This window comes from Chelmon rostratus, chromosome 18, assembly GCF_017976325.1.
Source record: "Chelmon rostratus isolate fCheRos1 chromosome 18, fCheRos1.pri, whole genome shotgun sequence".
Lineage (NCBI taxonomy): Eukaryota > Metazoa > Chordata > Actinopteri > Chaetodontiformes > Chaetodontidae > Chelmon > Chelmon rostratus.
Genome location: NC_055675.1, coordinates 20,681,358 through 21,257,420, shown reverse-complemented (window position 1 = coordinate 21,257,420; position 576,063 = coordinate 20,681,358). Strand labels below are relative to the sequence as shown.

At 41.9% G+C, this 576,063-nt stretch overlaps 7 protein-coding genes across 13 annotated transcripts; 2 read left to right on the top strand and 5 right to left on the bottom strand.

The window, feature by feature from the left end:
- Window positions 1-92,287: 92,287 nt before the first annotated feature.
- col12a1b (collagen, type XII, alpha 1b) lies at window positions 92,288-222,944 on the bottom strand. Its single transcript, XM_041958233.1, has 78 exons — window positions 222,887-222,944; window positions 222,052-222,163; window positions 218,286-218,402; window positions 215,671-215,814; window positions 214,043-214,105; window positions 212,928-213,191; window positions 212,133-212,297; window positions 210,249-210,422; window positions 209,361-209,651; window positions 208,100-208,702; window positions 205,140-205,418; window positions 204,780-205,055; window positions 201,530-201,802; window positions 192,138-192,407; window positions 189,300-189,566; window positions 187,702-187,894; window positions 186,724-186,848; window positions 184,058-184,207; window positions 183,444-183,563; window positions 182,952-183,116; window positions 182,713-182,859; window positions 181,083-181,225; window positions 178,296-178,425; window positions 176,212-176,357; window positions 173,867-173,996; window positions 172,050-172,186; window positions 168,930-169,059; window positions 166,904-167,043; window positions 164,899-165,031; window positions 164,756-164,773; window positions 163,028-163,167; window positions 158,700-158,829; window positions 158,177-158,316; window positions 157,660-157,789; window positions 157,372-157,511; window positions 157,136-157,265; window positions 156,914-157,053; window positions 154,493-154,622; window positions 153,611-153,750; window positions 151,828-151,957; window positions 150,689-150,828; window positions 150,369-150,498; window positions 148,395-148,534; window positions 147,307-147,436; window positions 146,845-146,984; window positions 145,983-146,112; window positions 142,449-142,591; window positions 138,570-138,699; window positions 137,721-137,863; window positions 135,959-136,088; window positions 134,189-134,308; window positions 133,411-133,563; window positions 132,771-132,887; window positions 129,857-130,009; window positions 129,008-129,082; window positions 127,701-127,840; window positions 126,861-126,984; window positions 126,633-126,776; window positions 126,340-126,504; window positions 126,218-126,256; window positions 125,962-126,100; window positions 123,585-123,727; window positions 121,725-121,834; window positions 115,037-115,195; window positions 113,400-113,477; window positions 109,690-109,776; window positions 108,134-108,187; window positions 107,676-107,771; window positions 106,226-106,279; window positions 103,511-103,564; window positions 103,355-103,408; window positions 102,850-102,921; window positions 102,720-102,755; window positions 101,588-101,654; window positions 101,260-101,445; window positions 99,913-99,981; window positions 96,768-96,938; window positions 92,288-93,208 (listed from the first exon to the last, which is right to left on the bottom strand). The coding sequence occupies exons 2-78, from the start codon at window positions 222,125-222,127 to the stop codon at window positions 93,087-93,089; spliced, it is 10,956 nt and encodes a 3,651-aa protein (XP_041814167.1). The 5' UTR covers window positions 222,128-222,163; window positions 222,887-222,944; the 3' UTR covers window positions 92,288-93,086.
- Window positions 222,945-225,135: 2,191 nt separating this feature from the next.
- LOC121622008 (cytochrome c oxidase subunit 7A2, mitochondrial) lies at window positions 225,136-228,248 on the bottom strand. The gene is made up of 4 exons (XM_041958776.1): window positions 228,163-228,248; window positions 227,728-227,817; window positions 226,514-226,598; window positions 225,136-225,400 (listed from the first exon to the last, which is right to left on the bottom strand). The coding sequence occupies exons 1-4, from the start codon at window positions 228,178-228,180 to the stop codon at window positions 225,342-225,344; spliced, it is 252 nt and encodes an 83-aa protein (XP_041814710.1). The 5' UTR covers window positions 228,181-228,248; the 3' UTR covers window positions 225,136-225,341.
- Window positions 228,249-228,723: 475 nt separating this feature from the next.
- On the bottom strand, window positions 228,724-234,854 carry LOC121621751 (cell cycle control protein 50A-like). Its single transcript, XM_041958356.1, has 7 exons — window positions 234,368-234,854; window positions 233,515-233,634; window positions 233,317-233,424; window positions 232,449-232,536; window positions 232,209-232,355; window positions 231,629-231,835; window positions 228,724-231,098 (listed from the first exon to the last, which is right to left on the bottom strand). Exons 1-7 carry the CDS (start codon window positions 234,608-234,610, stop codon window positions 230,905-230,907), a joined length of 1,107 nt encoding a protein of 368 aa, XP_041814290.1. The 5' UTR covers window positions 234,611-234,854; the 3' UTR covers window positions 228,724-230,904.
- A 995-nt stretch (window positions 234,855-235,849) lies between these two features.
- Window positions 235,850-272,262, bottom strand: LOC121621803 (filamin-A-interacting protein 1). Of its 3 annotated transcripts, XM_041958438.1 has the most exons (7): window positions 272,001-272,262; window positions 255,477-255,751; window positions 252,635-252,808; window positions 251,321-251,499; window positions 239,874-242,652; window positions 238,636-238,693; window positions 235,850-236,122 (listed from the first exon to the last, which is right to left on the bottom strand). In XM_041958438.1, the coding sequence occupies exons 2-7, from the start codon at window positions 255,741-255,743 to the stop codon at window positions 236,082-236,084; spliced, it is 3,498 nt and encodes a 1,165-aa protein (XP_041814372.1). In that variant the 5' UTR covers window positions 255,744-255,751; window positions 272,001-272,262; the 3' UTR covers window positions 235,850-236,081. The 3 variants fall into 3 exon arrangements, with proteins under 3 accessions (XP_041814372.1, XP_041814370.1, XP_041814373.1); XM_041958436.1 differs by lacking the exon at window positions 235,850-236,122 and having other exon boundaries at window positions 238,037-238,693; window positions 272,001-272,260; XM_041958439.1 differs by lacking the exons at window positions 235,850-236,122; window positions 251,321-251,499; window positions 252,635-252,808; window positions 255,477-255,751; window positions 272,001-272,262 and adding an exon at window positions 244,441-244,592 and having other exon boundaries at window positions 238,037-238,693.
- A 5,505-nt stretch (window positions 272,263-277,767) lies between these two features.
- Window positions 277,768-312,397, top strand: senp6a (SUMO specific peptidase 6a). Of its 2 annotated transcripts, XM_041958354.1 has the most exons (24): window positions 277,768-277,814; window positions 278,257-278,465; window positions 285,584-285,677; window positions 287,577-287,640; window positions 289,179-289,282; window positions 290,148-290,300; window positions 294,829-294,899; window positions 295,672-295,766; window positions 295,919-296,309; window positions 299,178-299,416; window positions 300,148-300,288; window positions 300,868-300,901; window positions 301,370-301,558; window positions 303,607-303,800; window positions 306,563-306,777; window positions 306,992-307,108; window positions 307,224-307,346; window positions 307,445-307,537; window positions 307,624-307,961; window positions 309,136-309,224; window positions 309,367-309,449; window positions 309,579-309,647; window positions 310,493-310,643; window positions 310,823-312,397. In XM_041958354.1, the coding sequence occupies exons 2-24, from the start codon at window positions 278,435-278,437 to the stop codon at window positions 311,057-311,059; spliced, it is 3,315 nt and encodes a 1,104-aa protein (XP_041814288.1). In that variant the 5' UTR covers window positions 277,768-277,814; window positions 278,257-278,434; the 3' UTR covers window positions 311,060-312,397. The 2 variants fall into 2 exon arrangements, with proteins under 2 accessions (XP_041814288.1, XP_041814289.1); XM_041958355.1 differs by lacking the exon at window positions 285,584-285,677 and having other exon boundaries at window positions 277,770-277,814.
- A 3,933-nt stretch (window positions 312,398-316,330) lies between these two features.
- Window positions 316,331-450,421, top strand: myo6a (myosin VIa). Of its 4 annotated transcripts, XM_041958167.1 has the most exons (34): window positions 316,331-316,486; window positions 339,786-339,920; window positions 345,443-345,512; window positions 346,499-346,572; window positions 348,339-348,468; window positions 349,363-349,468; window positions 349,848-349,903; window positions 349,990-350,087; window positions 350,799-350,963; window positions 356,354-356,434; window positions 364,486-364,666; window positions 372,757-372,901; window positions 390,417-390,574; window positions 391,757-391,848; window positions 393,210-393,282; window positions 396,810-396,937; window positions 400,032-400,127; window positions 400,542-400,712; window positions 406,615-406,653; window positions 406,950-407,043; window positions 411,365-411,495; window positions 411,601-411,678; window positions 412,866-412,995; window positions 416,695-416,785; window positions 419,440-419,590; window positions 422,285-422,493; window positions 425,112-425,190; window positions 431,306-431,466; window positions 432,635-432,673; window positions 438,078-438,181; window positions 441,187-441,318; window positions 443,175-443,201; window positions 446,711-446,929; window positions 450,064-450,421. In XM_041958167.1, the coding sequence occupies exons 2-34, from the start codon at window positions 339,804-339,806 to the stop codon at window positions 450,261-450,263; spliced, it is 3,825 nt and encodes a 1,274-aa protein (XP_041814101.1). In that variant the 5' UTR covers window positions 316,331-316,486; window positions 339,786-339,803; the 3' UTR covers window positions 450,264-450,421. The 4 variants fall into 4 exon arrangements, with proteins under 4 accessions (XP_041814101.1, XP_041814103.1, XP_041814102.1 ...); XM_041958169.1 differs by lacking the exon at window positions 432,635-432,673; XM_041958168.1 differs by lacking the exon at window positions 443,175-443,201.
- A 118,215-nt stretch (window positions 450,422-568,636) lies between these two features.
- Window positions 568,637-569,788, bottom strand: LOC121622142 (5-hydroxytryptamine receptor 1B-like). Its single transcript, XM_041959005.1, has one exon. It carries the CDS (start codon window positions 569,786-569,788, stop codon window positions 568,637-568,639), a length of 1,152 nt encoding a protein of 383 aa, XP_041814939.1.
- Between the last annotated feature and the right edge of the window lie 6,275 nt (window positions 569,789-576,063).

Sequence of the window (576,063 nt, the reverse complement as noted above, 5' to 3'; positions counted from 1 at the left end):
CAAGACACACACATCTTTAGATATTATCTCTGATGTCATAAATCTGCTTAAAATCAGAGAGAAAATGTTCCTTTACCTCCAGAACTTGCCTGAGAATCATCACGTCAGTCTAAAAGTAATGCAGTGATATTTGTGTGTACATTTGTGAGTGCACTGCAAACAGGAACTGCTAATAGCTACTTCGGCAAACTTTTAATGGTGCCAGTTTGACAAAATGTGAACATAATCAGGGTTCAAGCCTTAGCCCACAGCTGACTAACCGACTCCGTGGAAACATTATACTCACTGGTTACATCCCCATAGCCCTCAATTTATGGGAACTGCAGTCCTACAACTTCAAGCATGATTATGCCCTAAATCAAAGTAAGACAAAAGATAATTATAGTAATTACAAAATCCACTAATATTAACGTTTTGAAATTGCATTAATAACATATATTTAGTTGTCTCAGTTTTGTCTGGGCGGCAGCGCAGTGTCCGACATTCAAAACCCCTGAATTAGATGATCCAGAAGATCAGACTATGGCCTGACTGGGTTATGTGATATCACATCATCAGAATTAATGTTGCTCCAGCACCATCGCTGCATGGTGGATGAATGGGTCAAACCCGGACACTAGGGCGCATGTCCTGTGTGGAACTTATTGCTATGTCGTTGACGTGCTATTTTCAGACTCAGTTCACTTATTATTTGTCGTTAGTCATTCAAGATCACAGTTTGGGTTAAAATTGACCCTTTCGGGACGTTAGCCACGTGTTGGGAAGGCTAACTTCTCTCTGGTCAGCGTGATTGGTCAATTGATGGTCCTGGAGCAACATCGTTATGATGTTGTAGGAACGACACCAGCACATTTCATATCACTCGTATTCAGACATTCAGCAAAATGAACTGTTTGCTGTTTTTGTGCAGATTTTTCAAAGCTCTGATTTCTGTGTTTCAGTGTCTACATGTAAAACAGATGTTTGGGAAAAGATGATACCCGAATGCCTGTGTCAACCACTACCGGTTAGCACAGCTAAATGGTCTAAAGCTATGCTAAGCTGTCTACGTTAGTGATTCAAGGTTGTTTTCATAGAGATCGCAGCTCTTCTTTTTAGTTAAACTACATCACAGCCACATCTGAGGAGGACCTGGTCAACCACAACCCTCCACTCAGTCACGACCTTCTCTCTGTCATCACTGTGTTTGCAGCAACAGAATCTGTTTCTGTCGTCAGACGAATGAATGAGGATGTGATTTAATCAGGGCTCATAATTACTACCTGTTCACCTCCTGTCATTCTCAACTTGTAGCGGCGCAGTGATAAAATCCTTACTTTATAATTGTGATCAATAATGAATGAATGATCACAGGGAAAGTTAGAGGTATGTTTCTTTTGATCTTTTATTAGAGTGAAGTCACTCCAGCTGAAGCCTGTTGTGGGCTTTTGGGTCTTTTATGAATATTTCAAGGTTCGAGGTTCAGTTTAATTACAGGATTGCATAATAAAAAGCAGCTTTCTCAGCACTACACACACAAAAAATATGTAAACAGGGATTCAAATATTTCAAGTAGAACAGAATAAAACACTAAACGTGGTGAAGTGAGGTAGCACTAATGGACTAATGGAATATATACAGTATATATGTTCCCAAAAATATGTATGATATGTGTAAAATCAGTGCAACATGTAGACTTGAGTGGAAAGAAGGAGGGTAATGCAAAGATAATGGTGTAATAGTAAATTGTTTCACAAAAAGCTTTAATATACATTAATATATGAACACTTTATTTCAGAAGTCATGGCTTCATTGAGACTAATTTGTGTCTAACCTCCATCTGTATGTCTGCGTGGGTGGAATGTGGTTGTATTTCAACGGTTTTGAACAAGTTATATATGAAATGAGACGTTTAGCTTTTAAAAGGTGTCTCAGAGCACTGGAGCTCATTTAAGGTCACTGTCAAAAAAAAAAAAAAAAAAGGCCAAAAATTCCCATTTTCCCCTCTGGTAGACCCTGACACCAACCCCTCGGCTGTTCCCTGCTCGACCAGTAGGTGGCAGGCTTGCTCAGGGAAAAAAAAAACACCCTGGTATGAACTTCTCCAAACGACAACTTTCCATGACACAAAGGTAACAACGGGAAACTTTTTATAGAGGCTTTCACATGGGCTGTGTGAGAGTCGAGCCTCTCTGGCTGCCACTGTTAATGGGAGGCAGATGGACCTGGCCCGCACGCTGCAGACTAATGAGGGAAATATGGAATCAGTGGAGGTTTCACACAAGCAGGCAGACGAGATGCTGATTGTATATTTTGCTCTGTCGCCGTCAACCAGGGGGGAGGGGCGGATGCAGGAATAATGCAGCCTGGCGTTTAGATGCAGCGAAAAAGAAGGTTTCACGTTGATTAACAGCAGTTTAACATGTCACAAATAAAATCCAAAGTAATATTCCAGCACATTAAAAGGTGATAATCTTATGTTTGAGCACCACAAGCGCATTATAAGCCTCTATTTTATGGCAAAATGTTAAACAAATGTGCTTCCAAGAAAACCAGCCTTCACGCGGCCCACAGTAATATGGAAACAAGCTGATGTTGCCTGTAAAGCGAGCTGCTTTTTTACAGCCTGCTTGATTCTGCGTGGATTAAAGTGAGCCACATTCAAAAGGCAGAGCTGCGTGAAGTGGCCCCCAGGAGAGGATGAGGTCAAAGCTCAGAGGCTCGGTACAAACCTGAAAGCTTCGGTCTGAGAAGGCGACACAGACAAGTGTTTTCTCTTCAGTGTGTACAGGTAAAGCACACACACACACACACACACACACACACACTCAGTATGCAGACTACACTGTGGTTAATCAGAGGAGGGCTGACTCAGTCCTGCTTCTCTTTCATACAGTGTGACAAAGTTCAAACTGTGCAGGAACATTTTATTTGTCATGCTGATGAGAAGTAAATCCTGCTGCCAGATAAATGGATGGTAGTTTGAGTAAAACGTAAAATATTTCCCTCTGAAACACTTTCAACATGTCACCAAACCTTTAAACTGTTTGTTGAAATGATGTGCATTCTGGACGACATCTTCTTTTAAACCAGCAACAACTGACTTGTTTTTTGTTTGTTTGGGGGTTTTTTGGCCACTTGGGGGCAGCAACAACACACTGATCCACATCCATCAGACAAGTTCGTTTATGTCCAGCTGATGAATCACACTCCAGTTTTTGCTCTCTTTGAGCTCTGTTTTTGGTCTCTACCAACGCCTGAAGGAAATATCTGGCTCCTCGTAGCACCTGATGTATACGGATAATTCCAGCCTCTTAAGAAAAAATTCTGTCCACACGATGTTTGTTTTATGAAATATCTCCAGACACACAAAAACAAGCACGCGTCCATCATTTTCTGGCCCCATTTAGACGAAACCACGGCCGGCGGATCCAGAGTCGACATCTTCCCTGATCTGCTCTCAAAATACACTGCAGCCAAAACCAAGTAATGTTAGTCTGGCTGTTGTTTTTCCATGGAAGCGCCACCGTTGAGTTGTTCGTTATACAGACGTGACCATAGTTTAATCTTAACTGGGTTGGGAAAATGACAAACACTGCCAGGACAGTAGGTGGCGATAAAGTCTTCATCAGCAGTGCGCCAAACACCAGAGAAGAATATCTATTGATTTGTAAACGTAAACCGCCAAGTTGTTTTCACTTCATCATTTTAAACTTCGCAAGTATTTAAAAATCGATCACAGCTGCTGCAAACAGCTGTGATTTCTCGTCATTGACTTTCCTCAGAATAAAACGGCCGCCGACAAACCGCCCTCTGTGATTCAGTGAAGATCAGTTCAGTAACTGAGAAGTGGTCGAATATGTCACCGCCCGGCTGCCTCTGGTGCTCAGAAGGCGCTTCAGGTGGTTAAAAACGAACGTATCTGCTCTTTAAAAGCTTTGTGATCGAACACAGGACAAGTGGAGAACATTCTGGATGTTTTCTGAGTCCTTTTACACTCAAACTTTGGGATCTCCACTAGGACTTGAAATAAAGTTCTGCGGTTTTGTCCACAGCATGAGCTTGTAAAGCAGGAGCCACCCGACTTCTCCCGCAGGAATGTAGATGTGAGTCAAAAACTTGACACCGACTGGACGACTTAGCGGTGCAGCGCTGCTAATCTGAGTCTGGCGTCTGTCTCTGAAAGTGACCTCGTTCATCATCTCTCGAACAGACGGAACAAACCTGCGAGGCCAAGTCAAGTCTGACGATCAGTCCAGCTGACAGTTTGGTGTTTGTAACTGTTGGCTTCGTGTTTTGGAGTAAATCTGCAACCCGAGACCCCCGAGTGGCTCTTTATTCGTCAGCGCCGCGTTTCGCCGCTGGACCCCGGCAGCCAACAGAAACTCCAATCAGCCGGCTGTGATGTCATCTCCGAGGGACGGCCAGCAGATCAGCGCTGCTCGGCCGCCTGGTGTCAGCGGTTTGAATGAGACCTGGATCCGACCGACACCGTGAAGATCCCCGGGATGTGATCGACCCTCCGGCTTGTTTTCTTTGGTCTGAATCACAGCGGAAAGTTACATTCCTTGTTTGGCTCTTTCAGCTTTGCACTGACCAATTAGACGCGGAGCAGGGCTTGTAAACCAAAGTTATATTTTATTTATTGGACAGAGTTTTGGTCATACATCATCCTGCCCGCTTGGAGCTTTTGGTGGATTTTTGAAGCCAAAGCAAATGTGATTCCTGTCAGTTAAGCTCAGGGTGATGGGCCTGTCTGTCTCCACATGAAGAAACAGCTGAATGCTTTTGGTCTGCTCGGCCTTGGCCCGATGACTCGCCCCTGTAAGACCTGCAGGGCGATTCTTTAGCAGGATCTGGGCCGAGTCCAGCACTCCCACATTTAATGAGCAGTGGAAGTTCTGCTTCGGATATACCGATTGAAGGGAACTTTTCAATTCAGGACGCCTCAGTAGGAGGCCGGAGAGTTATTTAATATGTTGTGATGTCAATATAGCACAAAACATTTCCTGGAAAAACAATCAGAAATATTAGTTCTGCTTCCTGCAGACAAACCAGTGCACGTAAAGTCTAATTTTGAAAGCGGTCCTGCCTCTTACATTAACAGCAGTATAGGTTGGAGTAGAATAAAACAATAAAATAGGCAAAAATACAAGAAAAATATAGTAATTAATTAAATTAATTAATGAAAAATCTTGAAAACTAGCATTATAAAAAAGGAAAACTACATCATATTTACAAGCAGATAACTTTTCCTTCCTTGCCTCTTCCTTTCTCATCCCGGCTGGGAGGAACTGAGACGGGAAAAGAAGAGAATGAAGTGGTGAAAGTGAGGAATCAATAAACTCTGCTGGGCACCTTTAGCCGATCAGAATCTGCACTCGTGGCAGGTTGTGTTAACGACCTCTGACCTGTTTCTGAAACTTGAGAATCAGCTAACTGATTCAGGCCGTGAGCATCGGACGCCGCGGCGAGCTGCGAGCTCAGCTCCACTCGTCCAGCAGCTGAGGTGACAACAACATACCTGACAGGTATTTACAGACCGTTTGTGGTCTGTTCTGCTCGCTGATCCGGCCGCGTTGATAAGTCCTGTTAAAGCGTTATGAGCCGGGCTTTATTGGTCGCTTTGGCAGCTCTCTGTTAACTAAAGAGCTAATTATCAATTATCAGCATTTGCTGCATGAGCTGTTTGAGCCAGCGCGCACGCACTGAAAACCGCTCGAGTCAAAGTGAAAACTTGGCCGACCCGAGCGTTCATTGCATCACCGTAGAGCTCGTAACCACAGCAAAGAGTCTTATTTCCCTCCTGTTCATGTCACAGTGATGTAAAGTAGGCTGCAGTCGCTCTTTTCATTGACAGAACATGAAACATTTATGACTTGGGAGCGACTCCTGAAGGTTTCTTATATTTAAATAAAACAGCACAGAGGCTTTCCAGAGAACATCTGAACAAAGAGCATCGAGGATCTGACGTAACACGATGGAGAAGATGTGACCATCAGAGGACGGGCTACAGCTCAGACACGAACTGAGACTCTCAGGTTTCTTTTTGTTTAATTACTTCATTGTTCAATCAAATTATTTGACACATTTTCCACATAAAACATCTTCAACATAAAGTTCTTGTCTGGAAGAGCAGAGCTGTGCAGCTCAAATCAAAACCACGTATCTCCAGTGGTGGAATGTAACTAAGTATATTTACTGACTAAGTACTGTACTTAAATACACATGGAGTATTTTCCACTTTCCACTCTTCTACTCTTCTCTTTTTACTTCACTACCTTTATCTGACAGATTTAGTTACTTTACCTTTTAAGACTTTTGCACACAAAACACATGAAGATCTTATAAAATGTGATATTTGTTATAAACAGTAGAGCTGAAACAATTAGTCGATTAACTGGAAACTATACTGATAATCCTTTAAGTCATTTTTCATGGAAAAACTTGAAGATTTGCTGCTTCTATCTATTAACATCTAATCTAATTAAATCTAATCATATAACAGTTACAGGGAATATGTTTCTGCACTGAAGTACATTTTCCTACATGCAGTTTTATTTAAGTAACATTTTCAATGCAGGACTCTCACTTGTAGTGAAGTATTTTTACAGTGTGACAGTACTTTTACTTGAGTAAAGGCTCTGAATACTCTGCATGTTCCTTTAAATGTATTTCAGACCAGAGCTCATATGGAGGAGCTTAACGTGTGTCTGTGAAGTTTATTCTGAAAATCTAAAGCTTTTGACTTGCGGCCAGAAACTAAACAGTCCAAACACATTTTCTTTCCATGCGGGCCACAATTCCTTCACATTAACACTTCTTTGCTTCAAAACAACTCAGTTTCCATCGTCGTGTGAGGAGACATTAAAGCGATAACATCTACTAAACCTCACGCGGAAAGATCTTTACTTTGGCCGGAGACCAGCTACGACCGGGCCGACTCGGGAGGAGGCCGACTCGTCCAGATGCCGTTCCGATCCGGCAGGAAGCGCTCGTGTCACCGTGGAAAGTCTGCCTGGTCGCTGTCCCGCAGACGAACGCAGTGTGGGGGCAATGATTCAAACTATACTCCTACATTGTGTTGTAGTGGAAGAAGATGCTAAACAACAGTTCTGCATTGATGATGATCATGATCTGATTGATGCAAAAGCAGGAGTTTCTGTGGAAACTGTACAGAGAAGTGTTGATTCGAGCTCTTTGTGGTGCTAGTGAACTGTACTACGTCATACAGAGAGGTGTTTATGTTGTTCAGCCTGCCCTCACTGATATAAATGGAATTTGCACAGACATTCGTGGTCCTCAGAGGATGAATCCTAAAGTTAAATTATCCCGTTTCATCTGGCACCAGCAGCCAAAGGTTTTGCTGATCCTGAGAAATGTCTCAGCATCTACTACATCGATTGGCACCGATGAATCCGGATGAATCCCAACAACTTCTGTGAGTCTCTAATTTCTCCTCTAGCGCCACCCACAGGTCGACATTTGTGTTGTTGACTGAATTAACTTGATACCTGTCAGGTGCATTTCCATGAAACATGTTCATGTTGCCTTCAGGGAGATTCAGAATGGCTTGTCTGCGTCGTAGACTGCAAAGTGAGCTAGGATAAATACAATAAAAGCCACCACCTGATTGTTATATATTTCATGGGTTTATATCACCTTGAATGTAAACTGTAGCTGTTTCTGGAACAAACCTTCCCTATCAGTTAGAGTTTAAAGCCTCTCCCAGCATGACCCCCACTTCAGTGGAAAAGCTGTACGAGCAGCTGCTGGCCGAGCTGCAGGGGGAAGAGGCTGGCATCCATCAGTCTCCGAGCAGATGGATACCAGCGTCGAGATGGAAGAATATTTTGGTGCATGTTGCATTGTGCAATATTCCCGGTGTGGATTCATCTGGCTGTGACGCTGCAGTTTGATGCCCAAGACAAATTTCTCCCACCGGAGACAATAAAGGCTAATCTGGCTCGAACTCGCATAAACATTTTTAAACGGGGGGACGTCATCTCCCCCTGCAATGTGCACTGATTGCAGTTAACCGTGATGCTAGAAGAGAGCTTAGCAGTGATTTATGAATGAAGCAATAAAAGACAGAGAGGATCAAACCGCCAGTGAAGGGAGAAAAGAAGCTCTGACAGAAAGGGTGAAAGGTCAGGCTGTGTGGTTCCTGTTAGCATCGGCTAGCAGACCGATGCTTGGCAGCAGCCTGTTGGAGGTCATCTTCCTCCTCCTCCGTGTTACAGGAGGACAGTTTACAGTGTCAGTGTGAGGACGTCTCAGGAGCTGATTCCAGGTCAGAGAAGAGACGTGCGAGTGTTACAGTCAATAAATTAAGACATTTAATGTGTTGCCTTTGTACTTTAATGGAAACACTATACTTCACATCCAAAACAGCACCTGTTCCACCCACGAGTCCAGTATTCTGTCTGTCTGGAGCCTCAAAACTGCCAAATTATCGTTATTAATTAACACAAAGGTTTATCCAACGAGCCAGCAGCAGCAACGTCAGCTAGCTAACAGTGCTACTCTGAAGTTCACAGACGGATGCTGCTATCATGTGTCACCACGATGGACAGAAGTCTTCCGTATTATCTTTTCTGATACAACCAGCCGTGGAAAAGTTATTCAGGTATTTACTCTTAAAAGTAGGAATACCAGCCTGCAAAATACTCCCGTCAAAGTAAAATTCCTGCATTCAAACTGTACTGAGGAGAAGTTTTATTGGCAAAATTTTCTTAAAATATGGCAAAGTGGCTGTTTTATTGTTATGTATTATACGATTTGATAATCGCTGCATCGCCTGACTATGTAAACAGCATTTAAATATTGCAGTTGACCCAAGCAGAGCTGCCTAGGTACTTCATTCACTATGGGGTGGTTTAACATGCTGTATAGTAATGGATCATTTTAATATGCTCATTATAGGTGTTGAAAATTGGAATCGGTAAGGTAACAGCAACAATGGCTGTCAAAATATATGTAGTGGAGTAGAAATAGAAAGTAAACTTAAAATAATTAAAGTACAAGTACCTCAGAGTTGTACTAAGTGCAGTACTTGATTAAATGTCTGGTCAAGCTGCATCTTTTGTTTAAGTTAGAACATTATTTCAGTGATTTTCTTGTAATAAATAGAGCAGTTACATAACAAAACAGAAATGGCCAAAAGAGGACAAAGAGACTGCTACATTAAAAAGGGCAAAAGTGACTTTGACCACATAAACGCGACCTATGAATACTAAATGTCATCATGAAAGTTGTATTTTATCAGAGTGGTTTACCAGACAGGAGTCATCAGATGAACCTGGCTGATACCAAATGGATCAAACAGAAAACATTAGTCAGCATCACAGTAAATGATGGCTGCATCTTAATCAACACACACTTTCTGTTGGAGGGAATTCACACACATGTCAGCTATTTAGAGATTTAATGATTAACACATGTTTGCAGTTTGCAAATTTACAATTTTACAGTCCAGTGCAAGAGAAAAAAAAACTTGCATTAACCCAAAATGCTGTTAATACGTGAGTACCTGCAGGCAGCAGTGGGCTGCATACAGCTTCGCTGGGCATTTATGGTTTAAGTCAATGAATGCAGCATCGTGAATGTGCATTTCCGTTACTGGAGGGGTCGAGTGTGTTTATCAGAGTTTACTCAGACGTTTGCACGTACAACAGCACATTAACGATATTTGATGTGCAAAGATTTTAGTTCTCTAAAAATCTGTGATCATTTACTTTTGTTCTTTTCCCTGCAAAAGCACAGAAAATATTTTTTAAATTGTCAGAGGCTATTTTCTTCAAGCCGGTTTAAAAGGACTTGGAAATTAGTGCTGCATCTTAACTGGATAATATTTATGGTCTCGAGTGCAGCGCATGAAAGTTTCCATGGCCTGTTTATGTCGTCTGTAGGGGTGTTCCAAACCAATGCTTGGCCTCGCTATCAGGGCCAATCCGGTCATATTTTAATGGATCAATATCAGATAAAATACCTGATCAAATGCCATTCCTGTCTTTACTCCTGCCCAAACTGTTAGAAAACTGCTCTCCCATACGAGAGCCAGATTCTACAACATGTTATCATGCCCATATGGTGCTTTTTATATACTACAGGACATGCTGTAAACGAAATAAGCCGTCAACATGACTGAGCATGTCCAGCTTGGAACTGACCGATGACGTATACGTATTCTAAGTATCCATACAGCCAGAGTTTCATACATAGTAATCCAGTCACCATAAACAAGTTGTTTTTTTATAAAGGTTTAAATCTAAATGAGCTGTCCATTTGTGGTCGAAACAATGTCATAATGCAGAACTAAAGACGAAATGGGGACAAGATAGCAGCGCTAGTTTCGTTTTCTTGTGCAACTTCTTGCGATCCAGCACCTGCAAGAAATCTAACAATGTGTGCATGCCTCCCGATGATTGTTTAGTCTGAGACTTTAAATCAGTTAAATATAGGAAATGAAAGACTAAGTAAATATTGTGATATTGCACCGCCAGCGTTCCCAGTACCCGTGTGTCTGAGCATTTGTTGATCATTTTAAAAAGTAAAATAGTAAAAAAAAAAACAAAAAAAAAACTACTGCAGCAATTTCCAAACTGCCCTTCAGGCTTTTTTAAACAGGACAAAGGACAGTTACATCAGATCCTGTGCATCGGTAAAAGGCAGAACTGTGTTTATGACATTACTTCAGGACAGATTATCTCTCCTATTTGTCAAAATCTTGATCGCTGCCAGACAACGGAAACTGCAGGAGAGTCCCAGTTAAAGCCAGATTCCTATTAGCGGAAGAGCTGGCGTTTATTTTCTGCTTGAGCCCGGCAAGGTTTTATATGTAGGCAGCTGCCACAGACTCACTAAATCACCAATTAGAGTAATGAGAAGCAGGCAGCAATGTTTATTTTCAGTCACGTGTCACCAGCATACATGTGAGTGTTAAAACAAATGGACAAACACGGAAAAAGTGAATCGCGCAAATTCTGTTGAATTAAGCTCATTTCGCCCAGCTCAGTGTCATCTAATGAGGAAATATAGAGAAAGTGTAGTAACGTAGTAAAGCTGAACGGCTGCAGACGGGCCTGAATCAGAGCAGACGTTAAAAACCAATGCAGGATTTTTCCAAGGTGACACAATATTAGCTACTGGTTTCCCAGAACTAGTATTAAAAGATAAATGCTTCCATTTATCATGACTACCTCACAGGTGTTTGCACAGAGGGTCATTTAAAGTCCAAGAAGTGAAAGTGAAATGCCTGGTTTGGTTCTCCAGGCAGTGATAACCACACAGACCTGAGGCAGGAAATCACATTTGACTGTAGTTTCATCATGTCGAAAAAATGTCTGTAGACGTTAAAAGGGACCAGTTTACTTCACAGAAGTGGAGGAAAAGAGGTGGACCATTGGCAGCACAAACTACAGATCAGGCCTTCTCAAAGTCCGGACTCCACAACTGGACCCAGCCCATAACATCAAATGGCAGCCTGCGGGTCACATCCAGCCCACCACATTCCCATCCGGCCTGCAGAGTATTACTGAATTCAGAAAATGCACGAAAAACGTTACTCACCAGTGGAAGAGGTGCAGTGGGTCCAGAGACTGACTCCAGATCATTTTTCCAACCCCTGGCAACGAGCAGAAAAGCCCGTATTTCACAGCTGATCCATTCTATGGATGGTCACAGAGAAAAACAAAGCTTGTGATGGCTGTAGTAGTGATTTTTGTTTGCTTCCTGGGATCCTGAAGAGGAGTTTTTGCTGAGATCAGGACTCATTCACTGGTAGCTGAACTGTGGGGTTCGTACCGAGCTCTGACTGCCTCCTCTTTGGAGGTCTCAGAGCATTTTCTAGTTCAGCATTTAATTATCATTATAGATTTTCCATACTGCTATAGATTCATAAAAATAACATTCATTTTGTAAGAAAGTGAAAACATTAATAAAAGGTTAATTAGGCCTGAATAAATGTACATTTTTTTGTGAAAATCCAGCGATTTGACAGATGCTGTCAAATAAAAGTAGAATGTAGCAGAAAACTAGAAATACTCAAGTACAAATACTTCCAAATAGTCACAGTATTTGAGTAAATGTACGCAGTTTCTTTCCACCCCTGAGACGATATGTGTTTACCTCGAACCTGTTTTAGTAGCCTGAATGTTGCCACATGCTCAGTGTCCACCATCCACCCAAAACCTGTACAACGTCTTTGTGGCCCAAGAAGGCTGTGCTTGGCAGGCGTATATAACCGTAACTTCTAGGAGACGGGTTCTGCACAGTTGTGCTGGACAGCTCGTGGTCTGAACATGTGGCACCGTGTACATGATGTTAAAAAGCTAAAAAAAACATGCTCCATGACGAGCTTTTCCGGTGTGTCAGAGGTCACATATTTTCATGATGTCACACTCGGCGTCATGATCAGTTATCAGACTGTGTTAATGTTCAGCTGACTCATAACCATCAGATGGTAGCGACACAAGGTCAGCACAGAAATGCTGCAGCTTTTATATTAATTACATCAATTTAGTCAAATTATCATCAAATTAGTCTTTTACAAAGTAACACAAATGAGTTCTTTTCAAGGAGCACAATCAGCGCTGTGGCTACATCACATTCATCAAATTAACTGATTAGCTGCCAGCATATACATGAGTTATCACATTCAAGTGGTTTTAATTCTATTATTTTCAGGTAAGTATAACGTGACCTCCTGACTGCTAACTGCTGCCAGAAACGGAAATCTTATTCGACGACGGCACTCACCATAGATTTCAGCAGTTAAATGGGAAATAAATGTGGATACTGAATGACGGACCTCAGGCAATGACTGTTCTCCAAAATAAATACACGGATTCGTGGAAATGTGTTCCTCGTTTGAACAAACATGCTGTAAGACCAATTAGCTTTCATTGGGTATGTGTGACCTTTTAAAAACTGTAATTGAAACAGCACCTTCAGCGAATGGTATCAATAAGCAGACACATGTTTTGTTGTTGTTGATGTTCTTAAGAGGCTGAAAAGAAGAGGAAGAGGAACTATGAAGTCTATCAAAAGTATGCAGCGCAATGATAATCCATTACAAGTAAAACACCAGCAGTAATGAAGTAATGAACACTCGTGAGGAGCGGCGCCGTCTGCGGAGTTTTGGTTATTTGCGTGGCAGATCAGCTGAAGAAGGAAAGGGAGAAGGAAGGATGGACAGGAAGTAGGAAGGGAGGAACTAAATGCCAATGTCAGGATGCTAACATGCTGATGCTGACAGGTGTAATGGTTACCATGTTCCCTATCTCAGTTTAGCTTGTTAATAGAAGTTTGAGCTTGTGAGCATGTTAGCAGTGAAAACAAAGTACAGCTGAGTCTGTTGGGCGTGCCATTTGTGTTGCAAGTGGTCACAACCAAGCCAGCTTATCCTGTGGGGAACATGTCTGTACCAAATGCTGCAAAAATCCATCTGGTAGATGGTGATATGTTTTACTGAATAAGTGTTGACCTGCTGGCTCTGCAAATGGAAAGGTCACCAAAGTCTGTGGGATGCGTCCTCTGGGAATCCTGCACGTCTGGACGTCAGTCTGGACCGACAACAGACTGACATTTACCATCCCTGCTTGGTGGCAGCGTGGTTAAAATGTTCAGTGTTTCTTTTTGAAAGAGGGAAAAAAAAAGATTCCCGTCGTGGAAATAGTGAAAGCTCAAACTGTGCAGCGGAGGAAATGTACTGCAGTTGCTCTGGCAGCGAGCCCATCATTGAAAAGAGAAAACCAGAAAGTTAAACACGCTAATGCACTGATGTTGACGTGCGTTCAGCCGCTCACTTTCGTCCGGCTAACGCATGTCCTTCTCTTTAAAGGCAGCCCCACGCTCAACTTCTCTCCTGATCTACTAATCTGGGGGTTGCTGCTGAAGACAAAGTACAAAAGTACTCGGCTGCGGTGTTTTTCTTTTCCTTAAACTGAAAAACGATCAGGTCATCGATGTGCTGAGTGAGCCTCACGACCGCTGGAGCCACGAAACTAATTTCAAAAACACATGCAGGCTGTGTGGAAGGATTGCTTTCCTCCTCCCTGAAAAACCTGCCCTCTCAATGTGTTTTTCGTCTATCAGCAGCGATCTGAGAAACACTGTGGGGCTTAGCTTCATCCACGCGGTCAACCCTCCAGCCAGCTTCAGATCAGGTAAATCTCATTTAGATGATGTGTCGACATGAAAGGAAAGCAGAGCAGAGTGACGCTTGTTGAGTGGATTTACTGTAAGTGCTGCTGTATGTCGTCGGAGATCGAAGAGAACTCATAAAATCTCATTTTAAGATCACATGTGGCCATAAAGGCCATCGTGCCCTGTTTCCTGTCCACACAGCAGAAGGTGAACCAAAGGGCAGCAAACCAGGAGCTGGGGGGGGGGGGGGTTCAGTGTGTCACTCACAGACACTACGAGAACGGTTTCCCTGCTTGCTGCTGTTTTCTGGTGATACTCTGATATATTTTCATTACTGAAAACCTACAGTGAATGTGTGTATCAAAACCTGATATAGCTTCTTCCTCTGTGCCATACACCCAAAAAAAACACATCAGTGAGCCAAGCTTTTGCACATGGCTGACACACACACCGCAGTTTATTGTCACTCAATCCCAGATACACCGTCCTGCTGCCACAAATAGTCACTAGAGGTGACTCTAGCAAAGGTGTATTAAAGGTCCAGTGTGAAGGATTTACTGACATCTATTGGTGCGGTTGCAGATTACAACCCACCTCGCCTCACTCTCTGCAATGGTGGCCTATAAAAACATAAAAGTCTTTCTCTAAAGTCATTGTTTGTCCATTCTGGGTGACGAATGAAACTTGGCGGTGCAAGAAGAAGAGGACCCATTCTCGCTGTAGGGAACGAAAGCATGCTGCCATATGCTGCAAGTAGACCCGCCTAAATCTTACACACTGGACCTTTAATCTACTATTGAAAAATAATCTACAATAAATGCAGTATTCCTGTATCATGCTACGTGCTACTAGCATAATACGTCTGACTCTTATGTTGGCTGAGTTGCATTGTGGGTAATGTACTCACCAGGTTTGCACAAGGAAGAAGAATTCATAGAATAAAAAGAGGTAATATTTCTTGGTGTGGTGCATCGATTTTGGTATGCTAGCTGCACCGTGAGGCTGCACTTTGAGCTAAATGCTAATGTCAGCATGCTAACATGCTGATGTTAACCGGTGTAAAGGTCAGCATGTTCACAATCTTAGTTTAGCTTGTTGCAAAAGTTTTAGCATGTTAGCATGCTTACATTTGCTAGACCTAAAAACAAAGTGTTGCTAAGTCTAATAGGACTCTGATAATGTCATAATAAATCTTTTAAGAGGCAAACAAACAAATTGTTGTTTTGGTCTTTTAATGGGACTTATTGACTCTGAGAAACATAAAGAATAACTCCAGTCTCGTCCTTTAACATCTGGTCACAGACAACAAATGAAATCAGCCTTCCAGGCTAACTCTGCCATATTTGTTTTGTTTTCTTTTCTGGCATCAGAAAATAAATTAAGATGGCATCCACCTCAAAGCACAGCTAATGGTAATAACATCAGTATTGTTAAAATCTTTTCAACTAATGGATGTTAACATCAATTTAACTCACAGTTAGCATGATCAGTGGGCGCAAGTTGAAGCTCACATATGGTCTGGACTACGGCTTTGCACGACTGCCACTAAAACAATTACGTCACACATTTTGGTCATCATGAAAGGAAAAATATCCTGTCACGCCTTCTCTCTTTGACCAGAGATAGAAGCAAAAGTCTTGTCGCTACCTCCAGGTTTTTCTTTTAGATTCAAAGCCTTTCATACGGCCGACACGAACAAGTTACTCAGCTCTGTCCTGAGGTTACATTCAAACATGTACGAAGATGAGCAGGCAGACTTCGTCTTTATGAGGGGTTTAGGGTGATTTGTGACGTCTGGATGGCCCCGCAGACATCCATCAGCTGCCCACTTTGAGTCGGGGTGAGATTATCTCGTGTGAGACAGACCAAAGACAGAAAATTGGACTCACTTATTTTCCGAGGAGCTCTGCGACGCTACATGAGGTGCCCGTGCAGCAGGATGCCAGATTCAATAGAATTATGTTCTTGGAGGAATTTCCACTCGATGGCTCACTTCAAACATCTGAGCTCCACGTGAAAGCTGCTGTCTGCAGAGGAAGACCCGGGGATCACAGTATATTCACTGTTAAAAGCAAAATTGGAAACTGTAACTTGAAGACATCTCATAAGGCCAGACGGGGCTTCAGCTCACACTAACTGAAGACTGTTCAAAGCTCATACAGGATGTTTTTCCTGACAGACGTTGCTGTTTAGTCATAGAAATGTAATTTTTCAATGCTTTGAGCAGCACAAATTAAATTCCATCCAGGTACATTGAATTGCTATTGTAGCTTGGTATTGGGTCCCGGCGAGGAGGCTAAATTTTGAGGAATATTCAGGAAAATGTGAAAATATTTTTAAAACAAAGTTGTAATTTTACAGGAAAAACATGCATATGGGATCCAGCCTACCCATCATACGAAATTCAGAAATTTCCGAAAACAAAAATTATCCATGTGGCATTTTTTTACTTATTCAGGCCAAGTGGAAAAAAAAATAAGGCTTTTTTTAAAGGCTAGTTTTCTTACTGTACCTCTTCTTGCAATGCTGCCAATGGTGTGTTCAGTGTTAGCATGTAGCCTGCTATCAGTCAACATGGATTATTTGTGTAATGTGAAAACTTCCTTAAGATTTAATTCTTATATTTCTTTTCAAAGGAACAGACTCAGCATTGTAATCTCTGACTTCCTCCGTCCTTTTGGAAACAAACGTAGACTCTTTTGTTCCACACAGACAAATAAATCCTCTCTTTGCCTTTGCTGATGAATAAATCCTCTCTCTGCCTTTGCTGATGAATAAATCCTCTTCCTCTGCCTTTGTTGGTGGGTGCTTGTGTCTAGTGTAGATTCTGCTGTTTACGCGCAGCACATGACCGTGAATGAACTGTGCATGCATCACGCTGGCCTCTGGAAGGCCCCAACACATGTAAACATAAAAGGACCTGCCAATCCTCCAGCTCGCAGTTCTACTTCGAGAACTGTCCCGTTGGACAGTGATGTTTGGTGATTATAGAGTCAAAAAACACATGCTATCCTTTAAGTCGTGACAGACGCAACTGCATTAACTAGGAATGGGGAACTTTAAATAGAAAACAGTATATTACAATAGAAGGAGGGTGAAGAAACGTGAAATGGGGACCTTTGAGAGTGTGGAGTGGTTTTGAGGTGATGGATGAGGCTACATGGTTTTCCTTACTTTGGTATAAACACTTGTCGCTGTGCAAATTACAACTGTGATGTTTTGACTGTTTCTTTCAGGCCAAATGACTCACTGATCTCGCGGCCCGCTAGTTTTAGAGAAAAAAAAAACATACATATAAACCACAAATAGTTTAACTCTGTGCCTCTGACATGGTAAACTATCATCATGTAAATGTCCAAGGGTGAAAAATCGCAGGCCTGAGTTTTCTGCTGGTTCGTGTAACGCCTCCCCGGCCGGCCGTCTCTCCTGTCATCAGCAGACCTCAGTGCCATTGGCGGCTAACAGCAGCTAATTTGAGTCTGTCTGCAGCGGCGAGGAGCCTGGCGAGTAATGCCCCTGAACAAATGCATCTAAAAACATGTGCCATCTAATACAGTGAAGCCCTGATGGTCATCAGAGGGACCTGAGACGTCTGTTAACTTTATTCATTCTGAGCAACGTCAGGTGGGAAAGATCAGAGCCAGGTGGGTGTTAGTAAGAATAGTAAGAGTTAGCTCAAATGCTAATCATAAAATGGGAAGCACTGAAGCTATAATACAGTCTATGCTTATGCTGTTTGTTTTTATTACATTTGCTGTTTGAGCACGGGGGAAAAAAATCTTAATATTATTACATTGCAACATTGCAGCCAGGATGGACTGACACACTGAGACCTTGACCAGATGCTTAGATCAGTTTTTTAAAACACCTTCTAAAATGCAGATTTTTCTAACAGTAAAACAGAGCTTTTGGGAAACAATGACTTCATCACCTGAATTTCAGAATTTCCATTGTTGCTTTGTGTAATGATCATACGTCTGAAACAACAATGGCGCACATCTGGTTTGGTTAGCACTGCTGGGCTGTGTGCCAGGAAGGTGTTAAATTAATATAAATAAATGAATGAGGAATTAGCTGCTATTGTTTTAGTTTTCAATTTGCTGCAACCCAAGGAAAATAAGCTCACTGTGCACGTTTAGAATTTGTTTGACGTGTAATTGATGTTGACTTTATCGCCACCTACTGGCACGGCAGGCTAGTTTGAGAGTTTGGAATCGTTTTTGCGTTCCAGTGTGTTGCAACAAAGGTTGTATGGACAGTTTTTTCTATTTATAATTATTATTATTATCATCTTTTTTTAACAGGGAGGGAAAAGATAAGTTTTAAAAAATATCCGTATTCGTGTGGTTCAGCACACACTGAGAAAGAGTGGGAAAGGGCTGGTTATGTATCTGCAGGGCTGATGAGGAAATGAGATGCAGGTGATGAGGTGGAGGGAAGGCCGGTCAACTGCAGAGCAGATGAGGGAAGTGGGAGCAGGTGTGTGGATGGGTGGGGCAGTCAGGTGACGTGGAGAGCGGAGGAAGTCTGAGAGAATCTGATAGACAGATGGAAAAGGGGCCAGGGGAACTGGGAGAGGAGGGACGGAGCTACAGACTGAGACTGATCTGTGTTTAAAAGCAGCAGGCTGAGAGTCGCGATCCGTCTGACCCACTGAACGCACCGTTGCAGTGCCGGTAAACTACGCTGTAGCATCGAGCACGCCTTGTTGAACATACCACCATGACACCAAAGTGAGAAGCGATTTGTTTTGGAGCATTTTGAAATCGACACCATAAATGAAAGCATCATGAAAAAAAGTTAAGGCTCCTTCCTGACTTTGCAAAATGCAGCTGCCTTAAAGTAATTTTTTTAGTTTCGAACCAAATGTGTTACAAATTTTGACTGAATTTCCTGAAGATTGGCACAAGAAAATGCAAATGAATACTTGTTTCCATCCACGACTGTCATGCCAGTACCCTGTCCAGTCCCACCACTGCTGACATCCCCAGGGTCCTAGCACCAGCCAAAGAGCCAAATAATGACATTGCTCTATATAGGAGGAAGGTGAAGTGCTGATCCATTTAAAGACCGCCTCACTGACCAAGAAACCTCCTCATGCTCAGAGCTCATGAAAGATGAATTTATTGTCTTGGTACGGACCTGCGTGTGAGCCATTGCTGGTGTATTTCGCCCCCCTTCAGCACAATTGTGATGCCTTGGAGGGCGTTGGCTCCTCTGATTTAATGTAAGGGTGGATCTGACAGCTCTAACAAATTAAAACAGAGGCTGGAACTTCATTGTTTTCAGCTCGTAGACAAATCCACTACACCAAAAATCCTCTTAACTCCACATTCATTGACATACTTTCAAACAGAGCACACAAACACCGGGTCTCTTTGATAGTATTTTCTCTATTACTGATCCTTCCATGGCTTCCACTGGAAAATTTTACACAATTTTTAATGTTGCTGACAGACAAGCGCCTTAAAAAACAGAATTAAAATGAATACAGTCCTCTGTTCTCTCCAGTGCCAGCCAAAGCCATGCTCATTGGAGTAAATCAGGTCGTTCTTACCCAACACTCACCTGACATTGATTCTGTCCAATTAACTGGTTGCAGAGAAGATCGACCTCCATCTGGAGAATTTGATTAAATCTACTAGTTGAAAAATGTTGAAAAAGCAATGACTGAAATGTTTGTGTTTACTCTGATATTCATTCAGAACAGATCTGGATTAACTCAATTTCCTATATTTCTTTTTACTCTATAATTTAATTCTGTGACTGCATGTGCTTGTGCCCCATTGATTGAATCTGCATTTTTAATTGTGGTTATCTTCCTTTGTTGTTTTCTTGTTTTTTTTTTTGCATATGAAAGGTTTAAGTCGTACACCAGAGCTGGTTTGATTTACCATATGAGCTTACAGGTTTAAACACATCTATGTTAAGTGTTTTTTTAGTTACTGCAGAACTCTAGATTTCAAGGTTTGATAGAGCAGTGAGATAATCCTCCATTTCCAACCACGCAACAAAGGTGACCTCATGCATCTGCCTGTTGAAAAGATTAAATGCGGTCATGTAGTTTGGCAGCCATCTGAACACAGCCTACCTGCTGCACATGTAAAACCCATCATCTTTTTAGTGTCATACTTGTCCCTTTAGATCAAACTTATTACAGATCTTGATGTAATGTGACGGTTCATAAACAGCGGCTTTTACCAGAGAGCTGAGAACAGAACTGACATGAGGTAATTTATTTCATAAACGGATGTGACTGATGTAGTCATCCTCAGAAATCTGTTCTCTGAAAGTTCTTCACATAAATTCTTGACTTTATGGTGCGTCAACTTGGAAATATGTGTGAGAGCAGAATGACAAAGCTTTTCAGAGAAAAATGCACTCAGCTCCTCCCTCTTCAAAGCCTGTTATTTAACCCTGTTAAACCCTCTGGAGCACCAAGCCAAGATGTTTCTGCAGAGAACCTCTCTGGTGCTCAAGAGTCCTCAGCCAATAAAAAGAAGACCTGTTAGTGCTGTAAGAAAAAAAAGAAACCTTGTAGAAGGTTTTCAGACCTGAGCTCAGATTCCAAAGATTTTTGTTGCTGTGATGAAAGTTCATGAGTTGAACCCTTTGCCAAAAGAGAGGCTCTCTGCAGTCTCCAACAGAAAACCCATTAGTCTTGTAAAAGACCCTGAGGAGGGTTCTCAACAAAAAAAGGCTTCTAAAGACAACTTTTCTGGCCTGAGGATCACTTAGCTGGAGGTGACCTATGCTGCTACTCTCAGGTAGCTCTGGAGGCAACCTCCAGGGCTGAAAAATGAAGCCAGTGCTGAAGCGCCACACACTGCAGTTCCTCCAATGGCCACTTGAGGCTCCAAAAGTGAGTCAGTCCCCATAAAGCACCAATAAAATGCTCAACTTTACAGCAGAAATAAACAAGCAGCTAATTTCCCCATTCATGACAGCTGAACAGGGATGAATTTTATATAACTCACTCGTTTAAGTTATATTAAGGCTTAAAATTATGCATAATTATGGGTATGGCCACTTTAAGTGACAGCTAGCTGCTACCTAAAGTCCTGGTAGTTTACGGAACATCTTTGTTCTATGGAGAACCGGAATATAAAGGTGTTCTATTGCTCAGATGGCTGTAAATGTTAAATGTTTGCTTTAAGTTTCTGTGTTTCTGTGACACTATACTATGATGATTCTTAGTACTACAGAGAAACCTTAGAGAGAGTTTCTCAAGAAAGCTGGTTCTACGTAGAATATTTTTGGTGCCTAAGAACCCGTATAGTAAGATACTTCACAGCACAAATAAAAACACCTTTTTGCTGCTGCATAGAACTCTTGTAAAAACGTTCTCTGTCCAGACATGCTCATGCAGTTCTACACAGAACCTTTTTGATGCCGTAAAGAATAATTTAGGACTGTACGTTATTAGTAGAATTAATATAAACATTTAAACAAACCCAGCTCGTCGTTGGTGTCATGGTTCCTACAGCGTTCTTTCTTCAGATGTTCATTTTATTATAGCATTTTATACATACTTGAAAGATATTTTTGTGTGCTTACACTCTTCACCAGGAAATTCAGGTTACAGCGCTGAAATTAGCCAGTGTTGTACATCTCCATTACTGCTAGAAACATGTCAGACATTCATCATCATGCATGTTCACACACATGGACAGGAGAGAGCATTTTCCTCACTGCAACAATGTCGAGTCTGATGCCAGCTATTTTTATTAACACTGCAGTTTCCAATCGCCGGAGGTGTTGGAAGACTTTCCAGCACAGCCACATAAATTCTGCTCTGCTAGTTTTTCCAAGTCCTTTACAAATCCATGCACACGTTAACTTTACTGTCATCCTTAATCCACAATTGATAAGTATTTTCTATTGTTTAGCAATCACACTTTGCAAAGACGTGTCAGGAACAGCTCCGCTTCTCAAGCTTTTAATAAGTTCTTGTTAATAATCACTGTACAGTATTACTGAATTTGGTATTAGAACAGGCAACCTTGCTGAGAGCCAAATTTCCAGAATCCATTTCTGTTGTGGTAATATCATTTCTGTTGCTTGTTGCTTGCTTGTTGTTTTTCCGTTGGTTGCTGTTGTTTTTTGTATTCTTAAAAAAAGAGGCAGCATCCTGGGTTTGATTTTCATTCTCTGTGTTTGACATTAAAACATATTAAGGACTCAGTTTTACTTGAAGACATGTCACATACGCCCTTTGGGATGAGATGCTAACCGTTAGCTCTATGGTCATATTTCGTCACTAGATTTATTTCATCTTGCTAAACCCCATCTGTTGTGAGAGGATGGGCTTTAACTCACAGACACCGGGGTGTGTGCGTGATGAAATTATATGGTGACACATCATATGGTGAATTCTCTTTATTTCTCAAACATGTCGTGAAAATGCTTCCTTCCCAACATTTTCATGGGATACTTCAGAGCACCACCCTTCATTCATGACAAATCGATCCCAGAAGCCAGAAAAGCCGCCTACAGCTGACGTTTGCATAGGTGTTAATTAACCACAAAATGCTGAATCAATACCGCTTATATCAAGGTCAACTTATATCAAGAAATCAGGATTAAATAATTTACAATTAATAATTGAACTTGTGATATGTATCTGTGTTGCTTTTGATTAAAAAGTGTCTGTCGGCTGTCAGCTACAGAGCTGAGTAATAATTTTCTGTGGGTAGTTTGTACCCATAGTTCGTATGAAATGACAATGCATGTCAGAAGTTTTGTGTTATAATTGTTGAAAATCTCTTTACATCCCAGCTGAGATTAATAAATCAAATGTTCTGACAACAAATAATCCAGTATCTGCGGCTCTTGCAGGCCTGCAATAAACCCGTCCAATCTTTGATTCAGCCCGAATGAGCTCCTGGATGTCCTACCTGCCTGCCTACCTACACACCTGCTTACCAACTCTGCCTGTGAGCTCGTCATCCACAATATATTGCTTAAGCTATAGCAAGCTAGTTGTACAAGAATGGAGAGAAAGCAGCCAAAATTTCTCAATACCACATGCTAAAAATAGTCATGCTCCCTGTTTATGTTCATTACGATAATGTTTTTTTGATGGGATTTTGATGGGATATGGGATTTTTTCAGATGGATACTTTCAAAATTTAGCTCATGCTGGTTTCTCCAATGTTGCCAACCCCAACTTTAACCACAGTGCAACATATATTTTCTACTTATCTAGACTTTCTCTTGCTTGTGATGAAGTAAAACAAACCAAAGATGGCAGTTTGCTTCGTTGCTGCAGTCATTACATGCTTGACATCTTTGAAACCACCAGAATTTTATTTGACGTTCTATTTTAAACAACGAAAATGCAGCTTTCGTAACATGCATCTGCAAGACGGTGTGCATAGAAGAATGTATCTGGTATCTACCGGCCAGTGTCGTCTCCTTTAAATATGGAGGTTGCAGGGTTCATGCAGTACATATTTCTATTGCTCGTTTTATGCTTTTAATTGTTTAGTTTTGTTTGTTTTGTAAACCAGTTGTTTATCCAAGCGAAAGACAGTTTCATTCAGACTAATGTATTCCAGATTTTCTCGTTATTGCTTTTTAAGACCTGCTAATCCCTGTTTTCCAGTTAGAATTTCAATGTCCTATGATGGTAAAAAAATGTTTTTCTCCACTAAGACATAAATTCTGGAGGAAAAAACAATTCATGCTTTGAATATGTGTCTTGAAAATGGGAAATTTAAAAGAATGAGCTGACAATGTGCATTAAGACAGCTATCCATCTTTGAGTCCTGGTACGAAGTCGAAAAGTTTGGTCGCACAAACATTTAAAACAGCAAATTTCATGTCAAAATCAATTAATTTCACTGGAATCTTCACACTCTGTGGATTCTCTTGCAGGTTGAAGTAAATCTGTACAAGGTTTCTTAGATCAGTTCAATTTTGCTCTTAGTTTTGTAGGCCCAGTCTTTCTCTGCATTTAGCCACATATTCAACCCTGAACTCTTTTGTCTTTTTCAAAGATGTCAAAGTGATGAATAACTGACATCAAATGTGGACCCACAGTCGACTCTGCTCAAGAGCTGCATGAGAAGAAGCTTGAAAAGAGTGAAGAGGCCTAAACAAGCTGCATCACATACCACCGTCTGGTTAGACGTTAAGTGCACATGCTGAAGCAACTGAGAGGCATACATAGTTGGTCTGACTTGACCCAGCAGTCCAGGCCGGTCCCTGTTCCAGCTGATGCCTCTTCATCCCCTTTATTAAGTTTTATAGTTTATACTCTAATTTGCATCGTTAACCAGTTGAAAGTTTTCTTTTCACTCCTCACATTTGAGGCATCAGAGGGAAGGTCCAACATGGGGGAAGCTATTGTAGCTTAGCTATTGTGAGCATGCTGCTAGCTCAGATAGCTTTTTTTCCCCTCTTAAATTTATTGAATGAAAGGGAAAGTCCTGGGAACAAAATCCAGATGGGAGTAAAGAGTTACAGTGTTAGCTTGGTAGCTAAAGTAGTTCACCAACCAGCCCTGTGAATAGTGAATCTATTGTCCAGTTAGCGACTGACAGTAAGCTAGCTAACTCGATCACTGACGGTTCTGTAGCTTCATCTTAGGAGGTAAATGTATTAATTGAAAGCTCGCTGGCTCTGAGACGTTTTTTCTTTCTTAACTTTTTACTGAATGAAATTAAGCTCAATCCTGAGAGCAAAATGCTAAGACAGCTATCCTGACTGACTACTGCTAGCATGTTTTCTAGCTTGCTATCGTGTTAGCCCTCAGCCCACCAGCCACAGCAGTTCAGCAGCTAGCCCTGCGAGTTGTCTCTAACCAGGATAGCCACTTTAACTCAAGCTACTGGGACTTGTGCTTACATGAAATGTTGGAGGGGTCCATTAAATATCTGAAGCGTCAAGAGGAAGCAAAAGTCGCCTTTCTTGGCTCACAGGTCTGACGACGTCACTGTCGCCGCCTGTAATCCGGATCAACTCGAGCAGGAAGCGGTTGCTCATCGAGGCCGGCTGCACGGCGGGGTCCGGTCTCTGGACAGCAGCGTCAGAGACACAAATGAGAGCAGGAATGTCTGAACCTGCAGGTGGTCCGAGGCCTCCTCAGTATCTGCACACTCACATTTCTCCTCGGAAAAAAACGCTCGTAAATTTCTGGTAGCCGGGTTAGATTTAGGGCTTTTTTTATTTTCCCCTCTGAATTCTCAGCAGTGGATTTACCCGTATCTCAGTCTGAGAGCGTTCTGAGCAGCAGTAATGACTTTCCAGTCTGTAAATCACACACATTGATATGCACATTCAGGCTCTGGCTTTACATACTGACATTATATTTTGTACAGGATGTGTACCTGTAATATCACTTTTTAATAATAATAATTATAATAAAAAAAAAAGGTAAACTGGTACCAACATTTGTCTTAACCTGCCGTGAAACACATGTGATTTGTGTTCTTCAGCTGGACTCTGGGACTGATGCCATTTGGACGTGAACCAAACGTCAGGGGGGAAAAAAATTATTGTTGCTTGAAAATATTTGTCATGGTTTTGCTGATTTTATGGATTTGTGACTCCGGGGCTTGAACGTTTGCTTCAAACCCCACTTTAGAAAATGCAGCTGTCAGTTTGCCAAAGAGAATTTGAACTTTTTAAGTAACACAACCAGGGCGATGTGATTAATGTGCTCAGCCTCTTATCTATCAAAGACAAATTGTTGGTAATGCCGCACATCAAAGCAGCTGTGGAGTTTCCAGTAAAGTTCCTAGAAAGGAGCTCATACGTAACTGTAAATTTAGATTCCAGGAAAGAACAATGCAATTTAGTTCCAATTATTCTGGAAATGGAGACTTTCTATTCATGAACCACAACAATTGTAACCTCGAGAGTCTTTCCGTCAGTGCACATCAGGACACCTGAAAATGCAAACATATGAAATTTAGGCAAGCGCACAATTCAGCATATTGGGAGGCAAATGTTTTCCAGTGGTGAATTAATATTTTCCTCAGTTTAAATGGATCTCAATCAGTTTTTCCAGCTGTTAAGATTTTAAAAGGTTTTCCTCTGGAAGTTAACTGAACTGAAATACCTTAAGAGCTTCGTCTCCGTGTCCCGGTGACACAGTTCTTTCCAGGAAACCGCCCAGGAAATTATTGAGAAATTAAAATAAAGTGTTAACATCTTCCCAGAGTGTTTTGGCCTTGGATTACCATCCAAAATGCAGCAAAGACTAACAGATTCTTCCTTTTCTTTTGTTTTAGACGAGGAGCTGAGGCCTGGCCACCAGCTACAGTACAAACATGGATATTATTGTGCTCAGACCTGATATCTGACACACTGCCTCTACTGTTCATGTGTTGAAGTGCATCTTACCGATCGACACGCACAAGTCAAAAGCACCTATAACAAAGGTTTTAAGAGGAACTGCACTGAATTTACACATCAGAGTGTGTGTCCAGGTGTTGGGGAGTGCTACTGTATGTGTGGAAAAAGTAGCATAAAGCTTTTGGTGTCTCCAGAGGGAGCGGTGTGAAGTCTGATAAATGTCCTCAAGTGATGTCACTCGAGTCAGCGTCAGATGGACTGAAGGAAAGCCAAAAATCTGTTAGTGTGGAGTTAGAAAGAAATGAGCTAACCAGACCTCTGTAGCTTCTCCTCATCTCTGCTGCAGGCTGCGTTAGCGCTACTAGCAACTGTCAGCCGAGTTGCCTTATGGGTAATGTAGGCGTCAAGCTTCAACAAGGTGATCAGATCTCTGATTCAGCTGCATCAGTTTTCGTCCTTTTTAAAACTGTGACAGTGTTGTAGGATTGTTATGATAATTTGCTGCAATATTTTTTAAAAATAGACCAACGGGATTAAAATAATATTTTGAAGATGTTCCTGCGATGATCAAATGTTCTATCATGTTTGTGTTTTTAATAACTCCTCTCGTCCACCAGAAGCGTCTTCAGTCTGCTGTCCAGCAGACACATTTCTAACACTGTTTGGAGTTGTTTTACTGACATTTCCAGGTTTTACAGCAGATTTAAAAACTGGTTGTGAATTAAGATTTGAAGTTTTCACAAGCTTGAATTGTCGGATGCAGCTGCCAGGTCTGATGAAAGGTGCATGACGCAGCAGCGTCAGGTGCCAATGCTCCACCACAGAGACTCATATTTCATTTCTGATGCATTAATTACAGCAGAAACACTGTTGAACTCAGCAGTGAAACATGGACGTGACAGAGGAGGGCAGGTGAAAACTGGAGTCGGAGCTCGAGCGTTCACTCTGAAGGAATTCTGCCTTCCAGACATTCACATTTTATCAAGCAGAAGAGCTCGAGAGGAGAGCTGAAGGGTCCCACAGGAGCACTTTGTCATTCATGAGCCGTGATGCTTCATGTTGAAATATGTGTGGTCTGTGAGCGGTGACACTCAAACCAGAAAAGACTCCCAGAAGATTCATACGTGGAAGTCTTAATTAACGTAATCTTGACTTTGTTTTTCATTGAGAAAACCACAGCTGTTATTGTGACACTCCAAACATCCTGCGGTGATGCAACTATTAATCTAAGTTTGTTCTAAAGCTCGTTTATTTAATCAGTTTTAAGTGCTGTTATATATTTTTGAAGTTCAGAAAACATGTACAAGTATTTAACTGAAACCGTCGGGGGTTTCTGTTCTGCAGAGGTGATAAACCACCAACATCCTCACACATCTCCTGCTGTGACAAACTTAGTAGATAGATGACCACAGCCAGAATAAATACTTGTGCAGGACAGACTATAAACTGCAAACATGTACCACAATATAACTGTGAATGATCATCAATTCATGCAGAATTATTGGCTGAGTCAGTCAGTCATTATGACGTTATATGAGTTTCTGCATGTTTTATTCATGTTTCATTCACACGTCTCTGCATCTCCATTGGTCAGATTAGAAATGTGTTTGCGGCCTGACCGCATGGAAATCAGGGTCGATGCTCCTCCAGTCCAGGAGGGGGTGCTGTTGCAACTAAAGCTATTTGTTAACTTTCAAAAAACACCAGAAGAACAACTTTTGCAGTTCAGCAGTTCAGTTTCAACAATAACAGTTTAGTCGTTAGCTAACGACTATCCACAACCTAACGAGCAAACACACAGAATTTTACAAACTTATTAAATATTAGTGAACTACAAAAGTTTTATCGTCATCACAGATCTGACACACAAAATATACCACTATGTAATATGCCGACTTTCATATTAACTGTTTTTGACAACAAGCTGCCATGTTCATGATGTTATTTAAAGAATTCAAAGAGTAGGTTTGGAAATATAGCCGAACATATGCAGCCCTTCTATATATATATATAACCCTTGACCCTGATAAAGTGGTGATTCAGCTTCATATTCCAACAATGCAGAGGTCAAAGGTCAGAGCCGCTCCGACTACAAAGAGGATCGTGTGAAATGATTGTAAGAAAGTGAAAACTCTGGGGAAATTAATAAAAATGGGGGGGGGGGGGGGGGGGGAGTGGATTTTCAGTGTTTTCACTTGAGGCTGATGGGAAGTGCGATGAAGTCAGCTGAGTCTGATTCAGCAACGTGGCGGAGGAGGAGAATTCACACACACACACACACACACACACACACACACAGCCGGAGGAATGTGGAGAATGCTGGAAAACAAAACCTTTAAATGAACTGGTGTCGTCAGTGCGGAGAGCAGCAGGGTGGAGGGAAACCTGAAGGTGAGACAGCACATCCACCTCACTGTTTGTCATAAGAAAAACAAACATTTCTTCAAATGAAGAAATGAAGCGAAGTCAGAGTGAATCCATCCACTTTTTATTATCTATTCCCTTTTTATTTCCTTTTTATAGTCATTTTTCCTGATTTTCATTTGCTTGTATTTGTTTTATCCCTGCAGCTACATTTGTGAGTAAGTTCATTTTGCAAGCTAGATAACAAAATTACTTATATAGCTTTTTAAAAACAACTAATCAATGCAGGATTGATAAAACCAACCTGGACTGATTTGTTCCTGACGACTGCACACACCTGTCTTGACCAAAAGGACATATAGGTAGAGAGAGGAAACCACAGTAACACATCTCACAGAGCAGCAAAAACGGTAAAGTTAGCTGGTAGCGGAGCTCCTTAGCTACTGTTGCACATGTGGAGCTATGATTGGACAGGTGCAATTCGAACAACAACTTAATCTATTGCAATAGCTATGGTGTGATTATTTTGGCATTTAAAGAACAATGATGTGATTTGCTTTCAGAGCCGGAGGCAGCACAAGGCACAGAGGAAAAGGGCCCAAATGCAGAGAAGCAGGAACAGCTCAGTGATGTAAATGGTGAAATGATTACACAAAGAGGAACAGAAAGTATATAACAGGGTGAATTAGCCACAGGTGAGCCGGGTGAGTCAGGTGGCTGGGACAGGTGAGAAGTGAAGGGAGTTGGAGTAGTGTTGATATTTATTACCTGCCATACAACCTGGGCTGGCTCGTTTCCTCGCTGAAGCATTACCTTGTCGTTATGGTCACTGGAGGTCACAGGGGGTCCTGAAAAGGTGTCTGCAGGTGAAACTTTGACCTCAGAGGTGAAAGGTCCCAGTGACAGCCCTGCATCCAGCTGTGGAGCCTTCAGGAAATAGACAATTACAAAAAACGGCATCCATTGTTCCGTCGGTGTGTTTGGGAGCCTGTAATCCAGAGATTTCTCTTCGACTCGTTTAATTTAAGTTTTTATGTTTTCTGACTGAAAACCAGTGCAACAGTTCTCAGAGTCAAACTCAGGTGAACGATTCTTTCCAACGTGAACCAAACGTGCATGGTTTTACCTCCTCTGCTCTCCAGACAGGAATCGCTGCCGCTCTGTCGTTGGGTTAAATGTTGTTTGCTCTGACTGATCACCTCTAGTTTGGAGATATTGTCTTTCCAGACGCGGTCGCCTGGAGGTCTCACGTCTCAATACGGTTCTCATGGTTCACGTCTCAATACTTCACGACTTCCTGTCTGCGGCTCTCAGCTCCAAGCTCACTACTGAAGATTTTTAAAAACACCTACAAATATGTTCAACCCCGATTCCACAAAAGCTGAGACGCTGAGTTTCACCTCATCAGCGTCATTGATTTCTGTAAATATCTGCTTATTCTGAATCTGATGCAGCAACACGTTTCAAACAAGTTGAAACAAGCCTGACGGACGTGTTTCACTCTGACATCAGAAGTCGATTTCCTTCCATCCGGGCAGCTGCTGGTCTCCGTCGGCTTGCAGACACGTGAAACCCGCTGCTGATAAGACATCATTTATTGGATCTGGTTTTTCATCAGTTACCTGAAGTGGTCATGCAGTTGCAAACATGGATCGGTTTCAAAAATATCTCCTCGGTTTAAGTTTTTATGTTTTCTGACTGAAAACCAGTGCAACAGTTCTCAGAGTCAACTTCAGTTTAACGATTCTTTCCAACGCGACCAGATGTCTTATAGAAAATGTGCTTCCTTTGAACGCTTCGCTCTTCAGTTGAATTCCTCCCGTCGAGCTGCATTATTAAATGCATAAATATTGTTGCAAACATTCCTGAGCTGCTGTCTGTCATCTGTGCCGACGTTGCAGTTATTGTCGGTGATTTAACAGTCGTGTTGACAAGCCCCGGCAGCACTAAGAGAGCTGTTATTTTGGTTAATTTCTGATAAGTGTGTTTGTTTTTTTAGATGACTCTCTCAGTGCACACAAGCGTTCGAACAATCAGAAAATGTCAAAAAGCTCAGAGAGACTTTCCACTAAGTCGTGCAGTGAGCTTGCCTTCGCCTGCGCTAGCAAAATGAGATGAAATTAGACAAGTTGTCAGTGCCTCCACACCAGGTTCAGGGTCTGTCTCATCCACTTACAACCAGTTCAGCTGGCGTGACACAGTTTGATCCCATCAGCCATAAAACCTTGGAAGAAATTGCGCAACATCTGAAATCCTCCTGCTGCTGCTGCTGCCTTCATATTTACCCTGCAGGCTTTTTCAGGAATGTTTCTAACTGCATTCCGTCAGATGTGCAAATGCAAAGTATTTCAAGGCATCTATGAGGCTAAACCGTTTGTTGTTTTAAGCGTTTGGTCAGGATTTAGAAAATACAGTGAATGAATATTAAAAATTACCTGAAGTTACTCTGAAATTGAGCGAAAAAAAGGCTTGTAAAAGTGAGCTATAGTAAGTTTTTTGGATCAATTGTTAACCAGAGTTGGATGTTTTTTTGATTTTTTTTAATCTTTTCAAATATTTTGCATGAATATTTTTGTGATTCCGATAATGTTTTTAGCTTCTGTTTCCATTTCTGTGTTGTAAGACTTGTGTATTTTTGATTAATTTGATGGCTTGATGACGTTAGCAGGATTTAATGAGTTTGGTGTTTAATTATTTGCTCTATTGTTGTTTTAGATCGTGCTGCACGAGGCAGAGAAACTCCCGTCACATGCTAATTCTACACAATCTTGACTTCATACTATTTCTCACAGTATACAGTTGCAGTTCGTATACAAACATATTTATACAGATAGAAATAAGCAGGAAGTGATATAATATTTGTGCCAACTTCTCATACAGACAACAATTTTTTTTTCTGAATAAAAAGGGCACAAATGTTAGTATTATTTAATTTTTCTTGCTCCTCCGGCTGCCATTAGGGGTCAGCAGAGCTCTCTGCAGGGCCTCGGAGTGGGAGCGGGGGCTCTCAGTGTGTCGCTGTGGTGGAGGGGCTGATGGGTAGTGGTCCACGGTGATATAATTTTCCATCAGTTCCTCTGCCTCCTCGCTGCTCTGACAGGCAGCAGCAGCAGAACAGATGAGGTGAGGTGGAGGAGGAGGAGGAGATTTTTCCACTACCACATTTCACCTCCAGGCGACCGCGTCTGGAAAGACAATATCTCCAAACTAGAGGTGATCAGTCAGAGCAAACAACATTTAACCCAACGACAGAGCGGCAGCGATTCCTGTCTGGAGAGCAGAGGAGGTAAAACCATGCACGTTTTCACCGGCAGGGACAGAAGAGTGTGACAAAACTCTTCATCCAGTGCTCCATTCCAGTCAAATCACTGCCACGAATCTTCTCCTTCTACACATAAATTACTCTCACCAGTCTGTATCTTGGATCTGTGACTCATTACGCAAGAAGAAATTGTTGATCAGTGATGAAACTGTCAGTGACGTCCAAACATTATAAAAAAACCCCCCCAAAAAACTCTCCCTTTCCCTTAATGGATAAATGTTTCTGCCGGTTGTCAGGATGAAAATTTAAATGCGTCACTGGTCTGTGGCTCCGAGAGTGGAGCTGCCAAACAGACGTCCCGGACGCTCCGACACAAGCTCGCAGCATCAGAGGAGAGCTGAACTGTGTTCAGACTGCTTTCCATCACACAAACATGACAGTTTGACAGATGTTGCGTAACTGACAGGTGCTAACAAGCTACATGTTGCTTCATACAGGACTGCAGAGCTTTCCTGTGTCAGACATGTGGTCCATACATGTACAAGCCAAGTGAGTGAGCTCACTCACTCTAAACATTTAGAGATATTTATACACCTTTATGGCTAAATCATCATTTTAAATCAAAGCTCTACACACCAGGTGCCCCATCTGTTACATCCTCTAGGAGAGACTGGTTGCCTGGCAACCTCACAGTGACAACACGACTCATCTACTTTCTGATAAGCAGAATTCAAAAGATGAGGATTGGTCTTATTCTTCATTCTTCATGCTGTCAACAAATCCCACAAAAAGACCAAAACCAACAACGTGTTGGTTCACGTCTCAATACCTCATGACTTCCTGTCTGCAGCTCTCAGCTCCAAGCTCATTGGTTCCGACTGAAGATCTTTAAAAACACCCACAAATATGTTCAACCCCGATTCCACAAAAGCTGAGACGCTGAGTTTCACCTCATCAGCGTCATTAATTTCTGTAAATTTCTGCTTAATCTGAATCTGATGCAGCAACACGTTTCAAACAAGTTGGGACAGGAGCAACAACAGACTGGGAAAGATGTGGAACGCTCCAAAAACACCTGTTTGGATCATTCCACAGGTAAACAGGTTGATTGGTAACAGGTGATAGTATCATGATTGGGTATGAATCATCCTGGAAAGGATGGAGCAAGGTTCACACACAATAAAATACTTACAGGAAGAAAAATCTTGGATATCACCTGATTTATTTTTCCCCAACAGATCTGTGGGTCGTTTAAGCACAAACTCTACATCCTTTGGAAAATGGCTGCTGACATTCAATAAGCCTGAGAGTAAACTCAGTCTCTGTGTTGTGTTTTTCTGACTCAGCTCTCAGCAGTGGCTGCGTTTCATTAGTCCTTCAACGTGAAGGACGAAACGTTGAATTCCCGCTAACGTCATATGGGTCGTTCCATTTGTCTGATGAACTGAAGTGAACGTGGTGACCCAAACTCAAACGTCAAAACTTTATCGCTCAGTGTCGCCTGTTTATTCGCTCTGCCCACAAACAGCAGCGACTCACTGCTGATGTCATGACTGATGTCGTGTGGCGCAAACATTTTAACAGCTGACGAGGAGAAAGAGTTCAGTTGACAAGGAGCATTGAGGGAAGCACAGAGTTTTCATTTCTGTTCCTTTACTTCATCTTATTATTGGACTTCATGATGATTTAAAGAGACGCCCTGATTGTCACGCTGCTACTTTTGTCTGCGGCATGCAGTGTTTTTAATGTGTAGCTGACAGGCATGACATTGAACTGTCTCACAGTGCAAACAGGAAGCTGGCGCAGACGATGGGACTGACGGGGAGGCTGACGGGGAAACGGGCAGCCAACACATGGGAGAGTCTTGAAATGAAGGACAAGGTCATTGGCTTAAATTTGTTTTGGTAACAGCGAGCTGCAGTGTTGACAAAAGAAACAAATTCATCATTTCAGAATGAAAAGAAAATGATTCAGTCGCTTTTTTTGGGTCTGTGCTGTTAGTGATGCCGTTGGGTCACGGCCATTGATGAGTCCTCCTGTCATCATTCAGCACAGCCACTTGTCCGCCTGGTCCCCACGATATCTCTGGTGAGGAAGGAATCCCACCTCCTCTACCTCGGCCTTTAGCTGGACAGCCGTGAGACCTCTCATCCGTTAGCTGAGCAAAGAGAAGCTTTGGTGGAGGAAATATTATAAGAAGGACGGAGAGATGAGGCAGATTCAGGCGCCGGGAGGCTCAAACTGACTGCTTGGAAGTTTCGAGACAGTGGAGACAAGATGTAAACATTAAATATTAAATGCATTTCAACTGAGTTTCTAATAAGACTGTCTAGGATGGAAAACTAACCAGCTTTACTACCTTTAGTAACCTAACATCACCTCAGAGGCCGAGACATAGCATGTCATTAGCTAACTGCTGTACCAACATCTGTTTACATGATTAGTCTCCATTGGACTCCACTGGAGCTGCCGTCCTCCACACAAACGGGTCTTCTGCAGGCTACTCCTTTCAGTTTTATTTAGATTTATAGTAAAGTTTATCAATCTGCCTTTGGTCTATTACTTCAGAACAAAGACTCTATGAGGAAGGCCTGGGAGGTGAAACATGTCCATGCAGGGAGTAAAGCTGCATGTAAAGTCTCAGCAGACATTCATGATTTGTATCTGCACATGAAGGAACACACATGGACCGTTAGAAAACATCACTGGGGGGTAATTTCTGGCAGAATGACCTTAAAAATGGTAGTGAGTCACACTGAGGCCTTCCTGTATCACTGTACTGTGGGAATTAACATTATCAACACTTCATTATCAACAGTAATCATGACAGAAATAAGTCATTTAAAACACATCTGTAGTTTTCGTTAGGATGTGTTGCATAATTCCTGTTTTCATTTTGTGATTTATTATTGACTTGTGAGATGTCGTAAAACAGCACAAGTTTCCCGAAGAAGACAGAAATGATGCACACATGTTGGTTTTCAGTTAAGACCAAAGCAGAGAGTACTGGCACATCATTGAATGTTGATGTTGATGTTGATTTCTAATTGTTATAAGACAAAACATCACGTTTTTAAAGCAGCGGTCATGTTTTCTCCACTAACAGAGGACAGAAGAAGGCTCAACATGCTGGTAAACCCGGAGCGCTGATAAGTATCACAGTACCAACATCAGCAGACACATGAATGTTAGCAATATTCACTCTGTTTTAGCTCTGTTTTTGGTCTCCACCAACTCCTTTTCGTTGCTAAATGTTCCACTTTGTTCACCAGCAAGGCGTTAGCTGTGTTTGTCTGCTGTTTGCTGCTGAGGAGGTGCACAGAGGCTTTATCAGAGCTTGTTTGAACACTGAGACCGAACAAAATGCAAAAGTGCTGCAAAATCAAACTATGAGAGGCTAAAAATCTCTGCAGAGCTGCAGCTGATGATAGTTTACTGTGGGTTAGTCACTGCGGGCGGCCCCCGGGCCGTTCCACAGCAGACGCAATGTGGTCATAAAGCGAAGAATTGAGCAAAATTAAATTTTAATCTGATGAAATATGAGAGGATCACTGAAGTTATTTCACTTCATCCAGAAGGTAGAATGAATATCTGAAGCAAATTTCATGGCAGTCCATCCAACAGTAGTAAATATTTCAGTCTGGACCAAAGTGGTGGATCGACCAACCGTCAGACCGGCAGTCATCGAGGCATGTCGCCAACATGGCTGGTTTTTCATATATGTGCCAGCCTACTGAACAGATTTCACAAGACTCGGTCAGCAGCGTAAAAAGAAAAGATCAGTTTGAAAGGATGGATGTCAGAGGCCATGCTAGGGCCAAGGGTTCAACCTCTCATTTCCTTTCAGCCTAATAAGGTTTTTTTTCCTCTCCTACAGAGACGGGGAGGCAGCATCATGTGGTGTCAGCCACATTACGAAAGGTTTGCGGTTTGAGTGTCTGCTGCAGACCTCCGCTGTGAATTCACCGCCGGGGTTGTGCTCTCTGAAACAGCTGAGGCTTCATATCCTCCACCTTTCTGTTCCCGAAGTGCTCTCGCAGGCTGTTTTTTTTTTTCTGCTCACCCAGTCCAGCTCCCCTCCAAACCTTTCAGCAACGTCTTATCGCCTCTTCCTGTTTCTCAGCCTCGGCTGCTTGGTGTGCCAGAGGGATTAGTTCGGGTTAGAGCTGGCTGACGGGCCTCAGTAATGGCTGCATGTGTGTTCTGTCTAGCGCATAAATTAAGAGTCATGCTAATGACACTGAGGATTAAGACAAAGAAACACCAGCCAACATCTGATCTCCAGAATATCAGCAATTTCATCAGATTAGCCCCCCGGACAGACGCTTCCCCGCTACTGTACGAGGGTACTGCATCCGCCGCACTCACCCTGACAGGTGCAGCAACACCAGCAGGTCACAGCTGTGTTTTGGATGGTGAATCTACAGTAAAATACTTAAGGGAGAACTTTTACTGACCCCCTGATCCATAGCACTAATATCATGGATCAGGGCTGTTACAAACCACGATGGATCGGCCGGACTCGACAGTTTGGAGTCAGTTGTGCTCCAGCTGCAGACACTGTACAAGCTAAAGTAAAAACACAGTGAAACTGATATTAATCTTATATTATTATTTGTTAGTATAAGATGAATAAATCACAAACCGTTCAGTATCTTTCTGCACAATCCGCTTTATGTCTCCTGAAGGTGAAATCATAGCTGCACCGCTGCTCTTCATCACGCTGCAGGTCTCACTTCAGCATGATGAGCGGCAGGTAAATATTTAAGCAGGGACTCGTTCGTCATGAGCATCCTCACTTTGGAACATTTAAGGTGGTCCGACAACAGTTGCTGGGTTAGCACGTGTTCGTAAAAGAGAGAGATTGTGACTGACGGACTTGAGAAGGCATTCGCTGGCTGTGGAGGTTAGTGAATCAGGGTATTTTACCAACGTGGAGCCGGGTCCAAAATGGAACCAGATATCAAAACCAGACCAGAGTACAATCTGGTTTTTGTTGCACTGAATGGATTTCTGAGCTGGTGTTCACGGCAGTTATGTAGACTGTCAGACTGTTTCCTCCTCCGCCTTCAACATGACCCAATAATTCAGCGGCAGAAAGGAAGTCAGGACTGTACTGAAGTACAACTTTGAGGTACTTGTGTTTTAGCTTGTGACATTTTACACTGTTGTACTTTTATTTAAGTAAAGGATGTAAATATTTTGTCCACCACCAGTGAACTGAGTAACAGGAGCAGAATTACGTACAGTTACAACACTGAACTACTTCACAGTGTGACCGTCACTAACACTCAGAATACACGTTCATCGACTGTTCGTTTGTCTTTTCTTTCCTCCTGCTGTTTTTATGTTGTTTTCTCTTCTCTGAGCTCAAGTCAAAAAATCTGAATTACAAAATTTTGTTTTCAGTTTTCATGTTATTTTTCCCAGACTGAGAGTGGATTGTTATGAGAAGAGTAGATCAATTCTGCATTATTCATGAAGCCCATTTAATACAGCTGCTGCCTGAAGCAACAGATGAAACACTGTGGCACCACTGCACAATACATCTAAATCTACCATCTGAAGTATGTTTGTGTCCTGATAATATTTTTATTGTTGCTTTTTAACATGTTTATTCCTCACACAAACTCATATACAGACTCAACCAGCATCGTCAAAATAATACTGCTGTAATAAACTTTCACAAGAGCCATTTTAGGCTTAAATAAACAAAATTGCTCATGATATCACTTCTTCCCAAACCAGTGGAGATAATTACATCTCAGCTCGGGTGAGAGACGAAACTGTAAAATATTTTCTTCTTTGTTTGATGTTTTTTTTTTTTTTTTTGCGGTAAATGCATCAACCAGGATGTTCCAGTCGAACACACGTGTTGTGAAACGTGCAGATCTCAGGTCAGGCTGAACGTTTTATTTCGGGATAATGGAGAATAACTCTCTTGTTTTGAAGAGTGAGAGACGAAGAATGGAGACTTTCCCCAGATTTACAAAAACAGCTATATAAAATCCAGTTTACTGACAGTCTGATCGCATCCTGGGCCAGACGTGTAAACCAGAAAAACACAGAAACAATGCATGCGCTATTTCTCCATGATTTATTTTTAAAAATGTGTGGTGAGGATGGGCACACCTCATGCTAACATCAGGCCAGGTGTGCAGGTGGAAGGTGAGAGATGGAACAAAATAACAAAACACTGAAGTAGCACCAGCAAAAGTCACATTTATAATCTTAATTTTTATGATTTGCATTTATGTACTTGATTTTATTGGTTAAAGGCACCTTTAAAATGTGCAGTTCTGGGCTATCTGACATGAAAACTGATATTTGTGAGAGAAATGTGTTAAAATGTCACAAAACAGTCGTCCTGCATCGCGCTGTGAGACACGTCCACATCAACCAACAGCTGATTTGGAGCTTTGATGCTTTTTTTCATCCATCTCTGTCCCCAGAATACATAATAATATTTTGGCAGCTGAGTTCGAGTTAATTTGCGCCGACAAAACAGTCTTAACAAGAGCATTGTTAAGGAGACGTCGGAACATTTTCCAGCCGTGTTTGTGACGGCTACACCGGGTATTTTAAGCCAAAGCCAGGTCTTTTACTAACCCTAACTGAGTGGTGATTTTCTTTAATAGATGTCAATGGCAGCAAGTGTTCTGAAAGAACAGGAAACATGCAAGTTTGTTCCAGAAAGCTGTTCTTGATTGAAATGATTGGACATTGGACATGGTCTGATTAGGAGCGAGCGTGTATGAATTATGTTAAAATAATACATTTCGACTGCGCCGCTCGAGCCAAACTGTACCAAAACACAAATTCCTCCACTTAGACTAATTTCACAGTTTGGCAAACGAACAGCTGATAGCAGATGAGGGGAAAAGTTCACTGGATAAATGATCCAGTTTCGGTTACTCCTCAGACGGCAGCACGGAGACGAGAGTTTAGCGTCACCAAAGAACCAAAGAGATGAATTGAGGCTTTTACTTTGGCCCCGGAGGAAGCGAGACACAGTCAGAATCTAAACTTAATGGAGGCTATTATCCTGACGGCGACCTCATGTCGCTCCAGCTTGACTCTGCATGTTCAGAGACGTTTGCCAAGACGAAATCTATATCTCTGCCTTGATCTCTGGCTCCTGAAGTCATACATTCATTTTGTTTTCTGAGTAATTCTGAATCATTTAGGTTAAAGTTGATGACTGGCAGTTACATGCTTTGTAATCTTATCTCTCCTTGTACACATGAAGCAGAAATAAATGAGCACATTAGTTTCCCTGTTGCTGTTACACTGATGGACAGCAGTTGGCTCGATTTATCAAAAACTGTTGAGTCACATAATGAGTTTTATCTGAAGGTGCAGCTGGATTTCTTTGTCAGGCACAAGACAAACAACATCCTCGCACCTAAAATCCAGCTATAAAGCTCTCGTGAAGAAATTTATCACAGGTACGTCAGAAGTTTGGCTCCGTCAGGCTTGATTTGTTCACGTTAATAAAGCAGTCAGCTGTAAAATAAAGCATCCGTTTGCATAACAGAGCAACAATACTGAGGATTGTTCTCAGACGTCAGTGTCGTAAAGCAAAGAAACAGATGACAAACATACAAAAGGACATAAAAACACCTGGAAACAGGGAAGCTTCCTGTAACTGAGTTTGTAATGTACTTATATCAAGCCAAATTATGATCTTTTCTGTTCCATAATGTTGAATACATATTGTTCTCAGCAAGCTTTATTTTGAAATCTTGAAATATTTGCAGATTTATTAATGCTAGCTAGGCGCCCTGCACATTGAAGAATGACTCTAAAGGGGTTTCCAGCGCCTCAAAGAGTCACACCAAGAGGTCCCGACCAAGCCTGTAGTCACATGATATAAACAGCATAAATTAGCTGCTCTAGTTATGTATTTGGAGCATTTTGTCAACGTGCTCCTTTTAAATCCTTTTATCTGAACTGATAGCATGAGTGTTCAGGTTTGTTTCCATGTAGCTGCCAGCTGCTCAGGTGTGAGCGGTATAATAATAATCAAATGCTAGCTGGTGAAGAAAGTGGAACATCTAACAGCAAACGAGCCAGATGTTTTTGTCAGGAGTAGGTGGAGACCAAACCAGAGGTAAAAGGAGAGTGAAGATTTGATTTAATATTGGATAAGTGTGTTGAATTAGTGCTGATAATCCTCTAATCTACTCCCATTCACGGCCTAATCTACCAAACTAAAAAGTGATAATAACAGTCTGATGAAATGAATGTTTGTGTGAGCTCACTCGGCGGAGAAGAGAACAAAAACCCTTTTTGTTTCGTCCTGGTGTGGGTCTGTACATGCATTTGCTGCTGCTGTGGAGCACTTTAAAGATGCCGTGCTGCAGCACAGATGCAACAAGTACCAGGATGCAAAGGTGCAGAGCGTTAAAGAGCAGGTGGATGCAGCCCTTACGACAGACACATCAGACTGAGAGCCTGATTCATCTCCCGCCAAGCTGGCCAAGAACCTGACAGTGTTACCTGCCACAGCTAATTCCTGCTAACATTTGGTTGATTGGTTGGCAGGTGTTCATTCAAACCCTGCGAGCAAATGAACAGGTACTAGCACACCCAGACACACATCGAGTCGACTGTGCACTGATGGCAGGAATCCAGAAGTACGTTTGAGGCAAACAAAGCGCTTTCCTCTGAAACATGTGCTTCACACGTGGACAACATGGACGCTGCTGCCTGCTCGTCCCTTTCCAGTAGCTCGAATCTCGTTTCTTTGCACATCCAGGAAGATTTTGGCAACTTATCGTCTTTGAGTTCCAGCACAGAGTGTTTGGACTCTGATGTATTATCCATAAATCGTCTGTCAGCCAACTATTTTCCTCAGCATGCTGGTGTTTTTCTTTGATTTAAGCACATTACAAAGACACATCTATCATTTAAATCACATAGAAATGTTTTATAAAGCTTAAAACCATTTTTTAGCTTAATTTCTCTGTTTTCCAGCAAAATTTGCTGCTGAATTGTATTGCCACAGAGACACATTTATGAAGTTTGCCTTTACTGTTGGTCAGTTATGATATTGCCACACGGTGTTGCAGTTACAATCAGCAGAGCAGCTCACATATGAGGTTTTTCTTTTCATTTTCTTAGCGAGTGTTTGAATTTTGACGGGAAAGTGTGCCATCATGTGCAGAGCAGCTGTTCATCATCCTATGACTATTGTATCAGTTACTGTTTAAGACGGCTACAGGCATTGAATTTAAAGCTAAATGTTATAGCAACATAACACTGTGATATGAACACAGCTCAGCTCGTAGTGGGTACCACCCAAAATAAGTATTATTAACAAATACACATATTTTAATGCAAACAGATATTTCATCGCCATTATTCCACATCAGTTTGCATTGATTTTGTTTTAAAGCATTAGACTGAAAAAGCTGTAATATGGAGGGAACGACACGCTTTAATAAGAGATTAAACATTAAGAGTTTATTTATTCATGTATTATCCAATAAATCATTAAATATCATGCATCATGGTGATGAATAAGAATGCTGCAGCAGTGAACACCTCAATAACTACACAATACCGAACAATGCAGCACATTCAGGATGACTCGAGAGTTTTCCTGAGCTTCAACGAGACTGTCAAAGTAGAGCAGGAAAAAATTCCTGAAGCAACAACTGAGAGACTCTCTCTGACTGCAGGGCATGTTAGGAATCTGAGATGCTGCCAAGAGCTGACAGGAAGCCCGAATATCTGCTCATGCCACATTCATTGTTCGAGTTTTTTTCCTCCAATATGTTCAGTTCGCCCTGCAGAGGTTGTGTTGATCTCTCTTCACGTAGACATTCAGAAAAAACTGACCAGGAGTCCAAAACTTTGCATACAACTGTGCTGTAGTCTAAATTTGACAAAAGTTTGTTTCTATACTGAGCCCAGATCTGTGGCACCACGTGTTGCAGCCACTAGTTCAGGGATCCTTTCTTGGATCCTTTGAGGACCAGGATTTTTCTCACATATTTTTTGATGTGGGGGCTGCACGGCGGCTCGGTGGTTAGCAGTGTCGCCTCACAGCTAGAAGATCCTGGTTCAATCCCGCCTGGGATCTTTCTGTGTGGAGTTTGCATGTTCTCCCTGTGCAGCGTGGGTTTTCACCGGGTTCTCCGGCTTCCTCTCACAGTCCAAAAATTGGTTAATTGATTTAATTCTAAATTGTCCGTAGGTGTGAATGAGTGGTGTGCATGGTTGTCTGTCTATATGTGTAGCCCTGTGGTAGGCTGGCGACCTGCCCAGGGTGTCCCCTGCCTTCGCCCGAGAGACGGCTGGGATAGGCTCCAGCCCGATCCTGCAAAGGATTCAGCGGTGTATAGATAATGGATGGATGGATTTTTTGATGTGTGTATACAATCTCTTAATTTATTCAGTTTTAAACAAATGTTTATATATATGTTCATAAACTTTCTTGAATATTTATTATGCAGAATTGGCGGGAAGCATTACTTTAATGCATGTGTAACTCAAAAATCTGTTAAAAAACATATAAAATACTAGTTTGGTACCAAACGATGAGCTGTGCCGCATAACAGATGTGACTTTCAAATGAAGTTTTCATGGGTACCTGTTTCATGAGAATTTGTGTTTTTGTGGCTTTAACACTGTTAACTTCAAATAAGCTTTATTTTTTGCCCCCAAAAGGATCAACAAATGCAGTTTCCATTCTTCACTGAGACAGTATTATTGTTGTTTCAGCTGTGGGCTAAAGACTCGTTATGGCCTTTTTCAGTGTGTATTTACCACCTTTATGCCGCTCCATCCATTACAACGTGAGAAGACCTTTGATCTGATATCTCTGATTGGAAAAAGATGTCGAGGATGAATTAAGCGGCGTCTCCTCACACATATAATGTGTCGCACATCTTAGAGGGATCGCAAACAGAACTTCTTTAAAAAGCACAACATTTTTTCAGAGTTTGTCGTGGTGGCGCTTACCCTGCTGGGACCTGGACAATGTTGTTTCTGACATATAAGACAAACAGGATTTAAGACACCGGGACGAAGGGACATGGTACGATGACAGATAGTAAACTATGACATTCTGCATTCATGGCACCAACACGGAGGCAAAAAATGCCAAATAACAACCAAAAATGCGGTTTGCAACCATTTATGGGCTGCAGAACATTTGCTACTGCTCTGCAAGGAAGCTACGATTTGTCCAACAAAAAGCTAAGTAATAGCAGAAACTTGTGTGGCATCAGTATGCGCTGCTCATCCTGTGCTGCAGGACAGCTGCAAACATGAGCAACAAAACAGAAAGAAAGCTTCAGAGAGGGCTGAGAGGTTTTTCTACAGCGGACCGTGGAGATTAAATCCCAAACGTGTCCATACTTTGATTTTCTAAGAATCAAGCCTTTATTTTGGTCATGTGCCGCTGATACGTTACATCTGGTGGCTCCTTCAGATGAAAGTTAATAGAAAAATGGTCTACGATGCTAAAAGTGCTGACAGCCCTGCACATTTGTTTCCAAATGCAGGTCACTGGAACAAAACAGTAAAATCTATTGTCTTTGTACTTTACCTTCTGTTCTGCTCTGTTTCAGCCATGACAGTTAGCTTAACTGTTAGCAAGTAGCAGCTGCAGCAAGTACTGTTGCTTTGGACATGTGCAGGTTAACATGACCTGATATCTGAATCAGATCAGTGATGAGAACATTTTCAGCGGGTTTGGCACAAGCTGAGCTAACTGTTAGCTTGTTAGCTATACAGCAGGGATGCTAATGTGGCTGCTAGCCACTGCTATGAGTTGCTAATGGGCCACCTGTTCACATGACAACCATGATTAGCTGACCTGTTTTTATGGTTAGCTTGACTTTATTGAATCAATTGATATCAGAGTGAATGAATGATAATAAAGATGGAATTAATGGAACTGACAAACTGTTTCGCAAACATCCTAAACAGCCAGTTTCAGGAAGATGGCAGCTAAAGTCGAGTGTTGCAGCGGCTGCAGGTGTTCAGTGCAGATAAATTATCAGCAGCCTCAGCGCTGGAAGTTTCGGTAAACGGACATTTCCTGAGCGGCGATGTAACTATTAAGCCAATTAACCTTTCTGGTGACAGACTGTGATGGGACATGCTTCATTTAGTTCAGCATGATGAGGAAATGATTACACCTGAAGCCATAAAGCAGCTACCTCGCAGAAGCCTCGAGACGCATACACATTCACATCCGTTAATGACCTCTCCTGACCTGCAGAAACTGCAAAGATTGTTTTCTCTCTGTCGCGCTGATTGCTCAGTAAACCACAGGGAGTGCAGACTCTTTTTTTTTACAGATAGGGAATGGGAATTGTTACCACCTTGAAGCAGAGACTGTTTTCTTTTTCCTCTCTTCAGCATCAAAGAAGTCTAGGCGACCACATGCTCTTGTTTTGTCTGCAAAGTGAAAGCGATTTGCATATTTCTGCACATGTGCGTCGCTCACTGTTGGCGTGACAAAGGCTATCCATCAAAAGAGGGAAAGTGGCACTCTGAAGAAGGGGTGTGTTTGTTTTTCGTCCCATCTGTGGCTCCTTTCTGGGACAACATGCGCTCGTGGTTGGTTGTTCCTAACTCTCCTGTTTTCCAGTTCCCATGAATCACAGGCGACAGAGGAGAATGCTTTCTTTTGCAGGAATGCACCACAGTCACATCATCACCTGCTCCAGTGCCAAAAAGCCTTTCACAAGGGCATCTGCACCGTGGTGAATAGGGAAGGACCAGGTAGCTTTCTTAAAACAGGGATCAGACCCACATCCAGACTCAGGCCTGGTCCTCAAACCTTACTCCCAAAAACTGCTTCGAGCTGGAGATGTTATGATCAAACTCGTTTTAAACAACAAAATGAGCGTTAAGCGCCTGCTGAAAGCAAAGAGAGCTCCAGAGTATTTTCTACATGTGTCCTTGCTAATAGAAGAAGAGGAGGAGGAGGAGGAGAGATAGAAAGCTGAATAAGAGATTCATTAGTGTTTCAGTGCAACAAATCAGAGTATGACCACATCCAGAATGAAACTGGCTTTCCGTTGCAGAGATCTGATCCATCACAGCAGTAATCTAAACAAACTCTCCATCAAATCAAGTGCAAAAACCCTCTCGTCATCAAAAACCTTTATGTACTGCTCTTGTAAGCTATCGGCGGAGGGACGCTCCTACAGGAACTGACAGTTTGCTTGTTAGTACAATCAGTCCTTCACTCACGCAGCCGTTTGGTTCAGCTTGTCAGATTTAATCAGTAACATGTTGTTTCCTAATGTAGGACACAGATCTGCAGGGCTGAAGTCAGAGGGGGATTCCTCAAGGGCAGAAAATATCCACTGACGAAAGTTCAGCTCAAGTTTTATTTCAGCAGGGAGCAAGTCCAGAACTGCAGAATAAACAGAGCAGAAGCTCACCTCATCAGGTGCGCTCGCTAAACCTGAACTCTTTCAGTCCTGGTTTAGGTCTTTGTAGGTTTTCGGGTATTATTCTGTGCTGTGTCTTTATGAGGGTTAGAAGAGGAAACATTGTGCTGCAGCTCTCCTGACGTGCTGCTGTCAGCGCTGTAACTTGATGAGATCATCCCTGGTAGTGACGACCCGGACAAATGACTGACAATCTATCAGATAAAATGCTTTCCGAGATTAAATTTACAATCAGTGTTTATGCAGGTCTGTCTCTTTGATGGACAGCTCGACAAACGCTCCAGGTCAAGTTTCCACTGCGTCGTCATCTCGTGTCTCTGTACAGTGAAACTCGCTGTCCTGATTATTCCGGTTTCCTTCAATGAGCCGTGACCGTAACTTTTATTTCGCCGACGACGGACGGACGGACGGTTGAGAAGTTCAACATCAACCCAACTAAGCACAAAATTATCACACGAACAGCGTGATGTTATGGCAAGGTAACAAAACAGAGAGCGTTAAGTCTTCGTCTGTCTGGATGCAGCCATTAATTGTCTCAACGTCCAGCTTCGTTACCGGCGGCCTACATCCGTCTCATCGGGGGTTAGCGAGCCGAGCTGAGTCGGAAATCATTCCTTTCATACACGTCCTATGTCGAAGTAGAAACTGTAATGGGTAATCTCCTTTCAACAACCATTAAAAATACAACAAACATTGAACAGAAACATGAAGAACTGTAGGAGACGTCTCTTACTCCTAGACTCCACCGGACGCGTCTCCATGGCGTCGCGTCCTTTTTGTTCCGTCCTCCACGCGGCTGCAAACCAACTCAACTCATAGTTCAAGTCTTAAAACCATATTTTAACTCCGTAATGACACAGAGCCACAGTAGATTATATTCACAGCGTTAAGGCCTGAATCATTAGAGTTCATGTTGTGATTTAGTGGTTTCAGATGACCACAGATGCTGAACCTGATGGCTTTGAGGCTCCATGAGGTCTGGTTGTCCACTTCTCCCACTGGTGCGGTCCTCTGAACACATATTAGCAAACGCTGTGATGTTGACTAAAACCAGAAATATGGATTCTTGAAGCAAAGTGATATATTCCTTTATGTTGGAGGCTGGACGGCCGGCCCTCCTCCCTCCTTTCGTCCTCGCTCTCGGGGCGTCTGCAGCTGTGCGCCAGGCAGCTGCTCCCCAGAGGGCATCTCCATGAAAGAGCTGTTTAGACGTCAGCTTTCATCACTTAAACTATTAGCCACACAAACGGCCAAATGAGGGTAAAGTGAGGAACGGTGACCTCCACAACGCCACTCTCTGGCAGGCCGAGTCGTCCTGCTCTCCCGTCATCTGCTGGGTGCACAGATGTGTGAGGAAGAGGTTCGGCGGGGGTGAACGAGAGGACGCTTTTACACCAGAGCACCTGCAGCTTCAGGAGAGGTGTCTCTGGTCAACAACAAATAATCCCGAAGTTGAGATAAAAGATGAAAGGGTTTTCACGCGGCGCAGACCTTCGCAGCGATCCATCTAATGATCGTCTGTTAACACTCGCCTCAGCTAAAGGAGAACAAATGTAGCAGGTGTTCACGGGCACGTTTTATTCCAAAACACTATAAATCTGTTTTGACAGAGATTAATAAGACTTGTTGCATGAAATCGATCCCTTTAGATTTTAAAGAGGACTCAACAAAGGGCAATATGGACTCTTAAAATGTGGCTACGTTGTTAGCAGATGTCTGAGAATGTTGCATAACTCCGTCAGTGTTTGTCAGTGATGGAGGGCTGAGAAAGATTTTAAACATCAAGTTCGAGGTGTCTGATATTATCAAAGACTTTATGTCTCCAACTATAATCTATATGCTGTTATTATCTTCATAAGAATATACTTTTTATGAAATGAACGTTTTTTTTTTTGTCCTTTTCATGTTTCTGTGACGTTGCTTCTGCATCGTGTTTTTGTTCGTCCTCCACGCTGCTGCAAACCCACTAGGCGAGGGTGGGTTGCTCAGGTTTTGCTGATTTGGTCATTTTCACATGATTTTTGTGCTTCTATCATGGGTAAACAGGCTTTGTAGCTGAACGGTTTCTTTTTTGTCTGTTTTAGTTTTGTTTATTGTTGATTTACCAAATTTGCGCAAGGTGTTTTATTTTGAAAATTGACTCGATTCACTCAACCGCTCCAGCGTCTGACTTCCTGTCTGGCTCAATCTACTCTGCACAGATTGACATCCGTCGTCTGTCAAAAATACACTCAGCACGTATTCTAGAGAGGAGAGGCGCTTCTGGGACGGAGACAGAAAGTGACCAATGGAGTTGCAACATGAACATTAAGCGCCGGGTGGTTTTTTTTTTTGTACAATAAAGGTTGCTTTATGTCCATATACCTTCATATTATTGATAGTATTACTACTGGAACCTTTTGGTTTGGAGAGATGATTGATAAGCTTTGAACTGGCTGCAGAAATAAAAGTTTTTGAGAATCTGCCACTGGATGTTTGAATTGGCGACTGTCAGGTGGAGCTGGGAGCTGTGGTTTGGAGGCTGACGGGTCAGACGGACACGCTGTGCTGTTATAAGACTGAGGTGACCCGTCCTCTCTGACAAACAGCCGTCCTGCCGGTCTGAACACAATCACGTCTCTGAACCAGCTGTTCATGTGTCAGACAGATGCAACGCTGAAAACCCAGAGGCGGTTCAGTCTGAAGACAGATGCAAACTGATCTGACTTGAGTCACGGATCCAGACCTCGCCTTCAATGTGCTCCTGTACAGTGGTGGAAGGTGACAAAGTGAATTCACCTCAGTTTGAGGTATTTTATGTTACTTTATACTTCAACTCCAGCACATTTCAGAGGGAACAAAGTACTTTTCACTCCATCTTATCTAATCTGACAGCTTTAGATATTTTACTAAATGAAATTTGACAGAGAAAATATAATAAGCTAATAAAATACAACATATTGTTAAAGGTTAAAACAGGGATTTCCAAACTATTTGCTTTATGACCTCTGATATAAAAGCAGTGTGCCCCGAAATGTTTCGTTGTTATCATCATTTCACTTCCAAACTTCTCACAGGGTTTGAGGCCCAAAGAGGTCGAATACTTTACAAAGAAAATCAGAAATTAGATTTGTGTATCAGAACTTTGTTTTTATTTCTTTCTTCTCGCATTCATCATCTCACGACCCCTCAGATTTGACCCTTTGGAGGGGCCTGACCCCTGGGTTTGGCTCCAACAGTAAAATGCTGCTCTAACACTGATGCACCAGTCATAAAAATCTGATAATTCCACATGGAGTCACATCATTAATCACAGACATTTTACTGCAGAATGAGTACTTTTACTGCTACATACATAATACATATAATAATAATAAGAAGAATATAATACTACTTTTTACATTGGACCCACCACACCTACCACATGCATATCTACGCCTCTGGCTGCACCTGAGCCCAAATGCTGCCTTTTTTGGTAGTAAAACAGAGGAAACAGCATTTCTAAGTGCAGTTCCTAGAATATAAAAGAACTGATGATTCGTTTCTGATGCAACTGGAGAATTTCCACTTTGTGCTGGTCTGAGGTCAGAAATCGCTTTGACTCACAACACAGTCTTAGTCCAGCAGCATCATTGGGGTTGTGCTGTTGTTGGGGTTTTGAATGTGCACATGGTTTTGGTCAGATGTGCTTGAGGAGACTCGCGGTGGGATTTAGCGGGCATGCTCGGCCCGCCGCGCTGCCTCGTGGGCGGAGGATGTAATGGAAACAAGGCCGATATCCTCACTGGGAAAAAAAAGACAAAGGCACGAGGGAACCATTAAACTTTATGTGTTTTGTGTTTATATAATTTCAAAAGGAAGCAAATAAAAGAATGTTTCAACGGCACCTGGAAACCTCAGATCTCCTGGACTCTGACTCATGCACCTTGCATCGTGTTCATGCGCTCATACATATTTATCCTTTTCCATCCGTGATGTCATGACCAGCGCAGAGGATTGCCTCCTGGAGCTGATGGAGAAGTGCTCCAATGATCATCAGCGTGAGGTCGTGATTGGCTGATGGCGATCAGCTGATGTTCGATGTCTGTCATCTGGATGAATATCTCCATCCCTGTTGGTTTTGATGATATGTGGGTCCTCGGAGAGGCCTGATTCAGGACTAAGAGCTGACTCTTCTCCTCCTACACCTCGTTACACACATCAATTCATACAACTTTATAGTCTTTTTTAAGTTCAGTTGACAGTTTTTGAGCCTTGTGCTATAAATTATGATCAATCCTTTTTGAACAAAGAAAGACAGAAACAAGTCTCTCACTTTTGCATCCACTCACAGTTTGTTTTGACAGATTTGAAGAAAAGTATTAGAAACTCTTAAATTTACATCACTGATGTTTGTATCCATTTTTCTGTATGTAGGATGCCTGTCGCCTAAAATAACTAACTTCTAAACTTTCACATGATAACGGACTTAACCATCTCCATGACAACCAGGCCACCAGAAGAAGGCTTATGTCAAATCAAGTGAGTGGATTTGTTTGTTTGCTTGTTTGGAGTTTTTATTAGATTAAAATCCTCAAATCTTCAACATGCCCTCCGTAATATCTGATCTGAAAATCAAATACATGTTTTCTCATCTCAATTATTAGACAGAGCTCTGAATATAATGCAGTCCAGGACAACACCGTCGCTATGCATGTGTCATCTATCTTGAACTGAAGTGTCAAGTAAAACTGAACATTATAAGCACCATAAAAGCAGACCGCATTAGATTGTGCAGTTGTACCCAATAAAGTGGCCACTGAGTGTATATTTTATGTGTAAAATGTCTAAAAACCATGTGCTCCACATGTGAACAATTTCTTATTGCAATAAAATAATCTGTTATTGATCCCAGAGGGAAAGTTAGGCGTTAAATAGAGAAAGTCAAAAATAATTAAACTCAAGTGATATAGAGGCATGTACATTATCTAATATTATTTATATATATTTTTATCAATATGAAATTGTAGTTTCAGAAAGTTGGAGAGTAGCAGCGAGGTTCACGTTGTGAAACGGTGGCAGATGCTGTCAGGTTTAGGCACCCAAACGGCTTGGCTAGCTTGAGGAAAAGATCATGGTTTGGTTAAAATAAGTACATCTCTTTTACGTATGTGACATAACTTAAATAAGCTATGTACGTTAAAATGTTGACCTTCAGCTTCACACGGGACACAAACAGCGGCCCTCTGTGTGAAAGTCCTGTGTTTGTTCCATCCACCACCCTGTCCAGATGCAGACTTTCTTGCTCTTTACACTACATCACCTGACTTCTTCCGTTGCTCCTGCCATAATTAGTACAGCCACTAGAGGCCACCAACTAACAATAAACATGTGATGTGAATATTAATAATAAAACATTAATATTTCTTGACCACAGTAGCCGTGTTTGCACAAATAGATGCGATTTAAAGTATAAAGCAGCAGCAAAAAGTAGCAGGACTTAGTGGCAATTTAACGATTAAAAATCTTTTTAATGTACATCTTTGATTTAAAACCTATATTAGTGATACACAGTTTAATGCCGTGATTGTTGATGATTTGGAGGATGGCGCTGTGATTGGTTGCTCCTTACCTGTGCGATGGGAACTGAGTCCATCATGTGTTTCTGTGTGAAACAGTGTGAAAGCAGCTTTACATTCATGCAGCGATGCACATGTGAACTAAGACTACATCCATCTACCTGTGGTCTACGTGCATGTTTACCAGTCAACAAACAGCAGTGTGATGCATTCTGAAGCTCCTCGCCTTCATTTCTTTCTTCTCACATTCAGTATGAATTGCTTCCACGTGAGATTACACAGCTTGAATCTGACAAACTGAATTAATCCTTTTGCATCCTATAAAACAAAGAATTCTCGTTTCGACAGCTCGCAGCAGCTCTTTCATTCGATGCCAGCAGCGAAACTGAAAACACACCAGACACCTTGATTCACTCATTCCTGGTTAACACAGGTTTGTTTGTTTGTTTGTTTGTTTGCTACCTCATTTACTGTTTTCAGCTAATTACCCTGTTTAACAACAGAGCTCACATTAAAACACATCACATTAAGGATGATGTATAAACCAACCATGAGGGCTGCATGAAGAGGGAAGTAAAAGCACCGCGGTTATTAATCCAGAGCCACTGCAGCTCAGAAAACCCCCTAAAACCTGCACGATGATTAAGTGAAGCATTTCTGTGGAGGTTTAAGTGTGCAGAGACCTGATTTCCTACGAGGACATTTTGACATGTCACGGCAGGAAAACCAGGTGTAAATAATAAAATGAACGAAGGCTGGATTCACTTTCAGGGTCACGACTTGGGACGCTCGACTGGAACGGAGCCATCGTTAATGTGGTTAGTTACACAAAATCGAAGCATCTGCTGTGAAAGAGGCCTGCCGCTCAATGGTTTTGATCATAACGTCTAAATATGATAAGAAGCTTGACTGCATGAAGAGTTCGAACGAAAGCGCTTTAATTAGGAATTGTGGGTAATTTCTCCCCCAAAGAGTCTGCAGAGTTGTAACACGTGTTGTGTCTTGTGGATATTTTTAATGTGGATTGCAGCCACGTGTTTGTGCTGTTGACAAACTGTGTGGTTATTAATGATGAGGAAGCATTCAGATAATTTAATTAAGTAAAGGCGGCGCACATTTTGATCTGAAGTAACGAGAAACTCTACTTGAGAAAGTAACTTAAACTGTCAGACAAATGTAGTGACGTAAAAAGTACCTCAGATTCACATTTCAGGACAGTACTTGAGTGAAAGTACTCACATTCCACCACTGGTGCTCGTCGATGTGATCTGAAACACCTTTTCATGTCCCGCTGAGACATTCCAGTCCTCACAGACTTATCAGCACAACACTACAAGTGGGCTCCCAGGACTCTGAGAACTCGTGGTTGTGAGATCAACCCCCCCGAGGACAAAAGGAGCAACTGAAGAACAATGCTGTATTACCCAGCATGCATTGCAGGGCTGCAAGAACCAGCATCGGTTCATATCAGCAAACTTGCATGCATTTTTATTGTGTGCTTTACACCATTGTCCAGAAAAGTGTGATATAAATAAAGTTTTCATCATCATTGCAGACAGACGGTAGAAAAGGTGTCCTCACTGACATTTATTGCCACATGAGACAAAACAACTGCGACGCAGACAGAATCGTATTCACCTGCCTCCTTGCTCATTATGCGTCCACTCACCTGAGCTAAGAGGCTACATAAGTGTGCTGAGGGGAGGTGATGCAGGACGGGTAATTATTGAAAATGCCCCAATTAAAGCTTATTGTCAAATCACACACGAAGCACCGCAGACACGTCCATAAAGTTCAGACCACGAGAAAAATCATTTAAGTATGTAGCATGAAGTCAAACAGTGTGAAAACAGAGTAAAAATGGAGTCTTGCTTCATCTCTGAGCAGTGACGAGGGTGAGCTCAGGTCACATGAGCTCTGGAAAAAGCCAGTAAGTGAACCTTGAGTGTAGAATTTTCTATCACAGATCCGTAGCTGCTCAATGACTCTAATGTCATTTTTCAATATCATTATTGTCGTTGTGGTTATTTACCAAATTAAACAACCACGTGGAAATCAGTGGTCACACACACACAGGATTTGCAGGATTTCCACTTGTAGTGGAGTGTTTTCACAGTGTGGTGTTCGTACTTCTGCTTCAGTAAAGGATCTGAATGCCACCTTCTCTTTCCACAAAGTGTCCCAGCGGTGCAAACATTCGCCGTTGTTGTGTGTTCAGCATGGCTGCCGCGTTACCGACGGGATAAAGTCTCGGATTTGTGGCGACAGGGGGAAAACGTGTGTTCAGTCACTCTTGAGGAATCAGATGTCTCATGTCGTTGGTTGTTTTGTGACCGGCCTAACGTGAAACAGACAGGGAGCCGTTTGGCACGAGAATCAGAGGAAAATGTTTGCAGTCGTCTGTCACCGAACACGCTGCAAGAATATCTAATAGAAGAATTCCTCTAAACATGTTTTCACTGGAGGCAGTTCAAGGTTGAACTAATGTTATGTTTCGCGGTCTCAGGCTGAGCTTTGCTCTCAGTGGGATCCATGTTTGGTCCGGCCGCTCTTCTCCGGCTTTGAAGAACGGGACATTTTGATACCAGATGCAGGGATTTACAACCTCATTAGAGTTTCCTTTGAAAGTAGGACTTCTTTTCAGATTGGGGAAATAAAACCGCATGCTGCTGTTTCCCACTGATTCAACTTATTTGTTCCTGAAGTTCACACTACTATGTGGCATACGACCTCATTGTTGTGTAATCACTGTATGGAGGATTCCTGGCTCTATGCTGTGTGTAGCTTTATGCAGATTTAAAGAAGAACAGGAACAAGCCTGCAGCTTACACTGCAGAACAAATGCTTCATGCAGCAGAGAACAGACGGACTGAATAAGTCTCAATAATGTCCAAGGTCATCTTACCTACAGGCCAGCTGGATTCCTGAGATCACTCAAGATCAAGCAAGCTGAGAGTCCATCTCAACAAGCTTCAGGTTATTCATCACAACCCGATCTGTACTGGAAACCAGATCTGTTCTAATCATGCGCAAAAAGTTCGAGTTATAATAATCCATCTGTCAAGTGTTTGGACCTGACCTACACGTGCAGTGCTGATCGAGCAGGATGTGCAGATTGGATAGTGATGAGGCCAAATCACAATTGTTCCAGGCCAGTTCGTCCTATGAGGAACTGCAGGCGGCTGCAGGTGTGGTTTAGGTGTGTCGACAGCGACGTTAGGGTAAATGCTGCTGTAACTTCAGATATAGCAGAACCGGACAGCATCTCCTCAGTGAAAGAAGAACGAAGAACGGCGCTGAAGGTTTTTCTCAACCGGCCTTGATTGACAGTGATAGACAGGTGGCTCATCCAATCACCTGCCACTTTTTCCAAACACTTCCCAAGGTCGATTTCCCAGCTGGTTCTGTGTGATGAACCTTCTGCCACGTCAGATTAGAGGTCAACAGCAGCTGTACAAGTATTTTTTTTTTACATGCCTATTGTGCCAACAGTGGATTCATAGATTTTTAATGGAATAAATCTAAAAACAGGCTTTTCTGAATAGACAGCCAGAATGTCACATAATATTGAATGAATGTGCAGCAGTGTGAACAAAAGTCCTGAATTTCCATAAAACTGGCAATAAATCCAGATTTCCATCCGCTACTAATATTAAGTGTTACTGAGATAAACAGAAGCTGGCATTAATTCTCCAGTCAGGTGCTATTAAATTACTGTAAAGAAAGAGACGTCAGGATGTTGCTAACAGAGCTCCAGTCAAACCTCAAATGATGGAAAAGATGATGGAAATCAGGCGATTCTGTTAGTCTCAGGTGTTAGTGTGAGGAAGGTTACGGTCTCCTCATCGCTCCACTCAGACCTGACGTCTTCAGCTCTTCACCTGAAGCTTCAGTTAGGTCACATGCTTCATGTGCGTCATCAGCTATTCGCGGAGCCTGTTTCCATTTCACTGTGTTGTATTTCGCTCTTTCCACCTCGGCCAAGCGTGAAACCTTTTGTGACATCTCAACTGTTTTTAGAGTTTCCGCTCCATTTTTTTTTTTTTTTAATGCAGCTGGACGGTAACCACGGCGATGATGATGTAGCACCTCACTCAGACAGTTTGTGGCTTTTCCTTTCGGTTGTCATCCATCCGTGTGTCTCAGCATCATGAGCAGCAGGCACACTGGTGCTGTCCTCTGAGGACTCTGCTCAGAGAAAACTGCTGCAGCTAGTTCAAACTGATGATGATGATGATGCAACTGATTAAAATAAAAACATAAATGTTGAACTAATCCTCACTGAGCAGGGTTTTGGGATGTTTTGCGATGGGAAATCTATAAAACAGTTTACTTTTACAACTTGTTTTCAGGCTTTTATTCAAAAACCATAAAACTATGTATAATTTGAAAGGATCAACTCGACGTAGTAAAAAACCACTGCATGCTGTGAAAGGTGGATCACACAATTCCCTTCTCAGATTCTTTAGTGATTACCTTTTTTTATGTTTTATTCACTGATATATTAAAGGACAAGACTGGAAATGTTCTTATGGTCGAAACATCACATAAGATCAAAACCAACATGTTCCTCAGGGTCAGTCAATACTTTCTGACTTCCTGTCTGGCTCTCAGGCCATCAGTTCCCGCTGAAGATGTAGATCTTTAAAAACAGCTCTCACAGTTAATTTAAACACAAGATACTTGTGCTCAAAAAGAGGATTCATTCTCAGTGAAGAACCTTGGAGCTCTAATCTGCCTCTATACCTGCCAAAGAGCAGTGATTCCTAACACGTCTCTGGGGGTCATCAGGTGGAAACCTCCCTTCCACAGTGTTTCGCCTACTTAGTCCCACTACACCTCCAGGAGGTTAGGCAGTGAACTCCGGCGTCCCAGAGTCACCCCCCCTAGTGCCAGTTCACACTGCTCCTACACAATCCAAACAGCACCGCCACGTTCAACTGACCCAGAGATGCTCCAGGTAGTGGCCAGTACCGATGCTACCATTTAACTATTGCTAATGCTAATGCTAACCGCTAGGAAGAACAGAAGAAGACAATACAGTTCCGATGCTACCATTTAGCTAATGTTACGTGCTAACCGCTACCTGCTAAGAGGAACAGAGAAGACAATAAAGCTAGATTCACCTATACTGTTAATGTTAATTGCTAGCTACCAATACTAACTGCTAAGATACTATCATACTCTCACCGCTTAGCTATTGTTAGCTGCTACAATGCTACCACAGGCCTAGATGCCACATGTAACTGCCGATTGCCACACTACCATCATCTACCCCTGCCTCTCACCAACTGCACCAAGAAAAAGCGGGGTGGGAATACAAACCCTGGTTCGGGTCGGGGATAGAAAATAAAGAGGTAGAGTCAAAAGATGGAAGTAGGGATTGGATACAGACCCTTGTTCGGGTAGGGGGTGGAAAATTTAGAGGGTGCTGAAGGTGGAGGCCTAAACCACAGACTAGATTTAACAGCCTCTTCTAACATTTCCTTCAAGAAGCAGCAAACCCTACCATTTCCTTCAAAAAGCAAACAGAGCAGGAAAACAAACCCTAACATTTCCTTCAAGAAGCAAACAAAACAGGAAAACAACCAAAAAGATCAAAAAAACAAGCCAACTCTGTATCTTACCACGCAAACTCACCTGAATATATACAGTCCCGTTTCTTAAAAAGATTTTCTAAAACTGCTGCTCACTGTAATAGCAATAATAATACTAAACTTTATTTGTATAGCACCTTTCGTACAGGAGTTGCAGCTCAAAGTGCTTTGCATAGAAAAGAAAATGGACATAAAAACAGATTTAAAAAATGAATGTAAAATAAATAGGAGAATAAAACCCACTTTCAAATGATAATAAGACAAAGCACAGAGTTTCAGACCTGTATCAGGAGGTCAAAGCTAGTTAAAGGCTAAAGTGAAAAGATATGTGAGTTTTTTTGGTTTTTTTTTAATATTCAGGGAGCTTCTTCCCTAATATCTGCACTTTTCTTTCGGCTGTCTGTGGAAACCTCCAGTAGATCAGCAGCACATGATCGCAGTGTTCTTGAAGGCAAATAATAAACAAACAATAAAATACCAAGCAGGACAAACAGGAGGAAATGGTGCATTTGTTGGGGACTATTTTCAGCATTTTTGACTCCTACATGATAGAATATCTGCAGACTCCTCCTCTGACGGACTGTTTGCTGGCTCCTCTGATCCTCACACTCTGCTCCAACCTCACAGGCCAAACTAAGCTTCATCTTTTTTGCTCGTCACAGTCCAGACACTGATCCCAGCTCACGGTCTCAGTCATTTAGGCTCAGGGATTTAGAAGCTTGAGCCAAGGCTTAGGGTGACTGAAGTCTTATCTCTCTTCACTGGCGATGCAGCTGATAAAGTTGTGCTTTCTGGAGTCTCGAAAAGGAGGAACAAATCAGACAAACCTCAAATGAACCCACTCTGCAAAAAAAAAAAAAGTGTGTCGAGCCGCTTCTTTAACATTTTTCCATGTGCTGAAATTGACTATGAGCTCAATCATGTCCCGCAAAGTAGAAATACTTTTCAGTGTCATATAAGCTCAGCTGGATTTTGCAGATTGAAGTGAAGCAGCAAACATTTGAAGAGGATAAATGTTGCTGATGCTGGTGATTTGGAAATGTAAACATTAAATTTAACCTTTAAAACATAAATGAAATGGTTGCAAATTAACATTTCTAGTGTCTAACTTACTTCAACTGATTAATTCAGTTAATTAATCAATACTTCAGTAAATGTTTTAATGGCGAACACAAACTGTGTTCAATTAAATTCCAGGTAAAAAACAGATTAAAAACAGGTTTTTATGGCCACTTTCTTGGCATCTCAACAAAGTTGCTTAAAGCACACGCAGACTGCCTGAATAAACGCTCTGTGCATCAACTCTCCAACAAATGTGCCTTTTTATTGAATAACTGTACAGCAGAGTTACAAGGTGTTGTGCTGTAAATGCGTTTAGTGCATAATATAGAGGATATTACATAATACGACTTCATTATGCCGTTAAAACAAACAGCATAAACACAACATAAAGCGAACTGATTCAATTACATTTGCAGCATTAAAGCCAGTTTGTTTTATTATTGACTGGAGAACATGTTTCATGCTGTTAACCAGGAGGACACACAGGTGAAAAGATGTTTTTATTCTACTTCTTTCACTCGTATTTCTGTGGCTGTCATTTGCAGCAAAACAGTAATTCAGATCCTGTAGAGAAGTAAAAATATCAGGATGACAAAATGAAAATGCTACAAGTAAAAGTTTGTAAAAGTACAGAAATATTATCAGCAAAATATACATTTAAAATAGTAAAAGGACTCATTATCCAGTAAAATGACATATTATTGTTTATGATATCACTAGTCAGTGATGCATTAATGTTAGGGCAGCATTTTACTGTTTTAGCTGCTTGAGGTGAAGCTAGTTTGAACTACTTTGAATATAATTAGCTAGTTTATTCCACTGGGTCCCAATCGAGGGACTGGGCCCCTCCAAAGGGTCACCAGATAAATCTGAGGGGTCGTGAGATGATTAATGGAGAGGAAAGAAGAAAAAACAAAGTTCTGATACACAGATTATTATTCATTCCACATTATTTGATGGACAAACAAGAAAAAGATTAAAAAAAAAACACAATATGCACAAATTCTGATGACAAACCTACAGATACATGTGGATTGTCAGGCACAAGTGAAGACTATGGATCCAGGAGGATGCTGAGCAGCTTGGCCTGATAGGTTGAACCTGAACCAGACAAGCTCCACCTGGATGAGGCACCGACAGCCGGGGGAGGGACAGAGGTCCCAGGACGGCTGATTGTCCAGCAGAGAGGAGTCTGAGGAGGAGGAGGAGGAGGAGGAGGAGGAGGAAACGAAAGACACACTCACAGCTTGGCTACTTGTGGGAAAACAACCAAAAACAACAGAAGTTTAAGAAATGCAGTGGTTATCAGAGGTTCAGTACAAAGAAGCATGCAATGGAAATACTCAAGTAAAGTGCAAGTACTCCAGAATTATACTTAAGTTTGAGTAAGTATAGCTGATTACTTTTCGTCACTGTTATCCATAACATAGTAAATCTGTTTTTTCAATTGTAGCATTGTTATATAATGTTATTGCCTTCTATTTGTGTTTTATTTTACTATTTCTCCCATTTGTTTGCAATGCATTATGTAAAGTACTGTATGTATGTGAGTATGTACAGTGTTTATATAAACTGTATACAGCATTTATGTTAATATGTATATTGATCATATTTGGCACAGATATTGTGACAGAGTGGAAAATGATGGATGGATTTTAATGAATATGTCGGGATACAGCAGTGTCAAAGCAGGCAGGCCATAAACCGCTAAAGAAAGAAGAAAATTAAAGCATGCAAAGCACAATAAGCAAGAGCAAAACGCTTTCACATAAAACCTCCGGCCAAATTTTTAAATTATGACATGGAGAACGGAGATAAACACGAATGCAAAACCATCCTTCATTATTGAGCAATAACGCAGTAAAACAGAGCAACAGATAAGTTTACTGATGATATTTAAAGTCCGGGTTATATCTTACTGCTGACACAAACAAAAGGTCTCCACTAAATTCCACCTTAATGCCAGGAAGCTTTTTAAAGAGCGTTCAGCTCCGGGGCAGGATGTTCCAGTCAGACATTAATTATTGTTCCATGTGGACGTGATTACTGTTGGTGAGGCAGCAAGCTGGAAGATCCATGACTGTCGATTCTGCTGGAGTTCAAGTCTACCGTGTGTCTTTTTCAGTGAGGGGCTATGTAATTTGCATGTTTGTTTTAGCCATGTTAGCAAGCTCGGCTGATGATGCCCAATATTCACAATCCTCAGACCTGACTTTGATAATCACCAGGTTTTTCATTTCATTCCACAGGGCTAACAACTCTAAACAACAGCTGTGGGCTACTTTAACTTAATGCTAGCGTTAGCATGCATATATGCTAAATGTTGCCATGTTAAACTAGCATGCCAAATGTTATGTTAACCTACAAGCTGTACACGTATTAACATGCTAAACCTGTATGCTACATGTTAAATATTAGCGTGTTAGCATGCTAATTGTACACTAATTAACTGCTAATGTTTACTTGTGTTAACATGCGTTTAACATGTTAACATGTTAAATGCTAGTGTCAGCATTAACATTCGATATTGATTTGATTTCACTTTATTTTCAGTATATATTTCTGAAATAGGTCAAAAAGGCACGCCCTGTTTAACGTACATTAAAACACAACATTTCAAAAAACAGCAAACATAAATTAGGCTTATATCAGACATTTCGGATACGTAGCTGCAATGCAGGGAATTTAGTTTCCCTCACTTTTACATGCACTCTATTGTTAATATGCTAACGTGTTCACATGCTACTGCTATATGTGACATGTTAAATATTAGCATGCTATAATGTACACAAGCTAACATGATAAAGGTTGCTCATGTTTTCTTCTGTTAAGATGCTAACGTGTTAAATGCTGCTGTCAGCATTAGCATTCAAACAGTTCAAAAACAACAAAACAAAATACAACAAACTAAATCACAGATGCTAACTGCAATGCAGTGAGTTTAATCTCTCACTTTTACATTCACAATGGTACAAATATGTTGTTAATATGCTAACTGCTAACAACTAAGTATTTGTACAATTGTACTATTTGGATCCGTTCATCATGTTCAAAAGAAGTACAAAACATGTTTTCTGAAGCTGAAATACTTAAAGCTGCTGCTCAGAACATAAACATACAGGGTTGGTTTATTATCATAGAGCCGTGAACTGAATGTTTCTTACTGTCGTGCACACTGGGAGTCGTAGTTCACTTATTTTCTTATGATTTTATGTCCAGGGGTTTGTAGATTTGACTTTTTTTAGTCAAAAAACAGCAATATTCTCTCAAAGTTGTTCATCTTATGCACTGAAGATTCAACCTGGAGAGTTTCATGTCTGTCTGAGCCTCGAAGGTCCAACTGTCTTGACTGGACCTCCAAAAAAATTCTTCATTTCGGATCTCGACCAACAGAATAATCCATTTTACCAAGGATGTAGCGACAGAGGTTGATCACATCGTTATGTGGCATCTGGAAACGTTTCTTAATGTTGACAGACTGGCATCACAGACACTAACAGACACATTAAGTCAACACATGAGAAGCAACAACCGAGGCACTTTTTTAATCTTCCTTTTATCCTCCTTCACACACATGCTGTGGGCAAAGAAATCAACAAACACATGGCTGCAATTTCCTTCTCTCATTTTGTCAGCTGAATTCAGATGACCCCAGGACTGGCCCACCCGCAGATCTCTTATCTAATCTAATTTCAAACACATACATACAAGCTTTCCACACCTGAGCTGTGAAAACTCATCCAGCAGGACCGACAGGTGACCCTGTTCGTCGCTGTGTGCAGCACCTGTGTCACATGTGGACAAAGCTCAGCAAGCTGGAAATCCCAAACGGAGGTTTACTCATCCAGTGACGACGGCGTTCAGAGGAGAATCTGTGCTTTGTTAGCTTGTGAGAAGTTTTGATGACAATTTGTTTATTTTAACTGATTTGGAAAAATCCTTCCAGTGAATTCCCCACAGACTGGTGCGTCTGCCATCAAAAACATAACTATGCAGTGAGTGAGTGTCTTGAAATGACTCAGTTTTGTGACTTTTCCTCATCTGGGTAAGTGGCGTGTCAGAGAGTCACATTTCGGGTTGAAATAGTGCAAACGCGGCCATTGTGTTGCTTAAACTCCTTTCATCATGGAGAATTTTTGACTTTCAAACATCAAGCTGATCATTTATACACATCCCCACACACTGAAAACACAGAATTTCCTGGCAGCAAGTAGAACTTCTGAAGAATGCCTGAACCATAACTAACATATTTACAAAAAGATTAACCGGCCGGTGGCGGGAAAAAGGACCATTCATGTTAAAATGCTGCTCACTCGCAAAATTCTTAAAAACATGTTACTAAAGTACTTAATTATTCTTCTCAGTGCAGCTGTGAATGTGAATAATTCGCCCACGAAACTGAAATTATTTAAAGTGACCTTAAAAAAAAGGGTTGCAAAGCACAGTGCAGCATTTTCAACCTTAACTTTAAGTTTTCATGACCAATAAAGCACAGGTTGCATGTTGCCATAGCTACCCCTCCATCTGCTATTTCTATTTATATATTGATTTTATTGTCTTCGCTTGTCTTGTCTGTTGTTTGCATTTCCCTCCAGTACAGCAGGTGGCAGTATGTAGAACAATAGCTGGCAGTGGCCAGAAGTCATACACTCAAACAGCACCCACTGATAAATCAAGAAGGACAACAACAAGGTAGATGAAGTCAGTCTTTCAGGTCTCAGGTCAAGTTTGTTGGTGTTCAGTATTTTACTGATTGTCAACAAATCCAATGAAACTTTGTCCAAAAACAATTTAAAAACACATCAATGAGTCTCACTGTTGCACTGCCATCTTCCTTCATTACCATGAACACACACACTGTAGTTTGGCTTCACACACACCGTCCTGCTGCTCACAAGAGCAGAGCAGAGCATCAAATGTGGATTAATCCGCCGCTGAAAATAGTCCCCAACAAATGCGTTGTTTTCTCCTGCTGAAGTCATGTTTGATAAAAACTACACACACACACACACACACACACACACACACGAAGAGGGAGACGACACGGTGAAGGTTACGTCCAGAGTTTCACTGGTGACAGTTGAGGCTTTTAAATCTAACCACACCAGTTTAAACTGATTTTCGCTACAGTTTACAATAACGTAGGTCCTCATGAAACAAAGAGCAGCTAAGATAATGGTTATAGTAGCAGAAGAATCTGGAAAGAAAATGCAAATTAGCAGCTTGTTATGAGCTTTCAAAGTTATTAAAAACAATATACTGTTAAGAAAAAGTGAACATTTCTAAATATTTTAACCATACTTTGGTACATTGTTTTTTTTTTTGTGGGGTTTTGTTTCTAAATCCAACTTTCACTATTTTTCCAAAAAGGCAACTGCTGGCAAACAGGCTACACTTTACCAAATTTACTTAAATTAAAGATGTTTCGTGTTCTGAGAACCTTTTCCTGGCCTTGAACAGGAATTTGTCCACACTGACCTTTGACCAAGGCCAATAATCTGTTTGTGGTGAGAATGTGGTGAAACACTGAATAAGCTTCAGTGTAAGTATAGTGTGAGTCACTGCGAGAGCAGTCAGGCCACATGTTTCTGAACAGGTAGTGTGTTTCTGACCTTGTTGTGGAGTTCGGTCTCCATGGAAAGTTTGCTTTTACTGAAACTGGAGCAGGAGCAGGAGGAGGAGGAGGGAATGACTCCGAGTCTCGGTTTATGTCCTGAACTTTCAAACCTGACCTGACTCACCTGACCGGTGAACTCGGCTCGTCAGTGTTTAATTAACAGCAGGCCGAGTGCACGAGGAGGAGACCTGCAACAGTAACTCACTGTGGAAATGTCTTATTGTATGATTAAGCTTTAATATGTTTTAACACAAACAGTCAGATTCCCTGAGTCATTCCACCAGCTCAGTCAGCAGCAGTGGAAAGTACATTTACTCAAGTACGGGACTTTACTGGAATGTTTCCATATGCCATTTTGTATCAGAGGAAAATATTTACACCACTGCAGCTTTGCATTATGATTTTACATTAAAAAACATATGATAAGCTTATAAAGCAGTGTTGTGTCTCATGTTTCAGATTGTTATCAGTTCCACCAAAGAGACATTTCCCCCTGGCTTCTCACATGGTTTCATTTAAATATCTGTTTGATGCTCATAGTACTAAAATAATGCAAATATCACAGAAAATTTCAAAAAATGAAAACAGATTTGTGTTTTTTCTTCTTTTTGCTCCCATTAATCATCTCACGGCCCCTCAGAGTTATCTGGTGACCCCTTGGAGGGTCCTGACCCCTGGGTTGGGAACCACTGGACTAAACCTGATAAGTATATATAAAGTAGTTCAAACTAGCTCCACCTGCAGCAGCTCCAGCAGTTTTTCTGCAGGATGAGTACTTCTGCTTTTGAAGTACATTTTGCTGATAATACTGTTGTACTTTCACACAAGTAGGATTTTTAATTCAGGACTTTATTTGGAGCGATAATCTTCTTTTAACCTCATATGTGCTGTCCCATCAGATGTTCTGCTAGTATTTATTGCAATGTTTATTTTGATCTTTGCTTTGTACTTTTCATATGTCTTACTTCATATGCAAAGTGTAAATATATGTAAAGTATGAGTTTTGAAACGGGGGTTTCAAAATAAATACTAACATAAAAAGTTGCTTTTAAAGTGTACTCAGACATCATCTCGGTCCTGGAAGCAGCGTTTTATTCTTTCAACAGTATTATTTTTATTTTTGGTAATTGAATGATTATTTATTGATGCACACCAGCGTGTTTAATGGATGAAATTCTTTCACCAGCTGCGTCCTCTTTATTTCAAAGAAATGGATTTATTTGTTTTCTTCACAGCAAATTAAAAACACATTGGAACAGAGCTGCTGAGCAGTTTGTAGTAAATAGTTTGTACTTAGTATATTTACATTAGAATTAACTGCCAGCATAGCAAAGCAGCATATACACACATGCAGCATGTGGCCAAAAGTATCTGGACACATCCTTTTGTTCTGCAGCTGTTTATATTGTAATATAGAGCACATAAAGATATTTTAAACAATATTGTTTTAACATGAAAATGATCTCGTGCACAAAATCAGATCCATAATCTTTATAATTTTTCCAGTTTTCCCATCCAGCACCACTGAGCTGAACTGGGACATCGCCTGTGAGTCAGACCTGATCCCCCAAAATCAGTGCTGGACTTCGCTGATGCTCTCGTGGTTAAATGGGAGAAAATCCCTGCAGCAGGTTCAACATCTGGTGGAAAGACTGACACCACGAGAGTGGAAGCTGTTCTAGCAGCAGATTAATGCCCATGCTTTCCGGGATCACATGTTCAGAGATCACGTTATTCACGTGTCCACATATGGTTGTGGTGTCCCAACAATTTAACACTGAATTTGCAATAAATACTTTGTTTTCACAGTAGATTAAAGCTTAAAGTAAGTACCAGTCCTGGAAAGAGTCAAAAATCTAGTTAAGACATTGAATGTGTGGAATAAAAGTTCATTGATTTTCCTTCGTTTAGACTTTTAAATGTTGTGGAATTTCACTAATCTCTCTTTCTCAAAAGAAAAAAGAGGAGAAAAACACTCCAAACATGTTTTAAAAAAGCAAATATAAGATCATTTCCATATAATTACACATGTAAAAGGAGCAATGTGTTGAAAGACTTCTTGATTCTAGGTCATCCTGTGGCCCAGATTTGTTTTCCACAAGTTTTTATTCAGGAATTTTCTGCAGTTTATCTGAAGGATCGTTCCTCGACTTCTGAATCTAATAAAATAAAATACAGTTAAAGTGACCTCAGTCTCAAACAATCCCTAAAAATACAGTTGATGCTGATGTACATCTCTGTAGTGTGAGAGCAGGTCAGGCCAGACGCTGACACCGACACAGAGAGCTGTGATTGGTTATAAATACCCTTTAATGTGTGTTGTGGGGTTGTTTTATGTATTTTCCAGACGACGACTGCTGACTCGGCATGTGAGCTTTCCGTGAACACTCACATTCAAACAGAGGACGCTGCACAGTGCAGTCAGAGCTCAGCTGTCACATGTCATGTCGAACTGCTCAAAAACCTGTAAACCTGTAAAAGTACTACATGCTAATAATAGTACTGCTGTACTATAGTAAGTTTATCTTGCAATGATTTTTAAAGTCGTAATGTGTATTTATTTATACATGTATACAAACTGACAAACCCAGAAACTACAACACGTGATATTTCCCACTTTGATTACTTGGCAATTACTTTAATTCACCTTTTAAAAATGGACGTCACACTAGAGAGTGGGACACTTGAAACTGGGCAAACCTGGGCTGTATTTGGTTCAGAACTGCACGTTTTGGAGGATCCAGCCACCTGAATTGGCTGAATACCGACATTTAGGGTGTGGACGACCATCTTTTCTCTAGCTAATCAGAAAAGGTGGCAGATGTGCAAATCTCTACCAGCCTTCATGTTGAATTCTGTTGAAAATATAAAGCGGCCCGTGGTCAGTTTCATTATCCCCAAACTCCATTGACAACATACAATGGTGTATTTTGCAGCTTGTAAACCATTTTTTTGTTTTCCATTGTGCAACAGCACTTGCACAGATCCAGTAAACCCTCTCAGGATCTCTTCTGCTGCATTAATCTCCATCTAATGAACTTCTGGCTTCTGCGCTTTAATTGGACCATTTACTGCACTGTAAGTCAAAGCACTGAATCCAGTGATGGCTGATAAAACCAGCTGCCAGACACAAACACAAAATCACACAGTCTAAATATTGTTCTTTATTGACTTTCAAGGAAATTATAACTGCGTCTAATGCCGTTTGGCCTGCAGAGGCAGATCTGTGCGTGTGTTTGTTGGGTGTTTTAATATCCTCGCTCATTCACACTGCTGTCCGTATTATTCAGCTTCATCATCTAACATCTCATAAATGTAACTGTGTCATATCAAAATGCAACATATGTTCAAATTTAACTATTTGTGAGGAACAAACCGTCCAGAGCTGAGTTCATGAAGCCCAGAGCCTGATGCACAACTGAATAAAGCAGCGACGGGGGCCCTGGGCGGCCACCGGACCAGAAAATTACAACTCATTGTTTCATGGCTTTATGATTAATTTGGGGGATGTGAAATAAATCAAAGGATTTGACGAGATAATATTAACTTAAGCTCCGTGTGAGAGCGTTTACCGGAGCTTTTAACCAAATCGTCGGATAAAGTCGTTGTCATCACAGCTGTAGAACCTGACGGATGTTTGGGGGCAGACGTTAACCTCTGTCGCCGTTTAAAGACAGCCCCTGGTGATGGACGTGGACGCCCTTGATCTGTCTGTGACCTTTGACCTCTTGGTTTTGGTCCAGTGTTCAAGGACAGATGATGAAGTCGTGGGTTTCTGGTGTTAATTCAGTCCCTGTAGCTGTTTAACTGACCTGTCAGGAGAGGTCCGGTCTTCTTAACAAGCCTTTACGAATACAAATGTCCAGTTTGGGCCTCTTGTCATGTTTCAGATGTCTCTGTTTTGCCTCACATGGTTTCATTTAAATAACTGTTTGAGGCATAAAGAGCCGAAACTCTCCAACAAACAAATATCACAGAAAAGACCAAAAATGGAACAGATTTGTGTATCAGAACTTTGTTTTTCCTTCTTTCCTCTCCCATTAATCATCTTATGTCCCCTCAGATTCGCCCCTTTTGGAGGGGCCTGACCCCAAGTTTGGGAACCACTGAATGAAACTAGCTAACTGTATAAAAAGTAGTTCGAACTAGCTCCACCTGCAGCAGCTCCAACAGTAAAATGCTGCTCTGACGCTGATGCATCAGTATTTACAATCAAATGATCAGATAATGATTTTACTGTAGAAGAAGTACTATTATTTTTGACACTTTGACAGTCGTTTCATGGCACTTTTATTGAAGTCAAAGATCAATGGCGGTGACCATTGAGCTGATCCTAAATAAGCTGTAACCCTTCAAGCTGATTAAACCATCTGAAAACCTGTTGGAGATACAAGATTTTCACCTGCTTTTCCTACTTCAGCACTTGAAAATGTTCAGGCCAATTGATGTCATGTTATCTAACAAAACAAATAAATAAGACTACCATTTGTTTCTGAATAAGCATGTGGTTTAAATATGTGAATTATATCAGTTTTTTTTAAAAGAAGTCTTAATTACAACCATTCATTTACAGTATTATATAACAATAGACATTCAGCTAAAACATGTCCATAATCTCCATCCATATTTATCTAATTACCTAATAATAGCTTCGTTTTCATATGAAGTGTCAGCTGAAATATTATTGATTCCAAAACAAAAATCAGCTCATCGTGCAAGAGAAATGCTGCTTTGTGATTGGGCGGCTTCTGCTGTCTGTGGAGAAGTGTGCGCCAACTCCACTGATGCGAGCAGAGCACATAAGGAGCACACACGTAACAGCGCTGTGGCTGCGTTTCAGTTCATGGGTGTAACCGTACGAGGATGGAGCAAGGTGGTGCTGACGGAGAGCACGCACAGCCATCCCACTCCAGTTTAAACAAAGGTTAAAACAATGCAGACACCTGACCTTTGACCTGTCTAGCAGTGCTAATAAACAGTTGCTAAAGCTGATACTGTGAGAGCGCTGACCCCGACCTGTCAATTACTGTCACCCCCTAAAAATACAGAGATCTCCTGCAAACAGTCTGGAGGCTTTTAGGAAGATCCACCATGGGTGCTCTACCTGCCCTCTTCCCTACCTGTCAGTCTTATAATGGAGAATACAAACACACACACACACGCACACATATAGACAGATAGACAATAAAAGACATAGCAAGAGAGACAAAAGTGTCAAAATCATTATGTGATTCATTTGTTCTGCAGCACTTGTGTCCAAGCGTCTTAAATGACAGAATACATGGTGGCCTCATGGTTTAAGGCGCTGACCATGAACCACAACAAACATCCTCGAGTCGCCTCATTTCCTGTTGAGAGGAAAATAGTCTGGATGCAAAAAACTCTGCGTGTCTAATTGTCTCCACTGCTTTTGTGCGTTCCCCTATTGGATTATTTTTAGTGATATATTCGTCATGTATCATAACAGGCACAACTGATGGCCAGAGCTTCAAAAACACAACTCCAGCTGTGATATTTTTCCTTTAAGTATTTCAGTTTTAAAATAAAAAGATTGCCCTGTTTTTGTACTAATGTATTTTTTGATGAAAATAATGGAACTGTGGACACAAAACAACCCAACAATCAGCTCTTCTTTCCAAATAACAGAACAATTTAGTTAGATTAGGGACATTTTCACCGCTGCTGCACATTAATAACTCCCTCAGCGACGTATCACTTCATTTCACCAGACCTCAGCTGAGGGAGGAGGGATCCCCCTATCCGAAAGGCCCATTCATTGAACAAGTAAATGTTTCCACTGACATCATGTCCATTTTGGAAGTGTAAAGTCAGAGGATCTGCTCCCGCTCTGTGGCACGGCCGTCTCGTTTGATCAGCGTCACTTACCGGCTCGATTTAAAGCAGCTGTTGGCTCTTTGGCTGAAGCTACCTTCGCCATACTCCCACCTTTAACTCGTCCACAGCAACAACGTCTTTGCACAGGCTCAAATTTAAGCATAATGAGCTCATTCCTCGTGCTGAGACGCCTGCTGTACGCATAGAGATCATTATCACTGCAACTGGACTGTGTGATATAAAGGCTGATGAACAGATAATATTTAAAATTTAATATATTACATACTGACGGTAAGATTCGAGGGGCCCAGTGTGTTTCAAAAGACTGCAATAACTGATTTTTGACCACTTGGAGGCAGCAAAAAAGAGCTGTAAAATTAAGACTGGCATATGATTGACTTATGAATTTGATATGGTGAAATGGTGAAACAGTCGTCTGTTTACGCATCCAGCAGATACAGAGCAACGTTAACTTTCATTTAGAGTTGTGTTTGTGTCCACGTGATGAATGTAAGTCCACTATTCACTCTGGTGTAGCTCTGTTTTTGGTCTCCACCAACTCCTGAGGGAAACATCTGGCTCTTTAGATGCTGAATGCTCCACTATGCTTCGTGAATACCACCCCAGGACTGAATTATTCACACTAGCTGTCAGCAAAATGCGTAGAGTACTAATTTGACTGGTAATACTGACATACTTTTACTTAAGTAAAGGATCTAAATACTTCCTCCATCACTAATTATTTGTCATTTAGTTGCAGATTTCTATTAATGAAACCACATGGGTTGTTGAATCATTAATACAGAAATTTATACACTTATTTAATTACTTAATGAGATAGGCATTGTTATGGAAAGTATCATATTCAATTTCAGTATTGAGCACTGTGAAAATGTGTTGATTGTGTCTGTTTAAATATGTAAAACAGCGCCCCTCTGGTTTGGCTTGTATTAGCTGTAGTGGTGAGGCGTGGTATTGCACTCCTACTGTAGAAGCAGTCAGGTTGAGTTTACAAAGGTAGGCCAGGTGAAACTGACGTCTTGATTACAGAGTAGCGTCACACAGTTAACGTTAGATGTGGTCACAGTAAGGTCTCAATGAAACTGTGAACTCAGTACTCTGGAAAACAACCGCGTAGTTCAGTCAGTCGGAACAAACTGCAGTAGGTTAGCAAGAGTATTCAAATGAAGTAACTGTTAGCTAGTTTTCTAGGTTGCTAGTAACCGTTATGCTATAGCTTGTTTAGCTAGCAGCAATGGAAGCTGGAGTGAAAACAGAAATGTCATCACAGAAAACAAGAGCAGTGGGACATTAAATGTGAAAAAAATGGACATGGACCCTTTCTCATGGACCAGAAAAGCCCCCTGGAGTAACGTGAGTCAAATACAATCGATCTGTCTGTCGCTCTGTGTTAACTGTGTGGCTTTACTGACGTTTAAATGGCCCGCCGTGGCTAATGCTAACTTAACAGTAGGTTAGATAGCTGTTGACGTTATGGAGGTGCTTCACTGCTTGGTGTTTTGATGTCAGTGGAGGTTAAATTGCTTAGATGCAACCTGTTTGTGGTGTTGCTGCTGTGTACACAGACTTAATTTAGCTGAATTAGTGTTTCTCAATTTTGTGTGTCTTCTTTGGAAAGTCACCTGTTGACTGTGTTGGATTTGTAGCTGGTTGTAGTTAGAAGTTGTTTGTGATAAATGTTCATCTTTATTTGCTTTGAAGCTGTATGATACATACCTGTAATTAGTCTGAAAAGTAACTGGAACACTTATAGGCAATTCTTGGGGGGCTGCAACTAATGATTATTTTCATTGTAAGTAAATCCATCTATTATTTTCTTTATTAATTGATTAGCTGTTTGATCTATAAAATGTCAGAAACACAAACAATTGCTTGTCACAGTTTCACAGGACCCAATATGATGTCTTCACGTAGCTTGATAAACAGTGCAACATTCAAAGATATTTAATTTATGTTAACATAAAAAATTATGTATAAGCTTGACATTTTTTTGTAAAATGAGAACTAATCGATTACCAAAAAAGCTGGTGATTGATTTTCTCTTCATAGACTAATTAATGAACAAATTGTTTGAGCACTACAAGGCCGAAGTGATCTTTGTCTATGATATGTGCATCCAAGAATTAAGATGTTGTATAAAAGTCTATAAGTTGTTAGTAGCTCAGTCTGTGTTGAAGTTTAGTATGGACACAGTATATAGACTGGTACCTGGAGAGGCTCTGCCATGGTGTCCTTGAGCAAAACATGCCATACTGTGGTATCGCCATCACTCTAACATCCCTCCCTGCAACTGCGTGTCTATAGGTCCTGTGTAAACTGGATAATGTTGTGCAAAAATTGCAATTTCTCTCATAGGGATTAATCAATTAACTCTTCTTCTTCAAATGTTGCTCTGTGAAAGAGTGAAACTTCCCACAGAAATTTACTAGAGCATGTTGATGTATTTGAAAGTCTTACTTTGTTTGAAACCAGTGAATTTAGGTTTTTCTTTTTTTCTTTCTTTGCTTAAGAAATTTGTCAAATGATTAGCCAGTTATCAGATTGTGGCAGATTAATTGTCAATTAGCTAATCAATTGACTAGTCTTTTCAGCTCTAAACTGAAGCTTTCTGACTGTTCAGACTTTTCTTGTTGGCACATTCAGCATGGCTGCTCTTGAGGGAACCAGCTGATTTCATCAGTCTGGTTTTAGAGAGTTTAGTTTTCCATGGCGGTCTAAATGCTGTTTGAAAGGCTGTCCATCCTGACTAGAAGACAGATCTTGGAACATAACTTTCAGGTTTACATAGTGAGTAGTGGCACTAAATGTATGTATTATTCTTTTATGTTCCATCAGCCTCATTGTTGTCTTGACAAAGAGCCTCGCTGGTTTATTTTAAACTGAGTGAAATTTCTCTTTCACTGCTGCTTTTGTGTGGTGGAGCCACACTTCAGTTTATGTCTACATTACGGCTTGAGCAAAAATGATTCAGCCAACCACAGCAAAGCATTTCAAGGTCAATTTAACTCACTTTTCTGCAATTGTCACTTCACCTAACCCTGTCTGTTGTGGTAAACCCCACCCGACTGGGCCTCCCTGCAGCTTAAAGCGAATTACTGAGATGAGTTGTAAGCCCACATATATACACATACACTTGGCTGAAGTCCTTGTTGTGTGGAGTGAATTTTTTTTTTTCCTGCTTCCCGTAATAAAAGTCACAACTGCAGTATGTAGCTAGTAAAACGGCATGCATCCTCACAAATGTCACCCTGAGACTAACATTTGTAAAGGCCAAGAGGACGTTCACACATCACCTACTTAAAAAGCAGTTGGTTCAGAAAGATGTTGACGACAAAGTGAACTGAACTGAACAAAGTCAGTGGTCACACTTCCTTCCATCCTAATGAAACTTCAAAGTGGATTCAAAGTGAGGCCACTTGTGTGATGGTTGAACCTTACTGACAGTGACTACCTGCACAGCAAGGTGGTGAGCTACTGCGGCTGTTGAGCTAACTGCTGAAATACTAGCTAGCTGTTTTTGATGCCAGTGTGACCGGGTCCTTCTGGGATTTGTGATTGAGGTCTGTTTAGGGTATGGCTGTCTGATTTGTTCAGTGATTCAGATGGGTCTGATGTTGTGCTCATTGAGAGCGTATAGGACGCCATCTTCCTGTGCTAGAGCCAGAACAATGACAGCAGAAAACGTAGATCAATGCAGACTTTGTGTTGACGTCAGACAGTTTTGGAAGAATGGATATGTCAGTCACTTCTGGTTGGCAAGAGCAAAACCAAACAAAAGAAGCCGCCCCCACCAAACAGAAATCGGCTAACGTGAACATAATGTCAGACTGATTGAATGAAGGCAAACAGAATGCCAATTCAGTCTCAATACTGAGCTAACAAAATGCAGATGTGTTAAGACTACAATTTCTGATTTCATATTGTTCTTCAGTCAAGTACCCTTGATGGTCCAACCACTGCTGGTTTTCAGCCCCCTGACTGAGTCGCACTTGAGTGAGGCTGCCATGACAGTAACAGATGAGCAGGAAGTCAAATCTTGACTTTTAAAAAGTAATTCACATTGGCCACAACTTGTGCTTTCACAAGCTTTTCTCTTACAGAATTGCATATACCACATCAGTAGGTCGCTGCAGTGGGCTCTTCCGGTAAACTGTAAACCACTTGAAGGCAACGTATGACTCAGTGGCTTGCCATGGGCCTTCTGGGAAATGTAGGAATTAACTAAATTAAACATAAGAAGCCAAGACGGGTTGATTGAATGTATTTACAAGCACTGCAGTACAAACGCGTGTGTGGCTGGCAGTTTGTTCTTCTGTCTCTATTTGTCTGAACCTGACATGTTATGTGTCTTTGTATATGTGTGTGCGTGCGTGCGTGTGCGTGTGGGATATCACACAGGTGTTCATGGTGTTTGAGTGACTCCATATCAACACGGATCATGTGAGCCAGCACTTCACCTCTCCGTTGACTGCTCACAGCCAAAACTCGCACATGGCACAGAGTGAACATGTTTATCTGCTGTGTAAATAACAGCAAGCAGAGTTTAAGTAAACGTGTGAACATGCTGAACTAATAAGTCAGACAAAGTGTGTCCAGAAAGTCACAGCAGGCACAGGAACTGTGAAACAATGAAAATCTGTTCGCATGTGGAGGGAATTTAATCAATTCATGTGAAATAATGCTCAATAAAAGGGACCAGGTATGTAGACATTAAGGCAAATAAGAAGTAAAGGGTAATAGAACAAACTGCAGTTATCTGAAAAAACACTCGCTTAAGCTTATTTCCTTGATAGGACTTAAATAGTTTCTTTGGGCATAGCTAATATGATTGTTGATGAAGTCAGGCTCAGGGGAGAAGGCTACTAACAGTACATTACGTAAGACATAAAGTTTTGTCATGACAACTCTTAAATTAACCTTGTTAATAGCAATCAGCTGTGAAATCAATGCAGATGGGGTCTGTAACTCCCAGCTGGGTTTGGGTTTGACATTTTTCAGTTCTGCATGGTTTCAGTTAATAGACAGGTCTGGTTCGGTTCCAGGTAGTACATTTCCGTGTCTTTTTTCACAATTGTGACAGCAGTAGTAGCGGCACTCAAACCGCAGGCTACATGATGATGTTTAATTTTTCAGGATACCAAAGGAGTGACAACATTAACACCAATAATAGAGCAGGGGTGGTCCATAACACGATGTATACAGTGAAACCATGTTAATTTGTCTATGGTTGGAGATTTTGCTTCAGTGTATTGAGTGTATTAAACCATTGTACCAATTAGACCAATGCAAATCAATGAGCAGGACTGCTTTACGGTTTCCCACTAGATTTCACTTAAACTACATCACAATATATATTAATATTTCAAATAGTTCAAGTTACATACCTCAATCCGTCATAAAGGATTTTATCTACATTGCACAATACACATGATTCTGATTCAGGCTGAGATGTTGAGTGATTTTTGTGTCTCACATTGTCCCAGCTGCAGCTTTAGTTTTTCAGTGGAATAGAAGGATAAGAGGAGGCGTCAGAACACGGCCCATCATCATGGAGACAAAAATCAGTGCATGCTGGGAAGAGAAGTGCAACATCTGGCATTTACTGCGACTCCTGCAACGCTCCAAATTACTATCCTGTGCTGATCTAACAGCTGTTTTTTTTCCACCGGTATGAGAGCTGTACAAAAATGAAGGTTGTCAGACCAAAAAGCAAATTTCCCCAGGAGATTTGATATCTGCATGCAACCACTCTTTAATCAGACCGTGGGCGGGAGTCATGCTTTCATTTGGTCTTTATTTATAACACATAGAGAGTGCAGACTCATTGCCAGGTGTGTCCTCCGTGAGCAGAATAAACAGACACAGACACAAAAGAATAGCACATGAATACCTGTGAGTAAAATCTTTTAAAAGATTTCCTTTAAGGGTTTTTGAGTCGCTGAAAAATAAAAAAGTTTGACCAGTCTGGATATTTCAGGGCTAATGTTGAAATGTTCTGCCAATAGTCTTGTTTCTTTGAATGATTTTCATCCCAAAAATGACAAATATTTGCTTTGGCAGATGTTGTCATAATGTCGGTCTCTTGATATTAATTTTGCAGTCATGTTGACTGGTGCACCTGCTGTTTGGACATGCGGTCGATAATTTAGCCTCTGTGGAGTGCTGTCAGTTGTCTTCTTATGACTTATACATCCTGCACTAGTTACTAGGACCCATTTTTGTAGCAGTGTGTCCTTCTACATGGTGCTTACATCTGTTTGTCTCTTGTATTTAGATGAAAGTATTGCAGATAATGTTATCCAACTTTTTCAGTCCGTGTCATGGGGGAATAGTTTAGTAAACTAAAGGATACAAATCAGGAAATAACAGTCTCATGAAGAACATATACATACTTTTGTGTGCTGTTTTAAAATCGCTGATTGCAAATTACTTCCTTTTTTTGTATTTCCTTGCTTTAATTAGTCTGTTCTACTGGTGCTGATATACATCAGTCTTTATGTGCCGTCTGTACTTGTTGCTGCTCTAAATGTTATATTGTAGATCATGTCTTGGCCTTCGCACATCAGAGTTTCTCAACCTTTTCTGGACACTTACACCCTTAAGGGCAGCATGGTGGCTGGGCTCAGCATTTAGCGCCGTGGCCTCACAGCCAGAAGGGCCGATCTTCTTCTTGACAGTGGCACACTTTTTGTTTGTATTTTTTCTAAATCATGGACAAAAAACAGAACAGAAATGATTGGGATTTATTCATTTTGTTGAAGGACTCCATTAATTGACTAATTGTGTCAGCAGTAGTTTTGTTTTCCATGTAGCACCAAAATTGAAAGAGGACAAGATATTGACTTTTTAAATATATAAGTCAGTAAAAGGCCGCGGCAGGTCCATGATGCAGCTGCAGCATCAGGAGGTTACGAGGTGCTGCCCTCCGTCAGACTGCTGCTCTGGACTCCGTTAGCTCCCTCTGCAGGGACTCAGCAGCCGGCTTCTCCTGCGAGGTCGGCTCTTTGCCTTTGGCAGCGAGTCCAGGAGAGGAAACGGGGACGATAGAGAGCCTCACTGTTGTTGTTTTCTGTCACACTATGCATGGCAACTGAATGTACACAAGACACTGAGAGTGGGCCCTGGAGCAAAGAACACAATGCAATAAAACTGTTTTTGTATTCCAGCTTTGAAACTTTAGATTCTGTTAGACTTCACACCGTACGACATAACTCTGACGTCCCACCTGACACAAGCCAGCACATCCTCATCATTTGACGTAATATCAGCCCGCTCACTGGATGGAGTTGTAGGTTTGTCACCAGTGAGCATGAGTCATCCCTAATAGCCAGCGAATAACGGAGAAGAAGCTCATTAATCACTCAGATCACTTCTCTGAAAGGGTGTAATGACACACAAGAGGAGGAAGGTGGTGATCAGGCACCAGTGCAAGTAAAACCAGATCTGTAAACGTTTCACCATTGATTGAAATCCCAGCAGTGTGCGCAGCCAGACTGAAAACTTACACAAGAGGCGAACAGTACGGAGATCTGGGGCAGAATAACGAGTATTAGAATTTTTAAAATACACACAATTTAAGAAAAGCTTTAGGGTTTACCAACTTAACTGAAGGTAAAAACCCATCTGGTTCAAATGAATGCTTTTCTCTGTTTACCAAAATCTGCAAAATGCTCCAGACTGATGAAACTGAAGCACAGCTCTTCTGTGGCTGCAGGGTGAGATAACAGGTTGGACTGAAAACAAAAACATCTGCTGAGAGTGATGTAACGCCTCCTTCACACACAGCCACACACTAACAAGCCTCACATTTCAGACCTGAACCGCATCAGTAATATGTGTTTGACCCAAACTGGCCTCCCACCGCTGACCCACTTGTCACAGCGTGAACACATGACTTGTACTAACCAGACGTTTTATAGTCTGTGACTCTGGGAAACTGCATGACTAACATGACTCTGCGTTTCACTGTTTGTACTTATGAACCCAAAGTACTAAAATCACCAGAAATATAAGGATTTGCCACATGCTGGGATCATTAAACATTCAGCCGAAGCTTTGGCCAAAGTTCAGTGAAGTCCTTTTCTTTCCTGTCGCGCCTTTAGTCTTCCACTCGATCTTGATTCATTCGTGTTCTCCCTCGCCATCATTTTGGATTTTCTGCTGTCTGCGTTTTTCTTCAAGGCTGCAACTAACCATTATTTTCATTATCAATTCGTCATGTCATCATTTTTCCTCCAAAATGACAGAAAAGAGTAAAAATGTTGTTTCTGTTAAATTTATTATTTTGTCCAGCCAATACTTCAGAAGCCAAAACTCCGTTTATGATGATATAAAACAGAAAAGCAGACAATCGTCACTTTGGAGAAGCTATGTATGGCATTGTTTCTTTAAAAAATACTATTACAATTACAAATGATATTTATATTTTAGCTAAATCTTTTCATGATTTTTCGTTAAAACGTTTTACAGATGGAAGATTCTGATCATCCTTCCAAAACTTCATGCTTGAGGATTAATATTTCTGTCAGCTCAGACTCATGCTGCTCACACTTTGTGCTCACAGTTTTCCAGGAACCAGCTGTCAGTGAAGCCATAGAGGGAGAGCTGAGCATCCTCGCTGGGTTTTTGTTTTGTGTGTGTGTGTTTTTGAGGGATGAGGCACTAATGATCTTTGCACTCTGAAGGATTTTTCGAGAGCTCATTAATCAGAGGGGAAATAGCTGTCTTAGTTAGCCACAATCAACATGTGTCTTGGCTACTTTTTACTCAATTTGCAGAAGAAGCAACAGGTTACTGACAGCTTGATGAGCAGTCCAAAACCCAAAAATATAAGATAAGATCAGCTTTATTGATCCTCAGCTGGGGAAATTTGGTGTTACAGGCAGCATCAATAAAAATAACAATAGCAAAGGCAATGTAAAATAAAAAATGCAAAATTCAAAATAAAAAAGAATATTCAGGTTACTGTCAAATATGGTCAATAAATGCAGCACATCCTCGAATTGGAGAAGCTTGAATCAGGTTGTTTTAGATTTTTTGATTAGTTATCAGTTATTAAAATAGCTGTCGGTTAAAGTTCTGTCAGTCAACTAACTGATTAATCCGCATCGTTTCATTGTAGTTTCTCCATAGGTTTGCACTCGAGGAAAGATCATGTTGTGAATGGTCAGCTTGTCAGGCTCAACTGTGAGCGCTGCCACCAACATGCTAACATGCATGCAAATTAGCGTGGTAAACTGGGGACAGGCACTGTTCCACTTTTTCACTTTTAAATATCATAGTAATGATAATAATGTCATATTAAGTGATAATCAAAATATTATTTGCAGCCCTAATTCTAAAGCTCGCATTAGCCATGCAAATGCGATACAACGTGTACAGTCTCCTCATTGCACCACAGAGATCTGATGTCTTCCACTGGGCCAAAACGATGTTTCCACTCAGGTTTTTTTTTAATGCACAAATTGAAAATGTGCATGATAACAATGGGATGCACCTTTTGTTAGTGTTAAAATTCAAACATTATATCTGTAGTATCATTAACTGATGTGTTGGACAAGTAGAATTTTTGACCTCCTGGCAGTGTAAGATAAAAAGTCAGGATCATGAACATCGTAAGGATTCATCCTGTGGGGAACATGAATATCTGTACCAGAGTTCATGTCTATCCATTCAGTAGTTTTTTTTAGATATTCAGTCAATACCCCCCAGATGGTAAAACAAACATGAATCCTCCTGACTTGACGCCACTGTAAATAACTTTCTGTTGGTTGTAAAAACACAGATTTGTATGTACCGTTATGTTTAGCGGCTGAGCTGCAGTTGTTCATGGTTTGTTAGAAGCAGTTTTCCTCTCAGTGACTGCAGCTGGTGGAATAACACTCATCCATGTACACTCAACTTTCCAAAGGGGACTTCATTACAGCAGGACCGCTCAATCTGCCAGTTGCTCTTTATGGAAAGTGGACGTAAAACTTTTGACTGAAAAAACATTATTGTAATCACTGTAACCACATTTTATTGGGAAATAAAACCCAGAGTGTTTACCTGCAGCTTGTCACGTCAATTTACAGTCTCAGTGTTGTGACCAGGCAGGAATGCGAGGCGTCTGTCAGCCTTCCCTCAGATTATGACGGGGGGCCGTAAATGATAATGGACAAAATACACAGCCACTAAACACTCTCTGTTTGTTTAATATCAGCATTTATTGGAGTTGCCGTATAATCCTATATGAGCTGTAAACTAAAACTCATAAACAACTGCAGGAGGAGAAGCCAGCTGTTTACCTCGAATACCCCGAAACCTGGAGGAGGTCTGTGCTCCGGGGCTGAGTGCTGGAGCTGCAGGAGAGACTGTGGCTTTCATTACAAACAATACTCAGTATATGGTTATGTTTGTTTACTTGTTGTTAAAAAGCCAGCTCACCTACTACAGTGACATGAACATGAATGTGTTCATAATATCAAATAAACCAGTAGTCAGACTAGTATAAAATCCTTGTGCTAATGTCCTTGAATGCACCTCAGATCTGTAATGTGTGCGTTCAGTTGCTCTGCTCTGAAACCGAGAGGACAGGACTTCATACAACTTTTTAAATGTGTTTTAAAGCAAAGGACTGTAGAGTAACACTCGGCTTAGAAAGGGTCGTATCATGTCTACACTTCTGTTCACACTCACTCGCTCCTCTCTTCCCCTCCCTCCCCCTGGGGAGTACAATACATTTGAGCATTATTAAATTAATGCTCTGCCAAAAGCTCCATATTTTAGAGCAAACTATAACTGCCAGATCTATTTTGTAATCATAATCATTCATAACATTCTGTTGTACATCAGAGTGTCACTGCATGCTGGCGCTAATAGCAGTTAGCTTATGAAGTCTGTCCAGGGGTCTGTCCCACTCAATGGGACTCTTGAAACACTTCCTCAAAAACACCTCAGTGTTTCTGTGTGTGATATTCAGCATCACAAGGAATTTAATAACGGACTAATACTTATGATAATACACAAAGCAAAAACAAAGCAGATCCTCTTTCCCACCACAAACACTTGTGTGTTGCACATACAGCCTGAGTCCCAGTAAGGAAGGAAACAAACAACGTTTATGATTGTAGAAGGTCATGGAAAATGACTTTCTCTTAAAGCACTACTTCACTTTGTGACTTTATGTGAATTTTCTATTTATTACCAAAGCATTTATCAGTGATACACTTAAGATGGAAAAAATAGAAATGTCTTGTCTGTTGATTTAAGTGGTGCTCCTAAATTTTGTGCTGCTGCTAAAACTTTCAGTTGGAGGCACCAGTGCTACTAATGGAAAAAGCTTTTCTGGAGCCCTGATTACTTTTACTTTTGATAGTATATTATGCTAATAATACTTTCCATTTTCAATGCACAGCTTTTGCTTGTAATGGAGTATTTCTATATTGCAGTACTGCTACTTTTACTGAATCTCAATACTTCCTCTACCATGATCAGTCTCCACCTGTAGCTCATGGCAGGTGTTCTTGTCAACTTTTCCAGATGTTTTTTCTTCTTGACAAAGTTTTATAATGTGCTGTGCTGTGTTTGCTTTACATGTGTGGTGGTGTGTGCCCAATTAGCTCGCTATGAGTGTTATAATGATACTCATCCATTTCACACTCCATCCATGAAGCTTGCAGGGAGCAAAAGTCAGGTTTGTGTCTGAAAGTGCAGCCAATATGTGGAGGGTGTCCTGCTAAACCCAACCACCACCACCACCACCACCTCCTCCAAGGTCTTGTCTTGATGGGATCGAAGGTAGATTTCTGTAGATCTTAATTGTTTTCTGGACTCATTGAACGATGGAGAGGACACTGCTTTAGTGACTGTTGCCTGAAGACTCTTGTGACCCTGATCCTTGAACAGCTGAAGGCCCTACATTGTCCTGCAGGAACCAGTGCCATATTGGCATCAGGTTTTGGTACCCAACCCTATATATGCACCACTACACCTCTGAGCCTGAGGTTGATTTTCAATGCGGAGACACTTGGGGAGTGTCTCCATGAGGCAGCTCGATTCTTCAGGACACAAACATCCTCTCCAAAGAGAGGAGAGGAGGGAACATGTGGCAGTCATCAGAGGATCCTTGATTCCTTCAGTGACTCCTGGGGATGAAAGTCAAAATCTGGACTGGAGACCAACATTCTGTTCATAATAGGATAAGATGTTCAGTAACTGATGTTATCAGCACATTCATGTTGTTCTTCATGATTTCATCAGTTTGAATGGAGACAGAAGCTCAATCTGGACTTGAGTTATTATACTTCAGATATATCAAAAGATGAAGGTGCTGACCATTAACTCTGGCATTTTTCCAGGCAGGAGAGACAAAAGAGGCCAGAAGCCAAAGTCAAATCTGAAGTGTCTTGGGTCATCCAGACCACGTCCAAGGCTCAAGTTTCCAGAGCTTTTTCAGAGTAAAATGGAGATAAGGATTCGTTTTGTAATCTTAGTTTTTTTTGTTGCTGTAATTTTTGCATGTTTTAAATCTCAACCTTGAACTCTGTTCAGGCTTCAAAACATAAATCCAAACAGCCTTTCTGTGATCTGGAAAAGCCTCTCCCTCCCAGACAATTTGATGCTCATCTAGATACACAGTTCATGATCTGATACATGAACCATACAGATGAATTTGTAACAATAAGATACAGCAATTCAAAGCTGATTCAGTTTGATGCATGAATGGTAATAATGAATATTTGTTCTGCCACACGAACATGAGTAAATAATGGCAGTGAAAAAATGCCTCTGCAGAGCTCAGGTCAGTTCCTGAGTCTCTGTTTTCACTGTCACAGTTTGGACTCATGTCCCTGCAAAGAGGACAGGTCATGGCTTCAGTAACCAGGTGGAGTCAGAGGATAGTTAGCATAAGTAGTTAGCATGATCTGCTGACGCTATCCTTGTTTAACCTTTGTTGACCACACCTGTCGGGAACTTTACTGTCAGCACGTGTAGGGAGATTTCTGAGTCTAGCAGTAAATTATTTGATACACTTGTATGTTTTGAAGGTTGCAAATAGAACGTTTTCTATTTCAGACAGCGTTGGACAGAGTGGTCTGACCTTTCTTTCAGTGTCTTCTCTCAGTCTTTCATCTTCTTCGTGGCTGTTTTTAGCTTGTATCACATCCGTATGTAATACCAGTGAAAACAGTATCAAAGACTCGTGCACCTGCTGGCAGCAGCTTCTCTCGTCAAGTTTTATTTTTTAACATCGGATTTACATCCGTTATCATTTTGGACTGTGATGCCTCCACAAATGGAAAACCAAGTATTTTCTTTCCACATTTGCAGCCCCACAGCCCATGAACTTATCTGACAGGGACAACTGAAAAAACAAGACTGAATAAAGCTTTTTAACCTCAGACTGTCAGCTGCAGTCTCACAGTTCATTTTAAACAGTCAAACCAATGAAACTTCTTTAAAGTAAATCCATTGAAAGACTTTATTAACTAATGAAAAAATGATTCATTGGCCTGCCTGTTGAAAATGAATACTGTGTTTTTGTGATGAAGCCGCAGATTAATGAAGTCCATCGTCTTCCTCTCAGACTGAAGACAAACTCACCTCTGATGCCACATTTCCACGGGCATGAAGTCAGAGACATAATAGTTTGGGCTGCTTCACACCTGGTTTTGCTTCCAGACCACTCGATAGTCCAACGACAACAAAAGTGAATTTTGAAACTATAATTCAATATATTACATCTATTACTTTCAAGAGCTTTGACTCATGAAATCAATCCTGAGAGGAAATAAACTCACACACACATATAATATTACAGTATTAAAGTCTCAGTCATTTTCTAAAGCAGATGCTAATTATAGTTTTTATCAAATGTTACTGCCGTTACTTATCAAACAGGTAGAAACAGTGTATTTGTCGGGACTATTTTCAGCAGCGGATTAATCCACATTTGGTGCTCCAGTGAGTATTTGGTGCAGCAGGACTGTGTGTGTGTGTGTGTGTGTGTGTGTGTGTGTGTGTGTGTGTGTGTGTGTGTGTGTGTGTGTGTGTGTGTGTGTGTGTGTGTGTGTGAGATTGAGTCTAAATAAGCCACAGTGTGTGTGTTTATGCTAATGAAGGAACATGTCAGCCAGTGCAGCAGTGTGACTCATTGATGTGTTTTTAATCATTTTTGGACAACAGTGGAGCTCTGTGGCTCAGAGGAAGAAGATATATCAGGCTGTGATACACACACATACACAATACTTGCTGACTCGAAGAAATATCGAGAATATCACCAGACTTATTCTTAAACTCTGTAGAAATGGAACCAATTTATACCACTTGCAATTCATTTACTATTTTATGTGCAGTTGGTTAGTTTGAAACAAAGCATCAAACTCCACAAGCGTGTCGTGTTTTGAATGTAAAACCATAAACTGCAGAGTCCCTCGTAACTGTAGGTTTTAAATAAATGAAGTGCAACATCTAATATTTTCATGCGAAATACGACTAAGTCAAAGTATAATGAAGCATAACAAGGATTTTTAAAGACCAGGCAGCCTGCAGCCATGAAAGCAAATGAAACATATGAATATTTTTATTGTGTCTCTAAAATGATACGAAGTGCTTTAAAGTTTCGCTCACTGTGACGACCATCTGTGTTGTTTCAGACGCACAAATTCAGCTCGTCAGCGACTCAGCGGCCCTCAGAACGTAAGTTTGTGCTTTGTCATCATTCACTGTGCCACATACAAGCATCTCAGCCGGGAAGAGAGCGTCGACCGTGTGATCGTAAACCACGCCGCCTTATCAGATTTGGAGGAGCTCTTGGTTTTTTGCGTAAAAATAAATCTCAATGTTGAACCGAACTTTTAAATTTCCTCTGCAGATCGTCTGACTTTTCCTTGGACGAGCGGCAGCTGCTGATTCGGCTCATCTAGTGAAAGTTCGTTAGAGATTATCAGTCGTGGAAGTGCAGGATGTGCCAGGAGACATTTTCTTTGGGTCAGGTCTCAGGCAGTTTTATTGCACCGATGGATGAGCAGAGAAAAGCTTTCAGAAGCCGTAACCCCCAAATACATAACACAGAAACTTATCTTATCTAATAAGAGCTGCAGCTGATCATAAAGTTTGAACAATCATGTGGATTTATTGGAGCGTTTGCATCATTAAATCACCTCGTCTTTATTTTTTTCATCACCAACTGTGATCGAATCCTAAACTTTCTTAAACACAGAATCTCACAGGTCGAGTTTAAAATCTCTGATTGGAGCCAAAACGTCCATTTTTGGATCTCACTGTATGTTTTTTGACATAAAAGCTTTATTTTTTATAAAATAAAGCTTAAAGTTTGAAGTGGTTCATCCAGCTGAACACGTTTGCCCTTTACATTGTTTCTGCGTCCACACATGCAGAGCCTGTTGATGATGAGGTCAAGTGTGAAGCACACACACTTTGGGCGGTGTGATGATGATGATCAATACTGGCACAGTGTAACTTCACCCAAATAATGCTAATAATATAATTAATACCTGATACATTTACCAAAAAGCTCCAGGCATCACAGTGTAAATGATTGTGCATACTATTTATATCATTCTAGCATCTTTAAGTCTTACAGAACAGACAAAAATTCAATGTACAGTTAATTCTGTTTAATATCCAATACTGATTATTGTATATCACTGCATATTTAATACATATTAGAGTTAACATGATACCATTGGTCTTTTCTTCTCTTTTATTTAATCTATTTTAGTTATTGTAAATCATTTGTCTCTTGTCTGGATTAATTCAATTTTATTTAAATAATGTGAATTAAATAAAAACATTTTATGAAATTTGGCCATAGATTGTTTCCTTTATGTGTTTTTAAATGACAAATGAATAAATAATTGAACTTTTAAATGACCTTTTGCACCAAAACTGCTGGTTAGTTTCAGGAAAAGATGCTTTTTGGGCTCAAACAAGAATGCTGGAAGCTGTTGTCAACCTTAATTGCGAATAATGGCTTTTCAGAATGTATTAATTGATTAATTGCTGGTAATCAAACACTATAAAGCCCTATTTTCTACTTTTACTCTGGTTGAAAATTCCAGACTCTAGACCCACACAGGAAGTTTATTACCTCCACAGTATTACTCTCAGAGAAGGAGGCTCACAGTGGGGGCTGAATGCCTTGCTCGCAGGACCCACAGTGAGCCCACGTTGTCTGCTGACATTTCCAGGGAAACAGTGACGGCAGCGATCGTTCAGTTTATGGAAACAGATTTTTTTTTCCTTTTTGATGAGTTTTCATGATATTCCAGTGACACTGACGACATCTCCCACTAAGTGCAGAGTCAGCATCTGTCTGAGAGCTGCTGGCTGCTGCCACACCAGAGACCGATCCAGATCCAGATCCACTGCAGGGTCGCTGTTTTTTACAGTATTTATTTATTCATTTGTTTTAAGATGTTCTGTAAACTCTGTGGACTGAGCTCAAATATCTTCAAGCTGTTTCTGACCAGCAGTTATTTTGTTTTTAGAGTTAAAACTGAAAAAAATGCATATCGTAGCTGTGAGTGATTATCGCTTGTTAAACAGCTAATTTAAACAAACTGATTGTATAAAGTCATTAATCAAAGCATTTCCCTTTAAAAGGATTTCCATCTCTTGGTTCCATTTTATTTTCCTTGAAGTTGTGCAGCGAAATGTTTTTCCCACACTTCAGTGCCTCGTGTTGTTTCCGTAGCAGATGCTCGTCGTGTATTGAGGACCACAGTTTTTAAGTTGCTTCTTCTGGAGCCTTTTTAGTGTTGAGCACAGAGCGTCCCCAGTCTTGTCAGTGTCCCGGGAGGGATTTGCTTTGGAAGGAACCTTGTGGTAGAACAATGGACACTGGTGACCTTTGACCTTGTTTTCAGTGTTGGTGTTTTTGTGGGTCAAAAACCTAATTGGCCTCTGAGTGAGTAGTCTCCTCCACATCCAGCTGATTCTGACATGTCATGGTGACTTGTTCTAGTTTTAAGGGATTCCTTCCTGTGTTGAAGGCAGCAGTGATTTAATTAACAGAAATGCTGACTGGCAGTATATCTTCATCAGTGAATGTTTTGACTGATCCCTAACAAGAAATGTCTGTGCAGACATTTTTTATTTGCACACACATCTATTGATATAAAGAGATAATAGAAACAGATGTGATGGAAGAGGTCAAGAAGCCACAAGCTTACACAACAGACCTTCCCTGGACTCGGTAATTTAGAAAACGTGGGCACAAGCAGGGCAATGAAACTTTTATTCACCGACATGAAAAAGACACAAGTTTTCTCTCCGTCGCTCAACAATTCTGTGCTCTGGTGTGTGACGAACTTTACAGCCTGACGGGACGTTTAGTCTTGTTGGATAATGATCCAGAGGTGGAACATAACATTAACACGAAGACGTGAGTGGACTCAGTAGAACAAGCAGTCACTGTCCAGGGACACTCAGAGGAACATAACGTCCACTCTGCGGTTTAATATGACGAACACAGTGGATCTGCATGAAGATCTGGAAATCCAAACCTGTGAATGTCTGCTGGTGTCTCTGTGACAGTGGAAATATACTTTTATGTGATATTCTTAGTTGTTAAACAGAATCAGGATCAAAACAGCTGCTTAAGAAGACGTATAAAAAGACTGTATAACAAAGATGTAAAATATTACATTTAAAGTGTTGTGATAAAAGAACCGGAATTGTTAATAGCAGTAACATTTCACACATCAAAGTGTTCGCTTCTCCCATCTCAAATGAACTCTGTTTAAATGATACACAGGTAGACAGAAATCAAGACATCCAGGTGTTTCAGAATTCGTCTTTGCGTGCCAGACAGCATGAAGTTGAATCGCGTCTGAGTGATAGAACGGACAGTGTGGTGAATGGGGTCACTTTGGGTGGACACTGGTCCTGTGTCCTACAACTTAGCAGAGACTCCACTGAGAGAGAATGGATGATAGCGTGTTTAACTTCCAGATATTTATTAGCATAAAGAGTGTAGCATGCTGACAGGCACATGAAATATTACTGCAGGCTGTATTTTGACTTTTAACATGTTAAAAGTAGTTTTTTAATAATGCTAACTGTTAACATGCTAACGGTGATGTACACATGTTAATGTATACATGTGTGTTTGTGGAACATGCTAATCTTTAGCATGCTTTAGCATTAATGTCACACTGAAGTTCAGGAGGTTTCAGAGGTTTTCTGTCAGGTGACACAGTGAGACGAGAAGCTGATGAGTGAATTTACTTTTTTTGCCATTAGTACAGAAATGACTGCATGTAGCATGTTAGCACGCCGGCCAGCACTAGATGGACACACTGACTGGGTCTGAGTTAAGGCTCAGTGGGTGAAGCCATTGATTCACAATCATCAGTGCACTTGTGAAAACGTTCATTCCTCGACTCCGTCACCTGAGGCTGAATCAGCCAATAAGATCATTCTATCACACTCCAACCTGTGCCGTCCTGTCGTGTCTCTCTCTGACTCTTTATCATGTTTGTCAGCGCTGACTGGAAAAAACTCCTTTCATAAATATTGTAGTTGTGGACAGGAGTGATGCTGGTTTAGTCTCTGAGCGGCGGTGGCTGGTGGGACACCTCAGACTGAGCGAATGCTGTTGCCAGACTTTCCATGAGGTCACCTCTGGCCAGCCGGCCTCTCTTAGTTTATGGTTCTGCTAAAAAGCGAGCAGGAGGATGAGTTTTTATTACACTTAACAGCGACATATAAACACAGAAAGCTGCACTGAAAGCTTCTCTCAACATGACCCCCCCCCCCCCCATCTCAGTAAGGTGTCATTAAACGAATCTGGACTGATTGTATAAAAATTTAACGTCATGTGTTCCAGATAATTTGGGCTCCTTCTGTGCAGCTGAAAACAGAACGAAACTCCACTGCCGTGTTGTTGTTAAGCAGCCGTGCTCCATCAATCAGGGAGTTCCTCGCTGATAAATGAGGCGTCACTCCAAAGAGTTGGATCATTTTCACCAAATGTGAGACGAGGACACGCGAGCTCCAAGCTGCAGCTGAACACGTCCGTCCTGCAGACGCGTGACGCTCGGCCTGCTGGTCCGACAGAACAGGACGCCGCTGGCTTTCAGACGTTCTGATGGATTCAATTTCCTGAAATTTTATTGAGGAAACAATTAATGGAGAAAATAATCTTGTGATTAATTGTCAATGATAACTGTTCGCTACAGCCTGAGTTCACTTGCGGCAGCTGCATCAGTCTTTTCCACACTCGTGGCCATTTTTCAGAGAGATGGCATACGTTCTTGCAAAGCTATGATAGGATGATTGTTTTATCAGCTGACTGATTCTTGTGTCATTGAAATATACACAGTCCACATATAGAGTCACGCTAGTTTTAAGCTTCTCTTCCATCCAGCCGTGATTGGACAAACCTGTGACTGTGAGAGATGCTGGAGGCTCGTCCAACAGATATTCATGTTCATCCACTTTAAAAAAGTCAAAAGGAAATCCTTCAAGCAAAGAAGCAAAAAGCCTCGTTGCAACCGGAAACAACAGGGCTTATAGGAAATGTGGTGTTTATTTGTAGAACATGAGTGCTAACATTGTGATACTGGTTTTTCAGTCATACTGCAGTTTGAGACGTGCAGGAAATTTTACCAGATGTATCCAGTGTGTTATTTGTGTACAGATATACAATTAATAACCGTAATTTACTTTAAACTGACATGATCATCTAATATCTCCCCAGTTGTGTCGCAGTTATGTTACTCACATGTAATCTGATGCTGTTCTCTGTTCTTTATCTGCGTGGTGGAAGATTAAGGCCACACACGCTCAAAAGCCGTCTCCTTTTGACGCGGCCTCGAGCGTCGAGGCGTCATTATCTGTGACAGCAGCCGCGTCACATGCATGAGTACAGGCAGGTGATTGGTTGACTCTGGATGCACAGTGATCAGTTCACTGTGTGCTGTGGTGAAGGGCTGCACTTACTCAGGTCATCAAACCAAACAACCAAAACAGGTAGCACTCACTTTCAAGTTGTGATGATGATGATATTAATAATCTTTATTTGTTATTAGCACCTTTTCATACAAGACATGCAAAGTGTCAAAGTGGTTTAAAGCCTCACAGCAACGAAATCACATGCACCAAGTGCTTCACATAAAAAAGAAAAAAAACAGGGATGGAACAGTGATGGAAAATAAGACCCACTTGATAATAAGAGCAAAAATAAGGATGAAAATAAAGACATTGTTTAACAGTAGATGGAAAATAAAACCAACTGAATAAAGTTAAAAATAAAGTACATAGAATGCATACAATCACAGAAAATCCTTCCTTTTTAAAAAGTGCAGCAGTGCAGCTTCACCTGAGCACAGTGGGAACTGATCAGACTCCATGTGTAGACCCCTCAAATTGGACCAGATCATGTGATGTCAGGCGACTTCTGTTGTAGATTAGTCGTGGAAAATGAGAATTCATTTTGTATCAAGCAGCAAAAAGTTGAGTTGATTTGCTTTACTTGACGTCGTGCGTCCCGTAATGTGACGAACGCCCGTGCACACAGTGTGATGTTGATGCTTGCAGCCCTGCTGTTGGTGTCAGACAGAGGCTACCTGTTGCTTCATATTGATTATACATAAAGATCAAGCGGAATATGAAACTGTCCTCAGTGCTGCTTCTGCTGCCAGTGTCCTTCGGTCCTCTAATCAAATTTCCACCCAGCAGGATGAGGGGAATGTGCGTGCACTTTCCAGTTTATTCCTAATGACATTCAGTTGGCAGCAGCTAAACTAAAACAATGTCCCGAAACATCTCATCACGGTCAGATATGTTTTGAATTTTGCCACCATCATAGATCGAATCGTAGCTTGGATTCTTTCGCAAGGTCCAGGGAAGAAGTTCAAAGCTGCTGATAAGCCCGACTCTCGGAGGAAACGAGGCTGTTCTGCGTCCTCATCCCGTTCCAATTAGACCGCAGGAGGTTCCTGATTAAAAACACCAGATATGACATTTTCTGCTGCGCTTGTTGTCTTTGTGCTGTGGTCGCTGCTCTGTGTTTTCTGACTCAACGAGTGAGGAAAATATGTAAAAGCTGTTGTTTAGTCTTGAATCAATAAACCTTCTCGGTGACTATCATGGTCCAGAAAAACACAGAGCCTTCACACACTATCAGAGGAGCGCTGCAGCTATCCACTCGTCCTACTATTGATTAATCGCTCGGCCTATGAAACGTCAAAAAAGAAGTCGAATACGGCCGTTAACAGCCACCCCAAGTGATGCTCGAATTGTTTGTTTTATTCAGTCGACAGTCCAAAACCAAGAAACGTTTTATTCACCATCATGTATGATGGATTCCTTGGATTTGAAAAGATGGAACCAGCTAATTTCTAGCTTCTGAAAAATGGCTAAAAGATTAATCGGCGATCCAGATAGTTGCAGTTTAATCTTTTTTCACTTTGCAGCTCTGTGTGAAAGCATCACTAAGCAACAGCATGTTTTAACTCTCTGGATATTCTTTACCACCTTTAAACAGTTAATCTGAAGCACCTGAGTGGAGAAAATCAGGAGGGGGAGGATTCAGTTATAGAACAACACTAATGCAGAATTGAAAGAACACGAGTGCAGACGTGATGTTGAGGCCGGCGGGTATTTTAGATTTTTCCTCTCTGATAATCTGAAGTGTCTTTAAGGGATCATCGCATTAGAACTGGTAGCTACAGATGAGTCACACTTGAGTAGAGATGAACTCATCTGAGCAGCCGAACTCCGATGATGAGGTGTTTCCATGGTGGAGATGTGATGTTTACAGCTTATAGATGATTAGTGCGTCTCACTCATGTGCCCAGCTATTAGGCTTTATGTTTGTGGCAGTGATTCAGGGGGAAAATATCTGAAGAGAAAATAGCAGTGAGCGAGTCAGGCCAGAGGAGTTAGCTAATTCTCAGCAGCTCCGGAGTTCATGGTCGTAAAAAAAAAAACAAAAAAAAAACAAAAAACGCAAGCATTCAAAGAGGCTGAAGAGAACAGCACTTTAAGACACTTTCCCCAATTTCCTGACTGCCCCATTTATGAATGTCTGTCCAAGTTTCCACTGCAGGATGGAGGAGAAATAACACAGTGGCATGCCCTGCTCTGAGAGCTGAACTTCCACTTGACCAACACTCATCTGTCTCCGCCTGGTCAGGCGTGGTTTTTATCACTAGTTTGGAGCTGAGGAGCTCTGGAGCTGCTCCGGTTCCACCGTAGTCCAGTGATGCCACCCCCCACCCCCCACCCCCCAGGCTAACCAAAGCGTCTCTTATTCGCTTCAAGGCCCCCAGTGTTTGGCCATAATGCCTCTCTAAATGGTCCAGATGCTCTTCTAGTTGGGGCCGAGTCCAAGTCCCCCCAAGTGCTTCACTAAAGTGTGGCTCTTGTTAGACAGTTTGGCCCGTTAAGTCAGTTCAAGTGTGATCCAAGTGTCCTGCTAGTCAGTCCAAGTGCTGCTCTATCACGAGTGCCCTCAATCAGCTCAAGTTCCCCTTGGTTAGCCTGTACCTTAGCCTGTCGTTCTGAGTGTCGATCTAAGCGACTTGGTCAGTCCAGTTACCGTTCTAGTCAGTCCGTGTGTGTCCTGACAGCTCTACTACCCCCAGATTTCCTGGTTCAACTGCAGATCTAGATTCGAAGTTCCGCTCTTGTCAGCCAGCGACCCTCTTTTCAGTCCATGTGCCTCACTGATCGCCCCAAAGTTAGTCTACGTGACCCCAAGTTCCCCCAGGTGCCGGTCCAATCAGTCCAAGTTCCCTCTAATTCACTGGGTGCTCCTTTAGTTCATCATAATGCCCATTCAGTCAGCCCGAATGTCCCTCTATTTGACCCCAGTGCCCTTTGAGTTAGTGTAAGATCTCCACAACGTGGTCCAGGTCCTGCTATATTAGATCAAAGCGCTGCAATAGGAACCCAGGTGGCTTTTAATTTGGCCCCAAGTCCTTTCTAGTTTTTCTACGTGTCAGTCAGGTGGAGTTCAGGTCAGTCCAAGTGCCCCACTAGTTTACTTTTGTGTCAATTATAGTGCCCCCCCAGTCAGCCCACTCTGGTGTGACCTGCAGTTTCAGGTTTATAGTGACCTCTGGCCCTCAGAGTCTCTGCAGACCCCTGAGGTAACTGAACGGGACTCACAAAAACCACACAAGTGAAAATTTTCAGTAGTTTTATTGAAAAATGCCTCTTCTGTTTTCAGAAATAAATAAGAAAATAAGGCTGTGGAATTCACAATCTGCAGTTCAAACATGAAGCAGCAACACCATTTCCATAGTCTTGCGTGCAGGTTTCGACTGCATTCGATACTGAGAAAAATGACAAGAATGACGACAACTATATTCTGGTTAAAACAAAATGAAATGTAACACAAAACAATACTAAATATACACCACAGACATGCAATTCCACGTTTGTTAAAGTTAGCTGTGACGGAATAAAGGAAAAACTGATAAATATCAAGTTTAGAGATACAAAATGAGAGCTGTGTTTAACTGCCATTATGAAGCTGAACCTCCTTAGAAGACGACACTGACTGAGAAGGATTATATTTAACGTACTGGATGAAGTGGGACAGAGCCGATATCCCGACGCTGTGAACAAACATTATCTTTCTTTTTCTTTACCTTTGTTACAATGAGTGCACGGTTCAATGCTGCGAGTTAATACAAACCTGATGCAAATATGTTACAAGCAAAAGACAAGTGAAAAAAGAAAGCTCACAGGTTTTTTCATGGAGTCTTAGTTTTTTTTAACGTAGGTCGCCCCTCCCTCCCTCCGTCCGTCCACGCCCTTCACCTGCCACAACAGTGAATATTCACATACGTTTGAAGTCATTTAAAGGTATTTTCCAATAAAGCCGAGGTGTCAAACCCCATTTCGTTTATGTATGTGCATAAATCCAACAACAAACACAGGTTGAACAAGGAAAAAAAAGAAAAGAGAACATGGCTTGTCTTATGATGTTGGCCAATTGGATGCCTTTCTTGATAGCGACCTCTTTCGACGCTGGTTTTGCGACACATCATCCTCCTCGGGGACCGGGACTACTCGGGTGTCGGGCTCAGGAGGGAATTGGCCTGCTCGGAGATAGCGTTTGGGCCAATTGAGCATAAGTTGACAAATTTTCTGTTTGTCTCAGCATGCATTAAAAGAAACGGGTTAAAGCTGAGTTTTTCTGTCTGACTGCAGGGGCGTGTCCACAGCATGTTCAGGGATGTTTGAGGGACTGTCTCAGCAGGTGTTACAGTTCTGTTTATTCCCTTTTTTCTCATTAGTTTGTGAATGTTTGCTAAAGCAGGAAGAAGGGGTGTTTGTGGAGCGACCAACAGATCGAGATGCGCTCACAAGCTAAGCTAACAACAATATCTTGGCTAAGTTAGCTTGTTTCATGCACTCAGTTAATGGATGTTTGTTAATTTATCTGTATCTTAAGCCCTTTTTGCATTTAACCAGCTTGCTGTTGCTCCAGCTGTGTGTGAGTTCAAACTAGAGCTGAGGCATGTAGTTAATCAACAGAAAATTTTGCTTATCAATTATGTGTCATTTTTTAATGCAAAAATGCCAAACGCACATTTTTAGCAATCAGCTTCACAACTGTATGTGAGGATTTGCTGCTATTTATAGACCAAACGATTCATTGATAAATTGTAAAAATAATCTGCAGATTAAATGACAGTGAGAATAATCATAAATTGCAGCCCATGCGGTGTTGGAGTTACCGTAAATCAGTTTGTACAATACGTATAAATTATAATGTAAAGTGAAGATGAAACTCAAGATTTTGTTTTGTGCTTTGGGTTTCGGACAACATGATGACATGTACATGCTGAAAGCTAATTAGATCTAATTAGGTATTGTAAAGGATGGAGCCTAAGATGAACAGCATCTTCACCTCAGTATAAATGATCTTTGAATTATAAAACCAGGTGATGTTTGGCAAACTGGTGATAGCATACATCACTTTCTCCTTTTCCATCGAACTATCTGTCTCTTACTTCCTGTCACTGGTTTGTGTCCGATTTCTAATTTCAACATTTGAACAACTGAACATTGCAGTTTTTTTTATGAAACTAACGAGATAGATATGATGAAGCAGTTGCTGGTGCAGCAGATTATTGTGATAATATAGAAATGATACAGTAGAGTTATACAGTAAATATCAGCATAAGATCCCATAAAATATCAGGATAATGTTTTTAAAAGCAACAGCTTTTGACTTATTGATGCTAAAAGAAAGAAATATCTTGCAGGAGTGCACTTAATGATTATCAACCTGTCAGATTCAGTGGGGGTGGACACGCCTCTGGTAGACATCTCAGTGCTTTTCTTGTTTTGCTGATGTTGGGAGTTCAGGTGTTAGTCAAATTTTATTGTGTGATCAGCGCTGTCATTTCTCCACAACTCAGTCATTTACAAAATAAAACAACGTGAGACAAAACTCCATAAAAATCGAGTTCTTCCACCACCAGTCTGGAGAAACTTCTTTGGGATTGCATTGTTAGTATTTCATAGCATTCAGATACAGTATAGCTGCTTTGGGGAGAAGAGTAAAAAAAACAAAACCAAACCAAAAAAGCTGGATTATTTGTTTTTGTACATGAAGTGGCAAATCTAACCCCGGAGTGATTCAGTCTGGCCCTGAGCAGTTCAAAACAGCTACAAACACATGGGCAGGAAAATAAAATGAAAAATAAAAAAAGAGGCGTTTTTGTTGGCATTCATCAAGCAGCAGGTTGTTGTTTGCAAGGCACAAGCTTTAAAACTACAGATGTTAAAAACTAAATTTAGTGGACTTGATTCAAACATCATTTACAAGGCACAAATTAGTTTATTTACACATGTCACCTCGAGAGAAATGCTGTTAACAGAGTTGTTGCTGCTGTTGTTGCTGGTGATGCTGTGGTAGTTGTTTCTCTGCTACAAATCCACCTTTGTTAGTATTTGTTTGGGTTGTTTGTTGTTGTTGTTTGGTGCATGCTCCTCCACTGAACGCAGCGTTTCTTTGTTTGGTCTTTGGCTTCAAGATGCAAACAGGCCACTAAACAGGTGGGTGTCATCAGCGCTGCTGCTCGTGGGGTTTTGTTCTACTGGCTGTGAGTCGTTGTTAGTACTGGTTTCCCTCTTTGTTGGTGTTGTTTTTCAGCAAAGTTTGTTAATGGTTTCCTTTGGCGGTTATCCTTGAAACAGCTCTAGAGTGTGTGAGCAAGTGTTGCAGTAACAGGACTTTGAGTTTTGTTTTTTCAGGAAGTCAGTGAAAGCAGCACAGGCGGCATAGAAAGTCTACTATGGTGAACCTGAAACAGGCCAAAGAGGATGGAAGGTGTCAGTTAGGTCAAAGCAGAGGACAGCGAATAAACAACTTCAGCAACTTCAAGCTTCATCAGCGGCTATAGACTTCACACAAGCAGCACCGTCACACATGTGCTAAATCAGAGAAGCACGGGAGCAAATCTGCCTCTTCCCTTCGCATGGAGTTCAACTTTGGTGACCTTTGATATGAATTTCACCTGGACAGGTGATGGTAATTCGCCTGCTTTCGCACATGTGTGACCGAGGCTGTAATTCTCATTTGAAGGCATTCCAACATTTTGGGAAACTTCAGGCCCCTGAACTCTGTGATTTTGGGTTGTACCAGACTCAGTAATCAGAATACAACATTAAATGAGTCCCATACTGAGACTGTGCCCATAGATAGCACACCTGTATGTGCTGTACTGTACGTTGTCAGCATATATGGTAAAAACTAAAACGTAAGAGTGACGCAGATGAATGTCTCTGCTCATCTAATCCTCTATTTACATCAAAACACTCCAGTTCTGATGTGCCTCAAAATGAAAACTGACCAAGGTTTGAGTAGTCCCACCTGACACAGTGACGTGAACTGAACCTGTCAGGTCACTGTTATACTGCACTGTATAAGGCCTTTAACTGGAGACAGATGGAGGGACGGATCAGGCTGTGTACAGCGATTGGTCCAGGTAAAGGAATCAGGAGCTCTTTAGAGGGATTGATGTGCAGCACACCTTTCTTCCATGTTTAGCCTAGCTTAGCACAAAGACTGGAAGCAGGTGGGAACTGCTAGCCTGGCTCCATCCAGAGGAAAATTGATTTTTTTTTCTTTTTGAAATCGATACTGAACTTCTTAAATATTAAAAGTTGTCTCAACAGAAGCAGCGGTTCAAGGACTTTATCTGTACTGTATAAAATATTGTCTGCATTGGCTCAATCATTATTTAAATGAGGGACAATCTTATGGACATATTTTAGATTCCAAGTGTCCATATTCATACTCTCCATAGCAGTGACTGTTGGATGGATTGGTTACTAGTTATCAAGATATCAAACATCTTTGAAATTGTTTCTTCTTTTTCTCCCCCCCTCCACATCCAGGCTTTGTGCTAAGCTAGGCTGAACAGATCCTGGACCTACTTTCTCTGTACTGGGTGAGTGGGCAGGAAGTAGGCGAGCCTCTCAAAATGTTGGAGTGTTCCTTCACAGCTTCCTGTGTGAAGCATTTCGTCCCACACTGAAATCCCCTCCAGCTGATTCTTAGCGATGTTTAGCACTTCTGAGATGTTTTTTTTTATATTCATGTCATAACAACGAGCTAATGCATCACGTGCACTTGATACGTACCTACGTATCCTTGCCCGTTGTAAGGAATACCGACACACTGAGAAGAGTCACAGTATCCAGGAGGTCCAGGAGGCCCGCGGACTCCGGCGTACCCTGGACGTCCGGGGGGACCGCGAGGTCCAGCGGAGCCTGGAGGGCCTGTAGATCCTGTCCTGCTTTCTCCTGGTGGACCTGGTGCAAAAACACAGAGACTCAGATCAGTAATCATGAGAAAGTGCAGGAAAGTGAAAGTGAAGGAAATAAATCAGAGGTCGATGAGTGAAAACTTGATTCCTGAATGCTGAGGTAGCTCAAATAGCTAACGAGGGATATTCAGATGTGTACTTGCAGAAGGACGGATGACTAGGGACAAAGAATTGAACGTTAAGTCACTGTAACTCGAGAGCCAGTGAGCAATCACAACATGTCCAGAGCAGAACTCGCAACCAGCTGTCGTAGTTCCAGTAGTACAGTAACATGACCATAATAAACTCTGATTTATACTGTAGTTACGTCAACAGGGCGGCATGCTGCATACCATGGCACAGTGTTAATATATGTATAAAGTGCTCTCAGTGTTGATTGGAGGGTTGTTGCAGATGTGGCAGCTGTTGATCACGTTATCTTACAAAGGAGGCTGCAGACTTGAGATTTTTGCATTCTCAGTTAAATTCAACCAGGTTTTTGTTGAACAACGTTCAGCACTGTGACAAGAACTCGTGCTACAATTTAAAGGCCAAATCCAACTTTAGTCGTCTGGAGGTTTAATATTAATATTTAAGGAATATTTGACAGATTTCATATTCTTAACTAAATGACAGGCCTCAAATGACTGAGACTAAACATGAAGATTAAATTGATTAAGAACAGTGATCAACAGAAATCTATTCAAGTATTTGATAATTGATTGTGTAAACAACATTCTTGAGATAATAACCTGAAAATTGACATGTTGGTTGGACAAAACAAGACATTTGATGTCATGACGTTGAGTTTAGGAAATGGTGATGGACATTTTTCACCATTTTCTAATATTTTATTGACCAAATGATTAATCTGCAAATTCTACCTTCATTAATCAGTAGTTAGTTGGAGCTCTGTATTCTACGGTAGCAACACTTCACAGGATCTAAAGCAAAGATGGTGCTCGCAGAAACTTTCATCTACATTTGCCAAATACTGATCAAGAACAATTTAAAGATGAACGATGTGTTACGTTTCCACAGTCTGCTGCGGGGAAAGTTTAAAAGGTTTGTGAAGCGTGGATGAAGCACGTTGGTCCTGAAAGATGCTGATTCTCAGAAACATCTCAGCTCAGAGTGATTCTCCTCCATGTGTTTGCACGTTTTTACGATCGTTCCACCAATAGAAAACAGTTTAGAACTCTTTTTATTTATGATTAAATTCAAGTTTTATTGTATTCTTGTAAACCCTCCAAAAGTAAAAACCCCAGGAGGTGTTTTGTGATCTCTGAACCAAACAGATAATTATGACTCAGTGTCATCGTGCTCAAATTCCAGCTGGAAAGATAATAAATTTTTTTGCTGCTGACAGTCTCGGGCACAACATTTGGAACGTAGGAATAAAAAAAGCTGAACTATCAGAGGGGAAAAAAAGGAAGAGGCAGGATCTGCTGATCCTTTTTCCCCCTCTGTGTTATGTCTAGACATGGACAAAGCCGGCTTGGAACGTTTCCCTGACGGTCTGCCTCTTCCTCGCCGTCCTCAGCATGTGTTGTGAATGAAGCTCTTCCACCGTGACTCACTGCTGTCCACTTCCTCCTTTTCCCAGACCATTCCCTCTCCCCTCCAGTTTCCACAACTTGACCGTGTTTGCTTTAGAGAACGGTTTTCCTCCTTCGGTCTGGACTGTAGTCGGGGTGCTGGATTTCAGCGGGACTGGATGCATGAGTGATTGGTGGAGCTGCTCAAAGGCCTCGGGCAGGATGTCATCATCATTTTTTGGTTGTTGTTGGAGCGGATTTTTGCAGGACGAGCTGCAGCGTCGCAGTTTTGTAGGGAGGTGATGTCTTAAAAGTGTGTTAGTCTGAGGATGTTGGTTCGAATCTCTATCTTTTACTCTGGTTCAATCAGCAACATCAGTGGGGTGTAGTAAAGCGCGATTAATGGGTCAGCAGGGTATGTCGAGTTTTCAATGCCATGCTGGTGACTCTCTCTAAACCTGGCTAGATGGCCGTGGTAACATTCTGCACACCTGAAACCTGCTGCAGAGGAGGTTCTGTTCAGAGTGTTCTATGAGCGATATATAGATTCTCAGCTGAGGGAATACGTTCTATCTGCAAACCTGCCGAGCTGTACGTTAGTAATGTCTCGTGTCATGGCAGCAGTGTGAACTGTTTGTGTCATGTTGTGGTGTTTTGCCAGGGGAACTTACAGACATTCATTCATTTTTCATTTAAAACATGTATGAAAGCACAGTCACAGTGAGTACCCACCATCCGAGGATGCCAAGAGCCAGTCAATGAACTTTATTTTTGATGGAAACGTGACAGAAATGTCCCCATGACGAATAGAAAACTGCTTTTTAAAGTTTCTGGATGGCATTAACGAGTGTGAGCTCAAGGGTGGATCGATACCAGCTGACTGTGGCCCAGTGTCAAACGTGGAAGCTGTAAGTTCTGCCATGTTTTATGCTCTGCTGTTTATTTTGCTGGTTAGCCTGTTTAACTTGGCGCTAGCGTGTTGCAGGGCTAATGTGGCTACTCCCTCAGACTGAGACTAATTCTGTGATATTGTGACTCTGTGTGAACGTTAAGCCTCATTTGAAGCTGAAACTTAATAACCAGAGTAGGTCTGATGCCGGTTACTGCTTTTTTCATGTTAGCACTAGCTCAGCTAGCATTAGCTTTGTTGTTAAATGAAGCCCGTTCTTTCAAAAGAAAGGACAAAACTTGTATCAGCCTTCCTCATAATCCATGTTTGATTGTCTTCTGGGTTGTTGCAAGTTTTAGCGAGTAATTCAATCAGAAATATATTAAAGAAATATATAAAGAAATCCTGATCCCTCAGGGTTTAAAACATACATCAGCTGATTTTGATATTTCTAAGTGAAATCAAACATTATGGCAGCTTTTGCAGGCAGCAGAATGATCTGAGCAGCACGGCGATGAAGAGTAGATGTCAGACTAGAAATAAGTGAGACGTACCAGCGGGTCCTCTCGGTCCTTTCTGTCCGACTCCTGACTCTCCTCGGTCGCCTTTCTCTCCTGCAGGACCTGAAGGAGACACAGGATCAGATTCTGTCTGAGGAGCTGAAGGATCACAATATTCCTGTAGTCTGAGATTAATAATGACGATTTCAGTCTGATGATAAACCAAAAACTAAATAGTTTAAATAGCTTTGACAGTGTCGATACAAGTCTCACTGTGGTCAAAGTTAGTCAGTTTAATACAATCTCACCTTCAGCCAAGAGGCAGAACAAAGATAAGACCTCTTCCTCACTGTAAATGAGTCACCCAGCATTTATCAATATCAGAGTTCAACTGTCAAACTTTTTGAGCTGCTCTGAATTAAACCACATGAGAACTGAAGAGAACAGCTTGGAGTGAATGAGTTGGGATCTGTGTGGTTTGATGAAAGATTAAAGCATTAGGACAGAAATGTGCTGGAGCTCAGTGGATTTTCTTTATATGAAATGTGACAGTACGAAGGTAAAGTGTTCATTTGAGGACGTTTACATCCAATCAGATGAAGCGTAGATCTGCAGCCTGCTCAGTCAGAAGGTTTTGGGCAAATTAAAATAAACAAAGATATTAAATATCCATCCACAGACTCGACATTTGATAATTAAAGCCTGAAACTTCGTACTGTAACCTCACAGTCATGAGCCGTATTTGATTCAACAGATTTTTTGCCTGCTCATAGAAACAACAAAATGAAAAGCTAAAGTTGAAAAATTGACGCTCGCTTGAGGTGCATCCATGTGTAACGTAGCCTACACTGCTAACTTCTGAAGAAACCACGCGTTGTTTACCTTGTTTATTCACTCAAAACGAGTTGATGGAAACCCAATTCGCATTGTGTTTTTTGCAACATTTTAAAAATGCTGGAGCCAAAATAACAAAACGGATACTGATACTGTCTGACTGCTCTGGATGTTTACCAGCGCTGGAAAGAGTCGCTACTCATCGTCGTCCTGTAAACACGGTGATGGTTCTGGAGTGACATCAGTGGAGGTTAACAACCTTCAGCTTCTCTAAACCAACATCCTCAGAGTCAGCCTCCTCCTCTAGTGTGATAAACTTCATATGATGCAAATTGTGTCAAGAGTGAAAATCTGAGATGACTCCTCAAGGTTTGATGATGAAGCTGAGCCTCGTTAGCGTCCTGTGGTGGTTTTATGCTTTTTAAATAAACTGTCTGCAGTCTAAATAATCACTGCGCTACCTTTTGTGCTCCCATTTTACTGATCTGTGCAGTTTATTTTTTAAACTCCTAATGATGATGACTGTGTTAAAGTCCTCTCTCTTCCTCTGCGGCAGTTTGATCGTACCTCTCTCTCCCTGCTGGCCGGGTAAACCTGGACTTCCGGGGAAACCGTTCCTTCCCGCGGCGCCCGGCTCTCCGCGGGGCCCCGGCCTGCCAGTCGTACCGGGAGGCCCCGGAGGACCCGGGTTGTTGCTGCGGTACATGCCGTTGGGGATCTGGTTCAGTAACGTGTTGACACGAGTCATTTGTGCTGCAACAACAGAGGAGGAAAAGGAACAGAACAGTAAGTGGCTGACTCACTGTGTCATGAACGAGCCTGTTTGGAGTCTGGCTGCTTAACGGTGCCAGAAACATTTCCAAATGGAGTTCAGGGGAAAAAATGCACTACTTACCGTTTACTAGCTGCTCGCAAACTTGTCTGGCAATAGATCGCATCATGTTCTGAGGAGCGAAGTCGCCCTGGGTACAGAGAGGAAGGATTTAACATGAAGATATATGAAGCATTTTAAATGCGGTCTGAGGTTTATTAGAAAAGGTTTCCTTTACTTGAAAACATTAGTGATTGAAGGAAGAGCTCAGTTTTTTTTTTACTCTAACTTTTCCATGATTTGGATTTCCTGATTGATTTCGGTTTTAATCGATCTTCATTTTTGTGTCAAACTGTTTGTTGATGTTGTGAACTGTGTTTCCCATGAGAACAAAAAAAGTTTCTCTTCTAGCTGAGTTTCCCTGTGATGAAGTCTAAAGACTGAGAAGTCTGCGTGTTGATGAGTTGATGTTTTTGGCTTTATTTGTACCTTCAGCCTTGTGCTGAGATCCTCTCAGAAACAGCTGCTCTGACATGTGTGTTAACAAGGTGTTTAGTCCCAAAATCAGATTTTCTTAAATTAGGTCAGAACAATTTGCTAAATCGCTTGTCTTTAAAACTTATTTATGAGATGAGATAAGATAAATCAAATGGATTTATGAAGTTGTTACAGCGAGCAAAGTGTAAAAAGAGAAGAAAAAAAGACGAACTGAAAGATCAAGATGAGAAAACTGCTGCCGATATTGAATTGAATTGACACATGAGAAAAATATGGATAATAAATATAGTGTTTGTATTATTGGACAGTAGAAAAAATACACAACACAGTAATAATTGTGTCATATTGCACTAGATGTATTGGATATGAGCATTTGTTAGCATTAATAACAGCAGGTTTGTGATGTTGTAATGAAAAAGTGTATCAACGCAGTGCTGCATTAAATGATGCTGGAGCTAAACAGTCTGACAGCTGGTGGATTTCTAGAAAAATCCAAAAACACCAGGAACGATTGTCCTTTTCTTGCCAGATTAGCAAACAGATCATTGTCTTCTGTTGTGAAATTTACCCTTGAAGCACATTCGTATCCTAAATGAATTGTTAGGAATGTTTTCTTGCAGCTGATCTTCTTCAAATAAATGACTTCACTTTGGATTAAAACCTGTCGGATGAAGTTTCTGAGTTTCTGAGATTTTAAAAAACATTCAGATTTACTCACTCTCTCTCCTTTGTCTCCCTTTGGACCGATGGCACCCTAAAAAACAGAAAATCAGATCCGTTCAGTTCTCAGAAAACCATTTAAACTCAGACTGCTCGTACACAGCCGCCATGACAGTGAGGACACTTACAGGAGTGCCGGAGTTTCCGGGGTTTCCTGGTTTTCCTGCAGCACCTGGTATTCCAGGAGATCCTGGAGGGCCCTGCAGGGAAACAGAGAAACGGCTCAAAGGTCAGAAGAGAGAAGCTCAGGGTTTGAAGACAGAAGGCAGAAGAGTCTGGATAACATCGTTATAATATTAACCAATAAAAACACTTCTTCTCTGGAAACATGCCCCAAACAAATCAACAAAAGGATGAAATGAAATCACTCAGACCACAAAAAGTTTGTAGATCTTGATAACCATCTGTGTTCATCAGACAATTCAAGTTCAATCAGCACCATCAGCTTGTTAAATCTGGGTGGAGGAAATAATTGAGTCATGTTTTCTTCTCTCTGAAAACTGACGCAGTTTGTCTTTGAGCAAGGCACCGAAGTCCTTCACTTCTTCAGCTGCGTTCGCATGCTGAGTTCAGCAGGCAGCAGCTCCCAGGTGAACATGTGTCAAAGCTCCAACAAGCCATTAAAAGTCTTACCATGGGCCCCGCGGGGCCTCTGGGTCCAGTCGGTCCTTCCTTTCCTTGGGGGCCCTGGAAATAGAAGATCAACAGTGAGAAAGTGAACTGATGCTGTTCATGTTGAAAGTATTCAGAGAGCATGGTTGCCATTAAAACCAGCCCGTCTGCACTCACCCTCACTCCAGCTGCTCCGATCGGGCCGGCAGGACCTGCAGGACCAGGTGAACCCTGCAAACACGTAAGAAAACAACTCAGAGCCCGCTTCGCCTTCCCTTTCCTGCATTGACTAAAAAGGTCACCTTTGCTCTGACCGACCGTTCAAACCGGTCTGTTTCAGCGCCGGATTTCTGCCTGTCCAACAGTAAATCTCCCTCTTTGCACTCATTTGCTCCGAAACCCCGCTCACTATTTTTATTGCCAATCCTCTCTGGTCTTTGATGCCTCGGCATAACATTTACAGGGAACGTAATATATTCCAGATCTGTTTTATTGGCCTTTATAAACCGAGACCTGCATGGTCTGCTAGTCATTAAATGCATGCTGCTATAGCATCTGCTCAAACACGGTCACCTGCAACCTGCCCGCTCCATCAACACCGTCCACACGGAGATAAAGAGCTGATTAATGAGACTCTCTCCGGACTCCGCAGTGTGCAGCTCTGCACTGAGCCTGCATGCGGGGAGGAGGGAGGAGGCCGTGATGAAGGCTACAGTCTGCTAACTGACAGCTCACACGTTTGATCCCCGTTCACGTGTTCTGTTCCAACGCTAAACGTTCCTCTGGATGAGCAGGAGGCTAAAATTACTCCAGTCTGTTAAACCTCGTCTTCCTGGCTACGCACTGACAAACATGTAGTCCACTCATAGCATGGATGTGTCCATCCAACATGGCTGCCAGTTCATTCCAGTGGACGCAGTCTTCATACCTCGCAGTTAGCCAGCAGGCAAGAGGCTCGCTTGTTGTTTCCACCCAACCGACTGCATAAAGGTTCTGTTAAACTAAAATAATACTGTACCACAAATATTAAAGCCAGCCAAAGGTTTCTGTCTTCTCCAACACTTCCACTTACTGCTCTGATTAACGACTGAGTGAACGCACGTGTGATCAATCAATGTTTGTCTGGACTGACCCCAATCAGATGTCTATCAGCTCAGCCACTAGATGACAGTTAAACAATTGACAAGTACTGAAGTCCTGGTTTGACGTTGTGCAGAAGGCAGACATACGCTCCAGTGCCGGGTGGAGGTGGGGTCTAATCTAATGGAAGGACAATCAGAAGGAGGATAAATGGATTTTATGTTTTATTGCTGCTGTTTTTTTCACATGTTCTGCAATCTCTACGTCCAGTCTCGACTCTTGATCTGCACAGTGAGAGTACAAGTGGAAATACTCAAGTACATTACTGAAGGAAATGTACTTAGTTGATTTCCCACTCCCTCTGGCTTTGCAGCTACAATTCTGGACCAGGTTGTGCCGCTCAAACTGAACTTTGACCCCAGATACTGAGCTCCACACTGCACATCCAGTGGGATTCTGGATCCAGGACGTAGTCACTGTATGACGGCTACAGTTTTACTAATAAGAAGATTTGTGGCAAAGTAAATTTTGTGTATCTGAGTCATGTAGCTCGACTCTCGTTAGTAAAAGTCTCTAATGGCAGAAAAATATCAGCGAGAACGAGGAGTCCAGGTTAGTGTTCAATGAAAACTGTTTACATCCTGATAAATTCTGTATCATCATAGTTCTCTGCTTCATGGGATAATGTGCCGGTCTTCATTATGCAAACTACACTCCGACTATTCACTCATTAAATATGTGGCCTTTGTGCAAAGTAGAAGTGGCTCGTTTTCACTCATTTCTTCTGAAAGTAGACAACATGCAGGAGAGGACGAGCCGTAACTGGTCAAACCCGGTTCACTGACCAGACTCTTGTCGTTAAAAGTCAAACCTGCCGAACACCAAAAAAGCAAGAAATCTGATCCCTCCTCCGTCCAATCGAGGATGAAAAGGTTCACTCTGCATTAAAGAGGAATCCTTTTAAAATCCACTGAAGCAAAACTCCAGAGGGTGAAGCTGAAAGGAGTAAACAAACACCACTCCACAGGTCAGAGGAGGGCAGGACAGACTGGTGATAAACAGGTTTAATGGAGCCCGATGGATCCTCACAGAGGGATCTACTGGGCCTGACGTTCTCTCTAATGAGCTCAGTTTAATCTAAGCTTAAAAGTGATCTGACCCTAAACCGTGCTGGAGTTTCTGCTTGTTTTCCTCATTAAATATGACACTTTGATCATTCAGAGCTCTCTGAAATCCTGGTTGTAAACACGTGTAACATCTCTGAATGATGCTGCAGCTTCCATGAGTGAAGCACGAGTGACACAGAAAAGCTTTGACGTAAGTGGGGGAAACGTTGACCTCCATCTCTTACCACCCCATAAAATGTTCAGTCCAAGAAGAAATCAGAACGAGAGCTGATACTCAGCATTCAGTATTTCAAACACACAACAGTGACCCGTGATGGTCTTCAGTTTCAGGCCAACGGCTGCTTTATAAGCTTTGGTTCTGTCAAACCCTGGACACCGAAGGCTGGACCGCAGCTTCTCATGTCTTCATCGATAAAACAACTTACATGAAGAGGAGGATGCAGTAGCTGAACGCAGGCCAACATTTAACCAGCACTGTTAATCAAGGTGACTTCTTCTTGGCTTGGTCTCTGCAGAAATTTAATTTAAAAGTAATATTCATAAACTCCCCGTCCTCGCTCTCAATCCTCCCCAGCTGGAAAACCATCCGAGTCCGGCCCGACGCCAGACTAGTAGTCAAGCGGTGAATTATCCCCGTTTCCTGTTTGAAACCCCGAAAATCTCTTTCAGCCAGAGCGGCACTTACTTTCTGTCCGGGTAAGCCGGAGTCACCAGCGTCTCCCTTTGGTCCAGGGCGGCCCTGAACACAGAAAACAACAACAGAACATTTCTTTAACACTCAGATCAGCAACGTACAGAAGAAACATGTTCTGCCAGTGATGCACGTGTGTGTTCAGAGTGAAAAGAGCAGCAACGACATGTGATCTGTATCTGATGCCTTTTAGTAATGCCATGGATGGGGGGGGTCACATTCATTTTTAATCACCTGAGAGGAAGACTTGCTAATTTCTGCTAGCACTCGTTGCTTTTACTGGGCTGGAGTGTGATTGATTGACATTCCCTCACAACAGGTTCTTTAGGTATTTAGACCGGGCTTTTCCTGATCCAGATAAAGATCCAATGTCCTGTTCAGGTGTAAATGGGGTCTAAATGACATCTGTACAGTTTGGCCACATTCAAAAGAGAAAAAGGTCAAAGAGCAACCCAACTGTCTCAAACTGACCGTCAAAGAGCAATATGAACTCTTGGGAGGCTAACGTTAAGCTAAAGGAGGTCTAAACAAGCAAATATAGATAAGTTCTTCCTCTGCGAGATAAAATTATGAGAGGCTGTACAGCAGCATCTTTTCAGTCAAAGGTCACGTGACCAAAGGAGTCGCTGAGAGCAAACAAGCCTCTCGATTGGCTCTAATCAGCTGTTCAATCAGAAAGAAGGAAAAGTGACGTTAGCCTTGTTAGCAAGGATGCTGAAAAATAGCCTACATCTGTCACGTGACCAATGATCCAATCACAGTGCAGGATGACGAGCTGAGATAAACCAGGTGTGAACGGGTCTGTTAGCACATCATTATCCAGATACAGATCATGTTAATAGCAGGTCAAAATAAGGTCTTTGTGCTGTCATACAAACGGTAAATTTGAGGACAGTCAGGTTATAAATGTGCTTTTTGTAATATTTGGGTTTGTTATGCTTTTGTCTGCAGTCACTAAGCTCAGGTCCCCTCTCAAACCAGCTCCAGCTGAGTAAAGTAACTACAGCTGTTAAATAAATGTAACGGAGTACAGAGTAGAAAGTATTTCCAGGTGGAAACAGCCGAGGCCGGTTCTTTAGCCGTACTCGGTCCTGTGTGACCCTCGTGGAGACAGAACGAGGGAACGTTTCTGTTTAATGTGGGTACAGCTCGCCTCAGGGCGAGATATCCAAACTCTGAGTCATTAACATTCAGAGATATCGAGCTCTCAGATCTCTTTGGTATCACTTCTTTCCCTCAGACATGAAGGAATGTGAATCTCTGCCACAGTTACTCCCCAGCTTGTAAATTCCCTCCATAATAAATCGCCAAAATAATCCCTCTCTGGTGTGCCGAGGCATGCTGGGATTTATGTTGAGATACCGAAAAGACATTTCGCCTGTGTGGCTCCGAGCAGGGAGTGTGTGTGTGTGTGTGTGCGCGTCAGGTGTGTTTATGCACTTACAGCCTCTCCTGGAATCGACAGCCCGCTGGGTCCTTGAGGGCCGGGCAGACCCATGGGCCCAGGTGGTCCGCTATCTCCACGAGGGCCGATCGGTCCCTGGAAAATAAAGAGAGAAGGTCAGATAAGAAACATTTAAACACAGGAGGAATTTGTTGCTGATATCTGCTGATATTTCTCATCCCAGTTCAAGTTTAATGCTGTTGTAATCTGTGCAAAAGACCAACAGGAGATGAGGAGCCGGACCTCCTCTTCATATCAACGAAAAAAAGCGAAAGCATGCGTTCGATAAGTGGAATCAGATGTGCTGACGCTCTTCAAAGCTTTTGTACTTTAAACAATCGTTTGTTTTCAGCGAGGGCTGATAGCTGAAGAGTCTGATCCGGCTCAGACAGAACGGGTGAAGTTTCAAAGATGAGGCACAGGAGGAGTTTATTATTATTATTAATAAAGGTACTTACAACAGAACCGGTCTCTCCTCTTTCACCTCGGGGGCCTTTGCTGCCGGGGGCACCCTGGAGAGGAGGGAATCATTTGTCATGTTAACACAACAAAGTCCGTCTGTCAACTATAACACGTATCAGATAGAAATGACCTGTTAAACAACCAGAACTGTTGAGCAGAAAAGCTTTGAGGACAGAACAGAGCAGAGATCTGGAAGATATCCACCTTCAAATCTCTAAAACCGTCTGAGACTGTCGGACTGATGGATCCTGCGTGGACAGGAGATTTTCCGCCGCAGCGAGAAGCCGATTGAGTGAAGTTTACTCGTTTGCTGAACGTTGTAAAGGAGAAGCTGAGCGATATTCTAGATTTTTCTTGTTTCTGCCTTTTCACGGGACACAGAATAAAATCAGCCTCATTCACGTCCTGACATCAGTGCTGTCAGAGAGGAGGCTGAGGTTTATCTGTCGACTGTCAGGCGGGTCAGTCTTCATCACGCTGCACCACAGTTCACCCTCTTCACCCTCTTAAAAGATTTTATGAGGCATTGCACAGAAGGCTCCCATGGTTAATGTGCTTCATGGCGCAGTATTCTCCCTCGTACAACATACAGTGTATAAATAACCTGACATGAAGAGCTTTTCCTTACATAGAAGGACTAATACCACAGTGGAGGAGTATTGCATTACATATAAAAGCATTTCAGGGAAAGTAAAATAGAGTAAAATATTTAAAAAAAATCCCTGGCTGAATGTTAAATCCCTAAAATTGGAGAAAAGATGGTTTCAAGGATCACCGGATTCTCCACAGGCTCAGTTTTAATATGGAAAACTCGTGTTGTTCACCAGAAATCAGCCTGATTTGTATGTGACAACAGCCATTTTTTATCTTTTGTTGAATGTAAAATCGAACAGATGTAAAATCAAGTAAGAAGCCCTGATGTTTATACACCACTAATGACCAGCAACAGTGTTTGAAAAGAAACACGATGCTGTTTGGATTCAGGATTCAGGAAACGTTCTGAACGAACCTTCACTGACAACACTTTTCATTTGTTTTACAATATCTGCTCGTGGCTCAAGAGGAGTCGTGTTTTATGGCCGTGTTGAGCAACTCAGAGCACCTGGTTACGGGTCGAACCACCATCTTTCGTACAGGTGAACATGAACATGGTGTGGAATAAAGAGGAGTCTATGAGTCTATGTTATAGGACTGCAAAGCTAATGCAATGCTAACTATATTGCTTTGCTGCCTTAAGTTAAACAAATGGAACACAGGAGGTGAACATCATCCACCCACTGTGGCACCTCCCGGAGTGGGAAAAAAATGTTTCCAACGAACATAATCCAGGCAGCGATTACGTTTCCTCCAAACAGTGTTTGGCTAAAACCATTTAGTTTATAAACATCATTTCTAGGAGAGTTGAGCTGTCAAATAAAAAAAATACAAGATTTTCCTCTGAAATGCAGCGGAAGGAAAGTGAATTCGCCAAAATGGAAAGTTCAAGTAGCAGAAACTCTGAACTGTTCTGAGCTCGTGACTTCCAACCTGTAAGTCACAGGCTGAGTCTTACCACTGGGCCCTGAGTCCCCGGCAGCCCGTTGCCCTCCGACGTACAGGTGCAGGAGTTGGGAAGAGACGGACACTTCAGCTCATCTCTCTGATGGAGAAGGAAACACACAGTTCAGTCAGAAACAACCAACACATCAAACAGAAATAACTGTCGAGTCCAAGTTTCAGCCGATTGAACTTTAGATTCAAACGTGTCACTTCATCAGCGGCAGGTTGTTCATACTGTCACAGTTCAGGACGTCTGGAAGTCACATTTTCTGGACTCGCTTCACAGACTAAGACCTCCAGAACAAATGTGTGGGCACAGTGACAGAACCCTTTCAGCACCACGACGAAATGACGCTTCTTTGTAAGTTAAACCTCAAAAAAAAAAAAGAAAAAAACAGCTCAGGAAGAGCCTTCTATCGAGGTGACGCAGAAGCTGTATCAAGGTAGACAGATGTCAGATGTAGTCCTGCTCTCACATGGAGAACTACAAATGTCAGAGAAATCTGATGCTTTAACATTAATAAATCATTTTGTGATTGAGTTTCTGTCTGAAACAGAACAGTGGCAGAGACGACGTGCAGCCTCTGAAGGTCCGAGGAGACGGTCGACGAGCTCTTCGCTCGTCAATCACTAACTGGATTACACTGTGAGGCGTTGACGGACGATTTGAAGCTTTTACAACCAAAGAGCGTCACGAGTTCAGGTTCTCACAAAGTGACTGCTGCTGCATCCTTCAAACCAACCAATCAGAGCACGGCATGAAACGAGGCAGAAAACGCTGGCTTCTGCCACGATTGTAACAATCAATTAACCATTTAAATCATTTATCAAGAAGAAACGTGAAACATGTGCTGGTTCCAGTCTCTTCCTTTGGGTTATAGATCATGTTTATGATATTTTTATTACATGTATGTTACAGTTAGCAAGAAGCCGATGGGCGGCTTTACAGCTCAGAACAGGAAAGGTGGATCTCCCAAAGGTTTTGTTAAGGAGATGCAGCTTTACTTCTGTTCGGTTAATGAGCGTCACTGTTGAGGCGTTCGCTGTGACGTTCGTGCCGTGTTCGTCGGAGGTTTACTGACTTTGACAATGTTTTGTTTGGAGAAACCTGCCAGCTTCATTCTTTGCTCAAAGCAAACTCATCAGCAACAACACTCCGGTCTTACATGTTGAATATTTTTCATCATTTATGTCTCCTTACAAGTGACATTAGCCATCTGAAAGTTGGACCTAACTTTATGTTGCTGGGGTTCAGAGCGTCAGCTAAACGTCTGCAAAGTCATCTAAACACACCGGACCTGTTTAACAGACCTATCAGGTCATGCAGGATATTTACTCCCTGCAGATGTGAAACTCTGCTGTTTCCAATGTATATTTCCACACCGATCGCCTCAGTTTGGTTCATTTAAGAATTGTCAGTGAAACAGCCCAATCAGGCAGCTGTCCTCGCTCTGCAGCAATTGAGATAATAATCCACCGGAGCTGAATCCTTTCTGGACGTCCAACCGCAGACGTGCTGCGCTCAGACAAAGCTTTATTTGTTCCAGTGTCTCTGGAGATCTCTGCTGGGACTGAAGTGAGAAAGCTTCACATTGAGGAAGGCCAGAGTCCAGCCGCTGAACAACAGCCTGCACTGTGCTGCGTTTAAAGATCTCATACTGTAGCTGCTGCCGGTGGCCAAATATGTAACTGCTTGCAAACAAATGTTCCTGTTTTTAGCCACGCAGAGGTCTTGAGAAACACCAGATATGTTTTTCTGATGTGAGGCGGATGAAGGACGAAGAGAGAATGGAGCTTTTCTACATTGTTGTTAAGACGTCGGTCCTGTTTGTGCTTGTTTTATGTTCTTTACTGCCTATAAATTATCACCAACGTCTCTTCAGCTTTGCTATTTTCTTTCTAATCAACCTGCGGTTCGTCAGCGCTCCACACGATAACATCCATGTTAATAATCAGTGGTTTGCAAACACATTACAACAGCTTTTTGTTTTACCCCAAAACCACCAAACGAGTCAATGATTGTGGGTTTAATAATATCACCATTTAAACCAAATTCTGTTCAAAAGGATGAGAAAATCTCCACAAGTTGAAGCTTAAACTGGCGCCTCGACAAATACGACAAGCCTCATTTCTAAAACCAATTAGAAACAATCAGGTCTGCATTTAAGTGATCCTAGACTAAAGACTGCTGGTTGTTTAAGGGTCGTCAACTCTGCATGGGCTTTATGAATGACATGACAGGAAATGGAGGTGTGAGGAATTAGCACACCCACGATCAATTATTTTTAATGCTCTCCTCTTTGCTTGCAGTTTAAGGTCCGGACCGTTCCTCGGTTCAGTCTCTGCTCCACCTCGTTCACTGCAGCGGCGACACGCTCCGAGGCTTCGTTTGTCAGCCCTCTGTTTAGTCCAATGAATAATACGTGTTGCCTGGATTCAATCTCCTCAACCATCGCCGTGATCTCATCTTTTCTCTTGTGGTCCGTGGTGATTCCTGAGCAGACCCTCGTTTGTGTTGCCATTACAGGGGAAATCCGAGGCAGGTGCCGTCAATTTAAGTTGATTTAAGATTTATAGATCGCAGGTGTGTCAGTTACAAACCGGATTCTTCAAGGCTGCTTCAGCACTTTTTTTTAAGCATCTTTTATGAATCAGACATGAGGACACTGTCAAAAATGATCTTAAGACTAAGTTCAAGTATAAATCTAAGAACACGTTTAGAAATAACCAACTGGAATTATGGCCAAAACCAAGAAACCATACTGAGGTTGTAAAGGTGTGTGTGAGGATGCACAGCTCTGTCAAACGTATGGGTCGCAGCTATTTTCTGAACTCGCTTTATGTTTTCTGTTAGATCTTTCATCAGGCGTATGGGCTGACTCACACCGCTGCATATCATCCCGAATACATCCTGTTCATGGTTCTCTTTGATTCGAGCCGGTTCTGACCCTCATTACGCTGCTCTGAGCTTTGATCTGCTGCTGGAAGAAAACGGCCAAGGACACGCCGAGTGTGTGGACCTGCAGCAGCTGGGTGTTACGGCACAAACACACTCATCATTTTCACTGTCAGGAGGCTGTAAGTACCTCTTCCGAAACCTGTTCTGAAAATGTCTGAGGAAACCCAGGTGGGCTGATAGTTTCCTATAAGGTGATCAGGTGACACAGCGAGGACAGATGTAAAAACAAACAGGAAAAAACACACAAGCAGATGTGAGTTTTAGATTTTCTACGTACAGAAATCATCTGAGGGCGGTGTGTTTCTTACTTGAGCCTCGTATCAAGATGACGTAACCATGGCCACAGGCAGCGGTATCTACATTTTCTTTACTTCCAGATTGAAAAAACAAAATGTACATTGAAAGCATATGTCTAATCAGGCCTTGAAAACCCACTAACACAGCTTTATTTTGCTAATTTAGACTTTTTGTTTAAAAGCCAAATTCAAAATGATATGAAGAAAAGTGTACAGGCCAAAAACTCCATCAGTCGTTCCTATATTGTATAATCCAAATAGATTTAAGGAGCAGAGGAAATGTTGCTCACAACAGTTGATTATCTGGATGCTAAAGTGGAAGCCGCAGCCAAAGGCCGACCATCATTCAGCGGTGCTGGCTGGAGGTGAAAGGAGCGAGTGGAGGTGCTGGTACAGTATGAACATATTAAACACGTTAAGTTAAAAGGCCTCATGTCCATTGCTTCACGGAGGTGGGGGTTCCCTTACCATAGACGGGAGGTCACAACATCTGTCCCTGCTGGTCCAGCCCAAGCTGCAGACAATATCGAACATCTGGAGCTGGAACTGTGGAGAGGAAAAGAAAAAAAGAGAGAAAACATGGAAATAGTGTTGTGGTACATGTGTCTCTGATACGCCCTTCACAGCTCCCAGAAGACCCAGAGAAAGACAGCAGAGAATGCAGCACAGCTGAGTCCCATCAACCCACCAGAGACAGGAAACGGCTCATATTGCATCCATACTGACAGCTCAACATACAGAACTGCACAATATGTTCGTTTTAATGTACATTTTAATCACGCTCAGTCCACGACTGTGTTGGGGTTCTGTTGGAGGGCTCCTCAAACCGCCTCCCAGCTAACTGCCGATGTTACGAAACTGATCTGTGTTCAGATTCAAACATGAGCTAATGTCACAGCGAGCTACAACAAAATCACAGTTCTGTGGTTTCTTTAAAGTGAGTAACATAATGAATAAATCACACTTTCTCCCCTACGAGTGAAATGATGAGTTCAGGGCCAACCAGTGGCTAATAATGTTAGCAAAGTTAGCAACGCACAGCTGTGTATGTTTCTGAGTAGGCTGACTAACTCTGAGGAACCGTTAAAACAATTTCAGGAAAATGTTGGAGAATGTTTAGAAGCAGAAACTACGTTCTATATCGCTACGTCTGAACGAGCTGAACATTCAAACACATCGTCATTATATCAGACCTAAAACAATTATCTTGTCAACAGTGAAAAACTACAGCTCCCATGAGGCTTTGGCAGCAGGCTAACGGCTACAGGGCAGTCCACCCCAGCGACGTTTTTCGACGCATTTCTGGAACATTTTTGACATTTTGTTAAGTTTAATAAATAAAACACTTGTAAATAGTTTACTTTAGCAAATTGTTTTCATCTTTTTTCCATAAACCGCACGCTGTGCTCGCCTTCTTTTTTGTCTGAACCTTGAGTCAATTCATGACACAATCCACACTGACGTGAGTCTGTATGAGTGTCATGTTATTAATTACATCTGTATTGATCCAGTTTCACTACAGACTCCACATACGAGCCTCCACGATGCCACAGAAAGAGTCAAGAGAATCCTCAATGAGTGAAATACACTGGTTTGTAATTACCGCTTGTGGCCACAGAGGTCGCTGTTTAGCACAGGTTTCATAGACTTGTCTTAATGAGAAAATTATGTGCTTATAATACTGCTGCCAGTGTTCTTGTTACAACTTTATCAGACACAATGTCCAGTGTTAGTAGCTCCATGCTAACACTGTAGCATACACTGTCCAGCAGTCACTGCAGATAATCTTTTATTTCTGACAGCACATGCTGTGAGTAATTAAGTTACCGAATCCCCCAAAATAAATCAAAAGAATTTGGAAAAGAAACTCAGCTCCCTTGAGGCTGTGATAAATTGAATGAAAAGGGTAGTTCATGATATTCTCCAGCTCCTGAAATCTGATTTCTTTTCATTATATCTAAATGTTGTTTTTGTTTGGGCTTTTGTAATATTTGCAGACTGCCAACCATAATCCTCCTGTAGGCATGAACATATTCAAAAAGTAAAATTACAAATGTAAGTTAAACACAGTTCAAACACTTCAGATCAGATCTGAGTTGACTTACAGTTGCTGATTCTCCCTTGGAGCCGATGGACTTGGACATCTTGCCCAGAACCTGGTAGCCATCGCTGGACGTGTTTCCAGCGGCCTTGATCTCCTTTTCAGCCACTTCTTGGCAGTCGATGTTGAGTCTGACGCCGGTGGATGAGACCAGGATATGGAGCTTCAGGGAGAAAGAGGAAAGAAGAGGAGGAAAAGAGAAAAGAGGAGAATTGACTTTATTGGCACATTCTTTGTTCTGAGACCAAGTCTTGAGTCTGGTTTTTATCCTGATGGCCTGCAAATTATTAGGTTGTGCTGAGTCTGACGGCGGAGCTGGAGCTCAGGGTGGATGAGCTCCATCGTCTCCGCTGTACTTCAGTTTATCTACAACACTGCTGGAATGTAAGAGAGGAAAACGAGTGCTTCTCTCTCTTCATTCAGAAGAAAAGGTGCTCCATCAGGCTGCAGGAAGAAGGTTGCTGGATTGTATAGAATTTCACATGGCGCTTTGGCTTTGAGCTGCTTCCTGGGAATTTTACATCACAATGACACCAAACTTCTGGTCGGTGCATGCTCCTGTTTATAGACGCCAAATGCCCTAAAAACTGCAACTTTTATGGCCATAGCTTCTTTTCTCCAGAAAACAGGGCATTTAAAGAGCTTCATAGCATGCAGTAAGGGTCCATTTTCTAAAGTCAGGATATCTGCGGATACCACTCAATTAAGTTTGTCACAAATTTAAGCTCTGTGTAGTAAATAATGTGATGTTCAGTTTTCTCCTGACTGGTGACTGGAGGACAAACACACCATCATGTTGTACTTTGTGTGTGGAACAAACAGCGAGAAGGCGACAGGTGGTGCTCAGAGTCCGTGCTGCATTTGTTGCGCAGCTGAGGCAACAGGCTTCACTTAATTACACTCAATTAGCCAAAGTGCACGCTTCTGCATCCTGCCTTTGTTTCTTCTTGTTATTTATGAAATAAAACCCAAACTTCTCAACAGATGTGAGTTTACTGGAATGAGACGTGTCCTTAATCAAGCTTTGTTAAACATGTAATAAAATCTAATGTTGCTTTGTCCGGACGATTATTCAAAACAACGCGCCCACAAAAACGTGCAAAACATTTACTGTTACAGAAACAGATCCTTGTGGAGCCATGACGCAACTGACGCACGTTCATGATAAAAGATCAGTGTTCATTCAGACGTGACACGTAAACTAACATGAGGAACATCCCAAGAACGCCACAGTCAAGTTCACACAATTTAAAGTGGTTAAGCGCTGACATGGAATCAGCACTCGCTATCTTGGCAGTCTGAGTTGAGGTTTTGGAATCAGTATCGAGAAAATGTTTTTAAAAAATGATTTCTGGTCATTTTCAGCTAATCGTGAATGTTCACAGTAAAGTTCTCCCACTGTCTTTGCTTTAAAGTTCCTTTATCGTGGAACACACGCAGGAAGTGATGCCGTAGTATAAAACAGCAGACATTCACAGCTCAGTTAGCTCCGGTGTTTACCGTGGATCTGTCAGGTCATGGCTGATCCCAGTCTGCTTTACAAGGTCAGTATCAGGGCTGAAACTGATCCAGCGGACTGAAGCATCCCTGCATACCAGCAGCTTGATGTAAACAATTCCACTTTTAAATAAACCCTTTGCTCATCTTTTCTGCTTTCCTGCTCAGCCACATCTCAGAGATTCCTCCCTTTTGCATCATGTTTTGGAAGCCAGATCTCCCAAAATTCTTTCCTTCCATCTCATTGGAGGGTTTGAGGCAGCTGACACCACCTCAAATCGTCGGTGTAAAGTAACTGAGGAAATAGTGGATTTATCTCTGTTACACACACACACCACCATAATGCCTTCCTCCTTACTCAGATCTCCCTCGCCACATCTCATGATGTCATTTTGCGGTAAGCCACGAGCGCTGCCTTTACAACAACTTTTCCTCGAAGCCAGCCCCTCTGAGGCAGCGGCCGGTCTGAATCGGTCCAGCTGTGTGGAGGCTGCCACTGTGAGCTGCAGCAGCCGCCGCTCGCTGCTTTGTGGTCAGCCAGCGTCCACGGAGACGCAGAGGAATGTTCAGCCGACCACTGAGAGCGGACGCCGCCCGCAGAAACACGTCCAAGAACGACTTCAGGGAGGGAACAGCAGCCCCGTTTCCATTTACGCTACAGACCAGCCTTCAAGAAACCAGCAGGTAGCGGTGGAGCTTCAGCATGTCGCTCTCAGCGCTTCCACACCGAGTCTCAAATAACAGCAGCGACATGGTTCGAACTCAATCTGCCAATATTTAAATGTGATCAGGCCCACAAGTGAAAAAGAAAACTCTGCTTCACGCAGATTTTTCTTCTCATCAGGCTGGAAAATCCTCTGAGAGTTAGAGGAAACTCTGATACACTGTTCCTGTAAAACACACACTGATGTATGATCGCATGCAGATCAGTGAGTGTGTGTGTGTGTGTGTGTGTGTGTGTGTGTGTGTCTCAGTCATGTGGATAATATCAGCTATTACTGGCATCAGACCCGTTAAAATAAAGCTGCTCAACACAGAACTTCATTCATTTTTCACGCTGCTCTTCCAGCTTTGGAGATCTTTTGAGCCTCACTTTGGATTATGATTCAACCTGAGAGATGAGTCAGAGATCTCACATCAGGTAATGAGGTTAGTTTGAGAAAAAGGTGTCCTGCTCTAATTAATGTGTCGTATTCTTGTTTCTCAAAGGATCGGACTGACGATACTCATCAGTGAGCTGATGTTCCTTCATCACCATAAACACACACTCACACGCTGTTTATTTTGACTCAATCCCAAACACACATCCTGCTGCCACAAATACTCACTACAGCAGCAAACGAGGATTAATCCGCTGCTGAAAATAGTCCCCAACAAATGCAGTATTTCCACCTGTTTGTTTGATTAAAGCTACAGTGAGCAGCTGAACATGCAACTTCTCAACCGTTTCAAAACTGAAACTATATACTTGTGAGGTGTTTTTAAACATTTAGATCAGGAAACAATAGGCTTCCTCAAACAGGAAGTCAGAAAGTGGAGACATGCCTGCCTTTTCTTTTAAAGAGGACAGTAACAGCAGGAAGTGGAAGTCAGTGAAACCAGAGAGAAAAATGAGTAAATTTCAGACTGACTCAACTTTCTCCTGCATCCATGTTTCTAATAAAAAAACGAACTTGATAACTTGTGTTTTACGGCTCTTCAGGCGCTTCTGGAATGCACCTTTAACCCCTCATGCTGCTGTCTGTCAGGTACAGGTGGGTTATAAGAGGATGTTTATACAACTGAAGAAGAAAGTGGTCACCTGTGCAGAGGTGGTCACACTCTCTGGAAAGCTGTCTTTGACCAGTTTTCACACTTTGTTTGAATGTGTATCTGCAGTCGACCTGAAGCTCTGTCTCTGTTTTTCTGTCCATTGTGTTTTCTTGTATGCACTGGGATGTCCTAATCATTATTTTGAACTTTAATAATGAGCTTATATTTACCTAAATGTTGATAAATATGTATGTGACACATTGAAGTAACTAAGATACTAAATCTGACACACGTCATCTTTAATGAGCTGATTGATCCAAATACTGAAGGTCTTGATCAGCCTGAATTATTGATATGAAAGTACGATCTTTGGATGAGTACAAACGCCTGCTGGCAGACGAGTTTAAGTCTGACCCGCCTTCAAGTCACTCATGTAATGAACGTTAATTATTGACAGCTGATCAGATCTGCCACCTGGCTAAAACTGAGAAGCTGCTGTCTGAGAGAGAGAGAGAGACGGAAGCTGTCAGAACTTAATTTGATTGTTTCCTTGGCAACAAATTGCAAGTATCCAGAGAGCAGAAGCCTCTAATAAAGGTTTCATCTAATAATAATCTAAGAATTAGGTATCGTCTCAGTTTTAAACACCTATCTTCATGCTTTCCATCTTCACACTACTTTCATATTTAACACACTTAAAGTGAGCTGTACAATCATCAGAATCTCCTCTCTCTTTAAAAATTAATTCAGACTTGGTCTTGGCCTCGAAGCTGTTCCCATTCGTCGGCGCACCTTTTGTCCCTCGGCTTTGTTTCCTCTTGTTTTTTGCTCTCTGGGTCTCTTTGAAAGTTACTGGCAGGACTGTTAATCTATTTCTCTGCAGCTGGCGCAGATCATCAGCGGCACTGATAGTTAACACAGAGCTCGCAGGGAGGATCTTTACTCTAAACCCCGTTTAGTCCCATTGGAGCTCAGAGACGCTCAGTAATCGTTCAGGTATCCACAACAGATCTGTGTGTGTGACTGATGTCTGCTGTGAAACACATCTGCAGGAGGAGTTCAGAGATCCATCCAGGCCTGAGTTAGCTGGTTGGTAAGATGCTGCGAGGGGAAGGGGATTAGAGAAGTCAGACCTGGTGATGTGTTGGATCGCGGCGTCTTTCATCGTCGCGTGGTGATGTCAATCTGGCACAAAAACGGACCCAAACTCACAGGGAGGCTGCAGTCGGGTTTAAGCAAACTTTCTAAATCATCAGTTTCTGCAACGTGCTGACAGCGAGTTCAAGACGTCCCAGTCAGCTGTGAAGGTCTGCCAGTCCCAGTACCTGACAGGCGTTTAAATCTTCAAGTTTAAGGAGACGATTCTTCACTCCTGTTAACTTTATTATTGCTGCAGGGTTCAGCGACAGAAACGTCCAGAGTGAAAGGTTCAACCTTCACGACGTGCATGTGTCCACCCTGCAGCAGCGACCTTGACACCGAGCTCCTGGCAACTTCCAGGTTTACGGCCAAGTCTGACCTCTGACCTCTCTGCGCAGGAGGTAAAAGAAGAATTTCACCCTCGGGGATCAATTCTGCATCACTTTCTCTCCCTCTCTGAACAGTCATATTCATGTCTTGTGTTAAAGAAACGTTCACCCAAACATCCCTCCCTACATTCAACAACTGCCTGGATATTTCCTGACTGAGCAAAGAAGAAAAAGACGTTCTGAATGAACTATGGCTCAAAGTGCCCAGAGGAGCAGTAGCATCGGGCCAGCTGTCTCTATAGCATGGCAGGAAATCTAAATCACAGACAGTCAAATTGTCCAATGAGAAAGGGACTGACATGTCGCCGTGTGCAGATGCATGCTGGGAGGTAAAACCACAGTGCAGCAAGAAGACTGCCGTCCTAAACCCCTCCTGAGCCGAGAGGAAACTGCAGAGAGAGATGGATGGAGGAGCAGCACCGCCTTCCTGCTGGCGCTCCTCAGCCGCTCTGATGTAATTGTTTAATAGCAGTGACCCAATATTTTCCAGGCGAGCGTCCCAGCAGAGACTGCAGTGCATTTCTAATGGTCTCCCCCTCCTAGAAGAGCTCCTTGTTAAACTTTGAGACGCTGCTGTCCACTCTGCTCCCCCCAGCAGGGCCTTTTATAAATGAGCGTCGCCATCAGCAGCCCCGACCTCCGCTGCAGCAGGAGCTCATCGGCTCTGCCTGCAGCCTCGCTGCAGAGTCAGCGGAGACGGAGAAAGGACGGCTCGTTTCGTAGCTGCTGCAAACGCCGCAGCTTGAGTTTCTCATGTTGGCTGATAAATCTGAGTGAGCTTAGTCAAGGTACAACGTCCAGTGACAGTTACATTCAAGCCACAGACGCTGCCTGAGCCGCTGTTGTTCTTAATAAAAAACACACTCAGTGGTTTGGCAGTGTTTTTGATGCTTTTTCTGTCTATGCTGCCGGCAGAGAAACAAGTCTCATCACGTTCAGTTCATTAAAAGAATTTGCATTTGTCCCGTTTTGTGGGCGGCTCACGACACTTCCTTCCATTTCTCATCTTCTGAAATGGTCTGAAAACCTCTTTCACTGTGCAGCGGATGAAATATTCTGTCAGCGAGAGCCTTGAAATGACTTCAAAAGCAGGGTTTAGTGTTGTTACATAACCCGTCTCGTTTTCCCAAGCTTGGTTTTAAGCTTTGAGAAAAAGCATCTCAGGCTGTAGCTTGAACGTAATGATGCAAATTACACGAGAGCCACAAACTGGAGCCGCTGATGAGCATGCAGTTTGGAAAGTCTCTTTAAAATAAAAAAAAAAGATTTCATACAATAAATCAGCAGCAGTATCGACCATTGCTCCACCTCTGGCTGGATATTCAAACCAAACCAAGTGAGGATTAGTCAGACTCCAGAAGATGCAGACGGCTGCCTCCATCAGTCCATTAGAACTGTATGTAACGCATCCTGCGTTTTACAACCTGCAGAGGACCATCTGTTTGTCTGAGCCCTCTTTACGTCTCAGGAACACGTCTGTAGTTGCATGTGAGGCGCTCCGACTGTAATATACAACACATTTGGAATCTCAGGCATCTGCAGTATCTGTATGACCTCGGGACGTCCAGCGAGAACAAAGAGGAGCGATTCGATTGATGTGTCATGCCCTGGTCACGCCGAGAACTAAAAAAAAAAGTTCAATAATTCAACCATTAAAGACACATTTGACCGTCTGCTTCATTCCCTTCAACTTAAATGTGCAGAAACCCAAAATAGCCACACGGGCTCTGGAAAGTGCTGCACACTGGAAACATTTTCAGCTTTTAGTATCCCCGTCGTGTGTTTAGTCTGCTGTCTAAGCATCTTTCCTGCACGATGAATGAGGTCTGTTTCACGCAGCAGCTTTGTCGCTTCTGTCTCGAGTGTCTGGGAGTCTTTTGGCATTAATCCGCCGCAGATAAACAACTTCTTTACCTTGTGGAAGCTTCCGTGGAAGATCCTCTTCACTTGATCGCTGTCGAACGTGACCCTCTGGAGGTCACCGCGCTCGTCTTTGTTGTAGAAGGACACGGTCTGTCTGGAGGCTGAGCGGAGACAAAAGCAGAGATGTTACTCACTGTTCTCCTCACTTGTATGAAAGCTGAGGTTAAGACTCAAAGGCGCTGCCTTGAAAGAACATTTGTGGAGGTTTTTTTTTTTTTTTTTGGCTTACTCACAGACATTTTGTTCCACAAACAAGCTCCTGAAAATAAAACCTGGCTTTTATCTGTGGCTCAAACACAATCATGTAAAAGTCTAAAATGATGTTTACACGAGCGAACAAGCTGCAGCTACTGAGCTTTTTGTGACTCATTTCCTTCAGCTTTGAGTTTTCCCGTCTTGTGCCTGAAAATGAGGCCGAAGATCATTTTAAAGTTTATTTAAATTCTTCCAGACGTTCGCCAACATCAAAAACATCCAGGCCGCATCTCCGACTTGCAGGAAATTGAATCAGACGCAGTGAAAGGCCAGAGTCTTTTCTGCCTTTCAACCAATACTCTGCTGTGATTACTGAGTGTTTCAAAGTATTAGCAGACCGAATAAAGCAGCATATTTACATTTACATCAGGCTTTAAGATACATGAGGTTTGATTTTCAGAGCAGCAGAGCTCAGTTTCCACACACTGTCCCATTTGGTCACTTTAAGCCATTTTTAACCCCAGTATGTCTGATTTGTTGAGAGTCCTGCCACAGCTCACAGTATGTGAGTTTTGAGGATTTGGAATTCAGATATCCTGCTTTTTAAGCCTCTGACTGGACAAATGTACATGCGATCCTGCGGCATATCCAGTGTACGATAATATGATCTCCTCTCCTTACTTGCATCATGTTGGGCCACTTGAAAGAGGCAGAAACTGAAGAAGCAGAGGCTGCCATATTCTCACCTTTAGTCTCCAATATGAATCCAGCTCTAAAGCTCAAGTGGATCCTTCACTTCCCATAATGCAGCTCATCAGTCTTTAGATGGATTGTCCCTGCCTGGTCGATGCCCATGTCCTCGTATTAAAAAATGTGTAGTCTGTCAGATTTACTGACATCATACAACTGAATAGCGTTCGTTATGATGATGAAGCATCAAGTTTATGATTTCAAATGTCTGTCATGACTTCATGTATCAACATCGAGTAAGTATTATTCGTTTAAGCTAGTTTTAAGGGCTAAAGCAGGGAAATTGCGTAGCATATTTAGAAAAGACGACTGATACCACCCTCACATCTGTATGTTAAATATGAAGCCTGAGCCAGGAGACGGTTATCTTAGTTTAGCTTAGTTTAGCTTAGCTCAGTTTAACTCAAAGACTGGAAACAGGAGGAAACAGTTGGCAAGTTAACTTTGGCTTCATCAATCTTCTCATCAAACTTTCTCCCAGAAATCAAATAAGCATATTCCCCAAAATGTGAAACTATTCCTTTAATAATGCAGAGATTGATTCTCCCTGTGGAGGATCTGAACCTCAGCGTCAGGGTGTTATTCCAGAACCGGAACAAACGGTCGTCACTGGAGGATTCCCATTGAAGCCCTGCAGAAAATCCTGCTGACAGACTGAAGCTGAGGCTTTACAAGAGCCAGCTGACCTCCCGATCACACGGGACGCTTGTGGTTAAGGGAGTCGGCTCGGTTATCAACAGAGACCGAAGCAGCCGGAGGGCACGGCCGGCTCTTTACACCTCACTCAACTCATGAACAGATACAACACAATGAAGCACAGCTGCTGTGCATCCCCTCACACATTACCACGCCATGTTTTCATGCTCTCCTCTCACAACACACAGCAGAACAGAGGGTGACACTCACGGTCCAGAGTGACGCCGGTCTCTGGCTTGTGGTCTTTGCTCGACACCTGCCAGATGTCGAAGGCCTCGGTGGGCGAGTCGGGCAGGAGGCGGAACATCAGGATGATGGTGTAGGCGTGAGGAAGGCCGTCAGGGTGAATGTCTCTGTTCATGACACAAAATGGGATGACGCGTTAGATTTACTGTGAATATTATCCAGACCGACTGAGAGCAGGCTGCAACCACAGGCTCGAGGATCACCTAAAAACTGCAAAGAATGAAGATCCACCGTCAGGTTCAGAGCTCCCAGAGGGGTCGCTTCAAATAAAAATGCAAGGGGAAGAAATGAAATCATGAGTAAGTAGAGAGGTGAAAGGATATCTGAGAGGCGACAGTGAGTAAAGAGGAGAAGGAGGGACACAGGTGAGACTCAGGTGACACAAAGTGTAGAAACATTAACGAATGCAGATCCTTCCACGCGGGACATGAGGGGAAATGATGGGAATCATATGTTGTGGGCTTCAGAGCCACACGATTCCAAACCATCTGAACCCCTCCAGGAGGTCAGGGCGTTTTCAGATTGGATACGGGTTCTTCTTCACCTCTTGGTACACTTAATTTGCCAGATCTGAACACAGCAGTACTCAGATGCCTTCTAGAGGAGGCGGTCTTGGTCCGGCCATGAACGAATTCTGGAGCGGCTCGTTTGTCTCTGCACGTCTGAGCTCAACAAATGTTATGGAAGCTGCTGCTAGCTGCTAACAGTTAGCCGGAGAATGAATCGGGGTCTGACCTGGACCACAAACAAACTGCGCTGCCTTCGTGATATTTGGGCAGATATGAGCTTCTTCAGGACGCATTCAACCAATTAGTGGAGGTGAACTTTTTTACTTTTACTTGAATAAAACATGGGTGAAGTGTTTTTTTTTTATTATTGTGGTGTTGTTGCTTCTACATGATAAAAGGATTTTAATAAATTTTCCACCACTGGCTCATCTTTTATATCAGAGCAGGATGTTTCTCATTTGTCTCTCTGATGTCACTACACATTTTGGAAAGTCGAACTTGGTAAACAGTCAGAACTCAAGCTGTTTTCCACGGCTTTGGTGTTGCATGTGATGTTCTGGATATGGGACGCCTGTGTTGGATGGAGGCCAGTAGTAACAGTCTAGTTTGCGGTTGGGTTTGCACTCGGTGGCCTGACGGAGGCTTGTCGTGTCAAACAGCTTCAGAGTGGACTGAAACGCTGTTTTAAAGGCAGCCTGCAGCTCAGCCGGTCCTGCCTGACCTCACAGAGCGTCGTAAATCCACTGACCCAGTTAGCAGAGAGAATGAGCTCAAACAGCCTGGACACAGCTGGGCTGGGCGCGCCATGTTAGTACATGAACAGCTTGGAAGTGTTCAAAAGATAAACGATGACAACAAATCTGCAGCGTCACCGGGAGAAAAAGCTGGTTGAACTCAGCACTGAGTTTTTCTCCCTGCAGAGTTTACAGGTTTGGGTCTACAAACTTTTCTTGGAGCTGTGAGAGCATTGTTGCTTGGTGACTGAAAAACTCATTTTGCCTTCCCTCTTTTAGAATATGATGGATTTTTTTTTTTTTTTTTTTTGGTATCAGCATCATGCTACCAACCAGAACATGAAATAAATAAATCAGTGGCTCATTCAAACGGTGTCTGATAAACACCCAACTTCAACGACCTCATTGGTTGAGCTCTAACTCAAGGGGCGGAGCCAAAGACCAGCAGTTTCTCTGCTCTGTAAGGTACGAGTAACGTTCGTCTCACTCAGTGATGCACGCTAGTCATACTCATATCGATCCACATTGATCTTAGAACATGAGCAGAAAACCTCAGTGTCACAACTGAAACATGGATGAAAGAAGACAGAAGCTAACCTGAAGGTGGAGCCGGACTGCGGCTCACGTAAACTAGCTAGGACGCTGACGTTCTGGAGCCGTGCTAACGTCTACAATAAAGAACCACAAAGAGAAGCTGCAGAGCTACCAGAACATGATTGTATCATGAGTATAAACACATTCATATGTGTTTAATAAGTGAATGAAAGCAAGTAACTGCTATAAAATATCTCTGATTCTGACCACGTTTCTTTCCTTTCCTTTAAGTTTTACTTGGCGTCTTTCTCACATAGCAAACCGGCGGTTCTTGTTCACCACCAACTGAGCTGTCAGACGCAATTAATTTCAGTCTCCAGAGCATCTTTTCCTCCCAGACATCCTCCCCAACGTACAGCTGTGTGAATGCAAAGCAGGACGGTGGTGGAAAAGCCTTGTTCAGCCAACTTTCCAGAGACACATGTGATCAACAAATCACCGTGAGGTTGGTCGACCAACTGCAGACGAAACAAGACAAAATCAAAGTTATGTGATGAGACTCACGTTGTGGGCTGAGTCAGGAAGGCGTTTTTGTGGAGTCTGTATGCTGTGTAGCTGTTGAAGGAGCCCGTCTCCATCGAGACGCCTTTAACGTAACCGTAAGTCTTCTCCGTCAGGTTGAAGGCTTCGAGCATCCTGAAGCCTGAAACACAAACACATTCAGGACAAATTGAAAGGACAGCAGTGATTTCAGGTTTTCATAAATAATGAACATCAGCCGTTCTCCTGAAGAGCTTCCCGCGTATTTGTTTGCACTTACCAGGTGAAGTGAATCCATTCAGGAATATCAAGGGACAAGCTGTGGAACAAGAGAGAGATTCATTTATGAACCCAGAACAACCTCCTGTCCACTTGGCGGCTGTAGATATCGTGCAAACTTACATGATGTTGCGGTTTCGCAAATAAAGGTGATCAGGTTTTCTTTGATGGTGTCGAAAGCATCAAAGTCGTCCACAACAAAGACGTGCCTCTCGCTGGGTTTGCTGCCGATCGCCTGCAGCTCGACAAAATCCACATCGGCGACACCGATGGCAAAGACGCTGTAACCTGAAGAGAGGACACAGAAGTACAGTCAGAATACAAATTCAGTTCAAACACTTATAAATGAGCTAATAAAGATTGGATTCGGGTCACTTTGTATGAGGTTCGGGTGATAACGTGGATCGTTTCGTTACCTGCGTGCTGCAGCTTGGCAGCGCTCTTCTTCACTTCGTCCTGAGAGCGTCCGTCAGTGATCGCGACGACCACCTTCGGCACGTTTCTCCTCATTCCATTTTCAAGGGAGAAGGCCTTCTCATACGTGTGTTTCAGCGCCACGCCTGCTCAACAGAGGAAACCCGAGTGAGGAAAAACAACAGGTGGACTCGTCTTTTGTCACTGCGGCATGCGGCGTGTGATCGAACCTGTCTTGGTGTTTCCTCCTCGGTAGCGGATGTGATAAAGCGAAGACATGGCGACACCTTTGTCCTGATAAGCGTTCAGTCTGAACTCTGTCTTTGCGTCGTCGCTGTACTGCACGAATGACACCTGGTTGGAAAGTCACAACACTGACGTTAGCGGGAAATCAGGTCAGGTGTGGTCACACACAATTCATCCCAGAAAGCTTTACCGCCAGGGCAGCTCCAGCCTTAGACACTTCATTTTAAAACTTTATTAAAGAAAACAACGGTGGACAGACGCATCAGGAGTTACAATATGGAGAAACAGAAACTGAACATTCAAGTAGATATTTTGTATTATAACTCATTAAAGTCACATATTAATTATTGATATACCATTTAGGGCACCAACTAATCCATCCGAACAAACACTCTCAATTAAGAAAAAGTTCATAAGAATGAGAACCAAATCAAGAGGCCTGACAGCCATCTTGATTAATATTCTTAGACGTTATCAGTTTATAGTCGGTCACTCTCAAATATCTAGTCTTGCAGTTTATCACATGTCTGCAGAACTGAGCTTTTTCGTTATCCTCTCTGCTGTTTGCTTTTTATGTTTCTTTTACCTGCTGCTGTTATTCTCGCTTGTTGTTGGATGCTAACGATTACACTTGATTTAATCTTTTTATTCGTACTGGACATTAATGAGCCTCGTGGCTTCCTTCCTTCCTCCCCTGCACACAACTAATTAGCTTTATTACTATAGCTTTTGCCATGATGTTGTAATTGTGCAAATAAACAAGACAATGGTAGTATGATGTCAGCGCACGCCGCTGCTCTCATATCAGTGTTTTCAATACAAACCTGCATTCCTGAGGGCCCAATGACATCGAAGGCACCGATCATACCGGAGACAAAGTGCACGACTTTGGTGAAGCTCTCCTCGCCGATGCTCCAGGAGCCGTCGATGAGGAACACCACATCTGCTTTGGCACCTCTGCAAACTGAGGCAGGAAAACGAGTCAACATGGAGCTTTAAAGCCCGGCGACAAGGCTTCAGGGCAGCGGCGCAAACACCGGCAGAGAAAATGGCATCATCACACGGCATAATTATTACTGTGAGCTGGAGCGTATAAAAAGAGTCAGCTGAAAGCGTGCAACAAAACAAAACGATTGAGAAAAATGACGAGATGAGGCCATGTATAGTAATTATGGGTTTCACCGATTAAAAAAAAAAAAAAAAAAATACTGGCAAAACAAAACGAGCAACATTTGGTCACCAGAAGGGTTGAAAGTGAGCTCTCGTTAATGGGTTTCTCTCCGACGAAAACGAACTGAGCTAAAAGCTTTGAATAATCTGTGCCTTATGTGATGCAGCACACATCCCCTCCATCCTCTCCTCCCAGCCGGGGATTTATAAACAAGTTTAACACAACAGCGAACAACACAAACAGATTCTTTGGACTGCTCCGTCCTTTTTCAGCACCTAAGTTGTTGGTTCTTAACGGGTGTTCCGCGTCCCCCTTCGTGCACCCCGCGGGCCCAGCAGCACATGTGGCGGCTATTAATCCGACTTGCTGGCACGAGTCCGATCCAGAAGGAGTCAACATTGAAACGGTCGCCTCGGCCAACACGCTGCACCGAGGAGTTCCCGATCAGAGCCGAGCTCGAATGAAAAGACCCGATCCGTTCAGTCCTGGGATGATCCAGGTTTTCCTCAAAGAGCTTTTTGAGCTCTTGGGACAGCGGCTATGTTGGACCTGGTGGTTTTGAATGTGGCGCAGCATTATGGAGTTCTGGGAGGATGTTTTAACATGTTCAATTCATTTTAGAAGTCAAGATAGAACTAGATTTACCAGGACACGGCTGTATGCCTTCATAAAAACCAGTCAAGTGACCATACCAGGACACAGTTCATTCCGGAGTCCAAGTGGATGTTTAGTCCAAATTTCCCTCAAGGTGTTCCTAAGATATCACATTCATGAGAATGAGACTGACAACCTGAAAACATGACGCCTTTGGCCACAGCTGCTGCCGTCAGGGGGGCATAAAAACAGCTGGATCGCATATTACAGACAGGGGGCGCCGTTATAAAACAAAAACACAGATCTGTATGCTGTTCCATAAAACAAAACAAAATCGAAGGATCAGATGAAACGTGAAACACTTACCTGCCCATGCTGGGGGGATGGTGGGTGGAGGGGTTGGAGTCGGTGGGAGTGTTGGAACTGGAGTTGGCTTCACCACTGCGATAAACAAAAACAGTTCCAAGCTGTCATCGACAATTAATGTAACGTAATAAATAGAGATCAACAGTAAACATGTCATGTGATGAAGTCATTGTTTTGGATCAGTGCTGCCAGGTGACGCAGCTCTGGATCGCGCTTCGTGTCTCCGACACATTCACGCAGGTCACATTCTGACTGGGCTTGTTGGAAAAGACGCAGCTCGTTACTACACTCGTGTTTTCTTTGATCCGTCGGAGGCGTCAGGCGCTGGAGGGATTTTCAGGTCTGTTTTTCCATCAGCGATGTGGAGGCTGCCGGCTGATGTTGAGCAACACACATAAACATCTGACGGCAACTGTCGTGTGGGCGTTGTGTAACATCTCAAACATGCCCCGTTTGAGTTTAATTAAACATCTGATAGGAAAAACATACATTTTCTGTTCAGCCTCTAATAATTACATGCAAATGTGTTTGTCTAGTGAAGGAATGAATGCGCAAAGAATCTGCAACTTGTTTTTGCAATTTTATACTGAAACACACAGATTTTCATTCATTTCAGATGTTGTTTACACTGTATTTAAACAGCAAATACGTCTCAGACTGAATGAACAATGGCCTTTCAGGGATCATAAATAGTGACCTCACTGGATCAGGTCATCGTGACTCACCCAGCAGTTCTTCCCTATATACATTTCTCAAGCTGAACTTTTCAGTCCCCTCTTTCTTTGTCTGTAGAGCAGCTAAAACCTCCACCCTGAGGAGTTACACTCCATCATGGCTTCCAGCACTCACATGTTCTCTCCTTGGCGCTGACTCCCGGACCCTCCAGGTTGGGGGTCTGAACGAAGACGGTGGCGGTGTACAGAGCGTCGGGAGAAAGTCCATCAAAGCAGTACTGAGGCAGCCCGGCGGGGATGGTGATCTCATGTTGTCCTTTACTGGAGGCTGTGGGGGGATTAAACATGGAGATTTTTAACTCCTCAGGGCTCAATGAGACTCAAACACCTGCAACATCTCAGTCCACTGAATTATTGTGAATGAAGCTGCACCGTTTTAAATGAAACACACCATGTCTGAGCACACACAACCACTTAGTTAAGTCAGAGATGTTGCATTGGGAAGACGCTCCACACTCTTCTGTTAAGTGCTCTCTTGAATTTTCAAGGGAAGCCATCTGTGAACGAGTGACATTCCTCTTTTCGGGGGATAAACACAAGGTTCGCCCTGTTCAATGGCTTCTGCAACAGTATATTTTGATAGAACTGTTGCTTTGGTACCAAATTAAAAAGGCCAAACAAACTGCAGCTTGCTTGTGGTGCAGTTTGAGTATTTAAAATGCAAACAAGACACTTCATCTGATCACTTATTGTCTCAGAGGGAAACGCTGACTCACGTCCCGTCACTGGAGCCACTAAGTGAACGAGGGAAGGACGCCGTGAGACCGCCGAGCTCCAGAGCTCGTCCTGGACGGCTGGCCTTGTAAACCACACCCAGTGGGTTTTATATAGTGTTTGAGCTCTGAATCATCAGGAGAGATTAATATAAATGGTGAAAACTAAGATATTTATTCATTATATGTATCTCCAGGGGTATGATAGCATTAATGATAATTACCAATGACTCAAAGATTACTTCCCCAGGTGCTTACATTTCTGGCTTTTAAAACCAACAACTGGGCCTGCTGGCTCGTAACGTTGGCAACGTCAGCCTGTATTCAGCTTCGAAAACGGCGAAAAAGGATTTATTTTACAGCATTTAGCCGTTTCTGCGCTCCAGCAGTATACGTTTGGATCTTTAGAGCAGACTTTAAAATCTCTGACTTCAGTCTTATTTCAGCTGGTGTGGAGGTTTGAGCTTCAGCCTGCAGAATCATGGATGTTTTCACAATCATCTGCTGAAGTTTCTCTCCGCTCACCTCAAATGTCAGTTTAATTTCTGCACATAGGAGCAGGATGTTGTGAGACGGCTCGGCTGGAGCCAGTCACGGTCCAACTGGTGTTCAAACCAAAACGTCCAGGCCACATAAGCAGAGAACGGACGTTTCAGTGAAGAAGACGACATCTTGGGTCCAACGGTTAATTAATATTCACAGATTTCATCTTCCTGTGGCTTTGTTTGGGCTTTGGAGTTTGTAGCTCTGTTAGTGTTTTCCTGTTTTGTTGCTAACGGAGGAAAACAAGGCGAGTTAATGCTGCTTAAAATCTACGGAAGCTCTCATCCTTGTCAACGTCTCTTTGACGAGCACACCCAACGACTGACCCCTCCAGCGAAATGTTTACATCTCTGCGTGGCTGGGTGGTGATGTATTAATGATACGGTTTCCTATTTACACTGTGCATTCAAGTAAGCACAAACAAAGCGTGCGTGTTGCAGAGAAAGCCACCACACATGACGATCGAACAACTCTCAAGTTTGAAGTATTTCATCATTCGATGTCGAGCGACAGAATCCGGCAGCTCGGGTGAAGTAATGCTTGCAGAGAGAGCTCTGTTTTATCAACAAGTTATGATGGAAGTCACTTAATATAAATTGTTCTGGGAAAACACACACGCTTCTCGGTCAGATCTACTCCAAAACAGTGGCCCTCATTTATCAAGATAGAAGATACACAGAAATTTGTTCAGAGAGTAATGTTGACAAAATATAATCCCCCGGACATTTCAGCTGGATATTAGATAAGTCTGAGTCTTAAAAACTGGCAGCCACATGTTGTTCTTCTAACCAGTGTTTCCATGGTTTTTAAAGGATGGAGGAGTATCAGCGGAGAACACCCAGGGCCTCACTCACAGTTTTTCCACTTACTCATCTCGCCACCATCTCCGACCGCTGTTTGCGTTTCCATTTGAGAACAAACATTGACTGATGTGTTGACCTGAGAGCACTGTCTGCTGCAGACGGAGGCTTTCTGATCCTCTGGTAGTGGTTAGCCCGCCATCTGTCTCGTGCTAGCAGACCCATATTTGTTCTGGCAGCCTGACACAGCGGTCCAAATGGCTAATAACTACCATATAGATATTGAAATATGGATGCTCCCTTCCTGATTTGTCCTGCTCTGTAGCTGCTAACCCGTGTCCATGTGTGAATATGAAGCAGATGGGATTCAAAGACCCTACAGTAATTGAGAAGGATGTAGTCCTTGCAGACAGAGACACAATTAAAGCTTGGTGGTCGTGCGCTTTCAATCCGGGCCAAAACTTGCATCCTGTATCAAAGAATAATCACAAGGAGGAGGCCTGAAGATAAACAGTCTCTGAGACAGAGTCACAGCCTGCGAAACGCTCCGAAGGCTGTGCAGCATCCACGGCCACAGAGATGACCTCATCTGGAGATGTGCCTTCAAACATCTGCTGGGAGTCTTATTACCGCCTGCATCACCTCAATCAAGTCGCCTCCGATCAGGATCTGACTGTTAAACTGGACCACAGCACCGTCACCAGGTGCACACATGAGACTAAAGTAGGTGGAAGTATTCGTAGAGACAGCTGATGAAGTCCTTTATAAGAAATTCTAATGAGGAATTTATTTGTGTTTGGCTGTTCAGGTTTGTCTCCTGCTATAAATTCAAAGTGAAATTAAACGACCATTGCCAAAAAATGTATCAACATTTTTGACAATCGATTAATCGCGAGGTCATTTAACAAATAACAAAGTCAAGATTTTACAAGTCAGGTAACCTTAAAGAGCCAGCAGCCATTCAGTGACTTACGGTCCAGGGGGTTGAGTTTGATGCGGTAGGACGTGGCGGCACGGTGAGGAGACCATTTGATGCAGAACTTGTCGTGGTCGACGTTGTAGGTCTCAATGTTGGTCACGTTCAGGTAGACTGCAGAGGACAGAAGTTCACATTTCAACAAATCACACAGTTTCAGGGTTTGTTGGACCTGAAAAAAACACTGTTCACTGCAAATTCAGATTCGTTCATGTTGAATTTACTTTGCATGAGTATTGTGAACACCTGGACCTTTAAATAATTGTCTCAGACAGTTTTTAAAGGGTCAGACATTCCTCTTATCCTTAGTGGTCCAAGCAAATAGTTTCTCTACACTGCTGCTGCTCCAGCTGCCCCTCCAGTCCAGCAGAGTGAAGTTACAGTTTTAGAAAGCTGCTGATTTTAAAAAAATTCACCAGGTTAAAACTGAGACTTTCAAGTCTCACGTTGTTTCTTTCTGCAGTCGAAAGGAGTCAAATCTCCCTTTAGCTCCACTTTGTATTTGGGTGGCAGAATCAGTGGAAATCTCAAAATCTGAGCCAAAGCACGACTGGAGCATGAATATATTAAAACTGTCTGTGCTCAATGCCACTACGTGTAAATGAGAGAATGTGTTTCACACAGTCACTGCACTCACGTGTTGTTCCCTGTCCATCGAGCGGTGCGCTCATGCCGCCGGTGTACTGAGCCACCACTTTAAGATCGTAGGTGGTTCCAGGCTGCAGGTTGTGCAGAGTGTAAGAGGTCACGTCGCCCACGAAGAAGTCTATGGGCTGGTCTGTGGTCGAGCCTGTGAAGACGACATTTGCGAGGCTGAATCGCGTAAAGTCACTGGGATTCCTGTCACTGTGTAACCAAACAAACTCACAGCGAGAGAACGAGCATCAAACAGTGTTTGCAGACAGATCCAGACTGCGTGGGGGGCGTTTTGCAGATGGTGACTCGCAGCAGAAGTTCAACATCAAACAGTTCGAGCACAGAATGAGTGAAAACAATCCCAACTCAGGGCCCCAAGTAGATCTACTCTATTACACGTAACAGTCCTGCATTTAAAATTGTACTTATGTACAAATTATAAGCATCAAAATATACTCAAAAGTCCAAAAGGTAAAAGTACTCAATATGCAGAATGACTCATTGCAGAATAATATATATTAGCTGGGAAATGTGGCGCCGTTTCTTTTACTTTTACAGCTTCACCGAAGGATCAATAAAGTCTTACCATAATCTATAATAAAACATCATTATTTATTGAATATACTGTGCTTAAGTACGGTATTTGAGTACATGTACTTAGTTACTTTCCACTCCTGTTAATTTCAGGCTTTGAGATAAAATGACAAAATCCATCAAAATCCACAAAATGTCACGAGACAAAAGCAGCGTCCTCAGACTGAGTGGATGCCACGTCTCACCTGCAGGAGAGTAGATCAGTCTGTATCCCTGCACAGGAGCTGGCACCGCGTCCCAGGCCACCCTGAACCTGGTGTACCACTCATCCGAGACCCGGAGGTTCCTGGGACTCAGCAGGCCGACTGCAGCAGAGAGGAGACGCATGTCAACAACAGCGCGCATGTGGAAACAACATGGCTGCACTTCTGTTTCACTTCACTGCAAAAAGCGAAATCTAAGGAGGAACAGGAAACATCTGCTGTTTTTTGTTTGACGAGATTTAGTTATGATGTTAGAATGTTTCAGGCTTTTTTGTCCTTAATCATTTTAAGATATTAAAACTGAGATTTATAGGTTTCATTACTGGTTCTGGTATTTTTATGGTTGAAACTATTTCCAGAATAAAGAAGCTGTTTGAAAGTAACTGACAAGAACAAAACTGCTTTGTTTAAGTCAGAATTTCTTTGCATCCAGACAAATGTTCTTGTTTTTAGTCCGGCTGCTCTGCTGTTAAGATAACTGTGGGTTCTTTGAGACCAGATATCTTCACTGAAATCTGCTGCCTTCCTGTCAAAGAAGTAAGAATATCTCGGTGTGGAAAGCTTGAAAGGGTAATTCTTTGTTTTCTTCACAATCACAATCATTTTCTCATCTTTCTCAGATTCTTTTGTTTTCTCTAAATCAGATCTACAAACTGAACACTGAAGCACTCCCTGCATGAACATTTCTAACTCCTCAGTCCTGATTCACTGCTGATTCACATCCCTTACCTCTTCATTATTTGTGTGTTTAGATGTGGGTCGGCCTCGTGAGTCTAAAGCTCACCCAGTTCAGCTCCTGTGAGATTCCAGTGGTTTCATGTTAACAGGCGTTGGCACTGTTGACTAACGTATGTCTGCTGTATTTATTTTCACTCTACAGACTGTGTAGAGTTCACAGGTTCAGACCTCCAACAAACTGACCACAGCGAGACACCGACGCAGATGCAGACTGACGGGCCGAACTTCTTACTGCCGCCAGCCTCATTAAAAATGTTTTCTTTTAGGCATCAGACTCTTGAAATGTCGACCTTCTCCACAGCAGAGCTAAATGCATACATCGTGTGCACCACCTCAACAGCTCCACCCGAAGTTGTGTTGCTGACGGTGACATAGAGGTTATATGCACTGATAGATTATGCTGCAGGAGCAGTTCAGCATGTTTCTATTGATGCTTTCTGACTTCTGTTGGATGGATTTTCGGTGGAGTTTTCATTAAAGTGTTAACAGCAGCCTCTTTACAGTCAACGTCTGACTTAGTAATCCTAAAAGAATTAAGTTAAACTAGTTTAAATTTTTCTGCTGCCTGACTGGAAGCTAATCCTGTGTCTCACTGATAAATCTTATTTCTTAAACCTTGTTTTCCACTAAGTGCAGTGCACAGTATGGAGCCATGACTGTGCTGTTGTGAAAGCTGAAATGTGCAAGTTTCGACACATTATCACCTTCTGCAGTAGCGAAAGCGCATTAAAGGTCAAAGATTACAGACGTGCTGCAGAAGATTAAGAGAAACCTTCATTCAAATCAGCCATTTTCTTCTGTTTTACTCACTTAACCACAGTTTGTGTTTGCTGCCAAAAAGACTCCCAGCTACACAGTCCTGACTGAAGCTGCTTTCACTGCTGCACCTGTGCAGACTAAAAACTGGACTAAAGCTGCTGAAACAAGCTGTTGAGTTCTGCTCCGAGTTGAACACAGTATCTACAGGGAAACATGATCCAGCAGGCTTATCAACACAATCTGTGGCAGCCTCACCTGTACGTCCGATCCCATCGAGGGACCCTCCGGGGCCCTCGGCGTAGACGGCCTCTACGGTGATGTTGTACGGGGTGTCAGGGAGCAGATTCTGCAGCCTGGCATTGTTTCTGTTGCCTGGGACCACAGTCTGAGGGTCAAAACACCACAGAGTCACATGTTTGCAGACACGGACACTTTGGTCTGTTTGGCTGGCAGAGCTGTTCATTAAGGCTGACTGGGAGCACCTGGGCCCAGTGCTCCCATCACACCTCTTAAAGAGACACACACGTCCACTCACTGACACCAGTGATGTTACAAACATCCACATCAAATCTCGTTTGCAATTTCATTCATGCTTTTGTACATAAATCAGTTAATTTAAGCACTTTTTGTGTCTCTTGTTCATGACAAATTTGAACCGGGACGCAAGAATGGGTGGTTGGAGTTTTTCTGCTACACAGACTGAAATAAATGATCAAATGTGTTGAACTTTTAATCAACTTTGCAACTCAGCTTTCGCAATTTAAGCATAAAAACACATTTAACAATACAAATACATAGAAAAATATTTGATTTTGACTTATTCACAGGCTCTAGGTGTTAAGTTGTATTAGTACAGTGTTTTGCAGACATAAATGTCCTTAAACATCTGTTCAGTTGTTGGTGTTATGAAATGTTTCACCCAAGAGGCGGTAAAGTAGCTTTCCTTTAGCAGAGTGATCTCTAGTAAACAGGAAGGAGTCATTGTGCTAGTGTCCTGAAGCAGAAAATTGCAGCTCACTTGGATCGTGGAAGCTGTGATGCTAAATTCTGAGAACTGCGTGCATTTAAAAATGGTTGTAAGTTCCTCCGTCAGTCCCAGTCCGGAAAAATCCTTTCATCGCCATTCCTCCGCGGACGTTAGCTGACTCATACAGAACAGGTGCTTCGCTAACAACAAGAGAGGGAGCGCAGCTGGGCCGACTCCGTCCTCATTATTTAGGACTATTAATAACGTTATTATGGCGCAAATTATGGTGTTTGTTTAACAAAGCCTGTAATTAGTCGCACTAATCGGTGATTTATAACCTGAACAGGCCAAGGGAATCCTGAGATGTGACTTCACCGCATAGTTTACACAGAACATCACGGCGAATGGTGAACAGCGAGAGTGTATCAGGAGTTTATCTAAAACATTTATCCAAAACAAAAAACGTCATTGGCTGAAGTTAATCTGTCATTACTGCTGAAACTAAGAGGGTCGAGAGGACGAAATGAGTTTCAAATCTTTGATTTTTCTTCACTCAAAATCTGTCTGCTTTTCAGGTTTTCTCCGAAAGAGACAGATGTTTGAAATGAGCTGTAGAGTTTTTTCTGTCTTTAATGGGTGCTCTCAATTTCTTTTTCTGACAGTTAAATGCTTCATCCGCTCAGGAGGGGATGAGGGCTGAGCCGAGCAGCCTGGGCAGGACTAAAATCTGGTGTCAGAAACCATTATGAGGGCCCGTCAATTCCACAAAACTATCAGGAGTCACTTCACTAACAAATGCTTAATAAAGAGACGTTGAACTAGTTTGAACTTTAACATACATGCATTAGAGACCGGTTTTAAGGTTTTATACATTTCACAGTTCTGTCTGCAGCAGGTTCCTCCTCCAGGACTACAGCTCCATGTCTGCATTATAACCTTTTGTGTGTTGATCGTACATGGTGACGTCATTTTGGCCTCCCTTGTGATTGGTGCAAATGAGCCTTTGAGGTGAGGTTTACTGAGACCCCCATTTTTTTGCAGTGTACTTACAAACTCAGTGATGGGGTCTCCGGTCATGGGGGCGTAGGCGATCCTGTACTGCCTCACGGGACCCTCTGCGTGGTCCCAGCCGATGGTGAGGGTGCTGGTGGTGGCGTCAAACACGCGCATGTTCCTGGGACCGGCACGTGGCACTGCGGCAGAAACACACCGGTTACCTCGTGCAACAACACACTTAAAAACACTGCGAGTTTCTGCACACCATCCCTACATTCGCAGTATGTTACACGTCATTTAACCTGCTACTGACTTTATAGCACAATGTTGCATCCATGAGGTTAGCTCCGATTGTTTTCCAGTGCTGTGTCTTTTCAAGGATTTAAATGATTGATGATGATTTGGGTTAATCTGTTTTTTTTCAGTCAGAACTGGTGCAGGAGTGCTAATGCTAAAGTTTTATGAGTGCGTAACTAGCACTAATCAATATATCACTTCATTTAGCTAATTCATTCGTTCATGTTGACATTCCCGATAAAGCTTTTTATTTTGGGATTCCAAAAAATATGAAAAAAAGTTGGAAAACAGGCTTTTCTGGCTCTGTTTGTTCACTGTAATAGCTGTTTGCTTTGCGATAACCACCAAATATAAATCATAAATGTGAAGTACCAGTAAATGATAAAACATCATCATTTGTTTAGAGAGACTGGGTAGCATAGAAGTGCTAACCCCGATGACCGTGCTTGTTAACATGATCGCTTCTTGCAGCGTAGCCAGCAAGCTGTTACACATCCACGCATATGTCTCGATGCAGATGTGAACAATGGTTAGCATGAGTCAGACATCCGATTGTATGCACTGAGCGTATACAGTGTCAGCATGTGAGGCTGTTGTTGTACTTACGTGTTTTGCTGGTGCCGCTGACTGGCGATGCCTCTCCGTCGGCGTACAGAGCCGAGACAGTGACAGAATATGGAGTATCTGGGATCAGGTTGTCCAGGAAGGCATTGTTAATATTTCCTGGAACCAGGATCTTTTTGGAGAAGAAACACAAACGTCAAAAAATATATAGACATCGTCGTCGTCATCATCATCATCATCATCATCATCATGGCGACAGACGCAGCAGGGAGGCTTTGCCTATTCAAATGAGCCTCTTCAGGTGTTACATAAAGGTCTGGCAGTGATAACGTACATAATGACCTCACCGCTCATCTCACATCCAGTTATCTCCCCGAGCATTCGGCTGCCAAAGTTCCTGAAACACTAACAAAGTCCTGGGAGGTTAGACGCCCAACAGATCATTCATTCAGTAAGTGGACTGACGGATAAACAGTCTCTGCGAAGAGGCGGCTGGAGAGTCCGCGGTCTGTCAGCGGCTCACAGCAGGTTCAGACACGTAGCCCGACGTGTTTTCCGACAACAAGGATGACGGCAGACCGCGTCCTGTCACCGGGATTATCGCGCCATCTATCCTCTGCCCGATTGTGGGCCATAAAAATCCAGGCCATTACATCATGGGAGAAGTATCTGCTGGTTGAACTCGAGTCCACCCCCATTTAGAGCTTTTGTTTTGGTTAAAGTAAATATCTCGAAGGGCTTTGGACCCAAAGCTTCTGGCACACGGGACCATGAAACAGGTTCCTCAGCGATGATGTGGTTGAGATCCCACAACTGGAAGCACGTATACATACGCCTGCTGGCCTGGGTTCAAATCCCTCAAGTCAACACACCAGTAAGGCTAATGGATTGGCTGTTGTCACACAATGGATCAGGTTAGACTGGAGGTGTAGTTATATAGTCATTTTCTGGAGGCAGAGCTGCTCTGGAGGGTTGGGATGTAACTCACTGGTTGACACACGGAGCCAAAGAATCCCGGTTCTTCCGGGTAGTTCACGGGCTTTAAGAGGAACTATGATTACTGTGTTAAAGAGTCCACTTGAAGGATCTGCTGATACGTGATTGATGACTGTGGAAGCTTTCTAAAGTTCAGCTGGGATGTTTGCTCAAGTAAAACAGCAGCTGATGGTGTTCTGAGTGCTGCTCTCGTACTGTTTCTATTTTATTCTAGTCTTGTTTAATTATTTATTCTCTATTTATCTGTACTTATTCTGTCCTCATGCTGCTGTAACATGCGATTATCCAATCTTAACTATCCAAAGTCGTTCACCACTTTTGAAAACTGAATAAGTTTTTGTCCATTTTTCAGAAAATCATACAGCAACAGTGTTCTTCAACTTGTGTAAATGACTAGAAAACTGTGCATGTTGTGCACTTGACTACCAGCCTGCACATTAGCCTGAGGCCCAGTTAAAAAGATGAGTTAAAAGATGAGCGTGCTTGTGTTATTCAGTCTAGCGTTTGGCTAGTACCTAAAAATATCATCTAACCATGCAAAGGGGAGCTAGTTAGCCTAGCTGCCCCCTCGTCATCATCGCTTTGGTTTTGCTTTCCTCGTGTAGTCTTAAAATGAAGAAAAGTTGTGGAATCAGGCTCTGGCTGTTTGCTTTGCTGTGTTTGCAAGTTTACTTTGTCAGCCAACTTCAGCGTTGGACCTCGCTAATGCTCTGTGTCAAATCCCTGCAGCCGGGCTCCAAAGTCTGACGGAAAGACTGACACCAGTGGAGTGGAGGCTGATACAGCAGCACATTCATGCCCATAGCTTTGGAATCACGCGTTGGGTGTACATGGGTGTAATCTTACAGTTTCCACATACTTTTGGCCGTAAAGTGTGTATTTTCTCAACGTTCTACTCTAAAATCACTTTTTCGGCTCTGCCCGCTTGAGTTTAACTCAACCATACCAGCCTAGAATTTTCTCTTTCAGAGGAGCAAAACTGAGATTCTCCGTTTATTAACAGACTTACAGGAGCTTCAGGACCTGAATTACATCTGTGATAGTAAAATGAGGCCAGTTAGAGCTTAATTATACTGAATTAGTCATCAAGAGCTGGTGAATCTTTGTATTTCAGAGCTCATCTTTGTGTCTTCTCTGTGTCTCTACAGTACGTCTTTACCAAACCAGCGTCCTCCCAGACCAAAACACAAAGTTAATTAAAATGAAATACAGCTGAAGTGAAAATAGATAGAGGAAGTAGAGACCACAGGGGATAATAAACCACTCAGCGAGGTAACCATGGGAGCACGATTAGCTTCACAGCAGCATCAAAGCAGATCCTAATGAACTAAATAGCATAATTAGATTATTTCTTATGGCCCTAAAAACTGCAATCATAGGAACTTTCACTGATGTCAGTCACAGATGTGTCTCACAAGCAGGATTTCCAGACTTCAGTCACAGAGTTCAAGCTCTTTCTGGGGAAATAAAGCCCCCTTTTCTCTCCCTGCGATCCAGACGTTTGCACTGATGCATGAAATCAATGCTGAAGGAGAAATGTAAAAAGCTGAAAGGTCATGATTTCCATATCTAAGAGCATCACAATAATAACTGCTGCTCAAACATCTGTGCAACATCAACGTGAACACTTAGTAAAACAAATACTGCAGGAACGGCCAAAAGGGACCACCTGTTGTTTCCACGAAACCGGCCGAACTGGTGAGAGCTATGACCCTGCACTGATTTCACTGCTTTAATTAGATGTGCAGAAGAAGAGATAGATGGAACTGATTCGAAAGTTTAGAAACCCTTCATAGAACACACTCAATATACAGTGTGAAACAAAAATCCTGAGGTGGGGAAAGGCAAGGCCCAAGAGAAGCACCAAGTCAAGACCAACAAGTCCCAGGTCAAAACCAACAATTGCCAAGTCAAGAACAAAGTAAAAAACAAAAATCCTCAAGTCAAGACTTAAATAAAAGAACCAAGTCAAGAGCTACAAATCTCAAGTCAAGCACCAAGTCAGGACCAACAAATCCCAAATCACAACCCAATTTGAGAGCCAAGTCAAGACCCAAAAAGCCCCCAGTGAAAAACAAAATCAAGACCCACAAGTCCTAAACTTTGTGTTTCACATCCTAAACAATTCATGCATTGTTCACCAAATCAAATACAGAGTTTATACATCTGGATGTGATGATCTGAGATATCATCAGTTTCTGTCTACATGTCTGGGAAATGAGAAACGGATGTGCTGCACGCTCGGTAATTTGGGAAGATATCAAGTTATTACGAGTGAAATGGTTAAAGTCCAGGTGAAGTCATTGGTGTTAAAGTCAAAGCTGAGTTACAAATCTTTTTGATTTAGTCAAGTCATCAGATACAAACCTCGAGACAGGCCCCAGAATGAGTCCTGTGACCTCTGCTAAAATGCCCTTCATTGGCAGATTTGAAAACTTGACTCTTTATTTCTGAAATGATTAGTCGGTTAATCAATTAAGTCATCTTTCCAGATGAAAATCGGAAAATCAAAAATCTTTGGATTTTGAACTGTGGCTCAGACAAAACAAGGCTCTTGGACGTTTTCATTAGTTTTTGGCTTTTAATCGATTAATAGGGAAAAAAATAATCAACAGATTAGTCGATAATGAAAACAATCATTGGCTGCAGCCCTATCTGTCACGATATCTTCTTTATCTTTAAACAAGCAAGACACAAAGTGCCAGCAGGATGAGATAATTCCCCTTTATTCCAATGTAACTTCACTTATCTCCAACAAGCTCATCTGCAACGGAAAAAAATGAATCATCTGATGCCTGTAGCAGATTTTTATAACTGTTTACATGTAAAATAACCTGCCAGAGCTAATTTTTTAGAGGGGAAACACCTCTTCCTGCCCCTCAGGCAAATTCTGCTGCTAATGACAGCGTGGAGAGGGCTACTCACCGACTCTGTGGGTCTGACCCCAGACAGGGCGGAATAAGCCACGCGGTACTGCTGAACCTGGCCTGAGGCGGGCTCCCAGCGCACGTTCAGGCTGTTGGGGGTGGGGTTGTACACCTGGATGTTCCTGGGTGGCGTGCGTGGGACTGCAGAGGTTAAGAGAAAGTGAAATGAGGAACGTACGTCCCATTTTAGGACCCAGAACAGGACGGCTAACGCTGATGGATCTGCAAACACAAGTGATTACATTCCTGAAAATGTTCCCGTTAAGTGCTGAACAGAAAGGAGCAAATGTCAAGCAGAGGATTAGATTTTCACTTTAAACTTTGCATTTTTCTTGTTGCATTGGAATCAAATTCTTCAACCAGTTTACAAAAGGTCAGAACCCCAGTGAACTTTTTAGTGAATTTCAAAATAAAAGAATAAATCTGTTACTGTTTGCTGTGCTCCGCTAAAGCTTGGAATTAAAACAAGCTGATTTTTGTTGGAATAACTCCCCAAATCTCTGGCTTTTATCAACATTTAATGGAAGAATAAATTGTCTCTGCAGTGGGACACACTACATCACAGTCAAACTCCAGCTTGAACTCAAATGCTGAATGCAGCAAAAGTCTCCTGCAGGAAAATCATTTTATAGTGTCTATGTGGAGAATGTGTACAGAGAAGTAGCACAGTTTTGGGTTTACGCAAAAGCCTTTAACTTCCCTTTTAAACCAAACCAGATGTGCATATCCCCCTGGTATTTGGAGCTTTACCCAATAAAACAAAACTAGATGCAGTAGGTAGACGTAGCCTCCTCCTCAGGAAGGAAAAAAAAACCTCCAGAGCAAAACCTTTCCCTTAATGTTGTATAACCTCATTAAAAAATAATCATTTAATACCTTTAAACTACAGAGGACACAGTCTGTCAGGATGTTTTACTTTTATCATCCAAGGACAAAATAACCCTCTATCCTTCAGAGAGATTGTGTAATCTTGATCTAATTTTGTGTTAATAATCGTTTCATAGCACTAAGCTCCATTCTTTTCACATTTTGGACTGACACGCTGTTTTTGTCCGGACAAAATGTGACAAATTCCTCCTGGGACAGAAACAGTAAAACTGGATTGAGTTACTGGTAATAAAAGATCATTAATGTCACACACAGGCTCATATCGACTGATCCACAAAGAGCACCAGCGTGTCAGTGCTGCGATGGAGAGGTCGACCGACCTGCCGGCAGACATTACCGCTTCACGTCTCGCCGCAGCTGATTCGTGCGACGCTTGGCGTGTTCTGCGTAAGTGTCCTCACCGTCATTCTGCATAAATGAACGTTTCACGAGCCAAAATGTCAACACGACCTCTTCAAACATGACATAGAAGTATTCTGCATGGGCGGTGAACGTCTCTGAGGCCGCAGGCATTCAGACCAAAGACGACACGACGGGTTACGTTGGTCTCTCGGGGACTGGCGAGAAGATGAAATAGTTCTTTTTCTGACTTTGACACACAGCGAGGTGCCACCATGGTCGGCTTCAATGCAGTAACTTTTAATAACAAGATAACTATGCAGTGTTTGAGTGTTAAACCTGCAGACTCGTGGATTTAACGTGAAACAGGCTTTGACACAAGACCATTTTCATAATAAACCCACAAGTTTGATGGTTGAGCAAACGGCAGAATGCTGCGCAGTTCTCATGTTATTTAAAGTTATCATTCGGTTGACAGATTAGGGCAAATTACTGGTAGTATGCTGTATAGTAAATACTTCATAAGAAACCAATAAAAACACTTTAAGCTGGACATAAACTGCCCCCAAATGTCTTCAGAACTGACTTGCATCACTTCACATGTGGGTGATTTATCAAGAGTCCAAGCTATCCTGACAAGAAATACAATATTCAGGCTTATGTTTGCCCGCTGGAGCGATCCGAGGAGATGCAGTTGTGCCTCACTCACAGCTTCCCAATTAAAAACCCCACGATGCATTTGTGCTGACTGAGCGTGGCATGCTGCCCGGGCAGAAACAAAACCAACACACACAACAGGACGTCAGACCGCACAGACGCAGAGCGACCAGCGACTTAACAGTTCTCAAAACAGAGAACGTTTCCCAGCCCAAGCTCTTCAGTTACCCGCACCGGTTTGAAAATCCCACATTTTTCTGTGTTTATTTTCTGCCGTCAATCACTTCAAAAGAAGTCCTCGGCTTCTCTTTTGTTCCATCGACTCATCCTGAAGGGAGGATTAGGGGTTTTGGCAATCAGATTTTTCCACTGGAGTTTAGGGTTCACCTGGGAGATACTGTTTGTCTATAAATATGTTTCTGATGTCAAACTTTGCAGAAAGAACAGCAACAAGCTGAAAGTGATGAGTGACTTCAGTCCAGGAGAATCAGACTTAGGTTCACTTCAGGAATACGATACAGAAAGAGCGCTGACGTTAGAAATACACGTGTTCAAACCTGGTTTTGTAGCTCCGCTTATTCTTTACTGCCTCCGATGAGTCAAACACTGCATTGGCTCAAATAAACAGTAAGAAGATATTTTTCTGGGTATCATATTATATTCAAGGACTGGACAGCTGTATATTTAGAACAGCAGATGTCAGTGAGTGTGGGTCTCTCCATGCATTACGAGAATGTTGCATTATGGGTAGTTTGTAGCCTTAATGTTGCTGTCTAGCACAGTTCTCTGTTTAGTCTGTTCACAGTGCACATTTAGATTAAATCAGTCCAGAAGTTTGATTTAAATTGCATGTTTTTCTCAGAACTTGTGAAATAAATTCCTGATGAGTGAAAACAAAGCATCTGCATCTCCCGACGTCTTTACTGCAGACACGGACCAGCGACCCAATTATCTGTCAACAGCCAAGAGGCGGCGTCACAGAATTTCACGAGGAGGAGCTCAGACAGACTGTGTGCGACTGATAGACAGAATGAGGAATTAGCGGCGCTTAAAAACCCATTCGGGCAAGCTGAACAAATGTGGGATCTTTTTACCCGCTTGAATTGAAGTATTTCATGTTTCATTTTTACGAGAGAAAAGGCTTCAAAGGCTATTTCATCCTCGACCTTAAAGGATCTCTGAGAACTTTCTCCACACGGGACGAGTCTGATTAAATGTTTAGTCTTTTCAATAAGTTGCTTTCTAAAAACATATGTTGGAAGGGGTGGTTTATAATCAGGCCATCGATCGGTTAGCCTTAATGATAGAAGAATGGCGCGTTTCCTCATGTCTGTCTAATGTGTGTCTGCTGGATGTTACTCAGCCCTAAAAGTGTCCAGTAAGCCCAGTTTAACCCCCACAGGTTTTATGATGCTTGTGTAATGTTTTTGTGAGCACTGGCAGGAAGCCCGTCCTGACATCTTTACTGCAGAAATTCAGAGTTTTTCATTAAAAACGGGCTCCAGCTTCAATCCCTCGTTGTGCTTCTGTCCATAAAGCAGCAGGATCTGATTTTGTGTGAAATGTGGTCTGAAGATGCAGCTTCATCGAAACTGTCAGATGTAAAGCGAGGTCTGATCAGACGGTGCGAGGAGAGTCGAGGACTTACGTGTCTTTCCGTTCTCGGACTGGCGGAGACCTTCCCCCTCTGGGTAAACCGGGACCACCGTCACAGTGTAGGGGGTGTCTGACAGCAGGTTCCTCAGTATGGTGTTGGTGGTGCCGCCCGACACCTGCTCCTGCTCACACACATACACACAAAACAGGATTATTACACAATGCTTCACATCCATGAATGAACTCTATTCTAAAAGCTGCGGAAATTAGGTGAAAGAGAAGTGGAGCTGGGATCTCTAAACAAAATCACAACAGTGACTTTACCAACAGGTTGATAAACAACCAATAAACAAAATTAGTTTCTTTGCATTAAAAAAGCTTCTTTGTCGTCTAGCACACATATTTTGAGACCAACAACACCAAGAGTCCACAGTCATGCTAGCATGTGCTAACATACTCACAATGACAAAGACAGCATGCTGACATGCTAACATTTGCTAATTAGCACTAAACACACCAAACAGCTGAGGCTGATGGGAATGAGTTTGCAGGTATATAGCCATGAACCAAAAAGAGAAATCATTGTACAATTTAACATTTTGACGGCCATCTGATGATGGTGCAACATAAAAAGTCAGGAGATTACCAAAGTCGTTAGGATTCATCATCTGGGGACCATCAATGTTTGCTCAAAATTTCATTGAAATCTCTCCACAGTTGTTGAGCTATTTCAGTCTGACAGACTGATGGTGCCAGCGTAGATAAAAACTAGCGATGATGCTATGAGTCAACCTGCAGCAGGAATGATTCATCACGAAAAAACACTGAATTATCTTAAAAACAAACAAAACATCTTAAATCTTGAACCCTGACACCTGCAGTCATGTATGTGATGAAGCACAGGAAGCTCTCACCATGTCCTCGGCGCCCCCGGATGCAGGAACATAGAAGAGGCGATACTGGCGGACGTTGCCCTCCGCCGGCTCCCAGCGCACCTTGAGGGAGCTGGTGGTGGGATCAGTGACCTGCAGATTCTTCACTCCGCCCAGAGCCTCTGTCAACACAACACACAGCCATTACATGACTGTCAATTTCAATCTCCTGATGTAGCACAAATAAAACAATTTCTATGCAATAAAATCAATACCATCAAATGTTTTTGTCTTATGCTATATTAAGTCTCAAAACTGTATTATCTTGAATAAACAAGTGATAAATGAGCTGTCACATATTGATTGTCAGTATCTCGATTTGAGGGTTTGATTGCAGGATTATCTGCAGCCTGTGCTCCAGGTTCAAACAAACTGTGACAAGATTTGGCGAAGCTCTTTGTGAGCCAGATGTGGTTACAGCTGCTCGGCTTTGGCCGAACTCACTTGTCTTTCCGTTCTCTGACATTCTCTTCCCCTCCACGTCGGAGTAAATAGGCACCAGCGTTACTTTGTACTCGGTGTCGGGCCGCAGGTCTCTCAGCACCGTGTTGGTCGACATTCCAGAAACCTGCGTCTGTATTGGACAAAATAAATAGACGGGATGTTCATTAGTCCATGGTTGGTATTTATTCATGTGTCAATAAGCATTTTAATCCCTTAAGATACAGTTTTCCCATTTTATTTCTCAGAATTTAACTTTAACTCTGACCGACAGCATCGTGTCTTTGCTGTGTATCATCTTGTTGCAGCTCTTCATTGAAGCTTTATGATGTTTATTTAAACCAAGGACTCCATGTTTCATGGCTACACCGTTACATCAGATGTCTTGTGTGACATTTTTGACACACTTGCCCAAAATTCACCCAAATAAAATGAAGTTCTGCAGAGGTCAGGGAGGTTTAAGGGCAAAAAAATAGCCTTGATCTGTCTCTTTCCAGTTCTTGGCTTCCATAATCTTGACGAAAGAGCACCTTCTTCTGCCTGTTCTTGGTTAAGGGATTCTGCTGATGTTCTATAGTTTTCTTACTGTTAATAAATCATGTGACACCCATTAAATGAGCAGATCTACTAACAAGTATTGCCCGTATAACAGCCTGATGTATCTTCTTCCTCTGTGTCATAGAGCTCCACTGTCGTTCAAAAACTATTAATTAAAAATGCACCAATGAGTCACACCGTTGCACCGGCTGGTATGTTATGTTAACTGAGGACTTTTTGTCCATGCTGGCATATAAAATCTTCCTCAGCAGATGGATTTTTTTATATGCGAGCACGGACGAGGAGATGCAACAAGCTATAATCAAAAGCTACTAAATGAACCTTGTAGATTGTTTGATCAGCAAACTTAACCACGTTTAGTTGGATCCAGCAGTCCACACAAACTCAATATCTATAAAAAAAATATCTAAAGTAGCTCCTATTACCAAGCATAATGTAGAAACTCTCTTCTTTGATAGAAGAAGCAGTTGACAAATGAATTAAAATCAAAATGCAGTTCCATTATTACGATTATGTCCCAATAGAACACCGACCATGCTTTCGGCTCCTCCGGCGGCGGGGACGTAGATGATTTGGTACTGCCTGACGTCGCCCTCGGCCGGCTCCCAGCGAACCCGGAGGGAGTTGGTAGTGGGGTCGATCACCTGCAGATTCTTCACTCCGCCCAGAGGCTCTGAAAGAGACATCACAGTCTGACACAACCGCTGCGCACAATCCTCGATGCTCGCTTCATCGTGCAGGGAGCGCCGGATGGGTGGGGTTCGCCCCATCAGGATGGTCCAGATGTCCGTCAGGGAGGTTGTCAATCACAGAGGAGTGTCTTTGTCTTTCCTGTGACTGTCTAAACCGTCCGCTATTCTATGAGGCAAAACATCCCTATTAAGAAGAAAAAAAAAAAGACTAACTGCTGCAAATAATCTTCAGCATTCGTTCTGTCCTGCAGGGTGCACCAGATGGGGGGGGGTTTAACACATCAGGAGTGTCCAGATGTATCACAAGTTGCCTAAACTTTTTGGCATTCATTATTTTGGTTTTGTGAGCAACAAAAGTCCAGATACACAAGGTCTGGATTATCATTCTTAGTTTTAAAGGACCATACCGGTGGTTTTCTTGCGTGTTTTAGCCCATCAACCACAAACTGAGTTCACTTTACATTACTGGCAGGTTGTCAGATGGACTTCCTGTCTTCCAGGCAGCAAGCTGTTTCAGTTTATTCAGTCCTCTGGCAGAAAAAGGTAGATTCTCTCGAAGGTATGTTATTGTATTGTGGTAACGCTGTTTCATGCTGAGGCCACTTTCACAACTCTACTTTTGGTGGTGAAATCCAAGAAGAACCACAACTCAGCTACTGAAAAGATTACATTTATTATTACAGATTAAATGTTGAGCAACAGAGTGGAAGAGCTGAGATGGTTTAGGTCGGGGCATAACGGTGGTTTACAGGTTAAAGGGTTTCCCACAGCTTTTAATCATGGAGCTGGATCTCTCTGCTCCCAGTGTTCCTGTCAGCTTTCTGCTGAACTCTCTAATAAAAGTAGAAAATAGCCTTAAACACAATCTGCTGTCACAGAGAACAGATCTATGAAGAGATGGGCACTGCTTACAAAGACGGCATACGCACCTCTGTTGTTTTGTTTTGCCCTGAATTCATCTTCTATTTTTTTATGTGAGCTGTGTTGAGTCCCAATAAAAATAAAGTTCAAATGAAAACAACGATTGAATTAATAAATAAATAAATAAATCACGCAAAAACATCAATGGCATGAAAAGAATAGTGGGAGTTTTATAGTGGCAATAAAACACTAGCTCTGTGGATGTTGGATTGTCCTTGAATGCACCAACAGGGAGAGATTACCGAACCAGTCCAAGCCAGTAACTAACATGATCACCCCTGGCTGGTTGGACATTGATCTGAAAATGTTTTGTATCCTTTGGAAAATGTTTGGCTGTCTAATGAAGATACACAGTTTTAAAGACCTCATGGAACGAGGGCTTTATCCTCCAGGACAGTGAACAATGGATGCATTTTAGCTCCCCTAACTGCATCCACGTTTCCTTCACTTACATCTTATCTGTGCATCTTAGTCTTTCCCACAGACAACACAAGGCAGGAACGTGAGGGAAATCGAGGAATCATGTTGTGTTTCAACAAGAAAAACATCCCATTAATGAAGTGCAGATGACTTTAAAGACCTAGAATCGGTTTGATGCTTTAAAATTGAAGCAGTGAAGTGGCAGTAAATTGTCTTCCCGTGAACAAAGTGAGCTGGGTTTGTTCTGTGCACCACACATCTGACGTTTTGCACATCAGGCTATTTCACACGTCTCAGAGTGAAGAAGATTTGACCTTGCTGACTCTCAGATAAATTCCTGACTTGGTCCAATCTGCTAAACTCCCATCTGACACAAGCAATCCAACACAAAGCATGAAGGGTATTGTCAGATTCGATTATACGAAATAATACACACACGCTTTCAGGAATGCGTCCTCACGGTGAGTCACTCACTTGTCTTTCCCTTCTCGGCTTGCCGTATGCCCTCCACGTCTGGGTACACAGGAACAACAACCACGTTGTAGACGGTGTCGGCATCCAGGTTCCTCAGGACGGTGCTGGTGGTGCCTCCTGACACCTCCTCCTGTTCAGCGAAATGTTAAAACCTCCGTCAGCACGACAACGACTTAATCTAATAATGGTGGGAGTGCACGAGGCTGGAGCTAACAGAGGTGGAGCTGTGGTGAAACGTTTCAAGAGGCTGGATGTAACAGATCTGTGTGAAGCTGTAAATACAGTCTGGGCACATCAGAGTTAACCAAAGCAGTTTCTACCATTCGTTCTTCTCCTCCTGGCTGAGCTGCGTAGAAGATCTTGTAGGTGCGGACGTTGCCCACCGCCGGTTCCCAGCGGGCCGTCAGAGTGTTGATTGTCGGGTCGACCACCTGCAGGTTCTTCACTCCACCCAGAGGATCTGAGAAGGAGGAGCAGCTACGTTAGTGCATTTATTGGCGGTCTTCTGATAGTCTGTTCCACGTCTGTGATAAAAACGCCAGTTCACCAAAACCAGGCACCACCTGACCTGTATCACTCAGACAGACCATAGATAGACCACCAGTGTGGGTTGTGTCACTGTCTCAGGCTGGTGTCTCTATGCAGGTCCAGTGCTGGGTGAGCAATATTACATGATGTTGTGTAGTGATACACAATATTTGTATATCAGGACTTATTGCTGTGTGTTATTATGCAAACACCATGACCAATCAGGCTTCAAGCATCGGTATTGTTGCTATGGTTACTCACAGTCTCACAGAGCAGAATGACTGGTGGTGAACTGGTGGATTTTTACAACTGAACTGTTTCAGATTGTGAAATGTTTTGTGTCTCTAATCAGAATAAATGCTGCGATGACACAGTTTTAATTGTCACTCTGGTGTGGCCGGCGAAGCAAACACACCTGACATATTTCAACCAGGCAAACGAATCTGATGTTAATTAGTGAGGACACAAGTTTCAATCCAACCACTTCTTCTACTACATTAGGATTTAGGATGATTTGACAAACGCCTGTATTTTAAATTGCTGGCTAACAGCCCTGGCTAATGATAGAAAATGTGATTATATCTGTTGTGTCTGTTTTGAAGGAGTATTTTATGTTAAATGGAATCAGCATTTTTAAACTCTGACCTGCAAGAACAGCAAATTTTGTATTTTAGTCTTATTTTTTCGGGTTTTACTGGTGTTTTAATGTTTCTGCTGCCCTGTCGCTCTACAGGTCACATGTCTTTGTGTCTTTATTTGGTCCTGATGAGCTAAAGTTTTCAGCCCATGTGGGCAATAAAGTACTATTTTATTCTATTCTATTCTTTTTCCACATGGAGTGAAACGAGTTCTGGCTCCGCATTGTTCTTCTCTCGAGGTCCAGGTCATATTGTTCAGCTACAAATCAGTCAACACACTCATCTGAACTCACTTGTTTTCCCATTTTCAGACTGCGGTTTGCCCTCCATCTCATGGTAGACAGGCACGACGGTGACGGTGTACTCGGTGTCCGGGTCCAGGTTCTTCAGGACGGTGGAGGTGGTGGTTCCGGACACCTGATCCTGGTGGAGGAGAGAAGAAACAACTTTGAACTGGGTGAACTCTCGGATTTGGAGGATTCTTAGAAAAGACACTATCAAGTTTGGCGGATGCAGAAAGACTCTCAGACTGAACAATATCACAGTTTAATGTGTTGTAAGCCCAGTTTTCTTGGATGCAGCTTCAGTCAGTAACTGTCTTTGTGCTGCAGAAGCTCAACGGTTTTAAGCATTAGTATTCCATGTAAAAAACTGTCCAGGGACAGTCTGGGCATTCGAGCAGAACCACCAAACTGGCAGCAACACGGAGCGTATGCACGGTCTCCCCCAGGCTTCTGCTGCAAAGATAAATCTGTTCTTTGTTCATTTAATCAAATAGTAAGTCCTAAAATCTGCCAAAACGCTGAGATAATTTCAGCTGCTTCCAAATTATCTTATTTCACGACATTTCTCAAACCACGTGACATAAGCTTGAGAGCAATGAAATGGCCCCCCTCAAGATATTGTCACTGCTTTATAGAAAACAGCCTTGGAAGTGAGTTAAGCTATCCCACATCACTGTCAAATGTTTTCCATTTGTTGTAAGAAAATGTAGATCTTAAACGCAACAACATTATCCAGCGGGTATCATCTTCTGATAACTTGATTTTGCACTTTGTCCAGAACAAGTAAAGAAAGCTCTTGCATGAAACTGCCTTGGAAACAAGTGCAATCATCTCACGTCACTGGCTTTTCTCCACTCGAAAACTTGAATTTGAGGCCAACGCTGAGAGTAAGCTTTTTGCTCTCACAGCACAGTACCTGCTCTTACTTAAAAACTGTATCTGTGCTTTGTTTGTGATGCAGTCACAAACACTTTAAGGTATTTGACTTCTGTACAGATTCACAGAAGTAGAAGAAAGGACGTAGTCAATGCAGAAGAAGCATTGAGTACTACAGATGTTCCTCCAGTAAATAACAGTTTTATCTAATCTTTCTGTGACCAGCAGCTCTTGTTTTGTTTTGTTTTTTGTGGTTGATTTACTCTAATTTAATTCATATCGAACTGCTATTACTGTAAATGCTGACCATACATGTTGCTTAGCTTTTAATACCCTGTGGTGTTGTAACTTGGTTCCATTGTTGAGGTGTTCTCTAGTTGCTTGTGTTGTCTGTACTGGCGGCAGGTTTATTTCTGCCACGTGTGCATGGTGAAATTGGTGAATGTGTTTCTTAAATTGCTTATGTTTGATTTATTTTCCTTCAACCACACATTATTCACAACGGATTAATGGCACAAAGAAAATCGGACCTCAATAAAAGACAGATGCAACTACAATAATGAAAAATAAATGATATTCAGTTACAGAGAGACAGAGGATTTTTACTGTCAGTTAGATTTTCACGGTTAAATAAAGGTTAGCATGTCTCCTCTCACTGCCACTGAGCAATCATTTTGATTTTAAGGTAGCTAAAATCTCTTAAAGCAAACATTTCATTTCACATTTGGGGTGTCATAAAAACAGAGACAATTATGGGGCATGGATGATGTTCTCAGTCTCTGGTAAAAATCCAACATCTGGAACTGGCAAGCCTCGTCAGTTACGTAAAACTGGCAGAGTTCTGCCGACTATTCTTCCAATCAAGTGTTTCTTAGTTTTCACTAAAGATCGACTTGTGGTGTGGATGCAGTCTTACCACATCCTGGTCTCCTCCTGCAGCGGGCACCCAGATCACGATGTATTCGCGTACGTTGCCCTCAGCGGGCTCCCAGCGGACGTTCAGGGTGCTGGTGGTGGGATCGATAACCTGCAGGTTCCTCACAAAACCCAGCGGCTCTGAGCGGAGACGAGAAACAGGAAGTCAAACCCAGAACTTGGATGCGAGCGTCACACAGCTGCTGTCTAGTCAGAGGTTACTGGCGTCCAGGGGGCAGTTTGTTCAGATGCTGGACGGCATGAAGATGGTTGTGTTCTGGTTGACTTTGCCTTTAGGTCTGTTGATTCAGACGCAGTCAGTCTGCAGTTACTGAGATTGATGTTATGTGTACACTTGTGTTACGACTGTATTTTCTGGCTCTGGTTCTGCAGTACTTTATCTGTGGAATAACATTTTCACACTTCACACCCTTGAGCTGTTTTTACCTTTCAGAGAACAACACTTTAACAGTTAGTGATAAAGTAAAATACAGAGAAACAACAGTTACTAAAAGACAAAATGAAATATAAATTAGACAAATAACTCCTTTATTAGAGATGCTAGAAGAGGAGGAGCCATGGAGAGAAGAGATAAGGCTTTTCTGCACAGCAGGATCGAGGTCTGAGGCTACGTGCTGGGTGTGTTTGCTGCTGAACATTTACATTTGAAAGATGTGAAGTTATTGAAATACTGAAAGACGCTGAGGTTAAAGTTGAATTGGCAGTCAAAATATATGCAGCTGAAATGGCCTTGAGCAGTCCTAAAGCAGCTCGGCTCAGAGAGGAAATTACCTGTTTAATGATGGAGCTTTTAAAGGTCCATGGAAGCACTTCTTACATACCACACGGCCTACAGCACCTGACCACAGCCACAGGTACTCACTTGTCTTGCCAGAGTCAGACAGACTGGGCCCGTCCCCCTCTGCGTAGACGGGGACCACGGTGACGCTGTAGCGGGTGTCCGGTAGAAGCTTCTCCAGGACGGTCTTGGTGGTGCTCTCTGACACTTGTTCCTGCAAAGACACAAGCGGTGAACTCAGCCCTTTAACAAGAGGCTAAATTCCTGCCGGCCCCAAGAGCCGTGACCTTTGACCTCCAGCAGGTGAAAAGACACGACCTCCCCTGGAGGATCAGTTTAATGCACTCGGACCGAATCTGAGTGGTTATTAATTCCTCAAGGCTGAAACAACATTTCTGAGCTGAAGTTGAAAATATTATGTGACAATGTTCAAAACATTTATTCTTGAGGTTTTTTTTGCTCTAAAAATTTCAAGAATTGTGTGTTTTTTTGGGCAGAACAGTCTCTTAAAACAGCACAAGACCGTGTTCCAGGTTGAAAAATAGTTATATTTTCATTTAGTGGTAAGTTTAAGGTTCCAAATAATTTGACCCACCACACTTACGTAATAGAGAAAAACAAAGATATTTAACTGAGGTTTTACGTTAAGTGAATAATTACTTACAAACTTGATCAAGCAAACATGAAAATAAAAGAAAATTAAAGTTTTCAAAAGTAAAGTATCATTGTAATATTCATTTGAGCTGTTTCTGATATTAACAATATGAAAACCGTCTTTGGTGGTTTTTGTTATATCTTGTCAGTGTGAACATTTTCTATATAAAAACTACAGATTTTAGAAATGCAGTCAAACTCTAATTGAAATGACTCCAGTTACTCCAGGATGTGCAGTTTCTTCTTAACTGAAGAAGCAACGCATGAAACCCCATGAACAGTTTTCAGATTTATCTGGCAGAGGAGTTTAAAGTTGCTCTGTGAAATCAACTTTGACGTACTAATTGGGGGTAAAAGTTATGTCATCGGTAGAGACAAACGAACCGTTTCTAAACAGACAAACACGAGCAGCCAAATCATCTGAACTGCTGTTTCACGGCTCTTTACAGTCCGATTAACTGGATTTTCACAGTTATTCTGCTCAAGCCGCGCTCCAGAAATATAAACCCCGTAAACATGCCATGCACCGATGAAGGATGCTCTCTTGGAAGAGGATTTAGACGCTATGGTGTGGCAACTGCACCATGGGATTATCCTGTCAAACAGCATGACATCACTAAATCCCTGTTGAGAGCTTTGATCGTTTTGTTGCTTTTGAAGAACAGCACGTCAGACAGGCTGTAAAACCTGCGACACTTCAAAACTGAGTAACTCTGACTGAGATTACTTTTTTTTTTCAATATTTTGTCTTAATGTTGCTCCTGGAAATTTGACCAGATTTTTATTTTTTCCTGCAAGCGTTGAAAGCTTTCTCCAGAATCTCGTTTCTTCGAGTGTAAAAACACCCGAGAGGCCTTGTCACAGAGCAGCGGTGTTAGCAACACAACGCCGGGTGCCAAAAACATGTGATACTTGAACGTCTTCCAGATCAGATTGCAAAGTCATCCAGCAATAAACTGCAACAGCCCGTCAGGTTTGAAACAACTGAGCGAGACACCAGTCTGAACTCGGCGTTGTATAACTGTGTTATTTCATAGATAGGTCAGATACAAGAGTTCATCCCAATCTGAAGCTCTGAGTCAGTGTCCAGTTGTGGATAAAAAGAGAGATCAGTTGGAGACATGATGATAAATGATTGTCTTTGAAATTAAACCAGCTGTATTATTCTCTGTTATCATCTCATTCATTTTGTTTCTGCTGTAAGAATTTATTTGCCCGCACAGATCATTAAAATTTCGATTAGTTTTAGTTAAGATAGACCTTAAAGTCTAGAGTCTAGTCAAGTTAACTTCAAGTTAACTTGACTAGACTCACATCACAAACCTACTGCTTGCACTGCTGTTATTTATGTTGAACATTTGCTAACATGCAGCACATCCCTGCAAAAATCCTGTGCAATATTACAGATTTTTTTTTTTTGCTGTACTTAATATCATTTCTACTGTTATCGATTTTTCGACTGTGCAATAGTACAAAACACTGTATTTTATTATCCATATCTTACCATGTGCAACTCCTTTTGTAGATAATTAATCAATAATTTTTATTGTCAATTTGTTCTTCTTCTCTGTCTCCCTTTATTCTTGCTATTGTCTGTCTGTAACAATGTAATTTCCCCCATAAGGGATCAATAAAGTTATATCTTATCTAAAGTTCAACTGGACTCCACTTCATTTATATCAACCGGGCCTGTATTTGTGCCTTCATACTTGATATTTGATCAATCAGCATGAGAGCCTTTATCGTACAGGTGCAGGTAGATTAGTTTTTCCCTCTTTCTTGGATTTTTACAGTCCGCAGTTTTATTTGAGATGTTTCTGTGAAATAAACGAAGAAGACCGAGGACCTTACCACAATCTCCAGTCCTCCATCTGCAGGAACGTAGATCACTTTGTAGCCCTGAACGTTGCCGTCGGCAGGATTCCAGGTCACGGTGAGGGTGGTGATGGTCGGGTTGGTCACCCTCATGTTGCCCACTCCGCTCAAAGGTACTGGGAGCATCACAATGATTGTTAGTGGCGAGCTGCCTTAACTTTGCTGCAGTCCAACAATACATATATTGCAGTAACTTACATGTCTTTCCGTTCTCTGACTGGCGTTTTCCTTCCCTGGCAGGGTAGACCGGTAACACCGACACTGTGTATGGCGTGTCGGGCAACAAGTTCCTGAGGATGATGGAGGTGGTGCCTGCAGGAACCTGCTCCTGTTTACCAAGATTGATAATAAAAAGTCATTTAGATGGCCGGCCTCCTAACTCGCTGCCTCTCAAGCAGCTTCCTGACCTGCTTTCGTCCATAAAAGGGACTCACCATCTCCTCCAGGCCGCCAGTAGCGGGCACAAAGAAGACTTTGTACAGGCGAACGGCTCCGTCAGCCGGGTCCCAGTTCACAGTCAGAGAAGTCATGGTGGGGTCTGTCACCCTCAGGTTCTTCACTCCTCCAAGTGGCCCTAAAAAGACGACACGGCAGGTCGTATATAGAAATGAAATGAACTGTAATTCCCTGTCAGGACCATTTTTTAATGAGTTGATGCTCTTGATGGGAACTATCCTGTGAAAGTGAAATTGGTAGGCAGGTAAATCAGGGTTAAGTCTTACTTGTCCTTCCGTTTTCAGACATGGTCTTTCCGTCTCCTCCAGCGTAAACTGGCACCAGAGAGACGGTGTAGAGGGTGTCAGGCTGCAGGCTTCGCAGGATGGTGTTGGTTGTGCCTGCAGACACTGTTTCCTGTGTTTAACAACAAATTACACAAATTAGCTTCTTCCAAACCCAGACAGAAGACAAAGAAACGAGCATGCAACTGGAATTAGCTGTGGAAAGTTGCTTAGCGGTTACAATGGCAGCATCATAGCTTTTAATGTGCCTTTGAGCAATGCAGTTAACCCCCAGTTAACTCTCCAGTCCAGCCAAGCAGGATAAGTGCATTAGCCAAACGAAAGCTGCTGAATTGCGTTTATCACTAGCTGTTGTCAACATGCATGAGGTGCAGAGGTCCTGTCTGCGTGTTCTCCACGAGCATTTGAGGTGGAACACACAGGTGAGAAATTCGGCTTCGCGTTTAACGCTGCACACAGCCGGCGGACAGGAAGCAGATGGTTGTCCTACCAGTCCTACCATGCTCTCAGCTCCTCCGGCGGCAGGAACATAAATGACTTTGTACTCCTTCACTCGGCCGTCGGCGGGCTCCCAGCGCACATTCAGGGTGGTCATGGTGGGGTTCAACACCTGCAGGTTCTTCACTCCACCCAGAGGCTCTGAAGGAGCAGAAAACAGAGTTTAATAAACAAGAGGTGGAAAGAAACTGTCGGTTTGTTTACTAAACTTACTGAACTGTGCTTAACATCTATATTAGGAGATTATTTCTCTGCATTTCAGAGAGAAATATTGTACTTTTCACTTACTGTATTTTGGTTACTTTGCAAATAAGCTCATAAAATGTTATCATACAATATGTTCCTTTACTTCCTTCCTTGTTAATTTAATTCATTCTTCTTTCCCTCTTTGTCACTGTAGTGTCAAAACCACATATCTCCCAAATGTCAACTTTTCATGAGCCAGAAACAAATTTGTTCTCCGCTTTGTGACGATGCATTTTTCAGATAATCCAATTGGCTTTTAAAGAGTTGATTTCCCTTACTGGTTCGTCCTTCGCCGGAGATGTCTCTGCTGACGCCGGTGGGGTACACGGCGGCCACAGTGATGGAGTACTGAGTGTCGGGCTCCAGCTTCTGCAGGGTGACGCCGGTCTTCTTCCCTCCAACCTGCGTCTGTTCACAGGAAACATGTCAGCAGTCAGTGTCGGTGTTCCCAAACATGGCGTCACTCAGTTTGAACAAAAAAGACCAAATAAAAGCTCTGAAAATGCAAATACTAACATGAAATTCAGGGTATTTTAAGGTCATGCTGCATGCAATGGAAACTCTGTTATTAGGACATGCAAGAATTTCAGGTGAAACAAGCAGAATTACTCCATTAAATCTGAAGAATCAACTTAATGTCTCTAAATCTGTGGTGAGGTATCTGCTGTCATCACTCAGCCTCCCAAAAACTAAACTGAAGCTCACAACAGCACAATAATCGCACAATAATCGCACAGTGTGACATGTTTTGGAGACTGATCCACTGTTTCTGAAGACAGTGTCAGCGAAGTATTTACATTATTCATAAATGAGTAAGTTAAGCATTTCTCTGGAAGGGGATCCAAGTAGGCCTTTGGGAAATCCTGAGCAAACAACTCTGCAGTATATCATGAAATGGATACAGCACTGTAAACACATTCGTGGAGGATATAAACAGTTTGAATGGTAGCTAAGAGATAAATGACAGAGGTTATCACATCACATCTACATCAGTATTTTAGGTATTTGGCTGAATCTCCATTCTGAAGAACGTGGAACGTGTCTTGTTGAGCGTCTCTTGTGTGTATCGGACTTGTGACATTTTGTTTATGGGATGATCTTTTAATCATGAGGTAACATGAGCAGCTCGTTTAACAACACTGTGTTCATCACAGCAGCCATAGCTTGATCTAAGTACTCTCATTTTTTAACAACAAACGATGGAATTTATCTGTTTGTCTTAAATATCAAAACTTGAACCAAACATGATATTTTTTACAGCAAACTGTGCCAAACTTTTCTTTTCTTTTACTGCAGCAGGAAACACAACTTTGAAATGTTGTGGAGCATCTATGCTACAAAGAGCAACGTCAATTCTGCTCTGAAAATGGCTACTCAAATATATTTTACTGCTTCCTTCAGGGTTAAAGTGATTTTTATGAGGTTGATTTTTAAAGGGTAAGTCTGGTGATATTCCATTTTTCTCTTCTTACCAACAAATCCCATCAAAAGACCAGAAACAGTCAGTGCGTCTCTCAGCACTTTCTGATTTCCAAAACCTCTCTGTGACTCTCAGCGTTTTTAAAAAGGCTCCATAATTTCTTTAAAAAGCTGCTCGCTGTAGCTTTTAACAAACATTACTCAAAGGACAGGTCATTTCATTTGCTGGGGACTACTTTCAGCGGCGGATTAATCCACGTTTGGTACTTGGTGCAGCAGGATGGTGTGTGTGGGATGTGTGTGGCTTAATGACGTGTTAAAGCTAAAATTAACTTCAGGCTGCAGACTCTCACAAGGATTCTTCACATTTTCATCTCACTGGGTGTCCAGCTTGATTTATTCCACTGTGAGTTAGAGCATGACCGCCTCAGTCTTCTGCTATCATTCCTCCTGACTGTAATATTTCACCATACTGAATAATATAGCAGATAGCATCAGCACAGAACTGGACCTTCAAAAAACACCAGTTTTCCGTAGTTTTTCATAACATTTGCACAATTCCCAAAGTGAACATCTACTATTTTCCTGCGTTTTCAGAGCAGTGAGGAAACCCTGAGCTCATCCTACACAAACAAACATCCCGTCTGCTTTCACATGACTGATGTTAAAAACAACAAGCCTGCAGATGACAACACGACACCAGATGCTCTCAGTCTCCTGGTGTACACATCTGACGTGGCGAGGGGATCAGAGATCCATTAGACAGATTTGCGCCGCTGACATCATGATTCGACCTTGACACATTGTTTGGGGGAACACTGTCATAACATCTCAGAGACACAATAAAATCTGCAACACACTGAGATTCTTTTCCTGCAGCCCACAGTTTCCTTTCAAGTTATTTCCAGGGCTAATCACTGTGGAATCACGGAGCAGGAATGCGAGCTTGGCGGCCAAACGCAGGACTCCTCTAACTATACAATCGAGCCGCGGGACGTTGTCATAAACCAGACGTCAAAATATGATGAAGGAGCTCAGAATGGCCAGAAATGCATCTCGCAGAGCGCTGGCGCCGTTTTGCTTCAGACTTTCAGGACGGTTTTGTGTTCATCTCAAGAGGTGGACGAGATTTTAAGACAAAATCCAACCTGCGCTGCGAATGCAATGTTTTTGCCATTCCCTGCTTTATTTAATATTTTGCGGTCCAACATCTCTACCGTGACTTAATTTCATTTTGTGGTCCATCAATTCGAAGAAAAATGTGTTTTGCCTTTCATATAAAGAAACTGAGTCTGTTTCTTCTAGTTCTACATCGGTGCAGTTTTGAGCTTCCACTACTGTATTTCAGCTTTTCCATTTTGGGAGACTTTTTGCTTTTATTTCACTGTATTGCAAAGATTGTTGCTTTATGTATCTGACAGTTGGTCACACTTTGTCAGATTCAGATTTTTAATTTATCTTGAGATAACTGGGATTGATCGTTAAAAATCTTCTATCTATTCATGCATCTGGAGCTCTAAACACCTCGGTGGTCATATTTTCAGACATTTGATCAAATTGCGCACCCTGGGGAGGAAAGAGAAGGAAATGGTGTTTTCCAGCTGATCTCCTGTGTGATTCCTGTCCTTCCTGGCTTCAGTCGACACACCTGAAGTTCATTTGTGGGTCGTTAGTGTGTGTTTTTATTTCACCTCAACACTCTGACAAAGTCTTTTCCAGAATGTGCAGGTGTGAGTTGTGCAATATTAAATGTGATTTATTGTACTCAGACTGGATGACGTTGGAATTTTCTTTCTTGGTATTCTCTGAATACCAAAGAGCACCTTTGTTTTTTTCTGTCTGACTTTTTAAAACATTTTTTGCCTATAAAGCAAACACACACACCAATTTTCTTTGACTTTTCAACATGCAAAAGTAAAATTTTTAGCAGGCAAAAATGGGATTTTTTATTTTTTTTTTAAAGCATGAAAATCCACAAAACTGGAGATAGATGTTTTTCTTATGATGTAAAAACTACTAAAATTTTCTTAACAAAAAGGTTTTTAAGTGAACTTTAAGTTTACTGCTTTGTGTACTTTTCCTGCAATCGAGTTTTGATGTTTGTTTTTTTGATACTTAAATAAAGGACTTGTGTTCACCACTGGTGCCATGTGCTGAGTGGATGAATAATGGATTGTATATAATAGTAGAAATGAATACAAGAATCATCAACAGCTACCTTTTGACAGTATTAGACCCTGATGTATGGAACTTTTTTGAATCTTTTTTTGCAGGCATCTCTAAATAACTCTCATTCATTTTAGTTTATATCTCTTTTCTGTCCAGTGGGAGGGAAAACTTCCCATCATATTAAGCAGTTTGTAATTGATTTGTTTTTCTGTGCGCACTGGGACTCAAACTCCTCAGACAGATATAAAGCCCTCCATCATATTGAGATATTCATTGATTTGTCATCGAGCGGCTGAAGCGCAGTGAAGATCTTCCCAGCGGTCACGAACAGCACAGCCGGCACCACCGCACCCCAAAAACAGCAGAACAAAACCACTGTGGGACCATATCAGGAAAATCCACCCTAAACAGGAATTCATTCATACTGTTTCTCTAAACCTGGACAAACAGATGATACCCAGTGCATTCACAGTCATGTGGTGACGGGAGAGAGGGATTTCTTTTCTGGTAAACCACAAATTTGCAAAAACAGTCCATGAACTGAAGCCAGTTTGGGTGTAAAAACTTAGATAAACATTTTTGAAATCTCTTCAGTCACTCTATTGTTCAGTGTCAGTGGAGCAGCTCCAGCTTTTGTCTCCTGGTAAAATGAAGAGCCAAGTGTGTGTGTGTGTGTTTGTGTGTGTGTTTGTGTGTGTGTGTGTGTGTGTGTGTGTGTGTGTGTGTGTGAGAATTCTGTTGCTTGGTCACATTTACATAAGACTTGTGGCTAAGCTGTACAACAACTTGTCATATTGAGATTAACTATATTGCTTTGTTGTGATTTTATTTTCCAGGAGACTCTTGTTTATCTTGTATAGTTAAATTTAGAAATGCACAATATTGAAATTTGACAGAAGCTGTCATTTTGGCCAACACAGTACATGTAGCAGTAACTGCATTATCTTTAGTTTATGACTGCACTGTAATTTGATCAGAAATGTTATTTTAAATAGAGAGAAATGAGCAGCGAACTCACCGAGAGAGGCTCGCCTCCAGCGATGGGCTTGTAGGTGATCTTGTAGTTCTGGACGGGGCCGGGGGCGGCGTCCCACCTCAACGACAACGCGGAGGTGGTGGCGTTGAAGACCCTCAAGTTTCGAGGGGGCTCAGGAGGCACTGGGAGCACACAGATAACTCCAGTGAGATGAGCAGAAAAATCGGGACGTCCTGTGATTGATTAGCGATGGTGATGGTGATGGTGAGGATGATGATGGCAGTGACGGTGACACTCCCAAAATCCCGTAGGTCTCAAACCCGGAAGGGTCAATTTTAGGATGGAAGCAGCGGGGTGATGTGGATCAAAACAGGAGCAGCGGTTTGGTCAATGAAGCTGTTCAGAGCCGGGCTGGAGTTCAGTAACTTCTCATTCACCTTCAAATTTATTCTTCCAGATTTTAGTTAGCTCCTTCAGCATTTTGGCATATATGGGTCACAAATAACAAGATTATACCAAAAGGATATTAGACGTTTTGGAGTTGTAGCAATTTTGGTGGCAGTGGGGGCACAATGACAAATTTGGGGATCATAAATTAAAAAATGTAAGGTGGCTTCAGAAGCTCGCTGAGCTCCAACCCGACAGCAGAAACTCTGTACAATACAGCAACTACATGCAACAACATTAATATGATGACTGAGGTGAACTCTGATGGTGGATGACGTGATGGATGAATGTGACAGTGTGAGATGAATGGAACCGTGACAACAGAAAGGTTATAATGACAACACGGTGAGGGATGGGGGGAAAAAACCGAACGTGGAATTAAAACAATCATTCACATGGATGGAAGTCCGCGGAGGATGACGTGTTACAGGTCGACTTGCACACTTTTTGCAATGACAGCTCTGAATCTACGTTCACACCACAATCTGCGACACATCCTTCATCTACTGTGGAGCAAATCTGGGATGAATGCTGCAGATGTTTATTTTTTTAAATCGAGCAATGCGCGATATATTTGTTTATGTGACGTTTACGTGATGTTTACATGATATAAACAGGGAATCCTAGTGTCCAGTGTTAAGATAAGACTGAGCTTTACTCATCTGGAAACTAATGTTTGTGCCCAAATCATGTAATATATGGAGTGAAATAGACTTGACAACTGCTGTACTTTTTAAATATCCAATGTTACAACACATAGATAAAAATATAAAAAATGTAGCTGCAGTAGCTAGCTAGCATATAAGTTTCTAGTGCTGCCTATGATGGTGATTTTGGGAAGCTGTTGCAAAATCATGCATATAGGCTACCGCTTAATACTGCATCACACTGTCATAGCAAAATGCAGATGTTGCCCTCTTAAAATAACCTATACAAAGATTTAATAACTCATTTTAGTAAAATTATATAGTTATAATGCAATTAGTAAACAATAATGCACAAGGTGTCCTGATATAAAAGCAGACCAGGAGCCCTTTTCTGTATCAGGACACTTCAGAGCGGATTACGATGTTGAATCTGCTGAGTAAAAGTATGCTTGAGGTGTCCAGATGTACAGTTTTAACCAAGAGACACGACCGGCAGCCCGGACCAACATCGACTCACTGAAGTTGCTTGTGGTGTGAACGCACAGAGGAGCTCTGAAAAGCGCGTACATGCAGTTAAGAAAGAAGAAGTGTGCTTCCATCAACACTTTCCACAACGTTCTTCACAAAATCATGAACATTACAACGAAAGGGAACCTGTCCTTCTCATACGACATACCATCCGTTGCCTTTAACACTAGAAAGAGACGTTGAGAAAACAATAGCATTATTATTTCAATGTGAGTTACATCCGTGAGTGTAAATCATGATGGTTGTTTGTCGGGAGCTGGTCGGACGATGTGGGTGCGGCGGCTTGCTTACATGTGCGCTGGTTTCCCATCAGGTCCTCGCTCTCAGACTCGTCGGGGTAGATCGCAGTGACCTGGACGGAGTAATCGGTGTCGGGGTCCAAATTCTGCAGAACGTGGGAGGTCTCATCGCTACTCAGGATGGCCTGACGAAGGACACAGAACAGCAACAAGAATGTCAGGTCTATTCTGCTGCAATAGCAAGGACAGCCGTCACGGTGATCCAGGTAGCAGGACATGATCGACTGTGTGTTAGCAGTGGAGCTGCTTTTTCTGTCATATTAGGTAAGAAATCCTCAGCCATCCTTAAAGGATGAGAATGGGGCCTCATTAGGACTTCATATATTTTCCTATTATTGTAATGAAAGACGAGGGCAGGAGCAGAGACATCGGTTACTGTCTATTCCAACCCCGCCTCCAAAGTCTCAGAAGTTTAGCTTCTCGTGTTCGGTGGACTGGATTTGTGCACGCAGAGCAGACATCTTGGCTGTCGAGGATGCTTTTCCACTCGCAGATACTGTTCTGTGCGCTTGCATCACGTGCACACACCTGCTTTTTATGTGGGCAGGCCATTTCCCGCTCTTCATCATCTTTCGCCTCTTATTTGGTGCAGCTGACGACGCAGCGTTCAAAAACTGATTTGGATGTTGAAGCATTCAGATCAGCCATAAAACTGAGGCTGTAATTAAGAACCTGGCGTGGATTTAATTCACAGTGCTGAAGTGTACGTTGGGGAGCGTTGCAAAAGTGGGTCCAAACACAACCTCAGAGGACCAAAGCATAACAAGAAGAAAACAAAGGCGCCATTATTCCTTCAGATAAACTGGATGTTTTAACTTAAGTCCTGGCAAACCAAATAACGAAGTTCTGTGAGCCATGTCTGTTTAAAGGATCTGTAAAACCACAGTGCATCATTCCTGTGATTTTCCTTTTTCGTTGAGTAATAAGAAAAATCTTAAATGACAGTTCCACAGCATGACTGTTTCAAATTTAATGGTAACTGAATCGCCCCTCCTTGGAGAGCAGCCCACACGTTAGAGAGGCAGGACTGTTCAATGGAAGGTAGATGGTTTGAATCTGGATTAGGTCAGAGAGTCTGAACAGTATCAAGCAGGTCTGCTTGAACGCTTTTAATCTGAACTCAGAGCTGTTTGAGATCACGCTCCAGTTTTAATCAGAGGAAATACTGCGAGGCTACAGGAGAGAACCGTCACCGTTATTTGGATTCTGCACAGATGAGGCGACTCAAACCAGATGTTAAGTGACATTTATCCAGCTGTGGAAGATGCATTTTTGATAACAAATAGAAAGGTAAAGTGGACAAAAAAAAACTGCTGGGATACAATCTGGATGTGAGTCAACATGCCAGATGTCTCAGTCTGAGCCAGTTGTAGATGATGACTTGGAGATGTGTCTTTGTCTTTTCTCTGAAATAAGAAAACATTTCAAGAGGAGCCTAAAAAGTCGTATTTAAGCTGTGCTTTGGTAAATGCTCGGTTGTACAACCAACATACGCTGGCATTGTGCTTTTTTGTCAATGTGATATTAATTTGATGAGTTAAAGGTCCAGTGTGGAGAAGCAGTGAGGTTGCAGACTACAACCAATGGACCACCCCTCGCCTCACCCTCACCTACGGCAGCCACTGCTGGCTCTCTAGAGTCAGGGTTTGGTTTGTCCGTTCTGGGCTACTGTAGAAACATGGCGGTGCAACATAGTGGACTCTGTGGAAGAGGACTTGCTCCCTCTGTACATATAAAAAGCTTATTCTAAGATAACAAAAACACAACAATTCCTTATTTCAGGTGATAACACACTAAAACATAACTATTAATATTAAACTTGTTTTAAAATTAACATTAACATTTCTGCCAATAGATCCCACTGAATCCTACAAACTGGACCTTTAATATTGTTTATTGTCTATTTTGGTCTTGACCAAAACTCTCGGCTCTGGTCTTTGACTGGAGCTGAAAAATAGCATTTCAGAAACAGCCCCGTCCCATACTGGCCAACTTACAAACTGGTAATTGGTCTCCCCCCTTTTGGTCCAACCGATGCGGTAGAGGGCCACGTCCGGGGCTCCGTGCTCCCAGGTGGCTCTGAACGAGGTCTGGGTCACCTCAGAGAACTGCAGGTTCTTGGGGGCAGGAACAACATCTGTTCACACAGACCGAAACAAGAGTGAGGAAGGATGTGTTGGTGATTACAGGGAGGTCTGAGAGATGAGGCAACATCATGTGAAGGCTATTTGCTGTAGCTACCAGCGTGTAGCTGACTGCACTTTGTAGGCCAGCGTGTGTGTGTGTGTGTGTGTGTGTGTATGTGTGTGTGTGTGTGTGTGTGTGTGTGTGTGTGTGTGTGTGTGCTTATGTGGTTTGTAAGTGTTGTGTTTGGTTTTCTGTTTGTGCTTGTGTACAAGTTTATTTGCATGTGCTAATGTGTGTATGTGTGCTCTTCTACTGTTATCTTTAGGAGGACCAGGTTTTAGACCATGACAGTGAGGACATTTTTGAAATGTGAGGACATTATTTGGCCCTTGCTTCTTCAAATGGTTGTTTAAGGGTCAAATGCTTCACAATTTTTCACTTCATTCATTCAGACATCGTGTTGATGTTTGCCAATTTCTTCTTCAGATGAGAGGTGTTCTGTTTTATTTTGTCCAACCAATAAGTACAACAAGTCACACATCTGCTGTTCCAAGGAGCAGTTAACTGAAATTCGCAAAAATATGACAGTAAATTGTTTTTTTTTTCTATCCTTTGACTTATAACAACCTGGACAGACAGGTCAAATCTCTCATCCACGCTGGCAGCCATTGTTCTGGCCAATTTTCTTTCACTACTGTAAGACTTGTGAATCTAGCTGGGGAGCTAGCTGGCTATATACAGCCCTGATTCCTGAAAAGCTGAGACACTGTGTAAATCATCAATAAAACATAAAAAAAAAAACAGTTTGTTGCAAATGATTCTGTTTTTATCTATGTTTAAGACAGCATCCCAACTTTTTCGGAATCGGGGTTGTAGGAAGATGATGTCGCCATTCTTAATCCTGCCTACAAAGCTGTGATTGGTCGATTGTTTCTCCAGTCAGGGAAAGAAACTGCCAGTAATCTAACACCAGACATTGATGAATGAACAAATCCGAGACTTGGGCTTTCATTCAGAGGTCTAGAACCAGGTTCAGTTAGTGTCAGGAGCCACAGAATCTACATGTCCATGGGAGATCCTCACAAGTATAGAACTACAAACTATACTGTGTGTGTACGTGTGTGTGCGTGTGTGAGTGAGTGCGTGTGTATGCATGCATGCGTGTGAGAGTGTGAGTGTGTGTGTGTACTGAAAACAATTTTTTCCACAGTTCATCTGGAATTAATGATAAACAGAGCCAATGCAGTAAATGATCACACACACAGATTTAATGGTGCACAGAGTCCGGAGAGTCCAGCCCCTCTGGAGGCTGGTTTTAGTCCAGGAGGGGAAGTGAAGAGAAAAGTGAAGCTAACACAGAACTCATCACCATTGCACACTTTGTTCACATGTCTGAAACATACGTACTGTTCAGGTACTGAACAGTACATATGTACAAGTCAGATTGGTCTTGATGTGGTTAAAGGGTCAGTTTACAGCTTTTAAATGGTATCAAGCCATACAGGTTTTTCTTTGCTTTCCTGAAGCTTTTGCTGCCACTTCAATACAGTGGAGGTCAATGGACTTCAAGTAAAAGTATACTTAACAATCCACAGAAAAAGAAAAAAGTGTTTTTGTGTGTCTGAGCTCTTAGGAGATTTAAATCAAATGTCTACATCTAGAGTTGGACCTTTCCCTTTGATCTACATGTCATGAGGATGGAATGGCAGAAAATAAGATTCAGACACATGTGAGACAAAGATGTGTAAGCAGCCAGGGTCAGAAACTCAAGCCATTGATCCAGTATGCAAGGCACTGAACGAACAGTGGGGCTGGTATGGTTCCAATGAACCTCTCTGAGGTGTGAATGTTTAAGAGGAAGTTGCTTGAAGTGAAAGATGAAAAGCAGATGCAGACCTGTGATAGCGGTTCCAAGCATTGGTGATCCTGGTCCCTCGTCATAGATCGGGGTGACGGCCACATCGTACTCAGTCTGGGAGATGAGGCTGGACAGGTCCAAGGTGGTGATGTCGCCGTTGACCTCAACCTGCCGGTGGAAAATTTAATCATCATTAACGAAATGCACTCATAGAGGGCATATCTTAACTGAGGCACCTCTAATTTTATTTCACTAATTATAGAAAATGTTCTGAATCTGCATCAAAGCACACATTGGCAGCCAATTTCTGACAAAGGCTGAAATCTGCACAAGTTATAATTACTTAGAAATTCTCAGATTCATGACAGCAAAGCTATTTTCAAATGTAGCACGTTTTCAGAGCGACAGATGTTAGTGAAATGCCATCAGGTTCTGCAGGGTCACACAGAGCTTAAATGTAACTGTGTCATCTAAATCTAGTTGCTATTGCGCAAATGAGTTCCTGCAATAGGTCACACTTCAAAGAACTTGGTGCAATTCGGTACAAGACTCAGGCATCCAGTCATTTCTAGAAAGAGCAGAGAATAACTGGATACAGGTGTTTGTCTGCTGTTCTAAATGAATGCACCTGTGTTAAACTGTAGGTGAAGACAGCAGGAGCTCAGCTGAAGAGCTTGGTACTATGGTTATTTGTGTAACCAATAAAAAATAACAAGCAAGCAAAACTTTTAAACACATTTGATTCTTTCACGCATTAAGAAAAAAAAAGAAATTTGAACACCTATAATTCCATAACAACTGAGTCAAGTGGTAATGGTATTAGCAGGATATTAATGTCTTACAGTTGTACCATAAGCTTATTGCTAATGATGTGCTTTTTATTTGTTAGAAACCGCATCTGAAGCTCTGGGGAAGTTATTAGGTGATTCAGAATGATTCAGTTTTTGGAAAGACTTGTTACAGTTTTATGTGAAATGAATATATTCGTAAAGATAGGCAGAGATAAATAAAAAATGAATATCTGAGCAAAGCTTTGATGTATGAAACGCTGAGACATGTTTCAGTTTTAAAAATTTTCCATTTCAGGGCAGAGCTAAGTGAAATAAGCAGCAGCAGAGACAAAAAGCAGCACTCAGGAGGCATTGATCCAACGTGTGCGCTTCTTCTATAGAGACAAGAAGCCTTCATCTTTAATCCGTAAGAGTAGTTGAGCTGGCGCATATCATCCATCAAAACTGTCTGGAAACGTCTCGCAGGTGTCCACCGACGGCACCTTCGGCTGCCGATTCAACCTAGACTGTTTGTCCTCCGTTGACATCCAAGTGAGAAATTATGAGGACGAAGTGGTGCTGGGATGATCCAGTCAGGCTGGGCTGAGGGCCTGAGCCAGCGCTCCTCTGCCAGCAGACTGCTTTTCTCATAAAGATCAGCCAACAACGTGGAGCTGCTGCTCTGCTCGGAGTTCAGCTGTAACTCTTGACTTGGTCCTGACTTCCTCACTTTCATCAAAATATCAAATGTCGGCGCTGGCTAAAACTCCACCATTATGAAGCTCTCTGTGAGGTTTTATTGTCTAAAGCCACCTTGAATGACCTTGCAAACAATACAAAGAGGTCTTAGCCACTGTGAGGGAGCAACAACTGACACCTGCCAATGGAAAAGGTCACAGCTGTACATCCCTGCTATACACATGAAACTCATTTAGACCAATTAAATTCAACTCTTCCTCGCTTCCATAATGAGGAGGGTGGTCGGGTGAGACACTCACACTGGCTAATTGGAAAACCGGGTTTATATCCACACCTTTCAGTTCACCTTCATAGCATTCGTTTCATGTCTCACTTTGGGAAAAATACTGATTCCCAGGTTTCCAGACATGTCCGTAAAGAAGACAACTGTCCCCAGTAGGACTTAACAAGGACGGAGCTCTGTTCTGAGAAGAGCCCCCGCTGTCGACCGACTGTGCCAGAGTTGGTGCCGTGACATCCAACCTATAAAGTCTAGCAAACATGTGGGGAGAGGCCCCACATGCTGCTGCACACACATCCTGAATAGACACTGAGCGTCGACAAGGTCTAGACCCCTGCTGGAATGCGCAAGTCAGCAGGAGGGTGGAGACCCTTACGAGTGTGAGCCAGAGCAATAGCATCTGCAATCTGCAGTGGGAGCGAAGGACAGCCTGCACGTCTGGCTGCCGTTGAGCCCTTCTCAGCAGGCAAAGACAAAGCCACAAAGCTCTGTGGGTGGCGTCTGGTGGCCGCCCCAGGCATCCATCCCCTCGCAAGCTTCCCATGATGGGGTGTTTCTTGTTATATGGCCTCTCCTTCATTGTCACCGCTGTCTCGTCGAGTAGCTCCGGGAAGATAAGCACCTGCAGGCCATGGGATGTTGAGCTCGTACATTTCCTGCAGGTCAAGATCCAGGGGACGGTAGCAAAGGTTGGTAACATTCCTCAGCAGTCGGGGGCTTTGTAGCCCCGTGAGTGCCAGCAAGGAAGATGGATTCCTCCTCTTCATCATTTAACAACAGGAGCTCTGAGTTGTCCTACTCTCCTCCATCATCGTCCACATCTTCTTCCGCTCGGTGCAGGTACAGCAGCCAAGCCACTGGAAATATCCACTTTTCCCTGCAGTGCAGCTGCTTCACACACCGCTCGGTCTACCCCTGATAGGTTAGCATGGCGGACTAGCCGGCAACTGCAAAGTAGCTCATGAGGGAAAGCAGTGCGGTGGATACATGGCTTGGAGGTTGCGGCAGCCTGAGCACTGGATAAGCCCAGACGGGCTGCACACACAGGGTGAGCGTTCCAGCCAGGGATTTTGTTGCCACATCGATGCTAGCAGGCCTGTGAGTGCATTCAACAGCTTGTGCAGCTACTAGACAGAAGTAGGGGGGGAAAAAAACTGCCTTTTCCATGGTAAAAGTACTGCTACTTTACACCAAAACTAGCCATAGAAGAGCACTGCTCCTGTTCGTGAACTAATGCTCAGTGCACTCAAACCGGTAGACAGTTTACCGATTAACCCCATGGCTTAGATGTATTGAATGCTGCTAGGTTTATGTCAACCAACTAATCAGTTAACTGACTAATCTTTTTCCATCTACCGCTACTGCACCTAATACTGCAGTGGAGGTGGAAGACAAAAGCTCAGTTGTACCTCTTTCAGGTCTCCTTCCTCTGGTTTGTAAGTGATGATGTACTTGCGGACCGCTCCAGGAGCAGCGTCCCAGTTGAGCCTCATGGTGCTGTGAGTAACATCAGTGATTCTGAGGACTCCAGCAGGAGGCCTGGGCACTGAGGGAGGACAGGGAATGGACATCCATTAAAACTTTAACCCTCTTCACTGAAGTATAAAAGCACTTACCAGCCCAGCATCACTAGCAATATTTTTGTGAAGACATTAAAAGATGCTGACAGATGTGGTGAAGCCAAAACTTACTGAAGAGCTGAAAAACAGACAGCAGCTCGGTTTTTAAGTGCTGCTGCTTTGGATATTCAGATTTTCAGTGCATCTGTTTTCTATCTATAAGTTCTCAATCCAAAATATAAACTCCAGCATGTGGGAGATGTGATCCAGCTCTTATAAACTAACTGCTGACATGAAAATAAAACTCAACTAAACTCTGTTAAAGTTCTTACCTTGATTAAAACCCTTCTAATTAAAAAAAAAGAGTTAAATTTGAAGGGATGACAGTTCTGGTGTCTTGCAGACATGATGCAGTGAACATCACACTTTTCCAAAAATAAACACACCTGTGACATTACTTGTTCAGAAACATTTCCTGATAATCACTTGACAGAGAAGACCCTGAGGCAAACGTCCTCTGAAGACAGAATTAATGAGACACATATGATCAATGTGCGTGACAGCTGAGGGGTTCGAGTACTTGGAAACAATCTAAACTTTACAGCCCATGTTGAGTATTTAAGAAAGTAATGCAGCGCCTGTGTATCTTGATGAAACGGAGCTCTTACAATGACAGGATGTTTTAGAACTGGTTGATAAAATCTTAGTTGAGTCATTTATCAGGCGGATGTGTCAGACAAGAACACAAACAAGCTGTCACTTCCTTAAGGTGGCGCCACAGAGCCCTCGAGCCAGCAGGAGTCTGTACAAAAGGCCATCCTCCATATATCTTAAATGAACCCTTAAATCCTGCCAGCGTTAGCCTGATTACGCTCATGTTCACCCTTCTCTTGCTGGAAGGTTTAGTTTTGCTCTAACCATTTGACAAAGAAGCTGCAGTAGTGGTCGCTAGGAGCAGTTTCACAAAGGTTGAAGAAGTATGTCGATTAAAGCGATCGCCTCAAGGCTTCTCACCACTTTTCTGTCACTGCTCTTCATGGATGCAGTTAGCTAGCTAGCTAGGTAGAAAGATGGTGCCGGCCTTCAAAGCTCTGTTTAGTCGACTGAATCAGAGTTGTGGTTGGCATTCAGAGCTCTGGAACCAGGCTCGACTTTAGCTGCTCACTGAGGCAGATGGTGTGTGTCTGTATCATAGCTGGAGGGGTGAGCATTCATTAATGCAACAGCCACCAGATCTCAATCCAACTGAGCATTTATGGGGGATGTTCAAGCAATGTGTTAGACATCGCTCTCCACCATCATCAAAACACCGAACGAGGGGATGTGTTTTAGAAGAATGGCGCTCATCCCTCCCGTAGACTTCAGACACACGGAGAATCTATGACAAGAAATGCTGAAGCTGTTCTGGAGGCCTGTGGTGAAACAACACCAACATTTTTGTTCTCATCTGGACAGTGAAGCGAGGATTATGCCCCAGCGGTGGAGTTTCTATGGACATTTTGACTGTGGACTTTTTCCCCTCGTCACTTCAAACCTGACTCGCCCAGTAAAACTGAGGTTATTTTGCTTTGTCGGTTGATATTTTTTCTTTCTGTCTCAAGAGGAGGTCTGCCTCTAAGCTAAGCCTTGTGTAATGTGCAGTACAGAATCAGTCGAGCATTACATACAGGTGACTCCGACCCCCTCCAGAGGGTCGCTGGCAGCTTCTCCGTGCAGGGCGAAAAGTGAGATGGTGTACGCTGTGTTGGGTATCAGCTGCACCAGCTGGACGTTAGTTACATCTCCTCCAACGCGGACCTACAGAAGGATAGGGGGGAGTACAAGAGCAGGGAGAGGGGTGGGGGGGTAGATGGGGGAGAAAGAGGAATGCAGGTGGGGGTCGGACAGGACTATAAGAAGCTGTTGTGTTGTTGTTGTTCTTTTAACTGAACACCTGGTGAACAGGCCTGACTCCCCCCGCTGACCTCTAAAAGGAGCACACACTCTGGGCTTATAACAAACTGCACTAAAGCTGCAGATGAGGTAACTGTGACTTTTAGTGCTTCCACACAAACTGACAATGACACAATAATGCTAAAGATGTAATGTTGTTCCCAGCTTCACACCAGCGTTTGTGCATGTTTTAGCCCAATTTATTGCAAACGACCTACAGTGTACTCAGAGGTTTCTTCCTGGTTTGGGTCCCTTAATTCCAGTAAAGGCAAATCGCAATGTTCTGGTGTGCAGCGACATTTTAAACAAAGTTTCTTCCAACCTTGTGTCAGCAGATTGTGTTTGTCCCTTCTCTGTTTCAACATGACAGTGCACTAGTGCGCAAAGCCAGGAACGCTCCGTGAAGAGATGGTTTTCCCAATTTGGTTTGGAAAAAAAACTTGACTGGCCCGCAAAGAGCCCTGACCTCAATCCCATGCAACACCTTTAGGACGAACCGGAACCCTGACTGCGAGCCAGACCTGATCACTCAACATCAGTGTCACTAATGCTCTTGTGGCCGAATGGGAGCAAATCGCTGCAGCCAGGTTCTGAAATCTGGTGGAAAGCCTACAACCAGAAGAATGGAGGCTGTTACAGCAGCAGATTAACGCCCAGGATTTTAGGCTTTTTCTGGGGGTGTCCACATACTTTTGGCCTTGTAGTGTTTAAATTACACTATTGTCGACTATTTTCTAAGTACAACATAATTCAATGACTATGATTTTTGCTGGGGTCTGTACCACACAGGCATGTTCCCTTATGTCTGCAGAATGTGATCTGTAGGCCTCTCATGCATCTGTAGCACCACAATGCTTCATCTATCATGAACGTTGGGACACATCTCAAAATTTATCAAAATATTGACCAACTGTTCAGCCCGACTATAAATTTGGTTGAATCAGTATTTAATGTCAAATGATTGATGTTGATAATTAAGGCAATGCTCCACTTCATTCTGAGGCCCTGATTCATACTTAAGGTGCATATTTTCCAGTAAAGACCACCGTGCTGTACATTAAATCAGCCCTTACGTTTTCCTCTGCTGTATAACTGCACATGAAAGTTTACACCACAGAGTCATTCAGTTCCACCCGTATAGCATCTGTTCTGCTTATATCATTCTGATGACTTCACGCCGTGAGCTAATCCTTCCCATTACCCAGCGTGTCTGTGGGCTCTGCTTTTTTTGCAGGCCTGGCCTGAACCGCGCTGTTACAGTCCACTTCCCTTTCTGCGAAGCCCTCATCGCGTCGCCATCTGGAAGCAGTAAGGCGGCGCGAGCAGAAGACCACTCTTATAAAGTCAATGTGGAAACGCTGAACACACAAATTAAGAAGTGTGTGAGTTTCTTGTGGGTTCATGTGTGTGTTTCTCATGTTTAAAAGTGTTGCTGTGCCTGGTGTTGTAGTGTTGTTCACATTGTGGAGACAGCTGTTCAAACACTTTACATTCGGGGACATAATGCTGGTCCCAGAAGGTAAACCACTACATCTTAATGTTAACATTTTTTGTTTTTTGGTTAAGGTTATTGTCAGGGTAATGTTTCCCTTCTTCTTTCCTTCCTCCTGTTCCTTCCTAATGTTTCCCTTCTTCTTTCCTTCCTCCTGTTTTTTTTATTTCCTGTGGAGACTCAGTTTCCCATCATTCACAGGCAGGGGTAAGGAGTAGCTTTATCGCCTCGGCTAGAAGTGTTCCAACCTCAGCTAACAGGGCATGAGGCTAACAAAACATTAGCAGGGGTTAATACTATGCAAGCTAACGTGGTGAGATGCTATCATGGAATCAGTTTAGTTTATTGTTTTAGGTAGTTACTTTAGTTAGCAGCTAAGTATGCACAAGGCAAACTCATTGTTAGCTGGGCTAAACTAAGACAAGGCTACCAATCTTTCAGCTGCAAAGGTCAAGCAATTAGCAGAGCGATCACCTCCTCTCTACTACTGGTACAGACTAATTACTGGTGTCTGTCAATAAGCTTCAAACCATGTCCCAGTTGAAAACACATCCTCATTGGTTGCATTTGAAGGTAGCGTTACTGTACCTCTTTCTCCACCTGTGGCTCTGTAGCATTGATGGATTTGTACAGAAGCATGTAGCCTGAGGCACCGTCCGCCTCCTCCCATCTCACCATCATGGTGCTTGAGGTCTCGTCGTAAACATTCATGTTCTTCACAGCTGACAGGGGCACTGAGAGGACAAAGATACAGCGTCAGAGCGAGGACTGGATCAATATAACACCAGGAACATTCGGTTTAATGTCTTTTAGTAGATCAAAATGACACCAATGGCTGGCCAATCCTCGAAATGTGCTGTTTTAATAATATAAACTTAATGCTTTGATGGAATTTGAATTACCTGAAGAGGACTAAGAGCAATGATTGTAGATTCTTTGGATCAAATGACTGACTGAGTGGGTCAGAAATGATCTTATTCAATATTTGGCAAAGAAAAAGGATAATGATACAAACAGGCGAGCAACATGAGGTCATATTTTAGAAAATCCCAGGATGCTCCAGAGAGATCATAAAGTTTAGTACTTTTGACGTTCTGCTGAATATTTGGTGTCACATGCTGGTAAGAGCTCCGGGTTTTTAAAGAATATTTTCTGTGGAGTATTTTGGGGAATTTTTTAGGTTTTATTTGACAGTTCACACTTTAGTTTTGCACATATTTGAGCAACCTGACCATACTTTACTGCTTTCTGTGATTCTGTGATGCAACTTTAGCATAATGTCAAGAAGAAACCTGTTTTTCCTAATGGGATGGAGGTTTTGGCAAATACTCTCTATTTTAGTTCAACAGATCCCATGAAAAGACTTGAACCTGCAATGAACTGATGCCACGAACAAGGACTTTGCGTGTATCTAAAGACTGAGTAATACCTTTGTGTCATAGAACACAAAATAAATCAAATAAAATAAACAAATCTAAATAAATTGATTTCTACAGATAAGCCAACACACAGGAGAAATTATATGCTCCTTCATCACAGAGCTTAAACAGAACGGACGTGAGAGAAAATGAGTTCTCAAAATAATCTGGCTTCTTGTTTGCAGAAATGTGGTGACGGTGGAAGGAAAAGGAAAGAGCCAATGGGATGATGCCAGGCTGGCTACTGAAATAATTTATAGGCTTTTACTGTGAAACAGGATGTACCATTTTGAGCACGAATCAACAGAAAATGTGTGATTTGTGGTGTTTAAGAGTGTGGTTTGCACAATAAATCCAATCTCCTGACTATGTTAGCACAATGCCAGATCAATAGAGGACACCCCCACCCAAAACCGCAGCCCCCGGCCTGCACACACTTTACTGTATGTTTGAGTCACAATGACAGACTGCAGACAGAAGGACGTTATGTGTCCTGTTAGTGTTAGTTTAAAAATGAGGCCACAGTGATCTAATGGCTGCTGGTGCCATCCAAGTGGACGACAGCAGAACAATCAGTTATTGTTTTATGACAATGGGAAACTGCTCATTGTAAAAATCAGTTGCACATTTAAGAACAAATAAAGGAAACATTAAAGGGCAAATGAGCAAATAAAAGCACTTAGAGCCAAGAGCTTAACATGTTAAAATCTATCAGTTTATTTAGGATATAAGCAAAGCCTGCAGCCGTGATAAATCACTTTTTAACTGTTGTCTCTATGGCTCGAAGTGATTCCCACTTCACCCACCGCAGACTAACATCAGCTCACTGCATTGCATCATGGGATGTTGTTTGTGTTCAGCACTTTTCCGCCTCAGATGCTAAATAAACAGAGATGCTGGAGCAGATTTGCAGCGGTGAAAAAGCAAGTAAACAAGCTCCACCGACGCGTGTGAAACACGATAACGAGCAGAGAAATCAAGCTGTTTATGTCACAAACCATATGGAAGAAACAGAATGCTTATCCACAGCAGTGAAACGCCACAGAGTGATGACGCTATGTGCTTTTCAAGCTCCTCTTTAATCACATCTGTCGCCCCAAAGGGCAACCAGTGTCCTGTGAAAAGGCCTTCCAGCATGGAAGCTGAGCCCTTCTCTCATCAGGGCAAAGAGGCAAAGAGGAAGAGACTTATGAAGTTCAGTGGCGAGGGGGAGAACAAGGAGAGGAAAGAAAGAGGCGAAGAAGAAACACTTACAGGTGGTCTCAGTGCCCTTCAGAGGCTCGCTGCTCTCCTCCCCAGCCACGGAGTAGACATTGACGAGGTACTCGGTCAGAGGCGTCAGGCCTTCCAGGACTACGGTGGTCACAGACCCATCGACCATCAGCTGAAAGGATAAAGGACTGGTCATTACACTGTGGCCGGATTTTTCCAACTTGACTAATTTTCCAAATAATCCAAACTTGTAACAGTTACGAGAAAGTTCTTGCACATCATAAAGTCTTGTTGGCAGGTGTGTAGAATCAAGCCAAAGACTCCCACACCCTGAAATCTGAGCCAGACAAAAACACCAGCAAACTGAAGTGGCAGCAGAAGTCTCAGTGACAAAGTACGTCTACAGATGGACAAAAATAACATCCAAGGATGAACCGTATTAATTAGGTGTAATTCCAAAAGCTTACAGACTCATTGGTGGTGGTCCAGGTGTCATATTTCCACTATTATTAGACGATTATTGTCTCTGAGGCTGAAACTATCATGCTGCTCATGCGCTGGTGGGAAAGTCCTAAACGGTGTCACATTCCTGTGCTATGCTGCTGGAAAACCAAACCCAGAGGAGAGAAATGACAAACAAACACAACGAGGCTGCAGCTTCTTTAACTGGCTCTGTGGTCTGCAAAAAAAACATCTCTTTTATCATGTCATTAATGTCTCGAATTGATTAAACTCAACCGGCTTCTAATGCAAAACAAGTGCTTTGAAGCATTTTCTAAGCTTATTTTTTCTTGATTCTAGTGGAGCCACCTGCTTTAGTCTTTGTTGAATCAAGGTAGAAACACTCAGTCCTACAGAATTCTTATAAATATTCTTATTTTTCACCTTTTTAGGACTTAATTAGAAACAGAGGTGAGTCAATAAGAAACCATTTTTGTAGCAGAGGCTGCTCTAAGAAGAAGATCAGGGAAAGCAGGGAGAAGAACGGCACTGAAGGCCTTTAATGTAAAAGATGTTTTCACTCTTCTCCCGCCTGGCTTTGGCAACTGTTTTACTACATTCATGTGGCTGATCTGATTGGCTGAGGTTAGCCTGTGATGGACAGATGGTCCATCCAATCACCTGCCAAGTACTTTTTGAAAGTGCCTGCCCTTTCCCAAACAGTTTTCAAGGACGACTTCCCAGATGGTTCTGTGTAACAAACCATCAGCTTAGGTGGTTTTGCATGTTTCAGCAGAATCTGTTTACACTTTAACTCTATGACAGAAAAAAAACCTATTTAACTTTTTTGAGTATTTTGCCTTTTTTAAGATTAGAATATTTTGGGGGATTATTTTTTTGCTTTATCTGATTGCAGACAGTATAAAGACAGACACAAAGACTGGAGACACTGCAGTTATGCAGGATCAGAATTCTCCAACATCCTAAGTTGTAGCGCTGCACAAAGTCGCAGTAGTTATTGTTCCTCTCATTAAACCATCTTTTGGTTTTGGCACCATGTGGTGGTGGAGACATTCCTTTTTGTGTGGTTTAAGTTGGATCGGTTAAATTGGAGTGAATGTTGTCAGACCTTCACGAAAACAGAGCATGTTCGTTGTACGGTGACGCATTCGTCGTGTTAGGCAAGTTTCAAGCAACATGCTGGTTTTCATCGTATGACACAAAAACACCCACTTAAGCTGATTGCCACAACCTTTTTTTCAAGCGTTCACAGTAAAATGTTTCATCCCTTGGAAGTGGGCCATGGCCTCAACCCTGACCCTGTTACTGACTGCTTGTAATTTATGAACTCACTCTCTTGTTGCACTGGTTGTAAATCACTGTCGATAAGACCTTCAGCAAATACCCAGCATGTAAATAATATATATCTCATGCTGTTACGTTCATATGTGCTTTACGGTCCAATGTAAACAGATGAAAGAAGAGCGAGAGGCCGCACGTTGAGGCGTCTCAGCCCAGTGTGAGGTCTATAACGTTAAACTAAGTGGATCCAGTGGAAACTCTGCTTGATTTCAGACGGGTCCGATTATAATCACACAGGCTCCATTTGACAAGGGCCAATAAAAGCACAAAGCATGGAAAAGACCCCAGTGCTCTGTTTTCAAAGGTAGGATTGACAGGAGGTTAAGTGCAAACTAAACGCAGGTTCACCAAAGCAACTGGCATCCAGACCTCAGTCCCTGAGGGCCAAGTACACGAGACTTGAAAAGAAGCCAGACCTGCGGATTTGGAAACACTTTCAAGAGGTGGTTTTCAACCTGTCTTGTGAGGTTTACCACAAAGCACAACACATACCAGAATATTAAACAACAGGGGGGGATTTAAGTGTCAATTAGTGTGCTTTTGTGTGACTGACAACCTGTCATTATCTAAATTTTAAAAAGTAGTAAATTTCACCTGTCTGGTACGGCGCACAGATACAAACCATCCTATCTGCTACAGTTTAAGCCGGGACCAATGGGAGCCGAAGGGGATTAATAAGCAAACAAGATGCTATTTGATATTCGGGATCTCATCCAGCACTCACAGATGGTAAACATGAAGTTTCTGGACAAGGAAGCACACTGGGTAGATTCATTTCATGAATTTCTGTGAAACAGACCAATTATCTGAGTCTTTACACCATTTGTACCTGGAATAATGGAGTAAAAGTGATCAATTATAGATTCAGCTCTTTCTGTGGAAACCAGCTTCAAGATGTGAGGGGTAAAATCTCTCCTGTTTTTTTGTTTTGGTTGATTTTAACTCTCTGTGAACACTTTGAGACGTACCGAAGAAACATCACGCTAACGTGGAAGGTAACAGGAAGAGGGAGGAGCCTTATCTCACCTCCTGGGTGGGTCCTCCAGCCACAGTCATGTAGGTGACGCGATACTTGTCGACAGAGCTGCTGGGCGCCGTCCAGGTGGCACGGAAGGAGCGGTGGGTCACCTCTGAGGTCACCAAGTCGGTGGGTGCCTCCAGTTCACCGCCTGAAAAGTAATGGACAAGAGCTGGAATATGATCTGACAAGTCAAGTATTTCACACTGTGAACCTGCCGCCACAAATCTGTCCTGGTTGTGTTTGTTCCTCTGACAGCGAGACTGTTGGGCCGCTGTATATTTCAGCTCTTCTGACAAAGCTTTTCTTTAAAATGTGCTTTTCTCCAGCTGTGCTGTAAATCATCTTTGTATTTCCTCTCAAAACTGATTTACAGACAAAAAGCACTTCCAATGTGAAGGTTTCCATCAGATGCTTGGATCTGTGTCACAACATCTTTCGATGGCCTGAAATAATAATCGTGGTTGTCGGGCAGAATTTAGTCAAATTTATTAATCTGCATTTTTTGGATGTGACCTTCTGCTTTTCTATCTTAAAGAGCAAAATTGTCTTGTGAATAATAGAACACTTTGTTCTCATCCAGGGATTACAGTGACTGCATAATTCATGCTTTCTTCTTGTCAGCAGTCATTAGTTACATCATTCAGACGGGGTGAAAGCAGCTGTACCAAGGAAGTGTACTTTAACTGATATTCATGTCTTTACTTGGACGAAGGGTTTACGTCGTCCGTCACACGTACAGTAACTTTCATGCCCGCGAGCACCTGTAAAACCAAATAAGAGGCTGTAGCAAAATATATGGTTGTCATTCTGAAACTCTATGGCTTTGTAAATTCCGGAAAAGCAGAACGTTGTGAAGTTTCAATCTGACCTTCACCACTAGTAACTACTAAAAGCTGTAAATCTGACTCAGCAGTAGTCAAAGAAAAAGCCTGAGTCCCAGCTGCAAGCAGCAGCGGCCAAGCTCCGTTCGAGCAATGCAGTAAGGCAAAATGCATAGCAAGAGAGTCAAATCTGAAACAATTCATCCCCACAGTCAGGGGCTTTTTTAGACCTCAGGTGTTGTTTATAGCGCCACAATGAGGAAAATATGTGTGCAGTCGCTTTGGATGAGGCTGCATCATTTCGCCAAGTTTGGGGAGGAAATATTATGAGAATTAAAGCAGAACTGGGAACAGCAGAGCAGTGTGCGGGCACTTTTTCCATTTTGGTTGTGCAGCTTATTGTTGCCAAGCACCTTCAAAAATGTTTGGATGTGTGTGTGTGTGTGTGTGTGCATCTCCTAATGAAGGGAACATTTTTGTCAATTTATCACATAAATCAGGTACACAGAAACAGTTTGAAATAAATTCCTTCAGCCTTATTTCTATTCAATTTGTTTCACATTTTCTTGCTGAGGAAAACACTGTCACTTATATTTATTTGCCCGTTCATTCCTTTTGAAAAACAGTCCAATATCTCAAATTTCAAGCTAAACGGTTGATATTTCTCAAAGATCAATTCTGTTTCACATTTGGTCATTCCTTTATGAGCACAAGGGCGTGTTTTCTTTTGTATTAGACTTACAGACCAAATTAATCAGGTAAGTCTTGGCTACTTTTTGATGCCCTTTGATGCTACATGTGACTCTTTTCCTACCTGGACCCTTGACACTGTTACACAGGTTGACGCTGAGGTCGTCAACGATGTCCAGCAGGAACTGGAAGTCGTTGACGTTGTACATGTGGATTTCATCGGGGTCGGAGGCGATGGACCTCAGCTCGTTCTCGTCAGCGTTCTTCACACCTGAGAGAACAATGCATCGTCAAAACTGCGCTTGAAAAATGAGACCTTAAGACGAGACGAGTCAAGTGTTTCCAAAGTGACACATCGCTCACCGATCGCATAGAGCTCGATGCCGCTGTCTCTCAAGTTCTGCGAGTTGAAGACGATTTCGTCCTGGGACTTTCCGTCAGTGATCAGGACTCCGATTTTGCGGGAGTTCGCACGCAACCCCACGTTGGGTTTGAAGTTGTTCTGAAGGATGTAGTTCAGAGCCATTCCTGTATGACAGGAACAAAGCTTTAACAAAGCTTTCATACTGTGTATTCTGCTCATGTGACGAGTTACATGTAGACTGTATGTGAATATCAGCTTGTCTGTCGTCTTACAGTTCTGGGACAACTCCAACTCATCTAATGACACTATTACCAACAAAAACTGCACAGTAAGTACATTCATTTTCAGAGTTTTTGATCAAAATCTACCTTGCCATTGCACTTTTTGAGTAATAACCACTTCAGTTCTCAGCTAATGGACCCAAATAACGAGGAAAATATTGGATTTGGATCAGTTTAAACCCAGTCTGGATTGAAGTGCTGTTGAATCACCTGTCATGGTGTTGCCTCCTTTGTACGGAAGGTTGGCGACGGCGTCCAGCAGGGACGCCTTGGTCGGGTGGGCGTTCAGGTGCCACTCAGTCTTTGGGTCTCCACTGTACTGAGCCAGACCTGCAGGAAACACAAGCAGTGTGTAAAAGCAAAAGAACAAACCAATAAACAAAAAAAAACCTCACAAAATGGTGCTTATTATGCAGGTTTAACAACAAACTAGTTGTACTAGTTCATGTCCGAACAGCATTAATAAAATAGTGGGAGAAGTAGTTACAGTACAGTTAGTAGGTCTTTAAGTACTTTTTACTCTACCACTGTACTTTTATTCATTGGCTGTGAGCAGTAGGTAGTTTATAGATCAAGATAACATGTGACAAACCCATAAAATATGATAAATTGCTTTAGCTCAAACAAGTTTAAACAATCCAGCCATAGTGCATAAAGTAAGTAGACCAGACACAGCGTTAAAATACTGCAAAGAGACGAGCACAGCAAGATTCTAACAAACTTTGGAAGACACTTGTAATGGAGCATTGCTACATTGCAGTATAAAGGCTTGGTGTACAGCAGTACTACATATAATAGTAACAGCTGTGGCGTGAAAACATTACCAATCTGGACTCTTTCGGGGCTGATGTCGAACACGCTGACCATGCGAGCGATGAAGTTGCGGATGGTTTTGAAGTTGATGCGGCCGATGCTCCAAGAGCCGTCGACCAGCAGCACGATGTCGGCCATGGCCGTGGTCTTACACTGGGTGTCTGCAGAGAGACGGCGAGGGGAGGCAGTGAGCGAGACACCGCAGACACGCACCGCGAGCGTCCGTTCACTTTTACATGAACTGTTTGAGATGAATGTGTGTGGAAAGTGAGGAAAAAGTGAGAGGAAAACTTTGTGGGATGCATCAGAGAAGAGAGCACTGAGGAGCAGGAGTAGGTCATAAAACTCTCACAATCACAAGATGTTTATACAGCAGAGTGTTTTTGCACAGCATTATGTAACACAAATAATTCACACTTGTAACACATTGTGTAACAGCTGTCATTTCTGGATTAACTGCTCTCTCTTCGGGGACTTTTTTCTCTCTCTCTCTCTCTCGCAGCGCAGCCAGTCGTCTGGGTTTTTACATCCACCGATGAATGAGCCCTGTGGTCTTTTCTGGCTGACGCTGAGGCTGACACCTCCAGCAGCAGGACTTAGCCTCTCTGACACTGTGATAAACGAGGCCCCCTGTTCCCAAAAGTTACTGCGCATTCCTGCTCCAGGCACCTGTAGGGGTGAAAAATGGCCGCTCGACCTCTTTTCTAGGACGACACGCCCCGGCCGATGTCGAGCACTTAAAAACCAGGCCCCTGTGAGTGCAATTGAAAACAGGTTAGGAGACAATCGATTTCATTTTTTTGTTCTTTGTCAGCAGGCCACAGAAACACTTGCTTGATGCTAAGAGGAACTGAGTCGGATGGTTGACCGCGGTCTGTTTGAGTTATACCACCGCCGGTAAACAACATGCTCATATGTCCCTCCGACATTCATTAATAAAAACAGATGTCATAAACAGATGCAGCTTTAAGAGGCATCTAATATGCTGCAGACGACCGCTGGATCCAGTGACTCTGGGTCTCAGCAGATGAATATCCAGCTCGGTCTGACTGTGGGAGAGAAGCCACTGGTGCACAAACCTGCAGCAGCTCTGACTTTTGTTGTTTTTGCTCTCAGGCTGAAGGCCGCCCTAAAAACTGAAATGAAATTAAGTCCGGATCCAAAATCAAATACGCAAAATCTGATGTGTTTACTGACGGTGTCAGGATGAGGTTGGCTTTTTTGTTTTTTTAAAATGTGAGTGATGTCATTTTGGAGGGAACCCTCTTTCGTGTTTCAGGGTTGTTGTGACGTCACATTTTGAGAATTGTCAGTTTTATTGATGATCTAACTGTAATCTGACTAAACTGCACACCTCAAGTGCACAAACGGAATCTGTAATGTTGGAAAGTGAAGAGCTTATTTTCAGTCTTGAAAACAGTAGCTTGATGAAACAACCCCAAAGCATTTCCAGAGCTTTGAAGAGTAGGCATGACGAGTAGCCATTTTAAGCCATGTCACATTTTCAGTATACAAACATATACATTTTAAAAAATGAGGCAAGCAAGCTAAAATCATGTTGAATTTGATCTTTTCCAGTGTTCACATGTTAGCCTCTTCTTCTTAAAAACACGACCTTATTCCAGATTATGTCCCGTGATTTAATAGAATGTTGATGGAAACGAGTTGAATTTTCTCGCTTGACTGTCAAGTTTTTCACACTTTATTCAAAGCAATAAAGCTTTAATGACCTCTAAAAAACTGTGTTATCGTAGCATACGAAGGACACCTCAAAGCAGCTCTGCCAGACCATATGGACCTGTCAGAAAGTCTGGATTAAAGCCTCCACTGAGCAGCCTGCCATGTGAGAGCTGCAGTTTAATATATGAGGATCTCTGAGTAGAACCTCGGTGGAACATCCTGGCCGGCTCCCCATTCTGTGGGCATTCGGTCACCGTGTCTGGTCCCCATTACAGCAGGAATTTCTGCCCAGGGTCAGCACCCCCTCAGGGTCTTTTGAGAAGCGTAACATTTTCCTAACTGCATACATCCCGGCGGCACATCAAGCTCCGAATCATTAAAAAAGTCTGTAATTGCAAGCAGAGCCCCTTTCCACACTTTAAACAACATCACGATGAGATATATCTGCTTTTGAATGACTAAAAAAACATTTGGGCAGCAGATACTGAGTTCAATAATAACTCATCTGGGAGCTAATGAAGATATAGTATGTTTGTGGTGACACCATTAAAGGCCAGCACATCATTTGGGTGGCTGCTCAGACACTGGCACATACGTAGCACGTGAGACAGTCAGGGAACATGTCCAATTGGGAAATTTATAAATGTTAATGTCAACACTTCAGCACATGTTAAATGGCATGTCATTGTGCTCCAGATTATACTCTAAATGAGATATGAGGGAGGTGAGGAAACGTGAGCCAAGCAGCTCTAAATAATTTGTTCTAATCATAATCATCTGCGCCTGAATTTTAGTCTGCGATTCCAAAGAGACAGCAATATTAATCCCCTTCGACAACAAATAATTCAACGTTCAAGCACTAATCTGCACGCCGCTTCAAAGTCAGACACTCCCGTTCTGAAATGATTTGGATCAGACAGCGTCTGGCCTGCAGGCCTGCTCTTTAGGGCTGCTAATGGAGTGCGGGTTGTAGTGTGGAGGAGTTATCAGCTTTTACCAGACGAATCGAGAGGAGGCGGTTCAGGCACCCCTACGAGGGTCGTCTTCTCCTCTCCTGCCAGAGGCAAACTCTGCCCTCCTTCAAACATCCCAAATACGGCGACAGAGTACTTTGTTCCTGACCTAAGGGGAAAAGAAAAGGACAAAAACCTACATCAGTCTTTCAAAATCTCAATGAGAAGACCAAAATGAGACGTGCACAATTTGAACGAAAGTAGCTCCTGGTCTGTCAAATGATTTAACCTTACTGGCTCTCCTACAACTGCAGATAATGATTTTTCCTTGACCTTAATTCCAAAATTAGACATCCACAGTTTAAACAAAAAACCCTCCAAAATGACTCACAGCAGACAGCACAAATCTGCATTAGGAAAAAGTGTAAAATGTGTTTGTTTTATGTATAACAGCTGGTAAAATAGGTCCATGTCATCCTCCTGCCAATTATAATCACCGTAAGGTAGGAATAATTGTATATAATACTGCCAACACCATTCAACAAGCTGCAAAATAAATTATGTTAATGATGAATGATTCTGCTATGGTGTTGCAGAATGGTTGGTAGGGCATTTCATCCTGCTGTACGCGGGAGGCAACACCATGACAGGTGATTTAACAGCACTTTGAAATGTATTTACTTTCCTTATTTTGGTTAATCATCATCTAAAAACTGAAGCTGTTATTGCTCAAAAAAGTGCAACAACAAAGGTTTTCCTTAAGAGTTTGAATAAATACTCTCATAATAACTCCATATTCCAGGCTGTATGAGGCGGTTGCTATGGTGATACCAGCCTCTGGGAGGGATTACTACTGCAGATTGCTGCTATGGTCATGATAAGTTAAAGAAATGCTGGCTAGCTATGTTGACTCAGGTGATTTAGGTGCACATGAGCCTTTCCTTTAGCTTGTCTTTGTTTTACCCTCTAATATGTATTGTTTCCTCAAAATATTTAAATATCTAATAGTTCAGAAATATTACCTGAGTTCCTCTAGAACGACTGTGCTATCATAGGGGCCAACAAGGAGTTCCCCCAGGTCAACTTCATTCCCAGTGGGGTGAAAGGTGACTTTGTAGCCTTTAACATCTCCAGGTGCTGGATCCCAAGTGACTCTGAAACTGTTATTGGTGGGCTCTGAGGTCTGGAGGTTTCTTGGAGGCTTGTAAGGCGACACTGAAAAAGACGAACCCAGCCAGAACTTCAGGACAAACGCAAGCAGAATAACAGCTTAACACAATTCCAACTGTTGGCGGAGGTTTTGAAGATCAGCCACACCACATTCAAGCCAGTTTCTCATTAGTCCATAATGCAATACCTTGAACCCGGGTGTCATTTGTTAAAAAGCCCAGTGTCATGCTGTGTGTTAGTAATGGTAGCGTGTGATTGAGCATATGTTTAACTGTGATTTTAGTGTTTTGGTGAAAAGACGCTGCTCCTCCGCAGTGCAGCAGCACCTGTAGTGTGAAAAACATTCATCATAACAAGTCGTTTAAACTTGAAGTCAGTCCTAAAATCTTATTTTTGGCGGAAAAAATCTGCGATTTGGATCACAGACTCTCACTTGTTGCAAAGGCAGCATGATTTGTGTTCATGTTTCTCTTGAAACAAGTAACAAAGTTGTCAAACAGCACAGTTTTTGATTCATTTGTTTTGCAATACTGACATTTAATAGAAGCCATCTGAGATGGAAGTCCTTATCCTGACCGTCAAGGAATCTCATTTTGGGGCCTTTTTACTACATAACCCAGAGTCAGATAAAGTTGTACATCTCCTGTTGAGCAGTGAGATTAGCCTTGGTCAGCTAAATGAATGCACGTCTATGGCATCAAGCATCAGCTCCTTTCAAAACTAGAGAACTGTACCTTCATTTTGTAGCTTCATGCTTACCTGGTATGAAAGGTTTCCTTTAAAAATTGTATTGCTTATATCAGAAATATGCAGCTTCACACACTGTGGGAGCATTGAAGGGTAACGGAAGTTTAAGGTCACATTTATACTGATAGTTCAAGCCAAATCTGGGGTTTGCAAGAAAATGTTATAGTATGGCTTTTTTTTCCAAACTTAATGAATCTGTCACACCTCAGATTCTGTGAGAGTGAACAAATTGAGAACGACAAAAAAGGTTGTTTTGACAGGTGGCTCTACAGACAAAGCTGCACACAGTTCCCCTAATTTGAGAGGAACATGAGCCCATTGACTTCAAGCAACTGAGCTAAAGTAGGCTAGTTTCACCATTCAACACAGCTTCAAACTGCAAGACCAAAGAAACACATCCATGAGTTTGTCTGACTCTGGGTAAGTAAGACTGATAGCATCATTGCCCAAAAGCCAAATCTTACACTTAAACATTTTAATTTTATACCTAATGTCCTGTTTGGCAGGCCAATCACACAACACCCTTTGACTCTGGGGGTGGGCTCCATTAAAAGCTGAAATCTACCTGAGCAGTAAATTCTCGAATTTTATTCCACCAATGATAATGTTTTAAGAATTAACCCCGGTTTAAACGTCTTGGTTAAGATGGACATGTTTCTGCAGTGTACTGTCTGTCGTAGGGTTGAATTATGGACCAACGTACGTGTCGTTCCTACTCCTTGCCTTGCTTTTCCTTCCCCGCGCTTGTAGATGGGGTGAACGGTGATGTTGTAAGTGGTTATGGGGTTCAGGCGCTTCATGGTGGCAGAAGTGGCCGTCCCAGGGATCTTGAGGGTCACTTCTCTCCCTCCAGCACTGGGAACATGCTTCAGCCGGTAGTGGCCCACCTTCCCCGGTGCCGGCATCCACGTGACTTTCATGGTTCGCTCGGTCTCATCTGACACGGTCAACATTTTACCAGCAGCAGATGCTGAAAACAAAAAGATAAGTGTTCAAAGTCGGATTCAGCCTAAATCACGTGTGCAGTAACCCTAGATTGGCCACCATGAACCCCAAGATTTCAGAATATATTAATATTTAGTATGTTTTAGTATCTTTTGGAAAATATTTTCATGCTTTCTCAAATACATAAGTGAAATTTCTGTGGTTCCCCATAGATTTTCAATGTAGTTATGACAAATTCTGCAATTAATATTTAAGCAATTAGAGATATGCTATATTAGAGGGGGAGGCCATTGACCGGATGCATTAGCAGAACAGCTAAATCTTAGCTTGTCACATACAGCATATTGGAAAACTGAACACTGGCCAAAGCCAAAATTTACAGCCAATTCTACACAGCTTTATCATGGACAATGAACATTTTAGCCTTGTTAAAGCAGGGAGACAAATGTCTAAAATATACAGAACTTCTGTTTAACCGGACCAGTCAAAAGTTGGGATACACCTTCTCATTCCTCATTCTTTATTTGTTTTTATTATTGTCTACATTGTAGATCAATACTGAAGACATCAAAACTATGAAAGGACACATACAGATTTACGTGGTGAGAAAAAACACTGTAAACAAAGCAAAATATGTTTTATATTTGAGATTCTTCAAAAGTAGCCACCTTTTGCCTTGATGATAGCTTTGCACATTATTGACATTCTCGTAACCAGCCATGTGAGCTATTCACCTGGAATGGTTTTCAGTTTAATACATTTGACGCCATCAGTTGTGTTGTGCAGAGGTGGTGTTGGTATACAGTAAATAGCTGTATTCAAGTAATGTGGTACTCCATATCACGGCAAGAACCGCTCAACTACGTAACGAGAAATGATCGTCGATCATCGCGACCCAAAGCCGAAGAATCGCTAATATTAAACATATTTTGCTTTGTTTACACTTTTTTTGGTTTACAGCAAAACTCCATATGTGTTATTTCATAGTTCTGACATCTTCAGTATTAATCTACAATGTAGACAATAATAAATAAAAAGAAAAACCATTGGATGAGAAGGTGTGTTCAAACTTTTAATGGTACTGAATATGACTCAGAGTATCCAACCACGCTGTTCCCTCCACCATCAAACCTCGTTTAACAGATCATATACTGTTTATTTGTTCTGAATGTGCACATGGTCACTCATCGTCTTCTTGTTGCTACTTAACTATAAAAATGTAGTTAATTTTCATCTCAACTCTAAAAAGTGTGGTTTCCATTATATTCCTTCCATAAGCGTTATGTATTCATAACTGCAGGCATAAATGTTGAGTAATACCATCAGCGTCATGCCAAAACTAATTGTTTATGAATTAGGCATTTACCCAGAAGTGATCAGGAAATGCTAACCACATTTTCCTTTTCCCTCGAAACAACCAAAGCCCCATAAAATGAAATTAACTTATTCCAATGATTCTGCAAGTGATTAAAACTACTCTGCAAGGGAATAATATGTATATTTAATGATCCCAAGGAAAGTTTTTCAGACTACCTAATTTCACTTGGGAGAATTTTTATTGGTGGAAAAAACATAGCATCCAACTTTTCAATGTGTTGATAGATCTGAACAAATCTGCGAAGATGTAGATGTAATAGTTCTGCTGCTAAGATGGTTCGAGGAACAATATTCAGTGAAATGTGTTTGTTCATCTACATGTTGCTTTGTTTTAGGCGGCCTGTGTGTGGATTTGGACCATTTGATTTCCCCTGTGTGCATATAGAATGAGGAATGTGTTGACACTTTTAGAGCGTGCTCCGTGTCTGATACAATCAGTCAGTATGCAGTTCACGGTGCGTCATTCACAGGACACACACGTTGTACCGATATTCCCCTCAGTCATGAGTGTTATTAAGAAGAGCATTACACAGCAAAATTGTAACAATGTTGGTGCTTTGCTCCAAATTACTGTTGAAAAGCGTCTAAAATGAATAGCTCAATTTAAAATTGGACCATTTACACAGAGCAGAAAGCTGAAACCTTTTGCAGAATGCCAACTTTACGATTATGCAAGCTCTAAAAACCATTTTGTTTTTGTGATAAAAGGAAGTATTTAATCTATTTTGACTGTTCATATGGCACACTGCCTTGTAATAAAAACATTGTATTTTCTGCCAATTGTCTACTCTGAGAATACAATAAAAACTTTGTCAACTTCCTCTGACGGTTAAAGAAATGGGTTTATGAGCTGAGCTCTGACTTGGAGACAGCTGGATTGACCCTGTCTGGGTGGTTTAAAAGCAACTGATGTTTGCAGCTTCAACCAACTTTAACCTCCGATAAGAGATGCTCTTTCCTGCATAGGTATTTTGGGCAAATATGAACGAGAAAATACACAAAATGGACTGAATTAGGAGAGATACAGATGCCTCTCAAAGGCCGAGCTGCTCCCGTTGTTCTGCCTTTTTTATATTTTCTTTTATTTGTAACTGTAACTGAGAGGCAATTTGCAACCCAGGTTTTGATTTATTACTGGCTATGTAATTTAACCAATGGGATTTTTATTGTCTCCTGAGCTCATTCAGTGTCTATAGGCTGCTGCAGTCTATGGTCTTACCGTCAGTGGTTTCCTGTCCAGTGAGCGGGTCGCTGTCTCTGTGATCGTAGGCGGCGACCACAGAAACTTCGTAGAGCGTCTCCGGACTCAGACCCTCCAGAACGGTGTTGGTAACGTCTCCTGGCACCGTTTTCTCTCCAGCCTCCTCAGTGAACAGCGAGTTCCATCGAAGCCGGTACATCTTCACGTTACTGGGCGCCGCCGTCCAGGACACTGCAAAGCTGGTGTCGGTCACGTCCCTGGTGGCCAGGTTTTTAGGTGGGCCCACATCTGAAAACAGGTGCAGATTATTATGGGTTTCTCTAGGATGTGATTCAATATTTATGTATTCTAGATAAAATGGTTAGCGAAGTATTAAATAAATACAGATTAAATACAATTTTTACAAATAAATCATTTACAGTTCATCTTTTTTGTAGGTATTTAGATTTTGGACAAAAGATACACTCCCTGGTTTTATGCACATTAGTGCCCCCAAACCCCCAAATTTGCTCCCTGATCACAACAGATGTTTTGAAACTCAACTGAGTTTTATATTGTTTAAAATCATACTGGCTGGATTGCTCAAATGTTCTTCCCAGTATTTGAACGTTTTGGGTTTTTTTTTTTAATCCGTCTTCCCTGTAAAACAAAGGAACCATTTGGATGTGCTGGCAGATCATTATTGTCTGAAATGGAAACTATTAAAAGGCCATCGAGTGGACAGAAGATTTGAGCAACTCACCACAGCTATAAAGGGAGACGACTGGAGAAACACGTGATTTTTTTCAAGACGTTTCTGCTTCATTAATGAGTGCAGAGCATTGGGAGACAGGACGGAGGGAAGACATGAAACGTGTCAGGAACCGGATGAACTCAAAGGGTCTCCACCGAGCCAGCGGGATAACAACAAGAGGGGGAAATCTCTTCTTTGTTGCCTATTGGACATCTTTACTACATCAAATCAGTGCTTCCCTCTGTTGGTAGAGCGCCAGCTGCAAACTTTGATATTCAGTATCGTGCAGACACATTTAAATTTGCCCTTTCACCTTTTAACTAGCCAGCCTTTAATAATGTATCGTAATAGCCCTCAGACTTTTCAGTTTATGGCTTGGATCTTATTTTTGTGGCTACGACTGTTATTTCAAGTGGATGGATGTTAAAAATGGACAGTTTGGGTATTATGTCTAGCTTTCTCTTCTATATAAATTTGTCTAACTTCGGGTTTGTTTAGAATCTCTCTCATCTTCTTCTCGTTCCTCTTGCGTTGACATGTTATCACTACCACCGGAAACAATGATGGAAATAAAACCCAGCTTTTGATAAAGAAGAACAAGCTTTTAAACCAAACAAAGTTCTTTCATAGCAATCAGAGAACTGGGGTTATATCCATAACCTGAAGTTCTCACTGTTAATTTGTAAGTGCTGTTTGTGAACCTAATGTCGATTCAGCCCAAACATGACCACATTTTTCCTCATTAATTAATTGCATTTGTTGGTCTGCCCCGACAGCGTTGTGGCCTGAGGATGTTGACATTGTTTGATTCTCAGCAACTACGGACCGGCTTCACATTCGACTGGCTGTGTACATTCACAGTCCCCAGAGGACGATTCCTAAGATTTTTGGTGACTCACTGATGTTTCCCAGAGTGTAACCATCAGGCAGAAATAAAATCTAATGGGCACATGAAAGTAACTGATGGCATATTGCAGTATGTTCCTGAAATGATTAGAAATAGATTTTGGACACTCCACAGCTTTCTTTGCAGGCCCCCTTTGGACAAAATGTTAACATTACAAACAAGATATATGCTTCCCACAGGAACTAGCTCCAGAGGCCCCTGTGTTCAGGCTCTCAGCATGTAGTTTGTACTATCCCACACTGTGATGGAGGATGTGATAAGCATTTAAAAGAAAATACCCCCTCTCTGTGCAGTGAAGTAGGTACAACAAAGAGCGAACACTATTGCAGTCCTACTGTGGCTTGTTTAAAACATCCAGTTATAGTTGTTTGTGCATTTCTCATAGAGTAACTGTTGTAACTTTCAGCCATAACCATAAACCCCAAATTCAACCCCTGTTGAAGAGATGGACTAAATGACATCACCTTATAAAAATGTGCTCACTCTGAACCTGGTTTCTACACAGATGGTAAATCAAGAACACACACACACACACACACACACAAACAGAGGTTTTAATTACCTCAACTTTCTGAGGGCAGCAGCACACGGAAGCTACAGCCCTTATAGATTTGTTTAACCAACTGAGACCAAATCTAATTCCCACGACCTGCGGCTCATGTTGCTACAAGCGGACATACAGTCACTTTCCGACACAGACGGAGCAGAACACTGGGAATATTTGTGGAATGATGGAATAGGAGGAGGAGGAGGGAGGGTCAATATCAAATTATAATCCATCTTCAGTTTAGAGTAGGTGACAGTGCGCACAAAGGAGGTGCTGGAAAGACTGAGAAGCCAAGTTTCCACAACGTGATAATTAGCACAAAATATCAAATCCAGCTATATAATCAAGAGACTGAGCATGAAATAAATCACGTTCAAGCTTTTGCCAACTGATACAGATCTTCAGAGAGAGAGGGGGGGGGGGGGGGGGGGGGGGCACCAGGCTCTAATCGGAAAAACTGTTTCTGGCCTCCATTCAAGACAACAAAATTCAGGACATTTTTAAAAAATCTCTGTGCACAGAGTGGTGTACAGTACCTCTGCATTGAAAAATCTCATTTAGAAAATAAAAGGACTGAAAAGACGTATGCCTGGAGGTTGTTGAGGCCATAGTTGTTCCTGCCAAATGATACAGGAAATGTCATTTTCATTTTTAAATGTGCAAAAGATGTGGACAGACAGATGGATGAGCAGTTTGTTATAGAAAACTAAATTAGCAAATTAAGTTTTAAAAGCACACCATAAAGGAGATCCTAACTGAAAAAGAGCCATTTTCTTAGTTCTGATAGGTAGCTGTGAATTTACTCTAACCAGGCTTTTAATATGACTGCTGCATCTGATTTGAAGAATTTCTGGAAAACACATCTGACTTCATGTTACTGCCAATCCTGGATGGATTGTACTTTGATTCATTCATTTAGATATATTAGTTTATTTTTGTCTTTTATTTCACATGTGCTGCTCAGTCGCCGTCACTCATCTTCACCGCACAGACGCCACTGCAGCCGCCATTAGCGGGGAGCTGGGAGCTCTCCACGGCTGCTGCTGCTGCCATTTTTTATCTGCTTCAAGGAGCGCTGTCTCTCAAAGCTGGAAGCCGAATCTGGAGCTTTTGAAAATAACAGCCACAGACAGCCATCGGATGGAGTATGGAATATCTGGCACTCTGCAGACGCCACCTCAAACGCACTTGGGTCTATTTTTCCACAACCCATCAGGAGGCAAATCTGAACAAAACCGCAGGACATTTAAAGCACTTTTGAAGATATTTCCACGGATTTGCATGCATCTATCTATCTATCTGTCTGTCTATCTATCTATCTATCTATCTATCTATCTGTCTATCTATCTATCTGTCTATCTGTCTATCTATCTATCTAGAAGATTGTGTGCTAATATCGAAAAGCTCAAGAACAGCCACTAAATGGACCTTGTGTTGGAACTGTTCTGTCAACAAATTGCGTAAAGTTTTATGGGTTCCATCTTGATTATGAATATTTCTCCATTATCACAATAAAAAGTGATTCAAATCAACTTTAAATCTGGTTCAATATACATTCAGATCACAAAACAGTTGAGTTGTGACCCCACCAGCATTTACGTAGAGACAGAAATGATCTGACTGGATAAATTCAACCTTATTTGGCCAATCCAAAGAACCAGAAACAGCAGATTATGTCCTAAATGCATCTCCACCTTTGAGAAACAGTTCTAAAACCACAACTCAAATCTGCTGGCTTCTCCAGCACCTGAAGGGCACACGATTGGAGCACGGGTCAGGTCTGCCTTCTGTAATGTTTCTTAAAGATTTCTTGTGTTGGTCTCTAAGCAGCGATGTCTCCTGTGCTCTCCAGCACAACACTGGAGGGGGAGACTCAGTCTGGGACTCCCTGCTGCTGAAACCTTGCAGTCACAGTGGAAAGTCTCTCGGCTTATTACTTTGCATAAACTTGGCTGCTCGACATGTTCCATCTACCATCAGCCATTTAACGCACCTTGGAGTGCAGAGAGTGACTGCAGTTTTCGTACGTGTGGCCCAGATGGGGGAAGGAAAAATCACTCTGGCAGTGTTGCTGGTGCTACTACACATCAAAAGATAAATCCTGTCTGGCCCAATTAGCAAAGTAACACTGACGGATTTGGGTGTTCAGTTTTGCCCCCTCATTCATTGGGACCACTGCGTTGGATCAGCAAGGTTGCCGACACAGAAGGATCTAAAAATGCATCCGGCAAAGATGCGCGGAGGTGAGAAAGCAGGCCAGGTTTGAACTTTTCTCTCCAGGTCACTAACTACCTCCATTATCCCCACCTGAAACATTCTTCATATTAGTTCAGTGGGATGCTGCCAGGAGGAGGCTGTGATGGCCGGCTTTTAACCCCGCCATCGAGTGTGGCCATTCAAAACAGGTAGAACACGTTTGCTTCGAGATGAGTTTGAATGACGCATGATACGAACTAGTTTGTTTGTATTGTTCAATATCAAAAACAGTTCTGAATTAGTATGGCTTTCAAATTTTCTTGTAGGTTCATTGAAAGAGTACTCCACAAATTAGCACTGCACTCCTACAACATTGTTGGACTCACAATGGACAGTTTTAACAAAGGTTCAAAATTGATTGAGCAGAAGCAGAGATATCATACTTTTTTCCTTGTGACATTCTGGCACCTACATTACCCACAACGCAACTCAATCACTGATAGTTCAACTAGGAGATTCAGGTGTATTATGCTCATAGTGGCCAATGTAGCCTGCAGCAGAGATGAGGAGCAGCTATGGAGGTCTGGTCAGCTCACTTCATTCTAACTCCACACCAACAGATCTGTTTCAGTCACAAACTCGTAGTCTTCAACCAAAGCTGACTGGACTTGTAAAATATCTGGAGTTTTCCATTCAAGAAACATGTTTTCAAATTACAGTTATTTATTTCTTAGTCCTGAATGAATCCTGGACCTGCTGAGCTGCCGTCATTTTCTCTAAAAGAACACAAAGTTTCTGATGCCCCCAGTCATTATCACCGTATCAGTACCCCAGAATCAACTTAGGTAAGGCCAAATAATCAGGAAAAAGCAAAAGGTTCAACTCCAGGCAAAATATATCTATGTGTTCTTTATATCTGTTTACCAGATCAGAAATAGCTCAGTGTTTATGAGCAATAACTGTACATCACCATGTTCAGATTGGATCAAATTCAATTTGATGAGCAGAATCAAAATAAATGTTAACTGCAGCTGTAAGTGATGCCCACCCAGGTTTAGGGGGTTCACTTCCAATGAGCAGCTGTTTCAAAATAATCGCATAGATTCAACTTGCTGTGCTGTGAATAAATGTGTCCCTTCCACGGCATTAGGTCTGTTCACTTTATTGAACAGAATATCTTCCATCACAGACTATGATGGAAGACATGAAGGAAATATATCTGACGTCTGTGACACATTTTCTTTTGGTAATCCATATCACTGTGGAGAAAAATGTGTTCACAGCCAGTCTGAATAACATCCGACAGCACTCATGTTCTTTTTCCCTGTATACTGTTTATCACCTTCATGTGACAATTGAAGAGATGTCATTTTTTGGCCAAAAATTTATGTTCGCTCTTTCATCACGACATTAAACTGGGAACTAAAGAGAGACAGAGCGTGTTGTCGGCCAGAATCACCACAGGAATATTTAGCGAAGCGCGATTTCAGCCAAAATCTGAGGCTTTCTGGCCGAGCTGGAAAGTAAGGCTTGTGATACGTTTGGAAAATAAGTGCAAACCTCGATTTAACGCCAACCTCAACCTCACCTGCGCCCCCTGAAGCACGCCTGGAAAGCTAATAGAGGTGAAAACTGCAAAAAGCTAGTTGCCTGCCATTGTGACAGGGTGTAACAAGCTGTGGTCCTGGACTAATTACAGCAACAATCAAGGAAAAGCAACACAAGCTTCACAAAGTTGGATCTTCAACAAGTCAACTTTTGGTTTAAAGGTTGACAGCCATGTATTTTTAGATTGTTATGGGGTTTTAGTTTAATAGACACTTGGGTCATGAAAGGACGACATAGAGCTCATGAGCATGAAAACCCCCTCAAAGACACCTCATCTTCCCAATTTTACAACTTTCGTTTCATTCACGCTCGTCTTTGACAGTTTTTTGGCTTTAGCGCCTGTGGAAGCCATCAGAAATTAACTACATAATTTCAAAAATGCACTTTCATCACTCTGAGAATAAGTTTTCCTTTTGTGATTCCTGAAATGTTCCCTTTACTCAACAGTGTTGAAAGGCTTTCCATCCCACAGCAGCATCATGTTTTACTGGTTCCACAATCAGGCAGTCCTGGTTAATGTCGAGTTTTTGGGGTGTTTCCAAATGAGTGTCCAAACTGAAGCGCTTTGGTGAACAAAGCCAAAAGCAGCTGCAGCGCCTTTATATATCAGCTGTGGACAGGTTTACAACAAACAAATGAACAAGATGGACCTCATTTATACAAATGTCATTTGACTTTATCCTGGGATCTACTGTGCCATTGTTTGAACAAATTAGGAGAGACTGAAAACAAAGACTCTCTGTAGCATTTAAACAGTAGTTCGGGCAGCGACCTGAATTAGATTTGATGTATTATAGAAAACGGTGTAACTTGTCGATTTTGGCATAAAGCAGAGTTTTCCATTTTAGCTCCCATTTGGTCGTAAAGAGAAAAGTCTTGCGCACAAATGAGGCCCCCATGAAGCTTAACATGAGCTCTAACTGTACAGTAAGAGTTTTTACAATAAGAAAGAGTGAGCTCACTGGTTTTAATGTGGGTACAGTATCAGTGCAGCTCCGTTTTCCACGCAGATCTGAGTAGGTTTAGCCCTACATGTGAGGCAAACAAAGGTAATGAGGAACCTCCTGCCAGCTGCCTCTGATGTGGGCCAACACATAGGATGTCTGGGGGCTTTACCAACACAACCTAACAATGAATCAGACAGTGAATGCAACACGGCGAAATACACAGTGCTGTGCTAGTAAAGGCCACCTGGAGCATCAGAAAAAAAAAAGCTGTGGGGTTTGCATTGATTGCATGGCACTGCCAACTGGGAGGCATCTGCAGGCTGTGTTCGCCAAAATACAGGGACTGTGGACAACGTTATTAAATTCCAGGCAAGCCCTCACAAGGTGGAAAGAAAGACTGACAGCAACGAGAAGAAAGACAAGGAGAGTGAGAGAAAATAACATGAAGGGATGAAGAAAGACAGACAGACAGAGAAATAGAGGGAAGGGCAACGAGAGTGGTACAAAACATACAGATATAAAGAAAACAGCATTAAGGAGAAATGAAGTGGGAGATGGGAAAGACAAAAGGTGAGAAAGAGACAGCGTCAAACACAGACACATGGAGACAGAGACACAAACAGAAAGGAAGACAGAGACAGGAATGAGTCAGTCTCTCCTGCTCCTCCTAACCTTTTAGTCCTGCTCTCAGCTGGGTTACATTCCTGTCCGGTCTTGCTGTATCTCATCTTTACCTCTCAGCCTGTGTGGCTGGCTGCTGTGTCCACTGTTACTGTTAGCATATGTGGCTCACAAAGCTACAGCTCCACCATCCCAGATGCACTGGTGAGCAAACACCACTTCACTACATCCGTCATTGCAATTATGTTGGAATATGACGTGCGGCAAAGGTCCCCAGATGACATGGAAGCAGGGTCGTTGCAGCACATGGTCTGGGTCTTACTGCACCAGGATGCCACATGATAGCTGATTTGCTGCAAGAGTCAGTGTGGCAGAAATTGTCATCTGCTCATGTCTGCAAGGGTCTGCACAGGCCATGTGCATGCAGTCCAACTTTTTTTTATTGCCATAGTCCATATGTGGCCAGTCGGCAAGCAGTCCTAACAATTGTGGGACATGTCCAGCCCTTCAGACTCTTTTTCAGTAAAGGAAACATCTAACAGCAAATGCCTCCACTGATTTGTTGTAATTCTATGGGCTAATCTGATCTTTAACATGATCTTTAACATGAGCTTGGAGAACTGTGTCTAGATCCCAGCAATTAACATGGTGAGCAAACCATTATCAGAGCTGATAGGAATGATGGAGGAAAGCTATAAAAATACAACCCAAGTGGAAAAGAAATTAACTTTCTTTAACATAACTATAACACCAATAGCAAGCTTATAGGTGAACTGGATGCCATCTTCCTCTCCTTCCACTCTTTCCCTTCTCTCCACCTCTCTGTGCTCTTGTTCTGACTGTTTATTATTACTCTCCTGTATCAATAAGCCTGACATTTGCAGCCCTGTCTTGATACTGAAGGTAGGATCACCTGTCACACTTTGCTCTGGGGCAACGGAAAGCCATGTTTAAACACAGACTTGTATTAAATGTTTGCTGTATGTGCTTAAAGAGCCCCTCTGATGACTCTGGGGTTTAGTCACAGCAATTATAGTAAAACCTCAAACATTAGCTGTGGTTGTAAAGCCACATAGTCATAATAAAAACAGATTAATCACTTAATCTGGGAGGATCAGTGAGTCACAGCTGCAAGCCACAACTGACATGGAAATAATGCCTAGTTTTAAGCTACCACACTGTTTATTTTGCGTCTCTATATTAGCTGTAAAGACACCCATTAAGACATCTTAACATGTTTATTTATTCACTGTATTTCTTGTAGACAACGCACTACTAAAGGTTAATCTTCTGTCTCAAAGTACAGAAGAAGTCAGTGGTTGCTAAGCATCGTTGTGTTTTGTAGGATACATTCGTCACACTTTATATCTTAATTAGGAAAAAAAAAATGTGTTGCTTCACTAAAGGAAATTTTAATCCTTTTAATCGTTAATCATAATTTTTGTTTTGCAGCACATTTCCTGACTTGTTCAGTCTGAGTGTGTCTAGCAACAGCAGCTGCTTCCATCAGACGAGCTCTGATCAACATACAGGACACTACCTGCTCAGCAGCACACAGTAAACAACAGTTAGAGGCTAGCTGGTGAAAAAAGTGAAACATCAAGCTGCTGTATGTCAGACGTTTCCCTCAGGAGTCGGCGGAGACCAAAACAGAGCTAAAAGGCGAGTAAATATTGGACTTACTCCAGAACAACTCTAGTGGGATGATGTTGTTCATCAACACATTAGCTATAGCAACTTTATAACCCAGGGATATGTGGTGGCTGGGTATCTATCTGTTTGTTTTGATGTTTTTCACTTAGCAACTGCAATTAAAATGCAATTAATTGAACAAAAATGTAAGTGGTTTACCTTCCAGTGTGGTGCCTTGTCCCTCCAGGGGGTCACCCAGGCCGGACGGGAATCGCGCACTGACGAAGATGGTGTACTGGGTGCCCGGCTGCAGGTTCTTCAGGAGGACGGCCGTGTTGTCTCCCTTCACTGATACGTCCTTCTTGGGGCCGCCAGCAGACGGTCTGTAGGCCAAGCGGTACTGGAGCACATTCCCCGGTGCCGGCTCCCAGGAGACCCTCATGGAGGACACGGTCTCGTCGGAAACCCTCAGGTCTCGAGGGGATCCCCTGGCTGAGAAGCCGGGAGGGAAAGTTAGAAAATGAAGCCAGTCATCAAACAAGAATCTGTGTCAACTTTTCAAAGTTTCTGTTGTCTTGCGTTCTTCGTGACATGACGAGCTCTCTGTATGCAGTTTTTCCTGTTCAGAGAAAAATTATTTCAGGATTCAAGGAAAATAAAAATGAGAATATTAACTAAGCACATGACATGTATTTGTCTTGAAGCCTGTAAACTATTCTTCTCTTTTTCAAGGTTTTCATCCTGACTGCTGTGGCTGCGTCTAATCATCTATTAGTAATTAAAAGCAACCAAAATTTTCTGATCATTTTCATTATTGATTAATCTATCTTTGATATATCTGATTGCTTAATTGTTTAGTCTGGTAAATATCGACAAACAGCAAAACAGGTACATCAGATGTTAAGAGGAGCTTAGATCATGGTGGAAAACTGCTTTTATTAATCTGAAAATTGATTTGGTTTGGTTGGTTTGAAATAATTCAACTTATATAACGTAATAACGACCATTTAAATAAGGAAAATAATTTGCTTAATGTCTGATTTTCACAAACAAAAATATATTTACACATACCTATTTTAAAAAGAATCTCCTGCAATACTAGCATACACCACTAGTGCTCCACAGACCAAGAGTGTAAGCACGCTGGTGGCCTAATAATTGTGCATTATGTCCTTGAATGGACGAGAAAGACTCCATCTGAGCCGTCCTTGACCAAGACACCGTACTCCCAGTGAAGCTGCACAGTAGAAAAGTGTGTTTGTCCTGGCAGCTACCAGGATGTGAATTACTGTAAGTACGGCATGTTGACACAATTCCCCTTTGAAAAATAACAGTTAAAATAAAGTGGTGACTCATGTGCCCTCGTTTTAACGCCTACTGCTGAGTGTTACTGTGAAATGTTCTACTGTTGCATCTGCCTGATGATGTTTTTTCCTACTGATTGATGAAAATGTCATGGGATTTAAGTGAAATACGAGCATAAGACAGGATAAAGTATTTCTCAGTGGTTGCTGTAGCCAAGAATTATGCGCTTTTGTCCAAACACAGGACTTGGTGGAAAAGACTGCGAGCAAAAGGGCAGCTCATGCAAACCCTCCAGGCACTGCATCAATTCATAGTTTTGAGATAAAGTCATGGCACAGTAAACATTGTAATAGGAACAATATTGTAAGTCATACAGGGGGAAGGAAAACATAAATCCATCTGAGAGCCAGCTGGGTGTTTCATGTCAAAGAGGTGCAAGCTGGGATTAATCCTGCCTCTTTTTGTGAACCATCAGAAATATATATATATATATAAAAAGAATTCGCCTCAGACAACAAGCAGCTGGATCGTCTGAAGGAGCTGAAAGAACCAGGAGGGGAACAGTGCACTTAGACACAGTAAGAAATGCTGTTGCCATGGTAGAGGGGAATATAATTTGTTTCCAGCTGTGTCCTCAACGTTTTGGCTCAAGGGTGATAATCTTCACAAGATACGTAATTTATCCCTAAAAGTGCTAAAGATAACAGCCCCAATGGAGGTTTCTCCATGAGATAATCTCCTGTCAAGAGTCTTTGAAAGGCCCCAAATGTTCCTTAAGGCCACTGTCCAGAGTCTGGTGGGTTACTGACTTAAAACTTTCCTCCACTTTCCTTCTTCACTCTTTATCACCTTTGAGTACATCCTGACCCACTTGTATCTCCCAGCTCTCTGTGCTTCCGTCTGTTTTTCATTCCTTTCCCTGTAAGGCGGGACAGATCTGACGCAGAGCGCGATGGGTGGCAGGTTGTACTAACACTGCAGAGTTCACTTTCCACTGGGGTCAGAAATGTGTGAACTCCTGGCACTCCCAGTAATGAAAGCAAATGCAAAATGGCAGACGATGACTTAAAAAATATATATATATGTGGACAAGTAGTCATTGAGGATGTCACTTATTTCCATTTTCACTTGTTATTTTCACTTTCACTTATTTCCATCACTTCCATTTTGGTCTTTAAATGACCCAAATACACTGAAAGACAGCTTGGACCAAGAATGCCTTCTTCATCCAACATTTTTGTGATTGAAAGGTACAATTAGATTTTTATAGTTTTTACTGTCCCATAGCACAAACAAAATGATCACAAGACATCTGCAGGCACCTGTTGTGGATCAGAACGATTACTTAACCAGCTACTCAGATTTCTGGACTTCAGAGCTTAACTTCTGGCCCAGACTCTGTTTTGGAACAAAAATACCTATTGGAGCTTGAAATACTCATGATCTGTTGATCATTATCTGTTAGTTTTTGTACTATTCAGAGGCTTATGGCAATAGCTAAGACTTACGTCACAACAGGTCTTAGTGAGTCATACCATTTATCGATCATTTTTCATCACACAGAGAGACGTGTGGTTGTGGGCGTTCTGAGCCACAGTACAATCTGAAATGTAGTGAATGTAAATTTTTAATTGATTTGGTCACATTGTGTGTTTCTTTTGCTTGTTTCATTTAGCATGTATATATTTTGCATGCCGGCACTACATTTCCCATCATGCTCTGGCTGATGCAAACAGGTGGTGTAATGTTGCCGTGGAGTCTGAATCTACACAGTGTAAAGACATGCTGTACTAGCTGTCAGCTGTTTTCATTGTAACCATGGACGCCCAAACAACAATCACCTCGATTACTTTTGATACAGCAGGAAAGGTTTAACTTTGATGATTAAAGCCAAGATCTTAATTTATATATATTTCTGTTTTTAAAATTTTATTCTAAACATATTTATTGATATTTATGTTTCATGGACATTTGAGAGGCTGCCATCATTAGAAACAGCAAATTTCCAGTGATTAAAGTAATATTTGAATGACATCTATTCTGGTTGGGTTCTGACATTTTTGATGCAAAATGTCTCTGAATGTGATCTCGGCAAAAGGACATTTCCAACACCAAATAGTGCTCTCTTCTAGTGTGTAACAGTATAATATGAAGCCACACTCACCTTCTTTGGTAGTGCCATCAGTCTGCATTGGCACTCCAGAGCCGGACTGGTATTCGGGAATGACGGTGACGCGGTAGGTGGTTTGAGGCTGAAGCTCCTGCAGCACAATTGTTGTCTCAGGACCGACAGTGGTCGTCTCTAGCTTCCACCGTTCATCCCCAACAGGTTCATACTTCAACTGGTAACGATTGACGGCTCCTGGAGCTGGCTGCCATGATACTCTGAAGCTGTCTGTGGTTTCTTCGGTTACTCTCAGGTTCTGCACAGAGCCTTGGTCTGCAACAAATGTGAATGAGTTGGAGTGCGGCTGTTTCATTTACTTTCGTAAAAAAATAAAGGTAAATGAGTGAATATGAATACCTTCTGAAGTGGTCTGATAGCCCGTCACAGGCAAGCTGTCCCCTTTCTCATACTGAGCATAAACGCTGACTTCATAGCGGGTGACTGGATTGAGGTGCGGGACGAGGGTGGTAACTGTGTGCCCGGGCACAGACATGGACACATAATAGCCATCGACGTCATCTGCTGGCTTGAACTGAACCAAATAGGACTCGACGTTGGTGGCATCGATCTCCCAGGAGGCCAGGAAGCTTTTGGGGCCAACCTCTGAGAAGGACAGGTTCCTGGGTGGGACCAGTTCTAGAGAGAGTGGAAGGTAACAAAGTTAGTGTGTTTTTGCATTCTTAAAATCTGTCACATTCATATTGACTTAAATTATGCGCATACAGGCGGAATTTGCATGCTACCATTGGCTTCTATATATATATAGCAACACAGCAACATCATGTTTTAACTTTTCCTTTAGTTGAGTTTAGTTGGCAAGACAACTGATCCTAATTTATGGAGATGCTTTGATGTTTAAACATCAGCGTCAGTGATGTTAGAGATACATATGATTGAGCAGAAAGCAACAGGATGAAACCTACATCAGCTCAGGGAAAATATTCAACATCTCAATCCCACTTAAATAAAATGAAACCAACACAAGCCAGATTTTGACCTTAAAAAAGCATTACATTTATCACATGTAAATTCACAGCTGTGATTTAAGTGTTTTGCCGTGTTGATTTTAACTCGGCTAATATTTGCAGGTCCTGTTGGTCCAACATGATCGTTTGAGGTTAACCCTGGATAATTTATTCACTAAAGTTTGCAACCGTTTTTTTTTTAACCATCATACACTGAACAAATTACTTTCAAGAACTTTCTGACAGTCTCAGACTAGAGTAGTTCTGCAAGTCACATTCCAAAGAAATCTTTTAAGTCATACACTGTACTCCAAGGGCGTTATCCAAACAACATTAAAGGTAGACGGCAGAAAAATACAGATCACCAAGGATGATGCTGACTGAGCTAAGCCTTTGTCTTTGTCAAAAGTTGGTTTGCACACTAGAAAAAGCAACTAAGAAAAAAAAATAGAACAGTGAAGGAATCCAGAGGGAAGAAGGGCGGACCTATGTGTCATTTAATAAAGATATATAATGTACAACCCATCTAACCGCTCCATCAGTCAAATAAACATCAGGAGGGCGGCTGCTGTGAAACTCCCCACTGAGGGACCTCTTTGAGCCAATATGTTGCATGGAAGCTGTGTCTGTGCTGCTCATTCAAGCTCCTGAACACTTCTCTTTGTCGACATAAAGTCATTATTATATAAGATTTATATAATTGTCAATCAAAACTGGTGTGAGTCACATTCTACGCTGGCAGACCGGGAAGCTGCTTTTGGCAACGTATCACAGTGATTAATATTTGGCTTTAAGTGGGTGAAGCAGCATTTGCAAGAAACTCTTCTTGCTTGTTTAAACTTGACTACCACATGTTGAGGGATGGCTAATGATTTGAGAACAAAGAACGCATTTCAAAGTCAAGTTTTGTTTACTGATACATGACTGACAACACACTTGATAGCCTGAACTGTTCTGAGGTGGTAATAACTGAGTCATCTGGCGCTTCAGCTAGGTTTAAACAAATGCTAAGAAATCTCTGCAACCACTACTTGACCCAGTTCTAACATTTCCACATGCAGGAACTCTCTCTGCCCTTGAAAGATCAAAAGGTGGACATGTGTTAAACACATTGAGGCAAAAAGGGAGGGTTTGGTTGAAATAGACACGCTTGGAAAAGTGACATGAAAGTAATTGTGTGCATATGGACGACTGTTGGTACTACTCTGTATCCTGCCCCACAATGGGTGGTAGAGATACATCTGACTGCTGCAGCAATTAAAATGTTGGTTTGATTGGAATACTTGACTGTTAGTTCTCAACATCATAAAAAATGGTTTCAACTTTGTTTTTCTGTGATTTACACATTGGACTTGAGCTCTTCTCATTTCAAGCCAATTCAAGTTCTCAGCAAACCTTTAGCATTTTTAAATACATTAGTGATCATTTGACCAATAACCTTAAAAGAATATACAGAAAGGTTGGTGCTCCATGGTTGGTACCTTTTGGTTCATGCTAAACTAGCTTGTTCCATAGAGCAAACAAACATAGCATTCTACATAGTAATGTGCAACTTAGCAACTATTGAACAATGGATAAATACATGAAACAGCTCCAAGTCTTCTTACAATTAATAACATGACTGCAGACTCGCAACTGCCTCAAACACAGTGCAATAGCAAAGATCCCACAATCACAGGCAATGAAGGAAACCCATCGATCACAAAGCATCCATGTATCATTGGAACAAAACTTGAAAACCAAATCCTCAAACTGAGCCGAGTATGCAGAGTGATCACTGTTACTGAATGAATTTTGGAGAGATCCCATTAGTATCAGCATAGTCAGGATATACAGTTTGTTAAGTCCTGGTTAAAGGCTTACTGATATCCAAACAATCATGATACAATAAATCTGTTGGAGACAGGTGGTTGCTGAGGTATTACCATAGTAATTAAAGCAAGTTTTTCATAATCCTCACCTCCACAAGCAAAAATAAGCTCAAACTTCAGCACAAACAAGTGAAGAACAGCCAACATTCCACTTGTGCATGGAAACATACATAATATTTAGATTTTTCATTATTTTCTTATCCAAAACAATCACTAAATACAATTCTAATTATGACAAGTGACTGCTACAGTCTAATTGTAATGAAAATAAAGGTAGTTCTTCTTTTTAACATTTTATCATTTGGTTTCTTTTCTGACTCAACGCATATGACCAGAATCAGCCCAGAATGTCATACAAACCAGAACAGCACTGATCAAATCTAAATGTCCCCAACCCTAAAACTACAGCAGATTGATCAAATGAAGTTGAACAAAGCACACTATCATCAGCATAGAGGAATATTGAAGCAATATTACTTACGTCTCTGCTGGATGTTGCGAAGTTCCTGCTCGATCCTCAGGCAGATGGACTGTGTGAGTTCTTTAGAAATTCTCTGGAAGGCATCAAAATCCTCTACAGTGTACACATGGGTGTCTGCAGGCTTATTGGCGATGGCCTCCAGCTCAGATCGTACAGCGTCCTTTACACCCACAGCGAAGATCTCCACATCAGCATTCCTCAGCTTGGTGGCTGGCTCGTGGAAGGCATCGGATGACTTCCCGTCAGTGATGAGGATGGTGACACGGGGAAGGTTGGAGCGTGCCCCTCTGGTGGTCTGAAAGATCTTCTCTCTCACATAAGTCATGGCCCTGCCGGTGTTGGTGGAGCCACCGCGGTACGGGAAAGTCCTGACAGCCTTGACCACGGCGTTCAGGTCATGGTGAGTGTTCAGGTAGAACTCTGTGTGGGGGTCCCTGCTGTACTGGACCAAGCTGATCTGAACCTTATTTGGCCCGATGTCAAAGGTGTTCACCAGCACCTCCAGGAAAGCTCTTACTTTAGCAAAGTTCACCAGACCGATGCTGTAGGAACCGTCAACCAGGAGGACGACATCAGCCTGAACATCCACACCAAGAGAACATTCTAGATTGGAAAAAGAAATAGCAAGTGACATTTATATTGTGAGAATTTTCCTCCTTAGTGAGTGACTTTACAAGTTGTGATTAAGACTTGATGCGATCTGCATTTATAAGGTGGAAAATGGTAATTATGTTAATGCTTATATGACACAAACATAGCATCACGTTTGAGGTGCTCATGATAAGGATGTTGGATCTTCTAAAGTGTGGAATTAGAGTTGGAAAGCAATTAGCAATTAAAGCAATTAACCTGTCTTAGCAGACAGACTAGAAGAAGGGAAAATAGCTAAAAATATGCCTACAATCATCCCTAAACCTTAGAAATCGTCACGCTTTGTTTAATCTGTAAACAAAGATGTAAAAGCAACAATTTGTGGCTTTAGAGGGAGCTGTGTAAGCTACACTAAACACCTCCTGGCACTACCTCCATACCGAATGCACAGACAGAGAGGTAAGAGAGGTATTGATCTTATCATCTCACTCTTGGCAAGAATGAGAATGAGCATATCTTCCAAAACCTCAGTGGTACGGGAGGAACCTCCATCGTATCAGAAATGTACTAAAAAGCCAAAATTGACTTGTGCTTGTATTGTACCAATATTATTGTTAGTATTGCATTAGTATATTGATATATGAGTACTGTATCATTGTGTTGTACCCACCCAGTGACAATTTAAGTGGCTGCGTCTTCTGCATGATTGTGACGGGCTCGCTGGGTGTCAGGCCCTTCAGGGCGTACAGGCTGATCTGATATTCCGTGTCTGGAGAAAGGTCCCTGACCACCACCGAGGTCTGGCCCGGGCCCACGTAGAGCTCCTGCCGCTTGCTGCCGGCCATCATGGGGATCATCCGCACCTTGTATCCTGAAACCTCTCCAATAGAGGCATCCCAGGTCACCCGTATGGACTTTGAGGCCACTTCCAGGACTTGGAGGTTAGAGGCTGGCTCAACGACTGCAAAAATCAGAATCAGAATTATAGAATTATCTGAATCTCACTGTGCAATAAATGTGCACAAATGGGGCAAAGCAGGAGTACTGAAAATGAATAGGTTAGAGTATATATCACAATTTATGTAATGTTCACATATTTTGGAAATAATTAATTATTTTCTCATTGAGAATTAGATAACAAGATTGATACCGCTTTCATTACTTTCAGTTAAATACGAAATTGGTGGTAGCAGATGGTTAGCTTAGCTGTAAAAGGGGAGAAAGAGCTAGCCTGGCTGTGTATAAAGATTTATGGATTAAACTAACCACGAAGAACATGTTAATACGAGAGCTTCACCAGTGCTGGTAGGTGGGTTATCTTTGGATAGAGCCGGGCTAGCTGCTTCCCTGTCTTTCCAGTCCTTATGCTAAGCTAGCCAGCTGCTGGCTTCATACATGCTGTAGCTTCATATTTGGTGTACAGACATGAAAGTGGTTTTGATCTTCTCATCGAACACCCAGCAAGATAGTGTATTTCCTGAAATGTTGAACTGTCACTAAAAGATATCGATGCAACATTCATACCAGGTATAAACATACTTTTTTTACCGCATCTCACCTTCATCTCCACTGGCGAGTGAGTTGAGTTGATCCTCGACACCAGTGCACACCTGAGTAATGAGCTCTCTCTGAACATCCTTGATTGCGTTGAAGCTGGCGACATTATAAATGTGACTTCTGTACGGAGTAGAGGCCATGAGCTTCATCTCCTCTTCATCGGCCTGTTGGACACCTAAAACAGACAAAGGAAAAAAAGGAAAAAAATTGTGGTGAATGCACAGTGTGAGATAATTTATGAAAAATGTATCGCTGCCTCCCAATTCAGAGACACTGACTCGTTCTGAGCAACACCAGTGAGTTCATAGCAGTGCTATGCGCTGTAAAGGGTGAATTTGCTCCAGATCTATAAGTACTGGATGAAATTAGCCATCTCTAAAGACGTGGAGTCAAACATTTGTTTTCCACGTTCGCATATTAGAAGTCCTCCAGATGGATTCACGACCAAACGACAACAAAAAAACGCCAAGCCTCAACTTTTTTTACTTGCCTCTGGCTGGAAAGTCTGACAGCGTGGGCAGTAAATATGAAACTGGTTGGACTCTGTTTTAAGACTGCTGAATTTTACAATCGTATATTCTTTTGTAACACTTTGACACTATTAGTAAAGCCTTTAGTGTTCACAGAATAAAGTTTATTCAAAGTTCCACTCAAATACCAATGTGAACTTTCTGATCGACAGAAAGTAAAAAAGTACTTTTACTCCAATGCTGTACTTCAGTGCAGTTCTGTACTATTATTGGAGACTTTACTCACTACACTTCAGAGGGAAATACTCTTCTTTTTTACTCCACTACATTTTTTTGATGGCAAGTGTTACTGATTACTTTTCAGATCCAGACTTTTACATGAACTTCGAACATAAGATAAGTTAAAACATTGTCTTTTCTCTCTTCTTTTCTTGTTTCTTTGTTTCTTTTCCCCTTGATTCGTCCACAATTTCTTCCCCTTTTTCCTTCCTTCCTTGGTTCTTTGATTCTGTCCTGCTTTCCTGCCTTTCATTCATTAGATATCTGACAGTGTGAAAACTTCTATAGGTGATGATTGCGAAACTAAACTCCACTTGTCTGTACTTTACTGTGGATGAGCCTGACTGCAGTATTTTGACTTGTAACTGCCAATTTCTACACAGTGGTTTAAGTACTTTTACGATCAATGCTCTATTAATTAAATCAGTTTTAAAACATCTTACACACTCATACATTCAACCTATTTTCTAATATATCATTGAATGCCTGGTTTGTGCACTACATAACAACCATGTAAGTGAGTCCTGGACTTTGTTGTTTATGCCTGATAAAGTCTGATATGTTGCATATTTACAGATACGTATATATTAGAAGACTACAAAATAAAACACAAAAACCTTTAGCATGTTCTGTGACATTAAATTTTTTTTATGTTTAACTGTTTTCTAACAAATCACATATGACTGTTTTCCTGCATAAATTTGACAACTCAAATGTTGGTGACTGAACTTCAGCTGAAAGGAAGCCAAACTCAAAATCCCAGAACTCATCTTGTTATTAAAACTTATTTGAGCATATTTCACATTTTAGTGAGCAATTTTCAATCAATGAGCAGTTTTCAGAGACACGGAAGATGAGCTGTTATTATTATTGAACCACCAGCCCTCTTTAACGCCATAGCAACAGCCCACTTCTGTGCCTCCATCCTAAGATTGTGGAAAGTCTGACAGTGAAGCCTGAGAATAAACATACATAAAACTTGCTATCACTCGCTTGTAATGTTAATGATGTAGGAATTTCACCTTCTGTTTTCACGTCATCACAAGCTGCCTTTGTTACGAACGACAGTTAAAAGCATTAAATACGAATGGAAAATGTAAGATGTGGAATGTAATAAACTTGTTCTGGCTACGTACCGAGGACAAAGATCTCCACCCCCCTGCTCCTGAGCTGCCTGGCGTAACTCTCCACTGGATCCTCAGATTTGCCATCTGTGATGATCACCAGCACTCTGGGAAAACCCTTCCTGACGCCAGCTGCCTCGCTGAAAGTGTTTTTCAGGAGGTGGTCGAGAGCATTGCCTGGAGCAAAGAGACAGGGATGAAGGTTTTAAATGATGCACGGCCAGAAAGTGTCAGACTTAATGTCTTGATAACAGTCACTAAACATAACTATCACAACCTGACCTAACTGTTGGTGGTCTTCTTCATTTTAAAAGAGAAAGGCTTCATGATGCAAAACACAGAATAATGAGAAAAACCCTGTGATTCGTTCTCCTAATTGACAAGCGAGCCTGATGAATCATGCTGTTTGCTGTTAATTCAAAGAAAAAGCATTTGAAGTATGTGTACATTATTACTTCTGTAGTGATCTAAAAATGCCAGTTATGCCCTTTAATGGTTCCAAAAAGTGAAAAAGCAGTGAAAAACCACACAAGGATTTTAAGTGGTCCTGAGGTTTTTTGGAGTGATTAATGAGAGAAACAAAAAAAAGGTACTTTCATTTCATTTGTCATATGAAACATATGAAACAATTTCCACATTAAAAGTCTTGATTTATTCCTTGTTGCACACACAGGAAGTAGAACGTACCAAAACTTGAATATAAGTATGTATGTATTTTGTTTTTCCAAAATAACTCATAGGAAACAAAAAATGTTCATAATAATTATACAAAACCTGCAGAAACATTAAAGGACATTAGCACTGTACCTGTCATGGTGTCTCCTCCTTTGTACGCCAGCGAGCCGATGGCCCGGAGCAGCGCCGGTCGGGTCAGGTGTGTGTTCAGGTTGAACTCTGTTCGTGCGTCGCTGCTGTACTGGACCACGGCCACCCGGGTTTTGTCCTCTCCGATCTGAAAGGCGCCGGCCGTCGCTGAGATGAAGTTGCGGATGTATTTGAAGTTCGGCTTGCCCACGTTCCAGGAGCCGTCCACCAGGAACACCACGTCGGCGATGGCGCTGACGGAGCATTCTGGGGAGAAAAAAAAGTGAGGAGGGAGAGGGAGCAGAGCAAGAAATAGAGAGAGAGAGGAAGAAGAAAAGGTAAATGAACATTATACATGGGGGCGCTTCAGGGATTTCAAAAAATACCCTACTCTACAATATAAAAGAAGAGACAAAGATGAAATTTTAACAGAAATGTGTGATTCTCAGTGTTCTCGGTGTGTTTGAAGCTCATCATTCATTATTTTCTGGTCGTTTAAGATTTCTGAAACAGCTGTTCGGTCACACTGGATGTTGAACCAGACTGCGCTGTTTTAGGTGGAGGCTCAGGATGCCGCTTCGCTCCTCTTTCTGGGAGTTTCCTTCTTGACTTTCCTCTCATGAAAAGAAGGAAAAATCAGCACAAGCTCGTCATCATCTGAAGAAGTGGGCCAGGGCAGCAGCAGCAGCGCTCTTGTAAATCAGCATCTGTAATGGTTTCCACTTCTCTCAGCACTTCGGGGCTGGGCTCCTCTCAGCTTGCTCCCAAAGCTCCAACGGCAGCCTCCCGCCCCACCTACGACCCCCGCACTGAGCATGTGCAGCTTCCTTCACATTGGCATAATTGGCCGGCAGGAGACCAAACCGATGACCAAATACTTCAGAGATTTACGGGGGCTTAATTTTGATTATTGCGATACAATGGGGTGTTGTGTGGTAAGAGCCTCCCATCGCTGCTGAGCTCACGCTGATGGACGCCGCCCAGCAGCGAGGAGGAGAGTTCAAGAACAAAAAGTGGAAAAGTGGAGGAGGCACAGAACATTTATCACTCATTAGCTTAGCAATGAGTGAAACCTCTCCTCAAATTAAGGTTGAAAATAAATGAACAAATGGACTTACTGACTGAATCTGTGTGTGTGTCTGGTTTCCTTGAAGGTCCTCTTGTTCTGCCGCTTGACTCAACTGAAAGACAACAATGCAGTCATGTAATTAGAAGAGGCCGTTCAGATGATCTTTACTGTTGATTAAAGTGTACTCAAAAAACCCAAATCTTTGTTTTAACGTCAATGTTATGATCCATGTCCTGTCCAGTAACTGTCACTGGTTTTCTTCAGCAAATGGCAGACCACTGGAACCGGATCCAAACTCGCCTTTTGTTTCCATACGTGAGATTCATCTGAGGGTTTCTTGGGAAACATTTCTTTCTCAAATATACAACGAACAAAAGGAGGTCCCAAATGGCGAAACTAATGAGTTGATGTCAGTGTTTCCGACAGATTTCCCAGGAATCTCCGCAGCTCAGATCATCAGTGTTTGCGGCGATGCCAAGCAGGCGTCCCCACCAAACTGCTGCCATGACATTCATGAAGACCTCCCTCACTGCTGGAAATCTGGGTCACTACTCAGTTACTGATATACGTGTAACGTGGAAGAAGACTTTTAACCTCCTGAATCTGCTCTTCTCATCATATCCAGGTCATGATTTATAAACGGTTCAACAAAAGCATGATTTTTCTTCATATGAAGGATTTTTAGAGGCCCCAAATCTACTCAAGAAAGCAAAAACTGGAAGAAATATTCATCTTGAGACTCTTGAAGCACCCCATCCCTCCTATATTTTATCAGGATTTTTATTTCCAAAACATGCTGTGAAATCATGTTGTTAATGTCTCGTTCCTCTTGTCTTTTTTCAGTTGTCTTGTTTGATATTTTATGATGAAAGTCATGAAGACAAATACTGCTCTCTAACTAACTGACTATCTGCATCCCAAAATTAACCAGCTGCTTTAACGCAAGCATGAATCCAAATATTGAGGCGCACAGTTCATTCTTGTTAGCAGAGAATTTAGTTTAGTAGATGTTGTGGAGCTTTTGCATGATCTTCATCAGCAGATGGACAGTTATCATGGAAATGAAGACATTCAAATTGTATGGTTGCACTGTAAGAACTTCTTGTCTGTGCTAGCTTAAAGTCCAAATAGTCTCTTTTTGGCAGACATATAAAAACTGAGCTCATTAAACTGGTTAAATACAAATTAATGGCTTTTTTGTCTCCACACAGTTGCAAGAGGAAATGCATCAGAGCTGGGCTTTGTTCTGATTGGCTCCCTGTGCTGCAGGATGACTGAAATCTGTCTAAATAAGCTTTCAGTCAGACTGCTGCACAGTGCTGAGACTGTTTTCTCAATTAATCTGCTTTTATTTTAAGCACTGAAGAATTTCATTCATACCCAGAGCTGTACTGTGCTGTAAAGCTGAGATGATGACAACTAGAGGGCGGACAGTATAACAGAAACACACTCTGGTCCATCATACATTGTAAGGTGTTCCTGTTATTTTGTCCACTCAGTAAACAGGGTCTTTAGCTATTCTGCCAGTCAGTTTGGGTTTTAGACTGAAGCAGATCGTCATCATGGTGACCCCCTGCCAAACTAGACCAGCTGCAGACAAACTTTTATTAGCATCTGGTTGGATGTCTGGTGCTAATTTACACACACACACACACAGTCGGGGACACGGTGACTCACGTGTGATCTGGCCGGAGATGGGCAGACTCTCCTCTGATCCAGCGTAGGCAGATATCGTTACGACATAATCCACATCTGGACTCAGGTCTGAGATGGAGGTCTTAGTCGCAGATGCAGGCAGAGTAAATTCTTTTGTTGGTTCTTCTACAAGAATGCACAAAGTCAGAGGGAAGCCATTAGGAAACTTTGTCCAAGAGTCAAAACAGGGCTTCAGAAAGACCTGATTCCGACTGTTGACCTGAGGACTGGAAGAGCCGTGTGAACACACACATGTGATTCAACTTGATTCAAACTTTCTGCATTACTGTGAATCAAACACACTATTTCAATTATTAAATGCGATTACATCCAGTTCTCCCATTAAGTCAAGTGTAACTATTCATTAAAAATGCATTCACTTCAAACAGTCAGCAGGGTTTTAAAGTAACTTAATCTAACTGAAAGAATTCCTCCTGCAGTCAAACACTGAAGTAATAGTTCAGCATTTTGGGAAATGGACTTTGCTCTCATGACTAAGCCTTTCCAGGTCGTGATAAGTCATCGATCATGATGCCATCACCTGTTACCAATCAGCCTGTTTACCTGTGGAATGTTCCAAACAGGTGTTTTGGAGCATTATACAACTTTCCCAGTGTTTTGTTGCTCCTGTCCCAACTTGTTTAAGACGTGTTGCTGGCATCAAATTCATAATAAGCAGATATTTACAAGAATTAATGGAATTGAGGAGATAAAATATTAAATATATTCTTTGCTGTGTTTTTATATGTCCAAACTGCTTCTCAACTTTTTTGGAACCTGGTTGTATTAAACAGCATTCTGATGTCATGTTTTAACCTTTTCTCTTCAATCTAAATGGGTCAAACTGGCAATCTGCCAGTTAGCCAGTTCAGTTAGCTAACAGTACTTCACATTTACACCTGGCAATTATTGACTGTAGCTAAATATGGAAGCTAACATTAGCTCTGTCACTAAGCTAGCTCAGTTAACCATTCGTTACAGTTACAACTAGCAGTTAATAAGTATAAATATTCAAACTAACATTAGTTCTGTCAGTTAGCTAATGGTACAATCAGACCTGGCAGTTACTGACAGTGACTATGCAAGCCAACATTAGCTCTTTCAGCTAGCTACAGTAGTTTAGTTAGCTAGCAGTATGTAACAGTTACTGGCAGTTAATATGCAAGCTAATGTTAGTTTTGCATTTAGCTGGCTAATGTAGCCAACAGTACATAACAGTAACACCTAAGTTAGTAGACACTGAATGTAAAAATACAAGCTAACGTTAGTTTTGCATTTAGCTGGTCCAGTTAGGCAACAATATGTAACAGTTATATCTAAGCTAGCAGTTAATGAATGCACATACATGCAAGCTAACGTTAGTTTTACATTTAGCTGGTTCTGTTAGCCAGCAATACATAACAGATGCATCAAAATTAGCAAATACTGAATGTGAATATGCAAGTTAATGTTAGTTTTACATTTAGCTGGTTCTGTTAGCCAGCAATATGTAGCAATTGCATCAAAGTTAGTAGATACTGAATGTAAATATGCAAGCTAATGCTAGTTTTACATTTAGCTGGTTCTGTTAGCCAGCAATATGTAGCAATTACATCAAAGTTAGCAGATACTGAATGTAAATATGCAAGCTAATGCTAGTTTTGCATTTAGCTGGTTCTGTTAGCCAGCAACATGTAGCAATTACATCAAAGTTGGCAGATACTGAATGTAAATATGCAAGCTAATGCTAGTTTTACATTTAGCTGGTTCTGTTAGCCAGCAACATGTAAGTTACATCAAAGTTAGCGGTTACTGAATGTTAATATGCAAGCTAACGTTAGTCATCAGTTTGCTGGTTCAGTTAGCTAAATTAGTACATAAAAAAGCAGTTACACCTAATAGCTTCTGTGTGTTAATATTTAGTTGGAAACAGTCTCCACATAAGAACTAGTCTGTGTGGTACTAGTGATTTGTAAATCTCCACTTACTTAAACATAATTCTCCATTTACTTTTAACTAGTTATAACAAGGCAAAGTTTGAACTTACACTGAAGCTGGCACAGTATCGCTCCCAGCTTCTTTGCATGGGGGCATCGGCATGTTGAAACAGGACAAGGCCTTTCACAAGCCGGTGCCACAAAGTTTGAAGCATCTAATTTTACAGTGTAGCATTAATATTTGTATTTATTTGAATACACCCCAGACCAAAAGCACACAATGGCCATCCAGTTTAGGTGCAGAAAGGCCATCATTGGAAACATGACGGTGGATTTTCCTCCTTTGATAAAACTCAGTGGTTATTTAGGGTTAGTAGAGGTATCTGAAATGACTCTTAGCTGCTTTTTCAAATTCATCTCAAGTGTAAACTGTGTGATGTGACATCTACACTCCTGAGCTTAACTAATGCTGACTTTTTTTCCATGGCACTGATAATGTTTTCCTTTTTTTCTCCTCTTTTATCATTAGAGTTCCTGGAGCCAAACGTGTCTGCAGAAATCTCCGGATAATTGCGGGGAGTGTTGAGTCTTGTCGGGCAGATTGATGTCTGAGAGAGTTTATGACACTTGTAATGTTTGGAGCTCGGCAGGACATAACTCGCAGGTTTAATGAGCACCCACCTGTGTCTGAGGTCACTTGTATTCTGTAGCCCTGTATCCTTGACTGTGGTCTGCTCCAGATCATTTGCACTGTGTTCTCATTTAAAATCTTAAACCTCAAATCTGATGGAGGGTCGACTGCGAAGAGAAGAGGTAAACACAGTTAATCCTGCAGCTTCGGAGGCAAACGTATTGCTATGTGAAATTTGAAAGCATTTTCCCAACAGTCAACACTTTCAGGATGAAGTTTGGCAAGTTCACTGTTGGAGCGAACAACACAAGACGAACCAAACTACACACGTGAGGGAAGCCATTTTGGAGAAAAAAAATGACCTCCGTTTGAGCACGAGTGGCGAGCAGCCACAGTCAATGACTCAAGCAAAAACACATGGAGACGACAAACACAACGAAAAAACACAACATTATTGTCCTACAGTCTAGAACATTCAAGAAGGAAACACAAACAGGGCGGGAAGATGAAATTTGGGCTGTGAACGGGTGTACGGAAGCAAAAAAAGGCAAATATGAATAAAGTAGCTCCATACCTAGTGGTAAAAAATACCCAATACTACATACCACTGAATTTATTAAGCTCTGAAATATTTTAGGCTGATAATTAGGTGACCCCTTGACTGGTTGGAACAAAAACCTGCAGCCACACGGCCCTCGAGGGAACAGTTCGGACATGTCTGTTTTAAAGTACGGGACGACTGAATTTTCTGTTGAAAGTTTTTGGCAGCGCAAAACTTTCAAAGGGGGTTATTCAAAACACATAAATTCAGATAGATGGTTTCTTAAAAGTAAACAATTTCAAACACATGTTGTTTAAATTTGTATTATTAAGTATTCAGTCATGGTTAGATTTTAATAGGTTTCTAGTTGCTCATAAAATTTAGATGGTTGTGGCCTTTCTTTGCTTCCATATACGTCACTTCAACAGATAACCAACAGATTATCTGTTTTTTGGTCTGCATCCAAAAGCGTCTTCTGCTGGTGATGTAGCGCAAGAAGGTTTTTTTAATTCTGGAAATCACCAGCAACTTTGAATAAAAATTAAAAGTCCCCCCCCCCAACATGGACCAGCTGACATCCAGCAGACTGTCCATGACCTCAATCCAACTCATGATGCTGAATTGACAAACAACAAAAAAACACAAATCTGATGAAACTCTCCGGTTTTGATTATACAATGGGTAAAGATCTGATAGATCGCTTTCGTCATCTCCATTGCAAACCTCATAAAAGAATACACGATGTCAGTGAAGACACGTGTACATCTTTTCTCTGCTCGTTCGTTTCCCGAAAATCTGCACCAGGGGTTCTTAAACTACTTCAGCTCCAGACCCAAACTTTAAAAAAATTTAATCACAGAATCCTTTGTTTTTTGTTAAAAAAAAAAAAAAAAAAAACCTTACGTGAAAACTCCAAAAATCCTTTTCGGATGTGGACTGTAATTTAAGAACCGCTGGTCTTTGTGACATTAACCAACAAACAGGATTAAAGTGCACAGACATTGAAGTTTAACTGGTGATCACTGACATGGAGGATCATGCACGTGTACATGAAAAGTTGTTTACAACAACTTGGAGCAAGGGACAAAAAGTTTCCATGTACACGAGGGACCACAGGTTGTTGTGTTGTAAATATTTTAAAATGATAGTCTTCAGGTTGGGGTGCAGAGTGAGATCATAAACTCATACAAATACAATGTCGCCTACCATGAAGTCTAGCTTGCTATAATGCGCCCTTCTTTAATGCGGCTTTACAGGTTAGGACTCGCTTGAATTTGAGGTTTTAATCTCGATAAGATCTTAAAATAATTCTAAAATAACTCAAAGGTCTGCAATCGAACAAGTTAAAGTAGCTTAATGACAAGGTTAGCTCATCTAATCAGCCTGGTTCTGAACATGAAAAAGACAACGCAAATCATGAATGATCATTAAAGCAGGTCAGTGGGGGGCGCCCTGGGGGCTGAGGGGTTTAAGGCACTGACCTGCAACCACTGGTGCACAATAAAGGAAGGCTGTAAGTAGTCAGCTATGGGAAAACTTTCACTCGCCCGGATGTGATCTGACCTGTTTGTGTAACAAACAGGTGGAAAAGGTGCATCTAGTTAATCTCATGATGGAGGAACGTTAATCTACAATAATCTAAAATCCGGAGTTTGCGCTCATTTCATGAAACTTTGCAGCTGCAGAAACACATTAAAGGAACAAAACATAAACAGGAAATCAACATCTAATCTAGCTAGAGTTAAAAGATTACGTATCTCGACCGCCAACCAGAGTGTCTGTTAGTGTGGGAGTGAAGAATATCATTGTAAAATATTGTCGTAAAGCCAAGACTCAGGGTCGGCTGACCCGGTCGAGGCTTGACCGGGAGGGTGACAGGACGTCAAAAATGGAGGAACCACCAACCTGGTGAGTCAATTCAAGGGCGGCGGGACGCTGCTTCTGTTTCCAAATGGCCAAAAACTACCCCAAAAACTCTTAAACCAGAGGCACACACAAACTTAGACGAACACGGACACTCATATCCAGGTTTTCTTTGAGGCCCTCGGCATCCAGGGCTCTGCTCTGAACTGCTTTCTCACAGTTTAGAGCAGAGGCCTTCCTGTTCCGACTCTTTTTTTTCTCCTCATGGTGTTTGAGCCTTTAACTTCGGCCCCAGCATGTCAAACTACTCCACACGGCACAACCGCATTATGATGCCGTGACTTCTGGAGAGGTGGCGAGGGCCCCCGCTGGCACATTAAAGGGGGTCACAGGAGGTCAGAATCTCTGCTGGAAGGAGACAAAAGAAAGATTCTCCTCCTCCTGCTGATTTGATGAGTTTTTACTGTGCTTTTTTTTATTCTGAGAGAAAATCCAGAGGCACAGAGGAGCAGATTTTCTCTTCTCCTAACCTCTAAAACTTATGGAAAATAATGTGAAACTCATATTTTGTCTTTCCGTTCCATCAGGAGAAAGAAGGAAACTTGGCCACGTGCCGTCTGGGTTTTTTTCTTTTTTGAAACTGGAGAAATGTACAGTAATACATAGATTTTGAGCAAGGGCCCCTCCTGGTGTTCAAAGGACCACACTACATCTGTCTGAGAGGGAAAAATGCCCCAGTTAACCTACAGATGGACATTTATTCCAGATGTACAGCCTCACTTTGGATGCAGTACAGGCTAAAATGCATGTTTTTCCTTTTTTTTAAATCTATCATTGTCTTTCGAGACTAAAACACTTTGTTCCATTGCATTAAAAAAGTACCAGATAGCTGGAAAATTAAAATAATTAAGCTTTTCTAACGATGTAAGATTTTTTCTCAAAGTGGTTGCTTTATAATCAACTGGAGGCCATATTTTATTGTGCTTTCAGCTACCTCACTGCTCTAAGCAAGTTACATCCATGACTAAGACCACTTCAGAAGTGCTACTGTTTTTTTTTTTCTTTTTTAAAAAAGTTCCAATTCATAAATTCAACCCAGATATCTGAAGCTGAGGCTGTTTTTCTCTCCAAGAGGAAATCTTGCAGATTCCTGAAGGAAACTGGAATTATTGGAGTGAAAAGAAAAATCATCAATCAAAGGTTAAAAAGTGAGGCTGAAAAGGCAAATCAGTTCAACAAATCAATTCACAAACACACACATTTGCTTTCTCTGTGAGATTTTTTTTATTCAGGCTAAATATTCAGCTACACGTTGCAGGCAGAAAAAAAGGCAGAGGTGAGAGGAGGTGAAGTCAGATGTGTCTGATCACAGAGAGGAGTAGGAGGAGGAGGAGGAGGAGGAGCGGCATTACCTTGACCCTGGGCCTGAGAGGAGGACAGCAGCAGTGCCAGGAGGGCAGCCGCCGCCAGAGACAGACTGCTCTTCATCTTCAGCTCCTCTGGCTCAGCAGCGCATGAATGAAGCTGCGAGAGGGACGAAGGAGGCGGTTAGACCTTTGAACAGCAGCCCCGCAGCAGCCTCAGGGTTTCACAAGACCTCCATCACCTGCCTAACGCACATCCTTTATTATTTCAGTCCATCTCTGCTTCGTGTATGAATGGCTTAAGTCGGAAAATCCACAACGGAGCAGCTTCAGACAATCAATAAAGCCGGTTTAATATTATGGAAAACGTTTGAACTATTAGAACAAAAGGCGCACAAAGGCCAATCTGTCTCTCGTCTCTGCGCTAGATTCCGCTTCTCTCATCCTATAGCAGCTTAAATTCAGGGGCAGTTACACTACAAAATGTCCAGCGCAGTATCTAACGTGTCTACTGAGGAGATATACCTGCTCTAACGGAGTGAAAATCTTTCCACCGTTCAGAATAACCGAACATCAACTCCTGGCGCCGTGCGCAATTACGCACCACAGTGCCAAGAACTAGTCCACGCGTTTCTCCAAATATCCCAATTATAACTGGAAGATAAGAGATCATGAAAACTGGAAATAACACAACCTTTAAAACTACAAGGCATTATATAATCTACGTGCCACGTTATCACCTGGAACACAAATAATTCACCTGAAACTGGAAAAAAAAAATCATGCAGGACTGACCTACAGAGACGACTGTCGAATTTCTTTGGTTTGGTTCAAGAAATTAAAAACAAAAAAAAGGTTTAAGTCTCTGTTGTAGACCCCAAACCTGAGAAAAGGGAGCGCGAGGTGGTCCGGTGTTGAAGTCAGAGAGCTCCGCGGGTTTTTGGTTCCCAGACGCGTCGGCGAGCCTCTTTCCAAGTGGGAAGACTCTCCACACAATCTGCTACTTAACAGGGGGGCTGCTCCCAGCTCTGCCTGCCCCGCCGCGAGCTCTTACGACATCCAGCCGGGCCAAAAAATGATGTGCAACCTCTCAAAGTTCTGGGAGAGATACACACACACACACACACACACACACACACACACACACAAACACACACTCACACAATCGGAAACTTTTACATAGTTTTCTGCATTCCTTTCCGGTGATGGAGGGCTTCTGTGCGTCTCGGCCGCAAGGAGACAGCAACGCAGACCTGCTTTTCGGGAAGAGGGGGATCAGCGGAGGGAACCCGACAGACGCTTTTACCCCCTCTTTCATTTCGTGAATCAATGGGAAAATATTACACAGTGTAGTAAACTGAACCCCAGGTCAGTTTTTGCCTTTTTAACGCATCATTCCGGTTTTCAGGGACGGAGCAGAAGTTTCTGTCCTCAGCAGGATCTGATGAAGCAGCAACAGCTGCCCAAACTACAATTTATGACGATTAAAAAAAATCCTGTGCAAAACTTTAAGAAAAGCCATACGTCATAGAGACAGAACAGTAAAGGACAGTGCAACACATTCCAACGTTTCCCAAGGCCAAATGTGACATGTGGCTTCCAGTGTTCAGTTATCACAATCCCACTGACTGTCAGCGCCCCCGAACGTGTTAAAGTCCTGTACCTCCAAAATTTGTTATAGCACATTAAAATTGCCAGATTCAGTATAGCGCCCCCAAAATCTGTTATTAGTCACTGGTCAAATGTTCTTATACGGCCCTGAAAATGTGTTATAACGCCCCCAAAGTCCCACACATGGTATTGCAGTCAATGAGTAGCACCATCATCTCATTTGTTAAAGCACCACATCAGCACTGCTGTCAGCCTTATAATTTGTAAGAGCATTTTTTGGCTCTTTGATTAAACCAGAATATTTTTAGTTGAATTATGACAGGCGCCCCCTGGTGGCCGAGGGGGCCTCTGAAGCCTCTCAGCTTGCATGTCTCTGACCGGCTGCGCTTGTTTTCAGTTAAACTTCACGTAAGTGTTGACAAACCATCAGGTGAGATTCTTTTAGGCTGGCTTGTCACAGGGACCTTCTTGTTGTGGTTTTCAGCACCGTCCAATCAGAAGTGTGTCATCTTACTCAGCAGATTCCTGAGTGCTGATCAGTTGGATTTTATTTCTGAGTAGATAGAAAGAGCTGCAGCTCATCTGGTTAAATTGTCAAATGATCTGTGGTGGGTGTGGACAGATAGTGAACAGGCCCGGGGCGGTCTCCTTCTACACGCTGACTTAAATTAAAACAGACAACACAGAAGAATCCACCCAAGATGGAAATTACAGGTATTTACCAAATTAAACATTCCTGTTCTGGAAGTTTTAATGTTTTTGTGTACAGAAGCAGCAAAGTTATAACAGAATGTGATTATTTACATGTGGACAGAGCGTGTTTAACACTTGATTTCATTCTGTGAGACAGTCACAGTCTCAGTTGATTTCTTAGCAAATGTCGCCCCCTAGTGATGTGAAACTGAACATTCACACAGGACACATTCACCGGCTTGCATGGTGGAGATGTGCAGCTTCCTGCTTTGTACAATTATGAAACTTGAACTTAAAGTGATATTTAAAAAGATTACATGTTTAGCACAGAATGCATGCTTCGTAAAAAGACCAAAAATATTGCACTAATTGCTAAATACACACTAAAATCTCAATAAAGTAACTTTTTTATACTGAAGTCTTGTGTGACAAACAAATTGCATTAATTGTATTTACAGATTTACTTAACCATCATTTCCTACCTTAACCTCAAGTACTGCACTTCAGGACAAATCTGAGGCATACTGGAGTATTTGTTGTATATACTTTTTACTCGATTACATTTATTTGACAGGTGTTTTAATTGGAAGAAATACTCCAAATGAGGTCTTGATGTTCTTGATTATTTCAAATGTCCAACCACAGATTCAATAAAAGTGGTCCTGTTTTTTTTTTTTGCTTTCATATTGCATTAATCCGTAACCTTGTTGGTGCTCAGAGCACAGAAATACACTCCATAGATCAACCGTGTTCCATGTGACAGTGTATCTACTGTATTTAAAACACAGTATGCAAACAAAGTGATCAGAGAAAAGACCCATCCACTGGTTTTGGTCATGAGAAGAATGTTTTATTGATCCTCAAGTCATCAGAGACAGTACAAGAAATAAATATTGATCCCATGAACATTAAACAGCATCACACCATGACAGGAAACCCGCAGCCCAGTACACACAGCAGATTATCATCTTTTTACACACTAAAGAGCTGCTGGCAGGTTTTTTAAAGGAAGGTAAACAGCTGCAGAGGCTGAGTTATTCTTTCTTCTGAGGGAACGCTGCCTTCACCACTTCATACACAACATACCCAGTTCCTGAAAGGAAAACAAGTCTGCTTAGTTGGACATGACACTGAACACTTAGATTGAGATTGCAGATTAAACAAATTATACAGACTTTCTCAAACCCCTTGCTGATCACAAAGGAGCAATTTTTCATCACAATCTAAAAACCATAGTCTTCAGGGTGAGAAATGATACTTACTGGAGCAGCGTTTCTGTGATCTGGTAACTACCTTTTTTTCTTGCTGGGAAAATCTCTTCAAGTCCAACATATCTAAATCATTCCGGTCATAATGTCCGGCGAAAATAATCCCTGAATTAGATGTGAAATCTTCCATCTGTTTTCCACCATCCCTTCTCTGATGTCAGTGAAGTGTGTTTTACAATTATAAAAAATTACTGTTTCTGTAAATGGGGTCTGGTGGCTTTTTAGAGGACAAAATAGTGGCTGCTACTAGTTAAACTTCCTCTTTAACAAAAAGGTCTACCTCTGTAAGGAGCCTTTCCATAATGTAGTCAGACATGTAGAATAACAATCTGAGCCTGTCAGTGGCAAAAACACTTTCAGTGGACAGAAAATGAACTTGCATAAACACATGGAGGGATGACAATGGGTTCCATTGGCACAGACATTTGACCAGAATTTCTCCCGTTTGCCCAGGACACTGAAATCTGCAAGGACACGACTGATTGGGAGATGCAGTCCAGCGAGCTCCTCAGAGCAAAGTGAATGGTTGTCAGGCTACCAAAAGCAAAACTAGCCAAAACTGAAATCCAGAGCTGTCGCAGAGTAACTTAATTTGTCTATTTGTCTCTAGTTTATATCACAGTACCGTAAATGTTCCGTAAATTCAATTAAAGACATTGTTTAAAATATTAATTTGTGGTATATACTGTCATATCACCCAGCCCTACTTGGGTGTATTTTCATTGGCCAACTGCTGTACTGACTTTCAAACTGAGTAATTTTTGTGAAGTGAAGTTTTTAGTTGAGATAAACACTCATTCATTGGCAGCTGAACTGTGGGTTTTTGGCAGCGGTCTGGGAGCATTTGCTAGTTAAGCATCGACATTTCAGAGAAATTATAAGTAGCAATTCTGCAGAAAAGAATCTGATGAGTTTTAAGCAGAGAAGAAATTTCTCACCCAGGACAGTGAGGACCATCGTTGTTCTGTACAACAGAGCATCAGATGTGCCTCCTTTTAGATGAATCGGCATATCATTATCCTCCTGCAGAAGAGAAACATGATGAAAAACTGGACAACAAATAACACTGAACACACACACACTGTACTTTACTGTGACTCAATGCCACATTCACTGTCCTGCTGCCCCAAATACTCACGAGAGCACCAAATGTGGATTAATCCACTAATGACAATACTCTCCCCCATAAATGCACTATTGGTCTCTAAGGAACCCGATTTTATATAATCTGAGGCTACAGATTGGCAGCTGGTTACATAATCTAGAAGTTCTTCATTGCAACACCAGCAGTGATGACATCTGACAGCATTAGAAACTCTAATCTATATCCCAGCTTTGCCTAGCTTTTACCTGTTGTCCAGCAGAAGTTTGGATCTTCAAAGAATGTTTTAAGGATCACGCAGGCTGTATGACCAGAACGACACTGAAATGTTTGCTTTTCTCTTCTGATTCCGTGAATGTGCATTGACATAGTTTGCTAACCACTGTCAGATCCAACGCTTACTGGTACAGTCGTTGGAAACTTTAGCACGATGGTTTTATCCTTGGGCAAACATTCAGGGCTGACAGAGGACAACCGCAAGATCATAAAACACCTTTGGAGATGTAGCCTGCTGCTGGGCAACAGATTAAAAATTACATACACATACGTAAATACATATGTTTGGCATAGTTAATACTATGTGACTACGCTATTTGTAAGGATGTGTTCCAGTACCGATATATGATAAGGCAAATGTATGCAAAATCACATATATAATGATCAACTTTCATTCGCTATTTTTGTTGTTCCTTAATTACAGATTGTAGCTAAACAATAATTTACTTGGACAATAACATATCACATCACCACAGTAAACTGTGAGATATTAATGACAACAGTGAATTATCGCACAGGGCCCAAATGGGGGTCGAGGCTTCAAAGAGGTGCCTACCTGAGTTACTACTAATGATTATTTATAATGATGTCAATAGTCTTTGCACAGGTGTCACAGTGGATCACACAGTACTTGGTCCTACAGTCAAATATATGGGAAGATTTTGGCTACTGTTGGCCCAGAACTGAACCACTGACACTATAATGGCGGTGGCAGAATGAATTACACGTTAACAACACAGATGTGTTTATTTAAGCAGTTTCTTGTCGTTTTACCTGAAACAACTTCTGTTTCTGTGGGACTTTGTTTTCGACCTGCCGGCGGGCAGAGCTGGAGATGGTCCGCCGCGCCACCTGCTGGAGCGCCTGGAAGCGACAAGAAAGCAGCAAAGTCATCACGCACAGGAGAAGACTGATGATATACTGAACTCACTATTAACAAGCTTGGTGTTTGATCATATCTGAATAAAATATAAGTGACTAGAGGCGAGAAAAACGCTCGAAAGACTAGCACGGAAGCTAAGCTAATGCTAACTCTTCCGGCGGCATCCTAACGCTAAGTTACCTGGCTATGACCCCTAGCTAACAGTTTGTAGCTAATGCAGCCGCTGCTGGCTTTTCGTCGCAGATTTCTAGACCATACATTTGTCTACTCCGTTACATAACCGTTTCACAAGATAAACACAAAGTTTCAGCGAAAAACAGACTTACAAATATATGTCTGTACATCTTCACTACACGTCTTGAGTCGCCACTGTCGGACAAGGACACCGAGAAACGCTTCCGTTTTCGTCTTCTTCTTCACAGATAATAACGGCAGACTGTGTTTATCCAGCGCGCTCTGCTGCCCCCCACAGTATTTCACAGGAACTCATCTCTGACACTTGCAGCTTGCATTCTCCAGTACATTTTCTCGAAAATAGGTGGCTTAATGTTTTTCTTACACGGATATCACAACATCGATAAGATCCCTGTCATACTTTATGCCTTTTACAAACATGTTTTTTATCCTTGGTATTTATTCATAAGCATAACTGGCTCTGCATGTCTTGTGAACAGTCTTTAAAATGCTTATCTTGCTGCTCTTGCTGCCGTTATGCCGTCTAGTTGTGTTCTGTCTCTAATTTTTAACCATCAGCTCATTGGTTTCATCTCACCAAGTGACTGCAGCTGAACATTAACCAGCTGGCTAACAGTGGCATATTTACACCTATGCTGATTAATGAGCAAACCATGGAACAATCAAACATGGCAGTCCGAGAAACCTGCTTCAATTTAAATGACAAATTTATTCTTTAAAGCAAAAATACAACACAGATGGAGTACAAAAAAAGTCAAATCTAGTGCTTCTGTTAATTGCAGGTAACAATTTCTCTTGGTGAAATGTATTAAAATAAATAAATTTGTACACAGCACATTTCAACATGCAGCGTGTATGTTAAGAGCTAAGACAAAGGCAGGATTTGGGTGTAAACTACTTGTGTGTATTAGAGTCACTCTTGGGCTGAATGACAAGCACGTTAACATTTAATCACATGTACTGAACCATACTGAGTTACTGTTCTATCATGCTGTATTGATATTCTATCATTATTGCATGTAAATGGCACTGATTGAAGCAACAACACTATGTTTATTCTTCTGGATTAGATTTACACACTCACAGCTTCCAGCTCCTCAAACCAAGTCAGCAACCTTTAAACTTTAAGACTCAAAACCCCTGAGGTCCACCGTGCAAATACTGGCTTTCCAATGCAACATTTCTTCAGTTAAATACATAAAAACTAAACATTAAACTGTAAAGTGCCCAGCTCCAGACATTTTGTGTTCCCTCTGACTCGGAACTTGCTCGACACGTTTTAAGTGCGACGACTCGGTAAAAGCGTGACCTTAGATTGAAAGTGGGCTGATGTTAGAGACGAGGCACAAAGAGGAGCCGCTCGGGCAGCTCAATGATCACATCAACATTGCTGCTAACCAGCATGCAACTCAGGACGTCACGTTAACAGCACTCCAGCTCACCTTCACTGCATCTGCTCAGAGATCCTACAGGGGCCTGGAAAGTCAGGGCCAAACTTTTCAGATATTCCAGGGCTGATTTTTCTTTTCTGGTTGGTTTAACTTGATGAAGCTGATAGCAACTGACAGCATGACTGCAGTTTTGTAAACATCCCTCCGGTGTTTGCTTGACAGTGAAGCGATCCCTGCAGCAAATTTATATTTTCATTACAGATTAATCTGATTATTTTCTTAATTAATCCTTTGGTCCATTAATGTCAGAAAATTACAGAAGGCGAGAAAGACAGTGCTTGCAGTCTTTAAAGGAAAATCTTTCATCTCGTCAGCAGGTGTCAGCGCATTTGACTACACACAACATCCCACTGAATTAGCTACAGCATGAGTTTGTAGATAAAGGTCTGGGGTCACAGTCAGCAGGTGTCTGTGGGCAGGTATGTGGAAATGCTGTGGGGGTCACTATGTGCAGTAGGAAGGCAAACCTCTGCCATCATAAAAGGCTTTTTTTCTTGAGCAGCTGCTGGCTGAGAAAAGCCGTTTCCTCTTGATAACTGATCTCGTTATCTCAAGAAATCGGCCTTTTGTTTTCTTGAGAACAAGATAAATGAAGCCGATGAAACGAACTTTGTTACCACAAGATAATGAAATAATTCCCTCCACTCAATAATGGCATTAAAAAAAACAATTGCAAGCACAGCTGTTCAGGGCTTCCAATGACAATAGAGGCCAAATTCATGTCTCCAGACGCCTTTTACATGAATGATCTGAGCAACAATCCAAAATCCAAAGATTTTCAATTCGCTATCATGAAAGACAAAGAAATCACCAAATTTCTCCCAGCTGGGGATTAATGAATTGATCTTACTTTAAATATTCACATCTGAGAAGCTGGAAGCAGAGAATTTAGAGCATCTTTCTTTAAAGCCACTGATTATTCTCTGAATGTAGACATGGCATCAGAGTGTTTTACAGGCTAGTGTTCTGTGGAACGGAAACTCCTCCTCGAGGACTCTGTGTCCTCGCAGTCTTGGTCCGAGCAAAGCACTGCAGTCATTTTTCACAGTTTCTGTCAGATTCCCAAACTAATCCAGACATGGAACTTATCTTTTTAAATCTCCATTACCATTTCCAGACCTGAATAGGAGCTCTGAGTGCATTTTGGATTCTAAAGGGCACTGATCACATGACACATCAGTCTGATGCCATACCAGGGAAGAAAACCTGTTAGAGGCTGTTAGACGTCGACTCTGGCTGCAAATGTTTGGCTAATTTTCCATTCAGTTTGGCAAATAATCAGCCGCCGTCCAGCGACTTTAAACACTGCTGAATAGGTTACAGTGGCTTCAGTGAGTATTACAGGCTTGGCCTCAGGTTGACAGATGTGTCACAGGATCAGAGTACACTGCAGCAGAGGTGAGCAGGAGGGCAGCTGCCGTCTCAGTTAGAAATGTCGGCGCTGTTGTTGCGGTTGCCGCATTTGTGGTGGATGATCAGCAGGACGACGCCCAGGAAGAAGCAGACGGAGCCCACGGTGATGTAGGCGATGCCCAGGAACGGGTTCTTGCCTCCCATCCAGGAGATGGTGCTCAGGATCATCCGCTTCCTGCCCTCGAAGCTGCGGACAGGATAATCTGGGTTCAACTGGTTAAAGACGGACCAGTAAGCAGACTGGTTAACACATCAAAAAAAGACCTCAAAGAACCACAAGCCCTTTTTTTCCCTTTTCCTAAATCCTATAAAAATTCCAATAATTTAAGACTTAACACTGTGTGAAAGCGGTTTAGACAAAGGCACCTGATCATGTGACCGTCTGTGCTTGTTCATGGTTGGTGAGCAGCAGCTAAAGGCTGACTCAAGAAGCTGCTCTCTGATTGGCTGCTCATGTCGCCTTAAGGACATGAACATCAAACCAGGAAGCATCCATACTGGTAAGTTTTTCTGTGGTTCTAAGACATCAAAAGCAAAATCATTATAATTATAACACTATTAGACAACTTGTCTTAATAACCATACACTGTCATGACTAATAACGTCACAGTCTTAAGGGTTTTAACCAGCACTCAACCTGTAGAGCAGAACTCATGACCAGTGTATTTGCAAATCATCTTCTCTGGAGCTGATCAGGATTTATTGGTACTGTTGCCTTTCACATTAAGGATACTGTAGACCACCTCCAGAGTGTAGTTTCCTCGCGGCAGAGTTGGAACCATGTTGCTCGTCTTATTGATGATGCGGTAGAGTTTGCGGAAGGTCGGCAGGGCGGCGGTTCTCATCCACACGATGAAGTCCTCGTTGACAAAGCCGTTGTTCTCTGGGACGGTGTCCAGCTCGTAGACTGGCCGGCGCCAGTTCACCGGCTTCGTTGTACCTGGAATTGTGAATAGTGAAAATCTGATGTTTCTGCAAGCTAACTGAATGAAAACGTACTGAGAAGTGACTGAAAAAGGTTCAGTAAATCCCTGAAACAGCTGCTCACTGTAGTTTTCAGCGAACGTTACTCAAACAGGAGAAAATAACACATTTGTTAGGGACTATTCTCAGCGGTGGATTAAGCCACATTTGGTGCTATAGAGAGTATTTGGGGCAGCATGACGGTGTGTGCTGAAATTAAAACAGAAATAAATAGAGGAATAATAAATATCAGGGTTTAGATACAGAGAAAAAACTTGCTAGAGGCTCACTGGCTAATACACAAATCAAGCAGCAGGTTTGGTGACCCCAAAAAAAGCTGCTGCTGATACCTTGGAACACAGCGGTGAGGTTTGGGTTGTTGACTCCAGGGTTCCTGAACTTCACATGCTTGTCAGTCCACCAGGCGATGCCTGTAGTCGTCAGAGGAATCTGGATCTTTGTGCCGTTGGGATCATTGTAAAACAGCTCCAACGTATCTGCCATAAAAGGAAAAGCTGGTTGGTTAGAAATAATCATTCAAATCCTACAGATAATCTGTGTCTGGTCAACAGAGCAGGAAACTGGCCCACCATTGAACATGCTGTTGGCGATGGCTCCACACGGTGCAATTGGCTTGTTGTCATGGTTAGCGTACGGCTCACACTCCTTACTGGGTTTCTGTGAGTGACAAGGAGACTAAAGAAAAACAGCACCACACGCTGGCAGCATTTACAGCTGCAACAGATATGTTTCTGTACAAAAACGAACAAAAACACCCCCAATTTATCAGCCTAAACTGAAAAAACAAAAGAAGTGAGCTGCCCCAAATAAGCAATGTCATGTCGGCTTGTTTTTTTATGTGTACAGTCACACTACAAACGGGAGAGTCGACGCGTAAAGTCAACACAGTCCTGAATTACCTGCTATGACAAACAGGCAAAGTGGTAAAATGGCCAGAGGACACATGAGAAAACTGAGCTTTGACACTAATTGGGTTTGTGCTTTCGACAGAAGAAGGCAACTTTCCAACAGATGAAGACTGAAACTGAACAAATGTATGTGGACACCTAAAACAAATAACCATATTCTTAATTAACCAGTTTCTTGTAGGTCTGCGGTTAGTCCTGAAAAACTGCTGCTGAAGCCTGGCTGCTCCCTGCAACCTTCAGTGAATCAAGACATGTCGAGGGTGCTGCAAAGCTAAAGACTGCCAGAGCAGCACACGTGACAGAGGCGGATGCGTTTGTTAATTTAATATGATGCATCAAATTCACTCTTTGCACAGCTCTGCATCAAGAGGTGAGTGTCTCCTCTGTCACCAGCACTGAGTGAATCTTTTGAATGAAGAGCATCAGACTGACAGGCTGGTTCTGCGTGCACTGACGTGTACCTAATAAACCGGCTTCACAGTGTGATAATGCATTTTGTCATATGTTACTGGAGATGTCGAAGTCATACCATGAGGGATTCCAGGTCTCCATTCAGCTGGCTGTCATCTCTTGACTTGACGTAGCGACGGTGATTTTGGTAGAAGTTGGAGAGCCCGTAATACATGAAGACGCTGCTCTGTTGATTGAGACAAATTGTTCAAATTGGCTGCAGGAATATTCATGGAAAGTCTTCTGAAGGTTTAAGCATGTAACACATTTCACTCACTTCGTATGGCTGCTCCAGGAAGAAGGGTATTGTGCAGGTACAAGGCCTTGTGCTGTTCCAGCTGAAGTTCTGGGAGCAGTTGAAGCAGGGACTGGACATGTCAACTCCTGTGTAATCAACCTGGAAGCAGAAAAAAGCAAACTATATCAATACAGGACTTTTCACAACAGTAGCTACAATGGGCTTTACGCCAGAGCAAGAAGACAAAATGAAAACAAAGACACAAAGTGCACAAATCACAACACCCAGAAGACCAAGAAAAGGAAAACATGCTTTAAAATGTTTTTTTTTTTTTAAAACATAATGCAATAGTCACAATGGCAGATTACACTGTTTGTTCTGTGTGGTCGAGACAAATAATCAGTATTTTTGAGGAACAGTAGCAAAGAGGAACAATAAATGCAAACAAGAACTCATCCCATCATGTCCTTAAATCCCCATGAACTGTTCTGTCCTGTAAAAGAGCTTCCAGCCAAACTCCATTCGAAAATCGGCCAATTTAGCGCTTTATCTAAAAATCAGACACACTGTCGTGGTTAAGTCGGCAAATCTTTCATCAACCAGACATTTTTGTAGAGTTAAAAGTCTTTTAAAGTTTAACATGCTTCACGCGTTAGTAACGTGCCGTGGAGGAAGATTATGGGAATACCAAACTGGTGTGAAATGTCAGACTAAATTGAACAATTTTTGGGAGGAATTCGGCGTGAGTGGTCCGAGTGTACAAGCCAGCTGTATAGGCAACATTTACATTATATTGTGTCGCTGTGTCATTGTGTTAAATAACTATTAATTACATGGTTAATCCAGATGTCGTACTGTTCCTGTCCTGACATGCCATGCAGCGTTACGTTACCTCAAACTCCTTGATGTTGTTGGACGTTACATACAGGCCGATGCCGATGGGGATGAATATGAGTCCGATGATGAAGAAGGCAGGGAGCACAGTGCCCGCGGTGAGGATGGGCTGCCAAGCGGGCAGTCTCTGCTGTTTGAACGCGGTGTTTTCGGGCTTCTTGCTCCGCAGGGTCCCGCCACCAGGCCCGGACACGGTGATATGTCCATCCTCGTCTTTGGCGTTGTAGCTAGAGGCCATCATGATTGCTGCTCGAATTGCTAAATTGTTAGCGTTAGCGTTAGCTACGCAACGGTGAAAGCTCCACCACTGTCACTAACTTGGAAAGACAGCAGACTTGAAGCCTCACTGGTGCGCTGACATATGACGACTTTTGTCTTAAATTGCCCAATTATGCTGTCATTTGTTTTGGTTGCTTAATGATTTAATCCATCACTTTATTGACCAAACGGCTAGCTGGAGAGCTAGCAGCGGTAGCTCCTCCAGGAAGTTTACAAACAACGTGAACGTTTATGAGCGTAACGCACGTGACGTCAATAATAGAGTACAGTGTGATTGGCTGGCCCTGACACGCCCACGGCAATCTTAACCAATCTCACTCCTCGTGTCTAAACCTGACTAGCCCAACCAATGAAGGCAAAGAGTACTAGCCAATCAGCGTGAGAGTAGAGCGGTCATAACTGAAACCCGTTATGTTTGCAGTGCTGCTGCCTTCAAATGCTGTAGAAAATATCGGAAATTATTCATTACATTACATTGATCCATCAAAGGTAATGTAAGGGATATTTAGAGGACACGTACACCTTTCTGATAATCAATAATGTAGGTGACATGTAATTCTTCAATATTTAATTTTAAACAACTACATTTTTAAAATATGCACTAAAATTTGCTGTCACACATCTTTCTCGTCAATAATTAAAGGATGGAACAATTGCTCACAAAAACTGCGAATGAAGTCTTTAATTTCAATGCTGATGGAAGTTTATTTTTATGAGACAATCCACTGTTGGACAGATAAAAGTACATGTGGTCATTATTTATTCGGTGCCTGCCTCCATCAACAACAACAGGTCATTCGCCATGCATTATCATGTCTGTGTGATGTCAGGAAACGTTGTTGTTTTTATAGTGTATTTTTCTAAAGAAGAAAACAAAACAGATTTTTTTTTAATGTTTATTATACCATGAAATAAGCTTTAAACCAACATGCCACTGATTTACCTGCACTATTTTCCATGGCCAACACTTAAATAACTGATCAACTTTCAAAACACAATTTTTAAAATCCAGCATAAACCCACATTTCTGCTGTATGACAAACTGTCTGTCTAGGACCAAATTACCACATTTAAACAAACTACAGGCTCAAGAGTTAAAATACTTCAATGCCAGAATAATTGCAATTACAATTTATTAGGTATCCAATTAGGATACCTAAAGAAAAAAAAAACATACTATAAGCTATCATATATTCTCCCTGCTAGGTAAAATGGGGGCCCTTCCACCACCACGCTGTCTGTATAAAGCTTATCATTTCAAACTGAAGCCTTGTTTGCACCATTCAACAAGATGTAAGAGGAACGCCACTGTTGCTGTAATCGAAAGGGAAGTGGTAAAGAGGTGCTTCACTGTTTCAGCCAGTTTTATGAGAGAGTGGAGTCTGCCATCAGATATCTTCAGGTTTCTTCTTAAAAACATCAGAGATTTCAGCTCAGCATCGGCTGTTCACTGAGGCGACGTTCAGCAGCTCACCTGCAGGGGGAAAATTACAACTCAAGTGTGTCCTTGAAGGCCACGTTATAGTCTTATTTTGGCTCAACAATCACATGTATTTTCTTCCTGCTTAAAACTTTGGCTAGCTTGGCTTAGCAAACAGTTTTCTACTCAGCACTTATAAACAGAAAAAACACACACCCCTGACATGTTATTACCATATCAAATTGTTATGGCTGACATGTTCCACATCCAGTAAACTCAGTCTAAGTTTCTTTGATATAAGAATCTGGTGTTTTCCTCTATTTTATTTCATTGTAAACTCAATATGTTTGGGTTTTGGACAGTTATAAGTCATTGAAAGATGTCACCTTGTGCTACGGGAAGTTGAACATTTTATGGATTAAATAATGAATGAATTCCTTGTAGAACAAATCACCAGATGACTCAACAATGAAAATAATCGTCAGTTGTAACCCAAGAATCTCAGATCATGGTATTGATACTCAGAATATCACTCGTACTGCAGCAACATTTCAAGTCCTCGTCCTACACCCAGTTTCCCGTGCTCTCAGAGTAAAAGGAACGGCATGATTGCTGACATGAAGATAATGCTCAGATGTGATTTTAATAATCCTGCTCAGCCTCTGATGTTGTTCCCAGGAAGAGCATTTGATCCTAAAGCTCTCTGCAGCAGCCTCGGATGGTGGCCAACACGCTGCAGCTGAAACAAATACACTCTGCTTCTACTTCCTCCTACACTCTATTACCATACCATCTCTCAGTCCTCACTGCATTGTTTAATATTCTTCAGCCCCTTGTTTCCTTACATCAGCAGTATTTCCCAACCTCTCATCCTCCCAGCTCTTTGATTATTAGAGGCTAATTAAGGCAGCAGTTTGCGGAGATCAAATCCTTTTGTTTTGGTCCCCAGTTTACTCTTAGAAAACACTATAGCCTGCAGATAATTGTGTTTTATTGATGTGTGTTAAATCAGAGATTGCAGTGAGGCAACTATTAGAGGATGTGTTTGGCCACTGCTGTGGTATTAAACTGATTTATAAGTTCAGACGTGTCAGATTTCTAAATGGTATCGCCTTCTGTCTGACATCAGGAGAATCCTGAGTCATTTTGTATTTTTGTACTCGTCCACCAGAGGGAGCTAGATGCTCACTGAGTGTGCTGTGTAGTGTCGAAGCGGTCACAGAAATGTGTCTTGCAACCACAGAGTAATCTGAAGCCAAAGACGTGGAAAGAAAGGATTCTTTCCATGTCTTTGGCAGAAATTAGATCTCCATGTAAGATGTAAGAAACCTTCTTTTGAACCCTCACTATGAAATGATGTTGGCACACACAGACATTTTTTGGAACAACCTAAATGTGCAACAGTGTCCAAAAATCTGTATCTGTTGGCACATTTCCTGGCAAAAAATGCAAAACCAACTCTTTCAATCATTATTTTTCATGTTTGGTGATCAGTTCCCCTTTTTTTATTTTTAATTTTTAAATGTTTGGTCATGATGGTGAAGTTTAAGTTACACTGAAGTCAGCTGAATCAAAGAATCTGTGTATCATGCATTTTTGTAGGCCTTTTTCATTGGAACTACTCTTTACCTTAAAAACATGTTCTTGTTGTTAGTAATTTAAGAGCACTGAACCTTGAATTTCTGTCATTACCTAATGCCCAGCTCTGGATACAAACTCAAATCCTGGACACTGAACACTTTGTTTTGAGTTTATTGTACCTTTTTTTTATGTCCAAGACATGTTCACACCGTCCATGGAAACATCACATGAAAGGTGAATGAACATGGCTGTTGAGTTGGGTTTCGTTTAGCAGCATGGGTAATAATATGGAGGTTTCCTGGTTGATTCTTACCTGTTTTTTAAGTCACACAAAGCTCACACTCACCATAAACAAATGAAAGCTACGAAGTAATGTCATACTTGGTTCAGAGATAAATAGTTTTTATTTTGGTGCCTGTCACAAACGATGACAACTCATACTGTCACAAACTATTCACAGTGCTTCAGTGACTGGAAACCTCCAAAAGCGGTGGTGAAATAAACACATGCTATGAAAAATGTAGCCTAGAGCCACTGCCAAATATCACCAAGATGAAGTTAATCAAAATGCACTCAAATGCATTAGAGATGCTTCATGAAAAACAAACAGGTGGAAATTAAGAAAAAACATAAAACTTTAAAAACCTGCCCTTGAAATGACATAAAATCTTTCCTGAAAACTTACAGAAATGCAAACTGAAGGTCTGAATTCAATAAAACAATGTTTGGGAAGCTAAGCTGTTTTAGAGGGGTCACATCATTTGTGCCTGTATGCTGATGTGTAACTAATATTTGGCAGCAGATTCGTCGACGAACTTTGAGTCTTCACCACAGCAGCTTATTCAGCCCTCAACTCTTGCCTCCTGCTGCCGAGCCACAAACTGTCGACTTCTTCAGCTCAATTTTCATCGACTGGCTCTCGGCCCGCGACTCTAATCTCGTCACCGTCGACACGCCCAGAACCGCCTTGCTGCTCGGTTTCATACCTTTTGATACAGGGATCCGTGTGGCTGCACTCCGAGCTGACTGCACATCCGAACTGGGCTGGAACATAGACAACAAAACAATATGAGGGATCATACAAACACGAACACACAGAGTTGATCTGTAGCAGTAAGCATGGTTTTTGGTTAGCCCTGTTCCAGGATCAAGGTGCTACAAATTATCGTCCATCTCAGACATTTCACATTTGAAGAAGATTTGTTTGATGAAAAGTGTTGAAAATATGAACATGATGGTAGGCAATCCCATGAGGGGGGTGGGGGGGGGGTTATGGAGAATCATACAAAATCATGTATGTCTTTCTTGCTGAATGACAGGATTGCAGCTCAACAGCAGGATACTCAGTGCTGCCCCTGGTGGCTAAGAGGTGTATAAAAGGAACTAACTTTTTACAGTCCTGTTGCCATAATATGGTTTCCATCATAGTCAGGACAAGTGTGTCATCCACCCTTTTTTATGCACATCTCAAAATATTGTAAAAAGTTTTCACGTTTGGCTGAGGTGGAAACGTTTGTGTGTCAATGTGAAAACAGACTTAGCAAATAGACTTTCATATAATTACTTTATCTTGTTGCACCCACTCCTTCTGGAATGGCATAATGGCAAAACAAAATCATTTTGCTGTGAGGGAACAGTGCTAACCGGCACACCACCATCCTGCCCGGGACTAGATCATGTAGATTTCCTACCATCCAGTGGGTTTTTGTCTAAGTGATTGAAATGTCCAAGTTACTGATGGTCCTGAATCAGGGCTTGACATTTTTGATTTGCTGGCCTGCAAATCAAGGCTTCTTATCTGGAAATTTACTTTCTTACAGGGCAAAAGTGAAACATCCAATTTGGTGACTTGTTGTTCGTGTTTGGTTAAAAGGAGTGAATTTGTCAGTTGGTAAATTTGTGTTCATCTATGCAAGAACCTTAGACAGGCCTCTCTGGGATGTGGGGTTGAATGCATGTCAGATCATTCCAGTGTTAGTTCATACCGGTGAGATCATATGTTTATAAATTCACTGTTTTATACCTGGAGAGAGTGCTATCTAGGGAGCACACACCACCTGATTTCATTTTGAAACATTTCAGAAGCAACTGCAACGTAAAAGATCAGACATGGTTCAGATATTTTTGTTTTGTCATCTATGCCTGTATGCATGTGGAGTCTCAACATATCCAGAAATAACAAAAGATGGAGGGCATTAAACACAATGACCTCCAAAGCTCTCACCACTGACTGCGTAGGCCTGCAGGATGCCGAGGTGATGGGTGTGATTGTTATGCTGCTCGTCATTTTGTTCGGAGTCGTCTTCCCCGTTGAAGGTTGCCGTGGGGAGCGGAGCACCGTTCCTGTTGGCATTTCCTTGCTGCTTTCTGAGCACAGACCGAGCGTCAACACCGGACTGCTGCAGCCCTCAGAGGGCCTCTTTAACTGTGGACCCAAGTGGATGTGGATCTTGTTGTCCTCAGTTGTGATGATGTTGCTTTTGCCATTGTATGTCCTGTAAGGTGCCGGACCGGGTGGCTTCTCGGGGGTCATCTTGATCACAGTGCGGCCTGCTGTAATGTTGTGAGGTTCGGGTGAAGCACATGCTTCAGCCACAGGAGTGGCGCTGACTGTGATGATGGACACCGGCGACTGAAGGCTGTCAGAGCTGCAGCCGTTGGACTTGTCTGGACTCTTGGCCCTGGAGATGGTGGTTATTGTGACAGGAGATTTGGCTCGATCAAGACCTCCTATCAGTTCACAGGCTTTGCTCTTTGAGGTCACGGTTGTGGGCTTAGGGACAATTGTGATGCGAGGTTTCTGAAGCCCAAGAGTTGGGATGATGGTGGTGCTGGAGAAGAAATCCTCCGCTCGAGGACTGGTGATCTCCAAGGTTGCAGTGCTGTTCTCATGGTCTGGGGTTACTCGGATGCGCAGAGGCTGTCCTGGCTTTTGGGACATGGTCATCTCAGGCGGATGGAGCAAGGATGCCCCATTAGTCTTCTCAGGAGTGGTCTGAGTTAGTGTGATGGCCCCCTTCTTTTTCATCCAGGGTATACTGGACTTTCCTACCCCGAGGTCTGCTGATGCTGGAGGGTATCGCTCAAGAACTGTTGGTTTTTTAAGACCCCGTTGTCTGAGGTTGCTCATTAAGTGGTTTTCCTCAAGGACTGATTTCCGGATGAAGCCTGCCGTCGTCTCATCCTCAGCAGGCTCACTGGCGATCACATCTGTCTGCACTGCTGTGGAGGTAACTGGGACACTGACCATCCTCCTACCATTCATACTGGGCCTCAAGGTGCGACTGTAGCGCTTGGTGGCTTCCAGCTCCTTGGTAAGATTGGTGACTTCATGGCTCATGCTCTTCTTCTTCTCTTCCTCTTCCATGAACCTCTGTTGGAGGACAGAATAATCCACCTGCAGCTGGGAGAGCTGGTCCTCCTTGTTCATCAGTTCATGGATTTTCTCCTTCAGGGCCTGGACATCCACCTGCAGTTCTCGGGTTTTCGCCTCCTCCATTTTGCAGCGAATTCTAAGCTCAGCTTCTGGACTCATGACCTCGCCTTTCTCTATGGCTTTGTTTCTCGCGATCTGACTTTTCATTTCTTCCAGCATCTTGGAAAGGGCATTTGCTTTGTCCTGCTCTGTTCTGAATTTCTGCTCCAGTAGATCGTACTCATCCTCTGTTTTCATTAAATCTCCTTCTACCACCTCAAGTTGTTTGAGCCTGTTCTTAAGTCTTTCAATTTCTAGCGTGAGCTCTTTCACTTTGTTGTCTTCATCTGGATTTCTGTCATTATCCCTGTTGGCCCACTTCCTCTGCATTTCCTTCTCTCTGTCCTCCAGTCCATCCATTCTTATTTTCATGCTACTCATCTTGGTATTCAGATCCCTACACTTTCTCTCTTCACTTGCAAGTTTAGTTTTTAACTCATCTTTCTCTTGAAGGAGGGTTGTCACTTTGACCTCCATTTCTGATTTGAATTTGAGAAGTTTTTTGCTCTCCTCAATTAGCTTCTCAGTGACCTCTGTAACTTTCCCCTGCTCTGCTTTGAACATCTTGCTTAAATCATCACTTTTCTGTTCTTCCTGTTTAAGTCTCTCTGCCATGTTTTTCCGTTCATCTACCAGTATAACGGTAAAGGATTTCAGCTTCATAAGATCGTCTTTCAGGACCATTTCTGCCTTTTCAAACTTTGACTCTGAGCTCTCTAGGTCTTTCATCTGGGTCTTCACTGTCTCCAGCTCACCGGCAAGATCCTTCACAACACGTTTCTCTTTTTCCAGGTTTGTATGAAGCTGAGAGCACTCTGTTTTGCTCCTACTGAAAGCCCCCTCTAGTTTCTCTAGTTCAACCATTCTCTTCTGTAGTTTGTCCACCTCCAACCTCAGCTCCTTGCTGTGGTTCTCCTCATCCTGCAGCTTTTTCCTTAGCTCCCTGCACTGAGTCTCTGTTTTGGTAATCTCCTCATCCTTGCCCTCCATCTCCAGCACTCTCTTCCGCAGGTTCTCCAGCTCGGTCATGAGAGACGAATCCCCACACTCCCCTTTGCTGATCTTCTCCCTCAGCTCCTGCAGGTCCTCCTCTGATTTATGCAGCAACTTGTTGCTCTCCTCCAGCTCTTCGATCTTGTGTGCTAATCCGGCCAGCTTTAGCCTAAGCTGTCGGCTCTGGGACTCTTCGTTGGCCACTTTGGCGGTCATCTCCTCGTGTTCCTGTGCAAACTTTGCAATGCTATGCTCCAGTTTAGCCTCCAGCTTGAGGACCGTCTGGCCGTCCTGCTTGGCGGCGTCTGTGACCGCCACCAAACGCTGCTCTTTCTCCTGCAGCTTCTGAGTCAGGTCCTGGACCTTCTGGCTTTGTTGGTCAATCTGCTCAATATGCAGCTGTCGCTCATCTACCAACATCAGGGCAAAAGACTTGAGCTTAACCAGCTCCGCTCTGACCTTCTCCAGCCTTCTGCTGTGGTCCTTATCCTTACGAGCCTGGTAGGCCTTTTCCTGCTCCAACAGCCTTTTGAGTCTAAGAAATAACAGGAAATACAAATTAGTGGGTGTTAATACCAGACATTTTTTCAACAGAACATTGTTTCAAAGCAGATGACACTAATCATTAATTAATTTTACACCAAAATGTTTAGAAATATGGTTACAAACATGAATAATTGGATAACCTCATGTCACCCTTGTAACCTCATGTGACAAAGTTGTGTTTTTGACAAGTCCTCCCATGACACCTGGTGACATACTGTACGCTGCAACCAAATTAAAAGATGGTGCAGATCCCTGAAAAAACCAGAGCAGACTCAGAATGAGAGCATTAACCGCCTGATCCCGGTTTGGGAGGCAGGCAAGCAGAATAAAAGGCAGTAGCAGGATAAATGAGGGAACAAAGGAAATAAAAAAAGTGGCAGATAAGGGCTTGATCACTGCTAATTCTCTCTGACAGAGCTTATCCTGTCCTGCCTAGAGTTCAGTAAAGGGAGGAATTATGGCCGCAGGTCAGGAACCCCATTAATACATAGGTGTGTTGAGTTTGGAGCTTGTGGGCTTCAGTTTTAGCTGCTGAGTTACGCAGTTGGTCACAGTCAAGCACCTGAAGGGCGGATAATACTCCTAATAGAGTTTCATTTATATGGATATCAATGTACTCCATGATGGTCACAAGGTTGTTTCAGATTTATTCCAGATTGTCAAAAATAAAATTATTGATTACAACTGCTATATATATCCTACTGATTATGAAATCAACTGATCACAAATGCTAAAACAACTCATAAACTGAATATCTAGAAGTACAAGGGCAGGGGTTTGCTGGAAACAAAACAGGTTGTACGAAGAAACAAGAAAAAGCTTGTGGTCGTAGAGAGTGAGTGATGTCAGTAGTTGTGGAAGTAATGGAAAAAACAGAGCTTTAGAGAGAAGTTTCACCTCTGACCAAACCCACCAACAATGATAGCTGTGGTTGAGTGTGGTCAGAACTGTGCTCTGTAACACCTGTAGCCACGCCCAACAGTGATGTCATGGGGTCCTGGAGTCCACCTGTACATCATGCAGCACGGTGAGAAGTTAAACCCCCAGAAGTCAGCAAAAACAAGATTTTCAGGGAAACTTAAGTTGTTCTTCAAGGTGCAAGAAAATTTTACCACATGTTGATTTGCCAAACATCTGGAGTACTGACTGTACAGACTGTGAGCTAGCTAGCAACGTACCATGTGTGTGGAGTGTGCCTGTGTACAGCTCAGACTTTCACTTCCCTCCAGTCTCCTCTCTGTAAGTTGCAAACTACATTCAGGAAGCACAAACCTTTGGCTCAAGCTGAAACATTTTCATTTGTGCGCATAAATCTTTGCTTCACTTTGCATCAGCCTTGGTGAGTTTGCTCCTGATATCTTGTATGCAATCGCGCCACCTCTAAAAAGCAAATACAGTTGCTAGATATTTTACCACTGCATCTGGATGAGTGAGGCTCTGCACAGACATGATGATTTTCATGCTTTCATAAATTCAAACTTGCATCAACACACCAAACCACTGAGATGAAGCAATAGCAAGGAGCTGCCAACAAAGTTCTGAGAATTCAACCTGCCAGAGTGAAAGTCCTGTTGGTGGATGGTTAACTAATCTCTGCGGGAGTCTGTGAGTGGCTGAGAGACAGTCTGCTGCAGTTCCCCTTTCATGTGGGTCATGCAGAGTCTCATCAGACACTTGAATGCATAAACAGGTTCCAGCACTGCACAGCAAGTGTTCCGCAAGTTCGGATCGAGGAACGGATCCCAAAATTCCTTTTCAGCCTTCCCCCGAAACTTACCAGCAAGTTGGGATGCAGGGCAGGTTGATCCATATCTGAGTGTGTTTGTAAAGCTGAGCAGGAGCCCAAGTGCTGCTGCTGCTGCTGAGTCTCCCACAGGGTCGGAGAGGCAAGGCGGGAGGGGCCCGACTCCGTGGGGAATTAGCCATCACATTCCAAACATGTCATCAGTGGACAATGAAAAAGGTGGATGTTGTGCTAAACAGCAGCGCTCCGCTGGCCGGTGATGTCATCCAGCCCTCCATATATGGGCAAAGAGGCCCTGCCCTTGTTTGGACACTGAGGAGGAGGGGTTCAAACCAAGCTTTTAGCAAGGTCTTCTTCTTCTTCTTTTGGCTCCCTTTCTCCCTGGGGAGGAGGGACGACTGTGCAGCAGGTATGACATAACACTGAGCCACTTTTAAGTTCAAACATTTCTTTTTTTGTCCTTTTCCTGAAAATGTTGCTCCAGTTTGACCTCATTGTCTCCTGTCTGTCTTGCAACCAGCAGTGTTTCCATAGAAACAGGGCAACAATGCAAGGCGAGAGTTTTTGTTTTGGAGAGGACAATGCCAGACTTGCACAGTCTTTCTCATTATAATCCCCCTGTATCGTGCAAAGGGAAAAGGCATGGATATAAATTCTCCATAGCGGCTGAATTGTATGTGTGTGAGATCATAGCTTCAGACTGCAGAGGAGGCCTGTGGTTTGCATTGCAGAGACTCCTAAATGAGCCAAATATGAGCAGTGCAAAGAGCTTACAGATGCAGAGGCTTTCTATGCTCCCCATTATTCCAAAAACATGTTACACATATATATCACCACGACGTTAGACCACTTTTACATTAATTGGCTATGTTTGGTGGCTTAGATACTTACACTTTTGCTGGCTGCCTGTAATTTTGGAGATGTGGAAAGATCTTCTGTTGCACACATTTCAACTCTGACTGGATAAAAGCCTCCAAGATATCAGAAAAATCATGAATAATAAAAATGGCAAGAAGCAATGCCATTTGTAGTGTTAGTTCAAAAGCATGCAACCATCTGTATCCTGTCAAATAACACTGGCACAGGTATAAAAGCTTCATTTTCATTTGTATATTTTCTTCTTTTTAAACCTTTTTATTGATGCTCAAAAGTAAAAGCTGCAACAATAGATAAGATAAAAGGATGAGAAATTGCCACATTTTGGAAAACTTTGGTCCTGTATCATATATTATTATATACACAAAACACAAAGTACAGCTGAGGTTGATGGGAATGTCATTAGTTTTGCAGTAATTTGGTCACAAATCTATGACAACCCACCAGCGGTTGTTGAGATTTTTCACTGAAACAAAAACAGGTAGCCTCACGGTGGCACTAGAGGAAAAGTCATCCTCCCTGGACCTTGAATGTCAACTGGTCGACTGACTGACCGACCCTGCTGTCCACTGCTGCTAACACTGCTAACAAGTCTGATACCAGATATCATGTAGTTACTAAAGAGGAAATCTCATGCAGCATTTAATCAGCTGTGATCAGCACCTCTGGTTGTTTTATATTTCCTACAATGATCTTAACGAGGTGAAGTCTCGCTACATGAGATTACACCACAATTAAAACTAACTGGATGATACTATAATGTGTCAGTTAGCAGGGGGTTCACACTCCTCTGTGGGTTGCACTCTGTTTTAGATTAACACCCATCAGCTGATTTTAATATAAAAATCTTGCAAAGTGCAGCCTTTACTGGTAAATGTATGATAATCCTCCCTCGCCCCTCTAACATGCAGCTCCGATGGCTCCCCCTCGCTCTCAGGATGCAGAGTATCTGTCATTATAACCTCTTTGGCGGATGATGGCTCGGCAGAAAGCTTTTCTCTCTTCAGGTCTATTCATAGCCTCAGTGCTGACAGAAGCCTGTCAGAGAGGGAGAAGAGAGCCCCAAACGCTCGTAAAACCAAGCCGAGCTGAGCCCACAGCGAACACATCAGACCAGGAGATGCTGATCTGCAGCTAATTATAGTCGCAATAATTAGCATCCTTATTAACATTCTGAACAGACGAGTCAACAAGAACGCTTTGACACCGAGGAGGCGCATTCGTTGTTGACTGTTAAAATGGGATTTTTGTTTCAGGCTGCATTTTAACATGAATCAGAATTGTCCACCGCTGTGAAATTACAGAGAATCAAACCTACATTTTTCTGAAGACAGACATGGTTTCCTGGTTAAAATCGTAACTTCTCAAACCACACAAACCCCTGCCATACTGGGATCAGGGGCCTCAGGGTGGCCTAGTGCTCGCAAGTCACCATCACATAAGAAAAAGCTCACAAATCTGAGTCAATGACACTGTTGTGTGTTCTGTCGCAATTAAGACAGATTATGTTAACCAACATAATGAAGAAAACATTTTAATGAATGTATCAGCAAAAAGTAAACTGCCAGTGTACACAATGACCTTTCTGTTCCCTGCAATTATCACATAAAGGCCACAAACACATGATCTTCATGATTTTGACTCTTGAAGGGCCAAACCAAAGTCTCTTCAACTTTCAGCTCCTTAAAGCAGCAATGATCAGAATATTTATAGTAACAATGGATCACATGACTACTTGATAACAACTTTATCGTATTCAATTCAACAGTGATAATGTGCCATTGTTGTGTTTGCAGTTTATTTCTGTTGTCCGCAAGGGGCCGGAATCAGCTTTCTGAGAGCTGTAGTCTTTACATTTTTGTCTTTTCCATGCGCCCGTTGTTTTCCATTCATTTCCACACATAATGAAAACCAACTATAGGTTCTTTGGAGGTTCCTTGAGTTAATTACTTCATCACAGGGATCAAGTCTGTGTTAACGTCTGCATCTTATAACAACAGAGGAACAAAAAATAACACACTGAGAGTTCCTTTGTTAAAAATTAATGGAAACCAATTGAAGTCTGGAATGGTCGACGCAGTTTTCTGTCGCTGTGGTGCAAACATGATCAGTCGTAAATGTGTCAGAAACAGGAAAACCACCCGTGTGGACCTTTAACTAATTTGTAGTATAATGTGCCTCATGTGTGGGTCCTCCAAAGGCACCACAATTACAGTGTTGTAATTGTATGTTATTAGAATTAAAAAATTACTCTAAACATGTCTAAACATCACTGTCTGTAAAAATGTTCTTTTGTGAAAAGTAGTAAAAAGACTTTACTGGATGGATTTTAAAAGAGTAAAAAAAGTCAAATGTCATTGCAGTGGTAAGAGTAAAATACTGATGGTACTTCCTGCAGCAGGTTTCTGACAGTTGATGAATGAACATGCTTTTCTTGTGTACTTGTATTTACAGTCGTTATGCAAACAGAGCGTCTAATCGTCCGGCAGGATCTCTGCCAGGAGTGACGTCACCCTGTCTGGGCTCAGGGTCGACTCATTCACTCGTGATATCACCTGCAGCGAATCTGCTCGCTGACTGCAGCCAACAGGAATGTGTTATCAGAGGGAGCTGAGAGGCACGCTGGATGTGGATATTTAAAAAGCAAAAGCACATCTCATCAGTGAGAATCTGATCCCGAAACTCAGCAAAAACTGAACTTTAAAACTTCTATGAGGGTAGAAAGTTCTTGCAGAGCTGTTTAAACTTCAGTGGACAGACTTCTTTTGAGATGCAAACGACCAATCGGCAGTGGTGGAGGGAGTAGATCCTTTACTTAAAAAGGAAATAGTAAGTAAAAGGTTATTCAAAATCAAATCAAGTAAAAGCTCTGTAAGCACAATGTACCTAAAGTATGAGAAGTAAAAGTACTCATGTTGCGGTAAAACGTTCCTGTCAATGTTTTTCTATCATATCTGATGTTTGTGGATTAATATTACTGCTGTAGATGTTTCAGGTTGAGCTCATTTGAACTACTTTATATAATGTTGGCTGGTTTAATCTGCAGCGATGCATCACATTCTATAAGATCATCATATGTTTGTAGCCTGGCTGTCCTGTGAGAACCTCGTATCTCAGAAACAGCCTGTTTTCAGCTTTGTGAAGATGCATTTTCAACTGATCCAAGAGGCTTTTTAAACAGTTTATCTAGCTGAAGAAGGAGGAGAATTTTCTCAAGACATAAAGTAAAACTTCCTCCTTCAGTTCATCGCAAACATTCAACACATCTGGAGATACGTGGTTTTCACTAGACAGGAAGGCAATGAAAAGCTGTGATTTGTAAAGTAAATCTGTCAGACAAATGTGGTGGAGTAAAAACTATAATATTTTCCTCTGAGATGTAATGTATTATTTATCTACGTAAAATGGAAACACTCAAGTAAAGTACAAGTACCTTGAATTTGTACTTGAGTTAATGTATTTAGTTGCACTGTACTGTTGTAAATCAGTCGGATGTTTGCAGCGAGCAGGCAAACACACTCAACAAACCTTCACTGAACATAACAGGAGCAGATTTGAAGGACGTTGCTACGAGCCACAGAGATAAGAGACGCAGCGACGGTGAATGAGGTGAGGTGAAGCGCTACTGTGTATTCACGCTGGTATCTGAAGTTTTACGAATCATGGAGAGCAGATGTTAGAGATTCTCTGACTGATGTTTTATTGTTCTGTCATCTCCCTCGTCCTGCTGGATTGTTTGATTGTTTGAACCTGCTTTGATTACAGCATGAGATGGGTTTCATTCAGCACATCCAGAGGCCCCAAAGTATTCCAAGTATTTGTAAACCAAAGTTTATCCGAATAGCACTGATTTTAGTTTTACATAAGAGCACAGGCCCAGAACGATACAGGCACTGATAGAAATAAGAGCCAATAACCTGTCCATGTAAGAAAGTGTAAAATACTCTATAAATCTCATAGCTTTAAGGGGACACGTGACACACGGTCCACATTGATTTACAGTTTAGTCCAGATCCAGATGCTGGTCCTGGTCTGAACTATAAAAGGTTGTTTGCAGCATTTTAAGAAGGCAGAGAACAATGCATGCCCTGTATCATCCCACCTTTAGTTACTCAGGGGGGTTTCACTGAGAGGACGCTTTTCTTGCAGGAACACAATGATCGCGTACAACCACAGTCGGATCTGCAGGCCACTGAGCAGCTTCACTGGAGGTTAAGGGCTTTGCTCAAGCTCTCTTTTTTCAACATACAAAAAAGCTAAACTGAAGAGACATCAGAATAATGTGAAAGATGCCGTAATCATGTTAAAAGTCACAAAATTAGGATGTTAAGATACTCAGATCAGCTCAGAAAGGGTTCAGGCGAGCCGGCTGTGCATTGTGCTGTGTGCAGTCGATGGTGTGATAAGGCACGATCCATCACCCTTCATATCAGAACCATCACCCACAACCTAGAGACTGAGGGTCTTATCTGATTCCTTCCACCAGACAAAAATAAACATGGATCTGCAAATGATTTTCGACAGGAATTCACCTTTCATTGTGCTTTCTTGCAAACGCGTTCTTTAACATATTAAGAATCATCACATACAGTAAAGAATCGCACTGCGGTGCCCCTTTGCAGGACAGCAGGTGTGTTATTAGCACCGTGTGTGATCTCAGAAGCTTAGTCCTGTCTGTTCACTCTTTCTGTGCTGAACACAGTATCTGTCATATTTAAACCTGCACTCTGGAGCAGCGGAAACCAGCTGCAAACACAACACTGACACATCATCACCTCGTTAAGTTGATATGGCAAACTCCAATATTCACTCCCGTTTTTAGTTCTGGTTTGGTCTCCACCAACTCCTGAGAAAAAATATCTGGCTGTTAAACCAAAGTTATGAAGTACAAGATATCAAAAGGCTCTGAGGAGCTGTGGGGAACTGCAGAGGGACAGAACTCTTTCGCAGTAATGTGATCCACTGTTAATATGAAAACATCCTTCATAACAACTCTAACCTTTGTGTTGTTTGTTTCCCAGCCTGTCATGCCTCCAGACAACCAGCTCTGTTTTTATAATTAAAGGACTTTTTCTTCAAGCCTTCACCAACTACTCTGAGGTCAGTAGACACATTATTCCATTACAGCAACATTATCGTGAAAAGGGCTGCTCTGATGGAATGAGCTCCGCAAAATGAGACAGATCCAAAGCTGAACTGGCACTAAATGCTCTGTCTGATTTATAAATTCATTAACTCCTCATTTTCTGACCAGATTTCTATACTTTAGACTATTTTCTTAAGTATTTGTGCACCTGCTTGTGTTTAAACAACCTGTTGCTCTAATTTTTTTACAATTGTTTTCAACAAATCCAATTAAAAGACCAAAACCATCACTGAATGCATCACAGCCTGATGTTTCTTCTTCCTCTGTGCCACAGGGCTCCACTGTTGTCCAGAAACTACTAAAGACTGACACACACACACACACACTGTAGTTTATTTTGACTCAATCCCACACACACATCGTCCTGCTGCCACAAATACTCAATCAATCCAAATGTGGATTAATCCACCGCTGAAAATAGTCCCTGACAAAAGCACCATTTCCTCCTGTTTGTTTGATAAAAATCACAGTCAGCAGTCTTTTAAAAAATAAAAGCATATATGTGTGAACTGTTTTTAAAGATTTACATCATCAATAGCAGCCAATGGGAGCTGAGAGCCTCAGACAGGAAGTCAGAAGTACGAAGAGACGGAATAACACATTGTTGGTTTTTGTCTTTTCATGAGATTTTTTGACAATGACAAAAATAATGAATAATGCAGGCCTTATTCTTGAACTTTTGAAAACTTTGGCTTCTTTTTTCTTCTCCTCTGCTGCTTGTTTTGCAGAAAAACATGTTTTGAGAAATAAAGTATAACTGAAACGTTTCAGGTGGTATCCAGACCTAATCCTGAATATCATGAAACCCAGAATAAGAATCACTACTGGGATCTCAATGTGCATGGAAACACACTCTAACACACACACACACACACACACGCAGGGCCTCACCTCTCCCTCTCCTGCTCCAGCAGGTTGGTGAAGTCGTCGCTCTTGTTCATGAAGTCGGTGTGTTTGCGTTTCTCGTTGTCCAGCTCCATGACGGTCCGGCGGTGACATTTCTCGGCCAGCAGCAGCTGCTCTAACATCCGTCTGTACGTCTCCTTCTGTTTGTCCTCCAGACGGTCCAACTGACGGGAAGCACGTCAAAACTCATTATCAACGACAACTCACGCTCTGACACCACAACATCGCAATCCATTAGCTTCGGCTACGCGCATACTGTGTTTGTGCCATAACAATGAGCAGAGAGACTCTCTCCACACCATTATGAGCTTTATTCAAATGTGTTCACACTGTTCACACCCTGCAGACTTCACTGAGCATGGCAAATTATATTTTCAAGCAGAAACCGCTGCCATTCAACTCACAAAAGAGCATGATTTTAGGCTCTGATTTCACTCCTCACTAGCAAGCTAACCCTGGTGTGAATGCACCACCAAAATAAAAGTTCAGACAATATTGGTCCTTGCTCTCCACGAACTGTGCAGCATATTTAACCACTGAAGTGTGTAAAAATGTGTCGCCATTTGGTAAATGTTCCTGTTTGGAAGGAGCTCTCATCGTGGGACACTGAGGTCATGGTATTTTCCTGTGAATTTTAACAACCGTGGGGGAGTTTACAATGTATAGTTAAAAACTTGTTAACTGATTCTGGTATTTTTCCACCAGGATCCAGTCCTTCTCCTCCTGAATTCATCGCTGACTGGGTGGGGAGAGTTCAGAAACAGCATTTATACCATTATGGTGCTAAATAAACTGTAAAATGAACACTTTATTCTACAGGTCTGCAGTTTTAGTAGCTTATTACTTTGCAGATTAACATTTTATGTACAAAACATGATGGCAATGCATCATGCTTTATATGTAAAGTAAAATGCTACTTGTACATGAATGCATCAGTAATAATACACAATAATTCAGTATATAATAGTAGACAGAGGTCATTTTTTTTGCATTATGAGTACTTTTACTTTTAATACTCTAAGTACACGCAGGTCTGTAATTTCCTAATAATTGAAAGTTCCATGAATCAGAAAGAAAATATAGACATTTCTGAAACAGTTATTGATTTTCTTCGAAAAACTGATACATTTAAATGCAGAAATAGTAGAAAATATAGTTGAACAGTAAACTATACTGTATATGATCAGCTACTGTCACTATGAGAAGAACAAGCAGCAAAGCCACTGTTTCATGACTCCCCGCTGAGTCTTTCAGTCAGTCTAATCCCCGCTGACACCCCTCAGTCTATTCTTCCCTCACCTCGGCCATCGGTTTCTCGTACACGTCTTCAGTGCTGTTGTTGCTGAGGGTCAGCAGCCCGTCTCTCTGCAGGGCCTGCAGGGGTTTGATGGGGACAGAGGAGCCGTAGTGACCCTCCAGAGTCTCCGGTCTGGTTTTGTCCGACTTCAGCAGGCTGATGATGTCCTCTCTGGCCTGAGCAGACACAGCAGAGTAATGCAAATTTCATCAGATACCAGTGGCTCCAAACCTAGAACATACATATTTCTAAATCTATATCAAAGGTTAAAAGATGCACATTAGCAATTTACCTTTGTAGTATACTGGATCACAAACAGACAGAAAAGGTTTAAGGTTTCTATTTAAGCCTAAAGGTGGAGTTTAACTGTGAAAATTTGCTCAGACTTCAGCTGAGCAACAATAACATCACCGGCAGCTTTGCCAACATCATCTCAATGTGATCCTGCACCCATGTGGACCCAAGATATGACCTCATCACTGACATCACATGGCAAAATGTGACACGCACCAAGGAGGCAGGTTCACACCAGCAGAGGGAGGTGTTTCCTTCATCCTGCTCTGCACGTTGCCTCCTTTCAAACAACAAGGCCACGTCAACAACCTTTTCTGAGATACATCAAATCCATCACTGTTCTCTGAGATGATCTGACCTCCACATCTGAGGCAACAGCGGCATCGTTTCACTCATGGGCTCTAACATTACACTTAGGTGAATAACAATAACCCTTCACCAGAAAGTGTCCCATCAATCCTCCATATATGGTCCCTATATCAACATGCACCTGCAAAATGACTTTAAAATGCATGCAGCATTAACCTGTTTAAGAAATGTGCAAGTCATTGCAGCAGGAGCAGGCTGTTGTCCAATTCATCTCTCAATACTTTCTAACTTCCTGTCTGGCTGTCAGCTCCAAGCCGATTGGTCGATCCTGTAAGTCTTTAAAAACAGCTAACCAATACTGTGTGTAGTTTCATTTTTAGCCGCTCATCACGGTAGTTTCTCAAATGTTATTCAGACAAAGGTGGAAATAGGGCCTTTGTTTGGGGACTATTTTCAGCGGTGGATTAATTCACATTTGGTGCTCTCGCGAGTATTTGGGGCAGCAGGATGGTGTGTGCAGGATCGAGTCAAAATTATTTACAGTGTGTTTAAATTGTTAAGTGTTTTTTAATAGTTTTTATGATAATACGTAGATACATTCGCTGATTGTTTTCGTCTGGTCTTTGGGATTTGTAGACATGAGGAAAAATGAAGAATTACCACATTTTAACATCTCTTGGCTGCAGCAAATGTTTCTTTTCTCCTAAAAATTGTGTGCTGTTGCCAAATGTGTGCATTTTCCTTAAATACACTTTTTTTTTTAAACCATTTTCACATGCTGGGGGATGACAATGAAAATGACCTGATTATGACAGTCTGTTTTTAAAAATTTGATGCATTTCAAAGTGGTCATTAGAAATAAAGCAGAACAAAAGCTTCCTGTGTGAAATGTCGCTCCGTGTCGAGTAATTGTCTGTCTCATCGCTAATGGAAAATATTTAACACACCCAAACAGATGGAAACAGCGGGCGAGGCAGCAGCATCCTGCCTCTCCGGAGAGGAGTTTATAAATGTGCCTCCATTAGAAAATCATTATCAGACTGGAACCCGGCTGCAGCCAGTGGGCTGTTTCCACACCGACAAAGGTTATTTTCAAAATGTAACTTATCACACGCTGATAAACGTCTCTGCACTGAGGACAAACTCCACTGTATTCATGGTTTTATTAGCTGCAGGTGCTGACAGCAGCATCATGCTGCTTCAGGGGAAAACAGGAATAAGATTAACTCAACGTTTCTGGAGAAGACAAGAGCTGAGCACAGTACATCGACAATTTTTAGTCTTCCTTCGTCTTCAGTTGGCACGGTAACCAAGCTGTCACACAAATAACCACTCATCATCTCAATCATGAACAAAAGTCCTTGATTCTCCTGCTCGCACTGTGATGAAACTGCGACTGAGCAAGCTGGTCATTCCTAAGAATGCTGTTTATTGACAGAGTTATTGATCAAGTTTAGTGACTCAACAGCTGCTTCTGACTTTTCTTTGATGAAGGTTTTAGAAAATCACTTCAGGGAACTGGAGAGTTAAGATTCCTAATAAACCCACCAACTCATACTTTATGCTGCTCATTGGTGAACTCCATCATTTGAGGCAAACCGACCAACAACAGACCAGGTACAGCAGAGATTTGTATTAAATCATGTTTTTAACTATTTCAAGCGTTTGTTAATGTTAAATCTTTGGTCCAAAAGTTGAAAATCTGTGTTAAAAATATTTGGTTCTTTAATAAAAAAGTCTTTGGAGTCCAGGAGGTGTCATGTGGGAAGCAATCAGTGTGCTCATTTTAATAATTCATCCTCATTCATCTTGATTTAATATGACATTTTTTCCTCCTTTCCTTACCTGATTAATGGAAATCAAATACTCGCCTTTTAGGGCCTCCACCAAAACCCTCTACACAGCTACTCTCTAACTGAGCTGCTGGACGCGTTGGTGATAATTCGGGAATTAGAATTGATTGAAAGATTTTACTGCTTATCATTAAAACACTTCACGGTTTAACTTGCAGTTGTATTGCTGAAATCCAGATCCCCTGTTTGCCTCAGTCCTGATAATAATAATAATAATCCATTTTGTAAAGCACTTTGTAAATCTGATTTGAAAAGTGCTGCACAATTTATTATTATTATCATTATTATTATTTAATACAAATGTATAGAAATTATCTCAGATCCAGCAGTTTCTCCCATTTCAGCTCTACAGGACAACCTTTATTTCTGGGTTTGGTGTGACTCGTACCTGAACTTCTCCTTCCATGACTCCCAGCAGGTGAAACAGGTCCTTCTTTGACAGATCTGGCAGCGCTGCCTTCCTGCTCCCTGCAGGTTTCTGAGGTCTCTTAGCTGATCCAGACACCGTCGTCTTCCCATCCTTTTCCTCTCGCTGGACTTTTATCTTCCTCTTTGTGAGCTCTGGTGTGTTTTCTTCTTCCTGCTTGATGAAACCTGTAGTGGGCTGGATGTGTCCGTCATCTGGACCCTCCATGGTGCAGTTCCTGGATCGCATTTTTTTACCTGTGAAGAGGGACGAAACAGTTGCCAATAAAATGCAGTGATCCTCAAAAAACAGATTTTCCAGATCATTTTTAGATTATTTAACTCCTAAACTCACTGGTGTGTTTGTTAACACTCTTGAAATCTACAATCAACAGTTTTAATGCAGGAAACAACCAAATTCTTCATTATTCTTTCCACAGCGTACATATCTGCTTATTATTTCTCTTTTCTGCTTGATTTTCCAGCAACATATCCTGTTAATACAAAGCTTTTTGACAGACCAGTCTCAAATCTGTACTTAAATCCACCACAAAGGCACATTAGCAAGTGATGATGGCATGACTTTGACAGGAAAATAAAGGCGGTGAAATGTTCACTATGATGGATTACCTATCTTACCTATCAGTTTCCATTTGCTAAATACTTTTCATCAAAATATCTTGTTCAAGAGCTGCCTGGAAAAGAATGATTTGGAACATGTGTGGCAGTTATGTAAAACAGAGCTGTGCTTAGCAGGTACAACGTACAAAAGCACCAGGATGTTAGGCTTTAAAGAGCAGCTCACACTTCATATGCGTCTAAGGCCCAGTCTTTGATCATGTGCAGCCGGTCACTGTCAAAGTAACCATGAACACAGAGTCAGTCAGATGGTTGGAGGTGTAGATGCCTTTTGAACCCAAACAAATGATGATGAGCTCGACAGCTGGGCCGGCTGATATTGGGTGTGGGGACCTGACAAAGGAACAGGTTACAGGCTTTTGAGGCTGAATGGGGCCAAAGGTCACCGAGGCTGCAGTCTGGATGAAAGCAGGCCGTGACTCAGCCAGAGAGAATCCTGGCAGTGAGGTGGTAGCAACCACGTTACCGCTGCCTGTTATTAATAGTTGTTTCAGGGGAGATGCCAAAATCTCCCACGTGTTGAAACCACAGGACTGTCTTCTTCCTGCTGGTCAGACCGGTGAACTGGAAGAGTCACTGGTAACCTGGAGCTGGTGGGCAAAACTAAAGCCGAGACAAGCCGGAAGCAGCAGCAGGAGGTTTAGGCTCAGAGGAGGAACTTTTTGAGGGGATCTGGATGAGTGTCTGGAGTCAATCACAAGCTCTGTTATATCACCTGATTTACTGTACATACGCTCAGATACACACTACAGCAGCGGTGGAGGGTGTGTTTGGATGCTTTACTTAAGGAAAATCTTCTATCCAGAAGATTCAATTCAAGCCTAACGGCCGATTTTAGAGATATCGTGGCTAAGCCAAAAACCGAGAGAAAATTCCCATAAGTCTTTCTATGCTGGAGAAAACAACCTCATTAAGGTTTAAGTGATCCTTAAAAGGGGACCTTCATTCTGCGACTGAAAATGTGAGTAAACAGTGAGTATATGGTCTGTAAACAGAGACGGTTTGTTTACAGCTTGTGTCGAAGTTTTCATGCCGCTTGCCAAGTGTTACACAAAGTGTTTTGCCGGTCTCAATTGAACCGAGTCTCCAGGTGCCAACACGTAGCCGTGCCGAGTCCCAGACAAGCAAACTGAGCCGGGTAAACAGTTTACCTTCACAAGAGAGGGACTCTGAGTCATTTCGCAGAGTGACCTTATCAGCGTTACACCGTGATGAAGAAGTCAAGCACTGGTGGTAGATTCCACCAAAACAGTCCACACACCTAAAGACCTGCATGACGTCTTGGAAGTGGAGACAATTCAGATAAAATTCCTTAAATTTGGAACCTTTTGTTATTTCAAACATCTGCCTACTTTTAAGCATGTGGACATGATGAGCTTTTCATCTGGAGCTGCTTGATGCTACAACGGTGTGCGTTGAATTTTGAGCTGTTCGTCCCTGTTCCAGCATGACGGAGCCCCCCAACACAAAGTCGGCTCCATAAATAAATGGCTTTCCCAGTTTGGTTTCAAAGAGCTTGACTGGTCTGCGCAGAGCCCTGACCTCAACCCTTCCAACACCTCTGGGATGAACTGGAACGTCGACTGAGCCAGACCCGATCGCCCAACATCTGTGTTGGATCTCACTAACGCAGATCCCTACAACCAGGTTCCAAACCAGAAGAGTGGAAGCTATAATAGCAGCAGATTAATGCCCACGCTTTTGGAATAAGATGTTAACAATTCCATAAGTGTAATGCTTCAAGTACATTTTGTCATGAACATGACCAACTCATGATTATAATGTAGTTTACCATCTAGGCTTTTGATAAAAGGGCTGTAAATATTCAATAACCAACTGCAGTCTTACATATATTTTGAGGTTTTAAAAGATTTATTTACATTGTGATGCCGGCAACCGCTGCATCTCGTGGAGGATGGCTTCAAAAAAGTGGTTTCCATCTACATGTCGAACTCATATGGAAGAAATGTAAATAAACCAAAAATACAACCCGCCAAATAAATTGCAGATTGCATCTTTCGTTCTCCCAAGGGAGAGATATTTACGGAGACGTGATGAGGCTAAACTGGTCTCTCTGATTTCGGCAACGCTTCAGCCCGGATAAAGCCTCAGATAGCTGTGGTCGACACACGAGACCTGCAGTGGATAAGCGGTAGAGAAGGTATGCTGGCAGCGGGCTCTTACTGGTTAGAAAGCTCGTCCAGTAATGAGAAGGTCACAGATTTGACCCCACAACTGACAAGTGTCTCCAAAACAGACCTGATCCTGATGAAAAGTGTTAGTGCAGCACATGTGAATCAGTGGATCATTAATCTTTTCATCAATTCTTTCTCACTGGAAATTTAGACTTGTTTTCTAATCAACTTTGGTAAACATTAATGCTCTTCAATTATTCCAAGGTGTTGAATGTATTGCTTAACCCTATAATCCAGATAGATACATAGCCTAAATTAGCTATTTTTAGTGTGTTACATATTCGTTAAGAAGTAAAACTAGATGCAACAAAGCCAAAGAAGAGCTAGTCGCATATGCACTAACTTTGGCTGTACCTGTGTGATGCTATTAGAAAAGAGTGGCATGCTAACACGCTAAAATAAGATGGTGAATTTACAATATACATTAGGCCTATTTTTTAATCATCAGTATGTTAACATTGTGAGCATGCTAGCGTGCTGAAGCTAGCATGTCGCTCAAAGCACTGCAGTGTAGCCTCACAGAGCTGCTAGCATAGCTGTTGACTCTTTGTTAGGTTTCTACTTGGCTGCTTGTAATTCAAGCCTGCATGATGTGAATGCAGCATAATACTAATATGCTAACAGTAATGCTAACACGTAACAGTGTTGTTCAATGTTTTGCTAACATCAACATGACAAACTAACACACACAGCTTTGCTGAAGTATTAGCATGCACGTTTGATGTCTCCACAACACCTGCTCAGTTTTTCCACTTTACATTGGAACCAATAAGACCAACATCGGCCCAACAAGTGGTCCGCTCTAATCTGGTTTTGGAAAGGTCAATGCTGGTGAAAGACAGGACTGTCAATCATCCATACAACCGTCGGCTAACCGTATCGCTGTCCTTCGCCTCCATGAGCTGGACCGTGTGCAGCAGACGCAGCTGTTTGTTTGGGGAAATTTTAAAAGGGGTATTTTTAGGGCCTCCCCACTTGTGTCCAGAGTCCAACAAGGGGAATCTCCAGAGCTATCAATTTATGATCCATCAGCAATCCCATGGATGCCTGAACCTCCATTTTACTCCACAGCTGCAGCGCTCTCCCTCCTCCACAACACCACTTAATACAGAGCTGACTGTTTATCATGCTAGAGGCGCTAAACAGAGGTCACATACAGCCAACCCCTGCGACAAAAACAACAGTAACTATGCATCCACTGGGTCATGTTTCTTTGTATTTGTTTCAGCTTGTTGTAGTGATACATGACCCGTGTCCTGCAGGGTGTAGATCATGTTAGTCCTCCGGGGTCAGTAAGTCTTTTCTCCTCTGGTAAGATGTTTACGACTTCTGACCATTCACGTCATCGGACAACTCAAGAGGGTTGTACAATCACAGTTAAAATACTGAGCACTTGGTCCTTTAAATTTGGGTTTAATTACCTTGAATGGAAGATTTTAGCCAATTTAAGGCATCCATATTTGTTTGATTTTTCAGGCTATTCTTCACTATTTAATGCCAATTCAGATATATGAGCACTTTCAGAAAAATCCAATTGGTAACGATGACTTAACGGACACAGCTCAGACACAGCTTTAGCATGCTAGCTGGTCAGTATCAGACAAGGGTGATTAGATTAGACCTGGATGAATGACAAACTTCACAGACATTCATATTCATATATGGGTTTTTTCTCCTGTCACATCACTTTCACTACTTGGTTTTCTGCTGTTTGCATGAGCGCAAAATAAAAAACTAAACCACCTCTCTGTTGCTAACTGGTTTCCTTTTGGTTTTCGCTTCCCTGCATGATGTCCATTGGAGACATCCCTCTTCAACAGGAAATATATTACATTAACAAATGCTCAAAAAGCTGTTAATATCAAGGCAGCAGACTGCTTTTAGTAATGGAAATTTTCAGCTGCAGTTATTTTTCGGTTAATGATTTGAAACTGTAATGAGCTTTTAAATGTGATGATTAGTTTGATATTTCATTCAAGATGACTTTAATGCAACTGTGCAGGGCTCCCTGTGGTGTGCCTTGGTAGCTGGCAGCTGTCCATATTCACCCACTCAACTTCAACTTCTTCAAACTTTGTGCTTTTCATGTGCGGCATGATTTAGGCATGTGGATTCAAAAATGACTATAAAAGGGAACGATCAGCTTCACAAGGAGGTTTAAAGAGGTCTGGCCTCTCGGTGTAACTCACCATAAGGGGGAAAGTAATGCAGTCAGTCATCTGCTGCAGGAGGCCATTAGCAGACATAGAATAACTTTACAGTAGTGCCAAAACAAACACTCTCATCTCATGCTGTCATTAATATACTGTTAAACATTTGTCAGATAGATTTAATTATTTCCTAAATGTCTCTGACCTTTTGCTTCACTGGTTCAGAGTTCTTATTTCTCACCAGACAACAGATATGCAGGAGAATCACACCAGCAAAATCTCTGCCTCTTTTTGTGGACCTCCTTAAATAAAATCACACCATTGATGCATATTTTCTGTAAAATACAAAACCAATTTGTCTTATTGCATTTTGTGCATTTTTTTCACAGTACGACTTACAGTAAATGCTCCACATTGCTACACACAGAACATGAAAGGAGTAATCTCCACAGCCAAATGGAGGTTAATGATTTATAATAATACCTTGCATTTTTCTACATAAAACAATCTGTCAGCGTAGCAACCACTTAGTGACACCATAGCAACCATCTTGAAAACCACAGCATCCACAGAGAAACGCCTGAGGCTGTTTTTCCCCACTCGACTCCACTGTATTCCCATTTAAGATTTTTCCTTAAAGGCAGAATGAGTGTGGTTTGTTGGCTGCCCCCCCTTTGTATCCTTGTCAGTGGTTTGAACTGTAAACTGAGAATTTGGGAAAAGACTTGGACCACGTTTCCCAGGTTTTGGTTAAGAGGGCACTGTTTAGTGGTATTTTAGTGAATGAACCAGACTGGAATGTTTTTATGTTCACAGTCGTGCATCTTCAACGTGAAAAATTAAAAACACATGACCGCAGTTGTTTCTGATTTGTCCTGATGTTTCAACCAGTTTAATGTCAACCGAAGCCTCCGAAATGCTCCAACTGTCACTTACATGGCATACATTCAGGAACCTTAAATAGCACCTGCCACTTTGCAACTGTATAGCAACCACCTAGCAACCACACAGAATCACCATAGCAACCACTGCAAATTCCTTAGAATCTACGGTTACATAGCAACCGCAAGGAACCGACTGACTCTTCAGCTCCAACTGCTGTTTCACCCTCACTGAGCAACACCTCGAGACTCCTTTCCGTAAATTTTAACTGCAATTTCAGCCTTTTTTAATTGATAACAACTAATTTTTCATAATTTTTTGTATATTTTATCTACTATTTTTAAATCCCATTTATTTTTTAAGTCCCATTTTGTCTTTACTGTCCTGTGTTTCTTTTCACATTGTCACTTATGTAAAGTTCTCTTTATTGCCTTGTTGTTAAAAGGTGCGAAACAAATTATAAAGCACTATCATGCTGCAGCTGAACAGGGCAGCAGTTATCAGAGCAGCCACCACAGCTCAAACACAGCAAGAGATAGTTTTAATGGGAAACCTCCGCCAGCCACCGGCCAGAGGTTTGTCTGCTGCATGAGCTCAGCTGGCGGGACGCCACCGACTGTTTGGAGGTTTATTTCTATCCAGCTGAGCTTGTAAAACAGTGTGACTGGAGGGAGAATTCTGGGAGGTAACAGCTACTGCGGCCACTGGATGAAAATGGTGCTTTCTGATGAATCCTTCCAGTGGTAGTCATCTCCGGGATTGTTAGCTGCAGCACGTTATGCTCCATCTTTCTAAAGAAGAAAGCTGCATGACTGCTGAGCCGTTCGGGTTCACGAGGAGGTGAAAGTGCCATTGAAATAGTCACAGTTTACAGTGTGCTCACAACAGGGAAATTAGATTAAAGTGATTTTCTTGTTGGAGGGTTGTTATCATAATCCTGACTTCTTCCACAGTCACTGTGGGCTGTGGGTAATACAGTTATGCTTGAATACATCTTCTTTAGTCAACATTCACATGGCAAGACCGTAAACAAACCCAGTGCCACTCTCAGGATTTATATAAGACACAGGATGGATTCAAAACCGTCTGTAGCAGATACTATACAGTATGCCCTCCTGATACTGTGTCCCACAATGCAAAGCATTGGAATGGTCACAACAACCCAACGGGCCAACAACAGGATGTCTTTTTTACAAATTTCAGATGCTATTTCATCACTAAATGAACTTGTGACGATATCTGAGGCAAAAATCATCAGTGTAGATTTTGAATATCGGTCGTTTCACAAAAATTGATGACGAATCAAAAACGAACGGGCTCCAACATTTTAGGAGGTGAGAAGCTCTGTAAGAGCTAGCCTGCTGGCTAGTCGTGCTCACAGACCTGCTGACCCCACAGACCACAGCAGCCAACACAGCAGACTGCAGCAGCAATGACAGAGGAAAGCCAGGCCCACAACTGAGATTAATGTAGCTATAGCACAGAGGGAAATGCCCACAAAATGACAAGCTCCAGCTCACGTTATGTTTGCAGTGAAGTAATGTGACAAAACACCAGCGATCTGGATCCCTCCAATCATCAGAGAGGCATTACCCACCAAGAGGATGCTGCCCAGTAATGGTGGTTTGACATTAGCCGAGTTATTATTTACTTTGGCTGTCCAACACCTGGAACCGGCTAAGCCTGGCCCGGCATACTGCAAAATAATATATTCTATCTGCTGTTGCACTGTCAACGTTCCCCCATGAAACAACAGCAGGTGGGAACTAAAAAGAAGAATAAGCGAGCAGCTTATAATGATAATGTTCCAAAATAATACACTGGAAAAATAGAATGATTATCATGAAGGTCAGCTACTGTGTCCAAAGTCAAGATGAACATTGAAGCTGAGTTTAAAAGAAGGAAATTTCTTCTTGTTTCTTGGTTTACTTTATTATAATCAGTGAAATCAGCAGCTGTAATGATTGAGTGGATTCAGAAGTAATCAATACCAACATTAAAAGGTGGAGAATTGTTGGCCTCCCAAAAGCTCTCCGTAAACATCTGAATCAGATGTTCTACATGAGGTTCACTCCCTTTCTCATCTTGACATCATAAAATAAATGAGTCAAGCTGGGTGTAAAGTTTTGTGATGAGCTCATACCTACCTAACTGGAAAGTGTGACCTCAGTAGCCTTGAGCTGTTTTCTACCGCTGTTATCTCGTGATAGCTCATCGTGATAATCTTGTCACATTAGATTAAGAAGAGGAACACTCAGCAGCGTTTAACGCACTGGCGACACAGACCAAACACATACGTCCCTTTCAAACCTTGTACTTCCAGGTATCGCAAGATGAGCAATGATGCCTTCAAGGTCCTGTTGCCTCAGGAAATCCCACTCATTACATCTCGCCCTCAAAGACTCATCGCAACATCTTCATAACACAACTTTAACAATAAGCCTGTCCTTCTGTTTTACAAGGAAGAATGTCCTCACAGTCCAGTCATTGTGCTCATCTGTACATAACTCAGTAATTGTTTGCACCTGTGAATCACAGCGTTTGTCCTGCCACTGTTCTCCTCATCAGACAAAATCTAATACCTGATATTTTAGCAAGATTAAAAGTGGTTTTTACACTTTTTGTCCTTGTGACACAATTTCCAGAAACTTTTAAGAAATCAAAACAGTTTTCAAGACACATCAAGCAACAAGACTACATACACGTCTACAGCCAACACGGCCTCAGGCACAACAGTGCTTTAAGCTAAATGCTAATGTCAGCATGCTAACATCATGACAGTGCTAACATCCTTAATGCTAAGGGGACATAATGTTTGCCATATTTTACTTTAGCACATCAGCATGCAGGGGTATGGGTTTCAGTGGCACCTTCTCACATGCTCCACCCATCCAGTCAAAGACAACCCCCCCCAACAGTCACAAGCTGTTTACAGGCCTGGTGACAACTTCGCACTGATCATACAGCATTCCTGCACTTTGAAAACTCAGGTGATACAAGTCTATATGTACATTTACCTGTGCAGTGAATCAAATGGCAGCAAAAATACAGACACTGTATCACTGTCTTCTTGCATCGGCATGTTGCTCTGGCTTTTATGAATCCATGGAAAACCACTCGACATTGCAGGCTGAAATATACTGTACAGTGCTCGACTAATATCAGTCTATCAAGCACCCGTGCTTGAAATAGTGACATAGTTGGGGCTTGAATGTCACGACAGGCTCACATTACCATCTTTAGCACGTCATAGCGGTATCCAAAATAGAACAATTATTATCAGCGCTCGTCAGTAAACGGCACGTGATGAGACCACGTCATGCAAACTGCTTCTATATTGAGATTTAAGACGGAGCATGTTGAGCATGCCGGTTTAACAAGCTTGAAAGATTCGTTTTGCCTCTCCGGCACATTTCCCATACGAAGTTCACCATTAACAGGTGAAGGCGACTCAGGCTTTAGAGATACTCACACAGAAATGATCAGCACCACCTTTGAAATCACTTCTTAAAGCTCATATATGTAAACTTCAAACCACTGGTTGAATCCATGCTGCTTCTATTTGCATTTGTGCTGCATTTGTTCATCTTTTTTTTTAGTGCCTGGCACTTGAAATTTGCAGTTTGAAAGTGTGAAATTTGCAGGGTCGTTATCATTTTCATGTGTAAGCGCGCACAAAAATAATCATTATAGGTCAACTGATCGTGGATGTTTGAAGCTGATAGTAAATTTGACGGCATCACTGCTCCAGAATCACTTATTGTATCTTTGGCACTGGTTCATGGGTCGGGCTCTACAGCTCTTTAGTTTTTTGAAACCAAAACAAGATCTTTCCCTAAATCTAATCAAGTTGTGTTTGTGTCTAAATCTGACATCATATAACAGATTTATGTTTCTGCAGTGATTTGTAATAGCTTTGGAAGCCAAAAACTAATGATGTCATCCTCCTCCATCCACATTATTTTGTTGTTTAACTTGGAGGATCTGTGTTTTTTATTTTTGCCTACAGAGTCTGAATTGTAACAACCGTCCATATAAAATACAACATTGTGGCTGTAAGGTCACAATATTTTGACGCATTTTGCATTAAATCATCAGTAGCTACATGTGGGCAAACTTGATGCAATTCCGGCAACAAAATGTTATTTCACATTTTTCAGCTCTATTTTTGCAGACTATTCTTTTTGCTTAATATCCTACAGAAGTTAAGTTAAATACACTTTCTCAGATGTGCATGTGCCCACACTGTCTCCAACTCACCAACGAAGCATGTGAAAAACACTCTGCAACACACAAAGGTAGCATAAGCTACCTTTTTTAAACTATATGAGACACGTGTTTATGTAGCCTACAGTATCATGCTGCAGATAACCTCGCCTGCCTTTGACTGCAGCGACCCTGCCCTCGTTACCTGCCTCCTTTTATGGGGGTCTTAAGGCTCCACAGATGAGTGAGCAGCAAGACAGTGAAAAGGCTGCTACAAAAATAGAAATCATGCATGCAGCCCAGTTTACTGTAAAACCAAGCGTGAAAACCAGGTCAGATGTTCGGACTTAAGGCGGACAGGTTATTTCAGAGAGCTGTGTACATGCGTTAAGCCCTGCATGAAGGCTTAACTGCTGAAGAGAGGAGGAAGTCATTTTTAAACCTGTTCTTCCATGGCTAAACATTTGTTGTTGTCAGCCCAGGATTGGGATGCTTCAGATACTAGTAATGGATTTAGATATAATCATCTGCAGGCATCTATTGAAAATCTTCAGGTGGAAAAAAAACCTTCTACTTCAGTGTGTTCCAACTTCTATTACTCAATGCCAGCAGCACTTACAGTGATTCTGACTGCTGGGGATAAAAGTTCAGAGTGTTTCCTTTCAAAAGAGACCAAAACCTGCATGTACTCCACATGGTTCATGAACAGCTTTCAGTTTACTTTGGGTATGCCACCTTGGATAGGCGCTTTAGGCTAATATTGACTGGACTGGTAAGTGGTAGTGAATTCTGCTTAAGTGGAGGACTGCTGTGATTTCATGGTTAGTCACTTTCTTAGCTAAGACACCATGTCCCATCATGACACTTTAAATTATCTCAGGCAAATCTGTAGCAGAAAGGATCATCCTCCGCACTCCTTTCTGTTGCTCCCAACATAAAAATCTTGCCCAAGGAGACTTTAAACGTCCAAATTACGATACGTTCCCGGACCACGTCAGTCATCAGGGGGAAATTCGTGGGCTGAGACGAGGCGGGTTTTTATCCTCCCAGCGGTTTGTGCAACAAGCTCTAATCAGCGGTGACCGGTCCAGAAAGCTGACATCACTCCCAACATGCGGCCGACCAGCAGCCAAGTCTCACATGCCTCTCAAATGGAATGAGCATGAAGTCACTTCCCCCATAAACTCTGGGAGTAAAGAGAGGGGGTGAGGAGGAAGAGGGGGAGGGCAGGATGTATCACCAGAGTAAAACCAGGGTTTGACCGCTGCTCATTTCATGGCATTTCACATTTTTACAAGCCATTTAACTCCCGAGTGCTGATGAATCTCGAGCGGTTGGTGGTCAGCCCACCGGTGATTTAGCCTGTCACCGACATGAGAAATGACTCATGAGAGAGGAATAAGCTCGGACCGTCCGAGAAGTGACCTCAGAGAACACTCCCATCACCACCACAGACCATAGCAGTCGCCAAAGGCAGGCTGAGCAGGTTATGCATTCAAATTAAAGCTGAGCACAAATTTGACAATTTAGAACAAAAATCAGTTGCGACCTGACAGAACTCTCTCTTACACCTGGAGTGTGTCTTAAAATAAGTGTCTTGACCCATATATCGAAAACTTTTTTCACATATCCACTTTTTAAGTGCTAAAAAAAGTCCAGCCACAGCAGTTAGCATGTTAGCGACGAATGTTAAGAGCAGCTGGGCAAAGAATGAATGCCCAGTTCAAAAACATGATGTGGGTTTTGACTCTGATTGACATGCTCATCCATAAATTTAGTCACACTGATCTAATAGAAACATGCTGGGTCTTTAAAAAAATGTTTGTTTTTTGGAAAACCTTGTCTTTGCATTCAATACAGAGTTAGCTCCAGGATGCAGTTAGCTTAGCTTAGCACAAATAGCGAGTGTGTACTTTTCTGTTTTCTTCTGCCTGTGTGATATGACACCGTATGAAATATGTCTGGTGTCTGCGACACAATGTTTTCACAACTTTTAATGTGAACGTCGATTTTCTGCCCAATTTCCCTCCTGTGTAAAAAAAACTCATGAAGAAATCAAGAAGTGTGCAGAGACACAGATTTGGATAGAACAGCAGCTCATAGATGTATTTTCTGAACCGTTTCCAGACTTCCGAAAGTTGCTCAGCAAACCCTTCAAGCCAAGAGAGAAACCTCATGGTTTGTTTTCACATTGTGCAGAAAACATCACATGTGCATTTGTGTCTAAATGTATGAGACAAACATTTTCCATCCAGATGACGTCTCACACCAAAACAGCTTTTCTTATAGACTCTGAGAAAGTTCATTGTCTCCGTCCATGAATTCTGCTGATGATGCAGTTGAAAGCTACTGAGTCTTTTGTTATATATCTTCAAAGATGACTCGTTGTGATTTAAGAGAATCAAAACACCAAGTAATAATACTAATAATATCAGATCAATTTGCCATTCAAGGTGTCCTGGGATTGCTTGTGTATAGATGTGGGGGTTTTTTTATAAACATCGGCTGGATTGTGTCGTGATGTCTGACAGGCTTCAGACAGACAGAGGAAGCAGGCAGAGTACTGTAGCTCATTTGTGCCGGTTTAGGGGGTAAATGCAGTAAAATAGCTGCTGGCCTGGAGGGTCGACTTATGTCAGACTGCTGCAGTTTGATCAGAACTTTTGTGGAAGAGCAGCATAAAATTTGGAGGAGATGGTTGAGAGTGCAGCATGTCTGGGCTTTAACTTGAAAACATGATAGTTGCATTTATCAAAGAAGCATGTTGACCCCCCACTGTTCTCTCCTGTTACAGTCTTACTGGGAGGTTCCCTCATAGCTGACCTGAGAGACCCTGCAACAAAACAGCTTTAAACCCAAGATCACGTCTCTGCCAGCGCACTCCATCATGATGTTATCAGTCGTTTGATATGCCCTCTGCGGAACGTTAAACTGGACCCAAACAAACACCGTCCTCCCCTCTGGTCCCTGTTATGCTGTCATGGGAACAGCAGTCGCTGTTATGAAACCCCCCTCCCCCGTAAACCTCCCACACAGATTACTGAGCTGAATTAGCAGAGTGATCTCATGCTACCCGTCTTATCAGCTGGCCTTGGTTGCGCTGCCACTGGAAGATACAGCGACGCTGTTCGTTACCGAAGCAGCTGATTTCAAGGCCGACGGAAAACTGACATTAACGATGGAGGAGGTGAAGTTCATTTGCTACGGCCCTCGCAGTCACCAGATCTCAGCCTGTGGGAGATTTTGACCACCAGAAGAGTTATTATCCTTTGGAGGATGAAAGTCCCTGTGAGCGGCCTCCTCACAGACCTCTTTCTGATGTGGGTCCACCTGGGCGGACAACATTCACACAACATATTAAGTGAATTTGATATTTTTTTGACCCTTTCAACATCCCTGAAGGATTTGCAACAACTGGTGGAAATCCCAGATCTGGATCATCACCAGAACCTAATCAGCGGTTCGTTGGCCTGGACCCCATCTGTCCGCCAAATTTTACAGAACCCTGTTGATAGATTTCAGCTTGATGCATCCTGCTGACAGACAGAGCAGGCAAACAAACAGGCTCACACAGGTGGCATTTGAGGATATTTATACTTCATTATTAAGTACAAAAAAAATATGTTTGTGTGACACTGTCAGTTTGGAAGTATCCTGTTAAAAATATAATCCAGTCCACATCTGTGCCTCGGGTCCTGATTTCTGCTGCTCACAGAAAAACAGGGTTCAAAATAACTCAGAAAAACAGCGAGGAAAAAAAGCTATTAATGGAGAGAAAGGTCCCAGGAGATCAGGGCAGGGCAAAGCATGCTGGGTATAATAACACAGGGGAGGTCGAGCCAAAGAGCTCCTCTGTTTGTTGTTTGGATTTAATAGATCAAATGGAGCACATTTTCCATATTCAGCTATAAGAGAAGCAGACAGAAACTGTGGAGATACCCAGGTCTGAGTCTTCTGACATCAGTGCCTTTGAGCAAAACACTGACCCACAGCAGAGAAGGTGATCTGCAATCTTCATGTTTGTTACTAAACTACACCCCCCAGGACAAACAGCTACAATAATGACGTTGGTTCAAGTGAAGACAGCGCCCTCTAGCAGCTGTAGAAACATTTTGCTGTGGACGTTCATGGTCCTCAGAGGATGAACCATCTCTATGTTTCTTCCTGTATTCTGTCTATCAAACACCACCAAACAAAACTGAAATGATCTGTCAAACGTTTAATCAGTTTGACCAGTTGTTGATGACTTCAAATAGTTTGTTTGTCTGACCAACAGTCCAAAACCCAACGATATCCTGTTTAATATTCAAGAAAACCAGCAAATAGTCATAGGAGGAGCTGGAAATAGTGAATGAGTGAAGAGTCTGGATTAGGGCCATGCTAGCAGCTTTATAAGACTTTACTTACACAGTGGTGCTAAATGCTAATGTCAGCATGCTAGCATGCTGAAGTTTAGCCTGTATAAAGTTTACCATGTTCACCATCTTTGTTTAGTGTGTTAGCATGCTAACATTTGCTAATTACTGCTAAACACAAGCTGAGGCTGCTCTTTCGTTATATGCCAAGATATCAGAGACACATTAAAGACTTTGACCTGACGGTGGCGCTGCAGAGAAACAGCATTTTGAATTGAACGAGGAGTATTTTGTCCTCCATCACTCACACCGAAAACGCATGAAGAAGGGATCATTTAGCGTCCAGGAGGAGTGATGTTCATATGGGCACATGAACCTGTCCTTTATCTTCGTGGTTATTACCGTGGTGGCGACGGCCCCATAACCTTAACAAAGATGTCATTTTAACTCAACCCTCAAAGCTAACCAAGCCTCCACATGTTTTCACATCCAAAAGCAGTTTTTCTTTTTGCACGGAGCTGCTGCCTCATCTCCTCTCTGTTTTCATATCCCTAAGAGCAGCTCGGCCCCCAGAACGCAGAGCTTAAGCGCTCTGGTAAAAGATCGAATAACTTAAAGCCTGATGTACTGCTTCCTGTGACGAGCATTTACTGGGCTGTGAGTGAAAGGAGTCATAAGCTGCTGATTGATTGAGTGAGTGTCCCACAGCAGCTCCATTCATGAGTCAGTATGAACACACTCAGCATGGTTTACTCCCAGTCTTCACTCCAAACGCTTCAACTTCAGTCAAGAACGACTGTAATTCTGCAGCTTCTGTCTCCTCTGTTCATCCATCAAATATCTAATGTGTCCTCTGTTGCTTTTCCTGACGTTTTTCCCTGTTTTTCCCTCGTTAAAGGTTTCCTGTGGAGTTTTTCCCTCACTGAACTGAGGATCAGTGGTTATTTTGTGTTATACAGATTTTAAAGCCCTCTGAGAGCCTGTATGAATAGACTTGGCTGATCATGTGATAAGAATAAAGATAATATTTACTAGTATTTTATTGTGACAGTCAGGACTAGACTGAAAAAGTACTGTAGGCCCTTATTGACTTCCCAGTAATTAGTCTGTAACGTGATTAAGTATGCCTTTATTTAGGAATATGTTTCATGTATGCTTAAATAATAAAGTCCTTCAGACTAAACTAGACTAGACTTTACGTAATAACGCAGGTGTCAGCTTAAGTTAATATTGCCGTGTTTTAGTTTTACAGACAGTAATACCAAACAAATGTGAGATTAATCAGATTACTGAAGCCTTCGAGGCCCCTGAGGGTCTGGAGCTGGTTCAGTGTCGGTGAAGTATTTCATCATATTAAGCCAAGTTTATTCAAGAAGTACTATTAACACAAATATACCTCAAGATGAATCATTAAGTAACAAATGTAAAATAAATACAGGCAAGAAATAATTATCTGTGAGAGTTGATGCCCGCATAAATAAGTACTTTTGTTATTTTCCACTGACGTAACTCAAGTTACTCAAGTACTTTACATAAGAAGTACTTAGATTTCTTTTGCGATATAAGTACAGTGTTTATTTACTCCACCACATTTATATGGCAGAATAAGATTTTAAAACTTGCAAAGTAAATCAAGACACATTGAATAATGCAGGAAACATAATCCCATAACATAATATATAATAATACAGTATTTGTCTGCATACTAGTACTTATACTGCAAATACTTCATCATAGCTCGTCACCAAAGACCAAACTGACAACATGATGTTGACTTTTTCTGACCAAATTAACAAAACTGGAAACAAAAGCTTTTAATTCCTCACATTTTAATTTGGTAAATAACTTTTTAACTTTATCTATATAACTAACTATCTATATTTGATTTTTAGAATGAGTGTGATAAGCATTCACTTTCATCCACCCATCGATCAAATTTTCCAGTGATGTTTAATTTATAGATTTTAAACAGAGAATTTGCATATTTTCGGATTATGTGATACTTTGTTTTTGCACATGAACAAGACTCACAGTTTAAGAAGGACCTGTTGGTGATGACATTAAGCTCGCTCTGTCTTACCTGCTCTCAGGTGTCACAGCTGTTCAGTCCCACAATGACTCCAGTCCTCCTTGATAAGCTCACAGACAGAACTCACAGCATCACTGAGTCCATGAGATTAGTTCTGAAATGTCTTCTTTCCTCTTTAGCTTCTTCTTCTCGGCTGCAGCTGCAGGCGCTTCGTCCTCTCCAAGTTTGGTCTGTGAGCTCTCAGGGCGAGAGAGCATGAGCGAGAACTGAGGAGAGAGAGATTCTTTCTTTCAGCTCAAATAAAGCCGGTTCTCGTCTCTTCACCACGAGATGTTCAGCCTCTTTCTTCAGCCTGTGTGTTCCTGGTCAGGAGTGAGAGTCAGTTCTATATTTAACCTGTGCTCTCAGTCTGTGTTAGCAGCTGAACTGACTGACTGAGGCTTTAACAAACCCCCAACAGCTGAACTATCAGCCAGTCCAGCAGCCTGACCACTCCTCCCTCTGCTCACAGCCAGGGGCTTGGCTCGGCTCGGCTTGGCTCGGCTTGCGTTGGTTTGATGAGGTCTGCGTTAGCTGTGTTGTAGGTTTACTTTGGTTTTGCAGGTCGCTTTGTTTTCTAAAGCTTCACTTTAAAGTCGAGAGGAGGCTCCAGCGTTGCCAAACACATCAGATATGTCAGCTTGGACTTTGGGGTAAATTATTTTCAGTCAAATCAAATTTGTTTAAAGGAAAACGGGAAACAAATTTCCATTTCATCTAACGGTGCAGCCGGACAAGCACTCAGAGATCCAGGCTTTGTTGTTTTTATTAACTGAGAACAGTTAGAAATGTTGAACTTTAGATCAAGACACACTGGATCCCTGTGCAGCGTTTACAGCAGTTTGAGAGAAAATATAAAACATGTCCAGCTATTTTCTTATTCTTCATACTATGAAGATTGTTCGGTTAACATTTTGCACATTGCACCCTTTTGGTTCTCTTTGCATTTTAGATTAACTATATTTTACATGTTCCACATATTCAGAGAAGAAGAGAAGAAGAATAGATGTATTGAAATTTCAATAAATCTAAATTCAGTCAACATTATGATAGTAAGTCATTTTTGTTACTTATTACATAATAATTATGACTTCCTGTCTCATACTTTTAATTAAAAAGCCTTATTTTTATTTACTTTATTTTCATTTTGTCTCACCATGAATTTTAGTTTATAATATATAATATAAATAGTTTTTTTTCTGTTGTTTTTTGTTATGCATGATGACAACCTTCTTTTCATTTTCATTATCATTAGTTGTATTTGGGCTGTTATGTTGAGCAGTCAAGCAGAACAGTGATCAATGTGATCATAAAATGTTTTTATATGGATGACTGTGAATGAGTCAGTCACACACACACACACACACACACAGACACACAGACGAATCACACAAAAGTGCAGAATTCAGGTTTAGTTCAAAGAACAATTATTTTTTTAAATTTTGATTTTATTTGAATGCATTGTGCAGAATGAATTCAGTCAATTTCTGTCTTCAGATCTGTTTGACGGCTCAATATAAGTCAGTTCTTTTTGGTTTTTCTAATTGCATCCCATGGTCTTCCTCCGAGTTTGCTCATGTGCTTGTTTGTTTTGTCAAACTACTGTTTGCAGTTAATGCTTCAATTATTAAAACTAATAAAAAAAACTAACTCTGTTAATTTGGATCTATCTGATCGACATTAAAAATTTAAATTCAAGCCAAGAAAAATGTTTTCAGGCCTAAAACAGATGAATGTAAGTCACTTTTTAAAGTTTCATATAGTTTATTTGTAATAGGAATATCGTCCAAAGAGCAGAAGAAACCATGCAGAGTTTATTATCGTCAGCAGTGAGTCAGAGTTTCACTCTGTGGTGCCCTCCAGCTCAGTGTTAGTGCAGCTCAGCTATGTAAATGAAAGGGTGTGGGTCACTAATTTCTCTTTATTCATTGTTTTGCAGCTACAAAAAAAACCCCAGTTGGACCTGCTCTCCTGTCTCAGCAGTTTTACTGAAGCTGGAGCCGGCGAGCCTTTTCAAACACAAAATGATTTATTCACGCCTGTAAATTCAGGAACATTTGTTCATAATAAAGGCGAGTGGGAGTCTGAGGGCTGTAGATGGGAAACAGCGAGGATACAAAGTGTGACGTCCAGCTTCAGCAGACACAACACAGCTGACGAGAAGCCTCGGATCGTCTGTGTTTGGTGTCTCATGTCACTGCTGCAGCCGTTCACTCGACGCAAAGAAGATATCCTTACAAATAAACACTCTGAAGAATTCTTTGTTTTATTCTTCAACACCTTAAAACATGTTAGCACTTAAAGGATCATCACATCATTTCATAAAACAAAAAGAAGGTCTCACACACACACACAGATGTTGTTTTTAGGTCTTCCTGGAAATCTTATGAACGTGACAAATATGTTCACACACAGATGTGATGTTTCATCATTCCAAGAGATAAAACAGCTGCTGGATGACACACACACACACACACACACACACACTGACAGCAGGTCAGAGTAAGACAAAGTGATTCAAAAGGGTCAAGTTGTCCATTTTTCTCCTGGAAGGAGTCATACAAACACACAGTATCAGGTGGTGTGAACCCTGGATATAAGCTATTATTATAATTTTAGCATTTAAAGATATACTCCATATTTTTAGTTGTAGCCTTAAATCTTTAAATCTTTGGTGAAAGTGTTGAGGCTGTCACCTAAACCAAAGCCAGGATGCTGATTTAGCATGCTAGCATTTGCTAATTAGCACTAAGCACAAAGTACATCTGAAGCTGGTGAGGATGATATTAGTTCTGCAGGTATTTAAACACAGATCAAATATTAGACAAAGGGAAGGTTTGGCCAGTTGATGGCGCTAGAGGAAAAGTTGAGGATCACCAAAGTTATTGCAGTTTATCCTCTGGGGAACATGAATGTGTACCAAAATGTCTAAAAGTTGTTCAGATATTTCAACAAAAAACTAAAAAAATCAACCTCATGGTGGCGCCAGAGAGAAAGTTAGAGGATGACCAAAGTCAGGAGGGTTCATCCTCTGGGCACCATAAATATCTGTACAATACATTGGGACAGTGCATGCAGACGATTGTGAGATATTTGACAGGATATGTGAGAAACTTGCCCTGCAGATGACGCTAGAGGAAAAGTAAGGGGATCGCCAACATCGGCAGGCTTCATCCTGAGGAGATCATGAATTTCACGTCAGTCCATCCTACAGTTGCAGAGATATTTCAGTTTAAACAAGGAGGTGGACTGACCCACACTGCTATCCATGAAACCATGCTGCTAAAAATGACTAAAAATGCAACGCTGGAATAATAATTGTTGTTTTGATTGGGATGCAGAGGCGTCACTGGCTCATTCACCACACCCAGACTTCCTCCTGCACTCACACAGTTGCTAAACGTCTGCCACCATCCCTGCTTTATCTGTAATTTTCCATTAGTTTGAACCTCTGGAGGGACTGCGGATGAATGAGAGAGCTGCTGTGTGATAATCATCGCAGTGCATTAATGGAGGGGAAGGCCATGACTCACTTCACTCTAATGAGCTGCTCCTGCAACTCTGCACATTTCACTGTGAATTATCATGGACTATATATACTGCAGGAAAGCGAGGATATCACCCTCCCAGTGGTTCAGTGCTGTGTCCTCATCTGAGGAGCTGGAGCATGGTGACAGCATGATGTTATGTAAAGCCTGAAGCGTTAAAGATACAGTTCAGCATGCAGGGAAACACGATTATTTGCTTTCTTTCCAAGAGTTACACGAGAAGATCGACACCAATCTAAGAGCAGTGTGTTAAGTATGGAGCTAGAGCAAGGAGGTGATTATCTTAGCTTAGCATAAAGACTGGAAACAGAGGGGAACAGCTAGCGTGGCTCCAGCCAAAAGTGAAAAATACACCTACCAACACCTGTAAAGCTGGTCATAAACAGCAATGTAAAAGGGCAACGTTGTCATTTTAAAGGGAAAGCATCATTTAGTATTTAATATATTTGTCTTCAAGATTAGGCTCCTCAATTAGAGCAACTAATGAAACAAAAGAACACTGATATTTAGGCTTATCTTAGTGTTTAAGTCATTTATTTAAAATGCTTTGCATGCATTCGCTGTTTCCAGTTTCTTTGAAGGGATGTGCACATAACAACAAATCTCCCTCAATTATATAATATGTATTATGTTAAAAATAATAATGATGTACTACATTTAACTTGTTTACATATTATATGCGGCATTATGTCATTTAACATTGAGGGGATGAGGACTTAAAGTAACAGTCAGTATGAAGTGTTTGCAGAGGACCACAGGAGTGTGTGCAGTGACATCATGATACTGGTGTTGATTATTCATCTCATTTTAATGAGGAACATCGCCATCTAGCTTATATCATCATCCCTCCATTAGTTCATTGAGTCATCTGATTATCACGTGGTCCTGCTGTGGTTGCTGCACATACCAAATGAAAACAAAGTGAAATATTCCTGCTGCGATTTAAACTTTATGTTTGTTTGTGCTTTTATTAATCTCTTCTAACATGTCATTTTCCAGACGGGTGTAATAAGTCCTTAATTATGATATTACAGTGATCTAATTTTTCTTTCTGTGGCTTTATTTTTTTAAATCTCTCCTACAGTGTGATTTCATTAATGTTCCTGCAACACATTGTGATTAATAGTTGCCAAAAAAAAGATGTCATATGGAAACAAGCTTTTGCACAGAGTTGTATATGTTTAGAGGCTGTCTCATTCACCGAAAGTGACACACTTGACTTCCGGAAGTGACCTTCAAAATAAAACATAGAGTACAGTCACACAGTTTGCTTCAGTCCCCCCACACAGTCAGTAATATGTTATATGTTAGCTGGAATCTGTCGTAAATTTAAAGTAATTACATGTCTGTCATTTTTTTGTGATATACATCCATCCAGCCAACTATATTTTAATTAGCTTCATTTGTTTTTTTTTTAATTCTCTTTTCCTTCATATAGTGGGGATAATTGTGATAATTTCCTATTTGGCTGAATTCGTAGATCAACATGTTCTTGATATGCTGAAATCATCACTTAGATTATGTAATTTAGTTTTCTTTGCAGTTTGTTGCTAAACCTGTTATGGTAGCCTTTATGTTGACTAACAAGTGTAGTTTGTGACTAAGTACATTTACTCATGACCTGTAATTAAGGACACACTTGAAGTACTTGTGCTATATTTAAGTCTTTTCTTTTCATGCCACTTTGCTCCTCTACTCATCTAAAGCTCAGAGGTAAATATTGTACTTTTTACTTTACTACATTTATTTGACAGCTTAATTACTACTCACTGCAACTGGTTGATTAATCAATAAGTCGACTGGCAGAATATTATAATATATAATTATTTGGCAACTATTCATATATTGATAATCTTTTATCATTAACATATCATGGCTCCAGCTTCTCAAATATGAAGATTTGCTGCTTTTCCTGTTTCTTATTTTTATCATATGTTTAGTGCGTGTATTTTCTCTGTGTGTACATATCTAAGGTAACATATGTGATATTATAACAGACACAGGAGACGTTTTTCTGCTCTCTATCTGCTTCCTCCAGCAGGGCCTTCTGCCAGATTCTATTTTGAAAAATGTGTGTGAAAAGAACTTTTATTTTGAAGCCAAACTTCTGAGACTTCCGGCAGTATCAAGGGTTTTTGCGGGTAAATTTCCTGTCAGCGTGTCGGAGCCGGTGTTGCCAGGTTGGGTGGTTTTCCGCCCTGTTGGGTCGGGATTTTGTGTTACATTGTGCGGGGTGAAATGGGTTTCGGCGTGTGGACAGGATTGGACCCGGTTTACCGTGAGTTTGGCTGTTTTTCTTTGTTTTTTTGTTTTGTTTTTTTGAGTACATTGAAAACTACAGTGTGTGACCACATCCAGTCGCTCAGCACAGCATTGATATCAGATATTTTTTATTCGAGATAAGACTTTATTCATCTCACGCCGGGTAGATTCTTACAGCAGTGAGAGAAATAAAAAAAAAAAGCAAAACAAAATTGGCAATAAAAATAGATACAAAATAAAATAAAAAATAGATAAAAAGATACAAAATTGAATTTAACTATAGAAGGCTATGTTTATAAAATAAATATTACCGAAAATACAGGGTCCAAATTGTACGATGGAGCCTCCTTTCACTCATGAACACTTGAACTGTTTCATTACTTTGTCATATTGAAAACTTGTGATGAACAACAACACTGTTGCTGTTGTTTATAAATGTATTTGTATTGTTCTCATAGATAATATTTGCGGATTTTCTTTATCAATTTGGGCGGATTTTGAGCAATTATGGACAGCATGAATCCAACCTGGCAACACTGCAGCACACTGAGGCAGCCACATAGAGCAGAGCTGCTGCTTCCCAGGGTCGCTTGCTGATGAGCAGCACTATCATCTGAGGAGGATCATGGAATAAACATGGCCCACAATAGACGCTTTTTCTTTGAAGGTAAGCTGTGACACTCCGCTCCGCTGCTCCGGTCGACCAACAGCAATTTTTTCCCGCAAACAGTGTTCAGATTCATGCTTGCCTATGCAGATTTGTGGTCCTCTGGTGTTACACATAATCGGTCCAGAATATGTGTGGACCCAGAGCGAGTGCACAGTTGGCTAGGTGGCTAACGCTAGCCTCGTAATGCCTGCTGTGGTAAAAGGCTCATCCTCTGCTAGCCGGGGTGAAGGCAGCGCTGCCAGGCCGGAGGCTGGAGGGGAAGACGAAGCGCTGGCCGGGCGGTCCGGTCCGGTCCGGTGCAGTTTTGAACTGAAGCTGGGTTTGCGAGCCCGAGCTAGCACCGTTAGCGCTGACGTTAGCTGGGTCTGCAATGTGGGAGCTGGATGTAGCGATAGCCGAGACGGGCCTTCCTGCCTCTGCCAGGATGTTCGCTGCCATTTAACGTTTAAACAACACAGCAAAACACATCAACACCGCAGCAACCAACATGAAAACACGTCGTGTTTGTCCGAACAGCGAACGAGCTGCGCTAGGCTCCAAACTAGCCTGCTAACGTCCTAGCTTCAATTATTAGCCGGCTAGCAGAAATGGTCAAAAAACTTTAACATTAAAAAACAAAATAAGTCAAATGAAAACTGCGTTAAAGGGATTTTAGTGAAGAGCATACCTGCCACAACACAGGTAGAAGAAGAGCTGACTGTGTTAAATATGACAGGTATTTACTGCCTTGCTCAACGGCTGTGTCATTGGCACAAGGAAGCGGGGCTGTAACCTCCTGGAGAGCACAGCTCACTTTAGCTCAATAGCTCAATAAAAAAGTTTAAAAGATAAATAAGGTGTTACTGTTAAACAGACAAGACTTAATGTTAAGAAGCCTAATGTTGAAAAGTGAGGCTGAGTTTTTGAAGTAGGACAGTATCAAAACAATCCTATATATGTATATTTTTGATACCTGACTTTGACAAATATTCTACTTTTTAAACATTTTTTAAAGGGTAGGGCTGGAGATGAAAAAAGACAAAAATCAACAATGACTGTGTGTCTCACAGCCTGATACATCTTCTTCCTCTGAGCTCCATTGTTGTTCATAAACTATTAAAAACACATCAATGAACCTCACTGTTGCTCTGGCTGACATGTTCCTTCATTATCATGAACACACACACACACACTGTAGTTGATTTTGACTCAGCCCCACACACACACACACACACACTGTCCTGCTGCCCCAAATATTCACTAGTGCACCAAATGTGGATTCATCCGCTGCTGAAAATAGTCCCCAACAAAAGCACTATTTCCTCCTGTTTGCTTGGTAAAAACTGCAGCGTGCAGCTATTTTAGGAGTCTTTTTCTATTGAAAGTGTGTAATTTGTGAAGATTTCTAAAGATTTAGATCTTCAGTTGGAACCAACGGGCTTGGAGCTGAGAGCCACAGACAGGAAGTCAGAGAGTGTTTAGATGGACTAACGTTGGTTTTGTTCTTATCATTCGATTTGTTGAAAAATCTAGAATAATAGCAGCGTTATATAAGTATAATCATCTAAAATTGTGAAAAGTTCAATTCAAATTCAGAGCTATATTGAGAGAATAAGTTAACAAGATATTTAATTGAATTATTTTGACATTTGATGTTCACATTTCAGTTCATATTGGAGGTTCAGTGCAGCCAGCCTTGTTATAAATGATGATAATAAGGTGTCATTGAAGACTTATTTGTTGCAGGGCCTGGTTTTAGAAAAGCCATATGCAAACGCTGGCAGGGTCGAGTTCTCCTGATGAGCCTCGCTTGTAAATAGATTAATGATGCAGATAGAGATTGCAAGCTGTACAAGGCTTTCGTGTGCTCATGCGTGGGAAGCTAGTTTGATGTGTTTTGCTTAATTAATGTACATTCTTGTACTTTATATCATTTTAGGGCATTTATTTCCTTTATTTGATAGGAACAGTTGAGAGATGTCAGAAAATGAGGTAGAGATGTAAAAAAATAAAGGTCCCCAGTTGGACTTAACCTACTTTTCATTGTTAGTCTCTGAAAAATGTCAAAATTAACAGGAGAGGAAATGATCTCATGTTGCAAATGAGGTGAAAGTGGCCCCAGGGTTGCGTTAGGAATCATGTGTTCTTTGATGGATTAACTGCATGTTTAATATATGGATGAGTTGCATTTCCTCTGAGGGCTGAGTGCAGATCTGAGTGACAACAAGCTGTTCGGATGCGAACATCATGCGAGCGTCAGAGCTCCCCTTCAGACGCACAAGCGCCACTCGCTTCGGCCTGTTTGGATAAATTGTGTAGTTGTAGCTGTCATCAGAGATCCCCGATCATGGATTTGTCCTGCAGGAAATCCACTGTTACACCCTCCGCAGGCAAAATAAATGAGCGTGCTGAAGCTCAGCAGGAACCTAAATGTCTCCTCGCTAACATTATCGGGGCATTTGTTGTGATTTATGAAGCTGGAAAATGGAGCACAACATGAATCTTCCAGACTTGGGGGTTGACACTGTGTATGAGCTGGAAGAGATTGGAACAGGTTTAATTTGGCTCGTGCAGGATTGAACAGAAATGACTGAAGCACGAGAGCTCTGGGATCATAACGTACGATTTTTTAACTTTTGAAGATTATTTCTCTCATCATATAAAAAGCAGGAATGGATAATTCACTAAAAACAGACAGCAGTTTTCCCCCTAAATGTTCTGCCACTAGTCTCATCTCTTCAGTGTCTGCTAATCCACTTCTGCAGCTGCACAGGGAGGGCAGAAGCATTATGTTTGAGGCCGGGAGGAAAATAGGCCGAGACGCTCCGAATCTGGTTTTGGGGGCCAGAAAGATGTTGCTTTTAAGGCCCGTATTTAAGCCACATGTACTGGATGAAATAACGGGAAGTGATTCTCTTAAGAGCGAGGTCATATTTACCTGCTGGGCTTGCAGCCAGATGGATATCACGCATTAACGTGATCATGTAGGTGATGTTTGGGAGGCCAGTTTGTCTTGAAAACAGCGGGGCTGAAGCGATGTTTCGTTGAGGCAGAGAATACGTCATCCAAAACAAAGCATGTTTATGAACTGCATGGGTTCAGTTTCCCTCGTGCTCCTCTCCTTCGTGTTTTGTTCTTGGCTGCTGTTTTTCATTTCCACGTCGCAGATTTCAGTTGATTCTGGTAGAAAATAGGAAGCCAGGGCGTCGTGGGAAAACTTTTTCAACCTTCACAACAACCTCCAGCAGACGTGTCAACATTATCGTTGGTAATACTGTGATGTGTAGAGTCGTAGCCTCGGTGTCGTTGGAATATCAGCGTTTCTTCTGACTTCTTGAAGAGGTGTGAGGACGAAGTTACACATGTAAGACAACAAAAGAAGCAAAAATGAAGTACATGTGTAGACAGCAGCAGTAAATGCGCAAATACAGTGTATAAAGTGTTGCTTAAACACAGGCATTTTTATTTTGACAAATTTAGCAAGATTGCTCAAATCTTAATTATAATTGTTATTATTATTGCCTAGTTTTGGACATTTAATCCTCATGTGTGGTTGAATTCATTTGTTTCTGTTATCAAACTAAAACAAATTGTTATTAGCGGATCTGTTGTTTGTTTTTAAGTTGTTTCACACAGAAGAGTTTACAGGAAGCAACAGACATTCAGACAAAAACAAGGACAACAAAGCTGAACAAATGGAAGTGAGCATTGAACAATAATGTATGTACAAGTAGGTGAATGACTGGCTGTGTATATAAATATATGTATATAAAAATCAACATACAGCGTCTCCAAACAAGATACCTTATTTTATGCATCTAGTTTAAATTTAAAACCAGAAGATTTTCAGTCATCTTCACAAGAGAGAAGCTAAAATCAGAAAATGTTATTGAAACAATTCATTCATTATCAAAGTAGTTGCCAGTTGTTGGGACCTAATCATTTGAGCTCAAGGACAAACTGTCGTTTTGTGAAACAATAGATTTGCAGTCTTGACACATGTTGGTGTTAACATGTTAATGTGTCACTGACTCACCTGAAACACAGCAAAACAACTAATTAGAACAAAGAGGAAAACACAAGAAGCAGCTCCGTAAAACCTTTTCATGATAGAAGATTGTTTTTAGCACAAGCTGCTGTGTGTGGAGGTTATCAGTCAAGTTTTTTTCAGCACTTGACCTGGAAAAGTTTCCCACAAGATGATAAATTATTGCGTTTTACTGGTCATAAACTGTACTTCTTTACATTGTTTGGACTATTTCATGTTAGAGCTGCAGTGATGAATCATTAAGTCGTCAACTGTTAAATTAATCCTCAGCTTTTATGATAATCTATCAATTTGTTTGAGTAATTGTTTTAGAAGAAAAAGTGAACATTCTCTGATTTCAGCACCTTCATTGTGAACAATTTCTGGTTTCTTTACTCCTCTTTGACAGTCAGTTGAATATCTTTCAGTTGGTGACAAAACAAGAAAACTTAAGCCCAAAATGAGGCTTTGGGAAACTCTGATTGACGTTTTTCACCATTTTCTGTCATTTTTGTAGACCAAACAATCGATTAATCATGAAAATCAGCAGAAATGATAACAATGGTTAGCTGCAGCCCTCTTTAATATCTGTATAAACCCGGATAAAGACATAATAACATAAGTAAAGATCTTTATTGTCCTCAGTTTGTGAAAAAGATAAACCAGAAGCGTTGGGCCCTCCTCTTCACTCCCTCCTCCAGTCTGCAGGGTTTATTTACTCTGGAAGAAGGTCGACTTCTCTCCACATGGACCCACAATCAGCTGGTGGAAGCACATTCACTTTATTCCTCCAGTCTGATTGGCTTAGACGCTGCTCGACTGTAACTCATAGACACTGTGTGATATAGTTGTGCTTTGGCACTGAGAAGAAAATATTGAGATAACACGTTTTATTACGCAGCACGTAAAAGAAGTCATTATTCCAATACAGCTGCACATGAATGCACCAGAAGGCTTTAATCAGCCCCCACTTTGAACTCAATTTCTACGCAGACTCTTTTGAAGGGTAAATAAAAAGAACGATGCAAGCATCTCATTGGATGGTATCAAATCTCTCTGCGAGCTGTCCAGATTGTTCTAAACACAGCTTTTCAGACAAACTGATGAAACAAAGTCAAAGTTTATCTTATAAAGACAGTGAAATGCACTATTATCCGGCTCTGTGACTGTGTCGTATTAGAGGCCGTGTTGGGAGTCGGACCCCTGACAGTGTTGATGTCTTCCTCTTCATCAAACCAAATTCACCTCCCATCAGTGTGTTTTTACTGGCTGTGAATTTTAGCCTTAACTTTCTTCTCGCCTCTTAGCCCAGCAGCCCCTGGGGGCAGGAGGTGGAACTTCCTTCATTCAGGTGGTGGGTTTAATGTTGCCAGGTTTGTAAAATGCTGGAATCAGACTGCGCTGCAATGACTCGATCTGATGCCTCGTTTACACCTGCTATTACAATGGGATCTGCTTCCAGACACGTTACCTGGATAATAAACCATCCCATCTTCCCTTTGAACAAAATCATTGAGTTTTTTTGAGTGAGGGGAAATTGTCCAGTGTGTTGCTGTACCAGCCTGTTAACAGCAGATCAGCTGCACAGATGAGTAACACCTTTTCAGAGGTTATTTCTTACTTTATATCATTTATTTCCCACCTGTATCGCTTTCATTTTTCACACAGTTCTGATGAATAACACATCCTTCACTTTCGTTTCACAGGATAGACGTTAAATCGATAACGGCGGGTGGAGGCTGGTCTTGTTCAGCTTCTGGCTCGCTCGCTGTCAAAATTTAAACACCAACTCATATTTTATGTTCGCTAAAAGCAAACATCTGTATATTGTGTGCAGATGCCAGCTCAGTGCAGCAGATCTGATCACATTCCCATCTTGATGCATTTACCGTCGTGCATTAATAATAATATTGTCCGGACACAGATTGCATTTTAATACCAGGTGTGAACGGGGTCCATCAGAGGTGGGTCTGGGGAAACTGACTCAGATAAAATACGGCCAGATGTTGCTGTGACAGTTGAGTGGCAGCACGTCATGACTGACTGAACTTAAAGCAGAAACAGTGAGTTTTATCATTGATGGAAAAAGCTGCATCTCATTTGATGCTCTATAAGGTCAGTATTGGGGCAGTGCACCCGTTCACGTTACTGTGAACATGGAGCAGAGAAAGAGGAACAATTTGTCATTTGATTTCAAGGAATGTTGTGACTCTCACCCTCAGATTACCATATTTTCTCACCTGTGGGGGAGACCTCACCCACTGCTCACCCACACACTCACCCTCTAAAGCTGCATTTAAATGGGACGAGCCCTGCAGGTTCTGTCACTGCTGCTGATGTGGGCTATATCTGAACCTTGTAATTAGCAGGTGGAGCTCATTACTGGATGTTTATCAGCCGTCCATCTAAATATATCCGGATTGGACCGATTGTGGATCTTCTCGTGTAACACGTGCTGTCATGTTATTTATTAACACACGTCCTGGTGATACAAAGTGGATGTTTGCTCTTTTTTCACATATTACAAACACTGATGGGAGGTGAACACTTGGATAAACTTGTTTACCAGTAACCAAGGCCTTTACATTGGCTCTCACCTCAAAATGAATGATTGAATATTGATAATGACTGGAATGCAGTTTCCCAGTTTCCCTTTTTTCCCAGAGAAAAGTACTGAATACAGCATTTTTATACCTACTCTCATGTCACAAATCATTGTATTTGCTGTTGTAATAGTAATCTATATTTGCAGAAGGATTATTCAACCAATGTCATTATACGTACTTATTGAATATAATCGGCAACTAAAAAAATCAGCTAAGTAATTAAGCAGCAAAAGCAGATGTTCCCTTTGATTAGATTTTACTGCAGTGACATGGAGTGTATTTTTCTTATTTATTGAATGGCGCTGTTGCAGTTGAATATTTCCAAAATTATCAAGGAGCCCAAGGTTCCCTGTTTTTCTAAATGTCGCCAGTTTTTCATATCATCAAGTTGAAATGATCAGCCCTGAAATGTGGCTTCATCTAAATGGTCATTTCAGCTGATGGCTGTGTCTTGGTCCTGTGTCCCTGCACTGACGTGAGTCTGGTTTATTATTCAATCCAAGCCCTGGGTAGGTCAGAGACCAGGCGAGATGGAGGGTACAAGCACAACTGGAGCTTTTCTCTCTCTGGTGACAGTGAAGAGGAAAGGAGACATGAGTAAGCACTTCTCCAGCCCTCGTTTTCAGCACCACCAGCGCTGCACTGCATCACTTTCCCACCACACAGCTCGCCCTCCACACACAGGAAAAGACCCCGGTGACACCTCTGCTGATGAGCAGGCTATTCCCGTCTCTGATGACACACGCACTGGCCTTTTTAATACAGATCTGTGCGCTCTGCATGGACATGCTCTCCTCTTTTACACGTTGGAATCTGCTAGGGTTGGACCGATATGTTTTCTGATGGAACAGAAGAGGTTCCTCCTGATCACATGCAGAGAAAAAGAGTCAAACCTGCAGTGAAATGCGGCTTTATTTGCACCTTTTTAGTTATTTAAACGTTTTTTTCTACATTTAATCTGCATTTAAATGTCGTAGGGCTTCAACTACTGATCATGTTCTTTATCAATATAATGTTGAAAGTATTTTTAATCAATTTTTGTAGTCCATAGTTATTTAAAAAAATAGTAAAGGCTCATAGATGAAGTCTTAAAATTTCATGTTTTTGTCCCCCAAATTGTCCAAAACCTGAAGATAATTCAGTTTAAGTCCTCACTAATTTGAGCTGAAGCCATAGGATATCTGGTATTTTTGCTTGATAAATAACTGAAACAAGTAATTGATTATCAAAATTGTTCTTGACTAATTATGCTGGTGGACTGATAAATGGATTACTACATTTTTCTGAAATAAAACGTTAATAATGGCCACATATTTAATGAGTGAAGTCGGTGTTTAAACCGTCATTTAGCAGCTACATTTACAACAAGGTCATTAATGTCAGGAAACACACTTTTACCACGTTTAGTCAAAAGGTTTCACCTGATGGAGGGTTTGCATCAAGCTGAAGTCAGGTTTAAAGTCACACAGATAGTGGAGGAAGTACTCTTAACTGAAGTAAAAGTAGGAATACCACAGTGTAGAAATACTCCGGTACTTTAAAGTACAAAAGTATCAGCACCAAATTTATACTTCAAGTATCAAAAGTAAACATACTCATTATGCATGGTCCATTTCAGAATAATATATATTATTAGATTGTAGTTATTGATGCATTCATGTGTTCATCACTTTAATGTTGAAGCTGGTGTAGGTGGAGCTCAGCTAACATATCAAAATGTATTAGGTGATTATATTTATTCTATATTTTATATAATCTGAATCTGCAAATAAGTAACTAAAATGATCAGATAGTCAGATAATCAGATGTGCAATAAAAAGTACAATAATTCCTTGTGAAATGTAGTGGAGTAGACGTATGAAGAAGCAGTACCTTAAAATTGTATTTCAGTACATGACTTGAGTAAATGTGCTTAGTTACTGTACGCCACTGAGCAGCACTGTGTTGTATCAGTGATCTGTGACTGATTAGGTTACCCTGTGGCTGAAATCTCTCATAAATACAACATACATTCAGTGTCCAGCTTATTATTTCCACTTAGCTAAAACTAATGCAGGCAAATACAACAGCTGTGCATCAAATCCTGCTTTTATGAAGGCTAGAATCAGTTTTTGTTGATATTGGCTCAGAGAAACGTTCTGTAGCCTAAAGGAACACATGATATATATATATATATATATATATATATATCAGCCAGACTCCAGCGTTGCATTTGTTACTGTGGAAATGATAACATTTTAAGATCAGTATCAGATGTTTGCATATTGAGTGCTAAAACTATTGAATACAAACAATAGCTGGAATGTGAATCTCATATCGGTCGAACTCTAGAATCCACTTTGTCCCCTTAATTGTGCAGACGTGTCATTTTCTCCAGACACTGATACACACACAGACATATTAAACAATATGAAATATGCTGAGTAGAAATGTGTTGACGTGGAGCGCGCACACCGAGGCTAACCGCAATCTTTTGTTTTCTTTTCTTTCTCTCAGTGCGAGCGTGGTGAGCGTGGAGGAGATGGACAGGCAGCAGCCGACCTCCCCCGAGGAGAAAAAGGTAAAGCGCTCTCCGTCTCATCCTGTGACTCTCAGCCCTGATAAATGTGACTCCCAGCGGTTCTGCAGGACTCTCCGATCAGCCCTGCAGACGGTGCCACAGCCTGGCTGGCGCCTGGTGCCGCAGAGCGAAGGCACCCGCCCCCGACAGTCCATGAGCTAACACTGCTGGGGAGCTAAGGGACTCAAGGGGCTGCTGCTGCTTCTGTGGTGGTTGGTGTTGTTGTTGTTGTTGTTGTTGTTGTTGTTGTTGTTCTGGGGGGATTGTGAGCAGGTGGTTGGTGTTGGCCTCTGGTTGTCCTGTAAAAGATATAATTTACACTAGATAGGATTTATCTCAGAGGGAAAAAGATGAAACTTTAAGGAATTTAAGCAGTTAATTAACATGTTTTGGCAACATCACCAACTTTGCTCAGTTTATGACATGTTTATATGTTATAATGTTGTGATCATCAGTCCCAGGGGTTTGGTTAAATGAACTCCTGTGATGTTTAATAGAGACACTTATGGTCTCCAGAGGTTAAATCTTGTTGACTTTTCCACTTCCCCAACACTTCAGCTCATGACAGGCGGCCTCTGAAACTAAAGCCTGAATTCCTGTCAACCTCAGCTCCACTTCAAAATCGATGCTAACGTAGCATGCTAAATGCTAAAACACGAAAACAAAAGTTTATTAATGTGCAAAAACGTACAAGTGTAACCATACTAAACAGTATATGCTAAGTATTAGCATCTTAACATCCCTTTACCTATGCTAATGTTACCATGCTAACAACCAAACATGCTAAAATGAGCACATGGAATGTATGTTACTATGCTAACCTACACGCATTGGAACATGCCAGCTTTCACTCAACATCGTCTTAGCATGCTAATGCTATAACATTAGCTTGCTAACATGCAACTAGAGTAACGTTTTATTTTCAGCCTGCACTAATAAATTATTAACCTATTTAGGGTTGTGATGGTGAGAGACTTTCACAGTTATTATTATTATTATTATTATTATTATCAGTTACAGTGACCCTTAAAGGAATTAAAGCAGAAGGGTTTTTTGAGCAAATGCTTTATTATCATTTACCAAAAATGATGTCCCTTATTTTTAAATAACACTAATGTGGTAGAATTCAATAGTGGAGATAAGTAAATGTCCCTGGTATGATAACCCTTAATTAATGCGCTGCTGCAGCCCTGGTCCTTTTATTATTTTTCTTCTGCGTTGTGTTGATGCAGCAAGCCAAACTCTGCCCACCTTAACAACGAAACGCTGTGTTATTTTTGAAATTGATGTGAAATCCGCAGACTGTTTAATGCTTCGACTTGCAGCCTGTTTCAGCCACAAACGTCTGCATGTGTGGTCACGCTGATCACACTTGTCCCAGTGAGTCAAAGGCTTAAGATGAGCGAGTTTGTCTCTTTATGTATCATCTATTCAGAAGGTGTGATTTCTGGTGTGTGTCGGGCTGTCGGCATGGCTGCCGATGTTTATTTTTGATTGCTGTCACGTCCTTTTAATTGATGTGTGTGCCGTCTCTTCAGTCTCCCTCTCTTAGGCACTTCACTTCTGATCCTTTGAGAACGTATGAAAACCGGCCAAATAATCACATGAGGCCTCTAAACAAGCTGGCACCCAAGAGGTTCAGGTACAGTCCGGCATATCCTGCTTATATCAACCTCATTGCTGCTGCTTGCTTGTTGCCTCACACCTCTGACAGGTCTGTGGTGGTTTCAGGTGGTTTGGGATGAAAACATGGTGATGATTTAAAACGAGTAGAAATGTGGAAAAAGTGACTGCAGCTCTGTTTTTAGTCCACAAATGAATATTTTTGTGAGAAGAATCCTGTAATTCTTGAGTGCCCACCACACAATAGAGTAAATTTGTTATTCAAGGCAAATCAATAGGATTATCTAGAATGACTATTTGTTGTTTTGCTTTTTTTTTTAACCTGCAATTTTATGCAAGTGCTAAAATTAGTTTTTACATCAGTTTTCTTCTTCTCTGTCGTTTTACTGGCATAATTTAACAGAAATAGATTTAAAAAACAAGGATAATAATCTAATTTATTCATCTTTGACAAAATGTGTAATCCAGTTTTGGCCATTTTAATTGTTTGTTTTTCTATCACACTGTTTCCTGTGAACCCAGTGACGCAGATTCTATGGAAACAGACAAATAAATACAATGATAGCTTTATTTATATAACACTTCATGCTGTAAAACACTTTAAAATGGCTTTGCAGGCCATTTGAAGTTGTAATGAAGTCAAGAATTAATCAATAGGGTAATACAGTAAAATGAGATTATTTAATGGATAAATATATAATAAATAGAAAAAAGAAAAGTGAAAACCAGATGTGATAAATGTGATTAGTTGACGCTTAACTCATTGTTCTCGTCTTCTCGTGGCCTTCTTATATTTCCGCTGTAAATGGCTGTAAACAGGAGTTTGTTGACATGAGCTTGAAACGAGTGACCGCAGTGTTTGGCTCTCTCTTCCTGTCCTGCAGCGAGGTCCCTCTCACGGTAGCAACATCCTCCCCCATCCCCAACAGAAACAACTATTTCATCATCAGTCCTGCACCTTCACAAGGAATCGTTTTACAAGGGCGACACTTTCAGCACACGCAAATGCCCTCTGCAATAAGGAAACCGGTCCAAAGGTAAGACAGTTTGTACTTCTCTCTTCTCTTCTCGTTGTTTTAAACGCACAACTTGCTCCTGTTATCTCAGCCAGGCGTAAGACTGCAGGGGATCGTGTGGGTTTGTGTGTGTGTGTGACACGTTTCAAACAAGTTGTGACAGGAGCAACAAAAGAATGGGAAAGATGTGGAACGCTCCAAAAACACCTGTTTGGAACATTCCACAGGTAAACAGGCTGATGGGTAACAGGTGATAGCATCATGATTGAAAGGCTCAGTGGGTCACAGCGAGGATGGAGAGAGGCTCAACACATGTGATTGGATAATGGAGCTTACTACATGGGCTCAGGGACACTTCAGAAACACAGCGTCCAAACTTTTTTGGAATCAGGGTTATGTAGTGTTGCCATGGTTTCTGTTTACATTTTAGCAAACCGGCACCATTAAAAGTTTACCAAATTGGCTATTAGTTGTCTCTACATCTGTGGGTACATTGTAAACAGGAACTGCCACCGCTGCGTTACTTTGATGCTGAGGAAAACTTCAAAACGTGATGATTTTCTCAGGCAACTTCTGTAATTATAAGGAGCACCTGCTTTGCTATGACTTCAAAGCTGTTTTAGGAATATTTATTCAGAATGGTCGTTGGAGATAATGATATTGTCGGACGTGTGCGTCATGTGTCCTTAATTGCCTCCATGAGCTGTGTGTCTGCTGACTGTTGGTGAGAATAAGAAGGAAAAAGAAACTTCCTGTTGTTTTCAGATAACCAGCATGCACCTGTTCCTCTCACCTCTCTTGCTCTGTGTTGCCTGTGGAGGTTTGAAAACCAGAATTACTGGGTTTTCTGTGGAAAAAGGCGAAGGAGACGTAGCTTTTAGCTCGTATATCCACAGTCACACAATTTACCTTTCGGTGGGAAATTGTTTACAGAGTTGAACAAGTGGAAACTGAGTGTGTTTTCTTGAACTGGAAGAGATCAGTCTTGTATTTGATGCGCACGAGAGCCTTTGATGTAGACGAAAGTGATGTGGTGAGTAACGTCTGGTTGGTTTTGAGGTTTGGTGTGAAAAAAATCACTTTAATTCAAAAGTAGACTGGGAAAAATGAATTATGGCAGATAAATTAATTGCATTAGTGAGACGTTTCTCTCTTTGATTTTTATCTTCAAGCAGCCTTGATTTGAAGGAAAGGTAAGACTTTGATCCAGCCGCATCACTCCGAGTGAATCTTAACAGGCAGGATCTCATTTCACGCTTTATTCATGTCCCCAGATCATCGCACATCTCATTTATTTCAGGTTTTGTTTGTGCATCAGCAGCATCTCTGTTGACATGCTGTGAGACTTTATGTCAGTGTGGGGTTTCTTTCCTTTCATCGTATGTGTTATGATGGGGGCCTCACCTCTGTAAGCCCAGTAACACTGGTCACTGCTTATGTTTATAAGCAGTTTGGAGTGTTAGTAGAACCAGGTGCTAACTTACAGTATTTTAATGATATTTTCAAGCTAAATCAGTGGGTTGATATGAGCAACATTATATGTGCACAGGAACACGGTCTTTCACAATATATATATTCTAATAGATAGCGATAAATGAACCCTTATTCCACTGAAAGTTGCTTTCAAGTTGTCCTTTTGTTAAAGGGTTTGCCTGCAGCCACCTATGAGGAAGAAGAAGAAGAAATGTGGCAAAGAAAATGAAATAAAATACCCAACAATAATGCAAGATATAAAAAAAAAAACAAGAAGAAGAAACCAGAAAAGACTAACGATGGGAATCAGGAACTGGTTCCAGTTGAGTCTGAGCTTATCAATTCCTTTTATCGATGCCGGCGTGGTTTTCTGACAGTTGCACATTGCATAACGATGTCAGACTCATGCGTCTACACTGCTGGAACTGGCAGCAGGAAGGAGTCATAGCGGAGAGGAAGAAAGCGTGGCTTCATTTCACAAAGAAAAGATGGCCGCAGTGCTCGTCATGATGTCTGTAAAATGATCATTTCGAATGAGCGAGGAAACGTGAGCAATATGCTCACACAAATGCCAGGAATGCCACATATTTAACACTCCACACACAGTGCTGCAGCTTTCTAACCGAGCAGCACGTCCATCACTGGAGGTCGACATCATGTTCTGATAACGTTAGCGCCACGCAGGCAGGCTGAGCAGATTTTTTCATTTGCAAAGAAAACCTTAATGAAAACAAATGATCACACAATCAGGGGGTCGATAACCAGAATTGATAAATGGCATTTAATGAAATCTTATCAATTCCCATCCCTGGATGGGCCATGTTGGTTATAAAACAGTGTCATAGCATTAAAGGATAACTTTCGTTTTTTACAACCTGGACCTTATTTCTAGCATTAAATACGACCATTTAGACACCCAGACAACTTTGGTGGCATGTGGAGTCGTTTTGATTAAATTAGCCCCAGAGGAGCAGCGCGTATATCCGTATAATGCGAGTACTCGGGGCATCCATGTGTAGCCTCTATATAACGCATAATCTGCGGCGAAACTCGTTCATATTCCAATATTTTGTTATGATTTGCTGGTGCTATTCCCCTCTGAGCCCATGGTGGCATGTTATCAATATCCGGTGTCTCTAGACACCTACCTCTGACGTGGATGATGTCATTATCGAACGCCGTGCACTGCAAGCAGCCAGCCACAACACGGCTGACTCTGCGGCGGTCGACTACGAATACGCAATAACGAACCATAGCTGTGCCAAACTACAGCTAAACTAGCCGACCGCCGGCTCAGAGGGGAATAGCACCAGCATATCATAACTAAATATTGGAATATGAACGAGTTTCGCTGCAGATTATGCGTCATATAGAGGCTGCGCATGGATGCCCCGAGTACTCGCATTATACGGATATACACGCCGCTCCTCTGGGGCTAATTTCTTCAAAACGACTCCAAATGCCACCAAAGTTGTCTGAGTGAGTAAATGGGCGTATTTAATGCTAGAAATAAGGTCCAGGTTGTAAAAAAACAAAAGTTATAAAAAGTTAATAAAAAGCTGCCTCCAGCGTGTCCCTGACAATCCTTTGTATAGATTTAAATTCTGGTCTCATAAAATACTGGGTTATGTTTTTCCAGCAGAATTCTTGCCAGGACCTCCAAAGCCCATGTTTAAATGTCAGTGCTGGAGATCTGAAAACATGACAAACCTTTTCCACTGTTGACGCTGACTGCAGGTCGCCATGCTCAGATGCAAATAGTGCAGCACCTCATAACTGATTCCTAGCTGTAGCAGCCTCAGGTGGGTTGCCGTCAGCAGTCACTCCTGCTTACTGAAGATTCATTAAAGCGTTTATACGCAGAGGACATGTTGCGTTGTAGCGTCTTTGACTGCCGTCCGTAGAGGAACGCTTGCATCAGTTCCAACAGTGAAATGTGAGTGAAACAATCTGACTTTGTTGTTCAGGCGGCAGTAAGATGTGCTGTTGTTGAGCAGTGGAGATTTTCAACTTATCGGTGCGCTCTGGCTGATGATTAGCTGGCCTTGGCTGTGGTGAAATATCTGCAGCTTGTTGCCTGTGATCTGTCACTTCCTGTGACGTTTGACCCACATCTGTTGAGTCTGTTTACGCCAAGACCCCCATATGCTGCATTTCATAACGAAAGCAGACTGTTGATTGATTGATAAAGAATTGTTGTGTGTGTATGTTGTTGTTCCTGATAAGTCTGATGATGTTTTATGTTTTTCTTATTGTCAACAAATCCCACGAAAAAGCCAAAGCCATCACTGAATGTATCTACTCACAAAAAAACACATCAATGAGCCTCGCTGTTGCACTGGCTGGCATGTTCCTTCATTACCATGAACACACACGCTGTAGTTTACTTTAACTCAGTCCCACACACACACACACACACACACACACACACACCATCCTGCTCCACCACATACTCACTAGAGCACCAAATGTGAATTCATCCACCACTGAAAATAGTCCCCAACAATGCACTATTTAATCCTGTTTGAGTGAAGTTTGTCAAAAATAGCACTGAGCAGCTGTTTTAGGAAATTACTGAGACTTTTTTTAAAATTAAATTATATATTAGTGAGCCGTTTTTAAAAGATTTAGCCTTTAGGATGAACCAATAGGCTTTGAGCTCAGAGACAGGAAGTCAGAAGGTACTGAGAGATGGACTAACATTTTGTTGGTTTTGGTCTTTTCATGAGACTTTTTGACATACAAAATGTAATTACTACCATCCAAACAGATGGAGGCTGAATTTGTCCATTTAAGGAGCAAAATTGGAAAAAGCAGATGTATTTTTAAGTCTGGGGAAACTGTTCAGACATGCAGGGTTCCCACAAGCCTGGAAAATCCTTGAAAGTTTGCTGATTTGAAGCAAACACTGTTGCCAGAAAGAGACAGTTTTACTCGCGTCAAACACATGTAATACAAAATCTAAAACCTTGAAAGTCATTGAAAGCTCCTTGAATTGGTTCCAGTTTCTCTTAGATCTCAACATGTTTAATGGAGTGACTTCGCTGACCACGTTGTCTTTTTTTTCCTCCTGCAGAAATGACTTTTCCACCACAGAGCAAGCTGGAGAAGTGGACAGCATCATCCTCACCTGTCCAGAGATCCCAGGTGGAGTTCACAGCTCACCAAACATCACACGGGACATTTTTAACGTCACTCTCAGGCTGGAGAGGAGGCTGCTGGTGATTTACAGGCAGATAGCTGGTGTTAAATCTTTGTGGAAAGTGTGTGTGTGAGCAGGTCGCGTGTGTGGTGATGTGTGTGGTGACGCCAGCAGCGTCTGCAGGGCTGCAGATCTGGACCTCCTCCCTGCTTCTGCAAGGAGAGGACGAGATCTCAGGCCTCCCACGTCAATCCTCAAAGCTCCCGGCCGAGGGAGGAGAGCTTATTAATCACTCACTCTGCTAATAAAGGCTTTCTAACCGAAACAACTCCCCAAATACAGAAATAATCAGCCTGTTCGCCTGCTGTGTTTATTTTTTTTTACTTTAGAAGATAAAACTGTGAGTAAAAGGAGGCTGAGATGGCTCAGAGAGGTTACAAAGAGTGTGGTTGTGTTGTGCTACAGCTCTGGTGCTTGAAATAACTATTACTAAAGGCAGATAATGTACACAGATGTTTAGATTCATAATCAATATAAACTCATGTTCGCTAACAGCATAGTTTCCACATGGAGCAGCCAGAGCGTCAAACTTTTATGCCCTGGGTTGTGCCTCTCAGGTTACATACATGCTGCTCTGTCTTCTTGATGGAGGTTTTTGGGACTCACTTGAATAGACAAAGTGAAGACATTTTTTATATACAATGGTCATTAGATGCAATCTATTAAAAGCATCATTTAAAGATGAAATAAGATCATTTTTGTTGTTTATTGTTTCAGAAGAGGGGAGCCTGAACATCAAACGTCGCGTCCAGCAGAAGAGGAAACCGTTAGAGGACTGCTGTAGTTTTCCTTCGCAGGTCAAAGCAGCAGAGGTAAGAGTAGGACAGCTCGCAACACAGAGTGAATATTTATTTTCCTCTCCAGTGTCTTAAACGTCATCACCAGATGTGGAAGTAGAATTGGTGAAACCGGTGAAAAAGTTTAGTGCGGAGTTCAGCGACTCTTGAGTGTTTTTCATTGGCAGCCTCTCCGGCCGACGGTCTACCATTCAGTATGTGTGAAGTGCAACAAGCCGAGCGAGGACAGCAGCAAGTGTCAGAACTGTGGGAACGGTCCGACGCTGCTGCCCTGTCAGCAGGCCACGCTGTCCTCCCCGACCCCCCGACCCCCCATCCGATCCCAGCCCTCCCCCCGACCGAACAGCCTGCAACAGAACTTCTACAAAACCGTTACGACCATGAGGGCGCCCCGCGGGGAGACTCTGCCGATCCGGATCACGAGCACCAGGGGAACGCTGCCGCCTCTGAACAACAGCAGGTCCCCTCTGTTAGCTGGGACGTCGAGCTGCTGCGGAGCCCGAAACCCACCCAAAGGGACGAGGACGGCGGCCCAGCAGCACGAGCTCAACGACCCCAGTGAGTTAAAAGAAGTGATAAAGTGCTGATAAAGAAGGAAATTTTATTGATGTGGCTTGTTGAGCAGTTGCAGTCCCGAACTCCAAACCCTGCAGACAACCACCGTGCTTTAAGTCCTTCCCATTAACACCCATCTGTGTTCCCGGATAAAATAGCAGCAACATTCCCAGCACCACTCTCAGACAGAAGGCCAGTTATCTACCATAACAACAGCTGCTCATTACAGAAGCCAGCCAGCGGTTCAAGAGAAGTAAGCCCATAAGCTTTGGGTTAAAGCTATCTGAAGCGCCTGAAACATCTATAGCAGCAAAGTTCCTCTGACTTATGGACGCGTCTCTCTAGAATAGACAGACTGTCTGCAAAGGTGGCACAGTTAAACCATCGTGCTTTAGAAGGAAACAAACCCTTCAAATTAACAACAACAAACTACCTCCTAGAGATGAGACAGAGCTGAAAAATGTAAAGTAGAAGTATGAAAATTAGAAATGGAGGTTGAATGGGCAGAGGCAGAGTAAGCAGATTATCGTTCACATGGAAGTTCTAAATTAGCTGTTTTGGTGCATGACGTAGGGCCTGATGATTTACTTGATGCAGGAAACTCAGACAGAATCGAGGAATTTGATTATAAAAACAGAATCAGTATAATAAATAGGGCCCTAATTATGTCACATTGGGTGGCAAGAGTGTAATTTTCTCTCTATGAACAAAGAGTCAACCATTGCTGGCCAGCTGGTTCCTCTCATGCAGGCTCACGACATGCACGTTGGTGGTCAGCTGGTCGGTGGCTGTAGTCTTTGACAGGAGAGGAGGTTGCAATGACACATTTTACCGAAAGGGGGTGGCGCTCCAAAAATAAAGCCGCAGCTACAGCACATTACACAAAGTCAGCGGCGAGCTGAAACATCTGTAGGAGTGTTTGTGAGGATCTGAAGTGGGTGTTTGGCTTCTGGCACCAGTGGAGATGAGCTGGGATTCAGTTTGATGCTGTTTTCATGTTACAGAGCCAGACTGAAGGGTGTCGGGGTTTCCATGAAAAAAAGGCTTAAAATAGCTTTCTGTGTTAATGTCATTCATCATGTAAACATCTCATTTAATGGCCGATGGTGTGAGAAATTTAAGGATGTCGTGGAGGAAAAGTTTGTCAGAATGGAAAGTAAAGCTTTCCTTCCCAGTCATGTTAATCATTAGGGCTGGGAATCAGTAACTTATGATACTATCACGATCCAAGATGCAGCGATTCTGCAATACTTCACACATACATCATGAGGTTTGTCTCACTGAAGGAGAGAAAATACCTCTAAAAAGGCTAAAAGCAAAGTCTTAGTAAAACTAGCAGCAGAAATATTGATACTTGGCGCCGGCGTATCGATAGTGTATCACAAGAGGAAGTAATACGATATATTCCTGTATTGATGTTCCTGTACCCGGTTCATTGGGACTAAAGTGTCTTCACTCTTCTTTCCTTTTACATTCAAGCCTGGTTTCTGTGTCCAATGTAAAGCGTTCAGGTGAGAACAGTGTGAACTCTGGTGCCACTGACAGAGGCTTCACCCTGTGAAACGCTGCAGAGAACCTGAAGTTAAACTGTGGAGACCTTCTGATAACCTGAAACTCCTCAGTGTGCCTGAAGGCTCTCTGATTTAGTTCTATCAGTGGAAAATTTCAAGGAGTAATAGAAGAAGTGTACAGTAATTATTCCACCAATGCAAGTCAAGCTCAGCTCCAATAAAAACCAGAAGAATTCTTACAAATTCCTGTTGCATTAAAAAAACTGTAAATTTCTGCACAAGCTGTAGAATGATCAACCTCATCTAATCTCAATGTAAAGTTTGCACAAACTACTCAGCTGGATTAGAGGAATGTTTTCCAGCGCAGGCACAAAAACAAACATTACGCCCAACAGACGTCACTGCTGCAGGAAAAGTAAACAAAACATACAGCAGTGTCACATATACAACACATTCAAAGCAAGGTGCCCTGCTGGTGGATTGCTTTGCATAGTTAAATAGATAAAAAAAGACGCAGCATAAGTCAATAAGAAAAAAGAGCAAAATGCAAAGTAAGACAACAAAGAAGAACCAGGAGCTGCTCAGAGTCACTGTTTGAATAATGAATCATGTGTCTGACATCACATCAAAGGCTTTTGGATCCAGATGCAAACTAAGAGGTCAAAGTTAAATGTGGGTAAAATGTGTCTGTTTTATCGTCTCAGTACAGTAGAATTTGGAAAGAAAACCTTAAAAAATAAAAAACTACAACTTTCCACCAGATTTAAGATGTTTGACAAAATAGCTTCTTTATTTTTTCTATTTATTTAAACTAGCAAATGAGATGAGATGATCAAATTCAGTCTTGTGTCTGTGTGTTAATGGATAAAATAACCAGCAATGTCTGAAGTAAAGGCCTGAAATATCTATTTTATCAAATTGATGCAAAAAGTCCCGATGATTGATTTACAGCTTTGTCCAGGATGCTCTGATACAACCAGATATACAAAGAGAGATCAGCCACTGAATCCACACTATAGCAAAATCACTGTTTCTATCATATGGCAACATATTTATACTCCTATTTATATGCTGAGTCATATTATGTACAACAAATTTCTGTCAAAGCCACCAGACTCCATTTACAGAAACAGTAATTTTAGCATCGTAAAACACGCTTCATTCAAACTCAACAGAAACCAAATAAAACTCATCAAAATCTTCTTGGTTTGTTTTTCCACTTTTCCAACAATCACACCAACTCTAGTTTGGTGGAAATAAACGGTTAATTCAGAGAGTTATGCATGAAAATATCGAGAGAGTCATACCTAAAATGTATTCGAAGATATTTAAACAGCTTTCTGTGACGTTTCCTCCCCAGTCGTCTTGTCCAGCGATGACGAGGAGGACGCCGACAATGCCAGCACAGGAAGTGCCAACAGACTCGACAGCGTTTCCCCTCGACCCGCGGACTCCGCTCACTCCTCGCCGGCGCCCTCTGGAGGCAGAGTGGAGGCTGCGGTGAAGAGCGCCGGAGAACAGGAGGACCTGAACGCTGCGTTTTTCGAAGACGTCAACATGAAGATCACGATACCGCGGAGAGCCCGGATGAAAGATCAGGTGAGAGCAGATCGGCTGGTTACAGTTTGAAGCATTTCATACTGTTGTCAAACCAGCAAGAGAAAAAGGTGTGGGTAAAAGAAAAGATGTCTATTTTTCATTTACAGACAGAGCTGGTCGTCATAGAGATAAACCTGACTAATGCTGCTTTCCCACAGGCTCGGTTCAGCCTGCTTTAATCGCACCAAGCTGTGAAAATGAAGGCAAAGCTGTTTTTGATCTGAGAACTTGTTTCTAACTGAAACTGTGGTTTGCAGTTTGGTTGCACTCCTGGGTTTACACCTTCACATATCGGCGCTCTCAGCTGTGTTAATTACAGAACATTTCCTCCTGCCCCTTCACATTAAAAGCTTTCCACTGGTGAAGCACCTGCAGGAAATGTAGTGTGTTAGCAGAGTTTCAGTAGCTTCTGTTTCTCTGTGTGTGTGTTCCCAGTGTAAACTAGGCCAGCAGGTGCTGCACTGAAGTGAAACACATCTGCAGGCAAAACAAAGAACCACAAAGCGATGTGCATTCGATGCACTCTTTCATTGGGAGTAGCTCGAGTACGATGAGAGCTCTCAGTCTTTGGTGAGCTCTGTGGGAATGGAAACTCTGACTGTCCTCCATCACTGCTGAGCCAGAGAGGAGGAGAATCAATTTATGTCTTTCTCTCTGAGTAAGCTGGTCTTAAATGTTCCTCATACCGCCCCTAAGGTTACATATCATCTTTTTTTTTTGTAATTCTGCAGTTTGGGAATCAGCCGCCGGAGCAGTTCTCGCCCAGGACAAAGAAGCCCAAATTCATGTCCAACAAGTGTGACAGCATCATACTGGAGTGTCGGAGTGTGAGAGTAGGAACTTTACGCAGGATGGTGACGAAGCCCGTCATCGTGAGTACTTTGTTTTGTTTGTTATGAAAATATGTCCGCCGGGCTTTGTCTCAGCACGTTGAGCCACATGTGACCAAATAACACACGACTCCTGCGCTGAGTGGAGGAATCCGGTCATTTTCAAACCTTGCATGATGTTGTCCGGTGCTTTCACCCAAATTTCACTACTGTGTCAAAACCTGCTTCAGGTTTTTCACAATTGAAGCCTTGCAGGGAAGTGAAGGGATTGTGTTCCCTAAATAGATATTTTATTATGAAACTAATGAAGTTTTTATTAACAGAATCAGCAAATGAACACAGAGATAATAAAATATCATTGAGAATAAAGAGACTTAAAATACAGGCTTGTATATTCTGTTTTTTAAACCTTGCACAGAATTTACAGTGATGTAAATCCAGCATAGTACAAACTCTCAGAAAGGGCTTGTGGTGCAGTTACGTTGCCATAAGATGAAGAAGAAGACAAAAAAAACAACCAGAATCTTCAGTGCAGAGAATTTAAGTCCAGAACAACTGCAGTTTTGAGAAGATGAATGCGAAGGTCGTGATAACGTAGAGTCTTTGTTCTCTGTCTTTCAGTTTTCCATCGACCACATCCAGCTGGAAACTGAAGGTATGAACCCGCAGTGGTGAATTCAGCAAATAAAATGGTGTGTGCAGAGCTGTTGGAGCAGACATCAGTGGGGTGTGATGGCACCACATCGTGTGCGCTTACTGTTCACGCTGGTCAGCACAGATTAGCTCCATCACACCTCCCGCAGCTTTCAGGTCTTGAAAATATCTAAAAAAGACAGAAATACCAGCGAGAAATATGAACCTAATCTTGTCTTTTTAAACCTGGTGAAGTTTAAACACAGCAGCGACATCACTTTATCGTGGTCTTTGTGGGTTTTAGTTACTGGAAAGTAAAATCTCATATTCAGCATTGCAGTGAGCTTGGAAACGTCTTTCTGCATGACTGCACTCAGCTGCAGAGGGGTGAATAAAGCTATTGTGATGAAAGTTAAAGTCAGATCTGGTGGAGCTTCTTCGGCTCGTATCGTGTTTTTAATCTCAACGCGTGGCTCAAACGTGTCCTCAGGTCCGGATCGCAACAGCATAGAGAAGGTTTGTCTTCAGTCGTCGGAGCTGATCAGCTGCGAGTGGTGCAGCGTCCGGAAGCTTCCAGTCTTGTTCTTCCAGACGACTCCGGAGGAGTGCGTCCGCCTGCGAACGCAGCTCAACATGTCCAAGGAGACGGGAGACCAGTGGTACGACTGTGCCGGAGACCGTAAGTACAGAACGCAGGAAATACGCATCCGTCCCTCTGTTTGCTGCACATTAGATCAAACATACCTCTGTCTTGATTAATAAAAGTTTAACTGTGTCATTTAGAAACTTAGAAAATTTAGATATTCACATCTGATAATTAGATCAAGGAATGTATATTCAGTTCAGAATGATTCTCGATGCATCTCGCTATTTTATTTTGATCAGTTTTTTTTTTTTACTTTTTTTACTTAATGGTAGATATTACTATGATTAATGTAATAATAATTAGTAATAAAATTATCTGATATTGTGAGAAAAAAGAGCCTCTTTTGACAGTATGTAGAACCCAAGTGGCAACCTCTGGGCCTGAAAAATAAAGCCAACGAGGACGTGGCAAAAACTGTAGTTCCTCAAATGGCCACTTGAGGCTCCAAAAGAGAGTCAGTCCCCCATAAACCTCCGTATATTAAAATGCCCAACTTTACAGCAGAAATAAACATGTTTGCAGCCTGGAACAAAAAAACGTTGCTATCTTTAGCTCATTTCCTTGTTTTATTCCAACTCACTTGTTTAAATTAGATTAAATCTTAAAGTTATGCGTAATTGTGGGCATGGCTACTTTGAGTGACAGCTAGCCGCTAGGTTTCAGTAATCAGGCTTCATTCGACCACCTCAGCTTCACCCACGCTCCACCTCTTTGTCCATTTTTGGATTAGCCGGGAGTTTGGTGGAGTCACTGTGCCTGAGCGTCACAGTGGCTCATCAGAAACCTGCGGGTGACGTCACAGAGACCACATCCATCTTTTACACAGTCTATGTTTGAACCTTGACTAAACGAAGCCACTGCAGTCATTTCTGAACAAAATCTCCCTTCAAGAGCATTTTAAAGTTTGTAATGTTTAGTCCACACATACAGGTGAAGATGCAGCGACAGACTGACCTGCAGTCTGCTGCTGACGGCTCGTTCTCACATGGAACAACCGCAGACACGATTCTGTTTTAATTAAAAAGCAAAATCCAACATCAGCTTATCCGAGTGCAAGAAGGACTCTGCATGACTCATACATGCGTGACAGTCCAGGATAAGTTTTACCTGATCATAAATGAAGACAGCATATATAGCAATTAATCTTATTTACCTTAATATTTCATATATCATAATTAAGTTGAACATCCTTTACAGTGCACAGAGCGAAACCTTTTCCAGCGGGAATACAGACGCAGGCTGAGCTGTCGAAACTGAATTCCAATTAAGGAGTTTCGTTCACTGATGCTGAATCGTTCAGAAGTGAATAGAAGAACATATTATGTTCAGCATCCTCTCTGCTTTGCTAATATTACAGCTCGATGTTCTGTAGCTTGATTTACAGCTGAAATGCTTTCATGAGCCGGAGACACATTTTCTAATAACCGCTGTGTCAGCAGAGCCGATACGTCCTGAACGCACCGGAGTGGGTTACGAGCTAAAGGTTAACTCGATCGGGAAGCTTCGCGAGATGAAGGCAGCTGATCAAAGACGATGTCGGTGCTGCTACAGTCTCAAAACAAATGATTTGTAGATCTTAAATGTAGTAAAACCATGTAGTAAAGTGAGCTGAGTTGATGTTGTCATTTTGTGCTGCACACAGTCTTCACAGCTAATTCAGACAGAGCAGAGTTAGTTGAATATTCATCCTTTCTGCTCGGCTGAGCGGAGCTGGACTTCATGTCCTGCAGAGTTAATATCCTGCTCTCGTTTTACACGTCCTGCCAACTTCATTTCACAGTCTGAATTAGCTGCAGTGCATTCAAGCAGAAACGGTCATCAAAGTATTTCATTTAGCATGAAGAATGAAATACAGCATAGAGGGAGAGATTATAGAGACAACGGTAATGCAGCTGGAGTGTCACAGCAAAGAGCCTGAAAATCAACATCAATGAGAGTTTTGATTTTTGTTAAATTTGAACAAAAATACGTGTTTTATGTGTGTATTAACTGCCACAAAATGCATTTTGAATTAAAGCTGCAATGCAGTAAAACGTCCAGCTGAAGGAGTCCCGCTCAAACAACTGTTATTGTGCCGTCAGAGTCGGATGAGAAGTACATAGTTTTGATCTTCGAGAACGGTCTGGTGATGAAGGAGCAGATGATCCTGGAGGACATCCTGGGCGAGATCGGCAGGAACAACAACCTCAGCAACTTCCCCGCCAAGCTGCCCTTCGAAGAGGCCAACATCCGACTGGTCAACTACAACAAGGCTTCCAAGCAGAAGGAGGAGAAGGTGAGCGTGGAAGCACCGGTTCATGTTCAGTCAGTGGCTCGATCAGTACCGATCGAATGATTGTTTTTGTGAGGGACCAAGCAGGCAAGCATGAGGAGACATAGGTGGATTTCCAAGAAAAATTATTTATTTACAAAGAAATGAAGTCAATATATAAAGTTCTGGGCCCATAAAAGAGGTCAACTGAACAGAACTTAACTGAATAGAACTGAACAGACCAAACTAACATAATAAAGACAAAATAGACCTAACCAACACAAGAACAGACCTGACACACATAATAGACCTCACCAACTGCACACAAAGGGGAACATATATAGTGGCTGATCAGACCATTGTGAAACGAAGGTGATAACAAGAAACAAACATGACCAACTAGACTACAAATAAAACACAACAGGACAACTTGTCTGTCAGTAAGGCTATTTTGATAATTAATCTTAACAAAAACACCAAAGGCTCTACTATAATTTGAAGAAATAAAGAAAATCCTAAACTAAACATTGGAAATCACACCCGGATGCTGCAGGCACTTGGTGTGGCCCAATTGGCCACTTCCTGCAATTAACAGGTCTGCTCCCACAGTCGTGCCTTTTGCTCAGGTCTGGCCCGATGTCCGTCCAGCAGCAGCGAGACCCTCAACACTGGTAACTCAGAGAAATAAACCATTAGAACTTAAGACAAACTAAATAGACAAAGTGCAATGTGACTGTACAGAAGCTAACTAAATGTGCGCGCTACAAATAGAAACCACTTTACTGTCAACTTATGCTAAATAAATATGTATGTGTTGTATGAAACCAAAAGGTATGTGTAATCCTTAATGTATGTGCAATGTGGATGTCATGAGGTCAAAAAGGTAAACTAAATGAATACTTAAATATAAAGAAAACTAAGGTGAGTGTAGGAGGGTTAATGACATTTATATCAGCTGTGTGGCAGCAGTTGCAGCCATCACAGTTTTCATCATCAATATATCTAACAGTCCTCGTTTAATGTGTGAAAATCACAATTTTTCAGAGGCAAAGGTGACGTTACAGACATTTTGTTTAGTTGACAAACAGTGCAAAACCCAAAATCCTACAGAAAAAGTCATATTTGAAAAGCTGGATCCAGACAGTAGCTGCGTTTCCATTGCCCCTAGAAATGCGCAAATCCTAAATATCGCAATAAAAAAACGGTAATGGAAACACCTAAATTTCGAAAATCCTCTCAAATATCCCAAAAACATTTTTCCTCTCTCATGAGGTGGTTTTTCAGACATGTCGATATTTAGGTGTATCGCAAAAGTGTAACGGAAACACTTTTTTCGCATTTACACGTCTCCTAGGTCAGCGGACTCCTCGTTTCGGGCTGGCCGCATGCAGTCAGATATAACGTCGTCAATTTTGTAGTGTTTGTATGTTTTCTGGATCTCAATAAGTAGCAGACAAAAACACTCCAGCTGTTCCAGCTGTCACGCTGGCTGATCTGTTAAAGACAATCTGACAGCTGTGATCTCGTCCTGTGCGCACTTCAAAATCTAATCATTCCGTTTTCATTAATCGTGAGATGAACTTTAAAGACACACGTGCGCACAGATGTACAGCACGGTGTTTGCGATTGTGATGAGTGTGTGCACCTCAGCTATGTGGGAGACACACATGCACGCCATTAACTTTAATATTTACACATAATTCCTGATAGAAAATATGTTGAAATGACACTTCAGTAATTCACAGTCCTGCATTCTGCTGCTGCTGCTCCGCCGGCGTGAGCTGACGCTGTCAGAGCGAGGCTCGCGCTATAACAAAGCGATGAATAATAGGCCATTAAAATCAGTTATAAGTCAACAGATCTTTTTTTTTTTATTTCATCTTCACCATTTGTGCATTCGAGTATGCCCAATCCTACATGCATGTGCTTTTTGATTATAAGGCTTTGTGTTAAGTTTTACCGACACACAGCACGCACACACATCTTGCGGGACGTCCGAGAACATACGAGAATTTCGGCTGGTTCGCAAAACACTGTTCAATGGAAACACCTGCAAGTCGCATTCGAACTTTGCCGAAATTTCAGAAATATCGCTATTATTTTGCGAACAACTGTAATGGAAACGCAGCTAGTGTTTGTTAATTCTGCCTGAGAAACCACTTTAACGATCAATACCAAGGAGAAGAAGAACAATTAGAAAGCTTGGTGATCATCAGAAGTTCCAAAATTCTTGAGATCTCGAGATAGCGAGCTAATCAACTCGTTATCTCAAGAAAACAAAAGATTGTTTCCTCTTATGAGGAATCATCAGAGATCAAGAGTGGCGTGCCAGCATGCAGAGAGGCTACTGGTTTAAGCTGGAAATGTCAGATCAATGAGTGCCAGTTATTGATCAGTACATCAGACTGTACTCCTGTCAAACAAACGATGTGGGTAGTTTGTTTTCCAGTTCTCTGCTTTAAGTGGACCGCTGTATGTAAGCCTGTCCCTTCCAGTAAACAGTCATGATATAAATACCTTCATGTTTAATCACAAAGGAAAACATTCTTCCAACAAAAGTTCATAAAAAGTTCACATGATTTGCTTTGAAACTCCCAAACTCAGCCCACAGAGCGGTGTGTGTATGTTAATACCTTTTATTAAATTCCTTCAAAGTCTTCCCTACATATATTATGAGTCTGGACAGACGTGGATGTAAACTGTAGCTTGACTGCTTGGCGGAGGCGAACGACCACGAGGCGGTAAACCTGCTTTCCTTCCTCACTGACACCTGTCCCTGCCTGCAGGTGAAGCCGGTGCAAATTCCTCCCAAGATCACCCACGTCTCCCCGGTTACCAAGGTCTCCTCGGTCAGCAAGGTCACGCAGGTTACCGCGGTGACCCCGGTCACCATGCCCGTACGCACGCGGATGGCCACCCGCCAGCAGACCAGCACCTACTATGAAGAAGAAGACGAGGACATGACTGACCTCCAGCCCACCTTCTCGGGACCAATCATCAAGTGAGTGACTCCTCCGTCAGCTGAAAGGCTGAAATGCAATGCTGGTGCTGATGGAGTTTAGGTACCGACACCAAACTGATCATTTTATTAAAAGATCAATATCATCTAGAACAGCAGACGGTCTCATGCCACAGCTCCATCCAGTGGAGAGGAGTGGTAATGCTGCTGCTGCTGCAGCCCCAGTGTGACGGTGCTGTTGGTGTTTGTCTTCCAGGTTAATGGTGTACCCTCCTCCTCCAGCCAAAGGCGGCATATCAGTCACAAATGAAGACCTCCACTGCCTTAATGATGGAGAATTCCTAAACGACGTTATCATAGACTTTTATTTAAAGTAAGTTTTTGGATTGCTTCTCGCTGATTTCCTCACATGATGCAGATGTAAAGTACAAAAAGAGTTTATTGATATTAATACTGAAATAACTCATTCTGGTGTTTTTCTATATTAGATATTTAGTTTTAGAGAAATTGAAAAAAGAAGATGCACAAAGAATCCACGTTTTCAGCTCCTTCTTCTACAAGAGGCTGAACCAGAGGGAGCGGAGGAGCGTCCCTGACACGACGAACCTGCCGTGAGCATCAACGTCATCAACACAACACGCTTTTACTCCACATGATGTTCACAAGCTTCTGCTATTAAATGCTTCAATCTTTGGTTTTCAATCTCCAGAATCCAGAAGAGGAAGCACAACAGGGTCAAGACGTGGACCCGGCATGTGGATCTGTTCCAGAAGGATTTCATTTTTGTTCCCATCAACGAGTCGTGAGTCTTCGGTTCATCAAATTGCAGAACTTGTATTCAGCTCTGTGACTTAAGTCCTGTAACGGTTTGAACTCTTGTTTTGTCAGAGCTCACTGGTACTTAGCCGTCATCTGCTTCCCGGGCCTCAAGGGTCCGATGTACGAGCAGAACCCGCTGTTCCACGGTCCGTTTCCAGCTCCGGCTGCAGAGCCGCCGTCGGAGGAGAACATCCCAGACCACTGTCGTCCTCTGTCCCCGGAGGGAGACGGACTGGACAGCTCCTCGGAGGACCCGTCCCCCGGCGTCCCCGAGGCGTCCGCAGAGGGTCAAAGCGACGGCGACCCCGCCAAGGAGAACGCAGCCTTCACAGAGGGGGGACAAGAGCCTTCCAATGCCCCTGCTGCACCAGGCAACGGCCAGGCTGACACTGAGCAACAATACACAAGTGAGTCGCTGACATTTAACTGCCAGAGTTTAAAGAGCCGACAGAGTGTCGATGCATCAGATGTCAAAATTTTCAAGTACTGAAAGTTGGCATCAGTCGTCTGGTCTGATTTATAATAGTTTCTGTCTGATCAGTGTCCTGATTTCAGTTTATTCTGTCTGATCATTGTGAGGCTCAGAGTCCAGGAGCTTTTCATAATGACAGATATGGCTTTAGATATCTATAAAGTCAAAAGGAACATATGAATTATCGTCAATTTGTACAAAGGTATCACCTCAATGAACAAAACCTTAACAAATTATACGAGGAATGGTTGAGAACAAGAGATGAGGATGGAAATACCTGAGGAGGTGTGAACCTCCGCCAGTTCACTGGCCTGGAGGGAGTTTGGAGTTTGGATCAGTACAAGTGGACATGTTTTGATATTGTCCACTTATTCAGCCTCTCTGGGACAAAGTTGGACCCTTAATATGAAGCATACTGGACGGTTTGTCTTTGTGTCTTCAAGTCACAAGTTAACACGTTGGGACAGGAGCAACAAAAGACTCGGAAAGTTGTGGAATGCTACAGAAACACCTGTTTGGAACATTCCACAGGTAAACAGGTTGATTGGTAACAGGCGCTTCTGGTCGACACACAGCTACAAAAAAATCGAAGTTCTTGAGCCTCACCTGCAGAAAGGAAAGAAGAACTGTAGAAAAACATGTTCGTATTTGTTATGTAAGAGGAATAAAAGGTGCTGTTGCTACGTGTTTCAGCCCATTAACCACAGATCATGTTCAGGATGCTTTAAATTCCTTTAGTAATTATACTTTGAACATTTTCAGATTTCACTGTGTGACATCCTGACGTGCAGGATTACATGTGAGATTTTCCCTGCAGTGTTAAAGCTGCTGTTCAGCTCTCAGACCTTCGATTTTTCCTTAATGCTCCATCAAAGAGCTTAAAACAGTTCCTGTCACTTTACTCTGTCTGCAAGCTGATGGTCCTGCTGCGGTGAGACAAATGGACGTGAATCAATGAGTGGAAGGAGACAATTCAAATCCAACAAATCCTGCTTTGTCTCTGATTTTAGGTTTCAGTTTCCTCCGTCTTAATACTGATCATGTCAGGAGAGTCAGTTCTGTTTCCTTTAGGTCTGCAATTAATGATGTTTTTTATTTGTGATTTTTAGGCGAGTTGCACAGAATCAGTGTTTGCTACGGTTCAGGAAAAGGAGACGACGATACCTTCACCTTCTCTGATGACCAAAGCTCCGGTCAGGTGATCAACTCTCTTTACTTCTTACATGTGGTGGACCTCGTCTGTCCGTTAATCAGCCGATTGTGAGTCAATGAAGGAAGCGATGAAGCCCTGAATAAACTGACGGAATCGTAGTTCATGCTGGTGAATGTTCTGCCTGCAGGACGAGTGCAGTGAGGATGGGACTGAAGACACGCTCAGCTCTGATGCCTCCGCTTTGGCCTCCAAACAAAGCCTCTGCAAACAGTGAGTTGATGCACTTCTGGCTTTTCACCTGCAGGCGGCACTGCTGCTCTGCTGAAGCTGACAGCACAGGGAGTGTCTGGAAAAGCGAGACTTGTTGGCATCACATTGTTTTATGTGTGTCTCCTTCAGGCCTTGTATCCTCATCATGGACTCCCTGCGAGGTCCAGCCAGGTCGACTGTGGTGAAAACTCTGAGAGAGTGAGTGTCTGCTGCTGCACCTGATGGCATTTACATATAAAGACTTTACAGAGGATGCTAGAGGTTCTATATTACTGTTGTTTCTGATTCAGTCAAGCAGTGGTTCCCAACCTTTTTCATATGCATTAACTGATAAGTGATTATTCCCTCTCAGATTATTTTATTTGAATACCTGAAGGGATAAAAGTGTCCAGTATCTCACAAGAAAATGACAGTCATTATAGTTTTCTGTAATGACTATTATGAAAATTATGCATAATTTCGTGAACTGGAAAATGTAGACAAGTGGCCATCATCTCAGGATCAAGGATCAAGGATCAAGGATTACTAATGTACATAAATCAACTTAGAAACGCTCCAGGAACTCCAGGACTTGCCTGAGAATCATCTCGTTTTCAGGTTTTCTTCAGTATCACCTCACTGAGTGTGTAGCAACATCGTACTTCCTGTTTACATCCCTCAAAGCATTATGGGAAGTTCCAGATCGTGTATCTTGGTCTTCCCCCAAATATAAGCGAGACGAAGAATAATAATAGATGATTGATAACAAATAAAGGTGGTGGTTGATCTCCTGATTGTGATTGTGGAGGATTCAGCGAGTCCATGAATGGAGCGACAGCATCTCTGCAGTGCAGCTATAAAAATAACAACAGAGCTCAAGAACAAAGTGTCAGAAGTTTAGTTTAAAGCCCTCTTGATGAATGGATGATGACTGTTGCACCTGGCTGATTTCCAGAATTTCCAGAATACAGAATTTAGCTTTTCGATAATTGGATTTCATTTGGGGAATTAAACAGATCTCTCATCTTAACTTTGATTGGTGACTGAGTGTGCGTTTGTTTTAGGTACCTGGAGGTGGAGTGGGAGGTGCGTAAAGGGACTCAGCGGAGTTTTGGGAAGGACGTGATGAAGGGCTCCAGCCCACGTGTGCCTCAGCAGGATAACTTCAGCGACTGTGGAGTTTACATCCTGCAGTATGTGGAGAGCTTCTTTGAGGTGAGAGGAGGAACTTTAAACACGTTGTTCTCAGCTTAATTAAACATCCTCCACTCTGCTCTTTCCTGTATAACTGCTTCTTCTTCCTTGCTGTTTGCACCGCAGTTGTTTCTCGTTAGCGTCTTCGCTAGTCCAGGACCGTTTTATTCATGATGAATGTGTCTTGTCTCTTCAACCAGAATCCGATTCCCAGTTTTCATCTGCCGGTGAATCTGTCCGAGTGGTTTCCTCAGCAACGGATGAAGACGAAGCGTGAGGAGATCAAGGAGCTGATCCTGAAGATCCAGGAGCAGCAGGAAGTGGAGAAGAAGGAGCCCGACCGGGTCGAGGCTGCACCCAGCTCTCCTGAAGAGCCTGAGATTGAAGAGACTTCTGGGTCGAAGGGCCGGCCGCCAAACTTACCCATCAGCCCCTGAAACGACCCCACCCTCCTCCTCCTCCTCTCCCCGTCACTCCCAGGCCCAGCGGGGGGGCCGAACCTGATTGTACGCTGCTGGTTTCACTTAAACGTGTCTGAAACGATCCTTAACTCCCTCCATTAACCACAGACATCAAACACACCTTTAAATTTGTATTGAATAAAACATTAACTGTAAATATGCCGGAGTTTTTCCGCTGCCTTTGTAATTAACTGTTTTATGACTCAGTCATGAAGTGGCCCATTAAATTATGTTTTCATAGATGTTCTCCTCTCCAGGAGGATCTGTGCAGAAGATACTGTTGCGCTCTTGCATCTTTATTTTCTATGCTTTAGTTGTGTAGAGGAAGACAAAGACTATAAAAACATAGAGGAAGTTGCTGTTATTTGTAAGCTATCGATCCACCTGTCTGGAAAAAAGAAACTGTTCGCAGAAAGTTGACTTCCAGCTCACGAGTCACAGTCGTAGTTCAGTTCTTGTTGTGTCTCTTCGATGTGGAGTGGATGAACTTTCAGCATTAAAAGCGACCCTAGATGCAAGAGCACTTCCTTTGCTGTAGATTTTTATTTGTGTGCCATCGTATAGATTTATACATAAATAAGACTGTGTGTGTGTGTGTCTGTCTGTGTGTGTGCGTGTGTGTGTTCCTTCTTATTATACGTTGTTGAACAGGTCTGGAAAAGTCTTGAATCCAGGTGATAATCTCCAGGTCCTGAGATACTTGGAGACACTGAATTCAGATTGAAAGAATCCACGCCAGCCAGCTGTTGTGACCTCAAAAGCTGCAGGTGAAACTCAGTGCAAATCCACCTGCTGTGTCACCTAAATGCCTCTAAACGTGTCGTATCTGGGATCTAAGCTGAACCTGCTGCTGGTTTGAGGTTAATTCTACAACTCAAATCATTTTAATAGTCTCTAAAAGTTTAAATCTTTCAAATCTCATTGAGATGGCACCATCTTAAGTTTTAAAGTAGTTGTGCACCTACAAAAAAAAGGTTGAGGTATGCTCATTTATGGTGGAGATTACAGGTGTAAACACTAAGCAGGTTAAGGGTGAACTCAGTTAAAGTAAGAAAAGGAAGCTGTTTAAATGTCACAATGAAAGTATTCTGAGTTTTAGTTCAAGTTGAAGCATCAGTTAAAGCTTGTTCACAGTTAACAGTTCGTGTCCGTTCAAAAGCAGCGACGGCAGTTTAAATGTCGTTGGATCTGAGCTGGACATTGACAATTATCCTGTAAACCAGTTAAAATGTGAGTTGTTTGATGCTGTTTTACTGTACAGTTGCAGGAAAAGTTAAAACACTTAAAGGAGCTGAGGCATCATTTTAAGTGTAGGAGGTGAAAGCAGTTGAAGTGTAATAACTGAAAGCATTTAATCCTGAATTACAATTTTAAAAATGCAACTATAAATGTTAAAAAAAACCCCACTTTATTGTTTCAGTTGTGTTTGATTATTCTTCTCTTTAGTCTGCGATGTAGTCGGCTGAACTTTAAAGTCAGACGCTTAATTCCCCGAATCGACCAAACTGCAGCTAAGCTAGCATCAGATGCTAAGTGACCTTTAGAAATGGAGGCTGAAGAACACAAACTGTTGCCTTGTGGGAAGACTTCAGGTATAGATGGAATACAAGAAGTTTGCAGAGCAGCTAAGCTTTGAAATTCTTAAAGACTTTCAATGTCGCTGCTGACACATTGCAACTTAAAGATTTACACTCACTGTCCACTTTATTAGGTACACCTGTCCAACTGCTCGTTAACACAAATTTCTAATCAGTCAATCACATGGCAGCAACTCAATGCATTTAGGCATGTAGACATGGTTAAGACGATCTGCTGTAGTTTAAACTGAGCATTAGAATGGGGAAGAAAGGTGATTTAAGTGACTTTTAACGTGGCATGGTTGTTGGTGCCAGACGGGCTGGTCTGAGTATTTCAGAAACTGCTGATCTACTGGGATTTTCATGCACAACCATCTCTAGGGTTTACAGAGAATGGTCGAAAAAGACAAAATGTCTAGTGAGCGGCAGTTCTGTGGGCATAAATCCCTTGTTGATGCCAGAGGTCATCTGTTGGTGTCCACAACATGAAAGCATGGATCTATCCTGCCTTGTATCAACAGTTCAGGTGGTGGTAGTGGTGTAATGGTGTGGGGGATATTTTCTTGGCACACTTTAGGCCCCTTAGTACCAATTGAGCATCGTTTCAATGCCACAGCCTACCTGAGTATTGTTGCTGACCATGTCCATCCCTTTATGACCACAGTGTACCACATCTTCTGATGGCCACTTCCAGCAGGATAACGCACCATGTCATAAAGCTCAAATCATCTCAGACTGGTTTCTTGAACATGACAATGAGTTCACTGTACTCAAATGGCCTCCACAGTCACCAGATATCAATCCAATAGAGCACCTTTGGGATGTGGGGGAACGGGAGACTCGCCTCATGGATGTGCAGCCGACAAATCTCCAGCAACTGCGTGATGCTATCATATCAATATGGACCAAACCCTCTGAGGAATGTTTCCAGTACCTTGTTGAATCTATGCCACGAAGGATTAAGGCAGTTCTGAAGGCAAAAGGGGGTCAAACCCAGTACTAGCAAGGTGTACCTAATAAAGTCTATATAGTTAGTATGAACCAATGAGAGCTGAGAGCCACAAACAGGAAGTTGGTTTTAAACTCTGATTTGAACCACTCGCTGTAGTCTGAACTCATGAAGGACTAAACTCTCCTGAGCCACTCACTCCAGGTCTGATTGAAAAATGGCATCAGTTACGTGACCAACATGTAAATGCAGACAGGTGTGCTGTCTTTAAAGCGCAGGTGTGTCCCGTGCTGTCTCAGGTGGTTTGTTATGAAATGCGGCTCTCAGCTTTCAGTCTGGTGTTCAGTGGCTTATTCTTCAGACGGAGAGGACGAACCCAGCGTTCAGTTACTGGACACTAAAACATTCATGACTCTTGAATTGTGTTTTGTCATCCCACTTATGAGCTCGCTCAATGAATCCTGACAAAAGTAAAGTATAAAATATGAATTAACTGCTCGGCGGCATGTTGCCATGGAGATGGTTTAGCGTTCCTGCTACAGTCTTTTATCATCATTCTAACCACAATAAAAAACAGTGATTATTGTGAGACTATATGTGGGTATCATACCAAAATATTAACTACACACCTTGTCACAAGTGCTAAAGACATCATGGTGCCAAAATCTGCTCTGGTCCTTGTGCTGTTACTGTTTTATCATTAAAATAATGTGACTGCTTGGTCTCCAGTGACGGACCGTGAGTGCAGCAGCAGACAGAGATTAGCACCATTGTTGTCGTCTTTGACATTATCCCAGTTAATCCCCAACCTTCCTGAAGGTATTACTCACATGTCACATATGCCAGCAGAGTGTGTGAAGCAGTGGAGATTACAACTTCAGGGTTGCTTCACACAACAAACGTAAACACAACATTGAATAACAGCTGAACGCAATAAAGCATGAAGTGAAATCAAGTCAAAACAGGATAAAAGACGTAAAGGATGTAAAATCAGCAGCAAGGAGAAATGACTTCAACAATGCTTCCTCAATAAACTGTTGAAGAAGTGAAATAAACAGCGATTGGATGGATTGCTTTGAAATTTTGTAATATTGATATTTCCAAGTTAATGAAAAAAAGAGATTTTAAACTAAAGAAAGTAATTGTCCACCAAATTGGACCCAGACCTCCTGACCTTAAAGGGTCTGAGAAATACGGTAGTTTGGGACCTTCACGAGTCAAAAGCCACCTGCTCATGCAACTGATTGGAGAATCCAAAGAAAACAGGTATCTGAATAGCAAAATTTAAACCAGTAAAAGTAAAATACTTTATAAATAAAATTTAAGTAATCCAAAGGTGAAGGCTCTGTAGTGGGAGCTTTTGACACTGTGAATCATGACATACTTCTGAATTAACTCACTAACTTTCAGAGCAATCAACTGGCTGGCTTGCATCATATCTCAAATGTAGCGAGCAACACGTTAAAATCAATAAAAACATCCAATACCCTAGCGATCCAGTTGGGGTATTCCACAGGGCTCGATCCTGGGGTCTCTGCATCTCATCTCACCCTGAACCCTGAAAAGAGTGTGTGTGTTTTTCCATGAGATCGAAAGTAAAAGATACGCTTATAATCTAAACTGATATAAAGAAAGAGGAAATAAAGAAAGTCACCTTAAAAAGCTGAGGAAGATAGTAACGGCAAATCTGTTTTCAGATGATAAGACATCACATACAGCAGCACAGGCAGCTCTACTGTTCATGCATGCCATGATATTCTTAGATTTATCCTGTTGTGTTACTGTAAAAACCTGTTGCAAACAAGCTGCACAACTATACAATACAGTGAAAATAATGGAGCAAAAACAAATGAACTGACATCACTGTATAATTATGAAAAAGTACAAGTTGCTCAGTTATGACAGACTTTCTACAAACCAAATGATCAATCGAATAATTTAGAAAATAATCAGCCGATTAATCCATAATGAAAAGAGTTCAAAATGAGCTCCACCTCTGCAACAGTAAAATCCTGCTTTTATACTAATAAATGAATCATATTAATCTAATGATGCAATATTTAATAGCAGAACAGTCACAGGACATTTTTCTACATTGAGTGCTTTTACTTTTAATACTTTAAATACATTTTCCTAATTATACTTACATACTTTTACTTAATTAATATTTCAAGATTCAAGATTGCCTTTATTGTCATTGAGCATGGACATGTCAACCAAATTTGCATTGCAACCCCCGTGTTAGAAACAAAGATAATAAGAAAGATAATAAAATAAAATAAAGATAATAGAATAAAATAAACTAACATGAAATAAAAATATGCGTAAATGCATTAAAAATATACCAGAAATAAAAATATACTAAAACAATAAAGTATACCAAGAAATAAATAAAACATTTCAATGCAGGATTTTTACTTGTAGCAGTATTTTTACAGTGTAGCATTAGTACTTTTACTTTAGTAAGGGATGGTCACTGGATACTCAGTGCTTCCTCCACCACTGCTGAGGTGAGGTATTCTTTGAAGTCCATCATTTGCCCATGTGTCCCACCCTGGATGCTCTGATGTTCAGCAGAGCTTGAATAAAAGCCCTGCTGGCCCGGACAGCGCCCCCTGCAGGGAGACTCACGCCGCCCGAGACTATTTATCCACCTCGTGACGTCACGGGGCCGGTTTCCCAGGATTGCTGCGGGAGTCGGAGGCTGCAGGGCGGGGAGAGTGTGGCCCAGGCTGCCGGAGCGGACATCTATCATCTGGAGACACCCGGCACGGCTGTGTTTGGGACGTGCGCTTCCTTTCCTTGGATTTTTCTTTTCAAAAGACATCATTTCTTTAAAACAACCCGAGGAGTCCCGGGAGTTCACGCGCAAACGAGGTAGGCAACGCCGGCAGCCGTTTGCATGCACCGGCGAGAATTTATCGCAGCAAGACGGTGATGTTAGCTAGCTGACAGGCTACAACACACAGCGGCGTCCCGGTGCTAGCAGCGAGCAGCACAGGGAGGCTGTCAACACACTTTGTAGCTTTCCCAGGAGGAAAACCGTCAACACACAGCAGAGAGCTGAGGTACAAATCCTTAGCTAAGCAGTGCTTTACCTCGAACCACAATAGCCGCCAGGTTTTATCGTTCCTGCGCTCAGCGGTGCGAAATTTCATGTTTTTATCAACATATGTCGCGCTTGGATTTGTCTAGCTTTGTTGAGAGGAGTCTGCGCCAGACTTCCTTAAATTATCTGTCAATTTAAAGTTTTTGTTTGACAATCAACAGGGACACGTACATAAGTATATATCATCCAATACACATTTAAAGAAAATGCGATACTGTAAAATTCGGCATGTAAAGAAACCAGAGTGCCTCCTTTTATTTCAGTAGGGCTTCAACTTTTTCAGCACAGTCAACGACGCAGCCGTTGCCTCCAAATGGCGTTTTCTGGTCAAAGAACATAGCGGAAATATCCGGCAAACAATATTTAAAAGTTGGATTATGTGAAAAAGGTGACGCTCTGTGGTTTATATGCATGCCGATTTGACGAGAATTGTCTCACGAATCAGGAAAAGTGATGATTCATCGTTCATAGCGTGTGAGTGTGGCTGATAGGCAGCGCGATTCCAAATTCTCCGATTCTTTCAAGGAGGTTTGGCTCGGCGCGAGCCAGCTAGAGCGGCGCACGTATGGCAGCGAGCATTCAGCACGAGCCTCATTACATTAGAGGGAGCTCAAAGGGGACAGAGCTTGGCAGAATTCACTGGTGCGTTCATGACATGAGAGGCTGTGTTGTTGTACAGCAGCAGCACCAATATGTCAGATCCCACAATATAAGCACGGCTGCGGCCTGCCTGCACACACACACCCACCGCTGCTGCTGAGCCTGGGAAGAAGAATCAATGGACATGCTTTGCATGAGAAAAAAAAGCAGAGGGTGGTGGGTTCGGCCATTGTGATATTACTGCCTGGACGATAATAACAGATAGTGTGGCATCCTCAGAAGTCTGGATGCAGGGAACAAACTCGGGCAGTCCTGTGGTTTTATCTGTGTTGCATGATTACATAAGAGCTCTGAGTGCTCATTGTGTTTGTCCTGGGCTTGTTTTTTTTTATGCTGAAGCTGCTTTGAAATCACTGTTGTGGTCATTTTATTCTCCCAAAGCCTGACTCAAAAAGCACATTATGTTGTGCTTTTATTACATCCTGCACTGTCACTATAAATATTTCGTTATGGACGTACATGCAGCTTCTGGTATATTAACACCCGTGGTGTGAATTTATCACTCCCATAGTGCTGAGAATAGTTTTACTGTAACATTTATTTATTTAGGTGGGGGCCTCGCCACAGCAAACTCTCATTTCTAATGGGACTTTCGCTCCCTGCGCTTCTTCTTTTATGGCTGTATGGACTTATTGTACCTGAATATCATGACACAATAGCACTTCTTGGAACCAAGCCGTCCTTCCTGGGTTCAGGAACTTCAGGGATCAAAGTCCTCTTCAGGAAATGATCCTGAATGACTGCACGGTTATTGGATTAGCTGGATGACACTTAGCTTTCTTAGGGAAGCTGCTTTTTTTGCATATAGCCGAATAAAAGTAAGTGGTACAAAGGCAGAAGTCTGAACAGGCTTTCCTTTTGGCTGCAGAGATGTGACTGATGAAATGTACTTGGCATCCTGGTTCATGGCTCATGTCCAAATGTCAGGATAATCTGTTTATATGCATCTTCATCCACTTAAGATATCCTTGTATACAGGAGGGCGCTGATTCAGAAAACTGGTCAACCTCAGCACATGGCAGTAGACGTGTGAATGGTGCAGCACAGTCTGGATGTTAGTTCAGTGTTTTCTCTCTGTAAACGGCTGTATTGTGTCCTCACACACTGTACCACTGAGGAGGAAGCAGCTGGAGCTGTAAGAGCTTGAAACTGTCAGGAAAGCGAGTCAAGGAATTCCTGGAATATCCTGGAATTGTATTGTGGATGTAAGAGTTAGGAATTGTGATTAAGTCTTTGTGGAAGTTGGAGTATATCAGGCCTGAATGCTTGGCCCCTACAGCGAGGGGATCCGTTGGATCTGTTATGCTCTTGCTGTTATGCCTCCTATGCTGCACCTGTACAACCCCAGGTTACATTTGAAAAATGCATGTTTTAAAGTAAGTATGACAATGCAGATTCCCAGAGTGCATTTAAGTCTCGGGCACACCAGAGAGAGGCGCAGCGAATTCAATCTGCGCATCTTTGTGAAATATTTGGTTGGATCATTCTGCTGCAGCCGGCGAGCTAACTGCTAAGTCACTAGCCAGCCGGTCAGTCGTGCTTTCTGACTGAAATGATCTTTTTTTCTTTTAGAAAGTTTGCTGTTATTGGTTCTGCCTGCAGGCCGTCAGAGCAGCGATGAAACTGCAGACTGTAACTGTGTTTAAAATGTCCCAGTGTGACTGTTACATCACTTCACTCCTGCTCTCCAAGGCCCCGATTGGCTCTGTTATTTCTCCAGAAACCATTTCTGAGAGGACTGACCTGTTTTAATTGGCCACAAAATTCTCCTCACTGCCGATGATGGAGCAGGAGGGTTCACGCATATCTTGTTTCAGATGGAGATATATTAATGGAGGTGGTTATGGAGGGTTTGGGACCCCCCCCCCATCCCCCGTTAGCCTTTGTAATTAGGGGAATGTGAGCTGAATTAGTCATGCCACACTGAGCAGACCACAGACTCTTGTTGATGGCGATGAACAGTGTCAACTTACACGCCGTCTGGGAGCCCGGCCTCCTCGCTCCAGGGGGGGTGTTCTGGTCTCTGAGGGAGCTGAAATGTCCAGGATGGAGTTGACTTTGTTGCTGGATTGTGGTTCACACTCACTGCCGGATTACGAGTGAGCCAGGGCTCGTAAACAGAAGTCACGTGGACTCACATGTAGATCAGTTTTTTTGATTGGGCACCTGGAAATGCTGCTGCTGTCATTTTACCTTCATCAAGAAGTGGAGATCCGCTCATCAGCCTGTGCTACGCTTCAAATCACATCGTCTTAACTCTCATTTTCCCTACGTCGGCTTTCTAACACTCAGTTTTTCAAGCCAGAGGAACTGCTGGCTATCAAATGTCAACATGTGTGTCTTTATACCCGTAAACCTTTGCATTTTAGAACTTGTTTCCTGTAGTCGGTTCGGATTACCTCCTCACTCCAAATGAGAAACTACATTCCTCTTTAAAAGACGAGTTCAAATGTCGTTTAAATTAACATTATTTAGCCTTATAATCAAGAAATGGATTGACAGGGAATGGATGGAATAAACGTCTTGAATCAATTAACCATTTTTATAGTTTATGCAGTAAAAATCCTTAAAATAAAAGCTTCAAAAATATCATTAGTTTGCTCGTCTTTGCTGCATATTGTTTAGAAAAGAATTTAATTATGAAATATTTTGATAAAAATTCGATGAACAGTTCCTCGGCTAAACGAGCAGCTGATTAAATGAAGGGAGTGATGGATGGATCTGTCAATAACTCCTAAACCGAAGCACCAAATGGCATAGTTTATGGAGCGTAATTAATTCATGAAAGCACATCGTATATAAGATATTAATGCATATCAAAAGAACACGTGTATACCACTCACTGTATGTCTAATTTTACAGACAGCAGGCGAGCTTCAAGGCACAAGGCACAAATCTCACCTGTGCCTGCGCTGTTTAGTGGTGACGACACTCACCTTAATTTAATTAGCTGTCCCCCCAAGATTTTCCTCTCTTACCCGAGTTACCATCTGTTTACACTGAAAGCGTTAAGCCGACAGTCCGGGGTGTCAGTGTCCTGCTCAGTGACACTTAATCCAGACACACTGTTCACCTTTAGTGAGGGTTGAACTTTGACCTCTGGGTCACCTCTGAGAGTTTACATTTTAGCTCTTTGCTAATAAGTTTTTATTTTGTGGCAGCTTGTTGAGTCCTCTCTAAGAGGCTGATTTCTTTTATAAATCTGCTGTGTTTAGAGCTCCGTCAGCCAATCAGTCGCCTTAAATAACATTAGTTCCTGTCCTAAGAGGCCATGAAGCAACACCATAAGTGTTTCCAAGTTAACATTCAGATATTAGCTCACTCAGCTCCACAGAAACCTACAGTGAGAATAAAAAAACCTCTAATTTATCAGTTAAAGTGATAAATACTGCTCACTAATATTTTAACAAAGGGTGACCAGGACTTTTGAGTGTGGTTGAACTCTTTTTCGTCGTCGTGTTTGGAGACGTGATGCGTATTTTTAGCAGCGGACGCAGTCCTCACTGTCATCCCGTCGGGCCTTAATCACCGGTTTTCGTCTGGAGCAGCAGACCTGCGCTTCCTCGCACACGCTCCCTTCAGTCTGTGTGGCGCGCGTGTGGCCGAACCGCCGCGTCACGTCATGTCAGCATGCGAATGTACCCAGCCCATCATTATGGTGGCGACGGCTGTAACCGTGGCAACAGAGGGCGCAGCCATGCGCCCGCTCCCCCCCTGCAGGATCAATGTTTGTGACCTTTGAAACCGAAGGCCTCCCTGTATCCCTAATGTTGCTGCCCTGGTGTCACGCATGTTGCATTGTGGGTTATTCGATCTCGTGTTTTGGTCTGTCTGAATGTGTTTTATATTAAAATAAGATGATGAGAGCGGTGCATTGTGAAAAACTGTCCCTCCTTTGCTTCCAGCTGTTGGTGCATGCAGATTAGAGCTGTTGAGTCCAACATGAAGACGTGTGTGTTCGCTGAATGGAGCTGAAATGCTGTTTCCTTGCACTGATCTGTCACATTGCTCATTAGTTTCTGTGGCTTTACTCCAAGAGGACTTTGACCCGAGTTAATCCGGCTCTCTTTAACACTTCTCTTAAATATTCAAATGACACAGGAATACTTGTTTTTAGCTGCTGGCAGGGTTTTACAGCTCTGAACCTTGAACTCGTAACTGCTGCTTTCTTGTAATGTCGTTGTTGAGAGTTTGAGATCCGTCTTCAAACTGCAGCCGTTTTGGATCAAACTGTCAGTTCAGTACCTCTAAATGTTAAATGTATTTAGCTGCAACTGTTGATTGTTTTCATAATTGAGTATTTTAGCAATATTTCTAAAGATTAATTGAGTAATTGGATTAGAAACAGTAAATTATTGCTTATTTCAGTTTCTGTCATCATGGATTAATTGCTGTTTTATGTCTTGATTCATCAGTTAATTGTTTCGTCTATAAAAAGTCAGAAAATAGTGACAAACGTCATCACACCTTCTTAGAGCTCAACCTGATGTGTTCAAATTACTGTTTTTGTCAGACCAACAGTCCAAAACGTAAAGATATTTAGTTTGCTGTAATATAGAACAAGAAAAGCAGGAAATCTTCAGATTTTTGTGAAGAAGGAACCATCAAATTGTTGCCATTTCTGCCTAAAATATCAATAAATGATCAATCAATTATGTAAAAACTTGCAAATTGTTGTTCTGTTGATGGACTAAGCAATTAATCAGCTCAAGGGTAAACAGGAGAGAGGTGACATAGGTCAGGTTAAACGCCATCGAAAGAATCTTCTTCACACCCGATAAATGGCCAGTGCCCAAATTACTTTGATTGTCTCAGCTGATTGATTACTACCTGTCAGACGCCTACAGTATTTACAGCAGGAGTCTGATGAGAGTTTTTACCACTCAGATGAACGATATGGCATGAGCACACTGCAATACCTTTGTGGCGGCTAAGCTAGCAGGGCTAGCCGTAGCTTATCAGCACCATGGCGTGGTGGCTAGCAGCACAGTATTCAGTTGAGATACAGGTGGGAGCATCGTTGGAGGAAACGCCGTCTCTTCTTTCTTCTGTCAGCTACATTGACATCAGTGATTGAGTTTATGAAGTGTCCGTTTTTTAATGGCGTCTTCAGATTTTGGCGCACCGGGTCTCCTTGTGTCGTACTCTTTGGAGGTGTCTGAACCCAGATGTGTGTTGTTGGCCTCCTCATCCTCCTCCTCCTCCTTCCTCCTTTGTTTCTCTGAGTCTCCTGAGGCCTCGCTGGTGGTTTTCCTCTTGCATGTACTCAGCGATAAGGTCCAGGCAGTCAAACATTTAATGATCACTATCTGCCAGTTTGACTCAATTACATGAGCCTTTGTGCATCAGTTATGTTCAGATGTATCTGGAAGCATCGCTGGGCCAACGCAGTTGTTCAAACCCTCCTAAAGATGATGTTTGTGTGCGACAGTGGTTTTTATCCCTTTAACCATCAGCTGCATAATAGAGTTCCACGATCAAGTCAGTCTTTGTATCAGGGAGTTTTTGTGACCGTGTTGGCACCAGTGGACGAGGAAAGCTGGTATTTTACACCATTTAACCAGAACCGAGCTGTTACGGTGGCTTTGTGTCCACTTTTCCTCAGAACATTTCTAATATTAGCACTGTCTCATCCACATCACAGCAGTCCTTTCCTTCAGATGTCCTCTGTTTCCTCCGTGTTATATTTAGCAGTTAACGGTGCACAGCCAGTCCTCCGCTGGTCCTCCACACTCGGTTGCTATGAGATTTGTTACACAACTGCACGTCTTCCTCACTGGAAATGTTCAGGAGAAACCAGTTTCAGGTTGATTTTTCTGTAATGCAAACACAGAGTGTGTGTGTGTTTTCCCAAGATGCCTTTGGCTGAATACGTTGATGCAGCTCTGGTCTTTTGATCCGTGTTGTCCTCAGTGTCTCTCTGGTCTTTCGGTGTCTCTGCGGAGGAGACGCCAAGCTAAACACTTCCTCTCTTTCTTTTTAGGGCGTCTGCATTATGTGCCTGTCTGTCAGGCCTGTTAAATAATCTGCTGCGAGGAAGTGACCGCATAGAGGACAGATTACCAAGATCATGAAAAAACACAAGGGTCAGAGAGGACTTTCAGCCTGACGCTGAAAAGTCAGGACGGAAACAAACCTTTAACTGTCAGAACTCTGGAGCCACTTTCAGTATTTGATCTGTCAGACTGATTTCCGGAAGACAAAGAAAACCCCAAACTGCAAAGACTTCCATAATGACCCAACCTTATCAGCCACAGATGAGGCGGACTGTGACTGCGGTTTTTATCTCTTAGTTCTTCTTCATACTGACAAGATAAAATAGGTTGTTTGTCAGTACCTCCCAAAACATCCCACGTGACCTCTGCAAAAACAAGTTGAGGCGAGTGAAAGTACTTGGTTAAGATTGGGCCAAGATTTCGGTCATGGTTGAAAGAAACCAACTAGAACTGTTGGCAGGAGATGAAGCTGACACGAGTCGTTAAAAGTGTGTCTTGTATCCGGGTGTGATCCAGATGGATTTAATATGCTTCCTGGTCCGCCACATCACAAACTTGATTGCAGTCCATCTTTGCTTTTTCAGGCTTTTCAATGCACCTGAAGCTGTTCGGTAACTAAAACAACATTAGCTTGCTAGCTAGCAACCGTTAGCTGCAATGAGCACACGGATGACTCACATTGATGGACTTGTCTTTGCAGGCTCTCACTCATACTGGGTTTAACTTTAGCACAGTGGACCATCAGGACAGGCCTCACGAGTGGAAAAATCCACCGTCTCCACATATCGCTTACTGACGTAGTTCCAGTTTATAGGAGTAAAGATTACTTAAAGTAATCTTTACTCCTATAAACTGGACAGATACATTTACACCTTTTCAACACCTGGCTGCAGTGTGTCTTAAAGGCGATGGTTTGAACAGGCGGATTTTAATCTGTTTGGATGCGTTTATACTTGGTGTTATTGTGTGAATGAGTTCTAAGGCTGAAGATATTCTTGCTTTTTAACCACGTGTTCGCGTCAACAACCGGCTGCAGCGTTTACGTGTTTGTTCACATGCTTGCCTATGTACGCGGCACTGGAGGACACCACTAGAGGGCACACCAGACAGCTCTGAGCTGATTTGCATGATGTAAACAATAAACATGGAGACACTTAAGGGGGTTACTATTTTATTGATTCTGAGATTACGGCAGAAAAAGCAACAAAGTCGGTATCGTAGATCGTATCATACATTTGTCTAACAGCTATAGTCAGATCTCAGCTTTTAAATTAACATTTAACATGATGCGGTCAGTTATATATATATAAAGAGTTATAAAATATGATGCATTGTTCCAATTTAAACAATCCTGCTGTATATAAAGTAGTTAAAATTTGCTTCATCGTGACACCCTGCTGCATAAAAATGCTGCTTAAATGCTAATGCATCAATAATGATAATCCAACAATAGCAACAAGGCCGTGTTGCACAATGAGTACTTTCACATTTCATACTTTGGCACATTTTTGTTTTACTCGATAACACTTATGCACCTTTACTTGAATAGAGTATTTTAAATCGTGCTGTTACTGCTTTTACTGGGATCTGAATTCTTGTTCCACAACTGAGAACCAGTTTCTATCCAGTTTTTGTTGTTGTTCCTCTTGAGAACATCAGTCTGATTACTCATGCTGTTACCGGCTACACCTGGGTAACACCCCATAAGGCCGCAGTCATCTGCTGCTGACCGCTGAAGGTTTTAAAGGCAGCATCGGCATGAATGAGTTGGATCTTGCTGTCTGTTTCTGGGATTTTAAGGGCGACCTTTGTGTCACAGCTTGACCTCCGCACTACTCATCTGCCTGCAGACTGAAAGAGGGAGCTGTGAAAAGAAAAACACCTCCTCACTGCTTCCAGCATTCAAAGAGAATCCTTAATACGCTGCAGAGGACGAGGCCTTCAGGCTCCTTGTGTAATGTACAACTTCTCAGCTGCTTATGACACATTTTATTGGCGTTAGACTTCGCCTTCAGGAGGATGACTCTCGTCAATCTTTAAACTGCATTACAGGGAGTTTGTAAAACGTCAGCACTTAGGAAATTCCTCGACTGTGCTGAAGTCATCAAAAAGCAGCTCTGGCCTGGTCACAGAAGGAGACGTTCGATCTCTGAGGCCCGATATCGATAACGGAGAGCGAGAAAGAAATGATTTCTAGCAGTTAGTCTCGAGCCTGTTCTGTGTGTTTGCTTCTGTTGGGGAGTGCCTTAGTGAAAGGAATCACCTGCTAATGTCCTGATCCTTTAACACACCCTGTGGGCTGTGGTGAGTGTGTGCCGTGGGTGGGGCAGCAGCTGCTTAATCACTTCAAAGAATGCTGCCCAACATTCATGAGTCCCGACACAACAGAGTTTTCAAAAGAAACCACGAAGCTCAAACAAACAGAAAGTTGAAAACGTCATCGGTCTGTTTGATCACAAGCCAAAAGGTTTGTTTGTTTCCTGACTCACAGTATTCACACAGAGCTGGATTTGGCACGACGCTTCCTGCTGCTGCTTCAAATTAAAAGCACTCTGTTGTCAAAACAGGTTGGTGGCTTTTATTGTGAAGAAGCCACAGGAAACTTTCCATTCTTGTGAACATGATAACTCAGGAACGTCTGGAGGAAATTTGGCATAAACTTTCACCTTTCACTGATTGCATTTTCCTGATCATAGGTCAAAGGTCACTGTGACCTCACAAAGCACATTTTTGGCCTTAATTCAAGAATTCTTATGATAATTATGACAAAATTTCACACAAATCTCTCATAGGATAAAATGATAAAGTGATAATATTTTACATCTGAAAGGTCAAAGGTCAGCTTCACTGTGACATCATGATGCTCTGCAGAAACACTTTCCTGTCCATTAGTGTCTGATGATATAAAGACTTATCAACATTTTAATGATCTTCTCTTTAATACGAGAACTTGAAAGCATCAGCTCTTTTTGTGCTTGTTTGTGGACAGTCGTTATACCTGCCTTCTGTAAGTGAAGGTGCAATGATGTAAGCTGAGTGATTCATGAGAAGATCACTTTACATTTCAGACAACACCACACATTTAGAGCCGCTCTCTACACCCACTTTTCCATTTCCTGAAATGTCACGATGCAGCTGTGTGGGAGAGGGAGCAGGACACATGAGGCTTGTTAACAGAAGATAGAATCATTACGCCAGCTTGTGTGAAGATAACCAACATGTAGGCCATCAGCTGTACAAAGTTCAAGTTCATCAGCCCCATCAGAGGAAAGAATGAGTCATTGCGGCGAGCGACGGGGCATCATTTCTGCATAATTAGAGAATAAATGATCAAACCAAGCAGCATGAGGCCGGTAGCTGATGTTAATTATCCACCAGAGAGGCAGATAAAAAACACAGGCTGGAAATGTCAGATATCTAATGAGGTGTCATTACTTTAGATCAGAGGGAGTAAATGATGTATGATGAGGAGTTTACTGCATCTGACCCTCACACCAACAGGCTGATTTTATTGTCTAGTATTGGTTTATCACACAGGTATTGATGTCAGCTTGTGGTGGTGGTATCGGCTGTTTTATCTCTATTTTTGCACCTCCAAACAAATTTCCTCCTCCCCACCGGACTGGCAGAGAAAACTTGGGTGTGGTGGAGTATCCCCTCCCCCTCCATTAGCCGGCTGATGTGCCCTTGAGCAAGGCACTTAACCCCCCTATATGCTCCCCGGGCGCCTGATGCGGCAGCCCACTGCTCCTGTGTGTTCACTGCATGTTGCATGTGCATGTGTGTGTTTCAAGTGCAGTGATGGGTGAAATGCAGAGAAGAATTTCCCAGTTTGGGATCAATAAAGTGAATAATAAAAAAAAAAAAAAAAATTCAAAGCCTCATGATAAGTGAGTAAAAACTCAAAGTAAAACAGCAGACTGTATTATAATAATAAGGATGTAATTATATTAAATTTGCACATTAATATTAAAGCTTAATACTTTCATTCAAGCCCCCTGTTCAAAATTTGCTTTTTTTTTGGGTTAATTTTTCTGAAAGTCAATTTCGATCCTGAAGTTTCAATTTATTTTGAAATAAGAACCAATTGTACCAAAAATGCAATGCAAACATCTGCTAATATATCACCACAGTTTGTTATTCTCTAATATTAATACTGAATACCTCCAAACTCCACACCATGACTTTCTGCTTTGGACTGCGACTCATTATTGTCCTTATTGATCAATTTGCAGTTTGTTCTCTTCATTGGAAACAGTAGAAAATGTCTTGTTTTGTTGGAGCAGCGCTCCAAAACATCAGTATGTTCAGTTTTTTTTTATAATAGAGGACAAAGGCAAGCAGCAAATCCACACATCTGAGAAGCTGGAGTGAGGGAGTTTGTCACATTTTTCCTTGAATAATAACTTCAAGGATTAATTGGCTACCATAGATCGCCTGTCATTCCACTAATTGATTAATCCATTTTAGCTGGACTTAAATCCACAGTATTTATCTCCAGCGGTTCCAGTGGAGGCTGATGGTTCACAAACAAGTGGTCCAAAGATTGAGCGGTGCGGTTTAATTTTAGGACGAGGCTTTTTAGCCGGCTGTGTCTTTGTTACTGTCAATCTGCCCTCTGGGTTATTGTCCCTGAACACATCACAGGCTCTGTGCTCACCACGTGACGTGACTGATCGGTCATGACAGTGAGCTCTCAGTGAGCGACGCCGCCGCTCCGACAATCAGCTGTTTGTCAGCGGAGGAGTGGGTCGACACACATAACTGCGGGCCGATTCACACGGCGCTTCCTCCGCTGCTGCGAAATGTGTCGTCCTCTCAGACGTACAAAGCAACAGCTGCTGCAGTTTGCTTCCACTGCTGCTCTTTATGTTCGGATCTCGAACGCGTCCTCTGCTTTTAAAGGATTTTCTGTTGCGGAGAGAATCCGCCCTCAGTGCCTTGAACGCTGCTGTGAGCTGCTGCAATTGTTTGCTCCGGCAGCTCCAGTGCAGTCGGATGTGTCTGAAGCAAACAGAGGGGGAACTTTCCAGAGTTGTTCTTTTGCATCAACCTTTAAAAGGGCACTGATTTTACATGTCAGAGCAGAGTTGTTGTCTGTGGCTCTGGACCAGGTTTGATGCGTCTCTAAGCTCAGCCTGGGCTTTGAGCAGTGGTGCAGTTTGGGAGCGTGTCAACTGACGGGGTTGAGAAATCGATCGAACCCAAGCTTCATAGTGCAAGAAGAGGCGTTCAGGTGCATAGTGGGAATGAAGGAGGCACCGTTCTCCCTGTCGCAAGCCAGTGTAGCATTAATGATTTATTTTAAGGTAAAATAGTTGCATAATTTTGCTTTAAGTGCACATGTCACCACATGAGCGACCGTCAGACGGTCAGGAGGTCTGTTGTGTTTGTGAAGGCTGTTAAAAAGTGTGTGACACAGTAATACCTCCTGTAGTTACTGCTGTAGTACTACTGTACAGTACTGCTCCCTGTTTGTCATTATTAATAAGATGCAATAAAACGTAGGAACAAAAAAAATAATTTTGTCCTAAACTACAGGGAATCCCGAGGCCATCAGGGCAGCCCCCCCTTCAGCCTCACTCTTCACCCAGAGTTTGGTCCTTGTCTTGGCCTAAGTGGTCTTCCGCACAGCTCTAACGTTCAGTAAAGGATGCTGAACAGGCTCTGATTTGCTTTTAATGCGTCTGTGTGAAAAAAAAAAATTCCACAGAGCAAAGACGACCTGCCGGCGTGACTTCGTCCCAAAATAATCGCCCACTGTTTGACTCGAGTCTAACTCATAGCCGGGCCCGCTCGTTCAAACAGACTCAGCTGAGAGGATGAATCAAACATTGTTCACGTCGTGGGAAAATTTACATGAACTGATGCTCATCACGCTCACATTCACACTTGTTCGGCTTCAGCGCATCGAGGCAGCTGCAGACTGGAAAGATGAGTTTTGACAACCTTTCTTTATGCACCGATGCTTCAGATACGCTGACTGTCCCTAGAAAAGTCCCTCATTTATATTGCTTCTCATATAAATTATATTGGATATTTTATATTTGCAGTATCCATGTTAAATCATTTGTCAATCTGTGAAGGAATATGTTCATTTACACCTTTTATTCCAGTTCTGAATTGTCCAAATTTCATCTTTTTGAGGTGAAGTGAGATAATGTAGAACCACAAACCTGCAAAAAACCCTGTTAAATAATGATGATCCTGTCCGGAGTCAGAAATCTGATATGACGTCATGTTTTGCTGCCTATCTTCAGTGTTCGGCTCAGGTGTCACGGCAGAACCAACCGCTGGCAACTATTTTAACATCAGTGTGTTTCCAATTTCCAAACACATTCAACCGTGTCGGTCTGCCACTTTGGTCCAGACTGGAATATCACAACAACTATTAAATGAATTACCATGAAATTTTGTGCAGGCATTCGTGGTCCCCAGAGGACGAGTCCCTCTGACTTTGGTCATCCTCTGAGTTTTCCTGTAGCGCCACCATGAGGTAGACATTTTTGGCCTTCAGTGAAGTGTCTCATCAGCTACTGGATAAATTGCCATGAAATGTGGTTCATGCTCCCCTCAAGATGAATCAAAATGACTTTGATGATCACTTAAGTTTTCATCTAGCGCCATCATCAGGCCGACTTTTTCAGTCTTTATTTTTTTATTTGCGTTTATGACCAAAATCCTACAGGACTAATGGCTCCCATCAGCTACAGCTGTACTTTGTGTTTACTGCTGATGAAGCATGCTAACACGCTAACCTGAGATGCTGGACATAGTAAATATTACGCCCGCTAAACAAGACCATGCTAGCATTATCATTGCAAACATTAGCATTTACTGCAGCCTCACAGAGCTGCTAGCATTAGCATGGCTGTAGACCTTGTTGTAGCTGCATCGTTGTACACATCTGTGTGGAAATCAAACGTTTTCCTATCACTGCTGATGATCAAAGATGCCGAAACAACAGTCTTGTGGGTAAAACAGGAGACGTGGCGTACAGGTTGGCTGCACTGTGAATAACACGTGTCTCAGAATCGTATGTGAGGTGTACAGAAGGACAGACATGAGTAAAAATGTTGAGTATTTTGACTAGGAATTAATTAATCGTGATTAATCGTTTCGGTCATTTTTGAGAATTTCTCTTCAGCTTCTCAGTTGTGAGGATTTGCAGTTTTTCATTGTTGATTGTAAATTAATATAATTTTTAATGTTTTGGACTGTCGGTCAGACAAAACAAGACGTTTGAGGATGTAAACTTTGGCTTCAGAGTATTGGACAAGCATCAGTTGACCTGCGTGTGTGCAGGATCAGTGTTATTAAAAGGGAGTGGGAGGAATTTAAAGGTGTGAGCAGCTGATAAAGAAGCTTCTCACAACCTGAGCTGGTTGATTTTAATGCATGTGACCGTTTAACTAAAGAAAAACCAACTTATTCTGCCAGTTTATTTGCATTTTCTTCCTCTAATTATTGTGTTCACTCACTGTTCCCCCAGTCCAGAATCTTAAAGCCAATGTAGCGGCACCTCCATTAGCATAATGCTTGTGTGTCTGCTGGACCAGTAACACTGTCTGAGTCGCACTCTGATGCCTGCTTTGGGAATCAGCAGCAGATTTTCACCTCTCCGCTCTGTTTGCATCTTTAATTTTTCACCTGACTGAGGATGTTAATGGAAATGATGTTCCGGAGGAACGCTGACAGCTCCATACATGTTAGCTGTGAAGCCTTCGCTCGCAGGATTTTAATATTTAGGCCAGCGGCTGCAAATAGATTGTACCATTTTAGTTGAAGGCTTTGGTAAAAAAAACAAAACACTTTAATGTGATCTGAGTGCTGCAGTCGAGGCTCAGCTCCGCCATTAGCTGACTGGTGCTGGTACTTTGTGCTTTCTGCCCGAGCCGCTGCAGACCAGACGGATCAGCCGTCTCCACAGCTGGAGGTGTGTTGGTGAAACCAGAAATAATTGGATGAGACTTTTGGATTACAAATTCAGCTCATTCGGGTCAAATTTAGCGTGGAGTCAATTATGCTTTCGAAGTTTAATGCCAGAAAATGTAAGTTTGAAGTCATGAATTCACCCTCAGACCATCGGGATGGTGAACTGATCCAGGTTCCTCAAGTACACTTTACATTTTCATTGACTGGAAAAACATCACACGGTCCACCTGAGCACTGGGCCAAGCTACCGACAGTGTGTATTAATACTTCTATTAATATTACATTAAGTATATTTATAGTTATATATATAGTATATATAGTTATATAGTATCATTTATATATCTCCTCTTGTATTCCTCAGTGTTACTCCTACTCTAATTCTTACTCTTTATTGCACAGTATACTACTACTACGCACATCACTGCACACATAGCTGTAACAATTAATCGATTAGTTGTCAACTATTTAAGTTAATCTGTAACCATTTCCATTTGAGTATTTTTTTTTAGAAAACAAAAGTCAAAATTCTCCGATTCCAGCTTCTTAAATGTGGATATTTTCTTTATGAGGACATCTGAAGACGCCATCCAGGGCTTTGGGAAGCACTAGACTTTTTTCCCCATTTTCTGAAACATTCTCTGGTTCAAGCTTCTTAAATGTGAGGATTTTATGCTTGTTTTTGTTTTACATCATTTTAAATGGAATATCTTTGGGTTTTGAACTGTCGGTTGAACAAAACTTGTACATAGATTGTACAGTTAACCGAAAAAATAACGAACAGATTTATTCCTGAACGCAACGTTTGGACCCAAGCTTCTGGCTGCGTCCTCCCTTCATTACTGGCAGAGTTCAGTGGGGTTATTGTTTGATGAAAACAGCCGCCTGCTGCTGCTGGAAGGAAGTTGATGAGAGCGCTGAGACTGAACCAAAGATATGAGCTGTAGTGAATATTAGAAACAGTCATTAGTACAGCGTTAAATGCGTGTGTTTACAAATGTGCCAAACAGAGCAGTGTTGTGATGTGTTCAAGGCCGCAGTTTCTGTTGAAGTGAATGCCTCACCACAACAGTATCATCATACTGTTCAAACTGCTGTTTCACTGCATGTCTCCTTCAGGACGTGTAATTTCCCAGGTTGCATGAACACAGCCTGACACTATTAACTGGAGCGACCCACATTATAACCTCTGTGATACGTTTGTCCAGGCGGAGGTTTTACTGGTGCTGCTGAGGCCGGTGCAGCAGCTCAGGAGGGGATGAGGAACTTGTGGTTTCGCAGCTCGCGGTGCTGCATTCAGACCGTATCAAAGCTCTTTATGTGACTGTCGGACTGAACCTTTTAACCTGATTGTTCCGGAGAAATGTATCAACCAGCCGGAGTAGTTCATGATGTAGAATTGTGATATAGATTGGAGGCTGATGGTGAAAGCTGTTTGGCTGACACTTCCAGCCCTGCAGCAGCAGCAGCACTGCAGACATTTGTAGTAATGAATGTTCCCTGCGGGAGTATTAAATATTTTCATTAACCGGCTACATTCACTGAAGTATACTGGAGTATGAGCTTCTTGCCCTTTACTTTTCATGCTGTGTTTACTACATTTATTAGTAGTTACTTTAAAAATGAGTATATTATAATCAGCTCATAAACTAAGATGCACTGTTTTAAATGAAAAATACATTTTGACTGTTTTTTTGTATTTTAACACAGTTGTATTTCAGATATTAGAAAATATTAACTTTGATGCCTCTGCATTGACGACGTGTGTCTTGCATTGGGGTTATCAGTGTGAGGCTGACAGTAGAGCAGAGGGATGCTGACATTGCATTTCATTTTCAGTTTGAAGCATTGTTTTGTATTGTTTTTTGTCTTTATTTGAAGAATCCTGGTGAGTCTTCCTGTTCAGGTTGTGTTTGCTGTGGAGGCACCACTTCACTCTGAAATTGTTTTTTCATTTATGTATCATCATTGAAACAGTGAGTCGAGTCTCTCCAGACTGGGTTCGTCAGGAAAGAAGATGGATAGATACTGGCCTCCTATCTTTGTGATTCTTCCTGGTCCTCAGTTAACCGTTTGTCAGTGCAGCTTCCCTCTCAGTGAGGACTGAATTTAACATCCTGGTCTGAGAGTCCATGACTGCAGAGCTGTGGGTCAGATGACACTCGCAGATAGTCGCTGTAACCCGAATTTCACACCAGGAGTGACTCATCAGCCTCCATCAGTCCATTCGACTCCAAGTCTGTCCCCCATAATGTCTCGAAGTGGTCACAACCAGCTGTCCTGTCAGCAGCAGAGAAAACTGTCCTCATATGAACTTTGATATTCGACAATCTCTTGGCTTGATTTAGATTTTTTAGTTTTATGAATGAATATGTTGAAATGGTTGTAGGGAATCATAATTTACTTAATTTAAATGTTTGACTAGTTGCTACCTGGCCTCTACCTACACATTTTTTCTAAAACCCTGCCTATGTAAACAACTGACCTCACCTTTTATATAATTCTATAGATCTCGTGCTTCATAAATAACTCATGTTAAGCTTTTAATAATCTGTTGCATGAACTCAGACTGTTGACAGTTCACACACACACACACGTATTGATTTACACACATTACTGGTAAAGCAGTATTTGATCTGCTGCCTGGCACTGAACAGTTAGACGATTGATTTTAGTGAAACAGAGCCGTCCACCTTCAATGGTCCCTGTTTATATCACAAAGAAATGCATTCTGCTGCTCCGTTCGCTTGGGTTTTACAGCCCTGACAATGAGTTACCAGCAACCTTTGAGCTGCATTCAGATGTTGAACAGTCAGGCCTCAGACGTCCCTGAATCAGGCTGAAGCCACACAGTGTTCAGGCCCTTTTACACTCTGTTCAGGAAGGAGTCCAGGTGAGAAACTCCTCACGTTTATCTGCACAAGATGGCTTATTAAACTAAAACCACAGTTTTCCTAACCTTAACCGTAACCTAATTGGCATGTGCAGATGTTCAAGAAATGAATGATTAGGATTTTTAAAAAGTTGTAAGTGAATATAATGCAGGGTTGTGCAGATATCAGCCCTATATAGTATTTTATGTTTTTCCTGTTATCAATAGAACCCATGAAAAGAACAAAACCAGCAATAAAAAAAACCTTATTTTTAATTCAATTTTTAAAAGTCTTTTTTCTTCTTTCAAAGTTTTTATCAAACAAACAGGAGGACATTGTGAATTTCTTGGGGACTATTTTCAGTGGCGGATGAATCCACGTTTGGTGCTCTAGTGAGTATTTGGGGCAGCAGGACGGTGTGCATGTGTGTGTAGGATTGAGTCAAAATAAAATACAATGTGTGTGGTCATGGTGATGAAGGAACGTGTCAGAGCAACAATGAGGCCCATTGATGTGTTTTTAATAGTTTTTTGACAACAATGGAGCTCTGTGGCAAAGACGAAGAAGATCTATGAGGCTGTGATACTCACAGTACTTGTTAGTAGATACATTCAGAGCTGGTTTTGGGTCTTTTCGTGGGATTTATTGCTGAAAAAAGTTCTTCTTTAAACTCAATTTTGAAAACGTCTGAAAAGCCTTCAATCTGCAGCTCAAGGTTGCCTCAACACAAAACACGATCGATGCAGCTTTTGTTGTCGCCGTGCTTGAACCGGTGACCTTTTAGCTACAGGGCAGAGTCTCTAACCTTTACACAAAAACATCCGCACAGTGTAACCAGACAGTTTCTGCTCACTGACACAAATACAAACTCAAACTCTTGCTCTCTGCTGTCATGTAGAGAGTGATGAACATGTGAGCTGCTGAAGGAATCAAACCTGTCAGAGTTATAGCCGTTATCAGGCTGCGCTTATGAAAGAGACAGTTGTAGTCAGACGGTTACGGTTTAATATCCCAAATTGAATTTGATAGCCTCTTAGTGTGATAGTGCTGAGCTCTTGGGTAATTATTTTACGTTCCCACAGAAGTCTTAGCTCTGTTATTAGGTTTGCAGTTTGGCGGGAAGCCACCATGTGAAGAGAGAGCTGCCGAGCGTCGTGTGAGCAGCTTCTTGTTATGTGGATGGAAACCGTAAGACACGACTTGGCTCAGGGTCTCAGATCTTATTGGCATCCGAGTCGCTGCTCAGCGAGGCTGGCTCCTTCATATATCGCATAACAGAGTCAGGATGCTCTCGTTGGCATTAAACGGAGCAGATTGAGAAGTGGTTGGCTGTTTCTGGTTGCTGGACAGTCTCTGATCATCACCGATCCTTTAGATACTAATCTAGCGCTCGTTAAACGTGTTAAACTCATAGATTCTGCTGCGTTTGTGTTCCTGGGATTTCTGAGGCCTTGGCCTGTAAACCAGCATCATCTGCAGCCCTGACTTCCCCACACATTCATCCTGACTGAAGAAAGATCTCTGACCTGGAACACAGTGTGCATGTAAACACTCTGGTCCAGGGGGGTGGAGGCTTGTTTTTCCTGTTCTCTTACACATGGTGGTAGTTTGTGGTCTGTTCTCCCTCCGGCTGCTTGTGTTCAAGGAGACAACAGAGGTGGGAAGTAATGAACTATAGTAGTAGTGTTCATTAGAGTCTGGTTTTCAGTATAATGTCCCGAATCAATGAATGCTGGAGTGCATGCTGGCGGTGTAACACCCCGGGATGGCAGCGTCAGTTGCTCGGTCCACCTCTTTTGGTCCAGATTGAATTTAATCTCAACAAATGCTGGATGGATTATTGTGAAAGTTTGTTCAGACGTCCATTGAGGAGGATGAATCCTGCTGACTTTGATGATCCTCTGACTCTCCATCGAAGTACCAGTAAAACCAACACTCCCATCAGCCTCAGCAGCGCTTTGTATTATTATGCAACAAAGATGGCGACCATGCTAAGCCTTCTGAACACCAGCATCTTGACATTTCCATTAGCATGCTAATTTTAGCATTTAACTCAAAGTGTTGCCTCATAAAGTTTAAGGCTGCAACTAATGGCATTAATAATGATAATAATATGAATAATGGAACGTATTAAGCACCTATCAAGACAAAACTAATACTTACTATCATTATTGATTATCCTAGTGTTTTTTATGGTTGGCCACTGAATTACTAGATTGAAAAAAATGTTCGAAAATAGTGGAAAATATGAATCTTAATTTCCTGGTACCCAAAGGGACGTCTTCAGATGTTTTGTTTTGTCCAACCCACAGTTCAAACCCCAAAGATACTGAGTTGATATGATAGAGAACTGTAATAAATGGAAATGACTGGTATTTCTCTTTGATACATGGCTTAAACGATTGAGTTGTGGATGTCAGAGGGCACACGTGCCCTGAGTTTTCCATGTGAGTGTCAGAGGTTGTCCCAGAGGGAAAGACCTCATTCTGTTCCAGCATCACCGCAGTGACACGAACGGCTGCTGGTTTTACTCAATAACGCTGTGATCGGTTTGTTGGCCACCACAAAGCCCCAGAGAGCTCGGAACACATACGCGTCGATGCAGCTTGTCTGTCGTCCACAGTTTGAGGATCGCTTCGATTTCTGATATTCAATCATTCATCTCGTGACCACATAATTACTACTGTTACACGTGTAGGCAGGTTAATCCAACATTAAAACATCTTTGGAAAGTAAGAAAATGTGCTTTAAATGTTGTCCCCAGGCTTTAAAAGCATGTTAAGATTCATTTGAAGTCGTTATAAAAAGGCTAACAAGCCTGATCAAAGCAGCGAAAAACCCTAAAAAGTTTAAATGACCCATTAGACTTTAAGATCTGCTTGTTTTCGGTTTGGTTTATTCAGAACATTCTTGTTTATTTCTAAAAATATATATCAGACATCCAAAAAAGAAAATTAAAGATGGCGGTTGTATGACGCACTGTAAAACAACATTAAGCATAAAAAACTCGTTAGGATATCTACTTTATTTTGTTTGGAAATACGACCTGCAGCCATTGAACTACATCTCATGTTTGGATCACTTGATGACCAAAAGTTTCCAGCGCAGAAAAAAAAACAATGTTTAACTTAATTTCATAAGGATTCAATTAATTTGGAACGAAGATTTAAGAGATTAGAGCTAAAAAGCACCTCAGATTATTTTTTTGAACTGTCTTTCTTGTGGTTTTGCAGTGTTTCTTGAGGTTGGTGAGATGGCCCTAAAATAATAATATGTTATTTCAGGGTATTTCTACGATAATGATTTGAGAAAATATTGAATAATATTTGTGGTTCAGAGCCGCCTCTGGCTCTGTTTTTTTGGTTTCATCGTACCCAACCGGTTGCTTCTGCTTGAGGCGGTGAAATAAGTTTGTCGTATTGCCTCCTTTTCATGTTTTGGTCTTCTTGCACTTCGTACGTAGTCCTGCGGTTTCTTGAACTTCTGATCTTTTGTAACCAAACCGGTTTCACGCTGCTGGAGTCGCTCCCCTTTTGGAACGAACTCCTCCACTGTGGAACCAATAGCAATGTCACTTTCAGGGATCACTTTCACAAATTAAAAAGGCACCGCGGGCATCCGTGGGCAAGATTCTTCTTAGGGGTGCTGGAGCTGAACTAAGACACTTGAAAAAACAAAAAACAGCAACCGCACACTCACAACTCTGTACAATCATCAATTTATTTCTGCAAGCTTTCAGTCTGTGACATGCACACTGAGTGAATGTGGCTGTAGATAAAGGATTATGGCCATCCCTTCACTTGATTGCATAATGCCAGACACCTGTGTTGACATGGCTGAGGCTACAAGGTTATCATGGGGATTGTAGTCCAGCCTAGAGACTTGTAGTCCTACAGCCTTAGACACAGGGGGTACATCCCATTTCTCAAAATTGCATCCTCATTTCCCTCACTTGCGTCTTTTCCTTGCGTCTTAGTCCCTCCCACCGGGGATGCATGAGAGGACGCAAGGAAACCACGCAAGGAGAGAAGAAACGAGGAAATATGTTTTATGAGAATTGAGACATCCTTTCCTCTGAAGCGTGACGTGAAGCGACGTCTGTTTCTGATGAGGCGACACAGCTGGAGCTGCTGCCTTTACCGTTATATTCAGCCAGCCATGAAACACATTATTTCACTCAGATAACACGCAGAACAAGTGACGACAGGCCGATGTGTTAGTGTTAGAAAAGGTTGTAGATAAAAGACTGCTTAGTGGAGACAAAACTGGAGACTTTTATCCATCAGTAGAAATAACAGCGGTAAACCAAACTCTGTCTCCAGCTACGTCTCTCTCAGGTCTGGGATATCCCGTCACTTCTCCACATTTGACATGATTTCTCTGATCTATCTGTAAAGAAATAAGTTTTCCTGCCTGCCGGCCTGCGCACAGTAAGAGGCGGTTGCTAGGCAACGTACGTGTTTACTTTCAGAGCCGCTGCGCAGTGAGAGCGGTGACAGACGAGAGTAGGCAAATTTTAAATCAATAAAATATGTTTTAATCACTATTTTGTGTCACTTTATATTGAATGCTTTAGTAGTGAGCAGAGTTCTGAGCGGGATAATAGTGAGCAGGTTCCTATGGTCCCTGCTCACTATACATCATCTCTTACGTGATTGAAACATGACGGATCCTCATGTTCTTGTTTTATCGCTCTTTGGAGAACGTAGCGTTGTTAGGCTCATCTGAATTACAGCCATTCACTGCAGGATATTTACACTAGCGCACTTTCTCCGCCACCTCGTTCAAACGTGACAGCTGTGGGGGCGGGGTCTTCATACCGTTCAGTTGACAGACTTCCGGGTGGGATGCACTGATGTATCCTCGCTCATAGCTCCTCCGAGGGCCCTCCTCGCTCCTCGATCCTCGCTCCTCAGAGCGCAGATTTGCGCTTTGGGACAGCCGGCAAGATGGCGAACCAGAAGTACTTCCGGTTCGAGCGAGGAGCGAGGAAACGACAATTTTGAGAAATGAGATCCACCCAGGGTCTACTGAAACCAAGAAACATAAATACATCATTTCATCAATATATCAATACATCAGTACCTCAAAATAATTTACAAGGGTAAATCGTAACAACACAATAGAAAGAAGCGACAATTTTTATGCAAACATCAGGTAAAGACCATCATAGAGCATAGTGTAGCCAAGTCCATTGTGATTGGATTAAAGTTCAGCACTCATGTCAAAATCCTCATTGAGAGATTTTTGCAAAATTAATATGCAAACATATGATGCAGCTCACCCCTGCTTGCAGAACATTTATTTCCTAACAATTATTTTTTGATCAGTTATCTTGGTGCTACTTCAGTTATTGGTATTACTTTCAGTCATGTGTAGTTCACTGGGTTTGTTAATGCTAATAACACTAATAAAAGGGTTTGTTGGTGTGGTTGGCTGTGATTGGTGCAGCCTGGTTGCAGTTGGCACACATGTATTTTTTTAATGTGCTGTGAAACCCAGCTCATGAACAACCATATGAACGCTGCTGTCAAAGTAAGAAAACTTTGTATGTTAAAGGCAGGAGAAAACACACCTGTGACCGTCGTGTATGTCATGTTTTCCAGAGCCCTCAGAGTGGTGCGATGGAGGATGGGAAGCCGGTGTGGGCGCCCCACCCAGCGGACGGGTTCCAGCTGGGAACCATCGTGGACATCGGCGCTGACAGCCTCACCATCGAACCTCTCAAACAGAAGGGAAAGGTGAGCGAGCCCTGAGCTTACAGCTGTGGAACGAACCGCAGGATCGATGAAGCGCTGAGCTGAAGTTCATCTTGTCGTCTTGGTTAACAAGTTGATATTTTTGTGGATCAGAAAATGTTTAAATGGCGTAAACAGTGAAGCTGCTGCTCCCATATTTACTTTTACCTAAATTAGCTTAGCAGACCTCTGTAGCTGCTCCTCATCTCTGCTGCAGGCTGGTGGGCTTGCATTACTAGCATAAGACACCCGAATCACTGACTGAACTGTGTGGTCCAGTTGCATTGTGGGTAATATAGGCACCAGGTTTAGACAAGGAAGAATGTGTGGAGTAAAAAAAGATGATATCTCTGTTTCTGCTACTTTGAATGTAATCCTTTTTTTCCAGCTGTCCATCACGAGTCCAACAATGTTAATGCTAAATCACTTGAGTACTCTTTTAATGTGTAGATATTCTTCTTCTACATTGTTTTAGAAGTGATAACAATGCATTTAATGGTGTTAAAAAGTCTCAAAATGGGCAGAATCCAGACGGTCAATGTTTCCTGCTCAGACAGATTCACTCGGTTCCTTCCTGGATCTCTCTGCCAAACCTTTTCCGATATGCATTTACCTGCAGCGTGTTAATGATTGAATGTGTCACTTAGTCTAATATGGAAGAGGCCACAGTTCTGGAAGCAGTTAAGGATCATTCACTCAATGATTCACCTGCAGACCCTGCACTTTACAGCCTGCAGGTCTAATGTGCTGGAGTGCAGAATTAATCAGCAGCATCTGAAGTCAAGTGGCTCTTTACAGCAAGACAAACAGGCTTTACTTGTCATCCCCCCTCGTTCACTTTTAATTCACTTTTCTGCAGGATGACGTGCCATATCGCTTCAGCAAAGCTTTTAATGTTCCTGAGAGCCCATCGCCGTGGTAACCCCTAAAGCTTGGCGTCCGTCTCGGTAATCTTTTCCCAGAAGGCCTCTGTGACTGAGTGCTCCCTTTGAGAGCGCCTCCTCGCCAATTCTGTGCACTGTCAGCCTATAAAGCACAGGACTGTCAGTGTTTAACGGGAACACGGATGTCAGGACCGGCGGCGTGTTTGCACTGTGTGTGGCGTCCATCACATGTCTAACATTTAAAGTGGAAAAGTTCAGATGTTTCTAATGTTTTTTTTTACCCGTGGCGGTCGTCGTAAAAGGGTATCTCTCTGTCTACGGTGAACTATGTTCTTAAATCTTATAATTTTAATAATTACAACATTATAATCTGCCACAAAAGTCTGCTTGTTAACTAACTGGTTTTACAGCGGTTACTCTGTGATGATGCAGGCAGTTACAGTTTTTATGACCCTCCTGCACTCTACATATTTGCTAGGACTCTGACCTTTGAGCTTCATACAAGTGGCAGTATATTAATTTTATTTTATTTTCAAACAGTCCACCTCTGCAGCCTGAGAACAGCTTGCAGCTCGCTCTTTCGTGCAGGATGACAACTGTGGTCATCTTCGACTCACAGTTCATACGGTGCTCTGAAGACCCAAAAAATGAAAATAAAAACTTGTGCACAGCAACTGGCTTTTTGCACAAACATAATAAACTGTTTTCACAAGAGAACTTTTGTGCACTGGATAAAAAAATCTAATCTTTTTGCTCTCTCTTTGCTCTGATGCAATCTTATTTTAGCCAAATATGTCTTAATACACAGCTTGCTTTTGTTGCCAGCTCATTATGTATTGCTTGCAGCTAATATAAACAGAGGCTGTGTGTTCAGAGGAGAGAAGTTTTTCTAGGATGTTTGATATCGTAGCCGTGACAGCATGACGCTGGGTCACCATTGTAACTGAATCCAGCTGTCGTCCGACTGTGTGTGAAGGTCAAACAGGGCTGTTTGATACTCAAAAAAGAGATTTTCAGTGGAGTTTTCCTTTAGGCTTCTTACCCTGATTCACAGCAAAGAGAGGAGAAGAGCAAAATGTGGAATCTATGAGTAATTCTACTTCCTGGCTCATACTTCTGTTTCTGTTTTTATGTGTAGTTGTTGTGCAGACTGTTAAATTTAGGCCCTTCCGTTCTTTACATCTCTGCTCAGAGTGGATCCTGGACATACTTTCAGGTCTGAGACCTTATGGGTCACCCTCCTGCTCTTGGGCCACATTCACTCTGCAGACCTCAAAATGCTGCAAATACAAAACTTCTTGGATAACCTCTATGTCGGCTGCATTATGCAGGTATGACAGCAGTACGTCAGATTTGATATTATGCTTATTATATTTATATGTGTTTCAACACATTTCGGTTGCTGGATGAGCCTTAAAGTGCAGGTTTGTTATTTCGCTTTCTCTCCATTGATGTTTCCAGTCATCCTTTATTCCTCACACTGAGTTTTTGTAGATGGTGACAGCGTCCTCAGGTGACGATCAGTTTGCCATGGCAACGCTGTAATTCAAGTCACATGCATCTGATTTTACACCCTGGAGCCACGTGATTGAGATCAGAAATGATAAAACATGATTGCTGGAGCCTTTTGTTTGTCATATGATCAGATCCCTTTGCCCTGAGTTTTATCTCCCAGGAACTGGCAGAACCAATCCAGCCAGGAACCTGACTGTAGCTGTCTGGAACCCAAAGCATTTTATAAGTTGGGTTTGATGAGGGCAGAACTAAGCCTGCATCGCAGTGCTTCCTGGGAGGTTCAGATCAGGGTAAAAATGCCCTTTCTTGGTTGCTTGTGTCCCATTTAAAGGAAGAAACGCTGTGTTTTTACACTATAAGCATTGCTTTGGAAACTTCAAGATCAGATCTGTTCTCACAGGGAGTTTCCTGGCTGCAGCGGAGGCCTGAACAATGTCCAGTCTGTCCTGCTGCAGCCAGTTTGTGCCAGTGTCTGACGATGTGTTCACTTGCTGGCAGACCTCCTGCGATGGACGTCAGGAGAGGGATGGAGAGCATGATACCCCGTCATGCTATCAGTCACAATGGCTGACTCTTTGTCCCTTGGTGTGTAATCCAGAAGGTGTCCACAGTTTGATCTGCCTCAGCGTTGGTGATTGAGAGAGACGTGTTTGACTCATTTTGAAAAAGATTTAGGGACCTAGATTGTAACATAATCTGTAATTTAGAGACTTCTACTGTCTTAAATGAGAAATTGTACCATTACACAGGTATTTTAGGCAAAATGGACTGATAAACGTGAGATGCAACATCTTGAAGTTACTTTTCCTGTAACTCTGGTTCTTTGAGAGCAGGAACACAGTCTGGCTGTGGGTTTGCTCTCTGCCGTATGAAGCATAGCTAGCCGTAGCTAGCATAACCAAGACAGGGAAGTTTTTTACCTAACTTGCACTGTGCTGTAGCAGCTAGGATTTTCTAGCAAGTAGGAAGGCTTTTGCTAGTGCTATGTGGCTTGGTAGCGGATAGCAGCATTAATGCTTGGTAATAGCATTGTGCTAGCCAAAATGCTCTCTCGGAGCCTGCTCTGTAGTGAAGAGTGTGCTAAGCCACCAGTGAAAACTGTACATGCTAACATCTTAGCATTGACCAAAGAGCAAACACACTCTGTTGACCGTCAAGCTAGTTGCTCAACGTAAAGGAATAGTTTGAGATGTTGGGAAATGTTATTAAGATGGAAATGAGTGTCATGTCTATAGGACAAGTATGGTGCTAGAGATGGGAGTCAGTTAGCTGAGCTTAGCATAAAGGCTGGAGACAGAGGGAAACAGCTAGCCTGGCTCTGTCGAAGGTTTAAAAACACACCTACCAACACGTCTGAAGCTCAGTTATCAGGTTGTATCTTGTGTGTTTGATCTGTACACGAACAGAAAAGTAACAACAACAAACTTGTGGTTGTAGAGGGGTTATTTACTCGAACTATTATGCTATGTGCTGGAACCACAGTATGTGTATATATGCATACACACACACTTATGCATGTATGTATGTATGTATGTATGTATGTGTGTGTATATATGTAGTGTAATTTGCATGTAATGGTCTAAAACAACCACTTGGACTCAGTGAGACGGGCTGTGGGAGGGGCTCAAACCAGCTGTGTTTCTCTCCACCTTGGTGGTGATGAAAGGGTGAACAGTGCTTAGCTTCCTTTCTTTCTCAGATTATTGGCCTTGCGTCACCTCCCCCCACCTCCTCTTGCTCCTCACGCGGTGCAGTGTTGTGGAATCCGTCCAGTTTGGGCTGAGAATGTGGAACATGCCACCACTGGAAAGAATGAATCGACTGTACGTCACCTTGGCTCTGCAGCCTTGGCGCGCTGAAGGCCTGCAGTGCCTCCTTTAATAGGGCAGATTAAATGGCTCGGCCCTGCAGAGAGAGCCCGTTGGAGCATACAGGAGCTGGCAGCGACACCCGGCACCCCCCTCTCCAAAACACTGAGGTCACATGTGTCCTCACAAACCCTCCTGTATTAGTTCAGCATGGGCGCTTTGAGCTTCAGGGACGAGAGATGAGTGGACAGCGAATGCATCCGAGCCTGGGGAGTAAAAGTTAACCTGTGAATGAACAATGAGGCTGAGTACCACTTAGCTTTGGTGGAACTCAGACATCTCGAACGTGACGAGGAACCTCTGCTATGAGCGCTGATGCCACGGGTTTAATCTCGGAACGTGCAATGCATTTTATAAGATTATATTATGTTTTTAATGTAAAACCTTAATCTGAAAAGTGCCTCCAGCTGTTGAATTAATGTAGTAAAAAGTGCATTTCCTTGCAAAATTTAGTGAAGCAGGCGTGCAAAACAGCATAAAAATGTAAAGTACAAGTACCTCTAAACTGCACTCAAGTACAGTACTTGAGTAATTGTACTTAGATACTCTCCAGCACTGCCAGGAGTCTTCGTATGAAATCTTGTCTGTTTTGTGACTTTATCAGACTGTTAATAATGCAGAGTTGTGTTGACTGGTCTCCGTCCAGCCTCCTCTCAGTCTGATCCTGTTACCTGCTGCCTCCAAATAATTCATCAGGCCTCCAGCTGGAGCAGCTGCTCTATTTATCCCTCTGGATCGATGTTTTATTCAGAGAGCCACTCTGGAAATAATCCGAGAGCAGAAAGACGTAGATTTCCAAAAATGGAAAGAAATTAAAAAAAAAAAAAAACTTCCTGTGATTTTGTTGCAGAGTGAATATTCATCATTCATGGCGGCGGTCTCGCTGAGTAACTGACGGCAGAAAATCAGTGAAGAAGAGGAGCATGAAGTCACTTTAACACGATGCATCTTTCAGTAAAAACAGTGTTAAGTTATCAGTTAGATGTTGTCAGCAGCATCAGTCTGTGGCTTTTTTCCCTCAACAAATAAAAAAAAGACTCAAGTATTCATGTTTCCTTTGTTGATGTGGTTTTATTTCATTCTAAAGTTCATGTTTATATACTTTTAAGATCTTACATCCATAAATAAGCCAAATTCTTCACCCTGAGAGGGTGAGACAACAAATTAAAATAGCAAAAAACACCTTTCACACACTCGGTCCTGTTTTTTTTTTCAGAATCTTTGCCTTTGCTTGACCTCAAATTTCCCTTTTTTTCAGACATTTTTGGCCGCCATCAACCAAGTCTTCCCTGCAGAGGATGACATCAACAAACATGTGGAAGACAACTGTAAGTTTCTTCTTTCATCTCTTCAGAACAAATCTGATAAAAGTTCCCCTAAATCCCCAACAGACTACGAGAACTTGTACGCTGGATTTTCTTGGCTAAAATGTTGAGTTATGCCAGATTTTAATCCAAATATGACATCTAGGGCTGCAACTAACGACTGTTTTCATTGTCGATTAATCTGTCCATTATTTTGTCCATTAATTGATTCCTTGTTTGATCTATAAAATAATGAAGAATGTCATCAGTGTTTCCCAAAGCTAAAGATGACATCCTCAAATGTCTCCTTTGTCCACAACCCAAAGATATTTAGTTTACTGTGATAGGAGGAGTGAAGACTCCAGGAAATATCCACATTTCTTAAAAAAAGCTACTCAAACCGATGAATCAATTATCAGAATAGCTGGCGATTAATGGAATAGTTAACGACTAATCGATGAATCACTGCAGCTGTGAAAACATCATTACGGTCTAACCGCCAGTGACATCGTTCATTTCGTTTCATCGTTCTTTGCACTGGGCAAAGTCTTTGTGATAGCAATAGTAGTATTTACAGTTGTAGCAGTAGTATTAGTCATATTTGTAGCAGTAGCAGTATAATAATAAACTTTATTTATAGAGCACAATTAATGCAAAACATGCAACACAAAGTGCTTAAAATTAAATAACAATGGGTGATAAAACAATAAAAACAGCAGCAGTAGTAGTAGTAGTAGTATTTGTAGTAGCAGCAGTAGGAGTATTTGTTGTAGTAGCTGTAGTAGTATTATTTGTAGTAGTTGCAGCTCTAAAAACATAATTACAGTCTATTCCCCAGTGACACCGTTCAATAGTGGTCGTATTTGTGCAGCAGTAGTAGTATTTGTAGCAGCTGTAGTAGTTGTAGTAGTACTAGCAGCAGTCGTACAGTGTTTGATGTGTGTGAAGTATTTCTATCAGGTCGTTTGTGTATTACAGCCTTTAATGTTCTGTGTTTTTGCGTCTCTCAGGTTCTTTGATGTACTTGAATGAAGCCACTCTGCTCAACAACGTCCGAGTGAGATACAGCAAAGACAAAATTTATGTGAGTACAGACATGACGAAATAACTTCGTCCACAGTATTTTCTATTTCTCTGATTGAGGTTTTACAGAATTTGAACTGATAAAGGATCTCCTGTAGTCATCGTCTTGACAGTGGTTGATTGCTAATGGATTCAGATCCATCAAACAGTATTTGGCGAAGGTTCCTTTCAGGGTCCCGTCAATCAGAACTTCTGACCTTTTTGCAAAAGGGCGTCTCAGCTCCTCGACCCAAACAAAGATGTCTGCCCGCCCTCTGCAATATAAAAGACTTTAGAGGTTATATGAGAGGCACGAGGAGCTTTGGCTGGATGCACCGAACAACTGTGGTGACACACGACATCCAACTAAACCCAGAGCTCCTCTCTGAGCCAAAACTACAGTCTGAGCTCAGGGCCAGGTGATGTAACCAAGGGCAACCTGCTGCGGTATCACACAAAATATCTCTGTTTGTTTTAACCTGCCTGCAGCACACACACACACACACACACACACACACACACACACACACACACACACACTCACACACAGACACAGGTACTCACATGCGAACACTTACCTGCACACTCACTCTCACTGGCAGACACATGTCTCACTCCTCCACATACCGTAGATGATGACAACAATCTAATCATTTAAACGTGACTTTCAGCACTGACACAGAAATAACAAATAAAGTCATTCATTCATTTTTGGACACTTTCTCTTCCTGGAGCTCGCTCATGCTCTATAACACACACACACACACACACACGCACGCACACGCACACACACACACACACACTCACCTTGTTTTTTTACTTAAAAGCCAGACTTAACCCTTGAACAGCTCAAATTGTCCTCAGTCCTCATTTTCCAAAACTGTTTGCCTCATTTTCTGTCCTGTCTTTCTGGAAAAGTCCTTACTTAACGAAAATGTCAAGAAAGTTTCTAAAAACTTTCGCAGCCTTGTGTGAAACTCAAATTGGTCCTCACAAAGACAGAAATACGAGAGCTCACACAGACTCACATAAACACACACAGGGCTCAGGTGACCTCAGGTGTGTTTTCTTATCATCCTCTTCAGCCTCTGATGTGATCCAGACTCACACTGACATCTAGTGGCTGAAGAAGGAACTGAAATAAAGTCTGAAAGAGGACGACTGAACTTTTTCAACTCATGATAGTTGAAGCGTCATTTACATCCCACAGGGAGCATTTACCAGCAGATCATGAGCATCTGAAGGCAAAGTGCTGCTACATGCCGTGCGGTCATGTGACGATGTGTTGATTTAGGATGGTCTCCATTAAACTACTGACTGTCAGCCTGTGAAGTGTAACACAACATCTCAGGGCTTGTTTGCCAGTTTTGACAAATGTGGTGTTAAAATGCCGATTTGGGACTAAATCCTGATGCATCAGATGATTTGACGGCTGCTCTAAGACTGTGAAGTAAAAAAGTTTGAGTAAAGAAGCTTCAATCTGTCACAACTATAAGAATTCAAGGACAAATTGATTGAAGGATGAAGTTTTCCTTTATGTGTTAAGAAAATTCTCCTCCTCCTTCAGCTAAATAAAATCTTTAAAAAGCCTCTTGGATCAGCTGGAAAATGCATCGTCACAAAGCTGAAAAAGGGCTGTTTTTCTGAGCTCATCAGACTTTTTAGAGATACGTGGTTCTCACGGGACAGCCAGAAGTAAATAACAACACCTGCTGGAAAACACTGAATATCATAACATGTGCTAACGAAGCTGCACTTTCTGTTCCTCTTCTTCTCCTCCTCGTCCAGACGTTTGTAGCCAACATCCTGATCGCAGTGAACCCGTACTTTGACATCCCAAAGCTTTACTCGGCGGATACCATCAAGCAGTACCGGGGCCGGTCTCTGGGCACGCTGCCGCCGCACGTCTACGCCATCGGTGAGTGAACGCCAAACACACTGACCGCCCGCCCCTCAGCCTTAATCCAGTTCTTTACAGCAGCCGATGCTCATTAAAGCTCAGCGTTTGTCAGCCTGCTGAGCTCTCTTTGCTGTTCGAGGAGAAATCCACTGTGAGTCACAGACAGGTGGCTGCCTGAGAGGAGACGGTATTGATTAGCCATCACCAAACACTTTAGATTCCTTCTTCGAGTCGTACTTTTTGCCCTTCATGTCAAAATGAAGATTTATTTTTTCTTTTTCTTTTGTAGAGGATGCATTTTGTTTGATTTGTGACTGATTTCACACACCTGGAGTTTGGTGAAATTGTTTGTTCTGAGACGACAGCGCCACCTGCTGCTCAGTAATTACATCAAACACTGGGAACATACAGCACAACAAAAGAGAAAATGACAAAAGTAGGACAAATCAATACTGAATGTGATGGATCTTCTCAACTTGATCTCCTGTCAAACGTAGAACAGGTGATCTGAAGCTGAGTCACGTGAATAATCTCCTCTTTTAAAGCAGAATTTAGACCAATTTGTTTTGTTTGTGGGGCTGTATTAAAATCAAATCAGTCGTTATTCCACTTTAACACACCTCATTGATCCTGTGCACACACTCTGTCTCTGCACCATCAGTTCATTAACAAGCTCCTGCTGTAGTTTCCCGTCTGTCCACCAGGAGGCAGTCAGCGCTCAGAATTCCAACAGTCCCCTGAACGTCACAGTTGTTTGTATCATCACTCAGGCTGACTTATCACCTCTATATTGCTGACAAAAAAACCTGTTTTGGAGTTTAATATCTGCTCCATTATTGGGGTCAGCCTTGTGTCCTTGAGGCAGAGGAAAGTCTAATCTAACAGCTGCTTCCAACTGTGTTGCTCGGCCAGCTGATAAGGCGTACAGGGACATGAAGGTCCTGAAGATGAGCCAGTCCATCATCGTCTCAGGGGAGTCCGGCGCCGGAAAGACCGAAAACACCAAGTTTGTGCTCAGGTGAGGATGACGCTGCATGTTTGTGCAGCACGGATTATCAAATCTTGTGCTGAAACTTAAGTTACTTCTGCTTCCTTTTTTCCAATCAGGTCACTTTTCAGATTTATGTGTTGATTTTTTTAGTATTGTTTGTGTCCAGTAAACAACTGAGCTTCTTTTATCCAATTAAATAGTTTTTATTGTTTTCTGTATGAGTTCATTTTACACCTGACGTCAGCTTTTTGCAGCATGTCGTCAGAGTCAGCCAGTTTAGAAAGTATCTGCAGCACCAAACTCTGCTCAGCTCAAAAACACATTCATCTCGAGTTGAAACTTGCTGTAAGAATTTAAAGTTTCGCTCTGGCTGTAACGGTCCGCTGCCATTTGTGTCTCCTGACAGATACTTGACGACCTCGTATGGAACAGGCCAGGACATCGACGAGCGAATCGTGGAGGGTAAGATTCACCTCTGCTCTTCGCATCGCTTGAAGTCGGTGTTTGTCCTGTTTGTGACTGCGGTTTTTCCGTCTCTCACCCCGCAGCGAACCCGCTGCTGGAGGCGTTCGGAAACGCGAAAACCGTCCGGAACAACAACAGCAGTCGCTTCGGAAAGTTTGTGGAGATCCACTTCAACGAGAAGGTGCTCCGTGCTGTGTTATCAGAGAGTTATAACAACCTTACACCTCAGAGTTTGTCCCCAGATGAGTCCAACAGTGCTTTACAAACTAAGTTATGAATTAAATATGATGCCTAATAGCTATGGTTATTTAGCATAAACAGTTTGTATTGATGTTCAGTGGTGAATATTTATGAGTATCTCTGCGTTCATGAATAAACACAATATTCTCTGTATCATCTCAGATGCTTACGCAGCAGAACACAAACAGCAAAGAGGCCTCCGATTCTGCAGTTTTTCTCTTTTGTCTCTGCATCTGTTGCAGCTGCAGACCTGCACATGTGTTAGAAATCAATATATTGTCCTGCCCACTTAAAACCACGTATCTCCAGATGTGTTAATGTCATCTTTTCCGTCTTCAGCTAAATAAACTGTTCAAAAAGCCTCTTGGATCAGGTGAAAATGCATCGTCACAAAGCTGAAAACAAGTTGTTTTTCTGAGATACGTGGTTCTCACATGACAGCCTTGCTGCAAACATATGATGATCTTATAGAATATTATGCATCGCTGTAGATTAAACCAGCCCACAGTATATAAAGTAGTTCAAATGAGCTCAACCTTTGTTAAGGTAAGGTTTTGAATGCAGGACTTGGACCAGTAGAAGATCTGAATGCTTCCTCCTCCAGTGGTCTCGGATGTTAAAATGTGCTTCCTGTCTGCGTTTGTGTTGCCAGAATGCCGTCGTGGGCGGCTTTGTGTCGCACTACCTGCTGGAGAAGTCGAGGATCTGCAGACAGAGCCCCGAGGAGAGAAACTACCACATCTTCTACCGACTGTGTGCCGGAGCCCCCGAGGACATCAGGCAGAAGTTCCACCTCAGCTCCCCGGACACATTCAGGGTACGAACACGTCACAGTTTCTCTAGTTACAGGTTTTAGCTCTTCAGTCCAGCGTTTGGTGTTTCATGAACTAGTGTGGGCTGAATTCCCTGAAAAGACCAAAGCCAGCAGTGAATGTATCAACTAACATGTATATTGTGTGTATCAGAGCCTGATCTTCATCTTCTTCCTCAGAACTGTTAAAAACACATCAATGAGCCTCACTGTTGCACTGGCTGACATGTTCCTTCATTACCATGAACACACACACACTTAAGTTTATTTTGATTAAATCCCACACACACATCCTGTCGCCACAAGTGCTCGCTAGAGCACCAAACGTGGATTAATCCGCCGCTGAAAATAGTCCCAACAACTGCACTATTTCCTCCTGTTTGATAAAAGCTTCAGTGAGCAGCTGCTGTTAGAAAAGTGTTGAAACTTTTTAAAACAAACTGAATCTATAGTAGGAACCAGTGGGCCTGTGGCTGAGAGCCACAGACAGAGGAGGGAAGCATTGAGAGCACTGTTGCTGTTAATGGGATTTACTGACAATAAGGAAAATATTGATTATCACTGAATTGTGCTGTTTCAGAATGTAGTGTTGTACCGCTTTTTGTGATCATTCTCACCCTCAGAGTCCCTGTAGTTTCTGCAGCCTGCCGGCAGTAGACTGCACATTCAGCATTTATAGGCATGAATTGTCTTCAGGAATTATTAATGGTACAACTGACTAATTGCACAGTACGGATACTAATAGTGATTCATGTGCATGTATTATTATGTAAAAATGTACCCCTGATACTCGCTGGTGTCTGTGGAGGCCAGGTGTTGAAGACAGGAGCAGAAACTTTAGTCAGCATCCAGCAGTGTAAACAGCTGCACAGCTCTCGCAGCAAACGGATCTACTTTTACTGAGTGATGTGTAACAATACGCAGGTGGACAGAAGTGTTTAGTGCTGATTTCATCTGTAAGTGTGAATAACAGGCTTGAGACATTTAATTTAAGTGATGTTTGTATCTTGAGAGAAAGATATTAAGCAAAGGATTTTTCTGTGTGTTTTCATCTGACTGATGGAGGACAGATGTTTTACAACATCTGGATGAGACAGTGAAAAGAGCTTGTCTGGCTTTTGTTGTACTGTTTCAGCAAACCTGTTTCAAACCTTTTTGCTGAACTTGCTTTCAGTCAGCCAGAGCTCAGTCCTCAAACCCAGCGATATCATGTGACTGAGCCTGACCTTTGACCTCCTGCTGGAGAAGAGTAGGGAACAAAGAGGACCCTTCCCCCTCATTGTGATTCCCATGATGTACCTTCTGTCCTGCGACTGTCCCAAAATGCATTTTTTGTCGTCCCTGATCAGTTCTTGCCCTTCAGTTAGGGCCTGGTTTGCAGCAGCTCAGTCCTTCCTGTTCACCATCAAACATGCAGCTGGTGTTTCAGATTTATCCACTCTGGACATCATTTTCAAGAAGCTGGTATGTTAATCTGTTATTTATGAGCCACAACAAAAGTAGTAGAGTGTTTTTAGCACAAATCCTAGTTCTAGCATCTCCCAAATGCCTGTACAGGTCCAATATTTTGTACTTGTGAATTGTGAAATGGACCAATGGAAAACCTGACAGCAGCATGATGCTCCAACAGTTTTGCGCCACCTTCCTCATATTTTCTCCTGTGATGCTGATGATGATGATGATGATACAACATGCAATCAGAGCTGATAGAGTCGTCTTAGGGCTACTTGACTTGCTCTGACTTCTAAATCACTGTTGTAAACTTGTATGTAAACTCAGACGTTCAAAGTAAAGCACCAAAAGAAGCACATGTGCTCACATTCTGGCCGCTTCCTGCTTACACCTCTGTGGCAGTGATGGACACCAGAGGGCAGCACTGAGCCGCCGCTGAGCCCAGCTGTTTCTGGCACCAGATTTCCATTAAAGTTGTGTCCCATCTGGCTGTTGTACTCACTCTATGCTGTGTAGGCTCTACGGCTGTGTTTACCGTCGGGTTTGTTTCCTATTAAGCATAAATTGTTCACCTCCAGTCATAAACAGAGAAATCTACAGTAATGGCTGCAATAAAAGTAGATAATGCACAGATAACGGCTGTTACATTTCTGCTGGTGCTCAGATGAAAGAGCGGTATTGATCTCTGGCTGACTGGCTTGTCACAGCTCTTAAATTTAATTTGCTGAAATGCTCCGAGTAAACAGCAACTTTCTCTTAGAACAGACTGACGGCAAACACACTGTACATTCTTTTACTCGATAAAGTTACAGTGATGTAAATGTGGAGGGGGATTGAGGAGACGTGCAGAAGACACGAACGTGTGTTTATATCAATGCACAAGGAAAAAGAAAGGAAAAATAGAAAAAGATGTCTGATAAACACAAAAACAAATCAAAACAAATACAGAAACCACATGGTTCGACTCATTAATCAATAATGCAACAAAAGATGCATCACAATAAAGACGTTTTTCAGGAGTTTGATTATTAGTAATTTGACATTTTGGGGAATGCATGATTTCACTTTCTTGCAGAGAGATAAGTGACTTGTCTGTCAGTATGATGCGTTCAGTGTCCTGTAGCTGTCAGCTGACGTGCATCAAAAGACACAACATGGTAAATGTGTCCTGCACTTTAGACCAAAGTATTGTGACCACAGATTAGTACAGTAACTTCAAAACTGGATTCACAAGAGTGAAGACTTAACAGCCAACACAGTTGGAATAATAATAGTAGTAGTAATGATAATAAACTTTATTTTTGTAGCACCTTTCATACAAGAAATTAAGTTCAAAGTCAAACAAATAAATCAAATGCTCACATAGAAAATTAATGTAAAAGAAGATGGAGAATAAAACCCACTTGATAATAATACTAAAATTAAGAAAATAAAGACATAAGATGGAAAATTAAACCACTGAATATTAGTAATAAGATAACGTTAAAAATAAACTACATAGAATGCATAAAAACATGTAAAATACAACACTTAGAAAGGATTGCTTTTATAACACAGATCAAATTAGAAATAAGGGCCTGGCTCTAATACAAGCCTGCTTCAAATAGAAGCCTGTCACCTTCTGTTAGGTAAATTAATGGCGCGGTCACTATCTGAAGATATACAGTATGGCGTGCAATGACTCTGCCATCATAAGCATCTAAATACAGGGATTTAAAACTGACAAAAAAAATACTGTACTGTGTTGACATACTGTATATCAGTGCAATGAGTACACTAGAAGGAAAAGAAAAAGTCAAACATTAGCCATAATGACCAAAAAAGCAAAAACAGATGCAAATGCTTGATTGTTTTTCTTTGACTTCAGGCTAAAATCAGATCCTAAACAGGCTTCATCTTCGCACACCTGATTCTCTCAGAAAAGAGCTGAGTCATTCTGGCTTCCTCTGTTGCTGGAGGAGAAAAAAAAAAAAAACATCTTTTGAGATCACTTTCTTTTTTACAGAGTCATCCCTTTATAGGCAGCGTCTCAATTCAATAGTCTATTCTCACCCGCGTCATTCTCAGGTCTTAAAGTGCCGATGCTCGCTCTGTGGTCTCCGCCAGTGTCCCCCTGCAACTTATTACACCTCCTGCAATCAGTTCAGTAGCTTCTAATGGCTTCATATATCTACAGTTTTCTGTGCTGGTGGGGAAAGTAAAAAAAAAAATAAGTCACTGAGTTCTCTGATAATAGCAGTCGAGGATTGAGCTGAGCGGCCGTGATGAGCTCCTTAACTTTTGTTTGTAGGCCAGAGGGAGGGATGAGGTGCGTTCAGGTCCTAGCAAGTTTGTGCAGGACGTTTTCTTAATGTCTTAGTGTGCAGATATGACCTGAGAGAGCGCAAACACCCAGAGGTGTGAGAGTACTTTGTATATCTGAAGCATTAATATCCTTTACAGGAATAAAAGTATAAATACCACAGTGGAAAAGTAATTAATGTAAAAGTCCGATATTAGCATGTGGGTTTAAGAAGGACAGCTATTGTCAACTATTAAGGAAGGAAATAGCTTCCAAGGAAGGAAAGAAAGTATGAAGGAAACACAAACAAAGACTGTAAAGAAGGAAAGACAAATGAGAGAGGAGTAAAGGAAATAAGATAAATATGTAAATATAGAAGCAAGCAAGGAAGGAAGAAAATAAGGTATAAAAGAAGGATAAGGAAGGAAGTCAGGGGACAAAAGATGAAAGAGTGAAGGAAAGAAGGACAGAAAGGAGGAAGAAAAGGGAATGAGGATGATTAGATAGGCAGTAGGAAAAGAAGGAAGGATTTAAGGAAGAAATTATAGGAGGCATGAAGGAAGGAAAGAAAAGTAAAAGGAGTAAAAGATAAAGATGGAGTGAATGGAGGAACATGGATGGATGGAAGTGAATGGTGTCGTGCATTAGGAGCGTCTCTCACAGTAAATGTGGGAACTGCTGCCATCAGACAAATGCAGCGGAGTCGAGAGTAGGATTTTTCTCCCCGCTGGAGTCAACAGTTACTCTGCAGCTCCGGGTTTAGCGGAGCAGGCAGCAGCCTCGGGGGCGACACCGAGCTGTTTCGTTTCAGTTCGACTGAACAAGCACAAAACGAGAGGAGCAAAATGGAGACTGCTCCACCCGCAACCTGTTGAAGGTGGAGGGCTGAGCGAGGCTCGGGGCTTCCCTGTGGCCTCTCCCGTCACCACATGTTTACGTCCATCTGCTCCACCCGAAGGAGTCGCCTCTCCAAACCACGTAAGCCCCGGCCGAGTTTCTCACTCTCCTCCCGTCCAAACACACCTGAGCCGTCGTCCCCGCGATTCTCTGCACGTAGCAGGGGAGGCCAGCTGGTAGAAAGCCATTGAAACTGATACGGAATCAGTTACCCGGGGGGACGGGATTGTTTATTGTGAAAATGTGATTATCGAGGTGAATTCGAAACAACTGAGACCAGTTCTTCCTTTGAAAGATGCTCACATGTACGAGAAAAGAAAAGACGCGTGACGATATGTTGCTATGGTGATGTCAAGAATAGAATACAAAATGTGTAATAAAATGATTTCGTCTCCATTATTTTATGTTTTTGTTCTAGAAATGCCTGAAACCATTAAAAAAAACAGATTTCTCTTAATATTCTATAGTAGAATTAATGTTAAATTCCCTCCAAAACATAAAGTCATTCATTTCCAACAAATTTAGCTTCTCGTTGTCCGGAAACTAAATTCGCTTTCAGAATTTAAATCTGCCTTCTGTTCTTTCAACTTCTTTATATTTCACACTTTTGTAGAAATTTAGAACTAATTTTATGAAGATCTTTGAAAGTATTATTTATAAAAGTGCTCTATAAATAAGGTTTACAATACTGTAATAAAGAAATGAGGTTCAGTGGGACTCGATGCTTTGTTCTCTGACGTTTTTCCTCTTTCTGTGTTTCTTGCAGTACCTGAACAGAGGATGCACTCGGTTCTTTGCTTCCAAAGATACAGACAAAAAGATCCTGCAGAACCGCAAGAGCCCAGAGGTACAGTACGCTGCAGCCATCGCAACTCAGTCACTTCATTTCAGCAAACAGCAAAGTGAAAGGAAGCCGGCAGAGAGGTGCTGATAGAACGGGTGTGGTTTAAATTATGGTGTCACTGTTTCACTCACTGCTGTTGAAGTCGAGGTTTGTGGAGCGACGTGGTGCATGTCAGGCTGTTATATCCAAGATTTTTTGTTATTCGTGCAAGACTGTAAACATGCACGTGACAGACGAACAGCAGAAAACAGAGTTCACAGAGTGGAAGAAAGAGAGAAACGAAACTATACAAGACATTTTCAAACCTGACATTATGGTTTCTTAATAATAATAATCTTTTTATTTAGTTTCTGCAGATTATCCTGAGCTCCAGTAATAAGCAAAGCAGTAGCTTTGTAGCTGCCAGCCACACAACAGTAGCTGCTGTAAAAATAAGATTTGAACAAAGGAGATAATTAGCTGAGCAGGTACAGATGCATGAATGGCAGCACTATCAGAGAATTTATTAATTCAATTCAAACTTCATTCTTCTTATGTTATTATACTCAGTTAAACAGTCTAACAAAAAGTTTAGATGCTGGTCTGACACACAGCAGTGCAGGAAAACAGTACAGCTATTGCTGTAAAAACCCACAAACACCCACAAAACAGCTGTGATGCTGAGCCAGAGCAGCATCTTGCATTTAGTCGCATATGCAAATATGTCCTTGGAAAAAATGGCTTCTTCATTCATTTAATATGTTACTTTAGGGGTTACGCCAATAAATACCATCATAAATACCATCAAACATTTGTGGAGCCCAACGTGGTCTCTTTAAGTGTCCGAGCAACAGTCCAAAACCACCAATAATTTCTTAACTCCCTCATCATTTCAGCCCTCCGATCAGATTGCACCATTACTGAGATTATCGAGCAGAATACAGGTAAAATCCACCTGTTCAAAGATGGTTCTCCTGGAAAAGATGCACCACTCTTAGAAGAACACTCGTGAATAACTTTGGTGTGAACTGAAGCGGGCGAACACCCTCAGAAAGAGTTTAGATATTCCTGAAGTGGAAATAAAGTCGCGGCAAAGAGCCTCAAATGAAATAAAATATATTTTCAGAATGACAGAGTTCATTCAGACGTTTTCACTCTGATTATGTGGAACAAACAGCTTCATGTGATCAGTGTTTCTTCCTTTCTTTCTGTGTAACTGCAGATGTCCAGTAGTGGAAGAAGTACTGAGATCCTTTACTTAAGGAAAAGTAGTAATACCACAGTTTAAAAATACTGTTACAAGTAAAAGTCCTGCAAACCAAATCTGAGTATTTCAGGCTGTGATGACATTTTTTACACGTTCTACTACTGGATTATTATTATCAACGCAATAACATGCAAGCAGCATTTAACAGACTTTTATAATCTGCCAGGTGACTTCATTTATTTTATAACAATGCAGTGTTTTATAGGATCAATGCAGCTTTTTAAGAACCTAATCTGCAAAGTACAGCTGTCACATAAATGTAGAACAATATTTACCTTTGAGATGGAATAAAGTAGAAATATAAAGTAGCATAAAGTTAAAATACTAACACCTTAATACAAGTATCTTAGAATGTTACTGCCACTTAAGTAAATTTACTTGACACCATTTCAGATGTTAAATTCAGTTGTCAGCTTCCTTCAGTTCGTGAACTTTGAAGTGTGTTTATTTTACTCCAGCGATGGTTTTTATTATATTAGTATGATACAGTAGCTGCAGTGTGTTCGTGTCCCCTGTGCTTCATCCTCAATCTTAATAAGCTCATGCAAACCAAGAGCAAAAAAAGCGGAACCTCTCATCGCCCTGTGGCTCGTAACAAAAGGAGCGAATCATTCTGCAAACTCCATTAGCGCCTCCTTAAAGCTGACTCAGCAGATGCAATTTAGATTTACTGCCTCCAGCTCCTGTTTTCTACTCAGTGTTCCTCTCAGTGTGCAGGACAGTTTGCACCTTTGATTTACAGCCCGTCACCTCCTCTGCTGTGTCACTGCTCACTGTTTGATGCTCTTTGTCCATCTCCTTCACATCTGTTTGCTCAGTACCTCCTCTCGTCTCCTCATCAGGTGTGATTCTGGTTATTGGTTTCTGTGTTCGCCTTCGTAAGCGTCTGCAATCCCCTGTACATGGAATCAGCACACAAATCCCTTTGAAAGTAAAATTTTATGTGTACACATGTTTCTACAAGTCGTGAAATTACTTTGCCCAGAGATAGACTGTAAATCTTGAGACTTGCTAGTGCCCCCTAGTGGCTGCAGTGTTCATAGCAGCTAATATTACAACATACTGATCAATTAGCGAGTCTTACAGCTGTTCCGGTGTTGGGGTTTAAAAAGTAAGGGTGGTAGAGAAAAGGTCAAGGCTGATGAAAATGAAGGCCGGGTCATGAATATGTTAATTATAATCATATATGCAAATACAACATTTTAAACCACTTACTGTGCATGATGCAAGATTGTGCTAAACGCATCAACACTCCAAAAGTGATGGGGGGGAGAGACGACATCAGTGATAAACACACATATCAATACATCTGTGATAGGACAATATCGACCAATAAAATCAGCCTGCTGATATCTCTGTTGGCCTGTATTGCTAACATTAGCTAACCATGAGCTATAATCAACAACCAAGTAAGGCTGCAGCAGCAAGACCGTTGAATGTATTGACCAGATCCTGGGTCTGTTTTATTGCTGATAAATTCAGCATTTAAATTTTAAGAGGAAGGATGTGTCAGTTTCCTTTTTTAGACATTACTTGTTCTCTCCTCCAGGTCTCTTAAAAAAAGGAAAATGTGAAAAGCTAGTCGACTCTGGTCATTTCTTTTCTCCGCAGTCTCATTTCAGGAATTTCTTTTGCTGTTGCACCTAACTTTGGTTTGCGGTTGGTGATGAAGGACTCTATTTGCTTGCGGTTTGTTTTCATTAGAATTTGTTTGCGTCTTGACTTGTTTGCAGAAATTTGTTGGCAAAGATGAAAACTTGTGCTCTCACCTCAAGCAAAATCCAGGCAGTAAAGCAGAGAATGGCTTTGCAAAGCCACGTTTGAATATATGTGTAATTATAAAGGCTTGCTCTTCTGCAGCTACTTTAAAGACATGAACCTCATGACCAAATTATCTCAACAACAAAGACCCTCTCAGATATGTTATTGGTGTTGTTGTGTTTCTAGGCTGGAACTCCTCCCTGCAAACCAGCCGTGCTTATATAATCTAATAATTTTCAGAATAAGTTCAGACGCTTTTGTTCAAACAGCAAACATTTTAATTAGCAGCCTGGCTGAGAGCCACAGCGCAGCACAAAGGCATCTAATAAGAAAACCTCGTCATATGAAATGAGCTCCTTCCTTTGCCTTCAGCCTTTGATTAATTATGCACAAGTATTCCATTACTGCCGATGTATATGGCATTCCCCGCAGTACACCATTATTAATTATCATAGCCATTAAGAGGGACGTGGACAAGAGATTGGTGCTCTGCTGTCCCTGCTGAAGATGGAGGATAAATGGAGGAATATTCCACCGAGACTCATAAAACCAGCCACGTAGATTCATAATTAAGTTCATCACTTTCTCTGAAAAATAGAACTCTTTGCATAGAAGTCTTTGCATGTTTGTGCATATAGCTGTTGATTCAACATCCATAACTATTCATTATATTTCCACATAAACTGCAGAAGGAATGGAGCTGACTGTGACTGCAGGATTTATGCTTGAACTCCTGTTCTGGTGTATTCAACATGAACAAAGCTGCACATTTGTCTTTCTTTCTGTTCATTAAAATCAAAAATACACCAATATCCAAGACACAGACAATGATTGACTGAGAGATGCAGCGTAAAAACACCACACATCATGAACAGAGAAAACATGAGTAGTAATGTAATGTAAGGCCACATAATGCAACATAATGCAATGTGACAGAAGGCTAGCGTTAAGTTATGCAGCATAACACAAAGTAACACATGTTTTTCTTTACCGTGCAGATGGTGGCGTAATGAAGTGCAACAGAACGTCCTCAAGCACAACATTTCGTTAGTCTAATATCGTGTAATTTGGTTCCCAAGCACTTACTGAGTGTTGCTGATGTAACACAGTGGTAAACATGACCCCGACCGAACGCTTTAGGAATGTGTTGCATGGCGTCCCAGCTTTTTTTTTATGGCATTCGGAGTCGTATCCAGTCAAACTTGTGACAGGAAGTGACACGACACACATCGGTGACAGTTTGTCTCCATTTATATGTTGAACAAAAACGCTCTGAAAACCCTCTTGAGAGTTTCACCAGCGGCTGTGAGAAACCGCCGCGCTGCAGCTTCTCACCGGGCTCAAGCAGTAAACGCCAAACCTACCCTTCAAACCAAAAAGCAGAAAAATGCTTTTAATTGAGGTCGTAGCTATGAAGTTAAGGAGCAGATTTCACCCTGATGGTTCAGGAGATTGAAATGGGAGAATGAGATCAGCTTATTGGCCTCTCCACAGGCCGGTTATCTTTGAGTGTGGTGATGTAGTGCAGGTATAAACTATCCAGCCACCTGGTTCTGTCCAACACTTTTTATTCTCCTCACTTTCTTTTGTAGAAACCAGAGCTAAAACTTCTCAGATACTAAGATCCTGAACAGCATTCAGATGTTTTAAATTTGAAGATACTGGGTTTTAATATCAGCATTGATATTTTATCTGCGTTGTCAGATTTTTTACTGTCCTCAAATCAGTTGCTATACTAAACCTGTCTGTTCTCTGTCTGCTGGTGCTCTTCTCTACACTCGCTGCAGGAAAGCAGACCTATTGTAGATAAACCAAACTCCCTTTACACCAACTCCTCCCACTGACCTGCAGAGATAAATGAACTGCATGATCCGTTCACAGATCTGTCTTCGATTCTCTTGTATTCACTAAATTTAATTCAAATGATATATGCGCACGCTCCTTCCAACGACGAACAGATCAGATATTTGTCTCCAGAATAAATGCATGTAATGACCTTTTCTTGCTAAGGGAACAACAAGCAGGGAGAAAAGATAATAGAAAATTTAAATTTAAAACAAAGCACTTTTAGATGAGCTCTGCTTCACTAATTCATTAAGATAGGTGAAATAACCGTAATGAAGCCTGAACAGCAACAAATTGATCCCACATCCCTCGTTTTAATCACTGCAGGCCTGCATGACGCAGTTACCTGATAGTGTTTGAATGTTTGTATCGAGGAAGCACACAAAGAGTCGGATATGAGGACGAGTTTCGTCCCACGAGACGGCCCCAGGAAAGTTTTGTGAAGTCCTTTTTCTTGATTTCACTACTTCAGAAAACGAGCCCGCAGAGACTCGGGTGAAATACCGTTTGCAAACAATCCTCAGCTTTGTGCCTTAACTCGACTCTCACCAGGAGGGACGAGTGGGCGCCGGGACGGCTCAGGTAATATCCGATAAGATCCAGGATCACAGGGAGGTACTCTGCATTCACTTTAAAGTAGCCACAAATTCAGGTAAGATAAGAAAAGATCAGACAACAAATATGTGGATTGGAAGAGGATTAATATTGGAGTCTTACCCTCCCACCTGGTGCTTCGGGGTAAATAAAACAAATGCACAAAAGGATTATTTGCAAATGTGTTTCGGACCAGGTGTAGTGGCAGGTGCTCTTTGCTGTAATCACTGGTGAATGATGTGCTGTATGTCTCCTCACTGCTCCGTGTCGTATCTCACAGGATGACAAGGTGACTTGGAAAGCGACTCTTTTACATCTTGATATTGGTGTGAATGTTGGGACTCGCTGGGTTCACGTCTTCTCTGAGTGTCTGGGGGGTTAATGCATGCTGGATTTTAATCTTTCCTTTACCTCTCGAGTGCTTTGTGCCGCTTCCTACTTTGCCCTGCTGTGTAGAAACTGTGGAGCGTTTCAGGTGACCGGAAATCTCTTCCGATTGCCTTTGTGCATCTCAGAATGTCACAGTGCAGCGTTTTCGTACGCCTCCCCAAACTGTTTGTGTCCACTTCCTGTTTTATTACAACCCGCCAGTCGTCCACTTCCAAAAGCAAAGCAGAAAAGATATTTGTCTCCTCGTGTATCGATGTTCACATTTTGTGATCAAGGAAATGGTCTCATCACAGGACGCAATGTAAAAATCTATTTTATTGGTAACTCTGCATTATTGAGCAGCAGCCTCATCCGATCAATACTTTTACAGCACGTCAGAAGGCAGCTGTTTTAATTTGCAAAGATTGATTTTTTTTTCTTTTTGCTGATCACAAGGTTCAAGGTTCAAGGTAACTTTATTGATACCCGTAGGTAGATTTGTTTTGCAGTCTGGAGCCCCCCCTCCCCCCCGAGGTCCCTGAGATCCAGAATTCACAAACAAGTTTTAGTGTTGATTCAAGCTGGGATGACTCAGTTTTTTCTTTCAGAATGATCCCGCTCGCTACTCGACAGCCAAATATCCTCCTTTAGATTTGTTTTTGCAAGAATAGAAATGTTGAGAAAGTTTAATCTGCATCTGTGATCAGAATCAAAACACAAAATATCAAACTTTCTTCATTGAAGCACAGTATTTTATAAGCGACTAGCTAAAATGTTGAAAAATAGCTCACAATATTAAAGCTGCATTACTACATTTTTGGCCACTAGGGGGCAGAAAACCACGGCGACGAGCTCACAGCAAATATTGATCTATGCAGGTTTAAGAAACTAAAATAATAACTGGATCTGAAACAAAAACTATTTAACTTTCTATCACATTTCATTCAGAGCTTTAAACGACTTTGTGAGACATCCTGCCAGCAGCCAAACAAACAGAAACAACCTCCTGGACTGAAGTAATGATGCAGAAAAAAACAAAACAAACACATTGGAAAGACGCAACAATCCAACCAAAACCTGCCTGATGTCCTCTGACATAATTCACCTTTTCTGAACATGAGCATCAGTCCAGACTGCTTTGTTGAAGGAATATTTCTAAGCATGAGGCGCCGCTGGCTGTCCTCACTTACCCATAAACCCTTGCTCTTTGTTGACTTGCATTGGTTTGATTGTTCCCAGCCCTAAATTAAATAAAGAAATAAAAATAAATACATTTCTTGACAGATGTCCAGGTGTCTTAGTGCAGTTTGTTCCCTCATGTCTGCTTTTGAATGCCATTTTTCTTACCTGACCTAAACCTACATGGAGAAAATGCTTAATTTGCCTTTAATGCAGACATAAATAATATCATATCTTCCAAAGTGGTTGTTACCTTCCTGTTGATTTATTCGACTTCATGGGCCTCAGTGAAAAAACTAAATGAAAATCCAATGAGAACCTGATTCAATAGTGGGACAAACTAAGCAGTAGAATTCATTTTCCACTTAATTTTACCACTGGGGACACACATTGGTTGGCATCGAGTTGAGCCTGCAGTTATCATCAGACTGTGACATTCATGAGTGGGTTGTTTTGGTGTGTGTTTGTGTGTGTGTGTTTCCTACTCCTTTATCTTTGCCTTCTCTCTGCTGCACATTGAGATATCTCATACGCCGCTTACGCTGCTTTTTAGAGCTCTTCTGTACACTACATTCAAGGAATCAGATGTATGTGCCCAATACTTGTAGTTCTCAAAGTGCAGCCAAAGATTAGTTCATCTGGCAACCGGAAAATTAAATGATTCTCAAGGATGATTGGAAGCTTAAGGTCGCTCTGATTTTCAAAAGGTTGGTTTGACAAAGCCACACTTGTGCTTTAAGTAACACAAACACATTTTTCATTGACCTGAATGCCACAGCAAAGGATGCACACAAAGGAGAGAACTGGTGGAGAGGCAGGTAAATTGTTTGGAGGGAAAAATGAAAGGAAGGTCAGTTGGTAGAAGGTGAAGAAATGAGGGATAAAAGTAACGCTGACAGTAAGTTAAAAGGCCAGAATGAATGCAAATGGATTGAAAGAAGGGTGAATGTAACCAGGCAAACCTCATGTTAGAAGGATGAAGCTGAAAATGTAGCTTGTGTGATGAAGGAGTGAAGCTGTCAGCCGTCAGTAGCTGTCCTCCATCTGTCTCGTTTCTCAGCACATGAAGTCGGGCCCTCTGAAGGACCCTCTGCTGGACGACCACGGCGACTTCAACAGGATGTGCGTGGCCATGAAGAAGATCGGCCTGGACGACACGGAGAAGCTGGACCTGTTCAGGGTGGTGGCCGGCGTGCTGCACCTCGGCAACATCGACTTCGAGGAGGCTGGGAGCACGTCAGGTGAGCTGCCGCAACACATCTGTGAAATGCATGAAAATACCTGAGAAGTCACAGGCAGCGCTTGTGACGACATGATGGTTAATCCATAAAGGTCCTGTCAGGGTTTGGTCTCAAGAAGCGGTTCTAAATGGAACCACTGCGAATTTACAAGAAGTAGAGATTTTAGCAATTATTGATAAGTGTTGATTAGTGTTGTAACCTAATCTTTGAGACTCATTAAGCAGCTGTAAACGACAACAGAGAGAGAACAACCTGCAGGTCTGACTCCACTGACAGGTGGTGTTTTGTCCTGTTTTCACATTCAGCTGAGACACATCACACACTGATGACACTGGAAGCCCACAGTTACACAGAGACGGTGCTATCAGACAGCCACAAGCAGCCGAAACCTGTTTGTTAAGCAGTTAGTGGAGTTCTGTTGAGCCTGATTTCAGTTTTGTTGGTCAGATTCAGTCCTGCCAGACTGTGCTGAGGGCTGAGTCGTCTCATGTTTCTTTTAGTTCTGTTTACATGTCAAATCTTTGCATCGCTGCTCTGACTGTTAGGATGTGTTTGAAAATACAACATAACACATTATTACTATAATGATATGATTATTCTTGTGGCCCCATCTGGGAGCCACTGAGACAGCCCGGAAGTTTAATACTTTTCTTTTTTCCTGTTTTAAAAGAACTCATCATGATGGTAAATGGTAATGACGGCGTGATTCTCATCAGTGTGAAGATCTTTGCTTTCAACATGCAGTATGTTGTTTTTCTTGCATTACTTGAATAATGTGACAAGAATCAGTCGACATTAAAAATAGTCCCTCCAGCTGTAGGCATCCCTGCCATTAGTCACCTTTGTCATGCACAGTTAATGTACTGGAAGTTTGTCCTCGCTGCCTCTGATGCAGAGATATAACCGGCTCGGGTTGTGATGCAGGGATGAAGACCTCAAATGAACTGAGACATGTGACGCTGGAGTAGCAGGAAGTGAAGGGGATTGTTCTGTGTGACATACAGAAAACTAACAAAATGCAAACTGCACATTCCGACAAGGACACAGAACCTCAAAGGCATCGTTAGAGGCTTCTGTTAGAGGACGTTAAAGAGTTCAGAGGTGAAGACGTTACCAGCTAATGTGCTGCGACACGCTCGTCATCACATTCATGCAACTATTTTAATGACTCTGTGGAAGTCATGTGAATCTGTGACAGGAAAATGCCCCCCAAATCTGTGATTTTAAGGGTTTAAGGCTCAGAATGAGCTGTTTGTTCTTTTGCTCCGAACTGGTTACAACATCCGCAAAGGTAAATTATAAGAGCATCACATTTAATCCACACTGACTGCAGTCGGACCCAAAACCAGCAGGATGTCAGTTTACTGAAAGTCAGCGACAAGCTAATTCTGAGTGCCTGCCTGTAATCAGCCAGTGTAAATTAAATTGGAGCGTGCCAAATACAGAATGTCATAAAAATAAGCTTAAAAAGAAAAGGGAATGTTTTGTGAAGGTGACGTCTGCAGTCGGATGTTTTCATGGTTCTGGATGTTTTAATTCACAAGCAGAGTGTGACTGATGCCTGTGGGTGTGTGTATATAAGCATGTAACCTCATCATCAGAGCGACAGAAAATTCATTTACGTGATCACATTTCTCTCGTTTAGTGATCAAGAAGATAATCAGCAGATTAATGAATGAATTAATGAAAATAATTACTAAAATAATTAGTGGCAGCCTTATGTAAAATAGTTAAAAATCAGTTCCACCTCGACCAAGTACAAGAACAAAATGATGCTAAAAAATTAATGCATGAGTAATAATAATCTAATGATAATAGTATATATTAGTTACAGTACGAATGTATAGTTTGATGTACTACATACACTCATAGAGGTCATTTTTGGCTTTCAGTACTTTTGATACTTACAGTACATTTCCTGATATTGTACAAATGCACTTTTACATAAGTAACATTGTCAAAAACTGCAGTTCCTCGAATGGCCACACGAGGCTGGCTGCAAAAGTGAGTCAGTCCCCATAGACCCCCATATTAAACTGCCCAACTTTACAGCAGAAACAAACATATTACATGCTTGAATTTTTATATAACTCACTTGTTTAAATCATATCAAGGCTTAAAGCTAGTCATAGTTATATGGGCATGGCTGCTGTGAGTGACAGTTAGCTGCTAGGTTTCAGCAACCAGCTCCACCCACGCGCCACCTCTCCGCCCATTTTTGGATTAGCTGGGAGTTTGGTGTTCTTCAGAAACCTGTGACCTCATGGAGACTGTTTTATACAGTCTTTGTGCAGGACTAATGGAATCCTTTAACAGTATGATACAGTATTAGTACTTAAGTAAAGGATCTGAATACTTCCTCCTTCACTGCCTTTACGTACTGTATCATTTGGACCAAGCCCAGAGACCACAAGCGTGATGGGAGGACAGTTCATCATCAGCTATTTCCGATGAGTTTTCAGACTGCGGCCTACAGCGGTCCGTGATTACATCAGAAACCATCCATCTCGCCGGCGTCTCCAGTCCCAAACGGCACCATTTTGGCTCCTAAGAGGCAGATGCCAGTTTGATCTCATCCCTCAAGACTCTGCACTTTGATTGATCGCTGTAATATTCAGCCCCCATCTCCCTTTCTCTCACTTCAACCTCATTGTGGTCAAAGACAAACGATTTTATAATACGTGGCGTTGGTGTCAGGCGAGGGCGTCCCGTTGTGCTTGTTTTTCACATGTAATTAAAACCCAAAGGAATCATAACAGCCAACTTATGATTTGCACATCTTGAATTATTTTTCTTTCACTAAAGGGAAATTAATTAAATAATTGAAAAAAAAAAAAACTCATAAAATAATTATTCGGCCGATCATTTCAAGTATTTTATTCTCTACATTTCAAGTGTCGTGTTGCAGCACGGTGGTGTCACATGCTCCACCCCATCTCACGCCTCATTATTCAGACTAAACCCTGCAGGGAGGCTCAGTTTCCATGAAAATCAACTGATCCTTTGAACTTCACCAGTCAAGTTCCTCAGCTCTCGGTCCCTCCCCGTCGTTTTCTCCCTCGGCAGGGAAGAAGAGGAAGCTCAGCGGGGCGCCTATTAAATAGACTGGTTCTCACAGCGGGTGGCGATCGAGGCGCGTGTTTTACAGCAACTGAGAAGACTGTGTTCAGTCAGAGGGGGTAATCATCCACTGTTTGAGACGGGCTTGACTTATAGTTTGCGGTTTGGATAGAGGTGATTTTAGGGAGCTCTTAAATAATATTTATTTGTATTTGGGGAGACCAGAAGAATTTTTTTAGTTAGGGAAAACCTTTAGAAGTCAAACAAAGATATGCCTCTTTAACTCCAATTATACTGAGACTTACAGGCATTTATAAATAGCAGCCTTCCAAGAATATTACAGATCTGATGGCTGGACTCCTCAGAAACACCCACCGGTGGCAGAGAATCACCCAGTAGGAGATTAGAAGGAGAAGGTGGAGATGGATGTCAGGACAGACCTCAATATGCAAACCCACAGAGAGAAAAGTAGACTGCTCCTGTAACAGTACACAATCTAATATCAACATAGCATTACACTACATTATAGGGCTAGAAAATCTTTTAACTTGACTAAATCTGACATAAGACGCTAATGTTTTAGTGTTAGGGTTATATTAAGAGTTTGAGGGTTCTAATTAACGACTACTAATTAATAACAGTTAGCAAGTGAAGGCTATCATTCTGTGTTTGTTACAACGTAAAAATTTCATCTGCCGATAGCAGGCTACGGTTACATTACCGTGCTGTAGTTGACTGTTTCACCACTAGATGTCACTGTTATTATTTTGCACTTGCTATAGATTAAGGTTGTACAGTTACCACCTAATCGTAATTCTGTCCTAGTTTATGTACCCTTTTGTCGTTGTTTGGTGATTAACGTAAGATATTTAAAGTGGGCGCGAGAGACAATGGTAATAAACACTGCACTGAGAATAGTGCCTTTCACTGATTGGTCACAGGAAGTGAGTCAGCGCATCGTTGAGTGAGGGCTTTGCACACTAACTTAAGAGAGAACGTGCGTGCAGCTGATGCAGCAGAGCACAGATGCCAGAAAGACGAGCCTGGAAAGATTGGACAGGACTCAGATGTTCATAAAGAGTCGTCGTGGCTGCAGGAGGACTTAAATGACTATTTCACATAAAGGATTTTGTTTGTTTTTTTAATTTAGTAAGTGGTTAGGGAGGTTGTTAAAGCAAAACGTCTCGTGCAAGTAGGGGTTTTAGGATCTTTCTGTAGGGTATCTGTCATCTGCAGCTGCCTGGCTTTGGATTGCTTCATATCACCAGGCTATTCTGCTAATGTCTCCCAACAGTTTGTTCTTTAAGGTTATGGGTTTCCTGCTTCTACCTTCTTTCATATTTCGCTTTTGGTTATTTCAAGTCCTTTCCAGAGACATTACATGAACGTATATTTATGTTTTTAGCCGCTCTAAAGCTTCAGGAATATTGCCTCGACTGTCAACACTACGAGGAAATCCTCTAAACCCTGATATTTCCCTTAAATAACTTTTAAGAATTTTTTTTTTTATGTGCCAGTTTGTTTTTTCAGCATCAGTTATTGGGCAGCCAAAGTTTTACAGGCCTGATTGTTTTGTTCAACTCATTTAAGAACTGCATTGATTTATAAGCAGTTTTACGATTGCATACGAAGGCAGATGTTGTAATTCCCTTTAACAAGCGTGGGCTCGTGTAAACACGTTCTGCGTTCTGCTACGAGGCTCGAGATGTAATTGATGTTTTTCCACATGTCCTGCATTTTTATGGTTGCATGAAAGCACTGCTGTTGACACAAATCTGCGTTGTGGTCGAATAGAGTACGATTTCTGTTCTTCATCTCGTGCATTCATTAGACGTCATTCCAGCACCGTGCGCTGTTTGCAAAGCGAAGACGTCGTGTTTTTTATTGCTGCACCGTGTGTCATCAGTTTAAACACATTCAGCCTGACGTATTTGGGATATTCAGACGCTGTAGGATCTGACTGCAGTGTAATACAGTGAGTTCAGTGTGTTTGAATGAAGCTTGTCTGCACAGCGTGTGTGTGTGATGATCGATGTGCTGATGGATCTAGGAGGGTTGAGAAGGTCTGTAAAAAGCATCACAACCCCAAATCATGTCCTCAAAGTGTCATCTGGCTCAGCAGAATATTTTTGGACAACTCAGTTCTTTGAACAGATTAATTAGCAGTTTCATCTCTGCATGCGATCTGTGCATTGCAGCATTTTGGATATTATAGAAATCCTGCTGAGGGTATTCTGGGTTGCTGGCTGCAGATGCAGAGGTCAAACTGATCTGAATGGACATGGTGAAGCTCATCGTCAGAGTTGTCTGTGTCTTCCCATAAATCACTGGACCTTTGGTACTTGTGGAACAGAGTTGACAGTCAGAACTCAATTCACCTCAGGACTCAACTTATTTCAAAATAATCCGAGAAATCTATGAGGACAAGCTGGAGATAATGAAGCTTAATTAACTAGGAATTAGTCCTTCAGTCTTTGGCTCTACTCTAATATGTACTTGAAGCATTTCCTTCACTGAATCCCCCTTCAGTCTGAACATTGATTTGATATTAGCTCACTTAGCTTTCAGGAGCCATTGATTGTTGGCATTGATCAGAGAAGCACCTCCGAATGCTGTGAAGTGTTGTCACCAAACAGCATGTGGGTTTATAAGATGTACGCCCATTGATCCAAACATCCCAGATATACTCCTACAGTGTTTATGAATACATAGTTGTCAGTTCTTGAATATGAGCCGTAGTTGGCCCAGATTCAGAATTAGACAGACTGGTTTAAGATGGTGTTGATGTGACTGGAGATGCTGTTCATGTTTTACGTCTTCAGGAACCAGTGGGCCTGCAGCTGAGAACCACAGCTCTATACGTCAATCAAAATGTTTCTTTACAACAAGTAAAGCATTTGAAGTACTTTTACCTCCAAATTGTTCTCAGATGAAGTACTTCAGTGCATTTATTTACTATAAACGTATTGTGTTGTCACATGAAATTGCAGTTCACTGTTTAATGCTGTCAGTCCTGCTGTGTTTAGCTCTTTTAGCTCTATTAGCTTTGTTAACTGTAAGCTATTAGCGCCATTAGCTGTTGGCTCTGTGAGCTCCCTTAACTGTAAATTATAAGCTCTTTTAGCTAAATTAGGGCAGTTAACTATAAACTATTCCCTCCATTAGCTGTTAGCTCCATTAGCATCATTAATGATAAGCTATTAGCTCCGTTAGTTATTAGCTCTGTTAGCTGTTAGCGTTCTTAGCTCTGTTAGCTGTTTGCTTTCATAGCTTTGTTAGCTGTAAGCTATTAACTCTGTTAGCTGTCAGCTCGATTAGCACTGTTAAGTGTAAGCGATTAGCTACATTAGCAGTTAGCTCCTTTAGCTTTGCTAACGATAAGATATTAGCCCTGTTAGTTGTTAGCTCTTTAAGCTCTGTTAACTGTAAGACATAAGCTTCATTAGCTGTTAGCTTTGTTAGCTCTGTTAGCCCTGTTAGCTGTTGAACACACTGCAGGACTCTGCCACCCACTGGCTGCTACCAGCTAACTAGCTCCCATCCTGCTTATTCCAACACAGATTTGGTGCCTTGGTCTGTTTGGATTTTAATGTGGTCTCGCGCTGAGTCGCCTGTCGGTAATGGTATCCATGGTAACAGCATTGACGGCCGCTGTAGCCCTGAAGCTGGCGTGACAAACTTCCGCACGCAGAACCTCTCTTTCACGTCAGTGTTTGAATAGAGTTCCCTGTGTGTCGGCCGCACTGTCTTCTTCTCTCAGCCCACCCGGTTTCTTCCGGCTTTGTTCGTTCCTCCCCGGACCTGCACAGTTCACAGCTCGTGGGTGTTACTCTCGCTCGCTCCATACATAATGAGCACTGTGAATTGCCCTCACCTTTAAGTAGGGCGCACGTAGGCCGGCTTGTCAATTTGTCATCATGGAAGTGCACGTTGTTATAGAAATGCGGGGGACTTGAAGGATTACTTCATTCATATTTTACACCCACTTAATCCTTTGGCACGACGTTAGAAACGGTTTATTCCAGCGTAGATCAGAGAGAGAGATGACCTGGTCACTCGATACCTTTGAACAGCCGAGTTCTCCGTGACCTGCCTGACTTGTATGTTTATGGTATGTTGAAGGAGACTGTAATGAGAACACGACCTCACCTCTGAAAAGGCAGGAATGAAACTCAAAGGTGTTCACTAACCTCACTGCAAACTGAACATCAGACAGCATCGGTTCATCTCTACCAAAGTCATGTGAAGACTTTTAAAAACATCTATCTCACTACAAATCGCCTCAATGTTGCACATTTAAAGCTGATGTTCCCGTATTATTGTTTTGATCATTAAAACTTCCATCTTTCTAAACTTTGGGATCATGTTCAGACTTCTGTCAAGTCTCAAGACGTTTGGCTCGAATCCTTCCTGTTTCCTCAACCTCCTCCCAGATCCATATTCTTCATATGTTTACAATCTATCCAGGATTTTGTCTTTCAGATTGTCCTCACTGTAATTTCACAGTTTGTCTTATTTTGCATGCAACATCATGGCGTATCTGTCCATCCCTCCTCTGTTGCTCCTCTTCAGGTTTCTTCTATGTTTTTACCTGTTTCTGTGGAGTGGGTGGAATCGATGGTCTGAGGTCGAGGGTGTTGGATGCCGCACAGATTGTGAAACCCCCCGAAGCAAACTTGTGATATCATTTGATTGGTTGCCGAACCTAAGATTGTCATTTTAAATCACATTGCTTCTATTTTATCTTTAACAAATAGGACACATGCGTGGATTCACTGAAACAAAGGCAATGAAACAGTTAATGGCAATTTTCATGCTAATCTAAGTGTTTTGGCTGAAGTAAAGGTCCACCTGTTTAGATTCAAATCTTGTAGTGAAAAGTATCTGAGTGTTTGATTTTATTGCCAACCCTCTCCTTCAGGTGGAAGGTTGCCTCATGTAACCCACAGGCTCTTGCTTCCTCTTACCTTGCCTAGCCTCTGAGTTCTGATTCCCCGGGGCTGATGTTTGACCTTCTCCTTGTCTTCCAGGTGGCTGCACCATCAAGAACCAGTCGAGTCAGACGCTGGAGCACTGTGCCGAGCTGCTGGGCCTGGAGGAGGAGGACCTGAGGGTCAGCCTCACCACCAGGGTCATGCTCACAACAGCAGGGGGCGCCAAAGGAACAGTCATCAAGTAAGAGGCTTGCTTTTACACACACACACGCACACACGCACACACTCACACACTCACACAGGTTTATTCAACAGCTGTTGAGACAAACAGACACCTTGCGCTCTTGGAGCTTTTGATGGATGTTTATCTTTTACATTACCTTTTATAGACTAAATAATTGATTGACAAGGAAAATGATGAAATCATTAGTTGCAACTCTGCACACAGATACACACATAATATGTGTTAATCACAGGTTGCATAAATGTCCATCAGTTGTTAATGTTTCCACCAAGCAGTGATTTTATCTGGTAAAACGACCAAACTTTCAATCTCAGCTTGTATAGTTGTTATAGTGTTCTTAGAACTGATTTTTTTGGCCACATGGGGGCAGCAGAAACACTGATGTATCATCATAAACATGTTATCAAACACTTGCTTATTTCAGCCTCCAGCCGGGGAGGCGCAGGTAGTGCACAGAGGGCTTTTAGGGCTTTTCTGTGAAAGCCACTGCCTGCAATAAGAGCGGTTAGAGTGAACGTAACAATGAGCTGAAACTCATTTTAAAGCTCCGTGAGGCCGACAGGAGCTGCTGGTCAGGTGATAGTCCTCTGTGGATTCATCACATTGTTTTCACATTGTCATTTGATATATTTTTATTACAAAAATATCAACAATAGAAGCTTTAATGTGCCCAGAGTGTAAATTTCAACATCTGGAATTCCACAACAACTGAAAAGATCATGTAATACGATTGAAAGCTCCAGAACAGCTGCTGAATGGACCTTGTGAAGAGGGTGTGCAGCGCATTTGAAGAAAAAAAAGCCAAGACTAATTGAATTTTGTGCAGCAGATTGTTTTTGCTTCACTTTAAACCACCTCATAACCCCTTTAGAATAACGTTGGTGCCCCCTGGAGGAGTCCTGCCCTTCAGGCTGGGAACCACTGCAGTCACACACTCCTACTACACCCATCAACAGGGCTGCATATAGGCACACACACACACTCACTGACAGAGCAGATGGTTGATGTATTGCTTGTCTTGTTATCATTGTCCAGGGGGAGACTCGCTCCCTCCAGCTGACATCAGAATATACAGTAAACTGAAGCGAGGCTCAGAGGAGCAGCTGCAGAGCTGGTTAGCAGCCTGTCGGAGCTCCAGCAGCTGGCTGACTCGCCTCCTCGTCTTATTGTCCAGAAGGACAGTCGCGCACAACCACCGGATCAAACCTGAATGTTTTTGCCAGCAGCCATTATGAATGAAGTGGTCGGCCATCTGGACTTCCAGCGAAGCGTCCGGTTGCTGAAATTTGGAAAGTTCACTGCTCAGATTTAGAACGTATGTCGGCGTACCTACTTCTGAGGTGTGTGTGTGTGTGTGTGTATGAAGAAGATGTTAAGCCTCGACGCTGGCGGCAGCTGAGGCCAGAAGTGTTATACATGTGCTCGGGTTGTCCGTCCATCCGTCCGTTCTGTACGTCCCTTTCTCATGAACATGATATCTCTTCTTGAGGGAATTTCTTCAAATTTAACACAAACGTCCGCTAAATTGTTGTAAGTGTTTGCCGCATCAGTGAAGAACATTTTTAGTAGTAGTAGTCAGAATTACCCACAAATCTCTGTGTCACACATCGCTGTTTTGTCCTCAGTCCCTCTGAAACCGAGGGAATCCCTGTTTACAGGCTCTTTCACTGAGGGTGACCTTCATGGGTTTCTGCAGCATGAAAGGCACCACAAATTATGCTGATAGAAAACATCCCCCTCTAATATTATTAATGGCTCATATTTGGAAAGGCGAGGTAAATAAAAGCAGTTTATCCAGGCAGGAGGAAGTGTGAGGCAGTGAACGTGTCGAGTTTGTGTGCTGTTGGTCGCTTCATTTATATCAACTCTCTCCAAAGATATTTATATTTAAAATTCATGTGTTTGCTATCTATTTATCCAGAACTTTGTGTTGTTTCATCTAAATACTTCTACTTTCTCAGAGCAGTCCCTGTTCAGAAAGTACAAGTGTGTTTCTGGTCCTCTGTCCAGGAGGGATTTAAAACGAGGGCTGGTTTCTGTTCCACAAGACTATGTGTCGTGTTTACATGCACTGAAATCCTCTCCAGTTACTGATTGTTCCACATGCTGAACTGTGAGAGGCCTAATTTACATTTACTGTGTTAGATTAAATAGGACACTTAGCATGTTGGAGCACATATGGCGCTCTCCGCCTGCTGCAGCAAAACACTCTGGACTTCACACGGTTACTGATGTGTGTTTGTGGAAAAGGAGGTCGTGTCTGATGTGGGTTTCATTTCCCAGGGTTTGATTTAGAGTCTTTCACCTCACATCGTGTTATGTTTTTGATTTTTCTTCAGTGAAGGCAACAGGCTTTTGGAAATGATTTTGAAGCTTTTAACTAAATGCATTTATTAATTTAAGATCAGCTACACGAGCGCACCTGTGGTGTCCAGTCCACTCTGCACCACCTGCAGACTCATGTGCTGATATGCTTTGAGGTGAGCATTTTTGAATTGGAAACAGACAATCTGACGGTCACGTAGACTTCAAGCAGTGATCTGGCAGGTGTTGATCACTTTGGTCCAAACGTCAGTGTCTCAAAGTTCCCTTTGACAGGCTGACAAGAAAACTTTTAACGACATTCATGGTGCCCACATGATGAATCCCTCTGTCTTTGGTGACCCTCCTCTGACTTTTCCTCTTGCGCCCCCTTGAGGTTGACATGTTGAAAATAGCGAAAAATAACCGACCCAGCTTCTCAGAGTCCAAGGTGATGTCTTTAAATGTCTTGTTTTGTAAGTCCAAAATCCAAAGTCAGTCAGTTTAATGTGAGATAAAACAGAGAAAAGCAGGTAATCTGATAACAGGCTGATTACAGCATTTTCTGCATGAAAAATTACTTAAATGATTGTTGAAATATGATTCGTTTTCTTTCGAGGGACTAATCGACCACTCAGCTAATTGTTACACCTCTAGATCATAAATTATCTATCTGTCTGTCCTTTAACCAACCAACCACAGACTGATACCACTTACGTTGTCAGCATATTAGCATTTAGCTCGTGCGATGCAGCTTCACAGAGCTGCTTGCAGGTCCGTCGACTCTTCGTCTTGTTGATTTCAACTTGCGATTTGAATATCTGGATCCCGAATGAAAAAATAAATGCTAAAGTTGAAAGCACTGACTTTTGTGAAGGATCAACTTTAAACCAGGTGGACACCAGCGTGACTTGGTGACAGATAAAGACGTAAACAAAGACGAGGGCAAGAAATGAAGCGTTTACAGCCAGACAGGCAGCTTGGGCCATTCACAGCTTCACCCATCGCCTCCAGCTTAACAAGATAAATGTGAACCTGTGAAGCGTTACGGAGGAGGAGGAGGAGCTGGGCTGAGTATTAGACCATTTTTACGCCTCAGTACTCGACCCCAAGGGAGAGCTTCAGGTATTAGAAGGTACCTCGGGCTCAGAGCTGGAACGAACAGATACCTAAACAAACCCGCATCAGATTGCGCTGCTCTTTCATGGCGAGTTCAGTGCAGCTAATAACTTAATCCTCAGAGCGATGAAGAAGATGAGACGGGAGGGCAGAGACACAACCACACACCACCAGGCAGTGATGAGAAAATGACACGGCGCTCATATCCAGACCACCCAGGAGGCTGTTAACAGCGTTTAGTTTGACCCACCTGAGCAGTTTAAGTGAGGACATGTCTGAGTGAAAAGAACAAGATTTAAACACAATGAATATACAAACTGACCAGTCTGGCTAATATAAACTTACATTTTGTTAAAAAAATATGTAAAAAAAATGTTGCAACACAGAATTTTGTGGAGCATCTTAACAGTTAAATTAATTTAATAAAATATAAACAGAAGAACATAATGCACCAAAGTTTTTTTTCCTCTCCCTGGTATGTGCCGATCGCTGGAGCAGCTACGATGAAAGTTAATGCGACTCATGTTGTCGTATCCAAACAGAGACGGTCGACCCAGTTAAGCATTTCTCCCCTGAAGCACAATCCATGTTGTCCGGTTTGAGTAACAGATCTCTGAGTCTGAAGGCCTGTCAGACACCAAAATGTTGCTCAGCAGGTTGAAATCCTGAGAGACAGCATTTTACAACTCTGGAAAGTTATCATATGATCCCCCATTTCTGCGAGATGAACAGTAGAGTTACTGCCTTGCTAAGGAATTTAGTTGGCCAACACAGCAAAATCATCATGCTGTGGCAAAAGTTGAACCGGATCTCCCAATAGAGATGCCTAAATGAAATTAATGTTATTAATGCTGATGTGTGTGTGTGTGTGTATGTGTGGTCATGTATTACTGAGGGTAAGGGTTATGGCTATTATGGCTACGGTTTGGGTAAGTCTCCAGGACATTAATGTAAGACTGTGTGTGTGTGTGTGTGTGTGTGTGTGTGTGTATTAGTGTGTTAGTGTGTGTGGTGGTTGTATTTTTAAAAAAGGAAGCTGTAGCTGGTCATTGTGGAGCGTTTCAGCTGCAGAGTAGGACTGTTTATTTTATTATCTCGATCACAATGCTAATTTCCCTTAGCGCACTAATGGGAACTCCCATTATGTGTTAGCATCAAGCTAACGGGCTTAGCCCTTGTTGTCTGTCTAGATGTCTATACACGATGTACAGTGTTCACATACTGACAGGCAGGCAGACAGAGTGACAGCCCCCTCAAGCTTAGTCCCTGTCTGCATTTAGCCTGAACCCAGTCGCTGCAAAGCCTCTAACTGTTTTGCTGGCAGCTCGGCCCCGGCACACACCAACTGAATGCCGAGCCACTCGCTTCAATTTCAAACCTCCCACGCTAATGTTTATTTCTCCTCTTTCATCTGTGGAGAGAGGAGCCGGGGCAGATGAATTAAAAGCTGCTTCCTGTCTTTGTCCGTCTCTCTGAGTGTCATTGACGCTGCCCTGCCTGTCAGTTACATTCTCTATGAACGGACATGTGTCTGACAGATGACAGTGACACTTCATCCCTCTGCTTGCTGCATTTATTCAGCTTGTTCTCCCAGATTAAATGTCCTGCATCTGTACGTCACTATCACAATGATTTGGCATTATTGCGGAAAGCAAACAAAAAAACCCCCACAACGCTCTGAGGATTGTCAGCCTGTTGCAGCTTCCACACTGTAAATAGCAGCCAAGTTAAATAGTGAGCGGTTTATCACCTCTGGGTGTTTGACTGCTGATAGATGAACCTTTTATGGGTTGGAGAGCGCCTTCTAAAATCCTCTACACTGCCTTTTATATCAAAATCCACCAAGTTGGATGTGGAAGAAAATCTGCCGTAGTGCTTTTTTGACTTCAGACCCGAAGAGGGCGCCGTTCTTTCAGAGCAAACAGAGCTAAAGCTTTCAGACTCTCTGCTGGCGGCAGATGGTGCAGGGAATGAAAAGCTGATGGGGAAAAAAAACACTTCCAACATGTTTATTCTCTCCATTAAAGCCAAAAAGAAAAACCTTTAGACTGAGAAGGCAAAAGATCCTCTTTGCACAAGGAGGCAGCAGACTTTCTGGTGGTGGCAGATGGTTGGAGGGATGGAAAAAATGGTTTCCAACAAGTTCATCCCCTTCAGAGAGGAGGAGGGCTGAGCGAGCTGCACAATAAAACGACGAGTTTTATGGGAAATGCAGTCTTAATATTCAGACACAACAGTAGTGCTATTAGTGGTACTTGTCGAAATTCAGTCAAGCGCGAACTCCTTCAACTGTTGTATGAGTCAGCATCTTCATGACTAATATTTGTCTAAGAATCAGTTTTTTGTTGGACGGTTTGATGACAGCATGTTTTTCCAGATTGAAGTGAAGACTAACGAGAGTTCAGAGAGCGATGAGTTCATCCAGTCAGCGCTAATAACTGTTCATGCTGATGTCTGAATGGAAGACAGAGCTGTCAGTCATCCACGTCCATGTTGGACGGGCGTCTTTGAAAATGTCTGTCCCAGATAAATCAATGATACACTGTAACAAAAAAACAGTGCACTGAAAAGTAAAAAAAAATAGTTCAACATTTTGGGAAATGTGTGTGTTAAATATAGAGCTGGATGTGGTTAGCCTAGCTTAGCATAAGATGACTTTGGAATATTCACCCTGTAGGTCCTTACTGTCCTTACTGAAGCTTTAGCTTGATGCTCGTCAGACTCCCTCGTATCAAAAACACTTAAAAAATAAATCCACTGGAGTCCACTTCTTGATTTTAACTGTTTACTTGCAAACTTAAAGCAACATTACAAAACGTTAGAAACGTACACAAATACAACCTTCCACATCGTAAAGAAATTCTGTGGAGAGAGAGAGCGAGATCAAAAAACTATATCGCTCCAGTCTCCTTTCTGTTCCTGCTGACCCCGGAGCTGACCCCGTTCCCATGGCAACCAGGTTAACTGATGGGTTTAAATATCACAGTAAGAGTCCTAGCTTACTCATACACTATAAATGAAATGTACATATGTAATAATATTTAAATCTTTCTCAATCATGAAATTATTTATCTTTATTAGTTATCTTACTTATGAATTTGCATATTTTAAAATAAAAATTGTTCTTACTAAATAAACTGCATTTAGGCTCCTACACACCCATTATTCGTAGATGCTAACTTTAATTGCTAGCCTTAGTTAGTTACACCACATAAATGGAAATCAAGCTTAATTTAGCTTTTTAAAATCATTTTACAGAGAGCATTTGTATTGGTCTCATTAACAGTTGAAACCAGACATGCACAAACTGCCTATAACACCTTTTTTTGATTAGCAAAATTGATTGTAGCGCTCTCTTATAACATTGGCGGTCTCGTGATGGAGAGTTTTTCAAAAACGGATGCAGCAGAACAAGAGTTTTATTTCGCGCATTCTGGTTCTTTGTCAGTCAAAGCTCGTAGATGTGACTGTGGCAACCTTCACTGTAGTTGTGAAAGACGTTTCTGTAGCCGGCTCTCTTTTGCACGGTGGCTTCCATCATATTCCAAGCCGGCTAATCATATAAAGCATTATTTCCAGAGAGACTTTCTGCCACCTAAGAGCCACCAATATTTAGAGCAGCAGATGCTGAAGCTTTCCTGACCTGGATAAAGGTTGAGTCAGTGTTGCATTATAGCAAGAGGACACAGTCGAATCCATACGGTTATTTATTTCTATGCAAATTTCACAGATTATTGCTTTGGTGGAAGTGGATAAAATGAGACCAGTAGGTGAATTTAAGAGAGGTGGCAGGCTGGACTCCTGCCAGCTGGCCGCTTCACCTAAGCTTGGTTATTTATTTGTCTGGCTTATGTAAGCAAGAGTGCAGACGGCTCCGAGAGAGGGCGAGAGACAGGCAGAGAGAGGGAGGGAGGAAAGAGAGAGAGAGTGTGGGAGGAAGATTAGATTTAGAGAGAGAGAATTAAAATCTGATATTTGTATTTTTGTTTCTTTTATTTGTGTTATATTATTTTCTGCTCCATATAGTTTGGGCAACGGGAATCGGATTATGTGCCATGACAGTAAAGCAAATTGAAACTGTGTGTGTGTGTGTGTGTGTGTGTGTGTGTGTGTGTGTGTGTGTGAGAGAGAGAGTGTGTTTACATGCCACTAAACGTGTTGTGTGATATGATTGTGTAGCCTCATTTCCCCAAGTAACCTAGTTTCTTTGTGTGCATGTAAACACATTTATTGACGGAGAATGGAGGCGAGGAAGAGGAGAAGTTGAAGAAGAAGGAAAGAGTTGCCGGCTAATCTCCAGATTGGATTCAGTTTGATTCCATTCTTGAAGGTTTAGATTTTTTATTTTGCGTAGAAGTGTTTCTCAGCATTTATCCTTGATTTTCAATGTCTTTTTATGGCACAAGTAAGCAGCTATTATATAAGTCGCATTTTGACTGAAAAAAAACCCTTTTGCCTCTAAAGACATTTAACAAATTGTGCAGCTCGAACTGCACCTTTAATAACAGGTAACTGCAGTCTGCTCATAACATTCAGCACAAATGTACACTGATAAAAACGCAGAAATGCCAGAGCCAAGCTTGGGAATTTAGGAATCAATATTGGATCATAACTGAAAATAACCTCTTATTAGAAGAGCCCTCTTTTATCTGGCAGACCTGGACAGTGATGAGAGGCAGTGATAGTTCAGAACCGTCAGAACCTCCGTGAAAGTCACAATAATACAAAGAAATGGTCACAAATGTTAATGTAATGTTTTGCAAAAGCTGGTTTAAAATCAGTCCTTTTTTAGCCACAGTAATCAGAAAAACTACATGAGAGATCCTGGTGAATGAGTTCTTGTACTTCTTGTTAGGGTTTGTTGCTTCTTGAAGGAAATTTTAGAAGAGGCTGTTAAATCTAGTCTGTGGCTTAGGCCTCCACCTTCAGCACCCTCTAAACTTTCTACCCCCTACCCGAACAAGGGTCTATAACCAATCCCTACTTTCATCTTTGACTCTATCTCTTTACTTTCTATCCCCTACCCGAACCAGGGTTTGTATTCCCACCCCGCTTCTATTGGTGCAGTTGGTGAGAGGCAGGGGTAGATGATGGTAGTGCGGCAATTGGCAGTTACATGTGGCATCTAGGCCTGTAGTAGCATTGTAGCAGCTAACAATAGCTAAAGCGGTGGTAGTATGATAGTATCTTAGCAGTTAGTATTGGTAGCTAGCAGTTAACATTAACAGTATAGGTGAATCTAGGTTTATTGTCTTCTTCTGTTCCTCTTAGCAGGTAGCGGTTAGCATTTAGCATTAGCATTAGCTAAATGGTAGCATTGGAACTGTATTGTCTTCTTCTGTTCTTCTTAGTGGTTAGCATTAGCATTAGCTAAATGGTAGCATCGGTACTGGCCACTACCTGGAGCATCTCCTCAGTTGAACATGGCAGTGCTGTTTGGATTGTGTAGGAGCAGTGTGAACTGGCACTAGGGGGGGTGACTCTGGGACGCCGGAGTTCACCGCCTCACTGTTGAAGGGAGGTATCCACCTGATGACCCCCAGAGACGTGTTAGGAATCACTGCTCTTTGGCATGTATAGAGGCAGATTAGGGGTCCAAGGTTCTTCACTGAGAATGAATCCTCTTTTTGAGCACTATCTTGTGTTTAAATTAACTAATTGACAAAAAAAAAATCAGAATGGAAAAGTCTTGTTTATATGCATTTTTTTATATATATATTATTTTTATTTCTAGTCACATAGGAACACTGGTTGCATCAAAGAAAGGAAACTGTCGTTACAAACTGTACAGTCCAGCTCGGTATCTCTAGAAATTACTGAGGACAATTTTGCAGCTTATGATTTACTTCTAGCACGTTCAGTGCCAACAGCAAGTAGTATGTCCTTTTGTATTGCTGTGGAAATTAATGGTGTGAAGGTCGTGGTGGTTGTTGGGCTTGTATCCAGGAAACCAGACTTTGTGTCCTGGAATTTGACTCTTCGACCGTTGCCTTAACCTTAAAGGTCCAGTGTGTAGGATTGAGGGCGATCTACTGGCGGAAATGTAATATGATATTAATAATAGTCTTTTCATTAGTGTATTACCTTAGAATGAGCTCTTTTTATCCACAGAGTCCGTAAGGTTGCACCTCCATGTTTCTACAGTAGCCCAGAACAGACAAACCAAACACTGACTCTAAAGAGAGATTTAATGTTTTTAGCTGCCACCGTAGGTTCTCCTACATGCCTGGAAGGGGAGGTATAAAACAAGGGGTATTCAGTTGGTTGCAATCTGCAACCTCACCACTAGATGTCACTAAATCCTCCAACTATATAGTCTACTTTCCATCAGCGCCGTCTTTCCGTGAACTCAAGTATGCTTGACATGTTGACTATTCTCACACACATAAAAGTGCACTCATGATTGTTTCTAAATGGATGGAAAGTGTCTCATTTCTTAGTTTAACAGTCACGTAAGGTCATCGTTGCTCAGGCTAAAAGAATGTAATTGCAAGATGGCAGCTCAGAATAATCAAAAGAAATTGCTCACTAAATGCATAATGAAGTTGTAGAAGCACTCAAACCTGAGTCACCTAATTGCCAGTCAACAAAGTGACTCAACACCAGTGCTGTCGGGAACCTTTGATGCTTTTATGGACAAATGAGGCTCGGTTTGTCTGTTTTTGTCGTGAGGAAGTTAGAAGACACTTTACTCTAGCCAACTAGATCAATTATTTTCCTGTGTGGCTACCAATCATGTACAAAGCTGCACAGTTTGTATTGAGGTGGTTATTAACAGCAGAGCAACTTGAAGTTGTGCTGCTGGGTGGTGGCAGCATCGTCGAGGGAGAGTTTAATGACAACTAACACTTGTGAAGAATCTGCTGGGATACACATTACAATTGTGGGTCAATCCAGTCTGGGTCACTTTGTGTTGACTGTCGGCTAATAAGATCATACAGTGTGTAGCAGCATATGATGTTCTTCAGAACACACACAGCCATTGTTTTCTATGTAAGCCCTGAACTCCAGTGGCGCTGTCATATTTCCCAACACATCTACTTTCCAGAAAATCAGCAATTATGTCACGTTTATTCCTTGGATTGGCACATTCCAGTATATATATTGTGCATCATGGCTATTGTGGGCATATATTGAGTATGCAGTTGCTCTTTTGTTTCCATGCACTTTACATAATGTTGCTTGCATTACCTTGAAACACAGAAAATGAGACTGTGACTGAATGACTTTCCAGCCATTTCTGGAAGGTGCTCTGCAGTTGAAAAAAAGAAGGCATGCAAACAATATATGGAATCGCATATTTATATTGTGAGCGTTTTGTATTTAATTGAACCTGGAGTCAGAACGAGGAGGTGTTCAAGACAGACGAGAAGAATGAAGGACGAGGACACCCGGAGAGACAGAAAAGGGAGATGGTAGACAGGTGAAAAACAAGAGCGCCAGTCCTTTCTGCATATGACAAAAACAGATCTAGTGGCGTTAGAAATTATAATTATTGTTTATCAATAGCAAAGGAGGAAATAGTGTGATGTTATTATAGAGCAAGTCCGCAGAGGGAGGAGGTCCTGTTGAATGGATGGTTCACTGTTGTTTATCATATTCACCTGTCAGTCATTATAGTTTTATTATTCGTTAATAATCTAACCAGGATGAGAAAGATCAGCATGCCATTAAGTTATTATAACGGAAACCACAGTCTGTTCTGAACCTTAACGAAGTCTTTTATATGTCTCAACACAATCAAACCTTAAATGACTGATATTTTTTTAATAACAGCGAACCATTGCTATAGGTAATGTGAAAGGGATCGCTTATATCAAACCTATCCAACGGTGGAGTCTCGAAGCATCTTTCAGTAAAAGGAGAATGGAGTTACTTGACTTGCAGAGGAAGAAAGTGTCAGGTGGCATGGGGGATAAGTGACGAAAAGACAGGAAGAGAGTGACGGGAGAGAGATTATGAATCCGGACAGGCAGGGTTGTACGATACTTAAACTCAGAACAGGGAAAGGTAACGTGAGTGTAATTTCAACACATCGAGGGATGGAGGGAGAGAATGAGAGGAGAGCAATGAGAAAATGGGAGATGCCAATCATGGCGACCCTGCCGGGCGAGGTCAACGGTTAACAGCTTGTGAGAGTCGAGGGGGGATTAGTCTGTCAACCTGGCAGCCAGACGTGCCATTAAACAAACCTGCAGAAACTTCTGTGGCCTCACCCTAAACCCTGTTCTAAATTTCACCCAGTACTTCCCTGACTTCATTGAATTCAGATTTTTTGGCTCATTTTCTACCTCAAAGCTCCGACTTCTATCATTGTCAAACTAGTTGTAAATCTGAGGGGTTGTGAGATAATTGACGGTGTAGAAAAGTAGAAAAAAAAATGTTTTCTGCTACACAAAATTGTTTGTTTTGTTTCCTCTGACCTCCAAAATAAAAGAAAAAAACACAAGGAAAAAAAAAATCAATCTTTGGGTGAACACATGCTTTCTAGCTTTAGTGAAGAAGATAAACATGTTGGAAGTGACTTTCTTCCAATTGGACTTCCAATCCATCTGTGTTTCAAACTCTGAAAGCTTTAGTTTGGTTTCCACTGAAAGAACAGTTTCCACTTGCTGTTTTCCCTTTAAAACTGAAGCAGTGGCACGTAATGTAATGGTGCGGTTGTGCTTTGACATGCGTGGTCGTGTTACACCATTGTGGGCACTGGCATGGTAATATTGGATTTACAGCGTTTTGGGATCAATGTGAAGATGCACCTGTAGTGGGTCTTTAGCAGGATTTAAAATTGGCAATAAATGAGGAAGGTCTGTGGGCTCTGGATGAAGAGTGTGGCCTGGTGTCAATCCATGCAGCGCATTACAAACAAAAACAAGAATGTGAAAATCAATTTTGTGTTGGACTGGTAACCAGTACAGGGGAGATTCGGCCTCTCTTCTGTCTTGGCAAGTTCTCTTCTTAGCTTGTTAACAGTGAGAAGTCGTGCAGTAAAAACAACACATGGCTTTTCTTTAAAGCTGAATCAAGTTTCCATTGTAAAACTTTAATGAAAATCCAACATGCAAACGGAAACCAGCATCAAGCTAATGCACGTTACAGCTCACTGAGGCTCCAGCGTTTGCAGGCAGAAAATGCTGAGTCATGTCAATGCTAGCCAAGCTAGCTAACAAGAGACCCCGGTTCCTGACAAAATAAGAACAAAGTCAATACATTCTGATTACAGCAACTGATATTTGTTAAATACAAAATACAAGACTAGTTAAAGCAAGAGAAAGTAGTTACACAGGAAAATTTCCTGCGCTAACACTACTGCTACTGCTAGCACTGCTACTACTGCTACTGTTACTACTCACGTCAGTATTTCACGATCGAGACGTTTTCCAAAAACATGTATATAGATAATTGTTAAAAAGGGCAGCTTTTATACATCCATATAGGCTGTGGTCAAGTGCCCCCGCCTGGACCTTTACTGTTGGGCATATTTATGGTCACCTAAGATTGGGACCTCCTTTTCAGTTGGAACTTTTATTATCAGGTCTGCTGCCATGTTGCTGCTTATTCCTGTTCTTGATATTTCTTGCTTGGCTACCTCCACTTTTCAGAGTGTTCTTTGTGTGTGCAGCTAAACGTAAGTCACTTATTCAATTGTTGTTTATAAGTATTTGGACCAGTGTTTCATTTATTCCAAAAGTCTTAAGTGTTATGTTGCTATTAGCTTTATCGCTAGCAAAGCCTGACCTTGACATTCGTGAGATAACTAGCTAAGATGGATAGTTAGCTGAGTGTTTCTGTAAGCAAAAGTGATAGCTTGAGTCATTCATATTGTAGAATTATCTTGATTTGAGTAATTTGAGATATTTATCTGGATAGTGTAAGCATTTCTGTAAATCATTTGCACCCCTTTGTAAGACACAGATTGACATCTTTGTAATTCAGTTCACGTTTCCTCTGTAGAAACCACACAACTAGCACTTGTAAAGGAAAGAGAAGAGGACTGTAACTTTGCATTGGTTCATTAAACTACTCCTAGTAGAGGACATTATGTTCTTGCCAGACATACTGTAGCCATAATCGAGGACAGTTTATACTCAAGAAGTCTATATGATGACAGTAATGATTAGTGCGACACCTGTATTGTGTGATTTGCTGCACTGACATTTAAAATGAGTAACAGGTGACAGAAAGTTTTCTTTTTGACTTCACCTTTCAAAAGTTTTCCACATACTCACTAAAACTCAAGGGAGTCATATTCAGATTTTTTCCCCTCTCCAGAGATTGTTGTCAAAAAGTTTAGTTTTTGAGTGTCAAGAATTCTCTTACCGTGTACAGAGTGCAGAAACAGAGATAAAGAGATGTTCAAATATAGCTCGTTTAGTGGCGACGTATGTGCTAATTTCAACTTGCAGATGAACGGTAAGGCCTGGCACACACAGCGCGTCATCTCCATATTCAGAGTCTCGCCTAGTTTTCCATGTGACCAAGTGTGGCTCTCAGCAAAAATAGCCTGTGAAAATTATCTGTTGATAGTCATGTCAGCATCATAACCAACCCTTCATTGCAGTTTTAATGTCTATATATGTAGAATATGTCACACACATGAAAAAATATCAGGTGAGGAGCAGTGTTGTTTTCCGCTCTCTCTCTCTCTGAACAAGGACAAACAAAAATAACATCATCATCATCATTATTGATGGCCATCGTCAGGCAGACTCAGTGTAGAAAGATGGAGCTGGCAGTAGCAGCGCAGCTCAGCGAAGAAGCCGTCACGATCAGGTAGAGGTAGGCCTAAATGACTGCATGAATTAGAGGTGGCTCGGTGCTGTGATGTAGTGCAGCTTGGAATATAATAGAATAGAATTGCATAGAATAAAATCCCAATTATTTTAACTCAAACCTTAAGTATCTCTCAGTTATATGTCAGAGCATTCCCGTGATGGCCAAAAAAGTCCATTTTGAAACCTGTTTTTTCCCATGTGGCGTCTTTGAGGACGGAGCCAGGGAGCAGCTGCAGACCAGCAGACGTCTTCTGAGAGCACAGTTTCTACACAAAGCGACATCGGTAATTACACTGTGAGAGGGAGAAAAACATTCACGGTGCAGAGGCACATAGGGAATACATATTAGACTACTTGTACGATTAGTGTTCTGACATTATGCTGCCCTGGCATTTAGACCTCTTGGTTTTTAAATGAGAGGGTCTCACCGCGGTATTAAAACCTCTGGCTGAGGCGCTGCAGCTCGGAGGAGCCGGCAGCATGAATTAAACATGGCAGGTGGTGGAGAGTGGGCAGGGTGAAGGTGAGGAGCTGTGGGAGTGTTGGTAGGTGCACTCTGTGGTTGTCATTTTGTCGAGCTGCTGAAGCTCTTTTTCTTTTTCCTTTTTTTAATTTTGTCGTACAGCCCAGAGCTTCAACTCTCTGTGACATTTACATGTAATCTTTGCTTTTCTGGGATTGTAGCGTATTAAAGTAAAGTGTAAAAACTACACTGACGTCATTTGTGGAAAATGTCTTGAAAACAAGTTACAAAGTTTGGCCACGTAACTCATCTCAAGGTGTAGTTATGTCATGATCTGCTTATACAGACGGAGGGTTTGAGAGCTGAAAGCTGCAGAATTTCCAAGGTCAAGAATGAAATTTTTCACATATAAAATGCAGAGATAAATCTGCTGGATAAAGAATGCAAGTGTTGAGCATGGAAATCATTATAACTTTTAAATGTTAATCTATGATATTATATGTTTTGCAATTCATTTTGAGCGGCGCCCTAAAGAAAAGCAGAGCTCAGTTTAAACAGGAAGATAATGCTCCTGGCAATGAGAAGGAATTCACGATGGGATGTCGAAGCCAGTACTGTTTGAGACTGACAAGTCACTAAAATACATTTTAAAAGGAAGAATATATATATATGTGTAGACATTTAAAGTACAGGTACAACAAAACAAACCAAAGAAAACGAAAGTTTAGGCTAAAACTAAAGACATGATTCTGCCCGATACACAATTTCAGCTCTCAGATTTGTGTTCACACAATTACTCATTAGTTTGAAGGCACATGAAGCTCTTAAACCTTATTCACATGGCTGAAAGTATGTGGCAGGTAAACACAGCTGTTAAGGCCTCGTAAATGCTTGACTTTAAAACATACTGTATGTATATCTACAGCACATAGTATTTCTGATTGGGATTCACTCAGAGTGAAGGTGTAGCAGTAAATTGCAGATTGCAGCTTCAGGGGGTCTGGCCTTCGCTCAGTAGGTTGTCCCATCACAGCATAATGTGTTTGAAAAGTACCACCGAGGCACCTGCAGGGATCAGGCATCGGTATATTCCCCCGTGATGTTGCATGTGGCTTAAAAAGGTATGCGCAGAGGAGATAATTTGCGAAAGGGAGAGGGAGGGAGGTGGATTTTGGAAGTTGTTATTCGGAGCTTTGGGAGCCTCTGAGTGCCACTCGTGTGGAGTTATTTCCCGATGTGTCCTTGAGTGCACTGCAGTCGCGCTGAAGTGAAGTCCAGAGGTAAAGCCTGTGCAGAAACTTCACCCTCACAGCAGATTAATGCGGTACATTTTATCTGGCCTCTGCGATCGGGTCGCTCCTTTTGTCTGCTGCTATTGAACCGTACACTCACACGCAGTCAGAAGCAATTACGATACCTCCACAGAGCTCGCTGCCGGTTATGGTTTCTGTCACCGCTTTATGGCCGCTACCCCACACCCAATCTCTCTGTCTCTGACTGTCAATAACACAATTATCTGCTTGGAAAGCCAGGCTAAACCTGTTCGTTTAAACTGAGCGTTGGTCTGCAGGTGAATAATTAGACTCACTTTATCCTCAGAGGCAGATTTATGTTCACGCTTATTTTTTTAGGCAATTAGCTCAATGTGTTTAACAGCAGAATACGCATCAGTTCTTGTTACTAACATGAAGCAAAACAACAGAAGGAGAGAGTGCTGAGGTCAGAGGTGCATCATGTTTACAGGGTTTTAATAAATTTATGATCTTGTGATTGACAGGCCAAGATATCGAGCCTTAATACTTTTTGATTACCAAGCAAATTGTGTCTGTAGCTACAATATAGTGTTTTTTAACATTCTTCAGATGTATTGTTGACCTTTTTTCAATTTGTCCAGTCTGTAAAATGTCAGAAAATTGTCAGTTCTCCAGAGCCCGAGAAGACATATTCAAATGAGTTTTTTTTGTCAAGCTGTCAAAGGATATTACAGGAAGGTGACCAGATAAAAGCAGCAAATCATCACATTTTATCTCTGAAACCAGGGAATGTTGCCATTTTTACTGCACACTTCAATGTTTGTGCATGACAACACATTCTTCACCTGTAGCAACAGTACTGTATGTGTAAAATAATAATCGAAGCTCAGTGGTCCTCTTACAGTTCTAGTTTTCAACTGTTACTCTCGTTCAGCATCTCTTGTGACTGAAAGCTCCTAAAAGCTGCTAAATTGACCTTTAAGCTTGGATTATTTTGTTTTCATTTGCTTATACTTCAGCTGACACTTCAACCCTGTTCAGCACTTCACCTTCAAGTGACACTTTAACTCCTACAAGTGCTTTAACTTTAATTGACCCTTCAACTCAGTCAAGTGGTTCAACTTAAGCTGAGGCACTTTTCTAGTAGTAACTGAAACTTTCTGTATCACCTGTGAACCATGTGAAGTGTGATGTGATCATAAGCACTTCAAAGGTGCGGTGGGCGATTCTGGAGAAAGATGATTGTGGAGACTCAGTACCGATGCTTTGGATCGGCCACCATACTCAAAGCATCGGTATTTGACGACCTGAGATACAGCAATTAACTGGCTCTGATTGGTGGCTTTCATTCAGGGGATGGAACCTGGAACCTGAGGATCAGATTCTCTGTTTCTTGTTCTGCTCTCCAGATACAGAGACAGATTCAGCAAAAATGGCAAAAAGTCATTTTATACACTTTACCTACTAAACCTTTAAGGGATAACACACAGTTGCACACTCAAAAGATGCTCAAAACAATCAGAAACACTCTGCATGTTGTCTTCTGTAATCAGGACACTATACATTATTTTTACCCTTAATTTATCCCCATGTGTTTTTGCCAGAGTGCCACTCAAAGTGGAGCAGGCTAACAACGCTCGGGACGCCCTGGGGAAGGCCGTGTACAGCCGCCTGTTCGACCACGTGGTGACCAGGGTCAACCAGTGCTTCCCCTTTGACTCCTCCTCCAACTTCATTGGCGTCCTGGACATCGCTGGCTTTGGTTAGTATCTGTCAAAACCTCATGTCAATAGTAACTTTTGAAAAGTAAAAGCTTGAGATCTCCTAGATGATCCTAAGCCTCTGTATCTGGGCTGATCTGGATATATTTTAAAGGAAAATCAAATTCTGATTCTTGTGCTGTGCTGACCTGAGCTGTGCTTCTCAGCCTGGTAGTGTTGCAGAACTGCTCTCCTCATTGGCAGCTGGCCTCGACAGGGCAGCCTTTCACTTCATATACACAAATGTCTCGTAGGATAATATGATGAAGTGATGACACTTTATACCCAAAAGGTCAATGGTCACCTTCACTGTGACATCATGATGTTCTGCAAAAACTCTTTTTTGTCCATTTTTCAGCAGCATCACTCAGGAGCAGAGAGCAGATTGTGACCATATTTCACATTTGGTCAGATGCTGAATTGGTGACTCTGATCTTTGGTGTCCACCTTGAAACTGTGCTGATTGTATTGATCCTCTGTGTGCAGCATGTACGTTTTACAGGCATTGGAGTCCACTACAAGCTGATTGATTGTGCTGATACTGAGTTTCAGATGATTGTCATTGCACCATGTGATGAAGCTCTCTATCAGTCCTCTGTCCTCCTCTGGAAAGAATAGTCTCTAAGTGAAGACACCATGTTTCTGACTGGAAATGATTCCCTGGAATCATACATATCAATATAGTGAGAACTTCCATTTCACTAAAAAATATGCTTAAACCTTTTATTAAATTCCTTCAAAGTCTTCCCTGCATATATTATACAAGTCTGGACAGACATTAGTGTAAACTGCAACTTGATTGGTTGGTGGAGGCAAACAACCAGTTCTATTTTAAGGTGTTTTAGCAAAGAAAAGTGCACATAGGAAGTATCATATTTGAGTCTTATACTGGCAGAGAAGAAAATCTCAGAATACAGAGAATCTGAAGTTCATATGTAATATCATATAGATTGGGTATTGCTTCAATTTTTGCAAGTGCAAAAAATGTTTGAGTTTGTCTCAGAGCCATTGTTATAAAGACGCACTGTTGTGAGTTTTACAGTTCTCATTTTCTACTGATGCACATCACACTCACATCAAAACATCCATACAGTGTGTGATTTCCTAAAATAGTGTCACTTGTCAGACTCTCTTTGATTGTGACACAGCATCTTTGACTGCGTGCTTCTATTTGTGTTTTGCAGAGTACTTCGAACACAACAGCTTCGAGCAGTTCTGCATCAACTACTGTAACGAGAAACTGCAGCAGTTCTTCAATGAACGCATCCTGAAGGAGGTGAGAGCCGTCATTCATCGGGTTTCATTCTAGAAATCTACAAAAAAATAACTCAATCACCCACCTCAGAGCCATTACCCAGCCCGTACAAACAGCAGCAAATCAAAGCAAACATCTTGGAATGACTCTGGACTTTGATTTATACTTTGATGGAGGTGCTTTTCCTGTTGTAAGTACTTATTTTCTAAGAGTAGGTGTCATATTTTCAAATTATAGATGTCTCATTCTTGAATTCAAGTATGGATTTTCCAAAGGCCAGACACATCAAAACATAAAACCTAAACTTTGAGCACTTTTAAAGTGGAGAGTTTCATTCCAAAACATGATTTTTCCCTTTTGAAAGATGCTTTATGGTGATTACTGTTTATTTAATCAAAAGAGAAAAGCCCTGGGTCATTACATCCATCACATCGGTTTCTCTGAAAAAACACCTTTTAGACAGCAAACAGCAGTAGAAACATATAGAAAGTTTTATGTTGCTTTCAGTAAACTTTGTGACACCAGTTGTCTTATTTCCGGATGAAATTCGTCATCTTCAGACATCTTCAGCACCAAATAACCATTAGCAACAGTTGACATGAAAAGTAAAGCTGTGCAAGTACAATGTTCCAAAACACCGCATTTCTGTTTTGGAAAATAATGATGCTTGATATATGATTTTTTTTTAAGTCGGGGTCTCCATATAATGAACTAGAAGGCACTTAAGTTCTCAAACCTCCGCCAACGCCCAGCAGTCGTTGACCTTGGAAAGCTGCAGCCTCAGTAATGGTTTATTGTGGTTAGGAGTGATGTTTTAACAAAGTACATTGTGAAAGAAAAGCCCTTCAGCTGACGACCCTGAGGTCCACAATGTCACTCCTGTAATAGTAGTTCAATTGCAGAAACCAAAGTTTTGGATCAATAACAAAAATATAATCAGCCAATCTGTCTGCAGAATTAAAGCATATCTGTTTGAACTTTGTTGAGACTTCTTAGAACTGCAGCATCATGACAACTAATTCTGAAAAGGACAACTTAAAGCATATTTTGGGTTGTGTTTGACTTTAATTTTGTGACAAATGTTAGATGTCCCAAATGTTAGATGTCCCAAATGTTAGATGTCTCATTTGACCTTAAAACTCCTCATTTACATCCGGAGATGTTGGCACCCAAACATCTGTTAGCAACAAGCTTTAACCTTAAGATGCTCATTCTGCATGAAAGTGTAATAGCAGAAAGCCTGGTATAAGTGCCATTTGTGAGAGAGCTAGAATGCCCCGCAGGCAGAACCGCAGCGTCGTCCCCGTCCTCATTACACGAATGCCGTACATGCTATGAATATCGTTATGGATCTCATTAGAAGTATCTCGTTTGCATTCCAGGAGCAAGAACTGTACCAGAGGGAGGGGCTCGGCGTCAACGAGGTTCACTATGTCGACAATCAGGACTGCATAGGTACGGAGACGCCACTCATCTTTCTGCACTCCTGATTGTGTATTCAGAGCAGCTCCAGTTGATCATCCTCCGTATGTGTGCCGTTGGGTTCAGAGTGTTTCTCTGTAAATGTGTTGAATATTTATTTTTTTCTTTTGTCTCAGAGTACATTATGTGTAGAACATAATGTACGTAAGAAAAAAAGAACACAAACAGCCGGGCATGCTGACCCTTAACTGAACACATTCCCTTTCAAACACTGTACATTAGATACCTCAGATAACACTGGTGGTGTCAACAGTTCAAATTTCCTTTCAGATATCCAGATGGTGCTTGAAATGACTTGAGGCATTCAAAATATATGAGAACATTGAATTAATCAGCTTTCCGCCATTAAAGAAAATATATCTACTCTAAACTAACTGGTGAGACTTGATTTGCGAGTTTTCCATCTTGTTGTGGGACTTAAATTTCTTAACTTGAGACTTGATGTTGGACTTTCCTGTTTGGACTTGAGACTTGTTGAACTTGTGTGAGGTTTTGGAGGTTTTCTGCTGCTTCTGGTTGTGCTTTGTAGTATTCATGTTCATCATTTTCTTCTTCTTGAGCTTTACTGGAGCGAGCAGTTGTGTTATCGAGCCACGAGCGGCAGCATGTTATTGGCCGTAATGTGGTGCTGGCTCCGAGCCCTCGGTTTTGTGAGAGCCGCCTCTCCACAGTTTGACCCGGGAGCCCCTGCGCTGTTTCATGGACAGATGAAGTAAAGAGGCCAAGTGATGAAGCCCCAGAGCTTGTGATCTTCTTTCCAGACTGAGATGTGTCTTCATTACTCCAGGAAAAGGGAGGGAGATGGATGTGAGGTGATTAGAGGTGAAGGAGGTTAATTATGCTTTTCGCTGATGTCCAGCTCTGTGAAATAGCATCAATATTAGATGCTTAACTACAGCAGAGTCAGCTGGAGGGAGGCGGCGGCCGGGCCAACGCAGACTGTTTACAATGAGCCCTGTTCATTGGCTCGAAACTGCACACTCCTAAAATGTGTTTGTTTGTTTGGGTTCCTGTTGTGTGTCGGTAAAAACAGCAGCTACTCTGTCCAACATTAAGATCACACTCGATGGAGCAGAAAATTAAATTTGTACGGCCCGTAGATACATGGAGTAAAAATTAAAACGAGCATTAGAAACAAATGGAAAATCTCAAATTAATGTTCCCGTCAAAGTCCAAGAGGGTTAATACGTTTTCAAGGATTATTTAATACGTTCATTTTGGCATTCATCATGTAGTAGATTTGCTTTTGTTGTTTATTTACTTCTAAAAATGTCCAAACTTACTTATTTAGAAATACATTATTCTTTGAATATTAATAATCCACTCGTTAACTTTCTTCCTGCTCATAGATATTCTACACATGTCATTCGTTCATTCACTCAGTGGTTTAGCTTTTAGAGTTTTATTTATCAAATGTGTTCATTCATTCATTCATTCATCCAGCTTGTAGAGTCTGCTTCAGGGAAGTTGATCATAGTCTGTTGAGTCAGTTTTGCTCATGTTGTTTCTTGTGACTGGGAGCAGGTGGAGGGGGTAGATGGGGGGATGAAGGGATGGATGAAAGGATGAAAGGATGTCCCGGGGGTTTTCAGTAGAAAATCTGGCTGCTGGTCAGAGCTGAATCCATTGTGCTTAGGGCTCCTCTGGCCTCGGTTAGCAGGATGGAGCGAGCTTGTGAGTGGGCGTCAGCATCAAACAGCCTCTCTCAGCTCTACGTGTCAATTCACATCAGGAGATATTACTAAGAAAGACTCGAGCGAATCGTCTTCCACAGCTTCCTTCTTGTCAGTGCTGCTCTTTTATAGTGAGCTTGAGACACTCTTTCTGGCAGTTTCCTCTCAGGCAGGAAGTCAGGTCACTGTGGCACCGACCTTTCTACTACTCACTGGTCTTTGTGATGCTGTTACTGATAGACACACACAGGCACAAAGAGAAATCTATACGTGCAGTCTATGTCCTGGCAGCTCTCCAGCTGCCAGACCACCTCCATATCGAACTGGTCCCCAAGCCAAGTCTGTATGGACTGAGCTGCTGCTCAGTAGTGCCGAAACTCTATTTATTTCTATAGTTTGAGTTTGTCCTCAACTTACCTGACACAGACTTCTACTTCCTATGCCATTATGACTCTTTTCTGTTTGGAACAAAGGCAGTCGTAGTAGCATCGTGTTGTTATAACGTCACTTGGAGGAAGTTGTAGTGGACAATTGGGTCAATAAGGTGCAAGACTTTGACTCGTAAGACAGCTGTTGGAATCCTGATTCCTACCAAAAAGTCACTGTCAGTTTCTTTTGACAACAATCTGTCGCCGCCATTTCCTGAGGGAAGTATGTGTGTCTTTAGCTTCTAAATGCTCGGCTATGTCCACCAACAGTGGGTTTTTAGTGCTGTAGCCCAAACTGATGAGTGAAGTTGTGGACCAGACAGCTAAACAACGAGCTCAAACTCGCTATCAAGCCGCCGTCTGTCCTCGAAGAAATTCAGCGTTGCAGTTGGTTGCTGATGTGAAAAGTGAGAGAAGTAGTCATGAAAATAACGGCGAAATGTCAAACCCCGCTGACTTTCTAACACCTCCGCACACCTGGCCAATTGCTACATGGAGTGGATGTGAATTTTCAATACACAGCCAGATGCAACCATTTTTGGCATTGGAAAGGTGTTGGGGAGGGGGCTTCTGAAGCTGTTCAGCCATCCAACAAGCACTTCTGCTGGAGTATACTGGCTGCTTTCGTGAGATCTGACAATTTGCAGCCATCAGTGGTTGAAAATTGTAAAATGCATCAGCAGGTATCAGTGTCCATCAGAGGTGTGTTCAGAAGCATATAACATACTTACGACCAAATCCATACAGACTGTGTTGAAAAGGAAATGAAGTGTTGAATTTTGATTCTTGAATCTTGAAAAGCTAAGTGGTTAGCATTAGTTTGACTTTGAGACCTTCTTCATGCAGCTGTTTTCATATATGCAGGCAAAACCACTGTCTCAGACCAGTGAACAGACTTTAAAAAGGAACTTTTTTTAAGTTAAAAGTACTGTCAACTTTATCACATCGTAATCAAAGTCCGCCCAGTCGGATGCTCATTATGTCCTTAAATTGAGCTGCACTTGAACTGGAGTTTACCATTGATGCTGCTCACAATAAGATTTTCTAGTCTTTTTTGGTTTCCTTAATCTAGTTTCATAAAAAGATTTGATTGAATAAGCTGAAAATACTAAACCACTTACGTACCTTTCAAGTGTACTAAACTATACTGATATGATAATGATTATCACAATTAGGGGGCATTATCCCCACTCCCTCAGCTTTCTGAGTCAGATCAGGTCAAGGACAAAGTGCTATGATCTTCACGGCTCTTCCCATTTGATTAAACTTCAATTTAACTTTAATCGTCTACATCACCCTCCTTGATTTGATCAGTCTCGACACCCAGTGGCCTCAGGCAGTCTGAAGCAGCTTCATTAACGGTGTAGCTTTTGTCATGCTTCTCATGCTTCCCTTGCAGACCTGGTGGAGGCGAAGCTGGTCGGCATCCTGGACATCCTGGACGAAGAGAACCGACTACCTCAACCCAGCGACCAGCACTTTACGGACACCGTTCACAACAAACACAAGGACCACTTCCGCCTCACTGTGAGTGACTTTAAAGTTCACAAGAGAAAGTAGAGATAGAGACTTTGCTTAGCTGTTGACATCCAAACAAAGTTAGTCTGTCAGCTTATTTTTCTTTGTGTCTGCGGCAGCTGTCAACAAATATAAATACAGCAGGAAAGACACTTAACAGCAAAGTGCTTCACAAAAATATCACCAACAATCAAGAATTTAGTACAACACATGTGGCACACTGCTCACATCACCAGGATGTGTTTAACAGAGCTGCACTAGAAGGTATGACGGATCTCTGGGCACAGATGTAGACAAACAGTACTTTGTTCCTCCATCCAAATGGTAACCACTCGTATTTACCATAAAGAGGAAGTGATACATCACTGAGGATCGCCCGCCCTTTGCCCACCACTCAGGACTCACAAAGCAGCGACATATTAACAGCCTTATTGAGTTTGTTCTTAAAGGATAACTTTCGTTTTTTACAACCTGGACTTTATTTGTAGCATTAAATACGACCATTTAGACACCCAGACAACTTTGGTGGCATTTGGAGTCGTTTTGAAGAAATTAGCCACAGAAGAGCGGCGCGTATATCGGTATAATGCAAGTAATTGGGGCACCCGTGCGTAGCCTCTATAAACGCATAATCTGTGACGAAACTCGTTCATATTCCAATATTTTGTTATGATCTGCTGGTGCTATTCCCCTCTGAGCCCGTGGTGGCATGTTATCAACATCCAGTGTCTCTAGACAACTGCTTCTGACGTGGATGACGTCATTTTCGAGCACCGCGCGCTGCGAGCAACCAGCCACAACACGGCTAACTCTGCGGCGGTCGGCTAGTTTAGCTGTAGTTTGCGACTGTTATTTTTCACAAGATGGATGAATACTTTTCCGACTCTGAGGTGGTGGACGATGACTTTGTTTACGATGGACGTCCTTACCGTTTGAGCCAGAGTGCACGGACGGGGAACTCGTTATAAGGAGGACGCGGAGGCAGAGAGAGGAACAGCTGGCCAAACAACAACAAACGGCTGCGCGTCCAAGAGTAGACGGTAACTGGTGGTGTTCTTGTGGACAATGTTAATCGATGACATTTATTGACACATCCAGACGCGTATCTCCTGGCCGCAAGTCCTACTCTGAGCAACAGAGGCATTCCTCCTCTGTTGTCATCGATGAACATTGTCCACAAGAACACCACCAGTTACCGTCTACTCTTGGACGCGCAGCCGTTTGTTGTTGTTTGGCCAGCTGTTCCTCTCTCTGCCTCCGTGTCCTCCTTTCAACGAGCTCCTCGTCCGTGCACTCTGGCTCAAACGGTAAGGACGTCCATCGTAAACAAAGTCATCGTCCACCACCTCAGAGTCGGAAAAATATTCATCCATTTTGTGAAAAATAACAGTCGCAAACTACAGCTAAACTAGCCGACCGCTGCAGAGTTAGCCGTGTTGTGGCTGGTTGCTCGCAGCGCGCGGCGCTCGAAAATGATGTCATCCACGTCAGAAGTAGTTGTCTAGAGACACTGGATGTTGATAACATGCCACCACGGGCTCAGAGGGGAATAGCACCAGCATATCATAACAAAATATTGGAATATGAACGAGTTTTGCCGCAGATTATGCGTTTATAGAGGCTACGCACGGGTGCCCCAATTACTCGCATTATACGGATATACGCGCCGCTCCTCTGTGGCTAATTTCTTCAAAACGACTCCAAATGCCACCAAAGTTGTCTGGGTGTTTAAATGGTCGTATTTAATGCTACAAATAAAGTCCAGGTTGTAAAAAACGAAAGTTATCCTTTAATACCAAGCAATAAAGAAAGTTAGGATACTCTCCACAAATGAAATGAAATGATACATCTGTCCTCTCCAAACTGTCAAAGCTTCCGCATGAATCAATTGCAAAAAACGAAGCAGAGGTCAAGCTCATCTAATAGGCTATGAAAACGTAGCTAAGCTAGCTTTCATTCCCTGCAGGCACTGCTGATGCGGCAAAGTTTAACAGGCTGGCTTTGTCATATTTCTTCGCAAATGCCTCACAAATAAAGAAACAGTGAGAGGAGTGAATGATGAGGGAAAGGATGTTTTGCCACCTTTTCATCTTTAGCAGCCTTTAAGGTGGAATGTTTTCATACGTGTTACTCAATATAGGAGTTGGCGTGAATCAGTCGATACTTCTTGAATGTCACCATGACAACTTTGACCATTCCATTTGTTTTTATTGGTTCTTTTGTATGACATGCACTTTATTGATTGGCTCTTCAAGCACTGAAAAGGTATATGATTTTCAGCTGGGTTATGTGAACTGTGAGTATTTTATTTCCTCACTTGGAGAAAAAAAGTGACGGCAGCAGTACACCTGTGCGTCCATGCTTCCAAAATCAGCCACCTCCAACAGAATGAAGGAATATTCGTCACCATTGGAAATTACCAAACAGATTAAACCAATGGTTCAAGGGTCAGTTCATACATTTTCTTTGTTGCTGTCAGTGGTTCATTTTCTTTGTGTTTTGGTGGACAGAGTTGGATAACACCAAATCAAATGAAACGTTTCAGCCTGGCTCAATGGCACAAGGAAAAAATAGCTTTGTTCTCTTGTGAAACGTATGAACTAACCCTTTAAATTTAATTATCTGGAACTGGAAACACAGTGTGAGTAACTCCTATTGAAAATGCCATTTTCATTCGTTGATGTTATTTAATTGATTATGACTGTTACTATGACAGTCTTTTTATATTAACGAGACAAAAACATTACATTTGTTTACATGTTCAGTGTACAGTGTTTCTGCATGTGTTGTTTGCGCAACAGTTTCGTAACCCCCTAAACAAATGTTGCAAAAAGTCTTGTATGTAATCAATGTTGTCTCATATTCAGGCCAATACAAAGAGTTTCAGTCAGGAATAATGTTGAGCCTCAGAGTGATGTGGTGTCGCTGACAGTTAAATTACAGAACACTGACTCTTAATCTTCATTTCCAGCCGAGAGTGACTGACAGGACTGGAATTAGCATGTGATTTTATATGGAAAATATGCAGGAACTCTGCTGAGTGCTGTAAGTGTTTTATTGTGTGTGCGCGCACATTTTAACTCTGTGTGTGTTTGTCCCTCAGGTACCCAGGAAGTCTAAGCTGGCCGTCCACAGGAATGTTAGGGATGATGAAGGATTTATTATCAGACACTTTGCAGGAGCCGTGTGCTACGAGACGGTGCGTTCACAAAACACACTCCACCCTGCTTTCCTGAAGCCATCTTTAAAATACCCTCCCCTTAAATTATTTATTTCATTTTCTTTGATCACTGGACTGCAGAAAACACTCCTAACTGGAGCCTTTTAACATGAAAGCAAGTGATCATTCAAATCATTATGTTCAGATAAATAGACCCAAGATAGCTGCGAGTGCATTTTAAATTCACGGAAAAACCATATGGAAGCATGACTGTTGCATTGTGTCATTGAACAGGAGGTGCAGGGTGAGATATAAAGAATAATCAACCAAAAAATACAAATTTTAGAATTGAAATTGTGTACTGAGGCCTTCAATTGAGCAACCAAGCAGTGGAGCACATCCCTGTGGTCTGAAAACACGTTTCTGATTCTGTTTGAAAATGTCTCGTCTCAGACTAAGTTTGTGGAGAAGAACAACGATGCCCTGCACATGTCTCTGGAGTGTCTGGTCAGTGAGTCCAAGGATCGCTTCGTCCGCGAACTCTTTGAAAACTCCAACAACAGCAAAGACGTGAAGCAGAAGGCGGGAAAACTCAGCTTCATCAGCGTCGGCAACAAGTTTAAGGTGAGAAGAAACCGGCCAGTGGTGATTTTCAGGTGAAAGGAAATCAGTTTACTGCACTTAACTGGTTTGTTAGGGATCAACTGGCATGTGTGACATGTAACTGTGGCATTAATACAACTGCTTTAAAGCAATGAGGTCATCAACAAGAGGCAGCATCTTTGTGCCTCTAGTGCAGTTTTGTTGTGTGCAGATTCCAAACAAGACTTTTTAAAGTCCAGAAGCATTTACAGATATTGTTTTTCTTTTTTGGGGCCTAACAAATCCTAGTGAGGTGCTGCTTTTATAGCTGAACAGCATTTTTTTCAGGAAGATAATCTTCATAAATGAACACAACGTTCATGATTTTTGAAGTGTAAGAAGTTAACGTCAGGCATACGATACGCTCTTCTGCGAGTTGGAAAGTTTGAGTTAGGGTAGCTACGGCTGTGGAGGTGGACTAATGAGCTTGGTGATGTTGAATGTCCCAGAGAACCTCTATTGTCTCATTTAGCCACTAAATGCTAAAGCTAAAAGATTCAAAAAAAGTATAAATGTATTTGGAGAGAGAAGTTAACGGTTGTGCAGGTAAAGCAGACATCAGCAATACTCCCTTAAACTTAAGAATGAACCTTTCAACGTCTTGAACTGTATTAGAGTAGTTGTTGGTAACTGTTATCCTACTACGTGCAGTACTGAGAGGTGCAGGTACTTTTAATGTCCGTACAGCCACTGGCTCCTCGTACTCTGATGTCATCTGTCAAAACATAATTTGTTACACTTGATTAAGTACTTTAATTAAAGGTTTGCTGTAGACCTTGTCCCTTCAGATCTGGTCTCATTGTTCCATCTGTTGAGGCAGCAGTTTGAGCCTCAGGTGGGCTGATGTTTGGAGGTCCACTCACTAAATGTTCCCGCGCTTTTAGCTCACGATCAATTGGTACAAGTGAGGTAACAAATTGTAACTAACACAAACAAATGAATGCATAATGGTGGATTAAAAAGTACCGAGCAGGTCTCACAAGGGCCTGTTCTGTGGAAAATAGAGTTTTGTCATCCAGCGTTTCTATTTTTAATTGTGCAACTGCAACAAAAACAAAACACAAGCCACCAGAATAAACTGCAGGACACAAATTCTGCATTCTGCAACGTCACACCAGATCTCCTGATGACACCAACTTATCAAGGTATCACAGTTAATGTGACAATGATTTACGGAGGCTCAGAAACACCACACGCAGCACCTTAAACAAGCAGCTCTGGTTTTGGCTGCCTCACAGAATATTGATCTGAATATTGGTCCTTTTGGTCGCTGTGAAGCTGTCAGCACTGAGCTTCGCCGCAACAAAGGTCAAATTAGTACATCTTAAGGATGTGGAGACTGAAAATGTGACCACATTTATTAAAATTTGTATTCTGTTAGAATAACATGTCAGATGATGAAGTGATATCGGTACCGGCCTCGGCTGTAATTCCGTCTCATGGGAACACAAAGACGTCACTACCTTTCTCAGCGCCTTCAGGGGACAGAGAGAGCAGCGTCTTTGTTGTCAGCTGCAGTTACGGAGAGAGGGTTTTTACTCTCCTCCGCTATGACTCATCCAGCATCTCACCTTGATATGAGCTCTAAGGTGTCACCTAACCAAAGGCAAGGTGAGCCAAACACCACAGCGCTTGGCTCCACTCAGTCAAAAAAAAAAAGCACATAACCCGAGGGAATGATGGCGTACAGTACAGAGCAAGCGGGGGGGAAATGTTTTATGGAATTCACAGGAATACTGGTCTGTTTGATGTACAAAGATTTGATACTTTCATGCGTTGGGAGACGTGGTTGATATGCGTGATGCATCGCAGATCCTCGCTGAGACTGTACGGACGCTGTCAATCACTGACGTGGTAGATCCTGCATCGCTGCTGCAGAAGTTCTCCATTCAGGAAAACACTGCATTATGTCTTTTTAGCCAGGTTTTTTTTCCACCAGTTTGCTTAAAAATGTTGTTTTCAGGGTTTTCGTTCTTGCTTTTATTGGACCGCACAGCAGAGAAACACACAGGAAGCGTGAAGAGAAAAAGTGCCATTTAACAAGTTAGAGCAGTCGTTCTTTTCTTCCTTCTTCATTTAAACCAAAGCAAATATTCACTTATATATACCTTTATTATTAGAAACATAATACTCCACATACGTTGGAGCTTGTCCGTAGACAAATGTGGTTGCACTCGCATAGCAATTTAAATGACTCAGTTAATTGGAAGTGAACCAATTTTCAACTTTATCTATAATGAGTACCAGATTAAATGTTTCTTTCCAGGAAGTGTCTACAGCGCCTTCACTGCCGCTTTTCTTTGTACAGCATGTTTGTTTGGTATGTGAGGACGTTTACATCTTGAGGCCACTCGAACGCCCACTTTAAAATTTAAATCTTAACCCTAGAACTCTGTCAAAGTAAAAAACACCGGGTTAAAGATATACTTATTTCCATTACTTGCTTTGACCTTGTGTTATATTTATATTTCTGCAATGTTACTGGATGAAAGCAGCCCCTCTGTTGGGTGAATTTATTGGTTGTCAGTGACGTGGGTCTCCGGATGTGCTTGCATTGGGCCACTACTCACGATCAGATTTCTGTCCCACTGAGCACCGTTGCTTGTTACTAAGAGCAGCTACTTTCTAATGTTCATAGCGTAGTCATGGTAACGGTTGGACAAAATAAGCCTACTTTCTGCACAAGAGTGAGAGTTTGTCCTGCTGTGTGAGACTGAATGCATGCTCATAAGTTTACATGTGAGATATTTGTAGAAAATCCTGCATGTTTCATGTAAAGATGTAGATTTGAGCAGAAAGCGGGCAGAGTTGCTCTGATGCTTCTGAAATTTTGCTGTCTGAATGAGCGTTTTAATGAAATCTGTTCAAAGTCAAGGTGACTTTTAGCATCATTTCTCAACCCGCCTGATCCTCATTTAGTGAATTGTGAGGGCCTTGGATTTTGGTTGCATTGGTACTGTGACATAGTATTTTCATGTAGTTGATAGTGTGAACGTCTGAGGTTTTGCATATTTGATCATGCTAATCAAGCAAAAAACAGACTGAAGCTGATAGTTACCTGATACCAAACAACAAACTAAAGCATAAAACACTAATCATGTCAGTTAAAATATTGTTTGTTAATGCATGTCTGCAAATTGTTTTAGTGTAGATGACGCTGGAAGACATTCAGCAGTTATTTGAGAGGACTGAGCTCGTCTCAGGGTGGATTTGGACTTGATGCTGAATAGATTCAGTTCTTATTACCTGTGAGCTCTGTTACCTGTAGTGTTTTCCTAAAACCTCCTCATCTGGCGGGTTCTCCTCCTCCCCTGTCCTGGGTCCCCTCTCTCTATCCGAGCGATGATTAAGGTTCAAAGGTGTAGAGGAGGATCCAAATAGGCAGACAGGAACAGAGCTTTGGGCGTGGAGGAGAGGGGGGTGGTGAAAATGAGCGGCGATAAATCTGAGTCAGTCGAGGTGACGGGAGATGCTGCCTTCTGGCTGCAGCAGCGGAGGGGAATCATGAGCCGTGGAGGGCCTGTAGGTTTTCATTATAACCAGACAGTGTAGCTTCGTCCCATTTCAGGGACAGAAAGCATCATAACAAGGGTGTTGCATTACAATGATCCATGCAGACACGGCTGATAAGTCAACCCTCTTCAGCCTGGATGTAAAAGATAAAAGCGGTGCATCCTATGCAGCTAAGCATCACAAGAGTCACTGCACAGTCCTTCCTGATGGCCCTCTCTAAGTCAACAGACGCCACCTGAACATATTTGTATTTACGAAATGTTTGCAGTCAGTTTATTGCACCAGATGAACAGATTATATATACAGTATATGCCCCAAGTGCTGCTTTAGATACAGAAAACTGCCAAAAATGGTAGCTATGATAGGTGCAATCAGTCGTTCACAAGCGAGGATGGAGCGAGGTTCACCACTTTGTGAACACATGATTGTATAAAGGATGTTTCTACATGGACTCAGACACATTTTGTAAAACTGTTGTCACCAACAGTTTGTCTGCAAATGATTAATTCTGTTTTTATTCACATTTAACCCAGAGTCCCAACTTTTTTGGAATCAGGATTCTGCTGTTACCAATTTTTCAATGGATTTAGGGCAACTGTTTGATGTAATTTTTGGTTTGGTCAACTGGCTTCCAACTAGCTTCATTGTTATACTGCCGCTGCTTTCCTAATGACATGTATATGAGAAAAAGTCTTTTTGGGCCGATCACTTCGCAGCCCTGCAGAAATGTAGCTCGCACCAGCTGTTTTTACTAAATACTTCCTGTTTTCTGGTTAAAATTGCGCCAACCTGTAAAGTCAGCTGATGTACAGTTTGTTTGCAGGGAACCTTTATGGTATTTATAGATACTGTGGTTAGAGCATCAGCCAAAGGACCCAGATATGAAGCTATAGTCAGATAAGATTGGACAAATGAGGACACTGTGTTATGCTAATGAATGCTAGCAGCCGCTGCATGTCGTCTGTGCAATCTGCCACTCTTTAATCACTGTTTGTCTTTACTGCACTCTCCTCTGTCATCCCATTATTCACCCTTATTAGTGTACACTTATTTACATTTACATATATTTACATCCACAAAGCGCAGATGCTCCTCGTGGCCACCATCACTTGAAATAATTTGCTAGAATAATCTTGAATTATGCATCTTTATCAACATTATAAGTCGCCAATAATGGTTGTTATGGGGTGAAGAATGTGGCGACCGGGGAGAGTTACAGCGCGCTTCTGATGGAATATTGATGATTCATCAATAATGAAAGAGTTTGATGAAAGAACCATTTCTTTTGTTCCAGTTTTTTTTAGTTTGTACATGATCCAGCCTCCACATTTATGAATTATGGTGATGGAAACACTGTATGGAAGAAAATTAAAAATGCATGTTCTGAAAAATGTACGTCAGAAGCCCCACCCAACGACCTCCATGCTCAAATGCTTTGAATTAAAACTCTTTGGCCCTGCAACTGCCTGCAGTTCAGCCATTAAACAAAGATGTTGATGATGCAAATTCATAAAAGTTCGGCTTATCAGAAACTGTCCTGCTGGTTTTCCGAGTGAGTCTCATGAAATGTAAAGAATTAATCCGTCTTGACCCATGACAGCCTGCAGAGTTAGAGGTTTCCTGCTAATGCAGACCAGACTGAAAGGCTTTCCTTTACAGAAGCTTATCAAACTCTTTCTCCCCCTCTTGTTCCTCACTGTCCACCTCAGCAGTGTCTTCAGCTACAAACTGTGAGGCTCAACGCTCTCAGATAAATTGTTGCCTCTTGTTCCAGACAGTAATACAATACCCATTGAAAGTCTGGCACTGCTGGTGCGAGGAGGACTCCTGGCCTGAAAGAGCTTGGCTCCTTTTACTGATTGCCAGTGAAGTTACGCTTCATTAAAGTTTAGGATATTTTGACCTTGACTTAATCATGCATGTGACTGCCTTTATATCTGATCTGCAGCTGAGAGAAACTAGATGGTATCTTTTCATAGCAAAGACTGTTTTGACTCCCTTGAAGTCGTAAAAAGAAACCCACCTGTATCTATTTGAATCTAATCTAATCTGTCTGAAATAAAGCCTCGGTTTCTTAGCAGGTGCATCATTATTGTGTCAAATCTTTTCATTTCTTGGTTTGAGTATCACTTTTTCTGACTTGAGCGGAACCTTAAACAGTGGAACTGAGACTGTGTCTGTCTAACAATCAACTTCTGTTAAAGAGAGGCAAGAAGTGAGGCAGTGTTTGCATGTTATAATGTACTTTTAAGGTTAGTTATCCTGGCTTACCCTTCATGTTGAAACTAGCCATGCTGACAGGTACCTGTCAATGTGAAATGGGCAGTTTACTTGCTGGCACAAACGTCTCTTCCTCTTCTTTTTCCTGTAGACGCAGCTGAATATTCTTCTGGAGAAGCTCCGCAGCACGGTCAGTGTTTCTTCTTCTCCTGTTACCGCCGCAGATCAGCTTCCTGTGATGCAGCTCCAGACATGTCATGATAGACAAACACCTGCAGTTTCTGTCAGCCTGAGAGGCGCAGAGCATCACGTCCTCACTCAGACTGTGATGGATGTCATGAATTTCTGATTGAGTCTGTGTTTCCTGCTGTTATTGCAATGAATGTGTTTCTCTCCACCTCTCCTCATGTCTCTCTCTATTGTTTCTCTCTCTATCTCTCTCTCTCTCTCTCTCCATCTCCATGCATCCCTCATTCACTCCTCCAGGGCTCCAGCTTCATCCGCTGCATTAAGCCAAACTTGAAGATGGTTAGCCACCAGTTTGAAGGAGCTCAGATTCTCTCCCAGCTGCAGTGCTCCGGTCAGTAGGATTTTCTATGGACTCCGGCTGATTTACATCTACACATCTAAGTCTGTCTCAGCTTTCATTTAGTAAAATACAAGTTCTCTGTCTCCACTGGTTATAAAAAAAATGTTATTTTTTATAAAATGACGAGAAACCTCTTTGATAAACACAAAGATAAAGAATCAAGGAACGAGAAGAACCAAGGACAAACAGAGGGGCAGAGCACACAGGCAGTAAATCACCTTCCAAAACACAACAAACAAGGACGTCTTGTTTCTGAAATGTACCTGTTCACCACATTGATGTCAAGAAGAGTGTTTAGAAAAACTTAGAAAATAAGTTCCGATTAGTTAAACTGACGAAACAATCTCAACTCGAGGTGAACTCACTCGCTTGTTCTGGAGAGCAAATAAAATCAACTATAGAAGGATGTGTACATTGTATACAGAGTATGAATAAATATTGCCAAAAATACACTGTCTTTGGCTTATGGCACAGATATAATGATGTTAGCATGTGATGACATAAATATTTATAGTTGTACAAAAAGTAAGCAAGTAATTACTTACCAGTATAAGTTATTGAATAAAAGACTGCTCATATTTTTCCATATTTTTTAAATCAAATCCAGACTTGGTTCCTCTCTTTTTAACTTTTTATGCCTAAAACACAAATGACTGTACCCACTTAAACCCTAAATGTCTACATATGAAGAATCGCTCAACATTAAGCATAGCCAGGGTTTCTGCAGGGCTTTAAAAGTCCTGAACTAAAAGTAGGATAGTTGTGACCAGTCGGCTGTGTTCCAGGAGGCTGTTCAGTCCTTTTCTGTGGAGTTTCATTCAGAACCATCAGACCTGCAGCTACAGCAGCTGAGAGGCTCATTGTGACAATTTTAACAGAAATAATTCTGTTAATTAAATTCGAATGACTAGATATTAATTAGGTTATAAAAGGTGTTAAATTTGACTCGGTGAACCCTGCTGATAACATGTTTGTTCTTTTCCGTCCTTGGCCGCCTTTATTTCCTGTGTCCTGTGTTGCAGAACTTGATTCCTGACTTGAAACCTCACTTTGTGACTTTGAAGCCGTTCTCTTAAACTTTTCCCCAAACCAAAAACCGCCCGTGATACTCCCCTCAGGTTTGGAAGAAAATTATGAGCCCGGGTTTAATATCCTCAGAGAGTCCGATTCTGCTTTCATCCACAGAAACTCAGCGATGCCCTGCTCTGATACTGAACCCCGGCAAGCTCTTTATCAGTTTTATTGGACTGGGAATCGAAAGGTTGATAGTTTGGATGAGACGGGGGATGCCTCTGTGTACCAACATGACTCGGTTAGGCCCAAAATAGATGTTCAGCAACCAAAAAGGCCTAAACCTGCAATGTGGAAACCAATTATTGTAAAGCAGTAGTGGGTAGTCTCAGGTGTTGGTTGACAAAATTGAAACACTTTGGGCTTCTTTTTTTTTTTTATTAAAGATATTGAATAGTAAACTTTTGCTGCTATCCAACAGGGATGTTTCTGTTTTTGAACAGGACTCTTCACCTGAACAGGTAGTTTGTTGTTTCTTAAAGGAGGTTTCTTTCTACATCTGGAGGCCTTTTCCGATTCTAAAAGATCAACTCGGAGCCTCGGGGTTGGAATAACTTTAATTTACTTTGAAAAGGCTTTAAACTGCACCTCCTGTCTGATTGATGATTAGGGGCTCATGAGCACTAAATTTGTACAAGCGTTTTTGTAGCTTAGGAGGAATGGAAATCTGCTGAGCAGATATCAGCAGGATACTGATGAGTTTGGGTAAGAATAACCACTTACAGAGTTGTATGAACTTTTAAATCTTTAGTGGTCATTCAAGTCATTTTTTGAAGCCAAAACAGCTTCTGAAAGTAATTCTTTGCTGCTTCGTTCCGTTTTGTGTAATGTTAAGCAGAATATCTTCTGCTCACAGAGCCGTAGACTCGTAGTCTTGTTGTTTTGTGTCTACAGCGCAGAATTATTTGATTCTCTCTGTGAATAAGCAAAATTTGGACCCCCGAAAACATGCTGTAGATGTAATTGCATTCTGGATACAGTACTGGGTTCTCCCAGCAGAGCAGCCTTCAGTTTTTTCTTTTAAGCAGGAAGTGCAGATAGGCTTAGAAGGCTTAAGTAAATCAGTGACATATTGAAGCTGTGTAATACCTTGTAAGTTAGAAGAAGGACTTAATAACCAGTGAGTGATTTCATAGGGAACCAGTGGAGGGAGTCTAACACTGGGATAAAATGTTCAGGAAGTCTGGTTCGCCTGGCTTGAATTGGCTGAATGTTTCTAGCAGTGAAGCTCCTGTTTTTTTAAGCAGACGCATGGATGGTTTAAGTGTCTGCTCTCCAAAAGGGCTCCAAGGTGAACATGCACACTTTTGGAAATTGCCTTGATGCAATTGTTGAGGAAGATCTCTCAAGTTGGGGTGAAACATGTTTTTTCATGGTATCCTTTGGGAAGCTGTACAGCAATTACAACTGGAGGTCTGATATGAGGTATGAGCAGCTTGGAGCGTACAAACAGGCTTTCAGTTTTAACTGAATGCACAAGAGGAAGGTGATATTACCCCTACCTACAGCCCATTATGGAACGGGTTAAAGACTGAGAAAGTTAGAATGTTCCACTTTTCTTCTCCACAGAACCGGAATCACAGTATTCTTCAGCCTTTCTAGCAATGTGGCTGTGTGAGTGTCAGTGTTGGTCTCTCAGTTTGTGTTGCTCGTTTTGTCCAACACACAGTTATTGCATGATTAAATGCCATGAGAGGTTGACTTCTGGTGACTGTGGTTATCACAGCTGATTCTGAGCACGACAGCTCAGAAAAACTGAAAATATGTACAAAATAAACATAAATCAGTTATTTCATGTTGCAGAAGCACATGGAATGCATCTACAATAACCCCTGACATAGCTTGTGTGGCAAATAGCTAATGCTTACTCTGTTAGCTCAATGCTAACACATAATGGGAATTCCTATTAACATGCTAATGTTAATTAGCATAGGAATAATGCTAATGCTATCTTTCAACAAACAACTCAGTTTTTTTTATACTTGACAGATATATTGTATTAACTGAGCTGAGAACTGATGTAGTTAGTACCTTTATGTAACTGGAGGTTGATGTTTGCCAGACTGCAGCAGCTAAAAGTTCAGTCCTTCATGCTGTATGTTGACTCTAAAACTGTCAGGTGTTTGACCAAATGCAGGTAAAGGTGATCACAAGCAGGAGATGTAAATGTACACAATGCAAAACATCCACACCTTTGTTGTAGACAGCAAGTTAAAATGCAAAGTACAGCACTGGGACTTCCTTGATTCTGATGCATAAGGTCAATAAGAACTCTGTCACTGACTGTGTGTCTACAGCAAGGACAACTCAAAATGCACAATGACATCTACATATGCTAATTTTTATTATGTCAACATGCTAAAGCTACATGTTGCTGTGTTGGATGTGGATTTGAGTGTTGTGCTCTGATTTCGGATACAGAAGCTGTATTTAGGAACTTATCTTTCACTTATGCTCTGTGACTTTAATTGTTAAATGACTTTGTGGAACTGAATGTACTTAATGGTGTGTGGGGGGGTGACAACATGATGCAAGAACACTTAATGGAAAAAGACTTCTGAAGTAACTTAATGACAGTTATACACTCTGCTGCTAGTATGGTTCATTTACACTGAATTGCAATCTGCAACATCTGTCTGCTATGAAAGCTCTGAAAAGTTGCCCTTTGACATAAGCTTTCAAAGCAAAATGAGATGACTAATGCCGCTTCAAAAAGGCCAAATCATCCATGTTTACAGTGGGTCTGTATAAACAAATTAATTTAATAAGTCAAGGGGAACAGTCTGGGAAGTCATGACAACATAAACACAGACAGACGACACTGACAAACGGGGAAAAATGTCACGAAGTTGAAGGTACAAGTTGAGTACGCAGGCTAGTAGAACCTTGATTTTCTTGCTGTGTTTTGCTGTTTTGATGTAGTTATTTCCAAAATAAAGTTCTTTTTACAAGGTGCACTTTTGGATCTGTAATGCTTCAGATAACCGTAAGCTCGCTCACAGTGATGTCTGTACTTTGAGAAATGTAGCCACATTAGCAGCATGGCTTTAGGACAGCAGTGTCCACCACTTTGCTCCAGACTGAAGTACCTTGACTCATATCTGTTTAAAGAATCGAAACAAGATGCCAGCTTTTGATGATTTTGAATCTTAGGTTGCAGAGGATTTTTCATCCAGATTCAGGTTAATTAAACTTGTCTGACAGCTGAAATTACCTCTCTATGACTCGCTGCTTCTTGTAGGTATGGTGTCAGTGCTGGACCTGATGCAGGGCGGCTTCCCCTCCAGGGCTCCCTTCCACGAGCTGTACAACATGTACCAGAAGTACATGCCTCCAAAACTCACCCGTCTCGACCCTCGGCTCTTCTGCAAGGTCAGTCCTGCGGGCGTCAGCGGCGGCCCCGATCCAGGCTTTTATTATCATTTTAACACAGCCACTTTTTCACGTTTATCAGTGCACTTCATGTTTGTGTTGCAGGCTTTATTCAAAGCTCTGGGACTGGATGAGAATGACTACAAGTTTGGCCTGACCAGAGTGTTTTTCAGGCCAGGGAAGGTGAGACTTTGTGGAAACCTGCTCTATTCCCCTCTCACACTAGCTAATATAGGTATCGTTCCCCTAAAGAAAGACAATAGATTCAGAGGGAAAGCACATTAGTCATTTTGGCTGCTGAAGGGAGGTGAGATGAGGTTTTGGAATGAACCAGAGCCAACAGATGGGGTTTTTTATTTCTCTACCAGATGAATAATTCATCACATTTGGGTTAGACATGTGGTTTCCAGGGGGGTTTGTGAAAGTGCATGCGTCCGCTACAGAGGACCTCTGCACACACTGTGCAGGGCGAACTGTAGGTCTGACACCATAGATTTAGCTCCCAGGAAGAAATAAATGCTTATGTCCTCTGTTAGCTGAACTCCGATGCTTTCATTACTCTTCGGTTCCCTGTGGAAGCGTCAGGGCTCTGATGTTTGCTTCGGAGGTAACGATGCCCTCCAAGATAGACATTACATCACATGATACTTGTAAATAATTGTTTAAGCCTGCAAGGAACCAGAGATGGTTGCAGTTTACAGCTTTAGCAAGCTTTAGATGGCTGAACATTATGTTTTGGTGATGTTTCATACCTGGATGTTTCCAGATTTATCCAGAAGCGCAGTCCTACTGACCTTTTCTTATAGTCGTGATAAATTAAAACAGGCTGCTCAGAGGCTTTCTAGCACACTACACCTGAACCCTGAGGGTCAGTGGACAGCACTGCACTCACAAGCCATTTTGTTGAAAATCAACAATGAGCAGACACAGACGTTGAGAAAATAATAATGTGAATTCAGCAGCTTCTTTTATTATTGAGGTAGCATCAGACGCTCAAGGTTTGGAAGTCAGAGGTTTCCAGAGGACACGATCACGGCACAACAAATTGGCTGAACTGTCGGAGAGTAGCTTTCAGCAGACTTTCAAATCAAAGTAGTAAGTGTTAGAAAGCATTCGACAGCACTGATATGATCTTTGACTTTGTTAGAAAAGATACACGGATGAGGAAAAGAAAAGTGAATGCACTGTTGCTCAAACAGATACAGTATATACTGGTGAAATATATTCTTTGGAAACCTCGTTCATGTGGTGTTTTTATTAATCTCTTTTAGTGTTTCTCAGGTCGTCAGGTTCCAAACAACTAACCGACCCTTACTGTTGACAGTGCTGCCGATCTGAGCTCTGAGCATCTACCTCTCACCTCTGTTTAGTTTGCAGAGTTCGACCAGATCATGAAGTCGGACCCGGACCACCTGGCAGAGCTGGTGAAGAAGGTGAACAAGTGGCTCATCCAGAGCCGCTGGAAGAAGGTCCAGTGGTGCGCTCTGTCCGTCATCAAACGTAAGCAGCGTCCGTTCTGCTCTGCATGTTGACACAGATGGTTCAGTTCATAAAAGCTGAAGAACTTTCCTCATAATAAAAATTAATGTTAATGCAACACCTACAAAAGTTGATCATTTCTAATTAAAGATGATTCATTTTGTGCCTACACTTACAGCCGTCAGCCATGTTTGATTTTAGACGTTATTTCATTAAAGATGTTTGGATTAGTGTTGACCAGTAAATTATATTTTCATCAACATGCGTGATAAATACATTGCAAAAGATAAAATTCATAAAATATGACGACAAAAAAAAAAAAATTACTTACATGTGCCAGTGGGTCTGAAATAAACAACCGCCAGGTGCCAAATGTCGTTGGATTTTGGTCAGTGAATCTCAGCAGGATGTTGACCACACCGGCGAGCAAATGTTTGTACCAAAAGAGTCATTTAATAACTATGCTGAGAGTCTCTGCTGCTGTTTGGTGAGTTTTACAGGTGCACTGCTTCTGTCCTCTGCCGTCAGTGTTGAAGTTACACACACTCAACACACACACACATACACTGAGGGGCAGAGACTTCATGGTGCATTCACGTACACCTCATAAACTTTGAAATCTACATCACATTGTACGGCAAAGTGCACAGGCTTCGACAGGGATCTCATGGTGCGTTTAAGTGCAGCTTGTAAACTTAGAAATCTATACGCGAATGGCTGCGAAGATTGTTGAAAACGTTCACACAGCAAAGATCTAAGTATTTAACATGCAAGCAGACTGATTAGACTATCATCTGTTTACAAAAATGATCACCAGACGAGATATGTGGTTAATTGACTACATCATATGTTCACTTCGAGGTAATTATTTAGACAAGTTGTTGCGTTATTGGAGAAAACAGACAGTCACAGACGCCACGCTGAATTTAGTTTGCTAATCACAACCTTTTACCCAACAGAATCTGCATGTGTTTGGTTTCAGGTTAGATATTGAACAGCTGGACTCATATCAGTTGTGGTCTGATACAGAGGCCATACAAAGAAGAGCTCATGATCAGACCTCCACGTAGACCAGAAGATTTCCGTATGAATGAGAGAATGAGGCAGCCATCATTACGTGGTTCCCAGAAATGCCAGCATAAGTTATACAGACTCAGTTATGCTGATGATTTCTTGTGTAAAACTGGGTGACTTCAGCACTACATGGAGCGTAGAGTAACTTTTGCTTCTCTGTCTATCACAGCCTTCACTTTCAGTACATTCACTACTTATCGTTCTCAGTTTTATGCATGCCGGCGTGTTTGAAATCCGATCGTGCAAACAAGAGATGGATCAGTATGCACAGATGGCTCACAAAAATACCCAAGGGCCTTGCGGACGGAGCGGAGTACAACAGCAAAACAAACCATGGGCGGTGTATCTGCAGCAGAGAGACTGTGCTGTGCAGCAGAGACTCGCTGCTGTTAATAATGTGGAGCTGAGCTCCTGGAGGAGTGGTATATCTGTCTGCTTTCTTGTGTTTATCACTGCAGTGTCTGAGGAGAGTTCATGTCAGTCACTGCAGGCTGCTATCATAACACTTCTCTCTGTCTCTGTTTGTGTCTGGCCCGGTCTGTCTTAATCTCTAGTAGTATCTGCCTTTACATCTTGTTTTTCTTCCTCATCATGTCACTCTATCTCTGCCTCCATCTCTCTATCTGTCCTTATCTCCGTCTCCCACTCTTTGTTCTCTGTGCCGATCAAATAGAAAATGAGCTTTATTGGCAGGAACCTACCAGAAGCGAGTGTTGCCAAAGCATATCGTCATATCCCATTAAAAATGAATGCATTTGTCCAATCCACAGGGTTTATAAAGTTACAGCGACAGCAGATGTAAAGACAGTGCTCGAAAGTGCTTATTGGATTTTTAAAGTATATTCAGTTAAACTAATCTGTTCGGAAAATGCAAAGTTATTAATTCGCTTCTGTTATTGATGGTGTACAAGTTAAATATTCTGAGGTTATAACAAGATGAAATGAATTTGGCAGCATGTGGTGATGTTATCGATCTCTGTCTCTGTTTATCTTTCACCCTTCATCTCCTCAGCTCTCCCTCTTTTTTTCTCTCACCCTTTAATTTTCTCAGTTCAATTCGACTTGAACTTGCTTCATTGGCACAACAGAAAAAGAAAAATCTATGTTGCCAGACAAGGAGTTAGAAATAATGTATTTTATTTAAAGAAGTCAAGAAATTCTGCGAACATAGCAGAACATAAACCGTTTTAGCGATGAAAGCACGTCACTATATTCATGCAGATTAAATCAGTGCACAAGAGCGCAGAACATCAAGAGGAAGGCCAGGTCAGGCCTATACCCATGGGGCCTGGCCTGGTTTAGCCTGGCTAAGGCTGTTTGTTAAACCTCCTATTATCAGCAATTATCAACAACTTTCAATTGCTGGCAATAAAGAAGTACCAATAGTGCTTCTGGTTTCTCCTACCCCCACTGGTGCTCTAACAGGATTTTAAAAGGGAACAAATTAGGGATGTTCCTCACTAATTTCCCAGACGATGAGACAGGAGTTTAAACTGAGACTAGTCGACAAGTCTGAAAGTAAGACTCAGAAAACAGGTAAAATTCAGCACAGAGATGTTAGTTAGATGAGCATCACTTGGCAGAGGTGGAGGATACCAGAAGCACTAATCAGGCTAGAACTAGAAAAGTCTGGCAGAGACCTCTGATCCAAGCAGGCCATGTTCAAAGCTTCCAATACCTGCCATTACCTGCTGCTTGTAACACCCGAATTTCCCCAGCTGGGGATCAATACAGTCTTATCAATACTGACTCCACCAAGCTGAAGACATTGGCGGAGAACCACGGTTCCAACCCTCAAAGACGAGGTAATAACAAGCCACGAGGAGACTCAAGAAGGAAAGACAGGAGCAGGAATTACCTCTGAATTCATGACAGTCCCACTTTTAATGATGCTCTCTGGGTGTCAGTGTATCTCTGTTCTTATGCTAAGCTAAGATTAGAGGTTCAATTGGTTCACCCATGGAAACAGACTCCAGATGATTGAGGATCTGTGTTCTAGTTGTGGATCAGTGGTTCAGCTCTTTACTCTTAAAGTTAAAAGGATTATATACATCTTACCCTGCCTAAAGAACACCTCAAGACCCCAAACATAGCTTGAGGATGTGGCTGTGGAAAAGAGGGACACTTCTGTAACTGTGATCAGGATAAGTGGCAGAAAATGGATGTTTGATGACATTTAAGCTGCCAGTATGCTTCAGGGCAGAACTGCTTGTCCGACGTTTCCTCCACCTCTCTGACTTTGAAGCTGGGGGGGGACTACATCTGAGAATTTCTCCAACCTCCTGAAACTGATAATCTGACATTCACACCCACTTCACGCTGTGATTGGTCGGCTGTTCAGAGGTGGGAAAGTAAGCCGGGTTTGAACGTCTCTCTCTTGCTTTTGTCACCTTGAACCACCAGGTGCAACACTATGACTGACTTCCAGGAGAGACGGTCTGAAAATCTGCAGTTATCCCTGTATTTAAACCTACTGCCTCTCCTCCCCTATGACATTTGAATAAACAGCCGTGAACACATTTGATTTCCAACGTGGCCGCACAGCATGCAGAACACGCTAGCTCTTTTCTAGCATGACCTGACTTTTCGAGGTTAGGTTTGCAGGGGCTTGACGATCTTTTCTTCCTTTCTTTCTGTCTCTTGCAGTGAAGAACAAGATTTTGTACCGGACCAGCGCCTGCATCAAGATGCAAAAGACGGTCCGGATGTGGCTCTGCAGGAAGAAGCACAAGCCTCGGTGGGTATCCCGTCTTTCTCCTTCGTCTTCCTCTGCACTCTCCTCTCCGTTCTCCTCTGCCTCCTCTCTACCTTACTTTGTCACCTCCTCTTTTAATTTCCATCCTTTCCTCCCTGCTGTCCTTATCTTTTATCCTCTTTGCTCGTGCCCATCCTCAATCTTCCTCAATTTTCAACCTCAGCTCACAGGTCTCTCCTTCCTTTCTCCTTCTCCATCCATCATTCCCTTTCCTCCATCCTCTCCTCCTTCTCTTCTCCTGCTCGTTTTCTCTCCTTCTGCTTTTCGTTCTTTCCATCCTTCCTCTTGACATTCTTCGTTCTTCTTGCTCTCTTCCTTCCTTGCCTCCTCCAGTTCCTCCCTTTCTTCCTCTTCCTCCTCTTCCCCCTCTTCTTTCTCATTATCTGCCACTTTCACAGCTCAGCAGTGTCAGTCTGGCAGATACAAACACACACACATGCACACACACACGTACACACCTGGCGACACCTCCGATATTCAAGATAAATAACAGAGCCCTGGGGGGAGGCAGGTGGGAGGAAAGATGGAGTATGCAGGTGAAGAAGGGTTTGTGTTCTCTGTAGGGGGGTTTTAGTGTGATCTGGCAACCTGCTGGTCCATGCTAATGGGCTGTGTGATTGTGTTTGGGTGTGCTGCTAATGAAGTGGAGTGTGTGATTACAGGGGGTGGGTGGAGTATTAATGACTGGGGCGGAGTTTGGGAAGAGAATGAGGTTTAAGCAACATGAGTGACAAACATGAAGTGAGCAGAAAACTGACTCGCAGCAAAAAGCAGATGTGGGACAAAATTAAAATTACATTAAAGTAAAAGCTAAATGGTTGGGGGAGCCCTGGTGTAATGTTTCTGTGATGATCATCTCTCTTGTCAGTAAAGGATTTGATTTGCTGTACATGTTATAACAGATTTGTTTGGCTTTGGGAGAATGTCAAGTCATTCCAAGTCAAAAGCTCGCCATGTGACTCATGTTCGCAGGACTGTACAAAGATGCAAAGTCAATGATCCCATTTACAATCATGTTCCTCAGTGATATGTGCAAGGCAAGGCTCATGTTACAGATGGAAGCCGTCTGTTAGCCTTTGTGCTAGCGTGCTAGCTGTACACTGTACACCTTTATCTTGTAGATCACCATCGGCTTTGGGTTCGACTGAGTGCTATTTTATAAGTTTCTATAGCAATTTGAGCGTCAGATTATTTAAAATTGTTTTTATTGTGTCTCAGTTTCTCAGATTCTTCTCCTTTAAGGGATTTTAAACAGAGTTTTGGAAGCTTTGCTGGACCAGCATAAAAAAAAAATAAAATAGATGCATTTAACAGTAGAACTGTAATTGATTTCAGTTCAGCTTCACCTCCTTGCAAGCTGCATGTATGAAGGAAACCTCATACATACATGAAACCTCCTTAAACACTAAAGATCAAAAAAGTCGACCATGATGAAGGTTACCAGCTGAATAGGCTGGAGACTGACCACATGGCCACAGTGCACTAAACTACTGGAGGTCAACAAAAACAAGATTTTCCAGAAATGTTGAGTCACTCCTCAATGTTTAATTTTGGGGGCAGTTGTGTTGTCTGCTGCTCCACTGACTGCTGATTTACAGTGTGAGTGAAAACACAAGCCAGATGCCTTCAGGTGCCTCTGCCCATCATGTTACCTTCGCCTTGCACATCGTGGGAGTCCCTTGAGAGCCTCCCCGAAATCACATCTTCTGGGGTGCAAAATAGGCTTATCTTCCACATCTAGAACAGAAAACAACTCTCAAACATGTCAGTTTTTGACATATTCTGCAGACTAACAGATCTGATTTTTATATAGCTGCGCTGTCTCATCACATAAAAAAATCTAGACAGCTCATCATTTATGCACATTTCCCCCCAAAAGTCAGTCTGACATATTCATGTCTTTGGAAACTTAAAGATCATGAATAGAATTCAGAAAAATGTTCCTTCCTTGCTGCTCAACATCATTTTATACTGAGAGTAAAGGGCCACACCAGCAATTTTGTGCATCAAGGTCAGTTTAGCAGTCATGAAGAGCTACACTGCCTGTGAACAGTGTTTTATAAATCTTCTTTGGCTCTGGAGGGAGCTTTAAGATGTCTGAAAAAAATCTTGGTTTGGCCTTTGAGAGTACACATTTCTAACAGAAAGCCTGTTTTAGAAACCAGACTCAAGCCTGAGAAAGTAGGTGTTTACCAGAAGGGATCTCATAGAGTTTGAACTGGATTCCCTACTGATTCCAGTAGTTTAAGTTTCTCATAGTTGAAGCACCTCTACAGCTGAACATTAACATGAAACTCTCCTGGTTGAATCATTGGTGCAGCTGAGTTAGAAAACTATCTGGTCCTTCAATTAAAAAGTTAACTTCCAAGTGCATTTCATCAAGAAACATCCACCTTTGCTGCCAATGATGGCTGAACTGTAGAGATTTCACTGTTGAGAAAACCACATCTTGACCTAATGCAATTCTAGCAACTATGTCGCATGTTTTGGTCATGAAGCATTTGAGAAATGCATTTTGGGAAACGTAGGATTCAGTATTTGCATCCTGGGACTGAAACTCAGGATAACTCGATCACTCCTTTAAACGTTAAACCGCGCGTGTTGTTTTTACTAACTTTTGTTTGTTTGTTCTTTAGGATCGACGGGTTAGTCAAGGTGCGAAGCCTAAAGACGAGGATGGGCCGCTTCAACGAGGTGGTGGCTGGGCTGAAGGAGGGCAAGCAGGAGATGAGCAAGCAAGTCCATGATCTGGAGGCCGCCATTGATTCCCTGATGGTCAAAATCAAGGTGGGTGAGACGGACAGTTTGACATTTACCTCTTCTGGCTACGTATGTGTTATTAAAGCCCCTGTAGTCTAATATGAATTGTGTAAAAAGCCTAAATTCCTCCATATCCTTTAGTGAAAGCCCTTTGTTGTGCTGTCTGCGCTGATAGACACATACATGACGAAGAGCTTTGTTTCAAAAATAGGATATCCACCGTTTGGACAAAAGTGCCAGCTACCCTCAGTAAATGATGGACAGCATGAATGAAGAAATGAATGAATGAATGATAAAGTCCAGGTTGTTTTCCAGTTTATATACTGTTCATGTGTTTAGATAAAGAGATGAAAGATTTCCGACATTATGCGCGCCTGATTCCCAGATATTTACGCAAACTGATGGATTGCCGAGACTCTTGACTTCTCATTATCATAATGGTATTTGCTGTTGGACTGGATTAAAGTGTGTGCTTTCTCTGACTTTAAGGCCGCCTACTTTTCAGATAGTCTTGTCTATGAATGTCATGAATCTTTAATATCCTAGAGTAGATTTTTTTTTTGCTAAATTTTCATAATTTAGCATTGCTGTCTTCTTTATCTACCCCTCATTTTATTACCGGAGAGGAGTCCGTGAGGTTTGAGTGTGACAGTTGCTTGCCGCAGTAAATGTTGGTATTAGAAGGACAACCGCTGGTCGAGGGACTCGGCACTGGGATGCTGCTGTCACATAAACCCCCCCCACCCTGTAGCTTTTTGGTAGAGTGACTGGCAGTCGGAGGAAAAAGGTTGCAGTGACAACAGATGCGTATGAATATTCATCTGCTGTGAGATGGCAACACGTTTCCCTCCTTAGGTTTCCATCGCTGTCTTTTGTGTTTGCGTTAGCCATCGGGTCGCTCTGATGACACCTGAATATAGAGTGACAGTAAACTGTAAGATTCTTGATGCTCTTGTAGGATTTTTTTTTCCTGGTAGAGACCGACTGAGATGTTACAGTCTGAGGCTTCAGCATTTGTAGCTCTGACACATACACATAATCAATAGAGAAGAACATCCTCAATGATGGCTGTATTTTAAGCTGAGCGTCTGACTATAGATTCTGACATCTTTACTTTGAGGCAATGTGCACAGGAAAGGAACTTGCTGAGAGAGATTCACTTGTTCTCTTTTTTTGCCGGGGTGTTGCTAAATCGTAATGGTTGGTAGGTGGTTGCCAAGGTGTGTGTAGGTGGTTGCTATGAGGTATCTGCAAGAAAGATAGACACAATACAAAATGTAGGTGATGTGTCTCACAACTTGTCTAAAACATGTTGCTGCATCTAATTCATTCAAAATTAATGAAGTTGATGAGGTCGAACATTAAATATACTCTCTTTGCACTGATTTCAATTGAGTATATGTCCAAAAGGATTAGCAAGTTATCACATTCTGTTTTATTTATGTTTTGCACAGCGTCCCAAGTTTTTGGAATCAGTGTTGTACACTATGATCATTGAATCACTGGCTGAGCTGAATCAGGCAGATTCTGATGCTGTCAGGGTTGCAGCAAAATTGTATTTTTATAATTGATTAATCTGCAGATAATTTCTGGGATTAATCATCATCCTTATCATCATCACTGGGTCTATACAATGTCAGGAAATAGTGAAAAATGCTCATCTGAATTTCCCAGAGTAGAAGGTGATGTTCTCAAATGTCTGACAAGTCCAAAATCATCAAAAATAAAGAAAACCAGCATGGAACCAGTGAAGTTAGGAATTAAAAAAAAAAACTTACACAATGAATTATTCGGAATAGTTTCCTATTAGTTTTCTGCTGATTGACAGATCTATTCAGCTCTAGTCTATTCAGTTTTGGCCCTACATCGTAAGGGATCAGTGTATTGGTAGGTTGCGGCCTCGCTGCTATGGCGCTGAAGTTGTGAGGCTTTTTTGAAGGAGGACGGGAGATCATCATCAGTCACTTTAGAGCAGGACATTATCAAGTATGAGATATTATAGTAGTGTGAATCACCCTTAAATCACAGTCGCTGCAGCCCAGAATATGAAAACCGTTCGGTAAATGAGCCTGACGTAAACTGAGAGAATGAGATGGAGACTGCTTTGTCAGAGAGGCTGATTGACTCCGTCTGTCCATCTGTTGGATGCATTACCAGCAGAACGAATGAGAGGCAGAAATATTCACATGTATTCTTAAGGCTGTTTATGTCTGTTTCATTATTCCTGCAAAAAACAAGCAGAATTGAGTCGTCCACAGAGGTTGTTGATGCGGTTCTTTTTTTCTTGGTTCTTCTTATGAAAGCACACTTCTCTGATCTAGGAAAAATGGTGATAAGTGACACATGAAATATAAATCCAACCTGTACAAGCTGGAGAGAACTGACAGAATACAGAGCCTGAGCAGGACCGAATCTGTGAGGTCACGGTCGGATAAACCTTGGAGTTCATAAGGTCACTGAATCTTGTTTAAGAACACTGGACTCCAGACAATAGAAGGCTTGCATTGCGGTCTTGGTGCATTATAGGAATGCTGCAAATTCTCATGAAAAGAAAAAATTTGAAACAGGTGAAATTACTTGTGGCCAAGAGAAATACAGGTCTGTCCCAAATAAAGGCCTCTCTGCCAATAATCCTCCTGATTCAGCTCATTTTTTAACCTTTCAAATAAACTCCTGCAGCCCAGAAACATCATGAGTTGATTCTGATCTTGTGTCTGTCAGAACACCAACATGAAGCGGCTCGATATCGACCACGAGTACCAGGCCCTGGTGGTCCGGTCGGAGCAGCTGCTGACCTCCATGCAGAACAAGAAAAAGGAGGAGGAGGAGCGCGAGCGGCTGCGACGCATCCAGGAGGACATGGAGAGGGAGAAGAAGAGGAGGGAGGAGGAGGAGCAACGACGCAAGCAGGAGGAGGAGGACAGGCGACTGTAAGTGGGAGGGGGTTCAGGTTGGAGGACTTTTACAGTTCGGCCTCTTAACTGAGGCGCAGATGAGACATTTTTGTTTTGCTGCAGCCAAAAATTAAGAGGCACTTGTTAAAGTTGGCGTGTTTCAACCCAGCAATATCCACTTTTCAGTGAAAAATGCTGTCGACTCATTTTTAAAGTTGCCAGTAGGGATTTACGTAATGAGATCGCTGCTCCTAAAGGATTTATTTTTATAGACGTTAAAGAGTGTTATCAGGCTGGGTTGTTGCTTTCTACATTTTCTGTATTTAGCTGACACTCTTGTCCAGGGTGATTTACAACGAGTACAGCAGTAGAATAAGCTTCAGTTCCCCCGTGTCCATCATTACAGGACAACAATAGCAACATATTAAGGATCACAAGCTTCAGACTTAAGAGAAAAAGTTTAGCAAAACCATGCATGCGGGGTGAAAAGGCCTGATGTAAAGATGTCAGGTCACTTTTAAATGATGTAAATTTGGCATGGCGGTGTCAAGGAATTTTATTAACTAATTCAATTCGGGATTTGCTGGAGCTCGTTGCTCGTCTGATGGTGAAGCATGCAGCCCAAATCTCAAATTAATTCAGCTCTGAGCAGTTTGCGGTCCTTCACATTTCTGTCAAGGAGGGCCGATTCCTTCAGTCGTTAGTGTCTTGTCCGTATTTTAACTGTTAACACAGTGATTTAGATTAGACTTAAGGCAAAGGGATAAGACTTGTTTCAAACAGGAACACTTTGTAAGACTGCTGTCGGTTTGCATTGTGTTTTTATTTAGCTTTACGCAGCAGATCAGCCTTTTGGAATCAGAGTTGCACATCCTACAAAAATGATAAAGGCTGCAGAAATATGGAGAAATGGTGCAAATGTTCCTGCTTCAGTTTCTGTATTCTGTCTTTGTTCAGTCTACAAGGCCTTTTCTCAGGTAACCAGCTATCCTTGACGTGTCCCCCTCTATTTCCTAAATGACACCATGTAAGTGGCCGGTGAGCCTTTGAATCCATCACGCTCTGCACGCGGTTACACAGAAAATTTCATTTTCTGCCTAGATTGTGGCAGGCATATTCTTTTCTCATGTTTGACCCCCGCAATCCTCCCCTCCTTCAGTGGCATGGAAAGCCTTTTAGGAGGACTGATGGGGGCCATTGTGTTCGTCACAAACCACTACCCGCTAATATAAGACATTAGAGACGACAGCCCAAATTTTATGATCCACTTTCCCTTTCCTTTACCTTCCTCCTCTGGCAAGTCATGAATTTCCAAGATTCACCTGAAGGTCACAGACTGAAGGTCATGAAAGCAGTGTGTGTTGGCAGTCTGAACTGTGTTAGAAGACCCTGATAAAGTCACTGACCCTGTAATTCCTTGTTTTATAGGATTCCCATTTAATCATACATCCAGTGCAGCTGTAATCCAAACATTATTTATAGTGGTGTGTTAAAGCCTGCCTGTGGATGGAAGTTTCTCCCAACAGGCTCTACTTGTGATGCCTTAAACGCCCTAAACACTGTGACCCCAGAGACGGTGTTTTCTTTCTTGTTGGGCTGATGTTTCTATTCAGAGCACTTTGCAGAGTGTGAAGCAGCAGAATAACCTTCAATTCCTGGATGACCAGAGAGTACAAGCAGTCAGTTGTAAGACGTGCAGCTGTCAGCGCTGTGGAGCTCCTTTGTGAGCGCACGACCAAAATAAAAAGGCAAAGAGCAAGAAAATAAATAACAGTTTAGGAGGAACTGAAACAGACACAGGAAGATATTTCTTTTTTGTTTGATTTAGCAACAAATCCATCAAAGTAAAATTATTTGTAGGTTTGGTGCCTGACAGGAAATTACTCAAATTACAGTTTTTGGATAGTTGATTAATCGTTTGGTACTTTTCAAGCAAAAATGCTAAATGTTCTTTTAACTAAGCTTCTAAATAGCCACATTTTCTGTTTTTATCTGTCTTGTGTGATAATAAGCTGAATATCCTCAGGGTTTAGACTAAAACAAGCAATTTAACGGCATCACCTTGGACCTCAGTAAATGATGATGGACTTTTTTTTCTCTCTCTCTTTAAACGATTCATCAAATCATGAAAATAATTGGCTAATTAACTGTACTGAAAATAATCATGAGGAGCAGCCCTGCACTAGATAGTGCTGCATACAGTTAATATTAGAGCTGATGTGCAGAATTTTCACGCAGCTCTGCAGCTCAGTGGAGCTTTTCAGCCTCTTTTAACTCATCGTTTTGGTTTGTACATTTATTTGGTTGAGATGCTTTAAATTTAGAGTCTTACACTCTTCAGTCAGAGAAGAAGAAGATGGCTGAAGAGCCAGTATATTCTCCCCACTAATATATCTCTATTCCTCTCACTCTGTTTCTATCCCTACATCTTTGTCTCCATCCCCTTTCTATCTCATTATTTCTCTCCCTCCCTTCATCTGTCTGTCTGTTTGCATCTCTTCTGTCTTTCACTTTATTATCCTCCACTGCCCCATTACACATCTCCATTGTTTCACTCCTCATTGTTCCTGTCTCTCTACATCTTGATCAATGTCTCTTTGCTTTTCCATCTTTCTGCTCACATTTGTCCTCTTCTCTTCTCTTTTCTCTCTCAGGAAAGCAGAGATGGAGCTGAAGAGGAAGCAGGAAGAGGAGGAGAGGAAGAGGAGAGAGGAGGAGGAGAAGAGGATTCAGGTGGGTGATGGGTCTGTCGCTGCAGGCGTCCTGCACACTGGAGCTGGCCTCTGCTGTTTTAAACCGGTAGCTGTTTGCAGCTGGTTCACTGGATGGGTTTCTAACACTCAGTTTAGCACAAAGGTGCAAAATAGCGCAAACTGAAGGCGACTTGCTGGTCTTTAGATTAAAAGTTAAATTTACTGCAATTTGTTGGGAAAACACAAATATACTTTCATTTAAAACGGCATAAGATGCACCCCTCTGCACTTCCATTCACAGCGTGGAAAGGTTTGCTCTTCATTATTTCCAAAAAGTGGTGTCAGGTGTGTGCAGCCAAGCCACATCACACAGAGAAAAGGCTTGAAAAAGTGAAAGAGGCTTATCAGATGAAATTATAAATGTATTTATTGTAAAAGAATTCAAAATAATAAATACAGACTCTGTTAAAGTCTCGAGAGCAGTGGGTTTTCAAAGTTTGACAAAATTGAGATCGAAATGAACATGATTAATACCATTTTCCAAGACTGAATTTACAACAATACATAAAAGTTAAAAATATAAATAAATAAATTCCAGGTATACAAAATAATGCAAAAACAATGATTAAAACTTAAAAACTAAGGCTAAAACATGAATTAAAAGCCAGATTAAAAAGATTTTAGGTGTTTAATTTCCTCATAAATTCATTCCAGAGAAAGCTCATCGTGCTGATGTCCAGAGTTTAGAGGCTTAAGACAGAAGGAGAGATCTCTTCCTGCACAAACATTCATAAATTAGGTGTCAGTTATAGATGAAGTACATATCAGTTTCCCTTATAGAGCAGGTTTGATTAAACTTGAGCTCTGTTTGTTGGACTTTGTGATCAGTGACTTTGCAGTTATTCCACAGTATAATGAAATCTGCTGTGATCACAGGCGCCATCATCACTTTCTGACTCAACACCGTGTGAAACTCTCACCTAAACTCAAACACCTCACTGTGCAGATGAATTACTGCCTCCATTGCTCATGACAGGGGGCAAGTTTTAATCTGAATATTAAAGAAGAACAGTAAGTAACAGTTTGTCTGCATCACAAAGCGATTCTTGTCGTATTATGAGCTGAATATTCCTGCAGGTGTTACTCATCACTGCACATGTGCAGATAACAAGTGGTGTAAAGGTACATTTACTCAAGTACTTTGTGTTTCAGAGGTATATATTGGCTGTTTTGGAGCTCATCATTGAACCATGATGGCTGTTTTACAGTGTTTAAACCTGGAGTCTGTAGCTGTGTAGCAGAACACAGAACATTTACTACTATCAGATCCTGACCGAAGCTGCAGCTGCTGTGCGTTACTGCGCTCATCTCGCTGTCAGTGGAAAGACGGACGTATGGTTTCAGCTGCAGGTGTTTAAACTCAAAGGAAAGAATGTGACACACAGCCGGCCGTGGACAACAAACACAACAACAGCGCTGATGTTTCTGCAAAATCTGCACTCAGACATTGATCTAACAGATCTCCAGATTATGTCGTGGATGCGGTACTAAAAGTAAAAGAAGAGAAATACATGATAGTTTGTGATGTTGGTGCCGTGTGTGCGCCTCTGCTGAGTTAACCCACACAAACAGTTTTCATTATGGACCAGTCTCTGTGCTGAAAGGTGGAGAAAAGCTCCGGAGACGACTCCACTCACTGTAAAAATAACTTCACGGATCTTATAATAGCCACATCCGCGGCCTGTGCTGTGGCTCTTGTTATGCAGCACTGTATTCTCACCTTTCCTCTGATGCTCCATGATAAGTTCTGCTCTGTGACATTAAAATATCAGTCCTGAGGAACAGCAGAGGCCTGCAGGACCTACAGGTCGAACCCAAAGCTTTAGCAGTGCACCAGAAGACGTGTGAACAATACATTTCCAGTGCTTTTAGAGTCGGTTTAACTCAGAGTCCGATGTCGTGTCAATTATAAATATTAGGGGGACAAATTTCCATGTTTCATATATTTGGGGAGACGTGACCCCCCGTCCCCTGTGGTGATTATTGTTAATTAAACCTCCTGACAGTATATAAAAGGAGTAAAATGAGCTCTATCTCAGTCGGCTGCTATATCAAAAAGCTGCTTGCGTGTTAATGCATCAATGACGATAATTCAGTAGTATAACATCTAAAAATGTGGCTCTGGCAGAGCCCATTTTGGCATCAGGCTTTTACTTTTATACTTTAAGTACACTTCGTCAGGTTTGCGATGCAGAACTTTTACTTGTAATGGAGTATTTAAACTGAGTTATTGCTTAAGTAAAAAGTCTGAATACTTCCTCCAGCACTGCAGGACACATTAGTCCAGTTTAAACACAGTGTGAGAAGCCTTCAGAGGGACTTCGGGTCACTGTACGCCGTAAATGATGTGAATGAAAACAGAACGACTGTTGTGGTTTTCTGTGCGTTTGTGCTCCCGTACTCACAGATTCGTCTTTGCAGGCCGACGGACTCAAAGCCCTGAAATCCTCCTGCGCAGCTCTGCTTTTCTCTAATCCATGTGCAGGCAGGAACATGGCCACACTTTATCTCTCTCCATCACACACTCTAATGGGCCTCTGTGTCTCTGTGTGAGCGTCTGAGTGCTCTGCTGTTTGAAGCGAAGACGTTTGCTGCATCAGGACTATGAGTCTGGATCCAGGTGGAGGTAGTTAGGGAGGTTATTAGTAAACGGGGTGATTTTGGACACAGTCAGTGTGTCCTGCGGATTAGAGTAAGAGGAACTCTGTTTCTGGTTTGTGGTGGAGGCAGAAATCTCAGAGACACATATCTGAAAACCTGATCAACTAAAACCAAAACTGTCTGCATGGAACCATGCGAAGTTATCCTTCACACACATGACTGTCTTCATGTGCATCAATTTTCTGTTGCTACTGTTTGGATTATTATGCAAACGTGGCTTTTGGCTTGTATGAAATCGGCCTGCACCTTCGTAGCTGTACAGCGGGTGCATCAGTCATGCTGTTTACAGACATATTGCTTTGTGCGTGTGTGTGACAGAGAGATAACATGTTTTACGGTTCACTGGGTTTTATGTTTATCATCCGGCCTGTCTCCGTCTGGCACATCTGTTGCCGTGGCGCCTGGTTCCTGTGCTTCCCCAGAGCGTCGACCCGGCCCAGATCAAGTGCAGATTTTAGTGGCGAGCGCCGGCCGTTCAGATCAAAGCCGCTGGCCGGGGGCCCGGAGCCCCGGGCTGGGTTACCCACAAATCTGCTGCACTTCCACCAGCTCCGGGTTGTTGGGCTTCTCGGCACGTTCGCTCTTCTAAATATTCATGACTCCCTCTGCAGAACCTGGCAGGGCTCAGGATTTAAGGAGATGAGGTGACATCAGTCACACGGAGAAATGCGGGAACTTCATTTCTCTCTTTATCCACACGTTCACAGTTATGATCCGAAATACGATGCGAGTCATTTGGAAGTGACGTTTACTGTCATTAAATGATCGCCACTGTCAAAGCAAAGTTCATATCCATAACTTTATGGACTTTTATTATAAACCGGTGCAACAAAGACATGATGCAGCAGCTGCATTAGCCGATCCATCAGGGTGATCCATGATGGTAATACCGTCAGTCCAGTCTCCCAAAAGTGATTTGCGAGACTGCTTAGCAGCAGCTCTCAGGTGTGTCACCCGCTCATTGCAGGTAGATCTGTGAGTCATGCAGGCGTTTCCAATGCTCGTGTGTGGGTAGAACATGTGGTGTTTTTTTTAAATGGTGAAACCAGTTCAGGTAAATATATAAATTTTATCTTATGTTGCGAATCACAGGTTTTACTGCATGTGTGAGTTAAGTCGTTTAAAGCCTTCAGAGTCTTCAGAGGGAGCTGTGTGACGTCTGATAAATGTCCTCAAGTGATGTCACTCGAGTCATTAGAAATGTTACGAATGTTGAAAAAAAAAAACAGATTTTAAAGAAGTCTGGACAGTTTTCTGAAGTGTTCCTGAGTCCATGTATTAATCTCCTTTATCCAATCATCTAACCCCTGTTCACAAAGTGGTGAACCTCGCTTGTGCCTCTTTCATACCCAATCATGATACAATCACCTGTTAACAATCCACCTGTTTACTTGTGGAATGTTCCGAACAGGTGTTTTTGGAGGTGTCTTTCCCAGTCTTTTGTTGCTCCTGTCCCAAGTTGTTTGAAACGTGTTGCTCTTTTATTCATGTTTTCCACAGCTTCACAACTCTTTTGGAATTCCAGTCGTATATGAAAAAAAAAAAAAAAAAAAAACTCAAAGGTCGTCAGATATTCCTCTGAGTTTTGAACTTCAGGTAATGAACTGAACGCCTTCAGCTCCTCGTGCCCTTCCCGAGGAGACGTTTGACTTGTGAAAGCTGTTTCATGAAGAAAGGTGGAGGCATTAATCATCCAGGTTAGCCCCGCCCTTCGCTCGGCCCTTCTTTAACGAGCAGGACAGAGCAGATGAAGTTCCCCCTCCGGCTGCAGCTCCTCAGCTGCTGGTTGTGGGAGGGTAGAAGGGTCGCGTGTTCATGCCGTTGCATCGATTTAGAGTTTTCTGCCTTCATGAATAGCAACAAGTTACTGTGTCCACTGGTGCTGCACCTCCTCACCTCTGTGTGTGCACGTATGAGCAGAATTAAATAGTCTTTGCAGTAGCAGGAGTATTTCTGCATCTGATTGTTTTCGTTATTGATTGTAGATTAAATGAAATTAGACTGCAATTAGTTTTATTGCAGTACAGTTCAGTGTTACATCTATGTGTGGAGATATTTAAATAACAGTGACATTACAGTAGCAGTAATAATAGTGAGGGGTCGTGATAATCATAATGATAATATTACCTGTTATGTCACATTAACCAGATGTTATAATAACTGAAAAATGTGTCCAAAGTGGCTTCTTCAGATTTGTTTGTTTATTGGATCAACGGTCCAAAACCAAAATATTCAATTTAGTGAGCAAAAACACACTCACATTTGAGAAGCTGAAACCAGAGAATGTTTCAGTTCTTTTGCTTCATAAATGACTGAAAAATCTATTTGATTATTGTTGATTGACAGTAAAACAGTCAACAACAACAAAGTTGGAAATATTATCCTGCGCAAACTAAACCGAATCTTACTTTTAAACAACTGCAGCGGCTGAACAGTCTCTGATTGGCGATCAGATCATAGATCCCTGACTGAAAGGATGATCAATGATGTTTTTCCCGCTGATATTACGGAGATTTTAGACTGTCAGAATTCAGATGTCATAGAGAGAATCTCGAATCTGCTCCCTGCTGTGCGTTTGGAGATGTTTCTGGTGGAGCGGCGTGTTCGCCCGCTGAGCCCCGGTAATCAGCCTGAATTTTAAATCGTTAATTAAACTGCTCAGTTCCTCGCATGCCGGCGCAAAAACTTTCCGTACGAGTAGTTAACATTACGGGGATGATTTGGCTGGTGATATTAAAGATAAGATAACACAGAAGGTTATTTTTCTGTTTGAATGTTCTAAAGAACATTTTCACGCTCTTTCATCAACGCCATGTGATTGGCTGTGTGATATTCGGTTCACCTTTGTCATCGGGGTAAAACTACAGCTCCCAGCAGTGGGTGCTTTCATTGTAGGAAGTTGTTGTCATCCACATCCATAAACCTCACCAGCGCTCTCTTCTTAAGTCATTTGTCAGCTTTGTAGTTGTGTTTTCTGCTGTTTAAAAACTTCAACAGTGTTTGCTTCCTTCTGTGCTGCTGGTTTAGCTTTCAAAGGTCTGGGGCTTATGGGAAATGATGGCAGCTAAAAAACAGAAACATTGAATACATCACATTTCAGAAGAACGGCTGTCCTGATGTAAACACATTTCTTAGAATCGGTTTCATCAGAGGGGATCTGATGTGGTTTTATTATTTTCCCTCAGTGATGCAGCAGTGGGGCCAGCCAATCACAGCCCACCGTGAAACAAAGCAGCATATTGTTGTGAAATTCAAACGAAATTCAGGGATGAAACAGTCTGTGAGGCATTTCACCTGCAGATATCTGTAGGCTCACGTCAACAGTCCCACTCCTGACAGAACAGTCAAACACACACCAATAAACACGTTGACAGCAGCACGGACGCTCCAGCTGGGCGACGAAATGTGAAACGCTTTGTGTGATGTGCGTTCAGGAGGAGATGGAGCTGCAGCTGCTGGCGGAGCGGGAGGAGGAGGCTGCTCGGCAGGCCGTCCTGGAGCAGGAGAGGAGGGACCGGGAGCTGGCGCTGAGGATCGCTCAGAGCGAGGCCGAGCTCATCCCCGAGGAGACGCTGACCGACTCGGGCCTGCGCAGGTAACGCAGCCGCCGTGTGTGTGTTCAACTGTGGACATTTTGTTTTTACTCTTCATCATGGAGGGGGTAGTAGTGAGGAAGAGGAGCATGCTACAGAACTTGCTCTTCAAGCTCGAGGAGGTCTGGGCGTCTCTGCAGCACAAAATGTGTTTAAAAAGGGACGAGACACCAGAAGCTTTTGTTACACCCAACGACCAATGAAATTATAGCAACGTGGAACATAAGAGGCTGGTGGTTCCCCTCCAGGAGCAGGAGCAGATCCTCAAACTTAATTTGGGCTCTGCTCAGGATACTAAATCCAGATTCCAGGTCTTCTTGGGGGCTGCTGGGAGTTTTGTTCATTGATTCAGCAGGTCTGTGAGACACAGTGGAAACACGAAGCAGAACCTGGTCCCAGCTCCTCTGGAGGTTTTTCAGAGTTCAGGTCATGAAAAGCTTTGTTCTGTGTTCAGTTCCTGCAGTGGAACTGAAGCTAATCAACCAGGAAGAAAGCGATTTATAATCTTGACTATGATTGTAATAATATGTCTTTCACTGTATTTTATTTAGACGAAGCTCTGAATAATGTTGAGCTTCTTTTGTTGATTATAAAAATGTTTTTTCTCAGAGTAGTGTTGAACAGGGATTATTCTGCTCAGGTATCTTATAAGACATGTAAAGAAAATTCTATTAATGCCCAGCCTTAGTCGCCTCATTTTAGTGTTGGGAAACACGACAGAAGGTTTAGGTAGGTCGACTCTCCTGCTCTCTCCATGTACCTTGTTGAACTCCCGCAGCCCGGTTTGTGTCTCTTGTTCCAGTCGGTGACAGAGCTGTGAAGGGTTCAGCGTCAGGTCTTCAGTCTGACAGGATACTGACAGGACAGAGCCTCGCTAATCAGTGAAGAGCAGTTGATGCGATGCTTTACTCAAAGTAACATTCAGATTGAAAAACACTGAATGTTTTATGATCCCGGGGCCCAAACAAACCATTGATAAAACATCACAGTCCGTCAACATGAAGGTTGAACAGTCAGATTTCCTGTTTGACATTTTGAAGATGAGGAGTTTCTGCTGGACTCTTGCAGAAACTCTTATTTAAATCCTCCTCAGACTTCTGGAGAAAGCATCTCCGCTCGATCCTGTTTAACCATTTTCTTCTTCTTTGTTTTCTTTTTTCTTCCTCCCAGTAACGGCTCCTCAGTTCCATCGTCCCCAGAGAGAGCAGCGTAAGACCCGGCGATTTAACCCTTTCATTTATTCCCCCAGTCCCACCTGCCTTTGACCTTTGAACCCATAACCGACCCCTGCATGCTGTAACAATCTGCCAGCCGAGCACAGAGCCCGTTCTCTCAACTAACCGTGGCACCAGTTTCATAGAAAGCACTTCTGTTTCTTCAAGTTTCAGTTTTATTATGAATAATTTGCACCAGTTTCAGTTGTGGCACCAACGTGATTGTCGTCCACCAGAAACACGATCGGGGCGCATATTTGTCAAACTTCTGAGGATGATGCCAAAAGAGTCCACTGAGGAGTGATAGTGGTCCTTTAAAAACGAAAAACTGTGACTTCTGAAAGAATAAATAACACAGTCCTTGACCAGTAATTGTCCAGAACGGGTAAACATAAGCAAACCAGACTGAAGCAGGGAGGAAAGTCTGCCGCTGGTAGAAGAAGGACTTCAGAGAAACTGATAGAAATGAAGTTTTCGTCTTGTTATCTGCAGCATCCTGTCACAGTGTGTCTGGAGCTCATGACTGAGGAAAGCAGCAGCTGCTAAAACTTGTTCGTAATGGCAGCACATGATGATGGCGGTCTCAGAAGGTGCCTGCTGGCCTCTGGACTGGATCATGACCAACATAAGAGATTTAAATCCCTCTTGTTACCATGTAGGAATCTGAACTCGTCCCTCTCAGCAGTTTGATAGATCCGCGTCCTCTGATCAGTTTGGAAGGAGAATCGCTCCTCGATGAGCCGCGGGGGGGAAGGAATCACCTTCCCTCCTCTTGATTGGTTTGTTATATTGTTCAGAGCTGCTGCGCCTCATAATCCTATAATCCTCTTTTTACAGCACCGCTGGATCCACAAAACTCAAGAGCTTGACCATGTAGGTTCCCTCTCACTGCTGATACACACCAAACACACAGGATGTAGACTCGTGTTCAGTTAGCGAGGCTGCATAAATCAGTCTGATTTCCACCATCTGTTTCGCTCGATGCGTTAGAGTGCTCGAAATGTTAAAGCACTCCGCGTGTGGTTCCTGGTTCTCGTGGCAGAGCATCGGCCGGCAGCCTCGGCCCGGCGGCCTCCCCCGCACTCCTCTCTGCTCTTACCCTGAAGCGACCCACATACAAAGTCACTCTGAAAGTTGAAATTGATGCTTCACGTCATGAGTCAGCTGGAGTAGTGGCCACATTACACTGTTCCTCCCTCTGAGGATGCTGGAGTGGTGCACGGTATATACACTTTATACAGCAGGTGGTTCTGATCCGCAGCCCTCTTCTCCTCTGCAGTGTTTTTACTCATCACAGGAAAAACTGCAGCGCTTTCAGTGTTTGACTGATCTGACTGAAGCTCTGGAAGTTAAAGATGGAGAACATGTAAACCATCTGAGCAAGCTCAGTCATAGCAGTCCAGATATTCAGACGTGAAGAACGTGTGAACTTTAACCAGAGATAGACTTTAACCCTGAATCCACACACACACACACACAGATAACGTCTCCACTGTCATGTCTCCTCCACCTTCTTGTTGTCCTGCTGTCTTTGTGTTCTTTAGAAATGACCTTCACTTGCTTCTTTATGTGTGAAACATGTTTTGAGGGAAACAAAATTGTGTTCTCTGGCTGTGATTTTTTGTTTTTGTAGCTCAGAGCAGTTATAGGTGGGGAAACTTTGTACATTCACTCAACAAAACCGCTTGAATATCGTCTGTATTTCTATTTAAATCTTACGAGGAACATATGATCCTTTTTGTTCCACATTTATTTCTCAGCTTTAGCGACTTTCCAGCAAACATCAGTCAGTTTCGACGTCCTTTAACGTCCCAGTGGTGCATAAAATACTTTACCTGAGCTCCACCTGGGCCAGCTGCAGCATTAACATGCTGTTTACCTCAGTGACATTCAAACTTTTATTTAAGCTCATTCTGCATCATCTTAAGATTTTACTATTAATTTTACTGCCGATGCTTAAAGTTCATTTTGTTAATGTTTCTCTACATTTACTTCAGGTTTTGAATGCAGTATTTTTACTTGTACTGTAGTGTATTTCCGTTGGAGTATTTCTACTCTTGCTTGAGTAAAGGATTTGAAGGCTCTCGCATCACTCAGTTCACATCCTGTTTATGTTCAGACCACTGAAACTCTTCGGTCCAGGTTCAGGAGAGATCGTGGTTTTGGTTCAGTCTTAAAAACTCAAACTTTTTCAATACTTGATCAAAACCAGGATCTTTCCTGAACCTGAACCAAAGTTTTTTCATTTTTTTGCCATTATTTTTCCCTCAAACTGAATTTTCTGTTTCAATTTAGTCATAAAGAAATCAAATTTTTACGAGTTTTTTTCCTAGAAAGTCTTTTTATTTCCTTCCTCTTAGTGTTTCTTCTCCATATATGTCCTTTGGTTTCGTCTTCCTTTCCTTCTCTTCTTCTTCCTGAAACCTTTACTTCCTTGTCCCTCATGTTATTCATCATCTGTGAGTATTTCTGCACCGTCAGTATTTTGTACATTTGGTTGTCAAAACACAACAGCTCACTAACTTTTGTCAAACTTGGATCGTCATGCATTCTAGGGAAGAAATGGCGAAGGAAATGACCGAACTTCTGGCTCGGTGGGTAGAAATCGTCCGTAAAAACACGACGTCTCTGTCTTCACTGCAAATCTCTTCACAATCGATCGAGATCGAGCACGTTTCTGATTGAAACAAGAACATGTGATGCGGAAATCCTCTTTAAGAGTCCAGCTGATTTCGTTGATGGTTGATGATTCTGATTGATGGTTAATTCCCTCAGTGATGTTGTAGGTTGCTGATTGTTTTCTTGTTTGCTTTGAACCTTTTTCTGCTGCACACTTACTTTCTCTCAGCAGAGTGAAACACCTGCTTGTTAAAAACCATTTGAGCTGCTGTTTTTTTTTTACTCCACTCCTCCAGTGCAGATGTTTTAGCCGCTCCTGAGTCTAAACCCAAACAGCAGCTGCTCCAGCGTGCACCTCCGACCTGTTCGTCACTTTATTCTTTTAGATCTGCGATCGGGAACTTCAAAATGCAACACAGATGATTTAGAGTTCAAATTCAAATCAGTTCAGGTTTTATTTGTAGAGCTCTTTCATGCAAAGGTTTGTCAGTTTGAAGTGCTTCATGTGAGAGAAGCAAAGAAAGCGCTGATGAACAAAGACACACAAAATAAATACACCAACACACCGATGTTGTTTCCTGTAATGGTGAAGTTAAACAGCCGGAGCGCTGCTGCTTCAAAAGCCTGATCAGTTTTCCTCGATGCTGCAAAGATTTGTATCTTTAAACAAAACCAAAGCTCCAGTTTAGTGTTTTTATTTCCATTTTTTTGGCGAGTAATGAACAACTAATTTGCATTTTCTCTGTCTTCTTACAACAGAAAACACAACTTTTTAGTGTTTCACCTCACTCATAATGTATATTAATGATAAAATAAATGGCGCTCTCATCCTGTCACCATCATCCATGAAGCGTTGGGTTGGGTCTCACACGTTGCCCAGTTCAGGCGGTCACTTTCAGCAGCAGCTGGTTGGTATTTAAAGGCCTGACTCGTTGAGAAACTTGAGATTAATCCACAGATATAAAGAACTTCAGCTATGAATGGAAATGTTTTTGTTTTTCAGCTGATTTAACTTGAGAATATATGAAAATGTGTTGAATATCGGCTTTTTCCTGCTCTTGTTACAAGCTGTAAACAAACCTATGACAGCATCAGAGCGGCCCCAGGTATCAAAACACCTGTCGATAAAATCAGGGCTGAGCTACAGTATTGAGGCTGGAAGCGTTTCGATTACATATTTGGTTATTAGAGCGGTTATAGATTAAAGTGAAGCTTGCAGGTGGATTTTCCCAGCAGCTCCTGGGAGTCGCAGTAAACTCGGCTCCTGTTGGTCTGCTGGAGCTGTGAGGAGGAAAGGTGACCTTTAACCTCTCAGCAGCTAAAAGCTAACCTGCACGTTCTCATCAGATTACGGCCGCCGTCTTTCCCACGCGTGTTCCTCTCAGCATCAGCGTGAATGAGCGATGTCGGCTGAAGTGATGCCAGCCTCTCCTCCTGCCTCCTCCGTTGGTGTGTCTGAGGCTAATTGGCTCCGGCCGCCTCTCGCTACGCCACAAAAGACATAACAACAGGAAGCGGGAGCAGAAGGTGACTGCAGCGCTCAGCCGCTTAGCTCGCCGCCAAAGCCGACATGCGCTTCTGGGAACACGGTGCGGCCGTCCAGGTCCGAGGTCAGCCCCCGCTAATCATAAAACACGGAGCCACCCAATAGGATTAGAGAACCAGCGCGGCTCCGCCTCCAACTTCCCGGTGTTCTAAAAAGGGCAAATCCTGGTCACGGATTAATCAGGCCTGTCAGCGGCGCCACGAGGAGCGAGCAGCATGCCAACGGCACGGCCCACAGCTGGAGAGGAGCTGTACGCTTTACGCTGCCATTTATAATTCAGCCCAGTGAGCTGCCATCCACAGCAGCTCCACGCCGCCCTACCAGCGGCGCTTTCTGACTTCCTGGCAACTGACACAGCATGCATTTTAATGATGTCACTCTCAAACCCTCCATGGCTCTATTGTAGCACTCTGTCTCTTTCCCTTTAACAACGACGCTGCTGATCTGACCCCCCCCCTTCTGTCCTCGCTTTCACCTCAACAACGAACCCGTAGCTGCAACAAACCACTGACCTGCTTCTGATGCAGTAATTCTTACTGTTACTCTGACGACTGGTAGGTGGGTGGAGTTTACTAACAGGTGAATCAGGTACCTTTTAGACTTCTCCGACTGGTCTGTAAACATCATTCAATGAAACATTTTAAAGAAATCCATCATCAGTCTTCATAAAAAGCTGTTTTTGGGGTTTCTGTTTATTCTCGAGGATATTTGAGTGCACGCGGTAAATAACAAATATTTTTTGGCATTCATCATCATCAGGCGTACTCACAGAAACTGCCAGTCCTCTATCTCACCTGTCCGTCTCAGGAAATGTGCAGAAAACCCTCAGTGCAGAATCATTTGTACTTTTTAGAAACACTGATGAAGGAGAAGCTCTATGAGAAAATGCACTGAGCCGTGAAAGCTGATGCCACAGAAGCGAACTCTGAAGCGCAGCAGCTGGACTAAAAATCTGAAAATATATTACAGCTGCAGCTGGGAGCTTTGATGAGTAGTGTTTGAAGGAGTCAGGAGGTGAAGTAAATCACATCAACTGTTTATTCTCGTTATCATTTGTACTCTGTAAACTCCACCCATCAAGTTCCTCTTCTCGAGTTAATACTGCACATTACTTGCAAATCCTTTTTGACCCAGACTGAAGCGAATAACCCCGCCCGGCCGGTATCCCACAGTTCACTGCTGTGGGGCTTTGTCGCTGACTTCCTGCGCCCTTCTTGTCTGTTTCCCGTATCAGAGGTCCACAGGTCCAAGCCTCCAAGGCCGCTGCCGGGGCCAAGAAGTACGAGCTGAGCAAGTGGAAGTACGCTGAGCTGCGGGACGCCATCAATACCTCATGTGGTGAGTGTTATTGTCAGTTTGTCACACAGAATACGACATGTTGATGCACTGCAGTATATTCCCCCTAAACACAGGGGGTACTGGCCAACAGGGCGGCGCTGGATTTTATCCCAAACACTGGAAAACGCTGCAATAAAGTATCTCCTCATGACCTTTTCTAGCTCCACCATCAGGTCCAGACTGTCTCCTGACAAACTGTTTGGTTAATGCCTGCCGTGTATGTTCTTGATCCTCTGAGGATGAATCCAGATGTGCGGTTCCTGTAGCGCCACCATTAGGTCGTAGTTCCCACTTGAAATATCAAAATCTGATGGGCATACAGCCGTCGGATTTATTCAGCAAATGCATGCTCCCCAGAGGATGAACCCTTTGATTCTGGACAAATCCTGAACGTTCGTCAAGCACCACCCTCGAGTGAAAATGACAATACGATGTCAGACCCAACAGGAAGAAACATACTGATCCCACATCCAGTGTTGATCACAGTCCAGCTCCATGGAGGATGAACCACTGATCCCTTGATCCTTTAGCAGCACTGTTAGAACAAACCTGACATTTTTCTGTCTCTGAGAAGATCTTTAGCCTCATTTCCACCAAATGGACAGCTTTGACAGAAATGTCTGCCGCGGCTCAGTTTCCACACCACTTACTTTTATTTTTGTAAACTCTGCCTCACTTTATGACCACTTCGCTCATGTGGGGAGTGAATTGCTGGTCAAGCAGAACAGAGAACAACTCTTTTAACAAGACCCGTCATGATGATACCACAGTCGAACTGTGTGTGGTGCTTTGTCAAACAAAGCGATGATACCCGATGCCTCATGATGAACAGATCAGAGTGCTGCAAGCTGCTCGACCTTTACACTGATATTTAAAAAGTAGGAGACGATCCAATCCAGGACGGTCAGTGTTAGCTGCTTCGTGTAGCTGCTACAGGTAGAAGTGTACCCGACTCTTCATCTTCAGGATTGTTTTGACAAAAAACGAAATAGTCGGCCATTGAGCAGCAACGATTCCATGGTCTCACAGTCAGTTTGACGAATGAACTTTAATGTTTGGTGTTTGCAAACACTTCAGTGTTAAAATGAGCGCTCCAGTAGGACGATGCTGTGGGCGACAGATTCATCGCATCACAGTGTTTGATATGCAGGAAATATGAACTTATCCAGCAGATCAATCCTGGGCATTACTGCAGAATTATGGTTCGTTCTGACATTCATCAGGATGAATAATCACTTTGGATCAGATCTAGCGCCATCGTCAGGTCAAAGTGTCCAGATCTCTCGTTTAGAACTAAATAGTCCATTTAGTTTTTGTACAGCTTTAGAGATGCCGGTGTGCAGATCTTGGTACCTTTGGACAGAGCCAGGCTAGCTGTTTCCCTCTGTTTCCAGTCTCTATGCTAAGCTACGCTAACCAGCTGCCGGCTACAGCTTCATGTTTGTTGCACGGATGTCAAACTGTTAAACTATTGCTTTAAAGGTATAAAATGTGAGATTTTCACTGATGTTTCCAAAAAATGCTCACTCAGAGAGAAATCTGTAATTGATTCAAGGTAACGGTGCGTTTAATTTCTGTCGCTGTAACTTCTGGAGAAACGCCAGATGACGCGATGAAGTTGGCGAATGTGACTAATCGTAATGTGAATAACTTTATGCTCCCTCGTCCACCAACATGATTTGTGCCTGAGTCACGTCAGATAGATTTTCATCCAACAGTGAAGACAACAACTCCCATGATTCCACGCTACTTCATGATGTCATCAAACTGCTTCTTCTGAAGTCATTGTTCTGAGTGAGCAGCAGAAATTACATACCGTGCATTAGTAATATTATTAATGTAGTACTTTTAACTATTTTTATTGATACTTTTACTTAATTGAAAGATGTAAATAAATGCATCCATTCACATTTGGACGAAATAAACAACATTTCAGCATAAAGGAGGTCAAAGGTCAGAACGGCAGCACCCTGACATTCCTGCCTCTCTGGACTGATTGTGATTAAATGCCGGTAGAGGAACGAGTGAAGGGGGAGAACACGTTTTCTTCTCACGATGCTGAGTCTAACCGGAGAGCCCACCGGTCCTCATCCTCGCAGCAGGAAGCGCGGCTTCCCACAATCGAACGCATGTAGAACAATGAGTCGGTTAGCTGTTAACAGGCCGCTCACCTTGCCTCCCAGACGGAGCGGGAGATTGAATACTGATGCGATCACGTCCGCCGCTCACGCTGATCTACGGAATAACAGGCCAGCATAACAGAGTGACGAGGGCTGTTGACACCTGCCACGCTCTGCTTTATTGTGCAGTGATTTCAGCTCTGCACAGTAAATGGAAGTTGTTTTTTTTTTTTTCACCGTTCGTCTGCCTCCAAAGTATTTTTGTTCAGTTGCCGTTACCTAAGCACTTAGTGTGCATTAAGCATCTCATTGCACACTGTTGGCCCTCGCGCTTTGGATGATAAATTGAATGTTTTTTTTCTTTTTACCACAATTTATCTGAATCATCCTGATGAAATGTGTTATCTTAATGCTGCGGGCTGTGTAAAATGTCTTTTGTCTGTCTGTGTGTGTGTGTGTGTGTGTGCGTGTCCTCACACACACTGTATTCATGTCTGTAAAGATATTAATGAACGTGGCAGTTCGGAGGTGAAATTAACAAAAGTTAATGTTTCTTTTGATAAAAGTTTAACAGTTTATCACTGTGGTTTTAATTATTATCAAATGTGCAAACAAGCTTCTGGTTCAGTGAAGGGAAATCTTATTGTTACAGCACAGAGAGATAGTATTTATAAAATATGTCCACATATATTTGAGTTTAGGAGATAAATAAACCCAGACTGGTGTGAGGCTGATATTTAGTTTACTTTCACAATAACCAACAGCTCTTAATAAGCAGACATTATTTTAATAGACATTAACAGCAGGTTTTGCAGGTGAAAGTAGCTGAAGATTTGCTTGCTCAGCGTTTTGTTGGTGCTGACGTCACCGATGTGTCTCCTCCAGACATCGAGCTGCTGGCCGCCTGCAGAGAGGAGTTCCACCGCCGGCTCAAAGTTTACCACGCCTGGAAGTCAAAGAACAAGAAAAGAAACACGGAGACGGACCAGCGGGCGCCGAAATCCGTCACAGACTACGGTACGACTTTCCAACACATTACAGCACTGCGAGGCTTTTTAAAGAGGAGTTAGTGTGTTGTTGTTTTATTATTTGATATTCGTCTGGTTTTCCAACAGCGAGATGCTGTTCAAGCTGCATTCACAGTGCAAATACAGGCCTCTCAGTAACTGGATATAATTTTTCTGTTTCGTGTTCACAATCCTGCTTGAAAATCTTGAAAAATTTGGAGATCACAGCAAGATTTTAAAATTGAGACAAACAGTCCAGATCAGACACTCAAAGCTCCGTGTGGAGTTACCAGTAAAAGTGGACAGAGGCATGGAGGCCGACTCGTTTCTTTCTTTCTTCATAAATCTCAGTCATTGTGCCAGAAATGGATGGAACACATGACGCCACATCAGTGACATTCTCACATCGGTTGGCCGCTAATTATCAGATTCTTCCACTTATTTTTCACTTCGCGCTCATGTCGCTCGTGTTTGTGAAGTTTCCACGAAGAAGAACTGAGTGGCCAGAACATCCAGCATTAAAGCTGACCATAGTAAGAACGCTGCATTTTAACGTGACCTTTGAACTTTGTTCCTTCTTACACTTAATGAGCCTCGCGGTGCGTTCAGGGTCACTGACGGTCCGTCGTGTCCAGGCCGTGTTCAAACACGTGGAACAAATGGACTCTCACCTCTCCGCCGCCGTCGCCTCGTCTCCCTGTGCCACACGCCGAGTTGTCATGACGACAGAGAGCTCTTACCGCGAGCCGTCGATCGCGCGCTCTGCTCTGACTACCGATTGGACCGCGAGACCCACACATCCACTCACACCCCTCGTCCTCCACATGAGAGTCGGAGCTGCGTCCCGCTGACGCTCGGCCTCACGGATACACACAGCTTTAAGGAGAGTCCCGGCTCCGTGGGTGAAGGCAGGTGACGGGTGAACACCTCCGCCACAGACCTTCCAGAGAAGTCTGTCATCAATTATTAAATAACCACCATCAGTCTGAAAAATACTGCACTTTAGTGAAATTTCTCTCAGGTATTTGTTACCCATCGTCACCTCTGATGACACTGTGAGCAGTTCAGGATCTACTGGAAAACTACGAGAAATGTAAAGAAAGAGCATCAGTAATTTAAGTCAGGACGAAGGATTCAGCTTCATTAAATAACACAACAAAAAGGCCTTGAATCCTAACTAACAGGTGAGCACACAGGAAATATTAAACCCACAACACGTTGGTCCGTCTCTCAGTACGGTCTGACTTCCTGTCTGTGGCTCTCAGCTTCAACCTCATTGGTTCCTACTGGATGTTTAAAACCAGCTCACAAAGACGTCGTTTGATTTCCTCAAACAGCTGCTCGCCATAGTTTTTATCAAACAGGCTTTGATGCACACACACACACACACACTCTGGTTTTGGTCTTTTCTTTTGATGACAAAAAGAAAGAAATATCACCAGACTCGTTTTTTAAAGTCTTTACTGAGCTCTTGTATCATTTTCAGGAATTTGCTGCTTAATTTTCTTTAATATATTTACACACTGTGATGTCCTTTATTCGCTCTAAAGAATTTACTGAAGGATAATAATCTCGTAAATGGAAAAACACGAGACTTTTCATTCATTCCTCTCCCTCTTTTCATCATCTTGTCATCATATCTGAACACATCCCACTAATACACATCAGATAGAAGGTTAGTGATGATGAAGAGCGTTAGCAGCCACATTAAGCTCAGTTATCATCATGTATCAACAGTGTTCTCTCTCTCTGGTTCATTATTTGTTGTCATGTCTTTAAAAAACATCGCACTTGTTTCACTGTTGCTGCTGTGTTGCATCACTTCCTGCAGTGTTCGTCCGTGTAACCTGGCATGTTTACTTTCAGATCATGCACCTCCTGTGAAAAAAGCATGTAAGTGGTCCTTCAGTGTGTAACGCTACTAACCGCAGAGCTGCAACCCCCTTATTAACCCCCCGCCCGCAAAACGCGCTCCAGGTCTGCTCCTAGCCGGGGTTTGTGCTTTGTGCTGCTCGGTTTGATGGAGAAGTTTCCCTTTCGGTGGAGGCGGAGGAAGGTGGATGGGTTTCCGTGGCAACCGCTGCCTCTATTGAGACGTGCACGGAGGAGATTATTTGAACGATTGCGAGGCGCCGTTTCGTCTTTATGACCGGTGCACCGGTGCCAGCTCTCGCCCGTTTCGCGAGGCGCCTCCCAGACAGCTATGAGGGTTTGGTGAAGAGCCGAGGTAATTCCTCCGAGCTCTTAAGGCTGCTGTTATTGATACTCCCACACGGAGAAACTCTCATGGAGGAAAGGGAGAGACAGAAGGCTTTCAGGGCAGTTTGCCTGGGTTGTGTTTGGCGGCAGATGATAGCATCACGTTTTGCGGGAGCGTGACGGGAGGAAAAGGCCGCCGCGCCCGCTGATTGGCTGAGGGATGTTGTAAAAGGTGTCGCCGCTCAAGCAGACGCTTCACTCCATTCACTCCCGACTTAATGAAGATTTTAAGATACGCAGCAGCTCATTCAGGAGAGGCATCCAGTACGAGCATCAGACCGGAGCTGATGAGGGTTAATTTTAAGGCTAAGCTGTTAGTCGACTAAATCTGCTGACGTTAATGTTTGAATCTGATCATTTTCTTCCTAAAACACACGTTTCATCCAGAAGTCTGTCGTCTTCTTTTAGAAAGATTGTTAAGGCCATCTGGGACTCTTAAACCCTCGATTGAAACCCAGACTAGTTAAGTTATTTAAAGGGTCAGTTCACCCAAACACATTCAGCCACTCAAGCTGTACAAGTGACGCCCAAGTTAAGTGAAGGTTTTGTTTTGGCTGCATTGTTTTCATTTCAAACTACATTTTAAAACCTCGTCATCGGCGCCGAGGCCTGGTCACACCTGACAGCAGCTGTGAAGGTAACACGTGACAATGAGCATGTTCGCTAGCTCAGCTGCTAACAGGAGAATAAGTTCAGAGTTAGATTGAACCTGGTGCTGGTACACAGGAGGTCAGTGCAACACAGCGAAGGCGATTCAGGGTTCGGACTCTCTGTCTCTTTGAAGGTCAGCGCTGTTCAGACAGTTTTCATGTCGAATGGTTTATTTTGCTGTTTTCATCGTGTTTGGAGAAGCTGTGGTCCAGATGTTTGCACTGACGTCTGTGGATTAGCTACAGTAGCTGTTGAGTTTTTCTGTACAACGGCAGCTTTGAGTGCAGACGTGTTATCAGGCCTGTTCTCTGCTGACTAACCGACAGAAACCTCAGCTCACATATTTCCCTCCGGAGCGAAGCCCGGAGCTTTGGGTGTTTCAGTTGGAAGCGGGCGTCGGTGTTTGCCGGTCTTTATCTGCACCGACAGGTCACAGATCCACTTTGTTTTCGTCAGCCTTGAAACCTGAATGCGGCTCTCGACCCGTCAATGAGTCACTAAAAGAACGGCAGCGGTACAACAAACAGTAATCAAGCAGCTGAGAGTATCCGGCCGGGAGTTAAGTTCAAGAGCCTCTCGGAGGAATATTCTGCATTTCTGCTGCTTTCTCTAAACAAACGGGCCTGATTTTTTTTGTTGACGTTTTGAGGATCTGTTTTTCTCTCTGACTCGTTGGTATGTGGAGGTGAAGTCAGAGCATTTGCTGGTGTCCTTCTCTTTCAGCCTCTCGTCTTTAGGAAGGTGGTGCGAGGGCGCCATGTCGCTGGTGAAACAGTGTTCAGACGCTGCAAAGAGTCATTTTAACAAGGCGTTGAAATCTTGGATTCAGTTTGGATTAAGTTTCTTTAAACAAACTGTGGCCTAACAATGTGAAGCGCTCTGGAAACAAGGGATATTTCCTGACTTTAAAACTGAATACGAGACAAAATGACTTATTAAACTGAACATTTTTGCAGACGTCTGATTCAACAAGCTGCAGCTCGAGTCTCTTTATGGCGTAGAGAAGCTTCTTCAGTCTCTGTAGATCCACTTTCTCTCTGTAGGACCTCGCAAATAATGGATGCTGATGTGATATGTGCAAATCCCTCCATGAACCTGCCTCGCTTCATGACTCCCCCCTCTGTCATCAGCACCGCCGACCCTCCTCTAACAGCAGGACTCACTGACTGCACCCAAACATGGACACCAGGGCACTAGCTTGTTATTCAAACCTGATCTGAGAACAGCACAGCAGGGCTTAATGTTTACATGCAGTGAGTGAGAGGAAACGTACCCACTGAACGTACGTTAAAGAGAATATCAGGGTCCTTTAAGTCTCAACCAGTTTGGGCTTCTTTGCTCCATGTTTGTTTTGTCATGTCACTTGGCTCTGTTCCAGTGAATCCGCCTGTGTGTTAACAACTTCAGGATAAATGGTTATCACATCATCACAAGGATTATCACAGAGAGGAGATGCTGTTAAATCCCTCAAATGTTGTTTTTCTGTGTTCGAGCGGCACAAACTAAACTCTGTTGATCCATTATGTTGCACTGGCAGCAGAAATCTCAGAGACAGATATCTGGCCCATTGTTATTGTCGGCGCCGTAGTGATGCTGAATAAATGGGAATGTAGCCTAAACTATCTCATACGTGGATGAACTTCCCCTTTAAAGACATTTTGGGAAAATATGCTTATTAGCTACCTGCTGGTGAGTTATATGGGAAGAATGATGCCACACGTCTGTTCACTGAATCTGAAGCTGCAGCAGGCGGCCGCTTAGCTTAGCTTAGCGCAAAGACTGGAAACCTGTAGCCTGGCTCTGTCCAAAGCTCAGAAATAGCTGACACCTATTAACACATGATAGCTCGTTTGTGAGGTTGCCAGGCAACCAATCCAGTAAAAGAAATAGTCCTGCAAACAGAATTAGCTTTTTCACTTTGGATTTTCTTTATTACAGATAAAACAAACGAGGTTCAGCTTGTTCATTACTGAGCGATAACGGGGCTATCTGTGGACGGAGCCAGGCTGTTTCTGCATTTCCAGCCATTATTCTAAGCTAAGCTAACTAGCTACTGGCTTTGAATTTACTAGAACTAACTTGTATGGCTAATTACAGGGTTTTTTTTTTTTTAAGGATATGTGTACATTTTGACTCGCATCTCTGAGGTTTTCTTTTCCAAACTTAACTTTTGAGCATCTTCTCAGCTTTTAAAACTGTATCTCATGGAAAGTCTTTTTCTTCTTAAACTGTTTTAATTCATGGATTTTTAATGTATAATCAAACCAGCTGACAATGAAGCACAGGGACACATTAATGAGACACTTTGATGATGTTGGACATCTGTCTGTTAATACACAGGTTGATAAACAGGAATAAGGCTGTTGCTATGTACATTTTGACCATCTTTCCCATCAACTGACCCCAGGCTGCATGTAAACATGGTCGCTGGCTCCTGATTGGTTGCCATCATCTGTGGAAGACACCTAAATTTTTTCCCATCCAACCAACAGCCCAGCAGAACCCAGCCCCGCCCATCCCGGCCCGGCAGTACGAGGTGGCCATGAACCGGCAACAGCGCTACTTCCGAATCCCGTTTATCCGGCCGGGCGACCAGTACAAAGACCCCCAGAACAAGAAGAAGGGCTGGTGGTACGCTCACTTCGACGGGCCCTGGATCGCCAGGCAGATGGAGCTGCATCCAGATAAACACCCCATCCTGCTGGTGGCAGGTCAGTACAACTCAAAGATGTGATGGAAGGAGAGGAGGAGGAGGGGGTGTGGTGAAGACAGGGTGAGGAGGCTAGTGCTTTCTGCCAGTTATCACTGGATTAGCAAAATATTAACTGCAGCTAATGAGAAACTTGTGAAAATCAGAACTGCAAAAAAGGGCTAAATCTGATGGCTGTATAATAAATGATATCATTCTAGAAGATTGAGGCTAATGCTGTTCACCTGTTGTTGCTGGCAGTTTAGCACATTGCTAGCTGCAGATAGCTAGCTAACAACAGAACCCAGCAAACGGGTCAAGTATGCAGTCTCAGTAGATGTGTCAGTCCAGAACAGGGCTTTTTCCTTGGCTGTAACCTGAATAATAATGTTGTTAGCTAATGGTATGCTAACTGTTTGGAAGTGACGCTAACCTATTACAGTGGGTAACTTGTTAGCCAGGTGTGCTAACCTGAGCAGCTTGTGTTAGTACTCTTGTGTTTGTGGTTTACTGGTGGTAGGTACTGGAAGATGTAGTGATAGATGGAAGAGATGAAGGACAGACAGAAGAATAATGTGGATTAAGAGAGGAGGCATTGAGGGAAGGAAATGGAGGGAGGAAAGAAGGATGGAGGCTTGAAGGACAGACAGAGTGCAGCAAAATCGATGAGTCGATACTCAGACACGGACAGAAACAGAAGAAATCAAAAGTGACACTTAATTGGCCGGTTTCAATAAACGCTCAGGTATTTGACTTTGTGACAGAGCAGCAGATTCATCATCATCATCATCATCATCTCTGATTATAATGCACAGTCAGGTCGTTCTCTGCCTGCCAGCTATAAAGAATAAGAGGCCTTTATTTTTTAGGAGTCCCGTGTTGGACGTCCGACACGAATCATCGAGCAGGATTTGAGTTCAGCTCTCATCAGAACATGACTGTGAGGAATGTGCAGCATACACCGACTCGCGTCACATGACTTTACTTTATACGTAGAGCAAAGAGTTCAGGACATTATGTTCTTAGAGACATTTTATTCCGTTTTTCTTCTTCTAGGCAGTTTTATAACCCCTGCTACAAATACAAAGAAAAAATCCATCATGAATTTCAGACTTATTGTTTCATTATTTACATTAATTTTTTTTTCCCCCCTGTATATGAGCATGTTTGGTAAGTCAGGATGTTGTTAGCCTAGCTTAGCATAAAGATTGGAAGCAGAGGGAAACAGCTAGCCTGTCTCTGTCCAGCATGAAAAACAACAGCGGCCATTGATTACATAACATTAACATCTGTAGTTTGTTTAATCTGCACACAAACAGAAATGTAAAAACAAATTGATGTTTAACTATTAATTGTTGAACATGTAAATTATGTGCTTAGCTTAGTTTAGCTTACCACATAGACTGGAAGAAAAGGAAAACAGCTAGCCTGCTGTGTCCAAAGTTCAACCACCACCAACTTCAAAACTCATTTAGATCTAGTTTGTTTAATCTGTACAAAAACAGACATGTAAAGATGAGACTTTATGGTTTTACACATTGGAACTACCTCTGAACAAACCACAAACAAGCTGTGCACAGTCGCCACACCTGGATTTTATTTGCTAGTAAATCATTAAACCACAACATTTCTGTGTGTGTGCACATTAAACCACGTTGTTACATGTGAGCTTTAGACGTGTTTGTAGGTGTATTTTTCAACCTGAGAAAGCCTGGCTAGCTGTTTTCCCCGTTTCTGTCTTTATGCTAAGCTAAGATAATCACATCCTGACTTCACATCTGTACTTAATGCTCAGATTGATGTTGATTTTCTAATTTTTAGTAGAAAGTAAATTTCCCAAAATACAAAACTATTCCTTTAATATCTGGGCAGGTAGGGAAATCACTTGAACTATATTGTACAATGTTTTTTAAATGCTTCAGTTTTCATTTATTTTATCACTAATTACCATCTCCATGTTGTACACAGGCAGTTAACGTATTGTTAGAATCACAGCTATTATTAGGTATAACAACACACAAATGCATAAATCCCAATCCCCCCCCCCCCGACAGATGAAAGCACCTGCTCGGGTGTTAACAGCGTTTGTGCCGCAACAAGCTGTAAAATCACAGATTGTATCAAATGACGAGCGCAAACACGACACTAAAAGAAAAAAAAACAAGTTGTTTTGTTTACCCATCTGCCTCAGCATATGTGTGTGTTGATGAGTTAAACCCTCACGACTCCTACCAGCGTTTTCCCCCCCGACTTTATTTCACTTGGAGGATTAAAGTCGTCTGTGGGTTGAGGAATGATTCTGAGTTCTGGGTTTATGAAACCGTGCCGCCGCACGTTGAGTGGTTTAAAACCTGTGTGGTCGTCAATCAGAAAGCAGCTCATATTGTAGTGAAATAGTTGGTATTTTAGAGCCGCAGTTCACAGACAGCAGCGGTCTGTGGCTGAGTAACCACTTCGTATAACATTTGGCTAACACACTGCTGGAACTTGTTATTGCCTTTACAGCTGCAGATGTAGTGCCTTATACTGGCTGAATGTAAATTGCCACAGTTGAATGTGTTCAGAGAATGAAAGATGAAGCCTGCTGAAGCTCAGTTCTGCCTGTTTCTACAGCTTTGATTCAGGATACAACAGCTAAGTCCAGGATTCACCATCCAAATCAGCCGTTTAAGGGCCATTCAGTAACCTGTGGCTTCAGATATTTACACAATAAACCAATTTCATTTCATTTGGTCGTCTTCCTGTTACACTGTTAGTTAAGATAAAATTGTATTTATCAACTTAACTGCAACATCATTTGAACACAGTATGACTGATTTGCTATAACTTTTTTTCCTGTGCTAGTAGCAGCTGTTAAGATGTTTGCAAGTTATAGTCTTAAATTAAATATCTCAATATATCACACATTAACATCTAACTTTTAGCCTGCTAATTTCAGCATATTAACATCCTAAATGCAAGCGTGAACTCTCTCATTATGCTACATTTACAGTAAGAATATGTTAAATTTAGCATGTTAGCATATCTGGTCATGTTAGAATATTTGGAAATGTTGTATCAAAGATGCTAATATGTTACCAGGCTAACATTTACTTCAGGCTGTTAATGTCACCATGTAAACACGCTAAAATCTTGAATCATGTTTTGGTCTCACAGGAAAGGACGACATGGAGATGTGCGAGCTGAGCCTGGAGGAGACGGGCCTGTCGAGGAAGCGGGGAGCCGAGATCCTCCCGCGGCAGTTCGAGGAGATCTGGGAGCGCTGCGGCGGGATCCAGTACCTCCGCAGCGCCATCGAGAGCCGGCAGGCGCGACCCACCTACGCCACGGCCATGCTGCAGAGCAAGTTCAACTGACGGAGCCCGGGGCTTCTCACTGCAAACAAAGGGACAAACGCACCAGCTACCTAACCGATGGCGTCTGAGCGTACCGCACCTGGTTCTGACCGGCGTTCACGTGAACAGCGATTCTTCTCAACTGTCCTTTTGTTTTTCTCCTGGTGTCGTCTTTTTTTTTTTTTGTTCTTGCTGGCTTTCAGTTCCTGGAAGGGGGGCCGAGGGCAGGGAAGTTTTGCGGTGAACCCTATGCAGAAAAATCATACTAAATTACCACATCCAGATGTTTTCCAAGGAATTCTGTTCTCTGTAACATTTCAAGTCTAACTACGAGGCCTTAATACTACTTTAACAGGGTTTAATCGCCAGAAGTAGGACTTCTTTTTCTTTAGTTCAAAGCTGCCTCCCCAAACAAGAAAACTTAATTCCTTTGTAATCATGCATTCCTGATTATGACACTGAAGTCTCACTGGTGTGTCGCTTCCATCTTAACAGCTAGCTGGTGATCCCTCTCCGACTTCAAACCTGCTGTTTACATTGTCTTCGTGTGGTTCTCGCAGGGCAACACACACTCGCACAAGGAGCTGTCGGTTCTCACCGTGACGCGGAGCTGCATGAGTGTCGGATTGTTCCTCGTGACCGCGCTCATGATTAACTCAAATATTAGCTAATACTTTTTTATTTTACCTTTTGTCTTTCCAACCGAATGTAACTCGAGACCTCGTTGATCTGTTCCTGTAGTGATTCCACTTCTCTTCTCATTGCGTGTGATTAATGTGTAAAGCTAATGAGAACGGTCCAAAAACGTTGAGACCAAACCTCGCTCTATACAAGAAACCCGTCGTTGGGTGTTTTTTTTTTGTTTGTTTTTTTTTTGGCAGTAATTCAGCTCAGTGATTCGTTTTTGTCTGCGTTTATCAAGCGAAGCAGAAAATGTGAAATAATTATGCAAAAGCTGAGATGCAACTCCTCTTGTGCTGTTTGAGACCAGATCAGCGCTGCAAAAAATACTCATTCATACCATCTTTATTCTTCAAATTTGATCTTTTTACAGGGGAACATAATTTGCCAATGCAGTGATTCCCAAGGCAGTTTCACATGTTTCATCGACGTTATCATTGATTCCAAAAAATGTCGGGTTGGATTTGTCTGCCGTGTGAGAAGCTATCGAGCACGTCTTTAACTCTGTACGATGCACTGGTACTCCGCCGTGAACTGGAACACTGAATATTTTCAAGTACAGCAGCCGACTGATATTCCAACTGGAATGTAAACGCTTATTTTTGAAAGAACAGTTTCTACTTCAGTGGCTCGGGCTCGTGAGATTGTCAAGAGAAGCAATAAGTCACACAAACTAAGCTAAGAGAAAAAAAAACGGCCTCTTACATGAACAGTTTTAAGACAATCTTCTGCGATGTTACACCTCCTCTACTCACCTGTTGCCAAGTCTGTTCCTGAGCTTTCTATCTTTCTCTTCTCTGCACAACTAAAAGGTGATTTAGATTGTCTGAAAGCATGAAGATCTGTCCTTTGCAAAGTATCTGATTCCGTTGTACAAATGGCATTAACATGCAGGGAAAAGCAGGCTTGAAATGAATGAATGAATGAATGAATGCAGAGATACACTGAAGGTCTGACAGCGACAGCAAAGACAGAGTTTGATTCACGGGTCAAAAGACGTCTCACCTAAAAGTGTCTGGGTTACAATTCTTTACATATCCCAGTAACTATTTTAAAATATGAAGCTGAAATTCATAAAAACACGTTTTAAAGAAATTCTGCCCAATGTAAAGCTACATGTCTTACAAAACAAATTGTCTTAACCAAATTTAGCCAGTTCTGAGATGTCTTCACGTCTTTTGACCTGTCAATCACCAAATCTGTGTTTACGGCGTCGTCGGTCTGACGGAACAGATCGGTCTATTTCCTCCTGAGCCGATTTATCCTGTTCTGTGAACGCTGTGAACAGGCTGCACAGCAGCGCTGTGGCTCAACAGGCGGCGTGAAAAACAGGATAACTCAGCCTCAGATCGTTTTCTAAGTTAATCAGTTCCAGAAAACTGTCCAGTTCTTGATTATCTGTAGCTGAATTAATCTGCTGTGTATTCTGGTATGAAGCTCTGTGAGTGTTCTGTCACTTCTCAGACGTGCCGCCTTTAATCGCCATCCAATTCTGGTGTATTTTTGTGAGCTTCGAGGCCGACCGTCATCGTCCCTGTGATCGTCTTCAGGTGATAGAAAACTGACCAACAGCCTTTTCTGAACAACAGAACGACTTCTCGGCAGTTAACTGTGACTGAAGATCACTGCAGACGCACTCCCTCACCTCCAAATGAAACGTCTTCACCTGCTTCGTTTTTCTCCTGCTGGTTTTAGTTCAGCCATTTCCTGCTTCTGATGCTGCCTGTAACATCACATACAGTAACAAGGACTTTAGACAAACTCTTTAAATTAGATCAGCTCAGGCCTGAACTGGATTTTTAACATAAGTCAAGTTTGGTTTAAATGTGAGTATCTAATTCAAAATGCCTTCAGGTTTCATACAAAGTTAGAGAGCTGTTTAAAAGCATGTTAATGCCGAGTCTGAACCTGAGACTCCACCGGGCACCGCTGCGAAACGTCCTGTCCACACGGCTTCATACCCATTTTCCTTTGATGTTTGTGCTTCTACCACGGCTGAAGTAGGCTCTGTAGTGAAATGGTTATTTCGGGAGTCGTCACAGGATGTTTGCCTTTCCTGTGTCTGACTTCCCGCCTGGCTTGATCTGCTCTGTGCAGCTTGACGTGGCTCAAGAAACAGGTCAGGCACGTATTTTCGGCCACTTCAGGTGGAATCAAAATCATTGTCCGGAAAGGTCGCGACCCGGCCGCGCCCGGTGGCATCTGCAGGTGAAGGATCCTCATCCTGTGCTTTGCCCTCGATTTAGACTTCAGTGTTAATGTTTCATGACCTTGAAACATTTCCTCAAATGTGCAAGAAACTGTCCTGCCTTCATTACGACCCGTCTCTCTCCACACACTACAATCATTCCTGGGGAAGCACTGCCTTTGTCCACTGTCGTTTTTCTAACGCTGATCTCTCTAACAGATGAATAAATGCATTCCATGTTTCACTCACCTCTCTGCTCTTTCTTTACTTCAGTTTGGTGTCATGAACAATACCTGCAAAATGCCTTATCAAGACACGAAGAGCATGACGTCTCTTATTCAACACAGTTTGTATTTTTTAACTATTGACAACATTTAACACTTCAAATAAGAAAAGTCCAAATTACAGGGTTTTTTTCGCAAAAGCAGCAACAAACTCAGTAGATCTGTTGAATCAAAGAAAATAACAGTGGTTGTCTATTTACATGAACTGTACAAGAGAACATGATGACGATTAGAGATCTACAACTGACAAACTGGTTGAATTTGCAGAAAAATATTGATCCTGGTTGTTCCTGAAAGGAGAAACACCGTTTTCAGTCTGTTCAAAGAGAAGCTGCTGAAGCTGAAAGTGTAATTTCAGTGAAATAATCATTTTTAACACAGTTTCCAAGCTCAAGAATGAACTTTCACGTTTAAGAAATAGCGTAAATTTGATTCACTATGTGAGCCACAGCTTTGAAAGCCGATATCGCTCCAGGTTTTGTGGCCAAGGCTGAAATTAGCATTCAGCCAGGGGTGGGGAACCTCCAACCTCCAGGCCACAAGACTGTTTGATCGAGTAATGGCTTCTTTTCAGCGATAAATATATAAATATACTACTGCCTTTTACCGAGTGGTTCCTGAATGCAACACACACAGAGAGGTTGCTACTACGTCAATAAATCATAGATGTGGACTGGCGTGCTTTTTTTTTTGTTGACGTAAAAGGCCAGCCAGTCTAAGTTTGTTTGTGGGGACAAGCTCTCAAGTCATTACGGCTGCAAACATGCCAAACTGGATGAGCTGCAGGACAAATGCTTGGATAAAGTTAATGCTGTTCGGCAGAGTTTGGATGCCCAACAAGCAGCTTTCACAGACCACGTTCTGACAAACAGTTTTATGCAGGTTTTGTGGCGAGTGAGCTTAATAGCTAAGAAGCTGAAACCTCATTCAGAAGGAGAATTTGTGAAGGAGTGCCTTGTTGCTGCGAGCAAATTGTTTGATTTTAAGGAGTCACAAGCTTAAAGAGGTTGGGAACAGCTGATCTGGATCACCATGAAACTGATCTATCAGCCTCATTCGGCCATTCATCAGAACGTATCCACCAAGATCCTTAGCTTCAGTAGCGGTACATCGACGTTCAGGTGCACAACAGGATAAAGAGCGTCGGTGTGGGCGGCTGACGGTCTTCAGTGTTAACAGACCAAATAAACTAATGATCAGTCTATCTACTACAGAAACACAGAGTCAGCAGACGAGTACAAAAACAGTCCGGGGTCGATCAACATCCACCCGATCGATGCTGCGCAGTCGTCTGCTGAGCTCCTCTTCATCGTCATGCAGCTCGCGGCTGCCGGCGACGGCTGACCGACAGTTTTTGAAGTGGCCTAAATGTCTGTTTCCCCTGAAGGGAGATTGTCCTTTGATATGAAGCTCAGAGCTCTGAAGAGTTTTGAAGTGAACAGTTTGTCCTGAAGTCTCTTCAGCTCTGCATCATTTTTGATTTTTAACTGTGAGGCCTTGACGAGTCTGCAGGGGAGAAGATACGATATTAAAGGGGTGCGGCACCATTTTTACAAGTCAAAGTCAGTTTACTGGTCAGATTTTTAACAGTTATACTTCTTTACAAACTGGAGGTAAAGTGTGTTTACCAAGGAGGGAGGGTCTATGGAAAGGCTGGATCATACATTACAACAGTAGGGATTACAAGTCAGGATGGCAAAAATGGCTAAATTTGGCCTGAAAAGAGACACATTTCAAACAACATGTTGCTGCAACGTCACATTTTTCGGATATTGACGAGCCGTCCACACCAGGAAAGATGACTATAACAATAACTATGAATATGTCATTTTTAAAATTGTTCTAACTCAAGTGGCAGAGTCCATGACGCAACTATGACGACGACAACAAAAGCCGGTGAACGTTGGGATCATTTTCACAGTGATTAGATGACCAATAGAAACACTGACAGCCAATCAAAATCCATCCAAATTTACACGGTGTGTTAATAAAGACAGTATCGCAAGCAGGGACATCTGGGATGCAGTCGGCCTCACCCTCAGAACCAGTAAGGTCATTTAGGAAACTCTTTTTCGAAGGTCTTCTCTAATCATATTAAACTTTTGGCTTATATAAAATAATATTAGGCTGCAAATTACACATAAAAAATGTCCTTTACCTGAGACATACTGCCAAACGGTCTTTGGTGCTGACTGGTTCTCTGAAGTTCAACTTGTCCTTACTGATGTCCTCTTTAACGATTGGCAAGACACCATCAAATTGATGCCGACTTATAGGAGTGGATGACTCAAATTGGTGTGGTGAAAGTGTTGGATTCTCTGAACTCCCCTCGTCTCTGAAGAATCTGATTAACCCGTTTTTTCTGGTTTCTTTCTGTTTCTGTGCAGCATGCAGCAGTAACAGGTCATCAAAGCTCCACAGCTGGAGCTTGGCCCCACTTTACAGAACGATGTCGTCCATCAATGTGGACGCTCACATGATCGCTGTTATCGTTCCTGGTGTGGACGGCCCTTTAAACACACGATTCTGATTCGCCGGTTCAGTTTCTTTCCAACAGTGAGACGATGAACTTGAACTCTGTCTCATGTCTGAGAGTCAGGATACGGTTAGCTTAGCTTAGCATAAAGACTGGAGGCAGGGGGAAACAGCTAGCTTGGCTCTGTCTGGATTAAAATCTACATCTATGATATGGTCAGTTTTTTAGCGTGGTGTTCTACTGGACTACAAGTTATTGAAAGGTGTTTCCGACCCCTCCTGTATGTTAAGAAGGAAGACAGAAAAAATAAGACACCAACCTTTAACTGTGACCTCAGTGCTAAAACATATTTGAATCATCACCTCAATGACAGTGTCAACAGAACCTGAACATTGGACGAGACTGCACAGGTGTACCAAATAAAGTGCACATAATTTTACCTTTCTATGTACCGATTAAACAAGCAAACTACTCTAAGTGTTAATCAGTGAGTTTTTAGAGGTGTTGGTAGGTGGAGTTTTCTTCCAGTCTTTACGCTAAGCTAATCTAGCCACATCCTAAATCCAGCTATGTACTCATCAACACATCACACACAGGCATGAGACTGCTGGTTAACACAGAACTGTGTGCTTGCCTGTGGACAATTTGCATATTTTTGTAATCAGCTTACCTGCAGCGCACTGAATAAATGATTTGAGGTTACACCTGCTTTTAATGTTAGCAATTAATATGAATTAATTAATTAGAAGTGCACCACTGGCCTATAATTCGTGCCAAATTACATGTTACTTTGCAGGAAATTATTAAGAAATGGCAGACCTGTATACAACCCTGACTCCAAAGAAGCTGGGAGCTTTTTAACATAAACTCAACAAAAAAACAGCACAAATACAAAATATTTACTGTCTCATCAGCTTCACTGATTTTCTGTAAATATCTGCTTATTGTCAATTTGATGCAGCAACATGTTTCAAATAAATTGGGACACTGGAAAGGCTCAGTCATTCACAGCGAGGACGGAGCGAGGTTCACCACTTTGTGAACACATGATTGGACAAAGGATGTTACTGCATGGACTCAGGAACACAAAACTGTGTTTGTTCGCAAATGATTCTGTTTTTCTTTAAGTTTTACAGAGTTCAGGCTCTTTTCCTAACTTCTTTTCACCTCTTCAGCTGTAACCCTTCTGCCTTTATCACAGTTCAAGTTGTTGATGTGCACAGAGCGATTCAGGAGCCGACAGCAGAGAGGACAAAGACACCGCACTTCAGTTTGTTTTAGGTGGACGACCTGGGTCGCATCAGTGCCTTTCATTTTCTCTGGCTGCCTTTTAAAAAAAGAGGCAGCGATGTTTTTGTTGGGAGGAACAAAAGCACGAATCTCCCTTGCGGCTCATTGGCGGTTCAGACCCCAAAAGAGGATCACAGAGGAGCAGACTAATCACCCCGAGGGGAGACGTGGACTTGGGACAAATCCTTGTCTTTACCCGTCAGCGGCGGTTTCTGCTCCGAAACGGTCTTGACGTTGAGTCCTCCTCCATCCTTCAGGAGGTTTAATTACTCAACGTTCAGCTCTGTGTCTGCTTAAACACACAGCAGCTCTAAACCAATTTGGGTTCAGACTGGCAGGAAGGATTAGAGTCCAGCACTTTGTCTAAATAAAATGGATAATGGTGCGCACAGGTGTTTGAGATTAAATCCAAACCTCGAAACAAACTGTGAGGCGTTCACTGCATCATCAGATAACACCATCACCTTATTCAGCTCTTATTCATATGAGGCCTTGCTGAGTGTGCAGCGTCTTTTTTCCAGCATTAACACATGATTGCACATTTAAGCAGAACAGCCTGCTCCTGGCGTCCTCTTACCTTTTGTAGTATTCTCAGGTAAAGTCCAATCCGATAGATTTTCTTAACTGGCCAGGCCTGGGAGGGAATAGCTGTCTCTGTATCTACAAAAAGAGAAAAACGAAGCAGGTGTGAAAACTGCAGCTACAGCAACATGTACTGAGACAAGACTCTACCCTGAAGCCAGAGGGAGACTCAGAGAGAAGGTTCACAGAAGACCTGCAAATACTGTAAATGACAAAAGAGCTGAAGAGGATCATCCCTGCAGGGAAATCACGAGGAGAAGAAGAAGGCAGATTCAGCAGATCACTGAAAATACACAAACCAGACATGATGCTAACTTGAGATCAGTTGTGTTTGTATCATTTAGATTTATCCTGAAATAATGAACTAATCAGCGAGTTTAAAACAAGCAGGCGTTCAGCATCTTAATTTACCTTTCAGAGGATGTTTTTGGTTTTTAGATTCGTAAACAAACATCAGGTGAGGTGTTAATTATACCTCATTTCAGATCAAACACGGAGCCTCGCAGGATGTGATACAACACTCAAACTGTGTCCGTCTGCAGCACGAGGAGGGAAGTGCTTTCATTTAGCATGAATGGCACTAACATCGCTAACCACACATCTCTCACTCTGGGTCACAAAAACTGGCCGAGTTGGAAGAAACTCTCCAGCTTGATGATTAAAAGAAATGAGGCTCGTCCAGCCTGCACTTGTCCTTCCTTGAGTGTTTGAGTTTGTTCAGTGTCCTCTGAGTCAGACTCAATGTCTGCAATTACTGGGCAGGCGCAGTTTTCATAAGCAAGGTGGTCTGCATCTCCCCACACAAAACTGGCTGAGTGTGCATTAGCATGTTCATGCTAAACTGAGGCTGAGAGGAGTGAGAGGACATCCAGAGGACATCCAGAGGACTCCTGAGTCAACAGGACCTGCTCACAATAGGGAGCCGGAGTCATGACATCACTTCCTGTCTAGCCTCTGGACCACTAGCTCAGTCCAGTCTTCATTCAGCCTTTTCTTCATCTGTCTCTGTGGAAAGACTAAGCGTGTGAAAAACACATCAAACCACTGCAGCAGCTGCTATAAGAAGTTCAAACCTTTGTGACTTCAGCAAAGTTAAACACAGATTAGGTTGCCTGGCAGCGACCGTCCTTACATCATCTTCCGCTGCAGCTGCTGTTATCACAGACACATAACAATCACAGACTGTTTAAAGAAGTGGGCGAAGGTTGTAGACGATCGTTTTGAAACCACAAGTTTGGCCATCTTGGTTTGGCTGGGGCCGGAAATCATATTTGGACAAGAGGGTGGAGCGAGGGATGGATACACATTGCTACGCCTCTATCCTGACTGACAGGTCGCCGTGGTAGCAGTTGTCACTCACAAGCCAGCTACACCCTAAAGCATACCCTGCCTTTTCCTCTATTTCACTTTAAATGGGACCACAACTTACAAAATGAGCATCCTGCTGCATTAAAGAAGATGAAACCAGTGAATGAGACCATAAACTCATGAGGGTCATTTTCTCCTAAACTTATACACACATGGGTTTCTTGTTGCAGTCAGTGGAGTCGCCCCCTGCTGGCCATTAATATAAATGCAGGTTTAAGGCACTTAAACATTGGCATAACTTTTCAGACCTGGAGGCTACGTCCACTTTTATACAGTCTATGGTAAAAATGTGAACTAATTACAGACATTACAACTTGCCACCTGTGGCGAGCTGTGACATTTAGCCTGCAAAGGTTTATGGGAAACGGTGTTGGTGGATGTTCAGTTGTGAGCGATGTTACACACAACAGTTTAATTTAAATCCCTGAAGTGTCTCGCCATTCAGTGCTTTGCAAAAATACAACAACTTTTTTTAAAAGCATATTCTTATTCTGGACAAGTAAATAATGATCCAGCCAGCTAACCGCCAACACGTAACAATCTAACAACACTGGAGACGACGGTCTGCTGAAATATCTCATCATCTGTCAGAATTGCTCAAACCAAACTTCTGGAGGTGAGATGAGAATGAATACTGTCCCTAGATAAACAGGAAAGACATCACAGTCCAGTCCACAGGCTGATTGACAGGTGGTCTCTGAGGAGTCTGTTGACAGCAAGCACTTATTTAATCATTCATATGATATGTGCAAAACACTCTGGACTGCATGGGAACAAACAGGACCGCTTTGGATGTAAAGTGAAACTGGAGTCTTAACTGTTACCAAACGACTCACATAAACCTTCAAGCCAGAAAACCTGAGAGAAACTCAACTGCGTCAATTTTTATTAATATAAGACCACATACACATCATGCTTCGATAGCTAACGTAGAAACATGTGCAGCCAATATGACCTACTGGTCAAAAACAAAAACATTCAGTCTGCAAACTCTGTTTGAGATACTCTCAAAAAACAACTTTACAAGCTAAATGTTCGCACACACACGTGACACACCTGACAAATCTGTTTGTTACACAAACACTAACCTGGGCGGCAGTCCAACCACAACAAATCTTAGTAGATTTGTTAGTAGGCAAGCCAGCGAGTGTGTGGCTGCAGCAGAAAAATGTGACCCGGAGCACCAGGGGTACCTGAAAACTGTGTTTCTGGACTCAAAGAGTCTCAGGTTATCTCTCAATGTGTTTTCAGGGAATCTTTTGATTAAAAAGCCTTTATCTCAGACCACAATGATTCTGTAGCTTCCTCCGCCTTCCCTGTGTTGTCAAGCAGCCAAGTAAGATTAAAAGGAACGTGCAGCTCTGCAGTATTAACCTTCCAGGTTCTGCTCGGTGTTTACTGCTGTTTTCTGCTTCTCTGTCCTGTTCTTGGCCGGTCTGGATGCAGGATTAGACCGAACAGGGTTCAGTGTTAATGACAGCTGGCAAATCCAAGATGACTGCAACCCCCAAGACCCCCTTCAATCCCCCAGACGAGACAGAAAAGCTGCCGCGGTACCTTAAATTTCAGAGAGAAGCCCAACTTTAGTGTCTCTGCTGTTTGTTCACGTAGAACTGATCAAATATTCACGAGGAACAAAATCACTGTGGGTCCAGTTTGATGAGAAATTACTTCAGAGTGTATTCAGCTCCCCCGCCAATACCACACACACACGCACACACACACAATCAGCGTATCGACTAAATGTCATTGAATTAAATGTCTGACGTTGCTTCAGGTGATTTCAACCCATCATCATGCAAAGACTTGTCATTTGCAGCCTCGAGCACGAAAACCAGCTTTAGACACGATGAAATTTTCTCTTTACTGTGTTAAATTAACAGCCTGTTAATTCTGTATTCCTGCAATAATTATATTAATATATCATTTATTTGTCACTTGTTATAAATCTTGTGGAATAAACTGAATGAAATAAGTGGACAAAAATAACTTTCTCACTGATAAATTAAAAATGTTGGTGTTTGTCTTGACTTGACATTAGGTTTCTATCTACGGTGAAGTTTCATTCGCACATGTCAATGGGGAGAAATCACAGAGTGAGAGCAAGTGTTGTGGAAATACTGCAGCTTACAGATCTGACCGTCAAAGCACAAAACGTCCAAAGCAAAACATCTCAACAAACTATCTTTTCCTCTGAACAGGAAAGAACAAAAACGTCTGAAAAACTTTGAAAATCTGCTGTGAATATTTATACTCCTCAGAGGATGAATCCAAATGATTCTCATTACTTCCTGACGGTACCATCAGGCTACAATTCATGCAGAAGAAATACAAAAACGACCTGTAAAATGACCTCTGGCGACACTCTGAGAACAAGCTTCAAACATCAGAAAACTACAGCGTCCTCATTCTTTTCAATCAGACCAATATGTGTTATACCTGCTGAGCATCAGGTTACAAACAGCCACTGTGCAACATGGTTATTTCTAGTGAATGCACTTGCCTGTTAATTGTCTCTAATTAAGCTATTATCTGATTATTATCTTTCATCTACATGAAGGTATGGATAAGATCACTTTGAAACATCATACATGTGAGCTGTCCAGCCTACTGTTGTTGCCTGTATTTGTAATCTAGACATGTAGCCAACCTAACCACTTGCTTTGCTATGATGGTGCTGCATTTACTGTCTAATATGACTTTTCCTAAAGCCTCTACGAACAGAATCCTTCACAACGTGAAGAACTACTGAAGCAATAACACTTTGCATTTATCCACCCATGCTTGCTCTCCCTATGCTTCTCAAAAATGATTGTCTCCTGAAGAAATAACAACCAGCAACCCACTGAGTGAAAGCCAAGATCAGTTTCACCGGCGATATTCTGTCTAATGAATTCACCATCAGACGTCGCCATTAAACAAATAGCAACCCATGCCAATTAGAGAAGAGAAACCGGCTAATTTCCATGAAAACAAAGCGATGCTCTGTGCAACAAGAGGATCCTGTTCATGTATCAGAATCATGCAGAGATCATCTGACTCAGGTGTTTGTGCAGTGAGTCGCCTACATTCCTTCCACACAGACTGAAGACGCTTTAATGCGTCATTGACGGAAGGTTTTTCTGCAGGCGATGCTGCTTTCCAACACAACCATCAGTGGCACATTGAGCTGTCACTGGATTTGAGTTACAGTCACAAAACAAACACACCTCCAGTTGAAACGGTATTTGCCTGATTTTCTCTTTTTCTATATTTGCCCAGCTCATTAATATCTGGAAGTGCATGTCTCTTTACACAGAGAGGGAGGCCGGTTAAAGCTGCATGACCGAACACACGCTCAGCTTGGATGACATTTCGCTTAATGTAGCAGAATGCACAGATAAGCACAGCTTTAATGTCCTCTTCATGGCCAGTGATGTCTTTACTATACACACCAATAAAGACAACCCCAACAACAAAACACAAGGTCGTCCAGTTAAAAATGCACGTCCTCACTTCTGCTGCAGCACAGCGATGCACTGAACAGTCAAACACATGCAGGCGGGTTAGTTGTACTGTTCACCTCGGGATCAAACGTGACAAAAGATCAAAGACTGAACTTCCTGGATCAGATTTCATAATCTAAACTGTACCTACAACGACCAACCCAACACAGCCCGTTACATTTAACGAAAACATATATATATAACTTTTGGTGTGAACGTCCCCTGAGAAAATCTAAATTGGCTGCCACTGTCAATGAACACTTGAGCTTCTGGGGGCCTCCAGGAAATCTTTAGGTCAGGACACCCAGAACATTAACGAGGTCATTTTCATGACGTTACTCTAGACTTTGCTTTTCTTTCTTGTGCAATATTGGTTATTTTTCCTCTGTTTGTGTTCAGACTTGAAATAGATAATTTCACAGTTCAGCTGACAGTCTCACAGCTTACAGATATAAAAGCTGACATTTTGTTTGAATCCAGATGGCTGGTCTTCACTGCTGTAGATGTTTAGCTTAATCAGACTGGAGTTGTGATGTTTGCAGTGGTAGAAAGTAACTAAGTACTTTACGCAAGTACTGTACTTTAAGTGGGAAATACTGCACTTTTTACTCTACTACAGATTCTGATTAATGATGTAAAACATAATCAAAAAATAAACGATGCTGTATTATCACAGGTAAAGATGAAACTTTATAGATCCCTTTGTAAAGTCTCAAGCTCCCCAGCAGTATATAACACATTTTAAATTAGCTCCACATTTACCAGCCGTGATGTTAAACTCATGAATCAATAATTATAATCCAGTAATACTTCTACTTTTAGTAATTTAGGTGTATTTTGATTAAGTAAGATTTTACCTGATCACTTTCAGAGTACTTTTACACTGTGGTGTTACTACTATTTTACTCATGTAAAAGATGTGAGTACTTCTTCCACCACTGGATGCTGTTGTGTTGTGTGAGGTGTTCATGATATTGTCGTCCTTCTCTATAGTTAGAGTAACATCTCATTCCTGACCAGGGGTTAAATGGAAATTCAGAAGTGTCTTGTATCTGAGAGTGCAACAGGCCTTATACAGATAATAAGAATGTAACCTAAAAATATCTTTGCAAAAGGTCCAGATGATGGGAAATTAATGTTTCAATAGAAAAATCTCTGAGGTGCTCTGTGTCAGGAGCCGAGGTGCTGAAGCCTAACAGGGTTGAAATTAGATTTTTCTGGCAGTAGAAAGGCAGCGACTGTGAGCCGGCAGCTAAATAACAGAAACACTTTCTATGCGTTAAAATTCAACTTAGCATTGATTAACAGCTGTGAGAGCTGGAGGTGTGATAAGAGAGATCAGTGTGTAAGAGCACAGAACTGCAGCATGACAGAATAAACGTAGAAGACAGAGAAGAGAACCAATGCAGAACATACAGGTGTAAATATCACCTGCATATTACATTGTACCAGTTTAACTTGCTTCTCTGCTGAACTCTAAACGTGTTCAAACTGAACTCTAAGAGGCGGCACAACAGCACACAAAACAACAAAACACATGTGAACATGATAAGACTCAATGTGACACCATCTGAGGCAACGATTAGTCCTCCAGGTCAAAAACATCCAACACTAAGATATTTTCTAAACTATATTATGTCGATAAAAAGTCCAAAATGTCCGTCACATTCTCCCAGTGACATGGCATCTTAAAATAGTTTGTCTGACAATGCAAATCCCAGAGCTGCTTTGAGCTACATGTAAGCTAAATGTCAGCATGCTAACATGCTCACAATGACAATGACAATGCTACAACACTAGGTGTAATGTTTGACATGGTCGCCATCTTAGCTTAGCATGTTGGTGTGCTAAGATTTGGCAACTGGCCCTAAACACAAAGTGTTTTTTAATTACCGGATTAAAATCAAGGGATCAATAGAGTGATCAGAAAGAGCATGAACTTGTGAAACAAATTCGATGGCAATCTACCCCATAGTTGAGATACTCACCAAAAAACACAAATGTCAAACTCAGGTCAGTTCTGACATCGTTCTTAAGTCTGAGCGATCGACCAAACACAAAATTAGTGGCCCAAAACATCCACTGGCTCAATAATATGGGTAATAAACATGGCTACAAAAATAGTAGCCGACAGTACTGCAGTAATAACAAGTACTGAGTGTGCATCACAGCCTGATAAAGCTTCGTCCATTGTTGCCCAAAAACTACTAAATACACACCAATGAGCCACATTGTTGCACTGGCTGACATGTTCCTTCACTACCATGAACACACACACTATTTTGACTCAATGCCACATGCAAATACTCACTAGAGCACCAAATGTGGATTACAGTCTGAATACAGTCTCGAACAAATGCACTATTTCCTCCTGCTTGCTTGATATAAGCTATAGAGTCCAGCTGTTTTAGGAAAGTGTTGTCAGGTTTGGGAGTTAGACCTGAACACAACAGGAGTGTACTCTCAGAATAATGAACTGGAGAACTCTCAGTGTCTTTCTGAATTTTTTTAAAAAGCTGTTAATGAGCTGTGTTTCTAGACGTCTTCAGTAAGAACTGATGTGCTCGCAGCAGAGAGCTGCAGACAGACGCAGGAGCGTTACAAACTGTCAGCCAAAGTTTCTGTATGTAAAAAAACGTCTTGGTCACTGTTTCAGAGACGCTGCTGCTCCCCGCAACGCAGTTTATTAAACAGTCCAGGCAAAAACTTTTAATTCAGTTAAAGTTTCATAATTTAATAAAATCTCTGGAGGACAGAAATGCTGTGCATGCGAACCGACACGCAGTTAATGAACCACAGTGCTAATTAAGCTTCTGAGGAATATGAGCTTTAGATGAATGGACTGATCTTTGAGACTGGGGATATTTAAAGCCAGTATTTAAAACTTTTAACTCTGCCGCTGACACCTGGAAATCAACAAACACCTGGAATTTGAAATTTCTCAGTTGTTTTATCATTGTTCGTCACACTTTTAGGACAACATTCGCCAACCTGGGACACTGTATGCCAGCTTCAGCTTACTGTTACGACAAAGTGGTTGATAAAATGTTTGTTTTGGTAGTTTACAGAATATTAAGAACCATCTGGCTGACTGCAATTTAATAAAAGAGCTGTTTAAAATGGCCCTTTTTAATCACTGAACACAATTATTCTAATTACTAACTCTGACCTGCCAAATACTTTCACTATTAATTGTTTAGTCTATAAAATGTAATAAAAATGTGAAAAATCTAAATGCTTCTATTGTCCCAAACCCAAAGATTGTTCATTTACTATAATAAATGAAATCCTTAGATTCAAGACGCTGGAACCAAACCAGCAAATGTTTGATATTTTTGCTTGAAAAATGACAGAAACTACTAATGAATTATAAAATGGTTGTCAATTAATTTACCTTTGATCGACTAACTGATCAACAGGCTCCTTGTTGCAGCTCTACACTAAACAATTTCATGCAGGCAGGTTCACTTTCATTAGCCTGAAAAGCTTTGTGAGATAAACGATGACCCTCAGTTTGAATGCAGCAGCCTCGGTCGAGCACATAATGGGATGACAAACATACATCACGGCTATCTGCTGTTAGCAGGTTATCCATCATCGTGTTCTGATAAATGAATATTTATCATTATGCAGCTGGTTTCAGTAACGAATTGATTTTTGTTGTGACTGTTAACAAATTATTGACACATTATCACCTAATAAAGTCGTTATGGCAAACAGTTGCGTATTTACACATCAAGCACACACGGAGCAACATTAGCATTCATTTGAAGTCGTCTGTGTCAACCTGATGGATATACGCACGTCCAGTAATAAATCTTTAAGCCCCAGTTTGGTGGTCTTCACCAGCTTCGGAGGAAAATACTGTATCGGGGTTTATCAGAGCAGAAAACAGCTGCCTGCTGCTGTAAAGGAGGCTGTGAGACCGGACACAAACAGTAAATCTTTGTGCTGTAAAACCAAAACAACAAGCTGAGGGACAGTAAAATGGGAAACTGCAGAGTCAGGTATTTCCCTGTGGGCTCATCGTTATGACATTACATGCAGTCATTTGTCACTATAAAAATACTGACTGATGCAGCTTTAATGTGGATCTGGTATGAGGGTAAGGCAGCTTTTCTTGCTGGTGGATTCTCACGTCCAGTTATTGGCTTTACAGCAGCTCCAAAAATATTTATTTCTCTAATAAACTCTGCAGGTTGCAGGTTTTTCAGTCTATTTGTTCTGTGGCGAGAACTCAACATCCTAACAAGCCCTGTATGTGTTTATTTACCTGCACAAGGCTCCGTGTCCAGGAACTATGTGACACTCCCCTCCTTGGCAGTAGTCTGGCTGGAGGACACACACACTCTGACAGGGCAGGCCGTCCACCGACAGGAAGCCCGGCTCGCACAGACACTGGGCCTCCTTCGTCCGGCCGTTCACCACGCAGCGAGAAAACTCATCGCACGCCAGGAACTTGCAGGCATCGGCCTGATCGGCTGCAGGGAGGAGAGGAAGAAAACGTAGTCCGCATTAGTATTCATGAAGTGTGTGTCTGCGCCTCCCTCTAACCACCCTCCTCTCTCCAGGAGGTGCTGAGGAGTGTTTGATTTTAATGAGATCCTCAGCTTCTGGTCTGCATTGAAATGTAAGATTCAGCCTCTGGCGTGGACAGCTTCCGAGACTAAACGTCAGACACACTCCCAGGAAATTAGCATGTTTGAGAGTTTCACGGATGAAACATGCACTGTGTGGTGCCACGACATGTGGTCAGCATCCATCTGTGAAACTAACTCATATATATCCACGCGTATATGTGTGTGTGTGTGTGTGTGTGTGTGTGTGTGTGTGTGTGTGTGTGTGTGTGTGTGTGTGTGTGTGTGTTTGAACCAGGGTTTCTGCTGGGGTCGACATGGATGCACAGAGAGACAAAGTCTGAAAGATGAGCCGGGACAATCAGCTGATTTTATATTATCGCAGATTATCAGTATCTTTATGTGTCTGGCGGTAAGAATCAAGAAGACTGCAGTACAGGAATACCAAAGACATGTTCGAGGTAACTGATCTCGTCAGGTCATTTTGCCAGCTGCTGTTTCCAAGGTCAAGAATGAACTTTCAATGTCAGTGTTTAAGGTAGTTAAGGGCCCCTTATCAACACTACCTGTGCTAATAATATTGAAGAATAAACATCAGCTGGCACATCCTGACAGCATTTTTTCTACTCTCGAATATCTACCAGTGTCAGTCTGGATCTAAAGTTGTGCAGGGGTATGTCTGTATAATTCCATATACATACTATACTATATGTTTCTGTATGCTTCATACTTCTACTACAGAAGGAGAGTAGTTATACAGACATCACATGTGTGCACTGACTTCAAACCATAAATGTATTTAAGAAGACATTGTCAAATATCTAAATAAATCTGTGCTTTGGAGTCAGTGGCCGTGCTTTGGAGTCATTTCTTCATGTGATACTTCTACTTCATCCAGTTTTAATAATAATAATAACACTATCAGCACAATGATGTACTTTGGCCTTTAATAATAATATATATTTTTTATTTGTTGTTTTACTTGTTATTCTGATAGTCCATTCTGTATGTTTACATCTATTCTGTCCACACATCTATTTCCTATTTGCATTGTTGTTATTCCTGTTGAGTTTTTCCTCATCTGAATCGAGGGTCTAAGGACAGAAGGTGTCATAAGCTGTGCGGATTGTGATTCTCCTTGAGGCAAATATGTCACTTGCGATATTGGACTACATAAATAAAACTGACTTCACTACTTCATTTATTTGAGATAGAGATCTCTGGAGGCACGTGTGGCTGGGTGCATATTACAGTCCTGAGTGCATTTAATCAGTACGGCGTGAAGGTTTCTGCAAAAACTTGATCCACGTTCAAGCTATCGGCTGCCTCCGAGGAAAAAGACGCAGCAACGCTTCTCCTCCCTGCTGCTCACTTCTTATCTTCATTACTATTGCTGCAGCCTTACGATGTTCGGTATAATCCCGCTGTGTATTGGTAGATTTGACATATAGACCAAATTACTGAGTCTATTTGAATGTGTTTGTGATCTCTGTGCTCTGCCGGCATTTCATCTGTGGAGAAAATTACAATACAAAGCTGATAATGTATGAGACGCATACGAAGAAGCACCACTGATACAACAATGGGACTTATTATAAGATGCTGGGTTGTGTTTTATCACATACATAAAAGATATCATTAGACATCACTGTACTGCAGATGTAAAATGAATAAGCAGCTTAAAGGCATTCAAAGATTTTTTTCCACAGTACAACTTAGTGTATGTGGATTATGAGAAATAAAACTTGCATGTTAGATGTTAACACTACAGTCTATTCTCACAAAAATTCAACAGATATCCACTGAAACATGTGCTGAGACTTGACCTAGTAACCACCGTTAAAGCTGCAGTAACCTCATGTTACTAATTCTTCACTGTTTTGCCTTTGACACTTGACCACGCTTGCTCTGTGGCTCCACATAAATAATAAATAACTGCATTAATAAAAGCACTGAATTATTTCCTTTTCAACATTAGAATTTCCTCGTTTTTGTTAATGAAAGTTTTACTCATCGTGACCGTATTTTCCAGAAAAACTGCTGGAATTTGTCACAATTTGTTTTGTGAGAGCAAAACATGGCACATTCCTGGAGGGACCGATCAGTGTCCACTTGTTAGGAATAGGGTTGAATGATAGTATATGATAGAGGTTTGGCGATACCACTTCCACTACAGGAGCCATCCCTTCAGCTGTATTTACACCCTGTCATTCACAGTGTCAGCACTGCTACACTGCTGCACAGCAAGCAAGTGGGCGTGATGACATTTCATGGGGTGGAGCTGCTTTGTATTCCTCTCTGCTTGCCTGTGTTTTGCTTTCCACACCAATTCAAGTCGTTTTGATATCAACGCAAATCTGTCATTGCGGATGAGTCCTCCTCCTCCTGCGCGCTCTAGCCAGGCTCCACCCATCGCCTAGACTAAACATAGTATTTCCCGCAAGCGAGAATGTGTCTGACAGGACAAATGTTCTACATGTGATTCTGTGAACATTGTCCAGGGTTCATATGAGAAAACAGCTTTAGTGTCTCTGCTTTGTACTCGAGGCGGGCAGCATGATGTCGCAGTCCAACCACCTCACAAGGTCATGTGATTTGGGCAGCAGGACTGTTTAACCCCATTCTCACGTGACCTGGGAGCGACAGTTGGTGGTGATGATGCACTTTTATCACATCTCTTGTTCTCATTTGTAGCCTTAAAGCTTCCATTTTGATAGAAAGTTTTACCATTTGAGTCTTTTGTTGTCTCATGCAAGGCAGCTGTTTTATTGCTAAATGTTTTATTGAATTTACAGAACAGTTTCTATACTGTGATATTCACCGTTGACATAAAATTACATATCTGGGATTGAAGATTTTGGCCATTTCGCACACATCTCATAAGGAGTGAGGTATCTCGACATAAGTGTCCCTGTGGAAATCTTCACTTTCAAGACACATTCCAAAATATTCCTTCAAATGAAACTAAATGTGTTTCATGCGGTTTCAGCTGTACCTGGTTCAACATCCAGAGAGTGGGTGTCGATCTGGATGTGCAGGTTCTTGGAGGCGGCAGAGCAGAACTCCTCCAGAACGCAGTGGACGGCTTTGGTGATGTTGTACGGCACCGACTTGGCGAACTTCATCTTGCTGTTGATGACCACGCTGCCCTTCCTGAAGTTAAGAATCTCCAGTTTCTTGAAGCCCGTCAGGTTCGCCTGCAGGAACGGCAGCAGCTGGAGACAGAAGAGTCGAATCACATTTTTTGGTCCATTTCTGTCATTTTGAAACAATTTTGATCCTGAATGTCTCTGAGGCGTGTGGGAGACTGAGTACCCCTTAAAGGAAAGACGCTGTTAAACATTTGACAGTTAATTTGATATTAATGACCAAGTGTTTGGTTTCATTTATCAAATCGCCTCATCTGTTATACATGAGAGGCCCCATAACTCATTCACAGGAGGCAGACATTAGGAGAAAACTCAACTGCTAAACACTACAGATCCCCCCATCCTGAGTGAATCTGACAAAACCTTCACAAAGAAAAGAAACAGAAAGAACTAGAATTACGACTTCATGATGGGATGCCTCCACCAACCAGTCAAGTTGCAGTTTCTGTGCATGTCTGTCCAGACTTATAAAACATATAAAGTGAAAACTTTGAAGGAATTTAATAACAGGTATTAAGAGTCTTTGTTGGTGAAATTGAAGTTCTCACTATATTGACATGTATGATTCCATAGAAAAATGTCCAGTGAGAAATATGCTGTCATCACTTAGAGACTATTTTACAGAGGAGCCCAGAGGACTGACAGAGAGCTTCATCACATGGTGCATCGACAATCACCTGAAGCTAAATATCAGCAGAACGAATCAACTTGGAGGCTTCAAATATGGACGCTGCTGCAAAGCAGCTACAAACTGTAAAATGATGATGCTCCACACACATGCATCAGCACAGTTTCAAGGTGGACGCCCAAGATTTTCGATTCAGTATCTGACCAAATGTGGAATAAGGTCACAATCTGCCTTCAGTTCTTGAGTTATGGTGCTGAATGAAGACCAGAGAGGTGTTTCTGTAGAACATGATGTCACAGTGAAGTTGATCTTTGACCTTTTGGATATAAAATGTCATCACTTCATCATTCTATTCTGTAAGATATTTGTGTGAATACTTGTCATAACTAGTGTATGAATTTTCGAGTTGTGGTCAATGTGTCCTGAAAGGTCAAAGTGACCTTTGAGCCCCAACTTCTGATCAGTTTGTCCTTGAGTCCAAGTGAGTCCATTTGTTTGAAGGAATTCCCTCAAGGCGTTCCTGACACATCTCCCTCATGAGAATGGGACGGACACAGAGATAACGTTAAAATAATGCCTCCTGCCATGTTGCCTGCAGAGGCATGTAAAACATATACATGCAGGATGAGGATGATTCTGTCTGACTGAAGTCATAAATAACTTGAGGTCGCTATAAAATGGTCAATAAATCAACGTTCTTCATGCCATAAATTAACAGATACAATCTCTGTCCAGCATTTAACGTGAATGCCTGGAACTTATTTCTGTAAACCAACAGATTTTGTTTTGTTTTCATGGTCATTCAAGAGTTGTAAAGAGTACAGAATAGCCTCTAAATCGTCTCTAAGATGCAAAGCTGCTTTAGAGGAAAGAAATCATGTGACTGGTTCAGTTAATCCTCAATGAGTCAGATGTCAAAGAACTAGTTTATCTGCAGATGTGGTGGAAGAGATAAAAGTAATGCTTTCAATCCAAGCACTAGCAATGTCTTTTTAGTGAATTGTGTGAACTGTGCCTTTAAACCAAGGACACATATCTCCACCAAGGCTGCACAATCCATTATTCATGGATTATTCATTAATAATGGAAAACATAAAAAAAATCTATTTTTATAAAATAAAATGGTTACTGGTCTTGAAGAATTACTGTCATGGTCTCTTCTGAAGGGTAAATCTTTCTCTAGTCACTGGCTCCTCAAATTTTCTGACGTACCCCAACAGCCCTGTCACATGAGCCCTAATAACCTAATCAAATGATAATTAATTAATGAACTCCACTCATCAGTTCCACGAGTCAATCTGAGCTGGTTTTAATTCCATTACTTTTAGCAATGTCTACTTTTGTGTGCTGCTTTCATTTAGCTTCGGTAATTAGTGCTTTACTAGTGTCACTCACTTTCGGTTAGGTGATTTTGTGTCAGAGACACTTAATATTGATTATGGTGTTCCTCAAGGAAGCATTCTGGGCCCTGTTGCTTTTCCCTCTGTGGAACACAATTAGTTAGCATGATGTCAAACATCAAATGTTTTAACTTGTTGTTGTTATTGATCTTAGAGTAGCTACATCTGTAGTCCTTTAGCAAGTGGACATAAACACTGCTACTACTACTGATACAATTAATACAAAAGCAAATTCAAAACACAATATATTCTAAATGCAATCATGCATCTACACATCTATACTCTTAATCGCAGTACACAGTGTTCAGAAATTCACTCGTTGGTGGAAAACATGTCCTATACAGTTGGCTTATCTTAGTTTAAAGGTTGGTATACTAAATATGTACAAATACAATTATTATTATGAATATTTTTAAGTACCTGTGGTTGGGGGTCTACAGTAAGTGATAATGCATCACATTTGTAGAGGCAAAAACAGAGCAAAAATATCAGTGACCTTTTCAGTATGTGACTTTGATATTGGGATCCTAAAGCGTTCCACATCCCAACTTCCAGTCAGGCAGCTGCATAATCAGGAGTTAAATCTCAACAAATTCTACTTTATCTAGGATGATCAGGATGGTTTTCCTACATTTCACAAATGCATTTTTGTATGAAAGCAGCAATAGGAAATTTATTTTGTAGCTGCTCTGTATGTGTGTGTGCATCTCAAAATGATAAATGCTAAGTGGTACTGGCAGCAACTGCCACTGATGTGATTATGTTGTTTACTGGAGAGATGCAGTTTAGCAGCACAGCGCTCGCTCAGATGACTAACGGTTGCTTCAGTTTGTTTCAGTCATCACTTTCCTTCACTTATTTTCTCTGTCATCAAGGTCGTTCTTTTTTGGAGAGTCACTCACCTCAAAATAGACACCACATCAACAAATTAGCATCTTCCAAAATCCAGTTCAACTCTCACACACGCACACACTCAGAGGTGCTACTTGTCTGCACAGCACAGAAAATGAAAAAACAGAAACGCTCAACAATTTTGTTTCTCTAATTCCCATATGGCCGCACATAATTACCTCTATTGATGCAGTTAACAGAACTGTTCAGCAAAATGAATAGTAAAATCTATTCAGAAAATGAGGATCTCTTAAGGATTTAGAGCATTTTTTACAGGGAAATATTTCGGCCTGAGCCAATATATTCTATTCATGTGATAATTACTGTGTGGTTCAGTGTTTGAATTATCATTTTTACCGCTGTCAGCATTAAACAGCAGCAGATCCGAGGACACATAGAGAAAGAGCAGGTGACCATAAAGATGCTAATTTGATTCCACGAGAAATGCATCTACCTGTCACCTGCATCGGTTGAGAGGCTGAGCAGAGATTTGCTGAGTGAGAAAGTTTTGTTCATTATTAGTTAACTAATAAATTGTGACGCAAAATATGTGGCACTACAAACTTGGTGACACAGAGACTAATAGACTAAAAATGTTATTCAAGCTAATTAGCCTGCTATGACCATCTTCAGCTCTCCATTCCCTCAAAGGTCAGGATGGTCAAGACATTTTGCTATTGTTCAGCAGCACCAATCCAGGTAGGCAGCATCTGGGGCTGAAAAAATAAAGCTAAAGCAAAGTGCCAAAAACTGCAGTTCAGCGAATGGCCACTTGAGGCTGGCTCAAAAAGCGAGTCCGTCCCCATAGACCCCCATAATAAAGTGCTCAACTGTACAGGGGTGAATTTTTTAGAACTCACTAATCTAAATTATATTAAAGCTTAAAGTTATATATAATTAAGGGCATGGCCATTCCGAGTGACAGCTAGCTGCCAGGTTCATTTCAATTCACATTGCTAATACATGGCCACTTAACGCAAAAGAAAAAGTGTGCTGCGTTCAAAACTTCATCCAGTGTCAGTTTAACCCACAGTTAGGTTCAGCAGTGAGTCATTTTCTAACTTAACAATAACACATCAGTATTGTTTCTATGGTTACCTGCCGTCTAAGATACAGATGGGTAATGCAAAAAGCAGCAGGATACAAGGACTCACTGAATGGTTCAATGACAAAGATGTGAATCAGATGTTATGTGCATTCTTTCAGGGTTGTCGGTTACAATTAGCGGCAATTCTGCTGAAAAATAGGTCTTGAAAGGATTTTTTTTGTGAATAGTCTGTTTAAAAAACTGCATTCTGGTGAGTTTTTCTTCTGTTTATACACTTATTGTTATTAGAAGAGTGATAAAGATGTTACTCTGACATGACCCATCTGGAGAGTTTGTGGATGAATAACAAACTGAAACTAAAATCATAGTTTAGAGCAGAAGGACATAAATTAAACACACATGCCCTCCTTGTGGTCATCACTGCACCGAGTCACCGTGTCAAAGCTGAATTCCACTTCATCAAGTCCCTGAGATCTTTCCATCTGTTAGTCCAGCATTTGTCTCTCCTCATCTGCCAAGGCTCATTAAGAGGAACATGTGCTGCTTCGTCTAAGTTTTAAAGGCTCCACATATGTGAAGCAGCTCTTCATCTAAATTGCACCAACTACTGTATGTGACTGTTGCATGTTTGCATTCGCATTTTTTCCCCCACTCGCAGCCTGAATGTGTAGATGAATCAAGGATGCAAGAACACAGACGTGTGGTGAATGATTTTTGTTCAGTCAGATATTTCAGTGTTATTAACATGCGCCGAGGCTCAGAGGAACACAAACCTTTGAAAAAAGATTTTTTCTTTATCTATCGAGTGAATGTATGCTGACCATGCATGATCTTTCTTGGCCTGTTTAAAATTCACAGCATGGAGCATCCTGGTAGAACCACAGCCTTCTAATAGTGGCCACTGGGAATGTCCCAGTACGAAAGGTTTACTGATGAATTATAGATATTTGAGAAGTTAGATTGGAGAATATATCCACAACAGAGAAAAGGATTCAGTGCAGTCAACAGAAACATGTCTTGGGTAAGTCCTTGAAAGGAGTTGAAATAAATGGACAAAAACAATAACAAAACTAAATTACATTTAAATGTAACCCTCTCCTGAGCACATATTCTAAAAAGGGTGAAAATACAGTTGAAATAGATGTATACAATTTCACTGAATTTGAAAGCTACATCTTCCTGAAATTGAAAATGTATTTGAAATTCATCTCGAGGGGAACATAAATGTTTCTAGCCAGTTCATGGTAATCTATCCAACAGTTGTTGCAGTATTTGAGCCTGGATCAAAGCGATGACATCATGCTTTTTAATTGTGGATATCTGATTTAATGTTTTCTACTTCTCACCACACAATGAGACCACACTGCTGCCGCTCTGATCCAAACGATTCAAACCAGGTTAGTGCGGGCAGCCAAAAGGGAATCTAAATTAAACTGCTGCCTGGCTGCTAATTCAAGGGATTTACGCATTTGTTTCGAGAAGAGTGCTAACCAGAGCTACATTCAAAGGTTAAACAGACTTTAGGTGGCCTGTTTAATGCTGCAGCCATCTACAGTACGTCAGTGTTTCTCTCACAATGAGTAAATGCACGAGAAGTCACAGCAGTGCTGTCTCATTTTTATGGCTATATTCCCACAGCACATTCTCCCTGCCTCATTAATTAAGCCGGGTCATTGTCTGTGGTAAAATGAAGGCTGTATTGTGCCTACTTGAGCTTGAAATTATTGTCTCACTTCCTCTTCATGTAAAAACAAAAAAACAAAAATCAAAACATCCATTCACAACACAACGAGCTGCAGGACTGACTCCGTGGGTTTCTGGAAAACTCTTTCAGAATGACAGCAAAGCTGCAAATGAACAGCACAGCTGCTAATGTTTCATTAATTGTCTTTCTGTTTCTTTCTGTTTAACCATCAAGCCACTATAAAAAGCATAGGGGAAGATCACACACCTTGTCATTGTTTAACATGTCACAAGACTGTAAAGTGAATTTAGAAAACTTTGTATTACTGCATTTAATAAGGATTTTCTGCTGAAAGCATATTTATAAGACTTGTAGTACAGTTTTTCAGTTTTTTAACAAATGGGAGGGGTTTGTAACTTAAAAAAGTTTACAGAAATACCGTTATAAAAACATTACCTGAGTACCTGAAAGTTAAAAGGTACAATCTGTGATCCAAACGTAAATAATGTGACTCATTATATCTAATCACAACAAGTATTTAATTATGGGTTATGTGATAACAATTAAATAATCTCCTTGGCAACTGAGCAGCTCCATGCCCTGAGGAAGGCCACAAGGAGTGATTGAAAGCTTTAGTTTCTTGAAGTAGTTAATGTTTTTGGATAATTTTAATATCGTCCCTCCCAAAGGTCACTAGTAATACAATCCTAATTCCAAAAAAGTGTAAAAGGTAAATAAAAACAGAATCGATCATTTGCAAACAAACAGTGCTTACTGACAGAAGTTTTCTGAAGTGTTCTTGGGTCCATGCAGTAATCTCCTTTATACAATCATGTGTTCACAAAATGGTGAACCTCGCTCCATCCTTGCTCATTAACCACTCAGCCTTTCCAGGATGCCCCTTTCATACCCAATCAGGAGGTCCAACATTAATTGTGTAGGAGCAGTGTGAACTGGCACTGGGGCGGGGGGACTCTGGGACGCCGGAGTTCACCGCCTAGCCTCCTGGAGGTGTCGTGGGACTAAGTAGGCGAAACACCGTTGAAGGGAGGTTTCCCCCTGATGACCCCCAGAGACGTGTCACTGCTCTTTGGCATGTATAGAGGCAGATTAGGGGTCCAAGGTTCTTCACTAAGAATGAATCCTCTTTTTGAGTACAAGTATCTTGTGTTTAAATTAACTTTCATTCATGCTGTTTGGTGCTGAGCATGTAACATATAATTTCATTTTCAATTGTTCAGAAACACTCAAAATATCCTTTGGAGTTCTGAATAAAGATTTCCTTTAACTGTGGTTAGAGTCAAGCCTTAAATTTATTTTTTCTTATTACCAACCAGATCTCACTATTAAAGAAATATATTGAAGGTTGTGACTCCTGCAGTGTCCATACCAAATGTATGAAATATACAAAAATGTACAACACTTGCTATAACCACACAACTAGGAGGCTGTAACGGGGTCCGCAGAGACTTTGTTGATTTAAATTACATTCTTAGAATATATGATGGTTCTGACAAAAACCATAACACTTAGATGCATATGCTTAATTTTAGATGTGTCAGCTACCAAATGTCCACTTGTCTTCAAACATTTGAACCTTTTTTCAATTGAAATGATAAAAACGTGGTTAATATAATTCAAACTCTTAAATTTAAAATTATCAATTTTTTTCCACCCAAAAACCTATTTTTTAAGTGTTATCCCATTTCTCAAAAAACACTGATTTGTACTAAAGCTTTCTGTTTTCGTACTCACCACATCTAAGAAGGTGTTTTCCAGGGATCGGTACTCTGAAGACGTCTTGTTGAAGAGGTCCTCGGAGAAGTTCATGTTGGTGACACGCAGGCTGAAGAACACCACAAGCTCCCTGCCCTGGCTGGCAGTGGTCATGGAGGGTGTGGTCAGGTATCTCAATGGAGGCGGGGCTGTGACGCTGACAGTGGTGTGTTCCTCACCTGCAGGTGGGAAGCCACTCCCCTCATCCGGCAGCTTGCTTGTCTCTGTGGTTGCTACGTCTGTTTGATCGAGCTCCACCGCTAGGTCCTTTACAGCTTCGTCAATGAAGTCTTCGGTAGCTGGCGGCGGACTGGTTTGGCTTTCACCTCCTTTCTGCACTGCCTCTTCCAAGTCTTCATCGATAATGACAATGGCTGGCTCTGACTCTGCCTCTGGCTCTGGCTCCATGCTGTCGTCCTCTGAAGACTCAGGAGCAGAGGGAATTATAGATTCCTCTGCTACCTCAAAGAGTCCAGAGTCTATAGTTGGGCTGGGTGGGGACACTTCAGATGCATCGACAGAAGTTGCCGGAGGTGTAGGGAAGAAGTCTGAAACCGGTGCTACCGTTAGACTGATGTCTCTTTCCAGGGATGAATCACTTCCTTGTGTCTCCTCCAGCAAGTCTTCTATGACTTCAGTGGCCTCTGATGTATCTTTCTTGTCTGGAGCTGTCACCTCTTTGAAATGTCAGGCAAAAAGGCTGAATTAAGTCATGAGCATTCACAAAGGATTTCCACAAATTACAAAAATGTGCCTGCTGAGTGAATTATATATTATACATTCAAAAAGCTTCATCCTGAATTTTCAGTTTGACTGCCCAATGCATTGAGATAACATCCTTGATGTTATTTCTTAGTATCTGAAAGGATCCAGAGACCCTGCTCTATTAACATAATTCACTGCCTTCCATCACATATTTCATGCTCTGCACTGCAGCTAATGTCTATTTCTCACCTGCAATATGAGAAGTTGTTTCAAACTGTAGATCGTGCTTTGTTGTTTCTGTCGTTGTGATGGAACCAGTGTCACTGTCAACTTGTGTGTCTACGCCGTCAACATCCTCCTCAATGTAAAAGTCATCAATGATGGAATATTCATGGTCAGGTTCACCTACATCTTCTTCAGAAGGGTGGATGTCTATTGGTATGATGGGTAAGTTATCTTCCTCACGTGGATGCTGAGAGTCTGGTTTGACCGGTTGAAGGAACTCATTGTCTTCAATAACCTGAACAGTATCTTTTCCAAAGTGAGTATGTTGTCTGCCATCCAAAGGATAAATAATTTTAATTGATTCAGCTGGTGGCTCAGGAACATCTTCCCCAGGTTCGGGATCTAAAATCTGAACAATTTCCTTGTCTGGATTTGGTTCTGGGATATCACCTCCTTCCCCTTCGGGTTCTGGGGCACCAACTACCACTTCTCCTTCTGATGTGGGCTCTGAAACCCCGGCTAAGTCTGTTGGTGGTACAACATAATGTACGCCTTGCCCTGTTTCTGGTGCCTCCTCTAGATGCTCAACTTGCTCCTCTTCTTCCTTCAAAATATCGCCTGCCTCTTCTTCAGCTTCTGGTGGAAGCTGCAGTTCAAAAATGTCCATAGGATCCTTCTCCGGTACTGCAACCGCAACCATTTCTTCCTCTGGTGTCACATCCTTTGATTGTAGTACATCTGGTACTTCTTCTGGCTCTTTGACTGGATCTGGTTCTGTGGCTATCTCTACACCCTCTACCACTTCTTCACTTGGTTCTGAAAGCTCCTCTTCTGGTTCTGCTGCCTCAACTATCTCTTCTCCTGTCTTTATCACTTCAGTTACACGCAATTCCTGTTCTGGTGCTGATTCTGGTTCAGATGCTGATTCCAATACATCAACCACACCTTCACCTGGTGCTAGAGCTTCTTCAACTTCCGAAATCTCAATCACTTTCTCCTTTGATTCTACCTTCTTCGGAACTTCAGTGACCTCTTCTTTAGGTTTCATAGCATCAAATGCTTCCTCCATAACTTCACGTACTGTCCCCTTGGACACTTCAGGTACAATTTCCTCTGACCCTGCAGGTTCAACCACCTCTTCCACTTGTTCTGAAACCTCATCTACATCAGCACCAAATTCTGACTCTTCTTCTGGTTCTGAAGCCAGATCTGAAACCTCATCCTTCTCAGGTTCTGGACCTGGATGTGCCACCTCAAATACACCTTCTGGTTCTTCTTCTGCAACTTCAACAATTTCCATTTCTGGTTGCAACACTTCCACTACTTCTTCCTTCAAAATCTCAACTGTGTTCTCCTCTGGTTCTGCCTCTGGCTTGGGTTCTTTTGCCTCTGAAAACTCAACTGGTTCTGAAACTTCATCAAGCTGCTTCTCTGTTTCTTTCGGTTCTGAAGCTGCCACCTCTTCTTTATCTTCTACCACCAACTCATGCTCTGACTCTGAAACTTCAGCTATTTCTTCCTCTTCAGTTGCTTCTTTCTCTGGTTCCAAAACTTCAGCTACTACTTCCTCTTCACCAACTTTGTCTAGCTCTGAAACTTCAGCTACCTCTTCCACTTCAGCTACTTCCTCTGGCTCTGAAACCTCAGCTACTTCTTCCTCTTCAGCTACTTCCTCTGGCTCTGAAACTTCAGCTACATCTTCCTCTTCAGCTACTTCCTCTTGCTCTGAAACTTCAGCTACATCTTCCTCTTCAGCTACTTCTTCTGGCTCTGAAACTTCAGCTACTTCTTCCTCTTCACTTACTTCCATTAGCTCTGAAACTTCAGCAACCTCTTCCTCTTCAGCTACTTCCTCTGGCTCTGAAACTTCAGCTACCTCTTCCTCTTCAGCTACTTCCTCTGGCTCTGAAACTTCAGCTACCTCTTCCTCTTCAGCTACTTCCTCTGGCTCTGAAACTTCAGCTACCTCTTCCTCTTCAGCTACTTCCTCTAGCTCTGAAACTTCAGCTACCTCTTCCTCTTCAGCTACTTCCTCTGGCTCTGAAACTTCAGCTACCTCTTCCTCTTTAGCTACTTCCTCTGGCTCTGAAACTTCAGCTACCTGTTCCTCATCAGCTACTTCCTCTAGCTCTGAAACTTCAGCTACCTCTTCCTCTTCAGCTTCTTCCTCTGGCTCTGAAACTTCAGTTATTTCTATCTCAGGTTCTGACACCTCTAAATCCCCTTCCACTGGGACAGAAACATCAAGTTCAGGTGTCGGCTGCAAAACCTCAAGTTCTTCATCAGGTCCATGCGCCTCTGTTTCTGAGACCTCACCAGGGTCGTAAGGTTCAGGGACTCCCAATTCAGTCTCTTCCTCATCCGGAAGAGCGTTAACGTCTTCATCTTCTTGAAGGTTTGAGATTGGTTCTGTAGGCGGCTGACCCGTGACGCCTGAAAGCGTTGTGATTGGCTGTCCCAAATCAGACAACTCCTCTCCAGCAGGAGCTGTAGTTAATAAAATCTGTGTGGTGGGGGCAACAACATCCAAACTAGGATTCTCACTCACATCATCAACAGGAGTCAGGTCTGCCTCTGATATCAGATTTGGTGACAGACTGATATATGGAGCATCGGTTTCCAGTTTGGGAATGACAGAAGGGGTCGGGATGTAGTCTCTCACAAGTTCACCGGTTTCGTCATGATGAATGGTTTCAATCTCATGTGTAATGATCAGTAATTCTTCTTCCTCTCCTTCTTCATTTGATGGCTCAGGCTTACTCACATGAATTGCCTCAGAGTCATCATTAATATCCTCTGAGGCTGGGGAATGATCGCTGCTCTCTTCCATCCCACCAGTCACCGCCATCATCTCATCATCTGGGACAGCTGTGGGATCTAACAGGGTCACAAGGGCATTTTCCTTCTCCATGGGGGTGAGGGGAACCACCAGTCGAGGTTTATCAATTTCTGGCTCATCAGTGAAAACTTCAAACTCGTTGTGTGAATCAGGCTCACTGGACTGTGGGGGTATATGACATGATTAATGCAATGAAAAAGGTTGCACAAGTTGTCATTCGTCAATGACATTGCATTTGATGATCAATTAATTCTTCACTTAACCAGTAGTCTTTTAGTCTGTGCACAACAGGTCAGCCGATTATTCACAAAGCGTCAAATAATAAATTAAAATTTACTTGGCTTTAAATTGATGTTAGTTTTTCCAGTCATTAATATTTTAGTTCTTTCAAGCTAATTTCTACTTAACTGTGCATTAAGTAATGTTTTTTTATTCTAACACTGAACTAAATCACACCATGTAATGTGTGGTGCCAATCCCAGTGAGAATCAACACCAAATCTGCCACTCTGTGTTTTTAATAGTATTATGTGAGCTCATTGGTTTGCTTCTCCCCCCCTGCCAAGTGTTTTTTTTAATGAGAGTCTAAGAATAGAGGATGTCATAGGCTGTATTTTAAAGCCCTTTGAGGCAAATTTGTGATTTGCTATTCTGGCCTATACAAAATGAAATTGACTGGACTTGTCCAGGAGCATATTGAAAAACTTTCTCAAAAAAAAACACAAAAACAAACAAGCTCTGAAAGACTCACTGAGCACTACCTGCCCAATACCAAATGCAAACACACACAGTTAAGGACTAGTTGGCAAAGAAAGTGGAGCATTTAGCAGCTAACGAGACAGATATTTTTCTCAGGAGTTGGTAGAGACCCAAAGGGGTAAAGGAGAGTGAATAATGGACTTACATTCATCAGGTGGACAGAAACTCGACTCCAGTCAGATAATAATGCTGCTAAGTGTCTGCTGGATGTGTAAGTAGTTTGCTGATTTGTAAGCCATAACATATTTAGAGGGCAATAGTAAATGATGAGGCATGTCTTTGGGTTTGTTTTGGAGTCTCTCTGCACCCGAAAGGTCAAATTCAACAATTACAGTACGCTAATATGCTAGTAATTTATATTATGCATGACATATTACAGGCTGCCTAGCTGTACTCTTATACTAATCACTGTATTCTCTTTATTAACAAATGCTGCACAAAAAACAAATCTACAGTATATCTAAATCTTCGTCCTCTTACCTCTTTCACTACTTCTACTGAAGAGTATGATGTCAGAGCTGGTAGAAGGATTGCTTCTGTCAAAAAGAAAGTAGCACACTGAATTTTAATACGTCAGTTACATGAGTTGGATAAAATTAAATTAAATTTCCCAATAGCTTGCTATAGTGGACAGTTTATGGTAAATTAAATATTTTACATTCAGTGTTCATTTTAAAGTTAAAATACCAAGAGTGACAATAACATTTGATGTCACCATTGTACCTGGTTCAAAGTTAAGTGACTCCAAATCGACTGGCAGCGAGGCTTCTTCACGCAAAGCCTTGGTCACCATTTCCCTGAGCCCGAAGTTGACTGAAGCCTCTGGGGTGCCGGTCGCCGTCTCTGAATTCTCTGAGTTCATTTTAGGTGAATTTATCTCGAAGACAAGAGAGTAGTGCACTGAGATTCCTCCGGGCCTGAAAAGAAGATATCTTTCTGATTCAGAGTTGGTGAATCAAATTCGTCACAATAAACGCATTGATCAACTGATCTATTCAACCCTGCGTGAATGCAGGCCTTCTTTTCTGATGATTGTGTGCTTTTGGTAATAATCTCACCTATTGTTCCTCGAATTCTGTGATGTTCAATAGAGTAAGTCTAATTTGTCAGTGTCACAAGTCCTGAAAAGGTTAATAATGACTCCGAATTAAAGGGATACTGATGCTTAGCACGAACTGCAGAGAAGACCTCAGTTTAACACACAGCAGGTGACACACAAAGGTAATCAAAAGTCGTGTGGTGCTGCAGTAAAGAGAGGCACATTCAGAATACCAGGCATGAATATCTGTGGCTATATTTCAAAAACAGAAAAAAAAGAGACTGCATCAAAGCTTCATCAATATTCTGCACAGCTACTGTCATCAAGAAAGGATAAGCTGATTTGCTGAGATGTGACTCTGATTAGAATGGCGATCCTGTGAATTTCTTTGCTTTTGTGAGAACTGATGTCTGCCAAACAAAAGCACATCTTCATTAGGTTGCAGAGTTAGTTCTGCGTCGAAAACATCCACAGCATCACATCACAAACTCAGACAGCTCTTTGTCTGGAGTGGACCTGATTGCGTCCATATACATCTGTAAACAGACGCCTCGTGTCCTCTGGTGTCTGCGGTTTTACTGCCGTCACCTAATGTAAGCTATTTTAAAGGGTGACAGGTAGTACGTGTCCACATTCACTTCCTGCTGTTGAAAATCCTACACCTGTTACCAATCATGTCATCAGCCGCCATCTATTCCAAAGCATCTAAGCTTTGTTTTTGATGAAGATAGGTGGTGGGGGCACATGGGTGCAGATCACATGTTATAGGCCTTTTAACTTTTCAAACAAAGAAATGTGCCTTGAACTATTCTTCTGAGGAGATCAACCTTCCTGAATACAAGCAAATCAGCTTTATTTATTCCCTTTTGTCTATTTATGTGCACACCTCGGTTTCAAAGAAGTCTTTTCATTCATCTGAAGCACTCCTGAAGCGTTTTTCTCCCCATCTTCTTTGTCTGGTTTCCTAGACGATTTCAACAGCTTGAAGCTGCACTAATCAATAACAATGACTAAACTACTTGTAGTCTCTAAGTAGTTGCCCACACATTTAAATTCATCATTTTGGCACTCCAGTTAAAAAAAAAAAACAATGATTAACCAAAAAAAAAAACATGCATTTTGCACAAAACTGTAGTTTTGACTGTATGTGAATATTCTCATATTCTTGATTTTTTTTTTTTTAACTTAAATGAATAGTGTAAATAATCTCAGAGGCTTGCGACTCTGAGGTTGTTTCCTTTGTTTTGTGAGTGCTGGAGTCTGGCAGACAAAAGCAGGAGGAGTTGTGAATCCTTCATAAGATTAGAGGACGAGCTCCCGCTGAGGCCTCGCCTCCGTGTTATTGGCCGTGACAGCGCCAGACACCACGGGGGAAGGCAAATTAACGAGGGGAGCAGCTTGACAATTACTGTATCCACAAGTCTTCCTGTTTCACTGCTCACCTGCCTTCTCTGATAATGACAGAAAAGGCTGAGAGCTCTAACGAACTTTGGGAAAAAAACAGCACCACAGGCCTCTTGTTAACCTTTAACAAGAAAGAGATCCACAGGCCAAATAGCTTCTTGTCTCAGCAGTTATTTGGCCCTTGCCAGTCACTGTGCAATTTCTACTGTGTATTGAACTGTCTGGGCAGTTTGAGGTAAAATAATCCCCTTTTCTGCATCTGACTCAGATCCAAATAAATGCTGAGCTGCATATTGGCAGGAAAACACAAGGGGGGGGGGGGGTGGATACCACAGGAAATGTTTCATCTCTGTGTCATTTACCCGTCAGTGTCCTGGGTCTCGCTTGCATTGGCGACAAAAAAAGAAGTTACAAGAGCTGGAAATGAAAACTGCAACAGGAAGAATAACACAAACAGGATGAGGAAGAGCCACGAGATGTGTCACTTCAGATTCTCCACAGACCCATGAACATTTTGTTTGAGTAAAGCATCTGTTTTCTAATCTGAAGCATTTCTCTATAGCATGAAATATGAAAATAAGCAACTATCGAAGTTTAAGTTATATAAAAGCGTATTTAGTTATAAATCAGCAAGTGTAACAATTTAAGCGTCTGTTTATCTGCTTCATCGGGGGTGCATGAATCTAATGTTTGACTGAAGTCACATTTGATTCAACGGATAAAAGTGAGAACATTTATGTCCAGCAAGATTTTAAACAACCAGTCAGACACAAAACAAGACAAAACCAACTATTTTAACCTTTAAACTAACCAAAAGGTATTATTCCACATCAAAATACCAAACTACTGCATGCAACTGGTGTACTGTCTGTGCTTCTGTACTCCACAAACAACTAAGACATAGTCCAGTTATGCTCCCATCTTCAGCCTCTTTTTCTTTCTTATTTGATTTGGTCTATTTCAGTTATTGTCAATCTGGTTGCTGTAACATTTCAATTTCACTTAGAGATGAGTGAAGTCGCTGATGGATCCTTTCCTTGAGTAAAACTACTAATACTCCAAAACAAGTAAAAGTCCTGGATTCAAAACCTTACTTAAGTAAAATCAAGTATCAAAAAGTATTGATAGCGCAGTAAAACAGACACATCCTCATCAAATTTAACTGATAGTCATGTCTCCTTGACAACACGGGCAAACATTCACTATATTTCAACTCATTTTCTTAAATTCTGATTGAAGGAAACCTGAAAATGTCCAATAAGGCTCAACCCGCTTCAGCCCAGTGAGAAGAACGCTAAGGCAGATTAAAGCTTCTCATTAGAGTGATGAAATAATGAAGACACTCAAAAATCAAGATCAACATCAGATTCATGTCTCCTAAAACACAGGAGTTAAACTTTGAATCCAACCTGTCAAAACATTTAGTAGCTGAACTGAGTGAACTCTTCATGTATCATCACTTTAAATGCTTCTACATTTATCATTTAGAAACTATATTCACGAGGAACACGTTGATCCGTCTGTGTCTGGAGTGACTGACACCAGTAAATACACCATCGCTGCAACGTTTCCTCTGCAAATGACTTGTGGCAGTGATGGCGATCACACATCCGTCACAGATTTGGTGCCAGGTTTGATGAGTTTTGTTTTTTTATTTATTCAGTTTCACCCAAAACCCTGAAACTACTGTTGTGTCGACTGTTTGATAGGAAAAAGCTTAAATTTGTTCAGTTTTAAAAGGAAATGTGCTGAATCCCTAATTTCTTTCTTTATCATCTGAGGTTGTTGTTGGCTGAACATGAATATTAACAGCAAATATATCCACACAGTCATCTGAAGAGCAGAGGAAAACATTTATCAACGTTTTTCTTCATTATTGGGGGTTCACTGGCACCACTTATGACGTTTTTGCTCCAATTTAACCTTAAACCTTGAAGCTGTTGTTTGAATACTTTTTTGGGAAACATGCAGGTATTTTGTTTTCTTAGGTGTTTAAAATTTGTGCTAATTTCATAGTATTATTTAATCAGTGGTGCATATATTGGTTCAAATTTGACACATGTATTTGTTTTGGGGGGAATTTTCCTTATTACTGATTATAAAACTCAGTTATTTTGATTTCTCGGTTTAAACATTTCCTTTATCATCACAAGTTATGTTACTGTGTTAGTGCACCATTACTGATTATAGACAGGAAATGTAGTCATCCATACTGTTTGTATTCCTGAAGAGATTAAATAAAAAAAAAAAATCAATAAGTTCAAGAAAAATTGTTAAATTCCTAATTTCTGGCATGTTGTTGTCAATTAACCATTTCAGAATAGTCAGGAAATGTTGTTTTCAGTTTTAAGAAAAAAACTTCTCAACATTTTCTTTCTAGAGATTTTCTTCACTGCTGGTGGTTGCATTGTTGTGGGAAAATAAAAAACACCACCATCCATTCTGCTTTTACTGAAGAGCGGAGCAAGAAGAAAACCCTGCTTTTCAATTCTGTCTGGTAAGTCGTGGAACGAAACACTCGCCTGCAGCAGCATCGGACACAATCCCAATGACAAGCAGCCTCTTATCTATTCAAATGGCTGTCCATGCCCAACGATCTGCTCATTTAAAATTTAATGAAATTATCGAGGCTCAGTGGAATGTCTCGCCGCTGCTGTGGCCACGGCGAAGATTTGATTACGCTTTAACCATGCGCCCCCGCTCTCATCTGCTCACTCAAACCCTTTAATATTCAGCTGTGCATTTCCTGCTTACCTGATTCCCAGCACATGGATGGCTTTAAATCCTGGAAGTTTGTCAAAAACATGCAGCATCTGCAAAAGAAAAATTGCTTTTTAATAGCCAGCACGTCAGCTCAGATGCCTCTTATCATCACTGTCCCTTTGCAAAGGCTAAAGCAATTACCTCTGAGCTTGTTAATAACTTGGCAGTACGCCAATGTGTCAGTCCAAAAAAGGACTGCATGAATGGGAAACCCTCATTGATATCTATCTTTGGGCGAGTTAAGCACCTGTACACTCTTATGACATAATCGTCTTTAAGTGCTTCATCAGGTAACATCCTGCTGCGATCGCGTGCACCTCTAAATGTTCCTGATGCCTTTAAGAGTAAAGAGGAAATAACACTGAATGAGTTAATTCCTCAACATGACTCTCTTTGAAAATCTCCACAAAAGGACAACACTGGCAGAACAAGAGGACTGTGGGTAAACTTCTCCCTTTCTCTGGCCCCGACCTTTCGGCCCTGTAGTGTAAGCTTCTTTGCTATCAGGACAGACAGGAGTGACTCACACAGACTGTGGCAGGTCGTTATCAATATGGTGGTTCAGACAGATGATAATATATCTAATACTGCAAAAAAGAGGCAGGAAAATACTGATAAAACTCCTGTCATGACCTACAACAGGTTACTGTGTTGTAAGAATGAATAAGCTGGCAGTTCTGTCTCATATCAGCCTGATCCAGGCCGTCTTTGTGAAGACTGACACCTGAACTCCACCTGTACCTGCATCTCTGTGGACTCCTGACTCACTTGGTACGGCCAACTTTGAGATCAGAAGCTATAGTTGTGCTATTTGTACACAAAACATTTCTGAAAATAAAAACACTCTAAACAAGACATGTCCAGACCACAGCATGAATGTCAGAAAAGAAAAGTCCCACCTGGTCCTGCAGGTGGTGAGCCAGATCGATGTACTGAGGGGAGTCTGGATCGTCCAGCAGCTCTCTGTAACCTGGATCCACCAGGTCGATGCTGAACTCCACGATCTGTTCCACTGGGCTCTCAGGGACCACATTAGGAAGCTCCGAGTCCTTCAGGAAAAAACAAACACGAGACAGTATCGAGTAACACCAGAGAGAACAAGGTAGCAGTTCTGCTTTGCTCCCGAGTCCAAGGAACAACAACATCTCTCATTTATCTTGAGTTTTCTATGAAAATACACTTCAGAACAGAGCAAACCAGATTTAGCCTGTTGTTCGCTTGGTATTCTTTGGTAAAAGGGGATCAAAGACAGGCCAGGTTGGCGCACACACTACATGCTTAAATTAAATGTGCGAAAATGTGTCCTGGTTGTATCACTCAATACAAAATCACCTCTGATGGAAATACATTCAGCTACAGATTCAGTTTGGCTCAATAAAGAGATGTATGGGATGAAAAGAGTAATAACCTGCTCTTATAAAATGATTGAGAGCAAAAACTCCATTTATTCTGGTAATTTTAGTCCAGTTTGACAAAATGTCAGCATTTTCTACCTGCATCTGGAAGATCTTTAGAGGAATTCAATATAAAAGCTCAGGTAAGGCTTTTTACTTTTTCTCTCCGAACTAAAATGAACTCCTTAAGTACAAACCAGATCATACATCAGCGACAGGCGAAAGCAGTAATTATCTCTGGAAAGACACGATGAACTGCTGCAACCATCTGCTGCTGGAACTAACAAACACGCGAGGAGCCTGGACTGAACTTTAGAGCAGGAACAGCACCAGCTGGGAGGCCACTTAATAACTCCTTGTTACCTGCAGCAGGTAAACTGTCCTCACTGTTAGCAGACTGCAGGACACAACTGCAGAGTATAAAAGTCCAATTATACTGATTACTTAAACTTTTTCAAGTTTGGTTTTCTAAAGTTATTTGTAGACTCACAATGGTGGTTTTCATATTTTCGCTGATCTCTTGACTGACCGGTCACTGCTTTCCATTCATTTCAATACACTATTAAAAAAGAGACTTTTTACTACATTACTTTTTTTATTGCCTTCACCAGGGAGCAGGTTTGGTTCTGATGGTTTACTATTAAACTTGTGAGAAGCTTTCAGGGAAATCTGTTGAACCTGCAGTCATGATTCAAGAAACGTGATTAGTTTTTGGTGTGGACATAAAATCTTTTAAAAAGAATTTCTTAGCATTTCAGGGGTTTGCAGGGTTTGGGTAGTGGAGGTGAAAAACACCTCTGATAGAACTTCTGGTTGGTGATCATCAAACAAACTTCAGCAGTGATGAGCTTGCTTCCACTTTTCCCAACTTTAGGACTGAGAAGAGGGGCAGACTGCGTACTGTATACCTGTATTAATATCTGTTTTTATGGCTGTTTTGCGCACTTTTTGAACCTCGACCACCTGAATTTCTCTATCTGGGTCAATAAAGTTTACAGTACCTGCACCTTTGACTCTCATTTATGACAAAGAAAAAACGAAAAAAAATTGGCTGAAACAACTGATCTTACAAATAGCTAATGATGATGATGATTTACTGTAAAGTGTACAGACATGTGATTTATCAGTAACCTGCTGAGCAGAATCAGACAGAACCTGATGCTTCTCATCTCAATGACTATTAAAACAGGGGCACCAGTCATCTAATTTACCGTGTGATGAAGTCCACTGCTGCTTAACAACCCTCAAATCATGTTTCACTCCTGGAACAAAGGGACCTCTAAATGCAGGTGGGGCACAAGTGGTATTTCCTTATAATTTCCAGCATAATAATATTAAGAATACTGATCTGTACTGAGTGCCAATCTCTGAGAAGTTAGAGTCTAAATCTAAACACGCCAGAAAGTAGAAACTTGATGTAATTTGTAATTACGGGTCTGAGTAAACTAAATTAGTCTAAATCCTGATTGTTTCAGCCTTAAGACAGCAGGCTTCTGACCACAAAATCACTTCTTAGGGATGACGATAAGATGTGAAAATCCACAAACGGTAAGTGGATGAAAATCTCTGTCTGCTAAACACACATTATCAAAGTGTCTTTGAGCAAGGCACATAATCCACTTAGGTGCTCCATGGGAGCAGCTCAGTGCTGGACTGGTGAAAAGTGCAGCTGGGAAAATGTTCAGCAGTCATAAATGTATAAATGATTTGTGCTTAGTGGGATAAAATCTCATTCGATTCTGTGTATTTGAGGTTTACTCAACTACAAACTTTAACTCCTTACTGCTGCACAATTTCCAGAGAACAAGTGCTTGTGCCTGAGTGTGATATGTCCAGCCCTCACAGGAGCTACTGTGTCCTGTCAAAAGTCTCCTCATCGAGCCCCTTCCCATCTTTGACTCGTTGCAGATAAGAGTGTCGGCTGAATACCTAAAATGTAAATGTTTGTCCGTACCTCCTCAACCTCCTCTGCAGGCTGGGTCTGATCGATGCCAGGGCTTGGAGAGGCACGAGCAGGGCTGAGGAGGACGGTGGTGGTGGTGGTGGTGGAGGTAGTCGTCGGAGGGGCCACTGACGGGCCGACAGTCTGAAGCTTCTCACCTGAAGTAACATCAGAGTGACTTTAATCAGAGTAAACCAGCGAGAGGATTATAAGTGAAACTGTTTGCAGATATATTCTCAAATCTGTCAGGACGCACAACAAGTTAATCACTTTGTTGTTGGTTGTGGTAGAGCTGCTGCTTGTGGACAATTATTAATACCGATCTTCATATCGGTCTACATTCTGTACTGTATGTATTACAGCCATACAGCACTGGACACACAGTAAACACAAATATCAATACACATTTCACAGCCCAGGGTACAAGATTATTGCAACAGATTAAGCATCCAGCAGCATCAAATTATGAGAATTCAATGATAACATGACAAAGACATAGTGCCGGTATTGATCAGATCATTCTAAACTTTCTACCTGCTATCTCCAGGATGTTCTCCGTCGGTGCAGGAGTCTCCACTGGTCTGCAGAAGAAGAAAACAAGAAATACATTAATACAAAAAAAATTAGCCTTTGTGAAACACATCCCTGTTATTCTGAATGAGAGAAGGACTCTGTGTTTAAAATTAGAGTCTTAGATTGGAAAAATGATGAACAGTGTGAAATAATTACAGAGTCCACAGAGGGAGAAGATCAGCAAGGACAATGTAAATGTCATTTAATTTGGAGGATGTGTTGAATATAACAAAGTGGGTCCACCAACATTCATGTAACAATGAACACGAACAAGGAAGCATTCTGGTGCACTGTGCTGCTGGAGGGAAAAGAGTAGAAGAACATGTGATGTTCCAGTTTAACCACATTATATTCAAAAGCAGAATTTCCTTTGCCTTTTGGACTAAAGTTGTATTTTACACATTCATTGATGCTGCTTAGCCTTGATCGAGCCTGTTTTATTAACACGTTCCTCCTCAGGTTCACTCTGTCGCACTGCAGAATCACTGGCTGAGAAACTTCATCCTTTTGGTGCAACTCAAACATTTCTGTAGCATCAAGTCTTGATGCTGGTGTGTTGGAATTTCCAAAAAAAAAAAAAACAATCGGTGGAGATGTTTTGATGCACATCATGTGCCTCGAGAAGCAAACTGCTGATAAAATGCATCACACCACTTTCGCTTGGTCTTCAGACTGAGTGAACGCTGCTGTCACATGGCCAAAAACAGCTATAGTTAGCTCACTTCAACACTTGTCAGCTGATATTGACACTTCACTGTAGCAGCAAATGAAAGCAAGGTGGTTTATCTCAGTATGCATTACCAGCAGAGCATTCAAACATGTCCAAGCATTTTCAGATGTACATGGCAAATATCCAGCAGCAGCTGAAGTTTTAATCAAAGTTGTAACAGCTTTTTTTTTGCAACTGAAAAATGTTCGTATGATTTTATTAATTGAGTTTTAAGTGCTTTTAATTAAGATGAATATATCTTGTAGGACCTTATACCTCTTCTATCAAGAGCCACACTTGAGCGAACCATCTTGACTCATCGTGACTTAATTTAATTTTTGTGATTCTGAAGAAGGCAGCATGAGCTGAAACACTGACATATAGATCAATGCTTCAGATTATAGAAAGAGTTCTGAGTGTGGAGAACTTCCTGATGACGGTCCATGTTTAACAGTTTAAATGTCCTTTTGTGAATGAGGTCAAACAGTGCGGATGGAGATCATTCACCAGTGAGTTTTACAGAACAGGACTGTAACTGTGCGCAGGTCCAGTCTGTGGAAACTGTTCTGTTCATTTCCTGGTCGTTAAAAAGCCTCTCAGTCTTTTTACTGAAGTGCTTCCAGAGTAAAGAGCCGAGCTGTGTGATGAAGTTGTGACTCCGATCGTTTTTCTGAGCCAGTCCGTGTCCCCATAACTCCTCAGATTCAAATCACATCATCCTCACATATATGGAGGCACATTACCATTTGTGAAATCACCTTGGACGGAAAAAAAGTTGCAGAGTGATGATGAGACTCGTAAACAAAGTGGATTAAAAAATTATTTAGATGGACTAGAGGAGGAAATTACACTTATACTCTAGATTGTATTTGTATTTGTTGTATTGCAATAATAAAATTTATTAAAGCGACATTTTATCAGGAGAAATGCAGGCCTTCTAAAATAGAAATTTATCAGTTAACTATACACTTATGATAATTATGTCCTCTTGTGAATGTTACACAATTTTAGAGGAATAGCTTTGTGGGGAAAGACACATCACAGATTTACCTGATTGATCATGTTGGCCCAGTTCATATTCAACTAGAACGTGTATTACCTGAAGAAAATGCATGTGATAGCTGGCTGGGCTACAACACACAACTACAGCTGTGATTTTTTTAAAAAGTTTAGCGCCACCTACAGGTGAAACTACATCAAATGTTTATTAAAGAAAAGATGAACTATGTGCCAAAAGAAGCAAAAAAAAAAGTGTTTACAAAAAAAAAGAAAAATGGCTCAAGAATTTCACAGATGCAAAGAGGCGAAGTCCCATCTGCAACATCCAAATAACACTGTGCAATACCTGCGCCTCAAAGTTTCTACAACAAACAGTACAGAAGTACATCAACACCAAAAACCGGTGACGTAATAAAGAATAAAGACTGAAGATGTCAGTGTGAGAGCGCTCACGCTGTCTAACCACAGGAACCAGAGTCTAAATGTAGTTCCTCAGTCACAGGCACCTTTTGACAAACACTTTCCAGTGGCCCAAAAAATGTTCCAATGGCAGAGAAACAATCAAACTTTAGAATGCCACAACTTGTGTGCAGGACATTTCTTGGCATGTTTACTGATGTCAAAACAAGGTTATGTAGTCTGCCAAGGAGCTGAGTGAACGACAGGAGGAGAGAGCAGGGTGGTGATGGAGAGAGAAAGGGAATGAAGCAAAATAAAACTCAATTTGTTGATTGTTTCATAGCAGCAAAAGAGAAATAAATCACCATGAAGCACTTAGTGGATCATTGCCACTGTGGAGGAGACAGACGCTTCTTTTATCTACTTACGACACACAAACTCAAACAGAATCACATGTTTTCGTAGTGATATGGGACATTATTAATATTGTTATTATCATTCTGCTGCTGCTGCTGGCGTTTTCTCTTTTAGCGTCTGAGAGTCTTCAGTCAGGTCTAATTAAACCCAGTTCTACTCAGATCAGGTCTGACTGGCAATCAGGAACTATGAAGGCCTCCGCTATGCAGTGGCAGAATGTAACTACACACATACAGGACAAATTTGAGGTACTCTTACTTTAGTTCAGGACCTCCATTTCATACAACTTTATACTTCTACTCTACTACATTTCAGAGGCAAATATTTTACTTTTTACTCCACTACAGTTGTCTGACAGCTTTAGTTAATAGTTATTTTTCAGATTACAGTTTTTGTACCCTTGAGTGAAAACCACGGATCTCCAGATGTTTGTGAAATACTGAAGGATGAAGTTTTCCTTCATCTCCTCCTTCAGCTAAATAAACTGTTTAAAAAGCCTCTTGGATCAGCTGGAAAATGCATCGTCACAAAGCTGAAAACAGGCTGTTTTTCTGAGATACAAGGTTCTCACAGGACAGCCACGCTGCAAATACATGATGATCTTATAGAATATGATGCATCTCTGTAGATTAAACCAGCCAACAGTATATAAAGTAGTAGAAAAACATTTACTGCAACATGAGTACTTTTCATACTTTAAGTACATTTTGCTGATAATACATACTTTTACTTTAATGCGGGACTTGACTTAGTATTTTCAGCGTGGTATTAGTATTTTTACTTAAGTAAAGGATCTGAATACTCCTTCGAGTAGCCACTTTGTGCACGTTGTTCTGTTTGTATTTTTATTTTCTGTCAAGCTCTTTGTAGCTGTCTGAAAGACGCTCTTTAAATAAAGTTTGATCGACCCACACTTCCTCTCTCTAATGGTCCACGTTTATATTATGTGATTACTTGTAGTCAGAGAAACATAATTATGTGTCACTCCTACCGTGTTGGAGGCCTCCCGTCTTTCCTCCGGTTCATCCTCTGTCAACAAACAACAAAACAGTAATTTACTCTCCGTGTCAGACATGAACACACACTGTCCCTGTACACATTTTAACACTAACGCACTAACTGGTCACATGACTGTCATGTTTCTGATGATGCTCTTGATTGTAGTGATTCACTTTCGATTGATGACTGGTTGAACTGATTAATTGATTTGTTCACTGATAGTTTTTTTCTTCTTCTTTACTCTCAGGACTTGAGTTCGACCGAATGCAATCATGTACAAATTACCTGTTGTGTGTAGAGGTTTAAAAATACATTTTTCTGCAGCCAGCTGAAGCCTTCGGGGAGTTGTGCAATCCTTCAGGCCATAAAACCCATTAAATCTCCACAGCGTAATTTCAAAAATGAGTGAGAATGTCAATGAGAAAAGAAAACTTCCCTCTCTGTTTAAAAGGGTTAGGTCACCCAAACTGCAGAGAGCCGCTCAGACCTCTTGTGGTTTTGTTAGGTTTGTTTACTTTCTGACAAAAATGTTCAGTGTATTCATATTCAATATTCAAATATTTTCTAATTTGGTATGCAACAGGAATATGTAGAAAGATTTAACATATACACTCAGTTTCCACATTTTAGGTACATTTCTTTGTGTGTGTTATCCTGCTGGAGGTAGTTGTGAGAAGGTGTGGAGGCTGTGGCCATAAAGGGGTGCACAGGATCAGCAACCACACTCAGGTCATCTGTGGCATTTAAATGATGCTCAGCTGACATGACCCTGACATGTAGAAAAGAAAACACCATTTCACCACCCTCAACACCAGCAGGCAGCATGGATCATGGATTCCTGCTGTTTATTCTCCACAGCCTGAGCCTTCTGTCTGCATGTGGCAGCAGAAATCCAGATTCACCAGAACCAGTCGGGTTATTCTCCACTGACCTCTTACATTAACTATGTGTTTCTATGCCAAAACTGCAGCTTAGTGGATGGTTTACATCAAACTACATTTATTATTTACTATTTACAAAGTACAACATACCTTTGAATTCTTAAGTACATGTACTTTACTTGAGTGTTTCCATTCTCTGTTGCTACAATTCAAAGGCATATCTTGCACTTTTTTTTACCCCACACTGCATTTATTTGATAACTTCCAGATTCAGACTAATAATACAACATATAATCAACAAATAAATGATGATATCATGTATCAATTCTGATCTCCAGAGGGAAATCCACACTACCGAGCAATTTAAGTATACAGAAATCAAATTAATATAAATAAATACATTTAATTAAAATTAGGTCCACATTTAATAGCTGCAACATTTAAATGATGAATTAATGCATCTGTAAATCTAATCTAATAATACACAGTAACACTGATTACTCTGAAAGGGCCATTCTTTATAATTGACTCTTTTACATTTGGTACTGTGTACTGTACTTTTGTACTTATAGTTCAGTAAAATTTTCAATGTAGGACTTTTACTTGTACTTGTATGACAGTGAGTATTTCTGCACTGTCATATTGATACTTTTTCTTCAGTAAAACATCTGAGTACTTCTATCAACAATCAATCCACCCTCAAAGTCACTTGGATCACATTTTTGTATTCTGATGCTTGGTCCAAACAACAGTGGAACCTCTGGACCATCCCCACATACTTTTAAGCATTGTGTTGCTGTCACAGGATTGGCTGATTAGCTACTGGCATTAAGGAGCAGGTGTTCAGGTACCTAACAAATTGGCCACTGAGTGTAAATCTTTAGCTGAGGCTGAAAATGTTTTTTTTTCTTGGCATAACTAGCAGCCATGTGGCAGCTCTAGACAGGATGAATGTGCTCAGAGCAACATGTTTGCATGTTTACTGAGGAATTTAAGACACAAATGCTGGTCAACAAACTGAAATAACACCCCCACTTAGCATTTTGATGGTTTAGATTTTGTAGAGAGTGTTCTGTGTTTCAAAAAGTCACAGGTTTGGTTCCATCAAATCTCCATCCTTCATGTAAATGTCTTCAACCAGGAGCCTTAGGTGTTTCCTTTCTAACCTGTTGCCTTTGTAAAGGAATACACATGATAGTTTTTCACTTCACTAACTCGCAACCAGAGTTCAGATTTACGAGCTAATTCTCACTGGGCTGGCAGCTAATTTCTCTTTTAACAGGATTAGCTTCACTGACATTCTGCATTGTTTGTTAGCTGACTTGCTCAGTGGAAAACAAACTGCTGAGCCTCTCTGCACCTTAAAGCTAAAGTCAACCAATGCGATTAATGCTGCTTTCAAAATCTAATAAGAATTCAGTATGCTAATTTTCCATCTCGAGCGAGTCGCCACTGGTTCTGTAGGTGTCCTCCTGAAATGAATTTTAAATGCAACAGTTGCACGCCATTGTTTTGGAGGACAGGTAGCAGCTAGCAGGATTAGTTACATAAAAAAATCCTAACAAAGCTTTTCAGATACCTCATCTTAGTGTGACTGTGATGTTTCCTTAACTTTAAGCGTTGCCTAAACAGAACCATAAAACCATGACTCATGCTTTAGTGCACAGGTGAGAATAAGGTGCAGAAAACAGACGAATTAATGTTTTGTTCAATATAAAAATTTCATCTTTGTAAAAAGCTTATATTGCAAGTTTATCATATATGAACATATTTGTAGGCAGCTTGGTTACCTCACATCTCTGGTAAAATCTCTACATGTTGTCTATGTCTGCAGACACAGTGTTGAAGGCGTGATGCTCACTAAGTCCGGTGTGGTTTTCTTACCCTGTGAATCATGCTCATGTGCTCCTCCGAGCTGCTGAAGTTTTTGGCGAGGTCAGAGATGCAGAGCGACTCATGTTGACACGTGTGAACCCATTTCTGGTACTCTGCCGTCCCGGGGATCCTGTCGAAGAAGATCCTGAACGCCTCCCACACAGCCTCCTGACAAACTGACCAAACAAACACACACACACCGCAGGGTCTTAGACTTTCAGCACTAAATAAACTGCTGCCAGGAGCTCCTCTGCACAGTAACAATCAGTTCCACGCTGCAAACCACAATAAATGAGCCTATGACACATTCCCAGTTCTGTCCCTGATCAATGTGCAATGTTTCTGCACTTTATTTCTGAGAGATCCAACTGCAAAGTGTTTGGTTGTTAGCAGGACATGTCTATAAATTGTCAACAGATTTTTCTCTTACTTTTGTCCCTAAAGTATTTTGTGCACAAAACAAAATCCAGGTGGTTCAATTCAAAAGCATGAGTGGGATCTCTAAGCACACATTATAATTTCAGAAAATTCTATATAAAGCTATAGCTATATATCATTAAAAAACAAAAAGGTCAGTATTATTTTAATTCTGACATTACAGTCCAAATAAGACATTAATAAAAGATAAAAAAAACAGCAGGATTAAAGAAAGATAAAACACAAGATAAAAGATTAAAAGAAGAAAAAGATATTTGCATATACATACATCAGTGGAGATAAAAAGCTAATTAGCAGAACAGAATTTAACTGTCAAACCAAGTTTGTTTAATCATCCTGCAGCCAAGAAGCGTCTCTGACATTTACTTCAATCAATGAGGAACATTAACACAATGTCAAGCAGCACTGCACTTCATGAATTCTGAGTATACACAGCGAGCATGGTGTCACAGGACCTGACACCATCTCATTGGAAAGCAGTTGTAAAATATTCGCCCTGTGGTTTTGTTTCTGTGGTGAGTGAGAGGTAAAAAAACAAACAGTAGACTGTAGAGATGTAAAGCTTCAGTCACTTTTCTCTGTCAAACAGTTTTGACAGGAACAAACTTGTATCTGACAACCTGTGTGGGGGAGGTGAAGGAGTCACTTCGTCACTCCTGAGGAGGTGAAGATCAGGTACCTGCAACATGCTGAGGTCAGACCTGGTCGAGCACCAGCACCATCACTTCCCACCAATCTCTTTCTTTCTCTACTCTGATACACGTGTGTTAGATATTTGAGAACAAACAACTAATTTTATCTATTTTATTCACTCTCATACTTTACTCAAAAGTGTGTGTTTGTACATTGGAAGCCTCAAGTTTCACAGATCGTTATCACAGCCCTAGAGATGACCAGAGGATGGTGAGTTTGACCGACTGACAGCGAGTTTCACATCATCATGGTTGTTTTAATTGTTTGTTTAAATCCATGTTGTGAATCAGTGAAAAGAAACATCCTGTATGTTCACCTGAACCTGCAGTGATGAATCAGATAATGCATTAAAGATGTGGACTAGGGAGGGTTGTGTGGACATTTCATGTCTTTTATAAATGGCCTTAGTGGAGAAATGACAGAAAAGCAGATAGAGAGAGATCAACAACAGTCCCCAGATAGATTCAAACCAGGGACACTGCAGTTCATGGTTAGCCTCTTAACCCCTGAGCCATGAGGACTCACCACAAAGACAAACCTTGGACCTGCTCTCAGTCTTGTAACATCATTAAACAGACCTGGATTTCATTCGTCAAACATTCGTTTCTGACAGCAAAATTACGTTTTTCAAGCATTTAACCACCCGTTTGGTTTTGGGCAAATATGCTCAAAACAATATAGTAGTAAATGCTTTAATTATGTAGTCGATTAATTTGGTTTTTACAGTTGGTGTGATTTAAAGGCCCATAAGTTTCACACTGATTTCCAACCTTCCAGTGAGCAGCACGTCTCAGATTCACCTGCTAAATAAAGTTGTGAGCCGTGAAGGTTTTTAAAACTGTCACAGCTTTTTCATTCAACGATGGTATGACATTTGAGTCACATCTTTGTAATGCCAGAAAAAACAAAACTTGACATTTTCCTTTTCATTGACTCAAGTGTTTGTTTTTTCTCTTCAGGGTTTGGATTTCTACAAACACAGTTTATCACTGCGGCGCTTTCCGCTGCCTACGGGATGTCAGGATGTCCTTGAGTGCTCCAGCACAACAAGTTTACAGGAAGGTCCCTGTTTGCAGCTGTAATAGCAACAACAGCCTCAAGCTGGAGTCAACCCTACCAGAGTGAAAGGAAAGAAACCTGCCCAGTGTAATGTAGGAAATCAATCAATCGAAACCTGATGTTTGCTTTGGTATATTGTCATGTAATAATAAATGTTGTGCATTCCTGTTTAAATTCTAAGGCGTCAACCCAAGAAGAGCAAGTTTAAGGCCAGAAAAAAACAGGAAATATAACACAGTGAGGGCAGTAAGAGGCATGAATGTCTCTGTAACTGTGTGAGTCCAGTTGATGTTTGTGGAATAAAGTACCTCTGAGCTGGTAATAAGCCTGGTGGCTGGCGAGCACTTCGTCGATGGTCTCTTGGGGGCAGATCCTTACTCCGGAGTGTAGAAACACGGACCTCTTTGATCGACGTACGTCCAGTTCAAACCCCGAACCTTCGGCCTGCGTGGACGTCTTCAGCAGCTCCACCAAACGTCCAGAAGCGACGGCCTCCCTTTTCACCCCCGAGTCCAGCGTGACGCCGCTCTCTGCACGGGAAACAGACAGGGTCAAACTCAGATCCAAATCCTTGGCATTTGTTTAGAGCGACAGATGGGTTGTGTTTACTACAAAAGGACAAACAGCTAAGATTTAGGCAACATCTGAAGACAGTTAAAATTGGATTTTGTGTCCTTTACTGTCACTGACAACAGAAATGACGCTATCTACTGTAAACCCCTCCCATCTGGGACTACAAGCAGCTTAAAGCAAACAGCACAAGCGTTTCGGTAGAATAATTTGTCCTAAGATCAGTTTTAAGTAAATAAAAGAGAAGTGAAAAAAAAAAATCAATTTTCATTAACCGAAAGAGATGAGCCAGCTGCTCCAGCACTGTTTAATGTGTTCACTACAGCAGTTTCTCCTGCTGCATGCAGTTAATGTTGCGTTTCATAAACAGTCATCAGATATTTCAAACTCATATCACATATATCACGTTTAATCAGATGTATTATGACAGTCTGGCATCACCTCTGCAGCGATCGTAACCAGCAGCTCGGTCATGTGACTTAAACTGCCTGACTAAGAATTCATTCTGGCCAAAATCGGCCTTGTGAAAAAGATCTGAAATGATCAATCAATTGTTAATCAACAGACAAAATTCATCAGCTATTTCAATAATCATTTGAGTCCTTTTTCAAGCAAAATCCCACAAAGAATGTGGTTGTTTCTTTTCTTCATCATACAGGACTGTAAGCTGATTCTGGACACATCTGGTCCATTAAGAGACGGTCAAATCAGTCACACAGGTACAAGACAGAATATTTTACAGTCTGTGATTTTACAACTGCAACTTTTACTAGCAACTACTTTAAAATATGCCAATAAATCATAAAATTTAATCATGAATCATTGAATCATAGCATCCTTTTAGTAAACTGGCAAGTCAATGTGATAAACACATGGTGAAAAAAGTATTCATTAACCATTATTAATTGGGTTATTGAGTTTTAAATTTATTTTATTTATCATTTTCTAAGTTGATGTCAGTTACATATTACAACTTTCAAGCTGTGGCAGAAAATGGGTTCAGGACTTGACACGTGTGGAAAAGTCATAAATGTCCTTCAGAACGAAATTCAGTAAATGCGACAAAACTCTTAAATGACTCTACGTGCTGCTGAGGACAGATCGTTTTAAGGCTCAATGTTTTTAACCTGTTTTTTCCTCCCGGGGTCTGTGTCTCATAACCAGCAGCTCATTTGCGTTTTCTCTCCTTTTCGCTGTTCTCTTTAATTATTAGAAACCTATTTTGAGTGTTTTCAGAGCGGTTCCCTCTGCTCGAGGACCTTGTTTACTGTACAGTGTGGTTTCAGAATGGCCTTTAGATGCACGCGGACACAGAACAAGCTAAATGTATATTTAAAACAGCTCACTGGTGAAAACTGGCAAAACTGAACAAAGGGTAATAGATTTGGAGAAGTCTCAATGGAATCTCTAACGCATGCTTATCTTTTCCTATACAGAGCTGTTTACAGAACTTTATGTCTCTTTCAGTACGTCTCTGTTTTGTGGTATTTGCGGCCGTGGGTTTAGTATTATATCTGCCTGCCAGGGTCACTCTCGCTCCTTATGCTCATTCGCACTAAAAATATAAGCACTCAGTGTACTTGAAGGGTGCTTGGAGTACAAACATCTACCCAGAGTACTGTACAAACATGCTTTTGCTCACACAATCTAGCAGATATATCCAGGACGGCGTTACCTAAAGTGGGTGTTAGGGTCCAGACTCACCAGACAGCCTATATCTCGACGTTTTTAAAATATAAAAAATACTGTGAAGTGAAGGTGAACCTCAGGTGTTTGAGATCGGATTTCACAGGCAGACTATTTTGTTTTATTTGTAGTATTGAGGCGAGATGATTCAGATTTTGTAATACAAGAAATTGATAACCCTCCTCTCTTTTGTCATGTTTACAGCTTTTTATAACTAAGTCTGGTGAGAATGGGAATTTAAATTGTCAAGCTGTCAGCAAGCTGCCAATAAATCTACTAAACTGCGCGATTACCCCTTCTCCATTTTCATTTGCATCATGGACATAAATGTCGTAAATACTGATGTCTCGTCGGCTGTGATTCTGAATAAGGCGAAGATGAAGGATTTACTCAACTTCTTGCAGTTTTATTATGCATTTTAACAGCCTTTTAGTATCCTCGGGTGAAACAGTGACAGTGTCCAACACCTTAGTGATTTCACAGCCAAGTACTTATGCAATCGTAATAGGCTTTGCTTTAGTACGTGTACAGATAGTCTTACTCTTCAGATACTTTTATCTAACTGCTCTTATCTATTGAGAAGTGCCAACTTTATTCTTTCTGCAAACAATAAAAGTTTGAAGAATGTGGCTTCAAGTTGTAAAGGACCTGAGGTGTCAAGGCTCAAAGGATTGTGGCTTTGCAAACAAAATGAAGCTTACCTCTAATTCCAGCTGCCTGAGGAGCGAAGACAAACAGCAGCACAAGTCCAAATTCCCACAGCATCATGGAAGAGGAGTTCCCAAAATTTGAATGTCAAAAGTAAATCCAGCAGGGTGAGGGGAGGTGGGAGCGGCGTCCTCTCGCTCAGGTGGAGCTCATGGGTGCAGTCAGTTGGATTTGCAGGTTTCACTTTGCATTGAGAGGGCAGATCATTTAAGGCCCTGATCCGCTGCTGAAACACTCCTAATGCATCCCGGGATGTGCATCCGATGGAGGAAGGCGTTCCTCCTGCCCCGGGGGATTGTGGGACAGTGGGAGCTGTAAGTGTGGCAAGAGTGACGAGGTTAAAAAAGTAGGCACCGTTTCGGGAATAATCTGTTTATCTACTGCTCAGACATAATCCGTCTTTACCCCGCGGCCCTCACAGTGCTGGCGTCATCCTGTTAGTGGCTTTCTGGGGGCATCTGTCAACTATGGTGACCAGTTTGTTCAGTACACCCCCTGCCAGCCCACCCTGACACTTCACAATGGTGTTCCCTTGGTGTTTTTAGTCTTAGCAGGTTTGGCAAGCAGTGTGGAGAGGATGTGCCCCAACACTCCATTGAAACCAATAAAACTCACAGTATTTGACAGCGCTGACGGCTCCTGTAAACTGACAGCTTGTACTTACCCACTGAAGTAACATCTTCACTTCACCACCAGTCTGACAGCCATTACTGGTCTGAGTGGTCCTTATAAGCACATCACCCTGGAGGGAGAAACACGTGCGTTCAGACTAAAGGTGATCAGGGCATTAAATTCTTGGTTTCACTTATTTTTATCCTTGCTGACTTTTTGTATCCTGAAGTTTATTTCAGTTTTATGTAACTGAACTTGCCGCTTTTCTAAATCTTTTTAATTCACTGTGTTTATCTTCAATGTTTTAAAAAGATTTTAAATATATAAAGATTAAGTTCATAATCCAGTTTCATGCTTTTGTTTCAAATCCCACAAGTCCAAAAGCTTCTGCCATCTTTAGTCCCAGTTGAAGCCTCAGAAAAATGATGTTTGTTCTGAAGTGAAGAAACCTTTTTAAGATAAATCTGGCTCTTATGAGTAAAATACTGTTTTGTGTCATGAGTTTATTTTAAATCAGAGAAAAGTACACATACTATGTATGATTTCCTAATATTTAGTTATTCATATACATGTAGTTTTGTTAATATATCTGTAGGATATTGTACTTTAGGTGCACCTGTGAAGCACCCTGTAACTGTGTAGAATAAAAGTTTATTTACTGCTAGTAATACTTTTAAATAGTCACATTTCTTTCTCCACACAGTTTATCTTATGTTTCATGTTTACATTACCTGATCCAACTCTCAAAATAAAACTGCTTTAAACATATTATATTGTATTTGCAAAAACTGCTGAGTACATAACATTTTTCCACGCGCACTCATTCCCAGAGGATGATGATGAAATGTAGGCTGGTGGGCTTGGGGGTGGAGAGGGAAGTAGCACACTGTGTGTTGTGTCTCTTTGAGGATTTGCAGCAGAAATAAGACTGGATTTACTCTCTTCACAGAGGGACACATCACTGGGGGCCTCCCCTGTTGTTTTCTAGAAAGAAAATGGGCACATTACTGTTAGTGATTTGGGATTTTTTTGGGTGGGGTGGGGAAGTGAAGATGAAAACTAACAATTGACCTTTTTGAAGTGAACAAGTGGGGGAAAGTTGAAGGTATTACGCTATTGTAGGTCAGCTGAAGCTCAGACATCACCAAGTTTGGCCATATCTGAAGAGCCTAGCAAAAGAAGATTAGAAATTGCTTTTAATCTCTAATCCGGTGGCTGTCTGACTGTCCTGTTTGTTTTACTCCGGCCTCTGTGGAACAGCAGCAGCAGCAGCAGTCATAGTAGTTCTAGTAGTAGTAGTAGAAGTAGTCGTAGTAGTACTAGAGGTAGTAGAACTAGAGGTAGGATTAATGGCAGCAACAGCAGTAGAGGATCCATTCATTCATTCATAAACTTAGCAGAACTAGCAATGGGTGGTGGTATCACTACTGTGAGCAGCAGCAGAAGAAGCAGTAGTATTTGAACCAGGTGTAGCACCAGTGATAGCACCTGTAATGGTTGCTTTGGTGCTAGGAGCAGCACTAGCAGTAATTGTAGTGGTGGTATTAGTAGCAGCTATAGCAGGACTAGTAGCAGGAACAGTAGTAGTCATAAAAGTTATATCAGAGAATAGGAATAGAATTAGGAGAACTTGCTGTGGGTGGTTGTAGTAATATTTGGCACAGCAGCACATGTGGATGTGTTGGTTGTAGTGGTACAAATAGAATTAGTAGTAGTAACAGTAATACTAGTAGTAGTAGTAGCTGTCATTGTAGTAGTAGCAACAGTAGTGGTAATCATAGCAGTAGTGGTGAAAAGAGCAGCAGTAATGGTGGAAATAGTAGTAGTACTGGTGGTGGCATCAGTATAAGTCTTAACCAGCACAAGCAGCACTTCTGTTGGTAGCAGTTGTAGTTGCAGTAGAACTTGTATTGATAAACTGAATTAGCAGAATTAGCCGTCAGTTGTCAATTTCACCCTAAAATTTAACCACCCATCGTAAATAAATTACCAATTAATTACTCAACTTACATCTAAATTGTATTCATATCACTATCTAGTAAGTCTCAGCCTCTGGTTCTTGTGCTTTATCATGCATTTTGTGGTTATTTGTGGTACAATCAATAGTACTTTGTGGGGGTTTGTTTACAGCGAGTGTTGTGGTACATTATGGTGCATTAAGGTTTTGGTTCTTAGTTACAACACTCCTCGCTTGTCCCTCCCCGCAGCTGTTTGATCTAATAAAGCAGAAAACATCTGAGGGAGCTGCTAATAAAACTTTCACTTTACACACTTAAATTCAGCTTCACTTATCATAATATTATACTAAGAGAGTATTTATAAAATCCACTATCTGGGCTCAAACTACAAGACTCATGACATTTGATTAAATACTTAAAAATTCACAGCTGATATTCAACACCGTAGTCACAAAGGCATGTGACAGAGCGGAAATGAAAAGGAAACGATATGCAGGAATCTCTCTGAGGTTGCAGGCAATTTAACAAAATGGGCGAAATAATTTAGAATTCAAATATACGTCCCCTGTGTCCCCACTCGGAAGAATTTAGTCTCAATATGTGGCTCATGGGCTTCTGGTGGAATCAAAAGTACCTTTTTTCAGATCCCACTGGATTTATTTCAAATTTGGCCTCTTATCAATTTCAAATAAGCATTTTATGGCCAGTTGTCTACAGAGTATGGTACCCCTGTGTACAGGTGAAATGACTAGGAGGGCTTTTCTCTGGGAGAATCCTACTATGTTGAAGAGAATCACAAGAATGACAGATAATCCAGTTAATTTAGTCTGTCAAGCCTCTCTGTTTAACCTTTCACCGCTAAAAATAATCCTCCAGACACCCCCGCAGCCGTCTCCTCCGGCAACAACACAGGTTACGAGACAAACACCTGTTTCTGATCTCTACCCTGCTGTGGATCCTCTAAATTGTGTCTATTTACAGAATAATCAATTAACTTACATTCTTGAGGAAAAAAATAAAAATTCCAACGTTTGTTCAGTTCATTTATGTTGCAGGAGACATAGGTTCAATACAGGACTAAGCATGATCACACATGAGATATCCAGCATAGAAATAGAAGAAGCATGTCAACATGCAGTAATGTTGATACGTGTGGCTAGCTCGACAATGTATAAACAGTCAATCACACCACAAAAACAAAGATATTTCCAACCAATAATGTGGTTGTGCTTTTGGAACTTGCCTGCTCCACAAAGTAAGTACAACAAGGCCGGGTTAGCTAAATATGCTACTGCCTTGGTATCAAAAGATTAATAGAAAAGGGCTCCTCCAGAGGAAATATTTCTGTGCTGGCACAGAAAGGGACAGCTCAACAGTCACAACAACAACCAAAGTGGATAAACACAGTAACAGGACATCAGTGGTGGGGTGACACTTTGGCTACTTAAAATCCCGTCTGGCCACAAAGTGGATGAGACAGTCTCAGATAGGGCTATCCTTCTTAAAAGTCTGTACTCAAGCTTCCCTGTGCTGGACCATCAGCCGTCCTGGGAACGATGCCTCATTCCAGATGTTTGGATCTGGATCTTCATCCTCTCCTCTTGTGTGTGTGTGTCTCTCTCTCTCTCTGTGTGAATGCTGAGCTTTAGTTTTGCCTCCAGGTCTCAATGGCGGAGAGAGGTCATGTGACTCAGGTGTGTTTGGTGACACCTGGAAGCTGCTAAACGTCCTTCTGGATCTATAATCTAATTGTAAACATATGTTTGCAATGTGTAATTTTGTCATCCTGATTTTACTATGTTGATTTACCCTGTATACACAACATCTATTTCCTGTCTGCCAGTCCTGGGAGAGGGATCCATCCTCTGTTGCTCTTTCTGAGTTTTTTGGGGGTTTTTCCCAGATCTAAATTGAGGTTTTAAGGTTGACAGTGAAGTATACGCTCCTTGAGGTTATGTGTAATTAACTCTGTGCCAACAAGGACAAGTCCATAATTTGCACCATCACCATCTAGTAAAGTACGTTTGCAGCCTCAAACAATACCAATTAGCACCATCCCCTGGAAGAAACAGCAAGACACTTAAAAACAAACCCATAACAAACTGACATGGCAGACATAGATTTCAGATAAAACTACTTGGCTGTAAAAGCTCAACACTGCAAGATTTTTAAGGATGTCTACAGACGAGATTGACGATTTTCATTTAATTAAATGAAACAGATTGAAATAGATTGACTAGTTGCAGCGCCGACAATTCTTGGTCATTTTCAGGTTATGAATCTACTACAAGAGGATTTTAAGATCAGCAGAAAGAGGGCTTTCATTTATATGATGTGACACATCAATATTGACTGATATACATGTCGTTCACCAAACCTCTCTTCAGTCTGGGATATTTCTGTAACAGAAAATCAGTGGGAGAAACTCAGCATGCGATGAGCAACTCTGACTGGTAAAATGTCGCTGAAAACTTAAAATATGGTAATCATAGCTAATCACATTACAATATTTTAAGTGTGTACAATACAGTATTCACTATAGGAGACCTCAGTGGGAAACTTATCCTCCTTACGACACCCTCTGGCCTTAGAATCTCGATTCAGATCATGGAAAACTACCCCTAAAAAACCTTTAATGGACAGAAAACGGAAAAAAACTCAACAGGGATCACTTTCCCAGGATGGATAGACAGGTAATAGATGTCTTGAGTACAGAACAGATCAACAAAATTCACAATAAAAACAGTTTCTGATGACAAAAATACAGACACATGTTGATTGTAAAGCATAAGTGAAGAGCACAGATCCAGGAGGACCTTAAACAGCTCCGGGTATCAAGCTCCTCTCCACCATTGAGACCTGAAAGGAGGACAGACCTCACAGAAACACAAGAGACAGCACAGAGAGAGGAGAGACTGACACACAGAAGGAGAGAGAGACATGACAGCATGCTAACTAGGAGGAGAGAAGAGGAGAGGAGAGGCCAATCTCCTGGGGGACGATGATCCAGATCCAAACGTCTGGATGAGGCACTGACAGCCACAGGGAGGGGGGCAGAGGGAGAGAGAGGGGTCTCAGGACGGGTGATGGTCCAAGCAAAAAGAAAGGAGAAGGAAGAGAAAACTACAGAGAGACACTAACAGCTTGGCTGCTTGTGGGAAAAAAGTTGCAGTGGTTATCAGAGGCTTATAATTTCTCGCCGGCAGGATGAACATTGACCGTAAGTATTAAAGTTAATAATTTAATTGAGGCTGAGACCGTATAGTACAACAGGTACCTGAGATGTCAAAGGATGAGCACTAACTAAAAGTTACAGCACAAATATGAGTTTTTAGCCTGGAGTTATATTGTTAAACTCTGGTGTATGTTGTAACTTTTGAAGCAAAAATGCAAACAATATTTTAAGAACATTAACATGAAGCAGTGTAAGCAACTGAGAGAGTGACACTTGACATCATCTATATCTATAACTATATATGTATGTATCTATATAGAAAGATAGATATGAACAAAAGCGACAGCTCTTACAAATACAGATGAATAAATGATGAATAAATGATAAACATTTCTATTATTGAAATAATAAATATAGAGGATTGTGTAGCCTTGGTGGACGTAAGTGCTCTCTGAGCGCTGTCTAGCTTTATAATCTTTGGTTTTGTTCTTCATTATTATTTAGTGAAAATAAAGAGCACCACAAGTGAGACAAAGGACTGGACAGTCTTTCTGACAGCATTAACACTTCAGTTCTAAAGATCCAAACTACCAGCCTGCAGAATTTAACAACACAATAAAATACTATGGACAAATATAAGGTTTGGAGGGTTTATACATAGTTTATGCGTTTGTTGTATCATATGGCATCATAGAGGTTTGCTGAACCCTGCTGTCCCTGCACCATATGAGTCGGTACATTCTGAATTATCTGCTGTTTAACTCTGCACCAACAAAACCAAGAGACAACTTCCTTCACATTCAGAAGACGTAGTGATGATGAAGTTGTTTGACAAATCCTTTTTCCTTTTCAGGTTCCATGACCTTGGGTGAGGAGAATCAGAAAGCCGTTCATTCCTCTCGAGACAATGTTGAAAAGACTTTATATAAGTCAAAACCATGTTCGCCAAGCTCCGCAGCTCCAATGCCTCAGGGTTTGTACAGAAACAGAGGACTTCAATAGGCTCCGCTATTACAGGAGACATTTATGTTTCCTCTGCTGCGATGGGCATCCTCTCGTGATGCTGGTTTGTGTCATTAATGCCACAACAGCTAAATGACACTTTAATCAATGAACACACTGAATCATCAGCAGGATAACTGTACTCAAAAGCCAGGGCTGTGACACAGGAAACATAATGGTCTTTATTATTTGCAGCCACTAAGCTTCAGTGGCTGCAAATAACAATTAACAACAAACAATTATTCTCATCATTAAGTTTTCTCAAAATTATATTCTATACAGTCTACAAAGTCTCAGAAAATAGTGAAAAAGGTCCACCGCCATCTTTAAACTGCTTGGTTGAATGCACTTCTTGTAAGTCACTATGGATAAAAGTGTCAGCCATTCATAATTTCAGGCATTTTTAGGGATTTCAAACATTTACTGGTTCAGCTTCTCAAATGTGACAATTTGCTGTGCTTCTCTTTTACGTCACTGTTAACAAGAATATCTTGAGGTTTTGGTTAGTGAGTTAAACAAAACAAATAGGACTTGTTAGTAGTGGTAGTAACGTTTTTCAGGGTCTAAGCTTTTAATCATTTGTTGGTTAAAAAAAATGTCAGAAAATGGTGAAAAACCTTCATCAGTGTTTCCAAAAGCCAAGATGAGATCCTGAAGTGTCTTGTTTTGTCCACAACCTAAAGATATTCAGTTTACAGTTACAGAGCAGTAAAGAGAGGAGGAAATATTCACATTAAAGAGCTGGAATCAGAGAATTTTGACTACTTTTCTTAAGAAATTACTCAAAACAATTAATTATCAAAATAGTTGGCAATTAATTTAATAGTTGATAACGAATGACCAACGATTAATCATTGCAGCTCTAAAAACAAGACATTTTGACTTTGACATTTCATACACTAACCAATTTTAAAATCTAATAAATAATCTGCAAATTAGTCAATTATAAAAACAATGAGTCCAAGTCCAAGTCAGACTTACACAAAATTTAGTGCGGAATCTGCAAAACATCACCATGCAAGAATCTAAACTGCTTTTATGTGAATTCTTGACATTTGACACGTTTGATCCCAACATAAGAGATACAGTAAATATTACTGGGCGGGTGCACTAAGTTGGTAATGAATACATAACAGTGGAAAACTGTAGAGGATTGTCACATTAACCCAATTAAGAAGTAATTGAGACTGAGCACTCAATCATTAGCACATAATATGCAATTTATATACTCCATATTTACAGTTTAACACGATTAAATTGACAATAAATTGCCCTCAGGCCTTATCTGCACACTTGGAGCGGGCCCGAAGCACAGACTGCATTAACCTAACAGATCAACAGTCAGACGAAAATGAATTCAGCAGAGAGGGTAAACACAGAGCCGAAGGCCTGTTTACACAGCGGTGACTGCAAAAATCACTTTGTGTACTGAGCCTAACACCAGTCACACTGTCCCAACTGTCACTGAGGCAGGAGAATGCTAGACAGGGGAGGGAAGTTACTTCACTCTGTACTTTACAGAGTATTTTCCTCCACAACATCTCGAAAATGTGGTACTTTTTGCTCTATGACATTTATCCGAAGGCAGCAGTTATGGTAGATTTACATTGAATATGATTAAAATACTGCTGTCATAGGGCTGAGCGATTACTCAATGATATCATTCATCAGTTCTTGCTGGAATCATATAATTATGAGCATTATACACCTACCATTATACAGTACTTTTTTACTGTAAGACTTTGACTTTACTGGCACTTACTCTATTGGGATAATATAATTTTAAAAGATTTGAGTTTTGGTCCTTCTTCCACCATCAGCTTGTAATATGCAAACTTTGTCCAAAATGAAGAACAGTTTAACAGCGAAATCTCTGTCTCAGCCACTTTATCAATGACCGAGATTAAAGCAACAAATGACCCGACAGACCTGCTAATGAGTCCGATTTTCATTACGGACAAATTAGGGTCGTTTCAGTTTTTACTTAATTATGATAAATGGACACAGACCATTAGTGATTGCTTGTGTAATGAGGTTATATCTGTGCTCTTACTGACTTCCTGCCTTCTGTGAGATGATATTCATACCAAAGAGAAGATGGTGAAGCAGTCTGCCACACAGCATTACACTGTTTCCTCTGGATTCTGTAGGGGAGTTCTATAAAAACCCTCAATCATCACCTTACCAGCACTCAGGGAGTCACCTTTTCTGTGGTTTATATGATTTCTAATTGAATGATTTTATTTATATATGCATGGGGTTCTGGACTCGAGGTCAGACAGATCAAGGCTCTTGAAAAGCGTCATGTCTACAGTGAAACCCAGACAAGTAAAACTTCTGTGAGTTTAGTGGTTTTCAACAGTGGTGGAAGAAGCATGCTTTTAATTAAATAAGAGTAATAATACCAGCATCAAAATACTGCAGAAGTCCAGCATTCAGAATGTTACTTAGTACAAAAGGATTGGCATCACAATAGACTCGAAGTACAGAAAGAAAAAGGACTCAATATGCATTAACAGTACAAACCAAGTCAATTATTGACTACATTTTGCATTCTCCATATCAATATGCAAAGTAACTGTTAATTCAGTTATTGCATGCAGGGCTGAAATCAAATTGTGTGTCAGTGTTTTCCAAAGCCTAAGATGATGTCCTCTAATGCCTTATTTTGTACACAACCCAAAGATATTAAGTTTACTTACTTAAAATATCTGAATAAAAAATACTTTACTTGATTTTCAAAATTGGTTGCAATTTAATGGGTGACAACTAATCAATTAATCATAGTTAAATGTATGTAATGGATTAAATCGTAGGCTATAATATTTCCTTCTGAAATGTAACTAGGTTAGTGAAGTAAGACTTTCATCTTAAGTAAAAGAAAATGGAAATACAACGTACAAATTCCTTAAACTTGTACTAAAGTTAAATATACTTTCCACCACTGGTTTTTAAACACACGTTTGCTCAGTAGCAATCAAGAAAACCGATCCAACCAGACCAGTTGTGGGACAGTCTGGTTGTTGCAGGGTTAGCCCAATCTAGCCCAGAAGCCAACGAAGCTAACGAAGCTAGCGAAGCTAACACATTTACGTAAGCTAATCACCGAACCAGAGTAAATCTAACCACCTCCACGTTATATATCTCAACCACACAAATACTGAATGTAGGCTCGTCACATTGTGAGGAAAAACGTCCTTCTACCACTGCAATACAGCCATGTAGGCACATTAGCTAACGTTCGTATCTTAAAATTGACGTTAGCTTGTGGGGTAACTAAGCTATAAATGGACGACGCATTGGCGTTAATTAACCGCTAGCCATCACACGCATTTTTTTACACACCTCCACGCCCATAAATCACGGAAAATACATAACAGTAAACCAGCAAGTTAGTTAAAATGAAAGCTGACTCACCACTTTGCTTTGTGAGAAGAACATGGTGGCAAAAAACAAGTTATCAATCCTGCAAATCTTCGTCAAACGGCTAAATCCACAAAGAGGAGAAACTTCCAGAAGCGGAGTGATAAACCGTCCGTTCCCATCCATGACAGAGCCGACACACAACCACGGCAGGTAACAGGTAACAGGTACAGCAAGTTCACGAGTCGCCACCTGTTGGCTGGTCGATGTACATGTTTTTAATGATTCGGCTGCAGGTGCGTAACTTCTGTTTTTTTTTTGGTTTTGTTTTTTTTTTTTTTTGGAAAAAACAGTTTTTTAGTTAGCTGTTTTCCCAAACTCTGAGTTTACAAGGTCACATTTTGACAAACCACATCATCACCAGCAATCTTCCCATGAGCCATTTCTACCACTGAAAAAAAAAAAAACTGTTATGGCAAGATGTTCCAAAAACACAAAGAAAATACACACAAGAGGAATAAAAGAGAGAGGAAACAACAGCGGAATATTTTTTAGTTTAAGGTCAAGGTTGCTTTTATTGTCTCCCTCGAGAGAAAAGTAAGGAAGTAAGGATTTAGTTATATGAAAAATAAAAAAAGGAATTACTGCATGAAAGACAGACGTGTCACAGTAAATGAAAGCACTCCTGCAAACAGCAGCCCGCACTCAAGTAACCAAACACATTATTTACATACTCACTGTCAAAATTACAAGCTAATAATAAGCTGCAAGCATGCAAACATACACCTCTTACTTTACATGCCCACAAACATGATGATGACTCCACCTGCAGGTGGATCACTCACTTCCTGTATGACAGGAGGCAGCACATATGTAGTATGTTTACCCCCAAGTCTTCATCCATCCCCCTCCGCTCTTCTCCTTGTACACCAACAGCTGCAGCTCCAGTCATCAGTCCCTCAAGCCCCTGAAGTCTGGATGACACCGCCCTCACTGGACTCATGAGTCGGCCAGCAGGTGGGACACTGTGACACTGTGGAGTCCCTCCACATTCTGGACACCACCCTCACCCAGGACCTCAGGTGGGAGATCGGCTCCATGGCCAAGAAAGAAGTTCCTCTTGCAATAACTATGATGGTGCACTTCTCCACTGCCATCACTGAGTCCATCCTTACATCCTCCATCACCATCTGCTCAGCTGCTGCCACAGTTAAGCACTGCAGTGTATCCCTCACAAGGTGACTGGCTGCAATCTGCCTTCCCACCAGGACCTGCGCCCCTCCAGGACCCTGAGGTGTGCAGGTAAGATTGTGGCCGACACAAACTTATTGAGACTGCCCCCCTTGTATTTTGCAAATATTCTCTAAGCTTAATAATGTGGATTTTTGAACATTTCTGGGTCAAAATTTTGCACGTTCCTGCTTAAAACCTTGCAGTTTTTTCATTTAATAACAGTCAGATTAAATGTATTATTTTTTCATACACTAATTTCTATTTCTTTCATCTTTCTTTATATTTCTCATATAATACCGTGTATGTGAAAACCGACGAGTGTGATGTCTGTGGCAGCTTAGAAGATGAGCTCATCGGTACTGTAGGGAAAAAAACTACATAAGCAATGGCGATGAAGTGTAAAGCATATGTTTATTCTCAGGACAGACAGCCTTCACAAACACAAACAGACAAACACAGAGGACAAACACGCTGTTTTAATTCTGTGGCATGACCGGGGCGATTGAATTCCCCCTTCAATGAAGCTTCATCTCTGAGCACAGGGCTCACACTGAGGGGAGGCTGGAGCATTTATAATGAGGTCTGGTATCCTCCATTCTGTTTGATTTCGTGAAATCAAAGGTTTCTCTAGGTTTGTGACAGGAGCTGAAGGTTGACTTCAGTCTGGTTATGCTGAAGGAAGAGATCTCTATTTTAAGTTTGATGACATGTTTGGTGTTAACTGTTCATTTGTGTGGTGCTGTCAGAAACAACTTTATTGGACAAGTGTGTGAACACATACACTAGACTCGACTCCAGTTTTAAGATGCTTTCAGTGTCCTGAAGAACAATTTAAAGGAACATAGAAATAGACATACAGCTAAAAACAAGGACAACAAAGCTGAACAATAAGAGGTAAACATAATCAGAACTATTGTGCATTTGAGTAGGATGAATTGATAGGTGTATGTACAACTGTATATAAAAAGCAACAGTAAACAACATACAGTGTCTATATTCAGTGCAAGTGAAGAGTGTCTGCAAATTGTAAATCAATACAAATAATGCAAAGGAATAAATATTGAATGGGTAATGTGAATTATGTACATGAAGTAGCTGCTTATGTACAGTATATGCATGCATGTCTATGTACAGTATATACAGCATGCAGAATTCATAGATGGAATATATGTACATTTTGGAGTTGGTGTGTATTTTAATCAATATCAGCCAGATGCTACATTTTTTTCCACATATGCAGTCTGAAAACGTGACTCACACATCAAAACCTGAACCACACACATGCACACATAAACCTGCCCTGCCCCTCAGACAGCCTGACTCCGCCTGTTGCTGCTGCAAGGTGTTTCACTTTGCTTCCAGTATTTAGGCTATGCTAAGATAAGATAAATCTACCCTGATTTCAGCTCTGGGCTTAAAAAAAATGTTCTCATTTGCTTTCTGACGGAGTTACACAAGATCGAAACCCCACTCGTACTTGTCAGGAAAGCGGGGACTAAGAGAAACTGAACCCAAATGCAGACACACAAGGGGGCGCTAGGTTCAATTAATAAATTTATTAAACACAAGGAAAAAAACCCGAAGGAGGAAAACACAAAGGGCTATGGAACAGAACTGACCAACTGAAAGAACTAGATAAGAAAAACTAACTCGAAATACACTCCTATAAACGGAGGAACAAGATTCTAAATACCAAAAGTAATCAAACGGAAAATCACTCTTACATGAGGAGAACAATACGGCAAGGCTATGAACTAAGAAAAGAAAACAGAAATTAAGTTATTAATGTTACAAACAAATAACACGCACAACGGAACTATGACCTGGGAAACTCAAAACAGCTAGGAAATGGCAGACAACACTAAGGGCGGGTACACCACACGAAACAAGACATGAACGAAGACAAGAACAAGATGATAAACTAACTAGAACTATGGCAAATTAAAGACAAGGGCGAACCAAGGAACAACTCAAACCTGAACAGAAACATGGACATGAACAAAGGTGACGCAACAAGAAACACTTACATGAAACACAACTCGGACATGACAAAGGAATCACAATGACAAACACTCACTTATTGGCTGTGGCTAAAGCTAGGACAATGACAAGGGATCATGGGCAACAAGGATTCACAGACTAGGCTAGGAGACACAGACAACAACCCGACAAAGACTGGGGGAAAGACACGGACTTAAATACACAAGGGAGGAAAAATACACACAGGTGGAAACAATCAGACAATCACATGGGAGGGAAAACACAGGAAGTAAAGCAACACGAAGACACATGACATGAACCTTCAAAATAAAACAGGAAGTAACAAAACCCAGCAAAGAATAGACAAAATGGGAAGCTTAACAAAATACAAACAAGACGGCAAGGATGGAGACTAAGACAATACAAAAACATGGCATGACTGAGACAACACTAACTAAATGAGGCAATGACGAGGATCGAACAAAAGAAACACTAAACAGACCGGTGTGCCTGGCACGGGTCATGACAGTACTTGTATGTTACGTATAAAGCTAGAGCCAGCAGCAGGCTAGCTTAGCTTAGTTTATTTTAGCAAAAATACTAGAAATAGTGCAACAAAGTTTAGCACAGTAAAAAGCTGATTTGTCATTTTTACATTTTGTTTTTGGTTTAGATTAAACAAATGAGATATAAGGTGATTAATTAAGATTAATTAGCAAGCTTTCGAGGCGCTGGCAGCGATTGGACTGAGCTAAGCTAACTGTTTCCCCCTGCTCCCTGTCTTAATGCTAAGCTAAGGCAACCAGCTCCTCACAGTATCCAACTGTGCCTGCATACACTGTTTAAGTAAGTGTTAAGGGCAGCTATCATATGCTATGCTAACTACCTGCTTCAGCCTTCATTTATTCTCATCCAAGGTTATTTTCAGTCAAGCTTCACATGCACACATGCATTTTACATTCTCCTCACAGATAAGAGGCACTGTTCAACTCGGGATAAATGAAAAAACCTGAAAGCTCTGATAAGCTATTTGGCAGCACTGACTTTGTTTCTGAAGACTTCCACAGAACCCAAGGCTGCCAGTACAAGAAATATTTCACAATGAATTTGAGTTTCAAAGCCTTCAACCATTTCACAGTGTTTTAATTATAAATAAACTACAAAAAAGAAAAATCTAATGGGAAACAAAGAGGAACATAACAACTATTTTATTTCCAAAATATTTTCTTGAGTCGATATTTGAACGTGGAGCATCTACTCTCTTCCATAATTATCTTAAAGATAAAAAAAATACTGACTTAAATGTAAATTTCCAGTATTTAAGGCTTTTAAAAGGCTTTAATTTGGATCCAGTTCCTGAACCTTTTAAGGCCCGGCAGACACCCTGCTCTCTAATGAATACTGTAGTATAAAGAGACACTCCTGCATTATTTCTTAATAATCTCAGCTGAGCTTCATGGAGCTGCTGGATGTTTCATTTTTAAGCCCAAATTGAAGAGATTTCACAGGCAGCTGTCACCTTTTTACAAGCCAGATTATCAACATCCATGTCTTTGTGGAAATGACCTTAATAAAGGCAATGAAAGAAGACCTGGGAAGAATACAAACAACTGAGGGCAACGTTTAATTTCTCAACACAAGTAAAAAAGATTAATGGAGGCTCGTTTTTAGATATCGTGTCTCACTAGGATGGAAACATCATTAACACTCAGGCCTCAATTTCAGTTTAACACAAGTCCTTCGCTTCTCTGCCGTTACTATCTCATTATTATTAATTGAAAAAAGGTGAAATTGCAAATATGACAGTAATACGACAAAATACAGATGATAGCGTGTGGCGAATTTAATGAGGCCAGCGCAGAGAAGGACAAACGCACATTCAAGGCAACAAAACACCAAAGTCTGATTGTTTTTCCAATTTGCGTGAGCTCAAAGCTCTGTGACGTACCGCTGAAGCTTTAACAAGTTCAGTCGACACCGCTAACATGCTGATGTCCACGTGATCATGTTCACCATGTTCTCCATCTGTTAGTCAGTGTGGAGGACGTTTTCTCCTTTGCTTAAGTAAAAGTACTGTAAAAATACTCTGTTACAAGTAAAAGTCCTAGTAAATGTTGTGAAAGCCTGTAAGTGTAGACAATCACAGTCCAAACCTCCGAATTATTAATATTAACTTAGACGTTATTAAAATAATTAATAAAGGAAATTTTGTGAAGCTGGAAGCATTAAATATTTTTTCATGAAAAATGGTAATAAGTACAATATTTACCTCTGAGAGTAGATTAGAAGAACAAAGTGGCATGAAATGAAAATACCTGAATAAAGTACAAGTACTTCGAAACTGTACTAGTTGCATTCTGCTTTTAGTTTAGCGTGTTAGCATGTTAATGCATGCTAGTGAATGTTTCTACCAAATTTTGTCTGATTCCATTCAATAGTTGAGACATTTGTTGGACCGTGGACACAAATTGTGTCTTGCAGAACCACCAAACATGCCCGGACAAAATGTCAATTCTTTCAAGCAGTTTACCGAGGACATTCATGGTCCCCAGAGGGTGAATCCTAATGATTTTGTCATTGTGTCATCCTTCATTGTGTCTTGTCTCTTCCTTCAGCCATGCAAAAGAAATGTCCACATTGAGCCCATTCCTGCTCACCAGAGGATGACACTTTTTATCTTCAGTTTCCTCTGACCTCTCCACCAGCCCATCACCGGGACAATATTTACATCTTAACCTTCACGAGTCTTTAAACAGAACTAAACAGTATTTTCTAATGTAATGCTTCGCATGCAGTATTATGCTTTCTCTACTTTACTGTACATGTTTTTCTCCCCTTCCTGGACCTCTGTGCTCAGATTCAGAAAATACATCCAGCTCAGTGAGCTTACCTCTGCACACACAATGCAACTAATCAGCCTCCGTGGCAGTCATAATTCAAAGGCCGAAGAATTACTGAGCAGGGGAAGATCAATGTCCCGGTTAGACTCTGTCCCGCTCAGAAGGGGGCCACAATTTAGGTCAATGTATGCCCACAGTAATTATAAGTCAAGCTGTGAGAAGAAAATTTAATGAGACATCATCTGCTATAGAGAACGGACCTCAACAAAAGGCTCGCAGAAGTAGAACAAGCATCAAGTGCAGCGCAGAAACGCCACAGACATGAAAAAAATTCTTAAAATGAGGGTTTGTCCAATTGGCTTTGGTGATTAAGATCAAACAAAAAAAAAACTTTTTGGTTTCAGGAGGAAATAAATGTTTGTCATTTTTTGCATGAGTGGCAAAAGTGTCTTATCTTCGTTCGTTTTCAGCGTTCCATTAACTCATGCAGTGCTACTTGAGTTTAAAGTACATTTGCAGCGTTACAAAGACTTATGTTCAGCAACAGGAAAGCTATTTTTCTGGATTTCTTTTTCTATTTCTGACACTTTTCCAAATGAGGAGAGGGCAGAGACTTTTTCCAGTCCTCTGTTCTTAATGTGACGCTATCCTGCACAATCGGTCACTGATATAGATAGAAAACAAGTGGGGCAGATCACAAGCAAACCTCTATCTTTAGGATGGGACAAATGGTGTCGTCCTTGCCACCTTGTCCCATTTCTATACTCATATACTTCTTTTCTTTAACCTTTAAACAGAGACATGCTTTTTTTGAACATACATGTGGCGATTCGTGAGTTTGTTCATTGTTTGTTTGTGATATTTGCTACTTTATGTTGTGATAAAAATGCAGATAGTTTAAAACCTGATCAGTTTTTATGCTGTAGGATTTTGAATTGTGTTTTTGTAACATCGGTGTCAACGCTGATACTGCCCTCATCTGCCAACTGTGACTCATCCACACTCAATAATTTTTATTTCCGCTTTTTAGCTTTGGCTAATACAAAACCATCACCTCCTGTGTACAATGCATGCATTCTGATGTGCTCCCGTCATAATTCCTCCGGCCACTAGAGGTCATTGTCACTAGACAAACAGGTAAACAGATTTTTCGACATTTGCTGGCAAGACCGATGCGGTTCTTTCTCTTGGGAGGACACTCTCAAGTTTCTTTATCATCACATGATCATTTATTTTGAAGCATTGCATCAGTGACATAAGCTGTCACCATATCAGTCTGATTTTTCTGCCACCCCCAACCCCTGTTCCTGACAATCCCCATCACCTGATTCCACTTCCCTCATTACAGTATACAACATATGCTGGCCCATTTATTTGCATTTGTATTTCTTCATTATCTATAATTTATTTTTGCCTATATTTAGCTTTTTTATTCTGTGATTTTATGCATTGCCTTTATTTATTTATCTTAGGTTGCTATCATTATGAAATTCTTCTTCATCTTTACATGATGCTCAATAAAGGACAGCGGCTCAGAAAACAGACATTACATCTTATTAAAGATTAACTTTCTGCAAAAAAAAAACTAAACTAAAAAAATTAAATTATGTAGTTTAACAGGTTGTTTCTGAAACCACATCTACTAGAAATATTTATACAGAAGTAATCTGCAGCAATAACATTTCAGGGGGAACATTTTTTACATTTCCTGTGGTTATGTTTGTGCACTCACTGTTTCAGGTTAGGGTCTTGGCTTGATGTTAAAATGAAAAAGTCTGAAGTGACTTATTTTAATGTATTTTGGGTATTTTGTTCTATTTCATTCTCTATATTTTTATTTCAGTTGTGTTACAGACTTGGTTTTAATTTTGTTTTTCCTATGCAAAGCGAAGCAAAGTGATAAATAACATATATTATAACATTTAACAGAAACAGCAGTCTTTCACTCACCCTGACTGAAATGTTTTTGCTCTAAATCAAACCACAGACTGGAATGAGGATATAAAGCCTGGTCTTGAGTGATCCTGTGCTTTGCACACCCACCACCCACCCCGGCCATCTCCATATGACTTCTGTGCAGTGAATAAATATATCCCTTCATTCCTCCAAAACACATAAAAGTGGCATTTCCAGGAGACATCGCTGTTTTCTGCCATGTGACGTAGCTCAGAGAAAAGATGTAGAAGCTTGTAATTATGCTGAGTGAAGCTTTCCCCCCCACCGCTGCGTTGAAGCACAAAGGACAACATCAACTGTGATCATTTCTCACTGCTGTTCGTCACATCTGTGTTCGTAACACCAGTAATTTTACAGCAGGAAATGTGTGTGTTACATGTATCAGACAAGATAACTGCGACAAGATGATTTCATAAACAACAGCACGACTGAACTTTGCAAAAGCCTAAAACTTCATGCAAGGCCTGTCTCAGTACTGATGTTTAATGAATACACCATATACCCTCCTGGATTTTTTTACGTTACGCTTTAAATGCTGATAACCTGCTCAACAGCAACTGAATGTGATGTTTATATTTTTCTTCTCATTTCCTCCCCACAAATCCTGGTTGCCTGTCTCACCTTTTCAAATCATCCTCACCTGGGACACACCTGCCTCTCATTATCTCACCAGTCGTTCAGTGTAAAAAAAAAAAAAAACAGCTAACCAGCCCTTTCCTGTAAGTTCATGATGTTGTGCACCTGCGATCCAGCCATCCTCTTCCTGATGATTAGCCACCTGTGTTCTGTCCTGCTTCCTGCCTGTGACCTGCCTGCCTTGCCCCTCTGGATTTGTTTGATTGTTTGGGCTGCCTCCTCAAGCCAGACCATCAGCCTTTTAATTTGAACATTGATTTAGTAAAGCCCCTTCTCTTCGACCTGTTCTGCCTCAGTGTGCCTTTGGGTCCTCAACCTTATTGCTTTGTACACACACCCATGACATACGGTACAGATAAAGTGTGTACAGGGCAGGCTAAGTACATTAGATTCAGCAAAACAACTCTAATGTAGGTAAGGTGTGCTTGACACATGAACAGCTGTGCATGAACAAAATAATGTCCTACACTGCTGCTTTAATCTAATAGTTTTCATTTATCTTCAACAGAATAATAATGCAAACACACAATGAAAAATATCTTTAATATCTCCTGTGAATATATTAAATCAACTCCATGTGTCATATGATATTGGTTGCGAACAATATCATAAATAGGAGTACAGTTCATCCGCTGGGACCATGAGTGTCAACATTTGATTAAAATCACACCATTACTCATCCTGAGGTTGGCACTAGAGGAAAGAGTTAAACCTCTGGGGAGAATAATTATGCTTGGTAAAATTTCATGGCAACTGTTTTGATATTTCCTGTGTGCCAGTGAAAATTTTGGCTTGACAGCAGTTCTATATAAAAGATCACATGGTCATCAAAATCTTTATGTTTCATCCTCTGGTAACCATGAATGTTAGTGATAGCTAATATCATTTCAATCCCACCATCAATGAATTGTCTGGTGTTCAAAGTTCAGCATTTGTCTTGAAGGTTCTAGAGAAAATCTGGCATGAGTGTCTGAAACGAGGAGGGTTCATCCTCTGTGGACCACGAATCAGAGCAGAGCAGTAACATTTACTGGTTAAAAGAAAAACAATTCAGCCTGATAATGGCACTTAAGTAGAGGTGAGAGGAATTTTCACAGCAAAAAACACAGAAATACATTCTTTACTTTTAGACTCCCACTGTTCTAATCTGGCTCATTCTCTGGGGAGCATGAATAAGATCATTATATTTTTATGGTAATCTTACATTTACATTTTCCAGGTGGAATGTTTGACAGGATGTTGGCACTTGAGGAAACATCACAAGTCACTGAAATCATTATGATTCATCCTCTGGGGACCTTGAGTGTTTATGATAACTAATATAATTGAAATCCCACCATTAGTTCATTATCTGGTGTACAAAGTTCAGCATTGTCTTGAGGGGGGTGTTAGAGAAAAGGTTATGTGAGTGTCAGAAATGAGGATTTACCATCCTCTGAAGAGCATGAACAATAATAATTGCTGTTTAAATTTTTTGGCCCGATGGTGCCCATCAATGTCCAAGATTTCAGTCAAGGAGAAATTTTAAGCTGCTGCTGCTGCGAGAGGAAAGGTCAGAGTTTCATCAAATTTGGGAGAAATTTTCCTCCACGGAAGGTGAAAATTTAATGAAAATCAACCAGCTAACAGTGCAAGCCAAGAGTGAACGAATGTGTTAATGAGTGGAGAAACACGTAGCTGTACAGTGTGTACACTCCGTGTTTCTACCTTGATGAGATGTCCAACCTTTTCTGACCTCAGATTAAATCTCCTTTTGCAGCCAAAGGACCCCCTGACACATTAAAATGTGGCTGATTTTTCATTCCCGCACAGGAATCAGACAGTTGCGCCATTATGTTGTCATGTCGTCTGATTTATTTATTCATTGGGATTTCATTTCATTTCACACAGGAGGTCAGTTCCCCTTCAATGTCCTCTGTCAGTTCACCCTATGACAGTTATGTTCCAGCCTAGCCATGAGAGGGAAGGTAAGATGGAGATATAGGTGAAAAAAAGCCCCGCTCAGGTCCAGTGAATTCGTATTAGAAGTTCAGATGCTATCGACGCCGCTCCACCAGGCCAGAGGCCTCGGAGCCTGAACCTCGGCTGCTTTGACAGCTGTGGCTTTATTGGATTTTCTGTGAAAGTCTCCAACAGCCATAACAGCTGTTTAAACTTGCAAAAGAATAATGCTGCATAATTTAGAGTGAAGATGCAAACAGCAGTATGTGACATGACACTGCAACTGCAGCCTGATCTACCAGACCGGTTCTGCTGTGCAGGAATGCCGCCACAGCTCGAGATGTGGTCGCTCGCAGCCGGTCGCCATTATAAATATGGTTATTTCACCTCAAGTGCAGCAGGCAGCTCTTATATAAAGCAAAGTTATACGTGTTAAATATGATCTGCTGCACTGGACTATGAGACCTGCTGGGTTTCACTCCAGCTAGCTAATTGCTAGCTGATTCACACCTGGGACACCAGGTGAATGCTGTTAGCTGAAATTGCCTGGATAGGACAGAAAGGCTGACTGCATTCAGTTTCACAAATGCTGTTTGCCTCCGGATGTCTGGGTAAAAGGTTGCAGCCAAACACAAGTCAAGCTTCCATCCAAATATAACTGAGATTTTAATCAATTTTCTGGAAAATGCAAATTAATCTGTTTGCATCCATTACAGTTATATGAATCAGGAGTTGAGTATATTGAGGTAAAAAAACTCCATCCATCTATCTCCATCCAGTTGGGTGCCATTAAATCATCGCGAAGAGAACACAAGTACATGATTAAAACAGGGATAGTTAAACCTCTAACATTGATAAATGTGATGGATATTTGGTTTTTATGTATATTTAATGTATTAATGTGAGGAATGTTGCAGTTTGCTGATGCTGAAGTTTCATGTACGTCGTGTATGTTTCTATTGTGCTTTATATATATATATATATATATATCTTTGTGAAAATTATTTTTGCAAAATTTAGATTAGTTTTTTAGCTTGTGATAACAGGTGTACGGAAACTCACTACAAAGTTAAATTCAGCTGAGAAGCAATGGCCTGATAATTAGACTGAAGTGCCATTTTGTTTCACTTAATATTTTCAGCCTGACATCATGTTCATTAATCCATCTCTGTTCGGGAGAGGGGGGGGCTCATTTGTTTTGCCCAAATGAGTCAAGTCGCAAATGGATCTGCTTTGATGTAACGCTCTTCTGTTCTACCGACCACTCAAAGGCCTTTACAACACGTCCACACTCACACACTCCGTCACACTGTACACTGATGGAGGAACCTGCTCATCAGGAGCAACACGCCGCTCTCTATTCAAATCAGTGAATCCTGGACATAGTGACACATCCAAACATGTTGCATGTCATACCCTCCCTGCATTTCCTGTTTGCTTCCTTTAAAGACAAAAACACAGAGTTGCCCTGCAAGGTGCTGCACTGCAACATGAATGCTGAATGTTAAATCTAAATCTGTTTAAACCTATTTCAGGATATCGTAAGCTGCTGTGCACTGCTCTGTCTCTCTGATAATGTTGGGAAACAGGACTTTTTCAGGTCTGGAAAGCCACTAAACATGATGTCCCTGGTTGTACATTACTGATGTAGTGGTAGATTATTTCTCCCATCATCTAATTGAATCACTTCATGATTGATTCCCTTGTTCATAGGAACAACGTCAAATGTCATGATTGATGTAAGGCTTATTTTTGCTGCTCACTACAGAGTGTTTTTTATGTTGGATGTAGTGAATGAGAAGCACAAAACTGCAGTATTCCAGGTTCCACTGGTTTACAGCAGTTCTTCCATTTACCTGTCAAATTTGGATTAAATGCACTGAGCCATACAGGTATTGAATTTCTCAGTTTTTAATTTATCTCTGGGTAAATTGCCGCTTCTAATTATTCCAATGAAATTCAGATTCGAGTGCAAATATGCATTAGACTGGGGGGAGAATGAAAAGACAACACGGCTGCGGATTGCTAAGCCATCATATCACTGAATGGTCATGGCTTCTTCGACAGTGGGTCTGATTAATAATGCAGGTGTCGCTAATGATGGTCGCTATCAGGTCTTTTCTGTTGTAGGTCTTTTTAAGGAAAGCCCTGACTATTTGCTCTGCCTCCAGGCTGAAATGCTCCTCGTGGTCCTCAGTGTGGAGTGATTATGAAGTCAAGGTTTGAGGCTGAAGAGAAAAAGAAAACTTCTAGAAAGCGCAGATCCACCAGGTGTCCTGTGTGTGTCGTCCCGACAGAGATCGTCGTCCTCCTGATGCTGCTGCTCACTGAGCTGATCCACTGAACCAGGCAGGAGATCCCTGCTATGTTCCAGCGCAGCTAGTGTCACACCTCGATTCAGGGCTGGATGAAACCGTTTCCTTTAGTGTCTATACTAACAGCACAAAAGCCAGAATCCAACAAAGTTAACTTAAAGCTGCTGTGATTACTAATAATGGATCAAATTAGTATGTGTGATGTTGTTTTAGCAACTTTTTGCTCAAAGTTTGGAGTTTTTACAGAGCGTTTAGTGTTTTGTTTCACCCTCATCACTCATTGTTCAGCTTTAAAGCCTGACTTTTTCCTTAGAGGTTGGTGGAGACCATACCAGAGCTGGAACACCCAGGTATCCTTGTAATCACAGCCGAACAGATTCAGCATCAGCAGTCAGTGCCCGTGCAGGATGCAGTTTGTCCTTTATGTAGCAAAGCAGAAAGTAATGATGTGCAGGTGGAGGTGAAGGATGGGTGTGTAGCTCATCTTTCATGCAGAAGACTTGAATTCTGCCGTTAACATTTGCCTTTTTAGTGTCGTAGCCACAATGTTTCCTGAACCTTCACCATATTGGAAGTAAATAAACGTCACTAAGACCCACCAACTAATCAATGTTTGTTAATTAGCACTAAACTGATGGGAGTGACTTCAGGTATTTGGTCATAAACCAAAGTACTGGACAAATAACAAAATATTAACCTGATGCCTGTGAATATTCTCATTCATCCAGGTCATTGTAAGCTTTAGGGCATTCAATCGTTCGCAACTGGACCTCGTCAGTTTGTCTTAGAAGACGTTTCGCTTCATCAGTTCATGCGCACCAGACTAGATAGGACAGCTCTAGTCCAAAGCAATGGTGTTAGGTTCAAGTATTTATCCCCTGAGTGAGGCCAACCCCCAAAACCAACACCATTGCATTGGACTAGAGCTGCCCTATCTAGTCTGGTGCGCATGAACTGATTAAGCCTGCTCGGATGAGAAGCGAAACGTCTTTTAAGACAAACTGACGAGGTCCAGTTGCGAACGATTGAATGCCCTAAAGCGATTAACCTGATGATGGCACCATATGAAAAGACAGCAGGTTCATCCTGCAGACAACATGAATGAATGTCCATCATTTCGCAGCAATCTATCCAATCATTGTTGAGATATTTCAGCTGGAACAAAGTGGGGGACCAGCATGCCTAAAAAGTAGTTATTGTTCCATTTATCATTACTCTACTGTCTCTTTCCTCACAGGTATTTACGGTCAGTTTAACACCGGCGAGCCCACATCAGATTAGACTCCACCAGGGGCCCCGTTGGACAGGATTTGGATTGTCTGGAATTATGTAGAGCAGAAACTCACGACTCTCTAAAGGCCAACTGAAGCAGTGAGAGAAAAGACATCACAGTCACACATTGTATCATTCTGCAGATAGTTCCCCAGTAAATGAGAATATACTGACATGAAACCTCTTCACATTATACGGCAGACCCTGAAGAACCCTATCAAGGACCCCTGCGGGGCCCCAGACTCCGCTTTGGGAGCCACTTCGTGTTCTTCAACCCGCTGCTTCCATAAAAAGAGATAAAAGAAACTTGTGAAGCAGCTCGTGTCTTTGAAAGAGAAGAAGTCTGTTTTTAAGTCAGTGGAGTTTGAACTGGGTCATACTGTCATTGGAAGCTCTGTCTCTGGGTTTGGTCCTCTGTGTGGCTCAAAGCCCTCCTCTGTCCACTCATGACTGATGGCCCTGCAAACTGGGTTATCTTATTATATAGAACACACACTGTATACCTTCATAGTACATGTGATATATTCTGAGATTATAGATGAAAGGTCATTATGTGGAAAAGTATTCTTTAAGTACATTAACTTATGTACAACTGAAATGTTGTGATACTTTACTCGAGTATTTCTACTATATGAAGCTCCTCCACTACTTTTATCTGACTGCAGATTTCATGAAACAGGTTAAAATGTGCCTCCTAAATGTAAGACTTTCAGGACCAGCTCAATGACAGATGATTCCTTAACAGGGAAAACTGCTTTGTCACTCTAAAGCAACATCATGAAGAACAAGAGTCATAAATCTTATAGCCACTAGAGGTCTCGGTCACTTTGACGCATATATCGTTTTAAGGATTTTGCTGATATGACACTGAATTCCCCACAGATGTAACAGTTCATCGAAGTGGACTGTAGTGTCATCAATTAAAAACTACAGAATCACATTTAATGCTTCCTGATCACTTGAAACACAGAGATAATTATCATTAATGACGTGATAATGACAATGTGCAACAATCCATTTTATTTTAATGACACAGACAGGCAGCAGGTGGCGATGTGATGTCTTCTTCTTTATTTTAACTTCTCAGGAACAGGAGCTTTGATAAATATTTTCCAGGAAAGTCATTAACATCATATAAGCAGCTCTGACACATCTGTCCTGTTTGTGTACTTTTTGCTCCTTGAGCTTCCAGGTGTTAATGAGCCTCTTCCTCCTGATCTTTGGGGATGAGCTGAGCACTCTGTGATCTATCTCTTACACGTTGCACCTGTCAAAAAGACAAACTGCAGCACCTCAGGGTGAGAGGCAGGAGGTAAATGTAGAAGCAACCTCCGGCCCCGTTTCAGCCCACTTTCCCCATCGCCTCGGACGACTCGTCAACTTTTACCACAGTTTAGCAACTTCTTCCTGCTGCATTAGGCGAGGCCGCCAGCGTGAACACCTGGAGGAGGGACTTTAGAGAGCGGTTTGCAGCATCTCTTTATTGCAGAAACTACCCTCATTATGAACCTGAGTAGCTCAATTAGCTGTTCCTGTGTGCATATGGAGGTGTAACCCAAAGAGGAGAAGATAATGACCAGAAAGTCCCAAAGCAGCTGGGAAAAAGTTAGAAAAGCATCAACAAATTAAACTTTGCAAGAACAGGAACTTAAGAAATGGATAATACCCGACAGGTTGTAAATTCCATAACTGCTATGGATGACCGGGGGCTAAGAAGTAAGAACCTGATGCAAGGGAATTATCCCGCCTCTATCATGGCTGCTTGCCATCAATATGTAATCAAACAGAATGGAGAATAGTGGGGGATTCTGCTACCTGACAGTGTGAATCCTCACTGAGAAGCTGTTTATCCTTTCTGCTGTTGATGGTGGTTATAAATAGTCCAAGCTCAAGATCTTTAGCTGAGACTAGTATGGTTAAACTGGGTTTATGGACACCTTCCAGCCAATCAGAACTGAGCATTCTGAGAGGCCATGGTGTAAGTGAACGTAACGTATCGTGTATCTTCTGTCGCAGCTTTTGTTTGGACTGTTCTCTGCACACTTTGGGGAAGAGTTCTTGGAAATTAACTGAGGCCAAACTATAGTCAATACAAGCTTCAGGTGCTTTCAGCAGGGGCAGATTGATCATGACCGGTCAGGCAGACCAATCAGATACCTCTGAATCCATGTGGACAACCAATGCACTGCAAAAGAAGAACAGTGGAGGACTATGGTTGAACAAATCAACAACAACCACTCAGAGGGCCGAAGTCAGTGGTTGGAAACCAAAAGTTGGACTGAAAGATTGGTCAAAGTCTGGCAGAAAAATAAAGGATCGCAGTGCAGACTGAAAACCATGGTGGACCTAAGCAGTACATTCAAGGTAAATTTCCACAGCTGCTTACTTTTTTACCTAAACCCAAGTTTACCAAAGTTAGTTTTGTTATTATGAAACCTTTATTTAACCTTGTACAGTAAGTTGCATTAACATCACAAAATCTCTGTTTCAAGGGGGCCTGATGCCAAGATGGATGGTTCCTGCAGTGGAAAAAGTTAAGTGAAATCAATACGAATACTTTCCACATGCTGCTGTCGATATTTCTGCTTTCTCATCCCACTTGAAAGTCAGTCTTTGTGTTTCCACCACCATCGCTTTAATTTTTCTTTCTGTTTTTCATATTGAAGCAACAACAAAGCCAAAACATTTTATGAAAGCAACGCCATGCAGGTGTTCTGTGAGTGCTCTGATGCAGATACGGGTGCAAGGTTTGCAGACTTGCAAGTGATATGTGTTCTCTGATTCTCTGATTTACCAAAAGAAGAATGAAACAGTGGTATATATCTATAAATAAAACTCACCCTTTTACCTGCAAATACACATTTTGATATGTGTTTTTACTAGTTTTACTCTATTTGTACACTTGAAATCATAAATGACTAAATGAATGTCATAAATATTATATATAATTGCAGTTAAAGGTGTCAAACAAACATGATTTTAATGCGGAAAAATAAAAAAAGGAATTAAAACCTGGCCGTTTCTTGGCAGCTCAAAATGCAGCCTTCAAATCCTGCTGCTGACCTTTGTCGTGGGTCCTCTCCTGTAATTTCCTGCCTCTCTCTGCCTCAGACCCTACCATCTAATAAAACTGCTATCAAGCTGTAAAAACAGATTTGGGCAACAACATCCCCAGAGCTCGGGTAAACTGTCCCTGGCCTCCAGTCGCTATGTATAATTGAATTATTAAACTGAATAGTGTTTAAAAACTCAAAAATGCAGCCCCCAAATTTCCCCTAGCAGTCGTTGGCAATTTGAATAAATCCCATTATGAGATAACTGAGGAGTCTTTGTAGCATCATTGGTAAGCAGGAGCTGTAGTGGCCATTAACAGCTCTACTCCACAGCCAATCACACACATGCACGGTCACTTGTGCACCCACACACGAAGCCAAACAGAGCCACAGATACTTGTAGACACAGTCACACACGCACACACACAGACACACACACACACAGACACACACACACACACACACACACACACACACACACACACACACAGCTGCAGGCTGCTGCCAGTGACTCACACACGTTCCTGCCAGATACGGCACATTGTGGCCGAGCCGCAGCCAGAATTTCACAAAAACTGAGGTCAGGAATCCAAATTCCCTTTAAGACGTTAAGTCAGACTCATTTTCCTCATTTTCCTCAGTCTTAATCCCACCAAAAAAACCTAAAAAAAACATCCTCTGATTGTGTCTCAACCATCAGTGAGCACAACACCAGACTTATCTGAGTTGCAGTAGAATCGCTCGGCTCTGCAATCAGGCTGCTTCAAAGTCAAAAAAAGTCTGGTTATTGTTAAGCTTTGTGTGCAGTTTGCTTCTGAAAATGTGTTGTGCTTTTGAAACACTGGGTCCTTGATGTCAGGCAGTAGTAGGGAAAAGCAGCTTCTCATTTTTTGTCGTCAGCTCTTGATTTTGTCAATTTTGTCTTGATTTTTATCATCTGTAGCTAACGTCGCCTTCTGAGTGTTTGAAATGGTCTTAAATACTTATTTGATGGCTACGCACACGATGCCACGCTAATTCACCGCTTTGTGTCGATGATCATATCTGGTGGTCTTCATTGAAGAATGGCAGCGCTGCTGAAGGTCTTTTGGTGGCAAAGACGATGCATTTCATAGAACCTTTCACAATAAAAGCATCGTTCTGCTCAGCCAGTGGGAGGCTTTTAATGTCAAGCAGCAACAGGAAGAAGTGTTCGGTTTTCAGAAAGAAGAAACAGAAACACATGCGTGAAACTAAGCTAAAAGGTACAGAGATCCAGGTAGAAGCTGCAGAGATTATGAGCGCAGATTTGATGTTTGAGACTTATTTTGCTGCTTGCTTTTATCTGCAATCTTAATGCACCCTCCAGCGGTGGGTTACACCAACTATGCATAAATTCAAATATAAATCATATATATATGTTCAAAGGCGATTGGGTACGAGAGACAACAAGGTAATAAACACTTACGTCTCTGTGGTGCGACCAAACTTCGACACACGTTTGATCAAGCTAACTAGTTTCAGAATATCGATTCGTGTGGGCTTTGCGCCCTAACTTAAGAGAGAAGTGGTGGATTTGTCCGACTGAAAAATGTAATTTTAATGTCAGGCTCTCAAAAGTGGCTTTTTAAAAGTGGGTCTGATATTTACTTCTGTGGCTAGAGGCGAAGGTATCGGCCATTATCTGTGCTCACGTTCAACATGCTCAGGACCTGCCACAGGTCTCCTCAAGGAGAGGTTGACGGTGGGTTAGGTTGAGACTTGACACAGCTTTGCTAAAGCAGAGCGACAGGGTCAATGGAAAAACCTTAAATGTCATTGGTTCATCAAAATCCATCATGTTTAGAACTCCACGCCGGAGCAGCTGTGCCTGGTTACAGTTGCTAAGCGATGGCTGGATAGTCATTGTTTGGAGGAGAGGTTTAAGGGATGATCATAAGAGTTGCACAGGTGGAGGAGAAGCTGGTTCCAAAGGTGTTTCTGCCAACTGTAAATTCATTTTAGTGATATCCTCAAACCAGTGATCAATCCAGAACTGCTGCTGGGTTTTTGAGTTTCTGCTTGTCGTGTGCATTCAGCAGAATTACCGCAGTGACCGCAGTGCGTGCAGATGCTGCAGCCAGAAGCTACATTTTCATTTTAATCTCTTATTTTATTACTGAAGTAACAACAGCTTGATTCCTTGAATTGTAGCTCTGTTTGATACCAATGATTCATGCCCATCCAACATTGTCTAGAAGGAAAGACTTTTATTTCCAGACTCCTGAAAACCTGCAATAACTCTTCACTGCCACTTCACAAGGTCTTCTCAGGTTGTTAAAACCTAAGACCCCCAAAACAACACCAAGGACACAACCGTGGTGTCAGTGGGAGCTGCAGCGCTGCACGGTGTTGGAATATGTGACTGATGAGCTCTAATGCTTTGTTTTTTCCATTTGTAAGTAAAAAAAAAACAAAAACAAAAACACAGCTTTACCGCCTGCTGGTCCTCCCCTCAGTCTTCAAGGTTTTCATACAAAACTCAGGAAGAAAATCTTTCAGTGGCGAGGACGCCGCTCAAACGTCCATCTGATGAAGAGTCTTTATTCTCCCTGGGCTGGACTGTATCCGCTGAGCGGTTTGACAACAGGCTGCAGATGTGACTTGGATTCAGAGTGCTTGGCTGTATGGCATGCATGGGTGCAGAGCGTTTCATCTTCAGGTGAATAATGCATCAGAGGAAAAGGTGTCTGCAAAAGTTGTGCATTACAAGAGGCTCTGCAGTTTGTCGTAGAGCATCGAGGAGCCTGCAGGGGTCCGCAGGAAACACCCCAACATGCACAAGGATCAATTATGTTCGTGTGAAAAGATGAAAATGTTTTATCAAGTAGATTCTGGTACCCGCTGATTGTAAAAGTCGAGATGAAAGGCAGTCCGCGGACGTGGAAAAATAAGCTTTTCTCTGATTTATGCATGCAGTATATCCCCTAGGCAACGGGTGGTCAGGAGAGCAACACGTTGCATGACAATGATGCTTTTGAAATTCAACAAGCCGCACCGGAGCTTTGTTCATGCGTTTAGTTTTAATCTTGCCAGGTCAGCACAAGGTCTGTTTACACCAAAACATCTAACGAGTTCAGGCTGATTATGTGTGAGAAGTGTCAGATTTGATTTTATCCTCGGTGTTGGGAGAAGAGTTCAGCAGCTGAACGCTTGTTTGGAGGCTCCATTTAAATTTGTCGTTGCAGCGTTTATATTCTCGCTGATTATTCGCGTTCTGCCCTTGGACGTGGATTAGACCAAACCGTTGAGCGTCTGAGCCAAATGTTAAAGTGTGAAGGAGGGAAATGGCCTCACTTTGATGTGAAGTCTCCTGATTCACACACACACTCAGGCGTCAGCAGGGACGGTCGTGCTGTCGGTCTCGGGCTCCCTTCACGCTCGTTTCCATTTCAAAGCTATCATTTACAGTCTGCTGACATAGGCGACAGGCAATTATGTAAAGGTTAGCAAGACTAATGTCATGACAGGCTAACGGGAACGTGAGAGAGACGCTTCCGTTTGGTTCGTCACACGTTTAAAAGGCCGTTAAACGTCTGAAATCTGCCAATGAGAGTCAGTTTATCTTTGCCTGTGTGAGGATATCATTGCAATAAATATTTTACAGGCAATTGACACCGAGTCTGTTCTGAGCTGCTTATCTGAACTTTGCAGCGTTTCCTCATCCGTGAAAAGGAAAGTTTGTGTCCTCCTCCTCAGTCACGATGGTCCTTTAGGTTCACTACGTGTTCATAACAAACCTCCACCAGGCTCATTATTATTCGCCGGTTACTGTGGCTCCGCATGTATTGTTTTACTTGCCGCGTAGTGAAGGTGGGCGGACAAAATAATCTAAACTCATGGTCCAACAAGTAGCTTCAACTGCATCCCTCTGACTCCATGATAACAGCTGCTTCAAGGAAGTTTTGAGGCAGATAATTGATCCTCCATAATCAATGAGCAAACTCCACCTGCTGAATAAGACGCAGTTGAAAGCTCTAGAAAACAGCTAATAAGGGCTTTGAGTTAAGGTTGTTTTGTCAAACGACTGTTTCTAAGGTCAAGACATAACTTTCACGCTCAATAAAATAGATTTTTTCTGACCAAATTAAAACAAAGCAGACCCCGGGAGCTGCAAACATGAGGGACCCTGAGCCTCCACGCTCTTTGGGAATACAGACAATCAAGGCAGAATATCAGCTGAAAAAAGACCTTGATTCATTTTATGACCTGGATGTTTTCAATTTTCTTTGTGCTTGCATGATGCAGATTTCTCACCAACCTCCCGCCTCGCTCCAAGATAGCCCCACTGGACCACTGGGGTTCAGGAAGTCCTCCATTTGAACGTATGGCCACCTCACAACCACTAAGTCTAAGTTGCTATGTTTTCTGATCTTGGTGGAGTCTTTGCTTCAGTAATGCGAAACGTATACTGTGAAGCTTTGACTAAAAGCTTGCAATGGTCATATTGATTAAACTCTTAACGTGGACAGAGTGCTTGTATTATGGGAAGTTACGTGAGTATGAAGATGCACATTTGCCTATTTGACACATTTTTAGCAACACTAGCAGCTTGGTTCAAGGCGCCGATGAGTCCAGACTGAAACAACTGTTTGATGGATTGAAAGCTTGTACAGACGTTCACGTTTGAATCGTAATAACTCTGGTGATCCCTCAATCTTTCATTTAGTGCCACTGTCAGGTCAAAGTTTCAGTTTGTCACATTTATGACCAAATTCCTGCAAAACTATTGACAGTCCCATCAACCTCAGAGCTAAATGATCATTTAGCTCAAAGCACCGTTGTGCCTCAGTAGAGCCTCACGGAGCTGAATCAGATTCATCACAACAGTCTACGGTTAAATTGGCACTATAAGTGATCCAATCATTAATTGCAGTGTTTAAATGCAGCACCGGCGTTACAGCTGCAAATATATATAAAGGCGATAAGCAAAGATCCAACAGGAACATGTGTGAAGACATGACAGACTCGATCATCTGGCCGATAATCAATAACTAAGCTGCAAAAGCACAGAGTCACCTGAAGAGGCTGCAGAGTGGCAGGTGTGCTCTTTAACGTGTGCTGCAGACAGGAGCGTGTTGTGTGATTCACACCTGTGGGGCAAACTCAACGGCCTCGTCCCCCCCACCGACCGCCCACAGCAGTCAGTGGTCGGACAGAACAGACACAGTGTGAACCTCACAGGCGGGAGGCTTCCTCCTCTCCGCAGAGCAGCGGCCCAACAATTAGCGCACACACATTATCGACTCGCACATTAATTATTCTCACTGCCGCTTTCACTGTCGATCTTCTAACCGACAGAACATTAAGCTCTCGCTGATGTGCAATTACCAAACCGATCGCTAATGAAGCCAGAAAATACTGTTAAAACACAGTCACGCGTGGATGGCTGTTTGTTTATAGGCTTGCAGTGGGTTTCAACACATCGAGGACAATTTCTATGCATGTCACGCAATCTAAATAATGAAAAGAATTATCCGTCTGTCTTCTTTTTGTTTTCACTGTTTGCTCCAAACTGCCCAATTATAAAGCCTCGTGTGGATAAAATCATTTTAACTCCTCCTTTAGAACAGCCTGAAACAAACTTTTTCTGTTTTATCTTCTTATAACATTAGCGAAAGTGTTTGGATGTGATTCTCTCTTCACATGACCGGAAAAGTTATTTTTATGAAGCCGGTGAGGGGTCGACCTGTTTTTAATGTGTGAATGCATTTTATTCTATGTAATGGTAAATAAATATACTATGAATAGAAACTGTGTGATGTGTGCAGTGATGAAAGGGCAACGTCTATATCTATCTTTAGAAACTTCCTCTGATAATGTTGGTACATCACCTCTTTTACCTATTAATTAGACACACAGCATACGATAAATATATATACAATATAATAAAGTATTTGTTAATTATGTTTCTCTGTAAGATCCAGCTGGAACCAATGTTTCGTCCACGCACAAGTCCTGAAAGGGGCTTTTTCTAAAGTCACCTGTGACCCCATGAAATAAGGCAGTTGGCTAATAGACTGCGAACAATTGGCCTTGAAGCCAATCAGCCATGCATGCTAACCCTAGCAGACAAATACTGCTTAATGTGATCACAGTATAAGGCAAATAACGTGTATTTTCACAGCATAGAGTTAAAGTTTACAGTAAACATCTCGCTCGAATATTTCTGTGCATTCAGGAGCAACATCAGGTGAAGCGTTAGTCTTTTTGCTTTGCGGCTTTACTTCAATCGCAGCGTTGGCCAAGGTCAGAGCGAATCCTACCTGACGACAGCCAGACATAAAGCTGCAGGAGACACAGCTCAGCCTGACTACTGATGACAGAGGAGACCTCAGATTACCTCCCATCTGAATGCCTGACAGCTCCGCCATAAACGGCCACATAATCACACTAAAGGCCGTATAATGGCTTTTCAAGGGCCGCATTTTGCTTTTGTTGGATGGAAACCAGCTATTTGCAAAAAGCCTGTTGTTTTTTTTTTAGGATGGAAGAATGTGACTCTCTCCTCCTGCTCAAATGCTTTTTCTTTCAGCAGGTGTAAAATGACCTGAGCATGGCGAGACACACTTAATTTCAGGCCTCTGCTCATTTTCATGCTTTTAAATTGGCAGAGGTTATTTTTAAAGAACTACATTTCTTGACTGGATTTGGAGTTTTTGGCCTGGATGTGTCCCGATGGCAGCTTCACTACATATGTCAAAATGCTGAAGAGGTGTTTTTCTGATGGTAGAAACCACTGATGTTGCATAAGTGCAGAGAGAGTTTTATATATAACTGAGAGTGATTGGACATTTATTTACCTCATCTGCAAAGAGAACCAGCCCTTTATTTGAAACAGGCTTATATTAGAAACAAGCATTTGTTTTTAATTTTCACAGTTTGAGTATATTTGGTTTTAGTGAAACATCTGCTCCTGCTTCTTTAATTTGCTATTGATGCAAGCACAAAACTTACTCCATACACCTGTTTCCTGATAAATTCAGTATAATGTACATTGCACTAGTACAATGCGCAAATTCTGCCAGTGCAAAGCAGATTCAAGTCTTGCTCACAACTCTGCTGCTCCACAGTTTTAATTCACTCATTATTTACATTTTTTTTTTTAATTAGTTTTTGATGTAGCTCCTCCTGATTGGCTTTTTAATGTGAAACATCTTCAGGAAAATGATGATGAATTTGACTTTGCTGTAATACTAATGAAATCAATGCTGCAGAAATATACATACTGTAATGCCACATGAACCACTCTGCAGACAATTCCAAACAAAAATTTTAGACTGGAACATTATTTGAATATCAGCTTTTATGCGAGAATTTACAGCGTATATATAACAGTTGTTCTAACACGTTTATATTACATAAAATATTCACTAAATAAGCAAAAATCAAAGTTGTAAAAGCAGTTTTTCAATAACACCCATTCAAAAACCCAGCTCCTTTGCCTCATCAGGACTGAGCCGGTGTGTTTTGATCAGATTTGATTGACATTGTTCTTTTTCTTGCAAATTAAGCAATATAACTCTATTGTAGTGCTAGCTCGCACATTTTGAACATTAAAGCAGCTGAGATATTGACCTTCAAAAACCTTTTTACTTTTCCAATTGATTGCAAAATACAGCTGCTTATAATTTTGATTTATAAAAGAAAAAAGGCGTGAAACTTATGTTTCTTAGACAGGAGGCAGTGGTGCATTTGTTGGGGACTACTTTCAGCAGCGGATTAATCCAGATGTGGTGCTCTAGTGAGTATTTGGGGCAGCAGGACTGAGTGTATGCAGTGTGGCTCATTGATGTGTTTTTAATAGTTTTTGGAAAACAATGGAGCACTTCATGCTTTTTCATATCTGTGAATAAAAATAATATAGAATATCAACAGATTTGTCCCTGTACACCAAGCTCAACCTCCACATAAAAACCCTCCTCTGTGTATTGTTCCACATGTCTCCCACAGTTACTGGATTTGAAGCTCAGCTTTTATTCCAACTCTGTCGCCCCTTGCTACAAACTTCTTTTGTCTGTGTGAGCCTTGAACAGCTGGAAACAGCCAAAACACACCCAATGGCTAAATAAATACTTGTTGACAGGCAGATTTGGAAAATGGTTTAAGGCATCTGTTCTTATAATACCAACTTGGAGGAAGTTCACACACAACATTCTCCCCCCAGCGGCGCCGACATGGCGGTGGGAGTTAAAGTTAACATTTTAGAGAAGAACACAATGGATTTTCTGCTGTTACATGGGCTTCAGAGCTAACATTTCTGAAAATGAGGAAACTATCAAAGCAACCATAACTGGACGAGGCGAAGAGTTTCGATGGAGTGTTTCTTCAGTCTTCAATCAGTTCAGTTTTAAAGATTAAATGTGTTTTTATCTGCTGTAACGCTAGCATGTCCAAACATGAGCAGTTCTTCTTTTCAACAGAAAGACCCACATTGCAGTTATAAACACACATGAAGTGTGGATTTCTGTACTTAATCACGTTTATATCTCCATCAGAAACCGAAGCATATTCTGAAAACAAAATTACAATTTAAATGACAAATTAAAAGAAAATCTCTGTGGCTGCCTCGCACAATTAATGGTCTATTTCCATGGTTGCTTATTACTAAATATTGAGACTGTATTTTCACTCTGAATGTGTATCTTACGTAACATGAAGTTTCCAAATTATTAGGCTGCTCCATCAGTCTGCAAATCATTATGGAAATGGAGGAAATGACTTATGCAACACTGCGACTGAAATTACGAAGTTAATAATTGTGACTGACATTAACGATCAAAATATCCTGCAAATGAAGCTGAGCAATCATTTCAGCTACAACGGCGGAGCCTTAAATTAATCTCTTAATTTCTTTGTCAGACCGAATCGCCTGAGACTACAAGGCAGCTGTGGCAGAAAATTCAATCAAGCTGATGGTTAATGAAATCAAGTCTTTTTGTAATAGATGAAGATGAAACCGAATCAGAAATGAGCTCCAGGTTGATCAGACAGTCGCCAGAGGTTTCAAACCTCATGTGACTCTCTTTGCTGTTGGCTTCAAGATTCCTGCACTGTGTGATGATGACGCGTCTTATATTGACACATCATGGCCGAACACTGTGTAGATAAAGCCAATTTTACTAATGTGATCATGCATAGACTGCCTATGCACACTGAAAATCAACTAAACAGCAACTTCCAGTCACAGAAATGTCGATTTCCCTTCATGCATCAACATGAAGAAGCCAAAAGTATCATGTCAGATAGCAAACCTTTAAGATTAGAGTGAAACTAAACATAAAACCAATCTCTGAGCTGAGGTGGACAGGAAGCTGTGAGTGTTATTAGATCTGTGTGTCGCTCATATTTCCCATCACTGGATTATTGTTATAGTGCAGAGACAAAACCATATGCCAGCTTTAAATCTATATTGTGATCACACGGCATGTGGCTTACTCTGCTGATCTGCTGGTGGCATTAACAGAAACTGACATTTGTCCAACAGCAGGTCAAAATGAAATGAGTGTTACAGTGATGGAGTGAAGGTCAGGCAGGTGGAGGTCCAGACCGAACAAAGACACAGGTGTCATCTGTCATGTTCTGACCTGCTGCCTGCAGCCAAAGCTGACGTGACTCTCCTCTGATCTGCTATCGTTCAGGTTTGTTTGGGGTTAAGAGACGCTGGTTAACTGAAGGACATGAAATGCAAACAGAGATCTCCCCCTGAAGAGCAACTCATTCATGTTTTCTCATTTTTAACCATGACTGCAATTTCTCTACCCAAAACCAAACAGTTTTAGGTGTAGACATTCCACAGAAACCATTCTGACATGCAGATATTGTACATATGATCATGCTAGCAGCTCTATGAGGCTGTACTAGGAACAGCAGTGCTTTGAGCTAAATGCTAACGTCAACCTGCTAACATGCTGATGTTAAACATGTGTAAAGTTTACCATATTCACCCACTTAGTTTGGCATGTTAGTGTGCAAACATTTACTAATTAGTGTTAAACACAGAGCTGATGCTGAGGGGAGTGTCATTAGTTTTGCAGGTATTTGGTCATAAACTGAAGTATTTGACGAAGTGAACCTGATGATGTGCTGGGATGCCGGCTGTGTTTCCACTTGCCGCTGTGTGGGAATCCATCAGAACCAGGACCATGAACATAACGCCCCACTTCCTTGGTTTCTCTGGGTTCGGGTATTGAGACCATTCGCTCAGCAATGGACCCATTGGAGCCGGATCTTGTGTCCTCCGTCTGCTCGTGCATGTTATCACTGAATTGCAGGAATCTCTTGACTCCACATCTGGTTGGAGGCATCGTATTCGGTATTTGAAACATTCTGCTGGCTGAGCTCCAAAACATGCAAGTTGCTGGCAACCCAAACAAGGACATGCACAAGAGGAGCTCCAGTTCACTGAGCTGGCCTGTCACAAGTAAAAACCACCGGGCACAGAGACACAGTATGTGTTGGTGTGGAGTGTGTGTGGAGAACAGATGTGTCTATGTGGAAGATGTAGGTCTAAAAAACAAAAAGAAATAATAAGAAGAAGTTTCAATTCAATGTAAATGTAGAAAAACTTGAAATTAAATATGCAATTTGAAAATAATGGCAAAACATACAATTCTTTTAATAAAATACATTTTCAGCAGAGTCCAACATCCTGCCACTGCAGAAATCATTATAAAACTACTCTGAACTCCTGAACTGATGTCAGGAGGATGTATCGGTCCACATTTTACAAATCAATGCAGGCAGCAGCTGTTTGGTTTTCAGCACTGCTGCAGACCTTCGTATCAACACTCATCCACCAGCAAAGAGTTCTTATTGATTCCTGAAATAGTTCCTTAAGGGTTAACTCGCTGGAATAAGGCCACTGCAAAGTATTATCATCATCAGATTAGAGCTGCTGCTCCTCAGAGATAAATCACCACGATAACATGAAACAGCTGCTCCCAGATTAATGACATCAGGTGATAAGTGGGTTTGTTAACATCGCAGATATGTAACGTGGGTAAGAGGGGAGCCGGTCAGGTGGACAGTTGTCAAACAGAAATGTAAAGTGTGTTTTATTTATGCAGAGGAAGGTTTGCTGAGGACCCTCGATGGAGATGCAATTTACAAGAATCAATTTGCTGGGCTGTGACTGACAGATGCACTGCCTAAAACATATGGAGGAGGATCTCATACTGATAGAACACAGACAGACAGACAGGTGGACAGGTGGACGCACAGATAGGCACTTTATTAATAGCAGAGCTCTCCTGTGTTATTAGGAAGAAATTGCTCCGTACAGCAAATCCCTCCGGAGCGCTGCTAGACGGCAGGACGGAGAAAACATAATAAGGTGCCGAAGTGGTAAAGACCAAAAACAGGCCAATTAAAAAATGATTTAAAAAAAACAATTTTAGTGTGCATCAGGGGCTTGTAAACACCATTAGTCTGCAGACAAATAGCTGCCGCCGCACTGGTGACACCAAGCATATTATTCCAGCAGCGAAACTGAAGATGTGGCCTGAGCCACTGCAGGAAGAGGCGACACCTCGCTGAAGTTCCTGAATCCCACCGAAGGTCTGCATGTGAGGCAAGGAGTTAAGAGTCTGCAGCATCTAAATCATTTTCATAGTTTGTTCCAATTAATCAACGGTATAAAGTGGACGTTGCCTCCAGGTCTGAAAAGCGAAGCCAATGAAGAAATTCCTGCACTCTTTCTAATCACCAGCAGGGGGCGATTCTACCAGCTGCAGAGAGAAACCCATGTGTATGTAGACTTATGAGAAAATTACCCCGCTTCTCACTTAATATATCACCTCACTTAACAGTTTCGTAAGGAGTTCATGATCTCAGTCACCAGTTTCAAGTCTTCTTCAACACAGCATGATGTTCATTTTGTCAAATATGAGCACATTTAGAGTAAAACAGATAATAACTGATTGATTGTTAAGCCGCTACCAAGGGGTATCCTCAGGTTTCCTGTCAGATCCAATCAGGTTAGAGGTGAAGCAATGCATACTTCCCCAGCTCCACCTCTCGTCCAAATATGTTCACTTCTGGCTCCAAAGAACCACAGTGGTGACGGCCTTAATGCCAAACTCAAGGCTTCAAAGTACAGTAGTTCACAAATCAATGGCTTACGTCACTACATTCGTTTCTTTTATTCAGTCTGTGGTTTAAAGCAGCTGTAATCAATGTTTTTATAATAACAATACATCAAATGATGTACTGATGATGTGAAAGCCGTTGCTTGCAGTCATGAACGTTCAGAGAATTAGCTGCAGCTTTATGGAGCTTTACAGTGAGACTCAGCTCACTGTTCACTCACAGCATCATTTCTGGCTGCAGCAGCCGTTTTCCAGGAAAAAGCTCTAAAAACCACTGGATGGCAGACAGACACAGTTAGCCAGTGAACGCAGTGGAGCATTTAGCAGCTAAAGAGCACATATTTCCCTGAAGAAATGCAGGAGGAACACTGGACTTGCATTCATCAGGTGGACATAAACACAACTCAACAAGTTCAACATATCAGCTTAAAAGTTGATGATATGTTAATGTTCACAAGTGATTTCTGCTGCCCCCAAAAAGCTAAACAGAAATCACTTATTGCAGGTTTAATGATCTTTTAATTTATTTAATGATTTGTATTAATACTGAAGGAGTTGTTCGAGTTATTCTAGACTGTTAAAAACAGTCTACAAAGCAGTTTGAGTAGTTTATGAATCCTCAGGTGAAGTTATGCTGCACACCTTCTGCACACACTGCAGATGCATTTCATTGAGTTATCATGCAGTAATAATCTTTATTAGTGGTTCCAGCAGTGAGTGAGATGTTTGTTTGGTAAAGACAGGTATTAAGGTGTCATTTAATAAGCTAAATTCCCCCTTTAAACCCAGTTTGATATGAATCCCTCTGCAAACTTCAGTCCTCTCACAGCCAGACTCCGTCCTGCAGACGAGAGCGGCCACAGCTTCTAATGCATTTTCTACGCCTGTCATCTCAAGATCAAGACCTGATTATCTCGTTACCTCCACATAAGAAACCGTGTCCTTGTTGCTATGACTTCATGATGCAGTTTTTTCAATAACAATAGCTCGTGACATATTTCATTATCTCGAGATATTCACTTCAGGATCAAACAGACTTGGATGGACCGTGACGGACAAACGCTTGAGATGAGACTTTTGAGCATGAGGAAGCAGCAATGCTAACATGCTAGCAGGCCGAGAACATGCTAACACTGGTCACATCACATCTCTTTTACTTCATTATCAATCTATAACAACACTAAAGACTAATTTGCAGACTAACCCAGTAACATCTGTCTTATTTGATTTCATCAAAACACCAAACGCTGACAGTTTTTGACTGTCTTTCAGACTAAATAAGCACTTTTAAGAGTTTTGGATTCTGGAAACTAGAAATGAGCATATAGCATTTTGACATTTTGTAAATGATGCAATTAATCTATTCAAATATTGAATAATATCATAAAATATTGAATAAGCATTCATTGCAGCCTCAGTAAAGATCCATGTTTGCTGTGCAAATTTTAAAGCAGACCTCGACCAATAATAAATATCCTGTGAGACATTAAATGCCTCAAATATGATGCAGTAACTCCTTTAAATAAAGGAGCATGAAAAAACATTAATTTTGCATGTCTTGATTTGTTGGTATGACCTCAAACAGTCTCCTAATAATCTGACTGTTAAATATAATGAAACATTTAAATGACATTAATATCAAAAGCTTTCATTCTCAGTTGAACATGAAGTTTGGATAAAGGTCATCGTCAGGAGAGAGTACTTTGATATAATGAGCATCGTTAATGCCGTTAACCAGGGTCGCTCTCGGGTTTGGTCATTGTGTGATAAAATGTTAGTTTTCAGCGTGCTCATTTTCTCAGCCTGACTCATCAAGTTTAGTGATTTTCTGTTTCCCAGAATTTCTTTTTCAAACTGTCTCTTGGCTGAATTGCATTCTGTTCTACTTTCTGCTTGTGTGAGTGTAGAAATTGGTTTCTGTGTTTAATCTCTGATGGATTTCTCCAGCATTACGCTTGAACATCAGGACAAAACGGAGGCTCCAGAAAGAAATTTGATCCTGAGGCGCCGACACCAAAATCTGATGTTTCTATCCGATAATTTTAGATCAGAGAAGAGTTTTCTGATATCAGACTCCTCTGTTGCTGCCGGGAATGTTTGTACGTGATGTCAGGTCATCAACATTTGGCCAGCTGTCAATATAAAGAAGCTAAATAAATCAAACAGAATAGATACAGGAAAGAAAACCAGCTGCCTCCAGTCGCACAGGACTGAAAGGTTGAGCCGAACAAAGCTGCTCTTTCTATTTTTGTTTCAGCCTACAAAGCAGAGCAGCCCGAGGTGTTGCTGTGTGGCGAACAGAAACAGGTAAGTATCCAGTATCTCTCATTCAAATCAGCCTCCGATTCTGCAACAGAGTGGACTAATGAAGCCGAATTAAAGGCAGCAATAGATGTAAAAGAAGAGGCCACAAATTAGGATTGTTGCTTTAATTCAGTGACAGATTTCTTGACAACTGTTGGTCATATCCAACCGGAATCCAGGAACATCCGACACAATGCCCAAATAAGAGGAAGAACAGGTTGATGCAGGGCTCAGTTATAAAAGGTTGGCTCAGTTTGATCCTGTCAGACCATACTGAGGGCTAAATAACCCCTAAAGGTGAGCATGCGCAGGGAGTCAGGTGATGGGAATAACAGGAAAGGGGTTACTGCAGACTGTGGCTGGTTGTGTGACTGTTGCTGAAAGGAGGGCTGCTGCCCACCTGCTCAGTCCAGGTCAGGTGATCACATCACACCTGTCCCGAAGAACCTCCACTGGCCTCCTGTCCCTCTGTCCTCTCTGCAGTTCTCTCTCTCCAGCTGCACTATCAAATGAAGGTAAAGGAGACTGTTTGTCACCTGCACAGAGGTTTCCTACAGTCAGCGCTGGTGAAATAACACTGAAGCAGAAACATCGCCGCGGAAACAGCAGAATGACTCAAGGATGACTAAAAGAACAACAGGAGCACAGATGGACAGAGGCGACGATCAACAGCACGCCGACGACTGAGAAGAACCAGCTCCACTGTAAACCTGCAGCAGCACAAACAGCCAGCAGGGGAGAACACAAGTATTCACTGAGTACTAATACTGCACTGAAAGTACTCCACGACAAGTAAAAGTCCTGCATTCAGAGCCGAGTATCATCAGTGTTTCTCTATCATATCTGATGTTTTTGGATTAATATTGATGCTGTAGATGTTTCAGGTTGAGCTCATTTGAACTACTTTATATACTGTTGGCTGGTTTAATCTACAGCGATGCATCATATTCTATAAGATCATCATATATTTGCAGCGCGGCTGTCCCGTGAGAACCCCGTATCTCAGAGAAACAGCCTGTTTTCAGCTTTGTGACGATGCATTTCCAGCTGATCCAAGAGGCTATTTAAACAGTTTATTTAGCTGAAGGTGGAGGAGATGAAGGAAAACTTCATCCTTCAGCTTATCACAAATATTTACCATCAGCACATCTGGAGATGTTGGTTGTTTTCACTGGAAAGTATCTAGTAGGAGTAAAGAGTTCAGTATTTGCTCTTGAGATGTAGTGAAGTCTAAGTACAGTGGAAATCAAAGTACAAGTACCTCAAATTTGTACTGGGGTTTATTCCAGCTGAAACGAAGGCCGTCATACAGTGACTGGACTGAAATCTGCAGAGGCAGGTGAGTGATGAAACCACAGATTTAGATTCACAGAGCTCCTGAATCCATCGTCGGCCTGAAGCTCAGAACAAATAAAACATTAGAATAATAGAATATTTATTGGGCTTTTAAAGATAATAAAGTGGACTTCTCTCTGTCTGGGTTTCACGTCTTTGCTTATGATATATTTAAAATGTCTTATTACTGTGTAGATACAGGACTGCTTCCTGACCCCTGACTTTTCTGCAGTGGGTTTGTTTGCTGTATTCCTGATCGAGGGTCCGAGGCTGCGGATAAGTGAGTCCGTTAACCGTCTGAAAGGTCAGTTTTAATGTGTTATTGTGCCTTTCGACAGCACTCTGTTGTGATCTGCGACGTCTTGCACATCAGCTCCTTTTAAAAGTCAAACACCTACAGAGAGAAGGCTGGACCTGCAGCTCAGCACGCACATTAGGTCTCTGCAGAGGGCCGAGGACGCCGGCGTGACATTTCGTCTTAACAAAGCATTTCTAATTTCGCCTTCACATGCAGCGAATCAGAAAGGCCACTTCATGTGCAGAGCAGGACGCCGTATTGTTCCCCACGGCGTTAGCTCGTTTTGCTCGGGGGTGGGGGTGGGGGGTGTCAGAGGATAATCACCCTTACATTATTCCTGCAAACTGCACATCATGAGAGGCTCTGGTGCTCGAGTCCAAGCTGAATCCTGACAAGCCGGAGGAGCAGGAAGCTGAAATAATACGATCCACTTCATCTGACGAGTTTCTTTGCAGAGACTTTCCTCGTCGCATTGTTCGCAGCTTCTTTCAGAGCTGGGAATAATAAAGAGGAGCTCCTGACCCCTGAACATTTTCAGGCCAAACGGTCGCAGCAATTTAACCCTCCGCCCTCGTCATGCTCTCGTTTCAGGGGTTTCACTGAGGAGCAGATTCAAAGTGTGTTATGAGAAGGTCTAAAAGGAACAAGTTGATTTATTGCCTGAACAAGCACAAAAGTAAGTCACGCTTTTATTTAGGGGTCAGTCGTTTCCAGGAAAGAGTCATGTAATCTGGTGCTAACTAAGGGAAAATACGAAGATCAGCAAAATATATTATATATAAATAATATCATATATAATATAGATTTCAAACCTAATTCTTCATACATATTGAGTTGTTTGAGCTGACCTCCTGTACTCTGACTAAAGACTCTCTAAGTTACCAACAACTACTGAACACTGCTCTATTTTCTATTTATTTATATAATTAATGGGTTTCTACCCTAATTTACTCTAATTAAAAAGATTAATATTACAGGAAACTTTGGAAACTTTTTTATAAATTCAAGACCCAGAACATTAAACATTACTCATGTTCCAACCTTTACAAACGCCTAAAACTATTTCAACAAAGTAAACAGTAAAAGTTTAAACTCTGTTCCCAGAACAGAACGTTGATATTAGTCGATTCTGCAGAGCTACAGATTGCGTCAGTGCAGGACAAGATGGTTTAAAAGAAGGGAAGCAAACATTAATTGTTGCTCTGTAAGGCCAACAGACAGCAACGTTAGTCGCCTGCAGGAAATTTGGATGCTCATCCACCCCTCTGACCTCCACACCTTTACCTTCGAACAGGTGTGTTGAAACTCAGGGGTTTTTTTGCCCATTTTTGGATTAGCCAGGAGTCAAGATGGCGACAGGTGGAGCCACTGCCAAGCCTGGGGGTGACGTCACGGAGACGACGTCCACGTCTTCGAGCCTTCGATTGATCGCGCCTCCAGTGTAGATCCTCAGTACAGGTGGAGCGACTTTTGCCGTTAGTCGTAGTCAGTTGACACTTTGTACAAACTTTTGAACTTTACCTGCTGTTTTCAGGTCTCTCTTGGTCTCAATGAGATCCCTTAATTAAATAAAGGCTCTATATACCTACTTCCTGTACTGACTGATGTTAAAATGAATGTTGCACTGGACGTAAATGGTGCACTGTGTGAACATAATTCCCACTGATAGCATGGCTCTGATTATACAAACATGTGGAAGGACTAAGACTACTTACATGATAAAAATGACACTTTGCTTGCTGCTAAATAATGAATGATCTCATTTGGAACATGAGACCTGAACATGGAAAACATGTGTTTGACATTTAAAAATATCAGCGAAATGAGAAGCGCAAACAGAAGGATGGACTAAAATGTGGACATTCGACAATAAATATTCCTTCACACACCGGCAGATTCTGTTTAATCCCTCGCTTCATTAAAACAAAAGTCAAAGCAGACACCAGATCTAACAACACCAGAGCAAAAATGACATCCCCGTCTCCTCCCAGCAGCTGTCTGTCAGTGACTGCAGCAGCTTTGTCTTGTCCTCTGGCTCCCTTTTTGTTCCTGTTTATGAGAAACTAATGCACGACTACGAAAATCTGCTCACCTCAAAGGTCTCGTCAAATTCAGGTTTTGTGCTGCAGAAATAAAAAAAAAAAACGCATGCTTTTCAGGATATTTTGCCATGAAATGCTCTTTTTTAAAAGTTACACATTGATTTGGAATACTCCAGTGTAGTCGCTGCTGAATTTATTCTCTGCTTTTACGTTTCCCATTTCCTTCCAATTACAGGAAATTGGATGCTGTCTTCTATTGCAGCCTCGTGTGACATGAGCTGTTTTTCTACTGAATCTGACAATGTGCAGCTTTAACAGAATTTCTGGCAAAAACAGACCTTCGAGGTGTCCAGAATGAGCGTTAACCATTAAGCTCCGGACCCCCGACCACTGCAGACATGTTCTGCTTGGAGTGTGACTTCAGGTCTTCAGACCTATGTTAGATAAAAACATCTACATGTTCAGAAGATGTTACATGACCACGACCTTGAAGAGGCTCCTTTGAGACGTCAGACACAGATTTCATTTAGCTGCTATGTGTTTATATTGATTATTACCTATATCTTGTATTTGAGGGAGAAGGACCAGGACCAGGATCGGCCCACCCTGCATAAACGACAGGCGGACCGTCTGTCAAGTGTTCGCACATCATAAAACCAAGTTAGCATCAAGTTGGCAAGATGAAAAGCAGGAGAGGCGTTTGTATGTTTGTAATGTTTCACCGGGGAACGAAGGACAGGACGGACCAGGAGCAGTGTGGATTACAGAGATCTAACACTAATTTATTCCCTCATTACCAAACCTGTGGTGAGCGAACGCCGCTGAGTCATTCAAACCGCGGCTTGATTGACGGTTGACTACACAGAGGCACATGGCCCGTGAAGTTTCTCAGTGGCTCAATTATTGCCTGTCATTTCACACCCTGACAACACAATTAATACTTCTAGCAGGATAAAACTTCATTATTTGTACTGAGATTAACTGAAAATTCTAATCCCGTCTCGGGCGGCGCGGCGCTGTGTGTCATCAGGCGTGATCTTAATAATGCTGCTGTGTTCAGAGGCAGAAAACATGGCGTCGGTGCTTAATTTCACACACGCTTCTTTAACGTTCTCCTCTTTTGTGGTGACCTTTTGGCTTGTCCTGCTCATAAACTACAGTCTTCTCCTGAGTGGTTGCTGGTTGAAATATTTCAGCAGTTAGCGTTTCCCGCCTCTGGAGACGCATTCACGACGCCACCGGCGTGATTGGATCCCAGCTCGTTCTTCAGCCACGACAGAAAAACATAAATAAAGCGAGGAGATCGTTGCTCGGTTTGAAAAATGTGGTGTTTTGGTGATCTAAGCTGACGAGAATCTGGGGTGTTTACCCTGCGAGCACGTTTCCCCCCCCCCCCCCCCTCCGTCGCTTCTTTTCTTTATCTTTTTCTGCTCAGCCACGGTTCGCCGCGAGCACCCATTTAGCACATCAAATAACACTGCTCCCAGATAAAAGTTACTCCATCAAGGCATGTTCTCAGACAGAGGCTTCCCGCAATATCATGACATTTACTGTCCAGAATCTCAGGCGCGCCGCAATCACACGGCAGCCCTGCTCCTGAGTGGCGCCGGACAGATAAGCCGGCAGAGACGCATCGGCTGAGCGGGTCTTTATCCGCGGCCAAGAGCTGTGAAGGACTGGGCTGCTGCCATTGTGGAGCCATGCTGAATCACCCATGAGATATCTGAACCTCAAACAGCTGAGGAAATTGCTCTCTGAAGCTGCAAAGAAAAATGCTCGATTTCAAGAGTGATGGTTGGAAAAAGCCAATATGCAATTGATTCCCCCCCCCCACTTCCCGCATGAGATGACAGAAATGGAGTTTCAGGGTGTGTGAGGCTGAAATGCTCAGACACAATCAGGGATGTGCGGCGCCATCGAGGACTCGTCTGACACGTAATGTTCTGCCGCCAGTCCACAGCGAAGGTTTTTCTCATCTGAGTAAACACTGTCGCTGAATATTACAGCGGGGTTCAGTCTGTTGGCGAAAGTCCAGCGAGATGTTCGGATCAGAGGTGGAGTTTTGTCTGAATTTTAATTCGGGCTCCTTAAACTGACAGTGATGAAGTTGATTGAGTGTATTTTATCACTTAGAGGGGTTTGATTTCGCTTTAAAATCACCATATATGGACAATATATTCTTTTTCCATCATGATGTTGTCAGTTTCCTGTTAATTCAGACAAAATAACATAATGCAAATGTTGGTTTTGTCTTAATCCAGCAAACTAAACACCTTTAAAAATCATCCAAACTGCTGTAAATTCCATATAGATTTAAAATTGTCCAACTTATTGTTTTGCTCCATTGATGTAGTGACACATGCAGCCTTATTACTGTATTAATACTTTCATATACATGACTGAATTTTTACCAGTGGATCAGTGGATTTATTAATTTGATCATTGATATAAAACTTAGCATAAGTCGAGTCAGGACAACTTTCCTCAAACTTCAGACTCCATTTTTTAGATTTGTCTTCCATTCTTGCTTTTATCTCAGTCAGGTGACTGATGAGCGTTCAACCAATCAGATTCTTCTCATGTTGTGCCACTGAAACAAACTCATTAAACTGCTCTTCGAGCCTGCCTCTCAGTTAGTGTCTCACCAGACAAACGGAGGTTGAACTAACAGCGCGGACGCTGTAATGATATTCTCGTACAATGAGCTCTGCAGGAGATCAAACTGAACAAGCTGCGGGACCTGACCCTTTGTTTTCGCTGAGCGAGTTTAGCGAGAGCCCGCTGGAGCGAAATGTCAAAACCAATTTTGTGATGTTCATCTTAAACATGATCATGATTTCCCTGCTGCAGCTGCAGCTTCTCCCCTCGGCCCACAGCTTGCTTTGTGCCGTCGAATATGAAACGGTCTCACAGACTGCAACACTATTCGTGTTCTATGGAGCATCGTTGCAGGAGTAGAGGACGGCAGCGCCAAGAAAATGACAAATTAAAGGCAGGCTATGCAGGAATTGTCGGTTATGGTTTGTGAAACATTCAAACTTTGGCGCTCCTCCTCGGCTCGTCGCCGCCATCGGACCATTACAGCACCTTCCTGTGCAGCAGCAGGTGAACGCCAACCCGCTATTTTTGTAGCTTCCTCTCTCTTGTGGTGCTTACGTGTGCGCTCTTATTGGCTGGGGGCTGCCCAAAGGTTGCAGCCCAGAAAGGTCCAGCCTACAGCAAAATAGGAAGAAAGTGAGAAGACGTCTTCCCTGGATTCACTGGGCTACAATGGCAGAGTGACACTCAATGCCCATCATCCGTCTGGAAAAGCACAAAACACGATCAATAACAAGGACTGTCGGGATAAAATGATGGGAGCAGACAGGAGGTCAATAACTCGACAGAGTGTGAAGTCGCTCATCAATTCAAAATCCAGAAAGTCTTCTAAGGACTTTTATTTCAAGAGGAGACTAAATCACATCAAACTGCGGCTTTAATTATTGGGGGGTTATGTTTTTAGATCTGTTCTGTCATTCAGAGGACAATTATAATTCTACGCATCCTTCTTCATCTTCACAACCTGGCGCCTACATTACCCACAATTCAGCTCAACTGCTACTCAGAGGCTCCGGTGTGTAATGCTAGTAGCGGCTAATACTAGCAGAGATGAGGAGCAGCTACAGAGGTCTGGTCAGCTGTCTTCTAACTCCACACCAAGAGATTTGTGTCAGTTTCAAACTCGTAGTCTCGCTCTTTGTGTCAGCAGGCGTCACATGACCTGCAGTTCCAGATTCTTCCACTATGCCAACATGACTGCAGGGCCCAGCACTGCACCTGAGCTGTAGCACAAGCAGCAAACAGCGATAACTCTTTGCAGAAGTGGAGATGAGAACGAAAATACACAATTTTTACTCTTCCTCCCTCCTCACGTGTCTCAGCAGAACATCCTGGATCGTTTGGTCCAACGTGCTGCTGCAGAGCTTTAGACCAGTTCCTCCACAAGGTCTCACGTGACCCAGATTTTGACTCCCCTTCACCGGCTCTTCATCGAAGTCAGAATCCAGCTCAAGGTTCTTCCTCTGACAGAGATCTGCTGCAGCCATGCATCACCAGCAGGTCTCTGAGGTCCTCGATCAGGGTTTGTTGGTTTCTCCTCCATCCAGGATTAAAAAGAGGGAGATTTGAAGTTGTGACGCCTAAACTTTTGGAGATGGAGACTTTTATTTGCAGTTTATTGTGCTTTGTTCTTCTGTCTCTGTCTGTATTCAGATCCACATTAAACATTTCGACTCATTTAGCAATGAGTGGAGGTGTTTGATTTCTAGCATTCCTTCTGATTTCACATCCCCTCAAGCTGAAACTGTTCACCACAGAGGAGTTACGCCCAGTTCACTTCCCGACTCACACCGGCAACCTCGCCGGCGTTCGACGCCACGACTCCACAGCGCATTGATTGACGCTCGAGGGCCAAAACACAGCTGCAATCCAAAAACCCCATAACAGATTCAATGACACATAACGGATGATTAAAGATCATCTGATGTCACGGGAGTTCATTTTTCTCTCTTTTGACTTTTCTGCCTCTTAGACTGCATCTGTTGTTTACCTTATTTAAAGTTTGCTCACACATACGCTGTGTGTTTCTTGCCTTTCGTGAGTTTTCAAGCAGCTTTTCACCTTCCAAAGTCTGTCAGAAGCTGCTGAATTCAGCAATGAGAGTAAATGTAATTTGGTAACCTCGTTTTAAATTCTCTGCATTAATTCACACAACATCTGGTGGTTAAAGCTGAATATTGAGCTCCTCATTGACTGAGCATATAGCATGTAAGAAAAAAATGAAATGGTTGTAAGAGATGTTCAAAACGTGTGAATAAACAATGTAGGAGAGACACAGTTTGTGTCTGCAGTGGTTGTATCAAGAAAAATACTTCTTGTTCTTTAAGTTTACACAAGTATTCTTCAAGCAATCTAAAACTATTTAGCAGCATTTGTGAGCTAAATAATCTGCCTGGTAAATGAACAGTTGTCAACCAGAACGGCCTCCTTCGTATTGGTTTGATGTCGTTTTGTCGATGCTGCACAGACGCCGGCTTGGTTAAGCTTTAACACTCGGGAAAGTCTCCTTGGAGGCTCCGCAGCAGACCCTCACAACAATGGCGTGCTTTAAACCAGCCGTGTAATTGTGAGGAGTGATGTGTGCTCGGACCTGAGTGGGCGTGCTCGGGGACGCTGCTGCCTCTGAAACCTGATCCATGAGATCCAAAAAGGTTGAGAGAGCTGATGTCTTCAAGCACAATGTATGCAGGGAGATACTGAGACGACACGTACTCAACGATGCTAGGACAGCTGCATAAATTCATTATACAGGAGCTGCCTGTGAGTCTCTAAAACTCACAGCAGCTGTTGAGGGAAGACGTGGGACTGGGAGCGCTTGTTTAAAGGCAGCGACATGACAGCTGGGTGGAGATTGGGCCGGGGATGGAAACCTCTCACCTGCAGAAATGCTGCACCGGACGTGATTTAGGTCGACAAAAGAGCTGTGTTGAACTGAGAGCTGCAGATAATGATTGATTCAATTCGTGCATTAACTCATCAATAGTTTCATCTATAAATATCAAGAAAAGAGGGATGAGGTGTTCATTGCAAGTTTCCAAAATATTGGCTTTCATGTGCATATTCTGCTCAAATATAAAAAACCTTTGCAGAATATACAAGTGTCTGTCAGAGCCTTTAAAGAAATTACCCAAATGAGTGTTTCTGCTTCCTCGTGATTAAAGAAAATAGTACGACATTGCAGAAAATGCACTCCTTTGCCTTCTCTCAGAGCGTGAGATTAAACAGAGCTGAAGGCAGGACATGGTTAGCCTAGCTTAGCATTAAGACTGGAAGCAGCACGCCTGATGAAACTGGCAAAACATGGCTGTAATAATATAAAATCCATCTTGATGGAAGAAGTTTTAATATAGTTATAAGTACTGAACATTAATAAACACTTTGACTTGTCGTTATGTCTGCTAACAGCCACATTATGATGTTATTAAATGTTTATTCTGCTTATAAATGCTAAAGAGGGAGCTTCAATGCATCAAAGCTACTAAAGCTTAACCTTTCCTTGCTTTTTTAACTCATGCACAAATAGAAATTTAAAAGTGGCATGCTGGACTCGCGTCTCCGCAACAGGAAGCTTGTCGGGAAAAACCCAAACGTGAGCGTGAACCAGCAGGATTTCGGGTTTTCACCCTGTTTCTCGTCCACGTCCTCGGCCCAGATCTTCCCCAGCTGGTCCCGGATGTGATCGGGCACCCGCTCAGTCAGTCCCAGGCTCTCTTCTCTCCGAGCTCCAGGCTGTCGCTGACAACAACTTCAGCTTTGTTTGCCAGGAGGACTGACATGTTTTTCCTGAGATGAGGGCATCATTACACCCACTCACCCAGTCGCCGCCCCGCCAAGCCAGCGGTCTGTCTCGCATATCGCCTCCTCTCGCTCATCAGCATACCGCTCCTCTTCTCCCATGCAGCCCGGCCTCGCTGCCACGAAGCAATACAGCAGAGACTGTTATGCAAACAAGTTTGGTGCTTGTTTGCCTGTGAATCATCTACGGCTGAAGGCCTGATAGTCCCTATTTTCCAAAATAAACATGACATTACAAATCGCTGCTGTACCTCCAAAACTCAAAAAATAACAGAAAAGTTCTGAGTTTTATTCAGCAGGGTTTAAAATGGAGTCGAAACTCATTTTTCTCATTGTTTCTTTACATTAAACGGCATGATTGCGCACCTCTAAAGCCCTCCACACCTTTCACATTAAGATTAAAGCAAAATGTGCTTAATTCAAGTAAACTTTAAGGGATACAATTACAGAATTTAATCTTGAACAGGCCAAAGTGAATCCCTAAATATTCCTGTTCTTACTTCAATGATGAATAGTTTTAATAACTTTCTTTGTTTATTTAAGTGATGAAGAGCCCACTGATCTTGTAAATTCTGGCAAATGTTTGACCATGAATTCAGGGTTAGTGTTAGGACACAGAGGAGTATAAATTCAGGCTTTTTTAAAGAGATGTTTGACTTTTAGATATTAAATGCATCTTTTTTTGCACAAATAATTCACCTTTAAGGATTAGTGAATGTTTCATATTAAGATTAATGGATATAAATTCTTAGTTTAGTGTGTAAAATAATGCGATTTGATCATTAAAAATGAAGCACTAAATGTTGCCTGTGTGCCTCATGAGGCAGTTCTAACACTAAGTTGTATTAAACTCAGTCGTCTGTCCACTAATAACAATCCTGAAAACATATGTTTGCCTCAAATTTGGAGAATTTCTAATATCTAAAAATCCAAATTTATGCGAAGGGATGTGTGTAGATTGTTGGACAGTTTAGGCATTTTAAAGCTTTTTGACCTGATCTCTGATAAACGCTGTAATTAATGAGAGAAACGACCTTTTATCTTATTTATATGCATACTTTATTGTAACATTCAGACTTTGTTGTGTTTCTTGTACAGTTCTCCTCCACCAGTGGGATTTGTTTTGGTTGTAGCCTGCTGACCAGTCTGCTTTAAGTCCCTTACAGTAAATTATAATAAAACAAATACCCTCATGTTAAACCACATGGGAAAATGCTCTTGCAAATGCCAGAAGTTCATAAAAAGTTCACATGATTTGCTTTGAAACTCCCAAACCCAGCCCACAGAGCGGTGTGTGTATGTGATAGTTCACGCTGAGAAATCTTAAATTATCATATTATATCAAATTATTTATAAAAAAAAACAAAGAGCTCTGTTGTCTCGAGATGACAAAATAATTAACTCTGATCTTGAAATAGCAGCAGTAAAAACACAGAGAGTTGCAAACGCAGCCGGTCTCGGCTTCCATACTTGAGGCTTAAACACACGTGAACTTAGAGGCTCAAATCTAAACAGCTGATTGGCTGATGCAACTCTCTGTCAAGTGGTGTGTTGAAACATAAAAAGAAAAAATAATACACCCATGCATGTCCGCCTACAAGCATGTTCCATGTCAAGGGCGGTGAAATATTATGTAAATCCTCGAGTAGTTATTCACTTCCATCACAGCCATTTTCAGCTGTCCTGATTGGCCATCTCTGTATTCCGGTCCAGTTATGTACACTGTAAAGAATTTATCATAGTAATGCATTTATCATGTTCCCTCAGCGCAGTCCAGGCCAGAAAGACAAAACTCACATTAAATATGTATGTACAGTGTTTCTCCAGAGTCACTATGTTCCTCTTCCTCTCTGTGTGAAGGTTTTTTCTTCTCAGTTGTGATAAAAATGTTTACAATGTTTACCTGAATATTTAACATATATACCAAACAACAGGTAACTGCTGGGGTGAATATTATGTTCTGTTCATACTTTTCTTTTTGCAAGATGTTGCTTTTTTGTCATGCAGAGAAAGGTCTGTGTAGAGCCGACTGCGATGTGATTTCCTGTAACATGTGATTCGATTTAGTGTCTCCGAAGACAAGAAGCACAAGTTCAACCATCTAGTCATCTCAATAAAGTCTGAGTCTCACCTCCATCCTGAACCTCACAGGGAGCTCAGACTTCCTGCCTTGTCCAGAATCTGAATGATCATTTTAATCATTGCTGCGCTCGCTTTCATAATGTGCCCGCTGTCATCTTAAATAATGACCTACAATGAGAGGTACTATTAAAGTCATTCATTACGCTGGTGCTGCAGCTTTTTTTAGCAGACAGTTTACCTCTCTTTGCACCTGTGACATTTCTAACTGTGGGATAAACATTCACAACCGGAGGAGGAACAGTGGCAGTTTGGGAACATTGTGACCCTGGAGGTCACAGGAAGTCATTTTTTAGACATGTTTTATGTTTGCGATCAACGTCAGCAGTAGGTGATTTGAAGGGGGATGAGGAAGGATGTCATCCCCCCTGCTAACCTAGAATTTCAGGGGCGGAAGAGTTGTTTGGCTGAATATTTTAGTCTCGCCTTCCTGACTCATCGATCCTTTATCTGTGTATTCATAAAACGATGACGCTGTCCGTGGTGCTGAAGTTAAAGACGGCTTCTTCTGTTAGTTTCAGCTTTGTTCTATAATATTGCCGAAGCTATATACGACAAATACTCAATTATGTTCTATATTGTAGCCTATATACTCTACTCTGCTGTGACATTCACGATCAAAGTGACAACTAGCAACATGTAGTCAAGAATTAGCGAGTGCTAAAGTGCCCCCTGGGAGCCAAAGCGCGTGTTAAAGTGCCCTCTTCAGTGGCGAGGACACGCTATATGTGCCCATTTTTTCCTTTTCGCCCCTGCCCTTCAACAAGTCTGTGCACGCCACTGCTAGAGACACAACTGCAGATACAGTTTTTACTACAGGGGTAGGGTTAGTATTAAGTTGGGTTCGGATTTGGACCCTCCCCTGTGTTAAAAATCTATTAATCACCACCTGGACGTTAGTGACCAGAGACATCAGTTGTGCGTTGCTGTGTAAGACGTACCTGTAAGTAAATAGCTTCACCTGGAGTGAGCTTCTTTGACAAGGCTGACTAACCTCCAACTCCCTCTGTAGGCTCTACACGCCTCTCCATCCATGATGGAACCAAACTCTCAGCCTTTCTCAGTACTCCTCCTTTCTGGGACTTTTCAGCACAACCGTAACTGAAACAGAGCCGTAAAGTTTATGTCACATTTGTGTTTTTTTAAGTAAAATATCTCAACAACCAGTCCAGTAAGTTGGTGTATGACAAAACACATGCACAACTGACATTCCCACGAGCCTCAGCTGCAAATGTTAGCATGCTAACATGCTACACTGAATGTGGTTGGCTTGTAAGCATTGTCATTGTGAGAATATTAGCAGGCTAATGTTAGCATTTAGCTCAAAGCACCAGTGTGTCAAAGTACAGCCTCATAGGACCATTAGCATGGCTGCTGACTCTGGTTTCCTCATTTCCTGCTATCGTCCTTCTTTCTTTATATCTTTTCTCTGCTTTTTTCTTTCTTCTCTCTTTTTGTCTATTTTCCCCTTGGTTCTTCCCCATGTCCTTTCTCAACTTGCTGTAAAGATGTAGATGCAACAATTTCACCAGATAGCCAAATTAAATTTTACTCCTCTTCACCGTTGGTAGTAAGAATAAGTACTAAGTACTTAAATCAATTACTTAAAAAAAAGAATCAAACCAACAATGTAATGATACATAAAGATAAAAGTACTGCATACAAGCTCCTGTAGGAAAAAGTACAGAAGTGCTATCAAGCAAATGTACTTAAAGTATCAGTAGTAAAAGTACTGGTTGTACAGTAAAATCCCCTGAATATGATTCCATGTGACATTAATAGAGTATTATTACTGAACAGCATTTTACTGTTGTAGATGCTCAAAGGGGAGCCAGTTTGAACTAACAGTGTTATATGTCATATGTGTTAAATCTTAACCTTGTAGTGGAGTAAAAGGTACAGTATTTCCCTTTTATACAGAGTGGAGTAGAAGTAGATAGTAAATGCTGGATCTCAATTAACTACAAAACTTGAGTAAAAGTTACTTTCCACCACTGACTTTTGACACTTGAGTACATTTTAGTGCTGATGCCCAATTTGCGGTAAGTAAGAATGTGAATCCAGGACTTTATTGGAGGTTGTTTCCACTGTCATACTGATGCTTTTCCTTCAGAAAATTGATTTGACTGCTTCCTTCCTCTGTCGCTGACAGGTTTGAGTCTCGAGCCTTTCAGCCGAGCAGAGCTGATTTCACACCTGCAGCAGCTCATCAGGATTCCTCTGCAAATATCACTGATGTTCATCACGCTGTGGAAGGCAGATACTGTACGTTCCCGGTCAATTATTTATCACGACGGTGCTTTCACGACAAGTTCATCGCATAACAAAACTCATGCAAAATTCAAGCAGGAGGGCATATGTTAGTGGTGATGAGGGAGCGCTGACTGATGCACAGGCGGGTTTGGAGGAGCTGAAGTGTGTTTCTGAGTGAACGCGCACACACACACACGCACACACACACACACAGCCTCCCACTCACTCCTCTCCATGCATCCTCACCGTCTGTGTGCGAGAGCTCGTTTTAATGTCTTTATTGTTGCCGTGTTTTTGTTTCCTGTGCTGCGACGTCGTGTTTCTGTTTGTTTGGGAGTGGGATGTTTCTCGGAGCTTTACCTTGCCTACGCATGTCATCACGCGTTTCTTTCTTCTCTTCTTCCTGTGGTCCTGCAATCTAGCTTTTATCCATCTATCACCTTCATCGGCAGTGGAAGAAGTACTCAGATCAGTGACTTAAGCACAAACAGTGGACTGCATGTTTGTACTGACGACATCTCAGATGGAAATATTGTTCTTTTTACTTCACTACAAATTCAGATTTTCACACACAAATCATAAAAGAGCTTCTAAAATATGATGTTTGAACAATTTGAACTCAAGGGAGGATTTGCTGCTTTTCCATTTAATTGCTATCATAACTTGAATGTATTTGTAATGTGGTTGGTTGGACTAAACAAGCATTGCAAAGGCGTCACTTTGGGCTCATTGTCCCCACATTTCTCACTATTTTCAGGCTTTTTACAAAGCAAACAATCGATCGATTAATGGAGAAAACAATCTGCAGATTCATCCAGAATGAAAAGCGGTCCTATACAAAAGAGTTTAAAATGAGCTCCACCTCAACCAACTACAACAGTAAAATCCTGCTTTTAAATGAATGCATGAGATCAGACTGAACAGTAGAACAGTCACAGGGACATTTTACTGCATTGGCGACTTTTACTTTGTCACATTTTCAATGCAGGACTTTTACATCTAACAGAGTATTTTCACAGTGTGCTATTAGCACTTTTACTTGAGTAAAGGATCTGAAAACTTCCTCCTACCTGCTGCCTCCATCCTGGTGTTCGACGTCGCTCTGGTGATCAGCAGCTCCTGTCGCAGCCTCAGCAACTCCTGCTGCAGCTCCTGGGCTTTTTCCTTCCAGCCTTCATCCTGCTTCTTCAGCTTGCAGGCCAAAGCCTCGGCGTACTCTCTGCCACTCAAACCTGACGGCTTGCTCTTTATTATAGCCACGGCCACGGCCACTTTGGCTTTCGTGAAAAACCACTCCGCTTGACTCGCTCCTGAAACACAGCGAGAGGGCAGATTTTAAGGGAAGTCAACTACACGAGATTTATTCACAAAGTACATGTTTTACAAAAGAGTAAACCCTCATAATAATGCTTTGTTTTGCTGATGGCAGAAATGCTTTATACTATTTTCTGACATTTTAAAGATAAAACGAATGATTAATCAACTTGTAGAGGAAATAAATGGCACATTAATGGGAAATGACAATAATTATTAGTTACAGCCACAAATTTATGTCTTTTTGGCAACAAGCTGGCTTCTGTTTCAACACAATTTAGCTTCTGGTTGTCAGTTTCAGCAGGCTCAAGTGTTGGTTTACAAAATACACCAACACATTTTTTATGCCTTTCAATTTGGCATATTACATTAATCATAATACCTGCAGTTTGTGGGAGTGAATTTGATTTAAAACACTTTCTTAGTTTTAAATCGTGTCCTGTGTCTTTAATTATGTGTCTTTAATCCGCATCTGTCTCAAGACAGCAGTGGGAAAAGTCAGTGCTGTAAAAAACAATAACTTTAACTTACTCAGCTATAAGTTAAACCACGACAAACTAAGTTAGAGCTAGCTAATGTTACCGTGCATGGCTAACTAGCTAATGCACGGTACAAAAACACAACAATTCAGACTGTTAACCGAACAAGTTCACCCGATTCTGCTCTTAAAACTGTTCATGCTAACTGTCGAACTAATTAATTAACGTTACCTTTTTATTTCCTTTCCGTTGCTCAACGCCTGTTTTCAGCTTCCCAATTAAAAATTTACAATCAATCGATTAAAGGAGAAAGTCAGCAGACTGATCAACAATGAAAATAATCATTAGGTGCAGTCCTGCTTTTACATGAATGCATGAGTCATGATAATCTAATGACATCATATATAATAGTGGAACAGTCACGTGTGACATTTTTCTGCAATGAGTACTTTTGCTTTTAACACTTAAATTTTCAACAACATTTTCAGTGCAGGAGGATGGTCAAAGTCAGCGTTGATTTATTTTATCTTACATAAAGTATTCAAGTTACGTAATGTAAGTTACGTTACATACGTAATCTATGTTAACTTATGTACGTATCTTAAGTAACATAACTAACATATCTATTTTACCCCGAACCGTGATCTCTTCCCATGCCTAAAGCTACCTGATGTAACTCTAGTTCTATGAGTACATGCACGTGTTGCTGGTACTCTCCAACTGTCATATACAGTGTTCTGGGAGTCACGGGCAAATAACCTCTATTAAAACAACAGGAAAATGTGAAAGCAGCCATTTTAACAAGCCTCACATTCAGCTTCATTCAGTGCAGGACTGTGTAGTCACAGTCACTTTCAAGGCCAAAACACCAGAGAACCACAATGAAATGTGTGATTCCATCGAGAGGGAAAAATCTGTCGGTGAGACAATGAGCAGTGAAAGCTGAAGAGAGGGAGGCTGTTTTTAAGCATCACAGGATAATGTTCTGGTTCAGGACTGACATTTCCACTGTGAAATAAAGCTCATCTACACATGAGAACTCAAACAAGCGTTCTGTTTGGGCTTGAAATCAATTTCTTATTTGTTTTCTACAGAGCAGACTGGAAAATTAGACGTTACAATACCACCAATGGGACTAGTAGATTTGTGTTTCCAGGTTTTTCCTCGACAGCAGGATAAATATTCACAGACATCTCACAGTCAGCCTCCGTTTGCTTCAAAGTCATCTATTTTCTGAAGGAAACAACATGCGGCTTCTAGTTTTAAAATAAAGATGCTGATTATTTCAGAAACAGGTACAGCGATGTGACATCGGCTCTCTGGCTTCATCTATATTCCAGTCAATGTGTTTATTTGGCTTCAGCAGCATGACACATTTCCAGCAGAGCCTGTGTTGCCATGGTTTAGCCGAGCATCAAACCATGGAAACAGTAATCAGGGGGCCACAGCGGTCTGATCGATTTCAAAGGGAGCCAACAATATTAATTTCTGACAAAAGGGAAGAATGACATTGGCTGAGGGTTTGCTGTTAGCCTCCAAGATGAGCTTCTTCTAATGCGATGAAGGTTTGATGGATGTTTTTCTGAGGCCAGTTTGAGCTGGACAGTTTCATCATGCTGTCACATTCCAACAGTTTGGTTAAAAATGAAGATATCTGTCGTTTTTTTTTTTTTAAAGGGACATGTTTGCTACAGAGCAGCGGCACAATGTTTTGGTTGGACAGCCGGTAATGCTGCTGAACAAGAAGTCACTCTGAGAGCTTTTACCTCTGCCAAGGCTCTGCAATCCTCCCAGTTTGTGATTTTAAAAGACAAGTCTGGTTCTATATTTTTCCTTCTGTCGTATCCCATTAAAAGACCAAAACCAACAGTGGATGTATCCACTAACAACGACTGTGTGTGTCTCACAGCCGGATATATCTTCTGTCTCTGAGCCACAGAGCTCCGCTGTTGTCCAAAAACTATTAAAAACACATCAATGAGCCTCACTGTTGCTCTGGCTGACATGTTCCTTCATTATTAACACACACACTGTAGTTTTTTTTTTTTTTTTGACTCAATCCCACACACACACACTGTCCTACTGCTACAAATACTCACTAGAGCAACAAATGTGGATTAATCCGCCACTGAAAATAGTCCCCGACAAAAGCGCTATTTCCTTCTTTTTGAGTAACGTCTGATAAAAACTACAGTGAGCAGCTGTTTTGGGAAATTACTGAGACTTTTTTAGAAATAAAAGGGTTTTTTTTTAGATTTACTTTATTTATCTTCAGTAGGAACCAATGGGCATGGAACAGGAAGTCCAATTGGGAGACATGTTGTTGGATTTGACCTTTTCATGGGTTTAGCTGAGAGTAATGAAACACCAGGTTTATCCTTTAACACTAGTAAACATTTAAAATATTTTAATTTGCAACTGGATCCAGGTGTGAATTAAATACAGACAGTAATAGACAATCATAGGATACATGTGCCTTTTAAGTGATGAGAAAAGAGCAAAATGCCACATCACGCCATGTTAAAAGTATGTGTAGTCCACAGAAGATCTTTGTTTTGTTTGAAACGAAGGGCTGGATTAACCTGATGGGGGGCACCAGGGGGAAAAGTAGTTTAGCCCCCCTTCTGACTCCCTATGCCCCCATTTTCCCATTAATTAGAACACACATCAGAATAAGCACAATATCATAATTAGACTTTGCCTAAGCCCCCAGAGAGCGATCAGAAAGCAGTCCCTGTTTTCATAGGAGCCATTCCTGTTTTCTGTTTCTGGAAGGACACAGTTTGTTTTTTCAAAGCTATGAGCACCACAAAATAAAGGATAGTTTTTTTTAATCAACACAATAAACATAACATAATGATTTTAATAGAAGAAAATCTGCAAAGCGAATGAATCTGTACCTAGAACTATAATATTCACCTCCAGTGTATTTTTTTCCTACATTGTGGTAATTAAAGCATGATTATGGTTCTGTTCAGGCACTCAGAGCTCTTAAATGTTAAAGGTTCGCTGTGGAGTTTTTTAACAATGCTTATAAGGTTTCGTATTAACTCACTGATCTATAGATGGCAGTAACACGCCAGGAAACGCTGCTGTACGACAAGGAGGTGAAGAAGAAGAGCGTTAGCCATGGATGTAAACAACGCAGGTTTAAAAAAGCTTTTCAAATGTTTGGTGAGGAAGGAAATTAATTCAACTTGTTTGCCAGACCTCAAGGATTCACATAGAAAACTTGTACAAAAAAGCTTGACAAGGAGCCTTAAAAAAGTCAGTGGAGACATGAAAGACACGTTTGCCTTTGAAGTATTTAAAACAGCCACCGTTCCCTCACCTCTACCAAAGGTGCCACAACCTGACCACACCCAGGATGTGAAGCAGTCAAATTCCTGCACTTCATACAGCCAGAATCCACCACAACCACCTCCAGACAACTTCTGCGTGGTACAAGAAAGTCGTACTTCATGCACCACTGACAGCAATCCAGGAATTAATGGAATACAAAGATCATTTTTGAGAGGCAGGGTTGGTTCCTGCAGCCAAACGAGCAAACAGACAAACAAACAGACCTGAAAACACAACCTTGTTAGAGGAGGCTATTATCACATGCGTCCATTTTCTAAACCTCTGATAGGCCATGGGAGCTGCGGCCTCTCCCAGCATGCACTGGGGGAGAGGTGGGGAACACCACGGACAGGTCACTCGTCCATCACTGATGCTGTGACCCTGATCCATCTGCTAAATATCACCTGTAATGGTATACTGTTTCTGCAGTTAGCCTACAAAAAACGACTAACGATGAACTGGAGCAAAGAGAAACCAAAGGATTTTTTGTTTTTCAGGATCTCTCTAAAGCTGCTCACCGTCGGCAATTTATTCACATTTTTAGCCTCTCCATTTCATTTTCTTCAGCTCGTTGCGTGGTGAAAAAATCCAGAGTTTTTAAATCAGCATTCTGACTTTTTTTTTTGGACACACCTACTGCAGTTTTGTCACTTTTAACGTCTGAACATGTTTGAATTGCATTAAACCTACTCACTGTAACACAATGGCCAACTTCTGTAGAGTGGCGAAACCCTCATTATACTGGATGTGCGCTGAGCTGTGCACATTAATGTATAATCCCCCTCATGGAGAAGGATGCAAACATTCTGATATGCAGCAGTAAAGTACAAAAAGAAAGTAGGCGTGCATTTCATTAGGCATTCATAACTGACATTTTCCTCATGGATTATTTTCCCCCGATGGTTAATTAAGTTACAAACAGCATATCCATCAGCTCACATCTGTGAAATGTTTTATCATCACCAAGCAGACCAAATACCACAGCAGATTCTGACAGCGATAAAAGAAATGTCAACGTTCTCTTTGTCGTGAATCTTTGCCGTCCTCGTGCATCAGAACCACATTAAAACAGATGTTTGATCAGAAAAAAATGACAATGTGGGCAAACTATCAAAACCTCATGATGCCATAGACCTTTTTATTGATTTTTTTTTTCAGTTTTCACAACAGCAGCAGTGCTTTTTTGTGCTCCAAGTGGGTTGGATTTCATCCTCCAGAGCAGAGCAGTTACAGTGCATCGCCTGTGTGTGCAGAAGCGTTGTACAGCAGAAGCTAACCTGGATGAAATGCAACGTCCACTGGATTGACAGAGCCACCAGATGAGTTTCACACTGAGCTGATCAATACTGTACACAAAGAGGCTGTTCACCACGGAGCTGCAGTAGAGCAGGATGGCCACAGTGCGTCCACGCTGTGATTTGGCTTGAACATCCAACATGGCTGCAGAAGAGGTGGCTCAGTCGCATGACAGGGTGGGAGCCAGCGTGGTCACGAGTCTCTGGCAGCCATCTTTGATGTGATTCAGCAGGACTTTCTGTCATCTTTAATTGTCTGGGGGTTTTTTTTTTTTTGGTTTTTTGTTTTTTCCACAGACTCTTTCTGCTTCTCCCTGCAGCTGTTATCTGACAGATCTATGTATTCTTCAGGGACAGTTAGGCAGTTTTTCTTCTTTCATTTTGCAAACAAATCCATGTTTTCCATTTCCACAGCTCAGGAGATTCTTATTAAAGGAATAGTGGATATTTTCCTAAGCAGACTCTTTAACTTTCCTGCTGAGTGTTAGGTGAGCGGACTGATACCACCGGCTAGAGTCACCTGGCAGTTAGCTTAGCTTAGCATGAAGGCTGAAAACGAGGGGAAACAGCTAGCCTTGCTCTGTCTAAAGTTTGAAATACATCTACTAACACCTCCGAAACTCAACAATTAACCCATAACACATTAATTCATGCTTACACAGACTGAAAACAGCAGTTCGTGGTTGAGTGGGAAGTTGTTTGGTGTAATTATTTGTTGTTTGCCAGGAAATAGTTACGACTCACCACATCTTTTTGCCTTTATATTTCTGTTTTTGCACGGATTAAACAGCTGTTGTAGTTTCTGAGGTCTACGGGTGTTGGTGGGAGTATTTTTTTTACTTTGAACGAGGTCAGGCTAACTGTTTCCCTCTGCTTCCAGTCTTTATGCTAAGCTAGGATAATCATATCCCTCTCTAGCTCCATTTTTAACAATGAGTTCTAGTGATTTTACACAATTCTACTGACATGTGATTGAAGTTATTTAAAGCCTTGTCACTTGAGTCAGCGTCATTTGAAGACTACGAGTTTGGAAATGAAATGTTAGTGTGGAGTTTGAAAGAAATGAGCTTACCGGGCCTCTGTAGCTGCTCCTCATCTCTGCTGCAGGCTACAGGCTCCAGGCTACATTAGCCTCAATTAGAAAAGCATGCCACAATCTCCTGACTGAACTGTCAGTGCATTGTGGGTAATGTAGGCTCCATGTTTTGACGAGGAAGAAGAACACGTGTAATGAAAGAGTCATTATCTCTGGTTCTGCTGTTGGGATTCTGATTATTTCCGTCCATTGTGGGTCCCACAGCGTAATCAGAGCAGGCAGTATTGAAGTTATACGGATAACTATTAATAAACAGACATGAGAGTGGTATCAAGTGTTGCATCTAACTCTCAGCAGAAAAGTGAATAATTCCATTTCCCAAAATTATTCCATAAAATTAACCAGACAGGGTTCCTACACGTTTTCTGAGATTTCCTAAATTACTGCACGACATGTACAGGGCTGCAGCAGGGATTTAAAAAATACTAAAAACACTGTCCCCAACACACCCCAGTACCCACCACAAAACATTTTCCTCCATATTTAATTCATTTATTTAACTTTTAAGTTAGATTTTATATATTTTTATCATCAAATGTCTTCTCCTAAGAACTTCCAGCAGAGCAATAGGCTGAAGTTGAAAATCCTTTAAGTTTAGTTGATTTTTTTGGCATGAAAGTGTTGTCAAATGTTAGAACTTTCACTGCAGAAACTGCAGACGGGTCCTTTAAACACACCACGTGTAATTTGTGAGTGATTGCAGCTCCTGATGAGGAACATCAGAGTCCTCAGTGATAGCTACAGTCCTGGACATGCAGGGCATTATTTCAACCACCAGTTTTCTGTTGCTCTCATTGCAGTTTTTGCATCTTTTTTTCTGACATCCTGCGAGCAAACAAATTTTTTTTCCTTCAAAAATGTTCTTTTAAGGGATCAGCAGCAGCTAAAGCTTGACATTTAACATGTGACGGTTCGGTGGGAGGAAAAGGGTGATTTTGATCAGAATACCGTGACATTTTCCAGCATTTTAAAAATCATCCGCCACAACTTTTCTGCGTGTAGAAGACACAAATGCCAAATTCCCAGAGGAGCCTGTAGGAACCCTCCGGTTCATCATCAACCCTGTTCGACTAGATTTGGAATCGTGTTTGTTTAGCCTGACATGAAATGGAACATCAAAGCTAATATTAACAATTAAGAATGCATCTTTAACAAGAGGTCTGGTAGATAGAACCGGCTCTTCGCTTTGCACTATTTTACAGTGTGATACCCATTCGACTGAGCAAAAAAAAACAGACTCTTCAGGAAATTAAGGTAAAAATCACACTGATGCATACAGATTCGTACATTTACACTCATTTTGGAGCCTTGTTTAAAGTGAACATCAGTCACAGCAAGAAAAGAAAAGAAAATACACACACTGGCCACGAGAATAAACCAAACCTGCGTCTTTTCCTCAAACTGATATCATGCTTGTTTTTTTCTCCATCCGGGCCAGGCACGTCTGAGGAACTAAACTAAACTTGTTGTAGGCACCAGTATTTCCCCTTATTGAGTCAGGAAAATGAAACACAAATCTTATTTTTTGCCCTTGGGGCTCATGATAGCTTAGTCCTAAGCTGTTTGTGCTTACAAGCCAACTGACGTTGACTGTCAAACTCATATGGCAAAGTGAGTCTGTAGGCTACAGTCCAGTGCAGCACGTACAGGCGGGGCCCCTGCATCTGGGGCTATGGGCTTTCTCCAAGTCACTATAACAACACTATCAACTGCACACCAGTCACGGGTTTCCACATCATCACATCCTCTGCACCAACAAGCCGCCTATCTTTCTTAAACATTCCGATGGTTAGGAAATGACAGCCATTCATTACGCGCCGCCGTCAGAGAGCACAATGCAGACTGGATGGCAGGTCATTAGATTTCCACAGTCCTCTGCACCATCTCTCAGGTCAAAGCTCATTCTGCAGCCACATTATCATAAACAATCGGGATGTTGGTGTTGCTGCCCTTGGGGGGGAACCTGGGAAGTGAAATATTTGTGGGTGGGTTTGATTCATTTCTGGCATTATACAGATGATTTGAGATGAGTCTGAAGGAGGAGGAGGAGGGGGGTTTATTATGGCTGGTAATCATCGTTCATGCCCTGCAGCATTTAAACCGTATTAGTTTGTGGAAAGCCTGTTTGAAGTCCTCGTTGGACATGGTGTAAATGATGGGGTTAATTAAAGAGTTGAGGTAACCCAGCCAGGTGAAAATGTCAAATAACTCCGGGTGGAAGCAGGACTCGCAGACAGGCACTAGAAGAGTGTAAATGAAAAACGGGAGCCAGCATATGATGTAGGCTCCCAGGATTATCCCCAAAGTTTTGGTCGCCTTCCTCTCGCGGGCGGCGGAGATCCGCTTCTTCTCCAGCAGCGCGTCGGACACAGTGACTTTGACTTGGCTCACGTTCGCGGAGGAGGTAGTGTCACAGGAGGAGGTGTCGTTCGTCCCGTAGTTCAAGGAGGTCGTGGACGCCACCGAGCCGGGGGAGTTGGTGATCAGGTGCGCCGAGGTGAGCCTCTTCCCCGGCTTGTTGTGCGACTGCTTCAGGATGCGCTTTCGGGCTTCCACGTAAATCCTCCCGTACAGGGCGATGAGCAGCAGCGTGGGGATGTAGAAAGCGCCGAAGGTGGAGTAGATGGTGTAGAAAATGTGGTCGGTGTTCACGTTGCAGCTCGTCACCTCCTCGGCTTTCACCTGGCGCCAGAAGAAGGGCGGCAGGGAGATGGAGATGGCGATCACCCAGGCGGTGGCGATCATGCCGGCTGCGCGCGCCGGCGTGCGCTTCTTGGAGTACTCCACCGCGTCCGTGATGGCCCAGTAGCGGTCCAGCGCAATTACGCACAGGTGGAGGATGGAGGCGGTGCAACAGGTTATATCCGAGGACAGCCAGATGTCACACACCACCTGCCCCAGTGTCCACGTTTGGCTGACCGTGTACAGCGCGCTGATGGGCATCACCAAAATGGACACCAGGAGGTCCGTGACGGCCAGGGAGGCGATCAGAAAGTTTGCCGGGGTGTGTAATTTTCGGGACTGGTAGATGGTGGCGATGACGAAGGCGTTTGAGAGCGTCGTGGCTAAAGTTATGAGGGCTAAGGTCACGGCGAGACCCGCTTGGAAAGCCAAGTTACTGTCTTTCGCCTCCGCTTTCGACGTGAAATTGGCATGGGTGTAGTTGGTGGAGATGTTCAACAGCTCTCCGTAGATGACAGGCGTTGGTTTGAGCTGACTGGCATTCTCCATCCCTCCACCTTCCCTCGTCAGATCGCCCTGTCATGGAGCTGAAAGGAAAGCCTGGAGACCAGCGTGAAATCACTCACATACTCATCCACCGCTCGCGTTTCTCGCCTTCTGTAAAGCCAAAATAAAAGCGGCTCCATGTCCAGCAGCAGCCATCCATCAATCAGACGACAGGTGTTGCCTTAAAGACGCATTTCTGCCTCCTCTTCTTCATCTTACTCACTTCACCCGCAGCACTTTATGTTTAATCAACTTAAATATCCAAGAAATGAAAATAAAATAACGCACAAAGCGGCTTCTTCATCATCCATAAATCTTTTTCTGTGATATTAGAATTATTTTCCAAATGATATCAGCATCCGGTGTTCAAATAAAAATACTTTGTTGCCTTTGTTATCTGGTATTTAATCCTGTCAGAGTCTCCTCACAAGTTCAGAGCTGCTGAAGTCTGACTCCTGGTTTTATACTGCCAACGCAGGGCAGCCTTACCTCTCTCTCTCTCTCTCTCTACCTCCCTCTTTCTCTACCTCTCTCTTTCTCTTCTCTCTCTCCCTATCTCCTCTCTCACTCTCTCTACCTCTCTCTCTTTCCCTCTCTCTTTCTCTTCTCTATCTCTACATCTCTCTCTCTCGCTCTCCTCTCTCTCGCTTTCTCCTCTCTCTACCTCTCGCTCTCTACCTCTCTCTCTCCTCTCTCTTTCTCTACCTCTCTCTCTCTACCTCTCTCTCTCCTCTCTCTAGCTTCTCTTCTCTATCTCTACCTTTCTCTCTCTCTCTCCTCTCTCTCTTGCTTTCTCTTCTCTATGTCTACCTCTCTCTCTCTCTCTCCTCTCTCGCCCTCTCTCTATACCTCTCTCGCTTTCTCCTCTCTCCTCTCTCTCTCTACCTCTCTCTCTCCTCTCTTACTCTAACTCTCTCTCTCCTCTCTCTATCTTTACTTCCCTCTCTCTCCTCTCTCTCTCTACCTCTCCCCCCATCCTCTTCACCCCCCCTCCTCCTCCTCTCTCTCTCTCCCTCTAAAATGTTAAAGGACTTATTTATTATTTTTTATAATTTTTCCCGTTTCTTTTCTCAATGATCCTTTCCATTAGAGCCTGACTGACTTTTGAAGCGAATGCCGATATTGATATTTGTCAATATCAAGAATTGTGACACAGTTTTTAGTGAATGTACGGAAGCCCTGAGATGCAGGTGAGCAAAAAAAATCTGGTGATTCATTTTCTAAATCTGATCTAAATTGATTTCTCACCTGAGTTGAGAACAGGTGGAAAAAAGGTTTTGGCAGGTGAATTTTTTTTTTCAGGATAATTTTTACTTACAGAAAGTCAAGAATGCAAACTTTCGCCTCATGTGGCCAAAATGAGTATTACAACCGCAAACACATACAATATCAAAAACACAATTTTCACCACCTGTTCGACCTGTTTCATAGATGAAAAATAAAGGTATGAAGCTCAGAAAGATTTTTTCGTGCTTGTTATTAAGTCATACACACATGAGCATTCTGGTGCATCACCAGAATATTTTTTCCTTACTTGCCTCTCAGGTCTTCCGTACATTTCTGACATTTTACTGTATAAAAATGACCTTGTCAGCACTCTCTGGTGGATAGATAATGAAATGAAGTCACTGTTTCTTAATTAAGTTCATGATCACCCACCACTTTCCATCATATCACAGGATCTTCATTAAGAGATGGAGTTTGTCATTGAACTGTAGATGTTTAAACTTCCTCCTCCTTGTCTGTAAACTAAAATCATGTGACAAAAATGAAATCTGCACAACAAAATGGACCTTTTAGGCATTTCTATGCTGCTGTTTTTAGCGGCCAACATATAATAGACCAATACTGATACATGAATAGGGATAGACATCGATGCCTGAATGTAGCAGGATTTCAGAAATAGTGAGGTTAAGAGTCCAACTCCAAACGCTGCATTTCATTTATTCAGTTAATGAGATTTTTGAACATGAAGGTCTAAATGCTCTTTCAAAGCCTTGACAAAATAATCCATTCACTCGCTTTTTCTGGAGAAAATGCATCTCGCAGTCTCCGTCAGTCAGAACGGAGTTTGCTCGGCGGTCCACTTCTACCAAAACAGACGGTTTATATTTTAATGAGCTCCTTATTGCCACACTGTTTCCTCCGTGATGGCCGAGCAAACTCCATCTGGCGATGAGCTCCACGGGGTCAGTGGTGGAAAGTAATGAGCCACATTTACTCGAGTACTCTACTTTGTACCATTTTGCACACTTGTACTTATATTTCATTCTTTATACTTCACTATATTTTGGAGGCAAATACTGTACTTTTTATATTAATTTGCTAAGATTAGGTGATAATTACTTTACAGATTCAGATTGAAATAAAATACAATCAACAAATTAATTATGTTGTTTCAGTATTGATTAAATTAACCAGCGGTTTATGAGTTATTAAAATTAGCTCCACATTTACCTGCTGCAACATGAGAGTAATGAACACATTGATGCATCAGTATATAATCTAGCAATAAATTATTCTAAAATGGGCATTTTTGGTACTTTAAGTGGATTTTGATGCTAATACTTGTGTACTTAAGACATGACCTCACCTGTCCTCAGTGGCCACTCACCTATGATGAGATAAAGTCAGCTGATCTGTCAGGTTTCTCCTCAGTGTGCGTCTGTCTCACGTGTCCAATAAAGAGCTCTTTAACATCAAATCTCTCTGTGTCACCTTCTCACTCGCAACTGTGTCTCATGATTACAGTTATCATTGTTTTTTTTCCTGCAGATTATTATCTATTTGTCAGTAAATGTCAGAAACATTGAAAAAATGTCTTTTCAATCTCCCAATGCCCAAAGTGATGTGATGTTCAAAAGATTCAGTTTATGAGCATAGACAATGATGAAAAACAGCAAATATTCTTATTTTAACAGCCTGAACTGGAGGCATTTTTGCTTGAAAAATGATCTAAATCAAAATATAACCAAATTATCAGTCATTTCCTGTCCCGTGATTTTAATAAAATTACAATGTTGTTCATATATCACTTATCAAACTTAGCAATAAGAAGGTGCTTTACGAAAGAAAAACATCAAGTTAACAGCGAAAATTTAAATCAAATAGTGATAGTGATAACAAAATGAGGAAAATGGGCTAATGAAATACCAATGTACAAATTTACATACACACTCATTTAATAATGAATTATTAATCACCAGTGGTGGAAGAAGTGCTCAGATCCTTAAGCGTCAACTTCTTTGGAATTGGGGTTGTTGTTACCCCCCACCATTGTTAATCACAACGAATGAATGTCTGAACATCTCTGAAAATATATCTAACAGCATCTAGAAAAGTGTCTCTCTCACAGACTGAATGTCTCTCTCTCTCTCGCTCTCTGAAGTGCTTTCGCTCAGGCCCTCTGCTGGGTCATAATGCCCGAGGGTTTCCTCTGTGGAGAGGCTAACAGGCTAACAGGGTCCATTATTCTCTGACACAGACTAATGAGTGAAGTGTGGTGAGGGGAGCAGTTTCAGCACCACGGCCAGCTCTCTGACCTGAGCGCAGCTGAACAGGCCGCAGCCTGGAGCTCCCTCCAGACTCCGTGTTTTAATGGTCTCCTGAAGGGTTTCTGAAGGAGGGCGACACGACCACAGACCAGCGGCGGGAGAACTATTCAGATCCTTTACTTAAGCAAAGAAAGAATAATATCACACTATAAAAATACTCAAGGCCTGCAGTGAAAATAAAACTATAAAAGTATAATCAGGAAAATGTACTTAAAGCATTAAAAGTAAGAGCACTCAGTGCAGGAAAATGTTCCCTGTGACGATTGTGTAAGATATCATTAGATTATTATGACTCAAGCATGTATGTAAAAGCAGGACTTCACTGTTGTTGGTTATGGTGGGGCTCATGGTCATCGGCTAATCGTTATGTAAGTGAACTATTGTATCAGTTCCCATTTCTTTATTTAAAAATTCTCACTATTTTCCTCATAATCAGTACCAAATTACATTGTTCTTTCCAGCAATTTAGGAAAAACTTAATTGAAGGAAGTTTGCTTTTTTACACTGAGGTTACAAACAATACAAACAATCTTAATATTTAAAGTAAAATAACAGACTGCCAAGTAAACATTTGGCATGCATTTAGGAAGCTGTGGTGCATGAAGCTGCTGAGCCTCTCCATTTTCAAAGCAATCCAACCTCAAGGCTGCCAGCCTTCACGAGAGCGTGTTGGTGAACTTAGTGCCCAAAACTCATCACAGCTATGATGCCAAAACACCTGCGCTGCCTCAACTCATCATGTGTTTATTCAGGCACAAACCGAGACACACAAAGTGTCCCTGATTCACACAGGAAGCGTAACAGCCGACATCTTCACTGACGTCTCGTATTTATGTAACACCTTCCTCAGCGAGGTTAAAACGAGCAGCACAAAGTGAAAACAAACAGACACCGCGAGTGTAAGTATGAGTAAGACATTAGATAACACAGTCACAGTAAAAAATAAAATAAAATGAGAGAAAATACATTTCAGCACATGGAACGGATCATCCGAAGCTCACTTATCGTTGTGCTGTGTTAGCACGGTCAAGCTTTTATTTGTCGCATGTTTGTTCAGTGTGTGTGCAATGAAAAGTTACCTCATGTTACCAACAGGTGTACACGAGGGTCAGAGGTTCAGACATTCGATGGGTTCGTCCGTCGTTCTGGTCCCGACTGAAACATTCACAGCTCCCACAGGATGAATCCTGCTGCCTTTTGGTGACTTTTGAGAGAAATATCTTGACAACCATTAAGTGGATTGCTTTGAAATTTGATGTTCACGTCACACTCAAGATGAGTTGTAATAACTCTGGTGTTCCCTTGATAATAATAATGGATTATATTTATATATTACTTTATCATGATAGTTAAAGCACATCAGTAAAGGGGTAAATCTTGCACCCGTAACTTTTATTTATCCTCCTCTGCTTTTTTATTTTCCCTCTAAAATAATTCATTTTTTAATGAAATGTTGTTCAACTGTGCACAAGATGCCAGAGGAACACTGAGCAGTAAAGAGAAGCTAAATGAGTTGTGTGAGTTGTTTCTTAGCTAGCGGTTAGCTCGTCAGCTGCAGCAGCTCAGCATCAGCTCTGCGAGTAGCCACGCGAGGTTGTGTCCTCCACCTATTTCATGTGGATGAGCGAATGGCACTTTTTCACACACTAAACTAAGGTGGAGAACAAATTTATCTTTCTTAATTAATCTTCCTACACATCAGCATGTTACCATGTCGATGATGAACATACATTTACAAATAATGAGACCAGCGGTGAGCTGACAACCTGTGGGAAACCATGAGCAGCAGCTGCAGCTGGTGTAACTTTGCAAGGTTTGGTCGTTCACTTCCTTTAAAACTGAAGAACGTTTGGCAGCTTATCACCTTTGAGGCAGAGCTAGTTCATCACTTTTCTCTCAGCAACATTCATTTTCAGGGTCTGTACTTGCAGAAAGTACAATCAGAGTGAGATTTTATGCACAAATCAGTTATCACACTTCATCTCATCCCCCACGGCATCCACACCGCACACTCCATCCATACTGTGCACCTGTGGCAGGTGCTGCATCGATCACTGAGCAGAGCGCAGAGCTGAGTCACAATGCAAAGCTCCCCAATCTCCAGTTAAACTTCTGCTGACCTTCACCCGTGTGCCTGCAGGCTCGGCACAGAACGGCGTCATGGACACTCGCCGCTTAAATGAGATTCCTTGGAAAGGTGGCTGGCCTCACTCTGTGAGAGGGTGAGGGGCTCAGTGATCCAGCAGGACCTCTTTATCGAGCGGCTGCTACTCTAAATGAAGACGGTCGGCTTGTTTCAGCAGACACCTTCGATTGCTTAACTCAGCAGGAAGATATTTCTCCTGACGAAAGCCCTGTTCATCCAAGATGATCCTTTGATTATTATTGGGTCTCAATAACCTCACTATCTTATCACCCACATTCTACCAGATGAGCTTATGTCCCTCTTCATCGACACCACCTGTCCTGTTCCACGTGTGTTAATTTCAGCTGAATTTTAACTGGATGATGAGTAACACAACAAAAAGTGGATGTTCTTATTGTATTATTTTTCAAAGAATTAAACTGTCAATGTTCAGATTGGTTTGGTCCAGTTTGCATTCTGTCAACTATGACATGTGTGTGTCAGAAGCTGCACCTTTCAACCATTTATCCATTACTTTTATCATCGATTGGGTTTAGCCAACTGTTTTAACCATTTATCAGTTATTCTATTACATTTTT

Excerpts from the sequence above, each read along its gene's own strand:
- col12a1b (XM_041958233.1), bottom strand. The coding sequence starts at position 222,127 with ATGAAGAGCAGTCTGTCTCTGGCGGCGGCTGCCCTCCTGGCACTGCTG. Across the intron at positions 201,803-204,779 it reads TGATGGCACTACCAAAGAAG|CCAGGGGATCCCCTCGAGAC; the intron begins GTGAGTGTGGCT and ends CCGGCTTCTCAG. Across the intron at positions 107,772-108,133 it reads GAGGAGAGACCGGTTCTGTT|GGACCGATCGGCCCTCGTGG; the intron begins GTAAGTACCTTT and ends TTTATTTTCCAG.
- LOC121622008 (XM_041958776.1), bottom strand. Across the intron at positions 226,599-227,727 it reads AGAAACAGAAGTTGTTTCAG|GAGGATAATGATATGCCGAT; the intron begins GTAAAACGACAA and ends TCTCTTCTGCAG. Across the intron at positions 225,401-226,513 it reads GATGGTCCTCACTGTCCTGG|GAACTGGGTATGTTGTGTAT; the intron begins GTGAGAAATTTC and ends TTTTCCTTTCAG.
- LOC121621751 (XM_041958356.1), bottom strand. The coding sequence starts at position 234,610 with ATGATGGCCTCTAGCTACAACGCCAAAGACGAGGATGGACATATCACC. Across the intron at positions 232,356-232,448 it reads CGCCAACAGCATGTTCAATG|ATACGTTGGAGCTGTTTTAC; the intron begins GTGGGCCAGTTT and ends CTTTTATGGCAG. Across the intron at positions 231,099-231,628 it reads CACTCTGGAGGTGGTCTACA|ATTATCCTGTCCGCAGCTTC; the intron begins GTATCCTTAATG and ends AGTTGAACCCAG.
- LOC121621803 (XM_041958436.1), bottom strand. The coding sequence starts at position 255,743 with ATGCGATCCAGGAACTGCACCATGGAGGGTCCAGATGACGGACACATC. Across the intron at positions 251,500-252,634 it reads ACGAGAAACCGATGGCCGAG|TTGGACCGTCTGGAGGACAA; the intron begins GTGAGGGAAGAA and ends GCTTCCCGTCAG. Across the intron at positions 242,653-251,320 it reads CTGGAGCAGGAGAGGGAGAG|ACTCAAAAGGCTGTTGGAGC; the intron begins GTGAGGCCCTGC and ends GTTATTTCTTAG.
- senp6a (XM_041958354.1), top strand. The coding sequence starts at position 278,435 with ATGGCCCACAATAGACGCTTTTTCTTTGAAG. Across the intron at positions 306,778-306,991 it reads TTCTCGGGACCAATCATCAA|GTTAATGGTGTACCCTCCTC; the intron begins GTGAGTGACTCC and ends TTTGTCTTCCAG. Across the intron at positions 307,538-307,623 it reads TTTGTTCCCATCAACGAGTC|AGCTCACTGGTACTTAGCCG; the intron begins GTGAGTCTTCGG and ends TTGTTTTGTCAG.
- myo6a (XM_041958167.1), top strand. The coding sequence starts at position 339,804 with ATGGAGGATGGGAAGCCGGTGTGGGCGCCCCACCCAGCGGACGGGTTC. Across the intron at positions 406,654-406,949 it reads TGGAGAAGCTCCGCAGCACG|GGCTCCAGCTTCATCCGCTG; the intron begins GTCAGTGTTTCT and ends TCACTCCTCCAG. Across the intron at positions 411,679-412,865 it reads TGTTTTTCAGGCCAGGGAAG|TTTGCAGAGTTCGACCAGAT; the intron begins GTGAGACTTTGT and ends ACCTCTGTTTAG.
- LOC121622142 (XM_041959005.1), bottom strand. The coding sequence starts at position 569,788 with ATGGAGAATGCCAGTCAGCTCAAACCAACGCCTGTCATCTACGGAGAG.